The following is a 568,794-nucleotide window of genomic DNA, read 5'->3' on the forward strand; positions in this document are numbered from 1 at the left end:
GGTGTGGTGCTCCATGGGGATGGGGGCCCAGGTTCCAGGAAAGCTGTTTAGGAATCCAAGGTCCAGCCAGCAGGAAGAGGGAAGAAGAAGGGAAGTTGTGTTCATTGCTCTCATCCCATTGGTCAGAACTGAGTCATGCGGCCAGGTTCAGCTCTAAGGTAGGCTGGGAAATGTAGTCTTTTCATCCACACAGTCCAGTGCACAGCTAAAGCAGGGTAAGGGGTATGGGTATGAGGAGAAGGCTCTACCACACCTACGTGAGCTCACTTTTCCTAAACTCAGGAGGCTTTCAAAGCCCTTTTCCATTTCACTGCCTGCCCAGCCTCCTCAGACCAGGGGACCAGAGCATATAAAGCTTCTGTCCCTGGATGTGAGGCAGGCACTGTCACAGTGGGATATGCCCCAGCGGCAGGGCAGGCTGCAGGGGGCCCATGCAGGAAGGTGGCAGGGAGGGCGAGGCCACATCAGGGCAGGGGTCTGCATTGCATTCCTCACCCTCCATCCCACTGCCCACTCTTCTTCTCTCCTCTCTATGCCTGGTGATGCCCTGAGCTGGGCTCCGGGGAGTGAGATTTAGGGAGATGATTTCTATCATGCAGACATGAGTTTGGGGTCTGGGGAGGGCAGGGAGACAGGGTGGAAGGCTCGCAGTGGGGGAAAATGGGCCCATCTTGAGGGGAGGGGTCACCAGAGGTAACACACCCAGAGAACGCCTGCCAGTCTAAGCCATCCTGCTAAATCAGGTGGCCCAGATAGGAAGGAAGTGGCTAGATCTGTGCCTCTACTGGGCCTCAACCCACAGTAAGCTGCCCAAGGTAGGCTGGGCCAGGGAAGGTCATTGCAGACTTCAACCTGACCCAGAACAAGAAACTATGACCCATCACGTGCCCATAGCAGCAGAGGCTCTGAACCTTGTCCCGCAGACACCTCCCAAGACTCCCTGGGAAATACCAGAGCCACCTCTAGTGACAGCTAACACCCAGTGAGAGCGCACCATACTCTAGGATCATTGCTTCAGCTACCTTCACATGGGCCCTTGGAGCCAGATCCTGGGTTTCCCAGAGAGGGGGTGCTCCCATGCATGCACTTACTTTCCATGCTTTGGTGGAATCGTGGAATCGGTGGGTGTGCGCCTGTCAGTTACCTCCAGTCCCCACCTCAGAGACAGTCCCTTAGTATTTGAAATATCCTAGTCAGGCATCCGCTCTCCAGTAGGGTCACATTAGCATTTTAAATATGTATCGTTATGAAAACCTACACCACAGAGTTGGTTCATTAACAAAAGGATGCTAGAAATTATTGTCATAGGAGAAGTGGGAGGCGATGGAGGTAAATGATTGCTAGGAAGATTCCTGGGAGCTCAGCGGTTTTGTACCCACTGGGAAAAGAGCCCCCAGGCAGAGGCTGTGCTCTGGGGTCCCTGGGGTCCTGGGTCCCCCCACTCCCTGGACAGACAAGTCTTTTGCACCTTTTGCACCCGCCTGCTAGTAAATAGTGGGTTGGCCAAAAAAAGTACATTTGGGTTTTTCGTACCATCTTACCTTCCAAAAAGAAAAAATTAGAACCCAGCTGGAGTTCCGAAGTGTGGTCCCAGACCAGCAGCATCAGGATGGCCTGGGAACTTGTTAGAAATGCACATGCTTAGGCCCCAGCCCAAACCTCGCGAATCAGAAGCTCAAGAGGCAAGGCTGGCAATCTGGCTTTTAACAAGCCCCCGGGGCGATTTTGACAGAACACAGTTCTGAGAACTACTAGTCTAGGCCCATGGTTTCAAACATTGTTAAACCTTTAGAAAAACCCTTTAGAGACCCCCAAGAGATGAAACAGGCAAGAATGGAAATGCTGGGAGAGATTACATGGGGTAGGGTGAGGGCTCATTCTGTTGAACTCGTGGCTTCCCAGAAAGACTCCTGGAAATATTCCGGTTTAATCATTCCACCCAAGGTTCTCACTCTGCACATTCTTTCTCTTGGGGAAACTAGGCAGACAACACCCAAAGCAAGAGAAAGGGTGTCACAGGAGGATGAAGAAACCTAAAATGAAACAAAAAAGAAACAGACAAAGCAACAGGTCCACACAAGGGAGGCAAAGACAAGTCAGGAAGCGTGTTTAATTAGCGTGACATGGACGACATACAACGGGAGCACGAGAGGAAGCCTGGGCATGCTACGTGGCCCCTGTCCACCCGGGGCCCCGCCCCCACCCTCACCATCAGGACAAGGGCCTGCCCCTCCCCCAGAGACACACATCCGCAGATTCAGACAGGACAATGCCCCAAAAGAGGCTCGGAGGGATTGGGAAGGCAAACAAAGAAAATCATCACCCAGGAAATATGACCTCTTTTTTTTTTTTTGTAAGAGTTGCCCAAATTCTTTTCCAAAGTTGTAGGCTCTGGGTGGGGTCACCATGACAATTCAGACCTCCACTGGCCTTTCACCTCGGCCAAGGGCTCTGATGATTCCTCTCAAGGCCGCTCCCCACAGCGGCCCTGTGTCATGGGCGGAGCAGAGACTCACTCCCATCTGACGGATGGAGAAACTGAGTCCCAGTGAGCAGAAGTGCCTTGCCCAGGGTCCCAGAGAAAGCTGGGCAAGACTGGGAGCCATACTGGGAGCCTGTGGCCCTCCCTGGGGCCATGGGTCACGGCAGAGACACAGGGGAAACAGAAATGTACAGCCTGGGCGGGGGCGGTAGGGGTGGAGGTGGAAGGGATTCTGCATTTCTCCCAATCACGGGCAGCAGACAAAGTCTGAAATGCCTAGATGCCAAGACAGAATATGGGACCAGCTGTTTATTCAACAAAAGCCTTTTATTCATTCAAAAATCAACCATTGGGTTTATTCCGCAGATATTAAAAAAGGGGCGGTGGGGCAAGGCTTGCCATCATAGTGCCCTTAAGCTGATTCACTTGCTATCCCTGGGGTAGACCTCGAAGAGGGGCGTCTGGGAGACATGCTGCCAATAAGGTGGGGCTGGAAGCCCAGGGCCTGGGTGAGAGCATTGTCCCCTCCTCGCGTCCCCATCTGCAACCTTCCTCTCAAATCGCCTATTTGGCAGGTCCGGTCCCCCAGATGTCTTTGCTGCTCATCGCCACCAGGGGGAGCTCCCGTGTTCCCCTCAATCCCTTAGAAGCGGAAACCACTGGGAAGTGGGTAGCTTTCCACTAGGTGAGCAGTGGGGCTTTCTCCAGGGAGAGGCTGTCTCTTTCCAGGGGGCCCAGGAACCCCACTGCCCACCCCCTAGAGAAGAGACAGCGTCCCCGAAAGCTCAGGTGCATCTGTCATCTAGGAAGTGGCTGTCAAAATGAAAAGCGTTTCAGGGGAAGAGAAGGTCGTGCGTCCGTCTTGATGGTACCCTATTAAACGCTGCCTGGTTAAATGCTAGAAACTCATGACGTTCTCCTAAGTACCATCAACACAGTGGGGAGCGGACGCTGAGAGGAAGAGGCCAGGGCTGCTGCAGATGGGCTGCCCGAGGCTGGTCCCTGCTCCTGGGCCGGCGAGTGAGGGCTAAGAGCCTGGCTTCTGGCTGGTCTGGAAGCCCCAGAGAGCAGCAGCTGATGGGACTGGGCCTCGGGTGGGAAATGGTGCTGGGAAGAGAGGCCCACGGGTTGCTCAGGCTTCCAAGGGTGCTGCAGCTAGAGGCCTGGTGAGAGGAGGGGACAGAACTGTCCCTTGGGCAAAAATGGCCAGTGTCCAGCACCCCGCCAGGAAGAAGGGTGGCCCTTCCGGCAGCTCTGGACTGTCTCTGGGCAAGGACCAAGGTAAGTCTGGGGCACGGGGGCACGGTATCACCTGCTAAGGCCAAAAGCCACACCTGTGGCTCCAAACCAAAAGGCCAAAAGGTGAGGAAGTGGGAAGAAAGCCTTGCACACACCTCCCTGGACATCTGGGAATCAAGGCCTCAGCTGGCCGGACCCACATGCATAACCCTGGACAATTCTTAGCCACAAGCCCTTTCCCGTGATGCTCCAGGACAGGCTGCACAATAGCTCCTGCCCACTGGACCAGAGAGGTAAATCGAGGCTCAGGAGGAGGCCAGAGAAGTCATTTGACCTGGGGAAAGGCCCTGCTCTCCCCATCTCCAGCCCCAAGCCACCAAGTTCACCTGCCACCTATGATCCTAGGTCATGGCCAGGCTGAGGAACTGCAGGATTTAGTGGTGAATACTGGGCCTCCTAGGCCAGTGGCCTGAGCAGGAAGGTGACCACACGGGCTTCAAAGAGCCCAAGCTTCAAAGTCACCCGTGAAAATGGAACTACTGCTCCTGTCCCCGCAGGATCTGGGGGGCTTCCAGCGGAGGCAAAGGGCAGCCAGTGGGCTGGCAGATGCAAGGAGGGAGAGGCGGGGGCAGGCCAGAGAGCGGTCCAGCCTGCAGGAGCGGACACACTGGGCCCATGCTGGCAGAGCTGCTCTCTGGCGGAGGGTCTGCTGGCTGAGGGTTAATGAGCAGGAGAAGTTCTGGCCTCCTGGGAAAGTGCAAAGTGGATGCCAAGGGCAATTCAAAGCGGGGGGCTGAGGGTCAGCTCCTCCCCTCCTGCAGCCAGGATAAGCCGGGAGGTGACAGGCTGCTGACTTTGCCACGAAGCAGCAGGGATTCTAGACTCCAGCCTGGCCCTAAATAGTGTGGGAGGCTGCTTCTCACCCCAGAAGCCTTCTCTGGGTGAGGACTAGTTCTGGGCCCAGAAGACAGCTCAAGAGTCCAGGAGGGACCAGGAAGCTCTGCGGGGAGGGACAGGGTGTGTCATCTGAACCCACACACCACGACCAGGGGCTGCCGTGCCCCTGAAGACTTGTGCCAAGAGACAAATAGTGACTCAGACAGTCCCCGTGTCTGCTGGGGTCTGGAAACTTAGTCACAGACCACAGAATCACCAACTACAGGAAATCCAAGCTTAGAATTAGCATCAGCACGGAGGAAACCCTTCAGATCCCCCAGCCCAGGCCTCCCGTCTCTGCAGCGGCGGGAGCTGGGGCCCAGAGAAGGCAGGGGGTACCCACAGTCACAGAGCAAGGGCCAGCCTCAGGATCCTGTCTTCTGGTCCAAGGTCATCTGACTTTCCTGGTGACAGTTTCTGGGCTGCCCTGTCTCAATGGCGGGCGAGCCAGAAGCTTCCTATTAGCACAGGTGGGCCACCACCACAGAAGCTACCTGAATGGGATTGTCTGAGGCCCTTCTCTCCACCCCACCTCCCGGCTTTTGAGCTAAAAGAGGGGAGGATACTGTGGTCCACTGGACGAGGCAGGCAGGAAGGCAGGAAAGCAGAGTGGGTGGCTATTCTCAAACCCCACCAAGGAGAGAGAGGCAGCCTTTACACCTGCTCACTCCCTCTTCCTTCTCTCCTTATGTTCTTGGTCCACACCCCCATTCCTGGCTCCCGGTCTCAGCACAAGCCCCACCATTCTCCATGCCGCTGCAAACACCAAAGCGAGAACTGAGGAAACGAAAGATGTCCTGTTTGTCCTCAGAAAAGATGTTATGGACCAGAGGAGGATACAGGACAGAGAGATGTGTGAACCGGAAGCAAAGAAAAGAGATCCAAGGAGGAGGCATTCGGGCTGGAGGCAACAGTGCATTAGCCAGTTAAGAAGCTCACCTTTCCCCTCTCCAAACATCGAGCACAGTATCTAAAAAAAAAAAAAAAAAAAAAGATTTTTGGCTTCTCGGCCGCTGCAGGCCACCATCCTCCCAAGCGCGTGGGCAGGTGGGCAAGGGCGTGCACATGTAAACGGTGGGCCCCGCATCCCCGGGAGCGTTGGACACACGAGGCAGCAGCAACAGTTAACAACCAATAAATAAAAGATATCAATTATATATGTATAAAAACAACCGCACTTTCCCCACAAAAAGCACAATACTGTTATCACAAAAAACCATCATCGTAATTAATCATCTTGGCCACGCAGGTGGTTTTGCTGCTCGAGGATGGGGTGCCAAATCATGACAGGCAGACAGGCCCCCCACGCCCCGAGCCCCCGCGGCCAAGGCCGTGACACCCGTGGCCTCTCCGGCTGCGAAGGTCAAGGCGGGAGGCAGAGTTCTCTGACGTCCCCAAGGCCTTCTCCCCATCCATCAGTCTGAATCTTCTAGGACAGAAGGTAGTTTTTTTTTTTTTCCTCAATGTCTGTTTGAAAAAGAAAAAAAAAAAAAGGACACACGCAGGAGAGCAGGAGGGACCAAGGGGCTGCCTGCGAAGCAGCCGAGTCCTTGGTTTTGCAGAGGGCTGGAGCCTTTTCCCATCAGTGTTGTCGCTTTCTGGACAAGCAGAGGTTGTTTGCAATTGGAGCCGGTGGCTTCAGGCAGCAGGTGGGTGCGGGGCAGGTGGAGGAGAGCCGGACCTCACGGTTCCAGGGCAGCCCGGCTGGGCGTGGATGCGGAGAAAGGCTGGGTGGACACAGGAGGGTGGTGGTGTCAGGGTGGAGGTGGCCTCATGGTACGGGAGGAGGTGAGTGGTTCCCAGGCATCTGGAAGACACAGGGAGGCAGGGTGGGTTCAGAGGTGGCTGCCAGGGACATAGAGTTGGCGGAAGTCAACTAGAGGCCAAGGTGTCGTCATACGCCAAAGTCCTAAAAAAGTGCACGCCCTCCAATCCACACATTTGGTACCTAGTATTTATCCTTAAGAAACAAATGTTTATGGGGGGTGGGGGAGGGATGGAACGGCAGTTTGGGGTTCATAGATGCAAATTATTACATATAGAATGGGCAACCAACAAGGTCCTACTGTAGAGCACAGGGAACTACAGTCAACATCCTGGGATACACCATAATGAAAAAGAATATGAAAAATAATGTATATAAAAAGAAATACGTATAACTGAATCACTCTGCTGTACAGCAGACATTCACACAATATTGTAAATCAACTATACTTCGATAAAAAATAAGTTTAAAAAAAGAAATACATGTTTATGACAGTATCATCTGTAATAGCAAAATCAAAAGGGAGGGAGCAAAGTCACTGCCCACTCTCAGGGAACAGGCTGGATAAACAAGGACAGACCATAGGATAAAAGAGTTTGCAACCATTAAGAACAATGTGTGCAATCGCCAATGAGCACATGAGAAGATGCCCAACAGAATTAGCCATCAAGGAAACGCAAATCAAAACCACAATGAGGACTTCCTAGGCGGCGCAGTGGTTAAGAATCCGCCTGCCAATGCAGGGGACACGGGTTCGAGCCCTGCTCCAGGAAGATTCCACATGCCGCGGAGCAACGAAGCCCATGCGCCACAACTACTGAGCCTGTGCTCTAGAGCCTGTGAGCCACAACTCTTGAGCCCATGTGCCGCAACTGTTGGAGCCCACGTGCCTAGAGCCTGTGCTCCGCAACAAGAGAAGCCACTACAGTGAGGAGCCCACGCACCACAATGAAGAGTAGCCCCTGCTCATGTCAACTGGAGAAAGCCCATGTGCAGCAACGAAGACCCAACGCAGCCAATAAATTAAATTAATTAATTAATTAAATTTAAAAAAAACACAACGAGACACCACTTTGCACCCACTAGGATAAAACCTGAAACTAACAAGTGTTGGTGAGGGTGTGAAGAAATTGGAACCCTTGACCATTGCTGGTAGGAATATAAAATGACACAGATACTGTGGGAAAGTTTGGCAGTTCCTCAAAAAATTAAACATAGTTACTATATGACCTAGCAATTCTGCTCCAGGGATGTACCCTAACAAATGGAAAATAGGTACTCAAATCCATGCACACCAATGTTCATAGCACCATTATTCACAATTGCCAAAAGGTGGAAATGACCCAGATGTCCGTCAATGGTTGAATGGATAAACAAATGTGATCTCTACAGGCAATGAACTACTATCCCGCCATGCAAAGGAATGAAGTATTGATACGTGCCCCCACATGGATGAAACTTGACAACATGATGCTAAGTGAAAGACATAAAAGATCGCATAGTAAATGATTCCATTTATATGAAACATTCAGAACAGAAACAGAAAGCAAAGTATGGTTGCCAGAGGCTCAGTAAGGGGTGGGGGGGCGGGGGAGAAACTGCTTAACGGACATGGAGTTTCATCTTGGGGTGAGGCAAAGGTTCTAGAATGTACCAACTGCCACTAAATTGTTCACTTTAAGATAGTTAATTTTATGTTACATGCATTTCACCTCAATACACTTTTTTAAAAAAGCAGCAGCCTAGGGGACAGTCATGTCCGTTACTGTCTGTGTCATCCAAAGATCCTTCCCGTAACCTGCACCGTCCCCGTGTTTAAATTGCAGGTCCCTGCTCCCCACTGGACAGGTGTGGGTGTCTGATCCAAAGGGGTCATTTTTGTGATTTGGGGAGATGACTTAAAAACATTATCTGGTAGTGGGAAGCTGCTGTATAACAAAGAGAGATCAACTCGATGATGGGTGATGCCTTAGAGGGCCGGGACGGGGAGGGTGGGGGGGAGTCGCAGGAGGGAGGGGATATGGGGATATGTGTATAAATACAGCTGATTCACTTTGGTGTACCTCATAAGCTGGTACAAGCAATTATATTCCAATAAAGAGCTTAAAAAAAAAGAAAAGAAAAAAATATATATATTATCTGGGGCAATTCGAAGCTATGGGGAGGTGGCCCTGGGGGGAGGAGGAAGGCCCCACAGGACCAGAATTGGGGTGGCCATTGTGGTGCAGGTGCCAAGGGGGAGAGAGGATGGAGCAGCCGCCCAAAGGAGGCCAGAGCACCCAGGGGAGAGGCCTGGGTCCTCTCAGCCTTCCAGGTCCCCTGCCAGCCCGTGGAGGCTCAGCAGGTCTCCAATCACATGCTTTGCCTTCCGTGGTGATCTGTGAACACATATGTCTTGCATTATTGTATCTGCTAGTTAAGGGAATTCCCTGGGGTCCAGTGGTTAGGACTCCATGCTCTCACTGCCAAGGTCTGGGGTTCGATCCACGGTCGGGGAACTAAAATCCCAAAAGCCATGCAGCATGGCCCAAAAAGAAAAAAGAAAACAATTTTAAAAAACTGCAAACATAGTGAAACTCATCAAATGGCATTAAATCCCTAAATTCAAAATTACACATATATTTTTAAAAAACTTCACTGGTCACCTCTAAGGATGTTAGAAATCCAACTTGTTTTGAGAACTGACAATGTCAAGCGCCCATCTTGCCTCCCCTGTGAAAACTAAGCCTCAGGGGAACCCACAAGTGGATGAGGGGAAGTTTCTCTTTGTGAAGCATATATATGGAATCTAAAAAAATGGCGCTGATGAACCCAGTGACAGGGCAAGAATAAAGATGCAGATATAGGACTTCCTAGGTGGCACAGTGGTAAAGAATCTGCCTGCCAATACAGGGGACAGGGGTTCGAGCCCTGCCCTGGGAAGATTCCACATGCCACGGAGCAACTAAGCCTGAGCGCCACAACTATTGAGCCTGTGCTCTAGAGCCCATGAGCCACAACCATTGAGCCCATGTGCCACAACTATTGAAGCCCACACGCCTAGGGCCGGTGCTCCGAAACAAGAGAAGCCACTACAATGAGGAGCCTGCACACCGCAATGAAGAGTAGCCCCCGCTAGCAGCAACTAGAAAAAGCCCGTGTGCAACAACGAAGACCCAACGCGATCAATAAATAAATAAAATAAATAAATAAATTTATAAAAAAAAAGATGCAGATATAGAGAACGGACTTGAGGACAAGGGGGTGTGGGGAGCGAGGGGGAAGCTGGGATGAAGCGAGAGAGTAGTATTGACATATATATACTGCCAAATGTAAAACAGATAGCTAGTGAGAAGCTGCCGCATAACACAGGGAGATCAACTCGAGGATGGGTGATGACTTAGAGGGGTCAGATAGGGAGGGGGGGAAGGAGTCGCACGGAGGAAGAAGGGAGGGGATCTGGGGATGTATGTATAAATACAGCTGACTTACTTTGTTGCACAGCAGAAACTGGCACAACAGGGTAATTATCTTTCCATAATAAAGCAATTATACTCCAATAAAGAGCTTAAAAAAAGAAACACTTTAAAAAAACTAATCCAGCCAACAACGAAGAGGAAAGACAGCTTTAGGACGTCACGATTTTGCACCATGTAATGAATGAATGGCCTGAGGTGGCGATTAACAGCAGCTGCCGATGTCACCAAGGCCATGTGCACCTGCTGGACACACACAACCCCACTCATGAGGTGTTCTCGCCCAAAGCAGACCAAACCCAATGCCAAGCCAGCCTGCACATCAACCGCCATTCCCAGGAAGAACAGGAAACAGAAGAGCTTGCTAACAGCATGCCGGGGCACCGTCAGCAAACCCCAGACTGCAAGGAACTCTACAGAATGCACTTCTCAACAAATAGCAAGAAGGAAAAGGGAAGGGGGAACATTTAGAGATTCAAATAAACTTGAGACCTATCAACCAATTGCCATCTGTGACCTTTATTCTGATTCTGATTTCAATAAACAAAGTGAAAAAAACTGTGAGACAACAGAAATTGGAATGGAAGCACCGATGCGAGCATATTAGGGAATTACTGATTCTCTTGGTGTTATGGAGTTTTTAAAGAATCGTTATCTTTTTTTATGACTATTTTTTAAGCTCTTTATTGGAATATAACTGCTTTACACTCTTGTACCAGTTTTTGAGGTACACCAAAGTGAATCAGCTATATTTATACATATATCCCCATATCCCCTCCCTCCCATGAAGAATCGTTATCTTTTAGAAATACATTTTGAAATATTTATGTATGGAATGATATGACATCTTGAATTTACTTCAAAACAAGCCAGTGTGTGGAGTGTGTGTGGGAGGGTATAGATGGTACAAGATTGCTGTGAATCGGTGCTTCTGAAGCTGGGAGCTGGGCACACAGCGCTACATATTCTCTCTACTACTGCATGAGAATGTTTCCATAATAACAATTGTTTTAATTCACTCACAAATTTCCAACAACCTAAGTGTCCCACACCACAAGACTGGCTAAAGTATGGTCGAGCCATAAATGGAATACTACGCAGCTATGAAAAATGATGGTCTCAAGCAACATTTAGTGATGCAGAAAACATGCATGATCTCAGTTCCTGAATAATTCAGTGAATTACACAATAGTAACTTATCTAAGAATTAGGATACTTTGGGAATCTGAGAAAGCAAATAAATCACAAAAACGATGGAACACAAATTGGATGGAATTACTCTCAGGCAGGCTCTAGGAAAGCCTGAGAAAAAAGGGGAGGGCTATTTTCAGGAAGAGCTATAGACAAGTGGATCTTGTCACCCTGACAAGCTCGTCATGGAGATCAAGTTCCATCGTCTTGGCTGACATGATGCTGGTGAGGGTAAGACAGATGTCCACATAAATCGTGTTAATGAAAGCCAGCGTAGACACAATAGGATGTGAAGCCAAGTTGGGTAAAACATATTAAAACTCTCTTTTCTTAGTGTTAAGTCTCCAAAAGAAAAAAAGAAATGTTTCCTACAAGTTGTTCCTTCAAACAAACAAACAAACAAACAAAAACCAGCCAACAGCATGTGGTTATGAACTAGTTGTTGAGGAAACAGATATACATATATATTCACAGAAAACTGTCAGACAAAAATAAATAGGATAATTCAAAAAAAAAAAATCACACACTTTAAAGAAATTAATTACACCCTACAACTTTTCCTCTGGAGGATACAGCCAGAATCTATGCTTGCACCATTTTTCCACGGCCTGGAGGAAATAAAGCAGCTGTTATATGACAGCTGCCAATGAGGCCACTGGCGTTAATTCACAAAAGGGGACTCTGAAAAATCAGACAATGCATCAGTACGCACCGTGGGACCCAGAGCTGCATACTGAACGTTTCTAAGATTATAGAAATAACTGTCACAATTCCTTTACAAATTGGTTTGATTATATGTTCCTCTGCGACCTAGTTACTGAGTATCAAGTTTTTGTAAGTGTTCAATTCTTTCTGAATCATTCTGGACACAAAATGTTCACAGTGGTTATTTCTGGGTTATATATGAAGGGTTTTTTAAGTAAACTTTTTTATGGAGGTTTTCTTTTTAAACATTTTCTAACATCTCATCAATGAAAAAGGATTTCTTGTGCAAAATAATAAGAATATTAGAAGATTCAAAACAGGCTTCTTAAATAAAATACCAGCAAATCAATTCTGATGGTACATAAAAGCACATCATGGGTGGCTTAGCATTCAAAAATCAATCAGGGCTTCCTAGGTGGCGCAGTGGTTGAGAATCTGCCTGCCAATGCAGGGAACATGGGTTCAATCCCTGCTCCAGGAAGATCCCACATGCCGCGGAGCAACTAAGCCCGTGTGCCGCAACTATTCAGCCTGTGCTTTAGAGTCCATGAGCCACAACTTTGAGCCCATGTGCTGCAACTATTGAAGCCCACGTGCCTAGAGTCCGAGCTCCGCAACAAGAGCAGCCACGGCAATGAGAAGCCCATGCACCACAACGAAGAGTAGCCCCCACTCACCGCAACTATAAAGAAAGCCTGGGCACAGCAAAAAAGACCCCACATAGCCAATAAAATAATAAATAAATAAATAAATCTTTAAAAAAGTCAATCAGTGTAAGTCAGAATGGCTATCACCAAAAACCCCACAAATAATAAATGCTGGAGAGGGTGTGAAGAGAAGAGACCCTCCTGCACTGTGGGTGGGAATGTAAATTGGTACAGCCACTGTGGAGAACAGTATGGAGGTTCCCTAAAAATGTAAAATTAGAGCTACCATATGACCCAGCAACCCTACTCCTGGGCACACATCCAGAGAAAAACATGGTTGGAAAGGATGCATGCACCCCAATGTTCATTGAAGCACGGTTTACAATAGCCAGGACATGGAAGCAACCTAAATGCCCATCAACAAATGAGTGGAGGCCTCTGGGCTTCTCTGGGGCCAGCAGCCGCCCGACCACGGGCCCAGGGCCGTGGGCTCAGCCGACTACCATGGGCTCTGTGTCAAACCAGCAGTGTGCAGGTGGCTGCACCAAGGCGCCGGAGGAGGCGCAGGAGGACATGACCTGGGCGGCTGAGGAGCCGCAGCTGCTGCACGGTGCCGGCATCCGTACGTGGTTCCACGTGCGCATGGGATTCGGCTTCCTGTCCATGAGCACCCGCACCGGCGTCGCACTAGATCTCCCGGTGGATTTCTTCGTGCACCAGAGTAAGCTGCACATGGAGGGCTTCTGGAGCCTGAAGGCGGGTGAGGCTGTGGAGTTCCCCTTTAAGAAGTCTGCCAAGGGCCTGGAATCTATCCGAGTCACTGGCCCTGGCGGGGAGGTCTGTATTGGGAGTGAGAGGCAGCCCAAAGGGAAGAAAATGCAGAAACGCAGATCAAAGGGAGACAAGTGCTACAACTGCGGAGGTCCAGAGCAACATGCCAAGGAATGCAAACGGCCACCCCAGCCCAAGAAGTGCCCCTTCTGCCAGAGCTTCAACCACACGGTAGCCTCGTGTCCACCGAAGGCCCAGCAAGCTCCCAGCAACCAGGGAAAGCTGGCCTACTTTCAGGAGGAGGAGGAGGAAGAGATCCACAGTCCTGCCGTGCTCCCAGAGACCCAGAATTGAGCCGCAGTGGGTGGGGGCTGGCCTTTTGTGATTGGAAAGTTTTGAGGAACGGGCATCCATCTGCAGAGTGGAGAAAGTGGGGGCAGGGTGGGTGGGGGCCAGCTGGCAGTGCCATATATCTCAGGCCGGGGTCCACAACATCACCCCTCTTCCCTCTTGGTGGGGGGAAGGGGTGAGGCTAACGAACTCCAATCGTGCTCTATCCAAGTGCGCGTGAGGGCTCTGGGGGGCAACCCTCCCTGCCTACTTCATCTGAGTCTTCACCCTTAGAATCTCCAGCTTTTAAAAGTGGCCTGGGTAGGGAAGTTGTTTCACTCTCAAAGAAGGATATGGAATCACATTTCCCATGCCAGAATGAAAAGATGAAGCATGAAACCAGATTGATGGACCCAACCCACAAGCCACTACATGCGGTGGGAGGAAATATCTCAGGGGTAAGGCAGGGTGTTCCACATCTTGTCTCCTCATAACCCCCTCTTGGGATAGAGTGCTGAGGACTGTCCCAAGCAGTGGGTTGTGATGCCAGGCAAAGGGGGTGGTTCAGGGAACGGCGGCAGACCTGCAGCTTCTGAGCTCACTGCCACCCCACTCTGGGCCAACACAATTTTATTTATTTCCTCCCTTGGATGACTGTACCTTGGGTCCCACTTTCTCCAGGAGGCCAACTGCACTAGCTGTGTGCGAATGACGTATCTTGTGCATTTTAACTTTTTTTTTTCATAATATAAATCTTCTGGTTTTGTATTTTTGTGTATTTTAATCTAAGGCCCTCATTCCTGCGCTGTGTTCTCAGGTACGTGAGCAATCTCAGGGATAAGTCGGCAGCAGCTCCGGGGATCTGCACAGCAGGAATACTTTTTGTTACTGTATCACCAGAGAGGACAACTATTTAGAGTCTATAGCCTATGGAACTACCTCATTTTTGCCAATGAGAGCTGGCTTTTCCGCCATAGTGTCCTCTTGAAACCCCTCCATCTTCAATGTTTCATGGAAGACTAGGTTTCAACGGGGTTGCCCCATAACTTGGTCTCCTTCTACTGAAAGATTGGAAATTGGTCTGCACAGGAAAAGGTGGTGCAGAGAGGTTAGGAGAGGCCGGGCCAAGTAAAAGGTACAGAGAAGGGAAGTCAAGATTAGGCAAAGGTCATCTGTATGTGTGATAAAGGATTCCTGTTTCAGACCTCTAATCACAGGGCACAGAACTCGTTTTACATACCAGATTCATCTTTCACTGGATTGGGTTAGGCCTACCATGCACAACAGGGTGTACTGTATGTGTGTTTGTAAAAAATGTGAGTCGGTAAGGATAGGTTTTAAGAACGATGCCTCTGTACCCATCTTGAGCTGCCCAGGGATGGAAATATGAAGCAAGGACAAGATCCTTAACCTTTAACAATTCTGGGCTTTTCCTCCTTGGCTTCCAGAGAGACCATCAGCGATGGCTTCTTTGTGGTTCCCAGAGCCAGTGTCCGTCCTGCCCCGCTGCAGCGGTGATTAGTGTCATGGTAACTAATGGAGAAAAGGGGGGTTCATTTATGTGCTGTGAGATCACTGCAAACCTACCTCACTGTGTTGTAACGGGGCAAATGCAACAGAACGCATAGGGTGATATATGTCTGATCCTGGGTTCTTGTCTCCCCGAGTTGCTGCCCCCCTCTAGTAATTGTATTTGTTCGGGCTTCGTAGGACTTCACGAGCAGCTGATTTGGTGATTGCTAGGTGGCCTAGTTTGTGTAAATATAATGTGTCGGTCTTCTCCATGTTCTTTTGGGGTTTTATTGTTTACAAACTTCTTTTTATATTGAGAAAAATAGCCAAAGCATCTTTGGCAAAAGGTTCTGCACCAGGCAAAAAGATCTGAAACATAAGCTTGGGAGCCCCTCGTCTTGAAGTGGGGGGTCTTGAACCACCCTCTTTTTTGTGTTCCCTTTCCCCTATTTCCTATTTCGAACAAGATCTTCTGTCCTAAAAACTGGACTCCTACCCCCTCCTCTTTCCCCCTCCGTCCCTGCCCCCAAATAGCCCATTTACCTATACATTTAATTTGTGGGGTGTCTGCGATTAAATGAGTTCTGCAAAAGTCCTGAAGAAGCTAAGAACTCTCCATCCCTCGTTCCCAATCTCCTGAGTCATGACCATTCCTTGATGTGATTCATGCCAAACAGACTGCTGTCTTTGGATGGATTAAAACCTATTTTAATCTCTAATCCTATGGTAGAGAGAAACAATGGGGGGCCTTCCATGTAGACAGTGGGGATGGGAGACCATGAAAGGAAGGATGAATGTACATCCAAGTCACTCGGGAACTTTTATGCAGGTGCAAGAAACATGTCAAAGTGGCCACAAGATTGTTTAACAGGAGATGCACGAATGTAACTCCATGTTTACTGCTAGAAACCAAAGCTTTGTGTGAAATCTTGAATTTGTGGGGAGGGAGGGAGGGTAGAAAAGCATGTACCTGTCTGTTCTTTCCCTTACCCATTCCCCTCATTCCTGATCTGCAGGAGACTGAGCACCCTTGGGCTTTGGCGACTCCATCTGGGCAGTGCTTATTTGATGGTTGATTTTGTTGTGCCAGGTACGTCCTTTCCCATTCGCTATCATTTTATAACACACATGCTGACCCTTTTCCCTTCCCTTTCTTTTCCCTGGGAAAATACAATGAATAAAGACCTATTGGTACTGAAAAAAAAAATGAATGGATAAAGAAGATGTGGTACATATGTATACAATGAAATATTACTCAGCCATTAAAAAGAATGAAATAATGCCACCTGCAGAAACATGGATGGACCTAGAGACTGTCATGCTGAGTGAAGTAAGACAGACAGAGAAAGACAAATATCGTATTATATCGCTTACATGCAGAATCTGAAAAAAAATGACACAAATGAACTTATTTACAAAACAGAAACAGACTCACAGACTTAGAGAATGAAGTTATGGTTAAGGGGGTTAGGGATAGTTAGGGAGTTTGGGATTGACATGTACACACTGTTATATTTAAAATGGCTAACCAACAAGGACCTACAGTATAGCACAGGGAACTCTGCTCAATATTATGTAATAACCTAAATGGGAAAATAATTTGAAAAAGAACAGAAAAAAAAAAAAAGACCGTGTATTTAAGTGGGCAGGAATCCATAAAATGTATTGACACACGCACACAAAATTAATTGGTGTAATTCATCACATTAACAACAAAAAAGAGAGGCAAGTCATATCAGCATCTTGATAAATGCAGAAACTTTTGATAAAGTTCAATACCACTCATGGTTTTAAAAAAACAACTCCTAACAAACTAGAAAAGAAGGAAACTTCCTGAATCTGATAAAATCTATCTACAAAGGACCTATAACAAGCATTGAAACTAATGGCAAGTTACTGAAAGCTTTCCCCCAAGATCAAGAGTGCAATAAGAATGTTCACCTTCATTACTCCTATGTGACTGGAGGTCCCAACCAGGGCAAGGAAGCAGGAAAAAGTAACAAAAGGCAGAGGAATAGGAAAGGAAGAAACAGAATGTAGACAATCCAAAAGAACCTAAGGCAGACTCTTAGATTTAATAAATGAAGTTAGCAGGACCATGGATATCTGATCAATAAACAAAAACCAACTCAATTTCTATAAATCAGAAACAAACAGAAAATATAATTTTAAAATTACTATTTAAAACACCACCAAAAAACATCAAATACCTAGGAATAGATCTACTAAAAGATGTGAAAGATGTTTTAGCTAAAAACAGCAAAATGTTATAGAGAAAAAATTTGAAGACCTAAATAAACAGAGAGATATACCATCTTCATGGATTGGAAGACTCAATATTATAAAGATGCCAATTCTCCCCCAAATTGAAAAGCAAATTCAACTCAATCCCAATCAAAATCCCAGTGTGTGTGTGTGTGTGTGTGTGTGTGTAGACATTTATAAGTTGATTCTAAAATTTATATAGAAATGCAAATAGCCTAAAGTAGCCAAGGCATTCTTAAGAAAGAAGTGATGGGATCTTGCTTCTCAAGATCAGGTTATAAAAAGACTGCTTTCATCTCGGGTTCTCTCTCTCCCTTCCTCCCAGAGAGCTTACCTTGGGGGAAGCCAGCTGCCATGTTATTAGGCAGCTCTGTGCAGAGGGCCACATGGCAAGGCTGCCACACCAAATGCGTGAGCTTAGAAGTGGGTCACCCCCAGCCAAGCCTTCAGATGAGACCACAGCCCTGACCAACAGCTGATGATCATCCCAGTTTATCTAAGACAGAGGGGTTTCCCAGGACATGGGACTTTCAGCACTAAATCCAGGACAGTCCTGGGCAAAGTGGGATGGTTTGTCGCCCTCCTGACAGCTTGGCTACATCCTCATGAGAGACCTTGAGCCAAAGACACCCAACAAAGCTGTATCGAAATTCCTGATGTTTGTTCTTTTCAGCTGCTGTCTTGCAGTACCGTGCTATGCAACAACAGATAACTAAGACAGCACTGCACAAGAGGTGATGGTAAAACGTAGGATGAACATATGACAAGATGCCCAACTCCAGTGCTCATCAGAGAGATGCAAATTAAGATTACAACAGGCTATCATGACACACCCACCAAAAAGGCTGAGATTTTAAAAGACAGAGAATATCCACTGTCGGCAAAGATGTGGAGCAAAGGGAGCATCTCAAACACCACGAGTGGGAGTAGGAGATGGTACAACCACGCGGGAAAACTGTTTGGTAGTATCTACTAAAGCTAAATATGCACACATTCTATGTCCCAGCATTCTACTCTTACATCTATATCAACAGAATGCATCTTCCTTCCACCAGGAGACACGGACAAGAGTGTTCATAGCTGGACAGGACCACAGCGGTCAGGTCTCCGCCAGGAACAGAGGCCTCCGTGGGCTATCATCCTACACTTACGCAAATCCAACCGGGTAAAAAAAAGAAACCAGGTTGGAGCTATTGATCAAGAGAGCCAGGAGCTGAGGTCTTCAGCCACCCCAATGGAGAAGAGATGAGAAACTCCTGTTCTCTCAGGTCCCTGGCCCTGGCTGAGAACTGGGATTTTCAACGTGTTTTCAACCCCAGGGAAACGTCTATTCAAGTAGACTCTCAGGCTGAATCTGGGTATATAAAAATGACAAAAATAGAGGAGCCCTAGCTGATTTGAAGGCCCTGCCTCGTAGGCCTCCCCCTACTAGCTATGCTCCGACTGGGCAGACCCCAAGCACCCCCCAGGAAACCCAGGTACTTATCTGCCAACCCAAGGTATCCTGTGGCTGGGTCTGCCCGCTTGCCCCCAGCCCAGGCCCTGAGTCCCCCTCCACTCACCGTGGCTCTGGGCCTTGGACTATACCAGCCCGTCGTAGAGGGACAGCGCCTGCACGATGGACGGGTCTGCCTTGGATCCCTCCTGGAACTCCTGCAGTGTCAGCTTCCCATCAGCGTTCTGCCCACAGAGAGGAGGGTGAAGGTGAGGGGACAACCAGCCTCCTAGGACAGGGGCCTCTGGCCTGGGCCCTGGACACTCCCTCCCCAAGCCCAGCCCAGGGCTGCTTCCAAAAAAGCTTCCAAAGTTAGGTCAGGAGGAAGGCAGTGCAGCTTGTTAGGTGGGAGGAGTCAGACATAGACAGACGTGGCACTTCCTGGCTGGACGACCTTGGGCATGGGACCCACCTCTCTGGGCCCTGTTTCCTCATCTGGGGACTGGAGAGAATTGCACGGCTTCGTCCGGGCACTGGGGTGAGCACTCCTTGACCTCAAGCTGTGTAAAGTGCTCGGCAGACGGGAAGCACCCGATAACCCCATAGTTATCAACCTTACTGCTGTTCCTCCCCACAGAGGGTGTTAATCCCATAGGGCCTGATGCACTGCTCTGGGGTCACCCCTGGAAGGGCATTTAAGCCTTCCCCTGGGAGACTTGCGAGGAAGCTGGATGGAGCCAATGTAACGGGGCTGTAGTGGGTCTCTTGCGGGAAGAAATGGTTTGGGTCAGAATCCCTTCCCTTGGAGCATCTTGCAAGGAAACCCACAAGAGCAAAAGAAAAAAGCCTTGGAGGCCACGGACCCCACAGCCCTGCACCCAGAGACGGAGACTGCAACGAGGGTTCCACCAGCTCTGCAGGCAGACCTGGAGGGTCGTCCACTGTGGGCCCCGCTCGTGCTGCATGGGTGCTTGGGCTCATGGGGTCCTCACAGCCACTCTAAGAAGAAAGGCTGCTCTTATCACCATCTCGCCGGTGGGGACGCTGAGGCTCAGTCACCCACCCGGGGCCCCCGGCTGCTAACTGGGGAAGCCAGATTTACACCCAGTCTGACTCCAGCGTGGGCTTTGCTTCCCAAGATAAGGGAGGCTTGAATCAGGGATGGGGAGCGGCGGTAGGGTTTAACGCCTGGGTGTTGAATAACATTGATCCACCCTGCGAGAAGCCAGTATTCTCTGCTGCACGCTCTGTGGACGCATCTTTTGATTATTACCAGAAGCCCAGCACAGTCTGAGCCTGCATGTCTTTACCACCTCTCTGACATGTGCTGATCTCACTTTTTTTAATTAAGGAAGGAAGGCCTCAGGCTCAAAGTGTTCAGGGCCAGCACCTGTACCCAGAATGTAATAATAAGCTCAGGGTCACTGCCATGGTATTCTTTTATTGAAGGCAAGCAATACTGGGTTTCCTTACCATCCTGGTATCAAATTCCCATTTGAAACAAAGTTATTTCCAGTTAAAAAAAAAAAAAGTTTGGTATAAAGAAGAGTTTCTTAACCTGGGTCTGTGGGCAGAATTCAGCAGGTCTTTGAATTAAAATGGGGGAAAAAAATGAGGACTTTTCGCTAACTTCTAACTGAAATTGAGCTCTTCCTTCCATAATGAATCTAGGTGACGAGCCTGCAGAGAAGCAGCAGTACCTGTGACTTTGTCAACTGTGGAGATCGTGGAATTTTTATAACACGTCACGGATGCTGTAGGCATCACCCATACATATCACTGCTTCGAAATTACGGGGGTGGTTAAACCCACCACTATATCTCATTATCCAATGTGTTCATAAAGAAGCTCATATACCACATCACAAATTCATTTAAAAAAATATTTTGATAGCTGCATTCCAATATAGCTTCCTTCTTAATCCTGTGGATATTATCTGAAGTGCTTAAAATCATTATTCTGAGAAGTCCACACACAAGTTCTCCAAAATGCCAGAATTTCTCATCCATGGCAAAAAAAATTTTAAAGGTTAAGAATCTTAGTTGATCGAACAGTAAGCACTGGACAAATTTACTTAAAACTCTGGATGTTTGAAGGGGACACTGCCACAGAGCAATGGGCATCATACCAGGTATGCCGTCTGCCTCAAGCCAGGTCCCTAGGTGCTCAATGGTACCTATGGAGAGGGGTCTTACCTTGTCCATCATGGCGAAGATCCGGTCCACCCTCTTCTCAGGGGTGTTCTCCTCCTCGGGGAGCTCCACGGTGTTCCCCTGCCAGGGACAAGACCAGGTCGGGGCTGGCTCCTGGCACTCCGGGCTTTAGGTCCTTTGCCCAAAAATATGCCCCCCAGACCTGGGCTGGTTCCGGACGAGGCCTGCCTCTCCCTCCCACTCCCCACAATGTCCCCCACCATCTGTAACTTTGTGCTGGAACATCCCACCCCCCCCAGACCCCCAGGTGCAGTTAGGCAGAGTAACCTCAGGTAGTGACCCCCGCCTGGCCGACCCTTACCCCAGACAGGAGCGGCACCAGGCCCAGTCACTAAATTCGATGCCCCTACTGCTGCTCCCTGCCCCACAGGACCCATGCCTCTCACCACCATCTGGTAAATGGCGTCCACAATATCCAGCATCTCGTTCCTGGTGATGTAGCCGTCGTTATCTAAGTCGTAGAGCTTGAAGGCCCCTGCAATCAACCAGCCAGGGCAGAGTCACCCCTGGCCCGGGGCAGGGCAGGCTGCCCCCCTCCCCTCTGCACCGCAACACGTCGTCAGGCCAACAGTCCCATCACTCATCCAGTCAACGAATATTTACATCATCACAGACAGGACACGCATGCACACACACATGATAGGAAAACACATACCATTTCAACTAGGGTTATAAAAAAACCCTAAATATAAAAAGGAGGGGGCACTGGGTCTGCAAGACCTGAGGCTGGAGCTGGAGCTGAGGGAGGGAGGGGACCCCAGGAGGAGCCCTAAAGCCCCCCTCTCCTTCCCCACGCTCCAGCCTCTGCCTCCTCTCAGCCCACTCCCTTTCCATAATTACGCTGTATCCTGCTAGGGTCAACATAGAAAATAAAATAATATGTCTGGGGAGGAGAGGAGGGGCATCTGTATAAATAAAATCCTCTTTTATTCCTAAAAAGAGAAAGAAAAAGAAACCGCAGTGTTTTCTCGGTGCCGATGCAAAGAGGTGAAGATGTCTCAGTGGGAAGTGAGTTCTGGCCCAGCTGCTTTCATCTTCTCTCCAGATTTCCTCTTGCACCAGCACGGGGGCACAGTCTCCCCTCCGTATGCTTCTCTCGTCCCTCCTCAGGGCCTCGCACATGCTGTTCCCCTGCCTGGAGCCCTCTTCCCTCCTTCCTCCCCCGGCCAGCCTCACCCTTACAGCTCAACTCCTGACTCATAACAGGGTCAGTTCCCCTCCTGTCGGTTCACACTTTCCTCTTTCTGCCTCGGTGGCAGTTTTCTGAGATCTTTTGAATAATGTCCCTGAGCTAGACTGACAGCCACGAGGGCAGGTGCCCCTCTATCTGATGCACCCGCGGGTCCTGGCCTCTGCCCAGCACTGACACATGGCCACGTTTGGTCAATATCCATTGGGTGAACCAGTAAATAAGTGAATGAATGAGATCGGTCATCAAAACAGCCTCCGAAGTGGTGGATCCAGCCCTCGAAGAGGGTCTTTTAACTCCACACTGTCCTGCCCGAGGTCCCATGTCTGCACCTGCTCAGATGCCCCTTTGTTCCTGCCCCATCTGTCCACCCACCGAAGGAAGCCACATTCCTCCTGCCTGGCAACCTCCAAGAAACCACCTCTGACCTGGAAGGGCAGGACATCCACTCTCAGCCCCAGACAGACAGGCTGGCCCCGGTATTTGGCCTCCCTCCAGCCTGGGACCGCCCAGAGGCCACTCAACAGTGCCCAGGGAGCAGGACTTACACCGCAGCTTCTCATCCAGGGTTCCCCTCGAGGTCACCGACAGCGCCTGGATGAACTCAGAGAACTCAATCCGCCCGTCCTGCAGGAGAGAGGGGGGTGGGGGTGGCCCCGGTTACTGCCAAGTTGCCTGGTCAGGCCGCACCTGGGGCAGACAATGATGGGTGGCAGCAGGTACCAGGGACCCGAGGGGAAAGCGCGGCAGCGAAGGGTCAGGAGAAGGAAGGGAGGGGGAGGGGGAGGATTAGAAATGGGACAGGCCAGGCAGGAGGGACAGGGAAGAGGGTGAGGCCGCAGGGAGAGCCTGACTCCACATCTGGTGGGAGGAAGAGGCAGAGGCACCCCAGCACACACGACCCTCTCTGGGCAGGAGTCACCCAGAGACCCCTTCCTCCTTGGCCTAGAACCACAGGCTCAGAGGCTTTAGAAGAAGGCGGGGCTCTGGACTGTTCATTCCTATTTGTTTTGCAAATAAGGAAACTGAGGCCTGGAGAGGCCAGAGCACTTCCCAGGGCCAGGCAGTGTGACTCACAGCCGTTGGCACCTGCAGAGAAGGGTAGGGTGTGACAGAGCAGAAACAGGAGCGCCTGACAGCATGGGGCAGGGAAGCAAGTTACAGTATGTCCACTGTGAATACGGGGGAGCCATGAAAAATGCCGGCATGGGACAGAGTCCTGAGGACTGCAGATGCTCCAGTGGTGGACACGCCAGCCGTCAGGGTGGCCGTCACCAGGAAGGGACACGCTACAAGACAGATAAGCCTTGAAAACACAATGCTCAGTGAAAGAAGCCAGGCACAAAAGATCCCATATGATACGATTCTCGGTTTCCTCATCTGCAAAATGGGGGTAATTAAAAGGCATCCCTCACAGGTAGCTGGTTGTCAGGTCTCACTAAAAATAATCCGCGGAAGGGCTTCATACACAGGAAATGTTCAGTAAATGTCACTTATGAGTATAAATCCTGTTATTATCCCTGGAGGCACTTATTTGGATTTTGCACTTGTAAGAAAAGGGTCAAGGTGTACATATGTGTGCATGTGTGTATACAGGCAGGTCTGTGTGCATGGCATGTAAGTGCATACGTGGATCTCTGTGGGTGCCCTGTGCACGTGTGAGCTCATGCAGTGTACACACATGCATGCATTTGTGTGCATCTGTGTATGTGTGGCTGTGCCTGCACGCGCATGCGTGTGTATATGTGTATATGTGTGCGTATGTGCACTTATGTGCGTATATGTGTTAGGTGTGAGTGCACGCGTCTATGTGTTCCTTCTCGGGAAGGGAACGTCCATGGGAGAGCGTGGGTGTGCAGACGCCGCGGGTGCCCGCAGGAGCTGCACAGGCTGCCACAGGAGGGAGGGGACTCGCGCTGGCACAGGCCCTGTCAATCCCCAGCTCACCTTGTTTTCATCAAAGACGTTGAAAACAAATGTGGCAAACTTGGTGGGGTCTCCAAACGGGAAGAACTGCTTGTAGATCTTCTGGAAGCCTGCTGCGTCCAGCTGCCCGCTGGGGCAGTCCTTGATGAAGCCTTTGTACCTGGAGGTAGAGACCAGGAAAGAGAGGGTAAAGGAGACTCCAGCATCGCCCACCTGCCAGGAGCCCCTGCCCAGCGCCCTGGAAGCCTGTGAGTGCCTGTCCAGGGAAACAGTGTCACACGGGGTGGTGAGCACAGACCTGGGCATCACAGGCATGGGCTCATCCCACCTCTGCCTCACTAGCTGTGTGACCTGGGACAGGTGGCCGCACCTCTCTTAGCCTCATCTGTCCCAGGGGGATAAGAGTCACTTGGCCACTCAGCATCCCCCCTCCCCCCCCACACACAGGCAACTAAAACAAAACTCACACCAACAACCTCTGGGATGCCTCGCTCTTGCGCAAGGCACTCCCTCCTCCCCCACCTTCTCCACCGAGCCCCTCCCACAGCCGGCAGTCTGGTGGTGCTGGTGGGCAGAGCCGCCATATGGGACTGGCAGCTGGCTCCTCCCACACGCCTGCCCCCACCCCCCGCAATGGGCACACACCCGCTCGCCTGCCTCTGTTCCCAGGGAACTGTGTAAACGACACGGAAGCATCCCAGCAAGCTCAGAGGGCATCCTGATGGGTTCCAACTGGACCTGTCCACCCTGCATTCCCACTGCCCACCACAGGACCCTCCAGATACCCAGCCAGATGACGGCAACGTGGCTTCGCAGCCCAAATCCCAGTTCTGCCATTTGCTAGCTGTGCACCCTCAGGCAAATGCCTTCACCTCTCTGAGCCTGACTCTCCTCATCTATAAACAGGGACAGCTATCACATCCATCTTTGGAGCTTGGGTGAGATGATGATATAGCATCCTTGGCACAGGGCTGGGCATACAAGATAATCAATGGCGTGATCTTAAGTATTGACCTCAGTGTGTTCTTTCACATCAATTCACACGTTGGCTCCTGGGTGTAGCTTGGCAACTCCAACTGGGACATACATTCCTCTGGGGAGGATTCCCAGCACAAAGCGGGGCTAGAGAGAAGGGTCAGCTATTATCAGCTGGACCATTGTCTGCTGGGAACTTTGCAGACCTGATTCTCCTAGAACACCCATAACAGCCCTATGAGCAAGGTACTATGATGAAACCCATTGTAAAGATGAGGAAACCGAGGCTCTGAGATGGGGAGATTTACAAGTCCTTACAGCCCAGACTGGAGCTGAGGCGGAGTTTGAAGTAACCAGTGATGAGGCCAGATGCTCAGAGACGTGGGCTCGCCAAAGATGTCCCCACCAGCCCAACCGCTCTCTGGTCTACCTGGGGCCACTCTCCCCTGTCACGTCCCAGGGAAGTTGCTGGTGGTGCCGTGACCGGAGGCCATAAACACAGGGAGCGTGTGGAGAAGCCACTGTCCCCCCACCCATCAGAGAATAATCTAAGGCGCCTGGGCTGGGTGAAGGACACGCAGGGCACCGGAACGAGGGAGCCTTGGGAATCCTGGGGCCTAAGTGATCAAGGTCAGATGTCAGAAAGAAAGCAAGACAAGACTCTTGCTAACATGACAGTGGTTCCTTAGGGGCGAGAGAGAGGCTAGGAGGAGGCCAGGAGATGGATTGGGGTGTGGGGTCAGGCTGGTGTGAGCACCCACCCCGGCAGTGCCCACAACAAGCGTGAGACCATAAAAAGAGCTGGGCCTCCGAGTGCCTCCACACCCACCCCCTGGGACACCTCGAGGGGCCAAAGGCCCAGGGAGGCAGTCCTGGCCCCATCTGACCACCGCCTGCACCTCTGATGACAGCCCGGTGCCGGGCACTGGGTTAAGCCTTCGTGGGCGGCTCCTCCTGCAATCGCCCCTTAGCCCTGTGCAGTGGGTTCAGTGATCCCCATTTCACAGATGAAGGCACTGAGGCACAAAGGTCAGGACCCCTCCCACAGCAGGTACCAGGAAGGGACTCGGCCCCTCCAGGTCACTGCCCCCCAAGCCTCCTTCCCAGTTGGGTGTTCCAGGCTCAAACCTCCACATATGGGCCAGGACGTAGAGCCAGGGAGGAACGTTTCGGGGCCAAGACCTGGTCTGTGACCCTAGGCCCCTGGTCGGGACGGGTCCCTGGGCAGGAGGACAGGACAGGCCCAGCACCAGGACGTGATGACCACGTGGGGGCACAGCCGGCCCTGGAGGCCCAGAGGGGGGCCATCACTTCCCCGTGTGTCCCAGAGCCTCCCATTTCCCCACAATGGCTGTATGTTACTTGAGTGATCCTTAAAGATTATTAGAAACAATAAAGGGGACTTCCTTGGTGGCACAGTGGTTAAGAATCCGCCTGCCAATCAATGCAGGGGACACGGGTTCCATCCCTGGTCTGGGAAGATCCCACATGCCACGGAGCAACTAAGCCTGTGCACCACAACTACTGAGCCTGTGCTCTAGAGCCTGCGAGCCACAACTATTGAGACCATGTGCCACAACTACTGAAGTCCGCGCGCCTAGAGCCCTTGTTCTGCAACAAGAGAAGCCACTGCAATGAGAAGCCTGTGCACTGCAAAAAAGAGTAGCCCCCACTCGCCACAACTAGAGAAAGCCCATGCACAGCAACAAAGACCCAACGCAGCCAAGAAATAAATAAATTTATTAAAAAAAAAAAAAAACAAGGGAGAAAAAAGGTTCCCAAAGCTGTCTTCTGCCTGGGTCCCTGCGGGTGCCTGGCTCTCGGGAGCAGAAGGCGGTGCTGGGAGCTGTCGGCGGCGGTCTGAGCAGCTGCGGGGGGCTGCCAGTGGGGACCCTACAGCTTTATTGGGGTGGGTGGGTGCAGGCAGCCTGGCCTCGGTGGGGAGCCTCCAGGGGGCCTATCTGGTTTCCTCTGCAGAGACTGTCACTGTCACTGTGGGGCCCCAGCCCCCTTGGTGCCAATAGCAGCAGCCCCACCCCCACGAGTGCCCAGTCGATGAAGGCTGGCCCCAGTCTGATGGCCCAGCCTCCTCTGGCCACCCCCCCCAGCCCCCACCCCCACCCATATTCCACACCCTGCCGCATTCTCCAGAGCTTGCCAGGCCATCCAGCCTCCAGGTCTTTGGACCTGCAGGTCCCTGTGCCTGCAAAACACATCCTCCCCCTCTTTACCTGGCTAATCCACTCACCATCAGGTCCCAGCTGCCCTCCAGGAAGTCCGCCCAGGCCCCCCAGGGGCGGCACTGCCCACCTCCTCCCCCACGATGCAGCGTATACCATGTTTGCCTCCAGGCTGTGCCCCCACGCAACAGTGAACTCCCAGTGCCCCAATGCCTGGCACATACAGGGGCTCAGCAAGTGCCCAGTGTGCTCAGTGTATGAGATGAATGAATGAATGAATGAATGAACACACAGAGGGAGGGAGAGCCCAGATGTCGGCGTCCTCTTCCTGAGCCCCAGGGACTCTGCTCGGAACCTGAGAACGCCGTGCAGACGTTTAGAGAACCACGGATATACTCCCACCCCTCCGTGGATTGATGGGGAACTGGGGTCTCAGAGAGGCAGAGAGACTGGCCCAAGGTCACGCGCAAGCTAGCAGCAGAAGCAGGGCTCAGACCCGGGACTCCTGCCTCCCAAGCCCCCTCTCCATCTGCTCCTCCGGCGAGCCAGGCTGCACTGCCCCCAGCCCCATGGCAAGCCCAGTGCCTGCTCCCCAAACACTGCATAACCCCACTGTTCATCCTCAGAAGATGGGGAGCACCCCGCCTCGCTGGAGCAGAGACCAGGAGGTCCGTCCCAGGTGCCCCACTTGCTCCAGGCCCTGCATTTGCTCTTCAAGTCCTCACAGCTCTGAGACCAGGACCTCCAGCCACGGTCAGATTCCGAGGTACAGCCCAGCCCCCTTGACTGGCTGAGCTGGGACACCCACCCCAGGCACACACCCCCTCCCCACAGCAGGCACCCAAGGGAGCTGCTGCTTAATAACAGAGCTCCTACCCAGGAATTCTGTCCCAGGATGACGGAGAGACGTACGTGACTGCACCCCTATCCCTGGCCCGGGCTCAGGTTCCAACAGGCCCAGGCCTCCTCCCCCCACCCCCGCCACCCCTCCTGCTCTCCTTCAGACACACGGCTGCCTGGAAACCTGCTCCAGGGCCTGCCCTGTGCTCCAGTCCTGGTCCATCCTGTCTCACTGTGAGAGGGGCCCGAACAAACCCCTTCCCTGCAATCCTCTCCCCTCCCCCCCCGTTTCCCTGCTGGTAAAATAAGTGCCTTAGACTAGATCACTAAGACTAGGTCCACCTGCGCCATGGACGTTTGGGGCCGGATGAACCTTGGTGATGGGCGGCTGTCCAGTGCCTTTAAGATGTTTAGCAGCATCTCTGGCCTCTACCCGCCAGAGGTCAGAAGCACCCCCACCCCAAATTACAACAACCCAAAGTATCTCCAGACAGTGCCAAATATCCCCCCAGGGCAAAACCACATCAGCTGAGAATCATGGCACTAGATAGTCTCTGGGGACCACCACAGAGCAGGGGGAGGGTCTTCCCCAGTGTCTGCCTTTCAGTGGTCTGGGATTCTGAATAACAGGGACTTACTGAGAGCTGAGCACAGGGCTATGTGATTTCCAGGCATCATTTCACCAAACGGTCCCGACAAGCCCAGGGGTGAGGATTATTGCGCCCATTGTACAGATGGGAAATCTGAGGCTGGGGGTATTAAGTCCCCTCCTGGCTCAGGGCCTTCACAAGGCATTTCTCCAACCCAACCCACACCTTCCCCTCCTCCTTCCCCCTTTTTCTCTCAGCCTCAGTGCATCTCCCCTAGAGAAGCCCCCTCTGGCCACCCAAGACCACCCAGACTCCAGTACACACACTGGTCCACACACGCACAGCACCCCATCCCCAGCCTGAGCCTCACAGCGGTGCCTGTAGCCTGTGTGATGGTGGACCGGTGAGTGCACTGCAGGGTCCATCGAGGCAGGGACCCCATCTTCTAGTTCACCCCCAATCGGCAGGCCCATGGCTGCGCCTGGCACACGGCAGGGGCTCAGTAAATGCCTACTGGAGTTGCACAGCTGCAAACGGGGGCCCAGAACTGGACCCCTGCCACTGCCCCTGTGTGTGGCCAGCCACCAGCCGAGGCCCGAAGCCTCCGTGGCCTGCTTTCCTCAGCGCCTTCCGCTTGATTCCAGACCAAGGGTGGAAGTGACAGGAGTCCTGGTATTGTCACTGGCACAGGTCAGGCCGGGGAGAGGGGGAGAGGCACAAAAAGCGTCCTGTGATCACACACGTCTCTGCAAACTGGCAGCCTGGGGTGAGCAGCAAGGTCAAGATTTCGGGGCAGGATCTCGGGGTCCAGCCCCAGAACCTCCAGGGACCACAGAGGACGGAAGGTCCTGGCGTCCAGCACGCGGGTCCCACGGTGACCAGCCACCCAGAAGGGTACCCACTTCAGACAAGGGCTTCAAAGGTGCAGTGACAAGGAGTCGGGGAGGGATCTCATTATTACTATTATTATTCATCTCTGTGCCTATTGTTTCACTGGCTGCACTGACCACCCAGGAATTCTGTAATATGGAAAAAAAAGTTTAATTTTATTTATTTACTTATTTATTGGCTGTGTTGGGTCTTCGCTGCTGCGCGCAGGCTTCCTCTAGTTGCGGTGAGTGGGGGCTACTCTTTGCTGTGGTGCGCGCGCTTCTCATTCAGTGTGGCTTCTCTTGTTGCGGAGCACAAGCTCTAGGCACGTGGGCTTCAGTAGTTGTGGCACACGGGCTTAGTTGCTCCACAGCATGTGGGATCCTCCCGGACCAGGGATCGAACCCGTGTCTCTTGCATTGGCATGCAGATTCTTAACCACTGCGCCACCAAGGAAGTCCCAAAAAGAGTTTAATTCTTTAAAGTGTGAAGAACTGAAAAAGAAGGGCTCAGGCTTTCAAATCAGACCTGGCTTGATCCCAGCATCATCCTTGACCTGTGTGTGACCCTAGGCAGGCAGCTTCCCCGTTCTGAACCCTAGTTTCCTCATCTGTAAGGTGAGAGCCAATACAGCACTTGCCTTTCAGGCTCTGAGTAAGCCTCGCCAGATAGCAGCAATACTGAGGACAACAAAAGATGTCCTAAGCCTCCGCCCTCCGCTAAGCCCTCCCACAGGACCTCCGCCAAGCGCCAGAGCCCGGGAGCCTAACCGGCTGCCCTGTCCTGCCAGCTGTCCTGAGAAGGAGGGTCCAGTACATTCTCCGGAGGCCCCAGCTCTGGCCCCAGGAAGTCCTTCCTAATACCTGACCTCCTGGTACATGGGCAGGTCTTTTGGGGATGTTCCCAGACCCCCGAAGTCCCCTCACCCCCCAGTCACGCAGCCTGGGGAATGTATATGGAGAGCACCTCTCACACAACCTTGTTCAAGAGCAGGGGTCTTGGGACATCCCTGGTGGCACAGTGGTTAAGAATCCGCCTACCAGTGCAGGGGACACGGGTTCGAGCCCTCGTCCGGGAAGATCCCACACGCCACAGAGCAACTAAGCCCCTGCGCCACAACTACTGAACTGGTGCTCTAGAGCCCGAGAGCCACAACTACTGAGTCCACGTGCCACAACTGCTGAAGCCCGCGCACCTAGAGCCTGTGCTCTGCAACAAGAGAAGCCACCACAATGAGAAGCGCACGCACCTCAACAAAGAGTAGCCCCCACTCGCTGCAACTAGAGAAAGCCCGTGTGCAGCAATGAAGACCCAATACAGCCAATTAATTAATTAATTAATTAATTAATTTTAAAAATCAGGGGTCTTAACTCGCTTTGGGGATCAGAGGAGAAGCTATGGAACCGAGCCTGGAACACGGCACAGCCCCTGAGCTCCACATACGCCATCTCCAGCCACCAGAGCACAGGTTTTTGACGTGGTTGACTGTGCTTGGGAACCAGCTCTCCACGACAGGGTGGAGACGAGAGCAGAAAATCCCAGATTCGACAACTGCATTCTTACGCCTCTTTAAAAAGAAAAGGGAAAAAAGAGAAATCTGTCATTTCATAAAAGCACTGACGGCTGAAAGCCACTTACAAAACACTCCTGACTCAACGCCGGGCTTCCTCCCTGGGAGCCTCCCCCATCCCTGCCTCCACCCCTCCCTGCGCCAGCCTGTCCCCCAGGAGACCCCAGCACCTCGTCTCCCCCAGTCCCTGCTGTCCCCAGGGCCAGGCATGGGCCCAGCACTTATTACGTACTCAGCGAAGATTTACAGAACGACAGAACCAACAAATGAATGAAGGAATGAGTGAGAGTGAATGAATGAGGGAGTTGAGGGATTGAAGGAGTAAAGGAGTGAATGAGGGAGCGAATTAATGAATGAACGAGAGATGAGTGAATGAGTGAATGAATGCTGGCCATGATGCAGGCGTCCAATTCCAGCTCAGCTCCCCGTTCTCCGTGGCCCCCGGCAGCCCCAACGCCACCAGGGCCCTGGTTCCCCAAAGGCCCCACCTGCTCAGATTTTCCGGAATTCACCACTCTCGTGCCCACAGAGCGTGGTCCTCCAGCATCCAGCTGGAAGCAAGCCCTGCACAGCCCTCCATGCCCACCTCCCTCCCTGCCAAGGGTTAAGTGTGGCGGATGCTGCTTTCTGCAGTGTGAAAAGTGGGCAATAAATAGATGGATACATAACACAGCATAAACCCCCAGCTGCAATCAGCCAAACGCAGCTGGGACTGCCGCAGTGGCCCTGGCAAACTGTTCTCCCATTATCTTTTCAAACACCTCCCTTCCCGTGGCATTCCAGTCCCAGCTCCCCGGAGACCTGCCTTCAGACAATCCTGGAGGAGGGGCCCAAACACATCCAGGAGGATGCGGCCTCTTCCCTTCTCTCCCGTCCCCCTTCTCTCTCCTTCCACCCTCCCCCACCACCTTCAGCTTTGTGGGGTTTCCCAAAGCCAGAGGCAGCAGGGCTGAGCCCCTGTAGCCCGGGCCATGGAGACCAGCAAGCTGGACCCACACTCCACACACACACACACATACACACACACAGAGCTGTGTGACCCAGGCAAGTGTCTCTGCCTGTCAGAGCCTCAGTTTCTTCATCTGTAAAACGGGCTGCTCCTAGACTGACCCCATGAGATTGTCCTAAGTAGCAGCACAGTAGCTGGCCCACAGGAGGCGCCCACGGACGTTAAGGAGAAGTGGCCTCCTTACCCATGGCTGCGACTGCAGAGGAGGGTCCAGGATGGACAGCCGGCCCCGACCAGGCGGCTGCAGAATTCCTCCTGCTTCTGCCCAGTGCTTTCGTTACGATACCATCGGGTTACTTGGTTATTATAAATGTAATAATAAAAGCACTACAGAAAGCTTGTAAAATAGAAAATTTTACCATTTTAAGAGGTAAATTTTAAGAGAAAAAAAATACCCATGACCCATGATGCCACCATCCCCAACACACCCACGTGCAGCCTCTGGTTGGTTTCCTTCCCATCTTCTTTTCTCTCCGCACTCTCTGTATCACGGAAGTGTGCTGGGGGCACTATTTGTGCCCTGCAGCTCCCACTCAGGATCGCATTCCCTTCACTCTCCAGGTGATCACAATTTCACAATCGCCTTCAAGGGCCTGGGGCCTGCTACAGTTTCCTAGTCAGCCCCCATCGAGCTTCCTGATCTTCCACGGTGGTCAATCAAGCTCAGAGCAGGAAATAAGATGCTCAAGAGCAAGCGATCGGGCGGGTGGGGTCCTCGGGCTGGCTGCCGACCCTAACCCGACACGGCCCCACCTCCCTAAGCCCCCAGCCTCCTCCCCTCCTCTGCCAAATACAGAGCTGGGAGCCGTGGAGATGACGCCGTGGGTGCCCAGCATGAAGCCGGGTGTGAGGTGAGGGCCTAGCTAGCCCGGCCCAGGCATCACATCGCGGTGGCCTGGCCTGTGCGCCTGGCCACCTGGGGCCTGGGCTCTCCCAGAGGACCTGGGACCCACCCATCTGTTTCTGCTCACTGGGTGGCCCAGGACAAGTCACAGAGTCACAGAAGACCCCTGGGCCTGGTTCCTCTTCTGTGAAGCAGCTACTAAAAGTCAGCACCAAACAAGGTGATCCTGTACCAGGCTGGAGAAACAGGGGCAGGGTGGTCAGTGCAGACCTCTCCCAGGAGGGACACTGCAGTGAAGATGCCAAGATCTGGGGCAGAGGGAACAGAAGAGGAAACAGCAAGGATGGAGGCCCTGAGGTAGGAAGGAGCCTGGCATAGCTGAGGGATAGCAAGTGTGGCTGGTGCCTGGTGAACCAGGGGTGAGGGAGCCCTGAGGGCCAGGCAAAGGGGTTGGGCCGTTATTCTAAGCGCAGTAAGAAGCCAGGAAGGGGCTTTAAGCAAGAGAGAGAGAAACACAGGAGGAAGCTGAAGCCAACCCGCTGCTCTCCACGTGCCCCTCCCTCCCGTTTCCCCATCCCACCCCAGATGGCTTGGTCCTAAATTGTCTGCTGCCCTGGTAGGCTGCGCTCAGGAACCCTGAGTTTTCCCAAGGAAGGGCAGGCATTCCCCAGCTCTCGGGTGCCAGAGAGCCGTTTAGGACATGAAGGGGCATGGCTGGAGGCCGTGGTGAGAGAGGGTCCTCTGTGGGGCATGTGGGATGCAGCGGTTCGTCCCGTTTGTCTCCTGTGCAAAGGACAGAGGGGCTAGCGGGCTGCGTGGGTCTGGCCTCTGACCCAGCAGGCTTGTGTTATGGTCCTGGTGAACCAGGGAGGTGTAGGCCCATCAAGGGATAACAAGTTGGTTCATTTCATGTGCTAAGAATAAATACACTGGCTGCCCAGAGCACTGGAGGAGACTGATCCAGAGTGCCATAATCTGTGATCCATTACTGATGTCTGCTGTGGGCACCGGTGGGGGGGAGAGTGGTGGTTTGAGGGTCACTGTTTAATCATTCCTGGTCTACCTTCTCCCTGTGAGGTGTAGCTATTCTAGAATACAACAGTGAGGTGGGTGGTAGGCTGATCCAGGAGGGTTAGAGAAAGGCATTGGTTCAATTATCTCCTAGCCTGGAAGGCACCACCAAAATGAACCAAAGGGCATGTACTTAAGGTCCATGGAACTTTGTGGCAAAGATCTTTTTTTTTCTTTATAAGCTCTTTAGGCAGAGTTCCCCTACAGCAAGGACTGGGCATCACAAGGGCCCTGGTTTTGTTGTAGGAGCCTCAACTGCCCCCTCCAGGCTGGCCTCCTTGGCCTCCCTTCAAACACACCAAGCCCAGTCCCACCACCGAGCCTCTGTCCTTGCTGTTCCCTGTGCCTGTAACACTGTTCTGTGGCTGAGTCCTGTCGTCCAGGTTGTAGCTCAGATGTCAGCCTGATGAAGGAACAAAAGTCCCTCCACCTGTCTGGGCCTCAGTTTCCCCATCTACATACATAAAGCTCGACTATTGTTACCTTCACTTTCCAGATGGGGAAACTGAGGCACCGAGCAGCCCAGTAACTCATCTCAGGTTGCTCAGCCAGGTTGCCCGCCCAAGCCCTGGTTCCAGAGCCCTTTTGGCCACTTTGCCTCCTGTCTCTCCCAGGGAAACCCCAGGGGAGCAGGGGAGGCTGCTGAGGCTCAGGTGTGAGAAGGCCATGGTGGGACACTGCTCTAGGTGACTACGAGGACAAAATGAACAAGGCCCCCCGGCACACAGAGGCACTGGGGAGGCATCTGCTACCATGCAAGGACAGACCTCACCCTCATCCCTGCTCTGACCTTCTCTGAGCCTTGGCTTCGTTTTCCCATCACCATGGAGATGATAAACCACGTCAACCCCCCAGGACAGCGCCCAGGAGTCGATGACAACAGGTATGTGAAGTGCCTGGGGGTGCCGGTTGGGTGCTGAGCACCTGCTACGGCCAAGCCCTGGGGACACAGCAGTGAACAGGGCAGAGCCGGCCTCAAGGCCAGGAGGGAGGCAGAGAGGGATGCAGACCTATAACTGCCATTTGTCCCAGGTATGTGCTGTTTGTGCCTGGTGTGTCTCACGCTGACACTGAGCTGTGGGAGGTCAGAGGAGGCCCCTAACTCAACTCCGGGGCTCAGTGGCGGGGGGGGTGGGGGCAGTTCAGGGAAGGAGGCCTGAGGGTGAGGAGGTGATGGCCGAGCAAAGAGCAGGAGGGGTGTTCCCAGCGCGGGGAATAGCCCGGGCAAACGTCGGGAAGCCCCAAAAAGTAAGGTGAATTCGGGAACAGATAGCAATTCAGGCAGGACAGAGGGCAGAGGGAAATGGCAGTGAGACTGGAGGGGTCAGCACAGCAAGGCTGGACTGAGCCGGGCCTCATAACCGTGTGACCATGCCAAAGGCACAGACTTCACCCGAGTCCAGGGAGAGTTTAGGCGGAAGCCTGGCATTGCTGGATATTTGCTCAACAAAGACCCTTCTGGCTGCCGTGTAGGAAGGAGGGGGATTATGAACAGATGGGGGACGGGGGCATCCAGGAAGGCTTCCTGGAGGAGGTGACTTAGGTGAGCCTTGGGAGAGTGGAGCTCAGATGGTCCCGAAAGGAAGGGTGGGGCTCTCCAGGAGGGAAAAATGAGTGACAAAGGCTCAGGAAGGCAGGGTGGGGCCATCCAGGAGGGAGAGCCCTGGGGATAAAGACCTAGAAGCAGGCGTATTTCTGGAACACTCACCTGGGGAAGTGGAGAAGTGGAAAACGAGGTCGGAGGCAGGTCAGGCCCACCTGATGGGTCCCAGGATGTGGGGGAGGAAGAAGGGAGTGACAGCTGCTCCCTCTACAGCCGCTCCCTGTGCCAGCCACAGCCAGCTCACCACCCAGGTTCTGCCCACCTGGCCGGGGTCTCCAGCAAGGGGTCCGCAGAGCCAGGCAGGGCAGCCACAGCTCTCCCCCTCTGCCACCTGGACTCAAGGACAGGGAGGTGTAGGCAGTGGCCCCTGGGGAGCTGGCCCTGCCCCCAGGGGAGCTGGCCCTGCCCCCAGCGGGGCTCGCCCTGGAGTCTCGCAGCCTGGGCCCTTGCCATGCCTCCGTGGCCTGCTGTGATGGCGGACACTTCTGTAGGCCTCAGCTCCCCATCTGAACAGTGGATGGAAGACCACTGTCAATGGCTGTCATCTCTTGGGCCCTGTGCTGTGACCTTTACAGGGAATGTCACCCCGATGTCTCCTCACTGCTGTCATACACATGTGGAAATGGGGGTTGGATCACTTGAGGTCACTCAGATAGGAAGAGGCAAAGCCAGGACTTTTTACAGAGTCCATTTCTAAGCCACTAAACTTTCTGGAAGGTCTCCAAGCTCACCTCTTCGTTTACCTACCCACCCCCAACTCAGGTTCACCTTACAGTGTGTGAGTCTCCCCTGTCTGCTCCACATTCCACAATGACAGATGGTGCACCACTCTCCCCTCCCTGTCCCAGGGCAGGCATCACTAATCCATTCCAGACCTCATTAAGGCCTCACTGCTATACCTTCCATTTGCTCCATGACATACAGCCTCAGAATCCTTCTCAACACATCACTCCAGGCAGCTACTATGGATTGATTAGAGCTGGCATCCAAGAAGAAACCTGTCTGCCATCGCTGATTCAACCTAATCAATCACTTTATAGACAGGGTGGCTGAACCCCAGAGAGGGGAAGAGACTTCTCAAGGCCAGAGGATGATTTAGTGACAAAACTGGGCCTGGTATCCAGTCTCCTGACTTGTCTCTGGTCCAAATCTTTCCCTTGGGTGAGGAGGATCTGGAATTAACACTGGTGGTCCTTAGAGATGCCACACAAGGCAAAGAGTCACCAACACCCCATTCCAATTCAACTGGATCTCTGTCAGTCCCTTGTGAACAAAGGGATGTGAACAAAGGCTGTCTGGACTGGTTTGTGGATAAGCCACTCTCAGAGGGTCCTCCACGTGCCCCTGTCCTGGGCAGCTGGACCGCCGTCCCATCAGCACAAGGCCAACACCCCTCCCCCTCCCCACAGTTTGGAGAAAGCAGCTACTCACCACTGCTGGACTTCCTTCTCTGTAACTGCAAGAGAAAACAGAAAAGTGGTGTTTTAGTTCAGGAAGGTGTCAGACAGGGGCAGACAGACACAGGGGATAGACAGACACAGGGGAGCCTCCTTCTTGCCCTCCTTGCCCCAGCCCATGGCCAATCTGCCCGTGTCTGGGCACCAGCCAGCTCTGAACGAGAAGACGCCCGCCATCCCCACCCCACCCAGTGAACACTCCCAGTCAGGAGCTCTGCGTCTAACCCCCCAGAGGACGAGACTGGCCCATCCTCTCCAGATGCCCACTGCTGCTGGGAGGATGGCCAAGATCAGCCTCTTGCAGGCAGGGGCTGGCCTCTCCCTGACGTGCTGGGCCGGGCAGGTAGGATTGTTGTGCCGAGGGCAACCCTGAAGATAGCTCTTCCCCATCTGGCATCCCTGGGGACAGGACCGTCACAGATATCACTGGCTTCCCCCAGCACTCCGCTGCCCTGCCTGCACGTGGGGGGCCAGGACAGAAAGGCTGAGCCCCCTCCTCGGCCCCGGCAGAACCCAGCCCCCTCCCCTCCTCCACCCATCCCTCCAGCCCCTCAAAGCAATCAGTCCCAGGTTCTTTTTACAGGCAAGACGCGCACAGAGCCGTGAACCAAAAGCTGGAACGAGCCACATAAAGTAGCTGAACCTCCAGCCCAGCCCAAACAGTCATTCTTTACTGAACCACGAAACAAACAAAAAAAAATGGTTTTTTTCTGAAAAGTACTGAGTCGGTTCAGACGGGAACAAAACCAGTAATTTCGCTAAAATCACTGAACAAGAACATCTAACCAACTCTAAGGTCTCACTCATTCTCTGGCGGGGGCAGGGGCGGGGTGTGACCTTGAGAGAGCACCTCCAGCTCCCCGGGCTTCAGTTTCCTTGTTTGTAGAGTAGAAATAATAGTTATAGTACCTGCCACACGAGCTGCCCTGGGAATCCAGTCAGAAGAGGTGTGAAACGTCCTGAATCCCCAGCACAGGGCCCGGCACTCAAATGTGCTCAACACAGGCTTGTAGAATGAATGAATGAATGAAAGAATGAGAGAGTGAGGGAATGAATGAACGAATGGGCAGGAAGGTGGGTGTTGGGTGCAGGGCAGGTGAATAGAGGAACTGGAATCCCTTCCCGGCGAGGTGAGGAGGGAGGCCCAAGAGGGCGCACCTCACCACTGGTGCCTGATCAGACTTAGGAGACCACTTTTCAAAAGCTGTGCAAAGGAAGCTCAGAACAGCTGCCAGGTCCCGAGTGTCCCCTGCAGGCCTCGATCCGTACCCGGGTGGGCCTCTGTGATTCGGCCCAGCTGCCCTGACCATGCTCCCAGCTAAGCTGGGACTCTGTGCCCTGGCTGCAAATGGGGAAACCGAGGCACAAAGCAGGCAGAACGTGAAGCAGTAGGATGAGGGTCTGCACTCAGATCTGTGGCTCAGCCACCCGCCCACAGCCAGACCCTGGGGCAGTCAGACTCCTGGGGCAGGCTGCAAGCCCCCACCAGGCCACTCCTCACTGACACTCTCCTCCCACGAGCCCAATCTGAGACTAAGGAAGAGCCCTGTCCGCAGGCAGGATGCTCACAAAAAGAGAGCGAGGCAACAGTGAGAGCTGTGGGTTGCCTGGAATAGCTAGGCCTGGTGTAAAAGAATGCAATGTTCCAAGAGAGTTTTGGCAGGGGGTAGGGGGTGGAAGGGGACCCGGCAGGGGGGCGGAGAGGCAAGGTGTCCCTCATCTAATTCAGGGGGGGCGGCCCTACACCTGCCACCCACACCTGGCAGTGAAGGGCAGCGGGGGCCGAGGGGCTGACACCTAAAGACCCAACCTGGAGACACAGGAGACCCATCACAGCACAGCTGGGAGCTTACAGGACTCGTGCCCTGGGGCCAGACTGAATGGCCTGAGTTTAAACCTAGCTCCACAGCTTCCTAGCTGTGTGTCCTTGGGCAAAGTTCTTCCCCTCTCTCCTCAGTTTCCTCACTTGTCAGACGGGCTTGTTGTGAAGATTAAAGTGCTCGGTGCTCTTCACGGGCATGAGACTCCCACAGGTAAGTGTGAGCCCATTTTCCTGATGAGGAGACCGAGGCTCAGGCAGGTGGTTACTTGCCTGAAGTCACCCAAGGTGACTGGGTGGGGCCAGGGACCCAGACTGTGCCTCCAGAGCCCAAGATGGATGCCCGATTGGGTGCCCCCCCCCAACGCTAGTCAATGAGCTCTGAGACCTTCTGTGATGTTGGCATCACATGACACAAACAGCAGGAGCTGTGTGGCAAGCACTCGGGTGGCAGGTCCACCGCTGACCTTAGGTGAAGCCTCCCAGGGTCAGAGAAGGTTTCCCTGAAATCCCCCAGCTCAGAAGCCCCAACCCTTTTCCTGACGACACCCCCCCCCCGCCCCTCCGCAGCAGCCTCCCCCCAGGGCATCTCAGCCTCCAGCCTCCCATGTGCCCCTCACCAGCCCCTGCACCCAACAAGCCCCCAGGATGCAGACGTGGTGGGCTGTCCCCTCCCCCATTAGAATGGTCCCAACACAGAACACTAGGTGGTCAGCAGGTGGCTAAGCTCTAGGGGCTGTGAGCTGGGGAGGGGGAGGCAGGCCCTGCCCTGTGCTTTAAGCAGCTAATTAACCTTTAGGAAACAGGTATCCCCTGGCACCGAGCCAGACCCTGCAGCTGCCACCGCTTCACTGCCTGGGGACTTGGGGGATCTTGGAGGGGGGTGGGCAGGAGGCAGGTCTCAGGGGGCCTGGCCACCTGCCCCCAGCCCCTCCACAAAGGTCAGGCAGGCCTGCATCCAAATCCCAGCCCCCTGAGTCTAATCATGAGGCTCTAACCAGGCAGATGCAGAATGTGGGACACTCTACAAGACAAGTGGACAGGGTACTTTTATAAGTCAGTGCACGGAAGGTAAAAAACAAGGCAGGGGATCATTCCTTTAGAAAAAAAGTCTAAAGAGACAAGGCCATCAAATGCAGCTCGCAATGCCTGCATTGGGTCCTGGATCTGGAGTTAAAGACCAGCTAAGACGGGTGTGATAGATATGACAGGGTCGGTGGGGAAGCTGCCCACGGGCGGGCAGGCAGACGCCCCAATGGACTCACTGCTGATTTCTTCAGGAGCGCCAACAGTGCAGAGGTTATGTGGGACAGTGTCATTCTCCCTTGGGATGGGCCCTGAAGTATTTAGGGGTGATGATCAGGATGCCTGCAGCCTCTTGCAAGAGGTTTAGAAATACATACACACATATTTAGAAAGAGAGAGGAAGCGAATGTGGCAAAATGCTGACAGCTGGCGAAGCTAGATGCGGACACACAGGTGCTCACGGCACTAGGGTTGCTCTTGAATTTTCAAAATAAAAACTTGGGGGGAAATTTTTGTCCTCATCAGCCCACACCACCTGCATGCGCCCCTCACAGCGCCAGAAGGGCTGAGGGGCCTGCCCAGGGACACGCCCCCAGCAGCTCTGACCACCACAGGCACTAGGAGGGAGGAGGGGCTGGGGGACAGTTATGGGGTCCCTCTGCCTCCACCCTCTGCCCAGATACTAGAGCAATAGGCTCAGGCTCTGAGCTTGGTCCCATCCCCCCATCTCCCAGAGCCTCCATCCAAGTGTGAAATTAACAGGCATCCACCACACACTTGGTGGGTGAATGCTCAGCGCTCAGGGCCCAGCACGAACGAAGGTCATTTTCAGTGCTACCAGCCGTTGGTCTCCTGCCTTCCCCCAACCCTGTGACCCCCCTCAAGCTCCTCTAACTGGTCCCACCTCCTCCTGCCCAGAACACTTGCCCTCACCTCTGTCACCTGTAACCCTTACACACTTTTCAAGTGCCAGGTGGGATGTCCCTTTTCTAAAAGCCCTCCCCAGCCCCCTTTGGAATGTATGTGGGAATCACTGCTTGACATGTAGTCTGTCTTCCCATCAACTGTACAACAGAGGGTCAGACGGAGTGCTGCCTGCGGGGGCCAAACTGGGGAGAGGGGGTAACGGGACCCTGGTAAAGCAGGGTGGGCCACAGAGAGGGCTCTGGTTGTATGGCCTTGGGCAAATGACTCCACACCTTCGAGCCTTGGTTTGCTCATCTGTAAAATGGGACAAATAGCAGACTCTCTCAGAGGAGGAGGAGGATGGACTTAAAGTGTTTGGCGTGAGGTCTGGCACCCAGCCAGAGCTCAATAGAACCCCTTTTTTCCCTCATCTTCCCAGCTGGACGCTAAGCCCCTGGAAGTCAAGGTGCTTCTAGCATCATCCTGGAAGCCCAGCCCAATGTCCTGTATGTTGGAGGCAGAGAATAAACCCTTGTTGATTTGCGCACTGTCACCAAGCCACTTGGCTGGGTTGGGAACAAGTCCTAAAACATGTTTCTCACAACATGTTTACCTTCACAACTACAACTGGCTTCAGCCAATTTTAAAAACAAGCGGCCTCTCTCCAGCTCACTCCCGCCTCCAGGCCTGGGGCGCCCAGGCTCATTAGGAAACCGAAATGATGGGAGGCTCTGGGGCAACAGCCTATCTTGATCCCTTGTAGACTGGGTTGCTCCAAACAAGTTACTTAACCTCTCTGAACCTCGGAGTCCTCATCTGAAGGATGGGGTACAAACTGCTACCAGGCAGAGCCATCTGGAGGGTTTCTTGAGAGGGGGACAGAAAATTTCCAGCTTAGCCGGGTGCTGGGCTCTACTCCCCTTCCTCTGCCGCAGGCCGCAGAACGGGTGGGAGCCTTCAGGAAAGGGCTCAGCACGGAGCGAGGGGCCCAGTCCCTGCCCACGGCCCAACCTTCACCCCCGGATGTGGCGGGGGTGCCCCCAGGGCCCCCTGCTCCCCTCCACCCCCAGAGCCACGTTCCCGGGCACTCCCTGCTCCTCCTCCCTTCTCCGCAGCTCTTGTCTGCCAGGAACGAACACAAGAGCCTGTCCCTGGAGCCCAGGATAAATGTTGAGTCTGATTTTGATTTCCCTAAAGCTAAATACCTCTCTCCTGATGGAAGCTCAGCTCAAACATGGTGGGAACAGAAAGCAGGGCTGCGGCCCCCACAGAGGCACCGGAGGCAGCAGGAGGCAGGGAGGGTGCCCTGCATGCGAGCTCCCGCCGGCCTCCCAGCCGCCACCCTGTAGCCCCCTTCCATCTGCAGGGACAAAGGCCGGGTAGGTGTCAGCTATGCCTCCCCTACCCCCACCGCAGATGAAGGAAACCCCTCAGCAAACGGGGCTCCGGCATGATTCACACAAAAAGGGAGAGATGCTGGCCACCAGCATCACCGTGTCACTAAACCCCACCCCCCCATTAGTCCTGACATCACTGCTTATGCTCCTTCCAGAAGCGCAGCCCCCTCGGACAGCTCCTCCCCAGGCCCTAGGCCTCTCCTTCTTTGCTCGGCCTCCAAATATTGGGGTTCTCCAAGTCCCCGCCTCAGTGCCCTCCTCACGTGCAGCATCTGCACCCTGTACTCCTCCCTCCAGGCTTCCAGCCCCTCTTGACAGCCCAGGGACCCCTCACGCTCCATGTGACCCAAAGGGACCCCCATTGCAGACCGGACCTCCCCTCCTGGGTCCCCATTCTGTAAGCACCCCTCTTCCTGCCCTACCAGGCAGTCCCACCCCATCCTGACTGTCTAGAGAACACAAGAACACCCTGACTGTCCAGGGCCGGCCCGGAGTACCCCCACCCCAGCCCAGGGCCGTGCCAGCCTCAGCCTCCCACCTCCACCCCTCCTTCCAGATGGTTCCCACCCAGCAGCCGCCAGCAGCCCTAATTTGGTCACATCCCTCCCCTCCTAGCAAAGCTTCTTCAGAGAAGGGAGGGAATGTGCTGGTGGGTCAGGACGAACCCCCCTGCCCCACAGCAGCCTGACCCCCACCCCAGGGGCAGTGACCCCCACCCCGCCCCCAGGAGGGGCAGTTGCCTGCAGGAAAGATGGAGAAGATGGTGGTCTTGGGGGACCTGCATTCCAGAGGTTGGCGACCCCCTTCTTGCATGACCTGTCACTTCCCCGGTCTGGGCCTCAGCGTCCCTGTCCCTGAAAGGGGACAGGACTTCTGCTGCTCACACAGCGTTACTTGGCTGTGCCAAGTGTGACGGGCCACACCGGGGAGGTGGGGGAGGACCAGAAAGAGAGCTACATGCCCGTGGGGTTTGCCACCCGCAGAGGCCTGCCACACGCAAGGGCTGGGCGAGCGGACCGCTGCCTCTCTAATCCTCCAGGAGCCACAAGCTCCCCCAGCCCCAAGTCACCCCCCCCACCCCTAGCTGTAACAGACCCACGGACCACAGCCCCTGAGGTCAGACAACACAGTCGGAGCAGCTTCCAGCAGCCCGTGGAAATGCACCGGTGCCCCCGGGAGGGGCAGGGCAGCCCCGGCTGCCCACCGTGGCCACGCTGCTTGCCCTCTCTGGAGGCTCCTGAGACCTCCAGGCCCCCACGAAGTGACCGTCGAGCAGCAAGTCAATGACGATGGAGGCCCATGGGCCCCGAGCCCAGGGAGCAGCCCGTGGACACCACGAGGGGCCGTGTGCAAACGGGAAGGGGCGCACCCACTCTGGGCCAGACCCGATGCCCTGGGTCCCAGATGTGCTGATGGGCCAGCGGACCTTGGACAGGGCTGGCAGGCTCCTCTGCAACACGGAGTCCTCCAGCAGAGCCACCGCAAGATCAGACGGGATGCGGTAACGCGCACGGGAGCCCGAGTGCCACGGTCACGGTCGCTGTGACCATCCTCCCGTGCCTCCGCCGGGGTGGGAGGAGGGAGGACCCATGCCCTCCACCCCGCTCCGTGCCTGCGTTCCATAAATGCCCAGCTGCAGGGGAGCTGGGCCCCAGGGCCGGCCTGAGTTTCATCAGAAAGAAGGCCTGGCTCCCGCCCAGAATTCCTGGGCACTCCGGGCTGCGCCGGGCGCTGCGGGAGCCCCTCGCCCTGACCCAAAAGGAGTGAGCTGCCCAGTGCCCCAGCCCCCACAGCCCTCCGCTCGGGGTGGCAGCGGCCCAGCACCCCGGCTCACTATTTCCACCCTCGTCGTCTGAGCACCAGCCGGTGCGGCCCACAGCAGCCCCCCGGGCCCCATCTGCCTGGCTCACCCTGCACCCTTCTGTGCAGGCTCACCCAGGACATCAGACTGCCAGCCACATGTAGATAAGGACCAGACCTGTGAGCCACTGCTACAGCCGCCAGCCCTGCACCAAGCCCGCTACACACAGGATTCCGGAGACCCTCACAAAGCCCTGGGGGTCCCGGGGTACAGAGGGAGCCACGTCCACGATCACGCAGCTGACCAGGCTCTGACCGCCTCCCGAGCCCTGCTCCTTACACCCTCACAGCACCTCCATCCCCTACATGAAGAGGTGCCAGGGCACCGGGGTGGCCGGAGGATGGCTGAGAAGTCCTGGGACTACTTCATCTACAGAAGAGGCCCCTGCGAGTCTGGGGGGAGTTTCAGGCCCATAAGGCCTGACTTCAGGAACCTGGAGTGGATGGTGGTTCCCTGACCACAGAGGGCGGGTTCGGGCCAGGACTGGGCCAGATGAGCCCCCGGCCCCCAGGACCTGCTTTTTGCCACCCTGAGCTCAGGCCTGGTAGATCTGACCGTGGCGCAAACAACCTGGGCTCCTTGCCTCCGCGAGCCTTTACAGAGAAGGGTCCACCCACCACGTGGGCGCTGTGTGACCCCGATCAATGCACACTCCTCTCTGACCCACGGTTTCCTCCTCCATCACAGGGCTGCTGTCAGAACCAACAAGAGGAGGTAGAAAGCACTCCATGCTCCACATGGAGGCTGCCATGATGACAGTTATGGCATTAGAATAAAATGTCAGGGGTCCCACCACCATGGGGCAGCAGCGGGACACGTGGCTGGAGGGGCCAGGCTGTGGGGTCCACGCTCAGATGGGAAACTTCCTGGGATGCAGAGAGAAGCCAGGCACTCAAGGGAACCCAGGCTGCTCAGAGCCACTCAAACCCCCATTCAAATCCCCCTGTGCTCCACTTGGCCCCTCAGGACCTTTCCTGAGCCCCAGACGGCTCCATCGGCTGACCTTTGAGGCTGCACCAGCCCTTGTGCCGAGAGATCGGGGTCCCCAGTGGCCCACTTCACTGATGAAGAAACTGAGGCTTCAAGGAGAGGCAAAGGCACTCATCCCAGGTCACAAGGTCAGTGGCGGAGGAGTGGAGGTGGGAGCTCAAGTTCATCTGACTCCAGAACCCAAACTCAAGAAGGCTTTAGCCTGGAGATGGTCATCCCCAAGAAGGGGGCACCCACTCAGCACCCCGAAGCCATGGCAAGCACCTGCTGTGGGCCAGGCACTGGGGTGCACGAGACTTGGGGAGCATGGCTCCTGTCCATGAAAGTATCCCTCGGTAGTGCCTCCCCTGGAAACCCAGGCCCCTGGGCTCCATCTTTCTCTTGGATGCTGTGTGACCCTTCTCGCTTTCAGATTTACTAAACAGAGCTTGAATCTTTGTGATCCACTTCCTACTCCGAGCCTCAGTGTTCTCATCTGACAAATGGGGTGAGAATGTTCACTCTAACCAGCTCACAGGTAGGTGAAAGTGCTTGGTCCCTGGAGCAGGGCCATGTGGTACAGGAGTCCAAGGGGTCCCCAAAGGTGCCCTCCCCAGATTCCCTGAGGGGAGAAGGCCAGTGCCCCCGCCCCTAGGAGTGAGGGACAGAGTCTAGGCAACCACCGAAACAAGGTGTAGTTCAAATATCGTGTTTTAGCTCAAATATTTCTGCGGATTTTGCATTCTATTCCACCATTTATAGATGTTTGCTTTACTTCAAAATTAAAGTTATGAAATGCATTGATTTTAATTTCTATGTAAGATGAATAACTCTTCCCAAAATGTTCTCAAGTAAAACTGCAGGAAGATGTCATTCGTCTTGTGGCTTCCAGGAATAGCAAGACGGAAGAGCTGCCGTGTGTGTCCTACACTAGGCACTTCTCATGACTGCATCTCATTCAATGCCTGGACCATGCTGTGAGGCAAGGATTTTGATTATCCCCATTGTACAGATCAGGAATCTGAGGCCCCTAGAGGCGAAGCCACCTGCCCAAGAACCAAAGTCAGTCTGCAGTGGAGCTGGGACCAGAACCAGAGTCTGGGGGACCGCAGAGCTTGTCCAGAAGTGCAGTGTTTAAAACATTATACAAACACATTCTGAGAATAACCTTCTTTAATGTCCTGCCTGATTCCTGAACTTTGCCATCTGGTCCTGAACTTCGCCGTCTGGTCTCACTTAATCTTTGGCTTCTCTGAATCCCCAACAAAGGGCCACTGGGGCTCAGAAGCAAAGGTCCTCAATATCTGCTGATCTCTTAATAACTTGCTTTGCCTAAGTGACCCAGACTAAGGCATAATGACACGGCTTCAAATCCTGGTTCTCCCACGTCCCGGCTGTGTGAGCCTTGGACAAGTCAGTTAACCTCTCTGAACCTCATCAGAAAACTGAGGATGATAAAACCTACCATAGCTATATACATAGAGAAAAGACTAGAAGGAACAGGTGAAAATCTGACGTAACGACAGTGACGTCAGAGAAACGGTACAAGGGGTGGTTTTGTTCTCAACTTTGGGACGGCCCGTATTTTCCAATTCTGTCCTTCCCCAGTCATTGGGGGCCCTGTTGGCAGGATCTGGGTCTGCCATCACAGCCACAGAACAGCATCTGGTACACAGTAGGTGCTCAGTGCATATTCATTCTTATAGAACACGTGTTATGCTTGATGTAGGTGGGTAAGTTGGAAAGTAGACAGGCCTATTTTTATTTTCTAAAACTCAAAGTTATTCCTGGCTAATAAATGGACTTGCCCTGGTGGCTACACATGTGCTCGCGCGCTCTCGCTCTCTCTCTCTCTCTCTCTCTCACACACACACATACACACACACACACACACACACACACTCCTCAAGGTAAGACTCCAACTACTCCCTGGTTCAAGCCATCTCTACTGCTAGATTGAATCTTCCAGAAGAGGGGTGGGTCCTGAAGGAAGTGAACCACACCTTCTGCTTCCTTCTAGACCTTGGGGAAAGGTCGACATTAGGGATTTTCTCAGGATTCCTGGTGGAGAACCTCGTAAACATTTCAGAGCCGAGTCGAGCAGAGCCGAGTGCCCAGGGATTCGGTTCAGCCCAATTTCACGAACATTTTCCAAGCACCTGCCAAGGTCAGAGGCTGTGGGAGGTACTGAGGCACCTCGTCAACAAGAAGGGTCTTTTTCTGAATTGAGTCATTCATTCTTTAGCCCCTGTGTGACCTTGAGAAACTGAGATCACCTCTCTGAGCCTCAATTTCCTCACCTGTAAAATGGGGACGGTGGTTGTGACAATACCTTCCTTCCAGGGTGGTTAGAAGGAATAAACGGGATTTTTCACCCCTTCGTTCATCCAACAATTAATTACTGAGGATAGCAGTGACCCAGACACCGGTCCTTGTCCTCCGAGGCCCTGATGTAACAGGAGAGACAGACCTACAGGCACTGGACCACACAGCTGTCTAATTATCTGTCGCGATGAGGAGGGAAAGTGTAAAGCGGGAACTCGACCCAAGCAGAGGGTCAGGGAGTGCCCCCCGGGGACAGGGTGCTTGGGCTGATGCATAAAAGATGATCAGACCTCAGCAGGCAAAGAGAAAGGGCTTTCCAGCGGTGGGGGTGGGGGGGGGGGGTGATGTCCAAAACTCAGAAACGATACAGAGCATGGTGAGGTCAGGGGACCACCACAAGCCACATCTCTCTAGAACAGAGCACGAGCCAGAGTGGGCACAGCAAAGGGTTCCAAATCATTAACAATTGCTACTATTATTAACAAAGGTGTCACAGCACCCAGAGACAAGGCAGGACGACCAGGGCCAATAACGTGAGCACCTGGGAGGGGAGGGGGCTCCGAGAAGCGGCGGACCGTCGCCCTCCTCTTCCCCACCCCGTCCTGGGGCATGCGGCTTCTGCTTCCCCCAACCCACAGCCCCACCTCCTTGCTTCGTCCCCAGCCCTGGGAGGGGGTGGGACACGCTGGGCTGGGCTTCATCACAGCTCAGGCACGAGCCGGATCGGCCATCGTCCTTAAGGTCACAACCACTAGAGAAAGGAAACCTCAAAATGGGAGTGGGGGAGGGGCACCCAAAGAAGGGGGAAGGGCGCATAACCCCGCCCCCCACAGGGAGAGACGCAGGCAACCCTGACAAGGACACAGATGAATAAGCAGGGGCTGTACCTGGAATGGGATCCAGGCAGTAGGGCTCATTAGGACCCAGCCCCACCCCCACTGCCACATCCCGCCCCCCCCCCCCGCCCCGCCCCTTCCTGCCCAGGACTCGGCAAATCCCTCCTGAGGGTAACCAGCCAGCCGGGACCTGCACCTGAACCGCAATGGGGCGGAACAACTCCAGCAGGGGCCCCAGGGGCTTCTGGGACACAAATCCTAGGGCCTCTGGCCTGGGAGGGTGGAGCCCCAGCTGCCCCAGGCAGCGGCACTGCTCCAGCTCTGGCCCTTTGAGGACCATGGGTCGAGTAAGTCGTTGTCCTGGTCCTGGGCAGCAGGAGGACCCCAGCACTGGGACTCCAAGAAAGGCACAGCCGCACACCCATCAGCCTGGACCGAACCCACCAGCGGCTGGACCATGACCCTGACCACAACGATCGCTGGTGTCTCCTTCAGCCAAGGTAGGCCCCGTCTCCCCTAGTGTGCCCTGTGTCCTCGCCTGTTTCCCAAGACTGGCCCCATCAGTGTGCCCTCCAGGTAGGGCCCTGCCCTGCTGGTCATCCAGCCCCGCCGAGGGGCTCACCGCACACCCCCCTCTACACTACCGCCCCTGCTCCGGGTTTCCAGGGCCTCAGAATTGTGACCTCGATGCCTCCAGACCTGGAACACGCTGTTCCTTCTGTCTGAAATGCTCTCAGCATCTCACATAAACCACCCTCCCCAAATCTCCCTGTGCCTTCTCAACTCTTACATCTCCCTCAGGTAGGGCTGCCAAAGTTAGCAAGTAAAAATACAGAATGCCCAGTGAAATTCAAATTTCACATAAACAATGAATAACGGTTTAGTATGTCCCTTGGGTCTCCGCTGAAACACTGACTCCTCCAGGAAGCCCTCCCGGGCGCACCACAGACCCGGTGGACTCCCGCAGTGTTGTGCAACGCTCTGTCTTGTTTCCTCACCAAATTGTGAATGCCAGGAGGGCCAGAAACCCATCCATCCAAACTGCCTCGTGTCCTGGCACCCACGGGACCTGGCAGCGGTTCCACAAACAGTTTCTGCATCAGGGAGTGAGGGGTGGCAGAGCAGCCTGGGGACGCCCTGGCCAGGCTCACCCACACAGGTACCCGGGGCTGCCAGCTGCGGGAGAACGGGCCTCCTTCGCCAAGATGTGCCCAGAACACGTCTCATGACCACCCACCCCCCTCCACGGAGCCAGAGCAGAAAAAACACGAATCACGCTGAGAGCAGCGAGCAGGCTCCTCTCCTGTATTTTGACGGCTACTGTTGGTTTTAATTAAGATCCCATTCTGCTCAGGCCCAGCAAGGGCCTCATCTCAGGCAGTCTGGAAACAATAGTTGCACGTGGCCGTGTGGGCTACCGAGCCACAAGAGGGTGGCCGGGCCACGGGGGCTGGGCAGCAGGAGCCCCGCCAGCACAGGCTTTGAGCTCAAAGAGCTCCTCGCCTGCCCAGCACATACACCATATATTTTTGAACAGAAGGGAAGCGTTCGCTTTTTCCCCCACAGTGCCAAAAATAGCCCTATCTCCTGCCTTTGAACAGGAATCTTTTGGTTCTTACAAAGAGACAGGAGCAGCAGAGGCCTAGAAGGAGGGGCCGAGCTGGCTGGCTGGACCCCTCCTCATCTCCCCAGCCCCAGAAGGTGAGAGGGGCTGGCATCCTGGCTAGGCTTGACCTGCTAAGGCCCAGTCTCCCAGCACCTGACTTCTGAGGATGCCCTCCAAGATGTGTAAAGCCCCTTGTCACCCAGACCAGGAGGTAGGAGGAGGCCAAATGGAAAGCAAAGACCCAAGATGGATGAGAAGAAACGTCATTCGGGGACGTCCCTGGTGGTCCAGCGGTTAAGACTGCGCCTCCACGGCAGGGGGCACAGGTTCAATACCGGGTAGGGGCACTAAGATCCCGCCTGCTGTGCAGCTCCCCCCAAAATAAATGTCGTTCATTCATTAGCTTGTTCATTTATGAATTTTCTTTTTCCTTTATTCCAACAAATGTGCACCAGACTCTGTCCTAGGAGCAGGGCTGCAGCAGTGAACTGTGAAACCAGATGCGTCCCACCCTCACGGCGCTCACAGCCGAACAGAAAGAAGGTGGGTTAACCGTGTCCTCACCACCGGGTCTGGGGCAGGTACTGGCTGGGCCCAGGGCACCTCCGTGGAAGGGGACATTGGGCACTGGTGCAAGCTGGGTGGGGGTGGGGGTGGGTCCCAGGGTCAGGGGAACGAGGCACACAGAGGGTCCGATGAAAACCTGCCTCAGCAGCCCCTTGCCCGGGCAAGGACCCTCATTTCTCCAGCAGCAGGCCTGCAGGAGGTGTTTTCCCACTTTACGTGTGAGGCCACCAGGACTCAGAGGAGGGATTTCAAGACCCTAGGATGTGCCAGGCCCTCTTGCCAATATTTTCACACTCATTCCATCCACCACCCTGGGAGGCAGGGCTGTCACCATCCACCCATTTTACAGATGACGTGAGGAGGCTCAACAGGAAAGGGCTTGGCCAAGATCCCAGAGCTGATGAGGGGAGCTGGGCTTTGTACCCAGGCCCAGCCAGTCCCTTGGGAGGAAGTCCTGACACTACCGAGAAGCCGTCTCAGCTCCTGTCCTCTCCTCCCCCCAGTTCCCTAGAAGAGAAAGCAAGGGTTCAGGGAAGGAAATGATCGCAGGTCTGGGAAGTGGAGAACAGGGGATTTGAACCCAGCTCTCTCGGCCTCCAAATCCAGGATCCTTTCTGGTTCCCACAGCAGCTTCTTAGTTCCAAAAAAAAGAGAGAAGAGGCCACTTCCTGTCCCCAAAAGGCCAGAGCAGTGGGGGAGCTGGGGCAGGCGGGAGAAAAAGAGAATGGCGCTCTGAGCCCACTTCCTAGCTGAAAACCCAAGCCTGAAATAAAAAAAGCGGAGTGCTATTTCTGCCTTGGGTTAAACATTCCTCAAAGCCGCATTCCTCCGCCCTCCTCCTTCTCCCCTGCCAGGGAATCCAGAGCAACGGATGCCCCGCCAGCTTCCCGGGGCCACCTCATGAGACCAGGAATGCCAGGCGGCAGCTGCCCTGCACCCATCCCAGGCACCGCCAACCCAGGCTCCCTAGATGGGGTACACAGCCTCCTAGGTGGCACCATCAGCGTTCCCTGGGGCTGAGAAAAGGTGACATCCCATCTCACTGAGAGGGGGACGGGTGGGGACACTGAGACCCTGAGAGGTGCAGCCACAGCAAGTCAGGCTGGAACCAGGATCCCAGACTCTGACTCCCTGGCAATTCCCTGCCCCCATGAGACTGCAGGTCAGGGACACAGGTGGGTCCCGCCCTGGGCAGCTGAGGAACAAAACGAAGCAACATGTGGACAGGCACTTTGGAAGGCCCAAGCCTTACCCAGAGGTAAGCGCACAGCTCCCAGCTGGAAGCCGAACAAACCCCCAAATCCACCAGATGTGTCCCAACCCTCAAGCTGCTTACCGTCACCCAGGACACTGCAACCAGACCTCCAGACCCCGAGGTCCTCTCTGTCACTGTGCCTCTGAGCCCCGCGTGGCACCCGTGAGGACTCGGTCTCCTTCTTCGTCCAACAGACACCACCTGAGGCACCTGGGCCACGCCAGGCACGGACAGGGCAGGATGGCCGGGGTGCTGTGGGCCTCTACAGCCTCACTCTGGAGCTGCCCCTTGGCACCCAAAGCCCGCCCTGGATGGGGCAGAGGCTAAGGAAGCCTCAGAGGCCTGGGTGTGGCCGGCCTGCTGCACGCTCCCAGCAGTGCTCCCAGGACCTGACACAACCCTTCTCCTGCCACGTTCCCAAGGGCCTCGACTCTGCCTCCACCCCAGAGGAGGCCAAGCGAGGCTGCCCCCAGTCCCCAACAGGAATCAGAACAGCAAGACCAGTAGGGCTGGGAATTCCCTGGCAGTCCAGTGGTTAGGACTCTGAGTTTTCATTGCCAAGGGCACGGGTTGGGGAACTAAGACCCTGCAAGCTGCCCAGTGCAGCCAAAAAAAAAAAAAAACTAACAGGGCTATGTTAGTTATGTGTTCCCAGCTGGAAGGATCCTACCACCCCACCATCCAACCTCACATCCAGCCCAGGAATCCAGGACGCCTGGCAGTGTCAGACACCCCAGCAGCTGCTTGAAAGCCTCCAGTGATGGGACACTCATTATCTGCAGCAGCAGCTCTAAGGTTACAAGGCTCACAGAGGTCATGGGAGGTGGGCACGGGATGGGAAGGGCATGGCTTTGGCATGACAAAGAACTAAGCCTGAGCCCCAGCTTGGCCGCTGACCGGCTGGGAGGCCTCGGGCATGTCCCTGAATCTGCCTGGACCTCCTTTTCGTCATCTGTAAAATGGGCATAATAGTCCCTCCTCCCAGGGCTGTGGTGAGAACACAGGAGGGAGAATATGTACTCAGCACTCCTGACATCGAGTGCCCACTTGGTAAACAGGAGTCATCATCCTGTCACTCCTCCCAAGGACATTTCCCCACTGCTCGAGGGCAGAGGGGCTCCCAGAGACCACCGCGGCCAGGGCAGAAGGGGAGAGACATGGCAGCCACGTCACCTGGCCCCAGGGCGGGCAGCGGCGCGATCAGCTTCTGCTCTGGGCACCTGGCCTGTCTGTGCCTCCCACCCGAGTGCCCCGCCCCCCTTGCACACCTACATTACAACCTGCTCAGACCTGCCCTCACACACACCGCTCACCCACTCCTGACACACGCCACGACCCCATCACTCACACTCGGAGCGTGCCCACGTGAGCCAGGGCTGCACGCCTGCACCCAGTGCCCACACTCGCTCACGCTCACCCACACCCCTGCACCGCAGCTTCCCGGCGCCTCCCACCCGCACGGGGCCCCTCATCACAGCCCAGGGTCAATCTCCCCTGCACCACTCACCAGATGTGTGGCCCTGGGCCAGCTCCGGTCCCCTCTGAGCCTCGGTTTCCTCATCTGTAAAGCGGGGACTAGGCAGGGCTCCTGGAAGGAGTGGGTGACGACCACATGAACATTCAGCTGGGCCTGCATCACACAAACATCCTTAATACCAGACTCCTGCCGCAGCGACAGCCTGTGATCCTTACACATTGCTGGGTGCGGGGTCTCCATCACCACTGATAAGCTAAGAGGAGCACCCAAGCCACCAAATTCAGTGTCTTTGCTGTTCCTAACCTCGCACGCAACAGCCCTGTGCTATGAGGGTATGATCCCCAACTCACAGATGAGAAAACTGAGGCATCAAGAGATGAAGGACTGTGCCTGTGGCTGAGACGGCCCGGGAGCCCCCGTCATCTGACACTGGAGCCCGAGCACATTCCGTCCCTGGGGACCAGGAGGAGCTGCCCCACCGCAAGTCTGGCTACCTGGCAATCTGAATATTGTACAGAAAGGGAAACCCAGGCCCACTGGGGACTAGTGATTTTAAAGTCACTGTCCAGGCTACGATGGTTCTGGGACAGAACCCCAGGCAGGTGCGTCTCCAGTCCTCCAGGCCCGCGTCCACGCAGGATCCTAAAACCCAGCATTCCAGGGCCGGCCCGCCCTCCCCAGATCACTCCCGCTCCCAAGCAGCAAGGCCAAACACAGAAGCCGTGTGCACGTACCATTCACTCTCAATGCAGCCAAGGGCCTGTGACAGCTCACCCTGTGCCCCCCTAGGAGGTGGCCATGAACTGTCCCCTGACTCTGACGGCCAAGCAGCCCCCTTCCTGTGAGGACATTTACTGAGCATTTACTACGTGTCGGTCCCTGTGCCTGCCGACGGCACACACCAGGCACCCAGAGCTCAGAGGGGTGAGGGGCTCCCCAGAGTCACACAGCCAGCAAGCTGGCCCTTGAGCCCTCACCACTTTGCTGTCCCAACCCCCGCAGGGAATCTGATCCCAATTGCACAGGACCTGGAAACTTGGCGTGTTAATGTATGACGCCCTGGTAGACAGACCACATTCAGAATGTGCAAAGTATTTCATCTCATAATGACATTAAGAAGGAATCTCTTTTTAATGCATGCTGGGTTTTTTTCTCCTTACTTGACAGCAAGAGAGATTTAGGACAAGAGGAACCCTATCAACTTCAATGAAGAAAGCAAGACATCCTCATCTCCACCCCAAGGGCCAACCCATCACGGCACCGTGGGAGGCATCCGACAGGAGGCAGCAATCCTAGGTTCCTGCCTCGTGTATTTGTCATGTGACCTTGGGAGAGATACTTCTCCTCTCTGGTGCTCGACTGGTCCATTACTAAAACGAGGACATTGGACTACATGACCCCAAAGTCTCCTCTGGCTCGAAGATTCCAGGATTTTTTTTCATAGTAATCAAAGAAATGAATATCAAAATAGTGAGCTACTCTTTTCTTCTGCATCAAGCTGACAATTACTAAGAAAAACAATAATAATCGGTGCCGGCAACGATGCAGGGAAATAGGCACTCTCTCATCCACTTTTGCTGAAAATAAAAATGGGAACATACTTTGTGGAGAGCAATTGAACAATTTTTCAATCAAAAGCCTTTTAAGATGTTCCCAGCCTTTAATACCACAACTTCATTTGGGGAAATTTATCTTCAAGTAGAGACATGTGCGAAGATTTACTACAAAGATGTTCATGCCAAGATTTAGTACAAAGATGCTTTTCACAGCACTGTTTATAAAAGCCACCTAACTGTCCAATGGCCGGAGATTAAATAAAAGACGTTGCGTTCACATAATACAACATTAAAAAATCATGGGCAAACATTCACGATTGTCAGGTTTGTTACAGTTAAAAAGCATATAATTCCGCATTTACAAGGTAATGAAACCCATGTACAAGTCCTGTTGAGTCTTCCTCCTAAATATACGTAGGATCCGTCCTTGACGTCACCCCTGCTGACACCCGAGGTTTATCACCATGATCACCAGGCCCTGATTACATCCCCTCCTCCAAGCCATTCTTTGGACTAGGTGCTAAAACGATATCCAGACCCAAATCTGACGTCTCCACCGCCTCCATCCTCAGACCACCCCACCCCCACCCCGCCCATCTCGGAAAATGTCCAAATCCCTTCCTACGACCTTTGGGGCTCTTGGTGAGGGATGGCATGAGCCTGGCGCACTGGCTGGCTGCATCTGCCCAGAGGGGCTCAGGTCTGGCCTCGGGAGCCGAGGAAGCTGGTCCAATCTCAAGCCCACAACCAGGAGAAAGGGCTCTCACCTGATACTGTGAGATGTGAGATGCCAGAATTCTGTGGGGTGGGGGTGGGGACGAATGGAGCTGGAGGAGGCAGAAAGAACCAGAAGAAGCTTTTGGAGGAGGGTTGGGCTCTGGGTCCCGGGGGGGGAGTCCCTGCCCCTCTCTGGCCTCTGCTTCTCTCAACAAGGGGTGGCTGTAAACCAGCGGGCCCGTTTGCCACCAGGAGAGGTTTAAAGGGTCCCCCCAGAACCAGGCCCCGTGCTAAACCCTTCAAGTGCACTGAGTCCTCCCACCTCTGGGGCCCCTGTGATGCCTGTTTTCTGGAGAAGGAAGTGAAGCTCCATGAGACGGGGCTTGCCCAAGGAAAGGGCCAGAACCCTAGTACATCTGGTTCCCAGGGTCTACTTCCCTCCCTGAGATTCTGTGGCTAAACATCCCCTGACCCCTGCTTCTGGCTCACGCTCGGACCTCAAAGCCCTCTCCCCTTTAGATCCACAGAGTGGGCAGGTATTGCAGGTGAGCAAACTGGTGCTCAGAGAAGGTAAGCAACTTGCCCAGGGTCACAGAGCCCGAGTGAGGACCCCACACTATTCTCCAGGATATTGAGTTTACAACAGACTTGGTACTTCTTACGCAGATGCCCAACCCTGCTTTAACCGTCTAACCTCGATTCCTCCCGCTGCTGCTCTGCTTAGCTTCGGTGGAGTCGGGGAGCAGCCTCCTTGGTCTTACCTGTGTGCGCACAGGATGCAGAGGGATCGCAGAAGCCACCTCCTTACCTCAGGGCCTTCCCTCTCCCGGGTGGCTTATCCCTTGCCTGGCCCTCTGCACAACTCCCTCATTGATCTTAACATGGGTGCCAGATACTGCCTCCTCCCCGAGGCAATGTCTCACCCTCTCTGGTCAAGCAGAGTCGGGTGGGGGAAGTGACAGTCAGAGAATATTCCTTATCCTATAGGAAGGGACCCTTGTGGGACCCTTCCCAAAGCCAGAGAGACTGGTGACATCTAGTATCTCTCAACCAGACTCCTGGGGGTCCCCTTCTCTGCTCTGGTCTCAGGGGCCTTAGCTGCCAGCTACCCCGCCCCCCCCCCTCATCTAGACACGCCTCCCTCCACCATTCTGGGCATGAGGGAAAGGCCGAAGAGGTGGACAAGACCCAAGGCTGGCAACCAAGGTCAAGGCAGAGCCTGCGCTGACCGAGAGCAGCAGGGAGAAGGCGACCTCCTCTGAGTCCTGGACGGAGGGTCCAAGGGAAGAGAATAAGGGGGAGGGAGGGGGAGGTTTCTGCCTCTGGGGCTGGCTCGGCCCAGAAGCCTTTAAACAGACTCAGCTCAGACCACAACGAATGGCTTGAGCCCCACAAGCTCTGTTTTCCGGATGACCCGTCTAGTTTCCACCTGAGGGCAGGAATTCCATCTCTCTCGTTCACATCTCCATCTCTGCGCCCAGCACAGAGTGAGCATTCAGTGAAGGGCAGGTTAGGGCAGCCTCCAAATTAACAGGTGGGGCGGGCGGGCGGGGTGGGGAGAGACCGCAGCAGTTGAAACAAAAACCTGCTAAGATCCTGGCAAACCAAAAGTCCCATCTTTCCACGCCTCCTGAGGGCCAGGCACAAAGACCAGGACCACAGGAAGGTTCCTCCGTGGAGAGATGAACTTCGCCCACAAGATATATTTACGACCCGTTTGGGATGAAGCCGAATTGTGCAGTCAAAACAACAACGTTAATGACGATCGCTCACACACCTCCCTGCATCCTTGACAAACCCCTTACCATACGCCTTACACTATGCTATACGCGCATCTTGTTGCCCCCTCACGCGCCCACAGAGTCAGGGACCATGAGCACACCCATTCTGCAGATGAGGAAACTCGGGCTCAGCTAAGTGAAGGGCTGGCCTCTCCCATGGCCTGGACAGACAGGGATGACACTATCCTCACCAACAAGCTGGACAAAAGTGGGCCAGACCTCACAGGAACCGGGCTGCTGGTCGCACCGAGCACCGTTCAGTGGGCGAGGCCCCCACCTCTTGAAAACCTCCTGCTTCCCCTGGAGGTGCACTGTGCCAGGAAGGGTGAAGATTGGGTTACGGGGTGCTGATGACTTACAGAATCTTATCTGCAGAGGAGGAAAAAAATCTGCTCTGCAGTGTTAAGGCTGAATGACGGAGGGGTTTAGCTGGGCTGGGTCCAGATGTGCCTAGGGAGGGCCACACTGTCGGAGCTGTAAGACCTCCTGCTTCCTCGCACACACGGACCACCGAGGCAGTCTTTTCCAGAGAGCAGGAGACTCCCCACCAAGGGTGGCAGCCAGCACGGACGCAGGCGTGAACATCTGGGACTCCCCTCTGGGCCCTCCTTGGCGTTGTGGCTGGCTGTGGGACGCCCAAGGTGGCCTAGGCCACCACATGATGCTTGCACACGCCAGGACCCGCAGTTGTGGGTCTTCAACTGGGACTCCTCGGAACCAAGGTCTGCTTGACAAACACTTGTCAAGGATACAAATTCCTGGGCCCGGCCCAGACTCTAAGAATCGGAAGTCTGGGAGGGTGACCAGGCACCTTAGTATTTAACGGGCTCTCCAGGAGATTCTGACATTTGAGAGTCCTCCGCAAGCGCTCCTCTCTTGACCCTGTACAATACACAGAATCCCTTGAACTAAGAGCAGATGGCACCACGCCCCAGCACAAGGAAGCCCATCTGGGGCCTTAGAACAGGCTGGAGGCTTTTCCTGCTGTTCCTGCTGGGAGACTTTTCATTCAACACATACCTGTGGCCCTACTAAGAGCCAACACAACCAGTCAAGGAAGGGCCTGCCCTGAGGAAGCTGACATCAGCAAAAGAGACAGACAGGAGGCCTGTGAGCCCACCACCACCTCCATCAGCCCAAACCCAATAAGAGCTCTAGAGGAAAAGTACCCAGCTCACTCTCTCCCTGATCGAAACTGTTCCAGGTCTCCAAAGGCCTTTAAAAATAGCCCAGCCCAGCCCAGCAACATGGGGCTGGTTCCTAACAAGGCTTAACTTGGGAGCCAGACAGGCCTGAGTTCAAGTCCTGGCACTGCCTGGTGACGGGCCCTGGGATCTTGGGTCCTATGATTATTGTGAGGATTGAACATGCAGGGAGCCAAGGAGCTCGGCACGCAACCTGCTCCAGAAGCAGGAAACCTGGCTTCACTCAGCTCACAGCTAATGGAGACACCCTGGTGCAGCCCAAATCCACCCCTCCATTGAAGCCCACTGTGCCCTCTGCCTCCCTGAGCACAGGGGCCCAGGAAGTCCCGTGTACAGCCTGACTGCTGACAGCTATGGGCCACAACTGGACAGAGCCTGAAGGAAGGCCCAGCAAATCTCTCAAAACAGCGGCCAAACTGGAAAAGGCCACCTACCCACCTTGGAAAGCGGGTAAGAGCAGCAAGGACAGAGTCCCTGGTCCTCAGAGCCTCACCGCCTTTGAGGAGCAGCTACTGGGATGTGAGCGCCTTGCTGCAGAATTCCACTGGAGAAGGGCCAGTACCTCCCAGTGAACTAGCACCCACTCAGGAAAGCCCCCTTAGTTCAAGTACATGGGGGCGAGGGGCATGGAGCTGAAGTGTGAGCTTGGACAGACCTGCAAACGTGCCCAGAAAACCAATGGAGTGGGGGGGAGGGGGGAGCAGAGGTTGTGCAATGCACCATCAGAAGCTGCCTCTCAAGCCTCCATCAATGCGTGGAGTTGGTGGTCCATCTGCCTCCTCCAGGGAGGGCGCAGAGAGGCTGGACCCACGCAGGTGAGCAGGTACGGGTTCAGAATCCCAACCCAAGCCCAGAGCCCCTGCCCCTTTCCAAGCCAGATCCCCAGGCAGAAGCCTTGCCCAGGTCAGGACTCAGTGCCATTAACCCTTGGCATGCTGAGGCATCTGCAAGAGGCTTGCAAGGAAGGGAGAAGTCTGATGTGGAGGAACCCGTGATGTGAGGGGACTGGAGAGTTAAGTTGGGCACATGGAGAGAGACACACTGGGACAGAGCTAGAGAAATCTGAAATTGACAGGCCCTCCTCTCAGGGGTGCCCCAGACGATTAAAGGACGGGATGGACAAGATCATCCAGGGCTGCAGAAACCCATTTCGCAGCCTGGCAGACAGAGACAGAAGCTGAGAAGGTGAAATCAGGGCCAGAGGAGAATTCAGCCTATAGATCCTGCAGCCAAGAGGGCGCCCAGGACCCTTCACCGCCGCCGCTGCCACGAGCTCTCTGACAAGCCTCGCCACCCGCCACACACGATCAGGGCCAGGCAGGGGGCGACAGACCAGCCTCCAAGCAGCAGCGGCAGCGGCGGCGGCGGCGGCATCGTGATGCATGAATCACCCGCCCCGCCGCGCTCGTGCCAGTGGGCACCTCGCGAGCAGGCGCCCCCTCCCCGGCCCGCCGCCCCGGCCCGCCGCCCCTCGCCCTGGCACACCCCGCCCTTTTGGACAGCTCTGCAGGGAGGGGGTCGCGGTGGGGGGCTGGGGCCTTCCCTCCGGGCCCGGGGATGGCCCCGCGCACGCTGACAGGCGACGCACGTCCCGGGCGCGCGTGGTGGGGGGGTGTCCTAGAACAATAGGGCCAGGTGTGGGGCTGGGGGCGCGGCCGGGAGCTTCCGAGGGGCCCGGGGCGGGGGATGGCCGAGGGAGGGGGGCAGCGTCGAGGGGGCGGCGAGCGGGCCCGGGGCGGACGGGGTGGGGGCCGTGGGGGGACCGCGGGGGGGAGGGGCGCGAGGGGGCGGCCGCAGGGCCCGGGAGCGGGGGGCGGGGGTCCCGGCGCGCGCACTCACAGTAGGTTTTCCTGGTCAGCTCCTCCACAACTTCAGGCTTCAACTTGCTGTTGGATTTCCCCATCCTCGGCGGCCGCGGCCCCCGCGCCCCGGGCCGGACCCCGTCGGGGCGCCCAGCGGGAGCGGCGGGGCCGGGGCGGGGCGCTCGGGGGGCCGGGGCCGCGCCTTTGTCTGCGCCGGGCCCGCGGGGCCGAGGCGCGGGGCTCTCCGGCGCGCGGCGCTGCGCGGCTCGCGGCGCGGGGCCCGGGGCGCGGGGCAGCCGCTCGGCAGGCCCGGGCCGTCCGGCCGCCGCCCTCTCCGGGCGCCGCGGCGCGGAGCTGCGCTGGGCTGGGCGCCGACGCGGCCGCGGTGTGGCCGCGGTCGTCCCTGGTTACTGAGCTCCGCGGCACATGCTCGCGGCTGCGCTGCCTCTCGCCGCCGCCCCTGCGCTCCCCGCCTCCCGCCCGCACCGGCGCGCCAGGGGTGGACCCGGAGCCGCCACTCAGCGCCCGGCGCCACCTCCCGCCCCGCACCCGCCCGGCCGGGCCTGCGCCCGCGGCCCCACGGCCCCGCGAGAGCGCCCCGCCAGGCCCGCAGAGGGGCGCGCCCGGCCTCACCGGCCCCCGGGCGGGAGGGCGAGGTCCCCCCCGCCACCTCCCTCGCGGCGATCCGCGGCGCTCCGGCCCCCCCACCCCCACCCCCAGGGCGGAGCCGGGCGGGGGAGGGCCCGGAAGGTCTGGCGTGAATGAGGCCGCGGCTCGGCCCGGCGAAATTCATTCATTCGACACGGATTTGTTGGGCGCTGGGGACGCCGGGGAGCAGGACAGGCGCGGTCCCAGGCCTCCCGGGGCGGGGGCGGTTGAGGGGAGGCCACGGCTCCGCAGGATGTCACATGCGGTGGCGGGGGACACCCACCGCGGTCTGGGGAAGGTGACCTCCAAGCCCGGGGGGGGGGGGGGGGAGGGCGGGAGGGTGGTTGGGAACGTGTTCAAGGCCCAGAAAACCTGGAGGAGGGGAGGAAGCCTGAACCCCAGGGAGAGCTCTCCGCGCACAGGACTGCAGCACAGCCATGGGGTATATGATGTGAAGCCAGAGAGAAGGGTGAGGACCAGCTGGGACAGGCCTGGGCTCTCCCCAAGGAGCTGGGCCTCTGCGATTTCAGCAGGGAGGTAGCAGGGTCAGATGGGCCTTCTCTGCTTCTCTGGCCTCAGTGTGGAGGGGCGCTCTGGGCAGGAGCTGTGGCCCAGACAGTGGCCAGGGCTCCACCTGGATGGACAGAGACAAGGAACGGGGGTGGGGTGGGGGAGTGTGTATGATGAGGGAGTCTCCACCACCTTCCTGGGCCACCCCATCTCCAATGTCAACCTGGGGAGACCTCTCCTATCCCCTTCCCAGATTTATCTTTTTTCTCTTCAGCAACTCTCACAGATTTCATTAGCAGATTTTTTTTCGTTGTGTTTTGCTGTCCCCTCCTCTAGAGTATGAGCCCCGCCGAGGGCAGGGATCCTTGTCTAATTTGTAGTTGTATCTCCAACACCAGACTTGCAGGGGCCATTTAGCAAACCTCTGTGAATGGGTGAGGGGCTGAGGGAGGTAGGACACTGGTGCTGGGAGCCTGGGGGTGGACAGAGCATGGCGGGAAGAGGCTGCCCTCTCTCAGGGCCACAGGGATGAGGTGATGCGCTGGGTCTCTTTTTGTCCCTGCTTCGGCACAGTGTTCAGACCTCAGGGGATCTGGGAAGCCCAGAGAAACCCTGCTTCTCAGCCCCCAAATGCCTCCTCCTCCCTCCAGACATGCCCCATTCCAGTTCTTCCCCTGAAGGCCTTGCCTGGGTCGAGCCCCCGGCCCCAGGAAGCATTCAGATGGGGGTACGCTTGCTGGTCTGCTGGGGCTCGTTCTATCAAAGATGCAGGGAGGGCATGGATCCCAAGTGCTGGGCCCACAGTTGGAGGGACCTGGTTTAGACTTGGAAACAGGATGTCACAACCACGAGGACTGGCTAGGAATAGACATCTCAGAGGCACACACAGTGAGGGGCTCAGAGCTGGCCAGCCCAGCCTGAGCGTCCTGCCCGGGAGGAGGAGGAGCCAGCATGGGGACCAAGGCTTGGTTGGGGTGACAGTGACAGCGGTAGCAATTAAAGCCCTAATCCACAGTGCTCCTCCTGTGCGTATTTCTTGCCCACTGTCCACGTGCCAGGCACTGAGCACTGGGGACACAACCGTGACCAACGTGGTCCATTTCCTCAGGGAGCTCAGGGACCGCCCCCTCCCCCCATCTGCCCCACAGCGGTCCCCAAATCACACCAATGACAAACTCCACAAAAGGACATGAACCATGCACAGAAACTCCTGGGGCCCGGCGGAGGGTGGGGGGGTGGGAGAGGTAGTGGGGGAGAAGCTTCCTGCAGGCTTCGCAGATTCACTCTGTCATTCAGCAAGTATTTACTGAGCACCTACTATGTGCTGGGCCCACAGGATAGTGACTCCTGGGACTTCCCTGATGGTCCAGTGATAAAGAATCCACCTTCCAATGCAGGGGACACGGGTTTGATCCCTGGTCGTGGAACTAAGATCCCACATGCCACAGGGCAACTAAGCCCAAGGGCTGCAACTACGGAGCACATGGGCCACAACTACAGAGCCCATGTGCCACAACTAGAGAGAAGCCTGCACACCGCACCAGAGGATCCCGCATGCCACAACGAAGATCCCAGCAAAGATCCCGCGTGCTGCAATTAAGACCTGATGCAGCCAAAAATAAAATAAATAAATAATTTTTTTTAAAAAAAGAGGGTGAGGTGAAACTCCTGCTGTCGTGGAGCGTACAGTTAACGAGGGGAGAGTGATATAAACATAAACAAAACGCATGAGTAAAATATATAATGTCAGAGGTGAAAACAAAACAGTAAGTCAGGGAAGGGGGAGGATAAGGGCTGGGGTGAGGGGTGTGAGATGTTTACTGGCAGGGAGGCCTCACTGAGAAGGCACTATGTGAACAAGGACCTGACAGAGGGGGATGCCCTGGAGTGGAGCCCGGCAGCCTGTGTGGGGCCTGGCAGGGGCGCAGTGAGGTAGGGCTTAGAGAGGAGGGCAGAGATGGGAGATGAGGTCAGACTCAGGGATCTGTTGGTACTTAGCCAGATCCCTGGGCGGCTGTGCACTGACTCCAGGCAGGCGGATGGAAACAGGGACCTTCGGAAGGTCACAGCATTAACAGGCGGGGTGGTGGTAGCCGGGTCCAGCACGGCAGGGGGAACGTAGAAAGAACTGGTTAGACTCGGTTACATTTTGAAGGCAGAGATGACCGGATAGCCAAATGGGTTGGGTGGAGGTGTGGCACAAAGAGAGAAGGGAGTCGAGGTCAAGGCCAGGGATTTTGATCTGAGCCACTGGGAGAATGGTTTCCATTTGCTACCGTGGGGAATGGCCAGGTTTGCAGGTGGGAAGAGCAGGAGTCCGGTTCTAGACGTGCCAGGTATGGCAGGCTTATTAGATGCCCAAGTGGAGGTGCCAAAGAAGCAGATGATATGGGTGTCTGGAGTGCACGGGTGGGACCAGGCCGCAGGGGTCAGATGACTCCTGGCAGAGACGGACGTTTTAAAGCTCTGAGACAGGATAAGGTCACTAAGAGAGCGAGTGTAGCCGGAGGACTGAGCTCCGGGGACATAGGTCGGGGAGACAGAGGTGGTGCTGGCAGTGAGGTAGGAAGAGCACCCGGAGGCTGGGTTTTCCTGGAAGTAACTGGAAGGAGGGAAGAACACGTTGCAGCAAGAGTGAGATAGATATACAGGAGCTGGTCGAGCCAGGCTGGGCAGAGCGTTTCAGGCTCCATGATATGGGGACAACATGTGGGAAGGTGGTGGGCCTTGGGGCCAGCCTTACGCTCTTTCCTGACCTGGATTTCAGCTCAAAGGGTCCCTGCCCACATCCAAATGCCTTATCCCGAGCCACCCTGGACCAAGCACTCAGATCCACTCTCTGTGCCCTTCCAAGCCTCAGTCCACGTATCCAGTGCCTTACGGGGTGTGTCTATTTGGATATCCCGCTAGCATCTCAGACTCCTCAGGGCAGAAACATAACCTATCACCTCCCTCCCAACCATCCCCCAAAGAATCTTCTCCCTTTGGGCAAATGCCCCCCCCCGAACTCAGTGGCTCCAGCCAGAAATCTAAAACATCTTAGGCTCCTCCCCTCCCCAGGACCAACACCCCCCTGCAAGAGATCCATCAACCTGGTCCATTGGATTTCACTCCTTAAATAGCCCTCAAGTCTTAACACTTTTCTCCACACACCCCCCACAGCAAGTCTAATCCAGCCACCACCCTCTCTCAAAGCCACCGTCTCCTTTCATCTCTTGGTTCCCCTAACAAGCTGTTACCCCAGCAGGGCTGCCCTCCCTCCCCCTCCCATATCGTAGTGACCACCTTAGACCTGCGAGGTCCAACACGGAAACCCCTCCCACACCTAGCCACTGGACACCTGAGGTGTGGCCAATCTGATGGAGATGTGCTCTCTGCATAAAGTACACACCAGAGTGTCATACAGAATAAAAGGAATGAAAACTTTCTCATTAGTATATTTTAAAATTTTGATTACACATGGAACTGATAATATGTTCGCTATAATGGGTGAAATATATTATCAAAACTAATTCCACCTGTTTCTTTTTTTTTTTTAATTGAACCTACCAGAAAATATAAAATTCCAGATGTGGCCACATTATATTCTTGTCAGACAGTGCTGTCTTGGACGTCCCTTCTAGTATCCATTTGGCATCACCTCCACAGAGCCTTCCCAGGGTCCCACAGGTGAGCTCATGTTTCCCTAGTGTACACCTGCCCAATGGCACCTGGTCCTGGGTTTTGCAGCACTTTATGTGATTTAAGGAGGTGTGTCCCGAGGAACTCCTTTCCATTCCATCAGTCAAGTGGGTGAAAATGGGGGCTGCCCAGGTACAGCCAGCTGCTAGGAGTTGGGGGAGGGGTGTGCTGGAATTTGGCCCAGGGGAGGGGGAGTGGGAGGAGGAGGAGGGGACCCAATGAATGCCCAGCATGGAGCATACATCCTGAGGCCCAGGTTCAGGCCTGGTCCTGTTCTTCACACGCTGTGTGGCTTTTGGCAAATCACTTCCCATCTCTGAGATGAATCCGATCTCCCCATGGGGGAGGATTTATAAGCATCAAAAATGCTTTACAGGGACTTCCCTGGTGGCGCAGTGGTTAAGAATCTGCCTGCCAATGCAGGGAACACAGGTTCAATCCCTGGTCCAGGAAGATCCCACATGCCTCGGAGCAACTAAGCCTGCCCACCACAACTACTGAAGCCTAGAGCCCACGAGCCACAACTATTGAGCCTGCGTGTTGCAACTACTGAAGCCACACACCTAGAGCCCGTGCTCCGCAAAAAGAGAAGCCACCGCACTGAGAAGCCAGGGCATCCCAACGAAGAGTAGCCCCTGCTTGCTGAAGCTAGAGAAAGCCCACGCGCAGCAACGAAGACCCAACACAGCGGCCCCACCAAAAATGCTTTGCACAAGGGCACGACAGAGAGTCAATATCTTTAACCTATTAAGAACTTTCTAAGCTAATAAGAAAAAGATGAGCCCTCAATAGATATTGGGGAAAAGACTCAAAGAGGTGAAACTAGAGCAAATGCAAGCCTCCCGTCAGCACAAAAGCTGTCCCTGACAACTCATCAGAGGAGCACAAAACAAACTGGAAAAAAAAAGTCAATGACCATAACCCCGTGTTGGCAGAGGAGGGAGAAAATGGGCCTCCAGACACTGGCGGGCAGCGTGTGCGTCGGTACAAAGTTTCCGAAGAACATTTTGGCAGTAAATATCCATATTCTCCGACTCAGCAATTCCACTTCTAGGAAATTATCCGAGGCCATCAATTAGAGCTCTATACACGTGTTTAGCTTCAAAGATGCTACTGTAGCGGCACTTATAACAACAAAAATGGAAACAACCTACGTATCCAAAAATCCAAAAACGAGGGTTTCCGCTATCCATACCATGGAATCCTGTCCAACAGTATTAAATCATAGCATGGACAGACATCTACTCACATGGACAGATCTGGTAACAGTACAGTAAGCATAAAAAAGTTTCAAAAATCCTAGGATGATCCCAACTGTGTGATGAAAAGAAAATCTGTGTTCCTCATGCTTCTTCATTATTAATCATATTTTTTTCTCCAAATTATAAAAAGATTGTTAAAAGTATATAATCCAGGCTTCCCTGGTGGCACAGTGGTTAAGAATCCACCTGCCAATGCAGGGGACATGGGTTCAAGCCCTGGTCCAGGAAGATTCCCTCATGCCGCGGAGCAACTAAGCGCGTGCGCCACAACGACTGAGCCTGTGCTCTAGAGCCTGTGCGCCACAACGAGAAGCCACCACAATGAGAAGCCTGTGCACTGCAACAGAGTAGCCCGCACTCTCCGCAAATGGAGAAAGCCCGTGTGCAGCGAAGACCCAACACAGCCAATCAATCAATCAATCAATAAATAAATAATGTTAATTAATAAATAAATATATATTTTTAAAGTATATAATCCAGTATCTCCTGAAGAAAAACCAGTCTCAGTGGTATACATATCCTGTGGGGAAAAGGGTACCCTTGTCAAATGATTTAGGGGGATATCCCATCTAAAAGTCAGGGCACAGGGGACTTCCCTGGTGGTCTAGTGGTTAAGACTTCACCTTCCAATGCAGGGGGTGCGTGTTGGATCCCTGGTTGGGGAGCTAAGATCCCACCTGCCTCATGGCCAAAAGTCCAAAACATAAAACAGAAGCAGTATTGCAACAAATTGAATAAATACTTTAAAATCGGTCCACATCAAAAAAAAAATCTTAAAAAAAAAAAAAAAAAGAGTCAGGGCACACTAGCACACTAAAAGCTCTGAGAAATCCTGTGGGAAAGAAATTTGTTTTATTTCAGTATTTCCATGCTTATTTTGTTTCCTTAACTCCAGACAGCATTCGAAGAACTGATGTCCTATGGAAGAAACAACCATGAGGAACCCATTGTTTTATGGTTTCTGACTCCCGTGGGAAAAATGATGTAATGAGGAGGTGAAATGGATGGAGGTGAAGCACTGAGCCTTTCGTTGGCATATTCACAGGGTGGGCACTGCTGGAGAGAGCCCACCCAGAAGCCAGCTCCATCGCCATCTCAGACATCCTGCAGGTGCCTGACTGGATAACCACAGGCTGGGTCCAGCTGAGCTGATTCACCCTGTCCCCGCAATATACTGCAACGGGCTGCCGACTCCGGCCAGTAGGCAGTGGCTGCTGGAGGGCTGTGTCCGGCAGGGGCTTGGCTGGAGGGAGTGGCATGAACCACTGTGCTGTGGATCTCGGTCACCAGGGAGGAAGAGGCAGCACTGTGTATCTCTGTGTTCCCTTGGGAAGAATTCTCCAGTCTTTCCCATCCTTCTTGCCTGCCAGGCAGGCTACATCATTCACCCCAAATGAATTATCACCCAGTCAGGGCAACTGGCGATTGGAAAGGACCAGGGACTCTGGGCTCAGAGAGGACCAGGGGCAGATCACCCATCCATGACATCAGAACTGACCACCTCAGTCACATCCTCACAGGGCCCTCTGGCCAGCAGCCTTGTGTTTTAGGGGCCTGCGGAAGTGGTCAATGGAACAGTGGTTAGCACAGGCCTTGGAGCCGGACTGAGCTTCCTGGTTGTGTGGCCTGAGGTAAGTTATTTAAACTCCTTAAGCCTCAGTTTCCATATCTGGAATGTGAGCACAATAAAAATACCACATCCCCGCAGAATCGTTGTGAAAATTGATGTATGGAAATACTTAGCACTCCTTAGCAAAGATTGGCTATTGTTATTATTGATGAATAGTAGTATAGGTTTTAATATTATAATTATTGTTATTGACAAAGGAAAAGAGAGATCATTTAATGACACTGTCTGTGAAAAGGACCCTGAACCAAGAGTGTGAGGGCTGGTCCTAGGATCAGGCCTGGGGCCCCTCTGAGCTTGGTCTCCTCACTTGTAAGTCAGGATCGTGGTGGCCTGGGGAGGCTGCTGCCTCGCGGGGCTGCTTATGGGCCTTGACAGTGGGGCCTCCCCATCGAGGAAGGCACAGATGTCACAGTGAGCACCTGATCGAGTGGGTCTGTGAATGAGAAGCAAGTGCAAAGCCCATTGGCTTGGAGACAAAGGCCTCCCCGCTCCGTTCTCTCGGGTGCCCTGGGAAGTGAGAAGGGATCTCTTTGCTCTTGAGTCCATGACCATCATGCCCACCCACCATTACCAGGGAGTGCTCTGGTCCGCAAAGTCTCTCTGCCCAGTGAGCTTGGGAGATGTACCTTCTCTGAACCTCACCTTCCCCAAGAAGCCTTCCATGAGGGTCTTGAGGGAGGCACTTCTCACAAGTGGACAGCTGGCCACACACACACACACACACACACACTCACACACACCCCTACTGCCCCAAGCCCCATGCAGAGGCTAAGGGGAGCAGTCTGTTGGCTAGCACTCCCCTGTCCTTGCCAACCCCATTAAGCCTTATTCTCTGGGTCTGAGGGAGGGTCAGGGAACCCATGTTTGCTCCGACCCAGCCGAAGCGAAAGGGGGATTTATTAGAAAGTCAGAAGGATTCAGGGGGCAGGCCTGGGGCTGTGCTGGTTCCTTCCAGACCTGCCGGCTCCCAGGTGGCCTGCAGCAGAGACCAAAGCCAGCTAACATCAGAACTGGCAATGTTTGTACTAACAGAAGTGCTAAGGGGACTGAAGGAACAGCGGGAGAACAGGCTGAGGAGGGGCTGGACCCAGGAATCTCCAGGATGTGGGATCTACCAGCAGAGACGAGGGAACAGTGTCTTCAGGCTGAGATGGGCTCTGGCCTCTTCCTCCTTCTCTGTCACCCTTTGCCCAAAATCCAGTCCCAGGAGAGGCTGTGTGATGGGCCACACTGGGGTCTGGGGACCACACTGGATGGGGGGTGGGCAGGGCAGCTTGGTGGACAGCTTCCCCAAGGCTGCTCCTCGTAGAGGAGGTGCGGGAGTCTCCCTCCAAAGTAAATTGGGTGTTTTTTTCCAAAAGAATGGGGAATAAATGTTGGGGAGGGATGGGGTGCAGCGGGGCAAAGTCCAGTAGATGATGCCCAGGACCCTGCCTGGCAGACAGCTTCCCCTGTGCCTCCTGCCTCAGCTCGGCCTCACAGCCCCTCCACTTCACCTGCCTACCAGACTGCATCACAAAGCCCAGTCCTGGGGAGAGGATTTCATCGGCTCACGTAAGTCACGTGTTTGCCTGGTCCAATCAGCCCTGGCCAACGAGGTTAGGTCACACAGTTCCAGCTTCAGAGGTCCACCCTCTGGAAAAGGAAGCTGGACAGACACCCTGAATACTGGCGACCACAGAATTTGAGAATCCTCAAAGCTGGGAGCCTCTATTTGAAGCCCACCAGGTCCAGTGTGCTCACCTTGCAGATGAGAAAGGAGGACAGAGGCTTGCTTCTCTCTGAAGGGAGGGTGCTGTGGCTCCTGCCAGGCATGGTGGAGGCTCCAGGGACCAGTGGGCTCTCCCAGGGTCAAGTTCAGACGTGCTCAGAGCAGGAGTGGGGAGGAGGAGCCACTCTTCTGGAGGCCCAAGCCCTGGAGCCCATGCTCACCGCCTGGCCCGCCCCCTGCTCATCAGTGAGATGCAGGGCAGCCAGAGCTGGGAGCCAGGATTTGGACTCCTCTGGACAGATGCAAGGGATGGTTCCTAGGAGAGGCCCTGACGGCTGCTGGGGCCTGGCTCAGCTCTCCCAGGGTCCCGGCACCCCATATGTCAGTTACATCTCAGCTAACCCATCAGCCCCGCAGGGCAGGACTGCGTGTGTCTTGTCACTGCTGCCTGGCCAGGGCCCAACCCAGAGCGGAGGGTCAGACAACACTGATGAATGTGGGTGTTGACTCCTCGGCCCCTTGACTCCTCTTTGACCATGACATTAAGTCCATCTGTCTCCTTGAGGTCAGCCATGCACTGAATTCAGTAACGCCCAGACCACTGTTGTGGGCTCCAGGCCCAGTAACCTCCCTCTGGTGCAGACTTGGACAACTGCACTCACTCTCTGTTTCTCCATCTGTGCAATGAGGGGCTTGAAGTTTCCTTCCGGCTGGGACACTGTGTGCTGCAACAACTCCAAGTTGGAGTGCAGTCTTGAGGCATCAGAGCTGACCAGCAGGAAAGCGGGACAACTTGCCTTCTCTTGGAGTCCGTTGCTTCTCTTGCTTTCAGACTTGAACTTAGTAAAGAGCAAGTCTGCAGCAACAGTGGCAGCTACCACTCACTGCGCCCTTGCTGTGTGCCAGGCAGTGCGCCAGGTGCTTCCTGAGCACCAGCTCACTGAGCCTTTGCAGGATCCTGTGAATTAAGCAGCCCAGAGAGGTTGAGGAGCTGGGCCTGGGTCACACAGCTGCTGACCGACCCTAGGGATTCAAGTGAGGCCTGTCTGATCCCCAGCCTGTGAGTTCACTATGTGGTGCAGAAACATCCCCAAATCTGCATACAAAGAGATGTGCACTCTGCTGAGACCCATCTTTGTGTAACTGCTTGATTTCATGGCTCACCCACTCCAGCAGAAGGCAGGGCGTCCACACGATTTGGGGCTACTTGCTGCTGGGTGGATAAGTCTGCAAAGCCCTTTCCTCCCAACAGATCAGGGCTGCACCTGCTCGACCTCTGAAGTTTTGTGGCGGGAGCCTGACAGCGCTCCCTGGGGTCCAGCAAACAGTGGACGATCATCAGCTCTGCATCTTTTTTTTTTAGATGAATTGTATTTGTTTGTTTGTTTGTTTACTGGATGCGTTGGGTCTTTGTTGCTGTGCGCAGGCTTTCTCTAATTGTGGGGAGCAGGGGTTACTCTTCATTGCAGTGCGCGGGCTTCTCATTGCTGTGGCTTCTCTTGTTGCGGAGAACGGGCTCTAGGCACTCAGGCTTCAGTAGTTGTGGCATACGGGCTTTGTTGCTCTGTGGCACGTAGGATCTTCCCAGACCAGGGCTTGAACCCGTGTCCCCTGCATTGGCAGGTGGATTCTTAACCACTGTGCCACCAGGGAAGCTCAGCCGTGCATCTTTAAAGCCCTGACTGTCAGGACTTCCCTGGTGGTCCAGTGGTTAAGGCTCTAAGCTCCCAATGCAGGGGTCCTGGATTCCATCTCTGGTCAGGGAACTAGATCCCACATGCCGCAACTGAGATCCGGTGCAACCAAATAAATAAACAAACAAATATCAAAAAATAAATAAAGCCCTCATTCTCAACAGCCGCTGGGCCATCACTAACATACTATGTGCAGACCACGCACCCACTGCCCCAGCCCAGGAAAGTCCACGCTCCCTCACTGACTGCTGGCCAAGGATGCCTGACCCAGGGCTCCATGCCCAGCGTGGGACCCCTGCCTGCCCTTTGAAGCCCAATTCACTGCCGGGGGTGCTCAGACGGGGGTCTTCGTGTAGATCCTGGGAACAAAGAGGCAGAATGCTGTATATTAGGGCATAGGGAAAACTCCTCTGGTAGGTGGGGACACAGGGCTGGGGGTTTGGAGGTGGAGTTCTAGAAGTGTCTTTCCTGGGCTCCCCAGCCCCCATCTCTCTGCGTCTTCATTTATAAGAGTGGCCTCTGCTGCTCCTGACTCTGAAATCCTCCTAGAGCTAGCACTGCCCCTACCCTTGCAACAGGTTAAATATGGGCTGCGGGCTGGGGAGGGGACATCCTTCCCCCCCCACCCCAACTCTGAGAGCCCATCCAGCAACAACTACCCAACTCGAGTCCCCAGTCGCTGGCAGCTGGCTCCTAGGCTGGGGTGGGAAGGGCAGATGTGACCCGAGAGGCCGTGGAAGCTGGCCACTCTCGCCTTCCTGCCTAGCCCAGCCTCTCCTGCCTCTCGTGGTCCTCTGCGTCAATCCACCTGAAGGATACCTGCCCACACCAAGCTGACGGCAGGGCCCTGCCGGTGACAGAGTGCCCCTCGGGGCCTGGGGCCTGGGGCCTGGGGAGAGATTGAAAGCAGGAAACGAAACCACAGGGAAAGGGAGGTGTAGCTTTTGGCTCTTTCCAAATGGGCTGGTGGCTTGGGGGTAACTTAAAGGCCAACTTGTCTCCGAGCGCAAGGTTTGGCCCTTAGCCTGGAGGGCCGTGGGAGCCCGTGCAGGCTGTGGGGTGGGGGAGGCCCTGTAATGACTTGGCCCCTTACTGCTCTTGTGGCCCTAGGTTCTCCCCTGCTCTGCCGCGTGGCCGGGCTTCTGGGCAGTCCCCTCTGGAGTTGTAAATACAGCCTTGTTAATAATTCTGCCTGAATCACCCGGCAGAGTCTCTGGATTCTCCACGCTAAGAGTGTTCATCGGGGCCTGGAGAGACTCATTACCGGGAGGTAAAACATGATGGAAAATCAATGAGGCCACCCGCTAATGGGCTCTATGAGGCCTGGACCAGGAAAAGGCAGGAGCCACAACAGTCGGGGCCACCGACATGCAGGGTGGGCAAAGGAGCCCGCGTATGAATTCTAGAAGGGGTAAACGAGCTCTCTCTCCAAACCAACAAAATCAGCTTTATCCCAGGCTCTGACCTGGAAGGCTTGTTGCTTCCAGCCAACACCCAGAGTGCTGGGTGGGAAGGACCCGCCCCAGGAGATGGCATGTCTGGGCTCCAAGTCTGGCACTTGGTGTGTGGCCGTGAGCAGGCCAGCTGCCCCCAGGACCTCACCTTGGCTGCCTTGTCTGTGGAATTGGGCAGGCCCCCTCTTGTAGTCTCAATGTTGGTTCTGGGGTCAGGGCTACCGAAATCCCACCTGGCTGCCTGCCCTCAGGGCACCAGTGATAAATGAATGTCATTAGCAGATTCTCAGGAAGGACACTTTGTATAAATTATCCCCTCCCCTTCCATATCAGCCCTTCCACCTCCTTTGCTAACTACTCCCTTCTCGGCTCAGAATTCTGCCCCAACATTTTCCAGGGAACCTTCCAGAATCCTCCACGGAGGCTGCAAATGTTCCTCAGGGCTTCCTGATCCCTTGTGCATCCCTTCTATCAGAGTGTTTATCTGCTGGGGCACTTTATAGTAAGAGAAAATCCGACTTAAACTGGCTAAAGCAAAAGAGAACTTTGATTCACGTAACTCAGGAGTCCAGCAGTGTCTGCCTTCAGGCAAGGCTTGATCCAGGCTCTTAGGTTATGAGAGGATCTGGGTTTCCTCTCTCCATTTCTGGCTCTGCAGCCTCAGTGTTGGAGCCATTCCCAGGAAGTCTCTCCAACTTGGCTGCAGGCGGCAGCTTGGGTGTCCCACTTGGTGTTCACATCTTGCTGAAAGTGACCTACTTTCTCCCCCCTCAATGTAGTGGGGTAGGAAGACGAGGGATGTGCGGATCAGTTTAAATTAACTGAAGTTCAAGCCTAGAGCTAGGAGTATGGAGTCAGTCTCACCCAAACCACAAGCCTGAGAAATCTGAGGTCCAGTCTGGGATAGAGAAGAGGAGACAAAAGCACGAGAGGACACAGCAATCCCACTCCTGGGCATATACCAGGAAAAAAACCAAAATTCCAAGAGACACATGTACCCCAATGTTCATTGCAGCACTATTTACATTAGCCAAGACATGGAGACCACCTAAATGTCCAACAACAGAGGAATGGATAAAGAAGATATGGTACATATACACAATGGAATACTACTTGGCCATAAAAAAGAACAAAATAGTGCCATTTGCAGAGACATGTCACACAGAGTGAAGTAAGTCAGAAAGAGAAAAATATCGTATGATATTGCTTATATGTGGAATCTAGAAAAATGGTACAAATGAACTTATTTAGAAAGCAGAAATAGAGACACAGATGTAGAGAACAAATTCATGGATACCAAGAAGGGAAGGAGGGTAGGAGACTGGGATTGACATATATCCACTATTGATATTATGTATAAAATAGATAACTAATGAGAACCTACTGTTTAGCACAGGGAACTCTACTCATTGCTCTGTGGTGACCTAAATGGGAAGGAAATCTAAAAAAGAGGGGATATATGTATATGTACAGCTGATTCACTTTGCTGTACAACAGAAACTAACACAATATTGTAAAGCAACTATACTCCAGTAAAAATTAACAATAAAAAAAAGCACGAGAGGCAGTCAGGCGATGTCCCCACATCACTCCTTTGTGCTGTAATCACCACTGTGCTGGCTGACCATATCACTTCCCTGTTACAACCTGCCAGTGCCTTCCCACTGCCCTCATGGTGAAGGCCAGCCTCCTTAGCAGAGGGCCTCCTGATACGGCCCAAATCTGCTTTTCTAGTCTCATCCCTCTGCTCCCGACTTCCCACTCATGATTCCAGCTCTACTGGATTTGTCCAGACGTGACAGGCTCTCCTCACTGGCCTTAGTACATGCCATTCCCCCTACCTGAACACACTTCCACCACTGCCTACTTCATTGAGCTAATTCATACAAAATGGTACTTCCTCCATGAAGCCCTCCTTGACCTAGCCAGGGCTAGGCTCTGTGCTCCTACAGACACCTCTCAGTTTGGATCACTATTTTTTTTAACAGCCTTTGAAATTTTTAATATTTATTTATTTGGCTGCATCGGGTCTCAGTTGTGATGCATGGGCTTCTCTCTAGTTGTTGCGCATGGGCTTAGCTGCCTCGCAAGCATGTGGGATCTTAGTTCCTTGATCAGGGATCGAACCCACATCCCCTGCACTGGAAGGTGGATTCTTAAGCATTGGACCACCAGGGAAGTCCCTTAACAGCTTTTGTGAGTTATAATTCACATATCATACAATTCACCCATTTAAAGTGTACATTTAATGGTTTTTAGTATATTCATAGTGTTGTACAACCATCACCAAAACTTTAGAACATTTTCACCAAACAACAAAATAACAACAAAAAACCCCATACTCTTTTTTTTAAATTTTTTATTTTTTTTAATAAATTTATTTATTTATTTTATTGGCTGTGTTGCGTCTTTTTGCTGTGTGCGGGCTTTTTTTAGTTGCAGTGAGTGGGGGTTACTCTTCGTTGTGATGTGCGGGCTCCTCATTGCTGTGGCTTCTCTTGTTGTGGAGCACGGGATCTAGGCGCATGGGCTTCAGTAGTTACAGCACATGGGCTCAATAGTTGTGGCTCACAGGCTCTAAAGCGCAGGCTCAGTAGTTGTGGCACATGGGCTTAGTTGCTCCATGGCATGTGGGATCTTCCTGGAGCAGGGATCGAACCCGTGTCCCCTGCATTGGCAGGTGGATTCTTAACCACTGTGCCACCTAGGAAGCCTCAACCCCACACTCTTTAGCAGTTACCCCTAACAATCCCCCTCCCCCAGTCCCTGGCAACCACGAATCTAATTTCTGTCTCTACAGACTTACATATTCTGGATATATTATATAAATGGAATCATATAATGGATGGCCTTTTGTGTCTTCTTTCACACAGCATAATGTCAAGTTCCATCCATGTTGTAACATGTACCAGTACTTCATTCTTTTTTCATTGCTGAATATTATTCCATTGTATGGATAGACCACTTTTATTTATCCATTCATCGGTGATGGACATCTGGGTTATTTCTATTTCTAGCTATGAGGAATAAGCCTGCTATGAATATTTGTATCCAAGTTTTTGTGTGGACATATGTCTCCATTTCTCTTGGCTGTGTACCTAGGAGTGGAATTGCTGGGTCATATGGTAACTCTACACTTCATCTTTTGAGGAACTGCCAAGTTTTTCCAAAGCAGCTGCATCATTTTACATTTTCATCAGCAAGTGTAAAGGATTCCAAATTCTCCACATCCTCATCAACACTTGTTATATATTTCTTACTATAGCGACCCTAGTGGTGTGAAGTAGTATCTCACTAATTTTGATTTACGTTTCTCTGAATGCTGAGCATCTTTTCATGTTCTTGCAGGCCATCTGTATATCTTCTTTATAGAAATGGCTATTCAGATACCAAGAGCATTCGATGGGAAAGTACAGTCTTTTCAACCAGCGGTGCTGGGAAAACTGGACATCCGCATGCAAGAGAATGAAGCTGGACCCTTATCCTTGCACTATATACAAAAATGAACTAAAAATGGATCAAAGACCTAATGTAAGACCTAAAATTCTTAGAAAAAAACATAAAGGAAAAGCTTCATGGCATTGGATTTGGCAGTGATTTCTTGGCAACAACAACAAAGTAAATAAATTGGACTTAATCAAAATTTAAAATTTTTGTGCATCAAAGGACACTATCAAGAGTGAAAATTCAACCCACAGAGTGGGAGAAAATATTGCAAACTGTGTATCTGATAAAGGATTAGTATCCAGAATATATAAAGAACTCCTACAACTCAACAACAACAAACCCAATCCAAAAATGGGCAAAAGGAACTTTGAGGACATTACACTAAGTGAAATAGGCCAGTCACAAAAGACAAATCCTGTGTGATCCCACTTACACGAGGTATCTAGAGTAGTCAGATTCTTAGAGACGGAAAGTAGAATGGTGGGTGCCAGGGAGTTGTGGAGTGGGGAGAATAAGGGATTGTGGTTTCGTAGGTGCAGTGTTTCAGTTGTGCAAGATGAAAGGAGTTCTGGAGATTGGCTGCAGAACAAAGTGAATGTATTTAACGCCACTGAACCGTACAATTAAAAATGGTTAAGATGATAAACTATGTACATTTTACCATAATTAAAACTAAACTAAAATTAAAATGAGCCAAGGACTTGAATAGACATTTCTGTGAAGAAGATAAACAAATAGCCAAGAAGCACAGAAAAGATCCTCAACATCACTATTCATGAGGGAAATGCAAATCAAGACCACAAGGAGATACCAAATCACAGCCACAAAGATGGCTATGATAAAAACAAACAAAATAACATACAAAATAACAGGTGTTGGCAAAGAACACTTGCAGAGAAACTGGAAACCTTGTGCACTGCCAGAGGAATGTAAAATGGTACAGCTGCTGTAGAAAATGGTGTGGCAGTTCCTCAAAATTTTAAATCCAAAACTAGCATATGATCCAGCAATCCACTTCTGGGTATATACTCAAAAGAGTTGAAAACAGAGACTCAAATAGATATTTGTGCACCCATGTTCACAGCAGTGTTACAATAACCAAAAAGTCGAAGCAATCCACATGCTCATGAAGGGATGAATGGATAAACAAACTATATGGAATATCGTTCGCCTTAAAAATGAATGAAATTCTGATACGTCAAGAAACAAAACCATTCTCAGATATACGATTCACAAATATTTGGGTTCTCTTTTCACTTTCTTGATGATGTCCTTTGAAGCATCTAAGTCTTAATTTTCATCAACTCCAGTTTATCTTTGTCTTTATTGCTTGTCTTTGGTGTCATACCTAAGAAACGATTGCCTAATACAAGGTTATGAAGATTTACCCCTATGTTTTCTTATAAGAGTTTTATAGTTTCAAGTGTATGATCCATTTTGAGGTAATTTTGATATATGGTGTGAGGTAGGGCTGCAGAATTACTTTTTGCATATGGTTGTCCAGTTGTCCTTAGCAGCGTTGGCTGGGGGAAAAATTTCTTTCCAGACTGAATTCAATGGTTTTGGCACCCTTGCCAAAAATTAACTGACCATAAAGGTATGGATTTATTTCAGGACTTTCTATTGTATCTCATTGAGCTATACATTTATACTTATTATTGGCGCCAATACCACATTCTCTTGATCACTACAGCTTTGTAGTAACTTTTTAAAAATTAATTAATTTTTGGCTGTGTTGGGTCTTTGTTGCTGCGCACAGGCTTTCTCTAGTTGAGGCAAACGGGGGTTACTCTGTCGTGATGCGAGGGCTTCTCATTGCGGTGTTTTCTCTTGTTTTGGACCATGGGATCTAGGTATGGGGGCTTCAGTAGTTGTGGCATGCAGACTCAGTAGTTGTGGCGCAGGGGCTCAGTTGCTCTGCGGCATGTGGGATCTTCCCGGACCAGGATTCAAATCCATGTCCCCTGCATTGGCAGGCGGACTCTTAATCATTGGGCCACCAGGGAATTCCCTGTAGTAAGTTCTGAAATTTAGAAATGTGAGTCCATCAGCTCTGCTCTTCTTTTTCAAGATTGATCTCGCTATTAAGGATCCCCTGCATTTCCATAGGAATTTTAAGATCAGCTTGTGGATTTCTGCAAAGAAACCTGCTGGGACTTGGGTATGGATTACCCTGAATTTCGTGATCAATTTGGGGGCGTATTGTCATCTTAACAATATTGTTTCCTGATCCATGAATATGAGATGGCTTTCTATTTATCTAGATAGATAATTTATTTCAATGCTTTTGTTTTCAGAGTATAAAATTTATACTTATGTTAAATTTATCTGTGTTTTATTCTGACGCTGTTGTAAATGGAAATGCTTTGATTTCTTTGTGTTGTTCATTGCAAATGGATAGAAACAGTTGATTTTTGTATATTGACCATGCATCCTCCTTGCTTGCTTTTTCGCCTCTGTGCTTAACACCGTAGGCAGGCACTCGGCCGAGGTGTGACAAAGGCTGGGAGTGGGGCAAGACTGGAGGTCAGGCCACCAGCTGCAAGGCAGCAGCGGATGTTGCAATCCAGGTGATGGGTGAGCATGACTGGCCTGGCTAGTGGCAGTGGGGAGAGAGAAATGGATGGGCTTGAGTCACAGGACTGGGCTGGGATGGGGGGCAGGGAAGTGTCAAGGATAAGGCCCAAGTTTTTGGCCTGGACCACATTTACCAGGACTAGGGAGGGGGCATGGTAATCACATTTTGAAAGTACGGCTTTGAAGCGCCTTTGAAACAGTCCAGGGACTTCCCTGGCAGTCCAGTGGCTAAGACCCTGCGCTTCCACTGCAGAAGGCACAGGTTCGAGCCCTAATCCGGAACTAAGATCCCTCACACCGGGTGGCTCGGCCGAAAAACCAAAACCAAAACCAAAACAGTCCAGGAGGTAGCTGAATAAGCCATTAGCAGCTCAGGACAGTTTTAGGCTGGGAGTAAAATCCTGCATGTCAGAGAGCAGGAGAAGAGAGCTAGGGCAGTGCCCGAGGAGCCGAACACTGAAGGGATGGACACAGGAAGCCAAATGGCCAAGCAGCTGGAGAGAGAGAAGGAGAACTACCCAGAAGTCTAACCTGGCTGGTGTGGAATTCCTGAAGAGGGAGGTGGTGGGTGCAAGGTGATGGGAGCCAAGGGTGACAAGGGAGGAGTCCCACTGTGCCACAAGCTGCTGAAGTCATGGCAGGTAATAACCAAGCCCCAAAGGTGGCAGGAGACTTTGGCCAATGGAACCCAGACCACAGTGAGTTGGGGGTACTGGAGGGAAAAGAGACAGACCTTAGACGTCTGCCCCGTAAGTGGGAGGTGGGGGCTGCTGCTTAGCCTAGGGAGATTGTTTTGGTTTTAATGGGAAAATAAACTTGAACAAGCTGTACAAGTTGCATACACAAGACGCAAGCGCGGTTGGTCCTGCAGAGGTTTCCACCAACAGAGTCCTCATTTTTCTTAGTGAAGGTCAGCGTCCCTCGCAAACTGGGAAGGAGCAGTGCGGGGTGCAGCTCCTGTGAGGGGCACACCGACCCCCTGAAATCCAGCTCCCAAACCACGGAGGCGGCGTCTCCCCACGTGGGGGGCTGGGCCCCCGCAAGAGCCGGCTGGATGCTTGGAGGTACCGGCTGTGCACGGGACTCATGGGGGGGAACTGAGGGAAGAAAGCAAGCACTTTCTCACCCTACTTAACCAGCATCGTTGTCGGGTAGCCTGAGGGGCCATTCCGTTCTCCACCTGCCGACCTGACAGATTCCCAGGGAAGACCAGGGCACCCAACGCGGCTGCCACAGGGAAGGAGCCCGTGTGGGCGCCAGGAGGACTCCACAGGGTCCCAGGGGGTGGTCGGCCGCTCTCAGCAGGCGGATCTGGGTCAGATGTCCGCTGCCCACTTGGCCTGCTCTGCGGCTCATGAGACAAGAGAAACCAGAAGGCGAGTGAGCTACTGGCAGACCCACTGGCCCAGACCTTCCTGACCCCGAGTGGAACCCGGAGGTGCAGGGTCCGCGGCTCATGAAGCTCACATGCAGTCAGCTACGTTCCTAACGTGGGGAGGAGGAAGCCAGTGATGAGGGAGGGGAGCGGTTCTAGCGGGCCCCCCGGCACCTGATGACCACTGCAACCCCGCCAGATGGGCCTGGAGTCAGGATGCCATCTCGCTGCTGTGGGTCCAGCAGAAGTCCGCACAGGTGGGCACTTGTCCCAAACCCCAAATGACTGGGGCAAGTCTTGAGAAGGGAGCTGGGTTACATCAGTGGTTCACAAGGTGTGACCTGGGACCAGCCGAGGCAGCATCACCTGGGAGCTTGTTAACAATGCAACCTCTTGGGCCCTGAATCAGAAGCCCTGGGCCCTCTGGGGGACTCTGACGCTTGCTCCAGCTTGAGAAGCACTGGATTAGATGGTCCCCAGCTTCTTCCCACACCTTTTTTCAGCTATCCCCTCCTGAGTGGCCTCAGCATCGCTCACCCTTGACTCTCACCCAATTCCTGGGCTCCACTCTTGAAGGCCCTGTCCCAGCTCCTCAGGCTTCTTTCCATGGACACCCGGGGTAACCCCAGGACTCTGCAGTCAGGAAGGAGTTGTGGGTGAGGCACGGCCACTAACCGGAAAACCTGGGCCAAACGACAAGGACTCTGAGGCCCTTCATTCCGAGCTCCTGTGCTAGTGAACGGAGGAGCATCCTAACGTCCCTGTAAACACAGCAGCAGTACCCAGGAGAGTGCGCGGCCAGGCCCCGGACTTCATCCTCATCACCCCCCCAAGGTCGGAGTCAGGAGACCTGGCTTCTCGTCTCAGCTCCGACCCTTACTGGCTGGGTGAGGTGCAGGGTGGGACACAATCTTCTCTATGCCTTCATTTTTGCAGCTTTAAAGTCAGGGCTTTGGATGGACAAGTCATAGACAGCCTCCTGTGTGAAAGAAGCCATACACGGAAGTGTGTGATTCCACTCAGGTGAACTTCTAGAACAGACAAACTAACCTACAGCGTAGAAATCGGAGCAGTGGCTGTGGTAGTCTGGGGGATGGGGGGGGGGGGCAGGGGCGGTGGTTTTCACTGAGAAGGGGCACAGGGGACATCACAGGGTGGCGGAAATGTTCCATCTCAGTTATGGGGGAGGACACAGAACTGTATATACACTTGTTAAAACCCATCCAACTACATGTTTAAAGGGTACATTTTACTGTATGTAAGTTATACCTCAATTTAAAACATTCCTAGTAAAATAAGGAATTTGGGATTGGATGACTTCCAAAAATGCTGAGTCGAAAATCTTGGATTTCTCTGATTCTGCTGTGGGATAACCGGCAGGGCTATCTCATGACCAAAACCCTAAGGGGGTGAACCTGAGCCTGTCGCCATGTGGGCTCTGCCCCAGGTCTCGCCTGTCATCTCCCCTCCCATGGCAGAGTGCCCGGGCCCTGACTCCGAGGGCGCCCCTTGTCCCCGGAAGAGGCAGGACACCAGTCAAGTACAAATCTCCAGTCTGTTCCCAAACAAAGCCTCTGGAGTTGAAGTCATGTTTGAGTTTCAGTAGCAGCTGCCACAGATCTGCTGAGACACAGGGCGCTTCTCTAGCAGGTGTCACTATTGTCAGTGGGAGCGAGTGGGAGGCAGTTAACTAATTTAATGAACAAAAAAATTACAAAGAAAAAAATTTCAAGAGGGAGGTGGAGGAGAGACAGCAGCCAGGAGTCGGCGACTCCCTCTGATTACAAACATACGTTTCCGTCATAGAATCTTTATTTTACATGTTTGCATCATAGCAAGAGAATCCATCCCCCATACATCACCCTGATCGGGACCCCCACCCATTATATGCTTACATAAATACTCTTCAATGATCATCAGTGTTTTTAAAAAAAATACTGAAAACTCCTTCTGCAATCTAACCTGGAAAGCAAAGGATATTTACAGACATTTTCTCCCCCCAGTGAAACTTATTTCTGGATTGGATGTGTCTGAGTTCTTTTGAGGTCACATGACTAGGCAATCCAATTTATCATCTGCAAAAGCTGCTTAAGGCGTCAAAAAAACCCCTTTTGTGGACAGGATTTTTGGATCCTTTTGTAATGAGTATCTTAAATGCTAAGAAGGCTGACCGTGTGGCCCCCTGACTGGTTTAGCTGCCCACCACGAAACCTCAAACCCTGCCCCAAGATAAGCCTGCTGTCTGGGGAGCAAGCTAGCTTTTCTGTTTCACCTTGACCTTTACTGACTTTATCCAGAACTCCTTCCCAAATGGCCTGCCAGCAGACTTCCTGCCACTAGAATCCCAAAGGTCCCTGGTCCGCCGTGATCCTTGCTCCTGCATCTCCCTGCCCACCCCCACCCCGCCGTGTGCTTTCTTCACACAGCCTCTCAGGGGATGTGCGTATCCACATCCTAGCAATGAGCCACCGAAAAACATCTTTCGAGCACAGGCTGTGCAGAAAGGGCAGATGCATCGCCAGGTAACAGAAGGGGCCCAGGGGGGATGTGGAGAGTGTCCGGCTTGCCAATCCATAACTACATTCCAGGTGGTGGTGACAAGTATTAGCACCCACTCAGGTGGAGCTCTTTTAAGACCTGCCAGAAACACCCTGGAGAAAACTGGAGTAAAGGGCAGATCTTCTAGAACGCCTGGTATGGTTTTTGATATACCAAGAGGTATCAAGTCAAAGTCTAACTTAACTTCTTCAGTGGGGAAGCCATTAATTTACTGAATTCTAAAGAGAGAAAAAAAAGCAGCAGGCCACAGGCATCCTGGACTCAGGCTATTCAGAATCTGTTGAAGGTAGGGGTGCGTCAGGGAAGCAAGGGTGCAGTATGGAGCTGGGGTAGGGGGGAAGAGGGGCGAGGACCATGTCCTCTGAAATCTGCTGCTCGGCAGCAGGAAGCACCAAAGGCCTGCTGCTGTATGGGGTGTACAAACAGGGCCAACACCCATCAGACTGTCTCAGGTCCTGGCAGCCTCCCTCAGAGGAAACCTCCAGGATGGGGGAGATGGCCAGAGCCACTCAATGAAAACCGGCATCTCTGACGCTGCTCCTTGGTCAGTAAGGACTAAAACAAGACATACATTTCTGTTCAAGGACAGGACATCATATACAGTCCACAGCAATAATATGTGCTCTCGGTATAAAATTCTCCTTTGCTTAGAAAATACATCCTTCACACAGCTGCTGGGAGAAAATGCTGCAATGCACCAAAGGCTTCAGCCTGTAGTCCCAGACTAAGCCCATGTGGAACTGATGGGCGAGGGCCAAGGGAAGGGGGGGAGGAGGAGGAGGAAGAGGAGGAGGAGGTGGGGGAGGAGGCAGCTGTGGGGAGGAGGGGAAGGGAAGGGGGAGGGAAGGGGGAGGGGAGGAGGTGGGGGAAGAGGGAAAGAGGGAATGGGAGAGGAGGAGGGGCAGAGCAGGCTGTGGTGAGATCACGACGAGGGATCAGACACCTCGCCGCACCTTGCTGCCGTGACAGCCCCGTAGAGTGGATTTATGAAGAGACTGGGGGCCGCCTTGGCTGGCTGGACATGTCCAGGGGGAAAAAAAAACTGGAAATTTTACTCTAAACTGGTTTCTTGAAAGGAAACTGAACTGACTCAGGCTATGATGTGAGAAACCATCTTTTACACTAGAGCAAGCTTCTCCTTCCCAGAGAGTGAGCCAGCAGACATATTCAGTGGAGGCACTGCTGCTGAAATGTTAACCCACTGAGGGACAGAGAAACAGGCTGATGGAGTCTTCAGCCACTGTTAGGAAGAGTCAGGATTGAGACATCAATGATGATTACTCTTGTTGTCCAAGAAGTAGTTTTCTAGCAAAATACACACACTTTATTAAAGGAAAACAGATCCTTTACTTCCTAAAATTTCACAGCCAGCGGCACCGCCACTCCACGGCCAGTTTCTCGGAGGAAGCACGGGTATTTCATGCAGGCAAAAGTGGGGAGCAGGGGCGCAAAGTGCAGCTATAAACACCACGGATCCCTGTGTGATGTGCACCGATCCTTTCTGCCCAGCCCCTGAAATACTGAGAGGGCTTACCACTGGAGCCCTGTGTCACCACGAGCCCACGTGGACTGTGAGAGTCGGGCTGCAGGCAGCGGGCTGCCGGCTGGGGAAACTACTTGGCTTCGGACCCCAGTCGGGCATCTTTACTCCAAGCAGCGCTGCATGCTGTCCACAGTCATTACGTCACAGAGAAAAAGAACAAATTTCTGCGAAAGGGGATGGATTTTCTAAAGACCTGAACCACCACCTGGTAATCCAGGGCTGGGGTTTCGATTTCTCCTCCTCATCAGCCTGACTTGAAACTTGCCGCCCATTACAACACAGGACGCGGGCCAATGAGCCGCCTGCCAGGGAGCCTGTGGCCTGGCTTTATTTCTAATCCACGACCTTATCTCATCCATACCTTCCTGCTCCAGAAGGGTCAGGACTGTGAAACTGCGGCCATTCAGCCGTTCCGTGGGCCCAGAGGTGCTGCGTGGGATGTGCAGACCGCCCGCTGGCTCACGCGCTCCTGTGACCACTGGGGCCCGGGGCCGGCCCGCACGCACACCCTCACTCGCTTCCCATTCCAGCATGTGAAATGAGGACACCTCCATGGAGACCTTTTTGGGGGTGGGGGGGGGGGGGAGGTCTCCTCAAACCTTTGGTTCTTGCCAAGAAGTCTACGGTCTAGTCAAGACCACCTGCTTCCAGGATAAACAGCAAACGCGTCCCTCTGAGGGAAGAACCAAAGGGGGTTTTGGCCACAGCACGAGACACACTTCTGAACCACTGGGATGGTGTTTACACACAGGAAAATAGTCTGAAAAATACTCCCGTGACCCCTGCCACTTCCTTCCCCTGTCACACAGCTCCAAGTCTACTTAGAAGAAAAAAAAGGCCCTTCCATGAATACTTAGGGTTGATTTCCTTCCTCCTGCAGGTGTGAAGACACACGAGCTCTTCCTTAAAATATATGTGGAGAGGCGGGCAGCAGTGGCCTTGGAAGATGCTGGCTCTTCCTCCACACCTGGCCAGGAACAAGCCCCTGCGGAGGTGGCACCAGGCAGAGCACAGAGGGTTCATCGAAGGGCATAAAAAGGACACCTGCCTCCTCCCTGCGCATTCAGGAAGTGGCAATGGCACAGCAGAGGGAAAACAACTGTTTTCTGAGGAGACTCTTCAGGTTCCCAAACCGGGATACTGAGCAGCACCCCTAAGTCCTGCAGCTTCTGATCGACCCTCCCAAGCCAGGGGTAAGAGAACCACTACCAGCCAGTCACCGGCCAGCACCCAGGAGGCAGGCCCAGGCGCGGGAGGGCTCGGGCTTCTGATGCAGGGGACACAGGGAGCCACCCCAACGGGCCGGGACCCCACGCTCTAGGGAGCTTGCCTGATGTGCTGTTTCAGTCCCCGTCTCAGGCCCCGGCAGCCAAAGCCTTAGCAGGAAATGATCAGCGAGCCCTGCTACGCCATCTGTCACCGTGGACCTTCTGAGCCTGTCCCATTACTCAAATGCCTCGGCTACGAGCCGCAATACGGTTCACCCTAGGCAGCATTCCTCAGGAACCCGTGTTCTTCTCCCAGCTCTGAAAGTTGGGAAGGGAACCTCACTGAGTTTCTGTGAAAGATCTCACCATTCCCACACCCTGAGGGCAAACCTGTTTAATCACCTTCATCTTCACACACCTATTCTTGGAATACAGGGACAAGGTCTGCTTCCTTCCTCCCTTTGGCAGTCCTACCTGGCTTACAGGCAAAGCTTTTTCATGATGACGGTTTGCCTGTACTTCAGGATTGGCTTCAACCTTATCCTTTCTGCCCCTAGCTGCTCCTTAAGGAAAAGTCCTTGCCGTTTCCCCGTATTCTGATCACACAAAAGAGATGCAGCTGCAAGAAGAGAGGGCGGCCAGAGACGGTGCTGCTCGGGGCCATCTGGGGAGCCAGACGTTCAGAGGAATCCTACAGGAGGTGGCTTTTTGAACTTAAAAACACTTCCGTCCACCCATCAGGCAACACAGGATACACTTCAGTCAAGAGAACCATTTGCCACTACCAGGGCTCTGACTCTGACGGTGACACCGAAGCCCTTGGATGACCATTGTTGCTGGCCATTTTAGAATCCGGGATGAAGGTCTGTGGCAACATTCAGGGCCGAGAATCCTGGGGCAGGCTCCTAATACTAAATTGGGCTTTGACTTTGCTTTCAAAAATAACGTGATCTCACTCAGTTTTGTCCCCAAGATGCAGCGATACCCACCCCTCCCTTCTTTGTGAGCCCCCGTGTCCCCACCCGATACCCGCTCATTTCCCAGAGGCCCTTCCTGTGCCCTTAACGGCTGAGGACACATGGCTGCCCGCCATCCCCCATCCCCCAACATTCTGTGCTACACCCTGGGTCACAGCTGCATCTGACTGAAGAGTTCCCAATTAAAAACCAGAAATAGAAATTAAAAACAAAGTCCTCCTCTTACCCTCCTCCTCTGACACCCCCTCCCACCACGCCCACCTGAAGGAGGATTCTAGCTGCCCATCACCAGCCACAGACCCGGCTTTCGGAAAAGAGTTAAGAGTTAGGTGTCTGCGGCACTGCGCTCCCAGCCACGTGCACCGTGGTGTCACTGCCGGGAGGAGCCGACTGCTCTGGCTGACCAAGAGGACTATGAATAAGTTAAGTATCTCCTTCAACAGCGCCGCCTCGGAGCCGCTCCGTCACGCGCTGCCTTCCCAGTCGCCCTGCGGCTCCAGTGAGCCGTTGGTCACCTTCTTGACTTTCTTCATGTTCTCCATCACCCCTGATGTCGTCACTCTGAATGAGGGAAAAAAACGAGGAAAACCTCAGCCTTAAAGTAAAAGGCCGTCTTCACCACAGCACAGCGGCAGTGAGGGGCAAAGGGCGTGGGCTCTGGCATTAGACAGGCCAGGTTCCAACCCTGACCGCTCCCAGCCAGCTGCGTAGCCTGCCCCAGTCACGTGCGCTCTCTGTGCTGCAGGGTAACCCTAACATTCACTTCCCAGCATCGTCCAGAGGGAGGAACGAGATGCTCCATCAAGCCCACTCACTACGCGTCAGCTGTTATCACAACCAACGTTCAGTTCACCTCTCTGTCACAAATTTTTATGTCACGTATGTACACTAGCATGATAACGACACCAATATCTGTACCACATTCTGCAAAAAAAGCTAATCAGCTGTAGACATTTACATCAAGCAGCCATCATGGGTCATTTCTGAGTCCTGGGACAGAACCATGGGTTTGGAGGAACTTTCTGGGCTCAAAGATTCTTTGACCATTAGAGACAGAGAGTGAATCACGACTTCTCTTGAGAAGGTGGGGTCTGTGAGAAGACAGCCTCTTGCCTCACAAAATGTGAGTTAGACAGATTCGAAGGACCTCTGTATCACGACACAACTGAGCGGCTCCGTAGCAGGAATCACCAACCAGATACTGAACTCCACCCGGCAGGCAGGGCACGGGGGCTCCTCAGGCAGAGCAATGACTCCGTATGTACTGGGAGGTACACGTGTCCAAACCCAGGGTGTACACCACCAAGAGTGAGCCCCGCTGCTGACTGTGGGCTCTGGGGGATGGTGATGAGCCAGCGCAGGCTCAGCAACTGTAAGGGTTGGACCACTGCGGGTGGGATGCTGAGAACGGAGGAGGCTACGCATGTGTGGGGCGGAGGGCACAAGGGAAAGATCTGTATCCTCTGTTCAATTCTGCTCAGTGTTATGAACCTGAAACTTTCACAAAACAGTGCTAGAAACAGACTCCCTGGCCCAGCCTCTTTCTAAGTACTCCAGGAGACATTGAGGCACCTGTGCCCCTCCATCAAGGACCAACAGGAACTTCCTGATCAGTGAAATAAACTCAATCAATCAACCCAATAGACTCCTTCCAAAGACCCTACCTACCCTATCACCCCACCCCCACAACTCCCAAATCCAGTCCCCTACAGATGGCAACGCAGTGCCTCTATATGTGACACATCTAGAGTCTGTCCAGCTGGACCTAACAACAGACAAATGATTTCATATGGGTGCGGAAAGAACATTTTTTTCCCCTTCTTTCCTGCCACCATGTTGCGGCTGTGACTAAGCCTCAAAGCCATCCAGTCCTCCCCAGAGTTGGGGCTTTCCTCAAACAAGAGTCCTTTGGGTTATCTGTGCTTCTGGTAAAGTCAGGACAAAAAGCATGCTGCAGGGAGGTGGTTCTTGTGGGAACCCAGGGACTCCTGCAGAGGCTGTTGGTGTATAAATGTAGCCCCCAAACAAAGGAGACACTGCAACTGAGAGAACCCAGCATCACTTCCTGTCAGCCAGTGTCCGTCTCGGGCGTGGCCTCACTGGGAAGTGCTCAAACTTCCCGCAGGAGGAATCCATGTACCCAGGGCTGCTTCTAAAGGGACCTTCCCCAGACCAGGCCATGGGAACCACTGCCCTTCCAGCCCCAGCACAGCAACCCCTACACTCCTCCAAACCTGCTGAGGTAAGGGAAGAAATACAACCTTGAGTCTTCCACAAACACTCCTGCTAACAGCCGGTGGTTCTGTGGCTGCTGCACCATGTTAAAAAGGATAAGGAATTCGACATGTGCGGACGCTGAGGGCAGAGCACAGGCACCAGCACCTGAGGACGGCTTGGACAGCACGCTTGCGAAAAACCTTTGCTCCCTTTCTTTCCCTAAGAAAACACTCCTTGCCAGATGGTGGCCCAATTGAGAAAACAACGTTCACTCTGTCATGACAGGCCTGGGGCAAGGACAGGGAGGGACAAAGCTGGAACTGGTGCTCTCAGGGAGCCCACTGCCCAGCAGAAGGGACAGTCTTCCAGGCGGACACACAGAGACACTTCTCACAGACAGGACGGGAGTGCCAGGGCGCAGGCGTGGTGCCAGCTTGGGGTGAGAAGAGTCACCTCTGCTGGGGTGGAGGAGGGGTTTGGGGGACACTTTGAAGCCTGTACTGAAAGACGAGGAGCAGCAGCAAGATGGAGGGGTCAGAGGAGGGCAGGGGAGTTTCTGAAAAGAAATCCAACAGGAAAAGCCACGGAGGAAACACAAGAGAGCTCCCTGGCACGGCCAGGGAGTGCTAAGCAGCTGCTGGCGAAGGAACGCAGCTGGAGAGTTGAGGGCGGGTGGGTGGGGTATCAACCAGGAGTGCACTGGGTTCTTACACCCAGGTTCTCGGCCCTGGCTGCAGCAGCATCCAGGGAAGTTAAAAAAGCAGAGAGATACCTGAGCCCCCAACGTTCAGAATCAAGTCTTGGGAGGAGCGAGGGAATCCACGTACAAAACAATCTGCAAGAGATCCTGGTAGCCGAGGAGAATGGACTGAAGGGGAAGAAGACAGGAGGTGAGAGTCAGCCACACGAGGGCAGGGCACCAGGACAGAGCAGGGAGAGGCTTGGGAGACACGACGTTAGGCCTCCACGAAGCGGTCACTCACCCTACATGGGCCGAGGGAGAGGGAGGCGTTTAGCCCAAGACCTGCGTTCTGCTGACGGTGCCTGGGTGGATGGTCGTGCCCTCAAGGCCCACAGGGTATGCAGGGGAGAGGCGAGCGAGGGGTGACGGGGGGCAGGCGGACAGAGGGACTCGAAGCTCAGGACAGGCGAGGGGGCTGGAGCTGGAGACTAGGGAGCGGTCAGTGAGCCGAGTGGAGGCAGCCTTGGGCGTGAGGGAGCCCCCGGGCTAGAAGAGGCCGAGCAGGGGTCCCCCACCTGTGGAACAAGGGGTGCACAGGCACAGAAGGGTGGCATGGGCGGAGCCAGCTATGATGGGGTGCAGCGGGAGGCCTGGAGCACAGCTGCTGAAGCGACTGAAGGCAGCGAGGCTGGGCGGGCCACTGCACCCTGGCCCCCAGAAAAATCTCTGGGATGTGAGAGGGATGCCAGGTGGCCGCGGGCCGCAGGTAAGCCTGGCCGGCCTCCTGCAGACATGGCGGTGATGCTCCTCGCAGCTCAGCCCGAGGCGGTCAGACTGACGCCCGAAAGCCACCCGGGCAGGACGTGGGGCTTCTGCAACTTCACAGCTTCACACGCGCCTCCCTGAATGTCCTAGTTTTGGTACAAACACTGAAGGGGGACAAAGAGCCGAAGAGCCGCCCCCGGAGCAGCACTCCGCACCTCACGCAACCTGGCAGAGGCCCTCCACGCAGTGCAGAAAGGCGCCGGGCCGTTTAAACTCAAACCCCAAGGCTGCGGCCCCCTGGAGCCGCCCAGGCGGGAAGAGTGTGGCCCCCCAAGGCCGAGGCCTGACCTTCCTGCCTCTGCCCGCTCCTGCCCTGTCTGACCAGCTCCTTCTCGCCCCCACTGCTGAGATGCCCTTCCAAGGCACCAGACGTACACCTCTGTCACAGCACTGTCTACGCGTTGACACTCTGTTCCCGCAGGAGGCTGGGGGCTTCGGCACAAGCAGCTCACACCAGCACGAGCCGTCCTGGAGCCCGGGCCAGGCTGGCCTCTCCGGCCGCCAAGTCCCATGCTGTTTCCAGTAGAAGCTGTCCTCCCCCAAGGCCTGCCCAGGGAAGCACTTTTGTGAACCAAGGTGGCCACTGCTGACCCCAAGAGGGCACTGGCCCCAAGGCTCAGCAGCTCCTGTGCCGGCCTGAGGCAAGGAAGAACAGTGCTAAGCCAACAGAGGTGCTCCCTGGGGGACGGGGCCAGGGGAGCATGGAGGGTAGAGAAGACGGTGGAGAAGAGAGGTGCCCAGAGGAGGGGGCTCCAGCGGAGCCAGGGGTGGGCGGGGGGAGCAGACAGACCCAGCTGCCTCCCACCTTCCTTCTACACCTACATGGTGACCACTCTTTTCTTTGTAGAGCACTGAGTCTCTGTTTGCAACCAGCAGGGCCTAACGAATACAGCAAAGATGAGAAAGGAGGCTTCGGGCCCCCACTGCTCCCTCTGCCACACGGGGCTGCCTGTCGACTGCCACCTGGGCCTAAGCGGTCCACGGATGCTTCTGTTTCTGTAAGCAAACTAAATCCAAAGGCTAACCGTTTCTGGACTTGAAGTGTAGAGAGGCTTGTGGAGAGACAACCGTATTAGGTCCCAACCCCTCATTCTGCATTTATTGGTTGCCCACTTGCAGGAATGCGGGAAGTAGTAAAACGTTAACGGCAACCCTGAAGGTGGCATTCTGGAAGGGGAACTCCAGAAAGACAGCTTCTGGGCCCTGGAACCCACACCAAATCTCTTTCTACTCCCACTTCTTGAGACGACAGAAATGATTCAGATCACCGAGGACACACAGAGCCCAGCGGTGGCTACAAGTCTGACAAGTGACATTACATCCAATACTTCTTACCTTGCTGATGCTTTTAGGATAAATTCTGTCACCAAAATCGGTTAGCTTCTCTGAGCTTAAGCCCAGAGAGAGATATCAGGAGAAACAGGAGAAAACGATGGAAAGTCAGTGTTTTAGAAGGTCATGAGCACTCCGTCATGAGCACTGGAGGGTGTTTCCTCAAGGAGGGAGCTAGGTCTGATCCCCAACCAGGACAAGTCAGTGTCACTTCTGACGGTGCCTCATTCCCCAAGCCCAGAGGGCACAGCCGCCCGGACCACGTGCAAGCCTCACCTGGGCTGCAGGTGAGGAGGATGCGCTCTACCCTGGGCCAGACTTACTTCCCAACGCAGCGCCCTCCTGCGCTTCAGCTTCAGACAAAGGAGGTAAAAAGAGGTGAATGAGAAACTACCCAGAACCCCAGTCAACAAGGTCAGTGCATGGCCCAGGTCGGAGGTCTGGTGCAGAGGACGTATCAGGAAGGGTGTGGACTCGTCCTGGGTGTGCGAGGCATAAACATGATTACTTTGCACAAAGAGGTGCTTCATGTCCTGGGGGATGGGGGGCATCAGACCTAGCTCCCTCCTTGAGGAAATACCCTCCAGTGTGTATGACAGAGCGCTCATGACCTTCTAGAAAACACAGGCAAGGGCGCTGCTGTCCTCTGGTTTGGGTTATTTTTGGAGGATTTAAGAAGGGCCCTCCAGGAACTGCCCTTCCGAGCAGGGGAGGGAGATGGTGGCCTGGGCTTGGTGGCCCCAGAAGCTGCTGAGCCTTGACCCTCACCTGCAGCTGAGTGTGGACGGCAGGCTGGAGGCTGGAGCCTCCCTCTCAGGCCTCTTCTGCTGTCACATCTTATAAATTCATAGAACGTTCCCAACAGTTGAGTTCTTAGCTAAAGAGAAACCCCAGAACAATTTCCTGGCTGACTTAAAGGCACCTGGCCTCAACCGGCTCCTCAACTTGTCTTTCACAGGCTCATCTGGGCTGGTGCTCCGGGGCACACCACCGCCCCTTGTGAGCAAACCTTGTTTGTTCGCAACGGCTGCCTCTCTAGCTGGTACCTGCACAGCCCTCCCGCCACGGAAGAGACCAAGAGACCGCAGCTCACTTCACCGTTCCGGCAGGGCTCACACTCAGCCCGCGGCGGAGGACATGGCTCAGTCAGAGGGCTCTTCCCCTGTAACAGGGTCATCCTTGGCTCAACTGCCCCCCCCCCCCCCCAATCTTGCCAGAATGAGAAAACACACTCTCCCTTGTCTCCACTGGACTGCTGGGCTGTCTTCTCCTTTCCTTTTTCTCCCCTGATTTTAACACACACACGCCCTCTGGCTAAAATGGTCACCACTACAACCTAATAAAAACCAAACCAAAATTTTTAAAAATTTTGCCAGCGAGACAAAAATACCTTCATAATGCATCTGTGCTTCTAGATGCAATGGCTGATGGAAAGGGTGTGGGGAACAGGAATGCCTACCTTGCTGGGGAGAACATCAACTGATCACACTTCAGTCAAGCGCAAGTTGCTAGGATCCAGCCATTCAGCTTCTCGCTGTGACCCCAGAGCAACCCTGCCTTACATGGTTATGGGACAGTGAGCTAGAGGGCCCCCGAGAGAGCAAAGGAAAAATACACCACGTCTCAGGTTACTTCCCGACGCCGTGCACAAGATGGGCTTTTTATCTTTTATTTTTATTACAAGTAGCGTATTTTACTTGTTTGCAACTAAGCTTGTTCATTATAACTATATAATGAAAATGTAGAAAGAATTATGTTGCAGTTTTTGGTTAGATTGAAGTCAAAGGCATTCACCAATTAGGAATCTTCGGATGTGAATATTCCAGAAATGTCTCTAAGCCATCCGATCAGGACAACCGTCTCTGAGTATGACCTTACTTTGGAAGGTACTTGCATACATTTGAATTAAACTCAGAGTTTTTCAAAATAAACCTTAACTTGAAAAACTATTCTATATTCAAACGAAAACAATTTTAAAAGAACTTTCCTTTCCAGAAATAATAAAGGAAACAAGGCATTTCGTAAAATGTGGTCCTGAACAAGTCACACTAAAAACTATATGTATAGTTAACTCCAGATGGACTCTTATTTGTGCCTCTTCAACCAACAGTCACTTGCTCAGATTCTGCTGCTCCTAGAAAAGGCACATCTGATGGTTCTCCTGCTTCCCCCTCCACTATCTATAAAAAGGGGCTTCTTCCTCTGCACAGGGAGCTGTTGTTGGGGCTCTGCTTCCGTTTACTGTTCCCACACAGGAGCTGAGCACATCCCACGCTGCCTGACCTGCCCGCCAGCCCAGGGGAGCTCAGACTCTGAACTGGGGAAAGTGGAAAGGCTGCCTGTGCTGGAGGCAGCACACTGGAAAGAGTGGACAGGAAGAGGGAAACTCAGCCGGCAGGCTAATCATCAAACACATCTACTGACCTGGCCCATCAGAGTTCATCAGTTAACAAGCAAATATTCTTAATCACTATTCACTTCTCTAGAAAATGACTGCTCTTTCCCAGAAAACAGGACCCTAGAGTCACTTACCCAGTGACTCAGAAAAGCCCATTTTAATGCTCAGATATAGGTCAAGTCATTGTGCTAGCTGTGAAAAGCTACTTAGTTATCCGATGACAAAGGACGTGCGAGGATAACTAGCAGACTTACAGATGACTCGGACGATTACACTTGCAGACAGGAGCTCCCAGTGGCAGGCCCAACAGGAAGTAGGGTGCCCATCCTCAGCAGTTTCGAACAGGCCAAGTATATCCCTGAGTTCTTGCCACTAAGTTATTGGAAGCAGGCTCCAATGGTGCTTAATAGGATGGCAAGTTCGACTTCCCCAGAAAAGACTAAGCGATGCTTGGCCGACACTGTACCTCACACTGAATACCAGAGCCTGGGGCCTGAGTGTCCATTTCCTTCTGCTAAAAATAGAGGGACCACCTCTGGAGCAACAAACTGTGGACAGCAGCTGCTCCAGTTCACACCACGCTGCTCTTAGGTAAGGGGTGAGGGAGAGGAAGGAAGAAAGGAGACTCTTACACAGATTCCATTTCCAAGTCATCTTCTTCCTGAGAAAGCTGTAGGTAGGGGTTATCTGAAGCTGGGCGGAACTTATACCCCGTTAGAACAAAGAACACCAGCGTGGCCATTTCATCCAGGAGCTGCAAATTTTAAAACCACCCCCAAATAAAGGATACTATTAGAATATTGTTCTTCAGAAAGCAGTAGAACTAAATAAACTGACCCCCTCTTCACTAATAACCCACCTCTCGCTGAACAGTCACTCAAATGCCAGAGCTGACCACTAGGGAGCGTTTTCCTTAGAGGATTTGCTAAAGCCTTAGCTAGCAGCATTCTGCCCACAGATGACACTTGAGACCCCTTGCTGTAAGTGTCTTCACTGGCATCTTTTAAGAGCTCATTACATACATACATTTTCCTACAGTGTCTTGAGAGCTACCAGAAAAAAGTCCCCACATCATTTCGTGGCTACTTTAGTAGTTAAACTAGTTCTAGTGTACTGCAAAGATACTTTTATTACTGAAATAATAAGAATGGGCAAGAAGAAGGGAGGTCTGGATTCTAAGCTAGTCTAAGCCCTATAACTCAAGGATAGGGCCCTGTTTCATCTAGATTTTAATTATACAGGGCAAATCTTTCTCTGCCTGAGGCTTTCCTCTTCAAAGACTTTCAAAATTGAAAACTAAAATCAATAATGCAATTGCTTCCAGATTTCTCATGTAATCCTCCAGCTTTCCTGGACAAACATATCTTAATTGTAGATCAGAAGAGACAGAAGGTCTTAGTGGCCACTGCCAAATAAACTGGTAACAACCTTAAGCTACACCTAAGACTTCATCCTCAGACACAAATTCTCTGGAAGGGTCCCCTGTGAGCAGCATACCTGGTAGAGCCACTTCCACTGGAACGGAACAGCAAGTTTGAGGAGAAATGCAATAATCCTGGTGAAGTATATATAACATACAATCTGTGTGAAGAGCAAAGAAACAAGAGATAAAATCAGCATAGAAATTATAGCACTACTTTCTCCCAATGATCTGCTTCCACAAATTAACTACAAAAGAAAAAACAGTTGCCTGAAGAAAATCATTTGACACTTACAGTGCTAATTAATAAACATGGTAAAGAGACAGACGCTCTGCTAGTTCCCCTCAAAAGGATTTCTCCTCTTTCTCTAGGTGACCAAGATGCTGAGTGATAACAGTCACACCCATGGGGAGGACACTGTGCCTACGGCTGCTCGTAACTCCTGAGTGACCCCTTCCTCGACTAATCCTCATACACAACCCACCGATTTCAAGCCCCAAAGGGTAACAGTTTTTTATTCCCAGGCTTTGAGAACTGTTTTCTAGCAGTAACAGCAAAATAAAGCCACACAGGAAAAATCGGACTTTCACTCTCTTCAGCAGATGCTATAAATGTTCAAGGTCCAGGCTCAGAGGAAGTACCCATGATCCTAAGCGCTCTAGTAAGGGAGGAGGTGACCAGGATTCAACACACTGACCCCTCGAGAGTGGACAGCTCACTGGGACCGTGCCCAGGGTGGACAGGTTTGCAGGGAAAGGACTGTGCAAAGTGACAGTCAATGCCAAAACCACAGATGAAGGTGACTCAAAAGCTTTCGTTTAGGGGTTGGGAAGCAAATGCTAGAAGACCCATACCTTATATATTCCAGGAAATTATGATCCTAATAATTTATAGCAAGTCCTGCCTTCGGTGCTATGCTTACCATTCCAGTCCTGTTTTTAGATATGATCCCATTTTTGTAATTATTTTTAAAAAAGTAAGTCAAAGGAACAGCTATGCATGGCATATGCCTAGAAAAGAATTTAGAGAAATAATGACTGAACTGTTAATCCTAATACCTGGGAGAGGAGGAAGAAGAGGGGAAGGGGTAGGAGGTCAGGGTCAAAAGGGCTTTTGATGTGTTCCTATAATCCTGCATTTTAAACATAGCAAGCATGTATTACTTTTCCGAGTATTTAAAGCCAAATTTAAAACTGAAATTTAAAAAGAAGTAACTAAGCTATTTAATTTCCCACATCTACAGCCAGCATTTGGTTTTGTGAGAGAAGCCCGCACACAGCTCCAGGCAGCAGCTTCCTGTGCTTTCACCAATCCTTTGGAGGTTCATTAGCTCTACTGCTTGAATTGACCTTATATACAGATTTAGGAATTTTCTACTCACCAAGACGTAGTAATGTCTGAAAAGTTTCAGCTTTGCTAAGTTAATAGCAGCTGGGGAGAAGAAAAGAACAAAATGAGAGGCTAATTCTTTTCTCATTTTTAAAGCCCGTGGCATTCAGGTACCCTCTCAGTCAAGAGGCCAAGTCTAATGCAGATGAGTACCACCCAGGGGGACATCTGTCTTTCTGGAAATGCAGCTTGGCAGGGTCTCCCCCAATCACCAGGAAGAATGTGGGAGCTGTGGGGGCAACAGGCTGGGGCTCCCAGCTCCAGCAAACCAGACACCTCCCCGCTCCAGGTTCAGAAGCTTTAAACAGCCATGCTGAGAGTACAGTGACACAGAAATCGGCAGACGCTACAAGTCAGGACTCTTCCACCTCCAGAAAGTCATCATTAAACATTTCAGCTCTGCCACCGTGGCTACAGAACTGCACCCCACCACCCCCGGCAACAGGACCGATCTCAGGTGGGCCCCTGAGCCCCATCCAGGGGAGCATCTGGCTAACCGAGGGTGTGAATTCAATGAGCCCATGGGTGCGTCTTGCAAATTTCACTTGTGTCTGGTAACAAAGCCCTTTAAATACGACCTCCCCAGCTTTGTCCTACTTTCAAGATTGCTCAAGGTCAGGAAGCCAGGACAGCTAACTTCCTGCCACCGCCAATGGCCATGAAATATTGATGACCACAGAGGGTAGCCTGCCTCCCTCCCTGAGGAGCAATCCTTTCATTCATCATAAACCTTCCTGCAGGAGGCAAATTAACTTTGCTTAATAGCATTTAATTACTGGCCCTCTTTAGGAGTGGAACTGCGGGTGGTGCAGGAATGACTTCCCTCTGTCTCCCTCCTCTGGCTCATGATCTGGGGGGGGGGGGGGGGGGCGGTGTAGAGGCAGCCAAGCTTAAGATTCCTGGAATCCTGAATTAATCTTCAAGGTGATTATCAACTAACAGTATCTGCAAGAACCTGCTCCGAGAAACCCACTGCGTCGACGACGAAGGAAGGCTCAGAAAATCTGAGAAATTCTAACCCCCCAAACTGAGAGACTCTAACACCCACATGTAAAGCTGCGAGGGACTCGTGCCCTCAAGCAACAGCTGAAGAAGCTAAATTAAGCAGGCAAAGCAACAAAAGCTTTCTAATCCAGCAACCCCTCTGGTGGTCTTGCTAGTTTTTAAATTAAATCTCTCTGGTTCTCGGTCCTTTTTCACCTACTCTGACCCTGGGCCAGGCCCTGGGATGCAGCAGTGACCACAGCGCTGCCCCAGGGGCGGCTGCTGTCCCTCAGGGGAGGACAGGCGCTGGGCCACTGGCCACCCACTCACAATGCTACGCGCTCGGAGTCCCGGCCGGTGCGGGTGCGGGGTCAGGCACTGCTCCCAGCCTGGGGGACAGGAGAGGTGTCACTGAGGACAAGATATTAAAACTGAGAAGCATCGGATAACTACATCACCAGATTTAAAACTTTACACGTCTGTATGAACCAGTGTCCCTCCTTGTGTGAGCGTCTCTGTTCACGCTGGCAGCGGTCAACAACATCGCCAGCTCCTCCTGCACTCCGCCCCACAAAAACCAGGCGGCCTATGAGAACTGGGGCCCTTCCAAACAAGCAAGTCGTTCTTGAATTTGGACGTTCAATCCTCTTGTTAATAACTGTCGAAGAACAGTACCAACAATCAGACCACTTAAACAATAAAAATGCTTTAAAAGTCACTTCTGAATTTTGCTTGCTGAAATAAATCCTAGCAAATGAAACTCCTGCCTTTGCTTCAAAAAGAACCATTAGCCCAACAGAGAGAAGCGGCACGTTTCTATTCCTGGATTTCAAGGTGCTGCGCTGGGATGTGTGTGGTTGCCATAGCCACGCCCAATAAAGGGCTCCCAACACAGGCCGAGGAGACAGGGAGGAAGGACAGGATTCCCAAAGGAGATGGTGTCCGAGCAGAGGCCTGACCAGGGCTCAGGAGGGAGCGAGAGTGGAGACCCCGAGTGGAGAGAACCCTTGGGAAGAGCGGGTTCGGAGGTTTGGAGGTGCTAGCATCACATCTCGTCTCGGCAAAGAGAAAGGAGCTCAGTGTGGCTGGACTGCGGGGAGGCTAGGGACCTGGCCAGGTTGAGGACAGAGCCCAACGCTGAGTCAGATGCACACCACGAGCTGCCCTCCTCGTCGCTGCCGAGGCCCCAGGGAGCCTCCAAAGGGTCTCAAGCAGGGCAAAGCCTGAATCACATCTACATTTTAGAACAATCTCTCCGGAGAAAGGATGGAAGGATCAAGAATAAGAGCCCAGGGAATTCCCTGGCGGTCCAGGGGATAGGACTCGGCGCTTTCACTGCGGGGGCCCGGGCCCAATCCCTGGTCGGGGAACTAAGATCCCACAGCCATGCAGTGAGGCCACCAGAAACTTTAAAAAAAAAAAAGAGAGAGAGAGAGAGAATGAGAGCCCAATTGAGGTCAAAACCCTTGAATCTGTGGTGCTCCTCTAAGAAGTGGCGAGGTATCTGTGCGTCAGTGTGGAGCAGTGGTGGGCCAGGGAACAAGGTGGATCCTGTCTTAGTGGAGGTGGTGGTGGGGGGAGGGGATGAAGCTCAAGGATACCAGAGAGAATTTTTCAGGTGCAGTCTGACCCCCACCCCCACCCCCATGACAGGAAAGGAAATCAGGGGGCAGAGGGAGAGCTGACTGAGAGGAAGCAGAGGGGCCAGGGCACTGCAGGTCTCCACGGGGCCAGAGGAAGGGGGCAGAGGGCACTGCCTGCCCCACCACCCTGTGATCTGCACCACCATGGCTGCCTGTCAGACACTCGTGGCAGGCCAGGAAGTGCTCAAAAAATGAGCCTGCACACCCATGTCCAGTCACCACGAGGAAACGTCAGCATGGGCACTGATGCCATGCCATCCCAGGACATGGGCTAGGATGGATAAACGGACCTTGGGAACAACCAGCGTTGACTCTAAGAAACGCAGCCACGATACGCAGAGCTCAGGGTTGACCCCGAAACCGACCACTCATGACAGACATCACTTCCAGTCACAAGTAAGATATCTGTTTGTGAGACGGCTGCTCGTGGGATCAGGCTCCTGGGTCCCACACGGGTGTTCTAGTCACAGCCAACACTGAAGGCAGGAAGCAAGCCCACTTATTGTTGTGAGTAACAGCGCAGGCCCTGCACATCTGAACGTCTAAGTCCAACTGTGCTGCTTACTGGCTGTGTGACCCCAGATAACTCGCCTAACTTCTCTGAGCCTCAGTTCCTTCATCCGTAAAACAAGAATACCACCACCTACCGTGAGGGTTGCTGGGGGCACTGATGAGACAGTACATGGAAGACAAACAGCACACGGTAAGCACTGAGGGAATGCCTGATGTTACAGCGTTAAGACTGTATCAGGATTATAGTTGATCCTTATACAACACGGATTGGAACTGCTCAGGTCAACTCTCATGCAGATTTTTTCCCAATGGTAAATACTATGGTACTTCGGGGCCCATGATTTGTGGAATGCAGACACAGAAGTGCCGTGACGGAGGGCAGTGGTATAACTACATAAGTTATACAGTATATGTAAGCACAGCTATGTAAGTTATACTTAGATTTTCGACCACACAGAGGGTCGGCGCCCCCAACCCCGAGGTGTTCAAGGGTCAACTGTACATAGTTTTAGGCCAGTATCAAATGCGCTGCAGCAGCTGTCACATCTGGCAGGAGTCCAGGCTCTAGTAAGTAAAGCGAGGACAAGCAGTGGCCCCGGGCTCTCCTGGAAGCAGGGCTGCCGTATGCACACGCTGAGTCAGCCTGCTGAGCGGGGGGAGGAACCAGCTCCGAGGGGCAACCTCACAGTGTGGTGCGATGGGCAGTGATGCGGCAGGTCACAGCATGGAATCCCAAGCCTCCTTTTGCTTTTCTTCCAAAAAAGCTTTCCCTGCAGTGAAGAACGCTGACAGCCTGTGGCTCACTGGACCACGGCAGGGCTGGGCTCCCACGGGAGTGAAGGCTGGCTATTTCTGACCCCACCACGAGGAACAGCAAATATGGTAAAAGAATGAGTGTGGGGAGAGGAAAAATACCTCGGACAGGAGCCAGGAGACCTGGATTCCGGCCCCTGCACCATCGTAACTCAGTGTGCACGAGCCTGGCCTGAACTTCCTTCTCTGGGCATCGGTCTCCTTTACAGGAGAACGCCCCTATGGTGGGTTAGACTTTCTTCATGGCAACGGCTCTTAGCTGGAGTGAGCCCCAGGATCCTCTGGAGAGCTCTACTTAAGGAGAGATGCCCAGCCTGTCCCTGATTCTTCTGGGATGTTGAAAAGCCTCCCAGGGAACAGGGAAGGACTGGGATTGGGGGCAGGGAGGGCAGCAGGTCCACCTGCTTTAGGAGCTCCTACAAGGCTGACCTCTCTTGCATTCCTCTTCCTCCCACTCACTCTCAGGAAAACGGCCACGACTGGATTTTGGCAAGTGCTTTTTACCGATGAGAACAGAACAAGTGCCCGTGAGGCAGGAAGAGCCCAGAACTGTCATGTGCTTAACAAATCAGTTCTCTGACACAGTAGCAAAAGAGCAAATGCACCCCATTTAGAGGAAATGCCACACCTTCCCTAGACTTTCCTCTTTACACCAATGGGTAACTTAGCAGGCTGACAAGAAGACAGATTGTCCCCTTCCTCCCCAGGGGTCTTCCCTGATGGTCTTGGAACCATGATAGTGCTGGTGGTCACATCTACTGAGCAGTAACCATGTACCGGGCACCCTTCATGTAATTCCCACGACAGCCTCCATGAAGTACCACTGCCTCCTAGGTGCAGGACTCAGGCCTGAAGAAGTTTAGTAAATTACCAAGGTCACACGGCTTGTAAGTGGGGAGGCTGGTGCTCAAACTCAAGTCCTTCCAAGGACCAAGCTTTTAATGCCTACACTTGGTGCTAATAGAAAAGCAGTTCACAGCTTTGTAATCGATTCACTGGCAGCTCAGGGACGTGACGGTGGCTCAGAATGCTGGGTGCTGCCCAGGGGCCGCCAGCAATCTACCTTGAGGGGTTAATACTGGCTATCCATGCAACATGCAGCGGCAAAGGACCACAACGGCTACTTAAAGGGTGAACAGTTTCCAAAACAATCCTTCCCCGGGTGCAAGAAAAGCCTCGGTGATTAAAAACACCCGCACCTACACATCATCTTTTCCTCCTGCTTCCTCCCTGCCACGCTTCAGAGGGAATTTTGAGTTAAGCACAAAAAATAAAGAAATGAGTGTGATGGCAAAGCCTGGACAGCAGGAGACTCACTCTGACTCACTCTCAACAGTACCATCTCCACAATCCGCTTCAGCTCCGGGCTCAGGCCCACTCTGTACGGGGGACAGGGCCGCTTCCCCTGTTCATGGTCAAGCACAGACCTGAAAGCCAGGCCACACGCTGACCTGGGACCACACTGTTTTGAAAGGGTCCTTTCTGGGTAGTGATCAGCTCATGGGGTGCCCTCTGGTCTCCATTAAGAAGAGATTCCACTAACCGATCTCACAGAAAAGGTATCAGGAGCAAGTATGGGGAAAGGTCTGCTAAGACAAGAACTACTTAGAGAATGAAATTCTTTGACCTTCTAACTGTTGAGGGTTGTGTGAAAAGTGGTTCAAAATAAATTTCCAATATACACTTCAAACAATGACCCAGGAGTGGTCAAAAGTCATTGAACTGAAGAGTTAAGGGCTGTGCATCTTACTGTAAGCAAAATTTTATCCTAAATGACTAATAAAAAGAAAGAAACAATGGCCCAAGAGAGCGGCTGACAACCATCCCACACAGGAAGGTAACTCTCCACAGGGCTTCTCACTGTCTCGTCAAGCGAACGTCTGCCCTCCGCTTCCCTTCTATCCTGGAACCACACCGAAGGCCCTGCTAGAGGGCTGATCTCAGACTCTGCTCCTGTCAGCCCCTCCCGTCACATCCCGTCTCTGGCAGCCCACAATGAGCTGAGCTGAGCTGAGCGGAGCGGTGTGTCTGGGACCACCCCACCCTCCCCGGGGGCTGCCCCCCGCACATATTCAGTCCATAGCAGCGAGGAAGACAGTCAGGCATTCCACTGCTTGAAGACACAGCCTGGTCAACAGCGGACAGCACCTTCTCAACAAGAGAACCGGACCTCCCTGAGTACTGCAGTGATGGAGAAGAGCTGGTTTCAGCTGTCTGTCTTGAAGCTCTTGAGTCAAATGCGTGCTGACACCCCTAGACAGAGAACCATGCCCGGAACCAGGGGGGCGGGGGAAGCCTGCCAACCCGGACCACAGACCAGGCCTACCAGGTGGCCAAGGAAGGGACCCCTCAGGCAGTTAGGTTCCCAATGTTTTCAAGGCCTAATAAAAAACTGGCCATGTGTCCATGACGAGGCTGGTTCTTAGCCTGGGGATATGAGAGGTCTCTTTGCTTTTCGTTGTAGATTATACAAACTCAAGAGTGGCAGCACTGGTTAATTGATTATTTCCAACTGTTGATCAGAAGCCGTGATTAGGTTGATGACATTGAAGGAATTTTGGGTGACTGGCAGAGGGAAAGTAATGAGAAGATTTTGGTATTTAAAGAAATAAAAAATCATTGTATTAAACCAGTCTCATAAAATACACTTTTTTCCTCTCATTCTCTCTTCATGACAGTCTATTTAGCTATGGTCTTCACCCTTCCTAGCGTCACAGACTTGTTTGAAAATTTGCTGAAGGTCATGCACCCCCTGCCTGTGCCCGCAGTGCCTGGTGCCACACGCCAGGGTGAGGTGCTCACAGATGCTACGGGAAGAACATGAGAATCAGAAGGGCGCCACACACTTCAGTGAGGTGGCCCTGAGCATAGGAAGGAATTCTTTGGAGGGCTTGACATGTGCCCCCTTGCCTCATGCCATAAGAGAGGCAGGAGTTTTATGAGTACTTCCACCACACTGCCTGGAGAGAAGGTGTTCTGCCTGCCAGCACTCTGCCCTCCTGGAGAGGAGGACTGCTGCAGTGCTCCCGGGTGTGCTTCAGACTGCTGGCAGAGGAGCAGACTGACAAGTGTTGCTCTAGCTGTACGTGGACAAAAGGAACGACGAACATTTTCTTTTTTTCTTTTTTGGCTGCGTTGGGTCTTCATTGCTGCACCGGTGAGCAGGGGCTACTCTTTGTTGCGGTGCACAGGCTTCTCAATGCAGTGGCTTCTCTTGTTGCGGAGCACGGGCTCGAGGTCCGCAGGCTTCAGCAGTTGCAGAATGAGGGCTCAGTAGTTGTGGCACACAGCCTTAGTTGCTCTGAGGCAGGTGGGATCTTCCCAGACCAGGGATCCAACCCACATCCTCTGCATTGGCAGGCGGATTCTTAACCACTACGCCACAGGGAATCTCATTTCTTCTGCCTCTTCTCTCCTGTCATCAGGAAACACTGCTCTAGTGGGAGAGCCCAACAGACTACCCCCCACAGCAGGGCAGACACAAGCAGATGGCAATTCTGGAGGAAATCAGCCTCGCCCAGGCCACACCCAGTCCTAGAGCACTGCCCCCCACCCCCATCCCACCCCGAGGAGGTCGGCTGTTAACCCAGAGTCTCCAAGTTTAACCTAATCATAGTCCTCAGTGCCTGCAACATCAGTGCATCCGGGGCTACCTTAGTTTCCACCTGGAGAGTGAAAACAAAGGCTGGCCAAACCTAGAATTATAACCGGGAACTGAGTCAAGGAGTCAGGGAAGCAGTGCTTATCCACATGGGCCAGGCGGAAGTGCACAACCCAAGCCCCACTGGTAAACGGAGGGCGTCCCTATGAAAAGTCATCTTGTTAAAGAAAAGCACCAATTCCCATTAGAGTAACAGGTCAGGTCCAATATCAGAGCAGATGAAGACACAAAAGCTACTGTTCCAATCAAACAACAAAGAACACAGTTCTGGACACAAACCTGGAGTTCAGCAAACACTTAAAAGCAGTGATTTCTTACATCTATGTGAGCTTTATAGTTTTCAAAGTGCTCAGTATAGAGTGAAGCCAGTCAACACCACTACACTACAGGTACGGTTTTTAAAGCGGCATCTCTTAAATGTCTACAACAGCCAGGAGCCGGCAAACTTTTTCTGTACAGGCCTGGAAAGCAAGCGTTTTAGGCCTGTGAGCTGGGTGATTTCTGCCACAGCCCCTTAACTTTGCCACCTCAGTGCAAAAGCAGCCACAGACCACAGACATAGATGCAGGCACGGCTGTGTTCCAATAAAACTTCATCTACAAAAACAGGCGGAGGGTATTTCTCTTCCTTTCTCATCAGTGGATTTTTCATTACGCCTGTTTACATGGACACACCCTAATAAAACAAGTTTTTTTTCCCCCTGTGAGTTGCCCAGAATGAACAGATGTCTTAAATAGTCACAAGAACATGGCCAAGTAAGTCTGAAACGGGCTCAACAGGCACAGGAGAAGAGAACCAGGCAGGCTTTCACTCCCATTCACGGTCATCGTGACCACCAGAGACTCAATTCTTGTCCCTAACACACGGTTCTCAATTTTCGTCTCAGGACTGCTTCACACCTTAAAAAATTACTGAGGATCACAAAGAGGTTTTGTTAATGTGAGTAGAGTTTACCAACATTTACCATATTAGAAATTGAAACAAATTTCAAAAATATTTAATAATTCATTTAAAAGTAACAAAAATAAACCCATTATGTGTTACTATAAACAATGTTTTCCTTACTAAAAAAAATCTTTCAAAAAAATTTCATGAGAAGAGTGGAACTGTTTTCCATTTTTGTAAATCCCTTTAATGTCTGGCTTAACAGAACCCAACTGGATTCTCCTACTTGCTACCCCCTTCAATCTGGAGTGAGGGAGTGTTTTGGTTGAAGTCTATAAAGAAAATAGCGCCCGATCTGATGTCAGCCTTCTCAGAGAACTGTGAACAGTCGTCTTTGATTCTGCATTAAAGCTTGAAAAGTGGTAGCTTCTTAAAGATAAGTGAGATGGGGAATCTGAAACTGCAGCAATGAACTTTCACGCTCTGTCACAGTAAAATCCGCTGGTCCATCTTACGCTTTGAATGGGTCTTTTATCCATGCGTGACTGTGTAACATGCATTGATTAGGTAGAAGATATTGTTTCACTAAGTTAAGCAGATCTCTGAAATGTTGAAACTTTTATCATAAAATATTTTAAAGTCACATTTGTTAATATCACCCCTGCTCACATCAGATGTCTGTTAAGAACTGGGAAGCTGTCAAGCTTATAGCGGTAGACTATAAATTTTCCTAAATTAAAATCTATGCTTTCAAGTGAAAATCAGATCACTGACAACAAATATTTTTAATTGTTGTCCTGAAGTGACACATTCACTTCATTCATTTTCAAGGAAATGTTTATCAGAAGCCCAGGTCTGAGTAACCACAGTTTAACTGTCATCATTCTTCCAAATAAAAAGTGTCCTGCGAGAAAGCAGCTAGTTCTGTTTCTGCTAGTTCTGAGCAGCTAGCAACTCAAACAACTGCACATGTGCTTTTCCTCAAGACGACCACCACATTCTGGTACGAAGCAGAAGTGCTCCCTGGGTACTTCCCATTCCACACAGAATGGTAAAAAACATATATTCACGGGCTGAGACTTAATAACATCAGTAGTTTCCCCTAATTCATCAAGGTCACGCTTAAGTGAAACGAGCCTTTTCCACCCCCTGCAAATAGGTGGCACTGGAGAAGGCAGTGGCACTAAGAGTTTGGCGCCACCGTGATGGATCATGCGGAGGCACCAGCTGTCTTACCCACCACTGCTTATGCCCCATCAGTGCAAATATCAGGAGCACAGAAGGCTGCTAACGTCTCACTATGAACAAAGCTCTGGTCCCGAGGACGCTCTCGAGAACGGCCGCCCTCTCGAGGCCACAGCTGCCTTCAGAACACGGCAGCAGCTGGGGCTGAAGCCATTCCTCCGTAACCTCTGCAACCAGCCAATCACTATCTGTTTAAGTGCTTCTGAAGCACACATGAACGCTAAGATTCCACAGAATACATCCTCTGAAATTTCCTTAGAAACACAAGGAGAGAAAAAAAGATGCTCAGAAGCAGAGATAGTTAATTACGGGCATGGTGTATATCCCCCAAGCCAGTCTTCTGTGGTGATGACACTGGAGAAAGAGAAGGGAACCAGGAAGGCAGGCGCAAGGGCAGAAAAAGCCAGTGGCTCCCGGCAGGCGAAGCACGTCAGCAGCAGAGCTGGGCGAGCCTGTGAAGACTCAACGAAGCCTCCTCTCAGAGGATGCAAGCAGCAGTGACACTAAATGACACAGGACCTGAGAGGAGCTACCACGCGTGACAGAAGGGACAAAGACACAAATTAAGGAGACGTAGGCAGCAGCGCCCTCAATATTTTCCTTCATACTTTCTCAGCTTCAGTCACAAGGAATCTAGAGACAAAGAAGTAAACAAATCCAAACCCCACACTCTTTGAAAGCAATATGCCCCCAAATAGCTGGAATACTCCTCCCACTCATTAGCCTGTGAAATTACCCACTCCTATAAAAACCCACAACCCCGTACCCTGGTGCTGCTTTCGCCTTCTGAGATGGACCACACTCTGTCCGTGGAGTGTGTTTTTCTCTAAATAAATCCACTTCTTGCCTATCAAAAAAAAAATAAATAAATAAATAAAGGAAAGAAAGCAATATGAATCCCAAGTGCAGGGAGAACAACTACCAAACAGCATTTCCCCTACTTTCAATTAGTCACCCTGGACTGCACTTAAACTGATATCCTTAAGCCCAAGTCACTGTCAAGGTCATGTAATGAGTCAGTGGAATAACGAGCCTAAGAATAAGAACCAAAGCGTCAGGCTTCATCCAGCAAAAAGCTTCCAAAGCCGGGAGACTTCATTGCCCACGGCTTCCATTTTGTCAGCTGCCTCGAAGATGGGCTAGATCTCAGGCAGTGTGAACTGTGGGGCAGAGAGGGTCGACCACAACATTCCAGAACCAGCAGGCAGTGGGCCGTGCGCTCACTCGAGCTTTCCCACGCCACCTCACTTCTATCCTGGGGTGGCCCAGCCGGGCAGGCCCTCTCAGCAGTCACACCTGAGGATGGTCTGCCAGCACAGCGTGCTGTCCCTGAGTTCTCTGCAGGGGAGACTTCAACTCTGGGGACATGGCTGCTCTGTCTCTGGAAGTGTCACAAGCATAACCATTTTTCAGAGTTCAGAGTGAAATATGCATTTGTGGATTAGCTCAAAAGCATCCCACAGCCTAAATCAGTCCAACAAAAGAACACGAATCAAGAGGACACCTCTATTCTAACCTACTCTGTCCCCTTCCAAAGGGCTTGTGCTATTGCTGATGAGAAACAGCCCCGGGGTGCCTGCATGACTTCTGGCTTTCATGCTCACTCTCTGCTGAAGAGGTCCCATGCCGCCACCTGGTGGAGGAAACAAGAAACTGCCTTGTGTGACCCAAGCAATGACAAAAGCATTCCTGTTCCACAGTTCCTCTTTACGACAGATGCTGGGGGACAATCGTAACCCCGTCATGGGCCTCACTTGCTGTGTTGTCCACCACAGGCAGGACACTTTACTAAGATCCTCAGCCAATGATCAACATCTCATGGAATAAACGGTCACAGAGACAGTTAATTACCACAGTCACCCCCAAGCCCTCTAAAAGTAAAGTGGAGAAAGAAGAGAGGTGGTGTCAGAGGATCAGAACAATGGACAAGGGGAAAAGGGAGTGGTGAGGAAGGATGAGAGGAATTCACAAGGGGTAAGGGTGAAGCCAAGAAGAAAAGTGCAGATAGGACTTCCCTGGTGGCCTGGTATCCACTTTCCAATGCAGAGGACACGGGTTTGATCCCTGGTCAGGGAACTAAGATCCCACATGCCTTGGGGCAACTAAGCCCATGAGCCACAACTACTGAGCCCTCATGCTGCAACTACTGGAGCCCGAGCACCTAGAGCCTGCACTCCACAACAAGAGAAGCCACCGCACTAAGAAGCGCATGCACTGCAACGAAGAGTGGCCTCGCTTGCCACAACTAGAGAGAGCCCATGCGCAGCAACGAAAATCCAACACAGCCAAAAAAAGAAAAACATAAAATAAAAATAAAAATTATTTAAAAAAGAAAAGTACAGGTAAAACTTATCAACTGGAAAAAATTACCCTTGGGATTTTTAGACATTTTCAAACAGAAAAATGAAGCCAGAACTACTAAAGTATGAAAAAGTTAAAATTCTCATTTCAGCATATTAAAATAATAGAAAGACCTAATAAATAAAACCAACCTTTTATATAACATGAAGAGAAGGGGGGGAAAAAAAAAGACAAGAATATACTCAAACAGTAAGTATTCCCAGAAGGTGGGTATTTATTTTCTACTTTGGATTTCTCTGTTTCTGGCAGACTGCTTTGTCAAGATTCTAATTTGTGGTTTATTTTTTGCAGCTTTCCTTTACCCCCAAAAAGATGGCAGGAGGGGTCTCTGAGATTCCTGGCTCAGAAGAAGGCTAGGTAGCCAGGCTAAAAGCAAAAGAATTCTTCCAGCTTAAACTCATTGAAAAGAATCTATCCCAGAGGGCATGCCAGAGGGAGAAGGGAATCTGGAGCCTTTGAAGGAAGAGAGGAAAAAAAACAAACAAAAAAAGAGCTATTTTCTGGACTAGAAAGAAAGTGAGTTGGCACATTCTGGGGAGCTGGGGGGTAGTACTTGGGAGCCTGGAATCTGAGCACAGACTGGGGCACCCCCACACCAGGTGACCCTCACACACCAGGCTGTTCACAGCAAGGATGCTTCATGGACCCTGACAGCAGGAATCCCGACAGGAACTACCGTGGGCCCCAAACTGGAGACACCCCACCGAGTACTGTGCTCTCAGTAAGAACCCTGGGATCGTGCCTGACACTGGTGCGAAGCCTTGAAGTCACATTAATTCAACTTAAAGAAAATAATGTGATATTAATTGCACAGCAAATGTGAAGGATGATTTGTACCTACTATCTATTTTCCAAAATTTCCAAAATGAATCCATATGATATTTACAATCAGGAAACAGGTCAGGAACAAAATTTTATTTAACAACAACAAACGAATAATCTGCCTTAAAGAACATTACTACCAGCACTGAGTGTGTGATTTTAATGGGTTGAGAAGCAGCTGGGACCTTTGAGGGCATGGCTCCTCGACCCCATGATCTGAAATCCCTGCTTGGCCCACAGCAGCCTGTAGTCGTGGACATTATTCAGATAAGCCCAGAAACACAAAACATTTTCTCTGCGGTTTCTTTTCAGACTTAGGAGGCATGGATGGAAAATCAAGAAGATGCAAAAGGGTTATTATAATGGCATAACCGTTTAAAAACTAGAGCATTTTAGAGGTTCTTTCTGGCATCAGTCTCTTTTAAAATTAATACTGACACATCTATTTTGAAAGCGTGTTAAATCAGCAGGAAGGGATGCTTTACACATAGCCATCCCTGATCCACAATACCTCCTGTTCTCACAGTGAAGTGTTATCTGGTCCTTCCAAGACAACATCTTCTCCTCTTGACTCAGTTCTGAGAAGGTGAAGATCACACTCACGAGTGGGAATGCAATGAATCATCTTGGGAAGCAGAGTCACCGCCAAGCCTTACACAGCTGCTCTCTACCAGTAATGCTCCCAGCTGCCTCACCACCAAACAACCCGGGGCTGCTCTTACAAAGCCCCGAGGGCTCTCCCTTGAGCTGCCCCCACCCCAAACCCTCAGCAGTGCCCAGGCTTTGGGGAAGCCTGACCAGCACGAAGAGAGTACAAAGGAACTTACCTTTTCCATCTGTTGCTGATGCTTCTTGTAAATGTCTGATTGACCTAAAAATAAACAATTGGAGAACAAAAGGTCAGCTAACAAATCTGCATTCCTCTCTGTTCTCAGCGTTAGTAACTGGAGGCCTTGAATTTCTCGATTATAAACTTAAAAGGCTGGACTAGATGATTTTAGAGCACTCTCCCTAGACAACATGATTGCTGATAATCAACCCATCGGCATGTACGCAGCTCAAGCCTGAGGGTTAAAGATGCCCTCTGCTGGCTGAAAAAAGTCTGGCAGAAACCTGGGTGTGAGGGGAAAGATCAAAACATAGTCAGGTAACACTGATCGTTTTCTACCTAATCTCTCAGTCCCACAGCTACGCCCCCATCCCAACACGACTAGGACAATGGAGCCTCAGTGAGTTCACCTGCGACCTGGTGAGAATGGACCCTATAAGATCACAGGCCAACTTCTGAACTCTAGGTCTAGCAGCTGCAAGCACGAGGCTTCATGCAAACTCAGTATTTCATTGACCTGAGATTTCTAACTTTGCTGAAAAAATGCCAGCCTCCAGGGATCTTCTCTGGCTGTGAGGTGCTGGTAACTAATTACCGTCAGTTCGGTTCAGACGGGGGAACACAAACATTCTTAAAGAGGCTGAGACCAGCATTCCAGGCAGAGTTCGAAGGCAGAGAGGGAAGGATTGTCTGGGAGGCAGGGCACAGTACAAGCAGACCCCGCGCAGGGGGAGGAGGGCCGGGGTCTCACGGACCCGGGCTACAGTCCTGGCACAGCTAGCTGCCCACTCTCTGGTCGACTGTGAATAAGTCATTTCTCCTAAAACCTCTGCAGTTTGCCTGCCTGTGAGAACTGAATGACGCAAATGTGAAATTAACCGGCACCAAGCTGAATCTGAATGTCTAAAAACCTTTTTGATACTGTTTCTTAAATTACCTCTCTAGTACCTGAGTTTTTTCATTTTACAGCAATTTTCAGAATATTTACCTCAAAGAACCTTTGCCATTTGGCATCTGCTCCTCAGGGTTGTAAGTAACAAATGGCAGGAAATGGCCTGTTGTAGCTCCACAGCTCATCTGGGGCTCCCCGATCCCCAGGTCCCATCTATGTTATTGAGCTGACGGTGGCAGTGGGAGTGGAGGTTCTGTTCCCTAACAATACGATGCTCTTTCTACCTGAAGACAATGCTGGTCACCCTGGAACAGTGCCTGGGTCACTCTCCCTGGGCAGGATACAGGGAAGTTGTGGAGATTAAGAAGACTCACTCGTGCTCTCTCTCCTATGCTGGGAGCTGCCTGCTGAACGGACACGTGTACATGTGTGATGTATGATGGAGTCAGGGTTAGCAGTGAATCTAAGTGACTGGCTGGAATGAGGATTACACCCCACCAGCACCATGTTCTAAATGATCAGAACAACTGAACAACCTGATCAACCCCAGGAGCCTAAAAATGTTAATTCACTGCATGGGGCACTGCAGGGTGGAACACCTCACTTCTAATAAAAGGTAGGTAAATCTATTTTTTTAACCTTTATTCCAAAAGAATTGATTGCCTGGGACTTCCCTGGTGGTGCAGTGGTTCAGACCCCGCCCTCCCAATGCAGGGGGCCCTGGTCAGGGATAGATCCCACACACATGCCGCAACTAAGAGTTCGCATGCCACACAACTAAGGAGCCCATGTGCTACAACTAAGGAGCCCGCCTGCTGCAACTAAGACCCAGCGTAATCAAATAAATTAATAAGCATTTAAAAAAAAATAATTTTTTTGTGATAAATAAATAAATAAAAGAATTGACTGCTTTCAAGTAGCCAGGGAACTAGATCATCATGAGGGCGAGTGTTTGATTTTTGTTAGCCTTTCTTCCTTTACCTGCTTCCTACTGAAGCGAGAATTTCCTTCAGTTTGTTGATATCTAAGAAGGAGGTTCTTTCTCATCAACCACTGACTTGGCACTAACACATCTTTACACACAAAGCACAACACATACACGCATCTATAGTCTGCCACTTCCAGGAATGAAGCAAACCATTCTGAAGATATCTATAATGTTTATGAGCTGAGACCTATCGCTAGTTTTACGTCAATGTACTTCCTCATTTTCTATCTACCTTGGCAAGAAGAGGCTGTTTATGGGCTTTCTTCAACCCCTTCCCTTTGAATTCACACTGCTATTTCATGTTGCTACCGAGTTCTTATCTCCAGACTCTTCTCTAGTGGCTAAAATGCTAAAAGCCACTGCCAGATGAGCACTATCTCAATCTACTGGGGAACTCGATAGAGACACGAATTCCGAGGTCCTGCCCCTGGAGACCACTTCAGGTCAGTCTAGGACCCAGGAAGCGGTCATTTTTAAACAGATGCCCCGTGTGATTCTGAGCGGTTTGGGAACGGGCGGCTCAGCTGTCGCGCTGCACAGACAAGCCTGCGCGGCTCCCTCCTGGGCTCTCACCACACCACCGGGAAGAGGATGGCTCCACAGCACAGCAGGTCCACCAGGAACAGGGAATCCTTCCACAAGCCATACTCCGTCGTCCCCTCCTCGGTGGACTCTATGATGATGTAGGCCACGTTTGCCAGGACCTGCAGGACACAGAAGATGCTGAGGCCCCAAAGCAAGGACAGATCTTTACAACAGCAGCCCCGATGGAGGTGGACACCGGGATCTACGGGCCCCAACCTGGGACCACAGCATGGTTTCCAGGTCCGCGTGCTCTTGCAGAACTTTGCCTCCCTCTGATGAAGTAGTCTCCGTGCCTCCTCTTGAGATAGAGGAGGGTGGAAGTGATTGATGCCTGTGACTTCCAAGGTAAGTCACGCAAAGGACATTGGGTCTGCCTGGCTCTCTCGTGGGACACACACCTTCGGAGCCCTGAGCGGTCCTGTAAGAAGTCTGGCTACCCTGAAGCTGCCCTGCTGGAGAGCCCCTGCTGTTCCCGCCTCATCTGATCAAGTCCTCCTGGCCCAGGAGACAAAGGCAAGAGAAAACTTCAATGTGACCCTGGCCTCTTCACTGTCTGACTATAATAACTGCATGAGACCTACCAGACCTACCTAGTTAAGCCACTGCCGAATTCCTGACCCAGAGAAAACATGAGACAGAGGAAACAGTTACTGTGCTGTGAAGTCACTAAGTTCAGGGTGGTCTGCTATGCAGTCACAGACAACTGCGATACTCTGCTTTGTAGGCACCTTCAGCCTCAGCAGTCGGCCAGGTGCTGCACAGGTGGCGCTTCACATCCCCTTTAGCCACAACACCCACCTCCGAGGCCAGAGCTCTCCCTGCATGGGGCCCCTAGCTCTCGGGGACAGATAACAGGACTCTTTTATCAGAGACCAGAGTGGCAAGGAGGGCCGGTTTCAGCCCAGTAGGTGACTGGCTGTGCTGCTCCAAAGTGAAGGCTGTGGGACATCCCTAGTGGCACAGTGGTTAAGACTCTGCCCTCCCAGTGCAGGGGGCCAGGGTTCAATCCTGGTCAAGGAACTAGATCCCACTGCGTGCCGCAACTAAGAGTTCGCATGCCACAACTAAGGAGCCTGTCTGCCTCAACTAAGACCCAGAGCAACCAAATAAATAAATATTAAAACAAAAAAGTCCTTTACTGTCTCCATATTAAAATAAAAAAGTGAAAGCTGTGCCTTGTGTGTACGATCCTGTCACTGAGCTCTTAGCATGTTATGAAAAGTCCCCTGGACTTCCCTGGTGGTGTGCTGGTTAAGAATTCACCTGCCAATGCTGGGGACATGGGTTCAAGCCCTGGTGTGGGAAGATCCAACATGCCACGGAGCAACTAAGCCCGTGCACCACAACTACTGAGCCTGCGCTCTAGAGCCCAAGAGTCACAATTATTGAGCCCGCCAGCCCTGGAGCCCGCTCACCACAACTACTGAGCCCATGTGCCACAACTACTGAAGCCCACGCGTGCCTAAAGCCCGTACTCCGCAGCAAGAGAAGTCACTGCACTGAAACCCTGTGCACCACAGCTAAGAGTAGCCCCTGCTCACTACAACTAGAGAAAGCCTGTGCACAGCAATGAAGACCCAATGCAACCAAAAAGAAAAAAAAGAAAAAGAAAAAATTAAATATTAAAAAAAAAGAAAAGAAAAAAGTCTCTCAGCTGGTAAACAGAGAGGGCAATTTTTAAAAAAAAATATTTATTTGGTTGCACCAGGTCTTAGTTGCGGCAGGCAGGCTCCTTAGTTGTGCCATGTGAACTCTTAGTTGTGCCATGCATGTGGGATCTAGTTCCCAACCAGGGATCAAACCCGGGTCCCCTGCACTGGGAGCGCAGAGTCTTAATCACCGCACCACCAGGGAAGTCCCGAGAGGGTAATATTTTTAAAACTGTGACACTACTGAGGATAAGGAAGACACAATTTACTGGACATTCTTTTGAAGATTATCACTAGGTATGAAAGCAGAGATTAGAATCCCATCTCTGCACTCCATGTGGAGTCCATGGTCCCAGATACTCTGCTTCACTGCTCAAAGGAAATTCTCCATACTTCTACAAAAATGTGAAACCTGTCGTGCTGACTTGGGAAGGGCAGTTTCTCTTTCCGTCTAGGATTTATCAGTTAAATCATCACTGAAGCCACACTTCACTTAATACAAATGTGAAAATAAGCTTGAAATTTCAGACTCCCACCACCATCCAGCCTCTGGGTTCCTCCTGCAGCCCAGTCTACCCTAAACATCTGCATCCGTGGCTCTGTCTATGAAGACAAAGTGGAAAACTAACAGCTTAAATGCTTAATTCCACTTTGTCCTTGGTTCACACTCTTGACACAAGACACAAAATGCTCCCAGAGGTGCTGGTGTGGAATCAAGTGCCAATAATGTTCTTGAAACTCCATTTTTACATCACTCACTCCCTATTCAGAACTGTGCAGTGGCTCCCCGTGACCAAAATGAAACAGTTTTAACTTTTCAAGGCTGATGTTCAAGGACTTCCCAGACTAGTCCTTATGTTTAAATACTCATAACTTCCTTGTATTTTTTAAATGGCCTTGTTTCCTCAGAGTGACCTGCCATGTAACCCTTGTGTTTTGTTCCTTCTGGGGAACAAAAGAGGGAAAGCTGGGAAGATGTGCCCGTTACATCACAGTCTGGGCTGCACGAAGAAAAGTCAAACTGGAGGGGAGGGCAGTAGCTCCTAGAGAGAAGGGGAGATGGAGCAGGGCGGCAGTGGGGAGGAGGACCCCAGCCCCCTGCCTCCGAGCTCTGAGACCCTGGCAGGCTGGAGAACACAGCCTGGCAGAGAAGTGGCCCTGGTAGCTGAACAACCCAGACCCGTCCAGTGCCTCAGCACCTCCTGTTCACCACACAGCTGTGTCATGCCTCTGTCTTCCTTAAAATCTAGACAAGGCCCTTGTCCACCATAAAGTTCTTCCAGACCCTTCCAACTGCAGTGAATACTCCCTCGTTGGAAATCTACAGCAACTAGTCGGTACCATTCACTTGGCACTAACGTATGCCCCTTATTGAATGTGAAGATGGTTTTGCCACAGACATTGCCAAACCACCAATCAGAATCGAGCGGGCTGACCTGGGTGCCTAGAGTTGTCCCTTTCCCACCCTCACTTGCCACACTTACGCTGTGCTCCAAAATGATAGGCTGACGAGAACAACTTTATCAAATAGATGCTCTCTGGTCAGGCAGAGCTGAGGAGTTGTGCCTCCCTGCCAGTATCTCTCTGTTTATGATGCATCCCTTACGTCCAGGTTCTACCTCCAATAAGACTGTTATACACAAGACAAGGTTCCTTCCCTGAGGGGCTCACAATCTTGTAAAGTTGGGCTCGTCCAGGCCCCAAACATATGAAGCACTTAATAAACGTTTGCCCCAATGTCTCATATTCTACCTTGTGGAAACTCACTGGTGTCACTCACAGCTTTAAAATAATTTGTTGGGAATTCCCTGGCGGTCCGGTGCTTAGGGCTCGGCGCTTTCACTGCCGTGGTCCAGGTTCAATCCCTGGTTGGGGAACTAAGATCCTGCAAGCTGTGTGGCATGGCCGGCGGGGGCGCGCAGAATTTAATAAAGTCGCTGTGTCCCGGAGCTTCTGTGCTAAGAGGACCATCTTGTTACATGGCAAACGCATGCAGAAAAGAAGGCAGTATGTTTCCCTAACTTCTCAGCAGCTCCCTATTCAGATGCTGGTTTACAGATGGTGGGTGGGGGAGCATCTCCCAGTGCAGTGACCCGAGGTCTAGGTCTGTTGGAATTCAGAAAGAGAGGCCCAGCCTTCAATCCCAAAGGCAGAGGCGGGGGTTTCTGGGAGAACCGACTCCCTCCTCCCAGACAGGCGGGGAGCTGAGCGCAGCTAAGGGTCCAGAGAGGAGGTGGCGGAGCGGGACCGGGCCCCACCTGGAGCGGGATGACCACCATGAAGATCTTCTTGTCTTTGCCGGAAAGGATGTGCTTGATGAAAGCCCAGCCGGTGCCGATGAGCGCGATGGTGATGAAGAGCAGCGCCCCTTTCAGGCTGCGGAAGGGAAAAGACAGACACCAGTGGGTCTCTTTCGCCTCTCACTCTGAGAGTTAGCGTCTACAGCCCAGTCTACGGCTTCATGCACTTCCTGCAAAAGACAGGTGGCCAAACTCAGGGAACGCCCGTAAGTGAGCAGCAGTTCTTTTCAGGCGCACACACAGGCAGCCATGCCCCCACTGTCTGAGCGGGCTGTCGCTAAGGGGGGTGGGGGGTGGGGGACCACCCCCTCCAGGAGCACGCTGGCAGCCCCAAATTCTCAAGTCAGGACAGCCACCTGTATGCCACACGCCTCTGGCCTGCAGGAACTCGGCCAGGCTGCCCTGGGAGGGCGGGGCTGGTCAACCTGGAGCAGGTCTCGTCCTACCACAGCTCTCCCAACTTGTCTGACATGTCACTTCACCGGATGGGTGTTTCCCGTGTCACCCTGCATACTCACAGGTGAGTGATGTAATAGACCACGGCCCACCCTTCAATCGGGAAGCCCTGGGAGGAGATGTAGTGGTAGTCGATCTGCAATCAAACAAGCACATTTCAGAAAGGTTGGCGTGACACAAAGCAGAACAGGCAATGCCACCAAAGGCCCTCGTGACGGGGGAGGCCGCACTCCCACCCCTAACAGTGCACCAGCTGTTGCACAAGGAAGCATGTGAGCGCACTGTGAGCTTCAGGGAGCTTAAGAAACTTGATGCAAGGGCTCCACGTCACTAACACCTAGTCCAGGTCTCTCTCGCTCTCTCTTTTTTCCCCTTTTTGATCTCACTGCGTGGCATGTGGGATCTTAGTCCCCGACCAGGGATAGAACCCACATCTCCCCCCGCATCGGAAGCTTGGGGTCTTAACCACTGGACCGCCAGGGAAGTCCCAGGGTCCCTCTCTTGAGGGAGGTGATTCACTGACAGATGGCTGCCTATTCTTTTCTTTGAAATCTCCAAGGGAGTTCCCTGGCGGTTAGGATTCCAGATTTTCACTGCCGTGGCCCAGGTTCAATCCCTGGTTGGGGAACTGAGATCCCACAAGCCAATAAATAAGTATGCATAAAACCACCCCCACCCCACCCAAAAATCTCCAAATGCCATGAGTCTTTTCAATGTCCCAGTCAAGAGCTTTACTGTTCACAGCCCTGCTGCTTACTTAATAAATCAGTCAGTAAAAAATCTATGTGGAATCACACAGCTTCAACTATATTTTCTTTGAAAAAAAAATCTGTAAATTTAGAGCTGCCTGAAACCACCAGTGCATTTTAATTGAAGTGGCCAGTTTCAGTAGTGCCCTGAAAGCCTCCCGGCAGGACTCCCAAAGCTGCCATCAGTTTCTTTACACATCTTTCATTCTCCCACATGTGGCTGTCTAGATACCAAAGTGACTCAAGAATCTTATCGTTCGTTATCTACGTGGTTCCAGAAAGAATCTTTCACCTTAGATCCAAATGGGAAATTACCCAAATAACTGTCATTTCTTGAAATTGTAACTGGCTACACTACTACTTATTCTATGACAACATTTTTAAGAGCAGTAGGATCTTGAGCGCATGTCTGGAGACTGTCATCCTCACAGGTGGCCCATGGATACCTCGTAGGCCTACAAATCGCGGAAGTTGGGATCTTACTCCCACGGGCAGGCTCACTGCTATCTGCATCAGTACTAAATGTTCAAAGCTTAAGCTCAATTCCTATGCCTCAATCTTTAGAGGAACAGTTTTCTCTCAAATCAAACGGGAACAGGAGGGAATATTTGCGAAAAAAAAGGAAGTCATGGAAATAATTCAGCAGGTGGCACTGTAATCTCAAGAAATGACTGGGGGAAAAATAAACAACAACAAAAAATAAACACCAACAAGTGTTCTGAGAAAACTCTGAGTCTGAAGGTAATGTCTGAAGATGTCTTAAGTCTAGTACTAGGGAGGCTGTGATGATTTATCCCCATGACCAGACCCTCCCAGACTAAAGAAGGCTTCATGACAAAGGTATTCTTTCCTCTTTTGTTTGATGTATCCTGTCTTTCTAACTTATTTTTCCTGATAGTATAGGCATTGCACATCACTCCATAAATGATCCCAAAATACTAATACATACTGCGTGGAACACCAAGGAAAGAGACTTCGTGAAAGGAAGGGCGGCCATCAACCAGTGAATTTTAAATACATCATTCCTATAAAAGTAGAAAGAAAAGAATTAAAGGAATATCTCATACCCCTAAAGGACAGCCGAAGCTCCAGGCACCATATATTTATAAGGAGGCAGTAAATATAAGCTAAGCAAACCACAAACATGAAGCTTTTTAAAAAAGTGGTTGCTGCCAGCAGAAAAAGCCTGGAACGGAGCCCCAGGTCATCTCTATACATAGCTCAATGTTGTGAATGGAGCTGAGCTGTGCAAAGGCCTGGTAAGATGGAAATCTAAACAGGCTGCCAGCTTCCTCTCCAGAAACCACCTTGGAAAGCCCGCAGAGGCAAAAGTGAGGCAGGTAGATCTATGAAAATGGCATGAAATCCCCAAGAAGGCAGAGGTGATTACGTACAGCTGCAGGGGAAATCTGTAGCCCAGATGAGAGGCGGGTTTGGAGCCAGGCAGCAGGGATGGTCAAAGAGAAAGTGCCAGGGTCGTGCCCCTCTTTCTACCCCCACGGCTGGAACCTGCCAAACATACCAGGCCTGTGGCACAAAGCACTCACTCCCCCTCACCTCCCCCCATGGGCACTAGTCCACCTTTAGGCTGCCAGGCATTCAATTCCTCTAACCCTTTCCCGCCTTGCCCTAGGAATTAACCTAATAAAACAAACAAAACCATGATGGAGAAAAATTTTAAACTCTATTAAAGAAAGCAAACAAAGACTTGAGTAAGAGCTACAGTGGGAACTCCCACTCTCAGACATCAAAACATTGTGCAAAGCCACAGAAGGAAAAAATGGGGAACGGGCGCAGCATCAGACAAGTAAACCAGGAGAACAGACTAGGAAGCTTCAAAGCAGATTCAGGTGTGTATGGAAGCTTGTTATTTAAGGTGACACCCAGTCAGTGGGAAAAGAACAGGCTGCTGAATAACTGGGATGTAGCTCAAACCTATATAAGAAATAAGGAAAGCTGGATCTCTGTTTCACATTGACTTCACACTTACTCACAGCAGGTGGATTCTGCTGCTAAACATAAAATACACATTTTGTGATCTTGGAGTAGGAATGGGCCTCTTAAGATCCAAGGGGCGCTGCCCGAAAGACTAAAAATACATAGCTTTGACTCCATTAATATGAAAGATTTTTACTCAACAATTCAACTGGGAGAAGAAATTTGCAACGTCTAAGACATACGAGGGACTGAGATTCAAATGTGCAAGGACCTCATGCAAAGCAATGAGAAAAAGACAGAAAACCCAACAGAAAAATATGCAAATACAGGCAGTCACGGAGGGACAACCCAGAAGGTTAATATGTCTCTGCAAAGATAATTCACATCACTGACAGTCACACAAACGCAGAGGAAAACGCACTTGTGTGCACCACACTACACAGCAGACACTACGGTGTCAGTGCTGGTGCCCGTGCGCTGGGAGTCGAAGCCGGCACAGGCACGCATCCTGGCGGGCAACCTTGTGGCGCTTAGCGGAATTAAAGGAGAGCTCACCCCACACCCAGAGCACCTCCTTCCGAGAATGTACCTCAGAGACTGCACGGAGCCACCAGGGGACAGGAAGGAGGGCGGGTCATGACAGTTTGGGGGAGCAGGAAAATGAAGACAACCTAGGGGTCCACCATTAAGGGGGTGGTGAGTGAGATGGGGACGCACATTGGATGACACGGAGGGGCTGAACAGCAAGGAGCTGGATGTGCACGCAGCCCTGTGACTAGAGCTGAAAGAGGACACTACTGAGTGAAAAATGTACAGAAACAATACCTACAGATAGGACAGTTTATATAAATCAAAAATACATGCAATACCAATAAACATTATTTGTTTATGAGAATACACAAATATCCAAAAACACATACTAAATGCAGCTGAGTGGCTGGTCACGGAGGGGAAGGAACGGGAGAGGAGACAGGAAATAAAACAGGAGAGGGCCTGACACAGAACGATAAGGAGGGTGTGTCGTGAGCTGACACACACCCAGTTTCCGGGCTGGTTTCCTCCCTGGTATTTCCTGCTCCAGTGCCTACCTACTTGAAGGCTGAAAGGGAAGTCAAGGCCAGAGTAGTCTGTCCCTCCTGAATAGCAACCAGACTTAACCAGGGTGCAAAACCGTCAAGGGCTGTGCTCACCCACACGCCCTGGCCACCTCGACGTGCAGTCCAAGTTACAGCACCAGTGGCTGGGGCCGTGATGTGAACAAAGGAAAGAACTCGGGCTCTGCAGCCACACCAACCAGCCTCACATCCGGGTTCTCCCCTGACGGCCTTCACCTCTCTGGGCCTCAGCAACCTCTGCTGAAAATGGACCAACACGGACCTCAAGGAGCCACAACATCCAGTGCCTGGCTGGGCAAAGAGCAGGTACCAAAACAATCAGCTGCCAGTGTTCCCTTCCCACTTCCCGTGCTCTGGGGCCCACGACAGAACTCACAGAAGTGAGAGGCCACAAAGGCACAGCAAGCCACTCCGGGTGCCAGGGACAGCTCTGTCAGGGGATGCTAGCCATATCTCTCACCTCCCCCACCAAGGCCTCAATAAAATGAGGCAAAAACCTCTCCGTTCCCTCCAGCTCTACGGGGCTGCACGTCTCTGAAATGCGCCGGCAGCCCTGGAGTCACATCCATGATGTTACTCGAATTTCCAACCTCACACGGCTGGCTGTTAGCCTCCTGGAAAAACACGGGGGTGGGTCAGAGCGCTGAAATGATACACTTCTGTATATACGCTATACTTCAACAAGAAGTTTAAGATATGTTGTACAAAGTAGGTCAGCCTCGTTTAATCAGAGATTTTAAAATGTTGTCAGGATTTTATATAAGTGAACCACTGACAATGCCTGTTGCATCGCTAAACAAAGAGAAATTAAAATACCACTGAACATCTGCCTAAACTATTTTGCATGTCCCTCATCTTTGCACAGCACCCTGATTTGCAAAACCCTCTCGTACACATCATTTCAGGGGGAATCACATAAGAAACTCATGGATCTAAGACTCTGAGAGGAAGGCAGGGCAATTATGACTGTCTCAGTTTTGTAGCCAAGGAAAAGGAGACAGAGTGAAGCAAGGACACAGGCAGTAACAGTGTTTACACTTGAAATCAGGTCTCTGACTCCTAGTTCTTACTTTTCTAATAAAGGCAAAAGCAAAACTTTCTTCAAAAAAACAAACCAAACCTCCCCCCTGTCCCAAACCACCTTTTATGGCATGAATTTGTAGGATTCTTTTTTTCTTATTAATGGCTGCCTGATCTCTAGTCCAAACACGATTATGTAGGGTCCTTCACAAGTAAACAAGACTCGATTCCACACAGCGGATGTAAAAGATTTACAACAAACAGGAGTCAGCAACCGGATCCAGCAGAGCCCAGCCCCTGAGCTGAGCATGTCCACTAGAAGGCAATCGGGCCGCCTGAGGTTAAAGAGGTCTCAATCTGCCCCACTCTCCAGAGAAAGAGGTAGCTGGTATTGGGGGTGCTTAATTACTACCTGAATTTAAATCCATATTGTAATACCATATTCACATACCATCATTTACACAGCTTATGGACCTTAGTCTATAACAAACACTTCACACTATTCTTTAACTGAAAATTAGTATTTTGTTTTCCATTTTGGGGGAGGGACACAGACTTAAAGACTAGCTCCACACACACGCTGCTGCTCCCCTCAAGTACCATGAACAGGAAGTTAAAGCCTCAGGGATTTCAGAAGAAGGGCCAAGAGTCAGGCAGGTGGGCTCTGAAGAGGTTTTCTCTGTGACGAGCCTCTGGAGGTCAGTGTCTACCCTGGCTAGGCTCTGGGCTGGGGCCTTCAGTGCTCGGCAGCACCTCCATGCCCCCACCAAGCACTAGGCTATTGTCACTCATCTCCTCTTGAGAACAAACAGCCTCTGAGCAGGACCAATGTGTTCACTCCAAGTCCTGGACTTTGGTGTCTTCGCTATGGAAACACTTTGCTTAAATGTTTTATTTTGCGTGTATATTACTGAAATATTTGGGTTTGCTTTTTAAACAAAGCAATGGGAAGTGAACTCACACCAAGACATGCAAAGGCCTCCCACACTGCAAGGCTCCTGCACAGTCTCCCTTTGTTTCAGGGAAGATGCCCTTTGAAGAGAACAAGATCGCTAGTGCCAAGTCCTCCAGGTTCAGAAGATAGCAAAAGGTGAAATTATACAAATCCCCAAACACTTTTGGATGAAGGGCTCAAGGAGGTGATAATTTACCGTCGTTTTCGTAGGATGTGAATCCAGATGGTCCCAGAGAGAAAAAAGAAAAAGGCCATAGAAATGTATAATTTAGGGAGAGGGATTTCTCCTGCTGAGAGGTAGCTGTCTGGATTCTTCTCTGTGATCTCGATCTGAAACCAACAAGACATTAATTTTTATTTTTCAGAAATACATCATCCCATACTCAGCAATCTGGAATCCTAGCTGTTTCATGGACACTCAAGAAAGTGAACACCAGCAGATAACAGCCACATTCTTTCCTGAAACTGAGTTATAGCGGACTTACAGACGCAACAACCACATTCTTAGTGCACAGGCCAAAGTGGAAACACATCCTAAATTGCTTTGTATTTTCTTATTTATGAACCCTTTGCTGAAGTATCCTGCCCACTGGCAGAAATATTATTTTGGCCACATGTTTCTCTCACTCTGCTTAAGTGTTCTTAAAGCTACTCTCATAAAGAAATAACTGTCTCGCATTTTACACAGCTGACAACACCCACGTGCAACAGTTTCTATATGGTACTCACATTGAGGCTGAATGAAAACTTGTCATTAGACCGTCTTTCACTTCCAGGGCATTTATGAAAATAAAGACTGTAGAGGCCTTCCTGGTCATCAGTGCTGATGTTAAAGAAAAACTGAAAGTGAAGAAGAAAAAAATTTAAGGGTACCCAAATCCTCAGCTAAATTTCTAAATCTTAGAAATCAACTGTGAATACTATGAACAGAAGAAAACAGACTGCTTACTTAAATTAATCAAACACTCCCAGAGCAGAATTTAAATAGATGTTTTCCTATTCTATGATACCCTCCTAATATTTTGTCATAACAATTTTCGAGCTAACAGAAAAGTTGACAGAATCATACAGTGAATACCTATGTACACACTACCTAGATTCTACAATTAACAGTTTACTACACTTGCTTTATCACCTATCTATTCATCAGTGATGGGTTTTTGCAGAAGTCTGCAGAGCTAACCCAAGATACAGTTATCTAGTTTTCAAGCCAACATGTTGTTTTGCTCTTTAGGTAAAAAATACTTCTGAAAAAGAAAAGAGGTTCATCTGATATTTGAAAAGGTAAAGGACCAGTATACCCTTACCAAAATTTACCCATATGATTTTAGACAGCAGTAACAGATGCTACATTTTCTACATTTAGACATTTTTCTTTGTTTTTCAACATTTCATGTATTCAAATGAAGTTTAATGTAAATTTCAAAATGTATATATATAAAAGGATCACAGAATGCGACACCTTGATCAATTCCAGAGAACATTTTACTATAAGCCTAAAATATATTGTTTAGGGCTACATATATAGGTGGTAAACTATGAAGAAAAGTGAGGAAATGGTTATGAAAACATCTTTCATGATAGAGGTTACTCTAGAGTTGAGGAGAATAGGAGGGCCACAAGGGGTTTTGGGGTGTTAGCACTGTTCTAGTTCTTGTCCCAAGTGATGGTTACAAAGGGGATTATTTATAATTACTTGTACTCAACATAAGTACCATACACTCTTCTACAGGTACTATACCTCAAAGTTTAAAAGAATGGGGAAAATAAAAGACCAAGAATATTCAAGCTGAAATCATTAGTCTGTTAAACCATGTCCCAAACTCATCACTGTTAAGTGAGAGCATGTATTTTTGTCCACCCAAAGTAGCCAGAAAAAGAAAACTTTTCTAAACACGTAACTTTTAATTACAAAAGTAAGACTTGGACTTCCCTGGTGGTGCAGTGGTTAAGAATCCGCCTGCCACTGCAGGGGACATGCGTTTGATCCCTGGTCTGGGAAGATCCCACATGTCACAGAGCTACTAAGCCCGTGCACCACATCTACTGAGCCTGAGCTCTAGAGCCTGAAGAGCCACAACTACTGAAGGCCGTGCACCTAGAGCCCGTGCTCCACAACAAGAGAAGCCACAGCAATGAGAAACCCGTGCACCACAACTATGAGTAGCCCCCGCTCGTCACAAGTAGAGAAAACCCTCACACAGCAACGAAGACCCAACAAGGTCAAAAAAAAAAAATTAATTAAAAAATAATACTCATACAGAGTTTTTAAAAAATATTAAAAAAAGAATTCAACTGAACCATCATGGTGGATCAGAGTAGACACCTGACACTTGAAGGAAAAAAAAAAAAACAGAACAAAATAAAACAAAAATGAAAATTTTAGGGTTGGGATAAGCCCTGACAGTCCCTTCCCAGCTTTAGGTAGATAAACTCAGACCTATTCTATGGATGGAGCAGAATGGCTGCATTGTCCAAAACTGGGAGAATACTGGGTAGCAGAACAGGAAGGAGCCATCTACTGACTTCTTCACCAGCAGAGGGGAAGCCAGAGAAAAAGCAGGCTGTCCGTTTCGTGTGCTGCTGTTTTATGCATCCCAAGAGCCCCATGAACTGGCTGTTTGAAGCAATATTCTGAATCACCACAAATGCTGCTTGCCCCTCAGTACTCACCCCAACACAAAGCACTAGTAACAGACACATGTGTATCCTATAAATGCTTTCCTTTTGTGACTTAAAAAAAAAAATTCAAAATACTTATTTTATTAAGAAACATTTTAAGGTGAGGAAAAGAAGAGAGAGAAGTACCTTTTGTATTTTCTTAAGGTAGTAAAGCAAAGTGGTTAAACACATGGGCCTTGGGGTGAGACAAACCTGGGCTTGAACCCTCCCCTTGGGCAAGTTACCTAATCTCTCTGAGCTTCAGTTTCCTCATTTGTAACAGGAGAATAATAACAGTACCTACTTCATAGATTGTTGGGAGGATGAACTGAGACAATGATAATGTATAAGTACTTAGCATGATGTCTGACTCACTCATTCATCTCCATATTGATTGATGGGCAACCTATTAGGGGCCAGGCCCAAGATGAGGAATTTCATATACAGCAGCAATAAAGCAGATAGAAATTCCTGCCCTTATGGTGACCTTCCAAAGGGAGAGACAGACAATAAATATAATAAGTAAGTACAAGTATACTGTATGTTGGAAAGAAGTACTAAGGAAAAAAACAGAGCCGGGGGAGGAGGGGCCGCTTTTAAAATCAGGCGATTGGAGGAAGCTTTGTTGAAAAGGTGACATTTGAGAAAAGACTTGAAGGAGGAAGAAATTAATAACGTAGATTCTGAGGGAGAAACACTCCTCCAGTGGATACAGCTAGAGCAGAGCCCAAGGCTTGATCTTTCCTAGGAGCGGCGAGGTGGCCTGTGTGGCTGGGGCAGAGTAATAAGCAGGGGGTGGGGAGGAAACAGGAGCTGAGGTCAGCAAGTTGACAGCAGACAGACCACGTGGGCTTGCAGACACTTAAGACCTGAGCATTTCCCTCTAAGCAAATTATACCTCAATTAATGAAAACTGGTTAGGAAAGAGGCAGTGATTCTTACCAATTAATGACAAAAGATTATTTGTATCATGCTTTACAAAGCACTTTTATTTTTGAAAAACAATACACCTAACAACCCTGTGAGATGGCACCATCATTTCCATTTTTAGATGAGGAAAGAGCCAGAAGCTGAGCTGTCCAAGGTCACCAGCTAGCATGCGGGCTCCGAGATCCAGTCCAATGTCCCACCCCAGCCCCGCACATAGGCTGTGACACTGCCACAAACACTCCTGTGCAGTTAACAATGGGGGCAGCTGAGTGTGTCACTCAGGCCTCTAAGTGTCAGTGAACTCATCTCTGAAATGACAACATCACCCCAAAGATCACAATGGTCCTTTCAGGTACAGAATTCTGTGTTTCGACACACTGTGAATGGGAGGCAGCGTGCGATTGGAGAGGCAGAGTTGTGGGGAGATCTGGATTGGAATCTCAGCCTTGTCACTCACATTGGACATATTCTCTCTCTGAGATTTCTGATTTGGTAAGTGGTGGGTAACAACACCCACCTTACAAGTTTGTTACGGAGAGAGCTATTATATTCGAGTGACTGAGACAGAGCATACCTAAACTATTATTCCTAAATTCGAAATTTCTTTAAAAATTCACGCTTTTATATGGTAGAGAGAAATTCTACGAAGCTTGACTCAAAAAGAATACATACCTGAAATGAAACTGCCCCATCATTATTACGAACAGAAAACGATTTCTCTCCTGTTGCCTAAAAAAGACATTAACAACCTATTTTAGGATGAGACTGGAGGAAAAAGTATGCTAAAAAAATAAAAATTTTAAAACTCCAAAACATGTTCTTAAACCCTAAATTTGCTGGTCTTCAAAAGCTTGCTGAAAAAGAAATCCACCATCTTTTCAAGATGTATGAAATCCCCTTTCACAGAGAATGCTAACGCTTTACCCGTTTCCTTTTCTCATCTACCTCTTCTTTCTCTCCAGTAACCCCCCCATTCCCTGCTGGGCACCTCTCTAGTCTTAGAGCTTCAGCTAGACAACGACGCCAACCCTGGTCACACCCTGACACAGCACCTGGGCTCCATTCCCAACTTCAAATGATCAATATATTGATCGTTTAGTACAATGGACTAAAGCTAAGTAACAAAAAGAAGCAATTACTGATACATGGTGATACAGCATGGGTGAACCTAAAATAATTATGCTAAAGGAGACAAAAAACAGCAGGTGCTGTGTAATTCATTTATAGTAGCTTCTATAAAACTAATCCAGAGTGACAGCTCAGTGGTCACTCAGGGACAGGAGGGTGACAAAGGGGCAGGAGAAACCTTTGGGATGATGAGCACATTCACTCTGGAGGTGGGGACTTCACAGGCGCACACACAAGTCAGAACTTATCAAATGGTCACTTTAAATATATGCTGTTTACTGTATACCAATTATACTTCAATAAAGCTATTAAAATAAAACAAAATAAAATACTACCATTCAGATGCCCCATCACTGAAAAAATCAAGATATCCCAAACCAAAGCATTCCCATTCTTCCTTCTGCTATTTTTACTTCCTACCCCTCTGGGGGAAAAAAATCTACCTCTTCTCCTACTCTCCCCCCCCCCATCCCCCCAAAGCCCTCCCAGACTGATCCTTTATTTACATTCCAAAGCTCTGCTCTCGTTCAGGTCCTCATCACCCTAAACCTGTGTTATCACAACAGCATTCCTCCCGGTCCCTCTAATTTCACTGTCTCCCTCTCCAAGGCTACCCTGCACATTCCTTCAGAAGAATGGCCTTCCCTTTACACCTTCTGCATCACATTCCATCCTCAACAAGAACACATCAGGATGACTTCCTATTTTCTGTGCATCAATATCTTCAATTTTCCAGCCCTCCATTATCTAAGATCCCTCTCTCTGCTCCCAAATAGGTTCCTTTTACTTCCCACAGGCCAGTGCCCAGCACCTGTCATGCTCATCTCCACTTCTGGTCTTTGCTCAGGATGGTCTTCAGCCCCTTTCCCTCTCTTCTTCCCCAAACAATCTACCAAACTTCAAGCCCTGGTGATGCCTCCCTCCAGAGGGCTCTCCAGATAGCCCACTTCCCTCTCCCCTCCCTATCTAAGCCTCTGTCACGTAAGTGCTGTACCACTTAGCACTCGATCTTACTTTGAAATTGTTTCAGGGTATCTATGTTATCTCCCCAAACAGAAGGCAAGCCCTGTAGATTAGGCACGCAGATGTATGTGTGCACCCTGCATGTATATATGTATATAAATACACTCCTACACACACACACACACACACACACACACACACACACACACCCAGGAAAGCTGAGAGCACACGTCAGGGTTATTTCTTACCTTTGAATCCACTGTACTTCTTTTAGACTTTCCACTGTCTAGAAGCAAAACCATTTACAAGATATTATCGCGTGATTGAGCTCATACATATATTACAGCATCATTTTATGAGACTTTAGCTCATCTAATATCAAATAATTCAAACAATCAATCAAAATGGTTAGGCCACGTGCCATTTTGTGAACTGCCAACTCCTCAGAACCTCAAACATCCTTGAGCTGAAGAAGCCACAAATGGCAACTTGTTCTATCATAAATGCAATCTAATACCTGATAATACTCAGAACCAATGAGGGAAACCATCTCTCAATAACCTATTGCACATTACTGTCAGAGATGCCACATGGAATAACTTTCCTTATTTTCTAAGTAATTATGTTTGAAAACAGATCACTGTTTAAAACACACATATATATAATTTATGAGATTTATTTATATACATGGAAAAATAGGAAGTAATATTAGCATAAAGCATACTATTTTCTTCCACAGCAAGGAGTGTAGAGATTGCTAATGACTTCTTCCAATGAACAGAGAGGGCATCTGTGTCTTATTTTTACTTAAGATCCTCTTTGTGAGGAAGCAGCATCTCAAACTCCTTACAGGAAGGAAGACGGTTTCCAAATAAAAAGAAGGAAAAGAAGATTTTCTGCCCAGGGAACGGTTCTGTGAGCCTGAGGAACCTGGACAAGGAGGAGATGGTGCACATACTGATACATGAAACTACACCATCACGCAAATGTAACATTTCTGCATGTCTTCTAACCTGGGTTAGGATTTTGACAAACTGAGAAAAAAACATATAAATAATACAATAAATAGTAAGTTATCTTTAAAGCACTCATATAAATTATTAAACCTAATGGTTAACGAAAGAGATGATAAGTATAAATTGGTTAATCAACGTATGAAGGAAAAGAGCAACTCAATTTATGAGTATAAATTCACACAACTCACATGGAAAGGAATGAAAATATGTATCAATATTCTCAAAAGTACTCATATTCTTTGAACCAGAAATTCCAATTCTGGGAATCCATCCTAAAGAAAGTTCTACATATGAAGAAAAGATCTACAAATAACGACGTCTGATGCAGCAATGTTTTATAATAGCACCAAAGTGGAAATATATCCCTTTAAGGGGAAAGGCTTATTTAATGGGATATCTGTTAAGTATGAAATAACTTAAAGTTGAGTGAACAGGGATGCTTATAAAATTATAAACATTACTAAAATTTTTAAAAATCAAATGTTCTAGGGACTTCCCTGGAGGTCCAGTGGCTAAGACTGTGAGCTCCCAATGCAGGGGGCCCAGGTTCGATTCCTGGTCAGGGAACTAGATCCCACGTGCCACAACTAAGACCTGGTACAGCCAAATTAATTAATTAATTAAAAAAAAAACAAATGTTCTAGAATTAGGAAACAAGTTTAGAAGGAAACAAACTGCTAAAATTGTAACACAGTAGGTAAGGAGAAATGACTATTCTTTTCCCATCTTTGCCACATTTTTCTTTGTTATATATTTTATATCACCTCAAAAATAAAATAATGCTAAGATCATGTTTATTTTTACTTAGGAACAAAAAAGAATCTACAAAGTCGGGTAGTTTCTAGAAAATGCTAGTTTCTACCTTACAGTTTACCTTGTTTTTTCTGAGTCTGGCTGCCTGCTGAAACAGCGTTAACGCCCGGCTCCTGGCTCTGACCAAGGACTTTCTCATCCTTGTTGAAGATGATCTTAGGTAACTGGGTACCAGCTTCTGGTGGAGATCTTATTTTCAGTCTATATTCAAACAACACAGAAGAAAAAAAGAGTTCAGAGCAACGCTTTTGGCCCTTAAGTGCTGTAAGTCAGGCACTGTTTCCAGCTCCAAATCCATCACCTCATGCAGTCCCATGATGTCCTATGATGTCATTTCTATTACCTGCATTTTACAGATGCTGCAACAGAAGCTCAGAAAGGTTAAAGAACCTGCACAAGAGCAGTACGCGAGTCAGCAGCTGGGTGAGGACCCAGGCAGTCTCAGTCTAAAGCTGAAGTTCACAGCAACCATACAATTTTAAGGGACGTTCCCCCTCTCAGTATGTGCAATGTGGTCAACAAACTGGTGCACAAGGGAAAAGGCACAGGAGGCAAAAAAATAATAATAAAATCAGATGTGAAGGTGAAGCCTTGGGGAGCAGTGGGGGCAGCGAGCACTAGCAGGTGCCCACCTCACATGCATTTCCTCCCTATCCCTGCTCACCAGACCCCAGTTTTGTTTGCCCTGCCCCATCCGAGGAGGGGCTAGCGAGTTTCCACCCAACCTCAGCTGGCACCATCACAGGCTCCAAGGGGAGCACATCTAGCACTGAACCTGGAGGAGCCTTCCTTTCTTCCCCTTAGCTGGATGCGAACAATGCACTCACTTTACTGAACACACCACGCTATTTCAAGCCGCTCTGCCTCTGTATAGCACGTTCCCTGTGCTAAATGCTCTTCCCTCTTTTATTCATCTATAAAGTCTATTCACGAGAAGGCCGCTTGCGGCAGCACTTCACTGGAGCCTTCCCTTCTCTTCCACAATCCTCAGCCTCTGTCCCCTACTACTTCCCTAGTTTGCTGTGATAGCTTGTATTGTCCTCATTCATCTAAAAGCTCCTCCAGGACTGGACCTCTATCTTCCTTACCTTGTTTTTTAATCTCCAGCACTAAGCAAAATATCTGGCATGTGGCAGACAATAAATTTTTTAGCTTAACTACCAAATTCCCCCTGACTTCATTCCAGAATTGAACTGAAGGATTATTAGAATTACTTACTCACTTCTGGAGATGTCTAGGATTAGAAGGGTGACAGAGGCAGACTGTTTCCTTAAAATACAGTAATTCACATCTTCATCCTGAGAAAGGAAGATCCAATCACACATCACCTTATTCATTCACACTAGAGTAAGAACAAAAAGTTTTCAGGAACAAAGCAAATAAGTGGCCCAGACTCCATTCAAATAACGCAACTGTGGGTGCTCAGAGATGCTTGGAAGTCAAAGCGGCTGCCACAAGAAAACAGCACTGATGGGAGCAGGGTGCTTCCACCCAGTGTCTTGGGTTCAAGTGAAGGGAGTGCTCAGGTCATGCATCTGATGCTCACCAGATACGAAGAAAACCCATCATTCTTTGTGCGGTCCAGGCTGAATCCAATCTGAGAGAAGGTAAAAACAGCAGAGGTAAATAACCACACGATGCCCCGGCGCCCACACCTTTCTTACTCCAAGAGCGGAAAAGGGGATTCTTTTGGCCTGGCCCTCTCTCGGTTTTCTTAGCACTTATTTTGTAAGAAGGATCAGTTCTTACTAAAATTATTCAAGAATCAGAACTTAACTGTTAAAAATAAAACTATCTGATACCTGCTCACAAGTTTAATTTCCTCTATATTCTGATACTTCATATTTAAGTATGGGGTGAAGCTCTCACCTAAGCAACAGAAAACACCTCCTGGAAAGGCACTTACAGTTGCGTCCTTGTCTGTGGCTCCTTCAGGCTCATTCACTGAAAGGCTACTGACATTCACCATCATGTACCCATTCTTGAAGAATCCAAAGGTGTTCAGATGAACCTTGTGCCTCACATCATCCTAAAAAGATTTGCAGTGTGAATTAGTAATATGGAGACGTTAACTCGATCAGTTAACCTATTCATTTGCTCGGGAAACTATGGTATCTAGTTCCCTGCTAGCTAACCAATGTTTCCATGTATTCAGTAACACAGACAGCTGTGGGACCTTATCTTGCTCCAAAAGCTGAAGAAGAATCATCAGAAATTCATAAGACAGCAACAATTTAGCAGAAGGAAGCGCACAATAGATTTGATTCATTCCAGTGTATTTGTAAGGGTCCCGAGGGCAGACTCGATGGCCTGCTGGAATGTGAGGTCCAGGGAAGGAGGAACAATGGTTTAGTCATCCTCCCATCCTTCCTTTGAGTACAAGGCCTGGCATCCAGTAGGCACTCAAAACATGGAGGCGGGGGAGAAGGGGCGAGGGGGGAGGGAGAAGTGGCCACAGCTGTTCCAAGAATACACTCATATAAACCTTCTGAGGAGGTTAGTGTACCCAGCTCTTCGCACTGCAGGACAACAGAGACACCTGAACATAACCTGAAACGATCTCAAAATTGTGATTTTAATCTCAACTCAGTCAACAAATTTTAGGGCTAACAGAACAATGGCATTAATGAATACTTACTTCTAAAGTTGAGGTTACACAAAGACACTTCATATTGTGTAGTCATGAGTTTTATACTGAGAACTATTTGCCCAAATGTTCAGTTATTAAGTAGATCCTAAATGCAAGACACTATGCTAAGTACTTCTCCAAAACTTGGATTTGGTTCTTCCTCAAATCTGCATAGTCATTTTTGCTAGTGTTTATTTCTTGCTCATATTTTAAAATTTCTTCTGTTGTTCCTCTCATTTTAAACACAGCTATCTTACAACACACTGAGGAGCTCTGAGACCCCTAATTCTGCTCCTGGTCATCTCTGCTGACTCTCCCAGCAGGTTGTTTCTTTGGGTGAGGGGTCGTTTTTTACTGCTAGACTTGGATCTCCTGGACTTCAGAGGCAGTCTAATCGCAAATACCAAATATCTATGACAAGAGGCGGAGGATCAGATCGTCGGCGAAAAATCAACTGCTTCCTCTACATAGCCAAGACACGTTTTACTGCCATTAGCAAGGTTTTATCTCCTAGCCGACTCTTCTATTCAAGGAGCAGAGTTTTTGAGAGTCTGCTTTTATGGGCTGAGGAAGGGGACACAGTTCCAGCACTCCTCCCTGCCTGGGTCTAGGGCTATGGCTCCTGCCCCCTCTCACCAGCGGCTCAAAATCCAAGGCTCGGAGTCCAAATGTCTATGCCTTGGGGCAGCCCTGGTTTGTGTTATTTTACCCCTGGGTGGTTTCAGCTCCTTCTCTCTCTCTCTTCCCTTCACCTGGCCCCGGGACGCTCCCTCGTCTTTCTAGGAGCCCAGCTATGCGTTTGCTAGACTTCTATTCCAGGTGGGATGGAGGAGCTTGCAGCAAACCAGCATACCCAGGGAGGAAAAAAGCCAGATAAGATAACAGAAGTCATCTGCTACAAGACAACGGAGAACTGCTAGACCACAAAAACCGGAAAAGCTAAAGCTCCCAGTCCTTCTTGGGATTCTAAGAAAGACAAATCCCCACAGACCATGATCTCAGTGGATATTTTCTCAATCCTCCCAAAGGTGTTACAAGGCTACTACCATCCTAGATGCACAGGAGAAAAATTAATTCAGCTACATACGATGGATCCCTTAGAACCTTAGAGCTTAATACTCTGGCAAAATCCCCAGATGAGAAGGGCTACAGAGGGACAATGAAGGGAAATGAAAAAATTCCTGCCCCACACAACGTGGATGGACCTCACAGACACAGTACTGAGCAAGACAAGCCAGATTCACCACAGGTATAACAAATTCAAGTGCAGGGGGAAATACTCTATGGTGACAGAGGCCAGATGGCGGCTGGTTATTCTTGGGAGGGAGAGACTTTCCAGTCACTTGGGGGATGGGGCCTTAAGGAGCTTCTGGAAGTGCTTGGTAACACTGTTGCTGGTTGCACAAGTGTTCTCACACAGTAGAAATTCACTGAATTATATGTTTACAATAAGTATTGTTTTAGCATGTACATTATACTTCAATAAGTTTAAACTTTAAAAGTATGCTTGTTCTAATGTATCCTGCATTTAGATGCTGTGCAGCAAAAATGCAAGTCTGTTAATTTTTATACTCAGTCCATCACAATGTCTATTTTCTAGGTTTTTTGGGGAAAATATTTCAATTGCAACCTTATAATAGTTATTTTTTCCACTCAAACACTATATTCCTTTATTATTTCGAGTTTCACTTTTATATAGCATTTCACTTGGTAATACCATGCCAAGAAAAAATGTTTTTGGAGAGTATATTTTAAACAATCACAACAGCATCACAACTCCCTGTTTTAACACTTACCAAAAACTGGGTTATGTGCCAAGGGCTTCCTTATGATGTCTAATCCTCATTCAGCCCAGCATGGTTAAGAGCAGTGTCCCCATGATAGGAATGAAGACACAAGTTCAGAGATGAAATGACTACCCAAGACCATGGAGACTATAAGTGGTAAAGCTGGGATTTCAACACAGATCGGACGTGAAAGCCATTTTCACACCACTATCCCCTAATGTTGGAAAGCAGGTTGGACTACCTAGAAGAAATGGACAAATTCCTAGAAACATATAACTTAACAAGACTCAATCATGAAGAAATAGAAAATCTGAATAAGGAGACTGAATCAGTATTCAAACAATTAAGGAAAAATTAAAACCAATGCTTTTCAAACTCTTCCAAAAACCAAAGAGGAGGGAACACTTTCAAACTTATTCTACAAGGCCAGAATCATCCTGATATCAAGCTTATAAGGACACCACAGAAAAGAAAATTACAAGCCAATATGCCCGATGAACAAAGATAAATCCTCAGCAAAATACTAGCAAACCAAATTCAACAGCACATTAAAAGGATCATACACCATGATCAAGTGAAATTTATCCCTGGGATGCAAGGATGGTTCAACATATGTAAATCAATAAATGTGATACACCACATTAACAAAGTGAAGGAAAAAAATCCTAAGACTACTCAGTAAATGCAGAAAAAGCATTTGACAAATACAACATCCTTTCAAGATAAAGATTCTCAACGGAAGGTTAGGTACGGAAGGAATGTACCTCAGCACGATACAGGCTGTACAATAACAAGCCCACAGCTAACATCATGCGCAACAGTGAGAACATCTAAACGTTCCCTCTAAGATCAGGAACAAGACAAGGATGCCTACCCTCACCACTCCTAAGCAACACAGTACTAGAAGTTCTAGCCAGAGCAATCAGGCAGGAAAAATAACAGGTATCCAAATCAGAAAAGAAGAAGTAAAATTGTCTCTATTCGTAGCTGACATTATCTTATATACAGAAAACACTAAAGACTCTACCAAGAAACTATTAAAAGTAATAAACAAATTCACTAAAGTTGCAGGACAAAATCAACATACAAAAATCAGTGGCATTTCTTCTAAAATAACAATGAACTATCTCAAAGAGAAATAAAGAAAACAATTCCATTTTCAATAGCATAAAAAAAATACTTAGGAATAAATTTTACCAAGGACATGAAAGAACTATATACTGAAAACTACAAAAACACAGATGAAAGAAATTAAAGAAGACAGAAATAAATGGAGAGATAAGCTATATTCATGGACTAGAAGAACTAACACTGTTAAAATGTCCATTCTATCCATCCTATTCAATGTAATCCCTATCAAATTCCAATGACATTTTCCACAGAAACAGATCAATATTAAATTCACATGGAACCACAAAAGACCTGAAATAGCTAAAGCAATCTTGAGTGAGGCGAAGAACAAAGCTGGAGGCATCACACTGACTGATTTCAAAACATCACAAAGCAATAGTAATCAAAATAGTATGGTACTAGCATAAACACATATAGACCAATGGAACAGCAAACAGACTTAAGAAATAAATCCACTCATTTATGTTCAAATGATCTTTGACAAAGGTGCCAAGAACACACAGTGAGGAAAGGATAGTCTCTTTAATAAAGTGTTGGGAAAACTGATATCCACATGCAGAAGAATGACACTGGACCCTTTTTTCACACCACATACAAAAATCAGCTCAAAATGGATTAATGACTTAAACGTAAGATCTGAAACTGTAAAACGACTACAAGCAAACATAGGAAAAAAGTTTCTTAACACTGGTCTGGGTAATTACTTTTTGGATAGAAACCAAACGCAGAGTCAACAAAAGAAAAATATCCAAGTGGGACTGCATCACATGAAAAAGCTGCACAGCAAAGGAAACAATCAACAGAGTGAGGAGACAACCTACAGAATGAGGAAAAATATATGCAAACCGTATATCTGATCAGGGATTAATATCCAAAATATACAAGGAACTCAAACAACTCAACAGCAAGAAAACAAATATCCTGATTTAAAAACGGACAAAGGATCTGAATAGACATTTCTCAAAAGACATACAAAGGTGCTCAACATCACTAACCATCAGGGAAATGGATATTAAAGCCACAATGAGATATCACCTCACACGTTAGAATGGTTACTATCAAAAAGTCAAAAGACACAAGTGTTGATGAAGATGTGGAAACAAGGGAACTCTTGTACACTGTTGGTGGGATGTAAATTAGAACATCTGTTATGGAAAACAGTATGGAGGTGCCTCAAAAAATTAAAATCAGGACTCTAGGGAATTCCCTGGTGTCCAGTGGTTAGGACTTGGTGCTTTCAGTGCTGTGGCCTGGGTTCAATTCCTGGTCAGGGAACTAAGATCCCACAAGCCAAGGGCGCATACAAAAAAAAAAAAAAAAAATTAGAACTCTATATAATCCAGCAATCCCACTTCTGGGTATATATCCAAAGGAAATAAAGTCATTATCTTGAAGAGACAGGTGTAGCATTATTCACAACAGCCAAGATACGGAAACAATCTAAGCAACTGCTGGCAGACAAATGGATAAGGAAAATGTGTTTTTGTGTGTGGTTTATTTTTCAGACTTTAAAAAGAAGGAAATCTTATCATTTGCAACAACACAGATAAACCTGGAAGATATTATGCCAAGTGAAATAAGCCAGACACAGAAAGACAAATACTGCACAGTCTCACTTACATGTGGAATCTAAAAAAGCTGAATTCTAAGAAGCAAAGAACGGAATGATGGTTACCAATGCTGGGGATAGAGGGAAATGGAGAGATGTTGGTGAAAGCCCACAAAGTTTCAGATACGCAGGATGAGTAAGTTCTGGAGGTCTAATGTACAGCGTGGTGACTACAGTTAACAATACAGTATACTTGAAATCTGCTAAGAGAGTAAATCTTAATTTTTTTTAATTTATTTATTTGTTTATTTTATTTATTTATTGGCTGTGTTGGGTCTTCGTTGCTGCACACGGGCTTTCTCTAGTTGCTGTGAGCGGGGGCTACTCTTCATTGTGGTGCGCAGGCTCCTCATTGTAATGGCTTCTCTTGTTGTGGAGCACGGGGCCTAAGCACGTGGGCTTCAGTAGTTGCGGCACATGAGCTCAATAGTTGTGGCTCACAGGCTCTAGAGCACAGGCTCAATAGTTGTGGCGCATGGGCTTAGTTGCTCCACGGCACGCAGAATCTTCCCAGGACAGGGCTCGAACCCGTGTCCCCTGCATTGGCAGGCAGATTCTTTACCACTGCGCCACCTAGGAAGTCCGAGAGTAAATCTTAATTGTTCACACGCACGCATGCACGCACACACACACACACAACGGGTGAGGTAATATATATGTTAACTGGCTTCACTGTGGTAGTCATTTCACAATGTATATCAAAATATCACTCTGGGACTTCCCTGATGGTCCAGTGGGTAAGACCCCGAGCTCCCAATGCAGGGGGCCCAGGTTTGATGCCTGGTTAGGGAACTAGATCCCGCATGCACGTGGTCTCTAGGTCCTAGAGACCACACGCCATAACTAAGACGTCCACATGCTGAAACTAAGACCCAGCGCAGCCTAAATAAATTAATTTTAAAAAACTCACTGTAAAAAATAAAATCACATTATATATCTTAAATACGTACAATTTTTATTTGTCAATTATAACTCAATAAAGCTAGAAAAAAAATTAAATGCAAAGAGAAGAATCAAACTATACAGTAAGAGCTAAGTTTAAAAAATTAAAAGGTACATAGTTTTACAATTATTTATAAAGGATTTAAAAGAAACTCAGGCTTCCTAGGTGGCGCAGTGGTTGAGAATCCGCCTGCCAATGCAGAGATCACAGGTTCGATCCCAGCTCCAGGAAGATCCCACATGCCGCGGAGCAACTAAGCCCGTGTGCCAAAAAATAAAAATAAATAAAAAAATAAAAGAAACTCATCAAACCATGAAAAAGTTAGTAGCACCAGTGGGATGGTGGGAAGCAATTTTTTCTTTATACTTTTCTGTATTTTCTAAATTTCTAACAAAGGCCATGTATTAATGCATAATTACAAAAAAACAACAGTTATTTTTTTAAGTATTACCACTTGCCAGTAATAACTGCAGGACACTCACCTAACCCAAGCTTCAACACTCCATTTTAAGCTATCATGTCACCATATCAAACAAGATATGTATGGAAGTGACTGTGTAAACTGTATCTCACTAGACAAATCCTAGAAAGACAAATTTTGAGATTAAAAGGGACAAGGAAGGTCAAACATTCTAATCACTCATTCAACTCTGATTTAACTCAATGGAAATAAACCAATATTTACAAAACACCGCTAAGGGCTGACACCCAAGAAGTGATAAACGCTGGTCTCAAAAAAAAAAAAAAAAAATCTTCAACAGCCAGGCCTAGCTCTCCACGAACAAGGAAACCTCTCCTTCCACCACAGGGAAGGCAGATATTTGGGGGCCCTGGGACAGACGTGAGTGCTACAGCCAGGATGCTACAGTTCACATCTGGGGATAGGGTGTGAGTGGAGCAGACAGAAGCCTCAGCACTCACATCTTTCCCTCCAGATACTCTCCTAGATAAGAGGCAGCACTGTCAGTGTCTCGATGGCAGAGTGACAAAGTAAAGGGAGGCAAGGCAAGGAGTTGCCAAAGCAGAGGGAGGATGACAATATCTGACACAAGCAATGAAGATTTAATTACATTTTCAACACCCACCCTATCATTTCCATTATCAGCAGTAAGGTTTGTCTGTTTCTCCAAGGATCACAGAGATCTCAAACATTTGACCTTGTACCCAGTACTGTGCTAGAAAGAACTCTATCACCATTCACTCTTATTACAACACTGTAAAGCAGGTGTTGTTATGTTCATTTTATAGATGAGGCTCAGAGTGGTAAAACTTGCTTAAAATCATGTTAGTAGGTGGCAAAGCCAGTACTCTAACTCAGGTTTGTTTAAAACCTAAACATGTGGTCTTATGCATCTCATGCTTTTTACAACTAAATAAATGGTATATTTTTTGTTTTTATTATTTTCTTTTATTATAGAAAATTTCAAACCATCAACTTGTGGTCAATTTTGTCCTCCTATATTCTTCTCCACCCCCAATCTTAATTATTTTAGAAGCAAATCCCAGATACTCTATCATTTCATCTATTAACATTTAAGTGTAGGGGACTTCCCTGGTGGCGCAGTGGTTAAGAATCTGCCTGCCAATGCAGAGGACATGGGTTCAATCCCTGGTCAGGGAAGATCCCACATGCCTTGGAGAAACCAAGCCCATGTGCCACAACTACTGAAGCTGGAGCACCCTAGAGCCCGTGCTCCACAACAAGAGAAGCCACTGCAATGAGAAGCCCGTGCACCACAACGAAGAGTAGCCCCCACTCATTGCAACTAAAAAGAAAGCCTGTGCACAGCAAAAAACACCCAACACAGCCAAATAAATAAATAAATAAATAATAAATAAATAAATAAATTTATATATAAAAAAAGAATATTCTGGGACTTCCTAGGTGGCGCAGTGGGTAAGAATCCGCCTTCCTAGGTGGCGCACTGGGTAAGAATCCCCCAATGCAGGGGACATGGGTTCGATCCCTGCCCCAGGAAGATCCCACATGCCATGGAGCAACTAAGCCCGTGCGCCACAACTACTGAGACTGGGCTCTAGAGCCCGTGAGCCACAACTATTGAGCCCATGTGCCACAACTACTGAAGCCCACGTGCCTAGAGCCTGTGCTCTACAACAAGAGAAGCCACGGCAATGAGAAGCCTGCACACCACAATGAAGAGTAGCCCCTGCTCGCCACAACTACAGAAAGCCCGTGTGCAGCAACGAAGACCCAACACAGCCAATAAAATAAATAAATATAAATAAATAAATAAATTTATTTAAAAAAAAGAATACTCTGTGTCATTTCAGGTTATTCTGAAAGGTTCTTCTTTTGGGTTTTCTTTTAGTAAGGTATTGTATTTATTTTTATTTATTTATTATAAATAATTTTATTTATTTAGGCTGTGACAGGTCTTAGCTGTGGCATGTGGGTTCTCTTCTAGTTGCTGCATGCAGACTTCTTAGCTGCAGCATGTGAACTCTTAGTTGCGGCATGCATGAGGGATCTGTATAGTTCCCCCACCAGGGATCCAACCCAGGTCCCCTGAACTGAGAACATGGAGTCTTACCCACTGGACCACCAGGCAAGTCCCCTGAAAGGTTTGTCCTTATTTGCAATAAAATACTTTGTAACATTAAAACTTTAAGATTATTGAAATTCTAAGCCAAAAATTTACCCAAAAAGTTTATTTAAAATGTGAAGTTTGGGGTCTTAATTATGCATGCGACTTTTTTTTCTCTTTTTCATGTTTTCTATTTGCATGCAACTTTATCTTTCCCACCACAAATGCTTTATCAGCATTTAAGAACATATATACATATGTACACATATATATATACACACACACACATATATATATATATACTGAGAAGTAACTTTTTACTGAAATACGTTTTCCTAAAATTTCTGGTTTATAGAGAAAATCTGAAATTAAAAGACAACAGGGGGCTAATAAACATGCTGAGATCCTGAACCTCACCAATAGTTAACTTAAAACAAGATGTCACCATCTGCCAATAGGGCTGGCAGAAGCTAAGACAATGTGCTGTGCTGAGGAGTATGTGGGTAAATGAACACTCTGAACATGCTCACTGGTGGAGTGGAAACTGATGAAACCTTTATAGAGGGCTATTTGGTACCTTTCCTAGGAATCTACCCTGCAGAAATACTAGAGCTGATACACAAAGATACATGTACAAGAATATAACAGCAGCTTTGTTCATAATAGCTAAAATCAGGCAATAAAAACACACTATAAATCTCCATCAACAAAAAAATGATTTTTTATAAATGATTAGACCCCCTTAAAATGAAGTATTAATGTAGTGGTTAAATAGAAGGACGTAGGCCCATATATACTAACCTTTTTAAAATGTCTACAAGCTAATAAATGAAAAAGTTCATTCATTCAACAAGTATTTATTGAGTACCTACGGGCACTGCTCTAGGTTTTGAGAACAAAACACTAAAAAAATGAACAAAAAGTCCTCTCTCACTGAGCTTACATTCTAGTAGAGACAGACAGATAAGAACAAATAGTATAAGACATGGTCTGCTCAACAGTGATGAGTGCTACAGAGAGACACAGCAGGGAAGGGAGAGGAGGAGGGCGTGCAGTGCTGCCACCTAAGCTAGGCTGGTAGAGAAAGCTTCACTGGGAAGGCATCTTTGACCAACAGGAGCTGGGTATCAGCACGCAGGTGTCGGGCAAAGGGCCCTCAGGCCTCAGCACCCAGGAGTGCCACCCTCAAGTGCACCTGTGCTCTGTGGACCAAGGACCACAAGAGGACAGGATGGCTGGACTTTGGCTCAGAAGTCATCAAAGAGCTCTGCACACGACCTGACCTGACTTAGATGTTATAAAGTGTGATTACGCCAAAAAAAGAAAAGAAAGAAACACGTGTGGGGAAAGTGTATATGAAGACATAAATGTGGAAGGGACATAGCAAATGGTACCAGGGATTAACTCAGAGGAATCCAACTGAGGGGATGGGGAACAGCAAGGACTAAGACTCTTATAACAGAAAAGTTCTTAGGTCACCAAAAAGCAAAGTTACCTGTCATATACTAAATACTATTTCATGCCTCCAAATGCTTTACGAAAGATAATTATAACTTCTGTTGTTCTAACCTGTACTTTATCCAAGCAAAAAAATTTTTGGTTTTCAACAAACTATGCTTCTGAAAATGAAGTACTGTATTCATAAAAAAATCATTTTTATTTGACTTCTAAGACTGAATAGTTTTTATAATCAAATTTAACTTTCAAAAATTATAAATAGGGAATTTCCTGGCAGTCCAGTGGACAGGACGCCATAATTCCACTGCAGGGGGTACGGGTTCGATCCCTGGTCAGGGAAATAAGATCCCATAGGACCACATGATGTGGAAAAAAAAAAAAAAAAGACAACTACATTAGAGAAAAAAGAACCACTCCCCACCCCCCGCCAAGTCATTACTATTTCATCACCTTGTGAAAACTATTCATAATTTGGAGATTTTCCTCTAATCTGTTTTATTTTAATATCATTTATTTTCAATTATAAAACTAGCACATGCTAATAGAAAATCCAATTGAAAAAGTACAGAAAAGGAGCTGCAACCTTAACACTCAGATATAAACTAATAATAATAGTTTGGTGTTTTCCTTTTACATTTAAGGAAGTTTAAAACACATTTTTCAGTCATAGCTTTTCAGTGGTACTAACCAACCAAAACATAATTTATAATCTTGCTGTTTGGTGGCATCTGTAACAAGATCAGCCACAAACTGAGCACTCACAAGCCCACCACCCAGGTGCAGAGAACTTCTATTTTTATAAACACTGGCAACCATACTTTTTCCAGTAGTAAGTGCTCATTTTAGAAAATCTGGAACATAGACACACATTCATTTCCTCATTCAACATACTCTTCCTGAACCCCCATCTCTGTCAGGCCCCATGCAATCAATGGTCAGCAAGACAAGCGAGCCCTTGCCCTCGGGAGGCTCACGATCCCCCCAAGCTATAGAAAAGTGAAAGCAATAACAACAAATACCCATCTACCCACTCCCCACAATTACCAAATGTCTATACTATAGTTGCTTCAGGGCCACAGGAAGCGGGGGTGGGAAGGAGGAAAAGAATAAAATTTCAGTGACAAAATGAAGGGTCTTTGTACCTCTGCCTATTCCCCTCCGCCATCCCTTCCCAAGCTCATTAATTGGTTGGTTAAATGCTCTTCTGTTTTTTACTAGGCATATTCATAACCATAAACATCATATAGCATCACTGTTTTTAAAATTTGGATAAACTGTGTCACAATGTACGTACTTCTGGCAACTTGCATTTTCAAACAACATTGTATTCTTTGAGGACCCATCTGTATTGATACACTGAATATGCTCTACTCCCTCACTTTACCTGCTTGTGTTCCATCTTGTGTACATCACAATACATCCATTTCCCCCAGAGGATTACCTGTGCATTCAGGTAATTCCCAATCTTCTGCTATGACAGTGTTGTCATGAACATTCTGTGTACATATTTTACGCATCATCTGTGTGGGGACTGAGGGCATATATATTTAGATGGGAAATCCTAGGACACAGGGTGTGCTCGTTTTCAATTTTACTAGAAATCACCAAATGGATCCCCAAAGTATATGAAAGTCTCCTTACATTCTTACAGAACCTTGATGTCATCAGACATTTTGTTTTTTCCCAGTTTGGGGGAAAGTCAATGCTGACGTTGACTCAATTTGCATTTCCTCCTGGTACTTCATGAGTTTGAGTACCTCATCTGGGTTTATCAGCCATTTGGGTTTTTCTTTTGTGAAGGGCTTTTTTTAATATATGCCCATTTTCCTTTTGGATTTTGTTTGTTTGTTTTAAGTTCTTCGTATATTCTGGCTACTAATCTTCGATTTCAACGCTGCAAGTATCTTTTCCTGGTCTTTTTTTTTTTTTTAACTGTTGTATCTTTTGTCATATGAGTCTTTTTACATTTTGAAGGAGAAAACCTATCGATTCTTATTCCTGATAGTTTTCTCCTTCAAAAAACCTATCAGGGGGGTGGGGACGGCAAGTACTGGGAGTTTGGAATTAGCGAATGCAAACTATTACATACAGGCTGGATAAACAACAAGGTCCTACTGTGTAACCCAAGGAACTCGATTCAATATCCTGTGATAAACCATAATGGAAAGGAATATATATAAGGGAGTCACTCTGCTGTGCAGCAGATATTAACACAACACTGTAAATCAACTATACTTCAATAAAATTTTAAAAAATGATCAATCTTTACTTTTGAGAGTATTTTTAAATATCTTCAAAAAAAAATCCTTCTCTATTCCAAAGTCATAAAATATTCACAATGTATTATTCTGAAAGTCTTAGAGTTCCGTTTTCACATTTTGGCCTTTAATTCACCTAGAATATATATTTTTTGTAGGGTAGGCATCTATTCCCACCCCACCCCCCTTTATGGAAAGCCAGCTAGTTGTCCTAAGACCACTTCAGAACAATCTGTCCTAACTTCCACTGCCCTACAATGCCCCCTTCTACTGCACATCAAGTTCTCAGGATGGCATAAGTCTCTCATCTGTGCTTCTCATCTGGCCCACAGATCTGCCTGATCCCCACTACAGTATCGTATGGCCTTACGGTACAAAACTGAGCAGGACAAGACCTCCCCTCCTCGTTTAGATGTGTATTGGTTATTTCAAGACTTTTAGTAACTGGAAGAGAAAACCACGGGAGCTTCTGGGGTGCTAGTAATGTCCAGCTCCTTGACCTGGGTGCTGGTTACGGTGGTACATTCAGTCATGAAAAAAATTCACCAAGCTGCACACGTATGAATTAAGAAACTACAGAAAGGAAGGGCAATGAGACTAGAGAGGAGGCAGGCTCACAGAAGGACTGACATTCTAAGGACTGTGAGTTCCCCTCTAAGGGGAAGAGGGTGCCACTGATGGGCTTAAAAGGGGAGTGAAGTGACTGGCTTTGGCTTTTAGGAAGATGATTCCAGCTACAAAACAAAATATAAACTCGAGTAATGCTGGGACACCAGGTACGAGGAGACCGCCCTGGTCCAAGAGATATAAGGATGGCCTCGACCCAACAGTCACAGTGGTGATGACAGAGAGCAGTGAACGGATTGGAGAGCTATTTATTTAGAACACACGTCTATGGAATTCTGTGATGAGAAGGTAAGAATAAAAGATTTCTGACTTAAGAAAATGAGCAGCTGATGGTCCCAGATACTAAGAAAAGAAAACCTAGAGAAAGAGTACATACAGGTTGGGAGCGAAAGGAGTGGGTGAACAGGCTGGCTTCCAACATACAGAGGTGCTTATGAGCCATCTATCTGAGTGGAAATGGGGGTCAGGAAATTAAATATATTTGTCCAGAGCTCAGAAGAAAGGTCAGATCTGGAGATGAAATAAAGAAAAAAAATTCCCATAATCCCTAAAGACAACTACAATTTTGCTGTATTTTCTCCTTTTCCCCCTTATTTAAAAAGCTATCAAACTTTTCACTAAATATTAGAACACAATTCTGCTCTTTTCACTAAATACTACAACATAAATGTTTTATGTTCCTCAACAACTGTCAAATATAAAGCAAGTGAAGTAATGATACTTTTAGTTTTCTCACAAACTGGATTTAGAAAATAAATAGCTGACATTTACCTAGCCACTTCTATATTTTAAACAGTTCCCCACCTGGCAGTCCACTGACTATACTGGCCCACAAATGTGTTATATTTGGCCAACATAGTGTTTTGTTTTCGTTTTAAAATTTTAGTTGCTAGCTAATTTCACACAAAAGCCTGAATTTCTAGCTTTTCTTAAACACACACGCACAATCCAGCATATCTAGGCCACACAGGATGAAGGCTAGATGAACATAATAAACTACACCACAAAGAAATAATCAGCAAAATCCAGTGCGGGGACCCTGGGAGGAATGAGATCCCCTAGATCAAGAGAGACTTAGGAGGCATATTAACCAATCATACTGTGAGGACAATATTTAGATTCTGATTTTTAAAAAGTTTAAATCCATTTATGATCAATGGAAATCTGAACCTGATTTGGTATTTCATGATATTAAAGATTAACTCTTTTTGTTATAATGGCATTGTAGTTATGTTTTTAAGAGTCCCTATTTCTCATAGGTATATACTGAAATATTTATGGGTCAAACAATATGACGACTTTGATTCACTCTAAAATGAGGTGAGAAAGACAAATGTTGGCACAATATGTAGAAAGGAGAACCCTCACAAATTGCTGGTGGGGGACTTCCTAGGTGGTGCAGTGGTTAAGAATCCACCTGCCAATGCAGGGGACATCGGTTCGATCCCTGCGCCAGGAAGATACCACATGCCTCAGGGCAACTAAGCCTGTACACCACAACTATTAAGCCTGCGCTCTAGAGCCCGTGAGCCACAACTACTGAGCCCATGTGCTGCAACTACTGAAGCCTACACACCTAGAGCCTGTGCTCTGCAACAAGAGAGGCTACCACAATGAAGAGTAGCCCCAACTCGCCACAACTAGAGAAAGCCTGTGTGCAGCAACAAAGACCCAAGTTAACCAATAAAATAAATAAATAAATAAATAAATAAATAAATAAATTTATAAGAAAAAAATTGCTGGTGGGACTGTAAAATAGCATAGTCTCTTTGAAAAGTACTTTGGCAGTTTCTTAAAAAGTTACATATAGGTCTACCATATGACCCAGCAATTCTACTCCATTCCTAGTTATCATCCCCCAAAATGAAAACATAAGGCCCCACAAAGACTTGCATGTGAATGTTTGTAGCAATATTATTCACAATAGCCAAAAATGGAAACCCAAATGTCCATCACATGAATGGCTGAGCAGAAGGTGGTATATTCACACAATGGAATAGTAATCAGGCATCAAAAAGAATGAATTTGTAATACACAGTACAACACAGATGAACCTCAACATCATAAGTAAAAGAAGCCAGAAACAAAAGACCATATATTGTGTGATTCCATTTATATGAAATATCCAGAAAGGACAAATTTATAGAGACAGAAAGAAGATTAGTGGTGGTCTGGGGCTGGAGGTGGAGGAATTAACTGTAAACCAACACGAGGGATCTTACAGGAGTGATGGAAATGTTCTATGGCTGGATTGTGGTGACAGCTGCACAACTCAGTAAATTTACTAACAATCACTGAATTGTACACTTAAAATGGGTGAATTTTAATGTATATAAACTATGCCTCAACAAAGTTGTCTCAAAAAGTTAAGAAATCTAAAGCGAGAACAAAAGAGAAGAAATTTGAGAAGACTTAGGAAACCAGAAGTATGATGGAAAATGCAGCATGAGATGAGAAAAGTGAATAAAGAATGAAAGGACTTGTTTCTAATTAAAAAGACAGATGAAGAATGCAAGTGAGACATGACCTGTGTGGGGAGGGGGCTGAATTAGCCACTGGTTAATGGTTTCTGAGGCTGGGTGACAGCTGCATGGGAGTTCACTATACTATTCTATTTTGGTGTATGGCTGAAATTCTCCTATTTCCCTCAGCCTCAAGCAAAACAAGACAGTCTAATGTTGCTGCTCTGACAGGCTCTCTTCAGGTGATTTCCATTTCCTTGGGCAAAACTTCAGACTGTTCACTTTAAAAGAAACAATTACAGTATTGACTATGGAATGGGCACCACAGTACTTGAGAAACAGTTACAAAGATGAAAAACATTACATAATTTAGTACAATATGGAGAAATCAATCACCATAATTACACCAACTCAGGCTGCTTCTATCATTTAGGAGAGTATACTTTTTCTTCTATACCAATATTGTCGGTATTTACCTGATGATGCCAGTCATCTGACACTTATAAATTCTAGAAATGCCCAAAGCCAAGAGACATGGTCCAGTGTGTCCTATTAGCTTTGTCTCTAATTTATAAACTACATAAACTTAGATACATGACTTCATCTAAGACTCAAGATCCTAAACTATAAAGTGAAAGAATTTTAGAAGTTCATCACTTAGAGTCATAATCCTGGGGACTAGGGCCAATGCATATGCTTCAGCAGAATTATAAAGCCCCAGAAATTCCAAGAAAGTTCTGCCTACATTTCTACCTGAATTTTCTGGGGAGAGACTCAATACCCTTCAGCATACTCTCAAGAGGAGCCAAGACTCACCTAGCTTCCTGCGGTTGAGAGCCATTTTAATCAGGATACTTTTTATTTACAAACAACTGGTACCCAGAGCATGGAGTATGGGCCTGGCCAGGTTTTTTAATCCAGATTCCATATTCTTTAAACTCTACTTTCACAAAATACAAGGCTTTGTTAAAGTACTGTGTTTTAATAAGACAAACTTTCTACAATCCCACACTTCTAAGAAAATTGTATGTTACGAAAATAATGTACAAGGCTTTGAGTCATAACGATTTATTTTTCTATTTTCCAGATATATTAACCTGCTGAATCGTCTGGAAGCATGTTTGGGGTTATAAAACAAAATCCAAGGGCTCATTCTAGGCCTATCATAAATCTTTTCCCTAGACAGCAGTGACAGAAGCGAGAGATAAAAAGGCAGGCCCTCTAATTAGAAACATATTTTAAATGTTGGATTTAAATTTCCGGTCACGTATTTCAAGCTAGATTTGAAATTCCTCCTGGAGATGCCGGCTTTGATCCGTCCAGAGAGCGCCCCAAGCCGAATCCGGAAACTGAGGGAAATGTTCCGCCTACCTTCCAACCGCCAGGCACAAGGGGATGGACAAGTGGAGACCGCGGACAAGCGAGGTCAGGCACAGAAGTTGGAGGTGAGGAGGGAGGAGGAAGAGCAGCTTGCTATCGGCAAGGAAGCTAGGGACACCAGCGGCCACTGCAAGCGCGTCCTCCCGAGTCCTTCGGGTTTACGCCGCAGTTCAGCCCCTTCCCCTCTCTCACCTCGAATCTTCCTGCCCTTTCCAAACCGACCGAAGACTCTCGCCATTCCCACAGTTCCCAAGAGATCCCTCTCGGAGTAAGGCCGCGACCGAGGAAAAGGGCGGGAATCCAGTCGCTCAAAGACCCCCCTTTCCCTGATCCAAAGTTGCCCGCAGCCTAGCAGAGGGGCCGCGGCCTCCGCCCCCCGGCCCGGTCCTGCCCGACCCCGGTGGGCCTTACCTTGAGTGCCAGGTGGTGGACGCGGCCCAGGCCAGGCTCGGCCAGCAGCTGCAGCAGCCCCAGGAGCGGGAGCAACCGGAGGCCGGCGGCCAGCCGAAGACTGTAGGAGCCTGAGAAGCCGACGGGCGCCGGGGCGGCCATGTTTATTCCAGCATCATCAGCTGCTTCCTCTCCCGCCCACTTCCGGGGTTAAAGGGCGCGGCCGCCGGAAGAGCGTGGAGGGGGGCTTAGCGGCCCGTGGCGTGGAGACTGTGGCCTTTTTGCTGGAGCGTGTGTCCTGGGAAGTCGCCGAGAGGCCTCAGCTGACCACTTCGGGGCCGTTCATTTGGCCTCCCCGTGAGGACTTTCGGTTTGTCCAGCAGAGGTGGCGGCGCCATTGCGGTAGCCGTGGCGGTTGCCATGACAACAGTTGCCGGGCAGCACCAGCCGGGGCATCGCCTCCGCCCCGCGGAGCTTTGAAAGCGACCTGGGGCCTGCGCGACCCGGCCCACCCGGGGAGCCGGCTTTCCAAGGGTGGGGATCCCTCCAGGGTGCCTGGCAGTAGATGGGAGTGATTTCCCTAGCAGCGTTGACTTGGTGGAAAATTACAAATACCTGGCTTGTCATTAGTCCTTTGGGTTTTTTCTGAGGTACTTTATACTTAAGTTTTTGACGAAGTGGTTGTAGTAATGGGAATTTATTGCGCCCTTATCAGGCACTTCGTTAGGCCTTTATGTGTGCATTTTTCATTTAATCCTTGGAACAATCTGATGAGATAGGAGGTAGGTATAAGCATTATCCCCACTTTACCGGTATACAAACTGGAGCTCTGAGACAGTAAGTCTTTTGTTCCAGGCTGAACTGGGAATCACGTGGAAACTGCTAAATACTGTATTATATTGCTTCAAGCTATTTCATCCGACCACTAGAGTATGAATCTTCTAATTCTGTATGGAAACTGCCTTTGCTTCTAATCTTCGTAATTTGTAGAGAGATCTTTAAGGGAAGGATTCAGTAGTTGGTTCCCTCCAACTCACTATTTTTTATCAAGGAGTTATAGAAGAACGTGTTATTTAAGTTGCCAATTTTTTAAAGCACTTTATTGGAATATAATTGCTTTACACTCTTGTACCAGCTTATTAGGTACACCAAAGTGAATCAGCTGTATTTATACATATATCGCCAAGTCCCCTCCCTCCCGCGACTCCCTCCCACCCTCCCTGTCCTGGCCCTCTAAGGCATCACCCATCATCGAGTCGATCTCCGTTTGTTATACAGCAGCTTCCCACTAGCTATTTTACATTTGGTAGTGTGTATATGTCTATGCTACTCTCTGACTTCGTCCCAGCTTCCCCTTTGCCCCCCGCTCCCCCAACCCCTTGTCCTCCAGTCCATTCTCTGCATCTGCATCCTTATTCTTGCCCTGTCACTGGGTTCATCAGTACCATTTTTTTTTTTTAGATTCCATATATATGAGTTAGCATACAGTATTTGTTTTTCTCTTTCTGGCTTACTTTACTCTGTATGACAGTCTCTGGGTCTATCCACCTCATTACATATAGCTCAATTTCATTCCTTTTTATGGTTGAGTAATATTCCATTGTATACATGTGCCACATCTTCTTTATCCATTCATTTGTTGATGGGCATTTAGGTTGCTTCCATGTCCTGGCTATTGTAAATAGTGCTACAATGAACATTATGGTACATGTTTCTTCTGGGATTATGGTTTTCTCTGGGTATATGCCCAGGAGTGGGATTACTGGATCATATGGTAGTTTTATTTTTAGTTTTTTAAGGAACCTCCAAACTTTTCCATAGTGGCTGTACCAACTTGCATTCCCACCAACAGTGCAGGAGAGTTCCCTTTTCTCCACACCCTCTCCAACATTTATTGTTTCTAGATTTTTGGATGATGGCCGTTCGGACAAGTGTGAGGTGATACCTCATGGTGGCTTTGACTTGCATTTCTCGAATGATTAGTGATGTTGAGCATCTTTTCATGTGTTTGTTGGCCATCTGTATGTCTTCTTTGGAGAAATATCTATTTAGGTCTTCTGCCCATTTGTGGATTGGGTTATTTGCTTTTTTGGTATTAAGCTGTATGAGCTGCTTGTATATTTTGGAGATTAATCCTTTATCAGTTGCTTCCTTGGCAAGTGTTTTCTCCCATTCTGAGGGTTGTCTTCTTGTCTTGTTTATGGTTTCTTTTGCTGTGCAAAAGCTTTTGTTTCATCAGGTCCCATTTGTTTATTCTTGATTTTATTTCCATTATTCTAGGAGGTGGGCCAAAAAGGATCTTGCTTTGACGTATGTCGTAGAGTGTTCTGCCTATGTTTTCCTCTAGGAGTTTTATAGTGTCTGGCCTTACATTTAGGTCTTTAATCCATTTTAAGTTTATTTTTGTGTATGGTGTTAGGAAGTGTTCTAATTTCATTCTTTTACATGTTGCTGTGCAATTTTCCCAGCACCACTTATTGAAGAGCTAGGTTTTTTTAGTTTTCAGTTTTTGGAAGGATTTTTGTTTGTTTTTTTTCCTCGCCACACAAACAGTATGCATGCTCTTTGTGTGCAATCATTTAAGTGAAAGAGGAGAAAATAAACACCACCAGGAATCTCAGTAGTGAGTGACTATCAGTGTACTAATGTGTTCTGTGACAGAATCAGATTCTTAAAGGTTTTAACTGGAACTAAGAACTGAAATTAACATCATATATTTATATGGAGCTAAAGTGCTGCACTCAGGTTAAAAAGAATCAATTGGGAAAGTACAGAATAGAGGAGGGAGGGTCCTAGATCTTTCAGCTGCAATTGTAGTAAAAGTCATGAATCTATCAATTCTTCCCTTGAGTCAAAAACCAGTATGGAGGTGGGGGCGGGGGGTGAAGGGGAAGCTGAGACGAAGTGAGAGAGTAGCATAGACATATATATACTACCAACTGTAAAATAGCTAGCCAGTGGGAAGTTGCTGTATAACAAAGGGAGTTCAACTCGAGGATGGATGATGCCTTAGAGGAATGGGTCGGGGTGGGTGGGGGGGAGTCGAGGGAGGGAGGGAATATGGGGATATGTGCATAAAAACAGATGATTGAACTTGGTGTACCCCTCCCCCCCCCCAAAAAAAAAACCAGTACAGGTTCTGTCACACCCTTTGCAAGAACAAAAGTAGGGCACCAAGGTGTAGCCTGGAAGCTAGAAAGGCAGTGTTTAGTAGTTGGTGGTTTACTTGTTCTCCAGCCTCAGATCTTTAGCTGTCTATTATGCATGTGTAATCTTACTTCTTTGAACAAAATTCTCATCTGACCTTACTATCCCATTTTACAAATGAAGAAACAGAGAGCAAGAAACTTTATTGTTTGGGAAATCCACAAAGGAGATAATAGTTTATTTATTGAGCAATTGTTTGCCAAATATTCTGCTAAGTACTTTGTATGTACATTATCTCATTTAAGACTGGAAAATCCTTATAAGGCCTATATTTTCGCTCTTTTTTAAGGATGACACTTGGTTAGATAAATTAATTTATTCAAGGGTAGTCTGATCATTTATAAATGACTCTCATCCAGGCCTCACCCACAAAGCCCAGCACTTAATCCCTATCCTACAATTGTTGTAAAAAATTCATTTCATATGAGGTTGGAAGAGTCCTTAGATAACCTACAGATGCTTCCACCTTATTTAACAGAGGTGAAAACATCCAAGGAGCTTACATGATTTTCTCAAGATCATACAATGAGTTGGGTAATTTTTGGCAAGCATCTTTAGAACCAGGACTGGAACCTCAGCTGCCTTGAAACTGGATCTGCGCTTTTTGCACTATACCGTACATGGCTGTCTAATTCTTATAATTTTATTATTATTTTTTAAATTTTTATAATTTTAGCTTTCAAAAAATAAAATCCCAGAATCTGAGTAACCAGTGTATTATGAAGTGAAATGCAAGAGAAATTTTCAGAAAGCATTTAAAAAATCAGCAGTATGAAAGAACAGAGAAGAGATGTAAAATAATTGATTCTTTTAGGTATCAAGAGGAAATACCAAATGCAGTTAGCTGATTCTCACTTCAGTATGAAACTAGTTGTTAAAAGAAATGGGGATTTTTAAGTGCAGTTTCATTTTTAAAGGCAATTTGCAATGTTTCGAAGTATTATTGTTTACTTTTTAAAGTGAGGTACCATTTTTGAGAATCTCTGATTTTAAATTTGAATGTAATAGGCTTCTAAAAGCAAGGGTTGATCAGGAAGAATCTTAGCTTTAATATTATAATAGCTAGTTTATAAAATAGAAGACGTTTGTCTTTTTATCTCTGGAAAACAGTTTTACAAGGGCTCAAAGCTGGGTTCTTATTCCTTGCTTCTTTTCACTTGGGAATTATTATGTGACCCTCACAGGGTCACATACCAATGGCATCTGTCCAGAAGTTTATGAGGAATAGCTTTTTCAGGTATTTGAGAACTATACTGTGCCAGTCATTAGTTTGAAATTGAGAGAGGTAAGAAAGGGAACACAAATTACAAAGATTTAAAGTGAAATATGTTGTAGACAGTTACTTCTCAAATTGTGTTAAAACTGCTATCTTGGCAATTGTATTTCGGCACGTGATTTCAGAGTTTCAAGAACAGATTATTTGCATAATCACAATACTATAACTGGGAACAGACCCATTGAGCAGCAGAACAAGTTAGGCCTGCCTCTCCCTGGCAGCATTTTCAAAGGGGCATTAAACTTTAAGGTATTGACTGAAAAGGCCTGCAGGGGCTGGAAAGACTATCTCCTAACCCTGACTTTCAGCCTTATCCTCTTTGTCAAGTGGATTTTATTTTTCTCTTTCCTATAACTTTGCAAGATCCACTTAAGTTTGCCACTAGTAGCAGAATTTGTAGTTGAACCTAGTGTGATGTTTGGCATCAGTTTAGAAATTTCCAGGGTTTTTTTTTTTTTTTTTTTGCATGAGTGGGTGGGGTTTTTAAAAATTATTTATTTATTTCTACGTTGGGTCTTATTTGCGGCACACCAATCTTTCTTTGCAGTGCATGGGCTTAGTTGCCCCGTGGCATGTGGGATCTTAGTTACCTGACCAAGGATCACACCCGTGTCCCCTGCATTGGAAGGCAGGTTCTTAACCACTGGACCACCAGGGAAGTCCCTCCAGGGATATTTAATGTAATTACTGGGTAAATATTCTCCAGTTATGATGGCTGTTTGTCTTTCTTAGCAAAGGAGATGACATTTCAGGCCAAAACCCTCTATAAACACAGTATAGGGAACCGAAAGTCAAATTGGGGCCTGGCAATACATTCTGAAGTCAAATGTCACTTTCATTCTTTGACTTGAAATGTCATTTCTTGGGGCATGGGGGAAGCCCACGGCCTCTCCTTGCAGAGAGTGTTCTTCTTGGAAAAGCTAGGCGCTGACACATCTTGAATCCTGCATGTTGAAGAAAAACTTCCAATTCACTTCTCAGTTTGGTGGCACAGTGTGTAACTTGCTCAGCCACAGACAGCTGGTTTTTCCTGATTTTATGCACGTATTTATAGACCTTCAGGGGAATTCCATTATTGGGTACAAAAATTGGTTGCAGTTTTAAGATTCTGCTCACCACAGAGTTCCTACTTTTATCCCACGCCAACTTTTTCCACTAGACTGCTTCTTGGGTCCTTAGAAAGTAGTTTGAATGCTGAACAAATTTTAAGCTAGAAAGTGATGGGAGCTATTTTAAAGGAAAAAAATCCTGAGAATTTCATTAGGAAGAGTACTTCACCAATAGACAACCAATCAGTTGTAGTTCAGGCAATGTCTTGCTGCATCAGAAGTGCGTAAAGAATTGCTTTACTTCATAGAGGAAGTAAAAATCCTCTAGAAAACCAGAGGAAAGAAAAGGGAACCAATACTTGTGCCCTCATATGCTAAGCATTTTCCATGTATTCTGTATTCTTTCCTTTAATCTTTGCAGTAACCTTTGGAGCAAAGTAGCATTATTTCCATTTTATGGAGGAGGAGACTGAGGCTTAGGGAAGGAAAATAATTCGCCCAAAACTCTAGAGCTTTCTGTGCAGGGCTATCCACTCTGGCTAACACCAAAGCCTGTACTCACCACCACCTCCCTCCTTCCAGCCTCACAACAACCTATGAAGTGCCTTTGTCCCTGTTTTAAGTGAAGCTCTGAGAGTTTAAGTAACTTGCCAAAGGCCAGATACCTAATAAGTAGTGAACACTGGGCTCCCAATTGAACAATTACAAAACCTAGCTCCTTTAAAATAGATTAGATAGAGATATCTCTACATTTAAGCCCCTGAATTAGATGTTTATTACTTGCAAGCAGCACTAGAGTTGCCAAAAAGCCCTATTAAAATTGTTTACATGTAACTACATGGTAACTATAAGGGTCTCTATTTGTCTAGATACCTTATTTCAGTGCTGATAATGTCCATGTGATCAGATTATTCAGTGGAAATTTATATAGTCACCTGCCAAGATCAAAACTTTGTAAATCAGTGTTTTCTAGATGTTCCCGAAAGGCGAAACAGGTATATAAAACCCAGACTGAACCCCTAGGTCATTCCAGCATTTACATAGACAGGGTTTACAATACCTCTTGTGAACATTGATTCCTAAGTAGGTCAGTCGCAGTGATTTGTTAATAAAATTTCTTAAAGTCACTCCCTTTTACTATAGGGGAAACTGAAGTGGATTTAGTTCATCCTAAAAAATACTGTGCTGCATTTATTTTATCTTTTTCTCTGCTGGCTTCTCTTTATCCTAAATCCTGTTGGTTTCCATTTTTTAAAATCAGTGGTGGCTTTTTCTTTTATTTCTTGGAGATTCTAACACTTTCAGGACTTTTTCAGCTACCACCAGACTTAATGAAGTTAAAGATACAGTGTGGTCTGATTAACCCAGTTTTGTATAGTTCTGCTGCTGTGGCTTTTAATGGGTTCCTATTTCCTGCTTACTCATCTTAAAAGGTTTCCTTTTAATGTGGTCTCTCTCTCTCTCTTTCTGCTGTCCCTTCCTCTTTGTGCCTTCTTCTTTCTCCTTTAGAGCAGCAGGTTGTTTTTCCTTCTGATTAGCATCTTTTCATGGTCACTCTGTTTTTGAGAAGTCTTCTAGAAGGCAGTCAAGATTAGATCAGTGTACTTGGAAAAAATATTAAACCTTGGCAGGAAGGGAAATCGAGGTGATTACGGAGGCAGGGTCTTGTTAGATGACCTGCATTGCACTTACGATTCCCATACAGCAAACTAAACTGTGCAGTATTGTTTCAATTTCTAACCCTTCCAGCTCACTCTGTTAATCTGCCTTGGGAGGTAAGTGAATGGCGGTTCTGATTGTTACATATCTAGCAGGCTTGGAGTGAAGAGTTCTCAGACCCGGTAACTGAGAACAAAATATTTAAACACACACACTAAAAACAAGGGGGTTAGAGGGAATTTGTAACTGAAAAAAGACAGGCCGAAACAGTTTTGACAGTTTAAATTTATTGTAATTCTGTCCAACAAAGGAAGTAGACTTGGTTTATCTGCAAGAGTAAAACACTGCCTTTGCTCCACCCTCTTGTGAAGAAGAATGATAAGCTGGTTGAGGCTGGGTGTAGTGGGATTGGAGGGCTGCATCACTGTGAAATATTTCTAAAATGGGGCCCATTTTAGGAGTCCACAGTTACTCAGAAAAGTCAGTAGCATTAGCTGAGGAAGAAAGAAAAGTTGGGGAGAAAGGGCCTAGTGGTTCAAAGGAAGGAGCTTAAACTCAAACAACTCTCCATTCCTGGAATGTTATTTGTGTAGACCCTCCAAATAGAGAGACAAAGGAGTCCGTATCTACTGAAAAATTAGCTCTCAGTTTACCGACGACTGGCCAGGTAACAGGTGCTCATTTCCTTGATCCTCGCTACCACACGGTGAGACGGGTACGTTATTCCTTCCATTTGGCAGGCGAGGGCTCTGAGCTTCTAGAGGGGTGGAGGCGTTGTCCGAGCCACCCAGCTAGTAAGTGCGGGAGGCTGGATTGGAACCAAATGCGTTGTCTGCGGCCCCAGCGCCTTCGCTTTTACCCACACTAAGCGGCAACGTGATTTCACGTCTGAGAGTTTCTTGGCCGGACAAGTCGGAAATCACTGGTTTCAGAGATTAGAAATCACTGGTTGCGCGCCCCTGGACTCCTTCCCCAGCGGGTGTTTGGGCGCGCTTCGCCTCGACATCCCTACGTGTGCAGTACACAGCCAGCATCCCACCAGGCCCCGCTCCCCCCGCGCAGGGCTGCAAGGCTCCCCGCGCCCCCGCGGTTCCCGGCGGCGGGGAAGAACCGTGCCGGCGCACTCTGGTGGGCGTGAACGGCTGCCAAGGGAAAGCGCGGTCCTGAAATGCAAAGCGGCGCTCGGCGCGGGGGAGCAACCTCAGGCCTCGGCAGAGCACCCGTAATAACAGGGGCCGGCGAGGTTCAAAGGCGAGTGGCTGTCCTAAGAGCAGGGAGTGTGGCTGCTAAGAAGTAATAAAAAGAGAAATCAGCGGGTGGCGGGGGGAAGGCCCGGGGCTCCGGATCCTGGCAGCCCCCTTCCTCCCTCCGAGTCCTTCCGGACCCCGGGGCGGAGGGCGCCGAGAAGGAGGTGGGGCCGGGGCGGGGGCGGGGCCCGCGCCTGCGCGAGCTGTCAGGCCGGCCCCGCCCCCGGCGCGCGGCCCCGCCCCTCCCCGCGCTCTCCGGGTGTGGGGCGGGCGCTGCGGCGAGCGCGGCCGCCGCTTCCTCGGGCCATTTTGCGGAGGAGCGACGGGGAGGAGGAGCCGCCGAGGAGACCCAGGGCGAGGAGCGGCGAGCCGGAGGAGGCGGCGGCCGCGCGGGCACGGGCTTTCCTCGATCGCGGGGAGCTCGAGGGGCGAAGGGATCGCCGGGGAGGGGACCGGAGAGCCGCGCCTGCCGCGCGGCGCGCCGCTTCCCGCCCCCTGCACCATGAGCTGGGGCACCGAGCTCTGGGTGAGTGCGGGGCTGGGCCCGCCGGGATGCGGGGGAAGGTGCCTGGCGCGCCGGGGCTGGGGGCGCGGGCCGGGCGGCCCGGGGGGAGGCGACCGTGCGCTGGTCGGGGTCCCGGCGGCCTGCTGGGGAAGAGCAGGTCGGGGCGCCCCTCGTCGGCCTTGGCTTGAGCAGAAGGTGCGAGCCAGATTCGCCCTTCGGAGGTGAGGGGCGCTGGTGTGGGTCCCCGGCCGCGCGAGCAGGGGGCGCGGATCTGGGTCCCCCCGCGGCCTGAGCAGGGGGCGCGGGCGGGACTCCCTGTCCTCGGCGCCCCTAGACCAGCGGTGTGTGTTGGGAAGAGCCTTAATTCCCCGGAGCGAGTAACCGATACGCCGCGGGACGACTCAGTGGGGACCTGGAAGCCCGGGGGTTTTCAGGGCTGCTTTAGGTATTCGGCGCCCAGAGCCGAGGTCCTAGGCTGCTTTCTCTTCGTGGAGGTGCGGGCGGGTCGGGAGCTCCTCCGGGGGGCGGGTCCCAGGTCTTGGGTTTTGGGGCGCAGGGGCGAGAACTGGTGTCTACCCTCTAGTGGCGAGGACGTTTGCCCTGTGGTGGTTTGGGGTGCACTTGTGATTCTCTGAGGAGCAGCTCAGATCGTGGACTTGATGTGGGGACTGCGGCGTTTGGCCTGGAGGGGAGAGTAGTCGGAGTTAGAGGGAGATCTGGTGTTATCACCTTCAGGAAGAGGCATTCGCGGGGTAGATTTTGTATTTTTTAACTGCTCAGAGGTAAGAGTCTAAAATGGGGAAGGGAGCGCGCCGCCGGGATCCTTAACCTGGGGCGAGGATGAATAAACAAGTAGCGTGGTGTCTGAGAGCTCCTCTCCCCGGACCAGGGCGAACGCAGGATGCCAAGGCGGTGCTCAGAGCGTCCTCGGGGAGGAGAGGCCTTGGCTTTGTGGACTGGAGCTCGTTTTCCTGCCTTCCTCTGGATTCCTGAGGAAACCGCTGGGCAAGGGATGGGCAGAGCAGTGTCCAGAGGGAGGAGTAGATGAAATCTCAATTATTGCACTGAAATGTTCTCAAGACGAGACATTTCCCAAGATGAACTCGAAAGTGCCTCCCTTCGGAATTCCATTTGTAAAGGGTGTGGAGGAGAAAGTGTGGGGTGGTGGTTGCTCTCTGGGCTGAGGCCAAGAAATCTCACGTCAAAATAAAACAAGGTTAGAACAGCTATGGAAACAGAGCGCATCCTCCCTTATTATTATTGCTATTTTTTTGCTTTAATTGTTTTTACATAACCGTTTCTTAGGCTTAGAAACAGCTACTGTTATTAATACCAAAATCCTGAAGGCAATAGCTCCCTTCAATTAAGATAGTTCATTTTGTAAACATCCTCTATCTAAAGGAACTCACATTTTCGACTGATGTTTACAAGTATTCATTTTAAAAATAGCAGTAACAGATGGTTTAAAGTATTTACACACGGGCCAATTAGGCAGAATCTACCATTTTAAGTGTTGAATTTCTCTCTTCTTCTATTTCTTCTCCACTCCCTTTGGCTCTTTCTACCTTATCTGGGATGGGGGAACAAATCAGAAGTAATTTTTTTATTAAGAGAAGAGAAATTTTGGCACGATTTTTTTTTCACTTGTTCAAACTAGAGAAGGGGATTATTGGGGGGGGGATACAATATATTTGTAAGTGAGATAGGTTGTAGTTAAAGGGATTGAACACAGTGGTGAGCATTTCACTGGTGATGTTGCCGAACGTTATAGAAGGTGATCCAGAAGAGATGGGGGGGGCGGTTAGCTAGGAGAAGAAAACCAGTAAAATAGCTACAATCATCTGCGTTGTTCTGTACACTTCTTTTTGGGGTGATAGAGGGTGGAAAGGAAGGCAGAGACAAGGAGTTGCTGAAAATCAGTGGGAACTGGAATATATGAGTGAGAGGAAATCTGAATTTGCTTGAAAAGAATTTGGGGTGGTGGATGGGGATGTCTATGAAACAGCTGGGGAGCTGGTCATTGTTAAAGCTGAGTGATGGGTAAGGGGGACATGTGATACTATGCTTACTACTGTCAATGCTTGAAATTTTCTACAGTGAATAATTGGAAAAGATTTTTAAGGGAGAAGGTGTGTAAAATACTTGAAAAAAATTTCATTTGGTAAGGTTTCTGAGGAAAGAGTCATCTGTTGTCTCTATGCAAGTATATGTCAGTGAAGAGTTAAAAAAAGAAAAAGACATTCCACCAGTGTATCGCCCTTTGCCCTTGAGTAGCTTAGAGGTTAATAGAGGGAAAAGAATGAACACATCATTTCCACCAAGAGAAGTGCAAAATCTGAGTTTAAATTCCAAGAAGCGTAAGGGCAACAAAATGTCTGTTTCCAGTTGCCTTGTTTTATTAATATTTGAGATTTTTTTTTTTTTTAATTAGAATAATGAAGGATTCTGAAGAGTAAACCTCCTTTTCTGTGGTGGTGAGGGACTTGGGTGTTGTGCGGTGCGTTGGGCAGCGCTGGGCAGCCTGGTAGGGCTGTGATTGAGGGTTTTCCTTGAATGGTGGCTGTGGAATCATGCACTTGGGTAATGAGATAATGACGGGGCGCCCAAGCCTAACTTGGCAGAATGATGCTTCTGGATGGAGAGAGATGGAGCTCGGGTTTGGGTGACCATGAGTCCTTTGTAACAGGTGTTTGCAGCTTCACAAATGCCAACAGATTTCACACACATTTTAGGACGCCAGTCAGCATCCATAGAGGCTTTTCAAAATGACAGGTTTCTGCCATGTACTTTACATTAATAGGCCTGTTCTTAGCCACATCCTGCTCTGTAGACAGAGTGGAAACCGTTCTCTCTTCTCCCCCACCCCCCGCTTTTTTAACCTCTCCATAGGCGTAACCTTTGTTATTCTGGGACATTTTTGAGAAATCCTGAAATGTCAGAAAGTTATGCTATCATAAAAATGGACTCAAACCCCATAATTTGTAATAATAATAATTATTGGATTAGATTATATTAAAATCGGGGCTTTCTATTTTATGTCAGAAGTCCTAACAAGGTGTAAATGGCAAATTTAAAGTGATCAGGAGATAGTAAAATTGTTTCTGTACCAAAATTAACCAAAATGTGTTTACTCAAGACTTTGTTTAAAAAGTCATGTTAATAGCCTAAATAGTTTGCATTTTAAGCAATTTTTAAATTTTTTATTGAACAGCTGCTGTGTGCAAGGCACTGATGGGAGTCCAGGTCAGTTTATATACATTAAAGGATATCTACTTATTTCAGTGAAAGCATATAAAGTAGGTTTTAACTTTAGCCTGCAACGTCACAGTCAAAAGAGAGATTTGTTTCCAAGATGAACCAAAATGCATTTACTCAAGACTTTGTTTAAAAAGTCATGTTAATAGGCTAAATAGTTTGCCCTGACTTGAAATTGTGACCAATCATTGGAGAAATTGAAAAGCAAGAATTTCTCACATTTGAATTTTTTTTGGTTTTGTACCTACATATTAGAAAGAAGTGAGAAGTTTTTATTGAAGTGTCAGCTCAGCTTTTTATGAGCTTGATCATTAATATGAAGCAAGAATAAATCCATTGGAAATTTTAGCTTTCCTTGTTCTACTCTTTGTGGCTAGTAGTTTACTCGGTAATAGAATCTACTTTTATCTTCCAGTGTCCTCTCTGCCATCTTTCTCTCTTTCTTTTGGTGCTAATACGAAATGGAGTAGCCCAAAATAATAACAGCAAGAAAGTAAACAGAGAGACCCGAATAATACATATTGCTTAACATATTACTATGTTAAGCCACCTGGGTTGACTGTACTTAATTTTTTTTTATTTTTAAAAAATGTTTATTTATTTATTTGGCTGCAGCTGGTCTTAGCTGCAGTATGAGGGAGCTTCGTTGCGGCATGCGGGATCTTTAGTTGCGGCATGCAAACTCTTAGTTGCGGCATGTGGGATCTAGTTCCCTGACCAGGGATGGAACCCGGGCCCCCTGCCTTGGGAGCGCTAAGTCGTAGCCACTGGACCACCAGGGAAGTCCCATGTACTTAATTTGACATTGATTGTGGTGTGCACCTTTAAGAGGCAGCAGTGAAAGAATTGTCTACCAGCTGCCTCACAGTAGTAGTTCAAGAAATATTTATTGAATAAATGAATAAACCCTTTTTTCCTTTTGTTTTAACATTTGCTGTTTTAAAATAATGGGAGGGTAGTTTTAATGCCTTTCTGCGCTTTGGCAGTTGTGCACATTTGAAAAAATAATCCTAGGCACTTTTTTTTAATAGACTTTTTTTAGAGCAGTTTTAATTTCACAGCAAAATTAAGCAGAAGGTCAGGAGATTTATACTCCTTCCCCACAAATATACAGTCTAGACCTTTTTTTCCCCTTTTTTTGGCCTCACTGCGCGGCCAGTGGGATCTTAGTTCAGAAGCATGGAGTCTTAAACCACTGGACCTCCAGAAAAGTCCCCTCGACCTTTTTTTTAACCTTTAAAGTAGAGCTTAAAAAGTTCTCTTCTGTTGTTCATTCTGCTTATACCTGATGTATATATTTGTGTTTATTTTATTTTAAAGATTTATTATTTATTTATTTTTGGCTGCGTTAGGTCTTTGTTGCTGTGCACGGGGTTTTCTCTAGTTGTGAGTGGGGGCTACTCTTCATTGCGGTGCATGGGCTTCTTATTGCAGTGGCCTCTGTTGTGGTGGAGCACGGGCTCTAGGCACATGGGCTTCAGTAGTTGTGGCACGTGGGCTCAGTAGTTGTGGCTTGAGGGCTCTAGAGCACAGGCACAGTAGTTGTGGTGCTTGGGCTTAGTTGCTCCGCGGCATGTAGGATCTTCCTGGACCAGGGCCCAAACCTGTGTCCCCTGCATTGGCAGGCGGACTCTTAACCACCGTGCCACCAGGGAAGTCCTATGTGTGTGTTTATATAAGAACACTTTATAGTGTGTTAAAATTTTAAACTAGGCAATACTGATTCTTTTTTAACCTTGAAGTAATGGACTCTTAATAGTTGCAGGATTTGGAGAATTTAGTACCTCTTTTTACTGCGCAGTACTAAATGGAGTAGAGTACTAACAACAGTGCATAGCTCTTCTCCTGCTCTTTCTTCTTTAACCCTTCAGAAATTTCAGTTTGGGATAAACCTGGCAAGACCAACAGGAGAGACATCGCTCCTGGGACTTCAGTGAGCAGGAGTGATGTCTCTCCTGTTGGTCCCAAAAGATAGACCAAAAAAGTTTAATTCTGTCATGCCTACCTCTCTATTAAAACAGAGTTTGCACAGTCTTTTCTGATTAGTAGGTTTTTAAAAAAATTTATTTTTTATCTTTATTTTTTGTAATCAAAGTATAGTTGATATATAATGTTTCAGGTGTACAGCAAAGTGATTCAGTCATATATACATGTGTATATATATTCTTTTTCAGATTCTTCTTCATTATAGGTTATTACAAGATATTGAATATAGTTCCCTGTGCTATACAGTAGGTCCTTGTTGTTTATCTATGTTATTGATATATGTAGTAGTTTGTATCTGCTAATCCCAAACTCCTAACTTGTCCTTCCCTGCTCCCCCGCCTTCCCTTTTGATAACCATAAATTTGTCTTCCATGTCTGTGAGTCTATTTCTGGGGGTTTTTTTGGTTGTTTTTTTGTTTTGTTTTGTTTTTTGGGTTTTTTTTTTTTTTTCTTGCTGTGCAGCTGGGAGCCTGCATTATCTTTGTTCCCCAACCAGGAATCAAACCCAGGTCCATGATATTGAAAGCACCAAGTCCTAACCACGGACCACCAGGGAATCCCCAGTCTATTTTCTGTTTCTTGAATAAGTTCATCTGTATCATTTTTTTAGATTCCACGGATAAGCGATATGGTAGTTGTCCCTCTGATTGGTAGATATTAAACAAAACATGGGAAGTCTGGCGATTTTGTGGTTGAAATTTACCCATCAGCGTGTTACCTTCACTTTATACAGTAGATATCATCCTGAACCGTACACTTCTGGTAGATAAAACTGTGTTTCAAGCACGGTAAGGGGTTTTAGCTGTGCTTCCTGTGTGACCACATTAGAATTCTTGCTTTACATTGGTGCGACATGGAAAGTGCCACTTTGAAGGACTATTCAGGTATCACCCACTTCCTTGCTAAAGCTAATATTGTGTTTCCTGCAAGTATTACTCATACTTGTTTCATCAACACCACCCACACTTAAAAATAAGGCTTTATTTTGACACTTAAAAATTGCAAGCTACCAAGAATACAGAATGCCCTAGGAAATTAATCTAATTAGATTTTGGAATGTGGGTGTGAAGTCTTCTGGAATTGGTGTTTGTAATGAAATATTTATTTCCTGATTTAGTAATATGTAGTCATACTAGCTTGAGCCTAGTGATGTATCTAGTTAAAAAAAATTAAAAAGTCATAAAGGGCCAAATATGTGTATTTTATTAAAGAGTTAGTTGGGAGTATACAAATTTTTAATATTGATTCTTTTAACTCATCTATAAAATTCTATGCTAAATTTATGTGAATCTTAACAACCTTAATTGTTTAATGCATTTAATTGTTTAATGCTTTTAATTGTTTAACCTCAATTGTTTAATACTAGAACTATTCATACCACTACCACCACCAACAAAATAGATGAAACTTCCAATTTCTTGTTGCAAAAATTATTAAGACCTGTTCACATTTAAACTGTAATGACATTAGCTATATTTTGGTTTCTTTTTAAAACTTAGAACACACCATTCTAATGATTGGAATGAAGTTTTTAATAAGAATTATTTCTTAGATTAATATCTATGGTTTTAGTGTATAACAATGCAGCAGCTACAGTTTCCACGTTTACTCCTCTACTCTATGGGTTATAAAAATAGAAATAGATTATAATTGCATAAACTCTATAGTTCTTGTAATAATTTCACACGCACCATGCCTTAAACACTGTTGAATAATTGTCATCAACATTGCCCATTTTTATCATACTGTACACCTTAAACTTATACATTGCTGCATGTCAGTTATATCTCAATAAAACTGAAAGAGAAACAAAACAGAACAAAAACCAAACCAAAACAACAAACATTGCTGATTATTGAGAGCTTATCATGTCCCAGGTGCTGTGCAAAATTTTCCCATCCATCTCATTATTCTTTACAAGAATCCAGCGAAGTTAGGTACCATTTGTGCCAGCATCTGAGAAAATTCTGAGATGGAGTTAGGAGTGCTAAGCTTTATAGGGAAGTAACACCTGTGAAAGGAAAAAAGGAGCAAGTGCCGTTGGGCAGAGGGAGCCATCAGACCATAATGCTGCCTGACAAAGTCTCCAATGAGGAGCTCTAGAGCAAAGATTACCCATTCAGGGAGTCTCACATTGGGCAGAAGTGGCCAGGTCCTGGTACCACCGCCTTGCTAATTCATTGGCAAAGGACTGTCCCACGAGTGTTGTGACCTTGGCTGCCATCTTGTTCAGCTGTTGGTGGGGGGCTGCTGAAAGAACACCATGACCTTGGCTCAAAAGACGAGGCAGACCCTAAAGGAGGCTCTCTGCTAATCACACCCCTTGCAGCTGGGCAGGGAGTCCTTTCTGGAAGAAGAATCTGAGCGGCACATCTCTGCACTGGCCACATCATCATCCTCTTTTACAAGAGAGGAAATCGAAGCACAGAACAGTAAAACAACTTACCAGGTTCCCAGAGTAGAAAGCAGAGATTCAATCCCAGGTCTGGAATTGTAGAGCTCTCCTCCTCATCCTTTTTTTAAAGTTAGTACAATCAAAATGTATTTTTATTGTTTGAACTTTTTATTATAGGAATTTTCAAACATACTTAGAGAAAATATGATGAGCCCCTATGTACTCATCACCCAACTTCAAGATTATCAATATTTTTGGCATTCGTGTTTATCTTTTTGCCCCCACGTAGTCTTTTAGAGCCCTCAGTCTTCCCCACCACAAATTGTAATAAATACTACTCTGCTACCTCCCTTTCTGAGGTATCATGCATGGAACCCAAATTCTCCCTCCTCTTTTATTAAAGTATGAAAACGGAAGAGAACCAACTTGTTAAGTGCTTAATGCACCTTGATTAGGGGATTTAAATGCATCCTTTCATAACCTAACAAGGACCCTGTGAGTTTGTTATTTGCATTTTATAGACCAGACCCACCCAAACAATGAATGCTAGTGCTAGAATTTAAATATTTTTTCCCTAACACTAAACAAATGTAGTTTTGTTTTTTTTTAAATGCATCTTCTGTATTAGTAGCTCACAATTCCCCTTTTCCCCATTACTCACTCATATTTCCCCGATCACTGACGGAGGTTTTGCTTTCTAAAACATTTGATGTTACTCACATTGAGAATCATTGAGAACCAATGACTCACAGTGCTGTAAACGCAACAGAAACTACTATGAAGGAAGCCTCTATTCTAGCAGGTGTTTCCATATGGGTCTAGTGATTCCCACTCCCCCATTCCTTTAAATCCAAAGGGTTTTTTTTCCTTTTTAATTTAAAGAAATTAATTTGTAAATGTATTAAATAGTAAGAGTAGTATCAAGTTTCTCCTTTGGGGGTCTAACAAAATTGGGTGAAAATTATTTTTAATGAAATCGACACTTTGGGGGTGCTCTGGCTGTCCCATGAAGGGCTTCAGAGTTTTGGTTCTTCAGGAACAAGAATCTAAATATTGCCCTTCATATCAATAGCAAAAGAGAACTTGGCACTTTTACAGGAAGCTGTTCCCCTTGTACTTCTATTTGCACAACCAAAACTGAGAGTGAGTTCCTGAAATGCATTAAAATACCCTACGGGTCCTTGGGAGAAATGGCGTGGGTGTGCCCAGGTGGGTGAGACAAGCTGGAAGGGCTCAGCCGGGCGCATGGCTTGCCTCACCCAGCACTTATTAGTGTTGGGCAAGTCTTTATCTCTGCCCCTCCTTTTCCCGATCTATAAAGTGGTATGGTGATGCTTGCCTTCCTCTCCACAAGAAAGCATAAAGATGAGTGCTTGTTTGTGAAGTGCTTTGAGATTGTTGGATGAGAAGTGAGGGGGACTTACAAGTTAGGAGAGCCTAGGGGAGGGTTAAAGGAAAAAAAACAAAACAAACAAACAACTCTATTCCTTGGGAGCAAATTTGCAGCGCTCTCCTGCTGGCACAGCACTTGTGAAAAATGAGCAATTCTAGTTTGCACAGTGCAGTCTGTCCTTTGATCTAAAATTCTGTTTTCATATTAACCATAAAATAAAATAACCTAATAGTAGGAAAGTGCCTGGAAATCAGTGCTTTGGAAAGGAATATGAATTACAGAAGATCATGCATGTTTATCTCTTTTCTTTTTCCTTAAAAAAAAATTTTTTAATGCACTGCAAGACACTAACCATACCAACTTACAGCAATATACTTGGATCTACTTAAGGTATTATTTTACTGTTATCCCTCGGGGGAGATAGTTCTCTTTGGCTGTTATTAACACTTTAAAAAAAATTCTACTGAAGTGACATTATTTCCTCCGAAAAGCTGGATATTTGCTGCTTTAGACAGCTAATGAATTATTCTACATATCATATGTACGTATTAGTTTGAGATTGATTTCTCCTTAGCAAAGAGAACTAAGAAGTTTAAAAATGTTTGTGTTAGGACAGATATGTATGGAAATGCCTGGCAATGTTTGGGCAAAGAAATTGGGATTTCATGAGTGTGTATGTGTATATAAAATGTATGTTTCAGCATGACTCTGAATTTTTAAATTTAAAATTTACTTATCTTTATCTGTTTGCATTGTTCAATTTTCAAACCATACTAAGGTGTACGTAAAAAGTCTCCCTATCATCTTAGGATAGATGTAATTCTTTTTTTTGGTTTTTTGGTTTTTGGCTGTGCTATGCGGCTTGTGAGACCTTAGTTCCCCTATCAGGAATTGAAACTGGGCCATGGCAGTGAAAGTCCTAACCACTGGACTACCAGGGAATTCCCAGGATAGATGTAATTCTTTTTATCTTTTTCTTTCTTTCTTTTTTTTTCTTTTTCTTTTCTTTTCTTTTGACTGCATTAGGTCTTCATTGCTGCACGTGAGCTTTCTCTAGTTGCGGCGAGCAGGGGCTTCTTATTGTGGTGGCTTCTCTTGTTGCAGAGCACAGACTCTAGACCCGCTGGCTTTAGTAGTTGCGACATGTGGGCTTAGTAGTTGCAGCGCATGGGCTTAGTTGCTCTGTGGCATGTGGGATCTTCCCATACCGGGGCTCAAACCTGTGTCCCTTGCATTGGCAGGCAGATTCTTAACCACTGCACCACCAGGGAAGTCCTAGATGTAGTTTTTTTAAATTAATTTTATTTATTTATTTATTTGCTGCATTGGGTCTTCGTTGCTGCGTGAGCTTTCTTTAGTTGTGGTGAGTGGGGGCTACTCTTCGTTGCTCTGTGCAGGCTTCTCATTGTGGTGGCTTCTCTTGTGGAGCACAGGCTCTAGAGCACAGGCTCAGTAGTTGTGGCTCATGGGCTTAGTTGCTCCCAGGCATGTGGAATCTTCCCTGACCAGGGCTCGAACCTGTGTCCTCTGCATTGGCAGGCAGATTCTTAACCAGTGTGCCACCTGGGAAGCCCTAGATGTAATTCTTAATTGCCATTACTGTTTTCGGCAGGAGGATCAGCGACGTTTGTGGCAAATAATGTGACTTTAGTACATAGAAGAGACCAAAATTATAAAAATTATATCAGGCAAGAGAGACAGATACCATGAATGACTGAGGCTTCCATATTTTGTCCATAGTATCTATTTACTCTTTGAGCATCTACTAAGTGCCAAGACATGGTTCTTGCCCTCAAGTGGCTTATAGTCTAGTGGGGGGGGGGCAGAAACATAGATAGGAAATTGCAGTACAGTGTGACAAGTACTAAGGTGGGGTAACTACGTGGAAACTTGTACATAGGAGTGTAACTCAGCTCGGGGAGAAATGGCATCTGTATGGAGTACTGAAGGACTGGTAAGTTTCACAGGTGAAGTGGGGTGGTCAGGTTGGGAAGGTGATCTAGATAGTCTTCCTGGAGGAGGGAGTAAATGCCATGTCCAAAAGCCCAAAAGTATAACAGGACACAGAGCTCCAGAATGAGCAGAGCACACAAAGAGGAGCCTGAAAAGGTAGACTGTAGCTGAAACCAGGTGAGGACTGTGGCTTCACCTTGAGGGCATACAAGGCACCCACCCTTGAACTGCTGAAAGCAATAGCTCTGAGGCTAGTTTTTCAGTCTCCTTGCTGCAATGTGGAGAGTATTGGAAAGGAGCTAGATGGCTGCCGGCTGGACTACGCTAATTGGCTGATTGGATTAATCCTGCGGCTCGGAGCAGAGAGCACCCCGCCACATTTTTATAAGGGTGGAATTGATGTAAATGAATTGCTAGGGAGTCTTGGATGCCTAAAGAAGACCTGGCCAGTGTACATCATAAGTGGTGAGACAAGGTATTGGGGAGAATGAGGTCAATTCACTGCTTTGGCTAGTGGGTTAAATCGTAAATACATCAGCCTCAGTTCTTTTTTTTTTTTTTTTTTTTCCTTTCCCGTTGGGCACAAAATGAAAACCTACAGTCACTTCTTTCTTGCCCTCTCTTTGTTTCTGTTCAGATAGTATTCAATACAACCTTGATAGAGCTTCTAGGATCTGCTCCTCAGCTCTTTTAAGCTAACAGATTTGGTATTTTCAGTATGCCTTGGAGGTGACTCACATTAACCAAATTCCCCAGACTGATGCACAAACCAGAATGCAAAGTTTCAAATTTATAACAAGAAGTATATCCATAAGGAGACTAGCTATTCATATTTGCTGAAGTGCACATTTTCTCCCTGAAGGCTAATGAGTGTGGAAAGCTAAATTCTATACACAGTTTCTTGGAGAGCATAAAATCAAAGGAACTTAATGGATTGTGACACCAAACTATGGAAGCCTGAGTCACCTATCTCTTCTGGAGGGATAGATCTACATTAAGGAGAGAATAGAGCCTCTTTTACAGATGCTATGTAGATGATTCCCTGTCCTTTTAACCTGTTCTTTCTTTATACAGACTACAGGGTATTTGGTTATGTTTAGACCTTCTAAATTCTAATCTCTATTCCATCTTGCATCCCTGAGATTCCATCCAGGTTGCCAGATTGGCTGTTGGGTGTTCATCATCATCTCCCTTCCCATCATTTCCCAAACTGGCAAGTCTGAGCATCTGTAAATTTAAAAGCTCTCCTAGGTAATTCTGATGTGCCTTAGGTAGCACGATTTAACACTTTTTTGCTCATTTTTATTCCTTATAAAAATTTTAAAATCTAGCAACATTTTGGAGCTACTTTCTTACCCTGTCAGCCACTTACAAACATAATCATTCTAGGGTATTCTTTAGTCCTTGTGGTTCTCTCGTTGTGATTTACTCAGGAACACAGGTAAGTCATAATTAATTCATTCAGCAATATTATTGACCACCTGCTCTATGCCGCGCTTTGCCCTAGGCGAAGGGAAAATGGCAGTAAACCAAAGAGTAAAAAAATTTGCCTTTATATATGTGATCTAAAGGCAAGTATAAGGGTATATCTACTGTATCCAATAATGATAAATGCTGTGGAGAAAAATAAAGCTGTGAGAGACTGAAAACAGTAGGATTAAGCTTGATGGGGAAAAGAACAGAAGTTTAGTGCTGGACATTTTGCAAGATGCCTCTTAGATATCTAAGTATCTAGTATCTGGTAGATAGTTAAATGTATGCATCAGGCTCTGGGGACAGATCCAGGCTGTTTGGGTCTGTTTGGATCTGATTACCCACTGTAAGTGTGGGTAATCAGAAAAGCTAGAATTAAAATGGTAAAATTCTAAGCTTGGCGTAGTTATATTCCTGCAAGCACTCTTATTTAACTTTAGAACTCTGTCACTTAGAAAAACTGTCATAATATGTTGCCCTTTTGGACAGTGGCTGTGCTCTCTGTTCGCTGAACTGTTTACCTTACTGAGAATCATTATGTGAAACTTGGTTTAGGTTAGGAGGGGTGTAGACTATTAAGAGTTGATTGGTTTTGTAAATTGTTATAAGAGCGTAATAAACAGATCTTGAAGCTTCAGTAGGCGTAGAAGTAAAACTAATGTGCCAATTCACAAATAAAAAAATAAAAGTAAATGGTCTCTGACGGACAGTGAATTTTTTGGTAATAATTAGAAGTTAATGTCACACATGCATCATTTTAATAGCTTTTCGCAGACAGTCTAAGTTTCAATTTTACTTCTTTGAAAGCTGCCTAGTTGCTTTGGAGATGATTAGCGCATGTTTAGAATTACTCAGTTTACACTGTGTTGACTTAGATCTCTGTCTTACCTGATATATTGCTTCATTTTCCGCTTTACATTTCTCAGAGGTAGTTTAAAATCGGCAATACTAGATCACCAAATCGATCCGATTTGGGGGGGGGGAGCTCTATCTACTTCATATGTGTGACAGATTCTGTTTTGCAAGGATGGCTGCAACAGTATCTCACACTCTGCGTGCTCTTCCAGTGTGACCTTGAGAGTCCTCCCACTGAGGGGCAGAGGAGGGCTTACACCCCTTCCCCTTGAAACTAGCCAGATCCTCGTGACTTCCTTGAGCGGTGGAATATGGTGAAAGCCATGCCATATGATGCCGTGTGATCCTCTCTGAAGCAGGATCGGAACTGTGCCATGCACTTTCGCCGTGCCCCTTGGGGATGCTTAGGCGTAGAACTCAGTGCCGTGTTGTGAGGAAGCCCAAGCCGCCCGCATAGAGAGTTCATCTGGAGAAGTCAGCTGTAGGGCTTCTGGCTGACAACCCAATTGAGGTGTCTATGAACAGTCGTGATCAGCGGCCAGCCTGAGTGAAGGGCGTCCAGATGATTGTACCCCCTCGCAGTCAAGTCCCCAGAGCCTTCAAGCCTTTCTGGTTGGGGCCCCAGCCATGGAGGAGCAGAGACAAAATGTCCCTGTCAAATTGCTGACCTGTAATTAAGTGGTCTTCTCCCACTAAGTCTGGGAGGTGATTTCTTATAAAATAGCAATTAGAACAACGTCCTTGGATGTCAGGCTAGATAACAATACTGCCCTTGTTCATTTATGTAAGAATAGGGCTACCATGTGTCCTTTTCTTCTCTCTAAAAATAAAATCGGATCACTTTCTCTCTGAAGGAATCCATTTGAGTAAGAAATTGAAAAGTTGAAGAACACTCAAGAAGTATTTATACTTACTTTCTCTGAAGATGATGGAATAGGAAAGTGAGAAGCTCTAACATGAAGACTTATAGGAGAAAATAAACTCCTTAAACTAAGTTTCTTCTAAGGTTCTTATCACAAGATTGTGCACTTTGAATATGATGATGCCGTGTCATTCTTTACACAATCTCAAGAGTTTTTATATTGTCAGAGCCATTGACCCACAGAAGAAGACATTTCATTGCCATTTCTTTTTGTTTGTTTTTAATGCTAAGCAATTCTACTCTTTTTTTATATATATTTATTTATTTGGTTGTGTTGGGTCTTGGTTGCAGCAGGTGGGCTCCTTAGTCGTGACATGTGAACTCTTAGTTACAGCATGCATGTGGGATCTAGTTCCCCAACCAGGGATTGAACCCCCTGCATTGGGAGCGCAGAGTCTTAACCACTGGACCACCAGGGAAGTCCCTGCCATTCCTTTTCGTAAGAAATGGTTTTTCTAGGTTTTTTCCCACTACAGTTCATCTTCTCTCCTTTGAAATGTAAGCCATGCTAATCCACTAAAGCAGTGTTGTTTAAGAAATACCAAATAAAGCACAATAATTCCTGTAGCTTTCGTTGTGAAATAGAATCAATATTCTAGAGGCAGTGAATCTGTCAGATTAAAGCCAAGCATATGAATCTCGTCTCTCTGCTATTCACTCTGTCTTCGCTCTCTGAGTGGAACACTTGGGCTTCTAGTCTTTAATTGCTGCTTATTTTTAAATTCTTTTATTTTATTCTTGTAAGATTTCTATAGTTAAGTCAGTGCATGGGTTTGGATGCCTACTGCTTGGTTCATGATCTGATACTAACGAGCTGAGTAATTTGGGACAAGTCATCTAACCTCAGTTCCTTCATCTGTAAAATGGGGATAATAATAGTGCCTGCTGTGTGGAATTATTGAGAACATTAAATGAGTTGACGAATACTTAGAGCAGTAAATGTCTGACACAGTAAGCTTTATGAGCTTTGGCTATCGTTATTCACCTTCACATGTTGTTGGTTGTGGTGATACTTCAGCTCAGTCTTGAGTTCCACGTTGAGAAGAAACTGAATGAGTACTTCTTGGTTGGGGGTTTTGTAGACGTGACCAATGGGTTGGGTGTAAATTAGACTACATGACCTCAAGTCCCTTCAACCCAAGTGTTCTAGGGTAATCTGAGCTCCAGGATCAACGGACCCTGAAAGTGGTTGTCCCAGGAGTACTGTTCATAATACACGGAGACTATGTCAAGGTCAGTTATGGTAGAGTAACTACTTTCAAGGCTAGAAACTCTATTTAGAAATTTTACGTAGAGTTCCCACACTGTAGCTCAAAGAAATGCCAATAACGTTAATAGGAGGTTTGTAAAAGTTTCAGCCATTTAAAAAGTTGACACATAAATAGAATCATTAAGCACATCCCTTTAGCTGGCAGGTGCTCTGTATGTGGATAGAATGTCTTGGGTATGACTCCACAGGCCGAAACATCCAGGACTGTTGTGGCTGAGAAACCTGAAAGGCTTGATGTTTAATGTATTTTGTCACTTTGATACATCAGTAGAGAAATAAAGTAGGTAAATAAGACCATTCCAGAAAACCTTTAGGCAGTCAAGTACTTTGTTCCCAGATAAAAATTTTCAAGCACCTGATGGAAATGAAATGCAGGTTGACGACCTCTTTCTTCTTTACCTTCTGGATGATTTTTGGAATGTGAAGTGCCAGTAATTGAGAAAGTGGAAGGAACAGTCAATCACATGGGAAGGAAACCCTCAATTAGATGAGAGACAGTGGAAACACTTGGCTGGGATAAAGAATGTTTCTTATAATTTCAAGCAGATCTATACATTCTTTGATTATTTCCAAAAAGGAGAAGGAGAGGAATTAGAAGAAGAAGAAGAAGATTAAAAACTTTATTCAGGGGACTTCCTAGGTGGCGCAGTGGGTAAGAATCCGCCTGCCAATGCAGGGGACACCAGTTTGATCCCTGCCCCAGGAAGATACCACATGCCGCGGAGCAACTAAGCCCGTGTGCCACAACTATTGAGCCTGCGCTCTAGAGCCCGTGCACCACAACTATTGAGCCCATGTGCCGCAACTACTAAAGCCCACACGCCTAGAGCCCATGCTCTGCAACAAGAGAGGCCACCGCAATGAGAAGCCCACGCACCACAATGAAGAGTAGCCCCTGCTCGCCGCAACTAGGGAAAGCCTGCGTGCAGCAACGAAGACCCAACACAGCCAATAAAATAAATAAATAAATAACTTTATTTAAAAAAAAAACCCTTTAATCAGGGACTTTCCTGATGGTACAGAGGTTAAGACTCCGAGGTCCCAACTTAGGGGGCCCGGGTTTGATCCCTGATCAAGGAACTAGATCCCACATGCATGCCTCAACTAAAAGTTTGCATGCTACAACTAAGGAGCACACCTGCCCTACCACAACTAAGACCTGGCACAGCCAAATAAATAAATAAATAAATTTAAAAAATGAAAATAAAAAATAAAAACTTGAATCAATTGCAGAGTGAATTGCAGAAATGGGCAAAAGATTATCTCCATCAGCAGCGTTCAGCTAGGTTTCACCCGTGTCCAGTAGTCTGTAAAAAGATCTGTTTAAAAGTAAATCGTGTTTGTTTGAGGTACAGACCCCACCTGCGTCACATGCTTAGAGTGTGGGGCTGGCTGTTAAATGATTGCAAATGTAGGCCAAGCTGAAGATTACACTTATCTTGATTTTTCAGTGTGGCAGAGATCAGGGTAGCTCAAAGGGAGATTAAAGGATTTTCTACACTATTTACTTGGTCATCTTTGAATTGTGAGCCTGTCCTAGGGACCAGGCAATCTCATATGGGATGAAAGTAAAGAAAGAGAGGGAGAAAAGAGAGACTAGCTGGAGGGGATGTAGGATTTGCTGATGTCAGTAGAAGGTTGAGCTCAGGGAAACTGGTTAAATGGTAAATGCCCAGATTTAAAAAGATGACCCATCCCCTGGATCCTGTAGGCAGCTCCAAGTGGTACTGTGGGGAGAACACATAGGAACCTGAGTTACCTCCTATGCAGTGGATGAGGTGTGGACCTGAGCCCAAACCTAAGGAGGGCTTTACCATCTGAGAGTAAAAGCTGAATTTAGACAGTCCTTTCCCTTGCCTGCCTACCAGGTACCCCTAGACATTCTCTTCCAGCCTCAGCTTCTCCCCCTGGTCTCTGGACTGCTTGTCCCAGTTTTGCCCTCCACCAGGAGTACCCTTGCCCAGGGTAGATTCGTACCTCTTCACCTCCTCCCACCACCCCTACTTGTGTGTCATTTTGTCCCTGTAATATCCACACGCACTTCCACAGTTAAATGAACTCTGAGAGCTCAGCGATGATGCAAGACTGTTAAAGAAGCCAAATTGGGGGAAAGTCATGATTTCAAAAGCATGATTTATTTCTTATTTATGCATTGAATTTATGTATGTATTTGAATAGGCGATACACAACTTTTCCTCCCTGGAGGCAACCACTGTTATTAGTTTTTATGTGAATTCTTCCAGAGAGCTATCAAGCATTTATAAACAGATGCCCCCCCTCCCCCCGCAACAAGTGTAGTATAATATTCGTACTTTTGGGTACCTTACTTTTATCACTTATAATATCTTGGTGTTTTGGGGTTTTTTGTTTGTTTTTTCCCCCTTAGCTGCCTCATTCTTCTCCTCCTCCCCCTTTTTCCTTTTTTTAAATTCAAGTATGATTGATTTACAATGTTGTGTTAGTTTCAGGTGTACAACAAAGTGATACAGTTATACGTATATGTGTGTATATAGATATATATTTCAGATTCTTTTCCATTATAGGTTATTACAAAATATTGAGTATAATTTCCTGTGCTGTACATGCCTCATTTTTCTTAACGTGACTTAATTCTTAGTTAATAAATAAAATTCTATCATATGGATATATTGAAATTTGCTATGGTCATTAAATTGTCTTCAACATATTTTCCTATTAAAAATAGCACAGATTAATAGTCACGTGTTATTTTGCATCTGTGTAAGTATATTTGGAGGATAAGTACTAAGAAGTTGGATAAGTATCACCAAACCACCCTCCAAAGAGGGTCTAACCATTGTGCTCCCACCAGCCATATCTTAGAGGTTTCCTCAACTGTGTGTAATCAAACATTTTGATATCTGCTCAACAATCGAGTGTTGTTAATTTTGTTATGTGAATTTCATCTCAAAGAAAAAAAGATAAAAACAGACTGGTACTGGGCCTATTTGCTGTCTCTAAGATGGCAAACAGCTAATCTGGGAAGCTTCTTGGTCTTTGGAAATTGAAAAACCATTTTAAACGGTGTATAAAGCAATTGAGCTTAAACTCTTCAGAAGGGTTCTAGAAATTTTCTCCCGAATAATTAAAGGATTGTTGTGTCGTGTTTGAAGTCTCCTTAATGATTGTCTAAGAACTCTTGTTGCAAAACAGGTTCTAAGGGTATATTAGGTGCTATTTAAAAATACACCCACAACATTAGACCAAACTCAAAGAATTAATTGGGAGTCATTCTCTCTGCAAATTAATTTTTCACCAAAACAGTTGTTAAGCTATCTACGCAAACCAGTATTTAGTGGCTTTCAGTTAAGTTAGCTAATGGTAGTGTTCTGAAGTAGCAGAGAATGGAGCTGACAGTGAGCGGTCAAGGTTGACTTTTTTTACATCTTACTGTAATTGCAGCGTGGGACTGAAAAATAACTATTTAGTTCTTTTTTTAAAGCCACTATAGTTAGAGTGACTAAAAACGTCATTCAGCTTACCTGTGTTGTAACTCACTTCCACAAACATGCATTGTGCACGGCATGGAGAGAGGTGTCAAAGGGGTGGATCTGAAAAGACACTACAGCCGTTCTTCTGTTTAATAGATGTGAGATTTCTAGAAATTGCTATCATAATTTTTCAACACCTAAAAACCCATCGGTTCTGAATAACCAGTTTTATGTTAAGTCAGAAGCACTTCGGGAAAATAGCAGCAATTTGACATTGTTTTGGAGAAGTCTTTTTTTTTTTTTTTTTTAAACAGAGGTGGGAATCTATGGGTATCTGTTTAATAGTGATTTTAATTCATCTCAGTAACAGAGATTGTGAGAACCAACTCTGGCCGTGTGCTGACACCCACGAGCTACAGGGGCCAGTGAGTTTTATATTCTGTGTTGTTCTGCAGTGGGAATGAAGGGCTGAAGGCTGCCTGCCACTTGAGAAAATGTCAGCTTTTCAAGATTCTGGAGGACTAACCTCCCTTGGATCTGTTAAGGCATTCAGAGCAGAGGACAAGGAACGTAAGGTTCGAATTGGACTCTGTCTCTGCGGAGTTGGCCTGGCATATTCATCCCCTCTTCCCGGTGGTAATCTTCGCTGTTGTCACTAAATTCTTAGTACCCTTTGGTTTTATGTTGATGTGAGGTAGTTTAAGTGTTACAGAAACAGTCATTTTATTTTATTTATTTGTTTAAAAAATGTATTTTTATTTATTGGCTGCGTTGGGTCTTCATTGCTGCTTTCTCTAGTTGTGGCAAGTGGGGGCTACTCTTTATTGCGGTGCATGGGCTTCTCATTGCAGTGGCTTCTCTTGTTGCGGAGCACGGGCCCTACAGACGTTAGTTGCGGCGCGCAGGCTCTAGAGCACAGGCTCAGTAGTTGGGGCGCACGGGCTTAGTTGCTCCTCGGCATGTGGGATCTTCCCAGACCAGGGATAGAACTGGTGTCCCCTGCATTGGCAGGCAGATTTTTAACCACTGTGCTACCAGGGAAGCCCAGAAATAGTCATTTTAAAGTTATTATTGTACTATTAGTCTCAAATAGACAACACTTAGTAAACCAAAAAAGGGAGGAAAATGCCTAACACAAGAAAAGTTAGAGGGCAGTTCTAAAGTACCTCTGATCAAATGAGAAAATCCATATTCACATATATTGCTGATGTGAAAATAAGCACATATGGCATTATCTCCCAGGTAGAATCACTGCTGTTCCTGCCATGTGTATCATGCTAGGCTTTTGACAGCCAATGGGAATTTCCCCTTTAGTATCCACGTGGAGGAACATGATTAAAACATAGTTCTGTTGCCTAAAAGGCAAATCATGAGAACAGCTTTATAAGGAACTTGCAGTAGTGGTTACTTTCATATTCTGTAGCCTTTTTTGTTTTGTTTTTCATCTAGTGGGGGGTCCTGTGAAAATAGTCCAGTGTTTATAGAGATAAAAATCAGCATTGTGCATTTGACCACTTGAAAAACTTGAGGTTCCTTCCTGGCCAGCCATCATTCAGAAAACCAAAACAAACAACAAAACAAGCAGGGGTGGTATTGTTTATTTCTTTCCAGTTAAATATTGCCAAATTTGAATTTGTGTGGCAGGTTTGGGCTCCAGATGGAACCGTCATAATGATCTCTTTTGGAGCTTTATTCATTGATTTTTGTAAACATCAGAGCAAATTACAAAATCAGTATTCCAAAATATTTTCTTAAATCACTCCATGGATGTATCTTTCATCCCAAATCACTATTAAACCCATAAAGACTTTTTACGAAACCAATGCAATCTGTTTGTCAGTTCAATCCAGAAAATCAGCTTGGCTCATGTATGTTGGTTTCTGTCTGGGGAAAAATATAACCATTTGATTGTCTTTTTTTTTTTTTTTTTTTGGATTGTCTTTTTTGATGTGTTATTTTACTATCTCTAGCTAGCAAAAGCTGGTTCTTTTTTTTTTTTTTAGCTCTTTATTGGAATATAATTGCTTTACACTCTTGTACCAGTTTTTGAGGTACATCAAAGTGAAAGCTGATTTTTAATTGCTTGAAATAAAGTCCCACTTCAGATTTTCAGGGGACAGAATTTTCAGAGTTTGTAGAAATTCTTCTAGTACAATTTAACTACGTTGTATTCTTCTTTACCCCAGCTTTATTGAAATATAATTGACATATAACATTGTATACACTTAAAATGTACAACTTGTTGCTTTGATACACATATATTACAAAGTGATGACCACCATAGCCTTACCGAACACCTCCATCATGTCACATAATTACCATCTCTTTTTTGTGGTGAGAACATTTAGGATCTACTCTCTTAGTGACTTTTAAGTATGTAATATAATGTTATAAACTATAATCACCATGCTGTACATTAGAACTTGTTCATCTTCTACCTGGAAGATGTACCCTTTTACCAACATCTTCCCATTTCCATATCTTCCCCCAACCACACCCCCTAGTCCTTGGTAACCACCATTCTATTCTGTTTCAGAATTTGGCTTTTTTAGGTTCTACATATAAGTGATACCACACAGTATTTGTCTTTCTCTGTCTGCTTCTTTCACTTAGCATAATACCCTCCAAGTCCATCGATGTGTCACAGATAGCAGTATTTCTTTCTTTCTCATGGCTGAATAACATTCCATTGTTTATATATACCACATTTCCTTATTCATATAGTCTTATTTTCGTAAGTGGTAAGTAACTGTATATAAAAGTGGACCCTTTTGACTGCATCTAAAATAATTCAGGTATTCTCTGTATGCTATTTGGCAGGTCTAAAAATAAATTTTTAAAAATATTTATTTATTTATTTATTTATTTATTTATTTATTTATTTATTTATTTATTTATTTATTTATGGCTGTGTTGGGTCTTTGCTGCTGCGTGCGGGCTTTCTCTAGTTGCGGTGAGCGGGCCTGCTCTTAGTTGTGGTGCTCAGACTCTAGGCGCCTGGGCTTCAGTAGCTGTGACTTGTGGGCTCTAGAGCGCAGGCTCAGTAGTTGCAGCGCTCAGGCTTAGTTGCTCCACGGCATGTGGGATCTTCCCAGACCAGGGATCGAACCCATGTCCCTTGCATTGGCAGGCAGATTCTTAACCACTGTGCTGCCAGGGAAGTCCCTAAAAATAAAATTTTGAGGTAGTGAAAATTGCAGTGAAATTTAGTAATTCTTTTGTCTTTTCTTTCTACAATAATTTTTAATTAGCCGTGACTATGATGCCATTTGAATCTTCTCAAAACCAGAAATATGTTTTTAAGAAATTTCTCACTAACACTGGCTCTTTTCATATTATTAAAATAGTACTTTTTGCCAAGATACTCATTCTGTTATGTCCTGGGGGAATACAGAGTTGGGCACACAGAGGGTGTCTGCCCTCACAGAGCTTACTAATCAAATAACTTCCCAGGTAAATGTGCATTTATACTCTAATCAGTGCCACAAAGAGGTACCTCATATTATGAGACCATGATTGGAGAGTCCAAGGAATTTCACGAGGCTTCCCTGGAAAAGTGAATATTGCCTTGCTACTTTATGCTATCTTTACAAACACTGCCTGAAAAAAAAATTACACAGCATGCTTACAATTTACCACACCTTAAATTATTCATAATTCTTAATTCTCCATGTCCTTTTCTGTTCATTAGCATTCCTTATAAATGCCTGATAGTGCTGAGAGGACCATCCAAGAGAAAGTTTTCTTAATTTGGGGACATCCTGACTTTTCTGTGCAGTGTGCTTTTTAAATAATACTGTCATGTTGTTATCGATGTTGCTTTTTAAAATAAAGAAATAAAGAGAACAACTCCAGAACAAAAAAAAGAATTTTTTTTGAAAGGGAAAATATTAGTCAGACCATCACACTGATGTGTATAGCTTTATGCATAATTGCCAAAACTCAGAAACAACTGCAGTGTCTTTCAGTAGGTGAATGGTAAGACTGGTGTGTCCAGACAATGGAGTATTATTCAGCAGTAAAGAGAAATGAGCTATTAGAGTAGAGTTGATTTATAATATCGTGTAAGTTTCAGGGGTACAGCAGAGCGATTCAGTTTTACATTTTACATATATATGTGTGTATATATATGTAAAATAGATATGTAAAATAGATATGTAAAATAGATATAAAATATATAAATGACTCATATATAAATGAGGGTGAGTCAAAAATTATCCACACTCTGGTTATATTAAAACTTCTGTTGGGCGCACTGTCTTTTCAGCACTTTCAGTTCAAAGCTACTGTCTCTCCAGTCACTGCTCTGCAGGTGTGAACATGTTATATCAGTTCATTTATAACTGTAGTACAAGCAAAAATGGATGCCCCACTTGTGATTTGCATGAAAGAAGAGCAGCGTGCAGTGATTCATTTTTTGTGGCCTGAGGGTGTGCATGTCCACACACTTCTGCCCATACTGTCAACACTCTGCAAAAACTTCGTTTTGAGGTATTAAAGCATCCTCCCTATAGGCCTGATCTTGCTCCATTGGACTTTAACCTCTTTGATCCCCTGAAAGCAGCCGTACGAGAACAAAGACTCACTTCTGATGAAGAAGTGAAGACAGCGGTGCATTTGTGGCTTGCAGCTCAGCCTAAAACATTTTTTAGTGAGGGAATACAAAAGCTTGTTGACAGATACACAAAGTGTATTGAAAAGCAAGGAGATTAGGTTGAAAAATAATGTCTTTGTCTTTGCTAAAAGTTAATTAAAATAAATTCTACAGCCAGAGTGCAGATAATTTTTGACTCACCCGTGTGTGTGTGTGTGTGTGTGTGTGTGTGTGTGTGTGTGTATCTTTTTTCAGATTCTTTTCCCTTATAGGTTATTACGTAATATTGAGTATAGTTCCCTGTGCTACACAGTAGGTCCTTGTAGGACATGGAGGAACTCTAAATGCGTGTTGCTGAGTAAAAGAGCTTTTCTGAAAAAGCTACACACTGTCTGATTCCAACTATATTACATTCTGGGAAATGGCAAAACTATGCAGACTGTAAAAAAATCACAGGTTGCCAGGGTTTAGGAGGGAGGGAGGGAGGGAGGGAGGGAGGGGTGAATAGGTGGAGCACAGGGGATTCTTAGGGCAGTGAAATAATTCTGTATGATACTGTAATGGTGGATACATGACGTTATTCATTTGGCAAAAGCGCTAAAAAGTGCAACACCAAGAGTGAACCCAAATGTAAACTATGGACTTTAGTTAATAATAATGTATCCATTTTGGCTAATGGTTTATAGCAAGTGTACCGCACTGATGCAAGGTGTGCATAACCGCAGAAACTGGCATGGGGAGAGCAGTATATACAAACTCTGTACCTTCTTGCTCAATTTTCCTGTAAACCTCAAACTGCTGGGGAAAAAAAAGTCTATTAATTAAAAAGTAAAAAAATGAATCAAGGCTTCCCTGGTGGTGCAGTGGTTAAGAATCCACCTGCCAGTGCAGGGAACGCTGGTTCGAGCCCTGGTCCGGGAAGATCCCACATGCTGCAGAGCAGCTAAGCGCCACAACTCCTGAGCCTGTGCTCTAGAGACTGTGCTCTGAAACAAGAGAAGCCACTGCAATAAGAAGCCTGCACACTGCAATGAAGAGTAGCCCCCACTCTCCGCAACTACAGAAAGCCCGCATGCAGCAACAAAGACCCAACGTAGCCAATGAATTTAAATAAATTAATTAAATAAAAAAATAAATCAGTGCAGTAAACCAAGATCTTTAAGTAACCTGTTAAATCATTAAATATTTTGCATTAATATGCTCTTAGCTCTTGCGAAGGAAAAAAAATTGTCTATGGGTTTTTATTTTAAACAATAGAATCTGCATTGGTTCTTTCCTTTTTTTGAAAAAGACATCTCCGCACCCCACCCCCCCACCCCCAGCCTGCACTAATGTTTCATTGATGTATGATTTCATAAAATAAGGTCTTTCTGAAGATTCCATTTAAAAAAAATTTATTTTGTTGAAGTATAATTGATTTACAATGTTGTGTTAATTTCTATGGTACAGCGAAGTGATTCAGTTTTATACATATATATATTCTTTTCCCTTACGGTTTATCACAGGATATTGGATATACTTCCATGTACTACACAGTAGCATCTTGTTTATCCACTTTATATTTAATAGTTTGCAACTGCTAGTCCCAAACTCCCAGTCCACCGCTCCCCCACCCCCATCTCCCTTGGCAACCACAAGTCTGTTCTCTATGTCTGAGTCTGTTTCTATTTTGTAGAATTCAGTTGTGTCATACTTTAGATTCCACATATGAGTGATATTCTATGGTATTTGCCTTTCTCTTTCTGACTCACTTCACTTAGTATGATCATCTCTAGGTCCATCCACGTTGCTGCAAATGGTATTATTTCATCCTTTTTATGGCTGAATAGTATTCCATTGTATATATGAACCACATCTTCTTTATCCATTCACTGTCGATGGATGACCATGCAGATTTTCTTGAGTTGTCAACACCTTCTGGACCCTCGTGTTTGCATAATTATTTGAAGAATTCCTGAAAGATGGACACCTCCCCTTGAATTAGAGTTTTCCTGTGTCCTACGCAAAACCCTTGGAACCCTCGGATTTCTGCTCTTAGACTCAGAATTATGGTCGTAACCACTAGCAATGTGGGATTCCTTACTAGCTCACACTGTGAGTAACTGACGTGCAGAAAGTGGGAATGAAATCTAGTGTTAAAGATGGTTTTACCTCGTCTTTGAATTTTTTATTTTTGTTTTTTTATTTTTTGGCTGAACCGTGTGCCATGCAGTATCTTAGTTCCCTGATCATGGATCGAACCCTTGCCCCCTGCAGTGGAAGCATGGATTCTTAACCACTGCATGGCCAGGGAAGTCCCTTATCTAGTCTTTTAGGGTACAGAAGTTAGCCATTTGACCTGTGTTGTGATATCGCTATGATGTTTAATTGGTCAGTAAGCTATTATTTCGCTACTTAATTACTTGGTGCCAATTTTCAGCACTTTACTCCACATTCACTCATTTTATGTCCCAACCACTTCACCAGGTTGGTACTTTTTTCTCCCCACTGCCTCTTTTTTGCTCTTCAGATCTCATGAGCGTCATCTCACTTGTGAAACCTAAATACAGATCCCTAAGTACAAGAGAGTCAGAGAAATGCAGTTTTTAGCCTTCTAGCCTTTATGGTAAAGTAGAAATTTCGAAGGGATGAAAAATGAATACTGAGTCAATAAACAATATCAGAACAAATTCACTATTCTCAAAGTATTTCAGTGACTCCCCAATGTACCCCCAAATTCCTTCCAATGGCCAGCGTGTGGCCCTATATTGTTTGGTCTAATGTGATCTTTCTAACTTCTTCTAATAGCCTTTTTCAAAAACTTTTTTAATTGTAAAATATACATAATATAAAATTTGCCATTTTAGCCACTTTTAACTATACAGTTCAATGGCTTTAAGTGTGGTATATTATTTTCACTTACAGATGAGGAAACTAGCACAGAAGTTGTGTGACTTCACACTGCTAGTGCAGTGAGGTGCTGAGACTGGAGTCTAACTGTAGTGTCTTATGCTGCAGAGTGCACTGACCTCCCACTGCCCTGCAATAAAACATTTAGCCGGACCAGCAGCGCTGTATGTTTTTAGTTTATTCATTTCAGTTTGTTTTTAAAGCATTCGTACTAGTGTATTGGTTATAGTAGCATTTGCCCAAAAGGAATCTGTAACACAGAAATAGCTCAAAACAGTGAAATAAGATGCAGCTAGAAATAATTTACAACCACTCAAAAACAGAGCCAAACATAGTGGGTTTTCTTTGAACTATCCATGTTTATTTTTAAAACTTGAATAGCTTTTAGTTATTAAGAAAACTGACTACCCATGTATAATTAATGAAAAGAAAACACTTGTGCCAGGATTATAGGTATCTAAACATTTAGCTGTCTCACATTCTTTGGCAACAGCTTAAGGAAAGCAGCCATGTACTAGAATTGCTTGTTTAAGTTTTTTTTTTTTTGCACCCGAGCTCAAAGCTCAGAGACTTAAGTGCTCCTAATGGTATGACTGGAAGTTTAAAAATCAAGGCAAAAAAAAGAAAAAGAAAAAGCAACCTTATATATGTAAAATCTCATGTTATTGCAGGCTCCTCAAAAGTCACATTTTTTTCATCTTTATTGGAATATGATTGCTTTACAATATTGTGTTAGTTTCCGCTGTACAACAAAGTGAATCAGCTATGTGTATACATATATCCCCATATCCCCTCCCTCTTGAGCCTCCCTCCCACCCTCCCTATCCCTACCCTTTAGGTCTTCACAAAGCATCAAGCTGATCTCGCTGTGCTCTACAGCAGCTCTGTTTTACATTTGGTAGTATATATACGTCAATGCTGCTCTCTCACTTCGTCCCAGCTCCCCCCGACCCCCACCGTGTCCTCAAGTCCATTCTACATCTGCGAAAAGTAACATTTTTAATAGCTCCATGAGAACAGCATACTTTCCTGTTCTCAGTTGCATCCCTAGCTCTTACCACGGATGTGAACTAAACTGACTCTGATCATGGGCTCAAAGGAATTAAATAGCAGAAGAATTACAGTGACGGCTGAAGAAGTTTCCATTGACTCATTCATTCATTACACAAATATTTAACGAGGGCCCCCAGGTGGTATGTGCCACTGATAGTGCAAGATGTGGTGAGTCAGGCTCAGGTGAGGTCGTGCTCAGTGAAAGGTAACTAGTGCTGGGATTACAGTTAAGAGTGCCTGGTGCACCTCTCGTAAATGGCTTAGTATGAAGGTAGCAGCACTTGGCAGTAGATCTAGAAATTCAGAGGAAAAGACATTTGAGAGTGAACCCTGGATTTCAATTTAAGTTACGTGATGTATCAGTAGAGATTTTTTCCTTTTAGTGAAAGCATCAAACTTGAGTGAGACGGCAATATTTGTGCTATTTTATCATGAATTACTGCCTGGAAGGAAATGGTAATACAGTAAAGTGAAGGTAGTAGTTACTTCCAGAATAGATATTTCCTTATGTTATTTCCCTGGGTGTCTTTAAAATAATAACTTGTTAATTAAATTAACATTGTACTATATTGATAATCAGGAAAAATGCTCATTGAAGAAAATTTGGAACACACAGAGAAGTGTAAAATAATCATAGTTCTAACCCCCTGGGTAAACATATATTTATATTTCTCTGGGTCAAAAATGCACATCAAATTTTAAATCCAACATTTATACCAAATATGACAGTTTAAGATATGATGAGCTTATGCAAAACAATAAGATAAATTCAAAATTCCTAATAGATAAGTGAATAAAGATTAAGAAGAGGACCATTATGAGAGGAAATTCCAAATGCTAATGAACATGTCCAAAAAGGTTTATTCCACAAATAATCAAAGAAATGCATAATAAAGCACTTTGCTTACCAGATAAGCAAAATGGTTTTTTTGGTTTTGTTTTTGTTCATTTGCTTTTTGTTTTACAAATGGTAATATTCAGTTCTGGTCAGAGTTCAGTAAGATAGGGACCCGTGTACTCTGTTGGTGGCGTGTAATCGGTCCACCTTTTCTAGAAGAGACTTGGGCAACAGACACGGCTGGTTTTCAGTCAGGATGCCCCAGCACAGCTGGCCTCTGTTCTGATTGGATGGGGAGTCTGTTGATAATTGTTTGTTAAATATTTTGACTGTCACTTCTGCTGATAGGTATCAGTGGGTTTTAAAAGATTCCTATCTGGAGACCTAGTAGTTCTTCTCATGGGAATGTAAGCTAAATTAATTTTGAATTAATCTTTCTGAGGTTTCTTTATAGCTTCGTACAGTAAAGATCTACTAGTATGTAAGTTCCCTGAGAACAGGAAATTTATGTTTTCTCTTTGCTGCTGTGCCCTCAGTTCCTAGAATAGTGTTTGACACATAGTAAGCAAACTATCTCTGGGTGAATGAATGGATGAATATGATTTTGGCAGAGAGAAGAAACAGCATATGTCACTTACTGTATATTTTGTGTTCTCTTAACCTTTATCAACATTTTATTTGAGAGAAATTATCTATTATATTCCTGTGATAGTATGTGAAAGATTTTTTTGGCTTTTAGACAATAACAGTCTTGGATTTTTAAAGTTTTTTCCTTCTAAGTGTGATGTCTTTTGCAATCAATAATCAATCCATACTTGGGTATTAAATGATGCCCATCTTCTGGAGAACATTTCATATTTTTTATGGGAACAAAATAAGAAGCACATCGATCAAGGAAAAGTAATAGTTCAGTACTGTATGGAATAGATTTTTCTATTGACTTCACTTTTTTCTTTCATAAACATATCTTTATTTTTGATCTCCACTTGGCAGAGATTCTAGTGATCTTAAGTTTCTCTTATACTGAAGATTTTCCCCATCAGTCCAACTATAAACTAACAATTATGTATTAATTATGGTATATTACATACGAATGTGTGAAACTGTATGGATAGAATGATGTGTACAGAAGTAGCAATGAAATGAACATCTAAGTGCATTTCACCCAGGGAAAGAAATAGAACTTTGATCCAAAAGCTCCCTCTGAGCCTTCTCACATCTCCCCTGTCACATTCTCCTGCTCTAATTGAGTATTACTCAAAATTTTCTATTAAAAATATTCTTTCATTTTTCTTTGTAGTTTTTCATCACTTATGAATGTATCAGTAAACAATATATCACTTAGTTTTGCCTGTTTTTGGACTTTATATAAATGGAATAAGATGGACAGTTGAGTTGTTTGTATTTTGCTGCAGTGAATTATGCTGCTATAAACATTCCTATGCATGTTCCTTGGTGCACATGAGCAAGAGTTTATTGTTTTGGTCCTAGACCTTAAGATACACCTCCAACAGGAGAATTGCTGGGTCATACAGGGGTAGGGGCTAACCTTTACTAGGTAAAACCAATCTGTGTCCTAAGGTCCGCAGCAGTATATGAGCGTTTCCATAGCAACACATCCTTTTTAACACTTGGTGGTTTTTTTTTCTTTTCTTAAAAAACAAATTTATTTATTTATTTGATTAATTTATTTATTGGCTGCATTGGGTCTTTGTTGCTGCACATGGGCTTTTTCTAGTTGCGATGATCAGGGGCTCTTCATTGTGGTGGCTTCTCTTGTTGCAGAGCACAGGCTGTAGGTGCATGGACTTCAGTAGTGCAGCACACAGGCTCAATAGTTGTGGCTCACGGGCTCTAGAGCACAGGCTCAGTAGTTGTGGCACATGGGCTTAGTTGCTCTGCAGCATGTGGGATCTTCCTGGACCAGGGATCGAACCCGTGTCCCCTGCACTGGCAGGTGGATTCTTAACCACTGCACCACCTGGGAAGTCCCGGTGTTTTCTGAGTTTCAATTATTGCCAGGTGGGTGTGTGTAGTTTTAATATGCATTTTCTTGATTACTAATAAGGCTAAATATCATTTCATTCTTAAAATTATTATGATTTTTTCCCTCTTTCCTGTTGGGCCATTTCATCTTTTTGAGAAATTTGATGTCGTTCTCATCAGAAGAGAAAAATTTTGTTGTAACTGTGTTTGGTGACTGATGTTAACGAGACTTGTGGCAATCATTTCACAATATATAAAAATATTAAATAATTATTTTGTACACCTGAAACTAATATAATGTTATATGTCAGTTATACCTCAATTAAAAAAAGAAAGAAAATTGCTTTGAAGGAGATCCTTGTGTATTCTAGATACTAATCCTTTGTTGATTAATGTGTTACAAATATCTTCTCCCAGTTTGTCCTGTATAATTCAGTTTCCTCGTGGTATCTTTTCATCAACAAAAGTTTTTAATTTTTGTACAGTCAAGTTTATCAATCTATTTTTCTTTATGGTGCATGCTTTTTCATATCTTGTTTAAAAATCCTACCTTAAGGTCAGAAAAGCATTCTCTTACATTGTCTCCTGAAAGTGTTATAGTCTTTTTTTTTTTAATTGGAGTATAATTGCTTTACAGTGTTGTGCTAGTTTATGCTGTACAGCGAAGTGAGGCAGCAGCTATGTGTGTCCATATGTCCTCTCCTGCTTGGACCTCCCTCCCATCTCCCACCCCATCTCGTCCGTCGAGGTCATCCCAGAGCACGGAACTGAGCTCCCTGTGCTACCCTGCAGGTTCCCACTATCTATTTTACACATGCTAGTGTATTTATGTCAGACCTAGTCTCCCAATTCACCTCACCCTCCCTCCCCCCCTCCTGTGTCCACACATCTGTCCTCTACATCTGTGTCTCTATTCCTGCCCTGGAAATAGGTTCATCTATACTATTTTTCTAGATTCTACATGTATGCGTTAATACACGATATTTTTCTCTTTCTGACTTACTTCACTCTGTATGACAGACTCTATGTCCATCCACATCTCTACACATGACCCAATTTGATTCCTTTTGATGGCTGAGTAATATTCCCCTATATATATGTACCACATCTTCTCTGAAAGTGCTGTGGTCTTGCCCTTTCCTTTTAAGTCCTTAGTCTCCCTGGAATTAGTTTGTGTATGTATTGTTAGAGGTAGAGTTTTGACTGCATTTTTTCCAATCAGTATACAATTACCCCAGCACCTTTTATTGAACAGCTTGTTTTTCCCTATTCATCTTTGATGATGAAGATGAGGGTGATCATGACAGTGGTGATGCTAGGATTCACATGTACTGAGGGCTTACCATGTACCAAGCAATGTTCTAAGCATGAGATAACTTATTTAAACCTTCCAGTAACCCTACAAATAGATCCTGCTATTATCCTCGTTTTGTAGACAAGAAACAGAAACATGGAGGGGTTAAGTAACTTGCTGCATGTGGCATAGCTGGTATGTCAAAGAGCTGGAGATCAAACCAATTTATTCTAGCTCCAGACCCCAGGTCCTGCCATCAGGTTCTCTGTCTTTTCTACACTGCTACCTGTTTTCTATGCAAAGTCTTTTTTGACATGGGTCTGTTCCTGGCCTTTCTGTTCTGTGCATTTGCCTATTTTTCTGTCCCTGGTCAATGCCACATGCCTGTTAATTAACTTCGTAATAAGTCAGTATCTGGTGTGGCTAGTACCCCTGCCTTGTTCTTCAAGGGTGTTTTGGCTATTGATTGACCTTTGCAACTCCTTTTAATCTTTGAATTATGTTCTGTAAAAACTTGTTGGCATTTTCATTGAAACTGCATTGGATCTATAGATAATTTGGTGGAGATTTGATATATTTACAATACTCTGTTGCTGGTGTATGGAAAAGCAGTTGGATCCTGTACGTTGATTTCATATGCAGCAATCATGTTACACACTTGATTCTAGAAAGTTATTACTGGATTCTTTTATCTGCGCCATATAGTTAATCATATAATCTCTGAATGACGTATTTCATCCTTTCCAATCCTTATACCTTTTATTTTTCCTATCTTCTCTTATTGAGCAACTGATTTCCCTAAATTAGGTCCAACATCCATTGTCCAAAACCTTTGGAGCCAGATGTGTTTGGAATTGCAGATTTTTTAGACTTCAGAAAGGAACTATAGCAAATATGTAACATATAACAGTATGGTTCTTCATGAAAGATAAGAGTAATCACTAAGTGTGACAAATCAAGACTATAAATAGGCTTAGGAAAAGTTTGTCACCAGATAAATTAAGAAAAACTTGGCTTCCAGGAATTTGTTGATATAGGATTTGCAAATAAGTGGCCTGCATTAAGGTAGTCATAATGGCTCCTCTTGTGGCACTAATCTCAATAAGTTATTTTAAAATCCTGCCTTTGTATTGATTATCCCTTCCTGTAAAGGCTATTCTCTTATTTTAATTCCTCTTCTGAGAATATCAGTGCCAAGACATCAACTGTTTTTGAAATGTAGAACTAAAATTAATTACCTTTCAGAAGATTAACAGGGCAGATAACAAAATCTTACATTTATCATGTGTATATACATTATGTCATTTGATTTTTTTTTTTTTAAGGACCTGTATCAGGTAGAGGGAGACTATTTCCCCATTTTACAGATGAGGAAACTGAGGCATAATAGAGACAGTAACATGACTTGTGACTATTAGGGTCAGAATTTGAACCCAGGTGTTCAGGTTCCCAAGTTCAAAGCTCTTACATTACAGACTCTTGCTTAGGAATGTTTGGGAAAATGGAATTTAAACTTCTGCTGGGTATGGGTTATTGGTCTAAGTAGAAGAAAATACCAATCAATAAGGCTTTGATATTTCTAAAAACTTAGGCTTTTCTTCTTTAATGGGCTTCCTATAGTTAAAAAACAAAACAGGGACTTCCCTGGTGCTCCAGTGGTAAAGAACCTGCCTCCCAATGCAGGGGATAAGAGTTCAATCCCTGACCAGGGACGTCAGATCCCCCCTGCCGCAGGGCAGCTGAGCCCATGTGCCACAACTACGAGCTCGTGCCTCAGTTAGAGAACCTGAGTGCTGCAAACTACAGAGTCCATGTACCCTGGAGCCTGTGGGCCACAACTGGAGAGAGAAAACCCGCACGCCACAACTACAGAGCCTACAATGAAGATTGTGCACCGCAACGAAAGATCCCTCATGCCTCAACGAAGATATTATATGCCGCAACTAAGACCCAGTGCAGCCCAAAACAAACAAAAAAACCAACAACAGCAACAAAAAAATCCTCTTTTCGGAATCATAGATTATATCCCTAACCCTCATAAAGTAATTTACATGCTCAGGCTGTAAGCTACAAAGGAGTCTTAGAAAGAGGGATTGCATTAGTTGGCAAACATTTGTCGCCAATTTTGAAATCACTGGTCTTCTGCAGTCCTGGCCGTGGTCTCCAAGGTGGTGACTGATTAGGACCCTGTCTGTCTCCCCATCACTTTATTCTCACTCTTTATCTTCACACTCCAGATACACTGGATCTCTTTCATTTCCTTCAACTTGCTGTGCTCTTTCCTTCCTGAGAGCTTTACACATTCCCTTCCCTCTGCCTGGAACGTTTTCCCCTCTATCCTGTCTTCTCCCCGATTTGCCCGGCTGACTTTTACTGATGCTTCTTGTTTCAGTTTAAACCTCACTTCCTCTGAAAGACTTTCTCTAACTCCACATCTAGGTCGAGTCCCACACTTCTAGGCTCCCAGTGCCTTTTTATTTTAACGCCCATTACAACTCCACTGTGTCCACTATAATTCCAGTGCCTGTGGTCAGCGCTCAGTAAGAAATGGTTGAATGCTTGCAATCTGGGGAAAGAAACAGGTATGTGCGTTAGATTGAAACTAGGAAAAGACCCGAAGAAAAGAGGCTTAGATGGTAAGGACACATATTATCTCACATTACAAGGAGTCCAGAGGCAGGGATGTTCTGGAATTGGTGTTGATGGTCAGTAATTTCATCAAAGAACCAGGTGCATTCCATCTCTTGTTTCTGCCATTCCTGGCATGTCAGTGATGCTTCCTCCTCCTGGTTACAAGATAGCGTCAGCAGTTCCAAACACCACAGGCAGCTATGACCAAGTCAAGTTAAGAAGAGGAGGAGTTTAATAGGATAATCTTTCTCAGGAGCCAGCTGTTGATATTCCATACATCTAGGTAGCCAGGATGATGTCCCATGTTCATATCTTAGCTGCAAGGGAGACGGGAAAAGTGATCTTGTATCAGGAGAGGTGCTCGACCCACAGAATGGGGGGTGGGCAACTGCTGGATTGACAGCCAAGGGAGTCTGTCCCAAGGGATATCTTACAGAACCAGGGGCTGCAAGAACAGGCCAGTCTCCCAAAGGACTTGAGTCAGCCAATGGAAAGCTTACCATACACCTATTTATTTATTTATTGCTGCAGTGGGTCTTTATTGCTGCGTGTAGGCTTTCTCTAGTTGCGGTGCGCGGGCTTCTCATTGCAGTGGCTTTTCTTGTTGCAGAGCATGGGCTCTGGGTGTGCGGGCTCAGTAGTCGTGGCTTGCAGGCTGTAGAGTGAAGGCTCAGTAGTTGTGGCACACGGGCTTAGTTGCTCCACGGCATGTGGGATCTTCCTGGGGCAGAGATCGAACCCATGCCCCCTGCATTGGCAGGTGGATTCTTAGCCATTGCACCACCAGCATACACCCATTTTGAATGCCCAGAGTAATGTTGTATGGCATCTCTGCTTTATTCTCCATCTCTGCAGACTCAAGTTTTTCTCTAACGTGGCATGCACAGGGACAATTTTCACCTCTTACCTCCAACACCTATGTCCAGAGAGTTTCTGATTGGTCCAGTTTAGCCTGTCACGTGGGTTCTTTGGGTCAGACACTGGATTGTGGCAGTGGGGTTGAGATTTGGTATCCCTTGTCTTAGAAAGGGACAACCTGTGTTTGCTTAACCTTCTTTACTTAAAAGTGGAAGTGAGTGAATTGCTAAGTGTTTAGATAATCTTTTTCATTGGCCTTAACTAAGTTTCAGGTGCCAGGGTTTAAAAAATTTTCTCCTATGGTATTTCTATAATATTTGGCCCCCCAACCCCCCCATACACACCTGGAAATATTTATAGAGTTTAGAAATAAGTCAAACTGTTAAAGTCTGGCTTTTCCTTCTCCTTAAAAATCTAGCTTATATACTTTGCTCTTTGGTAGTCTTTGGGCCACCTTCAAAGTTCTTCGTGGTATTCAGAGTGGGGTTTCCTCCTTTATCCCTCTGCCTCTTTTCTTCTGCCCTTGGGTTGGTTTTGAACGTGTTTCTTGGAGGAGAGAATCACCGGTGGAGGACAGTGTGGGGTGTTTAGAGGTACAGTGAGTTCTCCAGGGCTCCGAGGAATGCTGGACAGCTGGAGGAGGGGAAGGGGACTGACCCCTGGCCCCTGCTGATGGAGTGGGCTCAGGAAAGAAAGCAGCTCTCATTTAGACACCTTCCATGTCCAAGCTGATGCAGAGAAACCAGGAAACCAGGAACCAGGAGGTTCCATTCCAGGTCGAAGCCAGATGGTAATGATTCTGTTTATTGTTAAAGGTGTTCATCTTACGGTCATGACTTGACTAAGCCCCTCTTGTGTTCTGTCACAACGAGACAGACCATTTTTTTCTTATGAAGAGCAAGATTTTGTTCTCTGTGACTCATTTCTATCTTTGATTAGCGTTGATTCAGCCCATTACAATTACAAGCCGGGCTCAGCTTTCTGAACCTAGTTTTTACAACTTCGTCATCCTTAATTCTTTTCATTTCTTACCTTATTTAATTGAAGTATAGTTGGTTTGCAGTGTGTTAGTTTCAGGTGTACAGCACCTGATTCAGTTGTATATGTATATACGTATGTATATACATATTCTTTTTCAGATTATTTTCCATTATAGGTTATTGCAAGATATTGAGTATATTTCCCTGTGCTATGCAGTAGGTCCTTGTTGTTTAGATTATCTGCTTTATATACAGTAGTGTGTATCTGTTAAACCCAAACTCCTCATTTCTCACACACACACACCCCTAGTCATCCTTAATTCTTTTCCTCCTCTACTTCAGATATTTGACAATGTGTATCTGGAGGAGTACTGTTAAAAATATCATTTACAAAGTTAGTGGGTTTGTTTTTTTTTTTAATAAAGAAGGTAAGCGTTCTTTGAAATGTTTTCTCCTTGAAAATATTATTCTTTGAGATCTCTTTCAGCCTGTTTGGGGGCAGTTACAGATGTTTGTTTTTGTTTGTTGCTTTTACTGTATCCAAAGGAACAGAGAAGGGGATGGAAAGTGACTAAGGTGTTCTAGGAATATCGAAGTAGGCCAGCAGTTCATTGCGGTTTCTTAAAGGAATACATTTCACAGCAATTTCCCGTCCAGATCCCCTCTGCTCGGACTCCAGTAGAATCACAATTCTGGTGCTTTTTCCTGAGGTTATATTTGATACTTTCTCTTTTCACTTCAGGATGCAGTGTCACCTCGTGTCGCACGTGGCTGAGGGCACCCTGCATTCCTCAGCCCCCCACCCCCACCCACCCCCCTCCCCGACCGTCTTCTGCCTCCTGGGGCCTTTTGTTTGTTGTACATCCAACATCAGCCTCCTTATTGCCCTTTTCACACAATATAATTATTGTTAGAAAAATTCCCAAAAGCAGCTTGTCATGTTCTGTGCGCCTGTCCACATTCTTTACGTCACTAACTCCATCCATATGCGGTTGCCTTTTAAACTTCAGCTAAAGTTTTTTGTTTTTTGGGTTTTTTTTGACTCATACATGTACGTTCATCTTGTATTGTTTATGACCTTACCTCTCATGTTTCCAGTGCAATGGCTGGAAAGAACCATGAACATGGACTGATTCTATTTTTTTTTAATTTTTATTTATTTATTTATTTACTTTATTTATTTATTATTTTTGGCTGTGTTGGGTCTTTGTGGCTATGCATGGGCTTTCTCTAGCTGTGGTGAGTGGGGGCTACTCTTCATTGTGGTGCGCAGGCTTCTCATTGCGGTGGCTTCTCTTGTGGCAGAGCACGGGCTCTAGGCACGTGGGCTTCAGCAGTTGTGGCTCGAAGGCTCTAGAGAGTAGGCTCAGTAGTTGTGGCACATGGGCTTAGTTGCTCCACAGCATGTGGGATCTTCCCAGATCAGGGCTTGAACCCGTGTTCCCTGAATTAGCAGACAGATTCTTAACCACTGAGCCACCAGGGAAGTCCCGATTAATTCTTTAGTATTTTCATTTTCACAACAGAAAGAGAGTTCGATGATGACTCGTTACAGCAAATTTTTACCTGTTTTTATGGCATGTTGTAGACTTGCATTTTAAAGAGATTCTGAGTTCAGGAAAAGCTTTCATTTTGCTTTCGTTCCCTTCCTAATTAAAATCCACTGTACTAACTTGACTGTCCAGCCATGACCCTGTGATATCAGAGCCCCTGTTTTATCAATTATGTCACAGGCTCTTGCTTGAGTAGGCATTTTCAACCCAAGGAGCACACACCACCCTAATTCCTAGGACCCGTTTCAGAATCAGCAGATGTACATTCGGTTTGAGAGAATCTGCATCTCCTTGTGTTGTCAAAACACAAGGGAAAAAAAAAAAAACACAAGGGTATCTGGCTCCTTGAAAGAAACCCTCTAATGCTGCCTTTCACATTTTATCTACTGTGGGCAAACATTGAAGTCCCTTTGGGTACTGTTTTTTTTAATCACTTTCAAGGTTTGACAACTTTTATGTTGAACCTATATTTTGGGGTATTTCTGCTTTTAATTTAATGTATGAGGACAAGTCTTCATCTGTTCATGAAAATGAATTGAAGTCTGTTAAACATTCAGGAAATAGAATTGCAGGCAGTATTTTGGGTAATACATTTAAAAAAAATTTATGTATTTATTTGGTTGTGCTGGGTCTTAGTTTCGGCATGTGGGCTCCTTAGTTGTGGCATGCATGCGGGATCTAGTTCCCTGACCAGGGATCTAACCTGGGCCTCCTGTATTGGGAGCGCAGAATCTCATCCACTGCGCCACCAGGGAAGTGCCTGGATGACACATTTTTGTTTATAATGTTTTGAAAAAATTAATTACTTAATTGATTTCTTGGCTGTGTTGGGTCTTTGTTGCTGTGCACAGGCTTTCTCTAGTTGCAGAGAGCAGGAACTTCTCTTTGTTGTGGTGTGCAGACTTATTGCGGTGGCTTCTCTTGTTGCGGAGCATGGGCTCTAGGCATGTGGGCTTCAGTAGTTGCAGCAGGCAGGCTCAGTAGTTGTGGCTCACAGGCTCTACAGCACAGGCTCAGTAGTTGCGGTCACGGACCTAGTTGCTCCTCAGCATGTGGGATCTTCCTGGACCAGGGCTTGAACCCATGTCCCCTGCATTGGCAGGTGGATTCTTAACCACTGTGCCACCAGGGAAGTCCTGTTTATAAAGTTTTCTAAAACTTTTTTTGTTCCTCTGGATGCAGCCACTTGAATATTCAGACTCAAATGGTTTTTTAAAAACATTTTAAATGGAGGTTTTGTTATATTTACTGAGGGTAAATCTCTATACCTTCTGACACTTTTTTTTAATTCTTATTTTATATTGAAGTGTAGTTGATTAAGTGTTGTGTTAGTTTCAGGTGTACAGCAAAGTGATTCAATTATACATATACCTGTATCTATTCTTTTTCAAATTCCTTCTGACACTCTTCCCCCAAAGAGGAAGCCAGCACCAGTAATATCATCCCAAGAGATTCTCTTGAAAGAGAGCCATTTTAAGGTCTGCTGCTTTATAAAGTGCCCAAGTCCTTAGGAAAGTGGGTTTTTTGTTTTTGTTTTTAACAGAATTAGAGTATCCTAACATGGTGGTTTGATAGCACAGACGTTAGTGCCCCAGTGATGCAGAGGGGATAATTCCCTTTCCTAAGTAAGTAATCTGTGGCACAGGAACAGATTTATGAGGAGGAGAGCTGCCCTCAGGATACCATTTCTCTGAGTCTGAGCCATTTACACAGAGGTAACTTTAGCAACTTAGTTTCTTACTAGATTGGTTTTTTTCCAGGGATTTTGAATGTGTCTGTTTAGTATCCTTTTTGATTACAGGAAATATCCCGTTAAAAATTGACCTATACTTTGGAGAAAACTTCCTTGTGGCTCATCTTAAAGGAAATAGCTTTTGTACATGTAGTTCCTGTGTTAGTTCCTTTCCATTATTTGAAAAAAAAAATCAGATTTCAGAAGTCTTTCTAAATAACCAAGAATAATCATTATGCTGACCTAGAGAGACTAGTCTTAACCCCTGACTGATGGGTTTATATCGTAGCTTTATGTGAAGGCAAAATTTGTTTGTATTCAGCTTCATGACTTTTTAGAAACTCTGATGAAGATATAATGACCCAAACAAATGCCAGAGTTCATGCTTATTTCAGTTCAATCTTCAGTGTATAAAGGAGCTTAATCACAGTCTAGAACTTAAAACCAGACCTGAAAAATAATTGCAACATACAACAATTGTATATTGATTAATACAATTGCACTTTCCTCATTTGTCTTTTCAGCTTACTAAGCCCCTTATAGCTGAAAGCTCCTGGCATGAGCCTTTGGCTGGTTGGAATTCAAGGAGCAATGAGAATTCTAGAGGAGGCTTTGGGGAAAGGGGGGAGATTCTGAAAAGGTACTGTCAGGTTGTAACCAGCTACTTGGACACATCCATTTGCAGTCCTTTTGGCAATTTTGGAGTTATTTGTTGCGTGTATGTATAGTATGCTCTTATAAATTAAACATTTTCCATTAGATCATATATTGTATGAATTTCTTCATCTTTGGCAATATGAAGCTTTCAAATAGAAATTTTAGAATATGTGTCATATGATAACTGGCTCCTAAAGTGTGGTCCCTGGACCTCTGGAGGTTCTAAAAACCCTCTCATGGCGTCTACAAGGTCAAAACTGCTTTCATAATGATACTAAGACATTGTCTTTTTTGCTGTGTGGGCATTTGTACTGATGGTGCAAAAGCAGTGGTGGGTAAGATGGCTGCTGCCTTAGCAGGAATCAGAGTTGTGCCTGCAAACTATAGTAGTAGTTATTGTATTCTTTGCCATTAGTTGTTTCAAAAAAAAATCAGGTTTATTTTTAAATGTTCTTGATGAAACCATAAATATGATTAATTTAATTAAATCTCAACCTTTGAGTATTCATCATGCATATTTTTTAATAGCGTGTGTGACAAAACAGGAAGTATGCTTAAACCAGAATACTTAAGCAATTGTGTTTTGAGCTGCACTAGCTGCTTTTATCATAGGATGCCGTTTTTACTTCAAAGAATGATCAACCGACAAACTCTTGGGCATTTGGCAGATGTTTTCTCAGAAATGAATGAAATGAGCCTGCCATCTCAAGGAAACAACTGACAGTATTTGTTACCAATGATAAAATTCCAACTTTTAAGTGGAAATTAGACTTTTGGAAAATACGTACTTGCCACTGTGAGCTTTAGAGTTTCCAAATATTTAAAGACTCATCAGATAAGATAGGTAGTGATATAAACTTGGGATTTTAAAATATTTTATACTAAAATGTGTCAACCCTTGGAAGATCTGCATATATCAGTGAAATGATATTTTCCAAATGACCCATGCATAATGCAATCATACATAGATAAAAGATCCATCCAAAGTGCAAGATAGACTAGTGTATTTTATTGTAACTGCTATGAAAAATTCATTGCCATGGTTTCAGATTTCACATTGCAGCTAGCCTTTGAGAAAGTACTATTTGTTGAATTTGGGCGTGGTATCAAACAATATCTGCAATTACCTAGAAAGGGCATTGAAATACGCCTCCATTTTCTAACTACATATCTGTGTGAAGTTGTATTTTTTAATATACTTCCACCAAAGTAAGGACTCACAACAAACTGAATGTAAAAGAATATGAGAGTCCAGCTGTCTTCTGTTAAACCAGATGTTAAAAAGATTTGCGGAAATGTAAAACAGTGCCATTCCTCTCTCTCTCTCTCTTTTTGTTTTGTTTTGTTTTGTTTTGTTTTGTTTTGTTTTGTTTTGGAAAATAAACTTCCTAAAAATACATATATGTACATGTATATACATGTATATAGGTATGTATCTACATACATAGATATGTATATACATGTACATATATATTCTTAAATATATTCCTATATGCACATATATTCCTTAAAATACATATATATACGCTAGTTACATTAATATATAATGGATTTATTGTCTTTTTTAAAATGAATTGATAGTATAACAAAGGGAGCCCAACTCGAGGATGGAAGATGCCTTAGAGGACTGGGGTGGGGAGGGTGGGGGGGACTCGAGGGGGGGGGAGTCAAGGAAGGGAGGGAATACGGGGATATGTGTATAAAAACAGATGATTGAACCTGGTGTACCCCCAAAAAAATTTAAAAAAATAAAAAAATAAAATAAAATGAATTGATAGATATTTTAAAAATCTTTTAGTTTTTAATTTCTGATAGATATTGATAGTTATAAACCACGTAAACAAAAGCTCTTTGGGGTCCTTAATGATTTTTAAGAGGGCAAAGGAGTCTTCAGAATTGCTGTTGCATGACATCAAACAGGAAGGGATGCATCTCTGTCTGTCTGTCTGTCTGTCTCTCTTGCTTTCTCTCCCCCTCCGTCCGTCCTCCCCTCCCTCTCTTTAATTGAGATATAATTCACAGATACTGGAAAGGACTCATTTTTGATAATGCTACCATCCCCAAAGTAGCAAAGGCTATTTTTAAAAACAACATTTACAATATTCGCTTACAAAAGAGTCTTTTTAAGATTTGGAGGTTTTTTCCTCTTTTTCCATTAAGTTTTCCACATTTTAGTCAAGAACGTAAGTGGGTTGATTAGTTTTTCATCTGTTTTGAATTTTCTCGTAGCTGCTGTCAAGAAAGTCCATGTTGTGGCTGTCCATGTGACAGCAGCAGTAGAATCTGGCATCATCAGAGATGTTTTAATGGAGCATAAAAAGAACTATGCTATATTCACAAGCAAGTACTAGTTTATTTGTTACTGAGTCAGGTTTTTTTATTATTAAGATCTTATATCTCACTTGGACCCTGTTATTTTAGTAACTGCTTTATTATAGTTTGCAGGATGTTCTTGAATATAGATAACTTTATTGAAAACATATTGTTGGTTTGAGGCCAGTAATTTTTAAGGTGGACTCAATTGGAATGTAGATCTTTAAAAAAAAAAAGCGTTTTCACCTCAAAAGCTGTTGCTTTCTATTGTACATATTAGGGCTAAAAAGAATTGCAAAGTAGTATAATAACGAAAAATATGAACTTAGGTTGTTAGGTGTACAAGGGTGAGATCTAAGAGCAGACTATCTTAGTAAGTTTTCAAGGGAACATCTGTAACTGCTAAAAATAGTAAGGCTCTGGGACTTTCCTGGTGGCGCAGTGGTTAAGAATCTGCCTACCAGTGCATGGGACACAGGTTCAATCCCTGGTCCAGGAAGATTCCCACATGCCGTGGAGCAACTAAGCCCATGCGCCACAACTACTGAGCCCGAGTGCCACAACTACTGAAGCCGGAGCACCCTAGAGCCCATGCAGCTCAGCAAAGAGTAGTCCCCGCTCGCTGCAACTAGAAAAAGCCCATGCACAGCAACAAAGACCCAACACGGCTAGTATAAATAAATAAATAAATAAATAAATAAATAAATAAATAAATAAAGTAAGTAAGGCTCTGGAGATAGGAAATTATACAGAGAGAGGGCTCTCAAATGGAGGGAGATGTGTGAGAAGGAATTTTAAATAAATAAGGTCATAATGAATAAGTTCAATTATCAGAGAGCTTTAAAGGAGCTTTAAAGAAACCTTGCTCTCAATAACTAGGAATGGTTGTAATCAGTACTTGAACTGTTTGTATATTTGTTCTCTCAAGTAGTTTAAGGAGATCTACAGCCTTGTTTACACTATAAATTTCCCTGACAACCCTTGACCTTTTTTTTAAATAACTTTATTTATTTATTTATTTTTGGCTGTGTTGGGTCTTCGTTGCTGCACACGGGATTTTTCTAGTTGTGGTGAATGGGGGCTACTCTTTGTTGCAGTGCTCAGGCTTCTTATTGCGGTGCCTTCTCTTGTGGAGCACGGGCTCTAGGTACACAGGCTGAGTGTTGTGGCACTCAGGCTCAGTAGTTGTGGCTCGCAGGCTCTAGGACGCAGGCTTAGTAGTTGTGACACATGGGCTTAGTTGCTCCGAAGCATGTAGGATCTTCCCAGAGCAGGGATCAAACCCATGTCCCCTGCATTGGCAGGTGGATTCTTAACCACTGCACCACCAGGGAAGTCCCAACCCCTGACCCTATAGGTAACGTAAATAAATAACCTTCTTGAGCAGTGTTTCTTGAAATGAAATCTGAGAGTTTGTGGAACATATTATTGAGGACCAGGAATCAATGAAAATCTTAAGTATTGGTCCCTGATTTTTATGATAATATTAAAAATTATTAGGTATAAAGATTAACATTCTACAATGATTACTTTCAATTAGAAAATATTCTAGTAAAAGAAAGCGTAAATTTCTTAAGTTGAGGTTTCTCAAACTGTTCTGTGGGCCCTGGTCAGAGTAAGGTTGAGGAAATTATTTTCCTTCAGAGGAGTTTCTCTTGTGCAGCTTTCGGGGATCTTAATTCCCCGACCAGGGTTGGAACCTGTGCCCCCTGCAGTGGAAGTGCAGAGTCCTAATCCTTGGACCTCCAGGGAATTCCCAGGGTTTCTCAAGTTTGAGAAAAAGTGTCTTTGACTCTGCCACCCTCCTGCTCTAAGTCGAATATGTGGAACATTTTCTCATTTTACAGTTTGCACTGCTTTGAATGGAAAATAGAATCAAAGCACAGTGATAGATTTAAAACTGAAGATGCTGGATCTAAAAAATAAGCTGAAAGACGAAGCGGAATGTGTGCTGTAAGACTGCACACGCCTGGGATAGGGTTGCATTGTGGCTTTGTGTTTTTGTATTTGATTTGGCACTCTTCCATTTTACATGATCCTCACGACTGATTTCTGAAACTAGGCAGGGATTCTGTCTTGATCTTGTAGGTGAAGGAATAAAACCTTCATATATTCTGTGGCTTTTCTCTGCAAAGTCCCAGAGCTGGGGCTAGAACCCTCGTCCTCTGTTGCCATTACCTCTCCTGAGCAGACTTTCACCTTTGCAAATTCTCTCTTCGCCAATGTTACGCTAATTCGCTCTTCACCTTTGTGGGTCTTTCTGGGCTCTCCTTCCAGAAAGGGCTTGGCCCTCTTTATGAATTCATTGCAGAGCTGCAGCAGACACTGGGGTTCTGATCCTTAACTGCTGTTTCAGAACCACCAGCTCCCTGGCCTCTGCCCTCCCCAACCCCCGCGCCTTAATATTTTTTATTTGGCTGCTGGGTCTTAGTTGCAGCACATGGGGTCTTTAGTTTTGGTGTGCAGGATCTAGTTCCCTGACCAGGGGTCAAACCCCAGCCCCCTGCATTGGGAGTATGGAGTCTTAACCACTGGACCACTGGAGAAGTCCCTGGCCTCCCTCCTTGAACCCTGAATAGATCTGTGTTTCCAACTCTCTTCTGGACGTGTCACTCCCTGACTCAACATGTCACTTCACCCCAAACTGCTGCCCCTCCACCTGTGTACTTACAGGAAGCAGAACCAAGGAGTCGCCCTAGAATCCTCCCCTCGCCAATCAGTCACTAAGACCAGCTGATTCTTTGTTCATGGTCTGTAAAATCCTCCCCTCTGCTTCAGTTTCTCTGCTTTGGACCATTGAACAGTCCCCTGACATCCAGCTCCTGGTGATGCTAAACGTATCTCTGGCTGTGCCACTCCCTTTGTGAGCCCTTCAGTGGCTAACTTGTGCCCACCGGAGAGTCTAGGCACCTTAACTCGGCATTCAAAGCTCTGGGTGAACAGGCTGGGACCCTCTAGTTCCATCACCCACCACCACTCATTCCCTTTTGCCCTACCCCCACCTTGTGCTCCAGCAGGACCAATGCACCTGATTCCTGGACCTCACCTTTTGCCTTTGTATTAGCTGTGGCTGGAATATTTACCCGCTCTCTTCTAGACTAGGAATCTCGAGGCAGCCTGTACATAGTAGCGGCTGTATTTCTCTTCTTTCTGGTTCCCCAGCCCCAAGTGCCATTCCTGTCACAGTGTAGGCTTGATGCATGGTTGAATATTGAAATAAAGTCTGCGTGAGTCATTTGTTTGAAGAAAGCCGTATTCTGTAACTCTCCTCCCTCTCATTTCCTTGCCCCAAATTTCTGTGAGCTTATCTTGAATGCCAACTCAGAGATAACAGTCAAGATGCTGATAGTGTGATTGAGTTAACATGGGAGGTGTGTTTCATCTCTCAGTTTTTGGTATCTGCAGAAGACACTTTGCTTTGCCCTAGGACATTCAATACATCCAAACACCGTGTTTCCAGGAGGAATAAGGAACGTGAATGGATGGGTCAGAGTTCAATATCTCAGGCAGTTTTCAAACCAAATTTGGTAATGTTGATTTAAAATTGCTCAATGAAAAGCACCCAAGTACAATCATGGAAAATGTTAGAACTGCTTTCTGCGTACTGATATATTGTTGAGAGAACTGTTCACTGAAGTTACGTTAATCACAGAGAAAGATTACAAGCTCTCCCTTTGCTTTTTCTTAACAGGATCAATTTGACAACTTAGAAAAACACACCCAGTGGGGAATTGATATTCTTGAAAAATACATCAAATTTGTAAAGGAAAGGACAGAGATTGAACTCAGCTATGCAAAGCAGCTCAGGTAAGTTGATATTGAGAAAGGTTGTCTGTTAACTGCAGAATGGATATAAGGATAATTTATATCCTCATTTTATGCTATAAATGTATAATCCTTTACATATTTATTTTCCTCTTTCGTGTAAGCTTATATTTCAATAGAAGCAATTGTTTTTTTAATATAGAAAACTGTTTTTCAGAGGACCGTAAACATAAAAACCAAGTTACTGCTTTTAGCCTCTGTTTCTTAAAAGGGTATCTGCTGAATTTTAGAGCACCTTTTTTTTTTCTTTTTTCAGAAAACTGTTTTTGAAATATAACATATATACAGAAGAGTGCACAGCTCGTAAATATAGAGCACCAGAAATTCTCAGAGTGAATACAATTATGTGACCAGCACCCAGGTCAAGAAACAGAAAATTACCAGCCTCAGAGGCTCCCCAGCCCCCCAGCCCTTTCCGGTTCCCCCTCCCCCTCCCCCCACAGTTGACCACTTTCCTGATCACTGACAGCATGCTTATTTTTGTACCTTATGTGAATGTCATCACTTATTAGGCACTGTTTGTATTTGGCTTCCTTTGTTCCTCATTATATCTGTGAGATTCATTTGTGTTGTTGGCATGTGCTGGTACTTTTCTTTTCATTTGGTGTGTGGGTATATCACAGTTTGTCCAGTCTGCTGTCACCAGGCTATTGCTTGTTTCCAACTTGGGGATGTAAGATACATACCCAGCAGTGGAATTCCTGGGTCATAGGCTTTGTGTGTGTTTTAGCTTTAGTAGAGGGAGTCAAACGGTTTTCCAAAGAGCTTGTCTGTTCACGCACCCTCCAGCAGCGTGTGAGAGGTCCTGTGCAGGCCCTTCTTGCCACAATTCAACAATGATGAAATTATCCAGGAAATTTGTGTTTTTATATCAAATGTTTAAAAGTTGCTGGTAGAACTAAGCTTGAACTCGGAGTGGGAACACCTTTAATGATTTCTTGTTTGGCTGGTTTGCGCAGATTGTGAAATGTCTGGGTGACTTTCAGTTTAGAAATATTTTATTTTAATCCAGAGAGCATCTGGATAAGGTGTATGTCATGTATCTTTGAAAGACTGTGGTTTCTTAGAGGGCTGTTGTTTGTAAAATAGCACCTAAGCGGTATATATGGTATACTTTTATGAACGATAAATTTTGTTTCCATTGAGTAAATAAAATATAAAACATATTGCTCAATGAAATAATTTTTATAAATGTATTTAGTGTATTTAATAATAAATACATTTAAGAATAACTTGTTTATTCTTAAATAATTTATTACTCGCATTTACTTAATTCAAGTTTAATAAATTTATTTTTATAAATAAATTTTATTCCAGATGAATTTTTGATGTCCTGTATGTGTATCAGCCTCATTAGCACTTTAAGGCTTTTATTTATTTATTTTTTAATAAGTTTATTGTTTTATGTATTGGCTGCGTTGGTTCTTTGTTGCTTCGTGTGGGCTTTCTCTATTTGCGACAAGTGCAGGCTTCTCATTGCAGTGGCTTCTCTTGTTGCAGAGCACAGGTCTAGGCACTCGGGCTTCAGTAGCTGTGGCTTGCAGGCTCAGTAGTTGTGGCACACGGGCTTAGTTGCTCTGTGGCGTGTGTGATCTTTCCAGACCAGGGATCGAACCTGTGTCCCCTGCATTGGCAGGCAGATTCTTAACCACTGTGCTACCAGGGAAGTCCCAGCACTTTAAGGCTTTTAAAACTGAAAGTAGGAATAGAGTGAGCTGCTTCGTGTTGATTATTTAAACATTGTGCTGTCATAAAATGTTGTCTTTCACGTCGAAATGGGTTACATAAGAGCTTTAACCAAAGTAAGGTCTCACCTAATGGATTTCCCTCTACTTGTTGTCTTTTTCTCTTAGCCTAGTCTTCTCTTTGTTGGTGCCTTACCCACTGTCTCGTTTTGCTTTGGAGGTTTGTCATCGGATGTCATTAAGTTGGTTCTCAGCAAGCTTCTGCGTCAGTTCTATGTCATGAAGGGAAGGCGCTTGCTTTGCTTCCCTCTGGGAAGCACCTGGCTCCCTGCCCTCTCTCATCACCTTCCGTGAGCGAACTGAGGATTTAGGTAACAAAATCGGAAGCTATTGGAAAAGACTCCAAATCCCAGTAATAGGTTTGGGATAACATTTAATAGCTCTCCATCGACCATTTTACCCTGTTCTGGATCATGTTTCACGACTTGAAATACAGTAGCGGTATTACTGCTATGATGATAATCTCTTAGGAAGTCCTCTTCCTAAGATTTAAATATTAGCATTTGTTTCATCACATCCCTGCAAAAGTATCTAAATTTGTGCTTATTGGGAGAAGTTGATAAAAAAAGCTTATGAGTAATTGAAGGCAATTCAAGACAATTACTAATCCTTTGGATGTGTCTTCTAATCCTTTAAACTGAGATCTGGGCAGGGCCCTTGATACTGGTGAGTAATCCTACTGTCTGTCCTTTGTTGATTTGCTTTCCCACTTGCCTGAGTCTTTCATAGCTTCTCTTTCCACAAACCCCAACACTTCTTTCCCATCCTCACCGCTTGCTTCTTACTTCACTGAGAACATTGAAGCAGTCAGAGGAAAACATCCTCAGACTCTCATACTCTGTAACCCACCTGTCACCATCTGTTCCCACACCTGAATGTCCCCTTCTGCAGATGCTCCTGGCTGCATCCAAGCTCTCCTCTTGTGTACTGAGGCCAGTGACCTTCATCCTGTCCCACCCATTTGCCTGTCCTCAGTCCTCGCCGTTCTTAACCTCTCAGCTGCTTTGATGGGGCAGATGCTCCCCCCTCAAAACACTTTGCTAACTTGGCATCTGAAACCCCAGTCTCTTGGCTTCCTTCCTATCTCACCAGAAGCTCTTCAGAAGCTCTACTTAGCCTCCCTTGCGGTTCCTCCTCTCTTCCTGCCACTTCACCCAGATGTGCCCTGTCGCCCAGTTCTTGGTCATCTCTTCTCAATCTAAACTCTCCTGGTGATCTTGTCAGTCTCATGGCTTTAAGTACGATCTCTATGGCGGCAGACAGATATGTGTCTCCAAGCTAGACCTCTGTCCTGAATTCCAGAAACAGGTTACTTAGAATCGCCATTTAGATGTCTAAAACACATATGACATGTAACATGTCTGAAATGGAGTCTCTCCACTCAAAATTTGCATCTCTGCAGCCCAGCCCCTCCCGTACCCCCTCCAGGGCAGCTACATCCTTCCTTGCTTGGGTCAAAAATCCTGAAGTCATCTTTGGCTTTTCTCTTTCTCTCACACTCCCCCGCCCCCATCTGGAAGTCTTGGTACCTCTGCTTTCCAGATTCAGCCAGGATCCCTGCCCTTCTCAGCACCTCCACTGCTGCCACTGTGGTCCAAGTCTCTGTTGCCTCTTACCTGGCTTATTATGAGTCTTCTAACTGGTTTCCCTTACTCCTCCCTTGTCCCCTACTGTACATCTTTTCCATAAGGCAGCCAGACCACGGTACTTCTCATCCAGAACACCAACATCTCCCCATTTCCCCCAGAGTAAATCAAAAATCTTTACACTGGTTGTCCTACAAAATCCTACACAAATGGGTCTCCCTACCTTTCAGACATTATCTCTTTCTTTCTCTCCCTGTGGATCTCTGCTGTAACTGTATTGGCCTCCTTGCTGTATCTTGTACGTGCCAGGCACGCTGTCACCCCAGGGATGCTGCATTGGCCTTTCATATTGATGTCACCTGGAGGTTCATCCCCCAGAATCCATGTGGCCAATTCTTTTAACCTCCTTCAAGTCTTTGCTTAAATGTCACCTGCTCAATGAGGGACTCCTTGCCTCCCCGCTGTACTTTTCAGTTTTTCCAAAGCACTGGTAACTTTCTAAATTATATACATTTCTTATACGTTGTTCATTGTCTTCTGCTCCTTCCCTGATAGAATATAAGCCTCTCGAGGGCAGGGCTCTTTGAGTTGTGTTCCCTAATGAACCCTGTAGTATGGAACAGAGCCTGGCATATAATAGGTGCTTAGTAAATAGTTGTAGAAAGAGTGAATCAACAGGGAACAGGTCTACAATATTTTATCAGCACCACTTCAAGGAGAATTATGTGTTTGCACAGGCCTACTGGAGCTGATGAGGGTTTTAAAACAAACAGAAAAACTGACAATGTGTCAGCAGAGTTGGGGGTGGGGGGCTCTAGTGAATGAGACACAGGAAGTACCGGAGCCTGAGGGACTCACCTTCTCACTATGGAAAAAAGACTGCATGCAAATAAGAAAGGCAGTAAATCATTTAAAGATAGCGTTTGTCACCCCAAATAAGTAAGACCAGTGATGCATTAGAGCATGATGGGGGCAAGGGTTACTTCGCCAGACTGGCCGGGGAAAATCCATTGCTTGAGAACTGACAGACCAGGAGAAAGCAGGCATGCAAAGGTCTGAGAGTAGTTCTTCCAGGCTGAGGAATCAGCAAGTGCAAAGGTCCTGAGGTAGGGACATGTTCAAGGAACGGAAAGGCCAGTGTGACTGGAGGATATTCAACAAAGACTTGCCGAAAACATCCGTATGATGTTGAAAAACCATCATGATCTGTTGTTAAATAATTTCTTTTCTGCACTAGAGGAAAACACTTATTTTAGACATAGAAGATGATAATTAGGGCTTTGATTTCTATAGGTCAGTGGTGAACAAACTACCGGCCATGGCCATGGCCAGATTCATTGCTGCCCGGTTTTATAAGTAAAGTTTTATTGGAATACAGGTACATCCATTCATTTATGTATTGTCTATGGCTTCTTTTGCAAAACAGTGGCAGTTGAATAGTGCAACAGAGACCACATGACCATGACCTACTTGCAATTCTAAAATATTTACCGTATATATATAAAAAAATATTTACCGTATATATATATAAAAAAATATTTACCGTATATATATAAAAATATTTACCGTATATATATAAAAATATTTACTGTATATATATATATAAAATATTGCTTATATATATATAAGTTTGCTGATCCCTGCTATAGTTACTATCCATTCAACACAGTGTAGGGTCAAATTCTTAATATAATCTTAAAACATCTTATATGATCTGTATAAGAGAGCCAACTATTGATTGCCCCTTAGCAACGATTTCTTTTTTTCTTTTTAAGAACTTGTATTGAGGTATAATTGACATACAATAAACTGCATATATTTGAAGTGTACAATTTGATACCTTTTCCTTATTAGTAATGTATATATGGCAATCCCAATCTCCCATTTCATCCCACCCCAAGCCCCCCACCCCCCCTTTCCCCACTCGGTGTCCATATGTTTGTTCTCTACATCTGTGTCTCTATTTCTGCCTTCCCTTAGCAACTGTTTCTTAAAAAAAACTACAACAGCAAAAAACCTAAATTATTTGTTATGACCAGGTAATGAATTCGTATGATTAAAAATTCTAAAGGTACAAAATGGTTTACAGTGAAGTGTCCCTTCTCTTACCCCTGTCCCCAGCGACGATAAATGTTATGTGTCTCATGTAGCCTTCCAGAGAGATATTTTGGATACACAGGCAGATGTGTGTTTTCTTCCTTGCTTCCCCAGCAGTTCAGTGTGCCCTTGCATTTCTGCATCCTAGAGATTATTCCAAGAGTTGAAAGTTCGTCTTTATTTTTTACAGCTATACAGCTGTGTTGCGTTGAATTGGTGGATATATTGCTTGTTTCCAGTTGTCTGTAACTCTGAACAAAGTTGAAATGGATAACCTTGAATGATACACTTGGGCAAGCATAGCTAGAGAGTAAGTTCCTAAAAGTAGCATTTTGGTTCTGGTAGAATTTGCCAACTTGCCCTTCTCGGAAGCTGTGACGTTCTCACCATCCCAGACTGTGTGGCGGTGTTACTTGCCTTGACCCTCCAGTGCTTTTTGCTCTCCATCTTTTTTATCTTTGCTGATTTGATAAGTAAAAATTGCTGAGTCTGAGGGGTAATTTGTGTTTCTCTTAGTATGAATGAAGTTGAGTTTGTTTTTATACATTTGAGCCGTTTGTATTTCTTCTTGATGAACCATTCTTGTCCTGGTCAACATTTTTTTTTAATTGGAGCTCATTGGAAATAAAAGGTAACTGTGTAGAAGTCATTTTATAAAATATATTGCATATTGTATATACAAGGTATTAAATTTAAATTTATTTGAACAGTTCAAAAGACATTAAAGTGAAACTGAAGGATTTGCTGAACTTGAAATAGTAAACAAATTCTTATGAGATTTAGCAAAAAAAATTAGGGAAAACAAGTAGGGTGTCATTACTGCTTTTTTTTTTTTTTTGAACAGGCTCAATTGACTCACTGCTAAGAAAGATAAAGAAAATAGTATTTACCTGTTTTACTTCCTCTCCTAATTAAGTTATATAATTTTGGTCTGTGACCTGCGTCTCACAGTTAATTTGTCTTAATTATAGATATGTGCTCATCACCATTTCTTTTACCACAACCTCTCTACTTGTTTGTTGGCATCCAGAAACACAGGGATATTTTCCCCCAGTAGGAGCTTGTGGGCATAATCCTCAAGTTCTTTCTTGCTTGCAAACGCCACCATGCAGTCATCCCTCAGTATCCGTAGGGAATTGGTTCCAGAAACACACACCCCCACCGCTACTCCCCTCCCCAACCCCCGCCCCCCAGCCTGGGATACCAGAATCTGAAGATGCTCAAGTTACTTATATAACATGGCATAGTATTTGTGTATAATCTACATAATCCTTCCACATGCCTAAATCACCTCTAGATTACTTACAATACCTAATACAATGTAAATGCTATGTAAATAGTTGCCAGCATGGAACAAAGTCAAGTTTTGCTTTTTGGAATTTTCTGGAATTTTTTACCCCCAATATTTTTAATCCACAGTTGGTTGTATCTGTGGATGTGAAACCCACAGATGTGGAGGGTAGACTGCACTTAACAACAATTTGACTTGGTTATTCTCTGGTCATTCTTTCTCTACAAACTTTGTTGCTGCATGTCTTCTGGTGGAAGAGTCTGGGACCAGCCAAATTTTTATTCTTCGTAAGTGACTTGCTTTTTTGACTCTGTATGTGAAGAACTTTGTTCCACTTAGCAGTTTGTAACTTTATTAAGCAATGCCTTGTGGTTGATCACTCTTTTATCAGTTTGCCTTACTGCCCTTTCATATGCAAAGTCAATTCTTTATTTCGGGGGCACTTTCTTCAATTATATCAGATTTTTTTTTTCTGTTCTACTTATTGGGTCATATGCTTCAGAGATACAGCATCTTGTTCTTTAGATCTTCTTTTCCTTATGTTACAACATCTTGTTCTTTAGGTCTTCTTTTCTCTTTTTCTGATTATGAGAGTTGATTTCCACATTATGATTATCTCAGAACTTTCTTAAATTTGGTATCCAGCCTAATTTATTTATTAGCTCTGGAGTGATGAGTTGTAGCTCCTAGTTCATTTCCTTAGCTTTGAAGCCTGCCTTTTTATCTCATTCTGTTTTATCCTGTAGTCTGGGGATTCTTGCTTTACTGGCTTTATGTTTTCATTAAAATATTTCTGTAGGGTAAAATATTCTGGAGCAGCTTGGGTTTGCTTCGTTTCCTTGTATGTTTTCTTGCCGATTGGGTTTTTCTTTGTCATTTTCTCCCTTCTTTTTCTTCTGTATTACGTATCACATCTTTTCATCTTGCTTATATTTAATACCGGCAGTTTAGTGAAGGAGTTACAAGTAACAGACTCCAGAGTCCCAATGCCTGGAATGTTCTTCCACTTAATAGTAATATGATTTGGGGCAAATTACTCTGTGTGCTTTGTCTTTTTCATCTGTAATATGTGAATAATAATCACAGTGATAATTCCCATCTTATAAGGCTGTTGAGGGGACTTGATAAGATAAAGCATGTTTTTGTTATTAACACAAGTAACGTCAGTGCCCCTGTTTGATCTGATAGAATGTGAATTGATCATTGCTGTGCTTCTGGCACCATTGATCTTTCCCTCTGAGCTCCATTATAGGGTAAGGGTGGGGGAAAGTGTTACCAAACCAGATTTCTTTGCCAACACACAGCAAGCCAAACACTGAGACGCCGACGTTTGCAGCAGAGAAGGGGTTTATTCACAAGGCAGCCAAGCAAGGAGACAGGAGAACAAGTCTCAGATTGGCCTCCCGGAAGCTGAGGGGCTTGGCATGTTTATGGGATAGAGAAGCAGAGTGGGGACTTCTCTGGTGGCACAGGATTAAGAATCTACCTGCTAATGCATGGATTCGATCCCTGGTCCAGGAGGATCCCGTATGCCTCAGAGCAACTAAGCCCGTGCACCACAACTACTGAGCCTGTACTCTAGAGCCTGCGAGCCACAGCTACTAAGCCCGCATGCCACAACTACTGAAGCCCCCATGCTCTAGGGCCCACGTGCCACAACTACTGAGCCAGTGTGTTGCAACTACTGAAGCCTGAGCACCTAGAGCCCATGCTCTGCAACAAGAGAAGCCACTGCACTGAGAAGCCTGAGCACCACAGCAAAGGGTAGCCCCCACTCGCCACATCCAGAGAAAGCCCATGTGCAGCAACGAAGACCCAATGCAGCCAAAAATAATTAATTAATTAATTAATAAAAAATTTAAACATTAAAAAAAAAAGGAAGCAGAGTGGTCTTAGGCTTGGGGAAAGGTGATTGCAGGTAGGGAAAAGGTGAGGTAGTTAGTGTTCTGTGCAGGCATATCTGAGTTACTCTCTTCTTCATGGGATGTGTGTTCAAAAATGGAGGCACTTAGCACGATCTAAGGGTGGAGGTTTTGGCCCTCTGATATCAAAAGGCCATTTATCAGACACCTGTGTGGGTCCTGTTTTAGGTGGTCCCAACCAGTCTTAGCTGGCTTGAGCTTGAGCTGGACACAACTGACTCCAAATTCCTGGAAAACAACCCAGGCAAACATCTTATTGTTTTGGCTGCATGATGCTTGGAGGACAAGTGAGCCTTTTGTAGCAGAAATTAAGCAAGCTTGATCGGTGACAGCAGGTTACAAGTGGAGGGGTTTTTAACAAACTGGAAGGCAAGCTCAAGAATTTCTGTTAGTCACCAGTTTCTGTTAACACCATGGGGCACGGTTTCAAAAGAGCCTGGTTTTGTTCATCTTGTCTTTGAGACTCTGAGTTCTCTTGTCTGTTCTGAAACTTTGTTGGAGGTTCTGTTTTGGCATTGACTCCATTAGGTCAAAGGCATTCACTCCTATTCCTTGGGAATCCCTAGGTTGGGGTGATCTCCCCCAGGCATTCAGCTTGCAGCCCCGGAAGTTAGAGACCCAGGTGGCCATCCCCAATCCTGCCAAGTCCTGGAACCCAGGTGGTCAGCCTGCACGTCTTCCTCTCAGAGCTTTTCTGTCTCTGTTCCCTATGTGCTTACTCAACCCTCAGTTTACTTCTGTCTGAATCGATTTTCAGGGTTTCGTGGACTTGTTTCCTTCCCTGTGCCTGTGAGGGTGGGGTCAGGCATCTGTTCTACACTGTTCCAGAATCTTCTGTCCTTCACGCTCCGAGTGTCACCACTTCTCAAAGGGTGTAGACTGAAGTTATGTGCCTTTCTTAGTTGGTTTATTTTCTGCCACTGAAAATTTCCTGGCTTTTATTTCACCTCTTGTTGGAAAAGCGTAGTTCTCTGATCAGATTTTATTTTGCCGTCTTTATCTGGAAATCTGTGGTGAGCTTTTTATTTTAATGTTTATTTGTTTATTTCTTTCTTTGGCTGTGCTGAGATCTTTTTAGTTGCGGCATGTGGACTCTTAGTTATGGCATGTGGGATCTAATTCCCTGACCAGGGTCAAACCCAGGCCCTCTGCATTGGGAACGTGGAGTCTTAGCCACTGGACCACCAGGGAAGTCCCTTGTGGTGAGGTTTTGAAAATATAAAAGAAAGATTAAAAAAAACAAAACAAAGCCCAAACATTCCTGGGTCCGACCTTGGACCTTCCATTTCAGAGGGTCTGGAACGGCGCCCAAGTGTCTCCTTTTTAAAAGCCTCACTGCAGTTCTTAGGATCAACCAAATTTAAGTCCAGTATCTTTATTAAAAGATGTATATTTTCCTCTTAGCTTTTAATTAGCCTATCTGAAGAGCAAGTATATAAAACACTTGAAATTTCTCAGAAAGACCCCATAAATTTAAAGGTGCTTTTGGTGGTTTATTTTCTTGCTTATTTTTAAAATAACCTCATACAGGTAGGGCAAGAAAGCCCATCTCCAAAGAATGGAAATGCGAGTTGCTCTTTTTTTTTTGTAGTCGTCCCTGAGAGAAGTATCCTTGGATCTGAAGTTCCCTTCTAGACCTCTTAAGCCTTTAGTTTCCCGCTGGCACTTATAGAGTGAATTATTCATTGATGCTTTTAAGAAGCATTTTGAATGCTATATATGCTAACATTGTCAAAGTGATACTCATTCATCAGAACCGGACCATCTTTACTGGAGATCACCACAACAGGTCTTTAATCCTGTTTAGGATTTGACTGGTAAAACAGAACTATAAAAAGTGCTAGTTTCACCTGGATCTCTTCAAACTATGTTTCCTTCAACTAGATATAAAATTTAAGTTACTTTTATGGCTGCTAAGGACTGAAAGCCAAAAAGAAAACGTGGATTTAAATAGACCTTTAAAATAACAGTTTTGAATGAGTTTTTATATAAGATGGCAATTTACACAGTGGCATTTTCCATTTGTAATTTATAGTTAGCAGAAGAAATGGTCGATATTTAAAACTGTGTGCTAAAAATGTCTTATATGCAACCTCTAGGCTTTTCAATACTGCGGATCCCATATATGCTGCTTTACATATATTTGAAAAAGAATTCATTGATTATCTAGTCATCTGCTTTCCATGGCTCCTGTTTTATTCCTGGTACATGTACGCAGGGGCTATTGTTTTTATTGTGTACCTTTTTAAGGACTAAATGTGGTAAACCAACTCAAAAGAACTCTACTGTGCTTTCAATATACAAGATTTCTCTCTTTTGCATTATTTTTTCTCTAAGGCACATGCTTTAAGGATGCCTTTCACTTTCTTTTGGACCTAGATCTATTAGATAATCTCTGCTGTGTATCCCGAGTATAAAACATGATGTAGTTTGTTTAAGCATAGCCCATGTGATAGCAACCTCCAAGTCAGTAAGTTTTTCTTTCATCAGTTTGTCTAATTATAATTTTTAAATTGTTATATACCCACGCCTTTTTAAAGTAATTGCAACAATCACTATTCTATTGGGTGATATATATTCCCTCAGGATTTCCAAGATTTAAGGGACAATAGAGGCCCTTTCATGCACCTGCCTCAGGCTTACAAATGAGGAACTGGAAGCACAGACTTGCCCATTGCTTTGTCCGAGGTCAGACCATCTAGACACACGGCCTCTGGATTCCCAGAGCAACGTCCTCTTTACTAAAGTCCTCTGCCTCTTGTGTCATCTAATAACACCTGTTAGAGATGAACTCACATTTCACTGTGTAAAGTGTACCATGATCAAAATCATAAATTTATTATTGCACATTTTTCTAGGCACATATGTAGATTCAGGGGAAATGAAAGAAGTAGAATGTGAAATAATGAAAGTAGCTTCTGTAAAAGAGGAATAGCAATATGGAATAAACAGGAAAGTGAATACAGAGATGCTGTCATATGAAGAGTCCCACCATGGATAACTAGTCACCTCCTCAGGCTGTTCTTCTTCTTCTTTTTAGTTGAAGTATAGTTGATTTACAGTGTTGTGTTAATTTCAGCTATACAGCAAAGTGACTCAGTTTCATATATATATATCTCCCTCTCTCCCAGGACATTGAATGTAGTTCCCTGTGCTACACAGTAGCATCTTGTTGTTTATCCATCTTATATATAATAGTTTGCATCTGCTAGTCCCAAACTCCCAGTCCATCCCTCCCCCACCCCTCTCCCCCTTGGCAACCACAAGTCTGTTCTCTATGTCTGTGAATCTGTTTCAGTTTCGTAGATAGGTTCATTTGTGCCATATTTGAGATTCCAAATATAAGTGATATCATATGGTATTTGTCTTTCTCTTTCTGACTTACTTAGTATGATCATCTCTAGGTCCATCCATGTTGCTGCAAATGGCATTATTTTGTTCTTTTTTTATGGCTAAGTAGTAAGTATTCCATTGTGTATATGTGCCACATCTTCTTTATCTATGGCTGTTCTAACTACAGAAACCAAAATCAGGACCCAAGAGAAATCAGACAATGGAACCAACGTTAGTGAGTTTTCTTTTTTCAAGATTACCTCTTAGTTTTTGTGTAAATTTAAGCATGCAGAATGTAGAGGGGAGTGTTTGGATTCTTGACCTGGAGATGGGATTAGGAAGAGAGATTGGAGTGATTTTGGCTAATCTGAGTATGCTCAGTGCAAGCCTGTAGGCAGGTTAAAAGTTCTCCTTGCTAAATGTCTTAGTATAAACACCACCACCCCTCCCCCATATTGTCTCTACTTCCTTCAAGAAGACTTATTCACAAGTAGCTTTCATTAGCTTTTGAGAGACCAGTCACACAGCCTTGAAAACCTACCTTTGACACTTTGATTTTTCATTTAAGCATTTGAACTCAGTCCATATGCCAGCCTTGGGTTTAGAGCAATAATGCTTGCTTAGAAACACATGGTCTGCCCTCTCCAGTTAAATAATGTCAGGTCTTAACATCCAGGTAAGTGACCAGCTGACGACGATTTCTGTTCTTATTTGCGCTACCTTCAGGTAAAAAAGTCAGAGCTATGCAAGTCTTTCACACTGAAAGATGGAAGGAAATAAATGGATTTCAACTGTGGACATTTTGTGATTTTTTTTTTTTTAACTTGTAAACAAAAGCACTAACTTCACCTTTCATTCCTGATTTCTCAGTTATCTTTCTGTATAAGGTGACGTGTCTGCCTTTTTGTTTTAGGAATCTTTCGAAGAAATACCAACCTAAAAAGAACTCAAAGGAGGAAGAAGAATACAGGTGTGTTCATCATTGGTTGTTGTGTGGTAATATCTATATGTCCTTGGTGATTATAAAGGAAATCTATGTATATTTTGTGGATATAATATATCTACAAAAACAAGTTGCATCCCTCATTCATATTTGTGTTTTTAAATTGGGGAAAGACAGTAAAAACCTACTCAAATTACTTTTTTCATACTGAGTCACTAGACCTATTCCAGAATGTTTCAATTAAGGTAATTAGGAAAAGCTTGGAATATAAGCATATAGAGGAAGTGTGGACTCTGCACTCTGTGTCTTGATTTGGTTTTGTAATATCAGGTGTCTCATTCATCCGAGAAATATGTCCATTTTAGACAGCAGTGAAGACATCTTAACATGAGTAGTTCAAAAGTATTGTCTCTAATTTAGATCTAAATATCCACGACATTAGTATCTATAGTGTGTATGTGTATTTTGGATTCTATGTGGGCTATTAACAAAGCCAAATATTGCCTTATGTAGAGCAATTCGGCTTCAAAAAATGAAAAATGTTTCAGTTGTAATTAATTCTGTACCATTTTGATGGGAACACTCTTATATGTAATGAATTGTCAAGATCCTAAGGGAGCTGGATGCAGATTAACCTGATTTTAATTACTATTTCGCCGACGGGAAGCAGAGTGAGAGAGGATGTGCCTTGTTTGAAAGGAGCGGTGTGCGTTCTGTTCCGTAGGTATACGGCATGTAAAGCCTTCCTTTCCACCCTGAATGAGATGAATGATTATGCTGGACAGCATGAAGTCATCTCTGAGAATATGACCTCCCAGATCACCATGGAGTTAGCACGCTATGTCCAGGAACTGAAGCAGGAGAGGAAATCGGTAACTAAAATTTGTTTTTCTTCCTAAGAGATGGACCAAAGATGATGGGACTATCCCTAGAAGTTTTAAAATGATCAATAAAGGGAATCATATGAGATGATGGGTCTTAAATTGCCACCTTTGAGAAGCGTATAAACATTTCGGACGCTGTTCCTAGAAAATGTTTCTAGGTTTTGTTTTGTTTTGTTTTTTAGTATTTATTTTATTGTTTATTTGGTTGCGCTGGGTCTAGTTGCAGCAGATGGGCTCCTTAGTTGTGGCATGCCAACTCGTAGTTGCAGCATGCTTGTGGGATCTAGTTCCCTGACCAGGGATTGAACCCAGGCCGCCTACATAGAGAGCATGGAGTCAAAACCATTGCGCCACCAGGGAAGTCCCAGAAAATGTTTCTAGGTTTTTATATCCGATTTCAAGGGTCCCTTGGACACTCTGAAACTCATTTGTGGACCCCAGAATACTAACCCTTTTGAGGAATTTAAATATCTTTGCGGCTATCTGGTATACAAGAGTAAGCAAAGCAATATGATGTATGCTGTGTGGAATAAATTGTTAACAAAAGTGCTTATAAGGACTTCAAAAGAGCGAGAAAGATGACCTCAGTTACAGCCACTTCGTTCCGTGGCTCATTCATTGTCATCTAATGAAGAGGGCTCTTTTGTTCCTCTTGTCATCATTACAGTCTTTTCATAGCTTTTCTTGTTAACAGAAGGGGAAAATGTACGCTCGAGGAAAGTATATTCATAATCAAGATTTTGCCCTAAGAGATTTATCATTAAGCCGTGGTCTGCATCATTGTACTTTGATCACCTGTGAGGTGCGTAATAGTTAGTAATAAAGTACCGAAGTTGGCCAGTGATATAAATTTGAATCCACAGTAATTCTTTTAGTGCTCTGGAGATACATGAGCCAACAAGATTGATGGGATTCTTCCTGAAATGGAGGAGACATTAAATAATAATGACCAAAATAATTATTTAATTGCAGTTGTGATAGTTCCGACAAAGTACAAGTACATATGTGAGAACATATAATGGGAACACCTATATAATGCTGTGTAACACCATTATATGGGAACATCTAAAGCCCATGCTCTGGATGAGGGGAAAGCTTCCCAGGGGGCTTGACAGTTAAGGCTTTAACAGGACTTGAGGGACAAGTAGGAGTCGCATGGGACAAACATTCAATAGAGAGAGCAGCCATGCAAAGGCCCTGAGACAGGAAAGTTGGAACATCTGGGGAATTTAGTTCTTTCTAAACTATAAACATGTAGCATATGGCTTTGGGTATGCTTAGAAGTTAGGAAGAGATATACGTCTTAGGATCACCCGTTGGATTAAAAAAAAAAGTTGACACACTGAGATGACGTTTTAATCTATTCACATTAAAGCAGTGATTCCCAAGCAGGCACGATTTGGCTCCCCACCCCAGCAAATATTTGTCAATGTCTGGAGACATTTTTGGTTAGTAGGGGCATTATAGCTGGGGGGTTGCTTCTGGCATCTAGTGGGTAGAACCCAGAAGTGCTGTTAAACATTCTATAATGCACAGAACAGCCTCCACAACAAAGAATTACGTGGTCTAAAATTTCCATGGTGGCTGAGAAACCCTGCACCAGAGCTCCATTTAGGTGACAGCCTCTATAAACCATGCACTAAAGGAGAGCTTTTCTTTTATGTGATGGAAAGAAAGCAGTGAAACAGAATACAAAGGTTTGGAATGAAACAAAATACCTGATATAATCATAAAGTAAGCACAATAAATCTGAACACGATGTTGGACTACTTCCCCAGTTCCTGACTTTCTCTTGACCTTGCAGAGTTTATGCCTTCTTCTTCTTTGTTACTTTGGTCAGTGCCTAGTGGTGCTTGCTGGCCTTCCTTCACTCATACGGTTTAGCATTTTAGCCAACACCCTAATCAAAAACTCTGTGCATTTATCTTAGTAGGAATTATTAATTGTATTTCTGGAGTGAATCATGAAAGGTGAAGCCCACATAACTTGGCCTCCTTTTACTTTTTCGAATTCCTCCCCTCCAACCATGTGGCCTCCTTGTTGTGCCTTGTCCATTCCCTGTGCAATCCTGCCTCAGGGCCTTTGCACTGGCTTTTCTCACCTTGCTAAGCTTTTTCCCTAGATATCTGCAGAGCTCACTTCCTGACTTCTTTCTCAGGAATATCCTCTTCTCAGTGAGCTCTATCTTGTTTACTTTATTTAAAATTACAAAGTCCTCCCACCTTCTCCATCCCATTTCTACCACCTCCCCCTGCTTCATTTATTTTTCTTTAGTACTTACCAGCATCTAACATTTTATGTATTTACTCGTTTGTTTTCCTTTCGCCCCACGCCATAAGCTCCACAGGGCAAGAATTTCTTGTCCACTGTTGTATTCTCAGCACCTGGAACAGTGCCCAGTGTGGCATGAAGCCTGCTCTCAATCAATACTCTTGGAGTGAAAGAAAGAACTAAGGAGAAGAAGCAGTCGTCTTCAGCATAGCTTAGTTCTCCGTTTAGACTTTGTTTTGCTAGTTGGGGATCCTTGTATTTCTTTCTTGTGTTATTTTTTTTTAATGTATTATTTATTTAGGCTGTGTTGGGTCTTTGTTGCTGTGAGCGGGCTTTCTCTAGTTGTGGCGAGGCGGAGCTACTCTTTGTTGCCGAGCGCGGGCTTCTCCTTGCGGTGGCTTCCCTTGTTGCAGAGCGTAGGCTCTAGGGCACACGGGCTTTGGTAGTTGTGGCACATGGGCTCAGTAGTTGTGGTGCACAGGCTTAGTTGCTCTGCGGCATGTGGGATCTTCCCAGACGAGGTATCAAACCCGTGTCATCTGCCTTGGCAGGCAGATTCTTAACCACTGAGCCACCAGGGAAGTCCTCTTTGTTGGGTTATGATTGCGTCCTTTTGTTTTATTTACTCACGATTAATCATATGTCTTTTTTTTACAGTCTGTCATATCTGTACTTTGAATTCTTTTCCTTTTTTAATCAAAAATTATAGTAATTTAATGAGTAAATTATAGGTGGTGCAGACACATTAAATAATATCTTGCAATACATAGTGTTCCGTTTATTTTAAGGAGAATTACACGTACACCTCTCTGAGTCAAATGTTCTGTTGAGAGGAGCTGTAAACAGCATGCTCTCTTGAAGCCTTTTGTAATTCTGTTAAGATGAAAATTCAGGAAATTGCGAAAGCTTTTAACATTCTAGAAGGAATATCAGTAAGTACGTGTACATTTGTGGTGTTTTAATATAACGCATCATGAAGATTTTTGCTTTGTTTACTGCGTGGGTAATAATTACCATTATTTTGAATGACTGCATGATGTGGCATTGTGTTGATGTGCTCCTATTTCTAAAATTACTCTGATGATATTGAATATTTATCCGTTTGGCCTCAAGTGTTCATTTTTATAGGTTATAATAACTGACTTCTATCCTCACAGTCTCCCTTGGGGAGGGTGAGGGCTGTTATACATTTTACCTATTATATTACTCATATTTTGTTACCAGGCATCCTGCCTCTCAGGGCAGTGTGCGCTCACATACATGCTCTTTCAAGTTATTTTCAAGTTATTTTCTTGAACTTACACCCAAGGACGCCGGGCTGACTGGTGTGAAGGTCTCCATCAGCAGTCAGCTATAGAAAGGGCTCCTAGAGATCATCTCATACTAAGCAGTATTTCTCCTTATGACCTTTCACTTTTGGCTACCCTGACTTTTCTTAGTAAGTGATCTAATTTTCCTAAGGATAACTGTCAAAACCACAGTAGAATGTGATGGTTTCCACTTTCTGGTGGTGGTAATTGTCAGCAGAAGTGCCACAACAAAGCGAGAGCCCAAATCCGGCTCTCCTGGGGTCAAATCCAGTTGCCGCTTCCATGTGGGACCACGAAGGGCTGACAGTGAACTTCAGATCTTCCTTATAGGAGAGGAGAACCTCCATCAGCAGTATGTCCAGAGAGCCTCAGCTGCCGGTGGTCAGGGAAGAGAGGAAAGGACCCAGGCTCTGCAGTTAACAAACTCGAGCAGGACTCCAGCAGCCCCACTAACTAGGAAACCTTAGGCAGGTTATAAAACTCTCTGAGCAGCCAGTTCTGAATCTGTAACTGAGGCTGATTATAATAAACCTCTTTCCCGAGTTGTGGGGGAGGACCCAACAAGACAGGTACAAACCGCCTAGCACCACACCACACTCTGTGCATGGATATACAGGCACTGCGTATCTGGTACCTCCCATCAGGTCATCCTGTTTCTCAATACAGAATCTCCTTTCTACTCCAGAGAAAGGGTTTGATTAGGGTTTAGCACAGAAAACAGAAGCGTATACAGGTCTCCTTGTGAGCATATGTCATAACAGTATTGTCCAGTGCATTTGAAAGGACCTTTCTAAAAATGTTGAATTGGCGGATGGCATTGAAAACAAGCCGCCTCTAAAATTTTAGGTCGAGCTGCTGTTTCTCATGGCTGACTAGAAATAATGTCCTGCTTAAGTACTATTCTTAACCATCAGCCCTTTTGGGCCATTTGATACAGTGGCAAAATCCTCCCTGCCCAAAAGGATGATTTAGAATTTACAGGATTACTGCTGGATCTCATTACTGCATATAGAGAGGATTTCCAAGTTCAGTTCAGAATACTAGCAGAACATTATTTTTCATCTAGATTTTGCGATGTGTGAATAGAGGACTCTCTAACAAGAGTTCCTGGTGCAAAATTGCTCACTATGCAAAAGATGAGGTTTCCTTCCTTTTTTGAACGGATTTAAAAGGAAGTAGAAGACAGTAAGGTAGTGGGAGAGATGGACATTCCCCTCTGGGACCATAGCGTGCTCATGAGTCAATTCTTTGATCTTAAACAAAATTTTAAAGTCTTAAAGGTATAACTGATTCACTTTGCTGTACAGCAGAAGCTAACACAGCATTATAAATCAACTGTACTCCAATAAAAATTTTAAAATATCTTAAAGCCTTAACACCTCTAACTGTAAAATAGGATAGTAGTTGTTCATGTTTTCAGGAAAAAAGATGCTTTTTTAAAAATTTTATTTTATTTTTATTGAAGTGTAGTTGATTTATAATGTGCCAATTTCTGCTGTACAGCAAAGTGACTCAGTTATATGAATATATACATTCTTTTTGGGACTTCCCTTGTGGTCCAGTGGTTAAGACTCTGCCCTTCCATAGCAGGGGGCACAGGTTCAACCCCTGGTCAGGGAACTAAGATCCCACATGCCGGGGTTGGGGGGGCTGGGCAGGCGGGGGGAGTGTGAAAAGACTTTGTTGATATTGAAAAAAAAAATTCTTTTCCATTATGGTTTATCCTAGGAGATTGGATATAGTTCCCTGTGCTATACAGTAGGACCTTGTTTATCCATGCTAAATGTAATAGTTTGCATCCACCGACCCCAAACTCCTCCCAGTCCTTCCCTCTCCCCGCCTCCCCCACCCTGGGCTACCACAAGTCTGATCTCTATGTCTGTGAGTCTGTTTCTGTTTCATTTGTGCCATACTTTAGATTCCACATAGAAGTGATATGGTATTTTTTAAAGCTTTGTTAAAATGAATTAATTAATTTTATTTATTTTATTTTTTAATTTATTGGCTGCATTAGGTCTTTGTTGCTGCGAACAGGCTTTCTCTAGTTGCAGAGAGCAGGGGCTACTCTTTGTGGTGGTGCGCAGGCTTCTCATTGTGACTTCTCATGTTTTGGAGCACTGGCTCTAGGCACATGGGCTTCAGAAGCTGCAGTGCTTGGGCTCAGTAGTTGTGACTTGCAAGCTCTAGAGTGCAGGCTCAGTAGCTGTGGCGCACAGGCTTAGTTGCTCTGCAGCATGTGGGATCTTCCCAGATCAGGGCTCAAACCCGTGGCCCCTGCATTAACAGGTGGATTCTTAACCACAGTGCCACCAGGGAAGCCCTATCATATGGTATTTGTCTTTCCTTTCTGACTTACTTCACTTAGTATGATAATCTCTAGGTCCATCTATGTTACTGCAAATGGCTTTATTTTGTTCCTTTTTATGGCTGAGTAGTATTCCACTGAGTATATGTACCACATCTTCTTTATCCATTCATCTGTTGATGGACATTTAGGTTGTTGCCATGTTTGGGCTATTGTGAATAGTGCTGTGAACATAGGGGTGCGTGTATCTTTTTGAATTATGGTTTTCTCTGGGTATATGCTCAGGAGTGGAATTGCTGGATCATATGGTAGTTCTAGTTTTCGTTTTCTGAGGAAAACCTCCATACTGTTTTCCATAGTGGCTGCACCAACTTACGTTCCCACCAACAGTGCAGAAGGATTCCCTTCTCCCCACACTCCCTCCAGCATTTGTTATTTGTAGACTTGAGAAAATATGATTTGTATGCAGCAGTTTCCACATATGCTGTGTTCTCATATGACAGTGTAGCTCACTCACATAATATGATGAATAACCAGTGTTTGTCCTGACACAGGAAAATCTGTTTGCTTGTTTTGATGAAAATCTGTTGATATTGTAAAAGTAAATTCTTTAAAAGAGAGCTTTGACTTGCCATTTGCAAGAGCACAGCGTTTAGGTTCTTTCCTGCCTGGTGTTCGAGGAGTTCTCGTTAGGAAACACCAGTGCTCCTGGGGGGATGGGGGGGGTGGTCTTAATTTCTTCACCTAATGGGCTCACTTAAGGCGACTGTATTTTTGACAAGAGGCTCACTTTCTCTTTATTTTATTTTTTAAAATATTTAACACTACTTTATTATGTATTTATGTGTTTATTTATTTATTTATTTATTGGCTGTGTTGGGTCTTCGTTACTGTGCGTGGGTTTTCTGTAATTGCAGCGAGCCGGGGCTACTCTTCGTTGCAGTGCATGGGCTTCTCATTGCGGTGGCTTCTCTTGTTGTGGAGCACGGGCTCTAGGCGTGCAGGCTTCAGTAGTTGTGGCACTCAGGCTCAGTAGTTGTGGCTCTTGGGCTCTAGAGAGCAGGCTCAGTAGTTGTGGCGCACAGGCTTAGTCTCTCCACAGCATGTTGGATTCTCCCGGACCAGGGCTTGAACCCTGGCAGGAGAATTCTTAAGCACTGCGCCACCAGGGAAGTCCCCACCTTCTCTTTAGAGATAATGGACTCAGTGGCCAGTCCTTGAGGTGAATTGAAGTCAAAGTACACAGTGACCATTCCTTTGCTTTGCATTCAGTCTTTTATTCTCAAACACAAATTATCAGTGCATCTGATTCTGTGACAATGTCTGGGATTTCCTGGTGTTCACTGATAATGGATAGAAATAACTGGAAAATCAACAGTTCTTTCTGAGGCAGCATGACTGGTTTTAATGCATAAAATCTGGACATTTTATACTTGCCTGGTTTTCCTAGATTTTTACAAATTTACAGGAAGTACAATGTACATCCTCTCTTAAAGCTGACCACACACAGTAAAAATGTCCCTTTCTTTTATTTACTCTCCCTTTTTAAGGGGAGTTGCTGTGATTCATTTATTAGTTACCAAACTTTTTAAAGAATGTTACTAAAACTCTGAATTAAAGAACAGAAATTCACAATCCTTATCAATCAAGATCCTCATTTTTCCAAGTTTCCTTCCAGATGTCATTTATAGATATATAGATATTTATATACAGAGGTATTGATATCTCTCTATATGGATGTAATATATATAATATTTAAGAGTATTAGTCCTAGTATAGGTATAATTTTTCTCCTTTCCCCATTTAATATCATAAACACTTTGCATGTTTCTACATGAAAATATATAGTTTTCATAATTAGACTTTTAGTGGCAATGTATTATTCTAACTTATAATTCACTTAACTAATTGTTTATTATTTGATCTATAGGCTATTAGTGGTTTCTGATTAGTTAGTTATATAAATAATACTGCAGTGAATTCTTTACTTTTGTAGCTATTTTCTTTGTGTGTGGGATGGGGATTATTCTCCAAGCTAAATTCCTAGAAATGAGAATATGAGGTCAAAGCATACCAGATTCATGGTTCTTGGTTAAAATTTGGCCATTTTTAAGACTGATGGTCTTTAACAGAAGAAATGATGAGATTCCCAAGTCACTGAAAGGATCAACTTGGGAGTGAATTGGCTTATCTGAGATGTGGGTAATTCAGAGTTGCTATCAGATAGATTCCTCTGAAAGAACTATTATAAATACGCTCTTACTAGTGATTTTTTTAAATAAATTTATTTATTATTATTTATTTATTTATTGGCTGCATTGGGTCTTCATTGCTGCCCGTGGGCTTTCTCTAGTAGCAGAGAGCGGGGGCTACTCTTCATTGCGGTGCACGGGCTTCTCACTGCAGTGGCTTCTCTTGTTGTGGAGCAGGGGCTTTAGGTGCTCAGGCTTCAGTAGTTTTGGCACTCAGGCTCTAGAGCGCAGGCTCAGTAGTTGTGGCACACAGGCTTAGTTGCTCCGAGGCAGGTGGGATCTTCCCGGACCAGGGATCGAACCCATGTCTCCTGTATTGGCAGGCGGATTCTTAACCACTGCACCACCAGGGAGGTCCCTTACTATTGATTTTTGCATGCTGCATCAAGTTATTAAAGAATTTTAGAAAGAGGGGTTCAGCTCCAATCTTTGAGTCTGTGTAGAGTTATCTGCGGTGGTCACCACTAACCACATATGAGGGATTTATGGAGATTTATAGCTCCAGGAGGGGAATCAGGACACTCCAGCCAACATTTACTGGAACCTCCAACTACATTTCTCCCAGCAAGTGGAAAGAATGCTTCATTATGAAATGTTGGCCAGGAGCAGAATCACTTTTTGGCAATGGTTATCTGAAGAATTCTAGAGGAAATAATTATACAATACCTTCAGTGACTCACTAAAATTTTTATAAGTCTCAGATAATACTTGTAAGACCCCACATTACTGAGAATTGACCATATGAAATATTTCCCAAGGTTTAAGAAATGTCAAAAAATTGATAATGAAAGCCACACATTCTTCTTGAAGTTAGGTGTTGGATAGGTCCTATTTATGAAACTTACAAAGGGACTTAATTTCCTATAAGGCAGTTCTGCAGTCCAGACTGATTCTAATATATCTAGAACATATTTTTTGGTGGTTTTTTATTGGTTTTTTTTTTTTGGCCACGCTGTGCTGTGTAGCTTGTGGGATCTCAGTTCTCTGACCAGGGATTGAACCCAGGCCACGGCAGTGAAAGTGTTGAATCCTAACCACGGGACCCCAGGGCACTCCCTAGAACATGTTTTTATAAGAGATGACAGCAAATAGATAAAACTTAGCATGAAGGAAAGCGAAAAGTAAAAGAAACTTATCTATGTGATCAAGCTGATTACAAATCTGTTTTTGATTTATTCAGTCCTATTGAAATTCAACTGTATATACTCTGTTATAAAGCCAGGATCTGTAGGAAGAAAACACAGAAAAGCGAGGCAGATTTTAAATTTCATGATCCGGAAAAAGAGCATTGGGTTTAAAGAGCAATTCTTCCTTACTGGTGTTGTTGCGTTTGTTTAAATAAATTAAAAAGCGGGAAACCCTATAAAAGTTGTTGGTCTTCTGTGTGAGTCGTGGTTATACAACACCCACTAATAGCCCCTGGTTTAATGAATGTCTAGAAGGTATATTCTGTTTTGTTCTGACCTCTTTGTGTTGAAAGAACATGTGATGGTGGCATTCTATTCATTAAGAGCCTGTCCCCACTGTGGTTCTGTCACCTGCAAAACCATTGATCTGGTGAACCAAAGAAATTTTATTTTCTCATTTAGGGGGTAACGTACATAGTTATCAGGGTCCTTAGATTCTGTCCTTGATTTCATGGATTTGAAATGTGACTTTGAGTTTTGTATTTCCCTTTTGTGAGTTGGAATGAGACCTTCTTTTTCTTCTAAAAATTGTGAGAATTTCTTGACTGCTGTTGTGTGTCTCACCTGACTCTCCTATATCCAGTCACCTGTTGGACAACTCCCCTTAGATGCCCAATGCAGCATCACCCATCACCGTTGTCAGTGGAGGCCCTGGAGCCCAGCGATAGTGTGAAGGGTGTCCCAAAGTCATACGATGCGGTGGCCCTGTCAACTTGTCCATCCTTTATCACACCCCATTCCAATCTGCAATTCCTGCCATCTGAATGGCAGTCCCTTTTAACCCAGTTGTTCTGGCCAAAAACGTGGGGCACCCAGCACTTACTTTTCCCTTACGCCGCATCTTCTGCCTAATGTCAAGTCCCGTTGGCTCTCCCTTCCGTAAATGTTCTGAATCCAAACACTTCTCACCACTTCCTCCACGTCCAGTCTCTCATTGTCTCTCATCTGGAGGACCGTCCTAAGCCTTTTATTTTTAATTCATCCCTGCTTCCAGGCTTGCCCCATGGTCCTTGGTCCAGCTCTCCCAACTCCATCTCCATCACCAGCTCCTCCTTAGGCAGGTGCAGCAGCCTCCTCCCTGGTCCCCCTGCCCCTCTTGCCCCCATTCTGTCCATTCTCCGTGCAGCAGCCAGCACAACCTTGCAATAATGCAAATCAGACCATGTCCCTTCCCTTCTTACATTTTCCAGTAGCTTTCCATTGTGCTCATGTGGCTTGGGCAGCCATCCACATGGCTTGGGCAGCCATCCACAGTCTAGCCCTTGCCTTCTTCTCCTGCCTTATCCTTCCTCTCAGTCTAATTGCACTGGCTTCTAGCTGTTCCTTGGACACACCGAGTGCTTTCCCACTTCAAAGCATCTGCATTAGCTGTTCCCGCTGCTTGCAAGGGTGTTTCCGAGAACTTTGCAAGTTCACTCCTACACTTTATTCAAGTCTCGCTCAAGCATCCTCCCAGGCTGCCCTGTCTAAACGCTGCCTGCACCCAAACCCATCCCTCTCTAGTCCCTTACCCTCTTTCTCTTACTGCTGTGTCCTCTATCTCACAAAGGGGCTTTGTTTTATTCACAAGTAAAGCAACAACCTACACATGTGGGTGTGCAATTAACACCTGTTGAGTGGATGATTTGAGTTGAATTTTAAGATCTTTCAGCTCAGGGAAGGATTACTGTCCTGAAAGTTTCATCTATCAACCTGGCAGTCTGTCTAAAACCGTATCAAGGGCAATTTTCCTTGTTTTGGTTTGAAAGAACAGTTCCATACCCTTGGAAGAGATCAAGTGGGGAATCTGAGTCATTTTCTGCTTAATAATGATCATTTGAAGATCCTTTCATCCTGAGTTAATCGGGATTCTTCAGAGGAATTAGAATTTTAAGGGACATGAAAGAAGGGATTGTTCTGAAGAACAGGTGAAAAAAAAAACTACTGGAGTCTAGGTGAAAACTGTGAATGTGGGGAATTCCCTGGCTGTCCAGTGGTTAGGACTTCACACTCTCACTGCCGAGGGGCCGGGTTCGATCCCTGATCAGGGAACTAAGATCCCATAAGCCCCGTGGCGCGGCCAAAAGCAAAAAAAAAAATGGGGAAGTGGAGAGTTCTTGGGAGTAAACTCCAGCACGAGAATGCGAGGATCGGTGGGGAAGAGGAGCAGCAGAAGAGGGGGTGAAGGAAACTTGGCTGGGGCTGTGCTGGACCTGCACCCGGACCTGGACTGGGCAGGGCTGGGTGGGGGCTGCCCAGTGCCCAGATGGTCAGTGTCATGGCGGAAGTTAAATAACTGAACGTGACACTTGGGAGGCAGGCATTTTACGGAACTTTAAACAAGTTCATTGAGAAGATATTTTTATTATCATTGAATTTGGGGGAACAAGCCTTCCTAAAGAAAAGCAGAATGCAGCTCCTGTCACGAACGTTTCTGGGTTTATGGTTTGGGACTTTAGTGAGGTGACAGAATGCTCCCTGGAGCGTGGCTGAAGATGCTTCACAATTTTCCTACACGGTCCACATAAATATCTGCACACACAGAGTTATCGCTACGTTAATTAATCCCAAGTCAGGCTTAGAGGCTGCTAGTATTCAAACCCACCACACTGTAGGTTTTGAGGAAATTCTAATATTTGTCACAGGCATATTTTCTGAAAGCTCCTTTCTTTTTGGCCTTTGCAAGTTTTTGTGCTCCTTTGTTTTCATCTGTGGAATCTGAATCTTATTTAAAATTTCAGACAGCTGACTGTCCTCAGTTGAGTGTTTATTCTTTTTATTTTTTTCCACTTTGTTTTTTGAAGTGGCTGTTCTCACATCAATGCCATATTTTGCTTTTTAAATGTAGTTTTAAAAATTAATGATCTATTTTATATATATAGTAAAATGAGCAGCTGTTGTACCTGCTTGTGGTGTGTGAATAACGAACAGCTTCACCGTTAGTCTGGTCAACCTAAGTATGAGTCCTGGCAGTGCAGTAAAATCTCCTTGGAAACTCTGTCATTGTCATTTTACTTTAAGTTAATGCTTGGCTATTTTAGGTTCCCTGTGATTTTTTATCTCAGCTACCCCTTGTCCACAGGAAATTTCTAAAAAAAATTTTGAAGGCTGATTTTATTTGCATAGATTTTTACCTGTATATTTTTAAGGTTCAGCTGAAAAGTTGAAATGCAAGTAAGTTTAGCTGTCACCCCAGATACCATCAGGCATTTTAAAAAAGGTCTATTATTATGTTTGAAGAGAAAAAATCATCTTATTACAGGAGAAAGCAAAGAGCATTTTTCAGCGTCTCTAGAGATGGCATTTCCTGTCTCTCCTCTGATAGGAGAAAAGAGCTGTGATGACTTCACTCTGTGGCTCCAAAAGAAGTGCTTATTATCTTTTTCTAGAGAACAATCCCTCTTTATTTAGGGCTTGGAGACACACTTGGTAGATCCACACTTGTGCACTGCACAGTGAAGAAATGTTTGACCATTGTTTGTTAATAAACAACAAACACATCTGGCAAGCTGGTTGGTTTGTTTAACTTTGTAACTGTTCAAATAGCTTTTCCGATTAAAGAAGGGAAGATCAAGCTGGCTACAAAGGACCACCACTATTTAGGTCATTGGATGCTCAGGACCGTCAGGAGGGCTTTTGTTCTACCCATTAGTTTCCTCAGGGATCAGGCAGCACAAGCTTGTTTTTGTGTGTCGTAGGCAAATCCATTTTGGAGGAACACATACTAGGCAAGAAGACTGGAAGGAAAATCAGCAACACCTAGATTTTTTTTTCTTCAGCCACACGAAGTGCAATCACAAGTGTAATTCCTGGATAATTGTTTTGGTCCCACTGAATTGTGGTGCTGTGGAGGGTGTTGTAACAAGAGTCCTTCCTGGCAAAAAGCTCACCAATAAAGTCAAGGTCCACACTGTGCTTGAAAAATAAATTTATATTTATTATTGAACCTTGGAATGAAGAAGTGGCAAGAGAATTTACTGTGTAGTAGATTTTCCATAAAAATTATCCCTCGTGCTTCCAAAAATCATGACCTTTTTTGGAAGACTGTTGTCTTCGGAGAAGATTCCTTTGCTAGTAAAGGCCAGTCCACCTTTCCTGTGCCGTGTCCGTCACTTCTGCATGTTCTTTATGTGCGTTTCCTCTCCATCAGGAAGGTCGTGGCTGTGAGGGAGCCTTCGTTTTGTGAAAACATTCATTTCAGAGTTGCTGTCGAGTTGGAGCCAAAGACCGAAGCCCAGCTCTGAATTGGGTGCTGAGGTTTTCTTTTTCTTTTTCTGTCTGTCTTTGAATCTGGGGGAGCTTGGGGGAATGGAGGTATCTTTTCCGCAAACTGTAGAGCACGGGGGACCTGCTTAGGAAATGGGGCTGGTCCTCTGGGCAGTTTGGGACAAGGACGAGGGACTCTCAGGGCCGAGGGGCACAGCTGAGCCTGGTCTCCCTCCTCTGCCTTCCCCAGGCCTCCTGCCCTCCTTCCCTCCGTCCTTCTTTAACGCAACATATGTGGCTTTCAGAAGACCTGTGCTTCCTCCAAAGCTCCCTAACTCTGCTTTCAGCTCATCTTACTGCTCCCGAAGCCCGAGCCTTTCTTGTGTGTTTAGTCCTACCTTCAACTCCATCTCTTTTCTGTCCTATCCCTGTGTGTATTATGAGACGTGAAAAATGAAGCCCCACAGGGCTCCCCTAGAGCAAAAAATTGCTAGATGGATAAACCTTGCTGTTAAGAGGTGCTTAAAATGGTGAAATGTGACCTCAGAAGAGAGACAAGAAAACATTCCCTTATAAAGGAGCACTGTTCTTAAAAAAAAAAAAAAATCTGATGTTGTCTCCTCCTCCCTGGTCTCCCAGGAGTCAGCTACCTTTTGTGACTCGGCTAAGCCATAGGGCCTGACAAGGTGAGAGAAAAGGCTCTGAGGCCGTATTGAGGGGACCTCTCCATTCCTGTCACTCTTTCACCTTGCCTTTTCCACAGCACACCCCTCCCAGCTGGGCTTTCCTCCTCAGCCAGAAAACAGACAGCACATTCAAGCCTAGTCATTGGAGGAAGGTCATTTATTAAAAGAAGCATTTACCACTTATGGAGAGGGTTCAGGAAAAGCAGTAAGGGATGGAGCGGTACCCCCGGGCTAGTCACGGTGGGAACTGCCAGGGCCCTGGGTCTCAAAGGGCAGGGGAGCCTTATGGGAACGTCAGAGATTAGCTGTGGGGGTGCGACCTGACCGGAGCTGGGCCTTTGGTCATAGGACCCTGCCAGCCTGTGGCATCCTAGCGAGGGGAAGATGCAGGTGGAAATTCCCATCCTCTGATTTGCCAGAACCTCCCCGTGGCAAATCTGACAGAACCAGAGGGCAAGGGCTTCCGTTCATGTGGTCCCATGCAGGTCAGAACAACCTTGGAATCACTCTGACATCTCCGTATCTCACAGCCACATATGATCCGATTTGCCCACAAATCCCGGTGGTTTTCCTGATCAAAGGACACCCAGAATCTGAGCCTCTGGCACCACCTGCACTGCTACCCCATGGTCCAAGTCTCCATCATCTCCAGGGTTGGAGAGAGACTCCCACCTGGAACCTTCCTTTACAACATCCACAAATCCCCAGCCCATTCAGATGAAAGGCCCATGAGACCCTGCACAGGTTGCCCCTTTCTTCTCTGACCCCATTTCCTCATATTTTTGAGGCTTCACTTTGATCTGGCCCTCTGGTGTCCTTGGTGGTCAACACCAAGCACATACCTGCCTCAGGGCCTTTGCAGATGGCGGAGAGATGAATTTATCTTTAAGTTTAAAAAAATCTGAGTAATGGAAACGTCTGTCCACACAAAACTTATACAGGTGTTTGCAGCGGCGTTATTCCTAATAGCCCCAAACTGGGAACAACCAAATGCCCATCAGCTGGTGAGTGGGTCAATAAAATATGGTATAGGCACCCAAAGAAATATCCCACAGTGATGAAAGGAAAGTACCGATACGTGTGATCACGTGGATGATCCTTGAAAACATGATGCTGAGAGAGCATTATGAAATAATGGAGGTATGATGTCAGTCACAAAAGACGCCATATTGTACGATTCCATTCATGTGAAACGTCCAGAATAAGCAAATCTATACAGACAGGAAGTGGCACGGTGGTTGCCTAGGGCTGGAGAGGATTGGGGGGGGGGTGTTGACGGCTAAGAGGTACAGCGTTTCTTTTTGGGGTGACAGAAATGGTCTCAAATTCATTGTGATGAGGGTTGCCTATTTTGTGACTATACTGAAACCCATTGAATTGAACAGTTTCGGTGGGTGAATCGTATGGTATATGAAGTGCATCTCAAAGCGATTAAAAATAAAGATCTAAGTGATTGCCGTCTTAAGCATTCCTGTCGTTTTCACAAGTAGTGTATGCACGTCTTAGCGTTCCATATTATTATAGCCAAAGTTTGAAAGGAAACTCTGACTATTACTGTTTTCATTTCCTGTTTATTTTTTAACTCAAATTTCTTTGACGTTAAGATAGATATTCAGTATTTAAAGATCACTGAAGTGGGTGAAGTTTTTTCTCAACTGTTAATATGAGAAAGAGGGGTTACTAATCACAGCATCTTTCCCCCTCCAGCACTTTCATGATGGACGGAAGGCACAGCAGCACATAGAGACTTGCTGGAAGCAACTAGAATCAGTAAGTGAAAAACCAGTCGCTCACGAAGCGTCTTTATAGATTTTCTGATTTGAATTTAACTTAAGCTGGAATCAACCAGTAAGTACAAAACAGAGACGCTGATGTCTTTGGAGACTTTTATAATTTGAATTTAATTGGTTTCTAGAAATTATTATTGAAAGCAAAATGGTTAAGCCCAAAAGAGCTCAAGTAGAGTCTTTTTCTAAAAATTGTATGGAAAGGACAAAGATTAGACAATTTGGATGGAAATAAATGCAGAGTTTAAAATAAATTTCTGAAATGATGACCTGGGGCAAGTCAGAGAAGAATGCTTGGGGGGGGGGGGGCGGGGTGTGGAGACGTTGATACAATTACATCTTCTCATAGGAATCTCATGGTTTCATTAAATATTACTCTCCCCGCCACCATCTTCCTCTGCTTTTAGACCAAAAGACGTTTTGAGCGGGATTGCAAAGAGGCTGACCGAGCCCAGCAGTACTTTGAGAAAATGGACGCCGACATAAATGTTACAAAAGCAGATGTTGAAAAGGTAAGGTAAAGTGAGACTCTTTCTTTCATTTCCCTTATTGATAGTGGTCACGTATCCTCCCAGGCTGCTGGTCTCCAAGTTCTTCTTTCTGATGCAACCACAAAAGGCCGGTTGACATGGAATCATTTTCATTTTGTGTCAACGGGAGGGGGTGTTGGTGGGGGGATGGGCGGGGGAGAATCTAAAATTCGGGGAATCTTCAGTGGTATGATTTGAGCAGTTTGTTGATTTATTTAGTCACCAAGATGGTAACACAGAGACTTAGACCATGAAGGTATCTTAGGGGGTGGTTTCCGCAGACTGCGGTCCTCTCTTAATGACTTTTCAAAGAAAAAGTCAACCCCTTAAAAGCTGGAGCAGACCGTCCAGCGTCATCTGGAAGAGCTTGGCCACTTACAGTGCTTCTGTTGAAAAGATAAAGAGACTCACACTAGTGGCCTGAGTTCTATTGGATTCGTTCAGATTGATACCAGGTTGTAGGTGAAGGCTTGCGTTGGCAAGTCCTCTCAAAAGCCTTTACTGAAATGGACTTGTATTGGCAATTAGGAATGTTATTATAAAGCTTGTACTGTATCTTCTTGTGGTCCCCTCTGTGTTTTTTCCCTAGAAGCTAAATTTTCTTTTTATAAAAAAGTCATCAATATTAGTGTAAACAAAACTAGGCTGTGAAATAACAGTATTCATTCATGACTGCTCAGGGCTATTTTGGCATTCACAGACTCATGCTTTACATGGGAAAAAACACTGCATTTTCTTAGATTTCTTTCACTTTTGCCAGATTATTTGGAGTTGAATTTGCTTGGAAAATAGTGCGAATTAGCTATTTAGTTATTTGCCCAATTCTGCCAAATTCCTTGCTTAAGGCCTAGGTATATATTAGTATGCCTTCCTCTAAAATTACCTAATATATTAGAAAACAGATTCTCAAAATCTGTATTTGATCTTGAATGGGGATATTTACTTTACCAAAAGATATATTAATTTGCTGGTAAAGTTACCATAAATTTGTCATAAGTTCTCAAAATATTAATTCCCCAAAGTATTTAATATGTTATTCAATTAAAATAGATTGACCCAAAGTTTATCAAAAAAACATTTGGGGTTAAATTAGGTAAAATCAATCAGTATGTGTGTCCTAGAAACATGCCTGGCACAAAGGTATGTATTCTTTATCAAATATTTTATTATCCTAAGTGTAAAATTGGAGTGGTTTTTATTTATTGGAAGACTTTTAAAAAGGTATTACTTTTATGACCTTAGGAAAAAATCTAGCCATCCCTGCTCATTGTAGAAATACCTGAAAATACTACCAACCGAAGGGGGAGGAAAAAAATTAAAACATCCAACTTATGGTTAATAAAATACCTTTCAGAACCTCCACTGTTCCTCCCTGGTCTCCAGACAAAGCTGTTTTTTTTTGTTTTTTTTTGTTTTTTGGTTTCTTTTGTTTGTTTGTTTTGTTTTGTTTTGTTTTGTTTCGGCTGTGCCACGCATCTTGTGGGCTCTTAGTTCCCCGGCCAAGGATCGAACCATGTCCACTGAAGTGGAAGCATGGAGTCCTAACACTGGACTGCCAGGGAAGTCCCTCAGAGCCTTTTCTTTAAAAAAGATTATGTATACTACATATGTACAGTGTAAATAATAGTAACAAAAGGAACAGCTGCTAATCTACAACCTATCTTTTCTTTTTTAAGTGTACAATTTGATATTTTTTTATTAGTACTGTTACAGCCTATCTTAAGAAATAAAAATCTTATTGTTGCCTTTGAAGTCTCCCTTCCTGACTTCATCCTTCTCTTCATCCTAGAGGTAAACTTTATCCTTAATTTGATGTTAATCATCTCCTCACTTCTTCATAGCTGTGCCGCAGGTGTATGTATCTCCAAAGAGTTTATTTCATAACTTCGCACCTTTTTCACCTTTACATAAACAAAATCATACTTTCATTTCTTTTCTTGTGACTGGACTGTTTTCCATTTGATATTATGTTTTTCTTAATTCATATGGGCTATAGAGCACATAAACTTTATATATTAATTTTAGAGCCAGATGCCTTGCTAAACTCTCTTTTTATTTTTATTTTGGGGTTTTCTGTAGAGATAGTCATAACACCAGCAAATATTGACACTTATTTTTTCTTTTTCAATCTTTATGCCTTTTATTTATTTTTCTTATCTTGTTCTACTGATTATGACCTCTATTATGCTGGCAGAAGCAGTTACTATGGACTTCCTTATCTCCTTCTAGATTATAAAGAGAGTGCTTCAAATGTTTCCCCATTAAGCATGATTATAAAGTACCCTTCATCAGGCTAAGGGATTTCCCTTCTTTTCCTATTTTGCCAAGAATTTTTTTTTTTTAAAGCTTGACTTGGTGTTGAATATCATCACATACCTTCTGTGCTTCCTTTAATCCATTAATGGATAGATTACATTAAGTTTTATTGTATTGAACCAAATTAGCATTCCTGGGACTAATATAACTAGGTTATGATGTATTGTTTTATATAGAGTTGAATTTATTTTGTTAACATTTTACTTAAGATTTTGCATCTATATTCATTGAAATTGATCTGTGATTTTTCTTTCTTGGCTGTTCTGGTTTGCTTTACTTCTTATTAGTTTTGGAGTGTAGCTGTTTATTTTCTGAATAATATATGTGAGGTGAAATTAACTGTCTCTTAAATGTTTTGTAATACTTTATTGTGGGAGAGGCGCACAGCTTAGTTGCTCCGCAGCATGTGGTATCTTCCTGGGGCAGGGATTGAACCCGTGTTCCCTGCATTGGCAGGTGGAGTCTTAAAGGAAGGCAGATTCTTAACCACTGGACCACCAGAGAAGTAAAGTCATTTTATTAAAAAATAAAGTTTAGAATTGTAATGTCTTTAATGTGATTTAATTTTTCATTGATATGTGATGATCTTCTTTCCACAGTCATGCTTTATGCCTTGAAGTCTATTTTACCTGACATAAAGCAGCCTTTTTTTGGGGTCTCATTTGCCTGGCAAGTCTTTCCCATAGTTTTAGTCTCTGTTCTCATATTTAGATGTGTCTCTTGTAAATGGCATATGGCTGGATTTCTTTTTAATCCAGTCTGATTGTGTTTATCTTTCACCTGGAGAGTTGGGATGGATGTATACCATCCCATTTTATTTCTACTTGTTTCACTTTTTCCATGTTTCCTTCCTTCTTTCCCGGATACTCTCTGTTTCTTGCCTTCTTGGATTTTGAAAATTTTGTTTTGTTTTCCTCATTCCATTTTCTCTGTTCCTACTTTGCAGATTTTCTGTTCTATTTCTGTGCTTTTATTGGTGAATCTAGACATTTTAACATTTACATTTAGTCTAACTATAAAGTAAGTTAGGGTCTTTACTAATGTCCTCCCAAACAACTTTAACTAAAATGAACTCCTTCTTGACATTGCAATGTATTTGTGAATATTTTTGGTCCAACTGCATAAATTAGGCTTCAGTAATTTTTTATAGTTCTGTAAGTATACTTTCTATTTTCTTTGTTCACTATTTCTTTTGGTATCTGGGGTCTTATTCCTTCTTCCCAAAGGACACCTTTTACAAGTTTCTTTAGCAGAGATTCAGTTTTTGTAAAATCTCAGTTTTTGTTTGATTGGAACTGTCTTTTTTTTTCACCCTCATTCTTGAAAGATGATTTCTCAATGTATATAGCCCTAGGGTGATTGCATTTCACCTAGAGGATCTTATGCTACCATCTTTTGGCCCTTGTTTATAGTTGAGACGTCACAGTGCTTGAGAAGTCAGTATAATTGTTAACCCTTTGAAGATAATCTGTTTTTTCTTCTTGGTAACTATTTATATCAATTTTTATGTCTTTTTGTCTTTGTTCTTCTGATGTATCTAGGTGTGAATTTCTTTATCTTCCTTTTGGTTCATTGGGCTTATTGACTCCACATTGGAGTTTTCTGACACTTGCCTATTCCTCATTCTATTGTTTCCTCTGGAACTCTAATTATAAGGCATAAGTTAAAATATCTACTCTTATGTCCTCCATGCCTATTAACCTTTATTTATATTTCCCATCTTTTTGTCTCTCTCTGCTGTGTTCCATGTAATTCCTTTAGATGTAACTTTCATTTCAGTAATTCTCAAGCTGTGTCTAACCTGTGGTTTAACATGTCTATTAAGTTTCTAACTTCAGTTGTTACATTTTCATTTCCAGAAGTGCCTTATGGTTCTCTTTAAAATCTGCATAGTCATTTGTTATTTTCTTGTTGCTTTGTCACACTTTTGTACCATATTTTATTTCTTTGAGTGTATTAGACACACCGATTTTATATTCTCTATTTGATGAGTTTCAGTATGTACAATTTGTGTGGGCCTGATTCATCAGTTTGTTGTGTCTGCTGACTTGTTTATGGTAACTTGTTTGCTCCTGCATTTTTGTCCTTTGTGCTATAATGCCATAAATGCATTGCTGAAACACCTTATGTTCTGGGGGGAAAAATGCTAATAAAAATAACAAACAGGACTTATGGAGAAAATAGAAACAAATCACTCAATAGTTACAGACCTTTGTAACCAGAGAACCAATAAGACAACAAACCTAGTAAAACTACTAGCATTTGAATTGAGCTTCACAGCCTTTGTCCTCCAAGATGCAGGTCCTTCTGAGTATTAGGGCCTTCAGACACGCAGGTCCTTGAAAGCATTCACTTTCAGCAAAATGCACAATCTGATCCTGGATGTAGCTTCCTGCATTTATCTGTTGTTTTTACACAGGTGAAAATATCTTCCCAGATTTTGCATTCATAGTCCCAGCTTTACTAGAGAGCTCAACAGAATGGAGATTATAGCAGTTCTTGAAGCCTCTAAACCAGCCACTAGTTGCAATTCTATAGATTTTTAGCCTTTTTTCTTTTTTTTATTTGAAGTATAATTGACTTACAATATTATATTAGTTTCAGATGTACTTAGCCTTTTTCTTAAGATCTGCTAAGGCTTACCCACGATTGCTTCCAAACGTTAATTTACTGTGAAAAATTCCATATAGAATGGCAAGCCTTCTATATTATACCAACATCATTGCCTTACATTTCAGTCACATAAGAAGGCATAAGTCACAGCAGAAAAACATGTGAGATTCAGAACAGAGTGTATGTGATTATAAATGTTCATTTCTTGGAATTTCATCTCTGGCCTACGTTTAAAGTGGGCTCTCCAGAGAGATGGCATTACCTGGGGTCACTACCAGGCCAGGACTGCATCCATCTAAATTTCCAACTTGGGGTTGGGGATCCACACATGCTGTGTGGGTTCCAGTCCTTTGTGACTGAAAAATTTCCAGGATGACTTTCTAATTTTCCTCCCTCAGGTCAGATCCAAGGTAATTAACTTATCAAATGTGCAATTGCTGGGTTCAGTTGCAGCTTTAGGATTTTTGAAAGGTACTACCAAATTGAATTGCTTTCCTCGACTGTTTTAATATTTCCAAGGATGTATTATTACTTCTCATACTGAGAGTGTCATTTTGTTATTTTTATGGAAGTACTGTTTACCTCCTCCCTAAGGATGGGATAAATGACTGGATTTTAGCATTACAAACATTGAAGCTGATAGAGCAATGTCTAAACACTGGAATTCTTATGTTATTCTTAAGTTATTTTGCTTATAAGTATGACTTGAAGCACTATAATTTCCCCAAAACAAACAGTGATTTGATTGTTATATCAGTTTTTGTGTTATCACCAGTGAAGCCTCTTGTCAGTATCAAGCTGAAAGGATGCAGTGTTTCAGTTCTTATGGGTATTTAATGTAATTTCCCATTTTGAGTTCTGATAGTCTTGGAATCTAATATAAATGTCTTTTCCTCCAGTTTCTGCCAAGGATTAAATTATCCAGTTGTATTTGAGATGACTCCCCCTCCTTTTTCCAGCAGTCAGCCCCACAACACTTGGAATGATATGCCTGTATTTACAAAGACATTTTAGCTGCTCCCACCATGAGTAGGATGGACTTTCCTAAACTACGCTTGTGTTTGATGACACAGCTCATGGGAACTATATGTGCATGCATCTTCTAAGCTGCGTAGGATCTGGGTATGAGCCTGATATTTTTCTTCTCCTTTAGGAAGTTAAATATTCCACAGAGGGTTTGGCTCTGTGTTCATATTGCCTAAATCTGCCTGAGTCCACATTTGTACTTTGTGTTCGGTGTCAGTGTGTGGCCAGATGTGTAGTCATTTGCTTGCAAGAGGGTATGTATTCGTCTTGAGGCACCCGGTTTAACTAAATGTAAATTTATATGTAGAAAGCAGACATTAAAAAAAACTGACAGTTTTGTCTCTGGGCCAGTGAACATATTTGGATGTTGTGAGGATGTCATGTTCCTTAGAAGAACGATGGAGAAAGAAGATAAGTTCAGTGGAATGGTTTTTATTGGTGATGAAAACTCAAGGAACTAGGCGGTCTCTTTTCCTTTGCCAAGATGCCGCTGTCAGAAAGTTTTGGATTTGAAGACTTGGAATGAGCTGTAGTGATTTGAAATTAGTTGGGTCTTCATTGCGGTGCACGGGCTTCTCAGTGTAGTGGCTTCTCTTGTTGTGAACCATGGGCTCTAGACGCGTGGGCTTCAGTAGTTGTGGCACTTGGGCTCAGTAGTTGTAGTTCATGGGCTTAGTTGCTTCGCAGCACGTGGAATCTTCCCAGACGGGGGATCGAACCTGTGTCCCCTGCCTTGGCAGGCGGATTCTTAACCACTGCACCACCAGGGAAGTCCATGAGGCTAAACTAATTATAAAGTTCCCATGAACATTTTTATACATGTCAGTTGGTGGACATGGTGTCTCCTCCTTCTTGGGTGTGTACCTGAGGTGGAACGCTGGGTCACAGGTGAGTATTTGTTGTGGTGCACTATCAGAGCTTTGACAAATGGCTATACCAACTGACAAGCCTTCTGCAGCTGCTTCTCCCCCTCATCGAGGGTTGATATTCTCAGTCCTTTTATTTTAGCCTTTTTGATGAGTATGGAGTGGACTCTGGTAGTGGTTTTAATTTGCATCTGTATTTCCTTGATGAAAAATGATGTTGATCATCTTTTCGTATGCCATTATCTGCCATTTGAGTAACCTCTTTTGTGAAGTGCCCAAATCTTTAGCTCATTTTACTTTTATTTTTTAAAAATATTTAATTATTTGGCTGCATTGGCTCCTAGTTGCAGGACGCAGGATCTTCTGTTGCCATGTGCAGGATCTTTAGTTGTGGCTCGCAGGCTCCTTAGTTGCAGCATGTGGGCTCTTAGTTGCAGCATGCATGTGGGATCTAGTTCCCTGACCAGGGATTGAACTTGGGTCCCCTGCATGGGGAGCTCAGAGTCTTAACTGCTGGACCACTAGGGAAGTCCCTTTAGCTCATTTTAAAATTAGACTTTCTTCTTTCTGGCATATAGATGTTCTTTATATACTTCGTATATGAGTGTGTGTGTGTGTGCGCGTGTGTGTGAGTGTGTACATATATACATATGTATGTATATAATTATACAGTTATCTTTGCTTACCCCAATAAAGCCTTTTGCTATGCCTTTCATCGATATGTGGGTCATCTTTTATTTCAAAGTTTTCATCATTGCTGTTAAAATATTGTTGTGTGGTGGAAAAAGCCTAGACAGCGAGAATATCATCATTTCCAAGCCACACATTTTTAAGGATCAGGCTTAGAAGTACAGAGAGCCAAGCTCTTCATGGCCCCATCTCTCAGAACCCAGTGCCATCAGAGTGGACATGGTGCCAGAGGACCATTGTTCATTGTCATCTTGAGCAATTACACTCTTGATGTATTCTTGATTTGGGGGAGGGGTGTAGAATATAGTGTGTAAAGAAGTGGGCAAGTGGTTCCTTTTTTTAAAATTAATTAATTAATTTATTGGCTGTGTTGGGTCTTTGCTGCTGCACATGGGCTTTCTCTAGGTGCGATGAGCGGGGGCTACTCTTTGTTGTGGTGCATGGGCTCCTCGTTGCTGTGGCTTCTCTTGTTGCAGAGCACGGGCTCTAGGCGCATGGGCTTCAGTAGTTGTGACACATGGGCTCAATAGTTGTGGCACACGAGTTTAGTTGCTCCACAGTGTGTGGAATCTTCTTGGAGCAGGGCTCGAACCCAGGTCCCCTGCATTGGCAGGTGGATTCTTAACCACTGCACCACCTAGGAAGTCCAAGAAGCTACTTTTTAATGGAGTCAGTATTTCAAGCTTTATAGAGTTTAGAGATTGCTTGTGAAGAATCAGAATGCTGGAAAGCCATTAATTTATTTTATTAAAATATTTCTAGTAATATTTTTCTTGCAGTGTGCTTCTGCTTGGTGTAGCTTTTCATCCAACTAAATTCTGAATTTGTCTATTTCTATTTAAACATGGGCCCCCAAATGAGTTACCCCATACTTTTTTCTTTTTTAAGGGAATTCTGAAGGAATAACGATTTCATGGCCTTATTCTCATGTTTAGCAACCATCTAACTTGTTGACAGAATTCCTGAGTTGTGAAGTGTTCCCATCCATCATTCCCTCACCCATTGCCTATGTGCTGGTGAGATGTGGGGGTGGCGCAGATACCGTCATGGAATCACACAATCCTTGACTTTAAGGAATTTGCCTTTTGTTGTCTTCCTAGTACTTAGTGACTATATGGTGAATTTTCCCATGTGCTCCCTAAATACTTCTTGAATGCCATTTTGGTGACAAACACTTTAAAGTTGGGTTTTATCTGTCACTGTGCTTTGGAATAATAATATGCTAGACAAACATGGATGAGAGGCAGTGCCTAATCTCTGCTCTCTGATAATGCTGCAGCTGGCTAGTGTGGTGTGCTGGGATGAAAAAGGAAAAGGTTATCAAAATGAATGGAATGTGAACTAATATTTCCGAACAGAGAGAACAGTGTTTTCTAAATGCATGCATTAAACTGAGTTCATCCATGTCAGGCAATGAATAATTCCCTTTCTCCCATTCGCCCTTGCCTTGTGACTGTTGGCTCTTACATAATTTCTAAATGCAAAATAGGATATTGTTTAACAGAAGCTGCAGTTCTTGGTTACAAGTAGCTGCAGAAATTGTTAGTGAGTTCAAGTTACGGTTTTTAAACTCTGGCATCCATTTCTCCTTTTCTTATAGGTCTAGTTTCATTTAACTTGTGTGATACTTTGACTGCTAACATCTTCATTTTCTGGGCAGTTGTTTGCCATCGAACAGTTAACTTGGCTTCTTCATTCAAATTCATTGCAGTTCTGAGCTTTGACTAAACAGAAGGCTTCACTATACACTTGCCTTATTTGGCCTAATGATGAGTTTCATTGTATAACCCGATTTAAGGAAATGTTTTAAAAGTTAAATTAAAATGCTGACCATGAGCCCTTAAAACAGTGTATCCGTTTCTTAGGGAGTTTACATTCCATTTTTGTGCGATATTATGACTTCCAAAAATATTTGGCTTTGAACATTATTAGCTTTTAAGTTCTACATAGATGCCCCAGTCGTGAAGTAGAATAGGACATTCTGAGTCATTTATGAATTAAGGTAGAATTCTAAGAAGGATGTGATAAAACATCACGTTTCTAATTACCGTAAGATACGCATGTACTCTTTTTATGTGTCGTATATTAGATAATAGAATCTCAAAGAGAAAAATACAATTTTGGTAAAGAAATATGTCAGTGTTAAGTAAGAATGGAGGGATTTACTTTGAATGATCATCAGTTTGATAATGATCTTGATAAAAACAAGTGAAATTTACTAGTTTAGGAGGTTGTCCTCGGTTGAAATCAGGGATGACGGCTCTGTGAAGCACTGGCAGGGCAAAGTTGGTTCCATTCTAACTGAAGCCAGCTGAGTAGCAGAGTGTTAAATTTTTTTACCATTTGGGGAAACATTCTCTAGCAAGATGATGACTTTAGTTCTTGTACGTATAAGGAATTGTACTATTAAATTTTGTTTCTCTGTCCTTGCTCTAACCACGAGGTTGACATCTTTATTAAACATGTTAGTATCTTTAGTGCTTTCCTCAAATTTGTTTCATATCAAATGTCTGACTGTCTGAAGGAATTGTTCACTGTAACAATTTAGAAAACAAGTTTTTTTTCAAAAGAGGAAGTGGTTTGTACGAATGCAGGAAATAAATTTTGCAACGGCAGCTTGATCTTTTAGTTTAAAATGTTTTTCATTTGCAACAAGAGAAAAACATAGAATTAAAAGGAGACTGTCGTGGATATTGTTGCTGCATTCTTGAAAAGTCGACTGATGTTCAAATCAAAGATTCTAGAAAAGTCACTTTTGTTATCCTCTTGTCCTGTAAGCAGTCATGTCTGCAGAGTTTACATTTCGTTTCTTTTGCTTCTCAATGTGCCTGTATTGAATGAATGGTTTCGGTTGTTTTGATGCTTAATATTTATCCTGAGTAGTAATGGATATGTTTTCTTCTTTTGATGCTTCACATGGGAAATGGAATTTAATGGGAATTTCCCCCAATTATCAAATGTGGAATAAATGTATTTATATTTGGCAACAGGACACAACTTTGATCTATGTCATAAATGTTAGTAGGCTGCATCTGTTTTTTATAAGGCTGTGGCACTCAATATTTAAAAAGTGAATTTGTAATAACATTGTTGAAACACAAAAGTATTTACTATGGTTAAATGTTTCACATATAAGTACTCTTAAAGTGGCATTCAGCTCCCAATTTTAGTTCATTTGCTAGCAATTACTACAGTCTCTATGTTGTTTACCTTAAATTTCACTTATTTGCTTTGGAAATAAGTGGTTTTTACACAGCAAATGTATGGAATTTGGATAAATAAACATTTAAAAAGAAACAGGAAAGTCAAAATGTCAAAATCTCAGAGTATCAGAAATGTTAGGGTAGGGGTGTGCCTCAAAGTGAATTTATATAAAGACTAAATACTTTTAAAAGCGTCTTCAACTTGAGGACATGGGGCGGGGGCAGGGACGAAGGGGAAGCTGGGAGGAAGTGAGAGAGTAGCAGTATGCGTTATGTTCTTTGGTCGGGGAGCAGGGGGTGGGGCCGGCTTCTCTTTGTTGTGGAGCACCGCTCTAGGCATGTGGGCTCAGTAGTTGTGGCACACGGGCTTAGTTGCTCTGGGGCATGTGGGATCTTCCCGGACCAGGGATCAAACCTCTGTCCCCCACATTGGCAGGCGGATTCTTAACCACTGTGCCACCAGGGAAGTCCTGCCTTATATTCTCTACATGAAAATGCTGGCACGAGAATCTGTTTTAGCTTTGCTTTAGTACTGCTAACAACACGCCTCTAAGTGAATGTGCAAAATAGCAATAGAATGAGGTAAGATGATAGGTAATTCCCATACCGTAGATCTGAAAATAAAAATGAATTGAATAAAACATAATATGAGTAAAAATATTCACGTTATATGAATATAAGAACATGAATATAAAATAAAATGAATTAAATAAAATAAAAATATTTACTTATTTGGGGGGGGTTGTGTGTGTGTGACTTCAATACTTGGCATTTCCTTTGTGCCCCTCACTGTTCTAAAGGCTTTTGTATGGCAACTCATTTAATAAAATATTTTAATTTTTACTGATAGTCAGTGGTCTAGCTTGGCCAGGAGCTGGTTTTTAATCTTGATGCCACATAGACGTGGGTTCAGATCTTGCTTCTATCATTCGCTAATGGTATGGTGTGATGCAATTTACTTCATCTCTGAATCTGTTTCCTCGTCTGTAAAATAAGGATAATATTATACACCTTCAGGGCTGGTTGTGACGTTTCAATGGCACATGATGTATGGAAAGTAGAGCCCTATTTTTAAATGCAGTTAATTGGTTGACACTATTGTCATCTGTATTTTACCTGTGGATGTCCTTTTGATTACTTCTGGCTCCTCCCTCCTTAGCTCTTCTCCCTTCAACCTACTGTGAATAAGTTGTTTATTTTATTTTATCTTTTCTTTTTCTTTTTTTTTGGCCACACCACACAGCATGCAGGATCTTAGTTCCCCAACCAGGGATCGAACCCACGCCCCCTGCAGTGGAAGTGCGTAGCCTTAACCACTGGACAACCAGGGAAGTCCCCAATTAAGTATGTTTTAAACATTCTAGACATCCTACTAGAGTATTTATTGAACAAATAGTTTAGAGCATCAGTAGGATTACAATGAATACCTTTCGTGAGGGCCTTGGTTAGCAGATAACGAAGAGATGGAGAGACAGGGAAAGCTCGAGTCAGTTGCAGAATAAGATAATGTGTATAACATGCCCAGCTGCGTGGTGAAGATATTCAGAGCAGCAGTAGTTAAAAAATGACTCATGCGGTACATCATATATGAAATCACCTGGTCCTATGACCAGCAAATACTAGGAGCTCAAAAGTTGCACATCGATTCTGCATCTGAAAAAGCTGCATGTGGATTACAGGTTGTTGGGATAGGGCTGAAGGAAGAATGGGGAGTTGAGTATGATAGATGGGTAGAAATTGAATAGATAGAGCAGAGAGGGAGCATCTGAGATGGTGAGAACTTCATCCCGGGCCCTGAGGGAAGCATGCTGCAGATGTCGCCAGAACAGGGGGCTGAGTGGAATCTGCTGGAGAGGTGACGTGAGACTGGATTGTGAAGGGTATTAAGAGGGAAATGGGAGAATGAATGTGATCCTCACGAAATGCTACTGAACCTACTTCTCAGAAAACTTACATGAGGAACGTGTTTTATTTTTCCTAAGAGGGTTTCAATCCTTACCCTAAGAGGGTAAAAGTCCTTCTTTTATCCCTTTATACATAAGAAAAGTTAAGGCTATACAATGTTAAATTTACCATTAATCTAAAGAGGCCCTGCTGGATATGGGAGAGCTGAGACTAAAGCACATTTCGATGAATTCTATTTGAATTCAGTGTTCTTGCCAGTGTACTGTGTGATTTCACTCCTGGATTATTTTAAATAAGCTCTTTATTGTTAGCCACTGCTCTTGCCTACAGAACTAGGCAGGTGATAATGCGTTGGGATAGGATGATAAATAGTGATTGACATGAATCCTCAGTATATACTAGGGGCCCAGTAAGGAGAGGTGGGGGAACTATAATGGACAAGGATGCCCAGGGACCATCTAAAGGGGGCAGCCATGTCTTCACCATCTCTCCACACACCCAGAGACATGTGCTAAGTCAGGCCAAGTGTTGTTACTTCTTGCATATTATTCCTTTCTGGGTTAAATTCCCTCCTTCCTGAATGATAGATTGTTTTTATTTTCTTCCATAAGGGACTGTGAGTAGTAAGTTCTTTATTTGTCTGAAATGTTTTTATTTTGTCCTCACTCTAATGTAATAGTTTAGTTAGGTATAGAATTCTAAGCTGACAATGATTTTCTCTAAACACTTTGAAAACCTCATGCCATTGTCTTTTATCGTTGATTGTTCCTTTCGGGAAGTTGGCTAACTACTTCACTGTATTCCTTTTGTGGATATTTGACTGTCCTCCATAGCTGTTAAGACCTTATCATTGCCTTTGGTGTTCTGTGGCATCACTGTGATATTTCAAAGTACAGACTCTTTGTTTCTTATTTACTCTGCTTGGGGTTCATTGGGGATTTGTTCCTTTTGTAGGGAAATTTGTTCCTAAATGTAGGGAAATTCTCAGGTGTTAACTCTGCAAATGTGCCTGTCTTTCATTGGTTCTGACTCAAATGTGTATGAAATACCTGTCCTCCATACTTCTTAACTTCTTCTTCCTTCATTCCATTTCTTTATATATTACACTTTCTGTAACTTTCTTAGCTACTTCATGGGTTCTTTTAAGTTCTTTTATTATTTAACTGATCTATTAAGCTTTTAAATTTCAGTGATTGCATTTCTCATTTCTAAAAGTTCCATTTGTTTCTCTCTCAGATATGCTTCATCTTTATAATGTCTTTCATTTTCTTGTGATTTCTATTGCTTCTTTTATTTCTTTAATCATTTTAAATGTTCTTGTTTTATATTTTCTTTAAATTGTTCTTTTAGCTCAGGTTTTTACAGTTGCAGTTTTTCTCTCGTGTCTGCTCTCGTGGTTGTTTATTTCCTTGTGCATTTATGATTGTTAATATTACTATTTTTTGTATGAGCATACCTTGAACAGGGATGTTTTTTCCCTCTGGGAATCCCTTAAAAGCAGAATTGTGGGCATATCCCCACCCCCATTAGTGTTTTATATGTGTTTTGGCCAGACAACCTGGGGCTAATTTTTATGTTAATTTCTTGGGGTGGAGATTCTTTTTTTATTTTTTTAATAAATTTATTTATTTATTTATTGTCTGTATTGGGTCTTTGTTGCTGCACATGGGCTCACTAGTTGTGGCTCTCAGACTCTAGAGCACAGGCTCAGTAGTTGTGACGCACGGGCTTAGCTGCTCTGTGACATGTGGAATTTTCCTGGACCAGGGCTCACACCCGGGTCCCCTGCATTGGCAGGTGGATTCTTAACCACTGTGCCACAGGGAAGTCCCATGGTATTTCATTTCTTTCCCTGGGGTATATAACATAGTTAATTTTTTTTTAAACTCTTCTAAGGAGTATATCTTTCGTAGAACTGCATTCCAGAGTGCTTTTAGTATTTCTGTTCTCTTCAGCTGGGCATGTATGGAACCTTGTGAGTGTCATATTTTGGGGTGATGTTATTTGTTAAGGGGAAAAGGGGAGAGAATGAGATAATCACTGTCGACCTGCTATAACGGAAAACTCAAAACCCTTGCCAATAATAATGTGTTAGAAGCCAGGCAGGAGAAGGGGGCCAAGTCTTGGAGACCATAATTTGTATTTTACCAAGATCTCTGAGCTCATACCAAGTTTGCTTTCACCAGTGTACCTTGGAGGTATGCCAGCATCAAGACCAACCGTATCAGCAGTGGCTTCTCTTTCAGCAGAAATTGTTGCTCACCTTCAGTTCTACTTTTTAACTAAGGCAACTGGAGTATAGGGAAACAGAAGGCCTTTTCTTAAAACTGTTTAGCAAGTGAATGGCCCATGAGGGATTGAGATGCTGGTCTCATTTGCTATCTTTCGATATTCTCTCCTATTTCAGTGACCGTGCACCAAAGTAACCTACAATACTGGGGCTAGAAGTTATAAGCCTGTTTTTAAAAAAAAATCAGGAAATTGCTGGAATATTTCAAGCATATTTCTTTGGTTAACTTATTTTGAAGTTTTTCTCTGTTCTGTATTTTAGCTGCTCTTATAATTTATCAAAGACAGACTCATTGTTCTGGCAGGTCCCCGGCCTGGAAGTCTCCAACAAAAACTCACAGCACTCTGTCTGAATAGGAATTTTTAAATGCATTCTTAGTCTTGAACTTGAAAATGTGTTCTAGATGCAACAGTGTGCTGGGAAATTGAAACAATGCCGTTTATCATACAACAACATTACTCCAGACAGGGAGCTATTCCATTTCTTCCTTTCTTAATATCCCTCCTACTGTATCTTTCACATTGTGTGTGTGTGTGTGTGTGTGTGTGTGTGTGTGTGTAGCGTTCACTTTCCCTTTTAAAATACTCTTTCACATTGTCTTCCAGGCTACACAGTAGTCCATCAAGGATATGACATACAATTAACCAATCACATTACTGGACATTTGTCTCAGATTATTAGCTATTATAAACAATATTTCGTTAGGATAAATTCCCAGAAGTAGAGTTGATGGGTCAAAGACAGGGTGAAATCAGTTTTATTCCTAATTGTTGACAAATCATAGAGAAATTCAATTTACCAGTTAGAATTTTTAGGGATTTTCAACAGATTGCTGTTTTTCTGATCTCAAAAATACCTAGAGGGACTTCCCTCATGGTCCAGTGGTTAAGACTCCATGCTTCCACTGCAGGGATCGTGGGTCCAGTCCCTGGTCGGGGAATTAATATCCCACATGCTGCACGGGGTGGGGTGGGGTGGGGGTGGAGGTACCTAGAAAATTGGCCATAATATCCAGTGGCCCCTGTCTCTCTTGTATGCTGTGAAATTGTGTGCATTTCTTCCCATTAACCTGGCCACATCCAAAAGGCAAGGTGCTCCAAACGTTGGAGCTACTGGGGACTCTGAGACTCACCAACTTTGCCAGCTGTTGCTTGAGTATCATTGTAATGTGGTGGTATCATTTAGTGATGTCCTTGCAGCTGTGTTCTTAGAACTTTCTGGTGAGTTTCCCAAGGCTGCCTCTACCTCCTCTCGGTGTTATCTGAGACCCTGCTCCACCACTGAAGGACACTAAGTTGTCACTGTTACCAGTGATTATCAGAGGGTGGAATGTGCAGGGATTTTACTTTCTAAACCTTACAGTTCTGTAAATTTGAATTATTTACAGCAAGCCTATTTTGGTAATCGGGTGATTAAAAAGAACTAAAGATGGAGAGAGGCTAGATATCCCAGGTTATTACATTCGTATGTTTAATTTTATCCACAATATTGTCAGGGGTGAGTTAAGAGCCAGGTACCCTGCCTGATTCTTGCTGTGCCTCCAGCCCAGGCTGTGTGCCCTTTTGGCTGGATTTCAGGGCTGGTGGTGGCCATCTGCCCCCTAAGTGGAGCTGTGGCAGGCCACTGGCTGTTGGATAATAAATGTGGGCAGCCTAGCTGTGGTGCAGAATAGTAAATCCAGAATAAAATCTCAGTTTAGCCCTCCTTTTCCCTCTGGCTTCAAATACAATTGGTCTCCTCTTATGATAATTATGAAATAAAATATTGAAAGTCCAGCTGCTCCAGAGAACATGTATTGCTGCTGGAACTACCAGTGATGAAACACTTTTCGTGGCACTCCCCAAATTGCTGCGCACGGGCTTTCTGTAGTTGTGGCAAGCGGGGGCTACTCTTCGTTGCGGTGCATGGGGCTTCTCATTATGGTGGGCTCTCTTGTGGTGGAGCACGGGCTCTAGCTGCTCAGGCTTCAGTAGTTGTGGCACATGGGCTTATTAGTTGTGGCTCCTGGACTCCAGAGCTCAGGCTCAGTAGTTGTGGCACACGAGCTTAGTTGCTCTGCGGCATGTAGGATCTTCCTGGACCAGGGTTGGAACCCATGTCCCCTGCATTGGCAGGCGGATGCTTAACCACTGTGCTATCAGGGAAGCCTTATATTTACATACTTCTAACCAAGGAAAAATATGACTTTCCAAAAGTTCTGACTGCTGCTGCAATAATCATTTAAGGAACAGCAGTGGATACAGTTCCTGAGAAGTCTGAGATCATATTCAAAAAATTAATCCATCTCATTATGTGTTTACAATAAATATATAAATAGAACCAATCCATATTTGCTCATTTTGTTAGAAGGTCAAAAGCCATAAGCAGCCCTGATAAAAGATGTGACGGTATAACTTAGTAAGAAAACCTACCACGGTCCCCCGTGTGAAAGTAAGCACATTCCTTAATATAGCTCATTTTCTCTGTTTATGACAATTGAGACTCAGCCAGCAGCATTCTTTTCTCCTTAATATTTGAAACATTAAGGAAAAAGTAATAGTGAATTGAACAGGAAATAGCTACATTTGGGCCATGCTAATTATCTAAATTTAACTAACAAAATGGATTATACTATTTTTGTCTTTAAACCCCTGAGGATTTAGAAGCACTGTGCTGTAGCTCAGTTTCTAAAATATTGTTTTCTATATTTAGAAACTGTAACTTTGACCTTTTAGGCAGCACAGCTTTACTTCCATAGGACGTTGAATTAGATGGTGTTAAGAATTACCAAGCAGTGGAATCACACAAGAGATACATACTTAGGCCTATTTGGATTTATTTGGGGAGATTCCCAAGGATTTGTCAAAGAAATTCTAAAGTTTAAATTCAGTCTTTCTGATTGACAGGGAAACCACTGTAGATCTTATTTAAAGATGTCTGTGACTTAACAGCCTCAGGCAATTGTGGTCATTCTGGACTTTTTTTAGAATGTTATCTCTTAATTCTGTAATTCTGACTCACTAAAAAAAAAATCCTATGAGCTTCTTTCTGCCCTACAGTAATATTGCTATAAGATTCAGTATCTTTTATTCTTAGAATGGGAACTTGGATGAAAAGAAATAGCTAATGGTCTGGCTGAGAATGGAAATAATGTACTGCTTTAAAATAATAGTTGCTATTTTTAGACTGACTTAAAAAGAGATGAGAAATTGTGATGCTTCTAATCTTCACGTAGCCTTAGACATTAGGAGATGCACTCTCGAAAATATCTAGTTACTTAGCGGTTACTCCAAATAAATTTTTGAAAACACTTTTAAAGATATTTTAAAAAATATATTTGCGAGAATGAGTGACTCAGCACTAGTTTTAAAGAGAGACTCTTGAAGTTCCATCACAAAGTAAACATAACAGCTTACGAAACAAAGATAGATTTCCATAGTAAATCTTGGTGGGAACAATGACACATTCCTGGACCTGGGATTCAACAGTGGGTATTAATTCAAAGCAGCTGGGTGCTGGGATTGAGAGTAAGACAGTCCTGTCTTCCTGCTGTGACCTTACAGAATCTGATGTGCAACAATATTTTGCTGCTTTTAAATGTGGCTTTATCCTTTTAGTGAGTCAGAGAGGGTCTGTAGAGGTACAGAGGCTTTTGTGTACTTCTGTCCAAGCTTTTCCTTTCAAGAAAACTCCCAGAGAGATCATGCTTCTTTAACAAAAGGTAGACCCATTCCCTCTGGAGTCTGTTTTCTTCTACTCAGCTCACTTTCCAGGCTGGATTTTATCCATGTTCTTTCTTATCTCAGTTTTTTTCCATAGTTTACATCTAGTGGTCACCTAGTTACATTTCAGGATTACAGTGTGCAGGGCACTGTGAAACTATTACGGATAAATATGCTTATAAAAGCAATTATATAGTCAAAGCGAAAACATTATTAGAGATTCTGGGGAGGAAGCTCAGAGGATAGAGGATGACAGCCATTTCCAATCAAATGGTGCTGGGGTACCCCCGGCAGGCTCGCCTCCAGTTCTCATGAGTAAAATATTCCATGGTTGTTATGACGGATTGATTGTCAGGAAGCATCAATCTGCTTATGTGGGCTGTGTGTGTATGTGTGTGTTTATACACACATAACGTGCATATTTAATGACATCCTGATCTCTGTTTCAGAACTAAGCTATTTTAAGTTTTCACCAAGTTAGAATCATTTCTCCAAAGTAAATAAGGAGACTCTCCATCTTGGTACTCTTGTTTACAAAAGAGATGACCAAACCTCCCTCCCCTGGGATTTTTCTGAGATTTTTTTTTTTTCTGAGGAAGGTTTGTGAATTTTTTAGAAATAGGAGGTCTACCTGGGAATTTCCGTGGTGTTCCCCCCCCCCCATAGTCATAACAGAGTGAGAAATGATAAAACTGTAGGTAGTTGAAAGAGTTAAAAAGGTTTTTGAGTTGGTCGCATCAGGGGAACAGATGGAGTGCAGGTAGGTGGAGAGGCTACTGTTTAAACAGAGGAGGGTTACTGTGTATTAGAAAGGCATGGATTTTGCAGGGTAGCTGGGGACTCAACATGCATTTGCTAGTAGACACAGTAAAGCGGAAGCTGAAGCATATGGCCAGGAAAGGAGTTAACGGGCCGCCGACAAAGAGGAAGAATGCGGCAGCTGAACTAACCAAGGGGAGTTGAGAAGTTGGTAAATTGGTTTTGAGGTGCCTAAAGGTCTTAAGAAACTAAGATGCCTCAGGTAATAGGAAATCAGTTTGGAAATATTCATACCGTTCCCTGCATTTGGGAAGTGTTTACATATGAACAGAGAACAAAATAAAAGGAAGCAGCTCTGAATGACCAGCTTGGGCTTTCACGAATATACAGAGGAGCAAAGCAGGTCAAGGAAGTGAAATCAGGTTAAGCCGTCAAGTCACAGAGGCAGGAAACCAATGAAGGCCATTGAGACGAGAAGAAACTGATCTGGTACCTGCGATCAGACAGAGGGTGGGACAGACGACTACAGCCTTTCTTCTTTGTGCTGGCCTTTGAAAAGTTCTGTTTTCTTTTTCTTTTCTTTAAACGATTAGGTTCAGTAAAACAAAACAAAACCAACCAACAGCAGTTGCCTTGGCTATGTTGGAACAAGGCCCTTTTCCTGTTGTGTTCTTGGCCCAATGTGATGAGTTTGCCCAGTCTGCAGGCCAGGCCATCTCTTCATCTGGCAGGGGGTCGTGTTTGCCCTGTGTGGACCTCAGATTGTCTCAGAGATTCATGAGATTATATTTATCAAGTCACCTGCAAGGTGCTAGAGAAATCTGAGGAGCTGTTACCCACATAACAATCTCTGCTATTTGTGGAGGATTTTAGACTTGATGGACATTCTTGTTTGAACTTTCAAATTGATTCTGCAGCTTGTCACCCCTTTATTTTTTTTTAATTAATTATTTTTTATTTTTTATTTTTTTTATTTGTTGGCTTCATTGGGTCTTTGTTGCTGCGCTTGGGCTTTCTCTAGTTGCAGGAGAGCAGGGATGCGATGCACGGGCTTCTCATCACAGTGGCTTCTCTTGTTGCAGAGCACGGGCTCTAGGGGCACGGGCAGCGTGTGGGCTCAGTTGTGGCGCACGGGCTTAGTTGCTCCGTGGCATGTGGGATCTTCCCAGACCAGAGCTCGAACCCATGTCCCCTGCATTAGCAGGCAGATTCTTAACCACTGAGCCACCAGGGAAGCCCCACCCCTTTCTTGCTTGTGTGTAATTAACCAAAATATGAATTAGAAGAGAGAAACATGTTTATGAATTCTATTATAATTTAGGAGAAAAGCAATGTAGTAAAATGCAAACTACCATGCACACACACACACAAACATAAAAAGCACAAAGAGGGCCCCATACTTACTGCTTCTTTAAAGTATATTCTGAAAATAAATGCAGTGGAGAGTTTTATAAAGGTCCCTTTGGATCAGTGGTTCATATGTCTTTTTTTTTTTTTAATGAGACCATCTTATTAAAACTAAATTTATTTATTTATTTTTATTTTTTGGCTGCATTGGGTCTTCGTCGCTGTGTGTGGGCATTCTCTAGTTGCGGGAGAGCAGGGACTACTCATTGCGATGCACAGGCTTCTCATTGCGGTGCTTCTCTTGTTGCAGAGCAGGGGCTTCAGTAGTTGTGGCATGTGGGCTCAGTAGTTGTGGCTCTCGGACTCTAGGGCACAGGCTCAGTGGTTGTGCCGCACAGGCTTAATTGCTCTGTGACATGTGGGATCTTCCGGACCAGGGCTGGAACCCATGTCCCCTGCATTGGCAGGGGGATTCTTAACCACTGAACCACCAGGGAAGGCCCTCATATGCCTTTTTAATTCATGAACTTCATTGAGAACTGGATAAAAACATTTATGGATCCCCTATCCCCTCCTCAAAAAAAAAATGTATATATATATGTGTATATATATATATATATATATATATGATCAGAGCTTCCCACAAGGGAACCTAAATCTAGGTAACATAAATATATGAATTGGGCCAAGTACAGACAATAAAGAACGTGGCATGTGTGTCAAACTAGAAAGTAATGCCAAGTTAAGACAATAGAGAATGGTTCAGTTTGTGAAAAGTTAGGCTGCACATCCTTACTTAAAGTAAATTCAAATTCTAAATAATTTCTTTTTCTTTTTAATTTTTTTAACAGTTTTTTGTTTGTTTTGTTTTGCTTTTTTTTTTTAATAAATTTATTTATTTATTTTATTTATTGGCTGTGTTGGGTCTTTGTTGCTGCACATGGGCTTTCTCTAGTTGCTGCGAGCGGGGGCTGCTCTTCATTGTGGTGCACGGGCTCCTCATTGTAGTGGCTTCTCGTTGTGGAGCACAGGCTCTAGGCACGTGGGCTTCAATAGTTGTGGCACACGGGGTCAATAGTTGTGGCACACGGGCTCAATAGTTGTGGCACATGGGCTTAGTTGCTCCGTGGCATGTGGAATCTTCCCAGAGCAGGGCTCGAACCCATGTCCCCTGCATTGGCAGGTGGATTCCCAACTATTGCGCCACCTAGGAATTCCTTTAATTTTTTTAAATTAATTAATTTATTTAATTTATTTATTGGCTGTGTTGAGTCTTCGTTGCTACACACGGGCTTTCTCTAGTTGTGGAGAGCGGGGGCTACTCTTCATTGTGGTGCACAGGCTTCTCATTGCTGTGGCTTCTCTTTGTTGTGGAGCACAGGCTCTAGGCGCTCGGGCTTCAATAGTTGTGGCATATGGGCTCAATAGTTGTGGCTCTCAGACTCTAGAGCACAGACTCAGTAGTTGTGGTGCACGGGCTTAGTTGCTCCACAGCATGTGACATCTTCCCGAACAAGGCATGGAAGCCATGTCCCCTGCATTGGTAGGTGAATTCTTAACCACTGCGCCACCAGGGAAGTCCCTCTTTTTTTCTAAATTGAAGTATAGTTGATTTATAATATTATGTTAGTTTCAGATGTACAGCATAGTGACTCAGTATTTTTGCAGATTATACTCCATCATAGGTTATTATAAGATAAGAGCTATAATTCCCTGTGCTGTACAGTATATCCTTGTTGCTTATGTATTATAAATATAGTAGTTTGTATTGTTAATCCCATACCCCTAATTTGTCTCTCCTCTTTTGTAACCACAGGTTTGTTTTCTATATCTGTGAGTCTGATATTTATTTCTACTATTTTTTTTTTAGATTTCACATGTAAATGATCTCATATAGTACTTGTCTTTCTCTGTCTGACTTATTTCACTAGGCATAATATTCCCTAGGTCTATCCATGTTGCTGCAAATGGCAATATTTCATTCTTTTTTATGGCTGAGTAATATTCCATTGTGTATGTATACATATCACATCTTCATAATCCAGTCGTCTGTTGATGAGCACTTGGGTTGCTTCCATGTCTTGGCTATTATAAATAGTGCTGCTATGAACATTGGGGTGCATGTATCTTTTCAAATTAATGTTTTCATTTTTTTTCTGGATATATACCCAGGAGTGGAATCGCTGGATCATATAGTTCTGCTTTTAGTTTTTTGAGGAACCTCCATATTGTTTTCCATAGGGCCACCAACGGTGTACAAAGGGTTCCCTTTTCTCTACATCTTCACCAGCATTTGTCATTTGTAGGCTTTTTCCTGATAGCCATTTTGACAGATGTGAGATGATATTCCACTGTTGTTTGATTTGCATTTCTCTAATAATTAGTGATGTCGAGCATCTTTTCATGTGCCTGTTGGCCATCTGTGTCTTCTTTGGGGAAATGTCTTTTCAGGTCTTCTGCCCATTTTTGGATTGCATTGTTTAAACAATTTTTTTTTTATAAAAAACAGCACGTGCTAAAATACAACACATTTGAGGTAAATTTGACCCTCCAATTCCTCCAGTTTGCAATCCTAAGCTTTTATTTATTGTGTGTAAACATGGGGGTATTCTCGCTTTTTGCCCTAAGGCACGGCAACAAGCTCAAACGCGTCACCAAATGGCAGAGGACAGCAAAGGCGAGTACTCATCAATTCTTCAGAAATTCAACCACGAGCAGCATGAGTATTACCACACTCATATTCCCAATATCTTCCAGGTAAGTAGTTCAGATCGCTCAGATTTTTTTGTAAAATATGTATTTCTTTATTTGGTTGCGCTGGGTCTTAGTTGCGGCAGGCGGGCTCCTCAGTTGTGGCATGTGCAGCATGTGAACCCTTAGTTGCGGCATGCATGTGGGATCTAGTTCCCTGACCAGGCATGGAACCCAGGCCCTCTGCATTGGGAGCTCGGGGTCTTAACCACCACGCCACCAGGGAAGTCCCAGATCTCTCAGATTTGCTTTGCTTAGAAACATATTGCCTTGAAATCATGATTTCTGGGCTTATATTCTAAGTATTTATACAATTCTAAATTTCCTCTAATTCAAATCGTTTTTTTTAACCATTCAGCTCAAGCATTGACTGGCATTAAGATGAAATATAACATGAATCTCAAGATTAATCAATAGCCTTTGTGAGCTTCCTTGGTTAACCCCTGCAGCCATTCTTGGTCAGTCTTAGAACTGTGATTCTTAGATTAACACTCTTTCTGCTAAAAGGACCGCTCTGGCTACAAAAATGCCAGCTTACCTTTAGGAACCAAAGCAGCATTGAGACAGTTGTAGGATTTGAACAGATGACAGTTTGGGTTTGGATTATTTTTCTTTTGGCTACTTCAGCTTGTCAAAAATAGTATGAGAAAAAGTATGTATGTGTTCCCCCACTTTGGAATTTTTTTTACAACTTCAAGTCCAACTGTAGAAAAAATAATAAATATTTGTTTCATAGTGTCTACACAGCAAACAGGAACCTCCAGCTTGTAGAAGGAAGGTACACTAGTTAATCTCAGCCTGTGTTGGGTCAAGGTAGTTAAACAAATGCCATGCTTTTGGTAAAGGATGAAACAGTGACTCAAAGATGGAGGAAATATTTGAAATGTAATACCAAATGGTGTTAATAGTAAAACTACTTGAGTTTTGTGTTCTTACTGAAATCGAAATGGAATTGTGCAACGTGTACATTTCGGCAGCCTAATAATTCGTAAAGTAGGCATCCAGCTGGCTAATAGAGGCACAAGAAATTTACAGTTGCTCTAACTCTAACCTTTTTATAGGCCTGTTTCCCCCCAGAGAAGTTTTTAGAGGTAACAGTGCTGCCAAAAAACAACTTCCTTAGGTAACAGTGGACCAAATTAATTTTATGCAAACTCTAATATTGCAGAAGATACAAGAGATGGAGGAGAGGAGGATAGTGAGAATTGGAGAATCGGTGAAGACATATGCAGAGCTGGACCGGCAGGTGATTCCAATCATTGGGAAGTGCTTGGATGGGATAGTAAAGGCAGCCGAGTCCATTGATCCGAAAAATGTAAGTACTGTAGTTCAGACTTAATTTATGACTGTTTGCGGTCCCATTGTTTCCCCACCCCTTTCCACAGTGACCAAACTTAATCACCTGAAAGTAGTTGCTTTCAGTGGTCACAAGCACTTTTCAACAGTAGCACTATTTCAGAGTTTTTCCCTCTGTGTTTTGGATCCAGTGTAGTCGCTGGCACACTTAGAATTGTGGAGCCAAATCTGCTAGTCTAGGTTTAGGTTCATAAAACAATGACGATAGTGTCTTAAGGAAGTTTATTTTTCCTCCCACATAAAGATGTCTAGAGGCAAGAGGGTCCAACCATGGTATAGGCAGATGGTCCACAAGTCCTCAGGGACCCAGGCTTCTCCTAGTTCACAATTTTTGATGGTGTGACTTTCAAACTCAGGATGGCTTCTGCAGCTCCAGCCATCACATCCAAATTCCAGAAAGCATTATATAGAGAAGGGCCCATACTGTCTCTTTAAAGAGGCTTCCTAAAGTTGCTCACTGTACTTCTGCCTACATCTCAGACGTCAAAACTTAGTCCAGGGGCCACCTCACGCTGTACAAAAAGACTGGGGAGTGAAGCCTTTTTGTTGGGTGGCCATGTGCCTGACTTAAAATCAGGGTTCTTGTTACTAAGAAGGAAGGGTGATTGGCTATTGCAAGACAATTGACACTTGTGGCACAGCTGCAAATGTGACATCAACTAAAATAGCTACGGCAAAGTAAAATGTGGGCTCATGGTAGGAAGTTGAGATCTTTCCAAATTATCTTCTCTAGAAGTTTTTTTTTTTTTCTAGTAGTTGTTTTAAATCAGGTGATTATTGGGTTAGAATGTTATTACAAATCACATGTCCTTTTGTAACACCTTAACTATGCATCTATCTATCTTTGACACGATGGTTGTCATTTCCTTACACATCGGTCTTCACCACCTGTCCCTGAGAAGACTCTGAAGTCAAAGTTCCTAGCAGGGTGCACACCACAGAGTAGGCAATCAGTTCACTGATTTATTCAGCAAACATTTATTGCACCATTATCACCGGGCTCCATCTAGGTACTAGGGATACAGTGGAGGAAGAACAGAAGGGTGCTTACGTTCTAGTGGAGGAGAGACTGTGAATAAATATATGCATAAAGAAAAATTATTCAGTAAATTCATATCTTTGAACCACAATGAACCAAAGAAATTGGAGAGATTTCTACTCTTTCCTTTGACTGTGTATATGCCAGATTGCTTTAAGAATTTTTTTTTTTTTTTTTTTTTTTTTGGCTGCATTGGGTCTTTGTTGCTGCATGTGGGCTTTTTTCTCTAGTTGCTGTGAGCAAGGCTACCCTTCTTTGCAGTGCACAGGCTTTTCGTTGTGGTGGCTTCTCTTGTTGAAGAGCACGAGATCTAGGTACACGGGCTTCAGTAGTTGTGGCATGTGGGCTCAGTAGTTGTGGTGCACGGGCTTAGTTGCTCTGTGACATGTGGGGTCTTCCCGAACCAGGACTCGAAACTGTCCCCTGCATTGGCAGGCAGATTCTTAACCACTGCACCACCAGGGAAGTCCCGCTTTAAGACTTTCTGATGAGAACCAGGTTTTGTTTTGTTTTGTTTGTTTGTTTGTTTTAAACTGGTCCATTTTATTTATTTATTTATTTATTATAAGCAAGGTATTTAATTTATTTATTTATTTGGCTGTGTTGGGTCTTTTTTGCTGTGCGCAGGCTTTCTTTTTAGTTGCAGTAAATCGGGGCTACTCTTCGTTGTGGTGCACGGGCTCCTCATTGCCATGGCTTCTCTTGTTGTGGAGCAGGGGCTCTAGGCGCGTGGGCTTCAGTAGTTGCAGCACATGGGCTCAATAGTTGTGGCTCACGGGCTCTAAAGCGCAGGCTCAATAGTTGTGGCACATGGGCTTAGTTCAATCCCTGGAGCAGGGATCGAACCCATGTCCCCTGCATTGGCAGGTGGATTCTCAACCACTGCGCCACCTAGGAAGCCCGAAAACCAATTTTTGTATTACTGTATTTTTCAAGAGAATTGCGTATAAATTGCCCAATTTTTCTGCTTTTAGCAAAATCATTCTTCATTAATATTCGTTTCTCTAAATGTAGAAAAATGGTTAGTTATATTAAAAGTATCTTCAAATCTTTGCTAGACATGTAGCTTTACAAATTATTCTTTCTAATGATAGAAATATTACTAGAAAAAGTCTATTATTAATCAATATAACTTCTTTAGAATATCATGTGTATGAAGTCATCATAGTTCATTGTGTGAGAATTATTTGCTTGCATTTGAATGTATTTGTTTGTGATGGGTGTAATTGCAGGATTCACAGCTGGTCATAGAAGCTTATAAGTCCGGGTTTGAGCCTCCGGGAGACATTGAATTTGAGGATTACACTCAGCCTATGAAGCGCACTGTGTCTGATAACAGCCTTTCGAATTCCCGAGGAGAAGGCAAATCAGAGCTCAAATTTGGTGGCAAATCCAAAGGAAAGTTATGGCCGTTCATCAAAAAAAATAAGGTACTGATGGCTGGACCCAGTGTGAAATGAGTGTTATAAAGTGTGGAGATGGATACTTTATCTTTTAGTCTCAAAGGAATGGAGATTTTAAGCTTGTAGTTTCAGAATGCAAAAAAAGCTAGTGTGCTATTTTATTTTAAGACTCTGTCTCTTTGGTGGTGGTACCTTGGCCATGGCCATTTGTCCTATTTCAGATGCATTATCACCTGCACCGTGTCACCCACTCTAACAGATTACTGACCTCTGGCTGTTTCGCATCACGCCTTTCACTCCTAAGTCTCCTAGTTTGCTGGTTACCTGGGCTGAGAGAAGGGACATCATGCAACAGTTCTATAACCATGTATCCGCATATCTAATTGAAATTGTTTACACGGGATAATAACTTGGTTTCGAACTCATGTTAACATATGTATCCATGAACATTTTTCATTTTCTTTTTATAGTGTGATACGTAGGTGCATGACAGCATTAACCTGGGCATAAAGTGTGATTGAGGCAACATGACTGCTTTAACCTTGGAATAATTTAATATTTCATTTTAAAAGGCTGTCTTTCTGTTTTCACAACCTTAGCATTTAAGGACTTTCATTTTCTCCCATCAAGCTGTGTTAGTTTAGGTGGTTTAGAAATATTTACCCTTCTGGCTTACACTGGTTTAGAGTAATTAGAATGGTAGTTTGCATGTGAAAGTCTGCATGAGCTTCTTGTCAGATATTTCTTGCTGTTCTTCTGTTGCTTTACTTACTAAAACTCCCACTTTCATCATATTCTCCACTTAACATATCCTTACATGTTTTCTTTTGGACCATGGCCTGAATATTTAATTGTTTGTGTTTGACTTGCTTTGGGTTTCAAATATGATTTGATGCTTATTTTTGTTTTGTGTCTTATCTTCTTGTTTCTGATTTTTTACTCTGTCACTGCTCCATCTCTTACACGTAGCTTATGTCCCTTTTAACATCCCCCCATCAGCCTCCCCCACCTCCCCCTGCCTCTGCCTCACCCTCTGCTGTTCCCAACGGCCCCCAGTCTCCCAAGCAGCAAAAGGAACCCCTCTCCCATCGCTTCAACGAGTTCATGACCTCCAAACCCAAAATCCACTGCTTCAGGAGTCTAAAGCGTGGGGTAAGTTCTGCTCTGGAATCCTGTCTCTCTTGTGCGCTTTGGTTGCATGTTTTGTTCTGCATAACTTATTTTGTTTGTGAATGACTCCATTGTGTTTTTCCATAACATAAAACAATAAGAACCTATGATTCATTATAGCTGGAAAGAAGAAGAGCCACAAAGAGAGGAAGGAAGGAAGCAGGATGGATGGAAGGAGAAAGGAGAGGGGAAGCCAGCCAGTCCAGAGTTCTTTTTGTCTGTAGTACCTTTTGGATGGCCCTTTCTCCATTTCCCTTTTGAAACTTATAAGGCATTAATATTTTACCTTCATTTTACCAAAAAAGGAAACTTGGATTCCATTTCTAAAGCTAGTGATATTTGAGGAGTTGGAAATCAATGTATGGTCAGAAAATATTTGCTTAATAATTACTGAAACAGTGTGTAATGAAGGTACTTCTCTCTGAGCTGTGCCTCAGGGTTTGAGGGGAAATGGTATGGTTACAGGGGTTTCCTTAGCTATTTTGGTGAATGTACAAGATGTTGATTAAATATCTGATAACAGAACTGACTGCAGAAGACCTAATGCAGTATTTATCTTGAAAGGGTGAAATAATAGCGGCTGACATTTACTGAGTGCTTGTTATTTGCCAGACTCTGTTCTCTGTACTCATTTACTTTTTTCAACCACCCTATGAACTTAGGTACTAAGATTTCTTTACTGTACTGAAAAGAAAACTGATGCATGCAAAGATGAAATTAGGAAGATACAGAGCCAGGATTTAAAGCCAGGAAGCCTGCTTATGATCTGAGATTCCATGAGTCCATTCTCAGGGAGAATCTGTTGTACTATGATTGACTCATAAGTGGATGTTCTTTAGACTCAGGTTTGCCATCCTAATTAAGATCTCATGTGCTTAAGTCACAGGGTTTTATGGAATTGATCAGCAATCCAAAGTAGATACCAGTTTGGTTTTTTAGAAAAAGATTGGAACAAGGTCATTTGTAGCCTCCTGAATAAACCTAAATGGTCAGCCTAGTCTAAGCCATCCCAAAATATTCTTTATACTGAATAATAAGTAAACAAACAGTAAGTGCGTTCACACATCCAGTAAGGTTTTCTTTTGTCTTGTCCTGTGGGAGTAGTACAATACAGTTGTAGTGGGATGTGTTCTTGTACAAATATAATTTTTTACTTTTCGCTTTTTCTGTGTAAGAAAGATGTAAATATAATAGATTGCTACATTGTTACAAAAACCTCATTTCTTTATATGCAGTGTTCCTTTAGTAATGGACTCTCAAAGTTTTATGTAAAGAGCACAGTTGGTGAAATTATCCTGTTTTAAGGTTACCCAGCATATCCAGGTTAAGAATTAGAATTTAATTTCCTAAAGATTTCAAGAGAGGCTTTGTAGGAAGGCAGAATATAGCTTCAAAAGTGGGTGATGGAGTGTGTTGAATTCTATAATTAGATGTCCATTATGCTGGCTTTTAGAATTCTCCATCCATCTCTGCTCCTTGTTCATCGAAGAATTTCCAACATATATGTCACTACACTAGACTATAGACTATAAAGCATTACATTAACTGTAAATCAGTCACCCCATCTCTGCTGCTTCTAAAACCTTCACAGACAGAGCACTCATTTATTGTATTTATAAAAATATGTCTGCATTGTCTTTTGGAACCTCATAATGAAGGATGTCGAATATTGGTGATTGTTTACCGTTTGTGTGTGTATCTATTCCATTCTTCTCAGCATCCAGCCTGTTGGTTGCAGATGGTTTCTGAATCGTGTTTCATGGTGTTCTCTAAATGTTTCGGAAGAGACCAAGAATGTCAGTAATCAATAAGTGTAAGAAAAGATGGCTAGGAAATAATTAACGCTTGAAAACAAAAACAGTACAATGAGAAATGGGTTATTTTGATTAAAGGAAGCCCCTCCCTTAAAAAAACATAATTAGCAAAATAAATTTTATTTCTTACACCTGAAATCTGTGCTCAGCAAACCTCTATTTAAAAAAAAATTTCCTAAATGTTGAGTGTGTTTTCGAGAATAAACACACACACACACACACACGCACTAGAAGCATCAGTAAATAAACAGAAACATATTTTTGCTTCCCTCATTTTTAGTTGATCTGTTTTTAGGGTCATATTTGATGTGCTTTTCTTCAGGAAGTAGCAGTGCAGGGGGAGAAAAAAGGACAGGAAATACATCCTAGAAGTAAGATTAGGAAGTTTAAAATAATCTGAAGTTTGGGGAAATAAATTTGATTTTAAAGCAATTTCAAAACGGAAGGTACATGGTTTAACAGGATCTATGACTAAAATGATACAGTGCTTGCTACTATTTCATTTATTCTACTTTTTAACTTTAAGACTGTTGCACCAAAGATAGGAAGAGGATTCTAGGAGAATAACATATCTGTGATTTTAATATGTCTTTTAATTTATCATGTTTTGCAGCTTTCAGATCCAGATTTTAATCATTTGTTTCTATTATCATAATGTATAAATCCTATGCCCGCATGTCTGCACATAACAGATTTTGTTTCTGAATAACTAAGTAGGATAAAATATTTTTGATTGTAAATCATTCATATTTGTAAGAAAATGTCTCATTGAACATCTTTAAAGATTGGCATGCCACCATTATTAACCATTATTTCATCTTTACTTAAGTCAAAGAAAAATGAAGCTAGATTGTGTGTTTTCAATTTGCAGTCTACCAAGCATACCTTTACTGTCTTAAGGTTTCTTTTTCTGGTCTGAGCAGGGAGCTTCTAAATCTAAAATATGGACGTATTTTCCCCACGTTTTAGAGTGAATTGTACGGAAAAATACCCTCATAGTTGATCAAAAGATTTTGAAAATCCCCACCAATTGTTTTTCAGATGTAACAATCTTCTGGTTACTTTCATTTTATTTATTTCACCTTGTTCTCTTGCTGATTATTGGCAGACTCAGTCTCTCTGTTTTCACAAAGAACTCATGAAGAGGACGATAGGGAAACCCACGTATGCTTTTGAAGCTAGGGACTATGTTGTAAGTTTACCTGTGACGGCTAGGTCATACGGTCACGGCACAGGCACTAACCCCTGTGACAGCACCAAGACTGGGGACCCAGATGCTCTCTGACCCAGACACTGGGAAAAGCCTCATTGTATCGAACCAACCACAGGCTTCTTCATCCGGAAAAGTTGCATGGAAAAAGGAACCAAACTTCCCAATAGCAATCAAACTTCCTAGACGTGTCAGTGAGCCGAGCTCGTATTTTTCCCCTTCGCGTTGATTGGGACTGCCATCCAAGCTGATGTCACTGGGTATGATTTTATGGCAGAATGTCACCCCTAAAACGCAGCTGGTCACGGGAGGATGACACTCCCGCGGATGGCAGTGTGTAGCACTTACCCACACCCACGTCTGGAACAGATGGATCTGTAAGGGGCAACCAAAAAAATCAGTGAAGCCTGAGCAAGGTCATAGAGCAGTGAAATGACTTTCCGTGGACCTTAAACCACAGATACTTACATATTCACGTTCACTGTCCCCTTTCTTCGTACTTGAGGTTAGTACCTGTGACGGCCCAATAACACATGGATCCGCCAGCTCTGTGTGCCCTCATGTGTTATTGACACTCGTGGCTTCCCAGGCTCCGTAATTGTTGCCTGAAACTGACAGCTTTTTAGTTCTTCAGGTGTCTTGCGACGCACTTAATGCAACCTTTAAAAGTATTCTCTCGGCAGATGATTCCATTTCTAATTTGAAATGATCTCACTGGCTGGTTTACAGCTTAAGACCAAAAACCAGTTTATAATTGTTAGAAAGGATGTCGTGTACCGTGATGGCACTTCTTGTAGATTATCCATCACTGTTCACTTCAAAAAATTGAATTTGTCTGAGAAGTCGATAACTGCCTATTTCTATTAGGATTTGTTCTCAATCCTAATGACTTGTTTTTATGATGAAGTGGTTATATTCCCATGCTAGTAGTTTTGATGTTAGAATTCTGTTTTCAGAATGCTTAAGAAAGACTATATTGTATTACTTTAAGCAATGGAAGTAGCTGAATAGATAGCAGAGAGAGTGCAGAGTGTAAATTAGCAACATTTACAGGGTAATGTCTGAGAAAACATTTGTATATGGTCGTATGCTTTGCAGGGAAGGTATTTGCAAAGTTTTCTGCTGTGCACCATAAGTGTTGTCTGTAAAGAACTCAAACTGTGATGAACAGATCTGTGCTAAAGTTTACAGGAGGGGCTCAAGGCGTTCATGTAGGTTGCCTACATGAGAGCAGTCACGAAAATGATTGTCTGTACTTTTTCCCCCAAGGTTTTGTCTTGCTACTTCTTTCCTTAAAAGTCTGTTTTCCCATAGGGAAAATTTCTTTAAAAGCTTAATGCCTGTTCACGAAGAAATGTCAACTTTGAGTGAATCTGAAGAATAAGATTTTAAAAATCTAGTTAAGAAATTTTTAACACCTTCTCCCTTCCCAATTTAAAATCAAAGTGCACTTTCTTTGGTACTTTGTCTCCAACATATTTTTGGATCCTACTACCAATTGCCTAAACTTTAAGGATTGATAACAGCTAAATAAATATGCACCGAACTCTCAGTACTGCTTTATAGCCAAAAAGTATGTCTCACCTGTTTCTGAAGAACCCATGTTTCTTTTCCTAATTTTGAGATGCCTTTTAATCTGGTTTTAGATCCAGTAATTAGTATAGTTTTGCCAGCCTTCAGGCCTAGCAGAATTGCAGCTGCTGTGTCCTGGTAATTAATAGGAAATCCATAGCAAGGAGTAAGTACCCCTTGGTAGTTGAGACAGTTGACTCTCTGTTTCCTAAAGGTAACTTGTAAGAGCAGCAACTTCTGTTAACTGCCCAGGTGCTACAGAACCCCTGTGGGTTGGGCTCTGAGTTCAATAGAAAGCCCCAGAAGACACCTACGTGCAGTGCATCTCATGCTTTCACCTGCAGCCAGGTGCTGAGAGGCTCCCTGGCTCCTGCAGGTTGGTTCTTAGAGCATCTTCCAGTCCTTGGTTCCCATTTACCAATTTGAAACTTTGCCTTAATACCTTTAGGAAATGCCAGTGTCCATATTTTATTAGATCTCCTTAAGATAAAAATGTTACTGGGATGTTGCGGAAGTAATTGCTTTCCCAACTCTTTTAGTCTGTTTGAAACTTTCCACGGCAAATTTGGTGAACAAAAACGATGTGATTATTTCCACCTTTTAGAATCACGGTATGTCACCGACTGCAAACTTCTATTAGTTTATAAGTTTATACTCAGGCTGATGTGAACAATCCTGGACAGTAAATGGAAACTCTCGTTTTCTGTCTTTATTCTCTGCTCTGGCAATGTGGCAGCTAAAGAAAGATTTTGGTAGCTCAGCCTCTCTTGGGAACTTTGGCACAGATCCGCTACAAATCATTTTCACAAAGTGCCAGGTGAATTTATGTGTTATGTTAATTCAGTGGAACGGACCAAGTTTTTCTTCTTCTCATGTATTGTTGTTTCTCTCTCTCTCTTTTTACCCCTATTACCCCTTCAATTTTTACACGAAGCTTTCTCTCAAGCTGGTAAGCACAATTACTCCATGCATGTCCTAAATCTAATCAGGTTTTTTTGGTGTATGTTTTGTGGGTGCCACGTGCAACGTATCTTCAAAGTTAACTGTTGATTTGTGTTTCCCTTGTGTGTGCTTTTGTTGGTGTTTCTTTATTAGACCTCTGGAAGACAAAGGTCCAGAGTCTAACAGAGGTGATTGTAATCTTTTCAAGTGGCTAAGAAAATTAACGCTTAACTCACGATTTGGTTTTCTTTACCACTGGAGTCTTAAGAGGATGACAGATGTTGATAAACTTTACTTAAATATGAATTTAACTATGAATATTAAATATGGGGGAGTTTATGTATTGGATCATTTTGAATAAAAGCAAATTTAATAGTTGAAAGTTGCTCCTCCCCGGGAGCCACAGAAGCAGATGAAAAACACTGGGGACCTGAGGGAGACATGCAGCAATGATGCTGGACTTGAGCTCAGGTCTAAGGCACCTTCAAGAGTTGAACGCCATGAAATCTTTAAGTTGCTACATAAGTGTTGGATTGGCCTAAAGGGTCTCTCGGGTTTTTCTATACCATCTTATGGAAAAAACCCGAACGACCTTTTTGGCCAACCCACTATGTTGGTGCCTCGTGCGTGGCTGATTCAAGAAATCAAAGATGATTTTATGCACAATGAAAAGAGCCTCCTAAGCCTTTCTAAAATGATTTCTTTAGTGTTCGGTGTTGTTTCTACTTTTAATTCCATAGCCCTAGTAAATAGTCAAACTAATCATTAAATCTATTAAAAGAAATTCTTAACCACATAACCCATACTATACTTCAAATATGTATAAGTCACGTAGTATTCTCAAACACCACAGCTGAGAATACCCTAAAATTATGAACAATGATGCACTGTGACAAGTCAGCCAGGAATCAGACGAGCATTTTATCCACTGCTGTTGAGAACGTAGGACAATATTTTATGGTTATCCTTATACATCCTTTTCTATGGGTTTGAGGATATGCATAAACATATAAACATAATTTTTAAACCTGACTCAGTATTTGGCAACAGATCCAGCCCTAAAGAAAAAGACTATTTTATTAAACTAAACATTTCTTAGACGGTAAAATAAAATCCCAAGGAGAGTTCTACAGGAAGGCAAGAGCTAGATGCTTAAATGAACATCAGTCATTAGCAGCAGTATGAATTTGAGAGAAACTGGATCCACTAACTGGGAGTCTGTCACATGCCAGGGTTTCTTTTTTGCCCTTTACTTGTTCTTTTGCTCACGTGCTAGCAGCAAAAGATAGTATTATCAGGCAGTCTTTCTGTTTGAGATAAAACATTTTACCAGCCTGGTATTGAATTGTTGCTTGATGCCCTTACGTTGAAGCTAATAAAGAAGTTACACAAAGACGGCTTGGGTGTAAAAATAATAAAACTCAAGAAGCAGCCTGTGTTATTGCCCAGGAGCAAGTGTTTGATTCCAATAGCAGGTAAAACAAGATCCTCTTAGAGCCACAGCCATTGAAAATATACATATTTTGGCCCCTCTTCCAAACCCCCAGCAGGGCCAGTCTCTTGGGGACCCCTCCAAAGAGTTCAGAAGATCTACTCTCACTCAAAGGTAGAAATAAAAACTCCTTTGTGGCAAAATGAATCATAGGTCAGAGTATTGTTTGAAAGAATTCAAGCTTCAAAAGGCTAATAGGACAAAATGAACCTCTGAAGATACTTTCCAGAAACCTCGAGTTTCTTTGGATCTAGAAGAAGCTGTTGACCTGAGTCTCCAATGGTACATGAAGTTTGTTTGAGGCATAGTTATTGAGACTAGTTTTTAAATAACAACACAGAAATATAGAATATCTATTGAAAGGGACCTAATTGGTTGGTGAGACTAACTCCTGATCACATGAAGGGAATTCATTTATTATTTAACTGCTTTCGTTTTTATAGATAGTCAGGTTGCATTTGTTGTTGTTGTTGTTTGGGATATCTATTTAAAAGTCATAAGTTAGAGTGTTTTTTACTGCAGATTTCTTTGCACCTGTTTATCCAGTGCAAGATCTCACACCTGTTCACAGTCTAGACCTATGCCGTACAATGTGGTATCCACTCACCACATGTGACTTAATTAAATTTAACTTCATTTAAATGAAAAGTAACTAAAATTTTAATATTCAGTCCCACAGTGTACTGGGCACACATCAAGGGCCCAACAGCCACGTGTGGCTACTATATTGGACGGTGCAGATGTGAGAACATTTCCATCATAGATGGAAAGTGCTCATAGAAAGTTCTTTGAGTCACGTAGCACATAGTAAGGCTCAACAAATATGAATGAATTAACACTGACCACTTGCTAGGTTTGCTGACTTCTGCTTTGAGGCTCTGTGATTGAGTTGAGAAAATTGAAAAGCACTTAATTAAGGTTTCAAGTATTATAACACAGTATATGGAAAAGGAAAAACGAGTCTGCTTTATTTTTAAATTGAAGGTTAATTGGCTTCATCTTAGTTTTAGAAGCAAGTTGAACTTCCTTGGTTTGGCGTTAAGGAATAATCACTTCTATTTTGCTTTCACTCAAATCTCGTCCCCACCCCCCCACCCCGCCCCCCACACGAGTCTTTGAGACTGTTAGCTGAGAGGTCTTTGGTGGCCTTAGTGGTGAACTATTTGCTGAATCACAAACTTCCAACCCAGCAGCCTGGCATTTTCTCATAAGCAGCCTAGGAACTTCAGTCACAAGCCCCTGTGTAAGCTGCTTGGCAAACCCAAGCTGATTTTGCAATTACATTATCCGGGTCCCTTCCTTTCCACCCACTCCCAGGCAAGCCTGTCTTGCCTTTGTTTAATCGGTTCTAAAGCAAAATCTCTTTTCTAAATGCCCTGGCTTATCCCTGGCTATGAGTACATTTCTCTTTCTTTATGAAAATAGCCTCATTTAAGGATAAAGCATTTGATGGCCACAACTAAGCCACAGCTTCTGAAGAGTAAGTGTAGGTAAAAGTCTAGAAACTCACTGTTGATATTTTCCACTTAAATCCCATGCACAGAGGAAAGAGAGCCATTGTCTTGGGAAGGGAATCAAGAGATCAGTGTATACTTCTGGTGAATTAGAAACAGCTGAGGTTGATTTCATATGCTGTGGGAAGTTGATTGTGGAGTTGGGGGTGGGGGGGGAAGCGTTCTCTGTGAATTCTCTGAGATGACCCTAAAGATAACGTAAGTGACCAGACTTTTAGAGGCAGCAGAGGCAAGAAGAGTGCATGGGAGGGAGGTGGGGGAGGATTTTTTAAAAAACGTCCCTTTTATCCACATTCTCAGAGGAACTAGATGTCCCATCTGTCACTTCACAGGGATGGAAACTTTTGTCCTCAGCCTGTGTGAAGAGACGGGAAGGAATACTCAGACTGGGGTGGGGGGGGAACAGTGCCATCGAAATGAAACAGTTGGGGGGGGACACTTATCACTGTTTTATGTGAAGAAGACATAAGCCTACAGCTTCAGTGTTGCCACCGACACTGACAGTAAAGTGCAGAATCCGTCTCCACATTTGTTTTTCATTGATTCTCGATGGAGTCAGGAGTATGTCTTCCTGTCTCGGTGCTCCCTGCCTTGTCAGATCGTCAGAGGCGGCTGGGCCAGCATGAAACGGTTTGCGGGCCTTTTGCAGTTTGCATGCACTGATTTTTGCATCTCAGCTGGGTGTCGTGGGAAAGAGCTTAATTTATTTCATGAAAACACATGCAGATGTCTGCATCGCCCCGGTGTCTGGGGAATCATTCCCGCAGGCTTCCCTCGGTGTCTTTTTTCAAGGAGTACCGTGAGGCTTTCTGGCTAATTTCTATTTGCATCTGCAGGGTGCAACTCCAGAAGATTTCAGCAACCTCCCACCCGAACAGAGAAGGAAAAAGCTACAACAGAGAGTTGATGAATTAAATAAAGAAATTCAGAAGGAGATGGATCAAAGGTAGAGTGGATCAATATGACCTGTTAAGAAATTTGAGTTCAGTTTGGAAAGATGGGAGGCCTTACATTCGCTTTTTAATCTAGGTGATTATTTTAGCTGTATGTTTGGTCATAGCCTACTGGATGGCTTTATTAAAGACAGGGATGATTCTTTTAACAAATAGGTAAGGGCTTCCCTGGTGGCGCAGTGATTAAGAATCCGCCTGCCAGTGCAGGGGACAAGGGTGCGATCCCTGGTCCTGGAAGATCCCACATGCCTCAGAGCAATTACGCCCGTGCGCCACAACTACTGAGCCTGTGCTTTAGAGCCTTGAGCTACAACTATGGAGCCCACGTGCTGCAACTACTGAAGCCGGCACGCCTAGAGCCCATGCTCCGCAACAAGAGGAGTCAGTGCAACGAGAAGCCCTCGCACCACCACGAAGAGTAGCCCCCTCGCTGCAACTGGAGAAAGCCCATGTGCAGCAATGGAGGCCCAATGCAGCCTAAAAATAATAATAATAATAAAAAACAACAAACAAACAAAAAACCCAAATAGGTATTATTCTGAGTTTGGGGAACAAAATGTGTATGGTATTATTTTTTTTAATGTATTCACTTTAATAACACTACATTTAGCATGTCATCACCATGGAATGTAAATTCAGGTTAGAGAAGAGAATTTCCCAAGTACAGCAAAGCATTCTGTAGTATACCAAAGTTTGTATAGTAGCAGATCAAAGCAGCTTGCTCATAAATCACTGCCATTATAGGTAATTTATTTAAATGTTTATGATCCTTATAGAGAAAATATACATACTGCCTGCACTGAAAAAGTGTTTTTCATTTACCTTTGCATGGGCACTTAAAATACATATTTCTATTTCAAAATGACATTTAAAAATTATTGTAATAGAACAGCAGCAAAATATAATTCTGCAGTTGCAAAAGTGCTTAAACAGGAATCAATTACAATTAAGTTACTTTCATGTTTACAACTATGATTCTGAGATAAATACTACTTCTCAGCAGCTCTGTTATCAGCTTTTAGGTTTGATTTAAAAATACACACGTACTCGCTGGAAGGTTTATAATGTAGTCCCTGCACTGTTCTGAAAGGGTTCCTCAAGAGCCAGCCAGCCTTTAAAATGGTACTCCGTCCACACGGCAGTCAGAAAGAGTTAAATTCACTGGGGTAAATAGGATTCCTGCGTTACATCAGAAGCGTATGATATTCCGCAGCAACTGGGAGCATTTCAGGATTAGCATGTGGTCCTCTTTAGAACTGATTTCATCAGAAGAGTTTAAGAAGGTGGGCATTGTACCACTACCAAGTGCATTTAAAAGTGACGTGTTTCTTTTGGGCTAGCCTGACTCCCCTGAATGACCTAGCTAGTGAACTAGTCACCAGTAACTTGGTTACCAGGCAAATTAAGCCTGCAAGAAAGGATGCCAGTATTCAAATTACCATGTTATTGTCTGACCCAAACAATTTATTTTCAACATAAACATATAACCTCAATATGAGATGTCTAACTAAAGCAAGCACCACCAACAAGACCAAGACAGCATCTCCTCTTAAGGTTTAAGTTTTGCCCAGTATTCTCGGTACCTAGAATTAGCCCACACCACGAGTATTTGCTCCCACAACAAAGGGAGCTGCCACGCACACGTGGATCACGTGAACAGACATTTTAGTATTTCCGCTGCTCTTCAGTCTATATAATCCATGTGCAACGATTGCTGCAAAACCTGCCATTCCAATGGGGACAAATGGTGCCGCTCTAGCTTTTCAGATAAGTTTAAATCCCTGACCTCCATCGCATGAAGAAAGAGAAACATCTGTATCTCCTAACATAGTGATGGAACAATCTTCAGACAATGCAAGACGTCTCAGACTCCAACAGGCTTCAGAAAGTTTTTTGGTGGTTTTTGTTTTTTGGTTTGTTTGTTTGGAATTTGTTTTTTGATTTGGGGGGTTTTCTTGGCCACGGCACATGGCTTACTGGATCGTAGTTCCCCGACCAGGGATTGATCTCGGACTTCGGCAGTGAAAGCCTAGAATCCTAACCACTAGGCTACCAGGAAACCCTTGGTTATCTCTTTACCATGAGTGTAGAGGTGAGGTTTTTGTACAAATGAGGAAGAACAAAGTGGCATGACCCCCGCCCTCTCCCTTGCCTACATCTGAGCTTTGGATCCAAAATGTACTTGTCTTTCTATTTGAGGGTAAGTAAAAATCGGCCTTCCTGTAGATTCTCATGTCTTGTCTTTTTACAGAGTGATGGTATCTAGAAAACAAGTCACAGTATGTCTATATATCACCAGCCGTTAGAGGCGTAAATGTTGCTTGTTCTTGAGAAGCATCTCCCGATCTGCCCAGGCTCCCACTGTGAGAGTCCCCTGGTTTCTGAGCTGTTCTGTAATTTTGATCCTAGGAATGGTAGGTTGGTGCATATACAAAAAAAAAAAAAAGTAAGAAAAGAGTCAATATCTCTTCCCATTTGCACGTGCCTGCCCACATTTATAATATGTATTTATACATATTATAAATACTTTCACATCATTTAGGGGATACTTGCTAATAATCCTGATTGAAAAGCCAGGTTAGGGAACTATACTCAATATTTTGAAATATCCTATAAGGAAAAAGAATCTGAAAAAAAAAAAGATATGTATGTATAACCGAATCGCTTTTCTATACACCTGAAACTAACACAACGCTGTAAATCAACTATGCTTCAACTAAAACAAAGAAAAAAGGAAAGCCATTTTATTCTCTTACCTTCTATATTCTCACTGATGGAATTAAGTTAATCATTCATTAATGGAGATTTGGACTTAAAAGATAACTTGAGATTTTGTGCTCTGTAAGTAGGCCAAATGGTAGTCCTACATAAATATAGTTATATTGAAGCTGGGGTTAAAATTTCATTATGCAAAAATAAACATATGAACTTGATAAGGCAGGCAGTTTAAGTACACGTGAAAGAAAAGTGGGTTTTGTTTTTTTTCTTAATCTCTGGGAGAGCAGTGCCTGAAAAGTAGATCATTTTATAAACATTGTTACAATATGTGAAAAGGAGAAACACGTACAATGAAGTTTCTTCTAGTTTTGTTTTAAAAATATACTTTATGAAATAAAAATTTTGTCTTTATACTCTTTATAACATCTGGGACCAAATATAAGAGGGTTTATAAATATAAACCTCTTGCTGTTTACTAAGTGAGCCAATTATATTTTGCACAGAAGTAACAAGTTATAACTCAGATATCTGAAATGACATTTTATAGGTTGTTGACAGACTCTCTCTAATTGTTTGATATCATGGAGAAAAGTTTCTGTCACTTGGGTTGTGGCGATGGAACCTGGGTAACCTTTGAACCCCCAAAGCAGCCCTTGCTGGGAACAAGGCAAATCATATTCATTCATTTCACCTGTTTATTGAGTGTTTGCTGTGTACAAGGAAATAGTCTAGGTATCGAGGAGAAAGCAATGAACACAACACCAAAAACATCTGTTCTCACGCAACGTACATTTTGTGCAGGAGGAACAGAAAAAAAAAAGGTTTTGAGCAGAGGTGACATGATCTGAAAAAGGCTGGATTTTTGTGTATTTTTTTTTTTAATAATCCAGAAAGGCAAGAAAGGAGAGAAAAAAATATTAACGTATAGAATAGGCAGGGCAAATCAAAAGCACAAAGTAGGGTGGAAGATTTAAAATACCAAGCACACTAGACACCCCGGATTCCAATCTGGTTTCACCTGTTTTGCAAACTTTGGACAAGATTCTTAACCTCTTGGTACCTTGGTTTCCTCACCTTGGAAAGGGAGTTAATATGCCTAAGTGAGGATTAAGTGTGTTAAGGTATGTCAAATGCTGAGGACAGTGCCTGGCATATTGTGTTTGCAAAACAGAATGAATGAGTATGTGAAATGTAAACAGACTACATGTTCCAATTAAAAGAGATTGTCAGACCGCTCAAAAAACTAAAACCCACCTGTATGCTAGTTACAAAAGACACATCTAACTCATCTGGTGCAGAAAAGTTGAAAGTAAAGAATGGAAAAAGACAGATCATGCAGGTACCAACCACAAGGAAACCAGTATGAGAAGACTGACTTTCAGGCCACTCCCAAACTATTTAGTTCAGAAGGATCAACTTCATTAAAAAAATGATTCAGATAACAAATGGCACAATTCACCAAGAAGACATACAATTTTAAATCTGTAGGACCATAATAGCATCACCTCAAAATATAGAAAAGGTTATGCTATTACCTTCTGACATAAGTACAAGAAATACAAATACATCATTATAGTGGGAGATTTTTAATGCACTTTTCTCAGTAGTTGATAGAATAGATTAGCAGAGGGTCAGGACAGAGGATTTGAACAATACAGTTAACAAAATTGATCTAATACACAGACATCCAATAACCACATGCCACACATTCTTTTCAAGAGCCCATAGAACATTTCCCCAAATCGGGCATATCCCTGGTTTTATAAAATGAATCTCAAGAAACATGAAAGGATAGACATCATTCAGGGTATGTTCTCTGAAGGCTGCAGTTAAGCTGGACATCAATAACAAATTTAGAAATTAAGAAATGTGGCTCTCAGGACTTCCCTGATGGCGCAGTGGTTCAGAATCCGCCTGCCAATGCAGGGGACATGGGTTCAAGCCCTGGTCTGGGAAGATCCCACATGCTGTGGAGCAGCTAAGCCCATGTGCCACAACTACTGAGCCCACATGCCACAACTACTGAAGCCAGCATGCCTAGAGCCCGTGCTCCACCACAAGAGAGGCCACCGTAATGGGAAGCCCGTGCACTGCAATGAAGAGTAGCCCCCACTCACCGCAACTAGAGAAAGCTCTCACACAGCAACGAAGATCCAAAGCAGCTAATAAATAAATAAATTTATTTTTAAAAAAAGAAAGAAATGTGGCTCTCAACTAACACAACATTGTATAACAACTATACCCCGATTAAAAAAGAAAAGAAACGAAACCTGGCTCTCTGCATGGCTCAGTTAATCGCAAGAATCCTGCTAAGTCAGGTTAGAAAGACTCCCCACCCTTGTTATCTCCTCACTCTGGCACGACATCAGCAAGCATCCTGCTAAGTTGGTTTAGCAGGAATCTCTTCATTCCCACTTGATTTTCCATCCACTGAGTCCCTCATTCTACTTGTTGACTAAAAATCCCCAGCTGTCTTTACTGTATCAGGAATTGAGCCCAGTTCTAAACTGAGGTGTCTTTTCCCTGATTACAATTGGGTTTTTGGTTGTTTTCTTTTAAATAAAATTTGTTTTTACTGCTTAAAAAAAATGTGGCTCTAAGTAACACACAGATTAAAGAAGAAATCATCATAGATACTAGAAAATATATGAAACAGAACTGAGCCTTAACCTTAACATATTCTCCATCTCCGTTTTTTGGACGTCACTAAAGCCGTTCTTATAAAGGGAAATTTAAAGCCTCTAAAACATGTTAGAAACAAAGAAAGCTGCAAATCAATGAGCTAAGCGTCCATCTCAAGAAGTTAGAAAAAGAGTAGCAAATTGAACCAAAGAAGATAGAAGAAAGGAAATAAAGGAAAGCGTATCAATTAATAAAACAGAATTACACATTCAACAGAGAGGATGAACAGATTAAAAAGTCGGTTCCTTGAAAAGATTAATAAAGTTAATGCACTTCTGCAGAGATTGATCAGGAGAGACCCGGAGGAGAGGAATGGGAGATAGTGATTTTAAACACCTCTCTTGAGAAGGTTTGCTGAGAAACCGGGCAGTAGCTGGAGGTGTATGGCATGAAGTCAGGAGAGGACTTGTGTGCGTGTGGCTGAGCAAGGGGCTTGAGCTCAGAGAGCTGCTGTTCTAGGAGGCAGACAATAAACAGTAAGCCTAGGAACAAGTCATAGTGTTGGGAAGTGATCCATGCAGCGGAAATAAAAGAAAGTAGAGCGAGGTGAGTGGGCTCGGAGGGCCAGTGGGTGGAGGGCTCCCGTGGAGCTGTGGTCCTAGGGAAGAACGGAAGGTTCATCGTGCCCACCGAGGGGCTGCAGGATATAGGGGCTCAGAGGCGGGGGGGGGGGGGGCGGGGGGCGGTGAGGACTTGTGAAAATTCTCTTCCACCTATTTCTGTATTTTTGGTTGAACTGTTTCCCATGACTCAAAATACAGTCTGTGTGGTTGGTCTTGTGTTGGGTGACGGGTGTAGAGTTTCTTTTGCTGAAGCCCCTTAAAGTTGGTCCCTCACCCCTGGCAGGGAGTCATCTGCTGTAAACTTAACAGCAGCGTTAACCTTTACCACGTTCTCCCCCTTCTCTTTTTCAGAGATGCCATCACAAAAATGAAAGATGTCTACCTAAAGAATCCGCAAATGGGAGACCCCGCCAGTTTGGATCAGAAATTAGCAGAAGTCAGCCAAAATATAGAAAAACTGAGACTAGAGGCCCAGAAATTTGAGGTAGGAGAAAGCTGTTGCGGAAAAGCTTTGTTGGAAAAAAAAGAAAAAAAGAAACAGAAGTAGGTATAGGGGTCACGAGATGCATATGGTTGTAGAGCACCAGAATTTCTTTCCCTGCGAGAGATGCAGCTGCAAAAGTCAGGTGTTTCACAAGTTATGATAAAAGGAAAAAGACACTGTCATCCATTGGGTGTTGTGCTTTTTAACATATCCTATTTTAATGGTGTCCCTTAAAATGAACACTGTTTAAGGCTATATTTGTATACAGTTTTTTTTTTTTATGTAAGTGTTTCGCTTAATTTCATTTAAACTGTTCTGCTTCATCTCATGTTGACAGTGGGTATAATTGGGAGTCTATAGTTGTCCATTTAAGTGAATCAAAAAGACAGTTTTTAAAAATCCATTGAAACATGTTCTTTCAAAGGGCCCATTATCAAGAGGTGATATATGTGAAAGCCAGTGGAAGACACACATGAGAAATGAGGAAGAAACACAAATAATGTCTTTTTAAGGAGAGATGAGGGGCACTCAAAACTGTGAACAAAAGGCTTCTTTCCTCCTCCTCCCCCCAAAATGTAAAGACTATAGAGCCGGGAAAAATAAATTAGTAACTGATCATTCCAGTCAGAATAGCTTATTTATAGCAATAAAAGGTCAAATATGGCTTTTAGAATCTGTCAGTAAGTTATTAGCGTTTGAGATTTTAGAACCTAGAAATGTCCTTTTCTGATCATTTTGATTCTTTTGCCTTTTTTTACACTATTTCAAATATTGCTGAAGATACTTGGATCTACTTTGATGTCCTACGTATGAGCTTTCTTCACTATTTAGAAAAAAATGTTATACTACTTAAAAAAGTGGGAAGTGTGGCTTTCAAACTGAGTCACTGCTTAAGTGTGACAGGACTCTCATGTTTTCCAGTGTGACCTCATGGTCACAGAATTTTTGGAACCAGAAGGAACTAGAAGTGACTTATCCGAAATCACACAGCTGCTTAAAAAGCCCAAGAGTCTAACGCAGGCCAGTGTCTTTCTGCCCCATTATGAGCAGTGGCCAAATATAAACTTGCTTGTACTTCCCCAACTTTGCCTTCGAGCACATTTATACAGTCAAGGCAAACAAACTGGAGAGAGACTCCACCCCCACGGGGGTCCTTCTCCAGTCTGCTTCAATGACCAACCAGCAGCCCAAACTGGGGGACCGAAGCCTGCGTGGTCAGGCCCTCAGCTGAGCTCAGACCAGTCTTTCATGGCTTCTGTCTGCAGGCCTGGCTGGCCGAGGTGGAAGGCAGACTCCCAGCACGCAGCGAACAGGCCCGCCGGCAGAGTGGGATGTACGACGTGCAGAACCCGCAGGCGGTCAACAACTGCGCACAGGATCGGGAGAGGTACTGTATCTGTACGGCGCCCGCTATTTTTTTTTTTTTTTGCTTTGTATTTACTACTCGATTCTGGAATCAGAGTCGAGCACAAGGTGCTAACAAGATCCCAAGCGTCTGTGATGACTGGCCTGTGATGTTTCCCATGGTGCAGGTGTCTGATTCTCCATGGATGATGCTAGAGCTGGGCCGGGGGTGGGGTGGGGTGGGGTGGGGGTTGAAGATGGTCCTGGTTACAGCACCCGGGGGTGTTGCAAGCACTTTGCTCTCGCAGGGGCTGAATTCCAGTCCGTGCTGGGGTCAGTTGCTATAGTTGCTGTGTGTTTTGCTTTCTTGAGCAGCCCAGATGGCAGTTACACGGAGGAGCAGAGTCAGGAGAGTGAGGTCAAGGTGCTGGCCACGGACTTCGACGATGAGTTCGAGGATGAGGAACCCCTGCCCGCGATCGGGACATGTAAAGCTCTCTACACGTTTGAAGGTAACGCTGCGTGTGCCTAACCCTCCTGCTGTTCGTAAACTGTCCGAGTCGCTCTTCTCTTTCTGTGATCGGACGTTCTTTTGACGTCTTCGAGAACTTTTGTTCTCTTCTTTTGTTTGTCTCTTCTCTCTTTTGTTCGGCTCGTAGTACTTGTGACTATGATAATGATCCGGTCGATGGCTGTATATTTTATCTTTGGGTCTGTACTATCGAATAACGTCTGGTGGCCTCAGTTGCAGCAAATAGTATGGAATAATGATTATTTCATCCATGCATTCCATACTTATAGAGCCCCTGTCTTCTAGAGACCCCGGAAAGGGTGGGAGGCAGGTGGCATGGTCTGGCATCCGCCCCTGGAGGAGATAAAGCAGACACACGTAGAGAAGAGGGTCGCCTGCATATTCACCAGAGGAGGGGTACAGAGGGATGCGGGATTCGCGTGAGGATGAGATCGCTTCCGTAAGGGGATTTAGAGAACTCTCTATGCTATAGTGTGTCAGAGGCACGGGCACTGCCAAGCATGGAGCGAGGATGGCATGGGGTTTGTGTGGCTGGAGCTCAGATGACTTAAGTGGTAACTGTGGAATATAAGACGAGGAGGTAGGTGGTGCTGTTGGGGGTGGGGGAGTGGGAAGAGGAACATTTGGATTTTATTGGGCAAACATCAAGGGGCTACAGAAAGCATCTGAGTAGGTTGTTGACACAAGCAGAGCTGTACCTTGGGACACTTATTGTCGTATGTGTAGGATCAGTTAGAAGACAGGGAAGTGGTTAGAAAGACTAGCCTGGTGTTTTCCTACAGGATGCTGATAGGTGCTGTGAAAGAAGCAGTCAGAGCTGAGATCATTTTCAGAAGCCCTGAGATACATGAAGTTTACAGATTTCTTTACTGTAGGACTTTTAGAGCCTTTCATAAACTAAATGTTCATTGTGACAAAGCAAGGAAGAGAAGTACCAGGTTAAATGCTCCCAGTTTTACTTCACGTTCCCAAAATCCCTCTCCGCCTGCGCCCATAGTACCGCTCTTAACAGCCCCCTAAACAGTCTGCCTTTCAGGACACTGCTTGGGCCATGGTGGCTAGTCTTTCGAAATTATCTTAGCACTTGGTGTCGGGGGCCTTGCTTAAGGAATGTATGCAGAGATGCTGCAGCCAATAAACTGCTCAGACGCGTGGCTGATTGGAAGTTGGAAACAAAGAGGGGAGGACATCACAGGTGATCCCTGAAGTTGAGTTCCTGGGATGATGGAGATGTCCATAGAAATGGGACAGTGGGAGGAGGATCTAGTTTGGGAGTAAAAACAGTGAGTCCAGGTTCACCCCTGTTGCATTCCAGGTGCCCTGGGCACCATCAGGGTAGAAATGGGCTTCAGGCAGAAGGTGAATTGGAACCTTCACCTCAGACAAGAACAAGAATAGGAGAAAGAAAAGGGGGGGGGGGTGCTGTGTAAAGAGGTGTAATTGGTCAATCGATGGCACAGGAGTGCCTCTAGGGAAGAGTAGAGGAAAGGACCCAAGATTTCCTCTGGGGAAAACACCTCCTGTTCTGGGAGGGAGGAAAGAGAGGGCTCCCAGGAGGGATTAGAAGAGGGTCCTAGAGAGACGCAAGGGGAGGACCTGGAAGCCTCTGTGAGGGAGGAGAGCAGAAGGGTCAGTGCACCCGTCCCTTCCTACACTTGTTTCACTGCAAAGCTCCCTGTCTGCTCTCTTCCCGGATTTGACAAGAAACCTGAAATGCTCTGATATTGCCTTTTCAGGTCAGAATGAAGGAACCATTTCAGTAGTTGAAGGAGAAACACTCTACGTTATAGAGGAAGACAAAGGCGACGGGTGGACCCGCATCCGGAGAAATGAAGATGAAGAGGGTTACGTCCCCACTTCATACGTCGAAGTCTATTTGGACAAAAATGCCAAAGGTGCTAAGACTTATATTTAATACAACTTAAAAAAAAAAAAAAAACTTAAAAAAAGTTGGAGTTGTTTCTCCCCACAACTATGACTGTTACAGGCAGCTCAGAAGACTGGATGGGGAGCATCACAGTACGTGTTTCTTTTAGGCACAAGGTGGACTTTCAGGCATCTTACACCTGAATTTCCTGGGCTGGTTTTGACTTGCTGATGACATTTTACGTGGAAAGCTGCCAACTGCCAATTTAGAACTGTGTCCTTTGAAATCTGATAAACATTTCTTCTTGGGGCAGCTTTTGTAGATAACCAAAAAGTTGCCTTCCAGCTTCTAATCTGTATTTCTGAATCTGAAAGTCTAGTGCACATCTTAAGGGGTGCCGAAGACTTCAGTTCTCTTATTTATATCTAGTATCTGCCAGAAATTGAACTACCTTAGAATGTTACAGTTTGTAACTTCATGAACTGAACTACGCTAGTTTGTTAAATTTTACAGTCATTCACTTTGGAGGAAGTCTCAATAAAGTATAGAATAAGTAAAGAATAAGATTGGTAATAAAAGTGTGTATATTTCCTTCAGCGTCTCATTAGATCTCCATGTTATCTGGTTCTATCTATATGATCCTAAACTACCAATTGAAATATAGAAAACTTTGGTGGATCAACCAGTTGCTCTTTACGTAGGACTGCTGATCTTCCTTCCTTCCACCAGTTGACAGAGTTGATCAGATGTGCCAGTGCTGTTTAGATAAACTTACATGAAAAACAGCGCACTTCATTCTGTTCTGTTGGAGGTTCTGTGGGAGGTGGAGCTGTATTCACACTTGCCTGGGTGGGGCTGTGGATAGACCCTTGTAAGCAACTGCTTCTACACACAGACCCCAGGGCGTCATTTTTCAAGGGGTTTTTTTGGTTTGTTTTTTTAATCTTTGGCATCTTTAAGACCCAAAGTATGAATTTACTGTGCATTGTTTTAGAATTTCTAGCTCATTTTCTAAAATGTTTCACCATCGTAAAGGAATCTGGGTCACATGGGGATTTGCATTTTTAAATTGGCAGGATAGGTAGTAAAATTGGTGACATGCCCAAGGGTTGTGCTCATTTCTAGACTCTTCCCTGAGATCACAGAGAACCGGCTAACAATGAGTAAGAATAAAGGTGTGGGGTTGAGGTTCTCTTTTTTATTTGGCTTTGAACATTATTCTTGTCCTTCCTACTTTTAAATAGGAAATTAGCTCCTTGCTTCTACACTGTGGGCTCCTTGTAGAAGCGCAGGTCAATTTAAAGCTGATTTTAAAACTGACAGCAGCACATCGGGGGTCTTGGACTTGGCAGGAGTTATGGGTGACTGTTGCAGATTCTAGCAGAACACTCTCTTACATTTCCCAAGGGCCACCAGGATGGAATTTAGTAACCATTACTTAATGACTGCCTGACTTTTAAAACGCTTTATTTTTAAATGATTACAGATTCTCAGGAAGTTGCAAAGATAGTACAGAGAGATCCCCTTCATCCAGCTTCCCCCAGTGGTTACGTCTGACACAACTGCGGTCCAATATCAAAAGTGGGAAACCGACACTAACTGGCCAGCCTGATTTTTTAAAATACAATTTTGTAATTCAGATTTCTTTTGCATTACTATACCTGTGCTGCCATTATATCGATAAAGCCACTCATCCTGACCCCAGACCTCTCAGGAGAATCATTTCAGTTCTTCCTTTTAACTACTGCAGCAAGAAAATCAACTGACCTTTAAACCGTGGGGATTTAATGAGCAGTAGGTGGTCACAGCTCTGGGCATGTAACCAAGTGAATCCCTGAGATAGTAAAGCCTAACCTTTCTAGCCTGTAATGAACTCATTTCCAGACTGTGAATTATTGGAGAAAGCAAACTAAACACTGAAAGAGTCTTACAATGAGAGAGGACATTAGTCGTTTAAAAGCCTGACTTGAAAAGTATGGCATTCTACGAAGTTGGTTGGTGTTTTGTTTTGTTTTTTTCCCCTCCCCTTTAAGAGTTGTGCAAATCTGATTCAGAAAATAGCTCAGCTAGCTTTCGGGATGGGTGGGGCGATTTGGGTGCATAAATTATGATCATTATTTTAGATTGTCTGCCTCAGAACCTTTACCAGATGAATCTACATACTAGTGACTCAACAGTGAAAGATATTGTGTAGTTTCGGGTCCGTCTAGTCAGTGCGCAAAGGATTAGCAAAAGTCTTGAAACCATTCCCAGAGAATCACAAATTTCCATTTCCACCCAAAGTATACTTTGTGTTCTTCCAGCAGTTATCTGTTAAAATAGAAGTAGCAAGGTCTCAGCTTGTGTATAAAGTTTTCTCCTCTTGTTTAGAGATACACTTAGAAGTGAAATGTATGTAGAAGCCTTCCTTCACTACCTTGTTTATAAATCTGTTCCGCCTGCTCCACAAACACTGCCCCCCCCCCCCATAAGCCCATCCCAGGAGGGTGGGGCTGCTGCTTTCTGACGCCTGAAACCCAAAAGGAGTTGTTTTATTGTCAGTAATGCTGGTGCACTTTTGTGTGTGTGTGGTGTCTACCATGTGACTATTTAATACTTGCCAAAATAGTTAGACTAGCATTCCATTTGGTCAACTGTATTGTGACTGTCCTCTTTTATGGTTTTGATTTTGTTTTTGTTTTTTTTTTCATTGCTTTCTATGAAATATGTCCATAACCGCCCCCCGCCCCGATAGATTTGTATATACTGCAATAGAAGAACTAAAAGGATTACTTGAATTCGTTGTGTTAACGTTTTACTCTTTTATCTGTTTGTTTTATTGGTGATTCTGCTGCCTAATGACCTTTTTGTTTTGGTAACCGCTGGGGGAGCCGGAAGGACGGTTACACTGGTAGCTAGGTCCCCCGCCGGCTGATCCACACTTGAGTTTATTGTAGACACTTGGGTTCTGAGTAAGTTTTGTTTGAAAACGGCCAACGTGACTGTTTCTCTCTCTCCTTATCCTACAAGAAAAGACTCTGTCTGGCACCTTGTAGTTGTACCCTCGTATCTGCCTCTCTAATAAACGTTATATTTTTCTCAGTGTTGTGTATTTTAAATGATTTTTCACCTTTCCGAGAAAATTATTCTGTGTAATCTGAGTGCTTAACTCTTTCGTCTTCAATAATGGGGAGTTTTCTGCCAAATGCTTTAAAAAAAAAAGAAAATTCTGCCCTTTCCCCCTTTTAAATGATGACACCTTCTCTGTTTCTCACCCTGTGTGCACCTACGGGCTTCAAGAGTCTGTCTCCTGTTTCTTTTCTGTCCCCTCAAGATGAAGAACTTTCACTGTTTATTGCTGAGTAGACACTGAGTGACAGGTTTTCCTTTTCGCCAAAGATGTTGCCTTTTACTGACAAAGGAACCGAGAGTGTCAGTCGGAGAGAGAACCGGGCCTTCGGGTTCCTGGTATCATTCTGGGAAGACGGTTTCTTTCTGTCTCGATTTATGAGAAAGAGAGTTTTATGAGATTTATGAGAATTTGATTTATGGGAAAGATGAGTAGGGGTGCGTGGGTGCATCGTCTCCTGGCTGGCTTCTCTTACCCCTGAAGGAAAGACTAGCTGCTCTGATTGCAGATAAAACCGTGAAAGTTCCTTATCTCAGACACCATGTGGTAACCAAGTGCTCTAAAATAATTGCCCCCTCCCCTCCCACCCCCCACCCCCCACTCCCCATCCCCCAGGGCGGTGCAGTTTGCAGCCAGGAGCAGAGTGCCCGCCCCTGACCTGCTGCCAGTCGCTCTAACAGCCTTTTTCTTTCTCTGTCTTTTGTGTTGTAGATTCCTAAAGGTGGTTCCGGGAGCCAGAGCCTCGGGAGAGCCTGCCCAGGAGAAACCCTTCGGTCTGCTTGTCTCCACAGGCCTGGGCGCCCGCGAACGCCCTGGGGCTGGGCTGGCGTGTGGCCCTCGGAACCTCAGCCTGAAGTGACATCCATCCCCGGTGCAGCTGCTTGCCTTTTGCTCTCTTTTCTTTTTACAGCATGTTCCTTGTAGCCTGGCTCCTCCCCTGGCCCCGTCTGGCCACCTCTTGGGGGGAGGTCTGTGTCTGTCCCCGTCCCCACCCCGCGCAGGGCCACAGAAGGTGGCTCGACACGCGGTCCCTCCTTCCCGGGCCTCGGCCCTCAGTCCATCTGGCGCAGCCCGGCCCGTCCACGATTCACACTGTGCCTTCCGTGAACACTTTGCCACTGGTCTCCTGCGGAGACGAACCGAATCTGGACAAGGAGGGTGAGGCCCGCGCCAGGTGGACTGGGCGCCCCAGTGTCATTCGTGTGTCCCTGTGTCCTTCACGTTAGACAATACTCCCCTTTTCCCAAGTCCACTGGGTATTCGCTGGTCCTTTCCTATGAGTCCTCACCTCATACTAAACAGTTGGCCCTTGAAATGTTTCACGGCCTGAGAGTGTCTGTGGTGGGCAGTGGGGCATGTACACGCGCATTCACACACACATACACACACGTACACACATTTTTGTTTGGGGCCCTGTCTTCAGTGGCCTGGAAGAGTCCTCACGGGAAGTCAAATTCCAGCTCTTGGGCCAGCCCCTCTGTCTCGCCTGCGTCCACCTTTCCTGGGGTCAAGGAAGGTCCCAGCCCCCCTTCTCCCTGTTGGCCACCTGTTAAAGAGAGCTGCAGCTGGTGAACGAGGGTCTACATTAGCTCATTGCCAATGGAAATCCCCCCCCCCCCATGATTTCCGAGATCCACATCTTAGGAGTCCAGTACCATCATCACCAAAGACCCTGTGCTTCTTGTGCTCCGTCAAGTGATCCTGTGGCTACAGCTTCCACATATTACCACGTGCTCCCCAGGCCAAGCGGAATTAATTGTTTGTTTTTTGAGCTAAATTTCCTTCCTCTTATGGATCTTTGAGGAAGACATGAGGTCATGTACGCCGTGGCCACTCATGCCTTAGAGTAGCATAGCTTCTCTACTTATCTGGTGCAGAAACAGTCAAGAGAAATCATTGGCTGTGAGTTTCTGTGAGCGAGGATGCTGTCAGAAGCCTGAGGATGCCATCGGGACTCTCCTCTTTTGTTTGGCTTTTGGTAACTAGGCGGTCACCTTGAGGATCCTCGTTGCTTCTCAACACTTCTGAATCTAAGACAAGGAAATCTTACAGGAGCCGAAGGGACAGGGACAGAAAGGACAGGTCCTGAGGGTTGGGCCTCTGTTCAGTGGTAGGAAAACGGTTCCTCTCGGCAAACCACGGTTGACCACACACCAGCCTCCGAGAGCGGCTCAGTCAACCCTTGGTGACAAGAAACCACGAGGCAGCACATACCAAGAACAAGCAGGAGAAGAGGAAGTGGCTTCAGGTGTGAGCAAGCATGAGCCCCCCCCCACTCTCTCTTCCCCAGAGCGAGCCTCGGCAGCCGTGGGCATCTGTGGGGGGGCTCCGTTAGCTCCCCGGGGGCAGCCCCATTGTCACATGCTCCTCAGTCTCACGAGAGGGCTGTCTTGGCAGATGACGGCAAAGCCAGGATGCCAAAGGGTGAGAAGAGTCAGGGCCTCACCTGTGTCCCTGCAAACCCGCAGGTGCGTGGTTCCTACGGGCAGTCCCCGCGGCAGGATGACCAGGTGTCTCTAGGAACTTCGGAGTTTCGCCAAGTCAAGCTGCCCACGCTCCACAAGGATGCTAAATGTTTTTTAAAAATCTGATTTTAGAGCCTCGGGAATGCATGTGCATTTGCATCGTTCATATTAGGGGTCAGGATAGATGAATTTCTTACAACCTAGGGGGAAAGGTATAAACTACAGTAATTTGTTCTTTTAACGTCTGTTAAACCCAATATAGAATATGCTGGTATCCTCTTGTATCCCCTGTGCCTTTTTTCCCCTCTGTACCACCTGCGTCCAAAAAAGAATGGATAATGACTGCTTTTCAACGTTAACCTTGGTGTTCGCTTCTCTGCCAGTCTGTGTGGCTATGGGGAAAGGGCAATGCTGTACCAGCTGGGCTTAGTAAAGGAAATAAGTTATTATAGGATAGTTGAGATATATCATTTACTCTGGGAATCCTACTGTGAAATCATCTATATATTATTATAGAGCAGTTCACATAGAGTAGAAACGTGGAATTTCCCATGTGCTTTTTTCTCAGCCTTCCCTCACATCCACTGCCCGTCGCTTCTCCACCAACGCTAGGATATTGTTGTGTCGTAAGAATTACTCATTTTTTAAAGAACCTACGCTGGAAATAACTTAAAAAGAAAATGAAAGAGAGGAACATGTCGTTTACCGAAGTTTTTCTTTGCAGGATAGGAAAAAATAAAAAGGCATGGTAAGCTGTAATGGGGTTTTCCTTTGGGCTTTTATCACGACCGCCTGAAGCTTTGGGGTGCGAGGAGCCGTCTCTCCGGCGGTAGCACAGAGGCCTCTAATGCCTTTGGTAACATCTGTAATTACCGGGGAAAAGTTTACTGAACGTGAAAAAGTTATGTTGATGCTAAGTATTTTTCCAGAAATGTCGTTTCATACTTCGTAATGGCTCTGCCTCCTGTGCTTATATCATCAAAAAAACTTTAAAAAGCGATCCAAGATTCTATTTTAACTTGGTGTCGAGCACCTTTACACTTCTTGGTTTATCTGTGTGTGTTGCACTAATTCTAAACTTTGGAGGCATTTCAGTGTTGTAACGGCCCATTGCCATTGTAAAGGTTCTGGAATTGCCCGTTTGTCTCTGGAGATGGAATTAAACCAAATAAAGTGCTTCCATTGGAAGGCGTATATTGACCTTGTAACTATATGTTAATCCTCTAAATGTTAAATAAAAATGTAACTTCTGGCACGGTATCCTGGGACTATTTTGTTGCACAAAGAGGTGACCCGGGTCACGGAAGCAGTCAGAGTCCCCTGGGCTGGAGGCTGGGCTTCTGTCTGCACATTTACTGTGTCAACCCGAGACAGGTCCTGGCGCCATAAGCTCGGGGAGGGGCCTGAGACCCAGCAAGCTTGAAATTCCAGCCCCGCCCACTGGGGGAAAAGCTGTCAGAGACCTCAGTGACTAGGATGCAGGTTGATTCAGTGCAGGGATTTGGCTCCTCAGGTCCAGGACATTTTTCGTGCGTGCAGATTCAGCTGGCAGCTACTCTGGGGTTTGGGGGACCCTACTGTGGGGGTGGAGGCTGTGAAGTTTGCAGCAGGTTTGCATTTCATTAGTGATCTGGTATCACAAGTGCTTGAGCCCACCCTCTTCTTGGCAGCTTGGCTGGAAAAAGGACTGGTTTCTGTGAAGCTGCGGACAGTGCAGCGTTTAAGGGTGAGGGCCTGGTGCTTGCACCCACGGGCAGTGCACAGCGGGAGGCCTCTTCCATATCCAGCATTGAAAGTCTCAGCCCCAGCTTTGGAGGGAAGACGGGTTCGTGCCCACTCCTCTTTGTTTCCTAAGGCTCTTTAGAGCTGATTTAGGAAAACAGTTGTTGGGGGAGTGAAATATTAAGTGAGCAGGGCGGCCTGGCTAATGCCAAGTGTCACTCACTTGCTGAGGGGTGGGAGGTGAGGCCACCAATAAGTGGCCAGGCCTCACCGAGGCCTTAGCCTCCTCCCACAGATGCGTGTGACTGGCCTTTCAAGCAGGAGCTTGGCCAAGTTCTCAGCAAAGGCTGCTGCCACCTGTGCTGGGGAGGATGGTGTCAGGGAGCCCAGGCTTGGAAACACTCAAGGCAGGGTTCTCAGCACGAGAGGGAGTGTCAAGGGGACCAGGTGGCTCTATGACTGTCCTACGGAGGCCCTCGTGTCCAGGTTGTCAGCAGAAGGTTAATCTGGGAAGAACGTTTCTAGCATGTGCTTTCTGGGCTTTTATCATATTTGGGGACTAGTCTCTAATAGTCGGTAAGAGACAGAATGTCTTCCTCTGTCTCACTTAGAACCTCCCCCCTGCAGGACTCCCGCCAGCATCAGGGAGCTGGGAGCTGGGTCTGAATAGGGCGCGTGTTCCCACCTCTCCGGGCCTCAGTTCCCCTGGTAGTGGAGTGAGGACGGAAGACCGTTGGAAAAGCACTTGGTCGACGCCACAGCCCCAGTTTTTAGATCCATGTCTGATTCCGAGCTCAATCCCGGCTCCGTGATGGAGTCTGTGTGATTCTGATTCCGGGACAGAGTTCACGGGTGGCAGCTCTGTGACCTTACATTGGGCTCGCGGGTCTGAAACACTGAACCGCCGCGCAGCTTGGCCCATCTTTATGCACATACTTGGTTCGAACGTTTGGGGAGGTGACACCTCACCCCACCGCACACCTGAATCTTCTGTGATCTACTTCCGCCCCTTTGGGGTCAAAAACCAGCGGTGGCAACGCAGTAGGTGCTGCAGACAGCTGGTTTTCAGAGGCGCTCCCTGGGCTCCCCGAAGACAGCCTCTGTAAGCGCAGGACCCCCTGACTCAGACCCATCGGTCAGGCTCCGCTAGTGGGTCTGGGAACCTCAGCACCCTCTCTGCTCGGTCCCGCCTCTCCCCGCCTCTCCCCGCCTCTCCCCGCCTCTCCCCGCCTCTCCCCGCCTCTCCCCGCCTCTCCCCGCCTCTCCCCGCCCACCACCTGCCGATCACGCCCAGGCCCCGCCCCGCGTCCGCCGCTGCGCAGAGGCGCTGGCGACCCCTCGTGGCAGAGCAGCCGGCCTGCCTGCGAGGAGGGAAGGAGGAGGGCGGCAGGTTGACCAGGAAGGACATGGAAATGGGCAGAGGAGGTGGGGTTCGAGTTTGCCCTCCCTTTTTTTTTTCCAATAAATTTATTTTTTAAATTTATTTATTGGCTGCGTTGGGTCTTCATTGCTACACGTGGGCTTTCTTTAGTTGCCGCAAACTGTGGCTTCTCTTGTTGCAGAGCACGGGCTCTAGGCTCACGGGCTTCAGTAGCTGCAGCACGTGGGGTCAGTAGTTGTGGCTTGCGGGCTCTAGAGCACAGGCTCAGTAGTTGTGGCGCATGGGCTTAGTTGCTCCGGGGCATGTGGGATCTTCCTGGACCGTGTCCCCTGCATTGTCAGGCGGGTTCTTGACCACAGCGCCACCAGGGAAGTCCTGCCCTCCCTTTTGTAATTAAAGCAAAAGAGATCTCTGGAATTGTGAGAACCACAGGACAGCAGAAGATGGATGGTGAGGGTCTGAGTGACGGAAGGAGCAGGAAGCCCAATGGTGACAAACAGCAGGCCTACTCATGTGCGGAGTAATGTGCCTGTGTGTCCTGAGCAGTGAGGAAGTCCAGGCCCTGGCTCTACCCACTCAGCCTAGAGGAGGCCTCTCCTGCTCCTCCCTGGCCTCTGCTGTCCTTTTCTGAGAAGAATAGGCAGAATAGGCCTTGTTGCCAGCACCCTTTGAGACCCGGGATTTTTTTTTTTTTTTTTTTTGGCTCACGGGCTTAGTTGCTCCGTGGCATGTGGGATCTTCCTGGAGCTGGGATGAAACCCGTGACCTCTGCATTGGCAGGCGGATTCTTAACCACTGCGCCACCTAGGAAGCCCCGAGACCCGGGATTAAAGTGCAAAGGCTGCAAACTGGAACTTAGCAGCCTCTTTGTGTCAGGAGCCATTTCTCCAGAGTTGCACACATGAGGCCCTGACTTAAACACTCTGTCTGTGTCCAGATGGTACAGTGAGTGCCATTTACTTAAATGGCCTCCCATTAGCTGGAGATGTCGCTGGGCCCTAAAAGGTAGAGCAGAAACTGGGAACGGCCCCCACGTGCCTTTGTCCTCAGAGCTAAGGAGCCAGAAGCTGCGGGAGGAAACAGGAATTTCCTCATTTGCCTCTGTTGGGTCCCGGAAGCAGCAAGGGCGGGGAGGATCCCCTGGGTGTGGCGGCCTTCTGCCCCAGGAGCCTCGTTGCCCCTGGAGTCTCGTGCCCCTCACGGGCACATTCTCCCACCGTGCCAGGCCAAGAGCCTGCCAGCAGTTCCGGCTCTCCAAACAGCCCTCATCTGGGCTGCTTGCTGGTGTAATGTCCAGGGAAGGCCTGGAGGCTGCATCCGAACACCTCCCTGGGGCAGCCTTTCAGGACACACTTTGTCCAAAATGTGAACAGCTCTTTTTCACAATTTTTCCCAAGGGCATTAATTTCTCCTGCACCCTGTGCGTTTGCTATGACCAACAAGTGTCTCTCTGCCGTAGGTAAAGGTGTCGCAGGGAAGAGAGCCAGGGGGAGGTACGATTCCAAAACACCATTTGCTTCCCTAGAGGCTCTCTATGGCTCAAAATGAGGTCGTGCAAGACTTGCAGGATCATTTACATTCGCACAGAATTCCAACTAGAACAAAGGCAGGAAGCTATACTTCCAGGGTCTTTGCATCCTTGCACATTTTTTTTTTTTTTTGGACGCACCCTGAGGCATGTGGGATCCTAGTCCCCTGACCAGGGATTGAACCTGTGCCCCCTGCCTTGGAAGAGTGGAGTCTTATCCACTGGACCATCAGGGAAGTCTGCAAATATATTTTCTGATGCAGCTTTGTGAGCAGAAGCACAGAGGTGGAAAGCCCTGCAGATACCGGTAGCAGTTGGCCTACAAACTCCCCAGTCTGCCGAGTGGCTTTTGACTCTAAAAGGTGCTGCTGGAGCGAGGCCCAGGCCAGCCTGGAGGAGGAGCCTGACTGCAGGATGGCATGTGGGAGAGAGGACACAGGGGCGGCCTCCCCTGCCGCCCAGCGCTGCCCGTCGTCGTCTCCACTCGTCTGTGAACTGAAGTGGACAACCACACGCTCCTGTTGTCTTCACATGCCAGCATCTCAGGTGGCTGAGCCACTAAAAAGCCTGATATTTCAAGGGGAAGTATAGAGGAAACAAAATAAGGCCAACTGGGACCCACCTCTCTCTCTTACTTTCCTGTAGTACCTACAACAAATGAATGTCTCCAAACCTCCAGATCAGTCCACCCTCCAGACAAATCTTCCATGTTAAACAGGAAAAGCCAATCACAAAATCTGTACCATGGCATCCAGCATCCCAGTGAGAGCAAAGCTGACATGATGCTCAGATACACATGTGTGTGATGAGACTACAAACAAAAGTGAGGGCTGAAGGAAATGCAGGGAAGGAGCTGCTTCGGGGGTGGGCAGGGGGCAGATGTGATCAGGAGGCCCCGAAGGGGCTTCCGTGGAACTGGTAGCAGTCCTGCCTGGGAGTGGGCATCTGTCACCTGTTTTCTCACTCTCTGTTGACCATGTTTCTGCACACGCATGTCTGATGGGATTTCACAAGTAAATGTTTAAAGTCATACATAAAATCTCAAGTTCTTCTCTCCCCTCCAAACCCCAAAGGCATAAACAAAACCAACCCAAACCGCAGAGACTGTAAAACACACGCATCACTAAATGTCAGGAGCTCCTGGTGCCAGACACCAGCGCCAGCGATGCTGTGACGGACGTGCCAACATCAGCCGTCAGGGGAGGAAAGAGTACCCCCACCCCAGGCAGTGCAGCCCTCGCGGGCTCCGGGGAGGGGAACCCCTGCTCCGAGGCTAGTCTGAGCAGCCTGGAGGCACCAAGTCTGTGGTGCGATGCCAGTAGCGGAGCGGCATGTGGGCTGTGCTGGCCTCATCCCCGACCACATCTGGCCCCCCTTCTCTGAGGCTGGGGCTGGTTCCAGGAAAGGAGAGACACAGGCTGATGGGTGTTTAAAGCAGCTCGGCCTCCTCTTCCGCTCCTGCAGCCTCCAGATGCGCTGGCTTTCAGGGAGCCATGCAAAGCCCCTGCGGCGTCTGGTCATTTGTCACGCTGGTCACTGCGGCTCCACGGCCCTCCCCGACGGCCTCTCCCGTGGCAGCCAGCATCCCTCTCCCTCCAGTAACAGAATTAACTGTGGTGGACGGAGACGAGAGCATGGGCTGTGAGGAATGTGACATATTTATTATGACATTCTGACCACACACTAGACGGCGCAGACATGGGGTGGGATTACGACCTGCACAGCGGAGTCTACGTCACGAACAGTGCAACATGCAGCCGCCGGGCTCTGCAGGGGGGTCGCCGCTGGCGGCAGCAGCAACTTCCAAAGGACTGTGGCAAATGTCCACAAATTCCAACAGTGGCTCGTTCTTTGATCTCATGCCGCCTCCGTGGGAAAGGAACCAGATCCAGGTGGAACGAGATCACAGAAGGGAAGGACACGTTGGGAGAGCCTCAGGGGCTCTCCCAGAACTGCCTGCTTGAAGTTCCACCGACATCTGCTCCTATGGAGGCTGAAGGCCACAGAACTTGGGGGGTTCGGTCCCAGGACCCCTTCCCCACTCCCATTCGCTTTGGCCCTGACAAGGTGAGCATCTCGCCCCGGCTGTTTTGTCCAAGGGCTGCCGTGCTCCGAGGTCCCAGCACCCCAGCAAGTGGCCTCGATCAGCATCCAGGACACACTTCCGGGACCTACACGTGCGAGCTAGCCCAGTGCCGCCCCTCCCTGGGCCAGGGGCTCTGTGCAGCTCAGTGCTGGCGAGAAACAGCAGCCCCCGAGGCAGCTGCCTCAGCAGCAAACAGCAACACGAGGTATTTCTGTTTCATCATCTGGGTCCCTGGCAGGGGCCGGTGACAGCCAATCCACAGGGCCAGCTCGGCAGCACAGGGCGTGAGAGGACCAGCTGCCTCCGGAAACCATCCCCACTGACAGAAAGCCCACCCTGCCCTTGGGTCCCAATTGCGAATGCATCCAGACCATAGTCTGCAGGGAAAACACTGAGAGCAGCCCAGGGTTCAGGAGACTTCTGTGGCAACCGGGAGGTGTGGGGGCGAAGCGGGGCCTCGGGAGGGCCTGGCCCAGGGACGAGCACGGGGCACCCCACTCACCGCCTCTGACCGTCGACCCATTACTCGGGTGCTGGACCAGGCGCAGGTGGGAAGACGCAGCCCCTCCGCGACCCTCTGTCCCAAGGCCACGGCCCCTGACTGAGGGCTCCAGGGACAAAAGCTGGGCCCGAGCTAGCGAGAGGGAAGGTTCAGGGCACACAATGACAGCAGTGACATGACGGCACTGCCGGGACAAAGACGCGAGTTCACGTCACAGAGCCCTGGTCGTTTAAGAAGCCTGAAGTGGATATATTTCCTAGCTGCAGCGTTACTCACTGTGAACCAAAACAACTTTTCTGCCTCTTTACACATCTGGGTTCCCAGAGCGGCCGGCCTCTCTTCTGCGTACAGACACCCCCTCCGCAGGGAGGAGGGCAAAGGCAGGGGCCTGTGGGGACACCCAGGTCATCAGCCAGCGGGGCCCTCGCGAAGGTCCTTCCAAGCAGCCTCAGGGCGGGTGTGTGCAGGGCGCTCTTCCAACACTCCAGGGGTACGAGAGGGTCTCTGCGGAGGGAGGAGGGGACTTACAGACTGGCCCACCAAGTCACACGGCCCGGGTCTCGGCTTCGATTTTCTGCTCCCCGTGCAAGCTCTCCGGGTCCTGAAGCTGGGCCACGCTCTGGCGGATGGCGATCTCGGGCCCGCCGCTGTACAGGTTGTTCAGGTACAGCCAGGTCTCCTCTGAGATCTGCCCGTAGTCAGCTCCTGCAGGCCCAGAGGCTACCGGTCAGGCTGGGCTCACCCTCGCCCCCTCACCAAAGCCACCATCTAGGCAGTGGGGGCTCTGGGAGGGCCAGGCCCTCGTGGGGAGGGAGGGCAACCACAGGCTTCCGTGTAAAGCTGTAAATGGGAATCTTGGGATTTTCCAGGGAAACGTCCATTCCCTGAGGACCCCAGAGGGCGCAACTGTAGCTGCAGCCCCTAGTTTCCCAGGGGGCGATTCACACCAAAGGGCGGGCAGGTGAGGCGGCACAGTGGGCAAAGGACGTGGGCAGGGGCAGAGGGGCCAGGGCACCCACGCGGTGGCCAAGCACCTCGGCCCATCTTATCAAGTCCTGGGCCTGGATGGGAGCTGCAGCCCGACTCAGGTAGCAAGGGGGCTCCTGGAGGGACCTGAAAGCCAGGAGGTGGCGGGGGGTCCTGGAGGGACCTGGAAGCCCGGAGGGGCAGAGGGGAGCCCGCTGGCTTGGGAGGCCAGGGCTGGGCTGGCGAGACTCACCCTGCTTCAGCTGGATGTGGCCGCTTCCTTTGAGCTGTGCGATCCTGCTGTTGTCGATGGGCCCCGGGGGCTCTGGAACAGGCAGGGCTCAGGCTCAGTGCCTCTGGGCCTCGGCAGCGGCAGGAAGCAGCCCCAGGCCCGGCCTCCGCCACAGCCCTCCACCCCTCAACAGATACGAGCCACTCTCAAGGTGTGCCTCCGACACCTGTGCTCCCAGAGAGGCTGTCCCGGGCCCAAGCGGTCACTGTCAGGTTCTTACGGGGTGAGGTGCTTAGGGCACCGAAGCTCATCTACACAAGTGTGAGAGCCAGAAGGGGCGGTGGCATCCCTGGACCCAGCAGAGGGAATTTTGAGGACCCGCGCACTACTTTCAGACCCTAGCGCGGGGTGGGGGTGGGGCGGGTAGGGTGGACATCCCGCGCCAGGTGGACGTTGCCCTAATCTGACGGCAGCTGCGCTGGCTGAGCATCCTTCCCGTGAGCCCCACCCGCTCAAGTAACCAGCTCAAGTTGTTGAGCCCCTCGACAGCTGTGTGAGATGAGGCAGGTGAAGTAACCGCCCAGCTCAGAGCCGGCAGAAGGCAGAGCCATGGCGGGAGCTGGGGCGGCAGCCCTGCAGCCAGGTTCTCCATCGACCGCAGCTGCTAGGGAGGCGCGGGCTGCGGGCGGCAGTGCGGCCCCTCCCCTTTCCCGCATCCTGGCTGGTGCTTATGCTCCAAAGGACACACGTCCAGTGCCCTGAACCTCCTGGCTCTGCTGACCCGCCAGCTCCAAACCCTGGTCTGGGAGCCAAGTGTGAGACTCGCGGGCAGTGAGGGTGATCGCATGCAGGCCAGGGCTCCGGCTCAGCTATTCCCTGCCGGGGACCACCGGGGACTCTGGGAGTGGCCCTCCGATGGGGCCTGTTTCCACCTCTATAAATCGGGGGATCAGAGGACATGGTGTCCAAGTCCTTTCCTAAGAGTCTGAAGCCATCTATCCACTAAATTCTATTTTTCAGGGCTACAGAGTCCCCAAGGGAAAGGGCCTGACAGGAGGAAAGAGCAGCCGCCCTGGGCACCCGCAAGCAGAGGGGACGGGAGGGAACGGGCAGAGCGAGATGGCTTCTTGTCCTGCTGCAGCGAGAAGGCCTGGCTGGGGTGGGGCGATCCCGGTGCTCAGGGAAGGCGCACCCCTGCTCCGCACTCCTGCCCAGAGGGCGCGTGCCTGAAGGGGCGGCGCCAAAAGCCTGCGGGCACAGACCCTGGGCACCCCGCCCCCACCTCCTGGGACACTCCCAGCAGGTCGGCAGCCCCGGGTCTCTGCTGGTGGGGGAAGCGGCGGGCATGTGCCAGGGCCCCGCCTGACTCACCGTTGTCCTTGCCCTTGACGAAGGCCTCCCACTCCCGAAACCACTGCATGCTGATGCAGTAGATGACGCTGGGCGACTCCTCGGCCTGGAACGCCTTGTTCAGCTGGGTGGGCGGGGGGGGGGGGGGGGGCGAGGCGAGGGTCATCGTGACGACCCGACACCCCACGGGTCCCCGCTCTGGACTCTTACAAAACACTAGATCCTCGGAGACAGTTTAGAACTGCCATACGAGTTCAAAGAAACTAAACATCTCCCATGATCCCGCCACTCAGACGACAGCTGCTAACATGTGGGTGAATCTCCTGTCAATAGCTTTTTAAAAACCCACTTGAGATCACACAGTAGATGCCGTTTCCCCGCCACTTAATAGAACGTGTCCCCTGCTCACTCCATAACTGGTCTGACATATCATCTTTTAACGGCCACAAAGCAGGGCGTCTAACAGTCCAACCCTGGATGACGGAGGGTCCCCGAGTGCCCTTGCTCTGAGCAGCACCGGGGACCTCAGTCCTCACACCCCGCCATGGCCCCTGCAGAAGTCCCAAAAGGGATCATACTGGGTCCCGTCTTGCAACTTGCTGTTTTCACTTAATGCACCTTTCCGTGTTAGCGTGTAGGGCCCAGGGGTTCCCAACAGGGGGGGACTCTGCCCCCCGGGGACCCCTGTCCACGTCTGGAGGTAATTTTTGTTGTCACTGGCATCGCGAGTGGGTAGAGGTCAGGGATGCTGCCAACTGTCCTACAACCCGCACAATAAAGAACCATCCAGCCCCAGACCGCAGCAACTGTGCCTTTACAAGCTGTTTCATAGCCCCCGAGCGGAGGGACCTGAACTTACTAAGCCCAAGCCCTTTCCACCAGTGACTCTTCAATGCCTGGCCAGGCCTCTGGCCACTCTGGTCTCCCACAGAACAGCTCTTCCAACAGAGCCTGACTGCTCTCGGTGCTTTCGTCCCAGGTGCCCAGCTCCCCTGCCCCACCCCACCCCCACCCCGCCTCTGCGGGCACCTTGATGAAGGTGTCAATCTCAATCCGCCTGCGCTTGGCCAGCGCCTCGATCTCCACCTGGCAGACGGAGCACACGTACAGATGGCTCACGGCAGGGCCGCCCCCAAACCTGCACAGGGTGGGAGGTAGAGAGAGTCACGAGCCCTGAGGGGAGGCCCCTGGTTGGGGAGGCAGCAGAACCTTCCTGGTGCTGCCCTGGCCCAGCATCGGGCTCCCCGGGTGCCCTGTGCACGGCCTGTGTACTCACCTTGTCCTCCTCACTTGACTGGCAGGGCTACCTGCATGCCTGAGAGCCCATAGCACCCAGCAGAGAGCCTGCCCCCAGGGCAGGTGCCTCGCAAATACCTGCTTCATGGCCAAAGGACAGCTTCACACTCTCGCCTCCTCTCCTGGCCACCGGGCAGGAGCCGTGGTGGCCAGAGCCTGCCTGGCCTGACTCTAACTGAGGACAATGTCAAAGGGAGACTGCAGGTCCTTCTGCGGGTGGGTGGGGGGTCCCCACAGGACCTGGGATGCCTCTCCCTGTGGAGTTCTGACCCACCCACCAGCCACAGGGCACAGGCCATGCCTGAGCTGCGCGTGGGCGGGGCAAAGCCAGTCCAATGAGTGGGGGCAGCCAGGTCTCCCTGTCCTCTCCTTCCCCACCTGTCTGACCACCCCCTCCACGGAGGCACAGCCCGCCTCCCGGATGCAGAGGAACCCAAGCCTGGGCAGGGGCTCTCCCCTGAACCAGAGAGTCACACGCTCTGGGTCCTCATGGACTTGAACCTGGAAGGACCCAGGCAGCACGTGTCCCTGGTCCCCTGAGCCAGGCACAGGGTTAAGGAGAGACACTGGCCAACCTGCCCTGCAGCCAGCAGCCCCATGACTGACTGCGAGAGGAGCCAATATGCTTGCTTTGGCTTAAACCAGTTTTCTGTCCCTTGTGACTGGGAGGATCCAGCTAGGGGCCCCCCGATGCGGGCATCTTTTTCGATGCAGATACGGCTGCCAGGGCGGCCCCACAACTGCTTCTGTGCTGTCCTGCTGCCTGAGTGAGGGCAGCATGGGGTCAAGGAGGCATCCCCTCTCCCGCCCTCCTCTCCTGCCTGTGGCCTGGACGGCAGAAGCCGGCCGCGGGAGCCGCACCTGTTGTAGAGATGTTCCCAGACGTTCTGAGGCAGGATCACCACCAGGTCATCGATGTAGTGGTATTTGTTGGGCGGGATGCCTGCGGAGGAAGGCACAGGATGGAGAGCTGGGGCTCAGCCCACCCGCCCCATGGCCCGTCACAGAGAAGGCAGCCTCACCTCCGTGGGAGCAGAGGAAGGTGTGGTTGGTGATGGGCCCCGGCTCGGCGAAGGTGTTGAACTTGTTGAGCCATTCCCGGGACACGTAGAACCGCAGCAGGCTGGGCTCCCGCATGGCGGCCAGGGACACCACCTGCTGCCGCTCCCGCATGGCCTCCTCGCTGCTCTTCCTGGCGTGGGGCGGGGCGGGGGAGGATCAGGAGCCGCAGCCACACCCCGTGCAGGAAGGCCCCGCCTCCCGGACCCCTCAGCATCCTTCAGCATCCCAGCAGCCCCACCATCCCTGCCAGAGTCCTGGCTGCCATCGCCTCCCACCAGGACCATCAGAAAACCCAAGCCGGTTATGTGGGTTTCCTGTTTTCCCCACAGCAGCTGGAGGGCTCTTTCTTGAAAACTCAAATCCTCACTCCTCCCTGGCCTAACACCCTCGCAGGCTCCACCACCCCCACACGCACCCGGGTGAAGCCCTGGGGAGCAGGCGCAGGGCGCGGGAGGGGCCCAGGCGCTGTTCCTCAGCCGCCCCGGACACACTCCCCAGGGCCGCACCTGTAGAAGAGCACGTAGGCCTCGGCGTTCTGCACCACTGTCTCATGGACCTCGGTGACATACTGGTCATCAAACTCATACCACTGCCCATTGATCACATTCTGGCAGTAGGCGATGTAGTGGCCACCTGCGGCAGGAGAGGCAGGCGGTGACAGATACCCTAGGGGACAGGGTGGGGCCGGGGTGGGGACAAGATGGGGATGGGGTGGCTGGACTCACTGCCTGCCGTGCCGTGGTGGCTGATGACCGAGAGGAGGTCGTAGGTGGTGATCTGGGACGTGCACTCCTTGGCGAGGAAGGGGCGCAGGTCAAGTCCCTCGAGGGGGAAGGAGACGTGGCTGCTGATTTTGAACGAATACATCACCTCGTGTCGAAAGCGCTTCAGGTGAATGCACAGGATCTAGGCGGGGAGAGGGGACGCTGGCCATTCCGGGGCTGGCCAGGGCCCTGTGACCCCTGGTAACCAGACAGGGGCCTTGGGGCAGGGCTCCGGGACACTCACTAGCCCACCGTTTGATCCACTCAGGCTCTATCACCCAGGGGAAAACAAGAAGCGTAGCGGCTAGAGATTTCCAGAGACCCAGGCCAGCTAATGGTCCCATCCTTGACTCTGAATACACTTAAGAACCATGCATGGGAGCCGGGCCAGACCAGCTCTCAGCCCCAGGATAAAGGCAGATGTGACGCCAGAGCTGAGCTGCACTAACAGGACAGGCTGTCAGCCTCAGGAACACTGGGCTGGTCTGTACAGGAAGCTGACTGTCACTGGCCCCTCCAGTTGACTATCCAAAGAACCCTGACCACCAGTTCTGTGTCAGACTTGTAGAAGGCTTCTCCACAAAGGCTCCCCAGACCTGCTCAGCCCAGCCCGGCACCTGTGTCTTAGGCCACGCTCCTCTCCTTGCAGCCACACGCCTGGGCCAAGCCCATTTCCACTTTGAGGTTTTGCCCACTTGTTCCTTCCCCACTCTCCCTCCACCAGGCTGACACCTGCCTACATCCTCAGGCTCCACTCAGATGCCACTTCCTCAGAAAGGCCTTCCCAACAGCCCTGCCTCTTCCTCACTCCAGATGGTGCCCTCAGTGCCCCCACACCTGCCTCCTGCCCTCACAAGATGTGCTGATGGATGAAGGAGCTGGGCTCCAACGAGCCTCCCTGCCGGCCAGACCCTCCTGGGGGGGTCTCCCAGCCAGAGTAGCAGGGTCTCCACGGGCCTCCTGAGTCTGGGAGGCGGCTGGCCTCTGCCCTGCAAGGCAGCTTGCATGGGGTGAAGGAGGCCCACTCACCTCAGGCAACCGCAGGACCTTACAGTACTTCACACCATTGCGCAGCCTGGGAGGAGAGAGCAGGACATGTGAGCAGCCCTCCCACCCTGGTCACTCTGCGAGGCTGAACTATCCGGGGGAGCCCCGGGGAAGTACGTGGACCACAGGTGGAAATGGGAAGTCGGGGAGAAGCCTCCAGAATGTACACACTTACTTTTTACACCTTTCACAGCTGTACATGTTGTCACCTAGGGCAGTAAAATAATGAGACAAAGGTTAGGAGAGATGGAAAATGGGGGAGAAGTGCACATAATGACTTCTGCTTTAGAAATAAAACCACAACATGCTCCCTACAAGAGACTCACTTTAGCTTCAAGGACCACACAGAGGCTGAAAGTGAAGGGATGGAAAAAGATATTCAGGGCAGTGGTAAGCAAAAGAGAGCAGAAGTGGCTGTACTTATATCAGATAAAATACACTTTCAGCCAAAATCAGTTACAAGAGACAAAGAGGGTCACTATACAGTGATAAAGGGGTCAATTCATCAAGAGGATGTAACCATTGTGAATATATATGCAGCCAACATTGGAGCACCTGAATATTTAAAGCACAACTCAAGGGAGAAATAAACAGCAATACAATAATAGCAGGAAACTTCAATAGTCCACTTTTTTTTTCTTTTAATAAATTTATTTATTTATTTATTTTTATTTATTGGCTGCATTGGGTCTTTGTTGCTGCACACAGGCCTTCTCTAGTTGCTGCGAGTGGGGGCTACTCTTCATTGTGGTGTGCAGGCTCCTCATTGTAGTGGCTTCTCTTGTTGTGAAGCACGGGCCCTAGGTGCGTGGGCTTCAATAGTTGCAGCACACGGGCTCAACAGTTGTGGCTCACAGGCTCTAGAGCACAGGCTCAATAGTTGTGGCACATGGGCTTAGTTGCTCTGTGGCATGTGGAATCTTCCCAGAACAGGGCTCAAACCCATGTCCCCTGCATTGGCAGGTGGATTCTGAACCACTGCACCACCTAGGAAGTCCAACAGTCCACTTTCAATATTGGATAGATCATCCAGACAGAAAATTAATAAGCAAACAGCAGATCTGATTAACACTATAGTCTAAATGAACCTAACAGATATAAACAGAACATTCCATCCAACAGCACCAGAACACACGTTCTTCAGAAGTGCATACAACATTCTCTAGGATAGATCATATATGTTGGCCCACAAAGCAAGCCTTAACAAATTTAAGAAGACTGAAATCATATCTAATGCTTTTTCCAAACACAATGGTATGAAACTAGAAACGAATAACAGGAGGAAACCTAAAAAATTCACAAATATGTGCACATTCCTGAACAACTGATGGGTCAAAGAAGAAATCAAAAGGAAATCAGAAAGTATCCTGAGACAAATAACAAAAATGAAAATACAACATCTTGGGTTGGCCTGAATGAACTTTTTGCCCAACCCAATACTAGGACTTATGGGATGCAGCAAAAGCAGTTCTAAGAGGGAACTTTATAACAATAAATGCCTACATTAAGAAAAAAGAAAGCTCTCAAATAAACAACCTGATTTTACACCTCAAGGAATTAGAAAAAGAAAAGCAAACGAAACCCAAAGTTAGCAGAAGGAAGGAGATAATAAAGATTAGAGCAGAAATAAATGAAACAGAGATTAGAAAGACAATAGGAAAAAAAATCAATGAAACTAAGAGTTGTTTTTTTGAAAAAAGAAAAAAAATTAACAAATCTTTAGCTAGATTAACCAGGAAAAAAAGAGAGAGGACTCAAACAAAATTACAAATGAAAGAAGAGGCATACAACTGACACCATAGAAATATAAAGGATCATAAGAGACTCCTATGACAAACTATACACCAGAAAATTGGATAACCTAGAAGAAATGGATAAATTCCTAGAAACATACAACCTACCCAAACTGAATTATGAAGAAATGGAAAATCTGAAAACACCAATAATGACTATAATAATCACAACAGTGATTTTCAGCCCTACCCGGCATTCTTCAGAGAGGGGAGAGGGGCCAGAGATGGAGTTAATAACTGATCATACCTATGTGAAGCCTCCACTAAATACCAACAGTATGGGGTTTAAGAGCTTCTGGGTTGGTGAACACTTGGAGATTTGGGGAGAGGGTCACGCTCAGAGAAAATGAGAGCTCCAGGCCCCTTCGCACATGCCCTGACCAACACACCTCTTCCATCTGGCTCTTCCTGAGTTATATCCATTTATCATAAACCAGACATCTAGTAACAAAATGTTGCTCTGAGTTCTGCGAGCCGCTCTAGCTGCTCTAACTGAACCTGAGGAGGGGGTCATTGGAACCTCCCATCTACAGCCAGCCAGTCAGAAGCCCAGGTGACAACCTGCACTTGTGACTGGTGTCTGAAGTTGGGGAGGGGGAGGTCTTGTAGGGCTGAGTCCTTAATCTGTGGGATCTGATGCTTTCTCCAGGTAGACAGCATCAGAATCAAGTTAAACTGTAGGATATCTGGCTGGTGTTGCATGATTGCTTAGTGTGGGAAAACTATCACACATCTGGTGTCAACAGTGCTGTGTGGTAGTAGTGTGAGAGTAAAGGAAAGACACACAGGAGGAAAACTGAGTTGTTCCCACACAATGACACAAATAAGTGAAAAGTTATCCTGTGGTCATGGAGCAGAAGAATAAATATTGTTAAAAATGTCCATGCTACCCAAAGTCATCTAAAGATTCAAAGCAATCTAATGATGTTTTCATAGATACAGGGAAAAAAAAATCATAAAATTCATATGGAACTACAAAAGATACCAAATACAATCTTGGGAAAGAAGAACAAAGCTGAAGGCATCACATTTCCTGATTTCAAACTCCACTACAAAACTACCGTTATAAAAACAGTATGGTACTGGGACTTCCCTGGCGGTCCAGTGGTTAAGACTCTGCCCTCCCACTGCAAAGGACATGGATTTGATCCCTGGTTGGGGAACTAAGATCCCACATGTGGTGTGGCCAAATTAAGACAATAACAACAACAACAAAACCAGTATGGTAGAGGCATAAAAATAGACACATAGAACCATGAACAGAATTGAGAGGCCACAGATAAACCCACACATATACGGTTAGCTAATATTTGACAAGGGAGCCAAGAATACCCAATGGAGAAAAGATAATCTTTTCAATACACAGTGTTGGGAAAACTGGATATTCACATGTAAAAAAATGAAATTGTACCCCAATTTTACACCACTCACAAAAATTAACTTGAAGTTAGTTTAAAGACATAAATGTAAGACCTGACATCATAACACTCCTAGAAGAAAATATAGGGAAAAAGCTCCCTGACATTGGTCTTGGCAATGATTTTTTGGATATGATACCAAAAGCACAAGCAGCAAAAGCATAAATAAACAAGTGGGACTACATCAAACTAAAGAGCTTCTGCACAGCAAGACAAATACTCTACAAAGTGAGGAGGCAACCTACAGGATGGGAGAAAGTATTTTAGAAACCATATATCAGATTAGGGGTTAACATCCAAAATATATAAAGAATTCATACAAATCAATAGCAAAACACAAATAATGCAATTTAAAAATGGGTAGAGAACCTAAGTAGGCATTTTTCCAAAGAAGATATACAGATGGCCAACAGGTACGTGAAAAGATGCTCAATGTGACTAATCATCAGGGAAATGCAAATTAAAACCACAATGAGATACCACCTCACACCGCTAGAATAGCTATTGCCAAAAGGAAAGAGATTTTTCAAAACTCATTTATTTGTTTATTTTTGGCTGTGCCACCTGGTTTGTGGGATCTTAGTTCCCCAACCAGGGACTGAATCCGGGCCCTTGGCAGTGAAAGCTCTGAGTCCTAACTACTGGACCACCAGGGGATTCCCAGAAAGAGATTTTTTAAAAAGACAAGAGAATACAAGTGTTGGCAAGGATGTAGAGAAAAGGGAACCCTTGTGCACTATTAGTGGGAAGGTAAATCGGTGCAGCTATTAAGGAAAATGGTACGGTGGTTCCTCAAAAAATTAAAAATAGATTGATCATATAATCCAGCAATCCCACTTCTGGGTATATAACCAAAGGAAATGAAATCCCTGTCTTGATGAGATATCTGTGTGTCATGTTCATTGCAGCATTATTCACAAGAGCCAAAAGGTGGAAGCAACCCAAGTGTCCATCAACAGATGATGCACAAAATGTGGTCCATTTACACAATGGAGTGTTACTCAGCCTTAAAAGAGGAAGGAAATTCTACACCTGCTACAACACGGATGAGCCTTGAGGACATTACGCTAAGAGACATAGACTAGTCACAGAAGGACAAACACTGTATGATTCGACTTAGGTGAGGTACCTACGATAGTCAAATTCATAGACAGGAAGTAGGATGATGGTTGCCTGGGGCTGGGTAGAAGGGGGAACAGGGAGCTGCTGTTTAAGAGATAGAGTTTCAGGTCTGCAAGCTGAGAACATTCTGGAGTTTGACTGCACAACAATATGAATATAGTTAATACTACCGAACACTTAAGTGGTTACGATGGTACATATTATATTATGTATATTTTACCACAATTAAAAGTTAAACAAAAAGAGTTTTCCCAAAGGTTAATGAGATGCCAATCACTCAACAGAAAAATAAGCAAAGGACAGGAATGGGAAATTTAAAAACAGGATATACAGCCAATACACTTTAGAAAAAAAGTTCAACCTCATCAATAATCAAGGAAATGCAAAATTAAAGAATGTTAGCCTTTTGTCCACCAAATAGGTAAATAAAGGAAAACAGGTGAACCCCTAAGAGCTGCAAGGTGGTGGGGCTGCGAGATGGTGGCCCAGCCTGGCAGGCAGGGGTGGGACACGGACAGTGAGGCCCAGAAACCTTGGACTGTGTGCCGCCCCGGCCACCCCCGCCCCAGCCAGCCCGGTCCACTCACCCTTCAGCTCATCAGCAGCGAAGAAGGCAGCGAGGCAGTCTTCCAGGGTGACGACTGGCCCCCAAAACCAGCTGGGGGTACAGGATACCACGAACCTACAGAGACAGAAAGGGGGTGACGGGGGTTTGCCAGAGTCTCAGCAACAGTAAGACGTGGGGGCTTTACTGAGGGCTGTTTGGGCCCAGAGAGGCAGCTTGGCCCGGTGGGTGGAACGGGCCGAGGTCTAGAGCCAGAAACCTGGGACCAGCAGCCAGCAGCTCCGTGTCCTTGGGAGGGTGACATCACCTCCCCCTGAGTCTCACCTTCCGTATCTGTGAAGGGGCCCCAATCACACTGGCCTGTCTTTTGGGCAGAGTACAGGTTCCTGACATCAGGCAGGTAAAGCAGGCATTGTGGCACAGTGGGGGTTCCAGAAAGCCCCCACGGTTATCCCCGCGGGGCCAGGCATGCGCTCCAGCCGTCGCCCTCCTTTCTATCTGCCACTTGGTCACACTCCCCATTGTCACTTGCCTTCCAATCCAGAGGTCCACCCAAACCAGGCCACCCCAGGATAGCCAAAGAACACTCCCACCCCACTTAGCTAACTCCCGAGCACCCTTCAGCCTCAAACTCCCTCCAAATTACACCCTGATCCCTGCAAAAGCTTGTACTTTGCTGTTAAAAGTCTGTCGCCTGTCAGGCTGCGAGTTCTGGGAAGCCCAGGCCAGGGTGGTCCCGCGTCTCCCGCAGGCGGGAAGGTGGGCGTACCGTCGGATATACTCCACTATAAAGGCAAGCCAGCCCTGGGCGGCGTAGCTGTCCCCGCAGGCACCCGGCTTGGCCGGCACATTCTGGTAGATGGCCGAGTGGAGCTTGGCCAGGTCCTCCTTGCCAGGAATGGGCAGCGACAGGTCCTGGAATGTCTCCACCGTGGTGGACACCTGTGGGGTTGAAGGTCAGCCTGGGTCTCCACCTCCCAGGGGTCTGCCCTGCCCAGACCAAGCAGAGTTTCCACCCCGAACCCAAGCCACCAGATGGCGGGTGTGGGACAGAAAGCCTGCCCCCCAAGCCCCAGACACGAGAGGCCCACAACCAGGGCCCACCCCTAGAGAACGCTGGGGGGCCCCAGGTGGAGAACCAGCGCCCCACCTCTAAGCTCAGTGAGGACCCCCCATCCCCCATGCGTCCCTCCCCTCCCCCGGGGCACCCACCCGGTCACAGGTGAGACACTGCACGAGGCTGAGGATGGAGCCGTCGAAGATGTCGGAGATGACGCTGCGGTAGCGCTGCTCCTTCCGCCGCCGGCTGCTGGGTACCTGGGCTGGGGGCACAGCACGGGACTAGGCCCAGCCCCCACCGGCCTGTCTGGGGCGAGGGGCGGGTGCTGGGACCCGGGGTCAGATCTGTACGAGTCGCGTGACCGACTGTCACCGCACTCCCGGTGCCTCACGCGTCGTCTGTGGGATGGGGCCCCCACTCGTGTCCCGGCCATGTGAGGAGGGTTCAGAGACGCTGCGCGAGGAGTGCGCAGCCCAGCCCCTGGTGACGCGCTCTTGAAAACCAAAAACCGCAGCCAGAGGTGCAATATCCACCCCGGCCCCGAGCTCCGCGTGGGGATGCCCTGCTGGCCTTCCCTCCCTGCCCGCTCCTCCGAACCTTTCTTGAGCACGTAGGACGGCCCCATCCTCACGGGGCTGGCACGATGAGGGCTGCTGGCCAGCTTGGCATGGCCCTCGTGGTGGTGGACGGGGCTGCAGGGGCGAGAGGCGCTGCGCATGTGGGCCTCGTTGTCCGGCTCTGGGGGCAGAGGGGGGACCGTGCTGGGCCAGGGCAGCCGAGCCAGCCCCAGGCCTGGTCAGGAAGACCTGCCGGCGCCTCCTAAGGGGACTGAGGCCTGAATCCACATCTCCTCTGTCCTGGGCCCACCCCAGCCCCCAGCCCCCACGCAGAATGTGCTGTCCACACACTTCCCATTCCCAGCAGAGGCTTCAGGCTCAGGGCGGGCTCTGAATCTCGCTCCTTCTCAACCAAGTAAGTCTGGACACGTTATTTACCCTGTTTCTCACTGGGAAGTTGGGTCTAGTGGGAGTCCCCCAGGGTGGGGAGGATCTGTGCGGGCTACTTCCCCCTGAGCAGGAGCTGGTGCCCCGAGTGGCTGGCTGGTACCTGGCGTCTGGCAGGGGCTGGCGGAGCGCGGTGATGGTGGCTGCGTGTCCGTGGGCTGCTGGTCCAGGGCGGCCATGGCAGTGTCCACGTCGGCGTCCTCATCTACCTGCTCCGAGTTGGTGCGCTGCTGGCCCCACGAGAACTTGCGGTCCTTCATGCGCTCCTTCTCGGAGATGGCGCGGCCCGCCTCATCCGCGATCAGCAGCTCCGTCTCGGCCTGCAAGCCGGCCCCGCCACGCCCCTGCCCGTCGCCCTCGCCGCGGTCGCTGCTGGAGTCGCAGGACAGGAACTCGTCCTCCGACGGGCTCCGGTCGCCCTCCCGCTTCTCGTCCGTGTCGCTCGAGTCCGAGTCCCGAGCCTCGGTCAGCGCTGCCGCCGCGGCCACCACAGGCTCCTTGAGCTCCTCGTGCAGCTGGTCCATCAGGCAGCGCAGGAACTCCTGGGTGTCCTGGAAGGAGGGGCGGCATCACCACGGACGCCGGGGGTCCTCACGGGCACCCTGCACGGTGGCCTCCCCAGCAGTGCTGTCCTCACCCCCCTTCTACTGAGGAGGATGCTGAGGCCCGAGAGGCTGGCTGACCCCTCCCAGGGGAGGTCGCAGAGCAGACAGTGACCAGGTCCACCTGACTCCCAGCTCCTGCACCCCATCACCTGCAGCCCTGCTGCCGACTCAGCGTGGGAGAGCGTGGATGTATCACGTGTGGCCATTAAAGTCGCCTTGCTCCTTAAATGAGGGACAGAGAGGGCGGGAAGGGAGCCCACCCACGTAGGACAGAGGTGACCTCGTGGGTGCATGTGCACATCAGCACTCAGCTGAGTTCCGCGGGCAGCACTGCCACCCGGTGGGCCAGGCCACCCGCAGCCTCCACCTGCCCCTGGTTCTCTCTGCTCAGCCAGTCCTTCACCAGCCCCCGTGCCCTGTGCAGGAGAACGGGCTTCCCGCAGGTTTGTGCGTGACTCGGACTAAGTGGCCACTTCAGGCCGCTCGGGTCTCAAATCACAGCAGGAAGCCAGGGCAGTGAGGCCTCTGGCCCAGCCAGGAGCAGTGCACACAGGAGGTGCTTCGAAAGGTCAGAAGATGATGGTGGCCGGCCTCTGGCAGCTGGGGACACTTGGTGCCATGCGGGGCCACCGGGTTCAAAGTCCAGTCCTGTCCCCCACAGTCCCTGACCTGCATGTCAGAAGCAGCCCCCAGACCCAACTCCTGCCCAACGAAGCGTGGATCACGCAGTGGCCACACCCAGCCGAGTACTCAAAGCCTCAGGTCACCAACATGGAGAGAGGGGCCTCGCTTTCTCAGTTCTAGCAGAGGGAAGGGAAGGCTCTGGGTGGATTTCATCTAGCATTAGGGAGGGGGTAGGAGACGTGTGTCCTGTGTCAGGGGCACTGAAAGGTTCTTTTAAGAAACAGGCTCTCAATACAACATCGACTTTTCTTTCTGGTTCTTTCTTTTCACAAAAGTACTCTGTGTTCGTTGCTAAAAATCTCAAGCCAGGTGGAAGCAGACAGCACCCTCTGCCCACTGAGACAGGCCTACAGCTGCTTGTATGTTTCAGACTCAGAAACATCCCCTGTGTTATGTCCAAGAATCAGAGAGAGGGATGCTTCCAGAGTTGGCTGGAGGTTCAGCAGCAGCGGAGTGGCCCTGCTCCCGGTGTCCTCACCTGAGGGCCAGCAGGGGGCCTTGCACAGGGAGGGCAGCACCGCAGTGAGGGATGGCTCAGCGCGGCCTGAATCCCGCCCCTGCCGCTGTGTGCTGTGTGATCTGAGTCACTTGGAGAACCTCTCTGAGCCTCAATTTCTTACCTATAATGTGAAGGTGATGACAGGGCCCACTTCATGAGAGTTCTGTACTTAATGGCAGATTCTGACCGCTTACTAAATGGTACACGGTGCATTCTGATCACGGTGGGTATTATTACTCCCCAAACAGGGCAGTGCTGAGGCAGCACTGGGCTGCTCAGGCAGGAGCCTGGTGTTCATGCAACTGAGGGTGTGAGCAGAGGAAGGCCCAGCCGCCCTCACCCTGGGGAGGGGAGGGGGCGGGGTGGTGGGGGCCAAAGGAGGGGGCCGAGCACATCCCTCGGTGACCGCTGCTCTGTTCCTGGGCCCCACACACAGGCAGTGGCATCAGCGGTGCAAACAGGTTCAGCCACAAGCCCAGCAGCGAAACCCCAGTCTGGGGCAGGACTTGGACCAGCTGAATGGTCAGCCTGGGGCATAGGAAGGTGTGAGGCTGCATTCTGCTTCATCTTTGGCCCACGATTTTATGCTATAGAAAGATATCACTGGTTTCAGAGGGGCTTTCTAGATTTACAAAGACTTGTTATCAAAATGTTTAATAAAAGTGAAAGTCTGCCTGTAGTTTGGGGAACAAGAAACCATGTGCCAAGGCTAAGGTGCACACACCTGGAGTTAAGGCTGCCTGAGGTCAACCTTCCCCTCCGCCAGGTACCAGCTGTGTAACTGGGCAAGGACTTGGCCGTTGAGCCTCAGTCTCCCCATCTGTTGAGTGGGGAGAACACCAGCAGGTTGCCGGGAGGCCCCAACGTCCTCACACATGTGGAGGGCGTAGGCAACAAGTCTGGTCCAGGAGCCCTGCCTGGCCACGTGGAGCTGCTGCCAGTGTTTCCCACCCTGGTCTTGGCTTCAAAGCCAGGCCTGGTAGGTCACAGCCCTGGTGTCCCCCAGGGAGCTCGGATGGCCTACCTGCTGGGCATAGCCTCGGAACATCGGATTGACCAACTTGATCCCATGGGACAGGCTGGTGGGAACCACGTAGCTGGGGCTGTAGGAAGACCAGACCCATTAGTACAGGTGGCCTGCTCTGAGTTACTCAAGCCTGCGAGGGCAGCCAGGCAGCCAGTACGGCCAGATCAGACTCAGTGATGCATTTACTACAACTTTGGGAGGTGCTGACCTGGCCAGGAGCCCCGGCAGGTTTGCACATCTCTAAGGTCAAGAAAGAAAACATCAGGTCATGGCTTAGCAAGGCAAAGAAATCCTGAGTGGAACAGCACCGTATCCCGCCAGCCCAGGACCAGCCTACTTTAAAATTGTTCTCATTACAAACTATTTACTGTGGGTTTCTAATTTTGAAAGTAATATGTGTTCATGATGGAAAAACAGAAAATTTCAGAAAAGCACAACAGAGAATCAACACTAAGAGCACCACGCCGAGACAACTACCATTAAGATTTCCAGATTTTTCCATGAAAATACAGACACACACATAAAATTACACATAGGTAAACACTTAAATGTGGCTTCTTCAAATTGAAATTATATTGCATCATACTGTTTAATAATCTGCTTTCACACTTAATATGCTTCTATGCATTCATTTTTTATTTTTATTTTTTGGTTGTGCCATGCGGCCTGCAGGATCTTAGTTCCCCGGCCAAGGATTGAACCCGGGGCACGGCAGTGAAAGCGCCGAGTCCTAACCACTGGACCACCAGGGAACTCCCAGCACTCACTTTAAATTATTCCCAATTTTAACTTTTCCTGGAGAAACAGATCTAAGCTAGGCATCTGGTCTTTAAACTCCTTTTACGCTGAGCTAAAGCCCTGTCTGGTCAGTGCCAGCCGCCACTTCTGAAATCCTTTCCTACGTGCACAGATGTGGCTGAGACCTAGGAGTGGTCACCACACGTCTCTGGACCTCAGCACACACGCTGTGAAGCACTGTCGGCTCCAATCAACGCCAGGCTCAAATTCCAGCCCCAGCTTTCACAAGACGTGTCATCTTGAGCAAGATACGTAAATCTTCTGAACCTCCATTTCCCCAATTTGTGAAACAGAGTTGGCTATGACCTATAGCTCGAAGGACTGCCATAAGCATTGCACAGGGTAAAGCACAGCAAGGGATGGTGAAAGGCTGAAGGCACAGGAAGTGCTCTATCAAGGGGCCGACAGAAAACCCGTCCCCACACACTTGCTCAAGGTCAGGCACTCGGTCACTCACCGTTTCCTGTGCCAGACCTCAGACACCAGCTTCTGGTAACTTTTGCACAGGGCCGGCTTCTTGTCTGTGCGCACCAGGCCTCCACACTCCAAGAAGAACTGGGTCAGTGGGGGGCTGGGAGACAGACAGGGCAGGGAGCCAGGTCAGAAGAGAAAAGAAGGGGAGCGTGGCATCATTTACAAAAAGAGCTGGTGGAGGAGCAAAAGCGTCTGGTGTGGGGATGTACCGTGGCCTGCCCTCCACTGGAGCCAGAAATGCCTGTGGATGACCTGAAGGACCCCACCTGTTATGGGCTTATCCTTCCAAATTCATACATTGGAGTCCTAACCCCCATACCCCAGAATGTGATTGTATTTGGAAATAGGGTCTTTCTTTAAAGACCATCGTGTGAACGAGAGGAACCATCGTCTCTCCTCCCCTTGGCTGCTTCTTGGGAACCTTCCTGAGCCTGAAAGCATCTCCTTGGCTCCCTTTCTCTTTGTTTTTTGTTATCTTACTATGTAAGAAACATTCATTCATTATGGAAAAATTAAAAAATGCTAAGCAAACAATAATAACTGACCTTAATCCTACCACGTAAGGATAACTGCTCTCAAGGTTTGGGGAAATATCCTTCTAGACTTTTCTATACATTCATTTCCCCCCACCCCTCCCTCCTTTACACAAACGCACACACATTCAACCCCTACTAGGGGGAGACCCTGAGTGCCAGGCATAGGAGACGGACCAGCCTCAGGGAGTGGACAGTATATCCTAGATGGAAAATAATATGTTCCTCCCAAAATGGGATTGCACCACACAAAGCTTTACAACCTCCTTTTTCCTACTCATCATATTCTGGACCCCTCCCCATTTTAATAAATATCGCCCTGCACCATTTTTTCCTGAACTCACTGTAAGCCTGGCCTACAATTAATTTATGATATGATGGACCTTTAAGTTGTTTCCAACAAACAGCAGAATGACGACTGTCATTGCACAGACAGTGTCTCAGCATCTCGGGGAACCTCCTTAGCATAAATGCCAACAGGAGGGATTGCTGGGTCAAAGGGTGTGTGTGGTTTGGGGCGTTTTGACTTGTATCCATATGTAGGCTTCCGTGAGCAACACACATAACCCAGCGTGGGGGCTGCGGTCGCTGTCTCCAGGGCCCCCGAGTCCCTGATGAGGGGCAACCTACCAATTGGACAGGGCCTGCAGGGCCGCATTCATGTAGCAGGAGTTGCCGAGGTTCTTCATGCCCGTGAGGCCTGGGAAACCAGCACACACAGAGGCAGGGGAATGTGAGCATCTCGTCCCGGCGGGAGCCGCACAGCTCGCTCCACAGCTCAACTCACACTGGGAAAGGATGGCTCCCGAGCAAGCAGGACCCACCCCAGAAAGCTGCCGAGTCAGCTGACGGGGCTCCACTCCCAGCAGCTCCGGTCACCGCAGCGCATAGGACCCATGGACCCCCTGGCCCTCCGTCCAGCCCAGCACGGAGCGGGGGCAGAGGCCGGGTGCAGAGGGGCTGGCCCACCCAGGGGCACACGGCTGAAAGGGGCTGAGGGCTGCCAGGCCCCAGGGCAGCGGCTGGCGCTCCAGGGAAGCCCTCATGCCACCCAGGCCGCCCGGAAGCCGCCCCTCCTGCCCAGGCAGCACGGCACAGGGCTGTTACCTCGCGGTTTGAGGTCATCGTCCTCCGACTCGGACTCTCCTTCGTCGGCCACAGCAATGGGGACGGCTTTCAGGGGGTGGGAGGGCGGCGGAGAGTCCTGTGTTCAAGAAGCAGAGTGAGGAGGACTAGGGGGTGAGGAGGGAGAAGGGCTGGGGTCAGAGACCCACGTGCCTCCCCCTGGGGTCGGGGGGAGAAGCCCAGCCCCCCAGCCTGTGCTGAGCCAGCCCATCTGAGCAGAGGACACCGTGGAAAGAGACAGCACTGGTGGCCTTGCCCTGGGAACTCCCTGACTTGTATTTTACTTACAAAAAGGGGTAATAATAATTTAATGTATTTATAACAAATTTGGGAAAAAATAGAAACAAAGAAAAAACAGGCAATTCATCTTTCCTGAGACAACCCTTGTTGACAGTCTATCTTATGGATGTAGCGTTTTAACTGTTAATACACACACACTCCCAAAACAGGATTTGTATACACTTTTTCATAGCCTTTTTTGGAAAAAATCATAAACATCTACCATGTCCAAAAACGTATTCCATTCTCACTTATCAAGCACCTATTATGTGATGGTCACTCTCCAACGCGGAGGAGACAGCACTGCACACGTGTGAGCGCGCGCTCACACACACACACACACACACACACACACACACACACACACACAGACATGCCTGGCCTCCTTGGGGCCCCGATGCTGATTTACTGACCTTCCTGAGGCCGGCTCTGTGCTGGGCTCGGCCTCCTGCCTCCTTTAAGGGCTGCACAGCGCCCTACATGGTGCATTGCCTCAGGGGGTTCCAGGTGTTTCCCACACAAGGTGGAGAGGAGGCTGCAGGACCAGCAGCAGGAGGTGTGCCCCGCCCCACGGCCCTGGGCTCCCCCCAAGGCCTGCGAGCTCCCTGAGGGCAGGTGGCCTTCCTCCCAGTCACCTCTGCATCACCCGGGCCCTGGCACAGGGCTGGGGCTCAGCGGGCATTAGCTGACATGAGCTCCTCAGAGCCTGCAAATGCTGAGCAGGAACAGACGCCGTCGGGGACCCGCTGCCCCCATGCCGCTGGCCCCTGCATCCCCTCACCTGCTCTGAGAACTTGGGAGCAGGGCTTGGCGGGTGGGCTGCCAGCCGCGGCTCCAGGAACACCTCCTTCTCACAGGCATAACACCACACCCGGAACGTGGTCAGGTTCACTGTCAGGTTGTGCTTTTTCACCTAGAGGGCAAGATGCACGATAAGACGGACACACTGGCCTAACAGTGCCCCAGGCCTGCATCAGGCCTGCCTCAGCTCTCCGGCCTCAGGGAGAGGCCCCATCGGGACAGAGGCCGGGAAGCCCAGGATCTGCTCGCCCGCTGGGAGTGCCTAGGGCCGCAGCAGCAATTCTCACCTACTCCTTTGCTAGGATTACTCCCATTTTACACACGTGACCCCTGAGGCCCAGAGCGCTAGCTGGTGCTGGGGGCGGCTGGAGCTGGGGTTTGAACTCTGGGCTGTCTGACAGCAGGGCCCATGCTCCCGGCCACCGCGCTCACCTGCGCGTGGATGGTGCTGTGGTCAGCGAAGGATTCTCCGCAGCCAACGTAGGAGCAGGCGACCTGGGGAGCGGGAAGGAGAGCGGATGGGGCAGTCAAGGGGACAGTGCCGGCACAGTGAGTGCCCGTCTCCACCCAAAGAGATCCACGGGGACTGAGGCCCTGCTGCCCTGCAGGAACACAGGTTCGCACGCCCAAGGCCCGCGCTGGGCAGGGGATGGCCACCACACAGCTGCCCACGCCGCTGAGCGAGACAGGCAGTGCGCCCCAAGCGGCTGCTGCCCTGCGAGAAGCCAGGCAGGGTCGCAGGCGGATCTGGGCAGAGCCGAGGCCTGGCTGCTCGGCGCCCAGACCCTCTCCCCCTCCACGTGTCCCTTTTTCACCAAAACCCCACCTCCTGAGGGGCCGATTATCGGGACCCACGCTTTTGGTGGGGAAGCCTGGAGCTCACAGCCATTTCCTGATGGGGGACACGGAACGGGCAGAGGCAGCCGGGGCCTGGCGCTGACCCCGTGCCCCCCCAGTGTCCGTGCTGACCTGCCTCTGGCCTCGCCCTCTCCTCTCCCAAACCCACCCCCAAGGCCCAGCTCAAGCACCTCTCTTCTGCGGGCCCTCAGCCTAGCAAGCAGCCCGCCTCTCCACAGGAGGGCTGTGGTGTCACTTCCAGCTGTGGTCAGCCCTGCACGGGCTGGCGAGGGCCTTTCAGGGAAACGAGCTTTGGGCTGTGGCATGAACGATGGGCCACTTTCTGCCTCAGGTTTCCGTCTCTGTCTCTCTGGGGGGGGTCTGTGGGCTCCCAGGAGGTAGGACCATGTCTCACATTTCTTGCTGTCCCCTGGGGGCCCAGACAGTGTCTTGCAGTGTATTTTATACTGAGCCACAGGCCCAAAAGGACAAGGCCAAAAATCCCACGGGGGCTCCTGTGTCTTCTGTAAAGGCAGACTTGAACTGTGATGTTTTCGCCACCGTGGGCTGTCTTTTTTTGTTTCTCCTTGTATTTGTTTTAAAAGTAATTTTAAGTAACAGCCATTTTTAGTATGACTCTAAAATGCAATACATATTTGTAGAAGAGTTGGAAAACACTACAAAGTTACAGAGAAAAAAGGATTACCCATAATTCTACCTCCCAGAGTAAACGATCATGTGCTGATACATGTACTGTTACTCTTTTTGGTGAGCAGTAATAATCACGACCAGACCTTGCTGGACATAGTCTACGGGCCACACACCCTGTGAAGCCCATCACAGGCATCTTCCCGTCAAATTCTACCTAAGGTGGGTCCGCAAGGCGAGGGCAGTCGTCAGTGTTGTGGCCTCTACTTTATAGACGGGGCAATGAAGGGCCGGGCTGGCCCAGGGACAGGCTCCACTGAGAAGTGCCCGGGCTCAGAGCTGAGATGCTACATCGTATCACACACATGTGCTGGACAGAGCTTTGCCTTTAATGCCGATGGGACCATTCAGCCCATAGTCTTCTCCATCCTGCTTCTTCCTCTTGGCATCTTCAGTGGCTGCCAGGGGAGCCAGCCCAGGGGCTTGCAGACTCTGGGGCCTTCCTGCTTTGGGCTTGGGAACCACACCTGTGACATCCATGCCCTGTGTCCCTGCCCAAGGTTTCTGGCCCTGCCCATGGGGGACAGATGTTCCCAGCCCAGAGTCTGGAGCCAGCTCCATGGCCCCAACACCTGCAAGGATACTTTACCTGGAGACAGGCCCACAGGTTGGGTCCGGCAACACCGCATGACTGACAGGTACCCTGTGTGAGGTGGGGAGAGAGGAAGAGGAGGCTGTGAGCGGCCCGTGGGATGTGCGCTGACAGACGCACCTGAAGGTCTCAGCTTAGAGGCTTTGCCTCAGAAAGGCCCTCGATGGCCCACAGGGGCACTTTAAATTTTATTGTTTGCGTTTTGTTTTATCATGTGCCTGTAAAAACATTTTCAATACAATCATTTAAAGCTTAAATAAACAGACCTCTTAATATGCTTCCTCATCACACCTTTTACTGTTTCTTCATTGCACTTACTTATTTAAGCCTTTCTTCCCACCTAGACTATGGGCTCCATGAAAGAGGGGTGGTCTGTTTTGCCTACCCCTGCAACTTCACAGAGCCTGGTACAAATCAGGAGATCAATAAATTTGCTGACGACAGAAAACACCCAGGTTTCTGGTGGTCTGGATGACAGAGCCTGCTTCTTATCTACCAGTATCCCTCCTCCCGTCTTTAGTAAAAGAATCCATGAATTTTTGGCTAAGCACATGGCCAGCCAGCTGCAGACTATGTGTCCCAGCCCCCACTGTGATCATGGGGTTCAGTTCTAGTCAACAGGATGACAGTGAAAAGTGACATGTGCCACTTCTAAGTTTTGTGCTACCCTTGCTTTTTCTCCTCTTTCCAATGGCTGGAATGCAGATGTGATGACAGGAGCTGAAGCAGCCACTTTGAGCTCAGCGATGAAAGCCATGTGTTGAAGATGGCAGAGCTATTCTATCAGTGCTACCTACATCTGGACGGTTCAATGATAGAAAGTAAACTTCTATCTCATTTAAGTCACTGTATCTCAGGGTTTCTGTTATAATTTAAACTGTGTCCTAAGCAATTTTGTTCGTGCCTGTCTAGAACAGCAATTCCCAACTGAGCTTCCATAACATGCCTCTGCCACTTGTGAGATGAATTCTAAGTGCTGGTCTCTGTAGCAGTTAGACTGCTTAATCAGAGTGAGAGCTAACCCCTGGTGAGGGATTACAATGGGCCCAGCATCCAGCTAAGCTCTTTACACCTTGCTCATGTAATCTCTACCACAGTCTCTGCAGCAGGTCCCTTCAAGATCCCCTTCTTACAGATGAGAAACTGAGGCTCAAAGAGGTCATGAACCTACAGAGTAGGATCAGAAGGGGAAGCTGAGGAGCCAGGGTCATCAAACTTCCCACTGGGAAAGCCTAATTTCCTCCCGAGGGTGGCCATGTCAACCCCCAGCCTCCGTGGGAATTTCTCATTCTTTCTAAAGCCAAGATTCTGCCTTGTCTGATTTTTTTAAAATTATTATTTTATTTATTTATCTATTTATTTATTTTGGCTGCATTGGGTCTTCGTTGCTGTGCAGACTTTCTCTAGTTGTGGCGAGTGGGGGCTACACTTTGTTGTGGTGCGTGGGCTTCTCATTGCCATGGCTTCTCCTGTTGCGGAGCATGGGCTCTAGGCGCACGAGCTTCAGTAGTTGTGGCACTCAGCCTTAGTAGTTGTGCACGGGCTTAATTGCTCCACTCTGTCTGTGTTTGTAAAGAGCCTGAACATGGAACTCTCAGTAGGTTTGAGGTGACACAGCACATCCCATGCAACGGGGCTAGAATTTGCAATCTGTGATTTAGGGTCTCTTGCTGAGGAGGCTAAGGGTGACAGGAGATCAGTCTGCTTAGTAGACTCAAAGTCACACCTTCTGACTTTCCAAATTTGTGATCTCTTTTGTGACTTTCTGATTTTACACTTTACTCCCACCTTCCCAAGTTTTTTTTCATTTCAGTGATTTGAATGATAAAAGTATTGTATGTTTGTTTTAACAACTGAAATGATACACATGCTGCATATAATGTGTGGTATGTAATATATAATACATACATGCTGTAATAATTCAAAGTACATCCCTCCATACTTTCTTCTTATATAAACATATATTCATAGATGGGGGTGTGTGATTTCTAGTAAAAATACGATCATAATATACAAATTTCTCAGTAACAGGCTATTGTCACCTATTCATGGTCACCCTTCTAAGTCTGTACACAGAGACTGCATCTCACTCCTTGCAGTAAATACACAGTGGCCCACTCTATCGGCACAGACACCACAATTTATTCATTCATTCCCTTCTTGATGAATGTGCAGACTGCCACCAGTATTTTCCTTTTACAAATCATGTTCAATAAATACTTCTGTATTTGTATCTGTGTAGCTGGTACTTACATTTCTACTAGATAAATTCCCAGAGGAGGCACTGCATCCCTAAAGTCACAGTAATGCCTAACCTCACTACCGGGCGTGGTCCACGTCCCTCCCTTGGTCAGCCCTGAGCGTGAGCAGCCTCTGCTTTGCCCATCTGAAGATGGTGTCGTGTTGCTTTCTATGGCAAAATCCTTAGCCACCAAGGAAGTTAAGCATCTTTTTTTAAGAGTTTCTCGGCCATTTGCATTTCCTCCATTGTGAGCGACCTGTTCAATCCTTGCTGCTTCTGGGTATTTTAAAACCATGTTGGTTTCATTTTGTAGATTTCTGAAAGGCTGCCACCTCCCAGCCCAATCTTCCCATGTTCTGCCTCCCTCTTCCCACCCTGTTATCTCCTCCCTGCTCTCAGATTCCCTGAGAAATCCTCTCAGTTTGTCTCACTTATTCCTTTCTGCAGATTCAGGAAGAGACCCAACGTTAGACAGTGCAAACGCACCGGAGCCTTGCTCTGCCCCTTCTCCTGACCACACTCAAACTGTGCCCTCTAGCGTTAACAGAAATTAGTAATTAACAGACATTGAACTTGTCTTACAGAACAGTAGCTAAGGGAGCAGCTCGTTAAAAAACCCTCTGCTTTGAGCCTGCCTTCACTGAGCAAGCCGGTCTCAATTATTTTTTTTCAAACTGCATACCCTCCAAGCTTCATGTAGCCTATATATCATGAGACTCCTTAATAACCCCTATAGATAACAGCCCTGATGTGTGGGTCGCTATAGTAATAGGGGTGTAAGCTGTTTTTTAGAAACCTGGAGTCAGCTCTTGTCCAGTTTGAGCCAGCAAAGACTGTTGGAGACCACTGACCCTAAAACTGGGCCTATGTGGGTGTCCCACGAATTACCTTTTGACGTCAGAGGGCCAAAAACTCCACCCTCAGATCATGCTAGGTGCCTCCATATTTGAACACACATCCCAGGGAGAAGCAAGTAACTCAGGTACGCCTGTGCAGAACCCTGATTACCTCATCTTTTCCCTCCTGCAATCACCTTTCCCCACACCGAAGACCACCCTGCTTCTTTATCCCCTAAATATCCCAAGCCCCTCGCCTTCAGGGAGGGATCTGAGACTTGTTCTCTCATCTCCTCACTTGGCTGCCTTGTGAATAAACCCTTTCTTTGCTGCAAACCTCAGCGTCTCAGTGCTTGGCTTGCTGCCTGCTGGGGAAACAAACCTGGTTCAGTAACAGCAAGCAAAACTACTTTCAAAGAAGCCACGGTGCTCTGAAGAATCACGCCCTCACGCGGGCCCAGACTAAACCAGCTCAGGTCAAAAGCCACCCAGAACCTGCTGGTGCAGGGAGGCTGAACAACCAGCATTAGGTGCCTGGAAAGAAGACACAGAAATATGTCCAGGAATCTGACCCAACCCCCACTTCTGGGAATGGCCCTTACACGTGGCTCTGGCCCCGAACACAATGACACTGTGTTGGCAGAAGGTTGCAAAGGGCCCAGGAGTCCACCCACAGAGGATCAGCAGTGGAGTCCACACAACAAAGATGATGCAACTTCAAGACAAACCATGAGATCTATATGCCAAGGCCAAAGAGCTCCAAGATACGCTGTCACGTGAACAAAGCACGAATAGCTACAGTATGCTACCTTTTATGTAATAAAGGGAAAATGAAAAATCAGTATTCCCATAAAGAAACTCTGTAAAGATACAAAAAAACTAATGTCTATGGTTATCTGAGGGTGGGATGGAGAGGGTGGGCACAGGGCGGGTGGGAAGGGCACTTAACATTTTTTTCTTCTTACATTGTTTCATTTTTGATCCATGTGAAAGTGTTACCTATTTAAAAAAAATTTAACAGACAACAACACATCCTCCCTATTCCAAATGGCGCATCTCCTCTCTCTGAGGCTCCCTGAGCCCTTCTCAGCTCACATGTGCACAAATGCCTGTGGTCTCACAGAGCCTGACTCACTCCCTGCCTTGCACCTGCTCCAACCACTAATGCATAGAGCATTAGTGACCCCAAACAGACTGGTCTACATGGTAATTAATGGCTGTTAGGACACAGCCCCTGGAAGGCCTCCTAAACAGACGCCAGCTTTTCCATTTACCTAAAAGGCCAAGCAGAGCCTGTCGGGAGCCAGTTCTGCTGCTGCTTCAGAAATGTTTGTACCCCAGGAATGTGATGGCCCTGGGTGTGGGCCTCAGCCCTGTAAGGTCTGACCCTTTACCTTGGATTTGAGCAGCAAGTCCTCTTTGGTCACCTCCCCTATAGAGTCAAGATGAGGGCAAAGGTCCCTGGAGTCCCCCATGCTGGCCTGGGCTCACCTACGAGAAAACACAAGCAATCCTGGGTTAAAGGCAGGTGCTGCTAGCCAGAGGCAGGGTAGCCTGGTGGTTAGGTATACACTTTGGTCTCGAGGCCCAGCTCTGCCACACATGGGCTGGTGCCCCACGGAAGCTACTTGACTTCTCTGGGCCTCACCCTCTTTGCCTGAGACCTGGGGAGGGAGATAACACCTACCCCTATGGTAGCTCAGAGGATTTATGAAGATAAAATATGTCGAATGCCTGGCCCAGGGCCGACACCGGGAGAGCAGGTGCTGGAGTGATGATAAGAATTCAAGCGCTGGGTGTGATGATTGGAAGTGTCGACAGGGAGGATGCAAGGGTCCTGCCTACATTCGGGGAGCTGCAGGTCAGGGAATCTAAAACCGCAGTACTTTTATTGAAAGAGACCAGATCCATGACCCAGAGACCACTCTACCCAAGGGGGTAGCAGGGCGTGGGGTGGAGAGGCCGGATCTCAAAACCAAGTGGAAAGGCAAGGAGCAGATGTTGACCTCGCTCTTCTCTGGGCAAGCAAGACCCCTCTTCTCAAGAGCTTCTGAGCGGCCAGGTGCCCCAAAGGCCACTTATCTCACCTCCTAAGAGAAACCCCACTTAGAGAAGAATCCTTCAACACCATACTACTAGAGGAGGCTGCCCGAGCAGTAGCTCCTCCAGAAAATGTTTCCTGAGAAGGAAAAAATCAGAGAGAAGGGCGGGCAAACCAACCTAGGAAGAGGTCTGAAAAATGCTTATTAAAGCCCCAAGTGGTGGTGTATCTGGGTGATAGATTTCACAATAGCTTTGTTGTTTTTTTACAATGATACATGCTTATTATAAAAACAAAACTCAGATGATATTTTTAAAAAGTACAAAGTAAAATAAATTGCTGATGATACTGTGGTAAAACTTCCTTCCTGACATTCTCCTGTGTATAATTTCTCTCTTTTTTAAATCAGAAGGAAAAAAGCTATTTCTGTTTTGAAAAACAAACACTTCCTTTGAGAGAACTCCTTGGTGGTGATGGGCAGCTCTGTGTTTTGACTGTGGAGATGGTTACATGGCTCTACATGTATGTAAAACTGCTCAAAACTGAACACACACACACATACCTCACACACACAAACGGGTGCGGGTAAAACTGGTGAAATCTGAATAACTCTGTGGGTTACACCAGTCACTTTGTTGGTCGTGATATTGCACTGCAGATACACCAGAGATGTGCTACCACTAGGGGACACTGGGTGAAGGGTACATGGGACCTCCCGGCACATTTTTGGCAACTTACTGTGAATCAAAAGAAAGTGTTTAAAAATAAATAAGTAAATGCTTCCACCACCCAATATTTTAGCAGAAGTTGTACCCAGGAACATGGCTTTTGATTCTAGCGCCAAACTATTACCAAGAAAGATCCCAAGCAGCCAAGGACGTAGGTGGAGCCACCAGTGCTTTCATCACAGGCAGAGGCAGCGCATCCACTAGAAGGAGGTGGACCCCCACCCCCGCCCCCAGGCACCCTCCTGTCAGCACCCTCCCCACCCAAAAGGGTCAGCCCGGGGCGAACTGGTCCAGGCTGCCAGCTGGAACAGGAGTGATGGGGGCTGGTTAGGGGCCAGGTCCCAGACTAAGTGCTTTCCGTGTATTCTTTCATTAAAAACTTCCCCGGCAATCTTTGAGGCAGCTGTGTTTTGCCCCATTTTATAGACGAGGTCTCACAGAGCACCAGGGCTAAGGCCAAAACCCAAGCTGGCCAGACGCTCAAGGCCCGCTCTTTGGAACTTACAGAAAATGTAAACATAGGCAGAAGTAGACAGAAGTGTGTAACACACCCCCATGTACCCATCACGTGGCTTCACAATTAATCCACAGCCAACCTTGCTTCATCTCAACCTCCCACTTCCTCTTTTTTGCAGCAAATCCCAGATATCACATCATTTCATCCATGTGTGTTTTTCTACAAGACTTGAAAAAAGGGAAAAGACAAAAACAAAACAAACAAACATAACCACGATTTCATTATTTCACCTATAAAGAAAAATCTCTGCTTCCTCCTCGGTCCATGCATAAGGGCTACACCTGAGTGCGGAGGCTGTGAGCCTACCTCTGTGTAAAGTGACACCGCCAGGAAGCAGCCAACATCCGCATTCTCCGGTGCCGGCCGCCAGTGGTGGGCTGCGGTGGGCCAGGGTGAGTGCAGGCCTCTGGCAGGGAATCTGGGGGGACAAACCAGCACACTTCATGTAGTTCTGTTACATTAAAACCACTCTCAGCACCAACCAGAGGCTAAAAACAGCCCAGAGTTCCTCCTGGGAGGGGAAAGTGAATTTTTGGACATTCGGAATATCCACAGGCTGGACACACTCCCTGGTCCATCCACAGGGACAATAAAAGCACACCACTGGGACCTCCCTGGTGGCACAGTGGTTGAGAATCCACCTGCCGATGCAGGAGACATGGGTTCGAGCCCTGGTCCAGGAGGATGCCACATGCCATGGAGCAACTAGCCCCGTGAGCCACAACTACTGAGCCTGTGTGCCACAACTACTGAAGCCAGCGTGCCTAGAGCCCGTGCTCCGCAACAAGAGAAGCCACCACAATGAGGAGGCCGTGCACCATGATGAAGAGTAGCCCCTGCTCGCCGCAACTAGAGAAAGCCCACACGCAGCAACAAAGACCCAATGCAGCCAAAACTAAATTAATTAATTAACAAAAAAAAACCCCAAAAAACACAACTGCTGGGACAGCTAAAGAAGGCTTGGGTGGAGTTGGCAAACAGGGCCAGCCCCTCCTGGGGGGTGTCAGACCCTTCACTAGTCACTGCTGGACATTACCTTTGCAACCCCCAAGAGAGGGCCAGGGGCCTCTCCAACTACTGCTCCACCTGGACAGAAGGATCCGCCCCTTCCACAAGTGCCACTGAGACCCTCAGATCATCCTCTGAGCCTCCCAAGAACTTGGTACTGCTCAGAACCCCTCACCCCCAAGTCTTGAGCAACCCTAGGCTATAGGCACAACCAGGTCCACCCACGTGTCACCACTGCCCCCCCTTCCTTGGTGGGCCACAGTCTCCCAGGTGTGGGCAGTTCAAAGAGGGACAGGCAGTTAGAAGCTAACATTTAAAATGGTCACATGACAATGATGGGGTTCAAGGTTCCAAATTCCAAGCCTCCTCACTTGAAGCCAGATTTGTAGTTTTTTGTTTCCACTGAGGTCCAGTGTGCCAGGCTGGTGGCAGCTCCACACTATTTTCTGCTGCAGTATGTGGGGCTTTTGAGTGTCTTTGGTATGTGCCCCATCTCTCCAGCGAGATGGTGGAGCCAGGTTATAAGCTTCATGCCCAGTGCTGTGAACAGTGCCCCAGACAACAGTGTCTGATGGTGACAGGCCCACCCTTTTTTTTTTAATTAATTATTTATTGGCTGTGTTGGGTCTCCGTCGCTGCACACAGGCTTTCTCTAGTGGCAGCAAGCAGGGGCTACTCTTCATTGTGGTGCACGGGCTCCTCATTGTGGTGGCTTCTCTTGTTGCGGAGCATGGGCTCTAGGTGCGAGGGCTCAGTAGTTGCAGCACATGGGCTCAATAGTTGTGGCTCGCAGGCTCAATAGTTGTGACTAACGGGCTTTGTTGCTCCACGTCATGTGGAATCTTCCTGGAACAGGGCTCGAACCTGTGTCCCCTGCATTGGCAGAAGGATTCTTAACCACTGCACCACCAGGGAAGTCCCTTTTTTTTTTTTTAAAGACTTTTTTGTTTGCATGTTTGCTTTATTTATTTATTTATTGGCTGCACATGGGATCTTAGTTGAGGCATTTGGGATCTTTCGATGCAGCATTCGGGCTCTTTGTTGTGGTGCATGGGCTTTGCTCTAGTCGTGGTGTGTGTGTTTTCTCTTCTCTAGTTGTGGCGTGCAGGCTCCAAGGCATGTGAGTTCTATAGTTGTGGCGCACAGGCTTGGTTGCCACACGGCATGTGGGATCCTAGTTCCCTGACCAGGGATCAAGCCTGCGTCCCCTGCAATGGAAGGTGGATTCTTTACCACTGGACCACCAGGAAAGTCGCAACAGGCCCACTCTTGACTCACATATGCAATCAGACAACTTACGTGCCTGCAACTTCAGATAGGAAAAAAAAAAGCCCTGTGGCTAACAACCTTTTGTATACTCTCACTGTCCCTGTTATACAGGTGAAGAAACAGAACTGGAGCTTAAGGAGCTAGGAAGTTGGTCATGGTTGATCTTCGGCTAGTAAGTAGTAGGTGGGGACCTGCTCAGGTCTGTCCAGTGCAGAGCCTTGCTCTAACTCAGGGGTCAGCAAACTTTTTCTATAAAGGCCCAGGTAGTAAATATTTTATGCTTTGAGGGCCACATTGATCTTTATCACATATTCTTCTTTGCTTTTTTGTTTTGTTTTATAATCCATGAAAAATATATTTAAAAAAAATTCTTAGCTCGAGGGCCTGACAAAACAATCCAAGCCTGCTGCCACAGCTAGCTGACCCCTGTTCTAAGTCACTGGGCACTGGGCCTCACCAAAAGCAGGCCTGATCACTGGCATTCCACATCCCACTGCACACAAATCACTACCAGTTTAAGTAAGGCAGAGAGCAAAGAACAGTCAAGAGGGTTGACTTGGTTCCAGATTTTCTCTGAGTAAGTCATCAAGGGGGTATGCAAAGACAGAATGACAAAGACAACAATTGAAGCACTGTTTACCGGCGGTGGGGGAATCTGGGCATAATCTCGGTGAACAATTGGATAAATAATGACACAACCACATACTACTGTACTATGTAGCCATTGAAAATGATGATGAATGTTGAATTTTCCTATCCATGGAATTAAATTAGAGCTAAATTGGAGAGATATACCATGTTCATGGACTAGCACACTTAATAGTGTTAAGATGTCTGTTCTCCCCATATTGATCTACAGATTCAATGTAATCTCAACCAAAATCCCAGTAAGCGTTTTTGTACAAATTGCTGAGCTGATTTTTTTTTAATGTTGATATTTTAAAATTTTTTAATTAATTAATTTACTGGCTGCATTGGGTCTTCATTGCTGCATGCAGGCTTTCTCTAGTTGTGGAGAGAGGGGGCTACTCTTCGTTGTAGTGCATGGGCTTCTCATTGGGGGGGCTTCTCATTGCAGAGCATGGACTCTAGGCACATGGGCTTCAGTAGTCGTTGCACACAGGCTCAATAGTTGTGGATCACGGGCTCTAGAGTGCAGGCTCAGTAGCTGTGGTGCACAGGCTTAGTAGCTCCGTGGCATGTGGGATCTTCCCAGACCAGGGATCGAACTCGTGTCCCCTGCATTGGCTGGCAGATTCTTAACCACTGCATCACCAGGGAAGTCCTTGATTCCAAAATGTATAGGGAAAAGCAAAAGACCTAGAATAGCCAAAACAATTTTTATTTTTTTATTTTTATGTATTTTTTTCAAGTAATTTATTTTTGGCTACATTGGGTCTTCGTTGCCACATGCAGGCTTCCTCTAGTTGCAGAGAGCAGAGGCTATTCTTCATTGCGGTGCATGGGCTTCTCATTGAGGTGGCTTCTCTTGTTGTGGAGCATGGGCTCTAGGCCCATGGGCTTCAGTAGTTGCGGCACATGAGCTCTAGAGCGCAGGCTAAGTAGTTGTGGTGCATGGGCTTAGGTGCTCCACAGCACGTGGGATCTTCCTGGACCAGAGCTTGAACCCATGTCCCCTATTGGCAGGTGGATTCTTAACCACTGAGCCACCAGAGAAGTCCCCAAAGCAATTTTAAAAATGAACAAAGTTGGCAGACTTATAGCACTTGACTTAAGACTTTCTATAAAGCTACAGTAATCAAGTCAGTGTGGAATGGGCCCCAACACAGACAGCTCAAAGGAACAAAGTAGAGAGTCTAGAATTAGACTCACATATTTGTGGTCAATTGATTTGCAACAAAGATATTGCTATAATTCATTATTATCATCATTATTATTTTTTAATTTAGGCTGTGCCAGGTCTTAGTTGTGGCATGCAGACTTCTTAGTTGCAGCATGTGGATTCTTAGCTGCGGAATGCATGCAGGATCTAGTTCTCTGACCAGGAATCGAACCCAGGTCCCCTGCACTGGGAGCATGGGGTCTTACCCAATGGACCACCAGGGAAGTCCCAAAGTACTGATATAATTCAATGGGCAAAAGATGGTCTTTTCAACAAATGGCACTGGAACAATGATATTCATATGGTTAAAAAAATGAACTTTAACCCCTACCCTACATATCATACACAAAAAATTATTTAGAAATGGATCACAGACTTTATATAATTGGTGGTCAGGAGAGAGTTTAACAGATCTTCCCTTTCTTCTCATTCTCTTCCAAGGTTCTCAAAGAGTTTGGTTGTCCCAAAGTACACTGTTGAGCTTCTCAGTTTGCTTTCTCATCTTCAAACTAATGACATTTTTCCTCTAATTCTTTGTGCGGTGCTTCCAAATTTGTTTTCACTGGCTCATGGCGCCGCTGGAGCTCAGCTTCAGAGTCCTTCAGCTTTTGAACTTTTTCTTTGGCCTTCATCTCCAACACCTGCTCCATCTCCAACATCATCTTAGCTACACGCTCCCTTCTCTCCTCTTCCATTTGTGCCAGGGGGCTCTTAGGAAGCTGTCTTTTGTTCTCGTCGTTATCAACTCCATTGTAAGTTATAGCTGCAGGTTTTTTCTGTTTCTGTAGCTCTCATAGTGCATATTACCAGTAACATTTTTCAAGCCCTGCATGTGTGTTCTTAGCAACATATTTCTTAGAAGTGTAAAATCCCAGTATTTCCCACTTCTAACTTCTGCAATACCCCCAAGGATACCGCCTTCCTCTGACCCTTGTACCACTAACCTCAATGATAGCAGTGCTACCTTCCACAGCACAAGGTAAACACTGCTTCCTGTTTTTAACAAGCTTTTCTTCTTCGTCATCTGTTTCTGCAAATTCATGTATTTTAATTTTATAATCTTGGGTTTCTTTCATCATCTGTTTTCTAAATTGTTGGCTCTTCTCTGGTGTGAGCGTGTCTGCTTTGGCAGTAAGTGGGATGATGTTCACTTTTTCAGGCAAACACTTCATAAACTCGATATCCAATGGTTGAAGTCCATGTCCTGAAGAAGCAACAAAGTGTAAACAACACTGCACCTTGTTGTCCGGCATCTGACGGCTGTTCACTCGAGATTCTGCACTTAGGTGGTCCTCACACGTACTATCAATGCAGTCGATAACAGGCTGCCAGTAGTTACTGTGACCGACTGCATCTCCAAAATCCTGGGGCATCATCTATTGCAAGTGGCAACTGAACACCACCTTCTTTGATGAAAACTTTGGGTTGTTACACCTGTACAGTCCTTTATATTCTATGGAAGGACCTGGATACCCTGGAGGTTACAAATCCATGAGGAATAACAAGTTGGTTAATGTAGAACCCTAAGTGTGAATTCAACCGCTCTCTTCGCTGATTGTTATATACTTGATGTGGGGAGATCTGCAAACCCCATGGAGCCCTCGAGGTTCATCTGCTGAGCTATCACAGTGCTGCGGCCATCCTCCCCTCCGCTGCAGCCCTGGACCTTGCTCTGACCCTCCCGCTGACCGACAGCCCCTACAGGACCAGCCCAGGTGCGACACAGCCTGCCAATTCTCCAGATTACGGACTTTACACAAACAAGCAAATTAAAACTATAAAACTTCTAGAGGGAAAAATAGGAGAAAATCTTGCCAACTTTGAAGCTGGCAAAGGTCTTAGGACACAAAAGGCATTAATCATAAAAGGAAACATGGATGAACCAGACTTTCTCAAAATTAAAAACTTTTCAAAAGATGCTATTAAGAAAATAAAAAGGCAAACTACAGACTGGGAGAAAATGTTCACGAAACATGTATCTGACAAACATCCAAAATAGATAAAGAACTCTTACAGCTCCCACGAGGATAAATGATCTAATTTTGTTAAACGGACAAATGATTGAACAGATACTTCACCAAGTGAGAAGGGCCAATGAGCCCATGAAAACATGCTCAACATCATCTACCGTCAGAGAAATGCATGTTAAAACCATGAGATAACACCTCACACACCCAATAAAACTAATAAAACCTGCAATACCAGGTATTGCCAAATTTGTGAATGAATTCTCATATATACTGATAGAAGTGTTAAATGGTATAAAAAGCTTTGGAAAATAGTTGGGCAGTTTCCTACCCGGTTAAGCTTATACTTATCATAGGGTCCTGCAATTCCTCTCTTAGATATTTTCCCAGGAGAAATGAAAACACACATCTACACAAAGATTTGTACACAGACACTCATAATAGCTTTATACATAACAGCCAAAAATTGGAAAGACCCTAAATGTCTGACAAACAGAGGACGGAAGCAAGCTATTGGTATTTTCATAGAAAAATACACGGCATTAGAAAGACCTACTGGTACACACAGCAACATGAATCAACTCCAGAAACATTAAACTGGGCCAAAAGTCAGAAACAAAAAGTATATACTATATGATTCTACTTTGATGAAATTTCAAAACAGACAAAACTAATCTGCAGAAATAGAAACTGGATCAGTGGTTGCCTTGGGCAGAAGGTAAGGCTACACTGCAGAGGCAAGAGGAACTTTCTGTGGTCTTGGAATGTTCTAGATCTTAATTGGGGTGAGATTTAACCAGGTCTCTATACCTGTCAAGTCTCAAGAACGATCCCTTTAAGGCACGTGCATTTTATTGTATGTAAATTATAGCTCAATAAAGTGGATTGAAGAGCACGTTCAGTCACAACCCGTCTATAGTGACAGAAAGCAGCTCAGTGGTCGTCTGGGGCTCAACTGCGCAGGCGAAGAGGGAACACTTGACAAAACTCTTCAAAAGGGTGCATTTTGTTGGATATAAATTATACCTCAATAAAACTGATTTAAAACCCTGGAAAAAAGAACCCACACTTTACATAAATGACTGAGACCTATATTATCAATTACAGGTAAATCTCAGAGAAGGTTGAGTAACAAAGACAAGCTACACCACCTCACGCTCAGGATGGCTACTCTCAGAAATAAATAAAAAACAAACTCCAAAATAGCAGAAAATTGGGGAGGACATGAAGAAACCGGAAATGTGTGCACTGCTGCTGGAATGTAAAATGGTGCAGCTGCGACGAAGGCAGTATGGAGGCTCCTCAAAAGTTAAACACGGAATTAATTACCCTATGATTCAGCACTTCCACTACTGTACTGGGTCTATACCCCAAAGCACGGAAAGCAAGGACCGGAACAGACAATTGTGCACCTGCGTTCACGTTCACAGTAGCACTGTTCACAATAACCAAAGGCAGAGGCAGCCCAACCGTCCATCAAAAGGTGAACAGGCAAAACGTGGCCTATCATACGATGGAATATCATTCAGTCTTAAAAAGGAAGGAAATTCTGGCTCATGCTATGACAGATGAACCTTGAGGACATTACGCTAAGTGAAGGAAGCCGGACACAAAAGGACAAAGACTGTATGACTCTGCTTATATGAGGTACCTAGAGGAGTCAAATCCATAGAGACAGACAGAAGAATGATGGTTGTCAGGGGGAGGGGGCATGGGGAGTTGTTTCGTGGGTGCGGAATTTGGGAAGACGGAAAAGTTCCGGAGATGGATGGTGGTAATTGTTGCATAACATTGTGAATATACTTAAGGCCAGTGAATTGTACAAAGAATGATGAATATGGTAAATTTTATGTTACATGTATTTTACTGAAATTTTCAAAATAAAATACAATAACTTTTAAATAAATTGCAGAAGGTACAAGTACGACACCATTAAAAAGATTTGAAAAAGTTGGGACAGGGGTACAAATGCGGTGAAATACTCAATGGCCAGGAAAGCCACTGGTCTCCATTGGTGCCCCGCCACGCTGCTCACTGTATCTCTCCCCCTCTTGTCCATCAGGTCTCAGCTTCACTGGCCCCTGACCAGGTCCCCTGACCACCCTGCTGAAGGCAGTCCCACCCCTCCCCACTATTCTCTCTTTCAGGAAATGCCTTCTGTCCATCCTGGTGCACATCTGGCATTCTCTGTAATCACTTTGGTCATTTAACCTTTTTTTGGGTGGGGGGGGCCGCATTTTGCAGCATGTGGGATCTTAGTTCCCCAACCAGGGATCGAACCCGTGCCCCCTGCAGTGGAAACAGGAGTCCTAACCACTGGACCGCCAAGGAAGTTCCTTTTTTTTCTCCCTTTTGTCTAATGCCTATCTTCTCTGAAGAATGTGAGTCCCCTAAGGGCAGGACTCTGTTTTGTTCACTGCTGCATCCCAAATACCTAAAACTGCACCTGGAACACAGTAACTTCTCAGTAAATAATTGCTGAATGAATCAAAAGTCAAAAAGCTATACAGATGCAAACTATCATACACAGAATGGATAAATAAAGTCTTACTGTATAGCACAGAAACTATATTCAATATCCTGTAATAAATCATAATGGAAAAGAAAACATAGTCAAAAAGCTATAAAAAGCTATTATAGTAAAATTCCGTGAGAGAGTAGCACAGACATATATATACTACCAACTGTAAAATAGATAGCCAGTGGGAAGTTGTTGTATAACAAAGGGAGTTCAACGCGAGGATGGAAGATGCCTTAGAGGACTGGGACGGGGAGGGTGGGGGGGACTCGAGGGAGGGTGGGGGGGACTCGAGGGAGGGAGGGAATATGGGGATATGTGTATAAAAACAGATGATTGAACTTGGTGTACCCCCCCCAAAAAATAATAAATAAATAAATTTTAGAAAAAAAAAACTACCTGGAAAAAAAAAATTCCATTTTGGTAAAATAATTTTGTTTTTGCACCTACAGCAAAGATGCTATCCTTATCTCTGGGAGGATGGAGTCAAGTGATTTTTATTTCCTCCTTTTTTGCTTGGCTGCATTTTCTGCAATGAATTTGTGTTGCTTTTGTAATATAGGCCCTGATAAGTTACTTTTAAGCATAATTTTTAAAGTTTCAAAAATAAGAGAAGCATGTGTCTGGCCTCCTTGGTATATGATGTTTCCCTCTTGGGTCTGTCCATGCTTCTCTGCAGACCTCTGAGAGCAATGCGGGGGAATAGAACCTCATCCCCTGGAGCTCTCCAGGCCCACAGAGTGTGAACAGGACACTTGAGGGCCATTTCAGAGAAGGACAGCAGCACCCAAGTGGTCCTGGAAACCCCAACACAGGTAGTGCCTCAGCTGCTACCTGGATGGCTTGAAAGTACAACTCTTCACCTCGTGACTCATTCAGAAGATTTGCTTTTAACACCTTTGTTTTTGCCTCATTAACTTCTGTGCTGGATTAAACTTTTTCCTCTTCTCCTACCTATCCTGCAAATAGAAAAAGGCATTTTTGTTTGGTTTTAATAAAATTAACATTCACCTCCACAGACAAACATAAAATGAAATAAAAATCACCTGTAATCCTTCTATACAGAAAAAATATGGTTACTGCCTTGGTAAGTCTTGTCCATATGTATGAATATATATTTTAAAACTAAACCAGAATATAACAGGTATAGTTTGTATACAGATTTTTTTTTGTTTATATTATATACGTTTCTCACGTCACTAAATTTCTTTTCAACAACTGCATTTCTAATGGCTGAATACTATTATACCACTACAATTTAAGCTCTACAATACCTTACATAGCCACTCTCCTACTGCTGGACACTTAGGATGTGTGTGTGTGTGTGTGTGTGTGTGTGTGTGTTTTGTTATTACACATGTGGCAGTGAGGAATATTTTAGAATATGTCTTTGACAACATCTTTGACCACAGGAAAAATTACTGGGTCAAAATGTTTGTTTTGAAGGCACTAGCTATGTATTGACAAATTTTCTTCCAGAAAGATTATATAAATTTATCTGCCTCCCAATAGTGTGTGAGCAACACAGAAAGTCGAAGGTTTACTACATTTTTTTAAAGCTGATGGTTAAGAATCATTTTATAAAAATAGACTCACAAACACTGAACACAAACTTATGGTAAAAGGGGAAATGAGGTGGTTGGAATTAATATATATACCCTACTATATAAAATAGATAATAAACAAGGATTTACTGTATAGTACGGGGGACAATACTCAATACTTTGTAATAACCTATAAGGGAAAAGAATCTGAAAAGAATATATATATATTCTTTATATACATATATATACACACACCTATATGTATATCTCTATACACCTATACATATATGTATGTATAACTGAATCACTGTGCTGTGATTCAATACTTTGTAATACCTGAAACTGACACAACATTGTAAATCAACTATACTTCAACTTAAAAAAAATAGTTTATATACACAGAAATGTCAAGTAATAGTATCAAAAACTTTGGGTACTTAATATTCCACACAGGAGCTGAACATCTGAAGTGTGGGAGTCTGCGAGGCTCATACTTTACTCATCCTAGCCATCTAAAAGTTTTCATTTTGTTTCATCTTGGTGCCCAGCCAACACTGACCAAGCACCTCCTTAGGGTGATGGGAAAGAAGCCAGGCCTGGGCCCTGCCCTCATGGGGCCCAGAGTTTCCTGTTTCAGCACCAGGGTACCTGTGTGCAGCCACGAGGGATGCTATAATCACTAACGGGAGCCGCCTTCCGCTGCACTCTCACCACGTGGCAGTTGCTGCACCCTCGCCATCCCTGGAGCTGTCTGCAATCACACAAGGCAGTGATGGAGACAGCCAGCCCTGCGTTTGGCGCCTTGCTCTTGTCACGTGCAAGCTGTGTATCTTTAGCTACATCACCCAACCCTCAGTTTCCTCACCCAGGAAAATGGGAACAAAGACGGCAACTAGGGTAACTGAGAGGATGAAATGGGACAATGAACGCATAGGAAGGATTTAGCATAGCGACCTCTGATCATGTGGACCTACAGGGCGGCTCCGAGTTTGTATTTATCTGCACAGCAAGGATGTTCAGAAAACGCCTGGTACTATCAATCGCATTACTGGCCATGTTTTGTAGAAGAGGAAACTGAGATTGGTAGGAACGTAAGTCGCATGTCCTCCATCGTCTTTTCACCAGGGCTCCATCGCCCAGGACAGCGCAGACCAACCAGCCCAGCCGAGAAATGTATAATGTCTACCAAGTATGATACACAGCAGGTGACTAACGTAGTTCTGGTTCTCGGCGATACTTTTAAAGATCCAAGCTCACCTCCGGGTGCTTTTGATATCAAAGTAAAGCCCTGAAAAGAGGCCCCAGGGAATGGAGCAAATCCTTAAACAGGGTTCCTGTCCCAAGGCAGCCAGCACCTCTGCTTCCGGGCAAATCAATTCCCTTTCTCAACACAGGCTGAGAAGCTGTTCCAGAGAAAAGGCACAAAAAGACTTGACAAAACTGGATCCTGGATCAATGGGGAAAAGGACATTAGTGGAACAACTGAGAAATTTGAATATGGACTATATATTAGGTAATAGTATGGACAGAACATACATTCAGTTATGGACTGAACTGTGCCCTCCCCCAATTTCTGTGTTGAAGTCCTAACCCCCCAATACCTCAGAAGGTAATCTTATTGGGAGATGAAGTCTTTACAGAGGTAATTAACTTCAATGAGGTCTTTAGGGTGGGCCTTCATCCAACCTGACTGGTGTCCTAAGAGGAGGAAATCTGGATACACAAGGAGGCACCAAGGATGCACTGAGAGAAAAGACCACGTGAGGACTCAGCAAGAAGGTCACCATCGGGACTTCCCTGGTGGCGCAGTGGTTAAGAATCCGCCTGCCAATGCAGGGGACTCAGGTTCGATCCCTGGTCTGGGAAAATCCCACATGCCACAGAGCACCTAAGCCCGTGCGCCACAACTACTGAAGCCTGCGTGCCCAGAGCCCGTGCTCTGCAACAAGAGAAGCCACTGCACTGAGAAGCCTGCACACCGCAAACGAACAGTAGCCTCTGCTCTCCGAAACTAGAGAAAGCCTGGGTGCAGCAATGAAGACCCAACTCAGCCAATAAATAAGTAAATAAAAAAGAAGGTCACCATCTACAAGTCAAGGAGAGGCCTAAGAAGAAACCAAATCTGCTGACATCTTTATCTTGGACCTCCAGCCACGAGAACTGTGAGAAAAGAAATTTCCGTTGTTTAAGCTACCCAGTATGTGGACTTTCTTATCGCAGCCCTGAGAAACTGACATGGTATTATATCAATGTTAAAGTTTCTAAAGATTTCTAAAATCATTTTCTGGTTATGTATTACAATGTCCTTATTCTTAGATAATTCCTCCTGAAATATTTAGGGGCAAAGGGTCATGATATCTGCAACTCACTCTTTTTTCTTTAATTAATTAATTTATTTATTTATTGGCTGTGTTGGGTCTTTGTTGCTCTGTGCAGGCTTTCTCCTGTTGCAGCAAGTGGGGGCTACTCTTCGATGCAGTGTGAGGGCTTCTCATTGTGGGGGCTTCTCTTGTTGCAGAGCATGGGCTCTAGGCACGCGGGCCTCAGTAGTTGTGGCACACGGGCTTAGTTGCTCCACGGCATGGGGGATCTTCCTGGCCCAGGGCTTGAACCCGTGTCCCTGTATTGGCAGGTGGATGCTATAATAATTCCAATGATGATGAGTATATAGAGAGTAAACAGGGCAAAAATATGAATAATCAGTGAACATAGGTTAAAGGTAAAAATGGGATTTCCTTTTATTATTCTTTTTAGTTTTCTGTAAGTTTGATTTTTTTCAAAGTAGAAACTTTTGAAAGAGCCCCTTTATCTCACTGAAGGTGGGAGCAGAGAGGGGTCTTTTGGAAAAGGTAACGCTAACTCAACAACGGGCGCTCCGAGTGCCTACTCTGAGCCAGGCACGATGCCCAGCACGTCACTACACACTCTCGGGTAAGGACGGTGCTTCGCCTCTCATGGAGGAAGAACGGAGGCTCCGGGGTGGGAAGCCACTTGCCAGAGACCACAGAGCAAGGAAGTGGTGCAGTGCGATGTGAGCCTGGTGGGGTTCCCCCTTCACAGCCCTTCCCACCCTGCCCTCCATGTAAATAAATGGAGTGCACACAGCAGGCGTTTAATAAAGACTGTAAGGGAGAGAAACCTGCGCTGCTGAGAGGCCTGGATCCAGCAACGAGCCCTCTTGAGAGCAGCAGCTCAACTGTGCTGTTGGGAGTCACTGCCCCACGGTCGGTGCCCAAGATGCCAGCCAGAGGGCTTGCGCCTCCACTGCAGCGACCCCAGGGCACCTCTCTCTGCTGACCCGCCAGACCCGCCTCCTCTCTCAGGGATGAGAAAGCAGGAGGAAAGGAGGCAGGCTAGTACGTCTGGCAGAGAGCCCACCCCGATGAGACTTCCAAGCTGCTTCATCCTGAAGCAGGCAGGCGCATTCCCCCTCCCTGGGGCCTGCGTGGAGTGACGGGGAAAGCAACCCCCACCCCAACCCCGTGCAGGAGCAGTGAGGCAGCACATCTGGGCCTGGCACCAGCTGCTGAGACCAGGCCCCAGGTGCCCATCACGCACCAGTTTCTGGCTATAGCCTCCTACCAGCTAAGAGCCCAGTTCCCCAGGATGGGAAGATGATACTGCCAAGCCCACCACCCACACAAGGACACCCACATGTCCTGATCCTCACCACACTGGCCACCCCACACGCCTGTGACCACACTCCTCCATGCTCCCCTCTGCCCCACAGAGCATGTACCTTTGCCCTCCCTCCTGCCGTCTCTCCATTCTACTTCCAAGCAATGCCATGTTCCCCAAATCCCGAATATATCCCTTCCTTTAACCAGTCTTAATTCACTGAGTCCACCATCCTTCCGACTCTCAAAGCAGGACCCTCAGTGCTCCTTCCTTGCCAAGTCCAGCTTGCCCCCGCCCGGAATGGCCCTGTGTACTGGAATGGATACTAACAGACCTCACTAAATCCTCACAACTACTCTGGAGGCTGGGCAACACTGAGAGCTAAACCCAGCTGCACCTCCATCACTCAAGAAGGAAAGACTGAGGCTCAGAGAGGTGAAGTAACTGGCTGGGGGGCGGGGGCGGGGGGGTCACACAGCTATTGAGCAGCTGAGCCAGGATTCAAATCCAGGACTGCCTGCCCTGAAGTCAGTGCTCTGAACTGTCACCTCTACCAGCTCCCAAACAGCCCCGGCCAGCCTGGAGTGGGGATGACCTTAACCTCCTTGAACTCGCATACCTCGAGGGTAGCCTCCCCTGGCCTCCCTCACAAGCGCCTCTTCTGAGTCATTCTTCACACAGCATTTTTCTGCTCAACTTAAATTCCTTAAGTTTAGGATAACATCCCTGCCTGGCCCAAAACCTGGTACTGCACTTTGTTCCGGGGTCCATAAGCCTGTTCACTGGGTTTGTGGCTGCCCCACGCTGGCAGTCCCGGGGGTTTACAAGCTGGAGGCAGTGACTGGCCAAGGTCACTGAGAAGCTGCAAACCCTGGACTAAGTCTAAGCAGAAACTCAGACTAGGACCGCTAAAACCACCAAAGCAGGAAAGGATCAGAGAGGTTGATGCCAAGGTCACACAGCCAGTAAACAGCAGAGCAGGGACTCTGGTGGGGAAACTGGCTAGAGAAGAGAAAGCTCCTGCCCAGACCCACACAGCAAGCTGGCAGAAGAGGCACTTGAACCCAGGGCCTATAATTCAGCCCACTGCTTTCTCACGTTACCCACCAAACCACAAACCAGAACACCAACTTAAATTTGCAACTCAATCCTCCTTCCCACTCCTGATTCCCTTGCCTTGCTGTATTTTTTTTCTATTCCCATAGCATCACCTTCTAACACACTTTACATGCTTATCATGTTATCAGAACATAAAGTCCACTAATTCAGGGGTCTTTAGTCTCTTTTGCTCCCTGACATATTTCAAGCACCTGAAATAGTGCCTGCTTCGTATACTGAAAGCTCAGTAAATATTTGCTGAATAAGTAAACCAGTCTAACAAACATTCATTGAAGACTTACTATGGCCAGGCTGTGAACTGCGGTGATTCTGCTGGATCCCAAATGGACCTAGACATTAATGCTCATTGAGACAAGCCCACCTTTCACCTGGACCCAGAAAGGAGCCAGCACACTAACCCAAACTCAAGCCAAACCTGGACACTTCCTTCAAGAACTAAACTCTCAAGCCAAATTAAAACATGACGTATCGCTGAACTGACGAGAACCCAGATTTCCCGGAGGCTCGCTCTGAAAAGCAGTGTCATCCCACCCCGCAAAAAGGCCCAGCAAAACTCAAAAGATCTGCAGCCCCTCAGCCCAGCCACACGCTGCCAGATTCACAGCTGCCCATTTTCCAGCATCACTTTCGCTAAGCACGTCTCAATCAGATCTGCTACAGCCCAGAAAGGCATCAGTGGGCACTCTGGTCTTGGCCAGTGGGGACAGAGCATCTGTACCAGATGGTCCTCCCTGGGGTGTCAGATGAGGAGGATCCAGAAAAGTCCTTGGCCTTGTGGCCCTCTCCCTAGTGCTGTCCAGTACCCCTTGGTGGGAGGGCTGCTGGGCGGGCAAAATTGGAGCCAGTGCTGAGACCGTGAGAGCTGCAGATGTCAACTCCCTGGGTTCCTGCAGCGGTTCCCAAGGAGCCTCTCCTTTAGCCATCTTGGTCAAGGCGCCCAGCGATTCCCATATGCATCTGGGTTTGGCTGAACTAGACTGCAGAGGGCAAGACTTGGAGACTTTTAAATTATGGCTTTTTGTCAAAGCCAAAAAGCTGTTCCAACAAGTCCTGAGTCTGTTTGTCTCAGTCTAAGGAAGAGAACAAGAACCTCAGAGGAGACTGTTCTAGAGAAAAGTAAGGCGCTCCAGAAATGCTGCCCTGCTTCAGAATGGTCTTGCGGAAGACGGAACCTGCAGCAAACATTTACTGGACTCTTACTGTGCGCAAGGTGCAGCAGAGGTGGGCCTGTGACTGATTCCTGCTCCACCTTCCAGCTGTGCTACCTGAAGTACATACTGCCTCTCTGAGCCTCCGTGTCTCCATTTGCAAAATGGAAAATAATAACGGAATCTACTTCCTAGGATTGTTGGGTGAGTTCAGTGAAATAATGCTGACTCCAGTGCCTGCCATACAAGAAGTGCTTAATGAGAAGCAGTTCTCGCAAAGGAAAGGACAGACAGTATACTGAGAAACGGAAACCTAATAAGGGCTTTCTAGAAGTCCCGTAAGCCATTATGTATGCACTTAGTTATATCCCAAGCGTTTGCTGATGCCTGTTTTTCAAATAAACTTAATCCTCACAGCACCCTCGGGCAGAAGGGGCGGAGGCCAGGGCGGCAGTCCTCATGACAAAGGACGAAAACAAGGCCCCCAAAGGTCCCCCGAAGCGGCCAGCAAGCACCTTCTACTCTCAAACCCTCCCGAGTGGGTTCAAAACACCAGGCGCGACTCTCCTCGGGGAGAAGAGGCTGGAAGCGGTCATCAGCGGGGCAGTCGGGGCTGGGACTTTCATTCGTCATCGCTAAGAAGTGGTCATCTTTTGTCGCTAAAGAAAAAAGTGCACGTCAGGGCCCAGACCCCGGGGGAAGAAAAGTCAGCGCTCCGAGACGCCACACGCGTGCTTTCAACTCTGGGACAGGCCCAGGCAGAAATAAGAGAGGTGGCGGCCCCTGTTCCGGAGACGCAACGAGCCCCTGGGGACTCGACGTGGGGCGCTGGGGCCCGAGAGCATCCCCTGGGCGCTGGCCGGAGGAGGGGACAGGGCGGTGGCGGCCGGGGACGTCCCGGGCTCCGCTCACCTGGTCGCGGCGTTCTGCGTACCAGGCAGGGCCAGGCCCTCGTCGGTCCGGAGCTGGACTGGGGCCGCCCCTGATCGGAGAGACTCGGCCCCCGAAAGCAACCGGCGGCAGCCCGGAACTCACCTGCCGTCGCAACCGAGCCACCGCCGCCTGTCAGTCAAGCGAGCCCTCCAAGGCGCGGTGCGGGGTCGTGAGGCCCGGCTGGCCGCGCCCCGCCTCCTCCCCCTCGGCCGCCCAATCGGGAGAGGCCGACGCCAGGGATGGGGGCGTGGTCAGATGAACGGTGCTGGTCGGGGGCGGGGCCGAGGGCTTGGGGCGGGGCCGGGCAGGGCCGGCGCTCTGACCTCACTGCTGCGCGCCGGAAGTACCCCTAGATCTCGGCACAGCAACTCGGCGGCTAGACAGCGGGGCCGGCGCGATTATGCCGGTCACCGGGAAGACTTTCCGCCGGCGCCGGGTCGACTCGGAGTCGGAGGAAGATGAACAGGACTCAGAGGAGGTTCGGTGCGTTTGGGGCGGGCTTCCACAGGGAGGGAGAGAGAGGCAGCCTAGGGGGACTCACCACCCGCCAGGCACCTCGTTGACAACATTGCTAGCTTTGAGTCGGGCTGTCATCGCCTTCTACGAACGAAGAAACTGAGGCTCCTAGGGATGAGGCCGCCGCCCCAAGGTCTCATGGTTGCGAGAGATGCCCCTGGACCACAGAGGTGCAGCGGATCACACCCCCGTTGGGTCTAGACGCAGAGTCACCCTCTGGACCACTGCGGGCGTCTCGGCAGCGGGGCAGGGGTGTCCGTCGAAGCTGCCTTTTGACTCTGAGTTCCGTGGAGGGTCTCTAAGCCTGTGTATTGCCTTTTTTTTTTTCTTTTTTCTTTTTTTAAGATTAAAACTGGAAGAGACCCGAGAGGTGCAGAACTTGAGGAAGAGGCCGAATGGGGTGAGGTGGGTACCGCGTGAGGAAGAGGACCCGGAGGATGGGGGGGGGGGAGAGGGGGTGGCGATGACTGAGACACCACATCCCCGCACTCCCCCACCCCCGCCCGGGTCGCTGTCACACGTCTCCTCAGACATAGCCCCTTGTCTTGACACACTTTACACCTTGTAAGGCCTGGAGAGGGGTCCAAGGGTTTTTTTGCAAATGTTTATCCAGGATGTGTCCTGAGCCTTGTCGTCTTGAAGTTTGCTCCAGAGGTACAGAAACAGGTCATTGACCAGTGTTTTTATTACACCCGATTAATTGTGAAATGCACACTGATTGTTAAGAATTTGGGAAAACTTAGAAAAGTGTAATCAAAATAAACAGTACCTATAATCCTCCCGTAGAGAGGTGACCAGTGTTAACATTTAATGTTCTTTCCTGTCTGTTTTCTCTCTCTTTTGTAAAGACTGTGAGCAGCTTCACTTTTATTCTGTGCTTCGGTAGTCCCCTCTTATCCACTCGGGCTATGTTCCAAGACCCCAGTGGATGCCTGAAGCGTGGATAGTACCGAACCTTATGTAGACTATTTTTTCTCATACTGATGGGTGGGTGTTGTACTGTATGGACACTCAGGACAAAGGGATGATTCACCTCCTCTGCGGGATCAGGCACAGATAGTGGCAGAGATTCATCACACTATTCAGAATGGCTGGTAATTTAAAACATGAATTTTTTATTTCTGGAATTTTCCATTTAATATTTTTGGACTGCAGATAACTGACACTGTGGAAAGTGAAACCACAGATAAAGGGAGACTACTATATTTTCTTTCTTTTTAAAAAAATGTTATTTATTTATTCATTTAGGCTGTGTTGGATCTTTGTTGCTGCACATGCACTTTCTCTAGTTGTGAGCAGGGGCTACTCTTCGTTGTGGTGCATGGGCTTCTCAGTGCCGTGGCTTCTCTTGCTGCAGGGCACGGGCTGTAGGCGCACAGGTTTCAGTTATTGTGGCACATGGGCATAGTAATTGTGGCTTGCAGGCTCACTAGTTGTGGCGCACGGGCTTAGTTGCCCCACGGCATGTGGGATCTTCCCAGACCAGGGATTGAACTCATGTCCCCTGCATTGGCAGGCGGATTCTTAACCACTGTGCTACAAGGGATGGGACTACTGTAATTCAATTCATGATATTGTGGGCATTCATCCACATTGTGGGTAATTGTTTCCAAAACCCTTTTTAATAGCTGCATAATATTCCATCAGATGTACATATCATAATTTAACTTAGCCTTTATTTTGGGACCTGTAGGTCATTTTGTAAAATTTCCCCATTAAATAAGGCTGCAATAGTGTTTTCCTACATTTGTCTTTAGCTTCATTTTCCCTGAAGACAAAATCTTAGAATTGAGATTTCTAAGCCAAGATAATGCTAAATGACTTTAGAGGAAAATGTACCACTTAAGACACCACTACCCTCACCTCCAGCATCTAGAGTGTTTTTTTGACCCTGTTATTCTCGTAGGCTTTTGCAGCTGCCTTTGGTCCACCCCTCAAATCTCACCCTTGCACCAATGTTGCAACCTAAAGACTTCCTAAATGTTTCTTCTTATCTCTGAATTGTGCCATTTCTTTCTCCCCCCGCTTTTTGTTTTTTCTCAGTGCTGTAGCCCTGCTGGTGGGAGAGAAAGTACAAGAAGAGACCACTCTAGTGGTGAGTTGGAGGGTCCTCCCTGGGCAGTGGGAAGATGTGGCTGCTTTTCAGTGGGTGATAGTGTTTTCTTTAAAAAAAAAATCCAGTGCACATTATATAGATGCTTCTTCTCAATGGTGTTTGCTTTCCACAGGATGATCCCTTTCAAATGAAGACAGGCGGGATGGTGGACATGAAGAAGCTAAAGGAAAGGGGCAAAGATAAGTAAGTGCAAAACCAGCTGAGATGCAGATTCACCTGCAGCCCCTGCCTGGGTCTGTGTTCCCCCAGGGAGCTGGGGCCTGCTGCAGCTTTAATGAGACATCTTGAAATACCCTTTGTGCTTTGTAAAGGGTATGTTGTTTAAAAACAAAACAAAACTTCTTCAAAAGTTAACTTAGAGTGATGTGGGTAGGCACTTCTCGTAAAGGTGCATCGTATATTATCTTTCAAACCCATGTGGAAGTTGTTTTTCTTTTTTGAGAAAAACATAGAAACACAATTATAAAAACCCTACAAACAAGCTTCACTGTTCTCTTTTTTTTAGGATAAGTGAAGAGGAGGATCTCCATCTGGGGACGTCGTTTTCTGCAGAAACCAACCGAAGGGACGAGGATGCCGACATGTAGGTGTCTGTCTGTTCAGCAGTGAGCGATTGGGGGTGGGCTCCAGCCAGGTAGAGTCCAAGATGTTTAGTCACAGATGGCATTTCTTGACTTACCCTGAGACAGCAAATTTGGCCCCTCTTGTGCCCCTGTGCCCCCTTTCTCCACCCCCTCAGGCTTGAGAACTTTGAAAAACTCAAACATTCTTTAAAAGTGTGATTCTTGGAATTTTAGATTCCTTGACTAGTAATATTCCACCCCACCCCACCCCCAAATTGCAGGAATAAACATTGGACTTGCCCGTTTTTCATTTTGCCAACAAGGCTGTTAAACAAACAACTACTATCTACAATTATCTTTTTGTCTTCTAAGAACCTTACACATGATGTGGTAGGACAGAATCTCATAATAGGGGTTCGTGCTTTAAGTTGAAAAATTTTAGCTTGATTTAAAAACTCAAGTTATTTTTATTTTTCTCCTTCTCCACGGAATGATGGCAATTTCATCATCAGCCATTATGGCTCTGTGGGCCAGTGCTGGGGACCACTCATGTAAAAGACACCAGTCGTGAGCTTTCCTGTCCCTCCCTGAGGCCTGTGGGTATCTCATTTCAGGATGAAGTACATTGAGACAGAGCTGAAGAAGCGGAAAGGGATCGTGGAACACGAGGAACAGAAAGTCAAGCCAAAGAATGCAGAGGACTGCCTTTACGAACTGCCAGAAAACATCCGGGTTTCCTCAGCAAAGAAGACTGAGGAGATGCTGTCCAACCAGATGCTGAGCGGCATCCCGGAGGTGGACCTTGGCATCGAGTACGTTTCAGACCCGTGGTCGCGCCTCTCCCTGCCCCCAGGCGGAAGGACGAGCCTCTGCTTTCCAGTTAAAAGTTAAAGGGACTGTTTCTTAACCCGTCTCCTTGGAAACCCACAGATACAAACTGTCTTCTGTGGCAGCCTGAGATGGTTGTTGCCAGGAGTTTCTCTGAAGGGTTGGTCAGAAGTAGTTAAAGAGACAAGGGATTCTGACTGCTGCAAGCAAAAGTATTTGTTTTTATTTAGCCTTTGTTCCCAGCACTCAGCCCTTCTCTTCAGGTCCTGTGTTTTTCTGCTTTATTCTAGCAAGAGCAATGATAAAGGCTCACCCACCCCATGAACCTCCTTTCATTTTTACTATAAAGCATCCGCTCTAAAGGGGGATTTTTGTGGAGGAAATACAGTGGTCAGAATTGTCTTCGGGCGTGATAGAAAGCTGGGAGACTTCTGGGTTCTCACCTCATTTTTGGCCTTACTAGCTTTGAGCCTTAGGCAGTTTACCTGACCTCTGGCTCCATTTCCTCTCAATTAGAAGAGAGTAACTGCTGCGTTTCCAGTGCTGTGAGAGCTCTACGACAGCCTGACTGCAAGGGAGTTGGTAAACTGTAGAGAGCTGTGTCCCAAGAAAGATGACATCCTTATGCAGTGGGGGGGCTGCCAGCCCCTTTAGTCAGTTCCATCTGAGGCCCAAAGGTGCAACGATCTCACTGTGGTGTGGTTCTTTTCTCCCCATAGTGCTAAAATAAAAAATATCATTTCCACGGAGGATGCCAAGGCCCGTCTGCTGGCAGAGCAGCAGAACAAGAAGAAAGACAGTGAGACATCCTTCGTGCCCACCAACATGGCTGTGAATTACGTGCAGCACAACCGATGTAAGCGCCTCGTCTCTGGGGAAGCACTGGGTTGAGGTCCCTGGGTTCCCATGGTCTGCGTGACACATTCCCTGGTCTCTTTTGGTCCAGTTTATCACGAGGAGCTCAATGCTCCCATACGGAGAAACAAAGAAGAGCCCAAAGCCCGACCCTTGAGAGTGGGGGACACGGAGAAGCCGGAGCCTGAGCGTGAGTCCAGCCGAGGCCTTGGGTGCCCAGAGTGGCCATGGCCCAGGGCATGGGGGGGTGGGGAGGGACTCAGCAGGGGTGGTGCTTGGGCTCTGGAGACAGAGCATCTGGGTTCTAGTCCATTCTCAGGACCATGGTCACGTGCCTTCTGCTTTCCCAGCCTCAGTGTCCTCACCTCTTAAATGGGGATAGTAATAGAGCTTACCACTTGGCATTGCCCTAAGGATTCACTGGGCTGTCAAATATAATAGAGACTCAAAAAAATTAGCATATTTCAATAAGAAAAAGTAAACTAAAAGTTACTCATAATCTCACCACCCAAAGACGGCCCCTGTTATCATTTTTTTAATAAATTTATTTATTTATTTATTTATTGGCCATGTTGGGCCTTTGTTGCTGCACTCAGGCTTTCTCTAGTTGCAGGGAGCGGGGGCTACTCTTCGTTGCAGTGCACAGGCTTCTCATTGCTGTGGTTTCTCCTGTTGTGGAGCATGGGCTCTAGGTTCAAGGGCTTCAGCATTTGTGGCACGTGGGCTCAATAGTTGTGGTTTGTGGGCTCTAGAGCACAGTCTCTATAGTTGTGGCGCATGGGCTTAGTAGCTCCATGGCATGTGGAATCTTCCCAGACCAGGGCTTGAACCCGTGTCCTCTGCATTGGGCAGGCAGATTCTTTTTTTTTTAAATAATTTTATTTATTTATTTATTATTTTGGGGGGGTACACCAAGTTCAATCATCTGTTTTTATACACATATCCCCGTATTCGCTCCGTTCCTTGACTCCCCCCACCTCGAGTCCCCCCCACCCTCCCCAATGGCAGGTGGATTCTTAACCACTGCCCCACCAGGGAAGCCCCCATGTTATCATTTTTATGTATTTTTATCCCTCAGTATCCGTGGGGGTCTGGTTCCAGGACCAACACCAAAATCTGAGGACGCTCAAGTCCCACAGTCGGCCCTCCGTATCCACGGCTTCCAACCGAGCGTTGTAAATGCAGCACTACCCAGCCTGGGGTTGGTTGAGTCCATGGATGCGGAACCTGGGGACACCAAGGGCCACCTGTATGACCTTCCCCACTTTTGAAAAATATACATATACTGTGAATAGGATCTCCACAGCTTTTTAGTGTGCTCTGCCTGTCTCTCCATGACAGTAAATACATTTTCCCTTTCAATGGTCGTATCACGTTTTGCTGTATAGATAGATGTCCTGTAGTCTAACCGGTACCCTCTGGTAGGATACATGTTGTTTCCCATTTTTCCCTGTTTAATGATGATCATTCTTGACTGTATCATGTCCTTAAGCTGCCTTCTGAGAACTTGCCAAATGAGCCTCTAGAAATGTGATGCTAATTTGTTCTTCCACCAGCAACATCCGGCAGTGCCCCTTTCCCACGTGCTCACCAGCACCAGGCAGTGTCAGTTTTGTCATCAGCAATGGGATGATTCTAAGGAAATGCTAAATTTGCTTCTGAAAATCGAGGCCTATTGCTCTGTTTCTTCCTTCCTGCTTCAGAAATTATTTTCTGTAACACCTTGGCTGTTGTAGTCTTTGATTCCCAAAGACCTTCCTGTTATTAATACCTAGTAAGCAGGGACTTTGGAGGCACCAGACTTGGGTTCAACTCAGCCTGCCTTTACTTTCTGAGTGACTGAGCAAATCAGCTAACCTGTCTGAGCAGAGGTGGTAACCTGCCCCTGCTAGGATTGCTGGGGCGGGGCGGGGCGGGGGGGGGGTGGTGGTGAAAGGAAGTCATGTCTAAAAGGATTTAGTGCCATGCCTGGTATGTTGTCAAGCTGTCAGTGAAACACAGCCACTGCTGTTCACCTGGTCTAGCCCTGAAGTCAGCATATTTTGGCTGGCACCTGACTCCACCATGTTTACTGCTTTTCACCCAATAACATATACTTACTGAGGCTACTGTGTTCCTGTTCACTAGGGTAGGCACCAGGGCTCCTGTAGGGAATGAGACAGGCATGGTCATCCTTCCAGCACAGCAAAGAGCTTTTCCTCTTTTCCTTCTCAGGGTCCCCTCCCAACCGCAAGCGTCCTGCTAACGAGAAGGCCACAGACGACTATCACTACGAGAAGTTCAAGAAGATGAACAGGCGGTACTGAGGGAGGCTAAAGGGGAGAGGTGCAGAGTGGGATGTAAATAGTGTCAGTCACTCCCTTTATCTCCATGATAAAGGCTTCCTGGACAGAAGCCTGCTCATCAACTAGCAGACAGTTCCCCAAACAGACTCTGGCAGTCCTGCTGCTTACCTGAGGGAGTTTTCACGCACTGAATTTGTAACCTTTTGAAACAATGTGTAGTTTTCCTATTTGGGGACAAACTCTATTCTTGTGAGCATTATTAAATCTCCTTTGTAAATATATTGACTTTCTCCTAATATTTGCCCTGGGTGAGGAGGAAAGAGCTGTGTGTTTCAGGGTGAGATAATACCCTTTAGATTGTGCTTTTATTATTAGATATGCAGTCACATCTCCTACTTTCAAGTATCTGGAGTGGGATTCAGAAATGTATCCTTCACTGTTTACAGTGGATCCAGATGACAGCAGAAAAATCTAGGATGAGATCAAAGGGACACTGGTATTTCCTGACTTTTACAAAGTTACCTGTTTCTTTTCATTAAGAAAGAAGAAACAATTTCTATCACTTTAAGTATTAAATATGAAATGGACCCAGCCGTGTTGTTTGTATCGCGTCTCCTTATACCAGCGCTAGGTAATGTGTTCAGAGTCTGGGGGTTGGGCAGCTCAAAAGCAAAATTCAGTCACTGAGGGTGGACAGGCTCCAGTCTCTGAGATGTCACACATGGCACACGGCTGCTGTCATTCTTCCTGAGGTGGTCACACAGGTTGTGATGAGGAGAGAACAGATCGGTTGACTCCTGGGCTGATTTAAAACCGGTATTGCGTGGTTAGAGAATGTGGCTCCGGAGTCAGATCTGAGCCCTGCTCACGGCTTCCTTAAATCCTTGGACCAATCCGTGTGCCTCGGAGCCTCACTTTTCTCATCTGTGAAACAGACATTTTCTTTTGTTCCCCTTCACTCAGATGCAAGGGCAGTGAAGACAGGAATCACATGCACCTCATTTTTTTTCTTGAATCCCCAAAATCTAGTCCATAGTCGATCCTCAAAATTATGAATGAATGAATGAGTGGAAGTGTCATTACCTGCAAGAGACCTGACCAGCACTACCTTATCCAGGTGATGAAGGTCAACATCAACGGTCATAAATCATGTTGACTGTATGTACGTTTGATATGATGTTATAAAATAGCACTTTATCTCTGTAAGCAATGTTCCTCCCCAAACCTGTAACTCCAGTCTAATCATAAGAAAAGCATCAAATTCCAGTACTTGGGGATCCTACGAAAGATTTGACCAGTACTCCCCCCAAATTGTCAAGGTCATCAAAACCAAGGAAAGTTTGAGGAACAGTCACAGCCAAGGGGAGCTAAGGAGACATGACAACTAAATATAATTTGGGGGACTTCCCTAGTGGCGCATTGGTTAAGAATCCACCTGCCAATGCAGGGGACACGGGTCGAGCCCTGGGCCAGGAAGATCCCACATGCCCCAGCGCAAAGCCACGCACCACAACTACTGAGCCTGCACTCTAGAACCAACGAGCCACAACTATTGAGCCCACGTGCCGCAACTTCTGAAGACGGAATGCCTAGAGTCTGTGCTCTGCAACAAGAGAAGCCGCCATAATGAGTAGCCCCCGCTTGCTGCAACGAGAGAAAGCCCAGAATGCAGCAACAGACAATGCAGCCTAAATAAATAAATACATACATATTTAACTATAACATGATATCTTTGATGGGATCCCGGATCAGAAATAGGACGTTAGGTAAAAACTAAGGAAATGTGAAGAAACTTTAGTTAGTTACAATATACAAATATGTTTATTAATTTTAACAAATGTAACATACTAATATAAGATGTTAATAACAGGAAACTGTGCAGGTAGGGGTGTAGTAATATGGAACCTCTCCCTACTGCCCTCTCGACTTTTCTATAAATGTAAAACTCTTCCCAAAAAAGTTTTATTAAAAGGAGAAAAAAGATTGAACCTGGTGTACCCCCAAAAAATAAAAAAAAAAATTAAAAAATTAAAAAATAAAAAAAAAAGGAGAAAAAAAAAATGGGCCCCTCCAGCGGCCACAGCGCCCAAAACAGGAAAGGGCTCTGCCCTTGATAAAGATGGCGGCCGCCGGCGTCGGAGGAGGTCTGCCCCCCACAAAGATGGCGGCCCCGGCGGGAGGAACCGGAAGTGCAATCTGGCGGTAGCGCCGGGCTGCGGTAGGCGCGAGAACGCGCGGGGCGGCGCGGGTCCGGGTATGAAGCTGGGCCGGGCCGCGCTGGGCCTGCTGCTGCTGGCGCCGTGGGCGGTGCGGGCGGTGGAGCCCATCAGCCTGGGACTGGCCCTGGCCGGCGTCCTCACCGGCTACATCTCCTACCCGCGCCTCTACTGCCTGTTCGCCGAGTGCTGCAGCCAGAAGCAGAGCCTCAGCCGGGAAGGTAGGATGGGGCGGGGGCGGGGGTCAGAGGCGGGGGTCCAGGAGGCCCGGGAGCCCGGGCCGTGCCGAGGCCGGCGGGGCCCGGACCCGGAACTGCAGTGCGGGATGGGGCCTGGCTCCCGGGCCACGACCACAGGCAGACCGGACTTTGGTCGGAGACCTGCGGACGCCGGCCGCTGTTCGGGCACCTTCGCGCAAAAAAGGGCCGTGTGGACGATCGGACACTTCCTCCGGAGGGTTTTACTCCTTCCTCGCCGGCTGGTGGGGACTTTTCCGGCGGGGGTGGGAGGGACAGCGTGGGGGTGAGTGGGGCACGCTGGTGGCGGAGGCGCTGGAGCCAAGGGTCTCATCAGGCAGGAGGGCTCGGGAATGGGCAGGACTAGCAGAGGGAGGGCCTCCTGGACCCACCTGAGCCAAGTGCTCACCTACCTCCGCGTCTCACTAGACGCCTGCAGAGCTTAGCGGGCTTTACCGGCTTTCACAGGAGCCTGTAAACTGGGCTGCATTTTGCCAGGTGTGGCCCTCTGCTCCCCCGCCTGACTGGCTTTGTTTTTCCCAGCGCTGCAGAAGGATCTGGACAGCAAGCTCTTCGGACAGCATCTGGCAAAGAAAGTCATCTTAAATGCTGTGTCTGGCTTCATAAGCAACCCGAAGCCCAAGAAACCTCTCACCCTCTCCCTGCACGGGTGGACGGGCACCGGCAAAAATTTTGTCAGCAAGATCATCGCAGAGAATATTTACGAGGGTGGTCTGCACAGTGACTATGTCCACCTGTTTGTGGCCACGCTGCACTTCCCGCACATCGCCAACATCACCCTGTATAAGGCAAGGGCCGAATTTTGGAATCCTTCCTGGACGATGCTTGGGCTTGGGGTTTCTTTGCTGGGGAATGGGAGTTAGAAATTCCACGTTGAAATGAGTGAGCCCTAAAGACGTGTCAGTTCCCCTTTCAAAAGTGTGGCTGTTACAGAGGGTTGGAGATGCAGGGAGCAGTTACACCGTCAAAGCTTGTGGTTGTTTCTGAAAACAGACTCAGTGTGGTGTTCAGTAAGTGGGGTCATAGGACTTGAGAGATGGACATAATCAAATCCAGGTAAAGGTCTTCAAATCTAACACGTTTTATAAAAGAGGAAACGTTTCTAGGGAGGCCTGAGTTTGCTTTTACAGTTTAACTCCCTGATGAACAGTCTGGCTTTGGCGGCAGGCCCACCTGGATGTGAGCCCTCAGCCTCCTACTTACTAGCTGTGTAATTGTGGGAAAGTCGCCTGACCTCTCGGAGACTCAGGTTCTTCACCTGTCCGATGGCAGGTGTGAGGATTTCTTGAGGTCTGTCTGTCAAGTATGTAACTTGGTGCCCGGCACAGGAGTGTTCAAATCAATGTTAACTGTTGCCTTTTTTAATCCTCACTTGTGCGAACACATTTTTCCCTTTGGCTTGGGTGGGCATCTGGGTCAGCAACCATCCAGAAGTCCCTGGGATGTGGGGCTTTCAATGCTACAGCCGGGAAAGTTCCAGGCAAATAGGGATGAGTTAGTCATCCTAGCTAGCATTCCATCTTCACTGTTGAATACTGTGTGAGTTTGAGCAAGTTACTTAACCTCTCTGCACCACAGTCTCCTCGTCTGTGAAACAGGGAATGCAGCAGTAACCACTTTGATGGGTTTTGGAAGATCACAATAAAACAGTGTGTGAACAGTGCTTAGAACAGCGTCTTGCCTGTAATGAGTGCTCGATAGACATTCTCCTCCATTGTTGTCTGTAAGTGGGAGGAGCAGAATGGGAAGACCTTGGCTGCTGGAGCCTGCCAGACCTGAAGGAATCCTTGTTTATTTATTTTTTAATTAATTAATTAATTCTTGGCTGTGTTGGGTCTTTGTTGCTGTGTGCGGGCTTTCTCTAGTTGTGGCGAGCGGGCGCTACTCTTCATTGCAGTGCATGGGCTTCTCAGTGCAGTTGTGGAGCACAGGCTCTAGGCGTGCAGGATTCAGTAGTTGCAGCATGCAGGCTCAGTAGTTGTGGCACACGGGCTTAGTTGCTCTGTGGCATATTGGATCTTCCCGGACCAGGGATCAAACCTGTGTCCCATGTGTTGGCAGGCGCATCCTCAACCACTGCACCACCAGGGAAGTCCGGGAATCCTGTTTAAACAGTGATTTGCTTTGTGGCCTTGGGCAAGTCACTTCAGCTCCCTAAGGTTCTTGTTCTGTAAATAGAGATTAGTCCATACCTACAGAGCAGAGTTACTGCTTAGATTAAATATGTACCCATGGAACATTGTAACCATGGTCCAAGTAGCCAAGCAAAACCCCAAATCATAAGAAGTCAAGACCTACATTGTAGCTTCCAGAATTTTCCTCAGAAACAAATAGCTAATTCTTCCTCACCTTAGGGGGAAAATCCAGGAAAGCATAGACCCATTGCTCAAATTTCTGTTGAAAAGGGTCCTTTTTCCTTATCTTGATTGCTTAATATAAGGAGCACCTAAATATGTTCTTTGGGAATATTCCATTTAAGCAAGTGTATTTCAGCAGCTGCAGGCATTGTTCCAGAAGCTCAGGAGTGTTGCCTCACCACACTCATCCCCGAGTGTGTGCGTTCTTGGGTCCTCCTCACTTCCCCCAGCGGAAAGTTAGAGCCCCTTCTCCAGGCTGTTCTAAGGACTGAATGAGAGAAAAGCTTACTTGGTCTCTGCCTTCTTCCAAGAAGGCTGGTGTACACAGGGTATATATTAACATTGTCATTTTGATGACAGAGGACCAGCAACTCAGTGACACAGTATTGATGTGACATATCACAGGACAAGAATTATAACCAGAGTATGGGGCCTTGGAATCGGGCCGGCTGGGGTTCAGATCTTAGCTGTGTCACATACTAACTTCGTAATCTTGGGCCAGTTGATTATGCTCCCTGTGCCTCAGTTTCCTTATCTGTAAAATGGGTATGATAATGCCCACTACTGGGGCTGTGGTGAGGAACAAAAGAGCTTGTGTCAAGTTCTTAGCACAGTGGGGTGCACACAGTAGGCACTCCGTAGATGCAGCCTTTGTAGACGCAGTTGTAGTGTTTACAGTGCTCACGCTGGTGGTTTCACTGCTCTTCTGAGAATCTGTATTGGCTCTTCCCCCTCGCCATTCAGGATCAGTTACAGTCATGGATTCGCGGCAACGTGAGTGCCTGTGCGAGGTCCATCTTCATATTTGATGAAATGGACAAGATGCACGCCGGCCTCATAGATGCTATCAAGCCTTATCTAGACTATTATGACAACCTGGATGGGGTCTCCTATCAGAAAGCCATCTTCATATTTCTCAGGTAAAGTTGGGGCTGGGACATGGTTGAAGAGCTCTGAGCCTCAGCCTGGGGGCTTCAGGGGAAAAACCCCAGTCCTTATTCTTTTGCAGCAATGCTGGAGCAGAAAGGATCACAGATGTGGCTTTAGATTTCTGGAGAAGTGGAAAGCAGAGGGAAGAAATCAAGCTCAAAGACATGGAGCACGCTTTGTCTGTGTCGGCCTTCAATAACAAGAACAGTAAGTGGTGGTCCAGTGGTTAAGACTCCGTGCTTCCAATGCAGGGGCCGTGGGTTCCATCCTTGGTCAGGCAACTAAGATCCCACATGCAGTGATGCGCGGCCAAAAGAAAAAAAAAAAAGGAAGAAAGTAAGTGGGGCCACCCGTTCCCCGCCTTTACGATCCCACATCCCTAAGTTTTAAATTGACAGCCTCACCATCACCTGGGAGCTGGTTAGAAATGCTAGTTCTTGGTCCCTTCCCCAGGCCTACTGAGTCCAAATTCCTGAGGTAATCCGTGCTAACAAACTCCAGGTGACTTTTACACACATTCAAGTTTGGGAGATGCTGTTTTCAAGAAAGAGGGACATGGTTGATCATCCAGATCTTGAAAATTCATTTCCTGTTGTCTTCAGCCAGATCATTTTCCTTTGTAAAAGCAGGTGGTGGAACAAGGAAGGCCGCTGGGGGGCCTCTGATGGGGGAGATGGGCCCGTTAGGTCCCTTTCTTTCTGTGCGTTGCCCTAGAACCCTGAGGGTCTGTGCCCGAGAGTAACGGCCAAACAGTGGTTGGGCCCTTGTTCTGTCCTGGGCACTGTGTGAAACTCTCTACCTGCATATAACCTTTAATCTCCCCAATAACTTCATGGGGCAGAAACTATTATTGTCCTCATTTTATAGATGAGAAAACTGAGGCTCAGAGAGAGAGAGAGCACCTTGCCCAAGGACACACAGCCTATCAGGTATCTCTATTCCGGAGCCTGAGCTTTCACTATCAAGCTCATTGCTTTGCCGGTGACCTGACACATTCACCTTTGAACCCTTGGATTGGAAAGACACCATGTTGGAGACTGACTCACTGGCTAAAATCCATGAACCATGTGGGTTGATGCTACCATTCTTTGCTCGGGTTTGTTCTTGAGATTGTAAAACAGAATGTCTCCTCTGAAACAGGCTTGCCAAGAAATTCACACTACAGGGTTACCAGAACAATAATGGGGTGTTTTATGTCCATTCGTACAAGTGGAATATTACTGTGAAAAGCAAAATATTTTGTAACATGTTGAGTAGATTCTTGGCATGCCAGAAGTATGAACACGTGCTGTAGATGTCTCAGCCCCTGAACACTGCAGCAAGTGAGGCCACTTGCCTAGAAGCCACGTTCTGGGTTACAGAGGGATTCCAGAGCATCAGCTTCAGAACTGGGTGGGCCTGGCTCAGCCACGTCCTGACTCTGGCCTTAGGCAAATGGCTGAAGTCTTTCATTCATTCACTCAACGTATTTGTTGAGCACCTACTAGGTGTCAGGCACTGGTCCAAGAAGTGGGGACACAGCAGTGAGCCAGAACAGAAATCCTTGCTTTCGTGGAGTTTACACCCTAATGATAATAAGTAAGGAAACGTGTCAGAAGATGGGACCCATGTCTATGTAGAGGGAGAGATTTATCTTCCCGTTTCCTCACAATAGGGAAAAAGTAAACCAATAAAAAGGGGGTGGGGGGGTGGGAGGAGAGTGAGCTGCAGTTTTAAATAGAGTGGTCAGGGAGGGCTCACTGCGAGGGTGACATCTGGACTGACGGGAGGAGTGAGGTGGTCCTGTGGACACGGGAGAGAAAAGCATTCCATCAGAGGGAACAGCACATGCGAGGGCCCTGAGGCGGGAGTGTGCCTGGTCCAGGATAAACACAGGAGAACAGGAGGTCAGATAAGAGGTGGAGCTTGGGGTGGGGTGCAGAACATGGAAGGCCTGGGGAACCCCAGGGGGGCCTTGGGCTTGGCTCCAAGTGGAAGAGGGAGCCGCTAGAGGCTTTTGAGCCAAGGGCGCCATGATCGGACCTTGTTTTAACAGGACCACCTGGCTGCCAGGTGGAGAACAGACTGAAGGTGGCAGGGGCGGGAGGCCAGCGAGGAGCAGCTGCAGCAACCCCGGGGGAGATGCTGGCGGCTTGGCCCAGCATGACAGCCGTGGTGGGGTGGGACATGCTCAGACGGAGATGTATTTTGAAGGTAGAAACAGTAAGATTTCCGGAAGGACTGTGTGTGGGAATGGGAGAGACAAATGGAGGGTCTGGCCTGAGCACGTGGCAGGGTGGCTCTGGCGTTGAGGGGGCGGCCTCGGAGGGAGGGTGGGAGATGAAGAGGGGCGTGTCCAGCCAGTGATGACGCGTTGGAGGCATCAGAGCAGAGAGTGGAGCAGGCGGCTGAAGTTCCAATGCAGCCCCGGGGGGCGGCCAGGGGGAGGATACAGCCTGGGGAGTGGTCAGTCAGTGGTTTGTGAAGTCACTCCTGAGCTCCCTTCCCGGCTCTCTGTGTGGCAGGTGTCTGCCGTCCTGACTCCCAGGCTGATTAGGCTTCCGCTCTCCTTGCCTGATCGCCAGGCTCAGTGCTCAGGGCCCTGGCACTACCTGGAGTCGCCTGTTTACTGGCTTCCTAGGTGGCTGGTCCGCATCTGCCTGGCTCTGTGCTCCATCCCTGGCCTTGGGCATGCCTGGCACAGGGCAGGCCTGCAGGAGGCGAGCTGGCCAGGGCTGTCGCGCTTGCTACCGCTCAGTGCTCGGTTTAGTTCTTTCCCACCCCATTCAGGCAGTCAGATGTTTACTGAGCACCGGCTGTGTGCAGAGCACTGTTGGGCAACAAAAGAATCAACCCCAGATGTGATGTGATTGATGGTGAGAAATGTGTATTTCGTCTTCACCCGCACCTTCTGGCACAGAGCTCGTGAACCCTTGGAGTTTCCAAGTGGTAAGAGCCATAAAGGTGTCCCGATATTCTTAACGAACTGCTTTCAACCACGCTGGAGTTTGTATTAACGAGGTGACTTTTGGAAAATACCTAAGGGTGGGCGCTGGTTTCCAGGGGAACCTCCCTTGATTGGAGGGTTGGAACGTTCCGTCTCCAGCCCTTTTAGACCTCACAGGAGGGGAGGGGGACTGAAGGTTGAATCAGTCGCCAATGGCCAATGATTTAATGAACGATGCTTCTGTAAAGAATTTTCCATAAAAACCCTAAAGGACAGGGTTGGGAGAGCTTCCGGGTTGGTAAACACGTGGAGATCTGGGGCGAGTGGTGCGCTCAGAGGTCATGGAAGGGTCACACCCCTTCCCACGCGCCTTGCCCTGTGCATCTCTTCCGGCTGGCTGTTCCTGAGTTACATCCTTTCATAATAAACCAGTGATCTAGTAATAAAATGTTACACTGAGTTCTGTGAGCTGCTCTAGCAAATTAATTGAACCCAAGGAGGGGGTCGTAGGAACCTCAGAAGCACAGGTGACAGCGTGCAGTTTCGCTTGGTGGTTGAGGGAGGGGACTGAGCCCTCAACCTGTGGGATCTGACAAGAGTCTCCAGGTACAGAGTGTCAGAACTGAGTTGAACTGTAGGACACCCGGGTGGTGTCAGAGAATTGCTTGGTGGTGTGGGGGGAAACACAGGTTGGAACTGGTGTCAAGTCAGATCCGGATGCAGGTCCAGGAGTGAAGCGGCAGAGTGGAAGGGAAACAGTTCTCATGAAGAAGCGCTGGATGTGACCAGCGGGTGCTGCGTGGTCTCAGAGGAGGGAGTGTGCGGGTCAAGAGGCTGGGAGCCTGGGAGGACCCGTGACTGGGGGCGGAGCCAGGCCTCATCCCAGGCAGGTGTGTGCCCTGTGGCTGGAACAGAGCGTCGTCTTCACCCATTACTGAGGGTTCTAGCTTTCGGCCCCCCAAACACTCTGGAGCTGGAGGGCGTGGACATGCGCGGGCAGCAGCAGTGGGTCTCTACCCTGTTTGCTAACCCAGCCGCTGGAACCCCAGCCAGGCGCAAATTTCCAAGAAGCTTCTCACCTTTCACTTTCTGCGAACCTGCCAATCTGTGAGTCTGGTCCCTTCCTGCTCGGCCTCTCTGCTTGTTCCGGGTGGGTGGTGAGCCTCTTTCCCACCTGAGATGTGTGGGTCACGTGTTGAGAGGCCTCCCTGCCCACGGTGGCGCCACCCTGGCCCCCGGCTCACACAGCAACATCACTCCTTGCAGTTGCGCTGGGCGAGCTCACTGTTAAGTCGGCCTGCTCTTTAGTCTGTGAGCCCATGAGGGCAGGTGCGGGGCTCCATCTTCTGCTCACCACCCAGCAGATGTGTGTGGATGGGTGGACGGACAGATGGACGATGGATGAACAGCACCTCTTTCTTTTCCCAGGTGGCTTCTGGCACAGCAGCTTAATTGACCGAAATCTTATTGATTATTTTGTTCCCTTCCTCCCCCTGGAATATAAACACCTAAAAATGTGCATCCGAGTCGAAATGCAGTCCCGAGGCTACGAAGTTGATGAGGACATTGTAAGCAGAGTGGCCGAGGAGATGACATTTTTCCCCAAAGAGGAGAGAGTTTTCTCTGACAAAGGCTGCAAAACTGTGTTCACCAAGTTAGACTATTACTATGATGACTGATGGCGCCAGCGCTGTGGCTTCCCGCATCCCCGCTCCGGTCCCGGAAGAGGGTTGAGATGAATTCTTCCTGTGTGACAGGGCAGGCGTTTTCCTGGGCATCATTTTTATCCAACAGAGGCTGTGGGCCGTCAGTGACAGATCCCAGATGGAAACAGCCCCAGAGCCTGCAGAAGGGGGAGGAGCCAGCCCCCAGCCCAACCGTGCCAGGGCTCATGATTTTCTAAAAATCATGTTTTAATTTCAAGTGTTTCTGTTTCAAGGAAGGATGAATCAGTTTTACTGAAAATGTGGTAATTTTATTTAAAATGGTTTTTAACATTATGAAGAAACTTCACTCTTAAGTTGTTGGCTTTGTGTGTTTTTTTAAGTTCCTGTCATTGCAACATACACCATGATGTCTTTACTGCAAAAGAAGCCCAAGCCCGAGTCCTCGGCCTGTCTTCTGTAGGATGGTGTGACTGGGGACTGAGGCTGGAGCAGAGAGCAGATCTGTCCCACAATGACCATCGCAACGGCAGTGTTTAGATAGGACAAGTGTGCAAGGGGACACACTCAGGCCCGTCACAGATAAGACCTAAATGTCCTTCCAAGAGTTTTCATCACAGCAGCGTTGTGAACCTTGGGAATGATCTTAGTAACACTGTGAACAATATGTTAGAAACAATTTCCTGGAAAGAAAGAAACGCATCTGCAGCTCCTCACTGGCCTGCCAGTGAGCTTTGCAAAGACCCTTCTCTGCTTTCCGTTCCTGAGTGAGCCATGCACTCTGTGGAAGGTTTTGCCATATTTTCTTAAAAACTTACTCACTGATTACTAATTTTCATCATGTTTAATCAGAACGCCCCCAAATCTCTAGGAAAGGTTAGCTGCCCCCCAGGACGCTGAGACTTTTTATTTAGTAATGCAAACAGCTACTGTTTTACAGTAAAATTGTGCATGATTCGTAAATACATTTTTAAAGGTGAAAACACACCTCCACTCGAGGCCTTCCCTTATGTGCTTAAGCTGGGAATTTAGACCTAACAGTACAGCCCAGGCTGGAATGGAGGAGAGGGCAACACGGCCCCTGAGGGTCCCGGTGGCTCCGGCTTCCAGCTCAGCTGCCCAGGGTGTCGCACTCCGTCAAGGGGGGTCATGGAGCTCCTGACACCCAGCCGTGGAATTCATTCAAGTCTAGAGACATGCCCCCCGCTGAGAAGCCAGTCAGGAGCACAGAGCAGCATAGGAACCTAAACATGCCTCGTTTTGTGCAACACGTGTGTGCCTACGAGGGCTCCTGTGGGGTATGAGCGTCTGCAGGGGCACTTTTCAGCCAGCACAGACGACGGGGTGGACTCCTCTGCCTCATGGCGACCCACCCACCCAGGCCCCCTAAGGCAGCGCTGAATGTAGGAAAGTGCTTGATGTTGACCTGAAGCTGGCCTGCTGTCACATCCCCAGGAGTCATGGATGAAGGCTAACCAATTCATCCGAAGGTGGCAGCCCCAGCCCCTGGGAGTCCCTATTTAGGGAACACGGGTCCCCTGACTCCCCTTGGAAAGTTCAGTCTTGGAGATGAGTCTTGGGGTAAAGTAGACGCAACATTAGCCTAGGACCCAGACGGACAAGGGCAGCCTCATGGGACAAGCACCTCCAACCGGGAAATAAGGGGAGTTGGGTACTGTGATGGTGAAGAGGGTCTCAACTTTCTAGAAAGGGCTCCATCACCAGTCCTGGGAAGAGTTGGTGTTAACAAGTCACTGACAGATAAGAGTCCAGGTTAAGGGCCTAAGCTGACATCTGGTTAACGTAACAAGGATTTCATTATTTACCACTTCTGGGCCGGAAGACCAGGCAAGGAGATTTCCTGGTCTGAGCTCGGCCTTGCTCAGGTTCAGAGTGGCAGCCATAAGTCATGTTTTTAGTGCCTCAGTTTCCTTCCTGTGTTGATTTTAGGAGAATATATTTGTTAGAAAGAAGACCAGCTCTTTCTGATGATATTTTCATCCATGAAAATTCAATGGCGTATAACCCATCATCTCATCCAATTTAACTTTGTATTTGGGGATAACAGTCCATAAGGTAGATATTGATTCTGTATGAGGTAAAGACTGCCAACCAGCTTGTCCGGGGTACGGTGAGCCTGATACACCTGAGTTGTTATTAATTTTTAAAATATTTATTTGGCTAGCATCGGGTCGTAGTTGCAGCATGCAGGATCTTTCATTGAGTTGCGGCACAGGGACTTCTCTTTAGTTGTGGCCAGAGGGCTTTGTTGCCCCGAGGCAGGTGGGATCTTAGTTCATTGAGCCTGTGTCCCCTCCACTGAAAGGCAGATTCTTTTTTTTTTTTTAAGCTCTTTATTGGAAAATAATTGCCTTACCACTCTTGTACCAGCTTCTGAGGCACACCAAAGTGAATCAGCTGTATCTATACACATATCCCCATATCCCCTCCCTCCTGCGACTCCCTCCCGCTCTCCCACTCCTGGCCCTCTTAAGGCATCACCCATCATTGAGTTGATCTCCCTTTGTTATACAGCAACTTCCCACTAGCTAGCTATTTTACAGTTGGTAGTGTATATATGTCTATGCTACTCTCTCACTTCAACCCAGCTTCCCCTTTGTCCCCTGCCCCCCCAAGAAAGGCAGATTCTTAACCACTGGACCACTAGGGAAGTCCTGACACCTGAGTTATTGAAGAGACTTTATTTGGAGCTCAAACTTTTCAGAGCCAGAAAATAAACAACTAGAAAAAAATCTGCAAGTGGCATCTCACATGATAAAATTTACACTTTATTATTTGACATTCAGTAGGTCAATTCAAGCTCGTCTACATCTTACATGAGGTGGGGAGGCTGGGCCAAGAGCAACCATGGCTTTTTCAAGTTGCAAATCAGTAACAGCAGTCCAAAGGTAGCCAACATGTGCTGAGTTTACTGCATCGCTGTAAACAAAAAATCTTATCTCCTCCTGATCAGACACCCAAAAGGTAATAAAAGAAATATAGGTTAGCTCCAACTTGAGAACATGTACTAAAAATTTTAAGCCTCACCTTGGAATTTTTTAAAGACTAAGGCACTGGCCAGTTTATTGTATGTCAATTGTATCTCAATAAAAGTTCTTAAAAAAAAAAAAAGACTAAGGCATTGGCATGTCACAGGAACATTCATTCCGACATCTTATGTATAAAAAAGCTGCATGTTCTCATTACACGGCTGCAGTTGCACTGCAACTACAAGATAGAACGATCCGCATGGGCTGGAATCGAAGTCTTTCTTCCCAGTGGCCAGGGCAGCCTGGCACTGCCACACAGGGCAGCATCCTCAGATGACACCCAGGACCAGCCACGACCATCTGTCTTAAGAGTATCTGATAAAGGAATAGGCAATTATTCCTTCCCATGTTTTAAAATAAGCAATGTCCTATATTTCTAAGATTCAGAAGTAAAAACGTTATAAAAATATACGTATCCTTGAAAACTCGAGCACTTCTAATGTATGATACTTCCACGTTGGCAACGCAAAACCTGCAAGCTGACTGTCATCCGCGGAGAAGAATCATGTCCTACGGATTTCAGATGGTTCATGGAGTCAAGTGAGAGACCGACCCACGTGTAAACTGTAACAGACAAACATTTCACTGTGGGAACCAAGGACTCAAACTCAAAGCCAACAGTCATGTCTGATCCGACTCTAGGGATGATATGGTTGCGGGGACATCTAGCCGTGGCTGAAGTTCAGGAGTAAAAATGGTACAAGGAAGGCTGCAGTCAACACCAGGTGAGAGCTGGGAGAAGGGATTCCATGACCAGGGTTATCAGCAGCAGCAAAGCCACAGCCAGATGGAGAGGTCCTGCCCATTCTGCTCAGCTGCAGGGCCCTGGCGTGGAGCCCCCACCCCGAACGCAGACAGCTTGCCCAGTCATGGGCTCGGCTCCTCCCACAGGACACTGTGCCTGAAGGCGCCACCGATTTTACCGGAAAATACTTCAAGTCAGTGAACGCGCTCTGTAAAGAAAAAGAACTAGAGAAGAATGTTTCTGGCAGGTGAAAACCCAATGTTCCCCGGATCGCGGCCGGGCCCTCAACCTCCTTCAGTTCAGCTTCTGAGGTGTGGGTCCCGTTGGGTCAGAAAGAGTCCTTGGTCTCATCACACAGCTGTTTTCAAGGCACTTCTGTCAAGGTCAGTTAAGTGTGGGGGGGATTTCCTAAAGTTCCTCTTAAACCGCAATGAACACCTGGGTTGCTGTCATGTTGCAAAATGACTAGCACACTTGAGAGATGAGCCTCATTTCACAAATCACCCCTTAGAACCATCTGTACCGCACCAGTCCACAGGTGCAAATGTGCAGACCTCGAAGAGGTCTTCAAAGTGCTTGAAAAGGCCAGGCTCCAGGTTCACTGAGCTCCCAGCCACGTCTCACGCCACCCGGGTGAGAACTCAGTGAAAATCCAGCCGTGACTGCACAGTCTTGCAGCCCTTGTCTGAGTATATTTTCTCGTCTTTAGGGAAAAACGTCATTTCCTCTGCCACTCTAGTGACGACGTCTTCGTCAACGGCAGAACCGCGGTCCTTCATCTCCGCCCGCACGCACATCTTCACGTGTCTGTACTCCAAGGGCAGGAAGGGGATGAAGTAGTCGATGAGGTTTCTGTCTATCAGCCCACTGTGCCACAGGCCACCTGGGAAACAAGGCACAGCTGGGCTTCCTGCCTGCCACTGTCCCTGTCCCCCGGCCAAGCTTGTTGCTCTAACAGGGCCCAGCACGGTCTTCATGTCTGGAGCCCTCAAGATGCTCTTTTTGTCAAGCCTGATGTAAGGATTGGTTGGCTACCCCTGCTAACTGGCTTCTAAAATAGAATGCCCTCCAAAGAGTCCCTACTTCAGCCAAGCCACGGAGGCCAGCGGATTGTGTGGCTTTGTGAAAGGCTTAAAGAGACAGACAGCGACGCTGCTGGCAGGGAGAAGGGCTCCTCGCCTGGGGAGACTCACTGTGTTTGTTATTGAAGACTCCGACCGACAGCACCGGCTCCAGGTCTTTCAACTGGATGTCTTCCCTCTTTCGTCCCGCCCGCCAAAAGTCAAGCGCTGTCTTAGTGATGAGGTCCCCACCTGCATTGCTGAGTTTGCCAAAGAAATGAGCATTAAAATCACATATTAAGACCTCTCCATCTAATCAGGAAATGTACTTGCTCTAAGGTTTATTCCTCCCCCCCTTTTTCTTGGCTGCCCCATGTGGCTTGTGGGATCTTAGTTCCCCAACCAGGGATGGAACCCAGGATCCTAACTCCTGGACCGCCAGAAAATTCCCTAAAATTTACTCTTAACCAAGGAATATTTACTAAGTGCTACTGGACAAAGAAAAAAAAAATAGCGTCTGCCCTCAGGAGCTGAAAATCTGCTTTTTCAGGGACTTCCCTGGTGGTGCAGTGCTCAAGAATCTGCCTGACAATGCAGGAGACACAGTTTCGAGCCCTGGTCCAGGATGATCCCACATGCCACGAAGCAACTAAGCCCATGTGCCACGACTACTGAGCCTGCGCTCTAGAGCCCACGAGCCACAACTACTGAGCCCGTGAGCCACAACTACTGAAGCCCACATGCCTAGAGCTACAGTCCGTGCTCCACCAGAGAAGCCATCACAATGAGAAGCCCGCACACTACAATGAAGAGTAGCCCTCAAATAGAAAAAATAAAAAATAAAAGAGTAGCCCTCACTTGCCACAGCTAGAGAAAGCCCACTTAGAGCAATGAAGACCCAAAGCAGCCAAAAATAAGTAATCTTTAAAAAAAAAAGAAGAGAAAAGAAAATCTGCTTTTTCAGAACTTGGCTCATAATGCTATAAGTTTTTATAACCCTAAGAGACATGTGCAAGTAATGAAACTGCCTATTATCAGCAACTATTTCCTGCTTTCATTCTCTTCCTGCCCCTGCTCTGTGCCACGCTGACACCAGCAACCCCAACGTAAAACAAGTCCACACGCCACTTTTGCCAGGCTGGCGCTTTTGTCCCTGGGACCTGCTGAGGTCGCCAGGACCTCATTCGAGCCCTGGGAGAATGAAGGGCTGTGTGACCCCCGAGAAACACCTCCCACTGACCTGAGAAAGATGAAGATGGCTTTCTGGTAAGACACACCATCAATCTGCTCGTAGTAATCTAGGAACGGCTTGATTGCATCAATGACTCCCGGGTGCAATTTATCCATCTCGTCAAATATGAACACGGAGCTCGCACACGCACTCACGTTACCCCGAATCCACCTCTGCAACTGGTCCTAGACCGACCATAAAAGAAGAAATAGGAAACGGGGACTCAAAGGATGTGCCGAGGGGAGCAGAAGCACTACGATGTTCGTCATGCTCCGGAAGGTGAAAAATCAGAGCTCTCTGGGGTTTAACGAAGAAAAACCACACCCTAATGTCCACTAACCACGTAACAGCTTTTCCAGAACTTCATCTATAAAAAGTGGAAACTGGCAGAGAGACAGGTGCTAAAATGCAAATAAGTGTTTTCGTAACTCAAATGATGTGTCGAATGTGACTTTTTAAAGGTAGAGGAGGTATAAGATACATGAGTATTTATCATTTCACTGTTAACCAACCCGTAATTTTCACCTCCCTGTGGCTGGAAATCTCCCGTTAACTTTACCAGACATACTGAGGAATAAGAAACTAGACTAAGACTGGCACAGCATCCCAAGACCAGTGCCTTTTACTGGAGCAGTGGACAAAGGCGCTGACCTAGATGACATTTCACAAAAAGCGTTTGTTCCTGTACTTCTAGGGATTTGTGACAGAATTTGGTAAATAAGAAAATCATTCTCTTTTTAGCAGTCCTCCGTGTCTTACAGTTTATATGGCAAACATCCACTTTCACTTTCTGCTTGTTTCTACTCCTTTTTTCAGTCCCCACCTAACAGTAGGAACACTGACTTTTACAAGGTCGTCCATTAACATGAGAGCCCTACTGGACGACTTAACACAGCAATGCCAAGAATGTGAAGGACTGGAGAAACAAAGGGACTAACGCTAGTGAGGAGAAAAAAATCCTCTGGTCCACTAGGTGCAAAGGCCACGCAGAAGCTGCTGCATAGGTGGGGCCTTAAAGGAACCCGTGTCCAAACACGTTTGACCTGCTCCACGTAACCAAGGGCTGTGATGGGGATACTGAACATACTCACTACACACATGGCTACTCTGCAGACTGAGAGGCAGGAGATTTGAGTTCCAGTTTCTGGTTTGCCACAAAGTCACAGAGATTGTAAGGAGAAAGTTGCCTTGCCCCTCTTGGCTCCATCTTTTTAATGGAAATAACACCATCTACCCCACTGTATTATTTTGGAATCAGCGAAAAAAATAAGTTGTGGGAGAGCTGTGCCAATGGCAGATGGTTACCATGGAGGGGGAAGTGTGCCTTAATGCAGCAGGGGCTGGGGCTACCGCAGTGCAAAGGAGAAGCAGAGGCTGGAGTGGGGAAGCACGTGGCCCAGACGGGTCAGAGAGGCCAGAGGACTGGGATAACAGAATTCCTTGCCTGGTACAGTTTTATGTGCTGCACGTGAGGGAAGTGCAAGGTCGACACAAACAGGTGGACAAAGCTGCTCTTCAGGCCTTTTGGGTGAAGATTTTTGGCCACAATTTGGCTGACAAAATTCTTGCCTGTGCCAGCCCAGCCGTGTAAGGAAAGAGTCAGTGGTTTCTTGGGCTTTTTGTTGTTCTTGAAGCCAATCAGCGCCTTGAGAATCACCTCTGTGGCCAGATGCTGCCCAAAGAGCTTCTCCTCCAAATCCAGCCTGAGGGCTGTGGGAGCCAGCCCGAGAACAGAGAGAAACATACACGTTAAACATGCACCAGAGAAGCGGCACTCTCCCCAGCTGGCCAAAGTGAGAGGCACAGGTTGGCAAGTGGTCCAGCAGGGTCTCTGCCAAACCCCAGGGTTAGCAGTGAGGCAGAACCATGGGCTGCAGTCACACGACGCCGCTTCCAGGGGAACGGACTAGAGAAGGAAGCTAAATGTGTTCGCTCATCCAAGGATTGGCCCTCTCTCTACAGAGATGCTGGCTATGTCCCCAGTCACCCCTGCCGGTTGGTAAGAAAACCGAGGGCCAGACGTGGGCTTCCTGGGCAGACGCTACACATCTGAAAACTACTTAACAGGGCTTCCATGGTGCAGGAGGGCTCCTGCTTTCAGTTTCTTCTTACTATCATCCCAGGGAATCCGAATTTTTAGAAAGAAACTTGGGCAGCGCCCCACGATCTGGGGACTCTGTCCCTTAAGACACGGCTTCCGAGGCTGGAGTCCCGCCCGAGGCCCCACCCCTCCTCCCTCCCACTCCACCTCGGGGTGAGCGCGGGGCGCCGGGCGCTGACGCCCGCGGGGGTCCGTGCCCCGCGCCCCTCGAGCCCCCAGACCCGCCGTACCCGACGCGTTGAGCGGCTGCTTGTCGCGGCAGCACTCAGCGAAGCGGCAGTACAGGTCCTTGTACGACAGGTAGCCGGTGAGGGCCGACGCCGCCCCGATGGCGAGGCCCACGGTGATAGGCTCGAACGCCGCCACCACGTGGGCGGCCAGCAGCAGCCGCAGCGCCGCGACGCCCCCGAGCCGCGCAACCCGCGGCATCCCCCACTTTGCAGCCCGCCGCCACCACAGCGCGGGACGCCCCGGCGGCCGAGCGGCGGGACGGACTTCCGGTCTGTGCGTCACTTCCGCCCCGCAGGCCCGCCCACCCCATGGGCCGGCCCTCTTGGAGAGGGGCGTGGCTTTGCGTCTCCATCTTTGTGAGGGGCACGGAAGCGGTCTGCGGAGTCTCCTAGTTTCAGGTGACAGGCCTGGCTAGCTCTTTCGGCTTCGTTTTCTCACGAGCTGCTCAGCTCCTTCACGCTTTGCTGTGTCATCCCTCCCTTCACTGCCCCTGGAGCTGTCTGGAGCGTTTCTCAAGTCTCCCCACCTGCCCGCCTTCCTGAAACAGTTGCTGAGCGCTCTGGGTGCCCAGCCCCAGGCTGGGCACTGGGGCTACGCCAAGGCAGACGTGCCCTGGCCTGTACAAACCCAGAGCCCGTTCTTTCATTTAGCATGCTATGAGGCAGGCCCCTTGCTGGATGCTTGAGACAGCAGGGAGGGAGAGGGCGTTGGTCCCCGCCCTCTCGAGCTTCTAGGCTCTAGGCAGTCAATGGGCAAGGGCCAATACCGAGCCGTCAGAGAAGCAGGGAACGCTTTCCTCTAAACTGAGAATTAAAGGAGTTAGCCAAGCAAAATTGAGGGGTAGAGTGTTCTGTGCAGAGAACAGAATATGCAGGATGTGCAGTTGGGGGAACTGAGAGTATTTCGCATAGTGGAGGCTGGTAAGAATGAGGATGGAAAGCTAGGCAGAGACTGGAAGGGCAAGACCTCTATTTGGGGGGTAATAGGGAGCCACGGAAGGTTTCACACAGGGAGGGACATGGTCAGATCAAAGATCACTATGGCTGCTGGGTTCATTGAGGAGGCTGTTGCAGTGGTCCAGGTAACCTTGGCCCAAGCATTGCCAAAATTGGTTGAGTTCACTCATCAGCCAGTCTATCAACAAATATTCAGGGACTTCGCTGGTGGTGCAGTGGTTAAGGATCTGCCTGCCAATGCAGGGGACACGGGTTCCACCCTGGTCCAGGAAGATTCCACGTGCCGTGGAGCAACGAAGCCTGCATGCCACAACTACTGAGCCTGATCTCTGGAGCCTGTAAGCCACAACTACTGAGCCCACACTCTAGAGCTTGCACTCCGCAGCAAGAGAAGCCACTGCAATGAGAAGCCTGTGCACCACGAGAGTAGCCCCCACTTGCCACAACTAGAGAAAGCCTGCGTGCAGCAACTTAGACCCAACGCAGCCAAAAAAATAATCAAGTTTTTTAAAAAAAGAGACCGTTTTGACCCCCACTTTACAGATAGGGAAACTGAGGCCCAGAGAAGTGAGGTCACATATCCAGAGCCACTCAGCTTGGAAGAGAGGGAATGAACCAGGTTCTGTGCCTTTTATGGTCCCAACCTCCTGTTCTCTGCACAACCCCCCATCCTGAGTTGTGAAGCCCCCAGAGGCCACAGAGCTGCCCCACCATCTCTCACAACTGCACCCCAGGGAACATGCTGGACTTGGCCAACCACATGCCCGAGGCAGCCTCTGTCCCAGAGCCAGCAGGAGAACTGATTAGGTTCAACAGGTAATGAGAGCCTGGCAGCCAAGGCACCTGCTGACACCAGCCCTGGTGGAGAAAGCTTGTCAGGGGTCCCAGGAGAGGTGCTCTGAGCCCCCACCTTTGGAGGTAGGGTGGCAGCCCTTGTGGTGGACCTTACCGTGTCTTAGGCCTGCCATCTTCAGCCTGGGCTATGTGAACCCCTGGAGGCAGATGAAGACTTCCCAATGTCATGTGGCGTGGATCACTGTAAGGATGCCATGCTAGAAACTCAGCCCCTTTCCTTTCCTTTTCTTTTTTAAATTGAAGTATAGTTGACTTACAATGTTATGTTAATTTCAGGTATACAGCAAAGTGATTCTGTTTTTCAGATTCTTTAACATTATAGATTAATTCCCCATGCCATACAGTAAAAACTCAGCCTCTTGCCTCTGTCCTCCCTGAGCAAGACCCCACTGGCCCAGCCTCCTGCAGGCTCCTTTCTCACCTCCTCTTTCTTACCTCTGGCTGCCTGGAAAGAAGAAAAATCACTCAGTGATTTCCCCCTATGGATATGTTACCAAGTGCAAGCTTGCTCTGCTCACCACATGACAGGCCAATGAATTGGAGTTGAGGTGTTGAGGCAAGGAATACGACTTTATTTGGAAAGCTGGCAGACAGAGAAGATGGCAGACTGGTGTCTCCAAAAAACCATCTTATCGGGGTCTGGATGCCAGTTTCTTTTATAGAATCAGAGAGGGAGAGGCGGAAGTAAAAAGGCAGAATAGAGAGGGATAGGTGTAGGGAAGCAAAGTAAAAAGGGCTCTCAGTCTTGCAAAGCATCTCTTGGTTTGGCCAGCCTCTGGGAGGGGATGTGTTAATTTCTTCTTTCAGGCCATTATGTATGATTATAATAACAAAAGCAATGAAAAGCAAAGGTTAAAGTCAAAGAAACAGAGCCAACATGGAGTCTGATTTAGCTCTTCCCTGTTACAGAAACACAGAGTAAATGGAAAAGAAAAAGAGAGGGAATCCCGTCCATCTCATTAATAGATACATTTTCCATAAAATCTTACTTCTTGGTGTAATAATTATTTATTTTAAAATTTGTAACATGAGGCTTCCATAGTGGTGCAGTGGTTAAGAATCTGTCTGCCAAAAAAAAAAAAAAAAAAAAAAAGAATCTGCCTGCCAATGCAGGGGACATAGGTTCAGTCCCTGGGCTGGGAAGATCCCACATGCAGCGGAGCAACTAAGCCTGTGCGCCAAAACTACTGAGCCTGTGCTCTAGAGCCCAAAACCCACAGCTACTGAGCCCACGCACTGCAACTACTGAAGCCCACATGCCTAGAGCCCATGCTCCGCAGCAAGAGAAGCCACTGCAATGAGAAGCCTGTGCACCACAACAAAGAGCAGCCCCCGCTCTCTGCAACTAGAGAAAAGCCAGTGTGAGGCAATGAAGACCCAATGCAGCCAAAAATTAAATAAATAAATAAATAATAAAATAAATCTTAAAAAAATTTGTAACATGTTTATGTTGTTTTGATCATTTATGTACTAATACACAGTAATCCAAAAGAAATGTTTTAACACTTAGAGCTTTGTGGTCACCAGAAAAAGCTTCATATTACATTTTAATTTGTAGTATATACATATATCTTTGTTGTGTAACAAGGAAGAACAAAATCTGACTCCCTGTTGGATCTGTTTCTTTTACTTTAACCTTTGTTCTCCATTGCTTTTTGTTACTGTAATCACTAAAAGGATGTTGTCCATAGCTATTGGCATATATAGTGGCCTCCCTTGAGGAGCCCTGCCCCTCTGCCTAACTGTTGAACCAAGGTGCCTTTGTTCAGCTCACAGGGAAACATTCTGACCCTGCCCACCTGTGAATGACTGCAAGAAAGAAGAAATTAACACATCCCTGCCCTGAGGCTGGCCTAACCAGGAGATGTTTTGCAAGACTTATGGCCTTTTTACTTTACTTCCTCACCATCTCCCCCTTTCCGTTCTATAAAAGAAACTAGCATCCAGACCCTGAGAGGATGGTACTCTAGGACATTAGTCCACTATCTTCTTGGATGTCTGGCTTTCTGATTAAAGTTGCTCTTCCTTGCCTCAACACCTGTCTCTCGATGTATGGGCCTGTTGTGCAGTAAGCAGAGTGAGCTTAGACTTGGTAACGGGGCAGAGAAATAAGATATGATGATTAATAAACTACTTCAGTCAGAAAGTACACTTCATTAAGATGACATTTGATGGGGGAATGGAATGGAAATGTAAGTTCAAGTACACAAAACTGATTGTAAACCTCTGACTTGTTCATGCATTTTATAAATGGATGATGGCAGCTAAGGCTGCTCTGGCTTCAAATTCCACTGAGCAGACCCAGAAGAGCAAAGTAACAATGTTATCTGAAAATGTCCATGCTTATAGTAAGTAGACAGGAAATGGTGTCTTTTGCAACCACTGAAACTTACAATGAAAAGTTTCTATATTAATCTGAAGGCATGCAAAGGGATGTGTGAGCAAAAAAAAAAAAAAAGTGTGAGCCTCCTTACCCCAAATCAGAGCCTGCCCAGTAAGGATTTACTCTTCAGCCCGCGTGTCCACACCCTACATTTACTGTAAGTAGTTGACACCTCCTTTCTGGATTCCCAGCTGCTGGGGAAGGACTTGTGTATTGACCTGGAGCTCAGTCCCCTGGCTAGATGGCCTCCTTCCTCTTCAGTGTCAGCCTCCTTGGTTGCCATGTCTTCCCTGTTGCCCCCTCTACAATCCTGAAGGACCCCGAGGCTCCGTTCTAGACCCCCTCTCTGTCCTCTCTCCCTGAGTGAGGGGGTCCCTGATGACTTTCTCTCTCCAGCCCCTGCATGCAGCTGCACGCTTTACGTCTCCTCTTGCCTGTTCACCAGACATCTCAGCGCCTACACTGTCAAAGCAGAAGTCTGGACCGTTTTCTCCAAATGTGTTCCTGCCTCACGGTCCCTGTCTCAGGAAGTGGAACCATCCTCTACTAGCTGCTTAGCCCCAAGCCCCTTGTCCTGGATTATTTCTTCCCCCAGCCTCCACTTCTGGCCCATCAACAGGTTGCCGGCCCCATCTCCAGAACACACCCAAGAACTCTTCAGCCATCTCCATCTCCTTGGCCACCCCCAATCCAAGCCACCATCATCTGTCACATGGATGACCACAGCAGTCCCCAGGGAGTCCCCTGTATCCACCCTGGTCCTCCCTGATCTGTTCTCCCCTCGACAGAGACAGGTGGTCTTTTCACAGGAGACTGGATCGTGTTGGTCTTGCTTTGAACCTGTCAATGGGTCCCAAAAGCCCTTAGGAAAAAATCCACCCTTTTTACTCTGACCTCAAAGCTGTACGTGCTGTGCTCCTGCCTTCCTCTTTGACCTTTTCCCATCCTGTTCTCTCTGCCTCAACTCTTTTGTTTTAACTTATTTATTTATTTATTTACTTATTCATTTATTTATTGGCTGTGTTGGGTCTTCATTGCTACACACGGGCTTTCTCTAGTTGCGTCGAGTGGGGGCTACTCTTTGTTGTGGTGCACAGGCTCGCCATTGCAGTGGCTTCTCTTGCTGCAGAGCGTGGGCTCTGGGCACGAGGGCTTCAGTAGTTGTGGCACACAGGCTCAATAGTTGTGGCTCATGGGCTCTAAAGCACAGCCTCAACAGCCGTGGCACACAGGCTTAGTTGCTCCGTGGCATATGGGATCTTCCTAGAGCAGGGATGGAACAAGTGTCCCCTGCATTGGCAGGCAGATTCTCAACCACTGTGCCACCTAGGAAGCCCTCAACTATTTTTTTTAATTGAAGTAGAGTTGATTTGCAATGTTATGTTAGTTTTTGGTGTATAGCTAAGTGATTCAGATATATATATATTATATATATAATTTTTCATATTCTTTTCCATTATAGGTTATTATAAGATATTGAATATAGTTCCCTGTGCTGTACAGTAGGTCCTTGTTGTTTATTTTATATATAGTAGTGTGCATATGTCAATCCCTAACGCCTCATTTATCCCTCTCTCCCCCCCCTTTCCCCTGTGGAAATCATAAGTTTGTTTTCTATGTCTGTGAGTCTATTTCTGTTTTGTAAATAAGTTCATATGTAACATTTTTTTTGATTCCACATATATGTGATATCATATGACACTGGTCTTTCTCTTTTGGACTTACTTCACTTAGTACGATAATATCTGGGTCCATCCATGTTGCTGCAGATGGTGTTATTCCATTCTTTTTCATGGCTGAGTAGTATTCCATTATATAGATATAGATATATATACCCCCACATCCTCTTTATTACTCATCTGTCAAATGGACATTTAAGTTACTTCCCTGTCTGCCTGAGCTCTTGCTAAGAATGTTCAGACCTCAGCTTGAAGCCCACCCAACCTAGGTAAAGTAACCCTTATGTAAAGTAACCTCTCTTCCACCCACCCAATCACCTACTCTCCTGTCACCCTATTAGTTTCCCAGTCTATTGTCCATCTCTCCTGCCAGCCTGAGAGCTTCAGGAGGACAGGGGCCTCGTCTACTCTGTGCAGAGTCTGTAATTCCTGGAACCGTGCCACGGACACAGCAGGTACTCCATAAACATGCATTTAATGTTCAAGAATAGAACATTCTCCAAGAGGATGGGCTTTGATGTGGGGGCCAGGGATGCTGCTAAGGAATGCATGTTCTCACCCCCCAAATTCGTGTGCTGAAGCCTGACCCCTGATGTGATGGTATTAGGAAGCGGGGGCTTTGGGAGATGATTAGGTGTGAGAGTGGAGCCCTTTCCATTAAGATGTCAATAACATGGCAAGGGCTTCCCTGATGGTGCAGTGGTTAAGAATCCACCTGCTAATGCAGGGGACACGGGTTCGATCCCTGCTCTGGGAAGATCCCACATGCCATGGAGCAACCAAGCCCGTGTGCCACAACTACTGAGCCTGTGCTCTAGAGCCCTCGAGCCACAACTACTGAAGCCCGCACGCCTAGAGACTGTGCTCCACAACAAGAGAAGCCACCGCAATGAGAAGCCCACGAACTGCAATGAAAAGTAGCCTCCGCTCACTGCAACTAGAGAAAGCCCTTGCACAGCAACGAAGACCCAACACAGCCAATAAATAAATAAATAAATTTATTAAAAAAAATAACATGACAAATTGGGTGTGGGCTATATGGAAATTGTACTATCTTTGCAAATTTTCTATAAGTCTAAAATTATTCTCAAATAAAAGATTTCTTTTGTTAAAAAGGCAGTTTTGTGTGTGCTACTATCTGACCCTCGGTGATATTGTAAAAATCATAATCACATAAGCTTTACTTCTTCTAAATTGAAATTGGTTTGTCAAAGTGTATAAATTGCATTTGATGGGCCGAAATGCTCAAATGGTTGAATGCAGTGGATGTGAAATGGGCAAATTATTCTATATCCATGAAAATGAATATTTAAAGTGATAAAATACTCTTTTCCTGATCACCTATCATATGTGTCTGCAACAAAAACAGAAAGTCTGCGGTACCCAGGGGTATGCTTCCTGCAATGTGGGGCTCCTGCCCTACTTAGGCCCTTTAATGTCATGTGACAGGGTCTGTGTTTGGTCCAGGTTTGCATTAATCAGTCTCCAAAGCTGCCTGACCCCCGGCCGCCTGGTCTCCCGAGCTGGCCCCTGAATGCGGAGTCTCCTGTGCGTCCCCGCTGTCCTCAGTTCTGCCGGCCCTCCTTGGTCGGGTAACCTTCAAAATCTATAGCTCTCACATCCCCCAGATTGCTTGATCATGTAAAATAGTGGATTCCCGCAGTTCCTTCTGGAAGTGGCTCCTCTTTTCTACTGAGATCCAGCAGGGCTGTGCTGAGGCTAAAAGGAAGGTGTGGAGGAGCCTCAGGCTGGGGGGATGCAGAACTTTGCTCTGTGGGGCAGGCACGGCTGCGGGGCCATTTCTGAGGGTCTGGCTTTCCAGCTCTGCCAAGTCCTCCTGATACCTCTGATGTCCTCTACACAATTGTCTGCATCCCACTTTTTCTCCAGCAAAGACCTGGAGAAATGGAATTAAACCACCATGTGGTTTAGCATTTGTAGAATCCAAGTCTGAACTTAACTCTCCAGAGGTCCTGGCCCTTTGGATGCTGTGGGAGGTTTTCCCAGACAATTCTTCACAGAAAGTCCTGGGAGTCTCTGAGGCAAGATGTTGACATTTGCATGTATCTTTCAACTGCTTTCGACTTTCCAATTTTGTTAGGACTCAGCCCTAAACTGGTGCTGGTGGAGGAGGGGGGTCTTGGTCTCAGCTTCTCAGAGTCCTGGAGCTCTTCCCCTCGGTGGGCATGTGGTCCCGAGGGGAGTCCGGTTGACACTTGCTTCTCTGTTTTGTCACTGTGGGCTCTGGGGCTTCCCTCTCCTGGAAGATGGAAGGTGGGGAAGGGGGTATCTCCTGCAGCATCCTCCCTGTGGGTTCTGTAATCAAGTCCCAATCCCCACATTTCCCTGAGCTTCTGCAGCCTGCATCCCCCTGCCTGTTACCAGCTGTGCTGTCAGGTGAGGTTCTTTGCTTCCAGGCAATAGATGCTGATACCGACTGGCCTGGGCTTCTCCAGGGCTTCTTAGAGGAACCCAGGATGGCCCGTGGAAATGTAAAAGACACTGAGTGATCCTGACTTGGGAGAGAGAACCCCAGAGGTGGGGTGTGTAGGCCTCAGTGACAGGAGCTCTGGGGCCCTGTTACTCCAGCACCGCCCTCGTGGAGAGAGAAGCTGATGGAGCCAATCTGGGTTGGGTGTCTTGACCTTGGATCAACTAGCCGTGGGCAAGGGTGTGGTGCCTGGGTCGCCCCCCCCCCACCCCCGTTTGCACTATTGTACTTACTCGAATGACATTTTGTTTTCTTGAAAATGTGACTATTTCCTGATTTGTCATTTGGTCACTTATCTTGAAGTTGGCCCCTGGAATTTATGGTTGGTGGGAAGATGACCACAAGGGTAGAGGGTCTCAAAACCCCTCACAAAGAGCTCTCTGGACAACCCAGATGTATCTGAACCTCAGGAATGGACATAAAAGAGCCCCTACAAGTGTCCCGCCGACTACATAATGATACTGACACTGCATTGTGCCCCATTTCCCCTCTTTTAAGAACATTTCAAAATTATAAAAACAACGTATATTTCCAGTATCACTAAGAGTATCTAAAGATAGAAATTAGTATCATTTAGAGCACCTTCAGAGAAATTGCCTTGAATGGGAACTTCCAATACTCTGAGGTCTGCAAGATGTATCTAGGAAATTTGCTGCTGTGGAAAATGAAGAAATCAGATTGGGGTGGAGGGTGGTGGAGAGCCTGTGATCTATCTTTTTTATTCATTGCTGTAATACTGTCCTTCAGGCGGCTGAGGGAGTTTCATATTTCCTTTAGACAACATTAGGCGCTGAAGCTCTCTTTGGACAAGTTTGAGCTACATGAATTTTGCCATCGTGCTAGCACTGATATGGTTCTGGGGCGACCACTCTGTTAGAACTATTAACGCCATTTCATATTAATTTTGGTTATAAAGCTTACAAAGGGGAGCGCTTCTGGGTATTCAGACCCACATGCTGTTTTCATAAATTGCCCAAGCCCATGGTAGCTGCCATCTTGTATCACTGTCCCTGGAAGGCTGGCCACTTCACCTCCCACCCATCTCCTGGTACCTATATTATCCCCTTCCCCTTTACTCTTTCTATCATTTCTCTCTCGGAACATCATCGACAGTGTTTAAATTGTTAATGGAAAGCATTCAAAACCACCAGCTTGACTCCTTGAGGGCGTCATGACTTGGAAGAGCAACCCGGAAAGTCTTGGAAGGGCGCTGTGGATCGGGCTCTGCCCTCGGGTTGGCGGCGGGCAGAGATTTTCAGGACCAGAGACAGCGCCCCCTGGTCCGCACCTGTTTCCCGGGGAGTTTCGGAGTTGACTGTAAGGGAATGGGAAGCTGTTCAAGGCTGGAGAGACCTGCTCGCACCGAGGGAAGCACTACAGGGTGCTTGTCAGCTGCTGACCTGAGGACTCAGAGAGCTGGGTTCAAATCCCACTCTCACTACCTCTGTGACCTTCAGGAAAAAATGACAACAGAAGTTCAAACCCCTAGATCATGTAAAAAGCCAACTGTCGACCCTAAGCCCTATTCTCATTTAAGTCTTATTGGTGTCTATTTTATACAGAGGGGCTCTCCTGGGGCACGTGGTGTTTGGTGTTCTTCTTGTTCGCTTTTATACAGTGATACACATTTTATTTCTATGAAATCTTGATGGCTACAGATATTACATATGCCTTCAAACAACTTTATTGAGGTAAAGTTGACATACAACCAACTGCACACATTTAAAGTGTACAATTTGGGACTTCCCTGGTGCGCAGTGCTTAAGAATCCACCTGCCAATGCAGGCGACCTGGGTTCCATCCCTGGGCCGGGAAGATCCCATATGCCTCAGAATAACTAAACCCGTGCCCCACAACGACTGAGCCCGCGTGCCTAGAGCCCGTGCTCCACAACAAGAGAAGCCCATGCACCGCAGTGAAGAGTAGCCCCCAATCGCCACAACTAGAGAAAGACCCAACATGGCCAATAAATAAATTAATTAATTAAAAAAATAAAGTGGACAATTTGGAACTTCCCTGGTGGGTGGTCCAGTGGTTAAGACTGTGAGCTCCCACTGCTGTAGAGGGCACAGGTTCGGTCCCTGGTCAGGGAACTAAGATCCCACATACCAGACAGTGCAGCCAAAACAAAACAAACAAACAAATAAAACACTCAAAACAACAACAATAAATGCCACGGCATTCTCACTCTGCCCAACAACCCTGCTCAGCCCTCGTTCCAACACCTAAATTTGTTCATTCATTCACTCAACCAGGATTCTTAGAGCATCGCCCATATGGCAGGCTCTAAGGGTGAACAAGACAGACCAGGGACCTCCTCTCATGGGGCTGTGGCGAGTAGATAATAAGCAAAGGAACAAAAACACTGCTGTGATCACCAGATGGTAATAAACACTATTAATAAAAAAACAGGGTGTGGTGTGAAGTTCCTTTCTTAACTGTGAGCCCCCTGTACCAGTCAGGGTTCTCTGGAGAAATGGACCAATAGGATGTATAATATATGTATGGATAAATACATATATTAAAAGGAATTGGCTCACATGATTATGGGGGCTGAGATGTCCAAACCCAGAAGAACTGAAGGTATAGCTCCAGTCTGAATCTGAGTTCTAGGGCAGGAGAAGTCCAATGTCACACCTCGAAATCAGTGAGGCAGAGAGAGATTTCTTTCCTACGTAGCCTTTTACTCTATTCAGACCTTCAGTGGATTGAATGAGACCCACCATATTGGGAAAGGCAATCTGCTTTACTCAGTTTACCACTTTAAATGTTGATCTCGGGAATTCCCTGGCAGTCCAGTGGTTAGGAATCACTGCTCTCACTGCTGGGGCCCAAGTTTAATACCTGGTTGTGGAACTAAGATCCCTCAAACCATGAGGTGTGACCAAAAAAAAAAAAAAAAACCACCCAAAAAACAAAAGCAAAAAACCATTGATCTCATCCAGAAACACCCTCACAGACACAAACAGATATAACACGTAACCAAATATATGGGCATCCCATGACCCAATCAAGCTGATGGATGAAATTAACCATCATAACCCTTCAAAACAGGCCGAGGGGGACCCTTCTCTTTGCACCCTTCAGGCTTGTGACAGTGCTTTGCACATGGTGGGAAGGGGAATTGCCTCGTGAAGAACAGAGAAGTGTCTCAGGTTTTGCCCTGCTTGCAAGCTCACAAGTTAGCCTGCCAGTTTTACAGAGGCTGTCAAGGACATGAGCTTCCTGGGTCAGAGACAGGGATGTTGTTACTCACCGCACAGCAGATGTCAATAAATATCTGTGAAATGAACAGACGGTTGCATGCACTCCAGTTCTAAGCTACATACCCAGGAAATGGCAGTCACCCAGATCTTTGGGGGGAGCAAGAGCTCCCCTCTCCCCAGATGTCAGTTAAAGTGGTAGCATTGAAGACAAGATCAATTTGGCAATACCTGGAGAAGTTGAAGATGTACATGCCCTGCGACCCAGAAATTCCATCTTCAAGACTTTATCACATTAGGACCCATGAAGAAAATGAATGTATGGGTACAGTCCACTGGCATTAGTGGAGGGGCTGCTGGACGAGGTGACTGGGCCCTGGCTGCCTCTGGCCCTTCCCGTGTGACCACCCAGTCCTAGAGGGACCCATGTACACAAGAAGACATGTTCAAGGATGTTTGTTGAGGTGCTATTTGTAATATTAAAAATTGGAATCAAAGCCAATTTTCCATCATCAGAGAAATGGATAAACAAACCATTGTTTAGTCCTACAATGGAATATTATACAGAAGATACAGATGGATGCGCTAGAACTGTGTGTATCAATGTCCATAAATCTCAGGAACCAGAGTTGAGTGGAAAAGAAAAGGTAGCTAAAGGGTATGTACAGTACACCATTTATGTGCTTACATATTTGTGTGTTTTTTTTGGTTTGTTTTTTGGCCACACCACGCAGCTTGCAGGATCTTAGTTCCCTGAACCTGAGCCCTGGCAGTGAGAGAACAGAGTCCTAACCACTGGACCACCAGGGAATTCCCTGTGTTCACATGTTTAAAATGCACATTGTGGGACTTCCCTGGTGGTCCAGTGGGTAAGGCTCTGCAATCCCAATGCAGGGGGGCCCCCTGGGTTCGATCCCTGGTCGGGGAACTAGATCCTACATGCATGCTGCAACTAAGTCTACATGCCACAACTGAAAACTCCAGCGTGCCGCAACTAAAGATCCCACATACCGCACCAAAGATCCTGTGTGCTGCAACTAAGACCCAGCACAGCCAAAATAAATAAATAAATAAATAAATGTTTAAAATGCACATTGTGTATGGATACCTAACATGTGCGGTTAAAATAAAAACAAAACAAGGAATTGATACACTACTTTTGGCATGGAGGTGGCTTTTGGGGAGGAAGGCCAAAGGGATGGGTTTAGAGTTATACTTTTATTAAAGATATTTTTGTTAAAGAGAGCTGAAGAAAATACAGCAAAATGTAACATCTATTAAATCTGGGGTGTTGTTTCCTTTGATGAAATAATTTATAGTTAAGTGAAAGAGTTAAGGTGGCCTCCAGAGAGGTAGCTTGAACACATCTGGAGAAGCTGGCCTCTGCTAACCTGAAGACTGCTGCATTCATTCCCCCAAACCTTGTCTCGCCCTGCAACTTCTCAGAGGGAGGCTGGTGTACATCCCAAGCTTACCACTAGATGGGGCCAGCACGCAGGATTAGAAACGGGGAAACAGGCTCACCCCAGCAACTTGAAACAAGGAAGAAATTTTGCAAGAGAGAAGGAGAGGCAGAGAATTTATTTGAGAACATGAGAGACAGAGGTAAAAAAACCAAACAACCAAAAATAGCAGCATCCAAGTAACAAATGAACTCCTATTTGAAGTAGCAATGCCACTCACTGATATTGAAAGTATCGATATTCTAGTTCTTAAAAGTACCCAACGTGCAGTTCTTAGGCCTTAAAACAGATGTCAACAAGGGGTTGAGTGATGGGGACTTCCCTGGTGGCACAGTGGTTAAGAAGCTGCCTGCCAATGCAGGGGACATGGGTTTGATCTCTGCTCTAGGAAGATCCCACGTGTCTCAGAGCAACTAAGCCTGTGCACCACAACCATTGAGCCCACATGTCAATTACTGAAGCCCACGCGCCTAGAGCCCATGCTCTGAAACAAGAGAAGCCATCGCAATGAGAAGCCCATACACCACAACGAAGAGTAGCCCCCACTCTCTGCAGCTAGAGAAAGCCCAGGTGCAGCAACGAAGACCCAATGCAGCCTATAAATAAATTAATTAATTAAACAAAACAAATCAAAAAAAAAAAAAGGGATTGAGTGAAACTCTGGTTCCCACCCCCGCGTCTGATTGATATCATTCCATTGAATGACCCAGAGGTGTGTTTATTTTCAAGTGCCTGGACTTTGAAGGTCCTGAGTTCACATCCCAACACCACTTCTGACCAGCTGTGTGACCTTGGGTGACTGCCTTAACCTCTCTGGGCCTCAGTTTTCTGATGTGCAAACTAGGGGAAATAATAACACCTGGTCTACAAGACTGTTGCAAGGGTTGAATGCGATTATACACATGAAGCCCCTGGCACAGAGTAAGCCTTTGGTAAACGGTAGAAACGTTAGACTCTAATGCCCAAATCACTCTAAAGTAAGCAATTCCAGGGAACAAGAGCAGGGTTTCAAACCGTAACATGGTGAACAGAATTTAATGCTCTCCTGAGGGGTAAAGATGTTCCCAGGTACCCAGCCATGGGAAAGGATAGTAGTGAGATTTTAAAAAAATATTTATTTATTTATTTGGTTGCTCCTGGTCTTAGTTGTGGCCAGTGGGCTCCTTAGTTGTGGCATGCAAACTCTTAGTTGTGGCATGTGAACTCTTAGTTGCAGCATGCATGTAGGATCTAGTCCCCTGACCAGGGATCGAACCCTTGTCCCCTGCATTAGAGGGCGGATTCTTTTTTTTTTTTTTTAATGTTTATTTTTTATTATTTATTTATTTATTTAGTGGCTGCATTGGGTCTCTGTTTCTGCTCATGGGTTTTCTCTGGTTGCAGCGAGCAGGGGCTACTCTTCATTGCAGTGTAAGGGCTCCTCATTGCGGTGGCTTCTCTCGTTGCAGAGTACAGGCTCTAGGCTAGTGGGCTTCAGTAGTTGCGGTACATGGGCTCAACAGTTGTGGCTCATGGGCTCTAGAGCACAGGCTCAATAGTTGTGGTGCATGGGCTTAGTTGCTCCATGGCATATGGGATCTTCCTGGACCAGGGATTGAACCCATGTCCCCTGCATTGGCAAGTGGATTCTTAACCACTAAGCCATCTAGGAAGTCCTAGAGGGCACATTCTTAACCACTGAGCCATCTAGGAAGTCCTAGAGGGCACATTCTTAACCACTGGACCAGCAGGGAAGTCCCAGCGGTAAGATATTTGATGACCATATAAAAGAAGCAGCTAGAGGGACTTCCCTGGAGGCCCAGTGGTTAAGCTCTGTACTGCCAGTGCACAGGGTACGGGTTCAGTCTCTGATGGGGGAACTAAGATCCCACATGCTGCGTGGCCCAGACAAAAAATTAAAATTTAAATTAAAAAAAAAAAGGGAGCAGCTGGAACCCCTGCCACTTCCCCAAGGAGAGGATGACACCATCCCTTCCTTCTTTCACTCATTAGACAAATATTTAGAGAGCAGCTTCCTTGAGCAGACCCTGGGATACAGGGTGAGCAAGAGAGACACTAGCCCTTCCTTCCCTGAGGATATACAGCCCAGTCAGGGCAGAGCAGATATTCGTTGAGGACTGGAGGGCAAAGGAGATGAGAGCAGGGATAAGATGACACAGTAAGAATGATGGGGCCCTGTGTGCCTGAAACCCCCAAACCGTTAGTCAGTATGTTCCAGCCCAGTGACACTCAAAAACAGCAGCATTGAGGCACATTTGCATATGGGATTGTTCACGCTTTTCATGTGCGCAATTGAGTGATTTTTAGTAAATGTACCAAATTATGTAACCATCACCCATAAATCAGTTGTAAAACATTTCATCATCCCAATATGATCACTCATGCACATTGACTGTTAGTTCCTGTCCTTGCCCCAGGAAACCACTAATCTTCTTTCTGGCTGTAGTTATGCCTTTTCTGGACATTTCATATAAACAGACCATATACTATGTGGTCTCCCGTGTCCGGCTTCTCTTCCTGAACATGTTTTTGAGGTTCATCCTTGTCTTGGCATGTATCTGCAGCTAGTTCCTTTTACTGCTGAATAGTATTCCATTCCAATGACATGTCACATTTTGTCTCTCCATTTGCCAGTTGATGGACATTTAGGTTGTTTTCCGTTTCTGTCTAGCCCGTCAAATTTCAACCTAGGGCCAGTGGGTGGACATCACAGCTTGGTGGCCATCACAGCTTCTGTCAGCTCCTTGACATGACATCTAAAATATGCGTGTGTGTATTTTAGGGGAATTTTGTCATTTTCAGAGTCTCAAAGTGAAACTGTGCACCTCAGATCGGGACTTGAACCCACAGTCTTTTAATTGAGATCACATACCTGATCTTAATGAAGCCAACGTTCTTTTTTTTTAAAATTTATGTATTTATTTATTTATTTTTGGCTGTGTTGGGTCTTTGTTGCTGCGTGTGGGCTTTCTCTAGTTGTGGAGAGTGGGGGCTACTCTTCGTTGCAGTGCATGGGCTTCTCAGTGTGGTGGCTTCTCTTGTTGCAGAGCACAGGCTCTAGGTGCACGCGCTTCAGTAGTTGTGCCTCGAGGGCTCTAGAGCACAGGCTCAGTAGTTATGGCACATGGGCTTAGTTGCTCTGCAGCATGTGGGATCTTCCCAGACCAGGGCTCGAACCCATGTCCCCTGCATTGGCAGGGGAATTCTTAACCACTGCGCCACCAGGGAAGTCCTGAAGCTCAGGTTCTTGATGCCTCCTCTCAGAAAGAATTCAGTGAGAGACAAAGTGATAGGTAAGAAGTGGATTATTAAGAGAGAAACACTTTCCACAGAGTGTGGCCCATCTCAGAAGACGAGAGGCCCCAAAATATGGCGTGCTTAGTTTTTATGGGCTGGGTAATTTCATAGGCTAATGAGTGCGAAGATTATTCCAGTTGTTTTGGGGAAGAGGCAGAGATTTCCAGGAATTGGGCCACTGCCCACTTTTTGATTTTTGATGGTTGGCCTTGGAACTGTCTTGGAGCTGGTGGGTGTGTCCCTTAGCTTATGCTAATGTGTTGCAATGAGTGTACAATGAGGCTCACGGTCCAATGGAAGTCAAATCTTCCTCCATCTTGGATCTAGTTAGTTTTAACCAGTTTTTGTCCTGTCCTATGGCTATCTCATTCCTTTAAAGGTTGTGCCCTGCACCCTTCCCTCCTGTTTCAAAAGGGCACTGTGACCACCGTCCTACATATTGAGAAGCATGACTCTAGACTAAACGAAGTTGGTTTGGTGAAGTCAGTCCAAATTTGGTGGCGTTATTTATTGTTCTGGCCAAAGGGCCTTTGCTTGGGGATGTGGCTGCAATGGCCAAACTGACATGATTTGGAACCAATGTCTAGGGTATACCAGCTCAGTAAGGATGGGGACAAGGGTTCTGAAGGTGTTCCGGTAGCACTTCTCCCTGGGAACAGCATCAAGAAGAATAGTGAGGCTCCCTGGCTAGCACACGACATCTCCCTGGCTAGCCCATGACATCTGTTTGACGCATAACAGCATACCTTAGTCAGGGATCCTTGGAGCATTACAGAGGAAGAGAGAGAAGAGGGAGAAAGTTCCCAGACCCACTCCTAATGCAACAAGAAAGCAAGACCCTCTTTCTTAGCAAATTGACAGCATTTCAGTTTGGGGGAAAAAAAAAGTTTTGAACCTACAGAAAAGTAGAATGTACTACGATGAAGGCCCACATATGCTCACCTGGGTCCTGCAAGTGTGAACGCTCTCCCATTTGACCTCCTCTTTCTCTCTTTTTTTTACTGACCCATCTGAAAGCACTTTGCAGACATCAGTAAACTCCAGCCCTAAACCCGTCATCATGTGTGTCATAAGGTTAAGGACAAAGCCTGTAAAACCACAATACCATCATCTTAATTTAATTTCAACACAATGTTATCCGTCATATGGTCCACATTCAAATTTCCCCAGTGATCTCAATAATGTCCTTCGGGGTTTTTTTTTTTTTTTTGGTTTGTTTGCTGTTGTTGTTTTTAATTCAGTTGGGAAGCCAGACTTTGAACTGAGCCAAAATGAATGAAAATTGTTAATCCATGTGAGAATTTCAACGGTCCAGGCTCCTGAGGGAAGTATATGCGCACAGCAATCTCTCAGTCCTTAGAACAGCCAGGCAGGGGCTTCTGCCCACATTTCCAGACACGAGGTGGTAGGTGATGTCACTGTCAGAGAGCTGAGCTGCCCCAGCCCTGGTTTGGCAGAAGGGAAAAGCGATATTTGGGACCCGGAATGCCTCGCTCACGTCCTCCCACTTGAGCCTGGAGGAGTCAGAATTTGAATCCACGTCTGACCGACTCTAAGCGCCTAGACGCTGAAGCACCTGCTCTGGGGCTGGCTTTGCTGACCCTGCGCCTTCCTCCCGTCCCACCTCGGGTCCTGTCCTGGCGCCCACCTTGCTCCAAATCGCGCCCCGAGTTCCTGCTGAGCCGCCTCGGCTGCAGAGGGAGGAGCCGGGGCTGGGAAACACACCGCAGCCGCCAGAGGCTCCGGGTGTGCGCGCATCACCACCTTTGCGCTGGGCGGCATGCGGCGGCGCCCAGGGCTCCGGGTGGGGGAGGTCGCCAGGGGAACGCAGGTGGGACACCAGAGCCGAGAGCAAAGGGCGCGCACACCGGCCCGATGGTGGCGCTGGAGCGAAGCCGGGGCGCACGGCCAGCGGGGCGCACAGCTCTGGGGCGCCCCTGCCTCCGGGGTGTCTGATTTCCCTGGTAGGCACCTCTCCCCCACCTCACATCTCACACAGGTTTCAAAAGGCCCTGAGCAACCGAGTGAAGGGTCTCACAGAGGCGGGTGGGGAGCCTTGGGCTGCCACCCGGCACTTTTTGGACTGGAGAGTTTTTAAAGATAAAATAAAAAGCATCCGTAATATGCGTGTGTATATTTAAATACATATTTTTAAATACATAATATATATTATATGTAATGGGTTATATATCTAAATATATGTTATTTAGATATGTGTATCTTTTTAAATTACAGAAACAGGACATGTGCTTGAAGAAAATTAGAAAATACAAACAATCAAATATAAACACAAACATCACATCCCGAACACCCTGATGTCAAGTAACGCCGCTCAAATACGAGAGCCTTCTGGATCTCTTCTCGGGCATGCGCACGCACGCTCACCTTAGGGTTTCGGTTTCCTGACTGACCTCCCTCAACCAGATCACCGGATGCCGGAGGTGCTGTGTTTTTATAGGAAAATGTTTATTGTTCTTAGCAGTGCCTGATTTAATGATTCCTAATGTGATTTCATTTGGGGAACAAAATATGCAGCTTTATGAGCTGCTTTCATCAGTCATTGATTTCCATTTCTCCATTTCAGAAACTTTTCATCTTCTCTAAAACACGATTTTATTAAGATTTTCGCGGTTAACCCCAAGTTGTCCTTTCCAGCTGGTTTGTGCCTGCTGGTATTCAACCCAGGGCCGTGCATCACAAGTGAGGGTATGTCCATGAGGTTCTCAGCGAGTGCACTCCTTTTTGTGACAGTGACCCTTTGGAGAGACTAGCCAGGTGTTCTATGCAAAGCCCCACCCTCTAGATTTGTCTCTTGCTGTCTCTTGGTGTCAGTCAACTTGTTCTCCCATTCCCTGTGTTTCCTCTAAACTGGAAGTAAAAGCAAGGATGGATGGTGTGAGATATGGCCCTGTGATGAAAATTCCCAACAACGCAGAAGTGTGTAAATTAAGGAGAGATGGTCTTCCCCTCCCCTTTCTGGTCCTTCGTCCCCAGAGATGAACACTGTTACTGGCTGGGTCTTCCTCCTTCCAGACCTTTTTCTCTGCTTATAGGAATGTACGGCTGTCCCTACGTATGGATGTTTGCTTTTCTTTTTTTCTTTTAATTTTAAAAAATTTTTTATTATTTTTATTTTTGGCTGCGTTGGGTCTTCCTTGCTGCACGCGGGCTTCCTCTAGTTGCAGCAAGCGGGGGCTACTCTTTGTCGCAGAGCATGGGCTTCAATACTTGCAGCATGCGGGCTTAGTAGTTGCTGAGCAGCATGTGGGATCCTCCTGGACTGGGGATCGAACCCGTTTCCCCTGCATTGGCAGGTGGATTCTTAACCACTGTGCCACCAGGGAAGTCCCCTGGATATTTGCTTTTGTTTGTACAAAAAAGGGATTGATACAATATCTGTTCTGGAACTTAAAAAAAAAAAGTTACCATGTATTTGAGCCATCTCTCAATGGCTTGATCCTGAACCTCTGTCACTATAACCTAAGATCACAGTAGCTTTTGCCAACCAAAAACCATACTTTTCGTTTGTATCTAAGCTGCTGTTAAGCCCCATGTGGAGAATTTGGAGGTCTTAAATGAGAAGTTGCCCCTCCCCCAGCAAGATACCATCTAATTTATTCAAAGGACTTTCAGCTCACCCCCTGTCCGCCCCCACGCCACTCCACAATCCCTTCCCCTACTGGGATCAGAGTAATCTTTTAAAAACCCAAATCCTTTGGCTGCTTAAAATCCTCATGTGGTTCCCATCACTCTTGGAATGAAGCTCAAACCTCCTGCCTGGCCCTGCAGCGCCACCCTGTACACCTCAGTGCAGGACCTTCACACTTTCTGTGTCCTTTTCTGGAATGCTTTTCCTGCCCTGGAGTGCTTTTCCTCTAAAGCTCTGGTCGCTTTGGCTCTCTAATATATCTTTCTCTGACTACAGAGGGAAAAAAAAATCCACTAAAAATAGGTGGTTTCAGGCCAGGGTTGTGGGCAAGTGTTTCCCCCCCTTCCGGGTTGAATAGACCCCTCTGAACAAGAGGGTCCCTCTTCCTGCATTGCCCCCCGCCCCGGACTGGATGCTCCAGGGAGGGGGTGGCAGCCATCTCCCTGTCTGGTTTGCCACTGTGTCCCTAGTACCCAGGACAGGGCCTGACACAGAGTTGGCACTCAGGGAAGGAATGAAAGAACGAATGAATGAATGTGGGAGGGAATGCAGTTGGATAACACCTTACTGACAATGTGAGTCAAAAGTCTTAAAGACATGCTTGGACACTTTGATCCAGAAACTCTACTTGTAGAAATTTACCGGAATGCACACAGACATTCACCTTGGCATTGTTTTTCCTGGGGAAAGTGTTGAGAATAACTTAAATGTCCAGCAATTGGTTAAAATACAAAACCCAATTCTCGATCTTTTCTCTCAAGTCAGCATTTCTTCCAGGCTTCCCATCTCAGTAAATGACATCCCCATCTACTCAGCCAGTCAAGGCAGAAAGCTGGGCATTGGGATTTTATTTTATTAATTAATCATTTTTTTTTTTAGCTGTGCCATGCAGCTTGAGGGATCTTATTTCCCCAATGAGGAATTGAACCTGGGCCCCAGCAGTGAAAGCTTGAGTCCTAACCCCTGGACTGCCAGGAGATTCCCTTTATTTATTTATTTTATTGAGGTACAATTTACCTAAGTAAAATATACAAATCTTAAGTGACAGCTCAAAAAAAAAATTTTTTTTAAACCTATGTAGACATCCCTAAGTTAAAAAGTTTTTTAACTACCACCCAGGTGGAGATACAGAAATTTCTTAGCACCAAGGGAGTTCCCTTGTGTCCCATCACAGTCAATACCCCTCCTTCGCCCAGAGGTAACCACTCTTCTGACTTCTGCTGACATTCTGTCTCTAACACCTAACAGCCAGCCTATCGCTGAGGCCTGCCAGTATCTGCGCCATATCGTTCTCAGACCCCGTGACCTCTCATGGGGCAACAGCTTGTCCCTCGTCCCCTCACTTGTCCCCTCTCCTCTGGCACCCCCTCTCTCCCAGCAGCCAGGGCCCTGACCAGTCACCACCCTGCCCAAGACTCCCCAAAGTCTGCTAGTACCCTCAGGTTGGTGCACCCTGCCTGCACCGTCTGCTGAGTCCTCACCACACCCTGGATGAGGGAACGGAGGCACGATGGGGATGCTGCTGGTCCATGGTTGCCAAGGCAGCAGCAGTGGAGCTGGACACATGTACAGGTTGACTCCCAAGCCCATGCTCTTAATTGTTCTACCCCCACTCTATGAATGAATGAATGATCTATTCATCTATTCGGGTTTTCTTTTTCAGAAATACAGCTACCCTTAGGAAAAATCATATGTCCCGCTGCTAACCAGTTGAATTTGAGATCACATTGTTGGCTGGGGAAGAGGAAAAGGAGGAGAAGGTCGGGGGGAGAAGGGAGGGAGAGGAGGAGGAAGGAGGGAGGGAGGAGGTCCCAGCAGTGCTGGGGAGAGGGTGTCTCTGGAGTGGAGGCTTTCCCCCACTGTGGTTACTTTCCTGAGGACTGGCCTTGACCCCAGCAGAGGAGAGGCTCTTTATTTACCCAATGTCTGAATCCTGACCGTCACTGGGCTTAGAGGCAGGGAAGGGGGCCTCCCCTACAAGATCTGTGGTCTGAGTGAAGAAAACGATTGCGTAAAAATGGAGAGCCTTACCACATTCCAGGTCCTGTCCCCGCCTGAGTCATGCTTGAGAAGGGGGAGGAGAAAGCCGGGGCCCAAAGCCCCTCGGATTGCAGGCTGGCCAAGGCCTGTATGGTGTGACGTCACTGAAGTCATGGCCTGTGAGCTCAGGCAGAGGTGCTTGCGACAGGGGAAGAGGCAGGAGGGAGGGCTGAGGATGGCTCAGAGGAACTCCAGGCCTGGGTTGGAGAGAGGTCACCAGGTCAAGAGGCTGCCTCCGGAGAGAGCCCCAAACCTCTCCCATTGTCAGGGCACCTCCCACGTGACCCGTGTCCTCGGCATCCGCCACAGTGCCTGGCACGCTTAAGTGCTCAGGGTTCAGGGGCTGAATGGATGAATCAATGAATGAATGAATGTGGGAGCAAGGCACCTCTGCTGAGAATGCCATTCTCCCGCTTTAATTCTGCGACCTTCAGGAATGACTGCTCTTGGTGGCACTCCCCTGGCGGTCCAGTGGTCAGGACTCCAAGCTTCCAATTCAGGGGACTGGGGTTCCATCCCTGGTCGGGCAATTAAGCCTAGCAGCGTGGCCAAAAAAATAAATTAAAAAAAAGAGAGAGAGAAAAGAAATGACCCTTCTTGGGAATTCCGTGGTGGTCCAGTGGTTAGGACTCCACTCTCTCACTGCCAAGGGCCCGGGGTTCAATCCCTGGTTGGGGAACTAAGATCTCACAAGCAGTATGGCACAGCCAAAAAAAAAAGAAAACAACAGACTGTTCTTGGGCCTCATGTGTCCCTGTTTCCCATGAGGGTTGGCCCTGGCATTCTGGTCATGGGCCTGCATTTTCATCTGCTCTGTGCAGAGCTGGGGGTTGACAGACAGCTGAGTGCAGATTCGGCCTCCAACCAGGAGGATGCTGCACTTTTTTTCCTTAGTACCGAAACTGTGCCACACCCTGGGCGGGAGGGGATCACTTGTGATGAAACAGGAGGGTCAGGGCCTCCCGAGGTGGTTAAAACTGAGCTGCCCGGGTCCCTAGCTGCAGCTTGTGTGGGGACAGTGGGAGTGAGGGCAACAGGGACATGTCTGGTCCTTTCCTGGCTCTAAGTTCAGAAAGCTTCCGGAACACCCCACCCCCCACCCCCCATAGCCCAGTGCTCTGGGCTGAGCAGTCAGTTATAGCACATGTACTTGACTGCAGTTCTGAGATGAACAGTCCAGATTGGACACTGGAGGTCATGGGGAAGGTCAGAGCATCTAGCTGGGTCCGTGGAAGATCAGCTTCCTCTGGGCATCAGCCCCTCCTCAGCCAAGTCCTTTCCTCCCCCTGGGCTCTCCAAAGAGTCTTTTTCACATACACCATATACATGATACATGTGGTATATGATATCACATACACCAGTGATATATATGTATGATTTGGCATGGAAATTGATCAAGTCATTTCCCTCCTCTGAACCCTCTGAACCTCAACTTCCTCACCTCTAAAATGGGGATAAGGAAGACAATAGACTAATATATATAAAGTACTGGGCTCAGTGTCTGGCAGCTGAAGTTAGCTCTTATTATTATTAATCTTATTATATAGTAATTTTTATTTTATCACTAAGTTTACTGCCCTGCTTGTGTTCCCAGCCCAAGCTGAAGCTCTGTCTCTCAGCTGGCCTGTCCAGGTGGGAGGAGCCTGTTCTCTTTGCCAGGTCTTACTCTTGTCTTGGAGCCAAACTATGTCTGTCCATCCCCGGGATCTCACCCCCTCCCCAGAGTGCTGGGCGGTCTCTTCTCTCAGCTGCTGCTGACAACATGCTCAACAGTGACACGCCCATGGCCCTAGGGGCCTTTGAGGCGTCCGGAGGCCAGAATCTTGCCCAGAGAATGGCCTGGCAGGAAACATGCAGTGAGAAGGGGGGTGCTAGCTGCAAGGGGATTGTCTGGATTAATTCTTTTTTTTTTTTAATAAATGTATTTATTTATTTTTATTGGCTGCATTGGGTCTTCGTAGCTGGGCTTTCTGTAGTTGCAATGAGTGAGGGCTACTCTTCATTGAGGTGCACGGGCTTCTCATTGTGGTGCCTTCTCTTGTTTCGGAGCATGGGCTCTAGGCACACGCGCTTTAGTAGTTGTGGCACGTGGGCTCAATCGTTGTGGCTCGCGGGCTCCAGAGCGCAGACTCAGTAGTTGTGGTGCACAGGCTTAGTTGCTCTGAAGTATGTGGGATCTTCCCGGATCAGGGCTCACACCCATGTCCCCTGCATTGGCAGGGGGATTCCTAACCACTGTGTCACCAGGGAAGCCCCGGTCTGGGTTAATTCTGTGCTCTCCCGTGTTAGGAGGATCTGACTGTTGGGATGAGGTGAGAGCAGGGAGGCCTTCGTGGTGGAGGAATTAGGGTCGGTTGGGGGGCAGGGAAGCAGTGAGAGGCTTGCATAGAAAATATCGTCTTACGGTACCTGGAGGACAAGCAGGATCCGAAATGGCCTTCTGTGGGGCTTTGGCTTCTGGTGGAGCCGGGCGCCCAGTAGTGCAGGTGGCCAGCCAGCACTAAGTAGCTCCAGTTGGTGGTAGGTAGTTTCATTGCTAGGGTAGAGCCGCACTGAGGATTCTTGGACAGAGGGACTTATGGTGAGGATTCTGCCCGTGCTAGGGGGAACCTCTCAGGCGGGACACGGAAACACAGGTGAGGATCCCAGAGCTGGCCAGGACCCGAAACAGATTCATGGAGGGGCCTGTTTGTCAATGTTCTTTGATCTGTTCCTCCTCCTCGAAGCCCACTCCTCGGGTGCTGAGCTCAGACTCCTCTCAGTGGTGTGGGCTCCTGCACCCATGCCCACCTTTCCGTCTCTCCTGGTATCTTCTGTTCATACCTGGGGAGCACCTGTTTGGGCGGAGCTGTGGATTCCATTGGCTGTTGTCTAGCCTCCCCATTGGCTTCCTGTGGTCAGGTGTTCTTTGCCGTTCAAACAGCTGTGGCTGTGGTGGCCCTGTCCTAGGAATTGCCTGGGGCTGCTTCCCTGGGGGAAATGTCTCTACCTGTGTGTGTATGTGGAGGTAGGTGAGAAGGACCCCTTACAGGGACTCAGTGAAGCCCCGTATTCTCAGTTTGTCCAGTACACCTCTTGACTTCCAACCAGCCAATCAGGTTTCTGGGTGATCCAGCAAACCCCCACGGCGCCCCCACCCAATCTGTTTTCTTCCTCACCTGATACACGCACATCATTATGTATGGTTCTTGTCCTGTTGTAAGGTAATGAGTTCAATAAGAGTGTCAATTGGAGGGCAGGTGGCCCTTCACACACACATCCCCAGCCCCTGAGCTCTGCCTCTGGAATTCGACTGGCTCAGTTGAAGAAACCAATACCAATACCACCAGCAGCAGTGACAGTTTACATTTAACACCAGTCACAATTCTACGTGCCACCTGGATTATCTCAGTAATCCTCGGGGGAAGGTCTATTCTCACGCCCATTTTAGAGATAGAGAAAGTGAGGTTCAGAGAGGGAAAGCATGGTGCTCAGAGAGGAAGCAGTGGCGCCCGACAGTAACCAGCACTGGCCGAGGCCTGTGCTCCTTCCTGCTCCTCAGCTGCTGGGCCCTGATGGCAGGTTACTTGGCATCTCCAGGTCTCAGTTTTACTTCTTCCAAAAGTGGGATAAGAAGATTTAACATATGAAGTGGTCACAGAAAATCAGCGCTTTTCAAACTAAAATACATTATTATCACAGATGGGAAGTGGAATTTTGTTGTTCTTTTGGTAATAAATTGGGGTTTTCAGAGTTGAATTTTAAGTCCAACTTGCTTGAAATCAGCCCCAGATTTGGACGCGTACCTAACAGGCAGCTTCCACAGCTTGATTCACCGGTCTTGGGGTCTGAACTGAGAGGCTCAAGTTTCACTTGACTTGAGATTCTAATCACATCTGTGACCTTTGTACCACGTGTCTTAAAGAAATAAAAAACCAGAAAGACAAGTTCTAGAACACTTTCTGTAGAGCTGCACTGTTCATATGGCAGCCTCAAGCCAGACGTGGTCCTCGAGCTCCTGAAATGTGGAAAGCCCAAACTGAGACGTGCCATGAGTAGAATTCATACCTGATTTTGAAGACCTAACATGAAAAAAAGTTAAATATCTAATTAATACAAGGGTGAGTCAAAAATTATCTGCACTCCAGTTATATTAAAACTTCTGTTGGCCACACTGTCTTATCAGTGCTTTCCGTTCAAGTCTACTGCCTCCCCAGTCACTGCTGTGCAGGTCTGAACGTGTTACATCAATTCATTTGTAACTGCAGTGCGAGCAAAAATGATTCCCCACTTGTGATTTGCACAAAAGAAAAGCAGCGTACAGTGATTCGTTTTTTGTGGTCTGAGGGTGTGCACATCCACACACTTCTGCCCACACTGTCGACACTCTACAAAAACTTTGTTTTGAGGTGTTGAAGCATCCTCCCTGTAGTCCTGATCTTGCTCCATAGGACTTGCACCTGTTTGGTCACGAAGATTCACTTCTGATGAAGTGAAAGCAGAGGTGCATTCGTGGCTTGCAGCTCAGCCTAAAACATTTTTAATGAGGGAATACGAAAGCTTGTTGACAGGTGGACAAAGTGTATTGAAAAGCAAGGAGATTCTGTTGAGAAATGATGTATTTGTCTTTTCTTTTTTTTTCTCAAAAAAATATGGAACGCTTCACAAATTTGCGTGTCATCCTTGCACAGGGGCCTTGCTAATCTTCTCTGTATTGTTCCAATTTTAATATACGCGCTGCCGAAGCGAGCACTATTTGTCTTTTCTAAAAGTTACAAAAAATAAATTCTACAGCCAGAGTGTGGATAATTTTTGACTCACCCTTGTAATTTTAAAATATTGATTATATGTTAAAATGATGATATTTTGGATCTAATGGGTTAAATAAAATATATCATTATAGTAGGCTGAATAATGTCCCCCAAAGATGTCGGGTCTTAACCCCTGGAACCTGTAAATGTTACCGTAATGGAAAAGGGGTCTCTCTTTCCAATAGTGATTCAGTTATTTATCTTTTTTTTTTTTTTTTTTTTTTGGCTGCGTTGGGTCTTTGTTGCTGTGCACGGGCTTTCTCTAGTTGTGGCGAGTGGGGGCTACTCTTCGTTGTGGTGCATGGGCTTCTCAGTGCAGTGGTTTCTCTTGTTGTGGAGCATGGGCTCTAGAACGTGCAGGCTTCAGTAGCTGCAGCCCATGGGCTCAGTAGCGGCTCTTAGGCTTTGTTGCTCCATGGCATGTGGGATCTTCCAGGACCAGGGATTGAACCCATGTCCCCTGCAGGTGGTGTCTTAACCACTGTGTCACCAGGAAAGTCCCCTAAACATTATTTCTGAGTGTGTCTGTGAGACTGTTTCTGGCTGAGATTAGCATTTGAATCAATGGACTCAGTGAAGTAGGACACCCTCCCCAGCGTAGGCGGGCTTCATCCAATCATCAGGGCCTGAATAGAATGAAAGACAGAGGAAGGAGGAATTCACCCCTTTTCTCCGGCCTCACTGCCTCACTCATCTCGCCCAGCCCTCGGACTGAGATTTTCACCATTGACTTCCCTGGTTCTCAGGCCTTTGGGCTTGGGCTGAACTACACCACCAGCTTCCCTGGGTCTCCAGCTTGCAGATGAAAGGTGATGGGACTTCTCAGCCTCTATAATCACATGAGCTCATTTCTCAAATAAATCCCTCGAGATGGATAGAGAGATGATAGATGATAGATAGATAGATAGATAGATGATAGATAGATAGATAGATATAGATAGATAGATAGATAGACAATCTATATATAGATTATATATAGATAGATTATATCTATATAGTCATATAATCTCTTTTTCTTTTGGTTTTGATTTTGTTTCTCTGGAAAATCCTGATGAATACAGACCCTATTTCCAAATAAGGTCACATTCACAGATGCTGTGGGTTAGGACTTGGACACCTCTTTTGTGCGGACACCATTCAACACGCTACAGACCTGTCACCTCTGTCTGCAGCAAAGGCTGGACTGCAAAGGGGCTCCGAGCAGGAGCTCTGCAACTGCTTGGTTCTAGATTTGCATCTTCCACTTGTGTTCTCATTACTATGGTTTTTCTTTGTCCCCTGAACCTCAGGAATCCTCTATGATAATTGGAGGTCATGGTGTTATGAGTACCCCAAAAGACTGTTGTGAGACCTCTCATTGGCTCTTTTTTTTTTTTTTAATTTATTGGGTGCGTTGGGTCATTGGGTCTTCGTTGCCACGTGTGGGATTTCTCTAGTTGTGGCGAGCGGGGGCTACTCTTCATTGTGGCACGTGAGCTTCTCGTTGTGGTGGCTTCTCTTGTTGTGGAGCATGGGCTCTAGGTGCTCGGGCTCCTGTAGTTGTGGCATGTGGGCTCAATAGTTGTGGCTCGCAGGCTCTAGCGCGCAGGCTCAGCAGTTGTGGTGCACGGGCTTAGTTGCTCCGTGGCACGTGGGATCTTCCCGGACCAGGGATCAAACCCGTGTCCCCTGCGTTGGCAGGTGGATTCTTAACCGCTGCGCCACCAGGGAAGCCCCTCCTTAGCTTTTAGGGTAAGTTACTCAGACGCTCCATACCTCAATTTTCTCAGCTATAAAATGGGAATAACAGTACCTATCTCAACTAGTTGTTATACATTTTCTGTTATGAATTTTAAATAAGTTTAATATTTCTCGGGCACATGGTGAATGTTATGTAAGTGCTATTATTAAAAAGTATTCATGATGCCTGGCTCCGGGGAAGTACTAAACAATGCTAGCTGCTGTTATTCTTCATGTTACTATTTATTATAAGATGTTGGCATCCTGGAAAGGCCCTATCAAGGTCTGATGTTATCCTTTCTCTGGCTTTGATGAGGGCATGCATTCTTCCCGCAGCCCGTGCCGAGTCACCCTGAGCACAGAATCAGGGCCAGCTTTGTGCAGTCACACAGAGTCCCAGGCTCAGTTTAATGCTCTGCTGTCATCGTCTTGAAATTCTTAATAACTTCTGAGCAAGGGGGCTTTGCATTTTCATTTTGCACCGGGCCCCACAAACTGTGTAGCCAGAAACTGTGACCTGCTTGGAGTCACAGTGCTTCCTGTGTTTGTAGCAGTGAGGGGTGAATTTCCCGCTCTGGTCTGAGCTGTCTCAGTGGCTCATGGGGTGATGACCGCTCTATGAGGAACCCTTCCAAACTGGGTCATGGGGGCTGGAAAACACGGGCTCCAAGGATGAGCTGGTGGGGCGGCAGTTGTTTTGCCTGGAAGAGGAGATTTGAGGTGGACCCAGCATGTCCTCCAATTTTTGAAGGGCAGTGGGGAGAGGAAGGGAGTGCAAGTATTCTTTGCGGCCCCGAAGGGCAAATCCAGCATAAGGTAGGAATTATAAACAACGAGAATTGTGCAAGAAGGGAATGGCTGGCTTCAGTTCAAACCTCAGCTCTGCCTGGGGGCTAAGAGTATGGGCTCTGTCTTCAGGCCCTGCCCAGATCTGTGACCTTAGAGAAGGTCATTCATAGCCCTGAGCCAGTTTTTCCATCTGGGTAATGGGCCTAATACAGGATGAGATGCTGAAGATAAAACAAGGCAAGTTTATACGAGTGTAAAGGGAGCCTGGCGCCTAGGAGGTCTCTAAAGCAAAACAGTTGCTGTTGTTGTTATTGTGATTATTACTGGAAGGTAGTGAGTTCCCCAGACTGTCAGGGTTTGAGTTAAGATGGACCAACAGGGAGTTGCATGAGCCAACCCTTGCATCAGAGCTAAAGACGGAAGTTCCCACTTCATCCCCTTGATAGTTTCAGCATCTGGCATCATTGGATGATTCGTTTAAAAACCCAGTCATGGAACACTCTTCGTGACAAAGCCCACGAGGGAAACGTGGTGACGCTTTTTGTGGAGCGGAGGAAGTTTTGGGTCCTGGAGGCTGCTGAAGAAGTGGGAGGGGTTCCCGTTGTTCTTGCCTTTGAAAGCTTCAAGCAGCTGTCCCCTGAGCCATTGCAAGCTGAACGCGATCCCAGGAATGCAAAACTCCCTTCCAGGGCCCCCTAGGAAATGGGTTCCTGATGTGTCTGAGAGGGGGACATGGGATAACAGCATCAGGGGTGGTGTGCGTGTGAGAGGGAGGTTGCCTGTGCCGCTTGATGCACGGACAGCCCTGGCAGGTTCGGTCAGGGTCTTGGCCTCGCTGATCCCGGAGACTCTGCCTAGAGTCACACTCGGGGTGACTGCCACTTCCCTGGAAATGCCTTGGCAGTGATTTGTGCTGAGACAGACATTTCTCTTCTCCCTCCTCCCCTGTCTGCCTCTTCTGCTTCTCCTCCAAGCTGCATCCAGGATCTGACCGCAGCTCTGCTCATCAGTAACAGGATCTGAGACCCGGAGCCTGAGGAGCAGCAGATGGGCGCCATCAAAGGCCACGCTCGGTCAGAGCCTGCAACAGCCAGGAGGGTGTTTCTCTCCCCGGAGACCAGAGAAGAGGATGGGCTCCATAGTAGCCCCAGAATTCACCAGCATCTCAATCTCATGCACACGTTCAGGTGGTTCATCTTTCCACAAATATTTACCAAGCACAGCTTTGTGCAGACACCATGCTAGGTGCGTAAATACAGCCGTGAACAAGACGGCGCCCTTTTAATGTAAAACTAGCCACCTTAAAGTGTGCAATCCAAGGGCATCAAGTATATTCATATTATTGTGCAAGCATCACCACCCTCTCCAAAACTTTTTCATCTTCCCCAAAGGAAACCCTGTATGCATCAAGCCATCACTCCCATTGCCCCCTCCACCTACATCCTGGCAACCACCAATCTGCTTTCTGTCTCTGTGAATTTGCCTATTCTGGACATTTCATATACATAGAACCATACAATAGGTGGATTTTTGTGAATGGCTTCTTTCTCTTAGCTTGAAGTTTTTTCAGGTTCATCCACATCGTAGCCAGTACCACTACGTCATTCCTTTTTTTTTTTAAGTCTTATTTTTATTTTATTTTATTTTATTTTTGGCCATGCTGCACAGCACGTGGAATCTTAGTTCCCTGGCCAGGGATCGAACCCACACCCCCTGCGTTGGACGCACAGAATCCTAACCGCTGGACCACCAGGGAATTCCCCCCAGGCCCCACATCTCTAAAATGGGTCTAATAGTCATCTCTCCTCAGGAGGATTGACTACCATGGCGTCTGTGATTAGGCCAGTGTTGGGTGTGAGGGGGATGTCCCAGTGACCCTGGGGCCGTCATCCCATCGGACTGCTGTCCTTAGTGGGATGGCATCATCCCTGAAGGGAGTCTTGGCTGTCTCAGGAATGGGCTTCAGGGTCAGGCTGGGCTTGGGAGCCCAGGCAGACAGCCTGGCACGCAGCCCCACATTAGCCTGGTTCGCTGATGTGCAGCTTCCAGTCTCAACCATTTATCGTTGTCCATAAATGTCAGGTTGTGTGTTTCCACACCGCTGGATGAGTGTTTGGGCTGTCAACATGCAAACTAACCAAATTTAAAATCATGCCTTCTTTTCCAGTCCTAACTGAATGGTTATCGAAGGCAGGTGCCCTGGAGCAATGCCCCAGTTATCTTGTTCTGGTCCCAACCTGCCTGGCAGCCAGTCCCACTCAGAAACACAGAATCCTCTTCCCCAACTCTCTGCTTATCAGGCAGGAGAGGCAGCCAGGCTCCCCCAGCGGAATTCCAAGAAGTAGGCAGGTAGGAGTCAGAACCAAACTCTGAAACTTTTCACTTATCTTGGGCTAGACTCTCTTGATTACAAAAAAAGAAATCCAAATCAAATACACTTAATTCTGTTCAATTCAATTCAACAAATTACAGTTGTGTCTATATGTCAGGAACGGGACCAATGCTTGTGGTTCATCAGTAAGCATAACAGAGACCCCCTGCCCCAGAAAGCCAGGTGTTAGACAGTAAGGATACTAAATAAATTATATGATATGTCATTGAGTGATATGTGCTATGGAAAGAAAAGAGAAAGTGGAGGCAGGGAAGAAGCATCAGGAGAGCTGGGGTGAGAACAGGGTTCAGAACTAATTTTTTTAATAAATGCATTTATTTATTGGCTGCATTGGGTCTTCATTGCTGTGCAAGGGCTTTCTCATTGCAGAAGAGCAGGGGCTACTCTTTGTTGAGGTGCGTGGGCTTCTCATTGCAGTGGCTTCTTTTGTTTCAGAGCACGGGCTCTAGGCGTGCAGGTTTTAGTAGTTGTGGCACGTGGGCTCAATAGTTGTGGCTCATGGGCTCTAGAGCACAGGCTCAGTAGTTGTGGCACACAGGCTTAGTAGCTCCGCAGCATGCTGGATCTTCCTGGAGCAGGGATGGAACCCGTGTCCTCTGCATTGGCAGGTGGATTCTTAACCACTGCACCACCAGCGAAGCCCTGCAGAACTAATTTAAGGTAATCAGGGTGGGCTGCATTGGGAAGGTGAGATCTGAGTAAAGACTTGAAGATTGTCAACACAGTGGATGCCTGGGGAAGACAATTCCAGGCAGAGGGATCAGAGAAAGAACAGTGTCCTGCATGTTTGAGGACTAGCAAGGAGGGCAGTGTGACTGGGCTGAATTAATGAGGGGAGGAAGGAGTTAAAGAGGAGTTCAGTGAGAACCAAATGGGGACCAGACGGGGTAGGGCCATGGGCCACAGTCCAAACTTTTGCTTTTACTCTGAGTGAGATGGAAGCCATGGCAGAGTTTGGAGTAGAGGTGGGATGTGATTTGATTGTTTTGTGAAAGGTAAAAAGGAAACGCCTAGACTCCTAGGCCTGGGTGAGTCAGAGATTGGGGCCTCTTTGTTTCCTTCAGAATACAGCCTCCTCCATGCGGGGAGAGGGAATGACTGCACACAACTTCAGGCCAACACCAGGCCAGGGCCCCTTCCTGGAGCCTGGAGGGATTTCTTTATCAGCGTCAGAATAGAAACTCCCAGGGAAACTCTCTGATTGGTTCTGCTTGGACCAATCACAGTGCCCAGATGCCAGGAACATTGTGATTGGCTGGTCTGGGTCACAGTGGTTGCCCCATACTAAGAAGATGGAGTAGTCTGATTGGCTGCCCGCCAACCCCACTCCCCCACCCCCAGGATTACGGGCAATAGGGGTGCAAGAAAAGCAAAGGAAGGTTGTGATTTCCCAGAGGAAGGTAGAAAGGAGAGGAAGCTGGCAGACAAAAACAGCAGTCCTTCCTTGAGTTGCTCACCCTAATTGGAGCCCAGGGTTCCCATCTGGTGGGCTTCTGTGCAGGAGGGGCTGCAGAGGTATCAGAAAGCACTCACTCATCTATGTTTGCCCCTCCCATAGACCACATACCACATTTCACAAACATTGCTTCTCTGAGGAGGCTTGACGCCACAGTGATGACTACAGCACAGATCTTACTTGAAAGGTCACTTCGGCAATAATCTTTTTCATCCCTGCATTTCCCCATCCCTCGCTGGAGAAAACCCCAGCAATATTCACTGAGGTCAGGAACCAGTGGCCAGTTGGCCGGTTGAGGTGGGGCCCCTTCCTCCTCTCTCTAAGCCTCCTCTGAAGTCACAGATAATTCAACAGCGTGAAGAGCTGGGTCTCTGATCCTCAGGAAATGCCGAGGAGGGTGAGCTGGAAGAAGGCTCAGACACAGCAGCTGCTCTCTGTAGAGCTGGGAGAACTTCTGTGGGGGCTTTTTTGATACAATAAAGAAACGCATTTTGACTACACATTGGCGAATTTTTTTTTTAATGATTCCTTACATAAACATTTTATTTTAGAAAATTTTGAGATGTACAGAAAAGTGGCCAAGATAGTACAGTTCCCATACACCCCATACCCAGTTTCCCCTCTTATTAGTATCTTATATTAGTAAGGCAAATTTAAATTGCAGTTAATGAACCAATATTGATACATTCCTATTAATTACAGTCCATACTTTATTCAGATTCCCTTGTTTCTCACCTGATGTCTTCTGTTCCCGGATACCATCCAGGGTACCACATTGTGTTTTGTTGTCCTATCTCTTTAGGCTCCTCTTGAATATAACAGGTTCTCAGCTTTTTTTTTTTTTTTAAATGACCTTGACAGCAGGTTCAGTATGTTGTAGAATGTGCTGGTGTTTTTCTGATGATTTGACTACAGGTATGTGCTTTGGGGAGGAAGACCACAGAGGTAAAGCGCCTTTCTCATCATGTCGCATCAAACGTGTATGCTATCAGTTTGACTTATCACTGTCAAGGTTAATCTTGATCGCCTGGCTGAGGCTCTGTTTGTCAGATTTCTCCACTAGAAAGTCACTCCCCCCACCCCCCTTCCATAGGCTATTCTTTGGAAGGAATTCATTACACACAGTACACACACTCAAGGTGTGGGGAGAAACAAAAAAGAAATAGGGAGTTATGCTCTACTTCCTTGAGGATAGAGTACCTGCATAAATTATTTGGAATGCTTCTGCCTGAAAGATTTGTCTCTTCTCTCCCATTTTTGTATTTATTCAATCATTTATTTAAATCAGTATGAACTCAGGATTTTTATTGTATGCAGTGGATTATAATCCAATGCTATCTTTATTTTCTTGCTCAAGTTGTTCCAGCTTTGGCCACTGGGAGCTCCTGTGTCACCAGCTTTGTGATTTTTTTTCTTTTTATTTAGCACTTATTTTCCGGGACTCCGAGCTCCATCTTCACGTTGCCTGCCCCAGTTCTAGAGTCAGCCATTTTCCCAATAAGCTCCAGTTCCCGTTACTAGAGAGAATAGTATTGGCAACCAGGACCCGGGGACTTGGTGTGCTTGTGGCTGCCTGGGCCTCATTATTAACGTAGGTGAATTTTTATGTCTACATCCCCCGTGTAACTACCACCCGGGTCAAGACATAAAACATTTCCAAAGCCCAGGGGGCCTCTTCCTGAGGTGGACTCAGGGCCTTCTGTTGTCCTGATCTTTGTGCAGACACCGCTGTATTTTCCAGGGGCCTTGGGGCCAGGCCCACGGTGAGCACTGCCCAGTCCCCGCACCCCCCGCAAGGTGGGGGCTCCGATCCCATTTTATATGCAAAGAGTGTAACCGGAGCTCCGGGAAAAGTAACACCACCATCACCCTCACCACCAAAAACAACAAGGGCAGCAGCGCTGCCTGAGGAAGGCTTTAGGGAAATTCTTGGCGGAAGATCAGAGAAGGGTTTGTTGTTCTTATCAGGCCCTGGCTTAGCCGGTTCGTTTCAGCAGACGATGGGGAAAAGGTTCCTATCATGAAGTCACACACACGGTCCGAAGGGCCTCCCTACAAAGCCCCTCTTAATTTCGGCTGCAGGTAACGTAAGTGATCATCTGCGCTTTGCCCACACTGGTTTTCCTAGCCTCTGCTGGGGAGGTGTCTATGTTGCTGTTTCAGGAGACCAAGCAGAGCAGAGCAGAGCATGCCTGCGGTCCAAGGAGGCATGAACATGACGGCCCCCTCTTGGCTGTCTCCAGTCCTTGATTCTGGGGTTGGTGCAGAGACCCCAGCCCCATAACTGAGCTTTTGACAAGGAAGACAGCCCCCTCCAGTGGTTCCCCTGAGCTGGGGGCAAGGGAGGTGGGCATCCTCAGTTCTCAGACAAAAACATCAGCCAGGGGCAAGCTAGCACAGTTCCTCCCAATCTACCATCAGAGATAAGACATGTTTCAGGACATCCAATGCTTTCTATGTTCGTCCGTGATCGTGACCTACCATTTATCTCCTGGGGCTGGGACAACCCAGTCTGGCAGCCGCGTGCTCCAGAGACATGGGTGTCAGTTCACAAGCTCATCTTTTGTCCAGATAAAGGGAGGCTTGGCACATATAAATGGACAAGAAGCGACTGCCCCCCACCTCCCCTCCCCCACCCCCAAGCCACTGCCCCTAGAAGCAAGGCCCGGTGGGGAGGGTTGTTTCCAGGGGTCTCCCTCCTGGCAACTCTGCTATGTAGGCATCATCATCCCCATTTTGAGGAGGCGGAAACTGAGGCTCAGAGGCTCCTGTTGATAGAGGGCTGACTATGTGTCTGCTGCTTTATAATTAGACAGGACTCCTCCTCATTCCCCCCACAGAAAGTGTCTTTGCCCTCTGGCCAGGTCTTTCTTTGGTCTCTGCTGCTTTGGGGGCACACGCCTGGCTGTAAGCAGATAGGGTAGGGGGTCCCTGGAGGAAAAGAACCAGGTAGAGTTTTTTCACGTAAGAGAAGCCATTTGGGCCTAAGCCATTTTGTGATCTAAGCCTGGCCACAATGCTAGTCCTTGAACAGGTCTGAGTAATAATAAGCTTAGGGAACAAAAAACCAAACTGTTATCAGGCAGGAGGCATAACAATAACAAAGATAATTTATCAGTTGTGAAAATTCCCAGTTCTGTTTCAATGGTAAAAATTAGCCTGAAGCACTTTTCTGAGCTGTTTGGCAGAATTTAGACCGTGCCTCGGGCACCCAACCACCAGATCAGCTGAAACCTAGGGGATGGTGATGATAACATTTTCTGAGCCTCCTGACTTCAGTCAACTAAAGTTTGGACTCTGTTGACCTTTGCTGCAATTCTTTTTTTTTTAAATTAATTAATTAATTAATTTTATTGGCTGTGTTGGGTCTTTTTTTGCTGTGCGCGGGCTTTCTTTAGTTGCAGTGAGTGGGGGCTACTCTTCGTTGTGGTGCGCGGGCTCCTCCTTGTTGGCTTTTCTTGTTGCGGAGCACAGGCTCTAGCACATGGGCTCAATAGTTGTGGCTCACGGGCTCTAAAGCACAGGCTCAATAGTTGTGGCGCACGAGCTTAGTTGCTCCACAGCATGTGGGATCTTCCTGGAGCAGGGATCGAACCCGTGTCCCCTGCATCGGCAGGTGGATTCTTAACAGCTGCACCACCTAGGAAGCCCCCTTTGCCTCAATTCTATGCTGAGTTCTCCTCTGCTCAAGCCGATCTATGAATAGGCATATACCCTTAGCTTAAAACTTCCCCAGTGTCGCTGTTAACAGACACTGCTTTGTGAGAGATCCCTGGTGTTCTCCTTACTTGCTGCAAGTAATAAATCCTTCCTTCTCCCCATCTTTGGCTTGGTGTGTCTTTTGGCTCAACACTGACTAAGACGTGAACCCAGTTTTCGGGTTAGAAGACTAAAACACTTCTGTCCCTCTGGGCAGGTCCAAGTTTGGAGTGGGTGCCAGAGACTGATTTTTCTCTCTTCCCCACTTCCCCTGGGCATCCCTTAACAAAGCCAGTAGTGTTGACAAAACTAAAGGGACAAGATCCCTGCCTCTGCAGAGGGCCCACCCCAAACCTGAGGAAGGGGGCTAAGGGAAGGAGAGGACAGAGCAGGGTGAGGATTCTGAAGTGAGGGATTCAAAGGCGTCACACACTCTTGATGCTTTTATCGAAGAGCTGGAGATTTTGGGGCATTCCTGTAATGTACAATCAAACCATTTGCCTGGGAGTCTCCCAGAAAAGTAGTGATACTAAAAAAGACAGTAGAACACTGTGCTAGTTTCCTATGGTTGCTGTAACCAATTACCACAAATGTAAATTTATTTTTTAAACTCATTTATTGGCTGCATTGGGTCTTCATTGCTACTTGCGGGCTTTCTCTAGTTGTAGAGGTGAGAGGTGCGGGCTAGTCTTTGTTGTGGTGCTCGGGCTTCTCGTTGCAGTGGCTTCTCTTGTTGCAGAGCATGGGCTCTTAGGTGCGCAGGCTTCAGTAGTTGTGGCACGCAGGCTCAGTAGTTGTGGCTCACAGGCTTAGTTGCTCTGGGGCATGTGGGATCTTCCCAGACCAGGGATCGAACCCGCTGTGTCCCCTGCATTGGCAGGTGGATTCTTAACCGCTGCACCACCATGGAAGTTCCTACCACAAATTTAGTGGCATAAAATAACACAAATCTGGGGACTTCCCTGGTGGCACAGTGGTTAAGACTCCGCATTCCCAATGCAGGGGGCCCAGGTTCCATCCCTGGTTAGGGAACTAGATCTCACATACTTGCCTGCATGCTGCAACTAAGAGTTCGCACGCCATAATTAAGGAGCCTGCCTGCTGCAACTAAGACCCAGCACAACCAAAGAAATGAATAGACATTAAAAACAAAACAAAACAAAAAACACAGATCTGTTATCTCACAGTTCTGGAGGCCAGAAGTCCAAAATCCATTTTGGTGGGTTAAAGTCAAGCTATCCACAAGGCTGGTTCCTTCTGGAAGCTCTGGGGGAGAATTTGTCTCCTTGTCCAGGTCCTGGAGGCCACCTGCGTTCTCTGGCCCGTCTTCAGTTCAACTTCAAGGCTAGCAGTATAGCATCTTCTCTCCTCTCTCACCTCTGCTTCTGTCTTCACATCTTTCCCACCCTCATTCTACCGCGTCTCTCTTAGGAAGACCCTTCTGATTCAACTGCATTCATACAGAGTATCTAGGATAATCTCCGCAGTTTAAGACCTTTACGAAGTCCCTGCAAAGCCCCTTTGCCATGTTAGGTAACATATTCACAGACTCTGAGGACTGGGATATGGACATCTTTGGGGAGGAGAGGGCACTGTTCAGCAGTCACGTTAATGTAGGTCTGGCTGTGGTTCAAGTGTCCAGATTGAATGTGGAGACAGATAGTTCGGTTCTCACACCCACCACCTGCCCTGACCCTGGGGGAATTGGCCACAGATCAGTGACTCTACCACTCGTGGAGGTCCTGCCAGGCTCCTGGCTTTGTTGCAGCCCCAGAAGGCGGGTGCTGCCCTACACCCCCACTTTAGAGATTGCGGAAACAGCAGAAAGTGTTCAAGGATTTGCCAGGGAGGGGCGGAGCCAGGGGCCAGATCGGATCACCCCCACCCCACCCCACCCCCCACTCCCTGCTCTCCCCCCAGCATCTGGGGGCAGAAGTTGCTCGTGCTGCTGGGAGTGGGCGGGTGCCGAGTGCAGACAAGCCTCCCGCGCTCTCTCCCCGCCCCTCCCTGCTCTCGGAGACACAGCCACGCGCCGCAGCGCACGGCCGCTCGCTGTCTTCTCCGGAGCTGCTGCCTCTGCCGCCACGCCACCGCAGAGATGCCCTCCCCTAGCCTGGAGCTGATGAGCGGCCAGGTGCTCCCGGCCTTCCTGCTCTGTAGCACGCTGCTGGTCATCAAGATGTACGTGGTGGCCATCATCACGGGCCAAGTGAGGCTTCGGAAGAAGGTACGTGCTGCCCTCGGGAACGCCGGCCCCGCGTGCGCTCACTTCTCCCGCAGCCGGGAAGGCTGGGGACGACGCGACACTTGGCCAAGATGTTTTTGGGGTCAGAGTGTGAGTGAGCGGGCTCGGGGACCAGGTGCCTCTCCCAGCCCTCTGGCATGGCTCCTCTGTGGCCCTCGGTTTCAGCAGGGCCCGCACCTACTTTTCCGCGCCTACTTTTAAGGTGAATTCTGGGCACAGCAAGACTCCACGAGTGGCACTGAGCTCTGCCGGCGGCTCGGAGAGTAGCAGGTCCCGGAGGGTGGAGTGAGGCAGCCTCCATCTGACCTGGCGGCTTCCCGCACCGGAGATCTGATACTTGGGTGGGGTGGGAACCGGCGGAATAGGAGCCCAGAGAAACCTTTAAGTGGAAATTCCCAACTCGCCCGGCGAGGTCGCTCGCAAACCCACCGCAGCCTCCCTCCAGTGGCCAGGTCTCTGCCAGGCTCCGCTGGAGTTCTCCGGGAGGAACTTCCCCCACCGATCCGCCCGTCCGAGTCCCGGAGCCAAAACTGCATTAAAGACGCCAAGATCTGAGCCGGTGGGGTGGGGGGAGCGGGGAGGGGGCGGGAGGACCGGTTCCAGAGGCGCCTCTGGCGTGAGGGGCAGTCAGAGCCGGGGAAGTGCAGCTGTTAGACACAGAACAGCCCAGGGGTACGGCTGATTATCTCCCCAGGTATTTCAGAGAAGAATTGTTTCCCAGCGTGCCCTTTGGTCCAGTTCCAAGGCAAGGCGAGGCTGCTCCCACATCATGCTGGGGGTGGACACTGGGGACAGGGATATCGCTCAGCAGCGGGGGTGGGGGGGGACAGGACTGAAGGCAGGGCGGCTCCCTAGGTGAAGGAACTCCCGAAGCAGAGGCACATCATTCATCCTGACTTCTCCCTGCCCTGGCCCATCCCGGGATGCGGGATAGGGGCATCAAGGGAGGACAGCCTTGTTCACCCATTGAGCCCTTCCACGGAGCTGAGCGTTTAATCCCTGCCACGGCCCTCCGGGGTGGGGGTGAAGAGCATATTCAGTTTGTTATCCAGGTGAAGAATTTGGCCTCCGAGAGGAGACCTTGCTTGTGAAGGCCACACAGCCGGATTTGAACTCAGGTGCCCAGCTTCCCGAGCCCACACCCAGCCAGGGTGGGGGAGGGGGGAGGGGGTTCTCACCAGGACTGTGCAGGGCGCAGAACTTTCCTTTTAATGTAGATTAAGGAAGCAAGAGGCAAACCTGTTGGGGTGCCTTTCTGCCGGGTCAGTAGGGAGTGGCAGAAGGAAACCTCCCTCTGGGCTGTCCCCAGTTCTCCCTACCCTACGAATTTCCCTCACATTCCGTCCGCCAAGGAGGAGCTGGGGGAGCTGCACCGTGGAGAGGTGACGGATGCTGGCTCTGGCTCCTCCACCCATTAGCCTCAGGACCATGGGCAAGTCTGAGAGCTTGATTTCCTCATTTGTAAACTGAGGATAGCCACAGTAGTGCCGGGAGAATACAGCACCTGGCACGGAGCAAATGCCCCACCACTGTAAGTCCTCATTACTCATTAACAATCGGAATTAACATGACCGGCCGTAGATCTCTTGGTGGGGGTGCATTCTGAGGGCTGCCCCTGGCCCCAGCTAGAGGCAGTGCTTCCCCTTCTAATGCCAGGGCTTTTCCCGTCTGCACTGCTGCTGGCTCCTGGCCAGGTCGACTTATATTCACGCTGTCTTCTGGGGTGAGCAACCCCATGGACTGGACACCCAAGACAGCTGCCCACCGAATGCCGAGACCCAGTGAAAGGTGTCACAGGTCCACGGATTCTGCAGAGCCGTCAGGCTTGGTGATTCTGTGACTTAAAGGCCAGCAAAGAGGAATTCTGGGTGTCAGGGAATCCTGATCATGACAGATGCTGCATTCACCTCTGGGGGAAAGCCGGGGCAGACACGTCAGGCAGGACACACACACACAAACACAGCACTTGGGGACAGGCAGCACAAGGGCTTTGACTCAGAAGCAGCAGGATCTGCCATTGGATGAGCAGTTTGGAAAACGTGCAGCAAAAATTCAGGTTAGCTGTGGGGTTAGTGGGGCTGGCTGGCTGCCCGCCCACAGGGAACAGTGGAGCATGAGCGATGGGTGTGGGCTTCAATGACCTGAGTGTGCCCTCAAGTCTCTGCTTCATGCTGACAATTCACCAAGTGCCCTCCTGGCACCAGGCATTATGCTGGGACATCTTTACTTCTCTCCCTTGCTCTTCATGTGGTAGATGAGCTCCGTTTGATCCGGAGTTCACAGATGAGGAAGCTGAGACCCAGGGAAGTTCAGAAACTGGCAGTTAGTCCACATAGAGCTTGGTTTCTCACCGAGGACTGTCAAGGCCATCTCGCTGCTCTTAGTTCAAAGTCTAAATTCTTAGGATGGCTCCAGGCCCCCTGCTGACCCCTGCAACTTTATCTTCTAACTCTGTCCCTTGCTGTCTATGCTCCAGCCATGCTGGTTTTTCATTCTTCATACATGCCCTTCTTCTGACCCCAGGGCCTTTGCACGTGCTTTTCCTTATGCCTTGAATGCTGTTGTTATAATCTTCCCTTCTTCTGGTTAGTGTTGATGCATCCTTCAAACCTCAGCTTTACTGTCACTGCCTCAGAGAAGCCTTCTCTGATCCCCAGATTTGATCGGGTGTCCTGTGAACATTCTCAAAGAGAACGCTGTCTTCTCTTTCTCAACAGTCACCACCTGGTCTTCCCTGGTTCATTGGCAATTCTCTCATGACATTGTGAGCTGCACAAGAGCATGGATAGGAGGGCCTTTTTCTTAGTCTTTTCAGACTGCTATATAACAGCATGCCAAAGACTGGGTGGCCTATCAACCAACAAAAATGTATTTCTCACCGTTCTGGAGGCTGGCAAGTCCAAGGTCAAGGCACCTGCAGATTTGGTGTCTGGTGAGGGCCCTCTTCCTGGTTCATAGATGGCTGTCTTCTTGCTGTGTCCTCACATGGTGAAGGGGCAAGGGAGCTCTCTGGGGTCTCTTTTATTTTTTTTTTGTTTGTTTGTTTTGTTTTTTTGGCACACGGGCTTAGTTGCTCCGTGGCATGTGGGATCTTCCTGGAGCAGGGATCGAACCTGTGTCCCCTGCATTGGCAAGTGGATTCTTAACCACTGCGCCACCTAGGAAGCCCTGGGGTCTCTTTTATAAGAGTGCTAGTCTCTTTCAAGAGATCGCCACCCTTATGACCTAATCACCTACCAAAGGCCCTACCTCCTAATATCATTACACTGGGGGTTAGGCTTCAACACAGGAAATTTGCAGGGACACAAACATTCCATAGCAGCCTGTTCACGGTGAGTGCCCGGCACTCGGGCACACTAGGAGTTCACGGATGCTGGTGAAAGGACACGTGTGTGCCTGCATTGCCGCAGACCTAGTCGACTGGGCCGTCCATCTCATGAACAGTAATTCTCAGCTGATGTATTCCAGGCTTTTGCCAACCCCGAGGATGCTCAGAGACACGGAGGCCTCCAGTATTGCCGGAGCGACCCGGATGTGGAACGCTGTCTCAGGCAAGTACCGTCGGCCTGATCGCAGCCCGTCCTTTCAGGCCCTCTTCTGGACACGGGGGCTTGGAGGATGCCCAGGGGGCTGAGGTCTTCCTACCTTCCAGATCCTCTTAGACTGTTTTCATTTATTCCTTGATTTAATTTCTAGTTACTTGTGGAAGAGTAATAGGTGCTCGTGGCTCAGGATGACAAAGTTAGAAAAGGATATTGAGTGCAAATTCAGCCTCTCTCCCACCTCTGACCTGCAGGTCCTGCCCAGATCTGTTCACCAGGGGCAAATGCTGTTACCAGTGTCTTATGCATCTTCTCAAGACACTTTTCCTGCATTCACAACACATGAGCTATGCTTTTTCCTTTTAATCCCCAAAGGATCACTCTTTACCCCTGATTTATACTGTCTTTTTTTCACTTCACAGAAGTGGTTTCATATCAGCCCATAGAGGGGCCTTGTTCATCACGTTGGCGCTATATATAGTATTTATGCCATTTCTCTGTTGAATAGATGGTCCGTAGCTGATCCAACCACTTACCACCCTGTGATGGCATTTAGGCTGTTCTCAGTCTTTCTGTGTTATGAGCAGAGCACATCAAAACTTCTTTCATTTGCCTTTGTGTGTAAGTGTGAGCGAAACTGCAGGATGCAATCAAATGGTAGGAAATACGGTCAAACGGTACACAAATCTAGTCCCACAACTGGGGTGTGAGATGTGTCTCTGACGCTGCCAACTCTGTATCCACTTTTGGGTGGATCTCTGCCAACATGATGGGTGCAAATGTATGTCACATTTCAGTCTTCCTTTGCATTTCTTTTTTCTTTTTTCTGGCCACACTACGCGACTTATGGGACTTTAGTTCCTGGACCAGAGATGGAAGCCAGGCAGGCCCTCAGTAGTGGGAGCATGGAGTCCTAACCACTGGACCACCAGGGAATTCCCTACTTTGCATTTCTGAGTGAAGTTGAACATCTTTTCATATGCTTAGCATCCCCCAGTCTATCAAAAACAATTTTTCTTATTATAAAACTCAGAACTGTTCATTGCAGACCATTCGGGTAATATTGAAAATACATAGAGGAGAAAGGGGAAAACCACTCATAATTCTCATCCCTGTTAACATGTTCATCTGTCTCCTCTTTGTTGTCTGTCTAAATATTTTTCATAACATTAGGTGTGCATTGTACACCCAGTCGGGGGTTCTGATTTTTTTCAGTTAATTATTTCATGAGCGTTTTCATGTCAGTAAATACAGCTCAAAAAGTGATTCTTAGAAAAGGGCTGTGTAGGGAGTTCCCTGGCGGTCCAGTGGTGAGGACTCGGTGGCGCTTTTCACTGCAGTGGCTCAGGTTTAATCCCTGATTGGGGACCTGAGATCCCACAAGCCACATGCACTCTCCCCGCCCCCCACCCCAAAGAAAAGGAAAAAAAAAAAGGCTGTGTAAAATCCATCAGAGACAAAATGTTAATTTCACGTAGCCAGTCTCAGCGGTGGGTATTTTGGCAGTTTCCTCTCTGCAGTTCTACACCAACGGGCTGGTGAACAGGGAAGAGGCATACCCAGGGGATAGGGGTTGTCATAGGAGTAGGGTGGGTGTGGGGAGGATGGGTAGCTGGACAGGAGTGAGACGAAGACAAGCCCTCACATAGTTCTTATCACATTCCCATGAGTCACAGGCAGAAATGGGTGGGACAAAGTAGTAAGAATAATAGAGATTCTTTTATTTTTCTTGGCCATTGAAAGTAACATATGTACGTGTGGTTTTTAAAAATTACAAAATGTGTAATGTAGAAAGTGAGATTCATTGATTGCTATTTCACCCTTTTAATGTGACTACAGTACATAGTCCTTCATATGAGGTCCGTCCATCCATCCATCCATCCATCCATCCATCCATCCATCCATTCATTCAACATTTAATGAGCATTGACTGTGTGCTAGATACTGTGCTTAGCACTCATTGTACTTTGGTGAACCAAAGCCTCACTCATACACGAATCCATACTGGTGACCTTCATGCCACCAGGTCGGCGTGACTCTCCTGGGCAGTGGAGAAGGACGTGATGAGTAACGGGGACAGCCGGCTGCCAGGACGGTGGATATCCCAAGCCAACTCAGAGCAGCCACCCAGAGGAGTGTTTGGCTTCTCCCAAGGGGTGAGAGTTCTGTGTAGCAAAACTTGTGTTACCTGTGGAACAGGAGTGGTTACATAGGTTGACGAACACTTTTATTTTTACTGGCTATAAACATGCCAGGGAGAGACCACACATCTCTGTGGTGCCGAGATATCTCCTCCTGCCCAAACACAATTTTCATTTCCAAATAAAATGACTCATCATCTACAGTGCTGATACTCAAATAGCTGGAATTCAATTCAGCACTTTTTTTTTTTTTTTTTTTGGCTGTACCGCATGGCTTGTGGGATCTTAGTTCCCCGATCAGGGATCGAACCTGGGCCCCCCAGGCAGTTGAAAACGCCCCAGTCCTAACCCCTGGGCCAGGGAATTCACCAGTTCAGCACTTTTTGAGCACCTCCTAGCTAATGTTTTATATCCATTCTGTGAGTGTTTTATTGGGGACCTTCTATGTACTGGTATTTACTGGGACTTACTATGCCAAACCTGGGGGTTCCTGGGCCCCCGGCGCTTCTCCTCCTGACTGTACATAACATCATGGAACCTTGAGGATGCAGAGAAACACACATCCTGACATCCACTACCGGAGAACTGGCTGGAACCTGACAGAAGAAGCCCTGGAAGAAAAAGCGAGTTAAATATTAGACTAGAGTTTTTAGTGCAACCAGGGCTGCCTTCTGCACAAACAGGAAAGCACTTCAGTCTCGGTTCTTGGAGCACAGATCTGCCCTGCAGATTAGCACAGGCTAGAGCCCAAATGTGAGCCCAGCTCTGGGAGAAGTTGGGAACCAGGTTTCAAGGAAAATGATGAAATCCAGGCACATCCTTTTAGTGATACCTATCGAAGTCTCCCGGCAACGTGTTTTAGCCAAATTCTGAGTTTATGTGGATACAACTGCAGTGGGGGCGGGGAGAGGGGCAGAGGTCTCCGAGTGGTCCCGAGGAAGGAAGACAAACACTTGACCCAAGCTTTGGGATATTTCTGGTTATTTGGAGTGTGTAGACTTAATCTGAGTGAACTGGTTTGTCAGGAGATTGGGTCACAAAATCTCAGCCATAGAAGTCCCTTAAGACCCCGTCCAACACATTTTTTTGTGGATGATGAACAGAGGTGCAGAGACAGAGTACAAGGGTCTAACAAGCTCCCAGCAGAACTGCAGGCTGCTAAGCCCTGCACACTCCCTTCCCCGCCCCTCCGCCATAAAATGTTTATTAATTTGGCCTGGGCATCTCACGGTGTCGGGAGTCTGGCAAAACCAAGAGCTGAAGTGAGCTTTAACAGTCGTGTCCAGGACAGGGCTGGTGGTGACAGTGACAATGGCAAAGAGGATGGCAGCTCTATTAGGGCAAACCTACTCAGTGCCAGGCAGCGTTCTGAGCACTTTACAGGAACTAACACACTCTGCCTCCCAATAGCCTTCTGAGGGCAGCACTAGTCTCTATAGAGGAAGAAGCAGGTCTGCCGAGGCCACATCACTCATGACACCTAAGCCGCCACTGAGTCCAGGCCATCTGATAGGGGCTTTGCTCTCCTTGCAAGAATCAATTTAACTCTATTCTGTACCTGCCTTTAAAACTAAGCGGGCTTTACCTCGTATCACAGCTGACTTCAAGGAAATCACCAGTGCTGATGGAGAGCAGGGTCGGGGAAGAGGAGAGAGCTGGGGGGGATGCCAGCAGCTGTCCCTGCCCCGGAGGCCTGAGGGGACCTATAGGGCTCTCTCCCCACCCCTGTCACCTGATGCAGTAAAATGCAGCTGGTGTTGCAATGTCTGTTGAGTGGGAGGGGTTAGGCCTGATGCTGCAGGAGGCCATGCAAGTCCAGTCTAGCGGGAATTTTCTTCGAGTGGCTTTTACCTTAAAAAAGTGGTTATTATTGGAATGACATGTTTTGCCCAAGCACCTCTCTGGTACGTGACTCCCTCCATGTCTCTTGATTCAGATCCTGGGGCCGGGGTGGTGGGGGGGGGGTGGTTCTTGGTATCGTCCCTAATTTCCCCAGTCTCCATTTCCTTGGACCACTTGTGGCTTTGTGGGGGCCCCACTGTGGTTTGGGATGTACCAGAGGGAGGAGGGAGGGGGACTGGGCACCCCAGGGGCTGAGGGCTGGAGCCATGGGGCTTTCTCAGCTCCCAGCCACCCCTCCTCCCTCAAAGGTGACCTCTGAATCCTCTAGTCCCAACTACTAGAACCAGGAAGTAGGGCTGCCCCTCCCATCCTTACTCCTCCTCTCTGTCCTGTGTCCCCCAAATTCTTTCCCTCACCTGTGCTTTGGGGTTTGGGCAACGATCCTCTGAACAGCCTTCTAAAAAGTGACTCACTCTTAAAATGTAAACACACTTGGAGAAGTGTCTCAATCAATGGGTTTCATACGCTGGTTATGCTTTTCCTGAAACTTTCCGGGAAATATACAACATGACAAAAAACTTCCAGTTGGCACCATCTCATGAGTCACCTGTGGGAGGCAGACCACATTCTAGGACACACTGACTTAATGTAAAATAGGGTTTCCAAGGTGTCTGTCTCATAGCCTGTGGGGTCATGTTGGTGTACACAGACTCATCTCCATAGCATGGGGTGATTTTAGAGTAACAGCTGCTGCCTATTCCCTAGTAAGGTAAAGGACTCGCTCGATTGAGGGACTGAAGTGGTCCCAGTCCTCAGTTTTCCCCCTCTTCATCCCTGCAGCCAAGATCTAGCCAAGGCCTACTTCTCTCACACAGGCATCCAGCACTATGTCCCCCAGCTGGTGAGACCTGCCTGCTGTAGGCTTGCTTTCTCTGGGGCTGGGTACCAAGGTCAACTCTGGGAGTAAAGGAGAAGGAAGACTCATGTTGGCTCCAGGATATGGAGACAGGCACCAACTGCTGTGTCCTCAGTTGGACCTAAGAAAGATCCAGGCCCTGCTGGGTTTACGGGAGCTTTTATACACTCAGATTGAATTCCAGACCCCATACCCTACATCGTGAGGCCCCTCTCCCCATCTCACTCCCTCTTATGTACCACCCTCCAGCCATGTGGATCACTTTTCTGAGCCTTAAACACACTGTGTTCATTCCCACCTCAGGGCCTTTGCATCTGCCCATCCTTCTCCCTGGAGAGTTCTTCCCCTGCACAGATGGGCCCTCATCATTCAGGCTTCAGCACAACATCTCTTTCTCTGACTACACCCACCCTAGTCACGCTGCTGAGACCCCTGCAACCCTGGGTTGCTCAGTGCTCCTTCCCTCTGCCCTGCCCAACTCCTAGCATCCACCTACCATGGCCCTTGCTTGAAGCTCTCCTTGCAAGTGGGAGGGAAGAGGAGTACTCTGCGGCAGGCCCCCACACGGGCTTCTGGGCTGGGCCTGGCCCATTGGCGCAGTGTTGGAGAAACACACTCCAGCTGGAAGGCTTGGAGAAGGGGCTCCAGTTCCAGCAGCGTCCCCACGCCTCACAAATGTGGCCTGTCCTTGGGGGAGGTCATGGCCCGGGCACTGAGTTCCTGTTTATTTGCGCCTCCAACATGCCATCTCTGGCTTCGGTCACTCGCTCAGTCTCTAATTTATGGGCCTCGACCTCCCCACCCTCCACAGAGGAAGCCACCCATTAGCAGGAGTCATGGAAAATGTGAACTGACTCTTAGCAGAAGTGGATGAGTTTTTCTTTGTTGGTCATTTTGTTATGGCGGGGTTGTACACCGCCACCCCCACCTCCATCACCACACATACTCACACACTTGATTATTTTAAACAAGGAGAGAAGCAGGACAGCGCGGATGTAACAGGACTTCGCTGCTGTCCGGGGATTGGCTGGCTTCAGTGGGTGCAAGTTGTTCTTGTTAGTATAAACCCTGAGAGGCGGAAGGGTCTGCTTAGATTTAGGGGCGCCAGGTGTGGATTTCAGATGCATGCTCTTAGCCCATCCCGCTGGGGACGGCCCAGGAACCTGCATTCGGAAGGCGGACAGCCTCAGGAAAGCCCTGCCTTGGTGGGAAAGAGCACAGACAGGGGAGTTCCCTGGTGGTCTAGTGGTTAGGATTTGGCGCTTTCACTACTGTGGCCTGGGTTCAGTTCCTGGTCAGGGAACTGAGATCCCACAAGCCGCGCAGTGTGGCCAAAACTAAAAAAAAAGGCGCAAAAAAATAAAATAACGGTCCAGGGGCTGGAGGCAGACATAAGCTCCACCCCACGTCTCACTCAACCCCGCTGAGCCCCACTTTTCCTGCCTGGTGTCCAAGGCCAGAGGGGAAGATAGGGGAGACCATGGCAGGGGCTGAGTCCTGGCGAGCCCTGGGGCTTGGCGACAAAATCCAACAGCTGCCCTTCGTGGCTCCTGGTCTGTGAACAGGGCTTCCCTTTCTGAGCTGCTCGCGGGCACCGGCTTGGAGCACTGTCCCCGCTGCCTCTGGGGTATCTCCTTGTCTTGGCCATGATGGATGTGAGTCTGGCTCCCCTGAGATGATCCCCAGGGGTGCAGGGCTTTCGGGGCAGAGGGCCCCAGCTGCCAGGGCACTCTCAAAGCTGACTCCTGGCTGATCGCACCCCCTTGCCTTCCCAGAGCCCACCGGAACGACATGGAGACCATCTACCCCTTCCTGTTCCTGGGCTTTGTGTACTGCTTCCTGGGGCCCAGCCCTTTCGTCGCCCGGATGCACTTCCTGGTCGTGTTCCTGGGCCGCATGGTGCACACTGTGGCCTACCTGGGGAAGCTGCGGGCACCCACCCGCTCCGTGGCCTACACCCTGGCCCAGCTCCCCTGCGCCTCCATGGCCGTGCAGATTGTCTGGGAGGCAGCCCGCCACCTGTGACGAGCCACTGACACCTCCTCGGCCGCCAGACCCCTGGCCATGAGCCACCGGGGCTGCACCTGGGGGACCGGGTGCCCCTTTGAGATCGTGATAGGCCCCACCCCGAGGCCTGGTTTCCTGGCAACCGGCTGGATTCCTGCGTGAAGTGGCCGATTGGAACTGTTCACAGACGGGTTGTCCCGATTGATAGAAAATCCTTCCACTGAAATAACAGAGCACGAAAAACATCCCTCCCTCTTCCTCCCCAAGGCTGGGAAGGGTGAGCAGAGACTCAGTTCAGGTTTCTGAACCTAATGACCCTCTGAATCCAGGGCTGTAATAAACAAGGACTTCTCACCTCCACCCCCAGAGATTCTGATTCAGCTGGTCTAGAGGCGAGCCTGGGCGTCTGCATTTTTAGAGAGTTCCTTGTGAGTCCCAGCGATGGCTTGGCCTGGGCGCCACTGCCAGTTCCCTCTACGGGAGGGCCCAGGACGGGCAGGGTGTGAGCTTCTCTTACGGTGGGAGTTGAGGGAGGTGGGGGCGGGGTTGTGTTCCTTCGTGCCCTGTGGACCCTGCCCGGTGCCCCGGCCACATTCCTCTGCTGGACCCTCCTCTCTTTGGCACAGGTGCAGACGGGAGGGGCCCACCGTAAGGTCGCCTTCTCTTCCCAAGGCTGCCTTTGCCCTGAAGGGCTGTCATTCAAGGACAATGGGCTTTGAAGGACCAACGACGAAAAGAAATTTTCTGGCTTCTTCGGTATTTGTGAGGCTTGAAAACCACAAATATGCGCCCCTTCGGGGACTCATGTGTCTCTCCTGGACTCCCGCTCTCAGAGTGTGGGGCTTTAGTCATTACTGGAGTGTCTCCCCAGCTCGGCCCCTTGGCCGCTGCTTCCTGGCATTCTCCACTGCCCAGGCTGGCCGAGCATCTGGCTCGCCGGACACGTTTGTGGGTCTGGGGCCAAACTGACAGGACACAGTCTCTGGCAAACACACGAACACACCCAGACGAGGGCGTTACATCACGCAGAAAACAAGCAGGCTGCTGGGAGACACCCTCCTACCTCCTGCCGTGGACAAGTTAAGATGGTCAGTCAGCCCCATTTTTACAGATGAGGAAACTGAGGCTCAGGGGAGACTCCTTGCAGTGCAGGATCAGCTCTGAACCCCACCTATCCGGCTCCCCACACCGGCTCTAACCATTGTACGCTCCTGCTTGACTTTCCCCAAACCCCCTACCAGCACTTCCCCTCTCCTCCAGGATCTGGGAACGCCCCCCTCACACCTAGGCACGGCCCCCTCCTACCGCCCTGCAGCCCTTGAACTTCTGCTCCCGTGGACTGATGGGCCTGCCTAGCGGGGGCCTCACTGGGGATCCAGGGGACGCCAGGCCTCCCTAGAAATCCGAGTTAGCCGCCCCGCCCAGCCGCGCCGGGAGCTGGGATGGGCAACACTGCCCCCTGGTGGTGAGATGGGCCTCCGTTCTGGGGCTGCAGCGGCGCATCTGGAAACAGGAAGCGCACGCTCCTGCAGTTCAGGGCCTGCTGTTTGCTGAGCATCAGCTGGGCGTGGTGTTTACAATTACTTTTCCACTTGATCTTTAAGTCGTTCTGCTTTTTGATGCGGAAAGTAAGGCTCAGAAAGGAGCTTTGACTTGGCCAACGTCCCTTAGCTGGGAGGTGGTAAAACGGAGGAGCAGACCCAGTGTGTGTGCTTGTATTTTAATATTTTCCCTTCTGGAGAAAGAGGAGCTGAGAGGGCAGAGTGCCCAGCTCAGACCCAGGTGAGAAGGGAATCCGATACCCACGGGGACCACGTGACCCTGGGACCGATGAAGGGGGCAGCCCCTTGGAGCTGCAGAGACAGCAGCCCCTTGTGCACTGGCCCATCTTTCACTCCCCTCCCACCCCCCGGAACCCCTGAGACGCTGAGCCGCAACAGTGGGGGCCAGAGCAGGACATCAGACAGTGACGACTCCCAGGACTCAGCCCCCTTGTGGGAGGATGGGCGGTGGGAGCACCGGGAGGGCCTCCAACTCCTGCTGGGGAGGGGCTTCCTGGAAGAGGTGACAGCTCACCTGTGATGGGGGGGTAAGTCAGACTAGTTTTGGAGAGGTGTCCAAGCTGAAGAAATTGAGCTGCGAAGAAAGCAGCGCTCAGCCCCCCGGGGGTCCTGTGCCTGGGAGGTGGAAGGGAGGTGTGTGGGGGAGGGTCGGGCAAGGTGGGGGTGGAGGGAAGATGGGGGGTTCCAGGTGTGGAGGGAGGAGGAGGGGGGCTGCAGATGTGGAGGGAACGAGGCTAAAGGGGTGAGCAGCAGTGGGGCTCCCTCGAGGCTTTGGGGCCTTGTTGGCTGGGTTCAAAGCCTGGGTGGGGACAAGCGGGCGTGGGATTGGTGAGCTGGGTCTGTGACCTAAGAGCATCTCCGAGAAGGCCGTGTGGAGGGCAGCGAGGTGAGGTCGACAGCCGGGCAGCGGCTCTCGCTCCCCACGTGACACAGGCGGTGCCCGGCTGCCCCTCCAGGGGCTGGAGGGCCCAGGGGAGAGTCAGGTGCCTCCCGACGGGAGGGAGGGGCCAGCCCGGGGTGCTGTCCAGAGGCAGCTGGCAGGAGCTGGGCGATTTTTCCAGGGTAAGGAGGAGGCCCCAGGGCGGACCCAACTCTCCCAGGTGGGCAGGGCTGGGAGTGGCTTCCTGGAGCAGCGGCCCCTGTGGCTGAACACCCAGGCCCAGGAGAGCCAGGCGCCTTCCTCCGGCAGCAGAGTGAGCACAGCAGGTGAGGTGATGCAGGTGGGGGCTCCCCCAGGCACGTCTGCTGACCTGGCCAGAAGCCTGTGCGCTCTGCCCCACCCCCACCCTGCCCCAGCCATCCTGGGCACCAGCGCACGTTGACCTCAGGCACCAGCGAGCTCCTCTGACCTCACCCTTCATCCGCAGTACACAGTGCAGGACGTGCTCCTCTCACACCCCACCCAGATGTGGGCCCCCTCTCGGGCTGCCTCATCCTGACCCTGGGCTGGGGATGGTGCAAAGGGTGGGCAGTGCTGAGCCGCAGCCTGGGGGCTCCAGAACTGCAGCCGTGGGGGCAGGCAAGGACTTTGGGGCCCAGCCCAGGCTTGGGAAGGTGGAGCTGCCTCTGATTGGAGCCTGGTGTTTGGGGGCCTCTTCTCCTGGGCTCTGAGTGAACAGCAAAGGCCAGAGCCCAGCTGGGGTGTCAGGCAGACCCCCAGGGCCAGGGCCCTGGGCTGTGAGTTAGGGGCCTTCTCCTCGAAATGTTGCCAGTTTGGTTTAATGCTATAGAACTTTTCACCCCCGGCCCAGTATACATACTTCTAAGGAGGAAGCCCAAGACAGGTGACGGCCTGGGTGCCCCATCCACCTGGACTCCCCAGTCTCCTATGAGGGACCCTCTGAGGAACACCCAGGGCTCCCTGGTTTAATGGATTTCTTGGCTTCAGGCTAGCAAGAGCCTCCCTGGTATGTGACACACGTGGAGGAACAGGCAAAGATGAGAGGACAAAGGGGCCTGGTTAGGGACAGAACCTGGGGACCCCCTGGGAAGGCAGACACCAGTTCCCACAGAATTAAGTGCTCCTGGGGCTTCTGTGTGTGTCCCCAGGAGGCCACTGGCCTCAGAAATGGACTTCCAGGCTGGCTGGGGCAGAAAGACGGACCCTTTCTTATTCCACGTGGGCTGGGTCTTGGGCAGTCACAGGAGAGGGGTGTCTTGGGCAGTGGGAATCCAGCCAGGCTTCCCAGGAGAGGCATCCTTTGCGTTGGAACCTGAAAGGCGGATGAGATTTTAAACGGTTAATTACAGGTACTTCTGAGTAATGGTCAATATCAAAGGTTTAGAAACTACGGAAAATCTCAAAGAAGAAAATGAAAACTTGCTGTATCCTCACCACACAGTTGTTGTCCTGGTCACTCTCCGGGTCATTGCAACAGCCTCCCAACCGGATCCCTGCGTCCACCCTCGGCCCCCAGTGTGCACGCCTCACCCAGGATCGGAGGCTTCTGTGTGCCAAGTCCTCCGGTGGCTTCTCCCTACCCAGAGGAGGCTGCAAGGCCCCGCACACCTTCCTTACCTTCCTCATTGTCTGTCTCTCCCTCTAGAATGTGGGCTCCTGGGGGGATGGGGATTTAGGCCTGTGTTGTTCCCTGCCGTGCCTGTGTCCCCAGGTCTTGGAAGAGCACCTGGTTTCTAGGGCGTTTCTATTAAGTGAATGAATGATGTGTAAAATGAATGTGTGTGTGTGTGTGTGTGTACACGTAGTGTAGAGATAGGGATTCTGAACTGTTTCTATCCAGGATGGAATTTCACAACAACAAGTATGGATGGAGGGTTTTTGGCATTGGGGAGATGTCGTCGGTGTGTCCCAGATGTGGGTAGCATCTGTGCTCAGGTGTCATTGCTTGAGATTTTCCCTAATAATACATCTGCACTTCCTCCCAGGGCTTTCGATGGTCAATATCATGAATTTTAACAGCTCCCTGGCATTCCATCATCCCGGATACCCTCATCATTTATTTAATCTGCCCTTATTGTTGGATAATTAATTTTCTGGGCTGCATCAGTAATGCTTTCATGGGCACCTTCGTACATAAATCTCTGTGCAGATCTGTTGTTTTCAGGTACGTCACGAGAAGTAAAATTACTGGGCCAAAAGGCATGCCTGTTTTTAAGACTTGTGGTGTATATATATTGTTCTCTAAAAAGATGGTTCCAATTTGGATAGGGTTTTAAAAAGAGTTTTGTCAATTTTTAGAACCCAAGTAGGGAAATTTACAAGTGTGTATATAAAGAATAGAGACCACCCACGATCCCATGTCCTTGAGAACACAACTGTTCATGTTATGGTTTATGACGTTCCAGATTTTTAAACTATGCATATTAAACATACATACAAATTATAGGCAATATACATAATATGTGTATATCTATGCATATTAAATATATAGTATTATATTCTATATATTACCTCTTCTCCCTGGAGATCCTGCCGGATGGCCACCCGTGAGACAGTGGTTGCTTCTCTTGGTATCTGTGCCCGTCAAGAAGATGTTGAATAGCTTCACTTTTTAAAGTTTGAATTATGGAAATAATAGGGTTTTTCCTTCCATTTTCCAAAAATAAAATTACAACATTGAATTATTCTTTTTCAAACTACTCACGTCTCCCCAGACATGCTGATGAATCTGCTGTCTAAAATTTAACTTGCTTTAAAAAAAGAAGTTGACACTACACTGTGGGGAATACATATACACTGGCCTAGTGGGGCTGGGTGGGCAGGACCTTGCCGCAGGGGGGCAGTGGGAGGAGGGGGCCCCATGTGGGAGAGGGGGCTGAGTTGTCAGGATTGTCTGAAGAATCTGGGGTAGGGGACAAGGGGGTCTTAAGACTGGACAGGGAGAGCAGGGTTGGATGCTGGGACCTCAAACACCAGGCCTGTGTGATGGGACTTTGTTGGAGGGCCCTGGGAAGCCCCAGGAGGCTTTAGGCAGGAGAGGGTTGTGAGCGAGGCTGTCTTTTAGGGCAATGAATCTGTCAGCTTATGCAGAATGGCCCAGAAGGTGACATGATGGCAGATAATTTGAGCGGAATCTTCAAGTCTCCTCTATCGTGGGTCTGGGGGTTCTTTGGCTGTGCCATGGGCAGAGGAAGGCCAAACTCAAGTGGACTTCCAAGCTCCACCTCCATCTGTATTAGTTTTATACTCTGGGTAACAAGTTGCCACAAACATAGCAGCTGGAAACAACACCCAGGGAATTCCCTGGCAATCCGGTGGTTAGGACTCTTGCTTCCACTGCAGGGGGTACAGGTTCCGTTCTCGGTTGCCTGGTCAGGGAACTAAGATCCTGCAAACTGCATGGTGCAGCCAAAAAAAAAAAAGAGGAAGAAGAAGAAGGAGAAGGAGAGGGAGAGGGAGAAGGAGGAAGGAAGGAAGGAAGGAAGGAAGGGAAAGAAAGAAAGAGAGAGAAAGAAAGAAGAAAGAGAAAGAAAGAAAAAGAAAGAAAGAAAGAAAGAAAGAAAGAAAAAGAAAGAGAAAGAAAGAAAGAAAGAAGAAAGAAAGAAAGAAAGAAAGAAAGAAAGAAAAAGAAAGAGAAAGAAAGAAAGGGAAGAAAGCAAGAAAGAAAGAAAGGAAGGAAGGAAGAAGGAAGGAAGGAAGGAAGGAAGGAAGGAAGGAAGGAAGAAAACAACCCTCATTTATGACCTTACAGTTTCTATGAGCACAGCTTAACTGGGTCCTCTGCTCAGGGTCTCACAGGCTGCAGTCAAGGAGTCCTCAGCTGATGTCTCATCTGGAGCTCAGTGTCCTCTTCTGAGCTCATGCAGGTTGCAGGCAGGATTGGGTTCCTTGCAGCTGTAAGACTGAGGCTGTTGGCTGCTGGGGGCAACCTCCTCCACAGCAGGTCACAGCACAGCTGCTTGTTTCTCAAGGCTGGTGGGAACACATCTCTCTCCTCTGAATCTCTTATTTCAGGGAAGACCTGGACTCTCTTTTAAAGGGATCACCTGATTAGATCAGACCCACCCAGGATAATCTCCCTTTTTATTAGTCAAAGTTGACTGATAAGTGACTGTAATCACATCTGCTAAATTCCCTCATCTTCAAGTCAGAGGTTCTGCCTCTACCCAAGGAGAGGGAATTATGAAAGGGGTGTCTCCCTGGGGTGGGAATCATGGGGCCATTTTAGAATTATGCCATCCGCACCACGTTTTCAAGTGCATCTTCCAATTTCAAGGTGCCCACTCCTGACCCCTCATATCCCAAGCTCAATCCATTCCCACTTCTTCTAAGATGTGAACTAAGAGTTAAGAAGCTCTCAAATTCACTCTTTTTATATTTTATTTTATTTTATTATTTTATTTTATCAGCCACCACCTCAAGGCTTGTGGGATCTTAGTTCCCCGATCAGGAACTGAACCCGGGCCCTGGCAGTGAAAGCATTGAGCCCTAACCACTGGACCACAGGGAAGTCCCTCAAACATACTCTAGAGACACTCTTTAGAGAAGGGAATTCTTTTTTTTTTTTTTTTGGCTGCACCATGCAGCATGCAGAATCTTAGTTCTGGACCAGGGAGCAAACCCATGTGCCCTGCAGTGGAAGTGCGGAGTCTTAACCACTGAACCACCAGGGAAGTCCCTAGAGAAGGGAATTCTTGATGACCACAAAGCTTTAAGACCTGAAGGACTATCAGTGGGATAACAGCAATGGAGGAGCGTGCTTTGGTTGGGGGCCACTTACTTACCAATAGGCATGGAAAAGACCAGTCTAGCTCTGACTGAGGCACCAAGAGTGTTTTTTTGTTTGTTTGCTTTGTTTTGTTTGTTTGTTGTTTTTGTTTTTGTTTTCTCTGGCTTCAAAGAGCTGCTTTTGTGGTTGAGATGATCACATTGGCCTGCTTGGTTTGTTTCCCTATGAGGTTAATAGTCTCATTACGGAAAACGTGGAGAAAAGTGGATTGTGAGCCATTATAAAATTTAAAGTATTTACATTTCGGTTTGGGTCTTCCAAGATTTTTTACATTGCATGTATGAAAATGTCTGATAAACATCTTGGCACACATTCCCCCCACCCCCCACCCCCACCCCCCATTTTGGATTAGTTTTTGAAGTGGGGCTTAGAGATGGAATTACTGGGTGAAAGCCTGCGAACATTTTCATGGTTGTTGGTGCATTTTGCAAAAGACTTGTGCTGATGTTTATGCTGTGACCCCTGCTGGCGACTTGGGATTCGCTTGTTTCTTTGTCTTTGGGTTGGGAGCCGCTGCCAACGCTGGTGACATGTGTGGGGGAGGGCCCTTGCTCTCCCAGCTCTGTGCCTGGTGGGGACCCCACAGCGCCCTCCAGGGGCAGGTGGCAGAGGTGCAGGAGCCGGAGACGCCGTGTGTCTCTGATCCCCAGCTGGTGCCCAAGGAGTGTGGCCTTGAAAGGGACAAGGGCAAGAGCCAGGTTCTCCGTGCAGGGAATGTGCAATTTCACCCAAGGACAGGGAGTATCTTGACTGCTTCAAACTCCACCCCTCGCTCTGGGTTTTTCCACCACAAACACCAAAGCGCTCACTGATGGAGGGTAGCTCTGTGCCAGCAACCCTGTGAGGTGGCTTCTGTCATCACCCCATTTTACAGAGGAGGAAACTGAGACCCGAAGTGCCTTGCCCAAGGTAAAGCTCTGGTCTGTATTTCTTAGATTGTGGGTTTTACAAGAGCCAGACTGCCTTTCCTGCAATTTCTCCCTCTTGCTCTCAACCCAAGTTCCTTAATTTCAAACAAAAACAGAAGCAGATACATGCAAATGCCCTGCCCCAAGCTTGCTTGGCCAAATGGGCAAAGGGAATCAGAGGGAAGAGGACTCCAAGTTCTCCCAGCCCGGGATGGGGCCTCGGGTACCTTATCCTCATGGAAAATTATATCCCGGGACGGATGCCCAGGAAGTTGCCCACAGAGCCCTGCAATTAGGGCTACAATAGTGACAGCAATGTTGGAATATATTTTCTTTCACAAGGAGGGCCACAGTACCCCCTCCCTCAGCTCCCCAGAGCAGCATGTGTAAACGATTAAGCCGGTCTGTTTTTTCTAGAGCGCTCGGGAGGAAGTAATATTGCCATCCCTGTGGCCCGATAGCAGGGCCAGTGGCTCTGTGGGAACCGGGCCCATGGCTTTTTCTGAAGTTGGTGTTCTTGGGACCCGCCTTCCAGGCCCTAGTGGGAGCCCCCCACCCGGTGGGACCCCATCTCTGCTGCAGGCAGCCCCAACCTGGCCATGCTTCATGGCCGCTCCCTCTGGTCTTAAAATAGAAAGACCAGATGTGCCTCCGTTTGAGCTCCGGAGCGCTGCCCAGGGCCTGGGAGGATTCATCCACTTGCTCAGAACCCAGTCCAGTGTTTCTGGGAGGAAAGAGGCCGCTCTTCCTGGCTGCCCATAGGGCACAGCTCTGGAACAGCTGGTGCAAACCCCCGGGGGTGGGCATTAGCTCCTTGTGAGGGAGGACCCTGCTCAGACCAGGACAGCCCCAGTGCTCGTCTGGGCGGAAGGGCAGGCCAGCATCTTCCTGACACCTCTGCCAGATGGGTCCTGTTTCCAGGGTCTCTTCCTCCCAGGCACATCCATGTGCCTAAGCCAAATCCTGGCCCCCTGCGCCCCCGCTTCTTCCGCAGCCTAACATCTAGTCATCAACCTCTGTCCCTGCTGTGTCTGGGACACCTCCCAGATCGCCCACTCTGTCTCCATCTGGTCCAGGCTACTGCCCCTCCTGCCTGGACATCCAGCCCAGCCTCCGCAGGTTTCTCTCTGCTCCAAGAGAGTCCAAAGGGCGGATCCCTCCACCAAGCAAATCCCCTCCATGACTCCTCCCTGCCAGGGTGACATCCAAACTTTATCCTTTCATTAAAAAAAAATTTTTTTTGGCCGTGCCGCACAACGTGCAGGATCTTAGTTCCCCAACCAGGGGTGGAACCCATGCCCCCTGCAGTGGAAGCTCAGAGTCCTAACCATTGGACTGCCAGGGAAGTCCTGACATCCACACTTCAGATCTGGCCACACAAGCCCCATGTGAGCTGGTCCCTGCTTCTCTCCATCTTCATCCTGCAGGAGATCCAGGCCCAGAACTGTCCCCACTGGCCCAAAGAGACAGCTTCTGCCCTACCCCAGGGTCTTCACACATGCTGTTCCCTTAGCCAGAAATACTGTTCTCCCTCCCCTCTTTGTGTGGTGCACGCTTCATCCTTCCAGGACACCTCCTCCAAGAAGCCCGCCCGGATGCCTCAGACTAGGTTTGGGGCTCCTTGGACTTGGTGTGGCCTCTATAGCCAGGGACCCCGTGTCAATTCTCTGTTTCTCCTCAGCGCCCGCACACATCAAGTACTTCATAATATTTGTTCAGTGAATGAATGGCAAATAGAGGCCCAGAAATCACTTACCCAAGGCAGATGCCAAACTGAGCAAGAAAACACAGCTCTGGCTGTACCCCCTGCCCCCCAACCCCCACCACACTCCCCTTTGCTCTGGCCCCTTTAGTCAGGCCGGCAGAGCCAGCTCCAGACATCAGCAGAATGCCCCCTCCCCACCCCTTCAGCTGGAGCCTGTGCCTCCCTCCCCCTCATCGTTCCCCCCTAGCCCCGCTCTCCTGCTGACCAGAGTCCCAACCACCCAGCCACAGAGAAGTCACACAGCGATGGGTCCCAGGGCCTGTTGGCACATCTGAAGGGGACAAAGCTCATCCCACAAGAACTGTGTTTTCGTGGTAGAATTTCTGATGGAGGATGGGGAAGAATCTCTGGGGGTGAACAGGGGGGAGATGGGGAGGGTCCTCCTCACGCAAGGGATAGTTACACCTTCTAAAAGAAAAATGGGGACCGTCCCTTGTGTTAGGATTGTCACGCGGCTTTGACTGTTCAAGGTTGTCTAGAAGATGCAGCCTGTGGGTGGGGGGATGCTGGCCCTTTGCGGGTGCTTTGATGCGGTGTGGGCAGGGCAGACTAGAGAAACGGGGTCCATCCGTGGGTTCCAGAGGTGTGACGGCTGTGTAACTGTGAGGGCCGCCCCTCAGGAGGGGCTGGGCATCTTTGTGCCCTCTGAGGGTCGGGAAGTGTTGTCTTATTGCCTGAGGGCTGGTTGCAGAAGTGATTGCTTTTTTTTTTTTTTTTTTTTTCGCCACAAGGCTTGCAGGATCTTAGTTCCCTGACCAAGGATTGAATCTGGGCCCCAGCAGGGAAAGCACCGAGACCTAACCACTGGACCACCGGGGAATTCCCAGAAATGATCTCTTAACTTCCCTGGAGGGTGTGCCCATCAGGAGGGGTGGCATGAGGCCAGGTGGAGAGAGCTACCTTCAGACCACGCCCCTCACTCCACAGTTTTGTGCAGACTCCTCGTAAGTGATGTCACTGCTTGGTGGCACATATGTCCTCTGTCACCCCCAATGACCATCTATGAAATGGTAGGTTGGAGGACTTGGAAGAAGGTCTCTGGTGGCCTTGGCTGTTAGGGCCTCTGTCCTGTGAGCCCACCTGGGACCTCCACTCTGCACCCCCTTTCTGGGCCATCTGCCCAGGCCCCCCCACAGTCAAATGCCCAGCAGCAAGGGATTTACTTCCAGCATCTGCCTCACATACCCTCAGCTCGTGCCATAGGGCAGAGGAGACACTCCCTGCCCAGAGAGGGTTGGGGTCCTGCCCAGAGTCACACAGCAGGGTTTCAACCAAACACCTGGGTGTTGGGGGTTCCAGGTCTCTGTCCTCCTACCCCGTTCTGCACCTCTGGGGCTCTGCAGGGAGGGTGCTGGAAGACTTCCTTCAGATGGAGGCACACAGATGAGGGCAGCTGGCCCCAAAAGGCCATCCCGTCATTGGTTTGCTGCCCCCCGTCTGCCCTCCTGCAACCTTTTGGGGCTTAAATTTTTTTTTTATTTCTTAAAGACAACAGCTTTTTGGCTTTAATACACTAAGTAAGTGAGGTCCTTGGTGAGCTGCTGCTCCAAGCTTCCAGCCCAACCCCTCCAAGGGTCAAGGGCCGAAGTCTCCAATGGCCGCAGATGAGGGGCTGAGCCAGGCTCCGGGCATCTCAGCAGCCTCTTGGGCCCAGGAGCCTGGGCTGAAGAGAGGGGCCAGGAGAGCCCACCCAGCCTGTCCTGGAGACAGGGGACAGGAGAAGGTCACTTTCCTGTGCGTCTGCCCTCTTTTCTGTTGTCGTTAGACCAGGGAGGCCGTGGGGTCCTGGCGGGGCTGGCTGTCAGTTCACCGTGGGCACCTGGCTGTGATGCAGGCTGAACTCCTTGGCCTTGAGACGGAGGCTGGCGATGCTGTTGGCCATGTTGACCCCCGGGGTGGCAGGGCCGGAGCCTCCAGGGCTGTACGGCGGCACTGTGCTGGGGGAGACATGAGGCACAAGGGCATGTTGGTACAGCTGGCATGCTGCTGGGAGCTGACCACTTCTGGCTGTCAGGCCTGGACCACAGCCTCTGGTCCTCCTGCCTCCCCTCCTCAGCTCCCTCTCCTGCGAAGTCTTCCCCTGGGGCTGGAGGTGACCCGGGGCTGCAAGATTTGGGGAGGAGGCAGATGTGCCCATGGTCGGCACTGGGACATGGAGCTGCCCCCGTAGGTTTGTGGTCATTCCTCGCTGGACTAGGAGCTTCCAGAGAGCAAGGCCTGTGTCCTGTTCGCCTCCGGTGCCTGCCCTGGGCCTGGCGTACAGCAGGATGGGGGTGGGATGAACACACACCTGAATGGAAGGATGCCTCTTGGCCGTTCTCCTGCCCCAGGTAAGGAGAGGGCAGGGAGGGAGTTGGGAGAGCTGTGGGGTTAGCATGGGTATCACTAGGACTCGGATCCCACGAGCCGATCCACTGGATCTTGCCTCTCATGTCTGGATCTTGACCACGGCTACAGCGGAGCTGCTCGCACAGGCTAAGGGGCGGATGGCACATGCTGGAGGGTTGGGGTGCGGAAATCCAACACCCCAGCACCTCTTCCCTCTCCCTTCCTGCCCTGCCACCTTTTCCCAGCTTTGACCAGGACAGAACTGCCCCAGACCTTAGCTCTGGGTACCAGCCAGGGCCCCAGGACAGCAGCGGGGGGACACAGAACCGTCCCTCAGCCCTCCCGGCCTCTCTCCGGGATGGTTGACACAGGGTGCGCAGGCGCTCGTGCCAGCTGAGAAATCTGCAGGTTTTCAGCTTCCTCAGGATGACGTGTGTTCTCCACTCCCTCCAGACAGGCCTCATCTCCTCAGCCCTCCACACACTCACACGCATGCACACGCACGCACACACACACACTCACAGGAACACGCACACTCACACGTATGCATGCGCACACACACACACTCACACGCACGCATGCACACACACACATGCATGCGCGCACACACACATTCACACGCACGCATGCACTCACACGCATGCACGCACACACACTCACAGGCACACGCACACACACACTCATGGTCACAAATGTTCATATTCTTACAACCCCCCCATGTGCACACTCACATGTTTGCTCACACACCCCTTAGTGCACCCCAGGTCCACGGAGCACCTGGGTACCTTTCACAACTCTCTTCAGATCCTCAAAGGGGTCTGGGCCCTAAAACACCCCGTGGGGTCCCCTGGTTGCTGTGCCCTCCCCACTGGAAGGGGTTCTGGCCCTCACCTGTAGGGGGACGAGGCTGTCCAGGAGAGGTAATCCGGGCTCAGGGCGGTGGGCCGCGGAGCCACGGGCTGCTCGATGGCGGCCTCCTGGCTGTAGGACTTGAGCAGCGAGGCTGAGCGGTTGGCCAGCATGGCCCGCTCGTTCCGGCGGAACTTGGCCCGGCGGTTCTGAAACCAGACCTTGGGGGTGGGAAGGAGGGCTGAGCGGGCTGCCAAGGGGACCCAAGTCCTTTTGGACCCAGTGTGTGCCTCCTCTGCCACCCACCCTGCACTGGCAGCTTCACCTCTCTGAGCCTCAATTTTCTCATCTGTGAAATGGGGGTGATAAATGGTGCCTGCCCCGGGGAAGCATGTGTTGGAGAATGTTTAAGTGGATGAATGAAGGAATGAATAGATGAGCGTTTAGCTGTTGTGAGGCTGTAATGAGAGAGGCACATGTTGGGCACTCAGCTCAGGGCTGGCAGGGAGCAAGCACTGAACGCTTTTAAAACTACAGTACTTTTATTTATCAAAACCCCGCGTGCCAGGCACTACTCTAAGCTACAAAGATATCAACTCCTTTAATTCTCATAAGAACCCTATAAAATAGACCTGTGTGATCCTAATTTTACAGGGAGGCACCTAAGGCACAGAGAGGTTAAGTAACTGGCTCAAGGTCACACAGCTGGTTAGTGGCAGGGCTTGGATTTGAACCTCAGCCCTCCTGGCCTCAGATGGCCCCAGTCTTAAGCACCTCACCTGGGCAGCTCCTTAACCCCGAGTGAGTGGTGGCTGCGCGCTCCGCCGGGGGCCCACGGATGGGCTGCGCTCACCTGGACGCGCGCCTCGCTGAGGTTGACGCGCCGGGCGAGCTCCTCCCGCACGAAAGCGTCGGGGTAGTGCGTGCGCTCGAACACGCGCTCCAGCGCCTGCAGCTGGCTGCTGTTGAACGTGGTGCGGTTCCGCCGCTGCTTCTTCTTCCGCTTGGCGGCGCTGCCGCGCCCGGGGCTGGGACACTCACCTGCGGAGGGGCCCGAGGGTCAGCGGGGCGGCGGACGGCGCGCGGTGGGTGCCCGCAGCGCCCCCAGCCCGGCCGGGCCGCCCCTTCGCCCAGAAGCGCCGAGAGGGTCACGACTCATGCACCAGCTCAGCAATGTGCGCGGAGCGCTTTACCCGTGTCTGCAGATGGATGGAGACAGAGCAGGAGCACCTCACTTTAATTCACTCCTCCATCCATCCATCCATCCATCCATCCGTTCTGCAATACATTTACTGAGCACCTACTCGGTGGCAGGTGCAAGGGGCCTTGGGGATGTAATGGTGAACGAAGCAGCCAGGCCCCTACCCAGTGGAGTCAGGGGAGAGGCACTCACAGCCAGGAGGGATGGCTGACCTGGACAGGGTGGGCCGAGACACCTCCATGTCCTCAGCACCTTGCTAAGGCTCTGGGGCATGGTAAACCCTGCATGGGTATTTGTTGTTCAATTATATTAATATGTAAAAAAAAAGAGCAGTGAGAGTCACAGTTCCCAGGGGCCACTGCAGGCACCCACAGATCACTGGGTGCTCACAGGAATCCTATAGACAGGTGCTCTTAGCCTTGTCACACCCCATTTACAGAGGGAGAAGGGAGGGGGGGATGTTCTGCCATTATTTCCACATTTCAGTTTTACCCAGGGGCTGAACTGCTGACTCTTCATCCTGCAGGTTGCGCACTCCTCCAGGGAGCCCTCCCTGACTACCTGAGTCCACATGGAATCCCCTCTCCTCCACTGCACTCACTTGACACTTAGAACCAACCCTATCCGGGTCAGTACTTCCTTGTGTACTTGATTTTCTTATTTTAAAAATGTGTATTTTGTGGATAAACAACAAGGTCCTATTGCATAGCACAGAGAACTATATTCAATATCTTGTAATAAATCATATGGAAAACAATATGAAAAAGAATATACATATGTATAACAATCACTTTGCTGTGCACCAGAAATTAACATAACATTGTAAATCAACTATACTTTAAAAAAAAGAATATTTAATCAAACATTAAAAAATCTGGAAATTTCATGTAAAGAAAAAAAAAGTATATTTTAATAACCAAATAATGTCACTGCTTGTTGCAGTAACAGATTCAAACAACACGGAAAGGCACAAAGTAAAACAAACTACTCCCTTCTCCTGACGCTGCTCCCCAAGCTTTACAAAATTACAAACGTGCATTTTAAAAAATTTACAAGCATGAGATCACGCTGAACACGCTGGTGCTGCAACTTGCCTTTTCGTATTTTACTCCAGAGACCGCTCCATTCGGCCCAACAAACCCAGCCCTCTTTATTTGCATTGATTTCCATATTATATTTTCCCTCTTGTTCCCTCCCTCACCTGTGGGACATTTTTTAAAATTAATTAATTAATTCCTTCGTTGCTGCGCATGGACTTTCTCTAGTTGTGGAGAGCAGGTGCTACTCTGTTGTGGTGCGTGGCTTCTCTTATTGCAGAGCACAGGCTCTAGGCACATGGGCTTTGGTAGTTGTGGCACACAGGCTCAGCAGTTGTGGCTCGTGGGCTCTAGAGCGCAGGCTCAGTAGTTGTGGCGCATGGGCCTAGTTGTGCCACGGCATGTGGGAATCTTCCCAGCCCAGGGATCGAACCCGTGTCCCATGCATTGGCAGGCAGATTCTTAACCGCTGCTCCACCAAGGAAGTCCCCATGTTGGACTATTTTTAAATTAGTCTTTGCTTTATCCTTCCAGCATTGCTTTCCTTTTTTTTTTTAAATATTTTATTTATTTATTTATTTTGGCTGTGCCAGGTCTTAGTTGTGGCACGTGGGATCTTTGCTGCAGCATGCATGCGGGATCTGGTTCCCCAACCAGGGGTCGCACCCAGTACCCCTGCATTGGGAGCATGGAATCTTACCCACTGGATTACCAGGGAAGTCCCCAGCATTGCTTTTTGCAAATATTTTTTTCAAGTCTAATATTTTCTCCCCCTCTTCTATTGAAAGATAGCAGACCATATACTGTTGTGCACCTCCCTTTTTTCCCACTGAGCAATACATCCCAGGGATTCCTCCATCCAGTGCAGAGAAGTCCCGCACGTACCTTCTCACAGCTCTGTACCACTCGGTTGTGCAAATGTACTGTGGTTTATTCAACTAAAATCAGAGCCCTGGACTTCCCTGGTGGTACAGTGGTTAAGAATCCACCTGCCAATGTGGGGGACACGGGTTCCATCCCTCGTCTGGGAAGACTGCATATGCAGCGGAGCAACTAAGCCCCTGCGCCACAACTACTGAGCCTGCACTCTACAGCCCTCGAGCCACAACTACTGAGCCCAAGTGCCACAACTACTGAAACCTGCACACCTAGAGCCCGTGCTCCACAACAAGAGAAGTCACAGAAGTGAGAAGCCCATGCACTGCAACGAAGAGTGGCCCCCACTTGCCACAACTAGAGAAAGCCCATGTGCAGCAACAAAGACCCAACGCAGCCAAAAATAAAACAATAAATAATAAATAAATCTTAAAACAAAACAAAACAAAACCGGAGCCCTATGGATGGGCACGTGCTGTGTTTCCAATCTTTTGCAATTAAAGAATGCTACAATGAATAACCTTGTGCAAACATGATATCCTATTTTTGCCAGTGATTATTTAGGGCAGATTCCGAGAAGTGGCATTGCTGGACCAATGAGTAAAATGCTAGATGTGGCCAAATCCCCCAGAAGGCTTCCCAGCAGCGGTGGATGGGAAGGCCAGTTTTGCCCACAGCTGGGCCAACAGAGTGCATTGTCAACCTTTTGGATTTGGGGCCACACCTTGTATTTTTGCTTCCCCAGTTACACATTCCCCTTATAAACCTTACGTTCTTCGCACGATGCTGAGACGTTGTTCAGCTGAGCATCTAGAATATTTCACGCCGTCACAGATACCACTCAATCCTGGCTTTTGAATGTGCTCCCAGGTTAGCGCAGTTTACCGACTCTTGAGCAACTAGCTGATTTGATAGGAGGCTAAATTGTTCCATGCATCTGGTAAGTGATTGCATAGGGGGTGGGGTGGGGGAGTGTCAGGCAGGGTGCCTGGAAAAAGATGACCTTACTGGGTTTGGACCAGCGTTCTCAACTGAGGGCAACTTAGCCTCCAGGGGACATCTGGCAATGTCCAGAGATGGTTTTGATGGTCGGGACTGGGAAAGGGGGTGCTCCTAGGATGCAGACGGAGGCTGGGGCTGCTGCTGGGCACAGGACAGGCCCCGCATCAGGGAATTCTCTGGTTCACCCATGTCCACAGTGCTGAGGGAGAGAGGCCCTGGTTTGGAGGGAGGACCAGGAGTTGAGGTCCAGTACTTTTCCCCTTTGGGAAGTACTGTAAACACGGGACACATGTGGGGGTGGGGTAGGCAGTGGCAGGCAACACGGAGCAGCCTCGGGCGAGCTGGCCTCATCTCCTGGACCTGCTTCAGTCTTCACTCCTCACCCCTTTCCTCTAAGAAAAGGCGAAGATGGATGAGAATGTCTGGTGCCTGTGAATGTCTCTCCACCCCCGCTCCCCACCCCCTTGAGCGGGAAGAAACCTTACACTGAAATAACAAGGGCCGAGTGCTGAAAACTGGTGTGATCAAGAGCCCAAGAGCGGATGGAAGCTTCTGGAACATGAGCCATCACCAGCCGATTTCCGCCCCCCCCTTCAGGCAACGCTGCTTGGGCACAAACCCAACGCAGGAGGCATTTCAGCCAAAAAAGGAGACTTTTTTGGGAAATTTCTGAGCAATTCAAAACGGAGGGTGTTAAAATGAAAACCATTTTGCAGCCTTGGCCCCCGCCAAGTGGGCGCCGGAAGAAACAACATCCACTCTTTGGCCAAACTGCATGGTGCCTTGGAGCCAAACCCCTCACACGGGGGCATTTACACCCCTCAACAACCCCAGACTCTCACCACCCCGACACCAGCTGGTCCGCACTGGTCTGGAGTCACATCTCCCCAGGATTCCCATCAAGGCAGCTATGATGGGATGAGCTCAACAAGAGTTGGTTTGGCCCGCACAAATAAAGAAATAAACAAATAAATAAAATAAAAAGTTGGTTTGGGCAGGAGGGGTGCCAGGTGCTCCACACGCTTCCACCCACTGAATCCCGGCGTCTGTCCTACGAGGCGTTACCCCATTTCACACACTGGGAAACTGAGGCTCTGAAAGCTTTGCCCAAGATCCCGCAGCTGGGACTGGACTCCGCGTCTGTGGGAAGGCTTGGGAGGCTCAGGTTGTGAGCCTGTCTCCAACAGGGTCGCCGCCCACGGTTCCCAGGGAAGGTGATGCGGGGTCTGTCACACTCTCCAGAGCTGGGAGAGCATTCACGTCATCTCACTGGTGTGGAAATGCCCCCAGGTCTCCATCCTATGGCCCCTGGGAGGAAGACCTCACCTCTGGGAGCCATGAGGGAAGCGGCTTGCCCAAGGTCACACAACGTTCCTGGAGGTGCTGCGTTTAACTCAATGCCTCGAGCACAATCATCGCTTGATAAAGGTTCACTGCCTTAGCATTCTTCCTTGTGTGGGACCCGCTTCCTGCCTGAAGACAAAGGTCTTTCTCCCTCAGCCCAGCCCACGGCAGAAAGATGGTTCCAGTCCCGGCTGTGGGCAGAGGCTGAGGAGAGGCAGCCGAGGCTGAGGAAGATTCAGGCAGCATCTTGGAGGGGACCCAGGACTTGAACCCACAGCCTTGGACTCAGCCAGGGCTCTAGGGCTGGACTCTGCTTCCCAGCAGATGTGCCGGATACTCGTTACCGTGAGTTCTTGAAACACCCCCGGAGAAGCGGATTGTGGTGGGCGTGTGTCCTCTGGGGGTTCCATGCTTGAGCTTGAAGCATTTGGAAAATAAATACTCTCGAAGCTTCAGGTCAGCGAGTCCTGGGGCCTGCTCCGTCCAAGTCAGGGCTGTGCCCAAAGTTTCCTTTTGTTCAGTAAAAGTGCTGCTTTTCTCTGGGATTGAAAATAAAGCCTGAAACCACCTCCATGGACGAGGGCTGTTCAGTGGGCTATTGCGAGGGGCCGCCTTAGGGAAGAGAAAAACGGACTCAGAGGAGGCCGGCCACGCTCACTCTCCCCTATTACATTATGATGAAAAAAAGTGACTGTTGCACAGTTTTCTGCCATTAAATTATTTCACACATACCATTTATGTGGCTGACTTCAGGCCAAAGACATTTAAAAGCTCTGCTCTCGGCCAAATGATCAAGTATTCCTGGCTCCTTCTCCTGCACCCATGGTTTTTCTTATTCCGTGTAATTTAAGGGTCTAAATAGTCTGGAGGGAATTAGCTGCAAATTCTTCCTAAGACAAATAAACCCGGCCTCTTCGTTTCTGCCTTTCTCAAGCTGTTGAGAGCCACTCTCTGTTTGTTTTTGCTTCAAATAGTCAGTTTGTGCCTGACCCTGGGGCTACGGCACGCTCCAACCCAAATAAATAACTTTTATTAATTAGCATTTATTCTGAGCAAATAAGCAGCCTCCCCTACCCCCCAGCCCCCACCCCAAATGTGATCTCTGCCAACTCGTTCACAAAAATAAACAACGGGTCCCCAGGACCTTGATGGGGATTTCACACATTAACACTGGGCCTTGGTCAAAGGAGCTTCGAAGCTGCAGAAATATTTACAGCCAGAAAAGTCTGGGGAAGGACATGGAGGTGGGAGGCGCTGAAAGGCTGCCCCCAGAAACACCCAGGTCTCTTGGTAGAGATGTGGGTTCCTTCGAAAGACCCCTGAGAGAAGGGCTCAGACAGGAACTCGGGAAACTGTCCTTAGCTGCTGCCCAGGTAGCATTCTTGACTCAAATGCCACCCCAGGAGAGACCGGGGGGTGGGGGGAGGGGGGAGAATCTCGCCTCCTCAGATAGGAAGTGAGAGGCGTACAGGTGGTTAAGGAGGCGGGGCTCCTGGTTTAGGACCTCAGGTTGGCCCTGGCCCACCCGCAGAATGGTGGTGGGTGAAGCCTTTATTCTGTCCCAGCCTCAGGAATCTCTCTGAGAAATGGAAGTAACAGGAACCGCCTCATTGAACCCTCAACCATCCAACCTCAGTGCTCTTAGCCTGATTTTACAGATACGGAAACTGAGGCACAAGGGGTTAAGCAACCTGCCAAAGCCACGTGGCCAGTCAAGGCCAGAGCTGGGACTTAAACCTGTGCCTTGGCATAGATCCCAGGCTTTTAACCAGGTGGTTAAAAGCCTGGGATCTATGCTGGCCCTAAGAGTACCCCTAGGTCCTCATGCTGCAGGATTCTGGGGGTCTCTCCAGGGGCTTAGGGTGATTGGGTCAGGGGGGCTGAAGGCAACAGGAGCATCTCTAGAGCTGGGGTCTGTGCTGAGTCCCTGGCACGCAGGCGAGTGGGGTTACCAGCAGCATGCAGGGTGGGGTAGCTTTGACGGGGTGGGGCATGTGAGACCTGCAGGGGCAGGGCCAAGGTCAGGTCTGGCACCAAGTGCGTCACCCACATTGGAAGGAAGAAAGGAAGGACGGACAGAAGAGCAGAGGAAGGAGAAGAAGCATGGAGCCTGGAGCCCTCTGGAGAAGGGCACCTGGGCTTCGGGGGCTTCCCCAGGAGGCCAGCCCCGCCCCGGCCAGAATGTCAAACAAGGAGCCAAAAGCTGCTTTCATGTTTGGACAGGCTGGCCTCAGTCCGGGACACTCAGGGACCAGGGCTGAGGCACAAACGGGGGATGAGATCACACAGGCGGGCTTCCCAGCATCACCTCCCTGGAGGCCCCCAGCCACCTCAAGATGGGAGGCAGCGATATTTCTGCCTCACAGAGGAGAAGATGGAGGGAGGCCCAGAGAGGCGCTAGGAGCCACCCAGGGTCACACAGCAAGTGACAGCCCTCCCCCCACAAACCCCAGGCCCTTTCTTTTTCTCACTACACTGCTGGTAGCCACTTGGCAGGGAGAACGGAGGGAGGAGGTAGCCCCAGCCCCTTGGGCAAACTGACGTGAAGGATGTGAACACGACAGAAGGATGGGGCCTTTCTCTTGAGGATTTTCTGGCTCTGTGCATGGGATGGGGCCTCCCAGCCCCCCTGGGGGACCAGTGCCAGGACAGGGGGCCTCAGGCAGTCTCAGGGCTGCTGTCCCAGGTTCACAGCCTCCCTGAGGTCAGTATTTACATTGGACATGCACATCCTCTCCCCTGCGGACCCCTGCCCATTCCATTCTTGGGCTTGCGACTTCTTTCTGCCTCCCTGGCTCACCAGGTCTCAGCAGAATGCCGCCTCCTCCAGGAAGCCATCCCAGACCCCCCATCATAGCTCTGTCACGCTGTAGGGTATATGCGGGGTCACCTGTCTGGCAGGGACTGGAACTTACTGTTTTCTGTTTCCCTGGGACTCGTCACAGGGACTGGCCCCAGGTAAACTCTCCACAAATATTTGTTGAGTGTCGAGTGACTGTGTGAATGGACAGATGTACGAATGAATGAGGAGGCCTTGGAAGAGTGTGGGAAGACTTCAGAGCCCGCCCCTGTCCTGGGCTGTCTCCAGGGTCCCGGTTCTTCCTTATGGAGCCATAGCGGCCTGGCCAGGGCTGTGTCACAACAGCACGTGTTACAGGGCAGGAGGGTGGGGCTCGGGCCAGTGGGGTGGGAGAGTCAGCCACCGATACCCACTGTCCAGCCGCCCCTCCAAGGATGTTTCACCTCATTAATTTGAACAAAAACCCAAGGTGCTGATACATTTTTATAGCTAGCAGTCTGGAGAAGGAGAAAATATCTCAGGAAGGAATGTGAGGAAGGAAGATGCAGTGGGGCCTGAGGGGTCAGAGAGGTCCCCTGGGGTCCCATCTATGTCCCCGTGGTCTCACAGGCCTCAGACAGCATATAAGAACCCAGGGTCATGGGCCAACCCAGCCTAGGACTGCTGTGTCCCCCACCCCCTCCCAGCCCGAGGCCAGTAGCCAGTATGGCTACGAGGAGGCCTCAGCAGGCTTGGGCTGACCCTGGAGTCTGGAGAAGGCCCTGCACGTCCTCTCGAATCCTCAGCAGGGTCCTGGAGGCAGCTGCAATATATCTGGGTCTCTCTGGGGTCTAGAGCCCCCTCCTTACATTCACTAAGGATATGGCATGCCACACACACTTCCATTGGGCCACCAGACAACCCCCCCCCCCCACGCCCAAGAAACCCTAGTAGAGGGACCAGTGTGCCAAGAGCATTTGCCTTACTGGATAGAAAGAGTTCCTGCCACCTCAGGGCCTTTGCACATGCTGTTCCTGCTGCCTGGAGCACTGTACCCCTTTTGTCTGGCTAATGTTTCCGAGGCCTTTAATCTCAGACTAAATGCCCTTTCTTGGGGGGTCTTTTCCAGCCCCCGGACCAGGACAGATCTCCTGTGACAGGCTCCTGGACCTCTCCCCGTCTCGTAAATCTGTAAGTAAGTCATTCTTTTGTTTTGGTTTTCTGGTTCTCTTCCATTCCATTCTAAGCTCTAGGAAGGTAGGGACTGTGTTTGCCTTGTCACTGCTGTATCCCCAGGACAGGGCAAGTAGTTTTGTTTCAGAAATATTTCTGAATGAATGATTATATAAATGAAGGAAGTCCTCATTCCAAAAAAGGATGAAAGTCTCAACAACCAAAGCCAGTTCTCCTTTTCCCTCAAAAGGGCCAGACAATGGTTTCTTAGATATGACACAAAAAGCACAAGCAATTAAAGAAAAAAAGGGAAATCAGGCTTCTTCAAATTTAAAACTGTCGTGAACACCATCAAGAAAGTAAAAAGACAACCCACAGAATAAGAAAACTATTTACAAATTGTATATTTGGTAAGAGACTTGTATTTAGAAAACATTGAGAACTCTTGTAACTCAACAATAAAAGGACAGGGCTTTCCTGGTGGCACAGTAGTTAAGAATCGCCTGCCAATGCAGGGGACACAGGTTTGATTCCTGGGCTGGGAAGATCCCATATGCCACGAAGCTACTAAGTCCGTGCGCCACAACTACTGAACCTGCATGCCGAGAGCCTGTGCTCCGCAACAAGAGAAGCCACCGCAATGAGAAGCCCACGCACCACAACGAAGAGTAGCCCCCACTCGGCTCTACTACAGAAAGCCCGTGCACAGCAATGAAGACCCAATGCAACCGGTAAATAATTAAATGTTTCTTAAAAAAAACAATAAAAAGACAAATAATCCAATTTAAAAATGAGCAAATGATCTGAATAGACATTTCTCCAAAGAAGATATACACATGACCAATAAGCAGGTGAAAAGATGCTCAACATCATTAGCTATCAGGGAAAGGCAAGACAAAATCACACGGAGGTACCACCTCACAGCTACTAGGATGGCTAGAATCAAAAGACCAACCAGTAACAAGTGGTGGGAGGAATGGGGTGAAATCAGAATCCTCAGGCACTCCTGCTAGGAATGTAAAGTGATGCAGCCCCTTTGGAAAACAGCCTGGCAGTTCCTCAAAATGTTAAAAATAGAGTTAGCATATGACCCAGCAATTCCACTGCCAGTTTTATACTCAAGAGAGTTGAAAACATATGTCCACACAAAAACCTGGACACCAATGAATGTTCACAGCAGCATTACCATAATAGTCAAAAAGTGGAAACAACCGAAATGCCCATCAGCTGGTGAGTGGGTACCCCAAATATGCCTACGATGGAATATTATTCGACTGTAAAAAAAGGAATGAAGTCCTAATCTATGCCACGACTTGGATGACCCTTGAAAACATTACGCTGAGTGAAAGACGGTGCCACTGACAAAAGGGCACATAGTGCATGATTCCACTCAGATGAACTGTCCAGAAGAGGCAAATCTACAGAGACAGAAAGTAGATTAGTGCTTGCCAGGGGCTGAGGGAGAGCGATCAGGGGGTGGGGGAGTGAGGACTTAGGGTGCAGGGTTGGGACCTCCCTGGTGGTCCAGTGGGTAAGACTCCGAGCTCCCAATGCAGGGGGCCCGGGTTCCATCCCTGATTGGGGAACTAGATTCCCTCATGCATGCCACAACTAAGAGTTCACAGGCTGCAAATAGGAGTTCGCATGCCGCAACTAAGAAGTCCACGCGCCGCAACTAAGAAGTCCACGCGCCGCAACTAAGACCCAGTGCAGCCTAAATAAATAATAAAATAAATAAATATATTTTTTTAAAAGGGTGCAGTGTTTCTTTCTGGGGTGATGAAAATGATCCAAAGTTGATTGTGGTGATAGTTGTACAACTGAATAGACTAAAAATCACAGGATTGTACGCTTTAAATGGGTGAATTGTATGATATATGAATTATATCTCAATAAAGCTGTTATACAAGAAGAACACAGTAAAAGGGGAGGGGGTAGAGAGAAATACTGGCATTGGCTGAGAATAGCAAGGAAAGATCCCCTAAGTACTTGTGGGGGACACTGGGAGGGGAGTGATAGGAGGTGGGACGGAGTCACTAAGGCCCAGATAGTGGCTCAGTATTGCTCCGGGAAACCCCAAAGCCGCTCTGGGTCAGGGTCTTTGGGGAAACGCTCAGTAAGACAGCAGCCACAAGGCGGCATTCTCGGGACAGAACGTCTCCCTGTGGGGGCTGCCGCAGGGGGATGGGTGAGGCTAAAACTTCTTCAGAGACGCAGGAGCCTTTGAAAAATGGGATCATTGGGCCCAAGTAGGGAAAAGGGGTGAAGCTACCTGGCAGAGACCATGTGTGTCCTATTCTTAGGCACAGAGGAGGGTGGGAGGTCAAAAGCCAGATACCCCTGACCATCTCAAAGGCTCTGGGCTCCCTGGAACCTCCCCTGCTGCCCCCCAAACCTCTGGGTCCAGGGCCTGAGCATCCCCAACCTCCGTGCTTCAGGACCCAGAAATTCACATCTATGGTCAGCCCAGTCTTCTCTGCTCCCGTGACCCCCAAACTGAGCTCTGGAAAGTGGGGGCACATGGCTGGAATGGGGGTACAGGGGGATTGGGAGTCCGGGAGTCAATCAGGAGGAAGAAGAGCAGCCCTTTGCTCAAACTTTGGCCTAAGAAGGGGGTTAGCGTCTGTCCCGTCTGGTTTTAATCTAAGGTTGGTGGCCAAATGCCAGATTTATTGTAAAACCTACATTTTAATAAGGAGCTGGTATCTGGAAGAAAGCTCATTAACCACTTCTAGACCAGGGTGAAGTTGCTGCTCCGGGCTTGGTGTGGGGTTTCCTCTCCCAGCTCTGCGTTCCTGGGCCCCTCGAAGCCCGCCGCCAGCACCTGCTGGGAGTCAGGGCGACGGCTGGGGGCCGGGCACAGAGACGGTCCGACTTCGTGTAGCTTGGTTCTGAAACGAAGGTGCAAACAGCTCTGGGATCTCAGGCCTGTTACACTTGTCTTCTCAGGACTCAGACCTGAAGGATCCTTACAGATTATCTGTCAAAGCCCTTCATTTAAAAACATTTCTTTTAATTAACTTTGTTTTTTGGCATCCCTGACCCAGCAACTCGGCATGGTTGGCAGGGGGCGGGGCAAACCAGCAGCCCAGCAAGAGAGCCAATGGCTGCCTCCCCTGAGCATCTGAGATTGAGGAAAACGTTGCCCTGTGTGTCCTTAGTCAAAAGGGTTCCCCTCTTGGGCCCTCGGTTTCACCATCTGTGCACTGAGGCAAGAACAGTATCTACACCTCCTTCTCAAGGTGGCAGAGAGAAGATGAAACAGTCCAGGGCTTTCCCAAGAACAGGCTAAACGTGGAGGGCTACACAGATGCCCCCTACCCTCACTATTCCTTTCCTTTCTTTCTTTTTTTCTTTTCTTTTTTTTTTGGCTGCACTGCACGGCATGTGGGATCTTAGTTTCCTGACCAAGGATCGAACCCGTGCCCCTTGCAATGGAAGCTCAGAGTCTTAACAACTGGACCTCCAGGGAAGTCCCCTCACTATCACTTTTCCAAAATGAAACGTAGGCCGTGGCTCATTGGTTCTTTCCCTATTTCAATCATGAACCCCTTGAGGAATCTGAGGAATTCTATGGACGCTTCCCCAGAAAAACACAGGTGCACACAGAAGTTTGCATATAACTTGGGGGGAGGTTCATACACTTTCTGAGTCGCGTCCACAGACCCCACACTAAAAGTCAGCTTGATGGAGAGTCAGCTTTTGTACCCCAGAAGAACCCATCCCTTTGCCCCTGTTTCATCCTGGGGTCCCCTGCACAGCCCCCCACAGACAGCAGCCGAGACAAAGGCAGTGCCCATCGGCCGAGGCTGGCGGGACCTCCCCTGACCCCGGCTCTGGGGTGATGCTGTTCTCCCAGAGAGGCTGACCTTTAAAGCATCGCTTCAGGTTTTTACGACCCATCTGTGAGTTGCAGGCACGCTGGAAAATGTGAGTTTGAGGCTCTGCTCAGAGAAGCTCCAGGCTGTCTTGAGTGTTTCTGCTGCTCCGCTCACCACAGTGTGGGCGTTTGGTGAGGACAGGACTCCCCCTTCCCGCCTTTTTTTTTTTTTGGCTTCCACTTAGTGAACTTTTATTACGTGCCTGGCACTGGGTTACAAAGCCCCGCCTTCTCCAATGCAGAAGGCGCTGTTAGCAAGCCTTGTTCTTGGTTGGGGCCAGTGAGGTTCAGAGAGGTTAAGTAGCTGACCCAGGTCACACAGCCAGGCAGTGATGAGGCGGGGGCTTATGTTCAGTCTGTCTGTCCCCAAAGCAGCTGGCACCTGGCAGTGGAAGCTGCCCTCATAAACCATTTCCAGACCAGGCTGAAGTTGCGGCTAAGGACCCAGTGTGGGGTTTTTTCTTCCACTTAAAAGCTCCCAGGCCTCTCGAAGCCCTCGGCCAGCACCTGCTGGGAGTCAGGGGGAGGTCTGGTGGCCGGGTGCAGAGACTACTCCAATTTCCTGTGGCTTAGCTGGCCACTCCGCTCTATTGAGCAAATCTAAGTGCTCTGCCCACACCCACGCCCCCAGGCTCATGGGCCCTGATGCCCTGAAGGCTGACGATGCCCTGCTGTGTGTCAGCGGGCTGGGTGCCTGTCTGTGCCCTAGCCTCCACCAGCCTCACCAGCAGGGTGTACTGAAAGCCTGGGCACAGAGCCACCTGTGACATCTCTAACTGATCCCAGTCACACCCTTGGACGACAGTCAACCCTGACTCTAGAAAATTCTCTATGGCAGTGAGCCACAACCCTTCTCCCTGTGGGTCCCCCAGTTTATGCTTCGAGCGAGACACAGCACAGAGGACTCTTCCCCAGGGCCACCTTGCTAACATTTGAAGGCAGCTTTTCCAGTGCCTCCACCGTGACTCCGGGGGTCTGCCCTGTCCCCTCAGCATCCTGATGGCCCCCACGGAAGGGGCTGATACCAGATCTTCCAGATTTCTCAAAGGGTAACTAGCCACTAACCATTTGCTTCAAGACTCCCTGGGAAGCTCATTAAAAAGGGACATTCCAGGGACTTCCCTGGCAGTCCCGTGGTTAAGACTCCGTGCTTCCATTGGAGGGGGCACGGGTTCCATTCCTGGTAGGGGAACTACGATCCCACATCCTGCACAGTGTGGCCAAAAAAAAAAGGGGGACGTTCCCATCCCACCCCCAGGGATTCCAATCCAGCAGGCCCAGGGCCAGCTGGGAGTCTGCAGCCCAGTCTCCCTCAACTGCAAGGTTAGGAACCACAGGCTTCAGTGCCGCAAACCGAGAATGTCATGACTCGGCACGAAAAGTGCCGACTTACCCACTAACTCTACACTGGTCCACGCAGCCACCGAAATTCAAACACATTGATTAAAATGAAATAAAAGACATAAATCCTGTTCCTTGGTCACACCAGCCGCATTTCAAGGACTCAATAGCCACGTAGGGCTAGTGGCTGCCAGACTGAATAGCACAGATAGGGAATATTTTCCTTGTTATAAAAAGTTGTATCAGATAGAGTTGCTCTAGATATTATAATTTTTCTTCTTTTTCTTTTTAAGGGATGGGGAAAAACAACAACAACAACAAAACCCATTTGAAAGGCTTCTGAAGGACATTTGAAAGGAGAAAAATCATCCCTAAATCCCACTGTACCAGCATAGCTATTTAATTTTTGGCAGACTTTTGGGCCCATGTCCACATGTATCCAGCTCATACATGAGTCCACTAACAGTGTGCGTGAATATCACTTCCTTTTTTTGGATTGGGCATTAAGAGGACAGGATTAAGATCAGACACACCCAGGGATGGCATGTATGGTTGAGCAGGTTGTGCACTGCACAACTCCATGGCAGCATCCCTGGACCACAGTGTGACTAGTGCCCCCTATAGTTATGCAGTGGACAGCCTGCTCAACCTTACCTCTCTTTCCTGGAAATAGCTGCATTCAAGTCCTGGCTTCACCACACACCAGCTACATGAGCTCTCTGGACAAGTGACTTCATCTTGCCAAGACTGGGTTTTCTCACTATAAATGGGGTTGGCAGTACCTTAGTGCTTAGGCAACGTCTGGCACCTAGTAAGCACTCAAGTAACATTAGCTATTATATGGGTGACTGGTATTACCTCACCTTTCACAGAGCAGATTCAGTGTGACAATTCAGGTAAAGCGTTTCTTGCTGTGGGTGGCATGGACCAGGGCTGAGCACATGGTGGTTGATGTTCACTTCTTCTCCACCCAAACCCCAATGGCTTCAGCGGAAGTTCTTACAGCCACATCCTCCCCTCTGCCAGGACTTTCTGGGTTCTTTCTTACCACCAAGTCAGTCAGAACAGGCTCCCCAATGAAAGCATAAAAGGTGATTCACCCAGCACAATGTCACAAACCAGACTCTGGAGTTAGCCCACTCAGCTTCAAATCCTGGCTTCATTGCTGGGTGACCTTGAGAAAGTTACCCCTTTTCTGTGCTTCTGTTTTCCCATCTAGAAAATGGAGCTAACAACACCTCCCTTATAGGGTTTTTGCGGGGATTAAATGAGTTACCATATGTAAAGTTCTTAAAACAGTGCCTGCAACACAGTAAGCGCTGAACCATGTAAGCCATTAGTACATTTCTTTGGAGTCAGGTGGGTCTCGGTTTGAGTCCCAGACTTGCCATATATTGGCTGTGCCACCTATTGGCAAGTTCCTTAACCTCTCTGAACCTCATGTTTGTATCTGCTGAGTGGAGACGTTGACTATTGAGAGAATCAAGGGTGCACTGAAACCTCACTCATAAACAACAGCTTGTAGAACACTTTTCCCCCCAGAACCAGTGCCCCCACCCACCCACCCACAGAGGCTGCCCTGAAGGTTCCCGAGGAATCTGTCCTTCACGGATGCTTCTGGAGAAGCTGGGCTGAATCAGGCAGGAAGCCCTGCCACAGTCACAGACTGAACTCGCCTCTTTATTATCAGTGCCTGGCACATAGTAAGTGCTCAATAAATACGGAGCAAATATATGTGTGATTGAATGGATGGAACTTGGGTAATCCCAATTCTCTGTCCACCCAAACACGTGAAGAGTTCCGTGCACTGTAGACTGGGTGAACTGTTACAAGCTTTCCCACTTCCCTGACCCTCTTATCTGCAGAAATAAATTTACTTATTATTATTTTTTTTAATTTAGGGTCCAGAACATGAGCCAGAGAAATCCCCTCCCGAAGGGAAAGGCTTCAGCCTGACGCTCACGGCCAAAGGAATGGGGGCATCATTCTTCCCACTGGGGAGGGGGAGGGGCAGCCTGGGCTAGAGCCACATCTGCTGAGACTGCTTGGTAGGGAAGGGATGGCCGGACTGGACTGGAGGGGCAGGCGGCTGGCTATCCTGATCCCGTCTCCAACTGGGGCCACCACCCTCCCTTTTCCTTGAGCCCCCAAACGCAGAGGGAATTTGATCCCAAGCCCCAAGCTTTGTCTTCAGAGCCCAACAGCCTGGGTTGGAATCCCATTTCCTCCACTTCCCAGCCCTGTGACCTTGAGCCTGTCCCTGCTCCTCTCCAGGCCTCAGTTTCCCTGTGAAGAGGGCACGTGATGGTCCCTGCAGGGTGGCAGCGATGTGAGAGGGAGCATCCACCGCAGCACTGACAAAGGCCACCGCTCTGGCCACCCGGGGCTCAGCCCTCTCCTTCCTGAGCCTCTGGGGATGGTGCAGGCACCTACGGGAAGCCTCCTCTTTCAGTGTCTGATGTTTATGGGCTGACCTCCCCTTCCCCACCTCAGCATCTCAGCTCTCATTTCCAGAACAAGGAAGGCTGGCAGGGCTGGGAAAACCCAGTCTTTCCACATATCTTCAAAGGTTTTTTATGAGAGTCTCCTAGAAAACGCGGGGGAGAGCTGCAAACCAAGGGGACTGCCCCCAGGCCAAACGCCCTGCCTGAGGCCCCTCTTCTGCAGCCAGAAAGGGCTGGGCCAGCCCGACAGCACCGCCCTGCCCTCTGCCTTCTCTCTGCTATCATTCTGCCTCCATCTAGTAGTACCAAAGCACCCCCTCTCCCATCCACCCCGCCCCCATCTTCCTAACCTCCCCTGCTGGGAGCTGTCGCTGCCAGGGCCTGGGAACCCAGGCACTGAGACCTGGGAGCTCTGGGGGCCCAGCTCCCGCTGCTCACTTTACAGGACCCCGGAGGAGGCCCAGAGGGGAAAGCAGAGCACCCCAAGGCTGCAGCGGCATGGGAGTGGGGCAAGCTGCTCACCCGCAACCAGGGCTGGGGACCATCCTGCGGGTGACGCAGATTTGGTGCCAAGTTGGGTCAGACCTCAATGAAATCCTTGTATTTCACCCCCCGTGGGCGAAAAGCCCCCTTCGGAACCCATGCGTTAAAAGGCTGCCAAGCCCTACATTTCCTTTGCCCTGTTTCCTGCTCCCCTCCCCCCATTTTTGGCGTTTCTCGGTATGGCCCAAGCTCCTCATCTTAGGGGAAGCTCTGACTCAGAACTTGAAAAAATCTTACACACAAACTTAAGAAAACAAACTTGGGGGGCGAGGCGGGAAGAGTCCCTGGTCCTTGCAGGGGGCGTGGAGAGGCGGGGCTTTCCGGGAGGGATCCTTCCCTCGGGGGACAAGCCCGGCGGGCTCGGCGGACCCCCACCTTCGGGAGCCCACGGTCCCGGGGCCACTTTCCCCTCCGGACCGGGCTCTGGCTAGTGGGCGGGGGCCGGGCTGGGGGCTCTTTTTCCGCACCCGCGGGTCTGGGGTCGGCCCCGGAACCCAAGGGGTGCCCGGCCCGGCGCGCCAGCCGCCGCCGCCCGCCCCGCCGGGCCATGTGCGCGCCAGCCCGTGCGTGCGAGCGCGCCGCGCCGGTGGCGGCCAGAGCGGCGCCGCGGCACATCTGGTTCCAGGCGAGCCCCTGGCGCCTGCCTCGCCGCAGACCCGCGGCCCAGACACACAGACGTTAATAGATCGGCGCGCCCAGCCCCGCGCGGCCCGCGCCCGCCGCCGCCAAGCCGCCGAGCGCGAGTGCTAGGCGGCCGCCCGCGCGGGAGGGTGGGCGCGGTCCGAGGGGCGGGCGCGCGGCGGGCCCGGGCGCGGGCGCAGCGCCCACCCTCCCTTCCCCCTTCCAGCCGCCCGTCTTCCCTCCTGCTCCGACGCCTCCCTCCCCATCCCACCCCTCCCCCAGGCTCCACTAGGTCCCGGGTTCGAGCCAGCACTGGCCTTTCCCATCCCGGGAAACCAACTTCACGGAACTCCAACCCCAGCTGGTAACAGGCAGTTCCTGCCTACCGGGCGCGTACCACGGGCTCAGGGTTGGACGCAGCACTGCCTGGCGCGTCTCCACATAATAACCCTGTGCGACAGGTACGCGGCCACCGTCGCGGGTTCCCATTTCACAGTCGGGGAAACTGAGGCTGCAGAGGTCACTCGCCCAAGATCGCAGAACGAGAAGGCGACAGCGGATTGGACTCCAGCCCCCAGGCAGATCCACACATCTGGGGCCCAAGGTCTCCCAAAGTTGGCAGCAACACGCGTGCCTTCATCTGGGGCGCCCCTCCCTCCCTTTCTCAGAGAACCTCTCCTCAGCTGCACTCCTGGTCCCTTAGCTGAGGTCCTCCGAACCAAGCACCTGGGGGCAGTGAGGCTTCCAAGAGACTCCCAGGAACGTGGGTGGATGCTCTCACTTGGCAAAGTTCCAACACAGTTGCTTGCTCCAAATCGAATGGCAGGGTCACACCCTGAACTTGGAGGGTACACTCCAGGTCCACTCTTGCTCCTGTGAGAGCTTTTCCATTGTAGAATCTCCTTCTTATTATTCAAGGCTATGGGATGTGTTTTGCTTCTGAAAGGAGGGTCTGATCTCTAGGAATAGCCCCTGTATCAGATTAAAGGGTCATGGGTCTGAGTGGGCTAAAGTGGGTCGGTGAGGGCAGGTGCGTTTTTGTTGCTTTTTTAGTCTCTTTATTGGAATATAAATTGTGCCAGTTTTTGCTGTACAACAAAGTGAATCAGCTGTATTTATACATATATCTCTATATCTTCTCCCTCCCCCAACTCCTTCCCACCCTCCCTATCCCATCCTGGAGGTGGGTTTTGTCTTTCTCTCTTGTCATTTTATTTCTTTGTTTGTTTGTTTATTTTAAGCGTGGCCTTTAGGCCTAAGGGCTAAGCATGTGTGCTTGCACATCGCAAGTACTGTGTTGGGTCCAGGTTAAGTTTTAGCATCTTCCTTCTCCAAGGGGACTTTATAAGGAAAGGGGCATACGTCAAAGCGCCACACTGGGCCTTAAACTGGGAGAAGAGCCTTTCTCTGAGATGCTTACACGACAGTGAAGGAATCCTGTTCAGAACTTTCCCATTCATACTCTATGAATTCACTTGAGGGGCTTATTAACTCGGGCTGTCAGAAATTCTGGGTTTTAGAACAAAACCACACTTTAAAAGTTTCCAGGCTGAAGGTATAAGCTCTGTAATGGCCTCTGTGGACATGCCCAGGTACTGGAAACCAACAGGGAAAGGAGTCTTTTTTCCTTTCCAGCCAAGTCCCACTGGTGGAAAGGTTCCTGGCTGGTGGCCACTCCCCCCAAAGAGGTGGGAGTCTGGGGAAGAGGAGCATGGTGCAGGAAGGGGAGGCTCCTGACCCAGCTCCCAGTTCTCAGCCCCCATCATGGTGAGGCTGGCCCCCCGCTGCAGGCTCTGGAGGGGGTGAAGGCCAGGCCAGGACTAAACGTCACTGGCTCTGATGTGTGAAAACCAAACCAAAGAACCACACTGCTTAAGTGGCGTCTGGAGCAAGTAACTGAATTTGGAGGGAAGCGGATTCTACAGGGCATTGGTCACTTCTGCATCCTTTCTCCCTGCAGAGGCAGTTTCTTCTGTTCCTAGAGAGGCCTCATGGCGATTTTTGGTCACAAAACTCGGTCCTCTTGCCTTTCTTTCCCACTCATTCCCCCTGAGTCAGAAACTTCTGGAGGGGGTGCTGACTGCAGGCACTCTGTCCTCACTCCAGGGCTGGTGGTGGGGGAGGGAGTCCTGGCACTTCCAGAGCAGCCCTGATCTCCATGTGGCCCATGAGACACTGAACCTTCCAGGCCAAAGGCTTGGCCCAGCCCTGAGGCCTTTGCTTGACCATCACGGCCATGTGCAGACACCGTAGGGGTTATCATGATCTGAAAGGGGTTCCCGCAGCTGCCCTCCACAGAGCCTCCTGTGGGCCAGGCACTTTACATGCGTGACTCTGTGGAATCCTCACACCTGCAACCTTAGGAAGCAGGTATCATCAACCCATCATACATGGGAGGACCCAGGATCTGAGAGGTCTAGTAACTTCCCTAAGGTCACACAGCCTATTGGTGGAAGAACTGGGACTCACCCATACCCTGATGCACCAGACTCCAGGACCTGAGCTCCCAACTACTGAAACGCACTGCCTCCGGTTGGGAAGGTCTCTGCTGAGCATGGGTAAGTCTGTGCTCACCTCCTCCCAGGTAGCATCCTGCAGGAGTCAGAGTTGCAAGGGGCTTTAGAGAGCACTTAGACCAGGGTTGACTCACAATGTCATTCTCCATTCCCCCACCCTTCATCACTGAGAATAATAGCCTGGTAATAGCTGCTTGGAACGCTGTGTTAAGGAGGATTCTGAGGAGCACCAGTTGATTAGTTTTGTCTGCCAGGGGCTCAGGAAGGGGATTCTGAGAAGAAGGCAAATATATGCCAATCCTGCCCCTGGTTCTGATGTACTCATTCTACAGATCTGGAAGATAGAGCCTGGAGAGGTGGTGTGACTTGTTCAAGGGCCCCGGGAGAGTTCTGGACAGAGCCAGGGCGGGGACATGGGCTTCACTCCCTGCTCAGGGCTCTTTCCACCTCAAGGGACACAGCAAACAGCATCACACGTGCCACCATCTCACCACCCCTTGCCCCCAACATATTCATTTTGGCAAGTTCCACATAGGTCACAAGAGTATATTTGAAAAGAGCTACGTTAGTTCTGCCCCTTTAAGGAAATTAATGAGCAGCAATCTGCAGGTGTTGCCAGGAGGCAAACCCTTGTTCAGAGACTTGGTGGTGCAGGAAGAATTATCCAACCTCCTTCAACATTTAAAAAAGAGGGGTGGGGCCTCCCTGGTGGCACAGTGGTTAAGAATCCGCCTGCCAATGCAGGGGACACAGGTTCGATCCCTGGGCCGGGAAGATCCCACATGCTGCGGAGCAACTAAGCCTGTGCGCCACAACTACTGAGCCTGTGCTCTAGAGCCCATGCTCCACAAGAGAAGCCGCCACAATGAGAAGCCAGAGCACTATGACGAAGAGTAGCCCCCACTTGCCGCAACTAGAGAAAGCCCGTGTGCAGCAAAGAAGACCCAATGCAGCCAATAAATAATTAAATAAATTTAAAATAAAATAGGGCCAATAAGGGATGTAATTACAACATGGTAAATATAATTAACACTGCTCTAGGTTATATATGAAAGTTGAGAGAGTAAATTCTGAGAGTTATCACAAGAAAAATTATTTTTCCATTTCTTTAATTTTGCATTTATATGAGATGATGGATGTTCGTTAAGCTTATTGTGATAATCATTTCATGATGTATGTAAGTCAAATCATTATGCTGTACCCCTTAAACTTATACCTGCTGTATGTCAATTATATCTCATTAAAACTAGAAGAAAAAAATAGGGACAATATTTTACCTCCTGCACAGAAATACCACATTGCTCGGTTTTGCCACAAGAGAACATTTTTTTTAAGACTATCTACTGTGAGAAAACTCTTTTACCAAATTAAATTATAAACAACCCAATTAAAAAGTTAGCCAGAGATCTTAACAGACACCTCACTGAAGAAGAAATACAGATGGCAAATAAGCATATGAAAAGATGCTCCACATCATATGTGATTAGGGAAAATACAAGTGAAAACAGCAGAGAGACACCATCACACAGCTACTAGAACAGCCAAAATCTAGACGACTGACAATATCCAGTGCTGGAGAGGATGTGGAGCAACAGGAACTCTTATTCATTGCTGCTGGGAATGCAAAATGATATGTTCACTGTAGAAAACATTTTGGCGGTTTCTTACAAAACGAAACCAACTCTTCCCATATGATCCAGCCAGCACACTTCGTGGTTTTTACCTAAAGGAGTTGAAAACTTATATCCACACAGAAATCTACACATAGATGTTTACAGCAGCTTTACTCATAATTGCCCAAACTTGGAAGCAACCATTCACCTTCAGTAGATGAATGGATAAGTAAACAGTGGCACATCCAGACGATGGCATATTATTCAACAATAAAAAGAAATGAACTGGAAAGCCATGAGAAGACAAGAAGGAAGTTTAAATGCATATTATTAAGTGAAAGAAGCCAGTCTCCAAAGGCTCCGTACTGTATGATTCTGGAAACTACACCACATTCTGGAAAAGGCAAAACTATGCAGAGAGTGAAGAGATAAGCGGTTGCCAGGAGTTGGGGGTGGGGGAATGAGAAAGCAGAGCACAGAGGATTATCAGGGCAGTGAAACTTTTCTGCATGATGCTGTAATGGTGGACATCTGCCATTATATGTTTGTCCAAACCCTATGGACTTTGGGTGACAATGACGTCAGTTTAGCTTCCTAGATTGTAACAAACATACTACCCTGGCAGGGGATGTTGACAGTGGGGAGGGTGTGTATGTAAGATGGGGGCAAGGGACATGTGGAAAGTCTCTGTACTTCCTGCTCAATTTTGCCGTGAACTCGAAATGGCCCTCAAAAATAAAATCTACTTAAAAGGGAAAAAAACAAAAAATAAAATATTAAAATATAGCCTATGGCATGCTGGTAAATGTTTTAACAACTGGATCTCTGGGGAAGAGGACACTTAATTTACAGTGTTTGCCAATTTCTGGGGCATAGACATTTCTCCCACGGCCAATTTCTAGCCACAGTGTGACATCAAGGAGGGCAAAACTGTGCAGAGACACACCAGTACATAGTACTTCCAGTATCCAGATGCAAATAGTCCCAAGGACATAAATAATAGTAGAAGGTAGTAAAATTACTAGAGAGAGATGTTTTGAATATATATTGCCTTCGTTTTAAATATGACTTGTGTAATTGTAAGTTTATATAATTTAACTTTGGCTAGCACCTGTATTTGAGAACAAGCTTCCAAAATTCTGGAAATTTCACAGTTGGTTCTCATGAGCCGGCACCAGCTGGTACTAGCACACTACCATGATTTCTAGCCCATCTAAGGGAAGTGATCTCAGTTTTTGTTTTTTGTGTGTTTTTGTTGTTGCTTGTGTGTTTTTTTGGACACGCCACGCGGCTTGCCGGATCTTAGCTACCCAACCAGGGATCAAACTCGGGCCCCTTCAGTGAAAGCGCCGAGCCCTAATCACTGGACCACCAGGGAATTCTCTGAAGCGGTCTCAGCTTTGCCTATGTCCTCCCATCCTTAAGCACGCGCAGGCGTATTTTGTTGGAGCCAGGAACACGGTGTACAGCCTGTTCTGGATCTGGGAACCAGGTATAGTAGTGATGATGATTGCGTTAGCAGCCTGCAACCCTGCCCGCCACCCCACCCCCCGCCCCCAGGATGCGGAGTAAGGTAGGAGGGATGGAGGCCGCAAGGTGGAACTGGGGTCCTTAGCCCTAGCTGCTCAGTACAGTCACTGGGTGGGGGGGGAGGTGGAGCTTTTAAAAACAGAATGCCAAGCCCCACCCCTCCATGTTCAAGAGTCTGACTCAACAGGTGTTGGGTGGGGACTGGACATGGCATTCACTGACCGCTCTCCAGTCATGCTGTTGCATAGCTGGGGTTGAGAACCACTGACAATGCCAAGTGTGTGATATCTGGCTATTAGACTGGCCTAGAGTCAAGTCCCAGCCACAGGCCACTTACCCAAAATGAGCCCAAATGAGTTTCTTCATCTGCCAAATGGAGATTTACCTCCAGGGTTGTCATAGGTGCTAACGCAGGTAACCAAGCCCAGCCCCTGGTACAGGGAGGGAGAACGGGAAATAACGATGGATCCTGCGAGCATGTGTGGAGCGATGCCTGCGTGCAGGACACCGAGCTAAATGCACCACTCCGGGAAATAAGCACTATCATTTACTCCTCTTCTACAGATGAGGAGCCAAGGCTCAGGGAGAAGGAGGACTTGCCCAAGGTCATCCAGCGAGCTGGGGGGCAGGCTTATGACTCAGGACGTGAGTGCCTTGGGAGCTCAGAGAACAGCAGCGGGGGGTGGGGGGTGGAGATGGCAGGAAAGCTTGACAGAGGAGTGTCTCCTTGTGCCATGGGAGCAGCACCCCTAAGCCAGGAGCGTCTTAAAAACCAACAACACGGAGCATTCCTGGCCTCATGCATACTCACCTCTTTCCTCTGAGACCCTCCTTACCCATAACTTATGGGAAGTCTCAGCAGAGCAGGCACTTTCCATTCCATCCTATGAATGAGAAGGGAGGGATGCTAGACCCAAGGTCACAAAGGCAGTGGGGTGATGTGGCATGAACTGGTGAACAATGGACTCCTACTCATTCTACAAAACCCCACTTGAAAAGCCCTCCCCTGATGCCCAGAACACCTTGTGCACATGAAAGCTTCAGCCTCCTCACACTGGCTTCCGGACTTGGTCTTCTACCTCAAGCCCTACTAGGCTGTGAGCTCGCAGGTGCCTCTTTGGACATAGTATAATTGAATAGAAGTAGAAGAGCAGCAGAAATGTGGACCCAGGGAATCCTCCTGGCCTTTCTCCTTCAGAATCAAATAGACCTTGTCCTGACACTGATGGTGCTTCTTGGAGAAAATGTGAGCTGGATGTGCTATTGCACATGTTCAGGGGAGGGAGGAGGAAGATCCAGAGAGAGAGGCAGACACTGAGATGGGCTCAGTGCCCACACCATGAGCCTGGGTCTAGGGTGGCTCTTCACACAGCCCCCTTTCACATCATGGGACCTTTCCAGTCCTCAAAGCCTTTCTCATCCACCCTCAGTAATGGTGCAGGGGGGATACTGTCATTAACTCTCTTTACAGAAGGAGAAACAGGCGCAGAGGGTTGGTGTTCCTGCCCGAGCCTGCCCAGCTGGGATCTGAGCTAGAGTGTGTCTATCTGCTCTCCCTTCCTGGACCGTGCTCCCTTTCTGCACCCCATATCTCAGGTGGATACAGTGAGTAGCCATCTCCACCGGGTTCTTCTCATGATTGCGGGGACTCAGGTACAGTGACCAAAAGGGGCTGAGAGTCAAGCTGCCGATTCTGTGACCCTGGCAAGTCACTGCACTGCTCTGTGCCTCAGTCTCCCTGTCTGTATAGCACATCACTCATGGATTGTTGCGGGGATTCCATGGGTAATACCTGAAAACTGGTCAAGACAGGGACCCACACACGTCGCTGTGGCTGACAAGCACTCGTTCACCCTCTGTGCACCTCGCCTATCTGGAGGGGGTAGGCTGTACAGGCCAAGCTCCTGCCAAGCTAGGGGCCCATCTTTGCCCCTTCCCTTCCATGAAGCATCCCTGAAGGCCAAATGCAGCCCACGTCTCAGGCTCCCAGGACTGAAGAAGCAACTCCCCCCTCCATGATATCCCCCCCACCCCCCACCCCCCTCGTGGGGGGCTGCACCGCAGGGGGCTGCCCCTCAGGCAACACCAATCAAATATGGAAAAGAGACTGCAGCAGGCTGGGTGCATTTGCTTAATTCTCCCCTAACCTGGGGCCTGGCCCCCACCTGGGCACCACTGATTTCATTAGCATTCTGCCCAGGCTCCCCCCTCCCCACCCCCAATCAGACCCACCAATCCCCCTACTCAAAAAATCAGGATGGTGGAGTTTTTTCAGAGAGGAGGGGAGGGGGCCAGGGTGGAGGAGGGGCAGCTGATTGTGAAGACAAATTCCGAGGCTCCTGAGCTGGCCCTGCCATTAAGGGAGCCAAAGGGAGGGAGGTGCTGTCTCAGATGCCCCCCAGCACTTGCACAGCCCTGACGGTGAGCACCTCCATACAGTTTGTACCTTAGTGCCTCACCCGCTCACCTTAGTTCTGATCCAGAGAAGAGCAAACATGCTGGACCGCAGTCTAGATCCCAGACTTGGGACCCACTGCCCCTCCCCTGGTCTCAACGGGTCCCTCTGTCCCGTCACAAATGTCCCACCCGTCACACTCTGTCATTTCTTGTCTTTGCACATGCTGTTCCCTCTGGCTGGAATGCTTTTCCCACCTTGTCACGAAGCCCAACCTGGTCTTCACCTCGCACCGTAGGTAAGAGGCACCACTTCCTGTAGGAACGCTCCCCTGACAGCCCCAGAAAGGCTCAGGGGCCCATCTGCCTCCCCATCTGCTTCACCCTCTCAAACTAAACTCGCTTGGGTTGCACCAACCTGTTCTCTCCATCCCTCTCCAGGGTTCTCTTTGTTGATAGTGGTGCCCGGCACAAGGTAGGTGCTCAGTGAACGCTGGATGAATGAATGAATGAATGAATGGCTCACAGCCCAGCTCAGTTTAGCCTTTAGGCCCACAATGCCTAAGGCCCAGGAGCTTTTCAAAGGCTGACCTTCGGGACACCTGAAATACAGTTTCTTATTGCCTCCAAAATAGGAGCAGAAGGGTAATTAACAAATGGTTAATGACATGTTGACCGCATATGATGACGTCCACTGGACACCCAAAGTCCACCGCGCTCTTGGCTGTGGATAAAATGTATTTGCCAGGGAATGTTTGATGGAATGGGAGGGTGACACTGCTACTTAAGGGGCGGGAGGGGGGAAGGCAGCAAGACTCTCAGTGGATAATACACGTGAAGCACATGAAGCAGGGCTAGCGCTGTTTAGGGAACTCTTCCTTATAAATGTGAGCTCTGTTGTGTCCAGAAGCAACGCTTTGGCTGCAACCTCCCTCCATTCCTGGTCCAAGGCAGTCGGGTGAAGCCCCACCCACACAGTCCAGCTCTGGCCAATCAGCCCGCAGCTTCTCTGCGGCCGCTGTGATTGGTTCAGAGGTGGGCAGGGACCCGATAAGGCACAGCAAGATTCTGGGCGAGAGACTAGGGCAGCTCTATTGTTTAAGCCCTGGATCGAGTCGTGCCTGAAGTCCTACCCGGGAATGTTTCAGTTTTGCACATTATCTTAGCTTTGCGTAAGACACTTGGGGCCGGTTTTCTGTCCGTGGTAGGTGACAATCCCGATTAGAACACTGCCCGAGCCCCAGGTATACCTGGACCCTGGCAGAACTAGAGCAGTGTGCCTCCCACTAAGGGAACCCCGACCCCCAAGTCTGCCGTGAGTACAACAGCAGAGGGACTTGTATAATCTCTCCTCTGCTCCCAGCCCCGCCCCTGCCACATGGACTGGTCGTGCGTCCCTCTCCCAATTATTTTGGGATGTGGATACGTGCAGCCTGTTCAGAGGGGCTCCCATTAGCCACAGCGTTGTGCCGTGGGGACAGCGGGGATGGGAGGACTCTGGGGTCTGATCCCACCGCTGCCAGGTGCTGGCTGTGCAGCCTTGGGATGGCGACTCCCATCTCTGAGCCCCAGAGACCCTGTGCTTCTCAACTCGGAATTTACCAGCACTGCAATGATCAGTTGCCTGTCTCCTGTTACTTGGAAGTTCCTAAGGGGTGATGGGTGGATGTCTGCCCAGTGCCCACACACAGTATGGGCTCAAGAAACACATGTTGAGTGGAAGAGCCTGTAAAATGGAAATTTAAAATTTTTTTTGGTTGCACCATGTGGCATATGGGATCTTAGTTCCCCAACCAGGGATCAAACCCACGTACCCTGCATTGGAAGGGGAATTCTTAACCACTGGACTGCCAGGGAAGTCCCTAAAGTGGAAATTTTGATAGCCTTTTGTAAAGATGAAGGGTGAGTATGTACGCCCTGAGATTAGTGGGGGCCTCTGCAGGGAGATGATGTGTTACTGCTATGAAGGGGGTCCCAGCAAGGGCTCCCCATGGACAGTGACTTCAATCAAAAAGTGACATTAAAGGTGGCGTGGCAGGCACTGGGAGCAGGGGGCAGATGAAGGCAATGGTCTGAGGTCTCCACGACAGAGCTGGAAGCCCCTCCCCTGGGCGGTTCCTGACCCAGCTCTAGCGGTCCAGGCTTATCTTTGTCCGCTGTGCCCACGACTGGGTAGCGCTGAAGACGCCCGGGCCGTCCCCCAGGATGGACACGGCCGCTGCTGAGAGAGGGGTGGAGACACTGCCTGCACCCCTCCCCTCCATCTCACCCTGAACATGCTGAGACAATGGGAATAAACAAGCCCCACTCACACTGCCCGCCCGCCTCAGGGTGGGGCTGGGGTGGAGGCAGCAGGAGAGCTATTGCCTTAATATGGAGCTAGTTTGGGTTGGGACAGTTCCCATCCCCATGCTGGGGAGATGAGGGACCCTGGGGACCGGCAGCTGCCAGGGGTGTGGCTGGGTCCCCCGCCCGCACTCTTGCAGGGACCCGCCTGTGAGTTGCTAGTAATAGCAATGGCATAATGATAGCAGCAGCAGGCCATGTGCCAGTACTACGTGAAGTGCTGCCTATCTGCACCCTCACAAGTCACTCAGCATTATCCCCATTTTACAGATGAAGAAACTGAGGCTCAGAAAGGGGAAGCCCCTGGTCCCAGGGAGGCAACTGGGGTCTGCCTGACTTGCTGACCCCACTCTGGCCCTCCTCTCCCTGGGGGCCCTTGGGCGCATTAGGAGGCCACTGGGCTCCCACCAACTCCCTAGAGCTGCTGCCCTCCTGCCAGCACCCACGGGAAGGTGGGGAGAGGAAAATCTGTAGTGCAGCCCCTCTCTCCCAATCTCTGCTGTTGTTCTGGTTTGAAGAAAGCAGCGAACATTCACCATGATGCTCACAGAGCCCAAGAAGCTGCCTTGGAGCTCTCCAGAGCCCCGACACTCTTCTGCGGGGCCTCTGATCTGGCCCCGGGGAGCCAAAGAGGACACACCCTGCCCTTGGCCTCTTGGGAATGGGCCTCGCCAGGCTCGTCTCTCTCCTCTCTGATCAGGGCTCCATCCCACGCTGTCTGCCCTGTCCACAGACCCACTATTCACTTAGATTTCCATCTGGTTTTGATTTTAGGGGGTGGGGAAGGGGAGGGTTTAGGGAGAATCTGAGAGCTGGCACCCGAAGGTTAACCCGATATGTTCGCTTCTTTTCTTGGCGCCCCAAGCTCTGTGCATTTTCCCCTGCCATCCGCCTCCACCAACCCCAGGGCTGCCTGATTATCACGTAACCTGCTTCTGATGGACGCTTGGACATCGGAGTCCTGGGCAGAGAAAGGAGCCAGCATCGAGATCAGCTTTCCCATGAGTGCAAACACTGTGTCTAAACCAGCTCTGCTCAAGCCAGAGATCAGTTGAGTACAAGTGTGTGTGCGTGTGCGTGTGTGCGCGCGCACGTGTGCATGTTCTAGAGATGTGGTGAGAACCCATCTGTAACCCCTGAGGGAGCTCTGAATATCTCAGCCTTCCTCCCCAAGCCGCCTTATCCACAGACCTTCTAGAAGTTGCAATTAGTCTCTAATTTGAATTTTTAACCTCAAATGCCACATTATAAAAATAGTTGTGTTGTGTTTTATGAACAGTATTTGTCATGAAATTATACATGGTTACAACTTATGCCGTGGAAAATAAAGCAAGATGCTCATTCCGCACAGGAGCAGGGGTCAGTTCCAGCCAGGCTGGGGCTGCACCATCCTTCCAGAGGAGGGACCGCAGGTCACAGGCAGGGCTGGGCAGGGGCAGAGGAGTCTTGGTCCTATGTGTGTGTTGGATAACCTGTCTCCTCTTCGGAAAGCAGAGTTAGGAACCAGCAAAGGCCACTGAGGTCAGCTCCTGGGAGCCAGAACTCTGTTTCCAATCTCAGCTCCTCTTCCTGTGGGGCCTTGGGAAACTTTTCCCTCCTTGGTTTTTCCATCTGTGAAAGGGACTTGGCAGTCCTAAACCATGCATCTGCCTCCTCCTCCCAGGTGTCAGGGAGGGTGAAAGAGAAAACAAACTGGTGTTTACTGTGTACCCACCGAAGGCCAGGTGGGCCTACAGCTGAGCCCCTACCTGCCTGACTTTATCAACTCCTCTGAACAACCCAGGCCCCAGGTACTAGCATTGTGCCCATTTTGCAGATGAGGAATCTGAGGCTCAGAGAAACAAGGCACTTTCCCAAGATCATCCAGTGAGTGGGGGTGAGGTAGGAGCTGGAATCCCACAGCTAAGCCAGGCCCCTGCTGGCAGCATGTCCTGCCCCTGAGAAGGTGGGGGACCCACTGGGACTCTGGGACCCACTTCTATGCCTGTGTCACTGTTGAGCTGCATGGGAACAATGGGGGCCATCCCTGTTCCAGGATCCTGGCCTGCCTGCCTGGGTCGAGGAGCAGCTCTGGTTTCTGTCTGGCAACCCTCTGCCTGGCGTTATCACCTCTCTCACCCGTCCCCTTCTAAACAAGCCTGGAGAGCCTGGGTGAGGTCAGAGTGAGGACAGCCCAGGGGCTCCAGGACAGCAAGTGTGGGCAACACACCGAAGACAAGGGCCTGAGGCCTAGAGCCACCGTGTCCTCCATACATAGCCCATCTTTCTGGGCCTCCGCTTCCTCATCTGGAAAATGGGGCCATAAGACTGCCTACCTGCTAGAGTATCTGGGAGGAATTAATGAGATGACTTACACACAGGATTCACACATGGCAGGCGCACAATAAATGGTCCTGACTACTGGGATCTCGGTGATATGACAGCGAAAAAGGTGAGCACATCCCAATGCCGCTGGACGCACCCCAGTCATCCACCCCTGACTCAGCCACAAGCCCCCCAGGCTCCCTCTACTCCCCCTGGGAAGCAGGATTTGTAGGCAGACAGCCTGGGCTGACCTTCCTCGTCGTGCTAGCGGGTCTGCTAAGGAAACGGGCATCTCAGAGTCGTCGTGCATCTGTGGCACGAAGCCCTAGCGTTGGGTCCGTGACTCAGGAGCAGTCGTCCCACAGATGGATGGGCGAGCCCAGTGCTGGGCGTGGGGACCTGCCCTGCCTCGGGTTCTGTGCGGCTCATGGACCCTCCCCTCCCGGACTCGGGATCTTGGATCTCACAGCAGACAGTTAGGACTTGTGATCTGCTCCTTGGGAGACGGGGCATCCCAGGAGGCTCTGGGCAGCTGGGACACAAGAGCTGCTCCCAAGTCAGCCTTTCGCTTCCCACAAGACAGGGAACACCCGCTCAGTGAGAGCGCTACTGGGAGGGCTTGGAGGCTCTGGACACTCCAAACACCTACAGGTGCACAGAAAGCATTCCTACCCCTCCTAACACAAAAACTGCAAATCTAGAAGCAGGCCTTGGTCCTCTCCGCCAGGCTCCCTCCCACCCCCTGTGCTCCTGGAACAGCCAATCTCTTTCTCACCTCTGAGCCTCTGCATCTGCTGTGCCCTCCATCTGCAGCACCCTTCCCAACATCTCCTTCACGCATCCTTTAGGTCCCTTCTGAAAATCCACTTCCTCCAGGAAGCCCTCCCAGAACAGGTAGGGGGCCCCATTATCTGTTTTTATCTCCTTTATAGCAGGGACCACACCCCCACCCCTTGTTTCCTAATGGGACCCCAGGATCCAGCCGTCGGCCTAGCATTGAGTAGATGCTCAACAAATATTTGTGGGAACAAGGATGGAGGGGAGCCTTCCCCATTTTCCCCCCTTGGAGCTCTGATTGCCCACATCTTGAATCCGCTGCCAGAGCACTAGTTTTCTTCAAATAACGACCCCACTTTCAGCCGCATTAGATCTTTGCCTTTTCTTCTCTCCTTCCCAGTGAAACCAGAGTAGTTCGTTTTTACTTCTTGTCTCCAGCAATTACCCACTTCGAGCCCTGACACTCTCCTCGCCTGGGGGTGTGGTGGCAGGGCAGCCGGCTCTGCAGGAGAGGCTGGCCTTCCAATTAGAACATGATGTCTCTCGGAAACATGAGATTTCCAAAGGCTTGGGTCCGTCCCCAGCCCTGGCTCCCCCCATCACAGCACAGTTCAGAGCCCTTCAGCCTGGGTCAGCTATGTGTCGGGCTCTGCACAATGGTGTCCCTGCAAAAGTGGCACCTTCCTCAGGCACTGCAGAGGCTTGGGGTGAGAACCAAGGAGATGGGTGGCACAGTCCCTCCTTGGCAGGGCCTGGGATGCTTCCAGCAAGAGGACACTGCGGGGACTTCCCTGATGGTGCCGTGGTTAAGAATCCGCCTGCCAATGCACGGGACACAGGTTCGATCCCTGGTCTGGGAAGATCCCACATGCTGTGGAGCAACTAAGCCCGTGAGCCACAACTACTGAGCCTGTGCTCTAGAGCCTGTGAGCCACAACTACTGAGCCCATGTACCAAAAATACTGAAGCATGTGTGCCCAGAGCCCATGCTCTGCAACCAGAAAAGCCCGCACACCACAACCAAGAGTAGCCCCCGCTTGCCACAACTAGAGAAAGCCCTCAACGAAGATCCAATGCAGCCAAAAATAAATAAATTAAAAAAATAATAAATAAATCTTGAAAAAAAACAAGAGGACACTGCGGCTCCTTTCCCATCTGGGAGCCCAGCATGGAGTGGCCAGTGTTGTACCTGGGCTCTGGGGATCATAGCATATTTCCTGGGTGACCTTGGGGAAGTCACGTTGCCTTTCTGAGCCTCAGTTTCCTCATCTGTAAGATGGGGATAATACTGCACCTGCCTCATACGGCTTCTGAAAGGACTCAGCGTGAGGCTGCTTGTGAAGCACCGCGCTCAGAGCCAGACAGAGGTGAGGAGCTGGGCATCAGAAGCTGCCTCCGTGCTCCCTCCCTGATTAGGGACCAGCTCTCACCTGTCCACTGATGCCTCAATCAACATGTGTGTGCACTGAATGAATGAATGCATGGGTGAATTAACGAATCCCATCCAGTGTTCTTAGAACCAAGCAGCAAGGGATCTCTTGGAGCAGGATGGGGAGGCATGGCATTTCACATACAGTCTCTTGGGGGAAGGGAAAAAGGCCTGTTTTCTGTAGCTTCATCACGAGGGAAACGGAACAAAGTGCCAGTTTGTCTTTTCTCCCACTTCTGAGATGTCTTCCTGGACTTTCCTCCCTCCTCTGGGATGCAGACCTTCCTCCTCCTGGGGGTGGGGGGCGGGGCAGACGGTGATTCAGGTCCTGGGGAGGCAGCTGGGTCTCTGGCCACATGGAGAGGACGTCACATCTCGAGGCCCCTCTGACTTCCTAGCCCACAGGGAGTGGTGGGGGTGTTGAGGGAGTGCCTGGCCTCAGCGAGGGCAGGGCCAACCTGCTCTCTCTCAAAGGTGAGTCCATCAGCCATCAGCTACAGACTGGACATTCCCTGAGGGCAGGGGCCATGGCAGACCCATTTCGGAACGTCCGCCTCACTCAGCACAACAGTCAGCTCCTCACTTCCTGTTTCACAGGGTGGTGGAAAGGGTGTAGCCTCTGAGGCTCCAAACCTCACTTCTCCACGCACTGTGGAACCGTGGGCAGGTCACATAACTGCTCTGAGCCTCAGTTTCCCCAACTGTAGTCATACTAGCAAGACACCTTTTCTGAGCTTCTCATGTGATCAGCTACTCCGCTTCCATCTCACCCCGAAATTCTTAAGACCACTCTGCAAGGAGGCATGATTCTCCTCATATGACAAACAAGGTGCTCAGAGAGAAGATACTTGCCAAGGTCACACGACTGGTCAGGGCTCCCGCCTCGAGGAGAGGGCTGTGATGCCCTATCCAGGGCACTGTCCCCATGCAAACAGACCCTCAGGTTACTGGTTCTCATCTGCAAGAAGAGAAGGCTGAAGGCTGAGTTGGAGGAGGATGGAGAGATGGAGGAGGATGGAGAGATGGAGGAAGACGGAGAGATGGAGGAGGATGGAGAGATGGAGGAGGAGGTACCCAGGTCCACAGGGTGTCGGGGTGCAGCAGGGGGCAGGGGAGGCAGGCCAAGGAGGGAAAGAGAGGGGTGCCAGGTTCTCCCGAGGGTCCTCACCCGCCAGGGGTGGGGGCAGCTAGAACCTGAGCCCCGGGCAGCCCGGCTGCCCGCTGGCTGGATCAGCCGCCCACGGCACCATCTTGAGAGCATTAGGGGCTGCTGTTCACAGATGTTTTCTGTTATGTGTTATTTGTTAGTCTAATGAAAGGAGGTGCACGGGCTTTCAAGACCTCGGCGTTCTGCAGGGGTTTTATACGGGAGGCCCGCGCGGAGCTCTGGCGGCAAGAGGAGCCCGCGAGGCCCCTGCCAGGCGCGCCCGGCGGCTCCTGCTTTGATTCCGAGGTTTGCAGCCATCCGCCTGGTAATTCCAGCTCTGGTTAAATGTCATTTTTAATAATGCCATCTCTGGTGTGTAAACGGCTGCGCCCGTGGCAAGAGGGGCAGCCAGGAGGGGGAGGCCGGTGGTGGGGGAGCACAGGCAGGGAGGCGGGATGGGGACCAGAAGACAAAACCTGGGACAAGGTGGCCGCCCTCTTGGGGCCGTGGATGCCCTACTCTGGGGGACCCCTGCGAGGGGAGCCTGCAGGGTTGTGAGAGGCAGGATGAGTGGGGTGGCAAGAGGAGCAGGCGGGCAGGACGCAAGAGGAGCAGGCGGGCAGGACGCAAGAGGAGCAGGCGGGCAGGATGATGGGAGGGACTTTTCCAGTGATGAGTGACAGGGCCCCCCCAGCTCAGCAGTGAGGCTTCTCATCAGCCCACCCCACCCTGTCACCCTGGCAGCTAGAGGGAGTCAGGATGCTTGAGAGAGAGAGAGAGCTCGTTGCCCCGTGGCGATGCCTCCTTCATTCCAGCTCTTTGAGAGGCCTTGGGTTGGTACCCAGTAGGTGCCCAATGAGTGCTGTAGACGGTCAACAGTGACTGTGCTCTCCTAGGCCCAGCAGTGTGGCTTCCAGCGCAGTCAGGTCTATGGGGATGCTGTTCTGGGGAGCAGCACCCCCACACACACACATACTGGACCCTTCTAGGTGCTTCCAAATGATGCCAGGCTTCCCTGGCGGCTCCACCTGGCCTCTCCACCCTCGCACAGGAGGACCATTTTCCACTCAGGCAAACCGAGGAGGATGACAGAGGGGCAGAGTTAGCCCTGGAAGGAGCCTTTGAGAGCACAGCGGTGCTGACCCTTTGACACACATAAACATGACTAGGGGCCCTGCTAAATGCAGAGGCCCAGGCCTGGGCTCCAGAGGGTGTCATTCCATGGGTGGGGGTCTTAGAACATGCATTTAACCAGCTCCCAGGGTGATTCAAATGCAGTGAGTCCTGGGACCACAGTTTGTTGGCTAACAGATTGTCCGACCCCCTCAGACGGGGACACAGAGGTACAGACCAGTGTCAGGGCGTGTCCCGAGTTGCAGGGCTGGGCAAGTCCCAGTTTCCTGACTCCTTGTCCAGGGCCCCTCCTACTGCCTCCTGGGCAGCAATGTCACAGGAGGTGACCCATCTTCGCCTTGTCAGTTCTTAAGCAACAGAGATGCTCGCTCAGCTCTGGGCAGAAAGGCCTCTGTAGAAACTTCCAGGTCTCACAGCCCCTGGGCCTCCTGATCTCACTGCCCCCTACCCAGGACCTTCTCCAAAGACCACAGTCCCCCGAACAGCCCCCGTCCATCTCTCAGGCCACCAGGTCCCAGCTTCTCGGCTTCTCTGTAACTCATCACCCCAGCGTCCTAAGGTCTCCACTGCCCCCCAGATCTGAAGGTCCCGGCTGCCCCTCCCACGCATGGGAAAGCAGAAAGGATCACAAAGAGGGACAAGAAGTAATGTCTTCCAGAGCCTGCTTCATTTTTAGGACACAATAAAAGATATCATTAGCCATAAAGAGCCCCATGTGGACAGTGTCCTGTCATCACGGTGGCCTCTCGGCGCCGGGCTGGGAGCGAGTGGCTTCCCAGATGTGGAAGGGACACAGGGCGAGGGCGCCTGACTGGCAGGGGGCAGCACCAGCATCTGGGTCATTTATTTAGTGACCTTCGTTCCCAGGACATCTGGAGACGCCCCGACTCCCAGAGAGGTACCACCTCTTCCTGGCAGGAGCTCTGCTCCCTGCAGGCAGGGAGCACCGTGCCACATGCCCCCTGCCCCTGGGGGCTGCCGGACACCCTGTCTCCCTGTGTCAGCTCAGCATGGGTGCCTGCCGAGATAACTCTCCCCAATTCTGTCTAAACAGGAAGCTCCCACAGCGCTTTCCTACTCAGCACCTCGCAAAAGGCACTTAACCCTTGGCCCATGCAGGCGCGATCTGGCCGCTCATCTACCCACCAGTGGCCTGCAGCCAGCCTGGCCATTAAGTGCCTGGACCTGCTCATCTGGGCCAGGCTGGAGCCCTCAGGACGGGGTGTGAGGGTGGGTGTGGATGTGCATGCGCGCGTGTGTATGTGAGTTAGCGGTTTGTGTGTGGTGAGGGGGGTGATCGTGTGTGTGTTGAGGGGACTGTGCGTGTCTCCGTGTCTGTGAGCCTGGGAAAACCAGTCCACCATGTGGTTCCCAAATGCCAGCCCATGACAGAGTTTTCACCGACCTACCGCAAAATGTGAAAGATAGGGACAATTTGCAAGTTTTTTTTGTGCAGCCAAATTAAGTCCGTTTTGAGGACCATTCTTCACTCAGAGATTAAGATGCTGAAAGGCTCTCTCTTGGATAAACAAACGGAGGCAACAAGATGGTGGCTGTTGTGAGTAACTGGCTTTTCTTGGCAACTTTTAAAACTGCCCACTCTATGCCAGTTCCTCCAAGTGCCTGGAAATTTCACCAGGGCTTGAAATCTGAAAGTCTGAGCAGGTGGTAGGAGGTCAAGGCCTGACACTCAGGTGGTGCTCAGAAGATGACTGTTGAGTGAATGAGGGAATGAATGCGTAAGTACATGAATATGGAAGCTGGGGGTGGACTGGGGAAGGGGTCTGTCCTATTGCTGTTCCTCAGAGTCAGGGACCCTCCACAGCTCTTCTGTGTCCAGGAGGCTATTCTGGACATTTCTGTGCAGGAGAGGGTAGAGGACCTCCACCCATTCTCACTCCTTCCCAAACCTCCCAAGGCAGACGGCCCCCACGGTGCCAGGCCTGAGCCGTCTCCCACACACCTGTGACCCAGGCCAGGCTCCTGAGGATGTAGAGGAGACCTCTCCCCTGGCTGCCTCACAGCCCCCTGAATGCAGCCCACGCCAGCCTGGGAGTGGGCATCCCTGGCCAGACCACCCAGCATTCTGGGGGCTCCAGGGATGGCTTGAGCCAGCAGTAGAGGGCAGGGGCTTCAGAACAGGCCTGAGCTGGAATTCCCTATTCATTCCTGTGACCTTGGTGACTGCTCAGCTTCTCTGAGCCTCAGTTTCCCTCTCCATAAAATGGGGATAATAAAAGGACCCACTTGCACAGTTGGTGGGAAGACATTGAGGGGTGAAGCATGTGGGGTCCCAGCCAGTGAACAGTGAGCAACTAGTCACTCGCACCACGTCCCATCAAGGGCATATCCCTTCAACTCCGCTCCCACGAACTCTAACCCCAGGATAACACCCTGGCTGGGTTCCAATACTGATGCCCCATTTGTAGGATGTGTTCAGGGAAGCACTGGCTCCCCCTTAAATCACTCCCAAGATTCACTTCCATCTGAGAGTAGCCACTGCCCTTTAGGTCTGGGACATCAGGAGGGTCTTCCAAGTTTTGCCTCGTCCAGGCTGACCTCACATCCCTGCACAGGACCAGCCACTGAAACCCTTCCTTCCTGACTCTATCCACTTAGAAACCTAACATGGCAGGGTTCATCCCAACAGCCCCACTCTGTGCCAGTCCTCAAGGCCTCCCTGCCCCCTTTAGACCCCCAAACAAACCTTAGCCTGCATTTCCCCAGCAACTAGATGGGGCTTGCCCTCCCCCACTCCTCCAGCCCAAACACTGAGCTGTGCACGAGAGAGACGCCTGGACTTGTGATCCAAAAACAAATCCCACCCCATCCTTCCCAGCTGGGAGACCTTGGGCAGGTTGCTTTGCCTCTCTAGGCCTTTTCAAAACAGGAATGGCAATCACTAGCCCTGCCTGACCCACAGAGCTGCTATGAGCATCTCCATGAGTTGTAATGGAAGCCCTTTATTGAGCACCTACTGTGCGCCAGGCATGGTCTCCCACACCCACTCAGGGTCTACCCTATAAGGGACATTACTGTCCATCATTCCCATTTCACAGATGGCAACACTGAGCCTCAGGATCCTTTCTAGGCCACAAGCATGGTGTGCCAGCAGGCATTATCACTACTGCTCCAAAGTCACTTTTCTGGAGTCTTCTGGGAGGGAACATGACAGCTCCTGCCCTGCTGAACTTCTGCTCACAGGGAAGGGCCCTTGTGGGGGTGCCAGCTGGTCCCAGACCCCTGTGCCAGACCCCAAGCTCCACCCAGATGATCTATTAGATGGAAGAGCAAAACCACCCTGCAACCACAGACAGTGAATGAAACAGGAAGAGCCTTCCCCACTGACAAAAAGCCAGAGGTGCAGACCACTGCCCCGCGACCCCCACCAGCTACCCTGGTAAACTCAGCTGTTCTCAGACTGAATCCCCTGAGCTCTCAGCTTCTAGGCCTGGTTCCTCAGCTCTCACCACTCCTGTCTCCCTGCCCCTGGGCATGTGCTGAGGGATGCTCTCACCTGCCTGGGAGTCCAGGCCCAGCCAGGACCCAGGCCTCAGAGACTCCACCTTCCTGGGGAGATGAGTCCATCCAGGGGCAATTTCTCAGCCTGGATCAATTCATGATGAGAGACAGGAGGAGACCCACAGATATCTGTGTGCTGCCTCCCGTTGTTCAGGTGGGGGACTGAGGCCCGGAGAAGGGATGCGACAGGCCTGAAGTCACACATGGAGACGGCAGCCAAAGTCAGGACCCGATCCTGGGACCCCTGACTCCCCATCCAAGGCTCATTCACAGCAGATGGCTCTGTCTCCCCTCCCCCACCCCATAAGGAAATGGATGGAGGGTAAAGAAAGGAGGGGAGAAGGGAGGAGGGAAGGAAAGCGGGCTTATCTTTAAAGGCCTGGTTCTGAAGAAACCCTTTTGTCTTTATCCCCCACCAGCCCTGCTCCTGTCTCGCAAGCCAGCCACCGGCCACCTCTGTCTCCCTCCTCCACAGGCCCAGAGGCTGCGGCTACCACCTTTCAGAGCCATTAGAAGGAGGCCGGTTAAAAAGTCAGATATGGGGGACTTCCTTGGTGGTCCAGTGGTTAAGAATTCCCCTTCCAACGCAGGGTACGCGGGCTTGATCCCTGGTTGGGGAATTAAGATCCCACAGGCAGCAGAGCAACGAAGCCCACGTGCTGCAACTACTGAGCCTGTGCGCTCTGGAGCCTGCACACCACAACTAGGGAGAAGCCCGTGGGCCGCAACGAAGATCCCATGTGCGGCAACTGAGACCTGACGCAGCCAAATAAATAATAAATGTTAAAAAAAAAGGTCGGATATGGAAAACGGTATGGCAGTTCTCAAAAGATTCAACAAAGAATTACCGTGCGACCCAGCAATTCCACTCCTGGGTATATGCCCTGAAGAACTGAAGGCAGGGACTTGAAGAGATATTTGCACACCGTGTTCGTAGCAGCAGCATTCAAATAGCCAAATGGCAGAACCAGCCGACGTGTCCACCGACAGATGAACGCGTAGACTAAATGTGGGCTATTATTCAACACAGTGGAATATTATTTAACCTTAAAAAGGAAGGAAATTCTAACACCTGCTACGACACGGATGACTCTTGAGAACATTACGCTAAGTGAAATAAGCCAGACACAGAAGGACAAGTACTGTATGATTCCACCTACATGAGGTCCCTAGAACTGTCAAATTCATAGAGACAGAAAGTAGGACAGTGATTGCCGAGGGCTGGGGGAGAAGAAATGGGGAGTTTGTGTTTAATGGGGGCAAGTTGCAGTTGAGGAAGGTGAAAAAAGTTTTGGAGACAGATGGTGGGGATGGTTGTACAACGACGTGAATGCACTTAACGCCATTGAACTGTACACTTAAGAACGGTTGAAATGGTAAATCACATGTTAGATGCATCTGACCACAAGAAAGGTCCAAAGATTGAAGGCCAGCTGGCCCGTCTCTCAAATTCAGTGGTCCCTTCCGGCCCCCGACTCAGACACTCGGCGCTGCCCTCCACCACTGGCAAGGGCGAGGGGGAGGTCCCCACCCAAACCAGGTTCGTCCTTGGCTTCCTGTCGCCCATCAACAGATGTGGCTCAGGGAACAGCTCCATGAGGGGAGCTCAAACCCCCTGCCCGGGGCCCCAGCCCACCCCGGCTCAGCCTGTGCCCTCAGGCTCCAAGCGCCCCACTCTTCCGAATCTCCGGAAAGTGGACCCACTTGGTCTCGGCATTTTCCGCAACAGGTCCCAGCCCCACCCTGGCTGGGGCCCTCACCCCTGCCTGGCTCCAGGGGATTCGTTTATTTTCAGTGTGTCCACATCCCTGTTTCCGCCCTGCCCACAGGAGGGAATGCTTTAAAGAAAATCTCAGTTATTAATGTGGTTTCTTTTGTTGTAAGTCACTGCAAAGGCAGCAAACGAGAGTTTATTTTCCTAACGTGCTTGGCATAGCTCAGCGCCTCGGCCCAGACCTCAGCGTTTGATTTCGGAGGAACCCAAGACCCCAGTTTGCTCTGAGTCACCGGCAAAGCCACAGCCTTCCTGGTCAATTCCGGGGGGAGCCTGGTCCGGGGAAATCACTGGCAAGAATAGGCTGTATCTACTGATGACTTGGTGAAAACAAAAGATTGAAAAATATATTAAAAAAATTTTGAGACTGCTAACCTGCCACGTTGAAACTATATCCATTTTCAAACTCATCAGTTTCTCCACTAACCTTTATTTTTCTAATAACGGGCACCCCATCCCTCTTTGGTGTCAGTCGCTTTCTTTGGACCTGGAAACAGCTCCAGAAGCCACAGGAAAACCCACTTCCGAGCACGTCCAAATCCTCACTGAGGCTCCAGGGTTCCCCATGGGTCCAGAACTGGAGGACGAAGCAGCAGCCCAGGGCCCACGCCTGCTGAGCCGGGGTCCAGAGTCCCGGCAGTCTGAGGTTTGGTTGCCGCTTTGTAAAGGTACCTAGTGATGGGGGCTGCGCTCACCAGGATGAGGGGGGAAAAGGTCCCTTCTTCCCCAGCTTTGGAGACTTCAGGACTTGGGAATCCAGCAGCCGTGGGAGGCGGGACGTGCCCGAGGAAGGAAGGAAGGAAGGAAAGAAGGAAGGAAGGGAGGGAGGGAGGAAGGGAGGGAGGAAGGAAGGGAGGAAGGAAGAGGAGCAGGACACAGGCCTCTCCTCCATCCACTTTCCGTCTGTGGGCCCAGACCCAGCGAGCAAGCCAAGGGATTCTCCCAGGCCCAGGGGCTGCCCCAGAGTGCCCCCCACCCCGCCCCCCTGCCACCTGGCAGCGGGCACCCCTGGAATGTGCCCAGCTGGCCTTGGGGAGCTGCTTGACTCGACATAAAACGTTTGGATTCCACGGCCTAGTGATTTGTTTTCAGCCTGAGGAATGAGTATAGGGTTACCGCCTTTTAATTTTGCCAAGTAAGGACATTAAAATAAAACAGTATCCAGTTATTATCCCTATTTCATAAAAGAGAGGATATTTTAACACCAAAAATGAGTAGGAAAGATATAATCTCAAACAAGAGAATCCTTTAAGCTGGATTTTGGCGCTTCAGGGACTCTCTGTATTGTCCACGTTGGTTTCCATTTGCAGAGGCCCAGAGAGAACCTCCCCGAGGGCCGAGGGTCGGGAGGACGGAGCTGGGGGGTGGGGCTTCCCTGAGCCCAGCCCTGACTCTGCCTGTGGCCCCTCGCCCCTCACAGATGAGGAGGAAGATGCCCACCTCTAGGGACAGACCGACTGCTGCCCCCAGCCCCGTCCTACCTGATCCCACACCCAGGATGCCCTCTGTCCCCGGTGCCCGGGAACCCCCGTGTGCAGAAGCCCGTCCTCAGAGAAAGGCCTCCCAGGCTCTCAGGGAGGGTGACCCGACCCCAGAGGTGCTGCAGAGGCCCACTGCCCACCCACTGCCTGGGGGCTGCCAGTGGCCCGGTCCAGGCACTTGTGACCCCAGCTGTTATGGGACTCCCCAGAAAAGCCCTCCATTTTGGAGCCCTTCTATGCTGTGTCCAGGAGAAGCAAGACCTTCCGCTGTCTGTCCCTACGGCCAGGCACCAGGACAGAAGCGGGCACGCACCGCTGCCGGGACCTGAGTACAAAACGCCCGGCCTCCTTCCTTCTCTCCCCATCCCTCCTGTTCTCCTCTCTTCTCTTTTCCTTCCTTTTTTCAATTTGCTCCTCCTCCTCTCCCCAGCCCTTAGGGGTCCCCCATTCATTAGGGTAAAATCGGAGACTTCTCCTCTGCCCTGCAGGGAAGCTGGCTCAGAGCCAGCATGAGACCCGAGATCCTCAAACAGCTCAGGCTGGCCAGCCTCACCCCCACACCAGAGGGCACCCCACTTTACCCTTGGCCTAAACCAGACACCTTCCTTCCACTTTTCCCCCAGGGAAACCCCAACTCTCAGGAGTGGGTCTGCCAGCTTCCTGATCATGTGGGCAGGTGAAAGGATGCCAGCCGCTGTGGCTGGCGGGAGGCAGAAGCCACTGGGAAGGAACCAGAGGCCACCGGATGCAGCTGGCACCAGCTGGACGCTCTCAGTGGTGTACTATGAAAGTCAGGTGTGTGTCAGGCATCCCTCACGTCCGCATAGGTTCCTGGATAAGGTTTCCGATGAGGCTGCCGTCACCTCCGTCTTCCCTGCACCTCCTCTCATCTGAAAAGCGGGACATGCAGCCTCCCAGGGCTCCTCTGAGACCCAGGGACTGGTGCAGGAAGTGGGGGTCTTCAGGGACAGGTGGGAAGGCTGATGGAGTCAGGTGGGTGACTCTTAAGGGGTCCAGAGCCTCCAGAAGGGCAGCCTGCTCGCCAGAGCAAGCAGGCAGTGGTCTCAGACGACCCGGCCTCCTTTACAGCGCGTGGGTGAGCTATGAGGACTCCAATCCGCCCCCGCCCCAGGAAACTCTCCAGGGCTGGAGTCTCGGCTTTATCTTCATCTTCTCCTGCTCTAGCCACACCCCCCTTCCTACCAAGGGCTCAGAACCCTGCAATCCTCTGTGACTTTTTGGAAAAAAAAAAGCCACTTGGGTGGGTTGTTTGTTTTTAAAGCCCCTTCCTGATGACCTTTAACCTCGGCAGGGGAAGAGAGGCCTAGCTAGCTCTTCAGGGCTGGGCCGTTCCCCCTAGGGAGCCACTGGTGGGACAAACTGGAGGCTGGGGTTGGGGGGCAGGCATCGGTACGCCAGCCAGGACTCCCATCTTACAAAAGCCTAGCAGTGCCCGGATTGGTATCCTGGAGGAGAGGGGGGCAGAGTTTGAAACTCAGCTGTGTGACCGGGTCACTTTGGCCCTCAGAAGCCTGTTTGCCCAGCAATAATCGCACCCACTTCTGAGGCTGTTTGGGAGTGGGGCATCCAGGGCTGCCTCCTGGGCAGGGCACGAGGCAGCACACGTCCCGGTGCTTCCAACGGCTGCGAGTGGCTCTGGCCAAAAGACAGCGCCCCACGGCACTCCGTCCCCGCAGCCCACCCCATCGCGGACATACAACCTCAAGGAGGGCGGCGGCGGCGGCGGCGGGTCCAGCCATCAGGCGGGCTGCAGTGCCCAGCGCCCGCACCCCCGGGGGTCCCGCCGCGGCGCCTCCTTCCCAGGCTGGGGTCCGGCAGAGCCAGCGGCCCGCATCCGTCGCCTGCCCCGGGCTCGCCCCTTCGGGCCCGCGACCCCCCGGCCCCGGCAGCCCCCCGCCCCCGCATTTCCGTTCCCACGGCCCCCGGCAGCCCCGGCCCCGCGCCCCGGCCGCGCGCACTCACCGTCCTGCGGCGCCGCCTCGCTGCCGCTGCTGCCCCCGGACGGCTCGCGCGCCGCGCCCTCCCGCGCCTCGGCCCGGGCCGCGGGGCGCACCGCCAGCCGCCCGGCCGCCGCCACCTCCTCCAGGTCCAGGAGGTGGCTGACCGTGAAGTTCTTGCGCGCCTGGGCGCAGTCGCCGGGGCCCAGCGCGGGCGGCGGCGGCGGCGGCGGCGGCGGCGGCGGCCCCGGGCCCAGCGCCGGCTTGTCCGGGGCGAAGGCGGCGCCGGCCGCGCTGTCCATGCCCGCGGGCCGCCCCGGGGTCGCCGGCGGCGGCGGGGGTGGCAGGCGCGGGTGGGAGCGAGCGCGCCCCGGCCGCCCCGCGCTCGGCCCCGCTCCCGGCCGCCTCCTGGCTCCGCGGCCGCCGCGGCCCGCCCGACGCTGACGTCGGGGGAAACCAACTTTCTTCCCTCCCCTCCTCGGCCGCCTCGCTCGCTCCCAAGTTGCTCCAACGCGAGCTCCTCCGGCCACACGCCCCTTCTTGAAGCAGACCTCGCCCCCTGCCTCTCCTCCTCCCCCTCCTCCTCCTCCTCCTCCTCCTCGCCCGCCCCCACCGCTCCGTCTGCGGCTGCGGCGAGGGAGGGGGTCCCGCGCGAGTCCGGCTGGAGGCTGGGGGCGGGGGGAGAAGAAAGGGTGTCCTCCTTTCACCCTCCCCACCCGCATTTTGAGGAATGGGAAAGTTCAGTGTTTGGGGGGGGTGTCTCTTTTTTTAATCCCCCAACAAGTGTCTGGGGAGGTGATCGTGGAAGGGTTAGCAGCCCCCTTCCATCTACAGATTCCTGCGCAGAGGAGGGGGGAGCGGCTCCGAGACAGTCGCAGGGAAGATCTGGAACTCCCAACTCCACTAGCACCCCCATGCACCCCAGCGCCATCCCTGCCCTGACGGAGGAGAGTCCTGGGTCCACCTTGTTCACTTCCCCTGGCCCCAGGTTCTCTCCCCTCAGAAAGCAGTACATCCTCAAGCTTCTGGGGTGTATGCAAAAACCCCCTCAACACACTCGGAGCCCACCTCCGGGATGCTCCAGGCCCTCCCCAAGGAAAACCAAACCGGGAGGAAAGAGTTTCCCCCCAGAATTCCTAGTTTACACACAGAGGGTAGGTAGACAGCCAGACGACAGCCAGACTGACAGATGGGTGACAGGGAAAGAGAGAGGCCAGCCAGGGTCTCTGCTCTTGTTTTTGCTTTGCAAGGAAAGCACAGAAAAGATGCCCCCGGTGGTGAAGATGAGACTGTAAGCCCTCCAGATGCTACAGGTCTTTCCCCAGGACGGCTGCTTGGAGGCCTGGCCCTCTGCTGTCCCTGCCACCACTGCAAAGCCATAATGTTATAGCAAGAAAGATAAGCCCACAGGGAGAAGGCCTTCAGAATCTCCTTTCCTGGCTCATATACAGAAAACGCACCTTGCACACACCCCCTGAAAACCTGCAGACCAGCAGCCCAGCTTCTGCATGAGAGTTTTTCCCAGAAAGGAATCACCCACAAGATGAGGCTGAGTGTCCCCCAAGGTGGCATTAGCCACAGCAACCCATAGAGGGACACGCGAGGGTAAGTTGAGGATTTGGAGATGATGAGACAATGGGATTCTTCTTCCTTGGAAAGTTGCCACAGCTAGTGGCCAGTGAGAAAGACTAGCAAAAGAGGTGGCACCAGGGGGTCCCCAGTGCTGCCCACGATGTGAGTGGCTGAACAACTTTCTGAGGGACTGAGCAAAGGGGGGCCATGACTGGGCTCTGGGGACTGCCTGGAAAGGCCTCCCCACTGCTGGAGCACCCAGCAAGCCAAGAATGGGGGCACTTACCCCAGGAAAAACACAGCCCAGTGTTCAGAACAGCATCAGTGTCAGAGATCAGGTGCCTGGCCCAGTCTGCCATGCACTGCTGTGTGACCTCGAACCTGTCACCTTCCCTCTCTGAGCCCCAGCTCCTCCCTTGTAGAAGGGGTCTAATGAGGTACCTACCTCCTGGGCACTATGGGGAGTCCATCCCAGGTGAAATCCTGGGCCTGTGGCCTAGAACACAGAACACTGCTGGCAATAGCCTGCCCAGCTGGAAAGGGCCTGAACATCATCTGGGTCCAAGTGCAGATCTTGCACTTCCTAGCTGTGGACCTTAGCAACCTACTTGCCTCTCAGTTGCCTCATCTGTAAAATGGGCTCTTAGGAGGATTAAGTAGGTCGATACATGTGGGGCACCTGATACCTGGGGAGCACTCAATTGGTGTTAACAGTTAACATTTTAAAAACATTTATTGCAAGGAGCAGTGGAGGACAGTGATGGCAAACTCAGACTCTAGAGTGGGGGGTGGCGGTGGGAACATGAGTTTGAATCTGTTCACTGCCATTTACTAGCTGTGTGGCCTTTAAGAGGTCGCTTGTTGGTCCTCTCTGAATCTGATCCATCGTTTGTATAATAAAGGGGCCAATTTAAAAGAATTCTTGTGAATTTGGCATTATAAATGTTGTTGTTATCAGGTTGTTACAACCCTTGCCAGTTCTTGGGGCTGGTGGCTGGGGTGGTACAGGGATGGCAAAGTGGGGCAAGAGGCATAGACTGCTATTTTAAAGCTCAGCCCTTGAGCAACAGCTCCAGGCCTGATGCAGCCTGGAAATGCACCCAGGGAAACTCCAGTTAACCTGGGAAGGATGGAACTCATTACCCGAAAGGGATACAGCTAAATGATAAATAATTTCCATGGTCATTTAGATAAATCCTGCAATGCTAACCCAGAGAAGGGGATGCAGGGAGAATAGGATCCCAGTTTGGAACTTCTCTGTTCAACAAGTAGTTACTGAACCAGGCCCAGCTCTAGGCAGCAGGATGGGGAGGAAAGGAAGGGAATAGAGAGGGGCCCTGCTCTCCAGAGAGGATTCCATGGAGAAGGAGCTGATCCTTAATTGGTGTCTCTGTTGGAGGTTGGATCCTGGGTCTGACCATGAGTAAAAATGCATATTTGCCCCAGTCTCAAAAACTTGCATGCTTTAAAAAAAAAAAGTTAACTTCTCTTATTAAAGAAGTAGTACGCTTATTGTGGTGATTTTAGAAAACATAAATAAAATTAAGAAAATAAAAACACATATATCCCATTCCCGGAGATTTCTGAGACACAATAGGCTATATATATATATATATATATATATATATATATATGTTGGTTTAATGAAAGAGATTGATGATAATCATCCTATTTATTCAATATTGAATTGAAGACCTAGAAGAAGCAATGACAAGAAAAAGGAGTGAGCTAAAAATAAATTTTGTGTATATCTCTCTAGCTTTTATCTATATTCTAGATTGATGGAGAGAGATAGTTATATACATTATAAAAGTCAAACTATGTTGTATTAACTTCTTAATAACTTGCATACTGTGCCATTAGTCTTGTCCACCACTGTGTTTTAAAACTTATTTATTGGGACTTCCCTGGTGGTGCAGTGGTTAAGAATCTGCCTTGCCAATGCAGGGGACACAGGTTTGATCCCTGGTCCGGGAAGACCCCACACGCCAAGAAGCACCCAAGCCCCTGCACCACAACTACTGAGCCCAAGTGCCCAGAGCCCATGCTCCACAGCAAGAGAAGCCATCACAATGAGAAGCTTCCACACTGCAATGAAGAGTAGCCCCCTGTTCGCCATAACTAGAGAAAACCCGCAAGCAGCACCAAAGACCCAACACAGCCAAAATAAATTAATTAATTAAACAAAATAGTGGTAGATGGGACTTCCGTGGTGGTCCAGTGGGTAGACTCTGAGCTCCCAATGCAGGGGGCCTGGGTTGGATCCCTGGTGGGGGAACTATATCTTGCATGCATGCTACAACTAAGAGTTTGTATGCTGCAACTAAGATCCAGCACAGCCTAAATAAATAAATAAATAAATAAATAATAAAATAAGTAAAATTTTTAAAATTTTTATTTTTTTAATGTTTTGCTGCATTGGGTCTTCATTGCTGCGCTCAAGCTTTTGCTAGTTTTGGAGAGCGGGGGCTACTCTTTGTTGCAGTGCTTGGGATTCTCATTGTGGTGGCTTCTCTTATTGCAGAGCACAGGCTCTAGGGGCTTCAGTAGTTGTAGCACGAGGGCTTGGTAGTTGTGGCACATGGGCTTAGCTGCTCCTTGGCATGTGGGATCTTCCCGGACCAGGGCTCAAATCTGTGTACCCTGCATTGGCATGCGGATTCTTAACCACCGTGCCACCAGGGAAGTGCTACCACTCTTTTTAATGAAAGCCTAGTGATACATTATTCCCTATTTCTATACATCCATAGTTCTTTTCTTTTCTTTTCCTTCTTTCTTCCTTCCTTTCTTTCTTCCTTTCTTCCTTTCTTCCTTCTCTCCCTCCTTCCTTCCTTCCTTTCTTCCTTTCTTTCTTTCTTTCTTTCTTTCTTTCTTTCTTTCTTTCTTTCTTTCTTTCTTTCTTTCCCTCTCTCTCTCTCTCTCTTTTCTTTTTTTATTCTTTTCCTTTTTCTTTTTTTTCTGCTGAGGCACACAGCTTGTGGGATTTTAGTTCCCCGACCAGGGATCAAACACTGGTCTGGGCAGTGAAAGCACCAAGTCCTAACCACTGGACTGCCAGGGAGTTCCCCATCGTTACTTTCTTGATAATAAATACCTAGAAATAGGATATCTGGATGTGGTAGGCAGATAAGAACCTCCCAAAGATGTTCACGTTATAATCCCTGGAACTTGTGGATACAGCAAAGCAGAATTAAGGTAGCAGATGGAATTAAGGTGACCTTAAAATAGGGAGAACTTGTTGGATTATCTGAGTGGCCCAAGGTAATTACAAGCTTTGAAGTCAAAGTGGAAGAGAGATAGGAGAGTCAGTGCTGGAGTGATGCAATATGAGAGACTTGACTGAGCCGTGTTGGCTTTGAAGGTGGAGGAAGGCAGCCACCAACTAAGGAATGCGGACAGCCTCTAGACGTTGGAAAAGGCAAGAAAACAGATTCTTCCCTGCAGCCCCCAGAAAGAAATGCAGCCCTGCAGACACCTTGATTTTAGCCCAGGGCTTCTATTCTCCAGAAAGGTAAGATAATGCCTTTGTATTATGTTAAAACAGAAGGTTTGTGATCATTTGTTACAGCAGCAAATACAGAACTAACACACTGAATCAAAGATACTGCAAAAGATTTAAGACTTGATAACAGTGCCATATAGGCTCTAGAAATGTTGTATCAGTTTCTACACCTTGAAGTCTCTGTATCCTTACAAGCATGAGCTATTTTATTTATTTTCTTAACGGATGGCACAATCTTTATGGTCTTATTTAACATGAATAAAATGTGCACATGAGCTGTCTGTTCACTTTCTTTGCTGCACAGCCTCCCATTGGGATGGGTGACTCTGATGGCCAGCTGGCTGCTATTCCGGGGCGGCTTGGTAGCTGTTGGAGGAAACCCTGTGAACACACTCAGCACAGTAAGATCTGTTACACATCAGCAACATTGTTACTTCCAGCTTCTTGATGCTGGGGACCAGGAACCTCAGGAAGACACTGGGTAGCATGTACTCATTTCCTTGTTGCTCCCATAACCACTATTGGGCATCAAGAACTGGTCCTTGAATCTTCTCTGTATCCTGTTCTCAATGCCTCTGGGTTTCTGCCCATCTCCTCCTTAGCATCATACCGCCCTCAGACGGAGGAAAAGGAATAATAATAATTTATTTTATTTTATGTTTTATTTATTATTATTATTATTATTATTATTTTGGGCATGTTGGGTCTTCGGTGCTGCACCCCGGCTTTCTCTAGTTGTGGAGAGCAGGGGCTACTCTTCGTTGCAGAGCACGGGCTCTAGGTGCACGGGCTTCAGTAGTTGCAGCACACAGGCTCAGTAGTTGTGGCACACAGTCTTAGTTGCTCCACGGCACGTGGGATCTTTCTGGACCAGGGTTCGAACCTGTGTCCTCTGCATTGGTGGGTGGATTCTTAACCACTATGCCACCAGGGAAGTCCCAATAATAATTTATTTTAAATTTCAAAAGGTATTTCCTTCTTTCAATCTGCATACCTTGAATTAATTGCTGAATGAGAGTATTTAATGGCTAGTTGCATTTCTTATTTGCAAAATGTCTGTTTATATTCACTACCCATTTTTCTACTGGAATGATTCTGGTTTGGGGGGGTGGAGTTGTGTTGTTTTTTGGCCGCGCCACATGGCTTGTGGAATCTTAGTTCTCCGACCAGGGATGGAACTTGTGCCTTTGGCAGTGAAAACACAGTCCTAACTATTGGACCACCAGGGAATTTCCAGGAATGGTTCTGTTTCTTATGGAGTTATAATCGGGCCGTTCTTTTGCTGTAACAACCTCTGCAAGACACTTGACTGTCAATACAAAAAGACCAAGCCCATTTCACAGATGGGGAAACAGAGACCAAAGATGACGTGGCATCCTGCAGCTCTTCTGTTCTCCTGATCAGCCCCTGTAGCCACAAACCCAAGAGCCTCTTCTGAAGGAGATAGTTTAGCAGAGACAGCACACAGAGGCTCACAGGCCAAACTGTGTTCACTGCTGCATGTCTGGGGAATCATAAACACTGCAGGCCGATGTGACTCAGATGTGACCAGGCGTGACCGTGACAGATCACAGGGTTCTGTAAATATTGTGTCAGGCTGCTATCACAGCGGGGCTCCCTGCTCACCCCAGGCCCTGGTCCACCCTGTGGGAAGTGGAGCCAAGCCCAACGGGGCAGAACATCTGGTTCTCTCCCTCAGCTCACTGCCCAAACTTTTCCCAGCCTCAGTTTCTTTCCTGAGGCCCTCCTAGCCAGGATATCCTGCTGAAGTGACTGGGTCTCAGCTCTTGGCAAGGGTTGAAATATTATAGCCCTTTGAAAAATGTTTCTGCTCCACCTGCAAATCCGAAGATAAAGATGTGCTCCATTATAGCAGGGGTTCATATTCAGTGAGCCTTACTGTAAAGCAGGAGATGTACTGAACCACATTGTTTTGTAGCATCCTTACAACTACCATGAGAGGAGGGGACACTGAGATTCGGAGAGCTTAAGCTGTGTCTCCTGGCAAGTTTGTCAGGCTCCTAACCATCACGACAAGTCGTCCCATGAGAATTTGGGACTAGGAAGTTATCTGTTTCTCTTGAAGAATTATGGTCTCTGCCTTTAAAAAAAAAGGAACAAATAATGAGATTTGGACAACCCATTGCATTTCCCTTTTTGCCTTGGCTACCAGGGACCCCAGAGGTAATGTTAAGACATAATCACAGTAACTCTATCTGTCCAAGTGGCAAGGCAGTGTATTAACTTTTCTTTTCCTCTCTTTTCATGCGACTTTTTCATTTTCTTGTTTTTGTTTGAAATCTTTTTGATGCAGTGGCTCTGTGTTGGACATTTTCCAGCAGCATGACATTGATTTGGTCACTTAACCTCTCCGGGTTTTAGTTTCCTCATCTGTAAAGTGGAGGTAACAATGGCACCTCTCTCACATGGCTGTTGTGAGAAGCAATGAAATGATCTGTGCAAATAAAAAGCCCAGGGCTTCCCTGGCAGCACAGTGGTTAAGATTCCGCCTGCCAACACAGGGGACACAGGTTTGATCCCTGGTCTGGGAAGATCCCACATGCTGCAGAGCCACAAGCCCATGCACCACAACTACTGAGCCTGTGCTCTAGAGCCAGTGAGCCACAACTAATGAGTCCACGTGCTGCAACTACTGAAGGCTACGCGCCTAGACCCCGTGCTCCTCAACAAGAGAAGCCACCTCAATGAAAAGCCCGTGCACCACAACGAATAGTAGCCTCCACTCACTGCAACTAGAGAAAGCCCATGCACAGCAATGAAGACCCAACACAGCCAATAAATTAAATAAATAAATAAGTAAATAAATAAATAAATTTATTTATTTTTTCAAAAAGCCTAGCATGAGCCTGGCATGTGGAAAATATTTGATAAACAGCACCTATGGGTGCGAGAAAAGGCTTTGATTAAGCCAAGAGAGTAGAGAGAATCTGTCCTGTATGGGAAGACTTGGCTGGACTCGAGGCCAGCCGGTTGTGGACCTGCTGTGTGACTTTGGGCCACATGCTTCCCTCTCTGAGCCTCAGCTTCCCATCTGTAAACTGCCTGCTCTATCCTTTTCACTGCTGTGTCTGCTGAGCCTGCACAGGAGAAGAAAGAAGTGATGCAGGCCCTGACCCAGCACACAGTAGGGCTCCATATATGGTTATTCTGAAAGCGAACAGCTGGTTGAATGGCTAGTGGTCAGATTCCCTACTACCCAGGACAAGCCAGGCTGGCGTGGTACACTATGTCTGGGCCAGTGCCACAATGGCATTCAGGCTGTTCTGAGGACCTGAGGACTCCGCAGGGCTGGGACAGGCCTGGATCTGAGTCTAGGGCCAAATGACAAACTCCTATTAAGAACCTACTGTGTGCAGCGCTCCCAGGGGGAATGGTGTGATGCCCATGTCACTTATACTCTGGCCCTATGACAACCCCTCTGCTGCCCTCGGGGGTTGCGGGTGGGGGCAGGGCCTCAGGCTTTACAGGGAGATGGATCAATGGGAAATAGTCCTGAACAACTCATTCCAGAGCGATTTACTGAGCACCTACTGTACACTGAGCCATTTGGGGTGAGCACCAGGCCACAGGCCTAGTGGGACACTGGGAGGAGATGCCGCTGTCCAACCTTGGCTGCCAGAGCACCACAGACTCAGCTCCAGTGGGCCTGGCACTTTGTTCCAACAAAGACATCTTCCAAGTCATGAGCTTTGGGCTCTTGGGACCCACATGACACCCAGGCTGGCCTTTGTTGGAGAATCCCTTTCTGTTACAGGTGGACAAACGGAGGCTCAGAGGGGAACAGACCAAACCTGGGACCCATCCCACCCCACAGCTCTCCAGAATTCTCTCTTGAACTGCCCCTACCCCCTCCCACCCTGCCTTCCCCAGGAGTCAAGGGCAGGATGCCAGGGCGAGGGACACAGGCCTAGGCCTCCGGCAGCCCCTGGCCTTCACAAAGGCTTCTGGAGCCCTCGGGCCCTGCAACATCTTGCTGTGATTCCTCTGCGGAGTGGAGCTACAGAAGGCTCTTCAGGGCACTGAGCACGGCGGGTGGGGGCCTGTGCCCAGTGAGGCCCCGTGGTGGCTGAGGACAGAGTGCGGCTGAAGGACAGGGCTGAGGCTTTCAGCTCACCAGCTTAATTGGGGATCTAATCGTTATTATTATTTATAACTCGCTCTTGAACCCTCGCCAGGAGAGTGCATTCACAGCCTGCACAATCCAGGCAGGCGTTCAATAATTAAACCAAGGGCCTAATCGGCGGTGAAACCCCCCCTGGGCCCCCACTTCCTTCGATCGCTGATTGCTGATATTTTGGGGGTGACATATGACCATTTTTACCATCAAAGAGATCAGCGTTCCAAAGGAAAGAAACGGAAAAAAAGGAGGGGTGATGGGGGACTCGTCCAGTTTTCTTTTCCTCTGACTTAGTGGTCTGGTAAAGTTTCTTTAGACATGCAAAGATTTACACACCTTTCTGCAGGGAGCCTTAAGTTACTCCTGATTCCTCACACATTTCCCCAAGCAGCCAGGAACAGTAAGTCATTGAGAAATGAACAGGCCTCCCTGCAATCGCTCCGGCGGCCTTTGAGAAGGAGAATGTCTAATGACTTTTTTTGAAGTGGAGGTCAAGGTTTTTTAAATAAAACAATCTGTATTAATGCAGTTTCCTTTATAGCTGTAGCATTGGGTTTTTTTTTTCTTCTCCTTTTTTTCTTTAGGTGGGGTGGGGAAGGGATGGGAGGCGGGAGTGGGGCAAAGCATCGTTTTTCTCTGGCCAGACAACGCGTCCCGAATGAGATACATTTATTTAAAACTCGGTATATCATCACCCTGTCAGGGCCTCCACGTGGGACCCCGCGTCTCCCTCTTGGTTTGTTTCGGATTAGCGGGGCGTGTGGACGGCCCTGCAGGCTGGCTGCTTCGGCTGCCACCGTTCTTCCCGCTTCCTCCCTTCCTGCAGCCTTGACCGCTGCACGGTGTGCCCCCACTCCCCAGATCTTAGGACAGCCCTTTGGTCTCTGGTCCTCTGCCTTCCCATCCCATCCCACCCCAGCTGCCTCTCACCACTCAGCGCTGGCCCCTCAGGTTCCTGGAAAACTTCTTTCCCTGCCCCACAAGGAAATAGGGCTCCATGGTTATGCCAGTGACAGAACTGACAAAACTGCCTCAGACACAACTGAGTTCCAGTCCCAACTTGGTCACTTCCCAGCCTCTCCCATCCTCCCCCCCTCCCCCATTTCCCTAAAGCTTCATTTACTTATCTGTTCAATTGGAGGATAAAAAGAATTATGTGCACACCTCGGGGTCACCATGAGGCTGCAAGAAGGTTCTGCTGGGGGACTTCCCTGGTGGTGCAGTGGTTAAAAATCCACCTGCAGGGGACGTGGGTTCGATCCCCGGTCTGGGAAGATCCCACAGGCCGCCAAGCAACTAAGCCAGTGCGCTGCAACTACTGAGCATATGCTCTAGAGCCAGCGAGCCACAACTACTGAGCCCACGTGCTGCAGCTACTGAAGCCTGTGCACCTAGAGCCTGTGCTCTGAAGCAAGAGAAGCCACCGAGCCTGCACACCACAATGAAGAGTAGCCCCCACTCGCCACAACTAGAGAAAGCCCGTACGCTGCAATGCAGAGACACAGCCAAAAAATAAATAAAAAATAAAAAAATATAAAAGAAGGTTCTGCTGGGCATCCCTAGCGTCTGCCCGGTGCCCGGCCCACAGCGAACATCCACTTACAGCAGCGGCCACCTGTCACCACCATTACTGCTCCCCCAGACCTAGAGCAGAGCCTGAGGGCAAGACCTGGCCTGTCCCCCCTCCCCCACCCTCCCCCAGCTCTCAAGCTGGTGCGCCCAAACACAGGGCTTAGTACCTCTATCAACACATTTTTATTGAATGCCTTCCAGTGTGGGAGCTGGTTGGGGCACTGGGGATAGAGTGGTGACTCAATGAGCCCAGTCCTGCAGAGAAGTCAATAAGCCAATCTCAGCAGAGAAGTAAGCAGATCAGGACTCCATGGGGGAGAGGGCTGAGGGAGGGGCACCAGGGAGAGCTTCCCTAAGGAAGGGGCATTAAACTGACTCGAAGCTTGAGCAGGATTTAGCAGGGGACAGGGGACAGAATCTAGGGACAGCCTGGCAGGAGACCCAGCACATGCAAAGGACCCCCAGAGCCTCCAACCTTACCTGTTCCAAGCATCCTTTTTGGTCTTACAGTGTCTCCCTTTCCCCTCCAAGCCAAGAGCTTGAATTACATTTTTCAACTGCTGTGCGTACACCAAGGTCATGAGACATCCATTCCACAAATCGGTACCACGTTCCCTCCTCTGCCTGCTCTGAGCTGGGCCTGGGGCTACACTGGGGACCAGGCTGGAGCTGGCTTCTGCCCTACCGGCTCACAGCCTGCACAGGAAGAGCGAAGGTGGATATTGAACTCGGGTCTGAACTTCAGCCAACCCAGGGTGGGGGTGGGGCGGGAAGGGGGATCAGGGAAGGGCCCCCAGGCTGTGCAGGCTGGAGGGCAGGTGTTGGGTTTTAGGGGAGGAAGGGAATTAGCCCAATGGTTGTCTGCCCAGAGTGGAGACCATATTCCTCCCCTACGGCCCTGGCTGGTAGGAGCCTCGGGCGCCTTTTGGGGCCTGGGGACTCTGGTACCTGGGGGTCGGGGGGAGGGAGGATGGTAAGCTTTGAGACCAGCGGTAGGATTGCCAACATGCAGGAGTCTGGCTGAAAGGGGACTAGGCCAGTGTCAGATGGCTCAGCCACAGGGGTCCAGGCTGGGGGGCCGCCCACCCATTCCCGTGCCCATGAGCACCCACTCTGGCCCAGCTCGGGGTGGCAGCCTGGGGCCTGGAGGGTCCTGCTCCACAGGGGCAAGAGGGAGACCCCATGGCCTCCGTCCCCACCTCCTCTCTCAGTCAGTTCCTGCCCAGGAGAGCCCACTTCTCCCCAGAGCCTAGCCCAGTGCCTGGCACTGCCTGCCCAATGAAGAGATTACGATCAGTGACCCATGCAGCACGTCTAGACAGTATCAGACAGGACTGGGATCACACCCCGGCCCTGCCACTAGTGTGCTCTGTGACCTTGGGCAAGTCTCTTCTCTCTCATCTGTAGCTACACCTCAGGGATGTCAGAAGGATTCACCCACAATGCATTTCAAGCAGGGCAGGGGTTTGATAAATGCTGGCTACCTGGGGGACCCTTGCCTGGGCGTGTTGATTTCTGGAATTTTCTGGAACTTTCTTGGCCCGTGAAGTGGACCTTTACCTTTTGTCACTGCTGACACCTCTGACGCCAAATCCCAGGGCACTGCCCACACCCCTGTCTTCCATCCCTGCCCCTCTTCCTTTCCTGGCTCTTCCGTCCTGCCTCGGTCTCAGTGTTCAGCCAGCTCTTCTCCTGCCTCTGTCTGCGCCTCCATCACAGTGTCACTGCTTTTGGTTTCCCTCTGTCTCTGTCTGCCAGGAATTGTGTCCCAGAGGAAGCAATACTCCAGGGCTCTCCTGTGTTCCCTTTTACAGCAGGGAGATGGGAAGAGGGCGGGAGGGAATGAGAGAGAAAGAGAGAGAGAGAGGAGGGGAAAAAAATCAAAGCCCACATATTGGTTCCAGATGTGGCTCTCTCTCACAGCCCTCTCCAGCAATTTAATTAAATTCCCCCAGACAGCCAGGAGGGTTTCTTAATGATCAAATTTCCCAGCTCCCCTCCTCGAGCGGGCCCACTCTGTCTCCCTGACGGATGGCCGACGGGATTCTTCCTGCCGTCCGCTTTGCCAGGCAGGGCCAGTGGGGGTGGAGTGGGGGGCTTCCCCGGAGCACAAAGGACCCACCCCGCACCCACCCCTGCCCCCCTCCATCCCCGAGGGCTCTGACTCCTCCTGAACCTTCCCTTGGCAGAGTCCGCCTGGGCCAAGGTGGAGTGGCTGGAGGGGGCCCAGTGGTGCCCTCCCTCTAGCTCTGCCACTGGGCAGGCTTGCCAGGGACTGATGCCAGGTGGGCGCCCGTGGGGGTTAGATGGGGAGTCTTGGATCAGGCCTCTGGGCTCACAGACCAGCCAGAGGTGGGGCAGGCTCAGACCTCCTGGGCACCCTCCCCAACCCATCTGGCAACGAGATAGACCAAAGCTCAGAGAGGGCAAGGCCTGGGCCAAGAACACACGTACCTGCTTGCCAGGGATGGGAGAGGCAGAGGCAGGCGGACCAGCATTTAGGCGGGGAGGATGTGCCCAGGAGAGGCCTGGGGCGGTTCCCCCACATGAAGCTAAGGGTCGTTCTCAGTAGGACCCCTGACTTCTGGAGTGGGGAGGAATCGAGGTGAGCCTCGAAACCACCATCTTCTTGTGCCGGTGAGGCCGTGAGGCTGAGAGGGCCAGGCCAGAGCCCAGGCCACAGACTCCCTCCCGTCTGGAGGCGAGGGGCCTGAGAGGCTCTGTGTGGACTGAAGGTTTGTGTTCCCCACCCCACAAATTCAGATGTGGACACCCGACCCCGCCAGTGTGATGCCAGTAGGAGGTGGGACCATGAGAAGGTAGTTAGGTGAGATGACCTCCTGAGGGTGGAGCCCCCATGATGCAATTAGTGCCCTGATGAGAAGAGGGAGCGGTCACAGGAGGGCACAGGGAGATGATGGCCGCCTACAGGCCAAGAGAAGAGGTCTTGGAATGAAACCTAGTGGGAATTCCCTGGTGGTCCAGTGGTTAGGACGGGGCACTTTCACTGCCGGGGCCTGAGTTCAAGTTCGATCCCTGGTGGTCCAGGAACAAAAGTGCCGCAAGCCACGTGGTGTGGCCGGAAAAAGAAAAAAAGAAGGAAACCTACCCTGCCAGCATCTTGATCTTGAAGTTCCCAGCCTCCAGAACTGTGAGACAGAAATGTCTGCTGTTTAAGCCGCCTAACCTGCGGTACTTGTGTGGCAGCTCGAGTTAAGAGAGGCTGTAAGTACCTTCTCACCCTGTTCTCCTGGGTGAATCCCTAAAGACTCACTTCATCTGGAAGAAGCTGGGGGGGTGGGGGTCTGGGGGGCCTCTGATGTGGGCACACAAGGCTGGTGGAGAAAGGGGGGGTCCCTCAGCATCTCCTCTGGGCTGCCCACCTTGGGGCTCCACCAGGCCCTGGCCCAGCCCAGGACTGGCTCTCATAGGCTGCACACCTGGCCAAGCGTCGGGACCACCTGGCCGTGTCTGGGTGTGGAATGGGGTGGGGGACACGTCAGGGAGGAGGCTGCCCTGGGAGCAGAGGGCTCTGGCCAGCAGGGCCGGATTTCTTGGAGGGGGCAGGTTGTGTAGGAGGAGTGAGGCAGGCCACTGGGAGCTGAGATGTCCCTGGGTGTCCGGGTCTCCGAAATGCTCCTGGGTGCTTCTTAGGAGAGCAAACGGAATGCGGGAGGGGACAGGAAGGTCTTTCCCTGGCCCAGCCGAGGCCGTCCACCCACTCCTGCTCCCAGTCCCCTGGCCCCTCGGCCCCCCACTGAGCCCAGGACCAGGCCCTTCAGCATGGGGCCCGTGGCCAAAGAGGGTCAAGCAGCCTGGGCTTCCTGGGGTCTTGAGGGTCGGGGGGTCAGGGCGGGGTCAGGTGTGGGGGAGGGGAAAGGAGAGGAAGGAGAGCTGGGCTGGAGGAGGGGGTGCAGACAGGAGGCAGCCCAGGGTGACGGCCCCAGGACCGCGCTGCAGGAGTCCGCCCAGCCCGCCTCGCTGCCCGGGACCCGCCAGGCCTCAAGCTGGAGGTTCCACCAAGGAGAGGAGGAAGCATATTCCTTGTGGCAGTTTGCCGCATTTTCCAAATATCTCACTTTATGAAAACTTCCGCATAACAAAAAAAAGAAGAGAGAGAGAGAGAAATCGAAGGGGGGCCTTTTACTCGATTTCCCCCTCCCGGGCCTTATAAGGGACAGACCTGCTGTTGACCACCCCTCCTGGGCAAGGGGGCACTGGGAGTGTGGGGGTGCTGGGCTGGGGCCATGATACTACCCCTCCTGCAGCCCCTGCCCTGAGCATGTGTGTGTGTGTGTGTAAATGAGTGTGCATGGTTGTGTGTCCAAGCAAGAGAGTGTTTGTATGTGAGGATGTCCTGTGAGTGTGGATGTGGTCCCCTCGCTAGCTGGCTGCCCTGGACTTGGTCAGGTCTCTCTCTGAGCCTCCGTCTCCCCGACTGTGACATGGGACTCCTGCTGTCCCTTCCTTCCTGAGGTGTTAGGATGAGTCAACGAGACATCCATGCTGAGCGTCTAATCTAATTCCTGGGGCACAGGATGCACCAGAGGCTGGGCTGTCATCCGTGTATCACTTATATGGTCAGGCTGGGCCCGGAGGTACTGGGGCACTGGGGAGGGCAGTGGTGGGGGGTGGGGTGGCAGGAGCAGGGGTTTTAGGAGAGCCTCGGGGGAGGTGACCTGTGTTCTGGGAAGGATGTTACTAGATGGACTTGGGAGGAGAAAAGGCTTTGTGGACAGACCGGGGCCTTGCCCTGGTGTTCATGGCCTTACCCTGTACCCTGGGTGTAAGAATGTGCAGGGCCTCATCCCGCACCTCTGGCTGACTTAGCATTTTGAGTCTCAGGTAAGACACATTCATCGGTAAAAAGGTAGAAAATACACAGAAGCGCAAAGAAGATCAAAGTTCTCCAGATCCCAGCACCCGGAAACAACCAGCACGGACATCTCAGCACGGGGCCGTCAAGAATTACTCCTGCCCACACACACACACACGCCACTTTTTCTTTAATGGGATCAGACAGTACCTACTGTCCTGTAACTTGCTTTGTTGAGCTGCTATAGGGCAGGGTCGAGCACGTATAAGTCCTATAAGTCAGCTGTCATCACTGTTGGTGTTGAAAGGCTAGTGAGGCTACACTTCCTACGTTGGTTGACAGTTTTTCATCCTTTGTGACTCACCTGTGCATATCCTTCGGCCATTTTTCTCTAGTGTTTTTGCCTTCTTCTTGTTGATTTTTTTTTTTTTTTTTGGCTATGTGACACAGCATGTGGGATCTGTTTCCCAACCAAGAATCGAACCTGCACCCCCCTGAAGTGGAAGCGTGGGGTCTTAATCACTGGACTGGCAGGGAAGTCCCTCTTCTTGTTGGTTTTTAACAGTTCTTTATATATGAAGGTTATCCCCCTCTGTGCATTGGATAGTCAGATTGATTCCCAAACTCCCCAGGGAGCAGGAGGCAGGGACAGACCCTGCCAGGGTCTGAGCACTGGGTGTTTGGCCCCAGGCCCCCCAGCCTGCTAAAAAACCTGGAGTTAGGTGTCAGGAAGTGGCTAGGCTGACAGGGCAGTGAGAGGCAGTGGCAGGGAAAAATGAGAAGGTTCAGAGCTGAAATGAGAGGCTCTGAGTGACAGAGTCTTAATAGGAGGCAGATGGAGGAAACAGGGTTGCCCTTGCTGATGGGAAGGAGGTCATGGGTCACAGAGCTTTCTAAAGATAGGAGCCTGGGAGACGGGCAGGCGACAGGGCCCACTCCACGGTGTGGTGCCCAAGGGCTGTGACAGAGCAGGGGTCAGCCCCTCCCTCCAGCATGTCAAGGCCCTCTCAGGCCCAGAACCAGAGGATCTGCAGGGCACCTGACCCTGGAGGCCAGGTATATGGAAGAGCCCCCCCCCCAAACTTGGGCTAAAGTCCCAACCTAGCTGTGCAACATTGGGCAAGCACTGAAACCTCTCTGAGCCTCAGTTTCCTTGTTGAGAAACGGTGTAATCCCATCACCTACTTAGGAGGGTTTATTAAGATTAGTATGTCAGGACTTCCCTGGTGGTGCAGTGGTTAAGAACCCGCCTGCCAATGCAGGGGACATGGGTTCCAGCCCTAGTCTGGGAAAATCCACATGCTGCGTAACAACTAAGCCCATGAGCCACAACTACTGAGCCCGTGTGCTGCAACTACTGAAGCCCATGTGCCTAGAGCCCTTGCTCTGCAACAAGAGAAGCCACAGCAGTGAGAAGCCTGCACACTGCAACGAAGAGTAGCCTCCACTTGCCGCAACTAGAGAAAGCCCGGGCGCAGCAACAAAGACCTGACACAGCCAATAAATTAAATAAATAAATAAATTGATAAGAAAAAAAAAATTAGTTGTCAAGTGTTTCGCACAGTGCCTGGCACGTCAAAAGGGCTCAGTAAATAAAAGTTAACTCGTGATTGTTACTGTCCTAATAATAAGACAATTATAGTTTTCCTGCTGTTAGAGCCCATTGGCAACATCAAGGGCCTCTTCATTGGCTCCAACACTGTCAGAGCTGAAGGGCCTGCAGGTTACAGGTGGGAAAACTGAGGCCCAGAGATCAGAAGGGCCAAGCCTGGGGTCATCCTTTGGAGAGGCTTTAATTGTGTCCTCCAAAGAGATATTTTCAAGTCCTAACCCCATGGAACCTATGACCATGATCTTATTTGGAAATAAGCTTTCTGCAAATGTAATCAAGTTAAAATGCACTCATTTTGGATTCAGGTGGGCCCTAAATCCAGTGGCTGGTGCCTCTCAGAAAGGACAGGGAGATTTGGACAGAGACGTGGACGCAGAGAAGTCCATGTGAAGACGGAGATGGGCAGAGATGCTGCCACAAGCCAAGCCATGCCTGGGCTGCCAGAACCTTCCCCAGTGTCTTCAGAGGAAGCATGGCCCTGCCGACACTTTGATGTCAGGCTTCTGGTCCCAAGAACTAGAAGAGAATACATTTCTGCTGTTTGAAGCCACCCAGTTTGTGGTGCTTTGATACCATGGCCTTAGGAAATGAATGACTCCAGGGCAGAAGCTGGCCTCAGACCAGGCTGTGCCCACCCTTCCCACTTCTGCCCTGGACCCCATTCTATTTTATTTTTAAAAAATTTTTTGGCTGTGTCGGATCTTCGTTGCATGTGGGCTTTCTCTAGTTGCAGTGAGCGGGGGCTACTCTTCATTTCGGTGCGTGGGCTTCTCATTGCAGTGGCTTCTCTTGCTGTGGAGCACTGGCTCTAGGTGTGCGGACTTCAGTAGTTGCAGCACTTGGGCTCAGTAGTTGTGGCGCATGGGCTTGGTTGCTCCCAGACATGCGGGATCTTCTCGGACCAGGGATAAAAACTGTGTCCTCTGCATTGGCAGACGGATTCTTAACCACTGCACCACCAGGGAAGTCCCTGGACCCTATTCTAGATGGGCCTCCTCCAGTTACTGACCATGTGCTCCAGCCTTCTCCAGGGCCCTTAGGCCCCTCTCCTGTGCCATGGAGCAAGTGACCCTGGATCAAATAGGGCTGTGAAACCCGTGGGTCGCCTGGGGGCTGCTACACCATTCAGGGCAGGGGATCAAATAAGGGGTGGGGTGTGGACCCTTCAAACAGGGGAAGACATTCCCAAACCCCCACGGTAACCCCTGGTTACCGTGAGGAACATCGGAGCAAGGGCCCCATCCAGATGTGCCTGTTGCCAGGTAGGAATTTGGCCCAGGTGCCCGATCTTTCGATTTTACAAGACAAGCTGAAAATCTCTGTTTCTGTGTGAGCAAAAAATTTCGCAATTTCACTTAGGGTGAAGGTACTTCTTCCCGGAGTGAGAACCAAGGCAGACGTGTGCTGGGAACCAGGGACCCTGTGGTCCAAAGTCCCTCTGGCAAGCCTAATCTGGCCTGCACTAACAGGACTTAAACCCCACTGGCATCCCCCCCTTCCTTCTTGCTCCTTTAGGCAACGGGCTGGGGGGGGGTGCCGTGGGGAGTGCAAAAACGAGGCCTTCTGAAGCCTGATGAGGATTTTATTTTATTTTAATTAAATTAATTAATTAATTAATTTATTTATTTAGGCTGCACCAGGTCTTAGCTGCGGCACTCAGGATATTTAGTGGCGGCAGGCATACCCATAGTTACGGCATGAGGACTTCCTAGTTGCGGCATGCATGTGGGATCTAGTTCCCCACAGGGCCCCCTGCATTGGGGGCATGGAGTCTTACCCACTGGACCCCCAGGGAAGTCCCCGATGGGGATTTCAATAGCTCATCACTTGGACTTCCTAGGTGGTGCAGTGGTTAAGAATCCGCCTGCCAGTGCAGGGGACATGGGTTCGAGCCCTGCTCTGGGAAGATTCCACATGCCGCGGAACAACTAAGCCTGTGCGCCACAACTATTGAGCCGGTGCTCTAGAGCCCGTGCTCCACAACAAGAGAAGCCATACATGAGGAGCCCGCGCACTACAATGAAGAGCAGCCCCTGCTCTCAGCAACTAGAGAGAGCCCGTGTGCAGCAACGAAGACCCAATGCAGCCAATAAATAAATTAAAAAAAAATAGCTCATCACTTGATCTGCACAACCTTGTAAACTGAACAATAATAACAGCGAGCAATTATCCAGCTCCTGCTGCATACTCTACCCTGCTAGGTCCCCATAGCTGGACCTGGAATACCTTGGATTGGGTTTTCTTGCTAAGACTGCTTTGCTCTTTGCAGGGGAGCCTTATTCTATCCATTTTTTACATTTAATCATAGACACAGGGGGTTGTCTTCAGATTCGTCTCTAAGCGTTTTCTACCTTGCTCAGCCACTCTTGTCTCTGGAAAGTGCCAGGCGGAACAAACTCCCAAGCCCACGTGGTGGAGGGTGGGTGGGGGTAGACGGGAGAGCAAGGCTGCCACGTGAACGTCTGGGACCGGCGCACCTCTTCACAACGGACTTTCCAGAATCACGAAGACATCAGGGCTCCACTGTCGGCCTCGAGGTTGCGGAGGTTCAAATGCGAGACCCTGGGCCAGTTGCCTATTCCCCAGAAAAGTGGCCCCAGGCTCGGGCTCCTTCCTGCTAGACTCCACTTCCACCGACAGTAACAGAGCCCTTGATCCAGGGTACTGCGTGGGTTCGATTACCCCCATTATACAGACGAAGAAATGAAAGTTCATCGAGTCCATCAAGGCAGAAAGTGGGAGGAGCCGCCAGCCTGCGGGGCCAGGAGCTCACGGGGACAGAGACTAAGGAATCGTCCCCATCGCCCGTCGGGGTGGATGTGGTCCAGTCAGCGTGGGGCGAGGCGAGAGCCAGGCCCAGCCGTGGTCCGACCCAAGTCCAGGGCTGCTCGGGGCGTCGGGGGTTCGAGTCACCTCCACCGCTGAAGGGAGTTGGGCAGAGGTCCGGCCTGTGTGCTCGCTTTCGCTCAATGGGCGGAGCTCGGACGGCGCCCAGCGGCCGCGGGCGGGATCGCAGGGCGGAGCCGGGCCTGGCCGGGAAGGGGTGGGCGCGCCAAGGGCCGGGATTCGGCTGGGCTGTAGGTCCGCGCCCTCCAAGTCCCCCGGGCCGGCTCCCCAGGCACCCCTACCTTGCGCACCCAGTTGCGCCTCGGCCCTCCCAGCCCGCAGAGGGCGCTGTCACCCCCGCTCTCTTCCCCGGGCCGGAGCGGGCCGGAAGTGCCAGGGTTACTTCCGGTGTGGAGCAGCGGGTCGGGCGGTGCATCCGGCCGGGCGCGGGGACTGGACCAGCTGTGGCCAAGCCTGGGCAGCACCGCGACCTCCGGAACGTGCCCAGTCGGCGTCTCGGCCTCGGCGGAAGGTGCGGCCGCCGCAATGCCGTTCCTGCACGGCTTCCGAAGGATTATCTTCGAGTACCAGCCGCTCGTGGACGCGATTCTGGGCTCCTTGGGGATCCAGGACCCCGAGCGGCAGGAGCCCCTGGACGGGTAGGTCGCTCCCTTCCCGCCTCCGAGCCGGCGCTGCATCCCTTTCATTGTCACCACAAACATGGCGGGGCCGGGCGGGCGGCGTCCCCACCTGACAGATGAGACCGAGACGGGGGAGGGCTCCCGGCCAGCACAGGGAAGGATGGAGAGTGGAGTGTCGGCAGGGCCTCCGCCTCAGCGCCCCACCCTGCGCCCTGCCTGGCCTGCGCCCTCCACCTGGAGTTGCAGAGGAGCGGGGTGGAATCTGGGAGCAGCGCGAGAGGCGCTTTCTGTAGCCGAGTTTGCATTTGGTATCGACAGGCGCAGGTCTATCCGTGAACCTGGGGGAAAGGTGTTAGAAAGTGCATAGTTCACAGATACATCAGTGAGCTAAACCCTCCGCCTTCATGATTCTTGTGCTCCAGAGGAGAGAGACTGATAGTCATAAGTGAATAGTGTATTAGGTGGCACGGAGAAAAGAGCAGAGGAAAGGGGGATCACTTGGGATTGGCGAGGGAGGGAGGTGGGTTTGGGCTTCGTGTGCACTCAGCCTTGGGAAGACCAGATGTCTCTGAGTGTGAGCGGGGGAGGAGGTCTGCTGACTGCCCTGGCTGTGGGGTTGTCTGGGCTGGTCTGGCCTCCTCTGCAGTTCAGGGACAGTGTCTGAGGAGGGGGTGTCAGTGTCTGGTTCTTGCTCTTGGCCGCAAGGGTTCCCTTCACTGCCAACAACCCAGGTGTGTGAGGCTTTTTACCCAAGCCAGGGGCCAGATTCTCTGGGCCGCTTGGAAGGAGGCTGAAGACAGCCCCAGTTCTTTCTCAGCAAACCCGAGGAATCTGCTGCAGTGAAGAGATCCAGCTTGGCCCTCTTTCTACCACCGACCTTTTCTAAGGAGACTTTCTGCCCTACGGAGCCAGGGCCCTGCCTGGGGGAGGGGGAGGGGGGTGTCAGCAGGAGACTAAAGGCCACCCACCCACAGGGTGCCCAGCCAGCTGGTCCCACAGCTGTTCCCACCCTCAACTGGTCTGCCTCTCTCCTGCCCCAGGCCCAGTTATGTCGCCAGCGAGGAGAGCCGGATCCTCGTTCTCACTGAGCTGCTGGAGAGAAAAGCCCACTCTCCATTTTACCAGGAAGGCGTGAGCAACGCCCTGCTGAAGATGGCCGAGCTGGGGCTGACACGTGCAGCTGATGTGCTCCTGCGGAACGGGGCCAACCTCAACTTCGAAGGTCAGCTGGAGCCCAGAGGGGCTGGGGTGGGTAGGTGGCTTAAGTGTGGTCCTGCTCTGGGGGGGTGGCCAAGCCTTCAGGCTCTGCTTCTACTGGACTCTTGGGAGATATCTCCCTCGTTTATTTCATGGGTGATGACTAAGGAAGCCCACATTGGGTGGCCTCACATCCCTCTATGGGCTTTCAGATGGCCCTTAACCACCCCTGATCAAGAACACGTTTGTTGCTGCTTCTCCCATGTGACTGATTTAGCAAACTTTCCCCCCAGCTCCCAGCTAAATCCCTGCTTCCATTAATGTGAAAATGTGGCTGCTGGCGCTGTGCCCAGAGCTAAGTAAAGTAATTTTCTGTCTCTCATTCTCAACCATCTTGCATTCTCATTCCTGCCGCAGGGAGAGGGGAAAACAGATAAAACACATTGGGCATAAATGACGGCAGGACGGTGTTGGCTTCTAGCAGTGTGCCGGTGACGGAGCCATTTTCCTTCCCTCTTTGCTTTCACCCCCAGAGGGCAGGCAGGGCCAGCCAGGAGACGGGCAGGGCTGACTTGTGGCCCAGTGGGGGGTTTTGTGCTGACACAGGATGTGGCCAGGTGTGTCTCCCCTGCCCATTTGAGGACAGGCTCAGAGGCTGCTGGGCTCCTGAAAGGTCAGGGAGCTGAGGGAGGCATTCTGAAGTCAGCCACTTGGAGACTCAGCTTTGAGAATTTGGCTTTTATTGCAAGGCTTAAGGAGCTGTCATTCTGGGTGTTCCTCTGTGCAGCCCTGTGTTAAGTTCCATTTTACACAAGGAACTAAAACCCAGATGAAGTACTGTGTCCATTAGCGTGCCCCCAGGACCCGGACCTAGGCCTGACCATGCCTAGGCACTCCAGCATCTGATGAAGATGGCTATGTCCTGACTCCACATGGTGCCGGGAGCCCTTAGGTCGGAGCGCGGGGGCTGGGCTTCCAGGCTGGTCCTGGGATCCTGACAGTGTGTGACAGGCAGGACTGACGTGAGCTGTGTCCGTGCCCTCAGACCCCGTCACCTACTACACGGCCCTGCACATCGCTGTCCTGCGAAACCAGCCTGACATGGTGGAGCTGCTGGTGCGCCACGGGGCTGACATTAACCGGAGGGACCGGGTAAGAGCTGGATCCAGCCTGCCCTGAGGGGGGTGTGGTCGGGGCCCCGAGCAGCTCACAGGCCCCCGCAACAACGTGGCTGTTTTTTTCCTGACTCAGATCCATGAGAGCAGCCCCTTGGACCTGGCGAGCGAGGAGCCGGAGCGCCTGCCCTGTCTGCAGCGCCTCCTGGACCTTGGAGCAGACGTCAACGCGGCCGACAAGCATGGTAGGTGCCTCCCATAGGAAAGCAGGATGGGCCTGGGCCCAGTTGCCTTGTGAGGACACCCAGGGCCCCCCCGGGGCGGCAGCTTGGCGGGCAGGCTGGAGGCAGCCTGTCTGATGGCACGGCACGGCCAGGCGCACGCTGCCGCACTTTGCTGCCTCACTTTGCTGCCTCACAGAGACTTGAGGGCGACTGCATCATTGGCCCCACGAGGGCGTCTGTAGGAGGAAATGGGTTACCTGTGCGCTCGGCTTCTGAGGGACGGGGCTTCCTGTTGGGAGAGACCCAGCCTGGGTCTCAGGTAGCATCTCAGGGTCCAAAAAAAATCCTGCTTCTCTTGGTCCTTCTGTTCCCATTTTTGTGAGTGGAGAATGGCCAGAAACCTGTCACCCTCAGCCCCAGCTGAGAGATCGGTTGCTTTTAAGGTTCACTTTCTGATCCTGAGGGTCTGTATTTCCCCTCCACCTCGGGTTGGCCTGACCTGGGCGTCCTGGCCTCCCACTCGCCCTCACTCACTCTCCCTCCCTAGGGAAGACTGCTCTGCTCCATGCTCTGGCCAGCAGCGACGGGGTGCAGATCCACAACACCGAGAACATCCGGCTCTTGCTGGAAGGAGGTGAGCCTCGACCTTGCACGCTGGCCCTGGCCCATGAAGCATTGCTTTGCCAGGTTTAAGGCCTCCTCCCACCTTCTCTTCTCCCTCCTGGCTCTCCTAGGGGCGGACGTCAAGGCGACCACCAAAGACGGGGACACTGTGTTCACCTGCATCATCTTCCTGCTGGGCGAGACGGTGGGAGGCGACAAAGAGGAGGCCCAGTTGATCAACCGCTTCTGCTTCCAAGTAACGCAGCTGCTGCTGGCTCACGGCGCCGACCCCAGCGAGTGCCCGGCCCACGAGTCTCTCACGCACATCTGCCTCAAGAGCTTCAAGCTGCACTTCCCCCTCCTGCGCTTCCTGCTGGAGTCCGGAGCCGCCTATAACTGTTCCCTCCACGGCGCATCCTGCTGGTCCGGCTTCCACATTGTCTTCGAGAGGCTCTGCTCCCACCCAGGCTGCGCTGAGGACGAGAGCCACGTGGAGCTGCTGCGCAAAGCTGAGACCGTCCTGGATCTGATGGTGACTAATTCCCAGAAACTCCAGCTGCCTGAAAACTTCGACATCCATCCTGTGGGCAGCCTGGCAGACAAGATCCGGGCCCTTCATTTCTCCTTGAGGCAGCTGGAGAGCTACCCCCCACCCCTCAAGCACCTGTGTCGCGTTTACATCCGGCTCTACCTCCAGCCATGGCCTGTGGATGCGAAGGTCAAGGCCCTACCTCTGCCCGACAGGCTCAAGTGGTACCTCCTCAGTGAGCACAGTGGCACCGTTGAAGATGACATCTGACAGCTCCGACTGCAGGAACAGAGTCTGGGCAGCTCAGGCAACCTGCTGGATTTAAGTACCCGTGGTGGCCCTAGGGAGGAACCTTCGGTCCCATCTGTGAGAAGGTGCAGGTTGGAGGCGAGACTGGATCCTTACTGAGGATGAAGAAAGCCAGGTAGAGCCTGGAGGCTGCAAGCATTCCAATGGAGAGAGGCCTGTGTGTCTTCTGGGGGGACCACCCCCGCTTCCCTCTGGCAGTGCCCCCAAGTCTCAACCCACAATGGAACAAGGGACAGGGTTTAGATTTGGGACAAGTTTATGCCTTCTTAATTTGAGGGGAGCGCCGGGCATTTGGAGAAGCAGGGTAGCTCCAAGACCGAGCCCTCCTGCGAGCTGCAGCAAGCTGGCCCGTCCGGGCGGGAGGGGCCTGTGGGGGTGCAGCCCCGCTGAGCCCCTTGACTCCCGCCTCCTCACTCTAGATTCTGTCAAAAAAATAAGTGCTTTGGGGTGGGCAGGGAGAAAGTTGAGCTGACTCCTGCCGGCTCCTACAGCTCTGCGGCCAAGTCACCCACCACCCCGCCCACCAAGGCACAGGGCTCTGCTCTGGTGGCAGCCCTGTTTGTGCCAAACCTGGGGTTTGGGGGACCATGCTTTCTACAAAGCAGTCATGCATGACAAGGGGCTGTCTTTCCAAAATGTCTCGCTTTGTGAGGGTTCATCTGATGGAGAAAGCGACCAAGACTGAACGCCAGCCTCAGCCCTGTGCTGAGCCCTCACTAAGCAAGTCACACAAGGTGGTCATTGTGAACTGTGTAAATGCCTGGGAGATAAGCTGAGGTGACTGAATGATTTATTTATATTATAAAATTAAACTGATTTCTCTTGGCCTTAAAGGTCCTTGTATATAACATTTCTGCCCCACCCCGCCTTTCCTGAGTTCAGGATAAAGGGAGCCCATGGCAGCCGGAAGAGGCTGCAGGCACAAGGAGACGCTGCATTTAGAAGAGCTTTCAGGTAGCTCAACACTGTTGCCCCAGTAAAGAAAAGCACCACTCCAGACTGGCAAGGGCCTTTCCAGTACAGGGGTTCACCCTTTTATTTTTGACTGAAAAGGCCCCCCAAAGAGGAGCCACAAGGCTCAGCCAAGAGTGAAGCTCCAGGCCTCTCCCCTCGCTGCAGGCTGTGGTGATGGTCACATTAAGGACAGCAGGGCCCATCTCCAAATAGCATGCAGAACGGGGACGTCCCACCCATCGCACGACCCAGCAGGCACCGCGTGGGCTCAAGGCAGGCAGGAGGGTGCAGAGAGCTGTTCCACGGGCCCGGCTCCCTTCCTCCCCCAAGACTCCTCTCCTCCCCCAACATAAAGTCTTCAACAGCCGTGCTAAGGGTTATTCTCTTCTTAAGGCAGCCAGGCCTATGGCAGGAAGGCCAGGTGGTGTTACTGGAGCACTGATTCCCTTCCGATGGGATCGCCAGATTCCCACAAGGGGAGTACCAGGGGCCCGGAAGTCTCATGGGCCTGCAGGGCCCAGTCCCCGCCTCTCCGGCCTCACTGCAGCACCCCTCCTGACTGGGTCCCCTTGTGCCGTTTTAAAAAGAGTCTTGTGTAGTGAGTGGACGGCAGACAGGTATATTTAGCGGCCCCGCTCAGCACTCTCGAACCATCGACGTGGAGTTTCCGGACCTCACCTGGCTGCCAGTCCCCCCGCCCCACACTGGTCCCTCTCTCCTGCCAGCCCTGCTCATCTCAGGGCCAGGCTGTAGACGTGGTAGATCTCGTCCGGGAGGTTCTCCTGCCGCTCCTGGGCCAGGAGGCTGAGGCCCGCACTGCGGATGATTCTGTGGACCACGTCAAGGTCCCGGCACACGCTGCTGTCCACGTCGTCCAGGATCACGCCCTCCTGGGCCATGTTGTCCTTGATGACGATGATGCCGTTGGGGCGCAGGCCCCGCTTGCAGCGCCGCAGGAACTCGGCCAGGTGCTCATCCGTCAGGTGGCCTGGGGGAGGCAGGGGCCGTGACTAGGGCAGGATGCCGGCCCCTCCTCGCCGCCGTGCTTCCTTCAGCCACCACTTCCTGACTTACTGAGCACTTACTCTGTGCTGAACACACAGGGCCCGCTGGCTCTCAACAGCCCAGAGGGGTTTACCAAACCCCATTTTAAGAGGAAACGGGCTCCGAAGTCACCCACCCAAGGACAATCACAAAGTATGCTGCTGGGATTTCACCCTAATTGGGTGACTTCCAGGCCCTGCCCTACACCTACATTCCACCTGCCCCTCCTAGCCTGGATCAGGGGAGCATACCAAACAGTTCCTTCCCAACACTGCAACTCCTAACAGGGTTTTGGGGACCACAAAATACAGGACGGGACCCAGCAAGTTCCCAGCAGGCCTGTGCCGCCCAGTCAGCAGCCTAAGGAGAGCACCCTGGGTGTGCCGTTGGCCACGTGGGTGCAGGACAGGAAAGCGGGGCTCACTCTCCATGAACAGCAGGGGGAGAGCCAAGGCTGCAACTGCTCTTACTACAAACCCCTTCCTTACGAAAACCCATTTTCACATTCTTTGAATGCAGTAAGTTATTGATAATTAAAATTTTTCAGCCAAAAAATGTGCCCCAAACAGGTTGCAGCAGGTGTTGAGTTGAAACAAAACGTGGAAGCAAATGAATCTTCCGGGCGGAGCCCTGGGGAGCACGGGGAGGATTCGAGGAATCCCCGCTGGCTGCCGCTGCAGCAGCACCAGGGCCCCAGCTCCCAACGCCCCGGGAAGCCTGGCCTTTGGGAGATGTGCGGGAAGGCGGGGAAGGGGTGTGGGACACTCACCTATCACCCACTGGATCCAGATGACGTCGTAAGAGTGAGGCTCTGGGCTGAAGTCCTGGAGGCCGCAGCAGAAGAAGTTCCTCACTCTCTTGCCTTCCTCGCCCAGGTAGGTCTTAGCCTTGACCAGGAAGTCCTCCGTCACGTCCACCATGTCCACCACTCCGAAGAGAGGCAAGAGCAGCCGCTTGGTGATCCTTCCGATGCCGGCGCCGCAGTCCAGGGCATACGAGGTTCCCGTCTTGTTCGGGCCTTCCTGAAAAAGCAGACAAGGCACCTACTATAAGGAACGGTTAGAAAGCCTGAGGGACCCTGTCACTGCGAAGGGGACTTTCCTCACAAGCCCCCGGAACTACTAGATCAGGACTGGGTGCAGGCTGGCAGCTGGCACTGCTGTGGCCGGCCATGGGCGTGAGCACAGCACAGGCTTTTTCTGGGCCACACGTTTCTAACATGAAAGCCAGCCTCCACTTGAAGGTGGTAACTTGAATAGGTGCATTCACCTCCTGTCGCTCCCGAGACCCCATTAAAAGGACAGCAGCGGAGAATAAAAAGAATTCAAGCAGTGAAAGAACGGAAGAGGGCACTCAGTGAACACATCTGGGAAGATGGAAAGTGGGTGGAGCTGGGGGGCGGAGGGGGGGCAAGTGGCAGCCTTGGGGTTTGTCGATGGAGAGGCAGGGAGGCTCTGGCCACAGCGATGCCAGCCTGGCACAGAGGAGAGTGGCGGGGCGAGGAACTAGGAGCCTGTGTTGGCAGAACGGCCAACACCCGCATCCCAGATGCTGGCAAACACGGCAAGAGAGCAGAGGTTTTGCCTCTGGACAAAGCGCAACAGTGTGCGAGAGGACTGCTCCGTTCCGGCACTGGGGGCCCCAGCACGACAGCCAGCTCCTGTCGGGTGACCTTGAGGCAAAGCCTGGGAGCCGCCCCCGCCCACCCACTCGTCAAGGCCTGGGTGGTGGGCACAACAGGGTGACCCTGCAGCGGCGAGTGTGAAGGCGGCGCCCCACGCAGAGCAGGCAGTGCCACCAGCACCGCGGCCTCTCCTCCTTGGAGAGCACAGCAGCCCTGCCTACCCTCAGGAACCTCTGCAGGAACTTCCGGGAGCTGCTGATGTCGATGCTGGAGATGTGGCCGTACCCCCCGAGCATGCCGTCCACGGTGGCCGGGATCTCCTTCCAGTACGTCTCGGCCTTGGAGTAGAACTGTTTCTCATCCTCGATCACCTCGCTCGTCATGCTGTCACCTGCCGTGTCTCTGCTCAGGCACCAGAGTCAGCAGCAGCGCCTCCTGAACAGAAAAAGGAGTGAAGCAGCCAGGCTGAGGGTCCCCGTCTCCCCACGTGCTTCTGCTGTGCGCACGGTCCTGCCTGACAACGGAGTGGCCAGTGTCCCCCAACCTGCTTCTACCCGAGAGGGCAGCACCTCCTGTCTTGTGCGTTCAAGTCATTTTGCAAAGCTATCCTCATGTTGGAGCAGGAGACCTAGAGTCCTGGCTTCTAGTTCTTTCCTTACCCTACACGACACCTTAACTCGGTGGCTTCTGAACCAGGGTACAGAGGACCCCGATCTATACTTAAGAGAAAGGAAAGCAAAGCAAGGACCCCAAGCCTCCTACAGCAGATATTCCAGCTGATCCCAGCAGGTCCCGGGGAGCCCTTCTGTTGTGAGCACAGACACAAGCTCACTGCGGGGTCCAGTCCCCAGTTACCCACGAGCCCGACTCTGTTCCGGGTGCTGTGCTGTGAACCGGAAGACTGCCGGGCGGATACGCACGATCACCCGTGTGTGAGTGCGCGGAGAGGTGCAAGGTGCTGGCAGAGCACGGGCACCATGGGAAGTGACACACTAGCTGACACCAAGGATGCAGAAGTGTTTGCTAAGCAACCAAGAAGACTGCTCTGGGAACACAGGAGGGGCCCCTCCAATGGGAAACTCAGGTCCTGCGGGTCACATTTATTAGTTCAGACTTCACACCAAAGAGCGGCAAGCTGGAACTACCAGGTTAAGCAGGGAGTGACTTGAGATGTGTGCTTCTGGAAGGCTGTGTTGGCAGCCGTGTGGGCTACGGGGGGAGAGTGAAAGCGGATGGCGGGGCCCTGGCAGCAGAGCGGAGGCCCACCGTGCACGCCGCACCCAGCCAGCCGGGCCACACCGCGCAGGGGACAGAGGGTCAGACTTCCCCAGTCACCGCCCTCATCTGCTGATGCTCACTGTGCAGAGGGCCGTTCCAGCTGCTGTGAGGCTTGTCCAGATAAAGTCCCCCCAGAGGCTTACCGTCCAGCAGGGGAGACAGGGAAGAAATGGAACCAACGAGAACACAAGGCAGAAACGAGGACTCTCACTGAGCCAAAAAGTGCTATGGAAACTCAAGGGATGGAGGAGTCCCTTCCGAACGGCAGACGGGGCAGCAGCCGAGAGAAAGCAACCCCTGAGCCAGGCCTGGAGGACAAGGGATGCTCTGGAAGGGGACAGGGATAGAGCAGAGGCGGCATGGCATGCACGGCACAGAGGGCTGGGGAGGGCGGGGCTGCAGCGTGGACAAAGAGGGTGTGGGAGGTGAGCCCCGCCAGGCCGGGCCTGGAGTACCGAGCCCAGAGAGCAGCCTGGGGCCGTCAACGATGGGAAACCAATCAGCAGAGTTTCTGAAGGGCAAGGGTGTGGGGAGCTGGGAGGGTGAAGTGGTGGCGGCACGGAGACTGCAGGGCTGTGCTAGGAGACAGAACGAGGAGAGCAGCCGCCCGTGCTCTGCACACACGCACTGAGCGCTCTTCACTGGCCACTGGGCCCTCACAACTAACTGCGAGCCAGGTACCCCCCGAGCCCCGTGTAGAGGAGGCAGCGGATGCACACGGCAGCATCCTACCCAAGGTCAAGAGGCCCCTGCACTTGCCGAGCCCCAGGCCTTCCCACCTGGGCAGCTCACTCTCATCACAGGTCTCAGCTTAAGTGTCACCTCCTCAGAAAGGCCTTCCCTGGGCAGCCCGAGGTGCTTTCCTCCAACACCCTCATCCAGTCCCTGTGGTTGCTGCCTTCAGAGTGTGTTTCCACCTGAAATGACACTGTTTGGTGACCGTCTGGCCTTTGCTAGGATGGAAGACCCCGAGGCAGGACCCTGCCGTTTCACCACTGCGTCTCAGCACCGAGCCACAGGAGTCCCTCAGTGCAGGAGGAAAGCCCCCCGGACCCCCAGGAAAGCTGTCTGTGCTCCCGGCGGCTTTACAGTACTCCACAGGGCTGCAGGAAGTCACCGACCCCCGTACAGTCCTCAAAAACAGTGAAAACCCCCTAAGACCGGGGAGCGCTTAAAAGCTTCAAGAGAAGTAATCTGACAGAAAATAGAAAAGTGCCCTGAGGACAAGCATGGGCCTTCCATACATAACTTAGAGACTCGAAGCAGAGAAGGGGAACAAGACACAAGAAACGCTGAAGATTTTTACTGCCATGTCTGTCGTGAGCCTCCAACACACATCTGTACTTTGAACTTGTCCTGGAAGAGAAGGAACCTTCCAGAAGCAGCAGGCCCACCCCAGCCGAGCAACTCAGAAACGCTGCTCCCTGATGCAGTTCCACTTGGGCCCTTTCCAGAGACCCCAGCCAGCCAGTGGGGGCAGCAAGGGAGGGCGTGGCTGGCGGCTGAGAGGGGCCGCCTCCTCGTCCCCAGACCTGGCTGCTTCTGTGGATCTGGGCCTTTCTCAGGGGCAAGGTCACACCTGGCCTTCCCAGGAACAGAAGGGAGCCCACAGCATTCACATGGCCCACCAGGGTGGCCCTCAGACCTGTGACTTTGCCGCTGTTTCCACCCTGCACAGACTCCTCCCGCTGTGCCCCCAAAGACCCCCAGCTCCAGTCCCTCTTCAGGTTCTTGAATCGGCTCTCAGACCGATCCCCTCCCTCCCCTGCTCAGGTACAGGGCTTGGGACCCTAATGAAGACAGTTCCAGTTACTGCACTGACCCAAGGGCCCTTTGAGGTAACCGGCTGCAGGGCCTCGGTTGTAAATACTGCCCCCCCCCCGCCCCCCAGCTCACGGCAATGTCCCACACCCGTGTCCTGGCCCCTGAAGCCACCCCCCCCGACAAAGAGAAAGTGGCACGCTGCTTATGAGAAGAAACTCTGCTCCAACCTTGAGGAACATGACAAGCAAAAGAACGTGGAGACCTGCCAGTCCCCAAGAACGCTAGCTGTGGCAGAGTGGCTGTCACCGTCGCTCCCTGAAAACTGACGGGAAAGGGGGCCACCAGCTTGACTGTCACCCTGTAACCTTACTGGGTTTGGGGCTGCTTATGGGGATGGGGTCTGAAAGGCCAAGTGGGCTCCCCGGCCGCTGCCAACAGGCACCAGAGCGATTCTGTCACAGCCCCCCCACCACCACCCAGGAAGGACGGCGCCAGGGCCAGCTCTTCCACACCGCAGCAGTGCTCCCACTTCGACGAGCTCAGCGAGTTCGGCCCTGTCCCCCTCACACAAACTTCTGGTTCTGTATGCGTGTCTAGCTCGCCACTGGGCTGGGAACTCCTTAGAAAGCAGCAGCGACACCCTGGGATGTCGCCCTGTATTTCCCTTGCGTCCCATGTAGCTCATAGGTATTCAACAAAGTTCCCTTCCGATCAAATGAACAGAGTAAATCTGGGGCCAGACTCTTCCCTGGCTGTACTCTCTGCCTGTCTGTCTGCCTTCCCTCCCAGGAGGCAGGCTTCCTGGGCACAGGGACCCTAGGGCATACACTGTGAGCCTAACACCTGATACAAGGCGGGTGCTAAGTGGCTGCTGAGTGAGTCAAAGAAGGACCTCTGTGCAGCTACAGTCACTCTGCACTTTTAAGAAAATCCTACAGACAAAAAAATCTAACCATTCAAGCCTGGTAACACTGAAGCCCTTTACTGACAAATGTTAAGTTTTTGCTTTACCAAAAGCCTTACGACATGATTCCTTTAAATGTCAAGGTCCCCTGAATAATCTAATTTACAAGCATTCCACTTACGGGCAGACTCTAGGAATAAGCCAGGGGAGGCACACCTAGGCCGGGAAATGGCAAGTGTGACTCTGACATTTGTTCTAGCAGCTTCGAGTCATCAGTGAACATGATTGCTGGGGCTCTGTCTACACTGCCTCCCGGCGTCCAGACTGGGGTGGGCAGGAGGCCCCTAGGAGTCAGAGGCAACAGCGGGGTTGTCAGTCAAACTGCAGGAAGTCCTCTTGCACTCTGTCCAGATCACAGCGCGGAGCCACACGGCTGCGGGGATGGGGAAGGGGCCCGGGCAGTCTGGCTTCGTGTGCTCTCCAGGCCAGCTTGGAGGTGAGGAGAAACCCTTTGCTCACAGGGAACTTCTGCTCCTCAGAGAGTACAATGTGTCTGCGTCCTTCATGGTCAGCTGGCCACCTCCCCCCGCCCCCCCCAAGGTGTTTAGGGCGACTCCGGGTAGCCGCCCCAGCTAGTACTCTTCTCCCAGGATCCACGGAAGAGAACGGGGTTTGAACTGTCACTGCCAGGCTGTGCAGGCTCATCTCACCCTCCTCATTTATCAGTCTCTAAGGAAAAGCCTGGAAGCAACAGGAAGCAAGAGCCTGCCTGAAGTTACCGCTTCCGTCCCGCAGCCCCACGGACAGGGCCTGTTCTCCCTGGCTCCGTGTCGACAGCAGCTGGACTTAGGAGGTTGGCAGGGAGTTCTATGAAAAAGAAAGGGAGGGAGAGAGTAAAGAAGACCAAAAAAGGGGGGGAGCGATCTAAAAACAAAGGCTCTGATGGGGTTGAATGAACCAGGTCTGAATCCTGGCTCCGCTGCTCACTGGCTGTGTAAGCGCAGATAAGACACAAGCTCAGTTAAGTGTCTTTATCTGTAAAATGGGAAAGCAATACTGACTTTATAGGAAGGCTGTGATGATCAAATGTGGATATAAAAGCGTAAAGTGATCTGTACACTGCTGGGCACACGTTAGTCTCAAATTGAAAAATCTCTGTCCAAAAAAAAAAAAAGAGAGAGAAAAGAAAAAAATCTGTCAAATGAGAGTCTCATCAATTCTTTCTGCCAAATGTGAAGATCTAATGAGAAAATGTGCTGAAAGGCCCTGTGAACCTTAGAGTGTTGGCCACATCTAAGGGATTATCACTGTTACTGCGGAGCAGTCAATCCAGGGACTCCAACAGCTCTGCCAATCCCCAGAGGGGAGTGAGCTTCCCATCCCTGTAAGCACGGAAACCCTGCAGGTTTTGGTGACTATCTTTGTGATTCTACAGCTTCTGCTCTCCACTGAGGCATTCTACGTGTACTTCCAACCCTCCCACAGTCCCTAGTTCACAGAGAGAAAAACCATTCCATTAATGGAGTGATACACACACACACACACACACACACACACACACACACACACAGGAAACCAGGAAGAGAATAAGGACGCAATCCAGACTTCTTATCCGGGTCAAGGCCCTGGTTCTGCCAGGGGCTCATCCCATCTCAATGGGCAGATTCCATACATCCAGACCACACGCAATACGGCCCAGTCCCACCGGCAGGGCCTCTGACACCAGCTGTTTCTATCCTCTATTGTACAGACAGAGAAACTAGGGTCCAGAGAGAGATGACACAGTGGATGGGCAGCCAAGCCTGGGCCTTCTCATATGGCAGCCTCTCTGCCAACAGGCTGACCTTGGCTCCAAGGGCTCTTGGTGGCGGGCTGTCTTTTGAGCGGTAGCTATGTTGAGCCCTAATTGGGGCGGCTCCAAGGTGAAATATGATAGCAACGCCTATGTGACGGGCACTACCCTGCGCCCGACTCGGATCTGAGCATTTTACTGACTCCTCACACCCACCCTCCTAGTGGGTGCTCTCCTTACCCGTTTCTCACAGGGGAAACTGAGGTTCAGAGAGGGAAAGGGACTCGCTGCGGCGGGCGCCGGCGTGGGGGAGTGCCCTGATCAGGCTGCGGGGCCCTCGGCCTTCCTCCACCCCCCACCTGGGGCCCGGGGCCGGCCGGCAGACCTCCCCGGAGCGCGCACGTGGGGCCCCGCCGGCTCGCGCCCGGGTCACGCGAGGAGCCGGGGCCTCACGGCGCCGAGGAGGTTGGCGGCCGGGGCCTCCCCTCTCCCGGCAGCCGCCGTCCCCCGCCCCGCCTCGCGGTACTCACCCCACGCGGGGGCTCCCGGGACTCGGGAGAAAAGGACGGGGAAAAGGAAGGGAGGGCGGCGGCGGCGGCGACGAAGACCCCACCAGCCCACGACCAGCTCCTTCCAACCTCGGCCAGAAGGGACACCTCGCGGCGCGCGCCGCCTTTGTCCGCTTACGTCACTTCCGGGTCCTGGGGGCGGGGCCGCAGCGGACTCCGCCCCGCGACCGGCTCACCCAGCCCCGTGGGCTCCCGACCTGACTTGAGTAGGGTCCCGGGGAGAACTTACCGGCTTTAAAGAGCCGCAGCGCCCACCCTGTCCCACCTCCAGCTTGTGCAACAGCTCATCTGGAGGCGGCAAGGCTGGACTTTTAAAAACGAGCGTTCTGTGGATTTTCCACTGGGTAAAAAGGGGAGCCTTATTCACGCCTTAATTCCACCCATAACAATTAACATCTTAAAATATACAGATCCAAAAAAAAAAAAAAGAAAATACCCTTGACAGTGCCGAGGGGTTGCCACTCCAAAAATAAGCAGAGCAAGTCCGTGAAGTTTCCATTCCCAAAAGGTTGCCCTCGGCTAGGCTCCTCCCATACAGAGGAATTCTGGAGCTGTCCCTGAAGCAGCCTTGATGGAAATTTGAGTTTGCAGGTTAGGTAGACCTTGTGAACCTCTCCAAGCCTCAGTCTTCACTTCTGCCAGACAGATGGAATGCTCAGAGGGTTAAGTTTGTGGGATATTGTGCGCCCGGCCCTTAGCTCTGTGCTTGGAGCCAGCTCTCAGTAAATAGAAGCTTACTCATAATATTCATCACAATATTCATCTATAACATAATATTCACAATATTCATCATAAGTTCTTTTTTCCTAAACTGACATCCTGGCTTAGATTTACAGTGCGTCTCTCTGGATGTGGCACACGGAAGGTGCTTAAAGTGTGTTTGCTCTAATGAAGTGAAAGCTATGATATAGCTGTCCATATTATGTGGCATCCTATCATATAGCTGTCCCAAATCTGTCCATATCATGTGGCATCCTCGCTAGGGCACTCCAGGTTAGACTTGGTTCCTCTGGCCTGGGCCCCTCTCCCCAAACTTCATTTTCCATGTCTCTACGGCAAGGGGATAAATCTTGGGCAATCTCAATCTGGAGGCTTCTGTAATCTTTGGGGGGCAGCTCTGAGCCTAGCTCTTTTAAGGGTACCTAAAAATCTGCCCCTACCTTTTTTTTTTTTCCTGTCAATGGAAGAAAAACACCCTTCCCTACACCTGGACTCCAAGGCCTTTCCAGGTCTGGCAGGTCCACTAACCTCAAAGCCTCTTGTATCTCTGAATTCCCAAGCCTCGCACATAATAGATGCTCAATAAATGTTTGTAGTGTGTAAGGGCTGGAGGGCTCCTTAGAAATCATCTAGGTAGTCTGGTGTTCCTTATCCGCATACTCTTAGAATAAATATAAAAATTTCTTACCTTCCCCACTCAATATTCTAACTTCCCAAGGAGGTAAGCCCTTCCATCCCCAGTTGAGGAGTATTTGTGGGAATACATTACATTGTCTTGGACGCCTCCTCTAGGCAGATGCCTTATAATTTGAATTCTAAAGTCATTCTTTCCATTTTCAAATTGAAAAATCCTACTGGCCCAGTGAAATTACTGGTCCAAACTACCCTTGTCCCCCACTCAAGTTTTACAATCAAGCGTCTTCCCTGCCCCCTCCCAGCCAAAAGTCACAGATGGAACCCAACAGTCCATTTTACCATGGAGCCCTGAGAAAGGAGAGACATCCAGCATCACACAGCAAGCAGAAGCAGAGAGTGGACTCAAAACTTGTTCCCGTAGTTTCCAGGCCCACCACATTCTTATTGCCTCGCCTTCCAATGGAAGTTCCACCTCCGAAGCCACCCAGCCCACACATGACCCACCTGAGCCTCCCAGATCCAGAGAGGGTTGCTGAACCCCGGGCCCTCCATCCCTGGCTTGGGCCTGGCTGCCCAGGCCGGGAGTCCCACGCCCCCTTGTGACTGCAACCGTGGCATCCTGAACACAACAGCCCCGCCCTCTGCCCCCAGTCTCAGCATCTACTTGGCCTTGAGTGTGGGGCGGATCACAATGACCCTGGAGAGGCCATGGAGGCAGCAGGGAAGGGCCAGCAGAGGCACCAAGCCGGGAAGATGGGCTATCCCAAGGGCCAGCCCACCTTTTAGGTGGCTCTAAATTCAGGGGACCGTCTCCGGCCCCACCCCAAAGCCCCACTAGGGTGAGTGTGACCCTAGGAGCCAGCTCAGAGCTGACAACAGTCTGAGAGTGGGGTGTGGGAGGGAGGAAGCAGCCTCTGAGACCCCAGTGTCAGAAGTTGGAGGTGGGTCTGGGGCTCTGTCTCCCAAAGCAGGAGTTTGTTAAAAATATGTGTCTTGGCCCCACCTCAGACCTGGTGAATCAGAATCTGGGGTATCTGTGTTTTCCACAAACTTCCACACAAGGGACTCTGGGGCTCCAGCAGGACTGGGCAACTGCAGGGCAGGTCACCCTTTCAAGCTGGTTCCAGGTTTCCCAATTTCCCACCCAAGCTCTAATAATAACAGGAACAGCATGGTGAACACTGTGAGGTGCGAAGAGCTCTCTACCACGGGGTGCTTTCATTCTCACAAAGGAGCAGGTGCTGGGTTATCCCCATTCTACAGATGAGGGCACTGAGAGCAGTTAATTAATTGGTTTGCCCAAGGGTACAGCTAATAAGTAGTGGAGCTGAGACTAAATAATAATGTTTAATAATAATAACAATAACAACAGCTAGGTTTTGTTGAGCACGTAAAACGGGGCCGGCATTATTCTAAGCCATTTACATGTGCTCGCTCATTTAAACGTCACAGCAACTCAAAAGGTGGGTACTCTCACCGTCCCCATTCTTCAGGTGAAGAAACAGAGCATCGGGGCACTCCAGCCTGCAGCCACTTACTGTCTGGGGAGCCAGTGGTGGTTCCCCCGAACCACACTGCCCAGCTCTGGGCGCTATGGCCTGGGGGCTGGTCTACGCCCTCCTTTCCACATCACACGGCACCCCGCGCCCCCACTGGCGTGAGGATGCCCTGAGCGAGCGCAGGGCCAGACATGCCCTGGCGTCACCCCAGCTCCTGGGCCCAGCAGGTGGCGCCCGAGAGGCTCCCCGGCGGAGATGATCGCAAACCCAGGGACCCCTTGCCGCCTAGGCTGCTGCTGCCCGAGCTCCGAGCAGCCTCTGGCACCGGGGTCTCCGGGGGCTCGAGGGCGTCGGAGGGCGGCGCCGAGTGGTGGCGGGTCCCCGCGTGTGAGCCCTCGCACTCAGATCCCGCGGTGGGCATCAGGCGCCCCCGGTCGCGCCTGCCCGTCCTGCCCACCGTGGCCCAACGGGCGGCGCGGAACCGGACAGGGCTGAGGTCGCTGCTGCTGCCGCCCCTGCTCTTGGCCGGCGAGCCCCGGGAACCCGCGCCCCCGGGCTCCGGGCCTGGACCGTGCGAGAAGCCCCGCAGGGGCTCGGCTAGGGAGACTCCCGATTCCTTGGGCGCCCTCCTAGGAGAGTTCCTCCCGGGCAGGTTCCGGCAGTTCCTGCGCAAGTTGGGGGCTGAGTCTGCAGAGCAGCGGAGGCCACGGAGTGAGGCCCCTACGACCCCCCCAGGGGGCGGGGCAAGGGCAGGGCCGAGTCATTTCCGGTGGGGGGGGGTCTCACCACCTGGCATAAAATGATGCCAGTGTTAGTAGAGTATGCCTGGCAGAGTCCTGGGTGGTTGCCAGGACTACCACTGCCCCTATTGTACAGATGAGTAAACTGAGGCCCAAGGCCATGCAACCAGGAAGAACCTAGTAAGGACTGTCCCCAAGAGAAGGCTCATAACTATTTCCACCCCCTCCTGGCTCCCAGCATCTTCAGCATCGCAACATCAAAGGGGTGTGTCAGAGCACTGCATAAGTCCTCCTCAGTGCCCCAGCTACTCCTTCCTCCCAGACCTGGGGTAAGTGTCGGTGACCTGTTGCTGGGGACAGCGTTGTCATCAGTGCTCTGACAATGGGGGACCCTGATCACTCATGCCAGGTGTGGTCTATTTGTCTTCAAGGGGCCAGTCATCGTACTTCAAGAATAGTCTTAAGAAGATTTTGCTCCATCAGATACCTGCCCTGGGGCCCTTCAGGAGAGATCACTCACAATTCAGTACAGTCAAGAAGGCCAATCAGTGAGTTATGGGAGGATGGGGTAGGGGAGTGGTGAGAAAAAGCATTTCTTTCCTTCCTTTCTTTCCTCTGCCTTTCACTCAAGAATGTATCTATCTGTCCACCTATTCATCCATCTATGTGTCTATCCATGAAGCAGGTCTTCTCCCAACCTATTCAAGAGTCATCCATCAACATCTCTGAATCCATCCACCCATTAAGCAGGTCTTCTGCCAACACATTCATAATTCATCCATGAATCCATTCATATCTTCATTCTCCCATTCACCCATCCACCCTTGCATACATCTTATCTGTGAACCAGGCCTTTTACAACCTATTCATGAATCTCTCCATCCATTCATCCACCCGTGAATCAGGTCTCCTACTGATCCATTAATCCACCTATCCACCCATCCATCCATCCATCCATCCATCCACCCACCCATCCATCCATCCACCCATCCATCCATCCATCCATCCATCCAGCCAGCCAGCCAGCCAGCCATCCACCCATCCATCCAGTCATCCATCCATCCATCCATCCACCCATCCATCCAGTCATCCATCCAGTCATCCATCCACCCATGCATCCATCTGTCCATCCATCCATCCATCCATCCATCCATCCATCCATCCATCCATCCAGTCATCCATCCGTCCATCCACCCATCCATCCATCCATCCATCCATGCATCCATCCATCCATCCATCCACCCATCCAGTCATCCATCCATCCATCCATCCATCCACCCATCCATCCAGTCATCCAGCAGTTCCCAAGCTCCCACAGTTCTATCCATCTATCCATGAATCCCATGATTGATCATCTACCAAGCCTTCCATCCACTTGTAAATCCAGGATACTATCCATCTCTAAATCTAGTCATGAAGCCATGTACAAGTCTACATATCCATCTACATAATCATTCATCCACCCATCTGTCCATCCTCCTAAGAGCCAATCCTTCTATTAAGATCTTTTTGAGAATTTCCCTGGCTGTCCAGTGGTTAGGACTCGGCACTTTCACTGCCATGGCCCAGGTTCAATTCCTGGTGGGGGATCTAAGATCCTGCAAGCCATGCGATGGGGTCAAAAAAAAAAAAAAAAAGACCTTTTCATTAATTCATCCATCAGTCCATCCACTCACCCACCCACCTACCCAGTCTTCCATCCTTTCACCCAGCGCACCATTCATTCATCCATTTCTTCCTCTAACTTTTATTAGTTTTTACTATATGTCAAACATTGGGGGAAACAAAATAAGGGATGGGGATAGGCAGAGCCTGGGCATTAGAGTTCAGCTGGGCCTAGATGCTGTAGCTCTAATGGAGGGGGAAAAGAATGCAAGAATAATTCCTCCTGCTTAAACAGGCTTAAACATGAATGAAAGGTGAAGGGCATTGTCCATGAGTTTAAAGACCAAGGAGAGTAAATACACTAGACATGCCATTCCTTCTTATCCTGGGCCCATGGCAGATGGTACTAATTGATCACAGCACTTTTCCGCCACTGAGCCTCAGAACCCTCCCTGACACAATGCTCCAGGCAGACACCATCGACAGAGCAGAGTAGGTGCCAGAGATGAAATACATTTGCCAACCCAGGAATTTTAAATCAATCAGACCAAATAAACACACTACTTTTCACAAGATATAATAAATAAGAGTATGGAACTCATCATCTCAAATGTAAACAACAGCAGGGATGGATCCATTCACAGCGTTTCACATTCAGGAGCTAATCCTCGGGTGTGTGGGGCTCCCTCTTAGGTCCTGCTGGAGACACCCAGGTGCAGTAGAACAGGCTCCGGCAGCCTTTGAGAGGAGAAGCTGAGATTTCAGACCAGTGGGCACAGCTGGGCCGAGCCTTTGGCTGGTCCCAAGGCCAGCACCGAGCAGACGCGGATAAGCAGACAGCTGTTGTGTAACTAGGTCCCAATGCCTGTAGCCGACCCTGTCGTAGCTGTCTCTGGCTGCCGGGCTCTTTAATGGCTTCTGAAAAGCATCCCCTCTTTGTCCACATGGACATAAAGAAGTGGTCAGATAAAGGGTGACAAATATATCAGTAGGCAGGTACGTAAGGTCAAACGTGACATTTCTGAATAACAGAGCCATGGGTAGATGAAGCAAGCCCTCCTGCAGCCTTGCCCTGGAGGCTGAAATTAATAACAATAAATGTAACAATAACAGAGCACAGGCCCCTTGCCAGGCCCTGTATTAGATGTCTTGCATAAGCTATTTGATGTGCACCAAACTCTTATAAGGGTGCTGTTATTGCGCCTGCAATACATAGTACGAAATTTAAAGGGGAAAATGGTAAAATGGAGGCTGGAGGGTGGTGTGCCCCATGTCACTGGACTGGGAAGGGGCATAATTGAAATTGATGATTATGAGAACAGTTCTCAGTTAGAGATGTTTACCTTTGGCCCTGCAGACCCCAGGCAGGGGGTGCTTTGCAGTCCCTTTCATCTCTTCACAACCCTGTACGGTGGGCTCAATGATGATCTCCATTTTACAAACAAGGAAACTGAGGCTCAAAAGAGTTAGAATTGAAACCCAGGACTGCCTGACTCCAAAGTTCATAACCTCATTCTCTCTGATGAATTGCTTGATATATAAGAGTGCCGGCTCTGGAACCAGGATTCAGATCTTGGCTCCACCCCAACCAGCTGTGCCATCTTGGGCAAGTTGCAAAAAAAAAAAAAAACCTCTGTGCCTCAGTTTCCTCGTCTGTAAAGTGGGAATAATAATCGTGCTTCACAGTGTTGTGTGGCTTTGGTGGGCTGATGCCTGTTCCATGCTTAATTCATTGCCTGGAGGGCAGGAAGCGCTCAGAAGAGGCTGGCTGTGGTTGTCAGTGTCCCACAGCGAGCTCTGGCCCCAGTGGCTGTGTGTTGTCAGGGTGACATGGGGGGCTGGGAGCTCAGGCCCTGGTCCTCCCCTGCCCCTCTCGTCTCTCTCACCAGACCCCACACTACACAGGCCCCCAGGCTCAAGGCCGTGCTCACCCACAGCTCCTTGGGTGAAGGCACAGGACATCGCAGGCAGTGTTGCCCTTTCCGAGTGCGGTTCGCGGACGAGACGCTCCAGGACACAGCGCTCCGCTACTGGGAACGCAGCTGTGCAGGTGAGCAGACAGAGGGGGATCCCTGGGAATCCAGAAAATTCCAGCCTGAAACCTGGAGAGCAGAGGCTGTGGCCCTCGGTCCTGGGAGTTAGGGGCCGGCCCGCAATGCGCAAGAGGCCACTGACCTGCAGAAGAGGCCCCTGAACTGGCCTCTCTGGAGGCTGTTAGGGTGACCTTCAAGGACCAAGTAGAGGGTCTGAGGTCCAGCAGAGTGGTCCCAAGGCAGCTGGTGTCAGGGAAAAGCTGCACTTATGGCCCAGGAAACAGTGGCTGTCCAGGCCTGGCCACCACGGAAGGATTTCTTACTGCCAAGGGCTCCCACACGCCGTATCTACCCACCTTGGAATCTGCAGCCACAGCCTACAGACCCCACACATGGCCTCCAGGGGCTGGAGAAGGTAGGAACGAAGGCATTGGAAGCGCGTTTCCCATATCCATGAAAGCAGACCTCAGGGGCCTGGCTGGGGAGGTGCCCAGAAAATTCTAGAAGCTCACACCTCCACGGAAAGCCGGCACTGTCTGGTCCAGCAAAGAAGCTAGGAACCTAGCACCAGGCCCAGGTTCCCAGGCAGAACTTTGCCCTCGGCTCTTTGGGGATGGATGCGATAGTGTCCGTTTTGGCACAGTTTCCAGTGTTTTCAGAAGTGGGTATCAAGAGGCAGGAAGAATACACATCCTTGCTCTGGTGTGACTTTTCCCAAGTTCCCTTTCACCCATCTGCCGGCCCCTTCTCTCCTGAGGGTCCAGCAGTCCAACGGCCTCATCTATGTTTTAAGCACCGACTGTGTGCACTTTCAGGGAATGGCTGCCCCAAAGCCACACTGGGGGCAAAGCCCTCAAAATCCAGGACCTTGGCCAATTCAGAAGGAGCCCAACCCAGCCCCCTCAGGGTCACAGGAAGTTGGAGGTGGAAGTTGCAACTCTGCCCAACTTCTGGTCGTTCGATGGGGAAGCCAAGGCCCCAAGAGCAGATGACACAGCAGCCAAGAAGCCAGAGTGCCGCCTGGGCCACCCCTGGGAATCCAAGGAAAGGGGGCGCCTGGAGAAAGTTTCTTGGGGATGGCAATTGGCTGGCATGGGAGACACTTCCTTGTCAGCCACTGGGCACAGGGCTGTGGTCATACCCCGGGCGCCAGAGTGGGGCTCAGTGGCCGCTCCCCAGCCCTTTCCACCCTGGGGAATTTCGGGGTTCCTGAACAGCCGCAGGGGCAGCTGTTGGACAGGAAGCACTCTCCCTCCCCGTAGGATTCTCAGCATCATCTCTTGGATTTGCGTGGTGGGGTGACTGGCCTTCCCACTGTGGGAAAGGGAGCCCGTTTGGGGCTGGGGTAGGAGTGGGTGTGTGTGTGGCGCAGGGGCCGGGGAGGGGGGCGCACAGCTTGGGTAATAAAGGTAGAAACAGTCACGCAGGATAGTTTTAAAACCAGGGCCTTCCCTGGAGGCAGCCAGAAGGCGCTGGGGAGCCTTGAGTTGCCATGGAGATGGGGCTCTGCCCGGTCTTGCCTGCCAGGGGGAGGAGGGAAGGTGGGGGGTACAGGTGCCCTGCCTGGGTAGGCATCTCACCCATGCCCTCTCTCCTCCAGTCCGGCAGGGCATCTTCCAGAACAGGACAGCCAACCGGTCAGCAGCATTGGAGCGGGTGTTTGGGAGCGTTGGGAGATGGCTGGAGAGTTTGCCCAAAGCCCTGTACCCCAGGGCCAAGGAGGAGACCATGGCCAACTCATTCAGCTGGGACTTCCCTGGCCTGTGAGGCTTTGTGGGAGGGGAGGGGATTCACGTCTCCTCACCCTGTAAACCTCCCTGTCCAGCTGTGGTCTGGGCCCTTGAGGGCTATGCCAGCCATGGGTGGACCTGGAACTCAGGGTCCATGCCGCTCATGAGTTTCTGTCACCCTCAGGTCCACCCTGGAACCGAAAGGCCACCTCTCTGAGGACACCTCCGTGAACAGCAGCCTGCCCTTCATCCCCAGGCCCACCACCCAGAGGCACCGGGGGGACCTCAAAAGCTTTCTGGAGCAGGTGGGCAAATCGCCCTGTTCCTGGAGCCAGAAGATGGTGAGCAACTCCTGGCAGCGGGCCCCTCATGCCTGATGGGGGAGTGGTGCCCAGTGGGGTGGCCAGGGCTCTGGGTAGAGCTCCCATACATGCTTGACTAAGGGGTGGGCTCTCAGGCCGGGCTGCCTGGGTTCAGATCCCAGCTCCTAACTTGTGAACTGGTGGGGTCTTTTTTGTGTCAGTTTCCGCATCTGTAAAACGGGGCTGACTGCAGTCCCTGCCCCCTTGGACTGCAGTGTAGAAGCCCCCGTGGGCCCAGGGAAGCCCATCTCCTTCCCAGAGCCCCCCAAAATGCCCAGCTGGTCCTCCTTCTCACTCTAGGAGTCCTTCCTGCCCAGCTTGGTGTTGCACACAGTCCTGAAACGAGGCTGCCCCAAGGGGTACCAGCTCCTCCTGCCTTCAACGCCGCGTCACGCTCAGAGGTGAATGGTTGCTGATGCCCAAGCCCAGGCGTGGACATGAGTGAGGGGTGAGGAGAGGCCTTCCCTGACCCACAAATAAACGCACATCCCAGGTGGCTGTTTCCTGCTGCCGGCTCTCACCCTACAAACCTCTCCTGGTTGCTGGTCTTTGGGGGTCCTGGACCAGGGGGAGGGAAGGGGCAGAGTCACAGCTGGGATGAAGATGTGCAGGGAAGGCATCTTCAGGGGTCAGGCTTGCTCCAAGTGAGCCCCTCTTCTGGGAGGTGGGAGACCCTGCCACACACCTTGAACCTGGGAGCAAGCCTCTGTCAACCTAGATCAGCCCACATCTGAAACAGTCACCTGCCCCGGTGCCCCCATCCCAGCCTCCATCTTTGACTGGAACCAAAGGCTGCTTGCAGACCTCGCCTGTGGGGTGAGGGCGTCCAGACTCTGGCCGAAGGGACAAATATTGGCCTTCTGCGTTCCCCAGGCCAGGGTCTCACCATCTGGTCCCTGGAGGGCAAGCATCTGGGTAGGCAGGGGCGAGATGCTTTTCTCCCAGTTAAGGGAGGCAGCGCTGGGGGGCGGGGGGGAGCAGTGTTTAAAGTCACACAGAGGGTGGCAGGAACTGCCTGGAGTTCTTCTGACCGCTGCACTGACCCAGCAGGGCCACCCCCTTTTGCCTGCGTTCCAACTGCTGGGGCAAAGTGGAGCCCCTCCCCCCTCTCCTTGAAGCAGCGCTTTGGCTCCTACCCGTCGCCAAGCCCAGGATCGAGGTCTTTATCGCCACCTCCTGGCCACTGAGGAAACAGCCACGGAATCCACACCCACACGCGGTGCTGAGTAGGAAAGGATGGGATTTGGGCTGGACGGGCCGTGGGGATTTTAGGGCCAGGACGGGTGATGGATGGAGGAGACCTGTTTTGAAGAAGAGGCCTGGCTCCAGAACAAGGCCGCAGATCTACAAACCCTGTGGGGGATGGGATGGAGCAGTGTCACCGCTCCCCTTCCCTGGGGATTGGAGCGGGATTTCGATCCCTGGGATGACCCAGCCCCTCCATCCCCACTGTCTGGATTTCCACGCGCCCCCCGACCAGCACTTCTATTTCCTGGAGAGCCTGCGGGTCCCGGAGGAGGCCTGATTCTTACTGCACCTCCTCCCCTTGGCCGTGCACAGCCCCCCTCGCGCTCTCCGAGCCTCAGTCTCCCCCGGCCGAGCAGCGGCGGCACCTCCGCCGGCCACCGGCTGCAGCGCCGCGCCGCGCCCACGCGGGGGCAGTGTTGGCCTGGCTTTGGCGCCGCCCGGCGCGGCCGAAACTTCTAAAGGGTCGGAAACTTTTCCCCTCGCGCCGCGCTCGAGGCTCCGGCCCTGCGCCGCGCCGCGCCTCCCCCTTGCACCTGCCCGAGCTCGCGGCCGGGCCTCGGGGCGGGCCCCCCCCCCAGGGCGGGGGCCCCCCCAGGCCCCACCTTCTCTTTCTCTCGCTTTTTGTCGCTAAGCCAAAAACACTGCTAAACTTGCGACAGCGCCGTCAGCCCCGAGCACTGGAAGCGGAGTCCCGCGCGCGGCGCACAGGCCCGGGGGTGGGGGGCGGCCCTGCGGCGTCGGGGCCCCCAGATCTGGGCAGCCGGGCCGCGGTCCCCCGGCGGGGGCCTGCCCGGTGGTGCGGGGGTGGGGACCCCTCCGCTCCCCGCCCCCCCGCCCCGCCTCGCCGGCCTCCCTTCCGCTCGCATCGCCCCCCTCGCCCCCGCCCCAGGCCTCCGATTCTTCCTTCCCTCTCCCCGTTCTCCTCCCTCTCGCTCTCTTTCCCTCCTCGACAAACATGGATTCTGTGTCAAGAGGACCTTGAGCGGCAGCCCCCAGCCTCCCCTCCCGCCACTCCCAGCAGAAACGCGGGGACACACGGGGACAGCCGCAGACAGGCCCCCGGAGACGCGCCCCGCGCGCACGCCACACACTCATCACACACGCACATCACCCAGGCACCACAAACACATCCACACTCACACCCACACGCATCCAAAGACCCACCAGACACTTGGAAACCCCACATACTCACAGAGGACACACCCGCACACCCTCCCACAGTTAGGGTCTCCCAGCGACCCCACCCCCCCCACATTCCGGAGTCCACTTGTTGACTTGGAGGCTGCAGATGCAAACCCACTCAAGCCTTCTGTAGACCTTTCCAACATGCCCCTGCCCCCTCTGCAGGCAGAGCTTGAACTTGAACGTGGGGTGACCAAGATGGGGGGAGCCGAGGGAGGGAATCGCTTCAGGGAGCAGATGGACCCCTCCCCAGCGTCCCCAGCAGGGTCCTTTTTGCTGGTACATTTCCACTCAGGGCTGGCAGGTGGCCAGTCCCGCCTGGGCTCCAGGGAGCAGTGCGTGTGGACAGCCGGGGAAATAGCCGTGGGTGGAACGGGTGCCCCAGGTCTTGCTCCTCAGACCCTCCCTGAATCTCTGGGAGGCAAGGCAGGTGCACCCTCCGCTGGTCTCTTCCAGTTCCAGTCTGCCCTTCTGACTCTGAGCAATAGTAGCCCCCACCTCATTCCACCCCCCACCCACATCCGCACCCTGGGTCATGGGCAGACCTGTGTCAAACCAGGGTGGGGGGCAGTGGGAGCTGGTCCAGTTTTGGGGGTGGCGGGGAGGGAGAAATGACTCCCAACCTAGGGCACAAGGAAGTGATGGGAGAAGCAGGAAAATCTCTGTTCCTTTCTCCTGGGTGGTCCACACCTCACTGGGCCTCTCCATCCCCCGGGAGAGGGCATCTCCTTAGCTCCTTTGCAGGTAAGGAAACTGAGGCCCAGAGAAGTTAGGAGGTCTTGCCTAGGCCGTGCCAACCTCAGGTGCCGGAGCTGGGACTAGGTCCCCGCGTGTCCTACGCCAATGCCCAACCTTCAGCCACACACACAGGTGTTCTCTCACAGCCATTCATTGTGGGGGAACCGACACCCAGAGAGGTTCATCTCTTTCTCAAGCTTGCTTCGTTTTGAAGTGTTGGAGTTAGGATTCAAGTTCAGAAGGAAGAGACACAACATACAGTCCTGGGGAATCCCTCGCCTCGGGGGAAGCAGGGTGGTCTGGAGGACCCCTCCTACCCCAGGTCCATCCTCCAGCGATTGGGGCACCTTGGAGACAGGGAGAACTGGAGCAAGGTCTGGGAGGGAGAGAGGTGTATTTGGAGAAGGCATTTGGGAGGATGTGGAGACTGGCAGGAGTAAGGGTCCTGTGAGCTGGAAGCCTCAAGAACTCCCCAGAGGACCCACGGGAAGAGGGGTAGGCAGCGCTGACTCCCAGGGGCCTGGTCAGAGAGGGGCCCTGAGCCGGATGGCAATGAGGTGCCACTGGAGACGTGGAACCCAAGAGAGCCATCCTCACGGCGGGGGGTGAGGGGTCCAGGACGTGAGCTGCCCCAGGGGCTCATCCACTGTCACTCTGCTGGCAGTTTGTTGAGCATTTACTGTTTGCCACACACACGCTGGGCCTTGGGCACACAGGGCACCACAGGGCGCAGTCCTGCCCTCAGGAGGCTATAGTCTGGTGGGGGACGTGGACTCAAAAGGGCAACGACAGGACCCACTGACAAGTACTGTGGAGGGGAGGCCTGGGCTTTGGGGGCGCAGAGGGGGAACCAAACCCACTGTTTGGGGCACGAAATGGACACCTGGGCCCTTTGACCTTTGACCACAGTGAGCTAGAGGCACGGTCAGACCCAGACAGAGGACCACAGGAAGGGAGGCAACTGCTACAGGTCCTGCAGTGAGGTTAGTGCCACGATTCTCAGCACGGGTCAGGGCGGGGCAAGGGGCCCAGGAGGGCTGTTGACGAGGCAGGGGGTTCCCCTAGCCAAGACAGGCGCGCGCGTGCACACACCCCCTCTGCCCCGGCCACGTGGGGCTGCCCACTGCCCATTCCAGCTGCCTTTGGGCCATTTATCCTAACTCCCCCCGGCCCCGCCCCGCCACGTCCTCGCTTCCCTGACATTTCTGCCTTTGGGGGTCCTGTTGTCATTCTCTCCCAAATATGCCCTAAGTGACAGATGGTCTGCAGTTTCCAGGGGCTCCTGCCAAAGGCCATCAAACCTCTACATGGAGACAATGCATGCTGCCACCTCCAGGCAGCCCCCCAAGCCTCAACATTCCCCTGTAAACAGCCTCAGGAAAGGAGGCGACACTGATGATGTTCACTGTGCCATCTGGGCCCATCGGAGCCAGCTTCGGATGCTGGGCGGAACCAAGCCAGAAGCAGTGAACCCTTCAGACTGGGTTCTGAAACCCTCTCGAATGGTTGCACTTGGACCCAAACAGCCAGGGGCAGCTCATCTGCCGTCTCCCATCATGAGGCTTTGGGGACCCTAAATGACTCACCCGCCAGGGTTTCTCGGGTTTGTTGTCTGCACCTGGCAGCCCTGGGGATTGCGGTGTCGCCCGCAAGCTCCCAGGGAGCCCCCATCTGGGCTCTGGGCTGGCTTCCAGCTCCCCCAGCTGCAGGGCCCAGCAAACCCTAAAGAATCTTATTCCAGGAATCTGCGGGCCCAGGCAGCCCAGAGCCCTAGCATGTGTTCTCCAGGGGATGGTGCCCCGCTGGCTAGCTCCTGAGTAACTTCTGACAGCCCACAACCATTCCGTAATATTAACCAGGAATCCACGTGAGCAAGATGGACCTGGGCCATGCCCTCATGGAGCTCAGAGTCCACCAGGGATCACAGAGGCGTAGTGACTAAGGCTATCTAGCAGGTCCTTGTACCGACATTGGTCCAAAGACCAATGCTTTGAGCTGACTGAGCCATGAAGAAGCGCACAGCTCTGTGAGGGAGGCACACCCTTAGCTCCGTATTACAGATGAAAAACCAGAGCACAGAGAGGTTAAGTCACTTTCCCAGGGTCACACAGCGGAGCTCCAGATAAGAAGTCAGTGACAAGTGCCGTGATGGGGGATGTACAGGCAGGTGTTCAGGGGAGCACAGGGCAGCTGCCTCCTCTGAGGTGGGGGTTTCCCCCTCCAGAAAAACTAGCCCCAGATTTTCTCTGGCCCAAAAGGGAAGGCCCCGTGGGCAGGACTGTAGCCAGCGTCGAGGATAAATTCTGCCCACACCTCAGTTCTGTTCCTTCTCCTGTATCCATTCACAGAACACATTTATTGAGCATCTACTGTGTTCCAGGCTCTGTGAACAAGACAGACACACTCTTGTCTCAGGGAGCCCACGTCGTGGCCAGAGAGATACAGATGGGGCTGGTCTCGCAGGTGTGCGACCCCTGCAGTCAGCCACACAGGGCCATCGCCCAGAAGGGCCCTCCACTGGGTTTAAAGCCGTCATCTTGAGATTCTTAATCAATTTTGAGCAAGGAGCCCTACGTTTTCATTTTGCCCTGGGCTCTTGCAAATCGTGCAGCTGGTCCTGGACACAGACATTAGACTGCGGCAAATGCTGGGCTGGGGCTACAGGGAGGGCCGGCAGGAGGGTCCACGAGGTTTCTCGGAGGAGGCAGTAACAGATCGGCCTAGGAGTGGGCTTTGTCCTGACCCCAAATCCTGTCACAGGTCCCCAGATCCCTCAGGGCAGCTCCCTGGAAGCTGGGTCAGCATCGAGCAGGAGGTCAGGACCAGCAAAACTCCAAAGGGACTTTAAAAATATCCCTGCGTGTCTGTATGGACTAGATAACGCATGCCCAGCATCGGTCAGCAGAAGCTGGAAACCGGAGAGAAGAAAGCCCCACCCAGCCGTCCTCCACCGGCCCTGGTCCCTCCCACCAGGTCACGCCGTTTCCCTAGGCACCTTCCAGAGGTATTCTGCACCATCCAAGGAAGTGCGTACACGCGTGTATTTTTGTATCGTGATACTGATTTTTTTTTGGTGCTATGTCGATTTTATATACATTCTGGATTGCACACACTGTCTGCTCTTAGTGTTCCAACTTGACAGTCTAACTGGGAAATCGGAGAAGGCTCTTTCAAGGTCATTTAATTGCAGAGATGGAGAAACTGGGACCCAGAGTGTCACAGCAAGTGTGGGTGTGCTGGTGGCCCATGGGCGGCTCCTGGCCTTGGCATAGTGAGACTCACGGTCCCTCCACGTGCTCAGGCCTCCCCAACAGCCTCTCTCCTGTCCTAATTTCAAGGACTACCATGGAGGGAGCCAAAGCTCTATCCTGTGAAGGAGGTACTGTGATGATCCGCAATTCTACATGAGGCTCAGAGAGGTGCGGCCACCGTCTTGGAGTCACACAGCTGAACCAAGGTTGGAACCTGCAAAGCTGTACTGCCTCCCAGGAGCAGGTTCACTTTTCCCTGAGTTGGGGGTGGGGGGGGGGGGCACTGCCCTTTGCGATATATACTCACAACTTCCCCCATGCCAGATCGCCAGATCGGGAGGCCCCCAACTTCAGCAGGTGAGAATTGGGCAAAGGATCCTTCCAGCCTGACAGAGCCACCAGGATGGAGCTGGCGGGAGCTCCGGCAAGGCCTGGAAGGCGGGGCCGGGCCAGGTGCCCCTCTGGCAGGGCGGAGAAGGTGTGGGTGCCTGCCCCCTAGGCCCCAGCTGCACGGGGGCGCCTGGCATGTGCCCCTTGGTGGCCTGTGCCTGTTGGAGAGGCCTGGCATCAGATGGTTGAATGTGCCTGGGGCTCTGATTCAGCATTTGGGTTCGAAATGTTATTTTTATTGGGTTTTGTTTATTCAAGGCTTGCCTTTGAAATCTGTTTTCGTGCCTCCCCCATCCCAGAGAAGGGAGCTGGTTTGGATACAATGTGCAGTGTTGTCTCAGCCTTAAAAAATGATGCCCCTTGAGTTGGGGGCTCATTGTCCCTGGGCACACGTGGCCCCCCAAGTGTGGGTGCCAGGGGTGGGTCTGCAGGACAGCCCGATACCCACCTGCCCCAGGCAACAGGCAGCCCCAGAAGCTGGACCCTCCAAGCACTGGGGGTGCTGACAAAAGGAGGCACAGCTTTGGGCGGGGGGGTTGGGAGACCTTTTGACAAAAGGTAAGCATCTTATCTGTCCAGAAAAATGCACGAAGCTCTGCAGTCAATTCCAGGAGCTTCTAGGACCTCCTGAGGCCCATCCACAGACCCCTGTCTTCAGTTTAGAGCCTGTTCCTAAAGGAATCCCACAGTCAGCCTTTTTGGAATAATAAGGATGAATAATCGTAGCAGCTAAAACTGAGCAATTGGGACTTCCCTGGTGGTGCAGTGGGTAAGACTCTGCACTCCCAATGCAGTGGGTCCGGGTTCGATCCCTGGTCAGGGAACTAGATCCCACATGCATGCCACAACTAAGAGTTTGCATGCCACAACTAAGGAGCCTGCCTGCCGCAACTAAGACCCGCACAACTAACTAACTAACTAAATAAATAAAAATAAAACTGAGCAATTACTCTGTTTCAGGGGCTGTACTGCGAGGTCTCTCAGATTCATTCACATATGCCCCATGATTGAGGCACAGACAGCTTGGGTCACTCATCCAAGCTCACACAGCTGGTAAGGCACTAAGCCAAGATCTAAGCACCGCCAGTCCAGCCGGTCTGCACTCTTAACCTCACACACACACGTTTGCACAAACACATGCGGCACACACGGTGCCTGGCCCCTCGGTACACCTGCGGGTTAGGTGCAGGGAGAGCCCAGGGTGGGAGAGCCCCAGGCCAAGCACCCGGGCTTGGGGGTCTGCCAAGCTTCATGACTGCAGTCCAGTCCTTGTAAGAATCAGATGAGACCCACTTGGAGATTCCCCAGGCTCAGGGCCAGCGTGAGGGCTCCACCACTGGGGGAGTTGATATTATTGTGAGGGAAGGAACCAAAGTGGGGACCCCACAGGGCAGACACCCCTCGAAGACGGGCATCCAGCACAGAAAGCCTCCTCCTCCCCCCCCGCCCCCTCTTCTCTCCTTCCCTTCCTACTGCCTCCCTTCCTTCCTCTTCCATACCCTCTCCCTCCCATGAACCCCCCCCCCCCCCACACACACACACAAACAAGGCAGTTCTACTCCGTACACAGCACACTCTGAGAAGCCCAGACCCCATCTCGGGGAGTCACTGGCTCTACCCAGTTTGCACGTTGGCTGAGCCTGCAGACCCGCAGACCCGCAGACCCGCAGACAGGGCCAGGCTGCCCAATCCCGTCGGAGCCTCCCGCCACCCCTCCCTCTTTCCCCAGTGCCAGGAGGACAGGGCCGGGCCTCCATGGGCCTTCCAGGCTGGGATTTTCAGCGTTTGTGGAGTTAAGACCCTAATACTATTTTCCAACAGCTTTTGGTGGTTTAATAGAATTGAGGGTAAATCTAACTTGCAAATGTTCCCTTTTGATCTCCTTCCTTTTTCTTTTAGTAGCTCAGCTGAGCTGGGTTTAGAACAGGACTGGAGATAGCTCCCACCTCAGTCCTGCTCCCAGCCAGGGTTCTCCCAAGGAGATCTGAAGTCCTGGAGTGTCACTGAGGTGGTGGTCAGCCTTCACACTCCCATCCCCACCACCTGCCTCCTCTCCCCCAAGCCGGCACTGACATGGCCCAGCCAGGCTTCTCCAAGCCCCAAGGTCCTGCCCTCTGCCTCCTCCCAGGCTTCTTCCCTCCTCTGCAGCTGGCCAGACTCCTTCATGTCCCCAGGGCCTTTGCACTTGCTTTCCTGTCTGCCTGAAATGCTCTTCCCACTAGCTTCACTGACTCCTAGTTAACGTTGGGTCTCTGCTTAGATGCTGCCTCCTCAGGGAAGCCCTCCTGGATAGAGCTGAACCGTGGACACACAACTGGAGCACAGAGGACCACTCTCAGCAGACCCTGAGCTCCAGGAGCACAGGGACTGGACAGGCCCCAGCCCAGATCCTGCCACACAAGAAGCCCTCGATAAATGCTGGGCGAGGGGGCTCCCCACGGTGTGTTGTGCGCCTCAGTTTCCCTGCCTATAAGATGAGGGGGAGGGTCACACTCCTGCACTTGCCGTGTTTGATGCTCTGGTGTCCCCGTGGGTTTCTGGCAAGGATCACACTCATTTCACGGTATTTGACTTCCTTGATTATCTGATTTTCCAGGGAGGAATTTTAAATCTCTGGGTTGGGGCGGCATCTGCCTGATACCCGGGCACCCATCCCATCCCACCAGCCGGAGTGCACCTGACATCCTGGGGAGACCCATTAAAACTATCCCCTTTTGGCAAACAAGGCCCCCGCACAGAGAGACCCTTCCAGGCTCTGTAACTGAGTGTTGTTTGGCCTGAGGAGTGGGGGATGGTGGTGGTGACAGCACTGCTCTCCGCGGCCAGACCTATCACAGGAGCCAGACAGGCTGGGTTCACATTTTGACTTGGTCATTTCCTGTGAGACTGACGCGCACCATTCACGTCTCTGTGCCTCAGTCCCTCAGCTATATAATGGGCATAATAACAGTACCTCCCATCTGGGGTTCTTGTGTTGACTGAGATGGTTCCCTGCCTGGGCTCTGGGGATAAAGGACCCCGTCCTTCTCGTCCCAGAGGCAGCAGCTAGGCTTCACGTCTCTGGAGAAAACAAAACAAAACAAGACAAAACAACAAACAAACCAACAACCCAGATCAATACCCAGCTCTGCTACTTAGCTGGCTGTGTGACCTCCTAGTGCCAAGGTTTTCCCATCTGTAAAATGGGGGTGATAGGTATTATTGCCCGTTAGGGTGGCTACCGACCAAGGTGAGCCCCAGCTCCCTGCTGGGATCTCAGTAATCCAAACACTAAGGAAACTTCCCAGAATCTTCCCTGGTGCCAAGCCTTCCTGGGCAGGGAGGAGGGCAGCCGGGGAATCTGAGGCACAGAGAAGGGCAGCGACAGGCCCGAGGTCACATAGCCCAGCCAGGATGGAGGCTCTGTCCCCGCTGCCGAGCCCAGCGGCGCAGCCTCGAGGCCCCCCCGCAACCCCTGCCTTCCCTGGCGGCCAGGTCCTGTAGGGACATGCCCTGCAGGGACGTTCAGGGCCTCCCGGAGGTCTGCGCAGGCCGAGCAGCGGGAGGAAAGGGGAATCCGCCCAAACCTGCCTCCCTCCTGCCTCGCCCGCCCCTCCCGCAACAGGATCAGGCCAGGGCGGGCGGGCTTTGATGTCTGCCTGTCGGCCGGCTCAGAGCCTCGGGGAGGCCAACTTGAAAGAGGAGCCTCTGGTCCCGCCCTGCCGGACCTTCAGGAGGAGGGGAGGAGGCGGGGGAGGGGGTGCGGAGGGTCCAAGCCCCGCCCATGGAGCGAAGAATCGAGTTGTCCTCGGCATTCAAGGCCCCGCAGACGATGCTCCCACTCAGCCCCTGGGCCAGACAGAATAACTGTGTTTCCCAAGTACTGCCCTGTCTCGGGCCCTAGCATGTGCTGTTCCTCCTGCCTGAAACATCTTTTCCTGCCAGGCCTCAGGGTCAGCTCTTGGGTTGGGGTTTTCTCTCTTCTCATGGGCCTGCCGGGAACCTCTCCCCACCCCTTCCAGGTGCCCTCCTCCTGATCCACCGCCGCAGCACCCCCCCCGTGGCAGCACACGGACGTGCTCTGGTAACCCCCCCACCCAGGCCTCTGGCTGTGAGCTCCTGGAAGGCATCCTTGCATCCCCCTGCCTGATCAGCTGTGGGTACCTGCTGGGGAAACAGGGAAAAGGAATCTTTCAATAGCAGCAGCCATGATAATTAAGCCTTAGGGGCAGCCAGTCTGGTGGGGGGTGGGGGATGGGCCCTGAGAGAATTCCAGGCTCATCCAGCACACCCCAGGTTGCCGGTACACCATATCCTCCAGTTACAAAGCTGGGTGGCCTTTCTCTCCAATTCCAGCCCGGGCCTTGCCCTCACTGTAGAGGGACTCAACCACTGACAGCCCCCAGAAAGCCCCAGCCCCCCGACTCCCTGTCTCCTGGTGCGCTGCAGCGGCCTCCTGGAACCCTCTCCTCTGCCAGCGCAGCTGACTTCCATACCTGTCCCCGTGCCCCAGAGTGGCAGACTGGGGACAGATCTTTAGTTCCAAGTTGCAGATGGGGACGCTGCAGCCCACATAGGGGTCCAGGTCTCAGAGCTGGTGGGACAGAGCTGGCAGTGCGAGGCCTCAGGAAAGAGAGGGAGTCCCTCAGGCTCGATTCGAACCTAGGACTCCATTCAACGAAGACCTTCTGGGAGGCTGGGAGGGTCCGGGCATCATCCTTTGCAGTGGGGGGCGGGGGGAGGGTTCATATACTAAACACAGAAACAAACTGGCCCCAAGCCTCAATATTATGTCTCAGGAAGCGATGCTTAGATGCACGCACAGCACCGTATAACTGGCTGTACATGCGCACAAATCCAGGGGCAGCTCTGAGGGCGCCCTCCAGTGCTTCCCCGAGAGGGGGAGGGTGGGGGGGGTTAGGCGGGCTGTAGGGGTGGAGGTGGGGCCTGCAGGAGCTGCGTGCGCCCTGGGTGGGCCAAACCAGATGTGAGCTTCAGCCTCTCCTCCAGCTCCAGCTTTCTGCCTCCCCAGGGGATCTGTCTGCAGCTCCCTACCACCCATCCCACTGCCCCCACCCCACGGTCTGCTCTCTGCTGGGTCAGGCGGGCAGAGGGGAGAAGGGAGAGAGAATGGAGGGCTCACTTTGGGGGCAGGAGACCTGACTCCTGCCTGGGCCAAGCCCCTCAGGTGTTTTTTCATCTTTCCTGGATGTTTGGACTAATTCTCTTCCTTCCTTCCTTTAATGAATGTTTGCTGAGCACCTACACTGCGCCAACCCTGTGCTAAGTGCTGTGGACGCCTCTGTGGACAGGACAGATTCATCATTACTGGGGGGAGCAGACACGAATCAAGTCGATCCATACATACAGGCTCTGATGGTAGAACTACAGACAGCGCAGAGGAAAGGCTCTAATCCAGATGTCAAGGAAGGCTTCCTGGAGGAAGTGGCATGGATGAATTGAAAGCAAAGGCCAAAAAAAAAAAAAAAAAAGAAAAGAAAGCAAAGGCCAGGGCAGGTGAGAGTGAGTGGTGGGAAGGGCCGAGGGCACAGTGGGTGGGCTGGATTGTGTGAGTACCAGAGAGGGGACTCATGGGAGGAGGGAAGAGTAGGGTGGTGGGCAGAGGCCAGGGGACAAGGCATCTGGGCAGGGTCCTGGTTCAGCAGGGTCTTGCCAGACCTGGGAGCCTACAGAATCCAGCCCCGAACATCCCCCCTGCCTGGTTGAGGGAACTCCACGTGTAGGACCAAAAGAAGCAGGAGGGGTTAAATTGGGGTTAAAAGAAAATCCCAGCCTGGATTTTCGACTCTACCTGGAATGGACTGACCAGAGGCAGAAATGGAGAAACTGGAAGCTAGGCTCTGAAGTGGTGTGATGGGTGGGGCTGGCCCCAAAGTGGATGGCAAGTAGAAAGGTGTCTGAACCACTCTCCTAGAAGACCTTTTCTTCCCCTACCTTGATCAAACTCCTACATGTCTTAGGACCCAATCTAAGTGTTCCTTCCACTATGAAGACTTCCAGAACACACCTCCGCCTTCTGGTTCTTCCCCTCTATGATTTCACGCACGGTTCACCCCTGTCTTCTGACACAACCACCTCTCACTGAACCCCTACTGTGTGTCAGGCACTTGCTCAGCGCTTTGACTCAGAGAGCAAAGTGGCTTGCCCGGGTCCCACAGCTGGGAAGAGGCAGGGCCAGGCTAGGGCCCCAGGACCCCCTGACTTCACCCCAGCCTTGTGCTCCTGGCAGAGTGAGGTCTGTGTTCATTCCTTTCTGTCTCCTCTGCTTCTCCCACCTCAGACCTCAGCTCGGCTGTTCCCTCCTCCCTGAGGCCCTCCACGGACTGTCCTCCCAGAGTCTGTCAGTGCCGCCTCCACTCCCCCCATTGTTCTCCATTCCCTCGTTTCATTTTCTTCACATCTCTTTTCACAACTGCAGTTATTTCCTTCTTTGTTTACATGGTAATGGACCCTCCACAACTCTCAACTCAAATGAGGTCACCGGGAGGTAGGGACTGTATGTCTACCTCACTGCTGCACCTCTGTGTTAAAAAGGATTTGGTTGTGCTTCACACAGGGCAGACTTCAAATATCAGTGCTTTAAGCAAGAAAAGGGTCTAGTCTTTGCTGAAATAAATACAGGCAGTCAGGGCTGGTATGAGAGTCCATGGCCACTGGGGACTCGGGCTCCTGCTGTCTTGTTGCTCTGCCATCCTCAACACACAGCTGCAACCTCGCAGTGCATAGTGGCTGCTCCAGCTCCACCACCATGCTCACATTCTAATCCCAGAAAGGAGGAAAAAGAGTGAAGGTGCCCCTCCCCCCACCGTCCTTTAAGGAAACTCCCAGGGAGTGAGCCCCAGCACTTTTGCCAACATCCCATTGGTCAGAACTTGGTCACATGGCCACATCTAACTGCAAGGGAAGCTGGGAAACGTAGTCTCTAGGCCAGGTAGCTATGTGCCTAGCTAAGAATGGGAGGTGCTATTCTTACGGAAGATGAGAAACGAGACCTGGCAGGCTGTGTCAACAGTTCTCATCTCCTGGCTTATAACAATAACAATAATGATAAGAATAATAATAGCTGACATATTTATTACTTTACTTTGCAGTCATTCATTTAATCCTCATAGTAACCCTCGGGGTAGGGAAACTGAGGAATGTATCAGTCAAATCACCTGCCCAAGGCCACCTGGCTGGTAAGTGGTGGAGCTGGGATGTGAACCTAGGGCCTTCTGGCTCTAGACCCAATATGTCTCTGCTTCTCTGCAGTGCCTGCTAAACTGCTGCAGAATGAACTACTGCCCTGACTGAATTTGCTTGTCTCCATGTGCCCTATGAATGCATGGGGCACCCCACAATGTGGCTTCCTGCCTTGGGCTGGCTCAGGGCCTGGGCTGTGGCCTCCAGGACTGAGCCTGGCCTGATGCAAGGGGACTCAGCAAGGCCAGCTCCTGGAGGGGGCAGGGGGTTTTACTACTGGGGGGCGGAAGGAGGGGCAGGGACAGCTGTGATGGAGGGCTCCAGGGAACCAAGGGGGAGGGGGGACACGGAGGTAATCTCTGGCCTCCTTCAAAAACTAGGACTGAATCAGTGCGAAAAGAAGATGTTTTCAGGGCAGTGTGGAAGCTGGGGTGGCCCTGCCCAAGCTTCTGGCTCCTGGAGTGTCCTGACCCTGGGGGAGGAGGCAGGAGAGCCTGGGGGTGGGGAGGAGGCCAGGGATGTTGTCTAACTAGTGTTCCTCCAACTGTCTCCCCTGGGTGGTGGCTGCCTCCCCATGGGGTGTCTCTGCCAAGGAGCTCTTCTTGGGGACATTTTCCTACTCAATCCATCTGGGTTTTGCGCAGAGAGAGGAGTCCCCGGAAACGCCCAGTCTCCAGCCTAGAGGCTCCATCCCTCAGGGAGAGAGGCCCAGACAACCAGAGAGCCCCATTCTCTCTCCACCCAGCCCCACCTGGACACCAGTCACCCACCTGCTGGGCCCCCTCCCACCCCAGGATTCCCGGCTGCACTCCTGGCCCTGCTTCTCCAAGTATCCAAGATCCCAAACCTTTTCCCTGCAGGGAGGGGTGGTGACTTTTTCTGTGCCATGGACCACCACAGCATTTGGTGACACCTCCACACCCTGTCCTGTTTGTAAGTGCATAACAAAATACATGGATTACACTGGGAGTCAATTAATTTGAAATGCAGCTATCAAGATATATTTAAAACCACATTTGTGATGAAATAATAAATATGTTTCTTTATTAACCATTAACAAGATCTAGCAGCAGGTCTAAAATGGAGGAGAGATGAGTGAGATTTTGAGAAATCTGCATCAACTTTGACGTGGTCTGAAGATATCAAGGGGGACTTCCCTGGTGGCACAGTGATTAAGAATCTGCCTAACAATGCTGGGGACGTGGGTTTGAGCCCTGGTCTGGGAAGATCCCGCATACCTTGGAGCAACTAAGCCTGTGAGCCACAACTACTGAGCCCATGTGCCACAACTACTGAAACCTGCAACAAGAGAAGCCACTGCACTGAGAAGTCTGTGCACCACAACAAAGAGTGGCCCCTGCTCGCTGGAGCTAGAGAAACCCTACGTGCAGCAATGAAGACCCAACACAGCCAATAAATAAATAAACTAATGAATTAAAAAAAAGATTTCTCCTGGGAACAAAACCACAAGTACTACTGAATACAGGGCGTGTTGGGTAGGTTCCTCATTGAAGGAAATGCTAAACTGTATGTAGTTAGTGAAAATGGACATGTAATTTTTTTTTTCCACCCAAGTTCATGAACACCCTGAATTCTATCCATGCCATACGCCAGCTTAAGGAATCCTACTCTGCTCCAATAACTTGGGTGCCAACATTATACCCACCACACGTGGAGTTCTGGGGGCGGCAGGGAAGGGAGGTCGGAGGAGGGGCCAGTAGTTAATGGGAGGAGTCCTAGACTCCAGGGAGAATCACCTGACCCCAGTAACCAATGAAATGTGGAAACTGAGGGAGTGGGAGGAGCCAGCTTGCTTCCGGGTTTCTCCAGCCTGGGTTTGGGGCACTAGGGTTCCTGACAGAAGAGGGTTCTTAGGGGACTTCCCTGGTGGTCCAGTGGGTAAGGCTCTGCCCTCCCAATGAGAAGGGCCTGGGTTCCATCCCTAGTTGGGGAACTAGGTCCCGCTTGCATGCCGCAGCTAAGAACACTGCACGCTGCAACGAAAAGATCCGGTGTGCTGCAACCAGGATCCAGCACAGCCTAAGTAAATAAATGTTAAAAAAAAAAAAAAAAAAAAAAAGAAGAGGGTGGTCAGGAAGAGGGGAGACAGTGAGTGTATCAGCTAGAAGTGGATCCAGCCGGGAGAGCGTGTGTTAGTCAGCACTTGCTTGGTTATGCTGTGGTAACAAGCAACCTCTGTCCCATAACCACAGAGCTCTTATTTCTTGCTCATGGTAGAGGTCAGCTGAGTGCAGGAGGGAAGCAGCGCTACTGTGTGTCACCTTCTCTCCAGGGTCCAGGTGGAGACATTGCTGCTTTCATGGTAAGCCAGGGCCCCTCAAAGGCCCATGTCTGGCTACTTTGCAAGATTGAACGGTTCTTAATACACAGTATGTGCTCAACTAGTTGCCCTGAATCCCCACGCAACCCAGGAGGGGGGCTTCAAGATTATTTCCATCTTCCCAATGGGCCCCTAGGGTTCAGAGAGGGAGCGAGACTCTCTACAGGTGGCCCAGCAGTGACATGGCAGAGTAGGAACTCCCTGCTCCAAGCCCCCTGGAATGCCCTTGGTCCCAGGTCCTGGAGCCCCCTCCCCTTCGCCCCCAGAAGAGGTCCAGAACCTGGTGCGGCCCAGCTAATTGGCTGCTGGCACCGTTCCCCCAAAGTGGGAGATACTAACCAGGCCGAGGGGAATTCATACAGGACTTACAGGTCCCCACCAACTCCAACTTCAACTCCTCCTTGGCCAGCTCTTACCTCTGGCAAGGGATGGCTGGGGCTCAGGTTTGGAGCCAGAAAGCTAGACACCTCAGGACATCTCGACTCCTTCCCAGGAAGCCTGGACGGGGCTCCCTGTCTTCTGAGCAGCAGGGGTGGCCCCCTGCCTATCCTGGGCGGTGTGTAAAGGCTGGAGGAGGAAGAATGTGGAAGAAGCACTGCTGAGCCCACCCAGGGGTTTACAGTCAGGCCAGGAGGGGTGGGCCCATTGTAATCACAAGACAGGCAAGAAGGTCAGAGTCAGAAAGAGAGATTGGAAGGTGCAGTGCTGCTGACTTTGAAGGAGGAAGGGGCCACAGGCCAAGGAAAGTGGGTGGCCTCTAGAAGCTGGAAAAGGCAAGATTCTCCCCTAGACCCACAGAAGGAACACAGCCCTGCTGACACCCGGACTTTGGGCTTCTCACCCCCAGACTGTAAGAGGATACATTTGTGTCAAGCCTATTTGTTGCAGTAGCAACAGGAAGCCCATCCTGACGGGGTTGCTCCTGCCCCTCTCCCAGGGCTTAGCCAGCCCTGCTGTTCCAGAAAGAAAAGAACTAACATGCATGATGCTGCTTTGCAAATGGGTGAAGGGCAGGGCTGGGAGCTTGGTGAGATCATGGGGTCACACAGGAGTCCCTGTCTGGGACTTTTCATCTGTTGTTTCTCCAGAAAACAAAACTAGCCCTAGCTGATTGACTGCTGAGCCTGGGGGGGGTGGGGGGGGGGGGGTGAGAGGGCCTGCAAGGTGAGCAGGAGAAACAGAAGGTCTTTCCAAAGCGGAGCAGGGGGGCCCCTCTGAGCTGCTGTCTGAGAGCCCAGGGGTCACAAGCTCAGCCTGGAGACGTGCCGGGCGCTGCTTCTCCGCTCTGCTGAGCCATCACGTGAGTCTCGGGGCAGGTCCCCCCACCTCTCCGAGCCTCAGTTTCCTCTTCTGTAAAATGCAGAGAATAGGTAGGACCTACCTGTAGGACCCAACTGGATGCTGTGTGTGTGAAGAGCTCAGCACAGGGCCAGGCACACGGGTGTCTCCCTGTGTGTGTGCAGGTGGACAGGCATGTGTGTACAGGTACTTGTGAACAGGTGTGCATGTGCAGGTCTGCGCCTGCTGGGACCTGTGCACAGGTGTATATATATATGCAGCCTGGAGAAGCATTTTGAAAATCACCTTGGACCTGTCACTCCCCTGCTCACAGCCCCCTGCTGGCCAAAGGAGAAGTTCACCTCTTCACCATGGCCTCCAGGACCCGGCACAGGCTAGCTCTGCAGCCGTCTCCCCAACTCCCCCGCTTGCACCCTAAGATCTAGCCCTGCCTGCCCCGACTCCATTCCTTAAGCGGGCCCTGTTCCCGTGGGAGTCCAGGCCTCGCCCATGCTATTCCCTCTGTCTCCTACACTTTTCCTTTTTCCTCCTCACTGACTATCTCCTACTCAGTCTTTGGGTCTCGAAAAGGTTACCTCCTCCAGGTAGCCTTCCCTGACTGCCACCCTCATTGGGATGATTTCCCCCACCTTTGACTTCATGGCAGCTCCCTCCCATGTGCTCCCCTGGTCTCAGCACTAACCACAGGGTAGGATAATTGCTCGTGAGCATCCTTCTTCCTTCTGAGGTTCTGTTCTGAGGGCAGGAACCTAGAATGCCTTGTTCTCCCCTATCACCAGCAGCCAGCATGGGATCTAGCCCAGAGCAGGTGCTCAGAACTTTGCTGAGTGAATGAATGAGTGAATGCATGGGTCCGGGGGCGTGAGCGAGGAGGCTGCGATCACACACATGTGCATGTGCGTGCTTGCTCAGTGCAGGAAGGGTGTGCAGCACGTGTGTTCCTGCAGGTAGTGATGGGGGATAGTGGTGGGGCCAAGACTGTGCCCCGGAGAGGGGCTGGAGCAGGGGGAGGCCAGAGCACTCCGCTCCCCATGCTGGTCCCCTCTCCCCTGTGCAGACCATGGACTCAGGGAGGTTGCTTTGCTGCTGGAGGGGGAAGAGAGAGCGGAGAGTGGGAGAAGGATGGCGGAGGCCTGCAGCCTTCAGCTCTGACACATTCTGCTCCTTCCTTCCTCCTGACCTCCCTGTGACCTCCATTCCCTAGCCTGGGCCCCTCCACTGAATGCGGGAAGGGGCAGAGACCTCCCAGGGTCCCCAGGGGATGCCAAGCCAGGCAGTACTTCTCCAGGAGGCCCTCCCCCCCCCCGCCCCCACCCCATCCCCCCAGCTCTGGCCCCACCCCACCCCCCAGCTCTGGCCCCACCCCCCCATACCATCCCTCCAGCTGTGGCCCCAAGCCCCCCATACCATTCCCCCAGCTCTGGCCCCACTCCACCCACATACCATCCCCTCAGTTCTGGCCGGGGTCCTGGGGAGGACCTGGTCAGGCCAGGAGGAGGGCAAGCTGGGGTGGGGTGGCGGGGCAAGGGCTGGCCTGGCCCCTTAGCCCAGACAGCCTGCTCGGTCCCTCCCTCATGCCTGGGTGAGGCAGGTCACTGCTTAATCTCTGACCCTTACTCCTGTCATCTGTAAAATGGCACCCAGCACTCCCTTGCAACGTTGTAGCAATTAATGAGATCATGTTTACAGAAGGCTTGAGGCGCTGTCTGGTGATGGAGAATACTCCTGAGTGTAATCTTGTCATCATCGCTATCCTACTCCGCCTTGGCCATCCTGCACTGAGAACCATGCAGGTTTGACCCCAGCACACCCTGGGACAGTGGGACAGGTCTATCTTCCTTTTATTTATGTCCCCAGCCTCTTGTATAGTATCTGGCCCCTAGTAGGTGCCCAAAAAATGTTTGTTAAATGAATGAACCAGCAGACTCACGTAAGGGTAAAGCACTTCCTCTCTCCGGGCCTCAGTTTCCTCATGTGTAAAACTGTGTGTCCACAAACTGAGACGCTCTGAGGTCCCTCCCAGTTTGAAATCAGGACTGGATATTATAGTCGCTGCTGTGCTGAGTCTTGGGTCTTTTTTTTTTAATATTCATGCCAGCTGACACATCCCAGGCCCTCTCACCTGGACGCACTGCTGACCTCTTGCTTTTCTGCCTGCTTCTATGCCTTGACCCCATTCTCCATCGTGGAGAGCTGGTGCGGCCATCTCAAAACACAGAGAAAGACAAGAGTCTAAGGTGGCTCACGGGCCCCACACAGCCCGCCCCTCGGGAGCCTCCCCCAGCTCCACTCCACAGGCCTTCTCTCTACCCCTTCTGGGAAGCCCTCCCTAACCTCTCCTGAGACTGGGTATTGACTGCCTCTCCCTGCCAGCATCCGTCGTGATCAAAGCTCATTGTGTGTGTTTCCCCCGCTAGACCATGTGCTCTTGGAGGTCAGGCCTGGCCTGGCTCCCCCTTCCCTTGCTACAACACGACAAAGACCCTGGCACATAGGAGGTGCTTGATAAAGCTTGGTCACTGCCAGCCTCCCGCCCCCCCCAGTGGGAGTCCTCGAGGGGCTCTGCAGAGCACCTCTACCCGAGGGTCAGGCAGCCACCTGGGAATGAGCGTGAGCTGGATGGAGGTTCATGGTTATCCTTCGGGAGTGGAGCACCCCCGGGGGGAGGATCAGGGCAGTGGCGGGGAGGGAGATGACCTCTGGGTGCACACACCCAGTCCCTGCCCTCTGCCCCGCGTCATAACCTGCTCTCAGGGAAAGTCCTGCATCGTAGCCGCGGCATTTTGGAATTAATCCCATTCTCTGAGTTTGGCCTCTGCTGGAGAGAGCTGGGTCCTGAGACTCGGGATGAATCCCAGGCCCCCCACTCATTGCTGTGCATCCTTAGGCAGAGCCCTACCCCTCTCTGGGACTCAGTTCCTCATATAGAAAATGGAGACAATACTAGTCCCTGCTGCAGGGAGTAGGAGTCAGTGAGATCCTCTGTGCACAGTGCCCAGCTAGGACAGCAGGGTGCTCACCTGGGCAACTGGGACGCAGGCAGCAATGGGGTCAGGGTCTTCAAGGGGCGCCTCCAAAGCCACTCTGAGGCTGGTCTGCAGCAGGCATTAGGGAAGGTGGTAGAAAGAGCCTCAGAGTGGCTGCCGAAAGGGGGTGATGAGCGCTGAGCATGTGTGTGTGTGTGTACAACACTGCTGGAGGAGAGACTTCAGAGGAATGAGGGAGGGAGTGACTGAGCTGGCAAAGCTCAGCGCTGCAGCCAATGGAGCCAGCGGCCCAGAGGCAGGGAGCTGGAGGGAGCCTCCCAAGGCCAATGAAGTCAAAGCTGGAGAAGGAGCGGTGGGCCTGGATGGGGGGAGGGGCTTCCCAGACCTGGGAGGGGAGACTGGGGGTGCTCGGCCAGGGGATCTGAAGACTCTTTGGTTCCTAGCATCCCTAGTGTGGAGGGCTTGTTACTCTGCCAAACAAAGAGCCCTGTTTGCATTTGGGCTCTGCTAGTCATCAGTTGTGTGACCCTGGGCGAGTCCTCTGCCTCTTGAAGCCTCTGTTTCTTTGGTTGTAAAATGGGATGATAATAGAATACACCTGTGTATTGGTTTCCCAGGGCTGCCATAACAAAGTGCCACAGACCGGTGGCTTAAACAACAGAAATTTGTTTTCTTCCAGCCTGGAGACTGGAGACCCAAGATCAAGGTATCAGCAGAGCTGGTTTCTTCTGAGGCTTCTCTCCTTGGCTTATAGACGGCCGTCTTCTTGCTGTGTCTTCATGTGATCCTTCCTCTGTGCCTGTCTGTGTCCTAATCTCCTCTTCCTAGAAGGACACCAGTCATATTGGATTAGGGCCCACCCTGATGACCTCATTTTAACTTAATTACCTCTTTAAAGACCCTGTGTCCAAATACAGTCACATCTAAGGTACTGGGATTAGGACGTCAACCTGCAAATTTGGGAGGGAGGGTTAGGGATGTAATCTTTGGTCTGGGCTCCCTGAAAGCAGCCTAACATAAAGGCTGAGGTACACATAGTCTGTTTGGGAGCATAGCTGCGGGGGCAAGAGTGAGGGATGGGGAGAAGGGAGAGGGAAGCAGGAGAGAGGGGAAAGAGAGCCAGTACAAATGCGGATCCTGAGTTCACCATTAAGGTCGTCTGGGTGTCTGGGCCCCCAGGGTTGTCTGAGATTCCTTATGAAATGCATCTTGGGAACATCTGCCTGGGGGAAGAAAGGGGGAAGCATCCCATAGCTCTGTCTCCCTTGGATCAAGGGTTGGCCTGAATGGTGTTACAGCTGATCTCGTGTGACTCCTGAGTGGGTTCCTGATGCGGGGAGGGACATCCCATACGAGACATCAGAGAAGTCCCAGGGCAGGAAGCAAGATGCAACTCAGGGTGAGGCACTGTCATCCTGCAGCTGCCTGGCCAGACCCTGCAGGGGCTATTTATTGCTGGGCCTGGCTGAAGAGGCAAAGCCAAGAGGTTGGCAGTAGCGCAGGAGAGGTGTTCAATACAGTCCGCCCCTTGCAGGAGTCAGCTCTGCTCCTGCCCTGCACTGGGCCTGGTCCATTAGAGTGCCCTTCAAGGAGCTGGCCATCCGCAGTCCCTGCAAAGACTTGACACAAGCCCGTTTACTGAGACAACCTGTTGCCCCCGCAGCTGCATCGGGGGTGAATGACCCACGCCTGAACAGCAACTCCTTCCTCGGCCTGCTGGTCCCCGGCAGGGGGACTCCAAAGTGGTCAGGTGGCAGTCACAGCTTTGAGTTCAGTGAGACCCATCCTGTGCCTGGTGGAGCCCTCCCCCTAAATTCCTGTTCCCTCCCTCCAGCTCCCCCTCTTCTTCCCCCACCTCCCCTCCAGTCCCAGGAGGGAACCAGGACCTCTTATCTGACAAAATCTCAGCTTGCAGAGAGAAGTACAAATGTACAGGGGAGGCACTGGAGTGATGGAGGCGGAGGCAATCCTATTTCCACAGCTTGTTTCTGGACCGTGTGTCCTAGTTACTGGGGACACAGCACCGTTGACTGGCAGTGGGTCCTGGACACAGGGTGTTGCACGAGCCGGCTGCCCCACTGTCCCATCAGGCCCATGGCTCCAGGGTCAGACCAGGGGCTACCGTGTTGTGTACCCACCGTGCTCTTCCCTTGCCATTAAGTAGGGCCCTTGGTCCAAGGCCCAGAGTGACAGGATCTAGAATTCTGTAGGGCCTTGGATGTGGTCGTGCCACGGTGTTCTGAGATGTGATGGACTGAGTACACATCTCTCTGCAAAGGGAGGCTTGGCCTCCGCCTGGGCTGGTTCGGGGACAGCGTGGAGGCTGAAGTTGCCCTGATTGGCCCCTCAGGGCATCAGCCACTGTTGGGTTTGGACAAAGGGGCAGCTGCTAGGCTGACCCACAGAGGCCTTTCTGAGAGGACTGGCAGCCAAGGCCACCAACTGAGGGACAGGACAAGGGGACTCTGAGCCCCCTTGGTCCTCACCCCGTGGTCTGGTTTCCGCCTGGGATCCTCAGATCCTTCCTGATGGGCAGTCCTTCCTCAGGCGGGCAGGGCTCTGGGTCAGGCACAGCCTTCTGGCTCTGGGACCCTGGGTGGGTCCTGGTCTCCGTTCCCTTATCTGGGCTCAGGGGAACTGAGGGACTGAACGAGATGCTGGGAGCCAGGCCCTCAGCATGGTTGTGGTTAGTCCAGTCGAGGCACAGAGGGGCCGCCCAGTGGGCCTGAGTCCTATCTTGACTCCCAATCCAGTGCTCATTCGACCCCTCCTCCAGAGAAAGCATGGGGGTCATGGGGAGAGGGAGAGGATGGGAGAGGTGGGGCGCTTCTGCCCACTCCCCTCCACAGTGCCCCCCCCACAGCAGGTGCTTACTAAGTATGTGTTGAATGACTGAATGGATGTCTGGGTGGGTGGGTGGATGGACAAACAGGTGGATGCAGCCTAGCTCCCTTTGTTCCAAATCCCACCCAGTCCAGCCCTTCCCTCTTCCGCTAACCTCATTTGGTTGCTAGCAGTCTGGAGCTTTCATTTCTGCCGAGTCACTGCTCTCAGCCCCGTGATGGGGCTGGGTGTGCCAGGAATCCGGAGGGAAGGAGGCGGACAGGACCTCAGAACTTCACCACTCGCTCCATTTTCGAGATGAGGAAACTGAGGCAGGGGGAGCATTCTGAGGTTTGTTGAGACCCAGACCGGCCCACCTCCCCAGCAGCCAAGGGCCCCGCCCCCTGCCTGGCTCACCCACCAGCATGGGGAAGCCTTAGCACCTCTCTGTCAGATTTGGGTAACTGGTTGGAGGGGGGCGGGGGGCGTCTGGTCAGCAGATTGGGTTCCCTGAGTCATTCCCAGTCCTGCCGAAGATGTCCTAACACAACCCACATTGCTCCAAGAAAGCTCCCAGCCCCTCTCTGACCCAGCCTATGGGCTGCCCCCTCCCCTCGGTGACTCTCTCTTCTCTTCCTCTCTGCCCGTCTCACCCTTCTGCAGGGTCTGGAGCCAACACCCAGGTGCCCACCTCTGACCCCCACATGTACTGTGGCCTTGGGCAGGACCCTGCCCCTCTCTGAGCCTCCGGGGCCCAGCTGGGGTGGCTGGCTACCTGAGTCCCTTCCAGCCTTGACCCTGCAGGCCTCCTGGCCATCAGAGCTCTGTCCTCCCTTCTCTTTCGGTCTGCACACCCCCTTCCTCTCTAGACACCCGCCCCCCCATCTCACCTTCTCCCCCCCTCTGCCCTCCCTCCTCAGAGAACGCCAAGTCTGCAGCTTTCCCTGACCTTGAGCAGACAGCAGGCTGGGAAATGTGCAGAGGGAGCAGCTCAGAGCTTTCCAAAGGGGCCCCTGGCAATGAAGGCCTGCTCAGTTGGTCCTGGGGGGCTGCACTGCCCTTGCACGCCCCCTCCCCACACTCTGTGCCCCATGCCCTAGTTTACTTTTCTCCATGGCTTTTTCTCTTCTCACTCGTTACTTCACTTACATACTGTTTACTGCCCATCCCCTCGTTAGAAGGTCAGTTCCACAAGGACAGGGATTTTTATCTGCTGTCATCGCTGCTCTGTCCCCAAGCCCAGAACAGGGCCTGGCGCACAGTAGGTGCTCAGTGAGTAACTGAGGGATGAAGATTCCCTCTGCTCTCCGATCACAACCACCGTTTATGGAGCGCGTACTCGCCTCTGATCTACAGCCTTGCACGCCCAGGACTGCGCCGGCCCCTTTGGGAAGATGGGGAAACTGAGGCTCGAAGACGAAGAGCCCAAAGGGCAAAGCCAGTCCAAGGTCACACAGCGGTAACCGGTCAAAGCCGGATTCGAACCCACAGGTGCAGACCACGGCGCCGGCGCTCTTGGTCCTCCCTCCCAGCACCGATGCGGGGGCAGGTGCCTCGCTGGCCCGCCCCGGGAAAGCCGAGGGGGCGGGGTCAGTCCAGCCCCCAGGCCCTCGACCACGCCCCTGCTCGTGCAGGAGAGAAATTGAGGCACTCCGGCGGCCTCGGGCTCCCTGGGAGCCTCCTTCCCAAACCCGAGTCTGTCCGGGAACCGGCCCGCGCCCCCCGCCTCCCCGGCCCAAGGCGGAGCTTCGCCCGCGCCCACCGGGAGCCGGGGAGGGAGAGAAAAATGAGTTTTCCTGCCGCCCGGTGGCAGTGTCAATTGATCGGGCGCGGGCGGGGGCCGCGCGCCGGGCTGGGGGCCTCGCTCGCAGCTGCCGGCGCACAATTATCGGGAAAAAACTGGGGCGGCTGCTGCGGTGAAATTAGTTATCGATCCCTCGGCGGGGCCGCGGGGCCGCGCTCGGCGCTGACGGCTGCAGACCCGGGCCGGGCCCGCCGGGCGGGGGGCGGGGAGGAGGCGGCGGTGGGCGCGGGGGCGGGCCCTCCCCCCTCTCCCTTCCCTCTCCCCACCCCCTCCCGGCCATCCTCCACCTCCTCCTCCTCCTCTTCCTCCCCTGCGTCTCTGCTCTCTCTTCGCCCATTCATCCCGCAGCGATGTCGACGCAAGGCCGACCCTGCACTGACAGGCGCCCCCGCCCACTACCCCGCTCTCCCCAGCTTGGCCCCCGCCCCCCGCGCTGGGCGCCCCGCCCCGTGGACCTGGCACCCTGCGACCCCCTTGGGTGCGGAGAACGCCCCCAGTGTGGGCGCTGCGCCCGTGGAGCCCGCGAGCTGGCGGGGAGGAAGGACGAACCCCTGCTCCCCGTAGACCGGGGTTTGGAGCCCTGCTGCCTGGAAAAGTGCGTGACCTAAGCCTCAGTTTCCTCCCCTATAAACCTACGCCTTGCTTGCTGAGAGGGTAAAATGGGAGGCTCCAGGAGGAATGCCTGGGCTTGTCGCCGGGAAGGAAACGTGTTGGGGGTTTATTTCGCGTTTATACCGCCAGTTCTTCCCAGCGACTCTAGGAGATATGTCATAGCCCCATTTTATAGATGAGTAAACTAAGCTCAGAGAGGGGAGGTGCCTTGTCCACCCCATACAGACACCCAATGGCCCCATGACACTAGAACCCAGCTAACAGAGCAGAGCTGGAGGGGGCGGGCTCTTAGTGGGTGACGTATCAAAGGCTGAGGGGCTGGTCAGGGAGGAAAGGGGGTCAGGTCCTCCAGGAGCACTTGGCTCAGGACAGCTGGCTCTGCAGCCTCCAGGGAAGGGGAAAGGGGAGGCGGGGAGGCCTCTCCTTTCCCAGTGCTAAACTGGTTGGGCGGGGGCAGGTTTGAATCCAGGCTGGAAAGCAGAGGATCTGAGCTCTTATCCTGTCCCTCCACTCAGCAGCATGTGGCCTTGGACAAGCCCCTGTCCCTGTCCCTATCCCAGGCCTTCTACAAAAAGGGGTTTAGACCCTATGTCCCCCCAGGAAGAGGCTGGCGGGGTCCGGTCATGGAGGGGTTGGGAGTGTACCAGTGAAGGGGAGCACAGAAGGGCATTGAGCAGGGGGATGGCAGGGTCAAGTTCATCCCCACAGCTAGAGTCCTGGCTCTGTTCTTGGGCTCTCTGAGCCTCAGTTTCCTTCCCTGTAAAATGGAGATGATTGTCTCCACCGCTGTGGGAGCTGTGGGCTGTGAATTGGGTCAGCCCTGGGTTCAAGTGTTCCCTTAAAGCCACAGGACCTTGGATGCTACCAACAAGTGGCTCAATCGAAGGGGCAGGATGGCATAGAAACTTGGCGTCTCCGTGCTTCCCCTCCCAAGATTTCCTGGCTCCCCAAATGGGGATCCAGAGGTGCTGAAGGGGAGGTGGCCACAGGAGCCCTGGGGCCAGAGTGCTGGAGGCTGAGGCTGTTCTTTCCTCTTCTCCCTGTGGGTTGCAGGGACCCTGACAAAGGGATCCTGAGCTAGGAGACAAAGTGCCCTCTTGCTGGCTGTGAGGGCAAATAGAAACTTACAGGGGCAGGGGGTGCAGGCCAGCCTGTGGGGGTTGCAGCTGCCTTACCTTCTGTAAAAACTGACCCTCATGCGCTTTGGGAAGCAGAAAATGTTCTATTTCCTGATTTGGATTCTGGTTAGTTACACAGGCCGGTTCACTTTGTGAAAATTCTTACAGCTGAACACCTAGCAGCATGTAACAAGGCCCAGAGAAAGTCAGTGCCCTGGCCGGGTCCCCAGCACTAAGATAGAGTCAAGATGTGAAACAAGACCTGCTTCCCTGGCTGCAAAGCCATGGGTTTTTCGTGACACGCCCCTCCCTCCTGCCCCATCTGACCTTCCACCTGCCATCCGTATGCCTAGCAGAGAAGAGTGAGTGGGGAAGGAGGGGCGTGGGAGGAGAAAAAGGAGTAACCATCCTGAAAGCCCCCATCCCCCTCACCGGGCCCTTCCCAGCCCTACTCACTCACCAGGGTCCCCTAGCCACTCCCCAGACTGTCTGTCGCCCTCCTGCCTCTGAGATTTTGCCCAAGCTGTTTCCCGATGTTTTATTCTACAAGCTCCTGGGCACGAGGCCCTAAGCTGGGCATCAGGGATGCAGCTGTCACTGAGGGGGCTACAGTCCCTGTCCTCGTGGCGCTTTCAAAGTAGCATGAATGTGCTGAGTGCCTTTAGTTAGGCTTTCCTAAGCGTGCAGGTATATGTGAGGACACACACGTATCCGCACATGCATCTTTGTGCATGTGTATTTGTGCATTGGGTACACGGGCATAGCTGTGCACGTGTGCATGTACTGCCGAGTCTGCATGTACGCATGTGAGTGGCTCCGTATACGCACGAATAAGCGTGTGTGTGCGTGCATGTGTACGTTTACGTAAATGTGCGTGTGTGTGCGTCTTGCCTGTGCCGGTGTACATCTGTGTGCACTTCGTTTTCCATGCACATTTGTGTGTGGGGGCGAACACCTCTGTGAATGCTTTATAAGCACGTGGAGTGGGCACCTCTGTGGACGCACAGAGCTGCAGGGACGTGTGTGAAATGGTTGTGTGCCCGGACATCTGCTATATGTTTGCATTCTGGGTGCGCAGTGTGTGCATGCTGGCATGCACACGTATGCAGGTGCATGTAGTGCAGGTACTCACGCCTTCCTTGTGTTTGCACGTGCCACTGTGTAATTCCTCTACACACGTGCACGTTAGTGTAGGAAGCTCCTCCCAAGTGCATGCGCATTTCCGAGACTCCTTATGTTTGTGCCTGGCCTTCAGTTCACTGGGGAGCACAGCATGTTCCCTGGGGGAGGAGGGCGCTTCCCCATCCTTCAGCAGAGTGCAAAAGGACAGAGAGACCTGGGCGGGGCTTGGCTGCTGCTTACCTGGTAGAAGATGCTGAAGAGGGAGATAGAAGCTGGCCAGGACTGCCAGCTGCCCCTCCACCCAGCTGGGATCCAGGGAAACGGCCTCCTCCGTGCACCCCCCGGGGCCTCTAGGGCTGGCAGGGGCAGGAGACAGCAGGTGGCTTTGCCGAGCGGGCTGAGGCTTCCCCCGGGCCCCTTGCCAAGGGAGGTTCTCCTGAGCCTCTGAGCTTAGAGAGGCAGGCCACCACCTGCCACATCCCTGCTCGGGCCTCTCACACCTGCGCCCCAGCCTGTCTGCCCTGAGACTCATCAGGCTCCAGGGGCAGGACGTGGGGCCTGGCTCCTCTCAACTTTTTCTCCATCCCACCACTCTGGCTTCAAGGCTCAGGTCAGGGCTGAGCCAGGGCTCTCCTCTTAGGCAGCCGGAGCCTCCTGTGAAGGCAAGATGCACAAGCGCATCCTTCCTTAAGCTGCCGGCCTCGGTGGTAGTGATGGAGCCCAGGGCGCAGAAAACAAGCTTGCTCGCGCTCTTTTCCTCTTTCTCTCCCCATAGGAATCTCTGTGGTCTCTGAGCTAAGTCCGTGATGCTCTTCATCCACCACAGCTTGCCGCTCCCCCAACCCCACCCAACTCCCTCACCCCTTTGTGGCTCCTGCACCCTGGTCCCTGGGGTCACCTCCTCACCTCTGGCACAACACTTCATGCTCAGAAGACTTTGGGGCCTCCCACAGTCCTCTTCTCCTCCCTCAGTGTCCCTCCAACACCACCAGGACCCCCTGGCCAACATGGCCCTTTCTTCATCCTGTTGTTTTTGGGGGCCTTGGCTTGGCCCCTGCACCGTGGTCCACACTGACCTGGTCATCACTCCCACGGCCGCATCTTTGAGGTCTGAAATTCAGACATCCCTGCCTCCACCCCACATCCCACCCATCTAGCTCTCACTCTTCAGAGAATACTTTATGCTTGCCACCCTCTTCCAGACCCCTCTGGTCCCGCCCCACCCTGGGACATCTATCACTTTCTGTACAATATCCTGAGATGGTCCCGCCCTAGGGCCAAGGTAGCCTTACCAGACTTCACCTCTGAGTGACAGCATTGCCACTTTAGACCCAATCTCTCATCAAGGCCACTCCACCCGGGTACTGTGCTCCTTGGGTTTCCCTGTTCTCTCTCTGCATGTCCCTTCTCAGGCTGTCCATGTGGCCCCCCTGGCTCTGCCTCTTGATTAACTGATGATGTGTCCTGGGGTCTGCCCCTGGTCTCAGCTTTGTCTGGCAGTGCCCACCAAGTCCATGGTCTCCTGGACTTCTGTCTCCAGTCCATTGCCTTCGGAACACTAGACCCATCATGCTTGCTGTCCCTGACAAGTTCATCCGTGTCCCTAAAGCCCACACAGATCCCACCCTACCTCCCCTCCTGCAGGCCTCCCCCTCAGAGAATGGTACCCCAGCCACGTCTCTTGGGCCAGAAGCAAGGACATCACCCTTGCCTGCTCCTTCACCTTCACCTTCCACTTCCAGTCGGTCACCAAGCATCTGTGCTTGGGGTTCATTGAGCTTCTTGGATACAGGTTTCATTACATTTGGGAATTTTTCATCCATGATTTCTTCTGATATTTTTTCTGTTCCCCTCCTCCTTTCCAATTATTTATATATTCAGCTGCTTGGAATTATCCTACAGCTGACTGGTAGTCTTTCCTTTTTTTGCTGCGTTGGGTCTTCGTTGCTGTGTGTGGACTTTCTCTAGCTGTGGTGATCGGGGCTACTCTTCTCACAGTGGGTGCATGGGCTTCTCATTGCAGTGGCTTCTCTTGCTGAACATGGGCTCTAGGTGCGCAGGCCTCAGTAGTTTCAGCACGTGGTCTCAGTAGTTGCAGTGTGCAGGCTCTAGAACGCAGGCTTAGTAGTTGTGGTGCACAGGCTTAGTTGCTCCGCGGCATGTGGGATCTTCCCGGCCAAGGGCTCGAACCTGTGTCCCTGCATTGGCAGGCAGATTCTTAACCACTGTGTCACAAGGGACGTCCCTCCATTTAAAAAATTTTTTCTCTCTCTCTGTTTCATTTTGGATAGTTTTTATTGCTATGCCTTCATGTTCATTAACTTTTCTTTTGCCTTATCTAGTCTGCACAAATCCCATTCAGTGTATTTTTCATCACAGACATTGTCATTTTCAGCTCTTAGATGTTAATTTGGGTATTTTTTATATCTTCATGTGTCTAACATTTTGAAAATATGGAATACAGTTATGAAAACTGTTTTAGGATCCTTTCTGCTAATTCTAACATCTGTGTCAGTTCTGGGTCAGTTTCAATTGATTGATTATTCTTTTCTTTACAGGTCGTGTTTTCTGGCTTCTTTGTGTGCCTGGTAATGTTTAGTGGATGCCAGACGTGATTTTTGGATATTTGTGTATCCTTATAAATCTTCTTAAGCTTATTCTAGGAAGCAGATTACTTGGGAACCAATTGATCCTTTTGGGTCTTGCCTTATGATTTATTAGGTGGGTTTTTAGCAGTGCTCCGTCTAGGGCTAATTATTCCCCACCTCTGAGACAAGACCTTCCTAAGTGCTCTACCCACTTCCCTGTGAATTATGACTTTTCCAGTCTGCCTGGTGGCAACAGCCAGTATTCCCAGCCCTGTATGAGCATCAGATACAGTCCCCTCTAATCCTTTCACATGGTTCTTTCTTGAAAACCACTGTTTCATGTATTTGTTTGTTTGTTTGAATTTTTTGGTTGTTTCAAGTGGGATAGGAAATCTGGCCTCTGTTACTCCATCTTGGCCAGAAGAAGAAGTTGGTTACCAAGTCTTAAGGATTCTACTTCTTAATAACTTGAATCTGTCTACTTCTCTCCCACATCCTGACACCGACCCAGACGCCACTGCCTCTTGCCTGGGGTGACACTCACAGCCTCCCAGGCTGGGTCTGCTCCATTCAGTCATTTCACGAAGAAGCAGCCCGAGCCACCTTTCCAGCAATCTGACCACACCTCTCCCTAGTTCAAACCTGTTTACTCCTCACTCTCTTGGAGTTAATTTCAAACTCCTACTTGTGGCTCATCCGTTTTGTTTTGTTTTTTTAAGATTTATTTTTATTTTTTTATTGGGACTTCCCTGGTGGCGCAGTGGTTAAGAATCCACCTGCCAGTGCAGGGGACACAGGTTCGATCCCTGGTCCGGGAAGATCCCACATGCCACGGAGCAACTAAGCTTGTGTGCCACAACTACTGAAGCCCGTGTGCCTATAGCCTGTGCTCCACAACAAGAGAAGCCACCACAATGAGAAGCCCACGCACCACAACAGAGTAGCCCCCACTCGCCACAACTAGAGAAAGCTGGTGTGAAGCAATGAAGACCCAACGCAGCCAAAAAATAAATAAAATCAACAACAACTATATGTGTGTGTGTGTGTGTGTGTGTGTGTGTGTGTGTGTATTTATTTATTTATTTAATTTTGGCATTGCCGGGTCTTAGTTGTGGCATGCGGGATTTTCCTTGCGGCATGCGGGACCTTTTATTTGCAGCATGCAGACTCTTAGTTGCGGCATGTAGGATGTAGTTCCCCAACCAGGGATCGAACCTGGGCCCCCTGCATTAGGAGTGTGGAGTCTCACCCACTGGACCACCAGGGAAGTCCCACTCATCAGATCTTGATACAGCCAACCAAACTGAACTGCAGGTAACCCTCCCAAGGGGTCATTCTCACTCTGTGGGGCATCTGCTCCTGCCAAGAGCTCCTGCCTCCCCTTTCTTCTCCTCCTCCTGCTCTGGGAGGCCCTCTCACCCCTCCCTTTTGTGAACCTGCACAAATTGCTCTGGATGGTCGCTGCCTGGGATGTCTATGTCCCTTAGGTTGAGCCTCCCTGAGGGCAAGACCGTAGCCCCTCATGCTGAGCCCTACCTAACCTATCCACTGAAAGAATGAGTGAATGACAAGAAGAGAAGAGAATAATGGACAACAAGGAGGGCTGCCGTGGAGGCGAGCGAGGCCAGAACTATGGCTCAAAAGACTGTGTCCTCCTCCCAGCCCTCCCCTACTTGCTGTGTGATTTTGGGCCCTCGCTGCACATGATGAAGTGGTCTCTGAGGTCTCCTCTGGATCTATCAAAACACTCACCTGTTCGCATAGCATCGTGGAATGCATCGCAGTCGTGCCGAACCCATCCTCCTCGTGTGACTGATGGGGAAACCGAGGCCCAGCGATGGGGCAGTGCTGGACCCCCCAGGTCACTCAGCGCATCACCGACAGAGCCTGTGTGTTGGCTCAGTTCTGGGATTCTGGGCTTTGGTAAGGAGAGTGGAGAAAGAATGTCACTCCAGACATTCTCCCTATGTCCTAGGGTGAGTGGGGAGTGGCCTCGGGGGCAGGCTGGGGCACTCCGGGGCTGGGACCAGGGCTTCTCTGTGCCTGGCACTTCCGCAGGATTCAGAACCCACCAGTAAAGAAGAGGAGGAAAAGGGTCACTCTGAAGTGGTCACACATCCGACTAGGGGAGGACGTGGGGGGAGGCTCAAGGTCAGCCTGAGGTCAGCCCCTGTCCAGCTTAATTATTCATTAACCAGGCAAGTCCAGGCCCTGAGTTAATGACCAACACAAGGCTGGGGGGAGGGTAAATTCTTGGCCCGAGTGTGGGCATGACCTGCAAGGGCAGGGAAGCCTGTAAATGAGCAATTGGTGGAAACGCTCTTCCCTCATTCATTCGTTCATTTGTTCATCCATTCACTTGCTCACTAATCCACTGTCTCCCTGAGCCTGTCAGTGAGCAGCATCCTGGAGACCCAGCTGGTGGGGGGACAGAGCCATGGGGACAAGGACAGAGTGGTCAGTGATGTGGCAGGGGCAGCACAGGGGTCTGGGGAGGGCAGAGGAGACACCCCCCCAGGCCAGCTTGGTGGAGTTGGTGAAGCTGTTTGGACAGGATGGGACCCCCGAGGAGATAGGCAGGTCTCATGTGGCTGGACCACATCTGCTGGTTTGTGCAGTGGTGGGGAGCCTTGTCAGGCTTTCAGCCCCACCCACCCTGGCTCCGCTTCCGTAACATCCTTGCCAGCAGGGACGATGCTGTCAAGCCCACTGCTACCCTTGCTTTCCCTTCACCAAGAGCCTAAGCTGGGGATTTCCTGCAATGGTCTGGCCAGCTCCTACCCCCATCCCCGGCACCTGGCCCCCAGACAATACCCCTGGACAGATGGATGAGGAAAGGGCCCAGGGAGGCTGAACTGCAGGCTAAGGAGGGAGGCAGGGAGTCCACCCTTGGGGTCCAATGGGTGCACAGCTGAGGTGGAGGTCCTGTCTGAGGGGAGGCTCCGTGGATGGAGAGGTTCCAGGGGCATCTGGACCTGGGCCTGGGGGAGCCTTGTGTTTTAGGGCCGGGCTGCAGATGGGAACTGAGCTGGGGGGTGAAGGTGGGGTTCAGCAGTGGGAGGGCAGGAAGGGCAGAGCGAGGAGGAGGAGGGAAGACTGCAGTGGGGGCAGCAGGTGGGGTGGGGTCTTCTGGGAGAGTGGTGGGAACCGCTGGGGCTTTTCAGAGGACACTGCAGGGACTGGATTGTTGGGACTGCTCTCAGAGCTGGGGGGAGGGGAAGGGGAGCCAGGTGCCTAGGCGTGTGCTTGTGTGCACACTCGTGTGTCACCGGGTGTGTGTGTGTTGCTAGTTCCCCATTCTCATGCCTGCTGGAGAGATGGCTCCCTTCCGAATGCCCCCTCCTCTCCTGGTAAGGTCTCCTGCCTGGCTGTTTCCCATCACCTCTGGAGAAGTCAGAAGGAGGAGAGGGGCTGAAGCCTCACTGCTGCCCCTCCTCATCCCTTATTTATTTGCCGAGGTTGAGAAGCCAGGGCTGTAAGCAGAGCTGGGCCCCGGCGGCTGCATCCTCATCCCACCCTCCCTGCGCTTTGGAGAGCTGTGGAAAGGCCCCAGATAAAGGTGGCGCCCCTTAGTGAAACTAAACAAAGCCATGCCGGGTCCGTTCACTGCCCCTGTCTCAGCCTGTCCGGGTTTGAGAACAAGAACCCTGGCGCTGGACCCATGCAAGCAGACCTCACTGGGGTAGGCAAGGGGAGAAGGGGGAAGGGCATGTTCCCCCCCAAGCTGGCCTTTAACCCGACGACCTCAGTCTTGGCCTCACCGCGCAGCCTCAACCACTGCGGGAGACCCCGGATGCCTCCTCCCTCCGGACCCCCATCCAGTGGGGCTGAATCACATCCCGACAGGTGGGCGCAAGATGGGTGCCCATCGAGTTGGGGAGGAAGCGCTGGATCTCATGCGCTGGTCCCCGGGAGCCGGAGGTGGGCTTCGGGAAGCCGGCGTGGGCAGCTGGGCCTGGAGGTTGGGTGGTGTGGGGTGACGGTGGAAACGCAATCGCAGCCCGGGCAGGGGCGGGCATCCCCTTATTCCTCCTCTCCCACCCCCCGTCCCCCTCCACTTTCTACAAAGGGCCAGCCGGGAGGAGAGGGCGTGTTTGTTCAGCTCTGGGGCTGGGGGGCAGGAAGCAGAATTTCAAAGCGGTTTCACCCTTTGTTATTCCTTCCCGGCCCCACCCTCAAGGCCCCAGGCTGCATTCCAGAACCTGGGGGAGTCCTGCCCTGGGAGAAATCCGATTAACCGGAGGCTCGGGTTACAGCCTAGCTGCTCAGGAGGAGCCGGGCCCTTCCCAGCCTGACACCGAACATTCCGGAAGGTTGTTCTCTGGGTCCACCCCATCCCCACCCTGGGACCCCCTCCAGGCCCTCGAGCCTCGAGGGGGAGGAGCTGGGAGGAGGAGGGAGAGTCAGGGAGGACCCACGTCCTCACGTACACGTTGGGCTAGACGAATTTGGGTGGGGGTTTTTTGGGGGGGAGGCGAGCCAGGACTTTTCTGCCCCCGGATGTGACCTCAGATAAACCCTGCAGGGTGACTCCTGATTTGGAAGAGGTGGGCTAGGGTGAGGCGGGAGTCTTTCTTTCCAAATAGGGGAAACTATGTTTCTCTGCCTTTCAGTACTTTCTTGAGGTATACTTTACATAAGATAAAACGCTCTCGTGTTAGGTGTACAGCTCCGCAGTTTCTTACATTTGTGTCACGGTGTGATCACCACGCAGAGCAAGAATCCACCCGAACATTCCCTATCACTTGGGGGAAGTTCCCATCATGCTCCACTCCAGAGGGATCCACTAGTCTGACCTCCATCACCACGGACAGTTGTCCCTTTACACACAAGTGTAATCGGAGGACGGTCTCGTTCATGCCTGGCTTTTTCGCTCTGCATGTTTTGGGTTCATCCGTGTCGTTGAGCCCACCCGTACCTGTCCTTTTTCATTGCTCAGATGAATTCACTGTTTATTTATCCTCTCTCCTGTCAATGGCTATTTGGGTTTCTGGTCTCTGACTCTGATGAGTGAAGCTGCTGTGAGCCTAATGTACCTGTCCCTTTGTGGAGAGAGAGGGACTTGATGTGACACTTTTCTTTATCCCATGATTCCTGACCAGGAGCTGTATGAGCCACAGGGCCTTTGCATGTACTGTTCCTCTGCTCCGATGCTCTGCTCCCGGTTCTCAGAAAGGCCCTCTCTGACTCCCTGGTGTACTGATGCCCGCCGGCCCCTCATGCCACGTTCCCGTACTTGGCTCTGTTGTCTCTGTGACACGTGTTGCCATTTGCAGCCATCTTACCCCTGGACTTGTTTCTCGGGTGCCAGGCCCCTACCCAAAGGTTCCTGCTCTCTGAAGGCAGCCACTTCCGCCTTGTGTATCCCAGTGCCCAGCATAGAGCCTGGTGCAGGGTGGCAGTCCATCAACATTTGTGGGTGCTTCTGTAGGCACTGGGAGGGGGGACCCTGCTGGCCTCTCCTGGGGAGGCTTCCTGCAACCACGACCCCTGTCCCAAGAGGCCAGCCAAGGAAGGGTGGGAGCCAAGGAGGGATGGGAGGTCTGTGGGCTGCACGCCTACCTTTCTTATCTTTTCGCTAATGGTTCACCAACATTAGCAAACCATTCAAGGAGAGGGGAGGGTGGGGGCAGAGTCCAGTCTTGCCCCCACTCCTGCCTCAGCCAGAGCTGCTCAGCATTCATCTGTTTTATAAACACAGGTGTAGGAAAGTCTCCCTGCTAAAAAGGGAGGTTTGGAAACGATTGCTGTAGGCAGTAGGGAGCCAAGGAGGGTTTCAAGGAGGGAGTGATATGGAGGTAGCCAGCAGTGACCATCTATCTTGGGCAGATAGAAGGAAGGGGCTGGACTTGATCATTTTGCCATCAGCCTTGCATGGGCTGGGAAATGGACACACTTATTTGCAAGGTTGCTTTAGGGCCAGGAGCAGAGTTGGGGAAGACCTGCAAGTCTTCAGAGCTGGGTGAGTTCAGCGAGTGAAAGCAGCAGGTTGCAATAACACAGCCGGGAGCAGCAGACCTGCTTGGAACTGGGGAGTAGTACATGTCCCCACAAAAGACACTTGGGGAATTCCCTCGTGGTCCAGTGGTTAGGACTTTGCGCTTCCACTGCAGGGGGCACGGGTTAGATCCCTGGTTGGGGAACTAAGATCCTGCATGCCACTTGGCATGGCCAAAAAAAGGAAAAAAAAAAGACACTTGGACACTGTGCCTACTGATGGAATGCAGGGACTTTGCTCCCGAGCTCTGGGGGCCCCAAGTGTTGAGTGCCGTTGGCTGAAGGATGGAGGACCAGGGAGGGAAAGGGATGGGCCCACTGCCAGTCACCCAGCTGCTTTGAGGCAGGTGTCCCGAATCCAAGGCAGTGCTGGTCTCCTCACACTCCCATCTTTTCCAGCCCCGAAGAGCCAGGCTGCTGTGGGTTCTTCCTCCCCAGACTCCTCTTCTGTTTACCCGCTGGCAGGCTGCCCAGGGTGGTGCTGGGGGAGAGGCAGGGAGGGGGTGGAGGGGCTCTGCCTGCACTCCTGTGTGGCCCCTGGGGGGCGGGCCTGCTTCTGCAGGAGGGGGCAGGGCGAGGGGACTGGACCATGGGTACTTGCCCAGCTCCTGTCTCACTGCCAGAAGGTCTGGGGGGCAGAGAAGGGTCAGTGGTATCCTGGGCACAGTCATGTGTTTTCTGAGCCCCTGGCGTGTGTCGGGAGGAATGTGGGGCCCCCTGGTGGTTAGGTAGGACTGGGCCCGCCCCAGTTTGCGGGGGAGGGGCTCAGAGCCCCCAAGGGGGAAGCCACAGTCCGGTGCTGTGATTTGTGATGAGGGACACTGAAGACCGGGGGTGGGGTGGGGGGGGTGGACAAGAAACAAGAGGAGGGGAAGGGGCCCAGGCAGGCTCAGGCCAGGACCAGCATATGCGTGGCCTGGGGGCAGGGCTCCTGGGAGAGCTGGTGAGTTCCACAGGACTGGGTCCTCAGGGCTCCAAAGAGACTGCCATGAGCTGAAGTTAACTCTCATCTGTGTTCTCCTGTGTGGATCAAGCCCGGGTCAACTTTCAGTTCCAATGCAGAGCTTCTTCCTCACACTTGAGTGTGCAGCCGTCCTGTGGGGCGGGGGGGGGAGGAACAGCTTGCTTAAAATGCAGAGTCTTGGGCTTCCCTGGTGGTGCAGTGGTTAAGAATCTGCCTGCCAATGCAGGGAGCACAGGTTTGATCCCTGGCCCGGGAAGATCCCACGTGCCACGGAGCAACTAAACCCGTGCACCACAACTACGGAGCTTGTGCTCTGGAGCCCGAGAGCCACAGCTACTAAGCCCAAGTGCCACAGCTACTGAAGCCCGAGCGCCTAGAGCCTGTGTTCTACAACAAGAGAAGCCACTGCAATGAGCAGCCTGTGCACCACAAAGAAGAGTAGCCCCTGCTCTCCACTACTAGAGAAAGCCCGTGTGCAGCAACGAAGACCCAACACAACCAATAAAAATAAATAAGTAAATAAATAAATAAGTAAATAAATAAAAATGCAGAGTCTCTGGCCCAGCATCCAGTGTTTCTAGTTTGGAACCCAGTAATCTCCATTTTAATAGCCATCCTGTCTTCATTTCTTAAGGCTGCAGGAATACCTGACCTCAAACTGGGTGGCTTAATACAACAGAAATTTATTCTATCACAGTTCTGGACACCAAAGTCCAAACTGAGTTTCCCTGGGCTACAATCAGGTGTTGGCAGGGCTGGTCCCTTCTGGAGGCTCCAGGAGAGAATCTGTTTCTTGTCTCTTCCAGCTTCTGGTGGCTGCTGGCATTCCTTGACTTGTGGCCTCATCACTCCAATCTCTGCCTCTGTCTTCAGATCACCTTTCCTCCTATCAAATCTCCTCTGCCCTCCTCTTATAAGGACACTTGTGATTATGTTTAGGGCCTGTCCAGAGAATTCAGGATAATTTTTCCATCTCAAGATCCTGTGTTTAATCACATCTGCAGCACCCTTTTTGCCATATAAGGTAACATTCACCAGTTCCAGGGAGTATGACCTGCTGTCTTTAGGGGCAATTATTCAGCCCTAGTGATTCCAATGTAGAAGGTCCAGATAGTCTCCTAAGAAACTCTGGTCTGAAGGCTTGTTTATTTAACTGATGGCTGTTCTCTCAAGATTCTCTGACAGAAATAGGGCACCATTCAGCATTCATTTGGCAAAACTCCATGGAGCACCCACTCCATGCCAGGCCCTCTTCCCCTCCCATTGGGCTCCAGGAAGGAAGCAGGTGGCCTCCACTATTTCCTGAAGATTAAGCTCTGGCTGAAGAAGGGACAGCACCAACCTGGGAGCTGGCCCCACCCTGGGCTGCCTGTTATGTTTTTTTCCAGGTGTACTTATTGCTTATGGCAGCCTGAGTCAGGATACCTGTTCCCTGAAGCCAGAAGCATCCAGGCCTGGATGGTTGCTCAGATCCAGGCCCACCCTGTCTTCCCCCTCAGCTCCTCCTTGGCTATTTGCCACTCCCAGGTTCCCCTCTGCTGCCAATCCCTTTCTTTTTTCTTTTCGAAATATTTTAATTTTATTGGACTATAGTTGACTTACAATGTTGTGTTTCAGGTGTACGGCAAAGTGATTCAGTTATACGTATACATGTATTCATTCTTTTTTAGATTCTTTTCTCTACAAGTTATCACAGAGTACTGGGTAGGGTTCCCTGTTCTATATAGTAGGTCCGTGTTGGTTATCTGTCTTATATATAGTGCGTGTGTTCATCCCAAGCTCCTGAAGGCACTCCGTTTCCTTGAGCCCTCCAGTTCTTTGTCCTACAGTGTTCAGCTCACATGGTGCCTCTTCCATCCTCTCTTCTCAACCTCCCAGGGCAGAAACACCACGATAATAAAGGCTCACGGACAGGGCAGAGCCTTCGCTGAGGCCAGGAACTGGCTAAGGCTTTTCCAACATGATCAACTACAAAGGAAGTGCTGTTATTATCACACCCATTTTACAGATGAGAGGGTGGAGGCCAGACAGCAGACCTGAGTTCTGCCTGGCTCCAAATTCACACTGGAAATTAACCACCAACCATGAGATTCCTCTTTCTCCAGGCTCCGAATTGCGTTCCCCATCCTCGGGGATTCCTTGCCCCTCATTTCTCCTATATGCAGCCCAGGAGCACAGTGGGGATTGCAAAAAGTAAATTCTTGCTGAGGTCAGGGGCGCAGTGAGCAGAATCTCCTTGCCACCTCTTGATGGGCAAACCTGCAAACAGCAACACTAGAGCTGCATGTGGAGGGTTAGACAAAGGCTGGGTGCTTGGGGAGGTGAGCAAGGAGGCAGCATCAGGCAGCGTCACCACGAACCTTTTAGCAGAAGGTAGAGGCAACCCCTCACTGCCATTCGCAGCAACAAAAAATCCTGTCTAATTTTCGCCAGGTTATAGAAACCAATTTTATAGCGACACGTTTAATCTGGTGTCAGCTATGATCACACTGATCGCTTTCTGGGTTCAGAGACCTCTGCTAAATACTCTATGCCCTTGACCTCCCTGGACTGCAACCTTGTGAGAGGCCTGCCTTTATTATCCTTGTACCCAGTGGGGAAAACTGAGGCCCAGAGAAGGTAGGTCGCCCTGCTGGGAGAGGCAGAGGCAGAATTAGAACTCAGGCCTTCTGATCCAGACCAGACCATTTTGCACTATACACCGGCCACCCACTGCTACCTCCACAGAGAGCCTGCTGACCAGTCCTCAGGAAAGAGGTGGGGGGGGGGGCAGGAGGCGAAAGGGGAAAGTGTGGGGGGAAGGCCTGGATTCCAGGGCCTGCTTTGCCTGTTCCTACTGCGGTGACCTCATGCCAGAAGGAATTTCACTTTTCTGAGCCTCGGTTTCCTCATCCATAAATGGGCACAGTAGTGGCATCCACCTCCCAATGGTAGGACTTTTTGTAGATTGTTCCCTCTGCCTGGGAAATTCCTCTCTGACCTTTCAGGGGACCAGCCCTTTTGGGGACCAGCTTCTTCTTGCCCTTTACATCTCAGCTTGAATGCCCCCTCCTCAGAGATGCCCTCCCTGAACATCCCTAGCCAGCATAGCTACCACCCGCCTCCTGCCTTGCCCACTGGTTGCTGTCTCTCTCATTACCTTGTCCCTAGCCCTTGTCGCCCACTGTGACAGTCATTAATGATCTGTTGTCTCTTCTCTACCAGACTGTGAGGTCCATGAGGGCAAGGAGCCCCACCCCCACCCCCAGCGTCTGGCAGGGTGCCTGGCAAGCGGAGGGGCTCAGTAGACACTTGTCCAAGTGGCAAGTAAACCAATGAAAGATGATGCATGTAAAATGCTTAGCCCAGCACCTGCCACAGAGCAGTCGCGCAACAGGTGCTAGTAAATGTTCTTACCACAAAACAAACACAGATTCACATTTTGAGCCTGTCTACACAGAGCACAGTGACCTTTGGTTCAGTCACTCTGCCAGCTCTACTGCCTTGAAGAGTGCACAGGGTAGGGCCCTAGGGTCCCCCCTCCCCCCCCAGCCCCAAGCATGCTTTGAGTGCTGCGGTTGTGGGAACAGCAGGGAAGGGCTGCACTGGCGTGGCACCTACGCTGGGAGTGCAGAGGCTGGGGTGCAGGCTGAGTAGGAGCCAGGGGACCTGTGAAGTCCTCAGACACCACCTCTGCCCCAGCCCAGGTTGGGCTCAACTGTCCTTTGGCTCAACCTCTCCCCAGTTCCTTCCCAGCCCCAGAGGGCCTGTAATGACATTCATATATAGGTTGTCTAATGTGTGGGTCCTCGTCTGGAGTTCATGGCTATATCCCCAGGACTTAGCACACCTGGCGCGTAGTAGGTCTCCATAAATATTTGTTGATTAGCTTAATTCTGCATGGGAAGCATCTCGAGGGCTGTGATTTTCAACCTTTCTGAATCACTGATTACTTTGAAAAACCCACGAAATCTTCTCCACGGCCCCCCCACCCCCCCAGCCCCGGCCTCGCCATGCACCCAAAGTGGGACATATAATTTCAGGGATTTCATGGACTCCTCCACCTTAAGGTCATTCATAAACCTTAGCTCAAGAACTTTCTATCTGGGGCGGGGGGAGACCCCGGGGAGACGGTGGGGAAGATGTTACCAAAAGGAACACCGGGGAGCCCAACCTCCCCGCAATAGGCTGGCGAAGAACGAGGTGCGTGAGCCCCTTTTCTTTGACTTTCTGCTGTCCGGGAGAAGGAAAGGAGGTGAGTCCGAGGCAATGTGGCAGGCGGGGGAGAGAGCGGGAAGCACGGGGCAGGGAGGAGAGAGAAAAGAGAGAAGAGGACGGATAATCCGGGAGGAGACGGGGGCGTGATGGAGAGGCTCAAACGCCGCGGAGGGAAGAGCAGGGCGAGCCCGGGGAACAAAGAGCGGGCGCGCAGCGAGAGAGGCGCGGAGGCGCCGGCAGGGAGAGGGCCGAGGCCGGCCGGCCGCCCAGGCTGTCTGATTTTCTGTCAGCTCCGCTGATTAACGGGCCGCCTTCCAGCTCCGAGCGCGCCGCGCCGCGTTCCTGGCAACCGGGCGCGCAGCTTCCTGGCGGAGGCGGGGCCTGCTGAAAGGTTACATTTGCACAAAGTGCCTCGGCGCGGCGGCCCGGAGGGGCTGCGGGGGGCGGGGGACGGCGCGGGGCGGCGGGCGAGCCAGGCGGGGAGAGAGAAAAGGCTGCGGGGAGAGAGAAAAGGCTGCGGCGAGAGGCGCTGCCTGGGTAATGGAAAAATTCCTCTGGGGGCCGTGCAGAAAAATATCAGCTTACACACCCGCGGCGCACGCGGCTTCTCTGAGGGGCGCTTCCTGCAGGCGCGGGGGGCGGGGACCCGCTCCCCGGTGCGCCCTGGGCGCTGCGCCCCAGCGGGTGCCCAGGCCCCTCCACTCCAGCCCGAGCGCCCCAGGCTGTGCATCTCCACTGGAGCGCTCTAGCCTGTGCGCTCTGGCCTGTGCGCCTAAGCGTGCGCCCTACCCTGTGCGCCCCAGCCCGAGCATCCCTGTTCCGCGCGCCCCAGCCCCTGCTCTCTGGGGCGTCGCCCCGCCTTCACAGTCTCCTTCTCTGCCTCAGAAGGCAGGTGAAAGAGCCCCACTTCCCCAGATCTTAAAGTCCGAGCCTCCCCAAGAAGGCCGATGGATGGCTAGGGCCAGGCCCTGCGGCGAGGGCTGACCGGATCCGTCGCGTTTGCTGTGACTTGGGAAGGCGGGTCGCCACTTGCGGCTGTCCCCGCCTTCCCTAGTGGCTTGCCAGGTCTGCCCAATTCTCAAAGAACTGGGCTGTTGCCTCCGGTATCCACTTGCGTAGTGTAAGCAGTGTCCCTCCGCACTGCGTCACTCCTCTGCTCCCAGATCATCTGCGGCTCCCTATTACCGGCTCTACGTTCTAGTTTACACCCTTGGGTCCTATCCAGCATCGGGGGTGGGGAGTGATGTAAAAATTCTCCAGCACCTGGGGTCTCTCCTTTTTGGTGGTGGATGGAGGTTGAAGGGCTTCTGACCAGACACCCATCTACCCTGTGAGACACACTCTCTCTCTTTCATTGAGTTGGTTCTCTTAGTAGACACTGGCATTCGATGCCAACTAGATAGCACCCAGATTCTGGGCTTTGCACTGGGCCCTGGAGGGAGCATGGGCTGTACCAGAAGCAGCTTCAGCCCTCAGGGGCCTCAGGCCCTGGCAGGCAAAGTGGAGACTGCCCACTAAGGAGGTTAAAACCTGGAGTCCAGTGGATTTGGGTTTAAATTCTGCTTCTCCACTTACTGGCTGTATGTGGCCTTGGGCAAGTTACTCTCACAACCTCAGTTTGCCCAGCTGTCAAATGAAGATAGAAGAGCAGTAAGAGCCACTTCACCAGGCTTGACTGGGCAGATTTAAGGAGAGACACCAGTAGGTCTTAGCACAGTACACAGTGGCACTCACTCAATGGGACATTTTATTATTGTTAGGGCTATAGAGGAGTCCACCAGTAACTACAGCCAAGTGCACGGCAAGGTTTTCAACTGTAGAAGCCTAAGCAAAGGTTCATAAGGCAGGGTGATGTGGGGTGGGGCTGGTTGGTATGTTATGGTACACATACATCTACAGGTCAGAGCATGACTTCCCCAAGGTGCACATACAACTGGGACCAACCAAGGTCAAGGCTGCAGTTCTCCTTTAACTGGCCCTGGGGGAGCTGGGTTGCTTGGCTCAGGGAGCTGTAACCCTGGAGGGCACCTCCTGCCACCTAGCTTAACAGGGTTGTCTCTAAACCAGCAAAGCAGTGGGCAGGACCTGCTGTTGCCTCCCAGGGAGGGCTGGCCTCTGTGAGCCCAGCAGGGTCAGACCAGGGAGGGAAGGACAGACCAGTGGGGGGGGGAAGCCTGTCAGGCAGATTCTCTCCAGAGATTAATCAGGTCCTTACAGAAGCTTGGGGCCTATGGGGTCCTGGGCTTCTCAGAAAATGGTCCAGGAGCAAGGACAGAGGTGTCAAGAACATCCTGGGCTCGCTGCTGCTGCCCTAGGCACTCCCTAGGTCCTCAAGAACTGGTCTGGGGGGCTTCCGTCATGGCGCAGTGGTTAAGAATCCGCCTGCCAATGCAGGGGACACGGGTTCAATCCCTGCTGCAGGAAGATCCCACATGCCGCAGAGCAACTAAGCCCGTGTGCCACAACTATTGAGCCTGTGCTCTAGAGCCTGTGAGCCACAGCTGTTGAGCTCATGTGCTGCAACTACTGAAGCCCACATGCCTAGAGCCCATGTTCCACAACAGGAGAAGCCACTGCAAGGAGAAGCCGGTGCACTGCAATGAAGAGTAGCCCCCGATCGCCACAACTAGAGAAAGCCCACATGCAGCAACGAAGACCCAACACAGTCAATAAGTAAATAAATAAATTCATAAAAAAAAAAGAACTGGTCTGGGAACTACATTCAATATCTTGTAACAAACCATAATGGAAAAGGATATGAAAAAAAAAAAGATGTATATATACACATACATGTAACTGAATCACTTTGCTATACACTAGAAACTAACACAACATTGTAAATCAACTATACTTCAATTTAAAAAAAAGAAAGAATGATCCAAAATGGTATTTCAGGGTCAAAAATTAAAACAAAAACAAAAACAAAAAAGAGCTGGTCTGCAGTCAAAGGAGGTTCCAGTTCTGTCCCTGAGCTGGTGACTTGCTCCAGGTCAGTGTGCTTGCCTTGACCCCTGGAGCTCTCAGCTAACCACAAAGTAACAATTGGCATTGACCAAGTACTGAGCATGTGCTATGAGCTGGCAGATCTGGTCTCCCAACATTCCTAGCAAGTAGGTATCTGTTGGGGAATTCCCTGGTGGTCCAGTGGTTAGGACTGCACTCTCACTGCTGAAAGCTCAGGTTGGACTCTTGGTTAGTCAAGAACTAGGATCCCAGAAGCCTCGTGGCGCTGTCGGGAAAAAAAAAAGGAAGTAAGCATCTGTTAAGATTGTTTTTCACAGATGAGGAGACCGAAGGTCAGAGAGTTTAAGCTACTTGTCATATAGTTAGTCAATGGTGAGGCTGGAACCCAGAGCTGGCCTTGCCAGACACCAAGGTCTGAACTCTTAACAAAGTGCCCTGGGCCACCTTCACAGTGGAGCCAATGAACCAGCAGCAAGGGGTGTGTTGGGGCGAAAATCCCCTCCAGGGAATTCCCTGGTGGTGCAGTGGTTAAGAATGCACCTGCCAATGCAGGGGACACGGGTTTGAGCCCTGGTCTGGGAGGATCCCACATGTCTCAGAGCACCTAAGGCCGTGCGCCACAACTACTGAGCCTGCTCTGCAACATGAGAAGCCACTGCAATGAGAAGCACTGCAACAAAGAGTAGCCCCTGCTCGCCACAACTAGAGAAAGCCCGTGTGCAGCAACGAAGACCCAACACAGCCCAAAATAAATAAATAAATAAATAAATAAATAAATCTTTAAAAAAAAAAAAGAAAGAAAATCTAGCTGACAGGTTGCCTCTGGTAATGTACCCATTTTATAGATGTCAGCAGGGGTTTTGCTTTGAGGACTTTCCCAAAACCACATTGCTAAGGAGTGGGGGCCATTGACAAAAAAAGGATGTCCTAGCATATGGAGCCAGACGGTGTCTCAGAACGCTTCTAATCCAAAGCTCACTTTCCAGACAGGGAAACTGTGCCACCCACTGAAGCTCTTTCTCAGTCACCTTGGGCTGCACACCCCACCTCAGTGGCGTGATGGCCCCCTGACCTGTGAGTTCCATGGACCTTTTGAGAGGAGATGGCAGGTGGATTGGGAGGACAACAATGAAATAAAAGGGTCCAGGTTCTCATCCCGAGGCCCATGAGAGGAACTCCCTTGACCCTCTGCCAGAATTTCCTGCTGCAATTTCCCAAGGCTGGGGAGAGGGCAGAGGGGAGGAGACAGTAGGGGTGGGGAAGGGAACTTCCCCTAAGGGAAGATTCCCCTAAGGTCTTCTGGATCCTCCCAAGTCCCAGAGCTGACTTGCCTATGGAGGGTATAGTGGGGCAGGGCAGGGGAATGGAGGGGGTCTGGGATCCTTGGGAGTGAGGCTTCCATTGCTGTCCCAGCTCATTAGGAGTCCTGCCTGCACCCTCTCTCCCTACATTCTCCATCTTTCCCTCCCCTCCCACAGCCAAGAGAGGGGTCCGCAGAAGCCCCTGAAGCCACAGCTTCTCAGTTTTGCCCCTGAACGATGTGGTACTGCTTACCCCTCTAGGTGCCTCCGTCCAAGAAGCTGGGAGAGCTAATCGGCTGTGACTCTGACATTGAGACACTGGGGGTGGGGGGTGACTAACATTCTGATGATGCGAGTCTAACGTTCTGCACTCGTGCATTCTACCAAGATTTATTAGGCTTCTAGTTGGTTCAGGCAGCCCTGCGCTAAGGACGGGGGTGCAGCCGGGAATAAGAGAGAAACATGCCTGCCCTTGTGGCGCTCCCGGTCCCAAGGTCTAGTTCTCAGTCTGAGTCAAATGTTATGAGTCTATGAGAGGCTTATTCACACAAGAGTGGTTCTGTGAGACCCATGATATTTCTGGAAGAAGGAAGGAGGAAAGAAGGGGTGTGGAGAGCGGTGGCGGTCTCTAATTTTCATGTACACGTTCAGCAAATTTAACCTTCTGGGATTTATCACACTGATCAATGTGAATGCCTTAAAATACCAGCGCTGATAGTAAAGTAGCACTAAGTCCTTTTCAGTGGGCCATTTACCCAAGCATCTCAAATGCTCTGTGATCCCTCAATAATTAAGCCCCAGTTAAATACTTATCAACTGAAAATATATTTACTGCATACATTCAACTGGCTACTGGTTTACTGATTGTGACTTAACCCCTGCTGTCATGATGCTTGAACTACATGACACGAGGGCGTTAGAAAATCAGGTTCATCTCTGGCAATGTGCAAGGATGGAGCTGCTGGGGACACTGTCTGCTGGGGGCATCGATTCTAAGGACTCTGAATGGGTCCTCAGGTCTTGTCCATTCTCTGTCCTGTGGCTTTTTTTTATGCTGGGAACTTACTAAGATGGACCATGCATGCCAGCCTCCTCCAGAAGAAAAGTTCTAAGTCAGCCGTAGCCTGGTTACCACTCCTGCACTGTAAGTCTTTCCCTTTGCACCTCTCATCTGAAAAGGGATTGGGCCCCTGAGGTCCTTTTAAACTCCGAATTCAGTAATCCTCTAAAGGATTAGTCTGAAGTTTAAAGCTTCTCCGCTTGTTTGCTTTCTAGTAGAGGAAACTTCCTCCTGTAGGAAGCACGCTTTGCTAAGTTCTGTGTTGGCACTGGGGTGGGTGTGGAGATCTACCATATACTCAACAAGGGCCTACTATGTGTCACGCAGAGGCTGAGCCATCAGTGAACTGAAATTCCCCATCAGCATTTCCCAGGGCAGAGGGAGGATGGGATTGAGTGGTTGGCATGGAGATCTGAGATCCTCTGGACATCTTTGAGCAGAACAGCAGGCAGGAGCAGAAGCCACCACTCCAGGATTGGGATGATGTGGCAACAAAAAAAGGAAGAGGTAAACAGGATCAGCTGGTAGTGAGGAATGCTATGGAATTGTCTGAAAATCAGAGAGAGAAGGAAAGTTTGGTTTTTGCAGTGGCCACAGATGTGGAATTTTAAAGAGCATGTATGTTCAGGGGAGTCCTAGGACTGTGAGACATGGTACCACTCCTACATTATTTTTTTCTTTCCTCCCCCCCTCCGTTTTCCTTTCCTTTTCCTTCTCTCCTTCTCTCCTTCTCGCCTTCTTCCCTTCCTTCCTTCCTTCCTTCCTTCCTTCCTTCCTTCCTTCCTTCGCCATGCTGTGTGGCTTGCAGAATCTCCATTCCCCGACCAGGGATTGAACCCAGGCCACAGCAGTGAAAGTGCCAAATCCTAACCACTAGACCACCAGGGAACTCCCCACTCCTGCAGTATTTCTTGTGGCTTCCATTTCTCAAAATTTATTGGGACATGTGGTACCTCTGCTTGTATTTGGGTTACACCAATGACAGAAACCCAGCTGAATTTACTTAGGAAGAAAGGGGAACTCATGTGTGAAATCAAACAGGGACAAGGGCAGGGATGACCTCAGTGAGGTCATCCAGATCTCTAGCTGTTCATGCCTGCTTCTTTCTGCCTCTAAGGAACAGCCCTGTCTCATTCCTCTCCACTGTATATGTGGTTTCTTTGGGGAGGTGGAGAGTGGAGAGGGGTGATTTTTGAAATACTGCTTTCTTTTCTTTAATGGTCACTGATGTATTTAGTTTTTTCTTCTTTTTGAGTAAACTTTTAAAAATCCATTAATTAGTTAATTTTATTTTGGCTGCTCCAGGTCTTAGTTGCAGCACGCAGGATCTACATTGCAGCATGCAAACTCTTTAGTTATGGCATGTGAACCCTTTAGTTGCATCATGCTTGTGGGACCTAGTTCCCTGACCAGGGATTGAACCCAGGCCACCTGCACTGGGAGCATGGAGTCTTACCTATTAGACCACCAGGGAAGTCCCCTTCTTGAGTAAACTTTAATCATCTCTATTTTTCTAGAAATTCTCTATTTCATGTTTTCATATATAGTGGCATAAAATTGCTCATAGTATTCTCCTGTGATTCTTAAATCTTCTACTATAGCTGTAGTTTTATCTTCCTTTCATTCTTAATATTAAATATTTGTGCCTTTTTTTCTTTCCTTGATTAATCTTGCTAGATGCTTTATTGTCTTTTAAAAGAAACAACTTTTAGCTTTGTGGATCATTTTTGTGATTGTTGATTTCCTTTTCATTATTTATTTATTTATTTTAAAATTTTTATTTACTTATTTATTGGCTGCACGCAGGCTTTCTCTAGTTGTGGCAAGTAGGGGCTACTCTTCATTGCGGTGTGCAGGCTTCTTATTGCAGTGGCTTCTTTTGTTGTGGAGCATGGGCTCTAGGAGAGCAGGATTCAGTAGTTGTGGCGCATGGGCTTAGTTGCTCTGCGGCATAGGGGATCTTCCTGGACCAGGGATAGAACCCATGTCCCCTGCATTGGCAGGCGGATTCCTAACCACTGTGCCACCAGGGAAGTCGCTTTCCTTTTCATTTATGCTCTTATCTATACTGTTTATTTCCTGCAACTGTTTTTTTTTTTAAGCTTCTTTAGTTAGTTGTTTACTCATTGTTTGCCATTCTTGTTTTAGAGTAAATGCACTTAAGACTGTATATTTCTCTACAAATGTCATTTTGGTTTCATTCTATAAGTTTTATTTTGTATTTATCTCTTTATCCTCAGCACCAAATATTTCATCATTCCCATTGTGATTTCTGTGGATGTTTTCAAGGGGACTCAGTAAACAACTTCCCTTTCCTCTCCTGGATTCCTGGATTCTGAACTGAGAGGCAAGACAAAGAGTGGGGGGAGATATCTTTTTTTTTTTAAACTTACAAAGATAAGGTTGGAGGATGAGGATGAGTATTGATGTGACAGTCAAATGAGTTCCTAATACTGAAAATGGGGATTTGGCAACCTTAACCCCTAGTCACTGCGGTGCTGTGGGTGGTGGATGGGGAGCAGCGAATGACCACTTCCTGTAGGCAACACACTCCCAAGAAGAGTAAGGAAGTTGGTGAATTAAGTAAGCCCATTTTATTTTCCCCACATTGACCAGCTAAGTCAACCTTCCTCCCTGGGGCAGAGGGAGGCTGGGGGTGCTACACTACTTTGGCTCCCTCCACAAAGAAGGAAACAAAAGGAATAGGAAAGAAATGTTCCTACAACAAGTGTACTTTTTAGTTTTCAGAGTTACAGCTGTTGTTGTTAATCTGCATTTGCTCTTGTTGTTGACGTCTAATTTTCCTGCATTGTGG

General features: G+C 49.2%; 13 protein-coding genes, 1 long non-coding RNA gene, 1 other non-coding gene and 2 pseudogenes across 52 annotated transcripts; 7 read left to right on the forward strand and 10 right to left on the reverse strand.

The window, feature by feature from the left end:
* Nucleotides 1–2,395: 2,395 nt before the first annotated feature.
* On the reverse strand, nucleotides 2,396–60,403 carry NCS1 (neuronal calcium sensor 1). 4 transcript variants are annotated; one of them, XR_009051492.1, is made up of 10 exons: nucleotides 60,213–60,403; nucleotides 53,145–53,267; nucleotides 37,045–37,069; nucleotides 24,083–24,221; nucleotides 22,684–22,762; nucleotides 21,333–21,421; nucleotides 20,929–21,006; nucleotides 18,861–18,978; nucleotides 5,597–6,464; nucleotides 2,396–3,645 (listed from the first exon to the last, which is right to left on the reverse strand). XR_009051492.1 is itself a non-coding variant. In XM_057723883.1 (9 exons), exons 1-8 carry the CDS (start codon nucleotides 60,274–60,276, stop codon nucleotides 18,880–18,882), a joined length of 696 nt encoding a protein of 231 aa, XP_057579866.1. In that variant the 5' UTR covers nucleotides 60,277–60,403; the 3' UTR covers nucleotides 2,396–6,464; nucleotides 18,861–18,879. The 4 variants fall into 4 exon arrangements, 3 of the variants coding, with proteins under 3 accessions (XP_057579866.1, XP_057579867.1, XP_057579868.1); XM_057723883.1 differs by having other exon boundaries at nucleotides 2,396–6,464; XM_057723884.1 differs by lacking the exon at nucleotides 53,145–53,267 and having other exon boundaries at nucleotides 2,396–6,464; nucleotides 60,213–60,401.
* On the forward strand, nucleotides 12,925–13,545 carry LOC130845975 (protein lin-28 homolog A-like). The gene has a single exon (XM_057723887.1). The coding sequence runs from the start codon at nucleotides 12,925–12,927 to the stop codon at nucleotides 13,543–13,545; it is 621 nt and encodes a 206-aa protein (XP_057579870.1).
* A 21,555-nt stretch (nucleotides 60,404–81,958) lies between the features above and the next one.
* Nucleotides 81,959–150,035, reverse strand: GPR107 (G protein-coupled receptor 107). 6 transcript variants are annotated; one of them, XM_057720451.1, is made up of 19 exons: nucleotides 149,871–150,035; nucleotides 132,536–132,658; nucleotides 132,176–132,226; nucleotides 131,848–131,927; nucleotides 130,691–130,830; nucleotides 129,049–129,086; nucleotides 127,382–127,438; nucleotides 123,848–123,958; nucleotides 123,315–123,448; nucleotides 119,040–119,115; nucleotides 117,404–117,477; nucleotides 116,844–116,961; nucleotides 112,925–113,055; nucleotides 110,470–110,513; nucleotides 107,226–107,306; nucleotides 96,708–96,757; nucleotides 95,403–95,486; nucleotides 94,538–94,659; nucleotides 81,959–87,012 (listed from the first exon to the last, which is right to left on the reverse strand). In XM_057720451.1, exons 1-19 carry the CDS (start codon nucleotides 150,009–150,011, stop codon nucleotides 86,916–86,918), a joined length of 1,752 nt encoding a protein of 583 aa, XP_057576434.1. In that variant the 5' UTR covers nucleotides 150,012–150,035; the 3' UTR covers nucleotides 81,959–86,915. The 6 variants fall into 6 exon arrangements, 5 of the variants coding, with proteins under 5 accessions (XP_057576434.1, XP_057576435.1, XP_057576436.1 ...); XM_057720452.1 differs by lacking the exon at nucleotides 107,226–107,306; XM_057720453.1 differs by lacking the exon at nucleotides 94,538–94,659.
* Nucleotides 150,036–158,540: 8,505 nt separating this feature from the next.
* Nucleotides 158,541–290,208, forward strand: FNBP1 (formin binding protein 1). Of its 16 annotated transcripts, XM_057719836.1 has the most exons (17): nucleotides 158,541–158,813; nucleotides 204,813–204,928; nucleotides 217,834–217,890; nucleotides 218,588–218,735; nucleotides 234,651–234,713; nucleotides 235,138–235,242; nucleotides 258,605–258,733; nucleotides 259,896–260,042; nucleotides 262,355–262,552; nucleotides 263,495–263,677; nucleotides 269,226–269,240; nucleotides 273,076–273,185; nucleotides 279,507–279,639; nucleotides 280,905–281,026; nucleotides 281,356–281,495; nucleotides 283,252–283,410; nucleotides 287,203–290,208. In XM_057719836.1, exons 1-17 carry the CDS (start codon nucleotides 158,790–158,792, stop codon nucleotides 287,208–287,210), a joined length of 1,857 nt encoding a protein of 618 aa, XP_057575819.1. In that variant the 5' UTR covers nucleotides 158,541–158,789; the 3' UTR covers nucleotides 287,211–290,208. The 16 variants fall into 16 exon arrangements, with proteins under 16 accessions (XP_057575819.1, XP_057575824.1, XP_057575817.1 ...); XM_057719841.1 differs by lacking the exon at nucleotides 287,203–290,208 and having other exon boundaries at nucleotides 263,582–263,677; nucleotides 283,252–287,080; XM_057719834.1 differs by lacking the exon at nucleotides 287,203–290,208 and having other exon boundaries at nucleotides 283,252–287,079.
* LOC130843918 (HIG1 domain family member 1A, mitochondrial-like) lies at nucleotides 274,447–275,063 on the reverse strand (annotated as a pseudogene).
* Nucleotides 290,209–294,399: 4,191 nt separating the features above from the next.
* USP20 (ubiquitin specific peptidase 20) lies at nucleotides 294,400–342,351 on the reverse strand. 8 transcript variants are annotated; one of them, XM_057722408.1, is made up of 25 exons: nucleotides 325,487–325,598; nucleotides 323,289–323,385; nucleotides 318,814–318,867; nucleotides 317,112–317,174; nucleotides 316,660–316,791; nucleotides 315,582–315,678; nucleotides 315,105–315,174; nucleotides 313,925–314,038; nucleotides 312,667–312,745; nucleotides 309,958–310,405; nucleotides 309,448–309,588; nucleotides 309,003–309,112; nucleotides 308,560–308,732; nucleotides 307,813–307,907; nucleotides 303,068–303,101; nucleotides 302,875–302,920; nucleotides 301,807–301,987; nucleotides 301,588–301,714; nucleotides 301,042–301,211; nucleotides 300,881–300,962; nucleotides 299,753–299,861; nucleotides 298,745–298,847; nucleotides 297,395–297,466; nucleotides 296,704–296,880; nucleotides 294,400–295,198 (listed from the first exon to the last, which is right to left on the reverse strand). In XM_057722408.1, exons 2-24 carry the CDS (start codon nucleotides 323,367–323,369, stop codon nucleotides 296,720–296,722), a joined length of 2,742 nt encoding a protein of 913 aa, XP_057578391.1. In that variant the 5' UTR covers nucleotides 323,370–323,385; nucleotides 325,487–325,598; the 3' UTR covers nucleotides 294,400–295,198; nucleotides 296,704–296,719. The 8 variants fall into 8 exon arrangements, with proteins under 8 accessions (XP_057578391.1, XP_057578386.1, XP_057578384.1 ...); XM_057722403.1 differs by lacking the exon at nucleotides 294,400–295,198 and adding an exon at nucleotides 342,250–342,274 and having other exon boundaries at nucleotides 295,229–296,880; XM_057722401.1 differs by lacking the exon at nucleotides 294,400–295,198 and adding an exon at nucleotides 342,127–342,262 and having other exon boundaries at nucleotides 295,229–296,880.
* LOC130844257 (septin-7-like) lies at nucleotides 324,934–340,989 on the reverse strand (annotated as a pseudogene).
* Nucleotides 342,352–342,498: 147 nt separating the features above from the next.
* Nucleotides 342,499–349,901, forward strand: C2H9orf78 (chromosome 2 C9orf78 homolog). Of its 2 annotated transcripts, XM_057725084.1 has the most exons (9): nucleotides 342,499–342,630; nucleotides 343,009–343,068; nucleotides 344,707–344,758; nucleotides 344,892–344,962; nucleotides 345,285–345,362; nucleotides 345,957–346,154; nucleotides 346,890–347,026; nucleotides 347,117–347,215; nucleotides 349,240–349,901. In XM_057725084.1, the coding sequence occupies exons 1-9, from the start codon at nucleotides 342,548–342,550 to the stop codon at nucleotides 349,329–349,331; spliced, it is 870 nt and encodes a 289-aa protein (XP_057581067.1). In that variant the 5' UTR covers nucleotides 342,499–342,547; the 3' UTR covers nucleotides 349,332–349,901. The 2 variants fall into 2 exon arrangements, with proteins under 2 accessions (XP_057581067.1, XP_057581066.1); XM_057725083.1 differs by having other exon boundaries at nucleotides 342,502–343,068.
* Nucleotides 349,902–351,476: 1,575 nt separating this feature from the next.
* TOR1A (torsin family 1 member A) lies at nucleotides 351,477–398,462 on the forward strand. 3 transcript variants are annotated; one of them, XM_057722027.1, is made up of 6 exons: nucleotides 351,477–351,747; nucleotides 352,306–352,571; nucleotides 354,885–355,060; nucleotides 355,150–355,277; nucleotides 355,938–355,999; nucleotides 359,425–359,579. In XM_057722027.1, the coding sequence occupies exons 1-6, from the start codon at nucleotides 351,567–351,569 to the stop codon at nucleotides 359,446–359,448; spliced, it is 837 nt and encodes a 278-aa protein (XP_057578010.1). In that variant the 5' UTR covers nucleotides 351,477–351,566; the 3' UTR covers nucleotides 359,449–359,579. The 3 variants fall into 3 exon arrangements, with proteins under 3 accessions (XP_057578010.1, XP_057578011.1, XP_057578009.1); XM_057722028.1 differs by lacking the exons at nucleotides 355,938–355,999; nucleotides 359,425–359,579 and adding an exon at nucleotides 398,368–398,462 and having other exon boundaries at nucleotides 351,479–351,747; XM_057722026.1 differs by lacking the exon at nucleotides 355,938–355,999 and having other exon boundaries at nucleotides 351,494–351,747; nucleotides 359,425–360,016.
* On the reverse strand, nucleotides 362,000–368,337 carry TOR1B (torsin family 1 member B). Of its 4 annotated transcripts, none has more exons than XM_057722023.1 (5): nucleotides 368,079–368,337; nucleotides 367,192–367,457; nucleotides 365,757–365,932; nucleotides 364,649–364,776; nucleotides 362,000–363,663 (listed from the first exon to the last, which is right to left on the reverse strand). In XM_057722023.1, the coding sequence occupies exons 1-5, from the start codon at nucleotides 368,275–368,277 to the stop codon at nucleotides 363,650–363,652; spliced, it is 783 nt and encodes a 260-aa protein (XP_057578006.1). In that variant the 5' UTR covers nucleotides 368,278–368,337; the 3' UTR covers nucleotides 362,000–363,649. The 4 variants fall into 4 exon arrangements, with proteins under 4 accessions (XP_057578006.1, XP_057578005.1, XP_057578004.1 ...); XM_057722022.1 differs by having other exon boundaries at nucleotides 362,000–364,267; XM_057722021.1 differs by having other exon boundaries at nucleotides 362,003–364,338.
* Nucleotides 394,721–394,827, reverse strand: LOC130846978 (U6 spliceosomal RNA). The gene has a single exon (XR_009051773.1). It is a non-coding gene; the product is annotated as a U6 spliceosomal RNA (small nuclear RNA).
* Nucleotides 398,463–406,949: 8,487 nt separating the features above from the next.
* On the forward strand, nucleotides 406,950–418,484 carry PTGES (prostaglandin E synthase). The gene is made up of 3 exons (XM_057721894.1): nucleotides 406,950–407,167; nucleotides 410,654–410,736; nucleotides 417,402–418,484. The coding sequence occupies exons 1-3, from the start codon at nucleotides 407,039–407,041 to the stop codon at nucleotides 417,649–417,651; spliced, it is 462 nt and encodes a 153-aa protein (XP_057577877.1). The 5' UTR covers nucleotides 406,950–407,038; the 3' UTR covers nucleotides 417,652–418,484.
* A 10,422-nt stretch (nucleotides 418,485–428,906) lies between these two features.
* PRRX2 (paired related homeobox 2) lies at nucleotides 428,907–475,203 on the reverse strand. The gene is made up of 4 exons (XM_057721893.1): nucleotides 474,927–475,203; nucleotides 431,589–431,776; nucleotides 430,778–430,956; nucleotides 428,907–429,495 (listed from the first exon to the last, which is right to left on the reverse strand). The coding sequence occupies exons 1-4, from the start codon at nucleotides 475,201–475,203 to the stop codon at nucleotides 429,360–429,362; spliced, it is 780 nt and encodes a 259-aa protein (XP_057577876.1). The 3' UTR covers nucleotides 428,907–429,359.
* Nucleotides 475,204–488,624: 13,421 nt separating this feature from the next.
* ASB6 (ankyrin repeat and SOCS box containing 6) lies at nucleotides 488,625–500,989 on the forward strand. Of its 2 annotated transcripts, none has more exons than XM_057723827.1 (6): nucleotides 488,625–488,910; nucleotides 496,621–496,802; nucleotides 497,823–497,929; nucleotides 498,029–498,137; nucleotides 498,664–498,750; nucleotides 498,851–500,989. In XM_057723827.1, exons 2-6 carry the CDS (start codon nucleotides 496,733–496,735, stop codon nucleotides 499,516–499,518), a joined length of 1,041 nt encoding a protein of 346 aa, XP_057579810.1. In that variant the 5' UTR covers nucleotides 488,625–488,910; nucleotides 496,621–496,732; the 3' UTR covers nucleotides 499,519–500,989. The 2 variants fall into 2 exon arrangements, with proteins under 2 accessions (XP_057579810.1, XP_057579809.1); XM_057723826.1 differs by lacking the exon at nucleotides 488,625–488,910 and adding an exon at nucleotides 495,348–495,598.
* A 123-nt stretch (nucleotides 500,990–501,112) lies between these two features.
* NTMT1 (N-terminal Xaa-Pro-Lys N-methyltransferase 1) lies at nucleotides 501,113–509,609 on the reverse strand. Its single transcript, XM_057723828.1, has 4 exons — nucleotides 509,448–509,609; nucleotides 503,401–503,614; nucleotides 502,325–502,577; nucleotides 501,113–501,499 (listed from the first exon to the last, which is right to left on the reverse strand). Exons 2-4 carry the CDS (start codon nucleotides 503,560–503,562, stop codon nucleotides 501,243–501,245), a joined length of 672 nt encoding a protein of 223 aa, XP_057579811.1. The 5' UTR covers nucleotides 503,563–503,614; nucleotides 509,448–509,609; the 3' UTR covers nucleotides 501,113–501,242.
* Nucleotides 509,610–512,532: 2,923 nt separating this feature from the next.
* On the forward strand, nucleotides 512,533–519,322 carry C2H9orf50 (chromosome 2 C9orf50 homolog). Its single transcript, XM_057720577.1, has 8 exons — nucleotides 512,533–513,052; nucleotides 513,320–513,410; nucleotides 513,513–513,629; nucleotides 513,764–513,766; nucleotides 516,576–516,736; nucleotides 518,320–518,482; nucleotides 518,634–518,790; nucleotides 519,112–519,322. The coding sequence occupies exons 1-8, from the start codon at nucleotides 512,533–512,535 to the stop codon at nucleotides 519,214–519,216; spliced, it is 1,317 nt and encodes a 438-aa protein (XP_057576560.1). The 3' UTR covers nucleotides 519,217–519,322.
* Nucleotides 519,323–540,032: 20,710 nt separating this feature from the next.
* On the reverse strand, nucleotides 540,033–551,616 carry LOC130845957 (uncharacterized). The gene is made up of 3 exons (XR_009051489.1): nucleotides 551,249–551,616; nucleotides 542,428–542,579; nucleotides 540,033–540,253 (listed from the first exon to the last, which is right to left on the reverse strand). It is a non-coding gene; the product is annotated as an uncharacterized LOC130845957 (long non-coding RNA).
* Between the last annotated feature and the right edge of the window lie 17,178 nt (nucleotides 551,617–568,794).

The sequence above is a fragment of the Hippopotamus amphibius genome, chromosome 2 (genome assembly GCF_030028045.1).
Source record: "Hippopotamus amphibius kiboko isolate mHipAmp2 chromosome 2, mHipAmp2.hap2, whole genome shotgun sequence".
Classification (NCBI taxonomy): Eukaryota; Metazoa; Chordata; class Mammalia; order Artiodactyla; family Hippopotamidae; genus Hippopotamus; species Hippopotamus amphibius.

Excerpts from the sequence above, each read along its gene's own strand:
- LOC130845975 (XM_057723887.1), top strand. The coding sequence starts at position 12,925 with ATGGGCTCTGTGTCAAACCAGCAGTGTGCAGGTGGCTGCACCAAGGCG.
- NCS1 (XM_057723883.1), bottom strand. The coding sequence starts at position 60,276 with ATGGGGAAATCCAACAGCAAGTTGAAGCCTGAAGTTGTGGAGGAGCTG. Across the intron at positions 24,222-37,044 it reads GAGAAGGAAGTCCAGCAGTG|GTACAAAGGCTTCATCAAGG; the intron begins GTGAGTAGCTGC and ends CTCTACCTCCAG. Across the intron at positions 21,422-22,683 it reads CCTGGATGAGAAGCTGCGGT|GGGCCTTCAAGCTCTACGAC; the intron begins GTAAGTCCTGCT and ends GGTTGATTGCAG.
- GPR107 (XM_057720451.1), bottom strand. The coding sequence starts at position 150,011 with ATGGCCGCCCCGGCGCCCGTCGGCTTCTCAGGCTCCTACAGTCTTCGG. Across the intron at positions 130,831-131,847 it reads CTAGACATCTCCAGAAGTGA|ACTGAAAATAAGATCTCCAC; the intron begins GTAAGTAATTCT and ends GTTTGAATATAG. Across the intron at positions 123,449-123,847 it reads AGTTTTCATTCAGCCTCAAT|ATCGAGATCACAGAGAAGAA; the intron begins GTGAGTACCATA and ends TGTTGGTTTCAG.
- FNBP1 (XM_057719834.1), top strand. The coding sequence starts at position 158,790 with ATGAGCTGGGGCACCGAGCTCTGG. Across the intron at positions 217,891-218,587 it reads AAGGAGGAAGAAGAATACAG|GTATACGGCATGTAAAGCCT; the intron begins GTGTGTTCATCA and ends TCTGTTCCGTAG. Across the intron at positions 234,714-235,137 it reads GCTGGAAGCAACTAGAATCA|ACCAAAAGACGTTTTGAGCG; the intron begins GTAAGTGAAAAA and ends CTCTGCTTTTAG.
- USP20 (XM_057722408.1), bottom strand. The coding sequence starts at position 323,369 with ATGGGGGACTCCAGGGACCTTTGCCCTCATCTTGACTCTATAGGGGAG. Across the intron at positions 315,175-315,581 it reads CGATGACCTCAAACCGCGAG|GCCTCACGGGCATGAAGAAC; the intron begins GTAACAGCCCTG and ends CTGGTTTCCCAG. Across the intron at positions 310,406-312,666 it reads TCCGAGGCTATGCCCAGCAG|GACACCCAGGAGTTCCTGCG; the intron begins GTAGGCCATCCG and ends CCCTCCTTCCAG.
- C2H9orf78 (XM_057725083.1), top strand. The coding sequence starts at position 342,815 with ATGCCCCTGGACCACAGAGGTGCAGCGGATCACACCCCCGTTGGGTCT. Across the intron at positions 343,069-344,706 it reads AAGAGGCCGAATGGGGTGAG|TGCTGTAGCCCTGCTGGTGG; the intron begins GTGGGTACCGCG and ends GTTTTTTCTCAG. Across the intron at positions 344,759-344,891 it reads AAGAAGAGACCACTCTAGTG|GATGATCCCTTTCAAATGAA; the intron begins GTGAGTTGGAGG and ends TGCTTTCCACAG.
- TOR1A (XM_057722026.1), top strand. The coding sequence starts at position 351,567 with ATGAAGCTGGGCCGGGCCGCGCTGGGCCTGCTGCTGCTGGCGCCGTGG. Across the intron at positions 352,572-354,884 it reads CCAACATCACCCTGTATAAG|GATCAGTTACAGTCATGGAT; the intron begins GCAAGGGCCGAA and ends CTCGCCATTCAG. Across the intron at positions 355,061-355,149 it reads GCCATCTTCATATTTCTCAG|CAATGCTGGAGCAGAAAGGA; the intron begins GTAAAGTTGGGG and ends ATTCTTTTGCAG.
- TOR1B (XM_057722021.1), bottom strand. The coding sequence starts at position 368,277 with ATGCCGCGGGTTGCGCGGCTCGGGGGCGTCGCGGCGCTGCGGCTGCTG. Across the intron at positions 367,458-368,078 it reads GCAGCCGCTCAACGCGTCGG|CCCTCAGGCTGGATTTGGAG; the intron begins GTACGGCGGGTC and ends TGGCTCCCACAG. Across the intron at positions 364,339-364,648 it reads AGTCTTCAATAACAAACACA|GTGGCCTGTGGCACAGTGGG; the intron begins GTGAGTCTCCCC and ends CTTGTTTCCCAG.
- PTGES (XM_057721894.1), top strand. The coding sequence starts at position 407,039 with ATGCCCTCCCCTAGCCTGGAGCTGATGAGCGGCCAGGTGCTCCCGGCC. Across the intron at positions 407,168-410,653 it reads AAGTGAGGCTTCGGAAGAAG|GCTTTTGCCAACCCCGAGGA; the intron begins GTACGTGCTGCC and ends GATGTATTCCAG. Across the intron at positions 410,737-417,401 it reads GATGTGGAACGCTGTCTCAG|AGCCCACCGGAACGACATGG; the intron begins GCAAGTACCGTC and ends TTGCCTTCCCAG.
- PRRX2 (XM_057721893.1), bottom strand. The coding sequence starts at position 475,203 with ATGGACAGCGCGGCCGGCGCCGCCTTCGCCCCGGACAAGCCGGCGCTG. Across the intron at positions 430,957-431,588 it reads TCAGCGAGGCGCGCGTCCAG|GTCTGGTTTCAGAACCGCCG; the intron begins GTGAGCGCAGCC and ends CCCACCCCCAAG. Across the intron at positions 429,496-430,777 it reads ACAGCCTCGTCCCCCTACAG|CACAGTGCCGCCGTACAGCC; the intron begins GTGAGGGCCAGA and ends TGTCTCCCCCAG.
- ASB6 (XM_057723826.1), top strand. The coding sequence starts at position 495,486 with ATGCCGTTCCTGCACGGCTTCCGAAGGATTATCTTCGAGTACCAGCCG. Across the intron at positions 496,803-497,822 it reads GGCCAACCTCAACTTCGAAG|ACCCCGTCACCTACTACACG; the intron begins GTCAGCTGGAGC and ends CCGTGCCCTCAG. Across the intron at positions 498,138-498,663 it reads CAACGCGGCCGACAAGCATG|GGAAGACTGCTCTGCTCCAT; the intron begins GTAGGTGCCTCC and ends CTCCCTCCCTAG.
- NTMT1 (XM_057723828.1), bottom strand. The coding sequence starts at position 503,562 with ATGACGAGCGAGGTGATCGAGGATGAGAAACAGTTCTACTCCAAGGCC. Across the intron at positions 502,578-503,400 it reads TCCTGCAGAGGTTCCTGAGG|GAAGGCCCGAACAAGACGGG; the intron begins GTAGGCAGGGCT and ends CTGCTTTTTCAG. Across the intron at positions 501,500-502,324 it reads CTGGATCCAGTGGGTGATAG|GCCACCTGACGGATGAGCAC; the intron begins GTGAGTGTCCCA and ends TGCCTCCCCCAG.
- C2H9orf50 (XM_057720577.1), top strand. The coding sequence starts at position 512,533 with ATGCCCTGGCGTCACCCCAGCTCCTGGGCCCAGCAGGTGGCGCCCGAG. Across the intron at positions 516,737-518,319 it reads CTGGGAACGCAGCTGTGCAG|TCCGGCAGGGCATCTTCCAG; the intron begins GTGAGCAGACAG and ends TCTCTCCTCCAG. Across the intron at positions 518,483-518,633 it reads AGCTGGGACTTCCCTGGCCT|GTCCACCCTGGAACCGAAAG; the intron begins GTGAGGCTTTGT and ends TGTCACCCTCAG.